The 576,716-nt window shown below is 35.9% G+C and overlaps 1 long non-coding RNA gene and 1 pseudogene across 1 annotated transcript; both read left to right on the forward strand.

Annotated features, from left to right (window-relative positions):
- The first annotated feature begins 13,550 nt into the window (after nt 1–13,550).
- Nucleotides 13,551–308,359, forward strand: LOC126937870 (uncharacterized). The gene is made up of 3 exons (XR_007719883.1): nt 13,551–13,715; nt 186,029–186,139; nt 292,646–308,359. It is a non-coding gene; the product is annotated as an uncharacterized LOC126937870 (long non-coding RNA).
- Nucleotides 308,360–479,759: 171,400 nt separating this feature from the next.
- On the forward strand, nt 479,760–482,244 carry LOC126937287 (keratin, type I cytoskeletal 18-like; annotated as a pseudogene).
- Nucleotides 482,245–576,716: the final 94,472 nt, after the last annotated feature.

Genomic DNA, 576,716 nt, shown 5'->3' on the forward strand with positions numbered 1-576,716 from the left:
TTTCTTCCTTCTGGTTGGTTCATGGTCTCGCTGACTTCAGGAGTGAAGCTGTAGACCTTCGTGGTGAGTGTTAGCTCATAAAGGTGCCATGGACCCAAGGAGTGAGCAGCAGCAGATTTATTGAAAAGACCGAAAGAACAAAACTTGCACAGTGTGGAAGAGGACCCCAGTGGGTTGCCACTGCTGGCTCTGGCAGCCTGCTTTTATTCTCTTATCTGACCCCACCCACATCCTGCTGATTGGTCCATTTTACAGAGAGCTAATTGGTCCATTTTACAGAGAGCTGATTGGTCCATTTTGACAAGGTGTTGATTGGTATATTTACAATCCCTGAGCTAGACACAGATTGCTGATTGGTGTATTTACAATCCTCTAGCTAGACATAAACCTTCTCCAAGTCCTCACCAGATTAACTAGACACAGAGTGCTGATTGGTGTATTTACAAACCTTGAGCTAGACACAGAGTACTGATTGGTGCATCCACAATCCCTTAACTAGACATAAAGGTTTTCCAAGTCCCTACTTGACTCAGGAGCCCAACTGGCTTCACCTAGTTGACTCAGCACCCAGGCTGCAGGCGGAGCTGCCTGCCAGTCCTGCATAGTGTGCCCACACTCCTCAGCCCTGGGGCAGTTGATGGGACCCAGCGCCTTGGCGCAGGGGGCGGTGCTCTTCAGGGAGGCTCCTGCCCTGCAGGAGCCCATGGGGGCGGAGGGGTGCGGGAGGAGGCTTGGGCATGGCGGGCTGCAGGTCCCTAGCCCTGCCCGGCAGGGAAGCAACTGAGGCAAGGTGAGAATTCGAGCACAGTGCCGGCGGGCTGGCACTGCTGGGGGACCCAGGGCACCCTCTGCAGCTGCTGGCCGGGTGCTAAACTCTTCACTGCCAGGGGCCGGCGGCACTGGCTGGCCGCTCCCAGTGCCGGGCCCACTGAGCCCACGCCTATCTGGAACTCGCGCTGGCCTGCCAGCCAGCGTGGCGCACAGCCCTGGTTCCCGCCCTGCCTCTCCCTCCACACCTCCCTGCAAGCAGAGGGAGGCGGCTCTGGCCTTGGCCAGCCCAGAGAGGGGTTCCCACAGTGTTGTGGTGGTCTGAAGGGTTCCTCAAGCGCTGCTAGAGTGGATGCCAAGGCCGAGGAGGCCCTGAGAGCGAGGGCTGCTAGCATGTTGTCACCTCTCAGTGACCCTTTCACCTCAGTCTCCCAAGTAGCTGAGATTACAGGTACACACCACCATACCCTGCTAATTTTTATATTTTTGTAGAGATAGGGGTCTAGCTATGTTGCCCAGTCTCGTCTCAAACTCCCGACCTCAAGTGATCCACTTTCCTCGGCTTCCCAAAGTGCTGGGATTACAGATGTGAGCCACTGCACCCTGCCCTATATCACATTTTTTGAGATAGAGTCTTGCTTTGTCACCCAGGCTAGAGTGGAGTGGTGGGATCTCGGCTCAGTTCAACCTTTGTCTCCCATGCTCAAGCAATCCTCCTGCCTCAGCCTCTTAAATGCCTGAGACCACAGACGTGTGCCACCATACCCGGCTAATTGTTTTGTAGTTTTGGTAGACAGTTTTCACCATATTGCCCAGACTAGTTTTGAACTCCTGAGCTCAAGCAATCTGCCTGCCTCAGCCTCTCAAAGTGCTGGGATTATAGGCATGAGCCACTACGCCTGGCCTCTATATCATTCTTGATGCTGAAATGGACTCCCCTGTCTCTTCAACAATTGAATGTCACCTGAGAACTCTCAGACTGGGCTTCAAAAAGAAAACCCATTAGAGAGAGTGACTGGGAGAAGGATTGACGGGAGATTTAAAGCACTGACCCTATTCTTTCCTTGGGCACGTGGTAGGGTTAGTGAGTAAACAAGGAAGTGGATAAGAATAAGGACACTTTGTAACCCTTAGCTCCTGAAAGTGCAGGATATAGGATGACCTGCCTCAGAAACAACTTCAGTTTCTAATTAAGAAACCTGGCAGAGTTGTTTCCTTCCCTGCTCAGTTCCTTTTCTCTCTTCCCTCAGTGAATTCTGAGAATGATTTGCTTGGCTGAAATAAAGGGAACATTTTAATATTTGTTTATGTTGACTGTCTGACTTTTATGCCCAATGAACTTTTGACACTGTAGTAATTATTCATATCATTATGTATGAATTGGATTAACGTTGTTTTAAATTACATGTAATAATTGTTCTGGGCTTTATTTAAATGAAATTAATGATATTTCTTATCAAATATGATCATTTTACATTTAAAATTTTGAGGAAATTTGAGAAGTTGGTAATAGTTAAAATTATTTCAATAAAATTCTGAATACAACTATGACTAAAGCAATTCATTCACTTACTCAGTGAGCACTTATTCAATACCTGGCACTGTTTTACTGTTTTAGGAGATAACAACACAGAGGTGAAAGCCATGGATCGACCTTCTAGAAGCTAACAGTTTAGGATGGGAAACAAATACAGGCAGTTGTTGTAACAATATGACAGGCACTAGAAAGGTGTGTATTAGGGGACTCTCATCCACACCAAGGGGCAGGACTTGGCAAGATCAGGGAGGCTTCCTAAGTAAATGACACGGGAGCTGAATCCGAGGTGACTTGTAAGAGTTAAGCTGGTAGAGAAATGGGGAAAGGGAGATCTAGGCAAGGGAAGAGCACCAACGAGGGCCTAGAAGCAAGAACTTCTAGGTACAGTTAGAGAACTCCATGAGGTTCAATGTGTTGACAGATTAGTACATGGTGATAAGAGTGGCAGAGACAGGCAGCAGCCACATCACAGAGGGCTTTGGATGTCTCACCCTTAGTAGGAAAGAACAATCCATGTACCAGGCATTTCTGTTTCTTGACCAGTTGCTGGTTTGTTATGTAATGTCTTTTCATTGCAGAAATCGTTAATATTTACTGAGCTTTAACTGTGTGCCTACAGTTACGCCATGCCCTGTGAGGAATATGTTTTCTATAAGGAGGTCTCAAATCAAGTTATTACCTGATGTTGTTTTTTAGATGCATGATGTAAAATTTAAGAAACTACAGCTACTAACGTGTAAACATAATTCCCCCTATCACATGTTGCATATTTTAAAGAAAAATCTGTCTATCTATCAATTGAAATACATCGAGGGGTTTTTATTGAAATTGATCAGGGTCTTTCCAATATGAAGCAGGTATGAAACATTTAGTTCTTGTAGTTCTGCTTTTCAGTTAGTCAGCACATAGAGTCTCCAAAGTACAGGAGGAAAGACAGGAGATTTAAAAATCTCCAAAGATACACATTTTATGGAGTCTCCAAGATGGACTGAGAGGCTCATAAATTAGGAAGAGATGATCTTTTAATGCTGACCCGTGGTGAAGAGGCAACATCTCTCGCTTGATAGGTTCCACTTTACATCCTGGTTCTGCTTTTGATTTTGGCGGTAGGGCAATCTAGTAATCACTCTGCTGGATACCATCCACCTGGACACTCTTCTGCTAGCCTAAAGAGTTGGAGAAGTCTCACCCTAGCTGTGAAATTCCTGATATTGATATTCTATAACATCGTTGGCTGATTGTTTATTGAGAAGCTACTTTACAACAGTTGCTTTGTATATGTTATTTTTAAACTTCATAACAGCATTACACAAACCTTAATTTACAGATTAAGAAACCATGGCTGTGAAAAGCTAAGTAATGGTCTGTCTGATTCTAAAGCCATGCTTCTCTTATACCACATGTATTCTGACAAGGAAAGTTGATTCTATACAGGTCAGGTGGCTCCTTCTTTACCGTATTAAAGGGTTTGTGGGATTTTTCTCCTTTAAGTAACTACTTTTTTGAGATATGATACATATCCTAGCATTCACCTTTTTAAAGTGTATAGTTGAGTGGCGTTTAGTATATTGACAAGATTGTGTAACCATTATCACTATCTAATTTAAGAACATTATCACCCCCAAAAGAAACCTCATACCCGTTAGCAGTCATTCCCCATTCCCTTTCATCCCCCTGCTCCTGGAAGCCACTAACTTGCTTTTCTGTCTCTGTGGATTTACCTATTTGGGGCATGTTATATAACTTAAATCATACAGTATGTGGCCTTTTGTGTCTGATGTTTTTCCTAATTACGATGTTTTCAAAGTCCATCCATGTTGTAGCATGTATCAGTACTTCATTTTTTTCTTATGGCTAAATAATATTCCCTTGTATGGGTATACCACATATTTGTTTATTGCCTCAATAAACAAATTGATTATTGTTGATGGATATTTGAGTTGTTTCCACATTTTGGCTATTTTGAATAATGCTATGTCTTTGTGGTTTAAGACTGCACTGGGAGCACCTAGGATACAACACGTTTTATTGTAATTACCTACTGTTTTGTCTTCTTCTCTTGAGGTTCTGTAAGCTCTGTAAGTGCAAGAAGTGTATTTGTTTTGTTGATCATTGGATCAAATGCAATATGTCCTGCAAGGAATGTATGAATGAATAAATTAAGGAAGGCAGTTCTGTAGCTCTAGGTGAGGACTTTGAACTGCTCGTCTAGTTTGCCTTGCATCACTTAACTGAGGGCTGTATCTCTCACTCTTAAGAGTGTGTCTTTCAGGGTGAAGATAATGCTGTAGATTTTCCCTGACATTTTTGATTGTTGGGAGAGTGGAGGTTACATTGATATAGCAGCCTTATAATTTGTTTGGTTGAGTTGAGTGTTATCACCTATCAACAAAAGTCAGAGGAAAGCTAAATTTGTTTTGACAGCTTGTGCTGGGAGCATTTGGGACATTTATTAGTAAGGGAAGTAGACCATGATCCCAAGTTTGTCTGCTGTCTTGCCCATTAAACTTGCCTGCTTGGGCATGTGTCACTATCCCACAATGGGATTCTTCCCACTGGGGACACTGGAAAAATCCATCAATGTTAAATTACTTTTTTCCTTTTCCTCTTTCACCCATTCTTTGCCTAACTCTTCCTTGCTCTTCTCTGAACTCATTCAGGAAGATTTTCTGAGTTTAGTGAAAAATGCTGTGTAACTTCTCAATTCTCTCTTGTAAAAATAAGAGGATTTAATCAGAGCACAGTCATCCTATGTATTTGTTACTTCAAATAAAGCCTTGGATGTTGGGGCATGCCTTTCTTGTGGGGCACTTTGCTCAATTGCTTATATCTATTTCTCTGTCTTGAACCTAGCAAGAGCACCTGAGAAATGCTGGGCACTGAGGAGGCCTGTGATGGCAACTCAGAACGTGGCAAGTGCTCTGGCAGCCTTTGCATTCCCCCTCCCTCCTGCATCTGCCTACTCCTTAGCCTAGTGAGAATGACAGGAAGAGGGAAAGGAGCTGCCAGGTTTCCTGTATGCATGTCTGTGGGAGGGAGACGAAGAGGGCTGGCAGCCACGAACTAAGTGGGCTCCATTCCATCTATCTTTCCTGATTAAAGTGAAGCAGATTCAGGCTGCTGCCTATGAGCTGTGGTGGGAGCCATAGCTCAGAGATAATTCCTGGAATGACTGTTCTAGATGTTGCACCCATTTCTACCCCTGAAGCAACTTACAGACTGAGGGGGTTGAGAAGTCTAGAGCTGTTTGTAGTATATCCATGGTATTTGGATGATAAACTTCAAATAAAATACTGTGAAAATATAAATAAAGATGTCCTTAAAAGTATAACGTGTTTTTGGTGTGGCATCCCATAACTTCAATTTTTATGCCATTTTATTGCTGTTGATATATCTCATTTGGGGAAATATGAGTTTAGCTTCCAAGTAGTTGTCATTAAAGGCTCTGATGTAAAGATCCAAGGAATGTATTAATTCTGTGTCTGATGATTGCAAGTATTCTAGATCCTTCTGGATGGTTCCATAAACATCCTTTTTAATATGAATTCCTGCTTTCTCTGTCTAGTCTAAAGGAGGACTGCCAAAAATCTGGGGAGCAATCGCTGTGACACTTAAATGGGTCTGGGCCTCCATGGTAAAATTTCTAGGTCCCAATTTCCCACCCGCCCCTTGCACACCTAGCAGCATCCTGTCATAGTTTATCAGTTTTTCTTGGAACAAATAACATTTTGCTGCATGTACCAGTGTTAATCTCTGCTCAGCCATAGATAATGTTTGTGGCTGCAACCCTTTGGGGCTGGTTTCATAAGGATGTTGCTGCCATGTACGGGAGAATCACGGCTCTCCCTGTTGCTGTGAGTGATGGACCTGTGTTCTTTCAGTCATTGCTGTTCCTTCCACAGTCACTTTAAGAGCTGTCGAAGCAACAAAGGGTGCACCAACAAAATTTTGTTTCTATTTTCTCCTCCATTACTCAGAGGTCTTCTATTGTTATAACTTTTTTTTCTTAAATTAAACTTAAATCTGGCTCCCTATTTCTTGAGAAATTTGAAATAGATTCTCGAGGAATGTATCAAAGGATATTTCAGAGGTATTCTATGTTGCTTCTTAAAGTCATCTTCTCTAGTAATTAGGGTGCCAGGATAGGTAGCAGATGCTTCAATTCTTTCATGTATTAGTGTAAATTCACTCATCTTTTAAAAATGACCTAATATCTCACATTGGGCACATTGCGCTCCTTGGTACTGTTCTTCCTAAGGTGGGGAGGAAAGACTACTGGGTGCTCATAAACAGGATTGTCACGGCTTTGCTTGGGATGTTAGTCAGGATAAACTATTTTATGTTATTGTAATAACCAAAAAGTCTTAGTCCCTTAAAACAAAAGAAGGTTATTTCTTGTTCATATTATGTTCCCCAAAATAATTGCATTGTAGTTATTTTGAGGCTGAGACTGATAGAGACTTCATCTCAAAATAATGTTCAGGGCTTGCTGTGCTAGTGGAAAAGAACAGGTGAACACAACTCTTAAACATTTCTGTCAGAAAGTGACACAAGTCACCTCTGTTCACTTTCTTCAGTCAAAGAAAGTCACGTGGCTGTGCATGACTTCAAAGGGAAGAGGGCCGGTAATCTTGGCGAATTCTGGAAGTGAGAGGATGGCGGCATAGTCAGCAAGTAATTTGAAAAGAATTTTGAGTGGGTTTAAAGGCATACGTGATAAGCCCAGAATGTCCACAACTGATTTTCTGCTTATAGCATTTATTGTTTCTTTCAAGGGAACCAAAGGAAAAAAATCAATAACGATACATTCTGTAACTAAATGATACTCTCACGTGAGTCAAGTGCATTGGAGGCTCACTTCTTACTGAGAGTGTGAAATGCCATAGGAGTAGCTGGAGTGGTAGAACTGAGCCAGTAAGGACACTCTGCCTTGCGCCTCACATTCTGCTGCCATCGAGGGACTACCAGAGAGTGCGGGAATCACGGAATGCACTTGAGGTCCTGTGTGCTGCGTCTGCCTGGTGAGAGTGCACCATCTGCCCGTAGGAATGACAGTGCTGTCTGTGGGTTTGAAGCAGGAGTCTGTGGTGAACATGAAGCCAATACACAGCCATTTAGGCAGTGAGTTCGTGAGAGTTATATGACGCATCTTCTGTAACTTGCTTTGAGTAAACCCAAAACATAAGAAAGATACTTCTTAAATTGGATAGAATTTTCAACCTTTGCCTTATACTTCTCTAAGCACTTTTATTATTGTAAGCTATCTCATTTGGTGTTTTAAAAGTATAATAATCAGTTTTAGCTTCTTTGCCTGCTTCATCTGCTTGACACTTACCATCATCTAACATTCTAAATATTTTACTTATTAATTGTCTCTCTTACCCCCTATAATTCAACCTCCTTAAGGACATTTTTACTCAATTATTGTATCTTCAGGACTGGGAACAGTGCCTGGCATAGGGTAGGCCCTCCTCAAGTATTTATTAAAGAAATGAATGAGTAATTGTAATATTTACTGAAGCTAGTTTCACAGCTCAGTGATGACTTAAAAACATAAGTTGACTTATTATTACATCATCCTGTGTTAAAAACTTACAAATCATGGAAAGTAGTTTTCCACTTTACCTTCTTTCATGATTTGATATTTTTCGAGCACTCACAAGGTGCCAGGCATTGTTTACAACAGTGAGTAAAACAAAGGTCCCTGACCTCGTGCAGCTTTAGATTCCCAGGGGTTGGAGGCAGAAGGAGAGAATACATATAACACATACATTATATAATTTGGAAAGGGATAAATGCTAATACATAAAATAGAAAACTAGAGTAGGTGAAGGAGGTTGGAAGTGCACGAGGTGGGGAGGAGTGGAGGCATTGATTTGAGTGGTCAGGAGAAGCCTCATAGACTAGGTGAGATTCAGAGGTAAGAGAGGTAGCCTGTGGACAGGGTGGGGGTGAAGTGAGTTGGGGTAGGGGGAAGTTCTAGGGAGCTGTGATGGCTGGCGATGTGACTGGGGCTAAGGGAGGAGGCTGGAAAAATACAGAGGAGTCCAGTGTGTCTGATAATGAGAAGGGAGGGGTATAAAGTAGCAGGAGATGGGCTCTGATAGGGCCTCGTAAGTCACCCTAAGTACTTTAGCTTTTACTCTGAGTGAAGTGTGATATTTTTACAGGATTTTGAATGGAGGAATAACAGGATTTGACATAGGTAAATATCCTTCTGGTGGCAATGTTAAGAATAACTGGTGACACCATAGCTGAACCCAAGCCAGAGACAATGGTGGCTTACACAGAGACGGTGGTGGAAACGGTGAGAAGTGGTCAGATTCTGCAAATGTATCCTAAACTCATGTCTGGTAGCTGCTTCCTGCCCTGCTGAGGTGTAGGCAGAGCTACATTTCGACACACAGTGAAGCCTTCAGTCTGCTTTCCATTCTCAACTCCTCTCCTGGCACTCTCCACCCTCCCCAGAGGAAAACCCTTCCCCTCTTCTATTTGTGTCATGTCCCCTTGTACCTCCTTCTGTATCAAACCACAGCACTTAGTGAAGGATTATGGTTTGAAGCTAATTTATATTTTCAGCCTTTACTACCTAAATTGTTTAATATAAAATGCATGTTCTTTCCTTTTCAAGCCATTTTAGCCATCATGTGCATGAAAGGAGGAGCAGAGCCTTAGAGTCCAACTGTCCTGGTTTTATTGACTCTTATTTATTCATTTATTTATGAGACGGAGTCTCACTCTATCACCCGACTGGAGTGCAGTGGCACCATCTCGGCTCACTGCAACCTCTGCTTCCCAGTTTCAAGTGATTCTCCTGTCTCAGCCCCCCGAGTAGCTGGGATTACAGGCATGCGCCATCACGCCCCGCTAATTTTTGTATTTTTAGAAAAGATGGGGTTTCACCATGTTGGCCAGGATGGTCTCGATTTCTTGACCTTGTGATTCGCCTGTCTTGGCCTCCCAAAGTGCTGGGATTACAGGTGTGAGCCACTGTGCCCGACCTGTTTCTTATTTTTTAGGTTTGACTCCTTGAATCACAATAGTTGCTGTATGGTGGGGGGCTGTAAAACATTCCCAATTTCATCTTCTTAGCGTGATAAGGGAAAGGTCAGAGGAGTAACCCTGGGGGGTCTGTTATGGTGGCAGATAACTAGGACTAGGGCAGTTTGAGGCTGGTGTTTGTTTCTCTCATGGAAGAGGGACTAGCGGATCTTTTCCCTCCAACCTACTCATATCTCCTCCCCCAACTCCCCTTTCTATCTTTTCTTCCTCTTTCTTTCTCCTTTCTTCCTGCTTACCAGATCAAAAGTAAAACCTTAAACTTTTATAATTTTTTATGTAGAACACTTTATCTCTGAAACCTTCATGGTCTCACTTTCTTTCACAGTTAGGTATTTTTCTTAAGCAAAGGTAGCTTCCTTAAAAAGAAGACTTCTGATGTCAGGAGGTATTATAATATTTTTTCTAATCTCATTACATGTCAATTAATATGAAATAATCTTTTCCCCTCCGTCTCTCTTTCCTTCCTTCCTTCCTTCCTTCCTTCCTTCCTTCCTTCCTTCCTTCCTTCCTTCCTTCCTTCCTTCCTTCCTTCCTTCCTTCCTTCCTTCCCTCCCTCCCTCCCTTTTTTCCCCTTTATTCTTTCTTTCTCATTCTGATGAACCAGAAATTGAAAGTGTCAACTAAGTTGATAAAATTGTTTAGTGGCAGAGTTAACACTGAAACCTCTTTCTGAGTTTGTGTGCATTTTAAAAGTTAGAACTGGTGCTCTACAAAGCCTAAGATTTGCAAATCGTAACAGTGGGGCCACAGTCAGGTTACTATAAAATTGAAGGGAAAGTGACTGAGATTTGAAGTTGTGTTGCTGAGAGTGGAATGGGCATGGTGAGTTACTTCTGGACACTGAAAAATGGGAATCATTCCTAAATGCTATTTATTAATGCAACAGTTTTTTTTTTTTTTTTTTGGCAAAACTTAATGGGATCATATATAAAATTTTAGGTACTTTAAATATTGTGATACAATCACATTCTTTCTCCCAACTTCTTTGAGCAGAGATGAGCCCTATTTTTCTTCAGTGGGACTACATTAGTTTCCTGTGGCTGATATAAGAAATGACCATGATGTTGGGAGTATAAAATGATAAAACATATTCTCTCAAAGTTCTTTGGTCAGAATTTCAAAATCAGGCACCACCTAGGCCGAGCTCATTCTGGAAGCGCTGGGAAAGAAACCTTAACTCTCCTCTCCCAGCCTCTGGTGGCAGCCAGCAGTGCTTGGTGTTCTCGGTGTATCATGATGTAGCTCCCATCTCTGCTCCTGTCTTCATGCATTCTCCTCTGTGTGTGTTCTGCCTGTCTCTCATATGGACACTTGTGATGACATTTACGGTCCACCCAAAGAATCTAGGATAATCACCTTTCCTCAAGGTCCTTAATGTAATCACATCTTCCAAGACTCTTTTTTCAAATAGGGTAACATGTACAGGTTCCAGAGATTGCAATTTGATTATATTTGGGGTCATAATGTAGCCAACCACAAGGCCTTAACTCAAACACTGCCTTCATCTCCCCTCTTTCCTAATCTCTCACAAATTTCTAAAACCATAGTACATTGTTTTCTGTCACAATTAGTGTTTTTTTTTTTTTTTTTTTTTTGAGACAGAATTTTGCTTTTGTCACCCAGGCTGGAGTGCAATGGCACCATCTTGGCTCACCGCAACCTCCGCCTCCCAGGTTCAAGCGATTCTACTGACAGAGGCCTTTTTTCTGATGTTCTAAAGCAGGGGTTGCCGAGCTAGTTCTGTAAAGAGCCAGATAGTAAATATTTTAGGCTTATGTGCCCTGTAGTCTCTGTTGCAACTATTCAACTCTGCCTTTGCAACAGGAAAGGAGCTATAATCAATAGTAAATGAATAAGTGTGGCTGTGTTCCAGTGGAACAAAAACCAAAACCAGATTAGGCATGCTGGCCTTAATTTGCTGACCCCAGTCCTAAAGACATCCCTATGTCTCATTTATTGTTTCTATTTCAGCATACGAAGTTTTGATGTTATGTTTTAATCAGTCCTCTGTTAAAGATATCACCATCTATTTATTTGTAAGTTTTTTCCTACCATCAAACCAAAACATTTCCAAAGAGCATCAATGAATTGTAGGTTGGTACTTCCTAAATCACAAATTTAATTTTTTTTTTCTTATGGCTACACTTTCTTGATCTCCATCTGGTTACAAAATCATTAATTTAGCAGGTATTTATTGTTGTAATTATGCTAGATACCAAACATGTGTCCAGAACTGAGGTCCACATGACCAAGTGTTGTGAAGAAGGGATTTAAGTTGGAGTGATTGTTTTTGAGATACTTAGGAGACAAGGTCATCGAGACTTAGGGTGAGTGAGATATGGGCATGAGGAAGAAGATCTCAAGGATGACTCCTGTGTTTCTGACTTGCCTATGGCTGGAGAGTGTCTTCATCTTTCGATGAAGCATGTGGGAAGCGGAAGGTTTGATGGAGCTTACAGTATGATGCTGGGTAGGCTGATTTTGAGGCATCTTTGAAGTCTTCTTTTCTCAGACTTTTGCTTACCTTATTCTTCTTATTTTACTTTAAAAATTTTTCATAAGTGTGTGGATACATATAACTTAAGATATATATATAATTTGATATATATATATACACACATGAGTATAAAATTGAGATTGATATATATATATGTATATATAATTTGAGATCCATATGCACATTGAGCTATCCTTTCAGGGACTAGAACAGTAATCTATCATAATCTTGACCCACTTGCTTCACATAGAAATTCTGGTATGAGAGAGGATAGCTATTCTTACATCAATTCATGCGAACAGAAGGAATTAAGCCAGCAAACATTTGTGGAGCACCAGCCTTCAATACATATTTAAAGTTTTCATTATTACAATTAATCTATGATGTAGGTACGAACGTTGCTTCTATTATGCTAATGTGTAAAGGGAGGCATAGAAAGGTTAATTAATTTGCTCAACCTCTGAGCTCAAATTTGAACCCAGCCAGCTTTTTCTGATTTGTGAGTTGTGCTGATAGGCAAGTAAATAATTTGCTTATGCTTCGTCACATTAAATGACACTTCATCTAGGAGGTCTCCCCCGAACACTCTCTCCACCCCCTAAAAACATAGTTTAGATCCCCCTTTCTATGAGCTCCCCCCAAATTCCATGTTTCCTTTTTCATAGCACTTATTGTATTACATTTTTAAGGTTTTTGAGGATAAAGACTTTTTATTTTTTGTTTATCTTCTTTTCATATTGTAATCCGACCACAATCAGTGCTCAGTATATATTTTTGAATTAAGAATTAATCTTTTATCTAACGAAGGGCTATTAAACTGATGATATAGTTTACTTCTTTTATAGCGTCTTGAGAACATGATATGTCACCATCCAGTGGTATATTAGTTATCAACAACCATGTTCCAGTGCTACAATCATTTTGTTTTTGAGGATTCTTGACTAAAAAGAAAGCAAAATGAGCTCAGAAAAGCAAGCAAGGCACTATAAAATAGCAAAACAGTGATAAATCTTAAGTTCAATGGAAGTCTGATAGGAGATGTTTTGGGGTAGTCGGTCCTTTATGTAAAAGGTGAGCTCCTGAGTAAAGGAGTGCAAATGAGAAAAGGTTGTGATTATCATCTTCAGGGATTGGCTAAAGCTGAGCACGTTGAGGCAAAGTAGGGATTTGACAATTAGCTTTCAAAGTCTCTTCTCATACTTTATAATATTCAAATATTCATCTACTCTGGTTCAGTCACTGGATTGTATATTTTAGATACATTGTTACATATACACTTCAAAATTTTGTGGATATAGGGTTTATTATTTAACACATGGGGAAATGGAAAACTAGAGATGTTAGGTAATTTGCCCAATGACCTACAGCTGCTAAGTGATGCGCAGCGGTCTCAGTCCTAGGAAAAGCTACTCCAAAGCCCCTGCTTTCTTCAGTTTACCACACGAAGTGGTGGCTCGATAGCAATTTGTAGGCTGCTAAATGGTGTCACCCTCCAGGTTTTCTTAAAGCACTTTGCGAACTTTAATGTGCGTAAAAATTACCCTGAGATCTTGTTAAAATTCAGATTCTAATTCAGCCTGAGTTTCTGCAGGTCTAGCATGTTCCCAGGTGAAGGCAATACTGCTGTTCCGTGGACCATACTTTACTCAGACACAAGAGACAGCTGAAGTTAATCATTGCTGTGATAGGTAAAGTATAAACGGTTTCCAAACAGCAACCTGTGTCAGTTTAGGTGGAGAAAAAGTAGCTGTGGGAGCAGATCTCAGAAGATTATTGTGCTTGATGCTGCTGTTAGAGATATTTGCTGTCTTACAGGCAAGGGAGAGATTGTGGAAACAGAATGGGATAGAGGTAAGGTTAAGATTTGTCTGTCATATCCTCCATCAGCAGTAACTGCCTTTGGCACTCTGTTATTGTTCATTTCTGAATACAAGTTCACAGATTTAGCTGGTTGTTACAGGAAGGACCTCGTATAAAATCTTTCCTTTTGGTTGTTCCTGGAACTCTAGTCTTTTCTCACAGTTTGTCTTCAACACAAGACTGATGAATTAGAGATGGATGATAGATTCTCTTCTCCAAACTTTTCCTTCCAATCCAGAATATTAGAGAGATTGGGGAATCTTAGAATCTTAGGGTTGGAGTAGAACCCCTTGAAGAGGTATGCAAGAAATGGCACAATGCATCAGCTCCTCACTGTCCCAGATACTTCCTTGCATATCTCGGCTCCTTGCTTATAGATTAAGAAATAGTAGTATAGCTAAGACTCGTGTCTTCTTCTGATAGTGGGTATGGAGCTTGGGAAACTCAGCATCTCCCATGGAGCAGTGAAGCATTATTGAAAAGAAATACAAGAAGGAAAAGAAAAGGAAGAACAAAAGCAATAGAAACGGCTAATTTATAATTTATCTTTGCCATTTTAATTTTTATTTAATAGTTCAATCAATAGTGGGTGTTTGAAGGGATCCCGTAAAGCCTAAAATCTACGTTAAAAACTAAGACACAAGCACACAGGAATTTATTAGCTACACTGTAATCTTATGGGACTACCATCATAGGCTGTATGTGGTTTGTTGCAGACCGAAATGCCAATATGCAGCACGTGAATATAACTGGAAGAGAAAGTACACGTTTTTGTTGTTGTTGTTTTTTAATACAGAGTCTGACTCTGTCGCCCAGGCTGTAGTGTTGTGGCAGGATCTCAGTTCACTGCAACCTCCACCTTCTGGGCTCAAGCCATCCTCCCACCTCAGCCTCCCTAGTAGCTGGGACTACAGGTGCACGCCACTATGTCCAGCTAATTTTTGTATTTTTGGCAGAGATGGGGTTTTTCTCTGTTTCCCAGACTGGTCTCGAATTCCTGACCTCAAGAGATCCTCTGCCTTAGCCTTCCAAGATGCTGGGATTACAGGCGTGAGCCACTGTGCCCAGCCAGTACATGGGATTTGAAGGTGTGTTGCTGGGAGTGGGATTGGCATGGTGAGTGACTTCTGGATCCTTCTCAACTAGTATTGAAAAATGGGATGCATTCCTAAGTGCTATTTCTTATGTAATAGTTTTTTTTATCAGCAAAACTGAATGGGACCAATGACAAATGCCCAGGTATTTTAAATAAATATTATGGTAAAATCATTTCATTAAAATCAAATGGCATTTAGAAATTCATGAATGAGAAGCAGAGTTTTTAATTATTAGAGCAACACATCAATTCTAGTGAAAATGTAGGAAAAAGAGAGAGAAAAAGTAATTTGTAATTCCAGCATCCAAATAAAACAAGCTTTATTACTTTATATTTTCTTTTAGACACTGTCACTATGAATGCTATACAGTGTTATCATAATATACATCTAATTTTATATCATGATTTATAAGCATTTTCCCTGTTTCACAGAATTTTCAAAGTCGCTATTTTAGATATAAAACAGAATATTTGATGTTTCTCCTTGGTTTATATTAACATTTATAATTTTCATTATTAGAAATAATTATGATGTGAATATGATCTGTCAAATAGATGGAATATATTTCCTTAAAATAAATTCCCTGAGATAGAATTACTGAGTCAAAGCCTCATTGTGATTATCTAATACCTCAACTTCATGAGAAAGAACTTTGGTATACTTTTGTCAAATAGAATATTATAATTTTTTAAGTTGCTAATTTAGTAAGTGAAAAATGGTACCCAGGTTTTCTAATGTGCTCTTTTTTTGATAACTAGGTAGTGAACCTTTTTGTTTGTCTGCTATTTGTACTTTTTTTCTTATGAATTTAGTATTTATATCTTTAGCACATGCATCTGTTGTCTTATTGTTTCTTTCCGTTGTCTGTCTTATTGTTTTCTTACCCATTTGTGGTGATCAAAAGGCTTGTTTTATGATATTAAGAATGATTAAGCAGTGCTTTGTTTAAAACACTAGACTATTTCTGATGCGAGCTCCTTGTGCTTAAAGCAAAGGGGTATGGAATTCCATTCCATCTTGGCATATGCTGACTTCCTCAGCAGATTTCAAAACTGTCTCTGGGCTTCATGTCAGTGTGACCTAGAAAGGAATGAAAGCACAGCCAGCCCAAATCCCTATCAGAGCTGTAACCTTCACTCTGATTTCCTGTTTTCCTTAAGGTTGACCTCAATATAGATTCCATATTCTTGAGCAGAGTGCATCATTGGATTTATTTTCTTTTTGCTTTGTCAAAATTGATTAATGCACATTGAGGTCAGAGACTGCCTGAGAATATATGGTAAAGAAGGCAGATCTAATTTTGGTGTCTCCATCTCATTGTCAGTGATCCCATTATGCTCCTAGAGGCTTCGAGAGCTTCCTGATGAACCACATGTTCTGGACCTTTCAAAGGCTTCCATTGACTATCAGAACCTCCCTGTCAATTACTTTATTTCCTCTGAATCCTCTAGTCTGCTAGCTGTTTACTGCAGGGCCTTTTAGTGACCGTTTTATCCATTTTTGATTGCCCATTTTGAAAGAAATGTATAAAGAAAAAAGTCCCTATGCTTTTGCTCATTTGCTTCTTCTGCTTTTATGGTATCAGTGTTTCATCTGTTAAAAAATCTGACTTTCTGGCCAGGTGTGGTGGCTCATGCCTGTAATCACAGCACTTTGGGATTTGGGAGGCCGAGGCGGTTGGATCACCTGAGGTCAGGAGTTAGAGACCAGACTGGCCAATGTGGTGAAACCCATCTCTACAAAAAAAAAAAAAAAAAAAAAAAAAAAAAAAAGAAAAGCCGGGTGTGGTGGTGTGCGCCTATAATCCCAGCTACTTGGGAAGCTGAGGCAGGAGAATCACTTGAATCCGGGAGGTGGAGGATGCAGTCAGCCAGGATTGTGCCACTGCACCCCAGCCTAAGTGATGCAGCAAGACTCTGTCTCAAAAAAAAAATAACAAGAAAATCTGACTTTCAAGGTGCTTTGCACATTTCCCTGTCTACAAAGATTTCCCCTGTTGCCTTAATTGTATTACATCTTTTCTAGTTTGATCCTCTTGGATATTGTTTGCTTTATTTTAGCATATATTGAATTCCAGTATAGTTATTTGTAATTTCATGCTTTTCCTCAGTGGATTATATAGTCTATAAAATAGAGAGTGTATATAATTAATTTTTAAATTTCCCAACACTTAATCAACGCACTTGCCTCATATGGTGAGTGCTCAATGGTTGTTTACTGAAAAATTTGAATGATATTAGTGGTTAGAATTTCAGACACTACAGCAGGCTGAAGCAGTGCGGAGGTATTTTACATGGTTTTATACAGGTGGCTGCCAAAACATGGGGCTTGCAGAAAGGGCAAACATTGGTTAAGGCAGTTCCTCAAGCTGAAGTCAAGTTTTAGCTGTTTGGTGACGTGCACTTGTAGCAATATCCTTAAAAGTCAATATTATACTTGGATTTTGTAGGAGACAAAATTGGCTGTCAAAATGAGTAGGAAAAGATGAATACTTATTCAACAAATGGGATGTGATTGTTCAGAAGTCCACTGGGTAAAATGTACTCTACTGGCCACAGGTTTTGCTTTCTATTGTTTGGTGTTCCCTGGACAAGCAGTGAAACTATGAGAAAAGCACAGGTGTTTCGCTTTCCTTTTTTGGTTCCTAACTGTTGGGAAGAGTAGTTAAGCCAAGGCTCCAGTGTTGGCTGTTGGGGAAGACCCCGTTTAATTGACACCAGTGTATTAAGATATGTTTGTATGAGAAACTTCTTTTGAGAAAGTGAACCTTTAATCCAAAATTGTTCATATGCTAATGTGTCTTGATTTTTCACTGCAATAAATGTAACTATTTCATAAACTTTGTTCTGGCAGTCTTTGTTTTTCTAACCAGTTAAGAATAAATGTTTAATGATTAATGATTAATGTTTAATGGTGAAACATGAATGATTTCAATGTCCTGCTTTAACATATTTAAAAAAAACTTTCTTGACATCCTTATGCTATATTGTTAAATAGAGCACACTATAAATAATAGTTACTTTCTCTTTTTTTTGTTTTTGTTTTTTGAGACAGTCTTGCTCTGTTGCCCAGGCTGGAGTGCAGTGGCTTGATCTCAGCTCCCTGCAAGCTCCACCTCCCAGGTTCATGCCATTCTGCCTCAGCCTCCGGAGTAGCTGGGACTACAGGCGCCTGCCATCACGCCCGGCTAATTTTTTGTATTCTTTAGTAGAGATGGGGTTTCACCATGCTAGCCAGGATGGTCTTGATCTCCTGACCTTGTGATCCGCCCACCTCAGCCTCCCAAAGTGCTGAGATTACAAGTGTGAGCCGCTGTGCCCAGCAAATAATCCAGTTACTTTCTACAGTTTTGTAAACCAAACTATTGTTTTCCAATAAATTGAGATTAACACCTACTAATCTGTATTTTTCCAAGCACCAGGAGGTGGAATAAAGATAAAGAAGACCTTGATTCTATTTTAAATAATAGTATTCATAGTATAAGTCAGGCTGTGAAAAACTGTATAATAGAAGTCATAGTGTTATGAGGTTCTTTAGCAGATGGAGAGACGAAGGCCAGCGAGCCTGCCTCCAGCCAGGTGTACCCATGGAAATTACTTTTAAAAGAGAGCTTCAGGTTTCCCTTTGCTTTTTAATCATTTGAATCCACGTGAAGGTGGCGCTGATATTTAAAGCAGTGGGCATGGCTGATTTTTTTTTTCTTTTCTTTTTTTTTACTTTGGATAAATGAAATGAAGGATTAAGGTAAATGTTCTGGCTTTCTCAACTTCCAGAAAAATACAATCTTCAATGTTTGTTATTGGTGCTTTTAACATGTTGGCATTGTCTAAAATGTCACTTTCAATTTCTACATCACCAACAGAGTGGACCTTGTTTATGTTTATACTCACCTGCTCCTAATTTCATTTTTCTGGTTTAAGAAAACCACTTCTGAGTTTAGAGTTATTGTGGGAGGTCAGTAGTTTTGAGAAACTGACAATCATGTAATAAAATCTTTTAGACTCTACAAAATTAAGACTCTTCTCTTTCTCTCCTAATTCTTTTCTTTCTCCTTTTTTCTCTTATACTACAATCCATAAAGCTCAGAGTAACAAAGCCTTTAGCAGAAGGAACGGTTTGATAACTGAATTTGAACCAAAGTACATTAGGCATACGAGAAATGATTGATACTTAAGTTTTATTGGGCTCCATAAGAAAAGAATCATATTTTGTTTGGAATTTCTGTCCTCTCAAGTGACTATAGGATAAAGTCTGAGTAGTCTAAGGCAGGCATAATTACTATATCACCTGTGGCAATGACTGGGTTAGGAAGGAGTATATGAACTTATTCTGGTCAATGATATGTGAGAAGATTGCTAGTGGGCAATATCAGTGTTGTCTCTCTGATAGAGATATATAAGATGAGATACCTGCTATTATTCTGGACTTGGTTGTGTCTATGTTTGAATGCCTGGAGCTATGGTGGGCATCTTGGCAACATGAGAGGGATTAGTAGAGACAAGCTGGGCGACATGGTGAAAAGGGCAGAGTAGAGATGGGGCAGCCTTGCACCTTGTTAGTGCTTGGAACTTCTTACATGAGATAATAAACATCCTTATAATTGTGCCTATTTGAGTTAGAGATTTTATGACTTGCAGCCAAACCATCATAACTGATAAAGTGTGATCTGCTGGAATAGGCTGGAAGACACTAGTTTGCAGATAGTTTCCCCTCCATACTGCCATGTTTCCTGAAGTTCTACCAATAGGCTCTCCCATGAGTTAAGGCACTGAGGCCTCTGTTAACTATAAATCTGCTTTCTAGAGGGTGTAACACATTTGCATTTTATCTCAATATTTAATCAAACTCTCATTTATCACCTAGTTTCTGAGAAACTAGCAAACCAAACAGCAAGGTTTGATGGTGAGAAAGGAGCCAGGAAAGATAAGTATGGGAGGATGCCAGGAAGAGCAGTTTGAGAGGATGGGCTTCCAAATGGGTGAGTTGTGAGGAACTTTGTGACAGCACAGTGGCAGCTGTAGGGAGACTCTGAGCAGAGGGCAGGGAGTGAGGGTGGAAACCAGGATGAGTACCACTGGCAAATATGGCTTATTCCAACTGTAAGTTTTATAATCCAGGACTGCCCCAAATGCCATGGTTCTGAACTGGGACACAACAAACTACAGGGTTTCCCATTCAAACCTGCAGAATCTTTGCTTTCTGCATTTTCCACTCTATTGATGCTATATTGAGTTTTGTTTGTTACGGTTTTTCTGGTTGGCTGAAAGAAATTCAACTTCTGTGACATAATGGGATTTAATCCTAGAGCAAAATATTTATTCCTAAGAAGTAGGCTCTGGGTCTAATGACTTTGGTATATACAATATGATGTGGGTTTGATAAGACATATTGATTTCAAGTCTGGAAAAGAACAGTCTCTTCTGTCCTTTCTTCCTCTCCCTTTAACCACTCACTATCCTCTTACACCAAGTAGACTTTTTATTCTGTGTATTTTATAGTAACATAAAAGTTTTTTTTCTTCTCTTGGTGGACATGGAATGGGGGGAAAAAAAAAACCTAACTCGCGTAGACTCTGTGTGAAGAAATATGTATAAGCGGAGGACAGGGGCCACTTCTGCAGTTATAGTAGGTCTCATTTACCAAACAGAAACTTCCCAAGTCTCCACTTGAGTCTGAAGCCGATGTACTCCCCCCAGGTGCTGCCCACATGAGCAGAGCATATGGCTGTGCTAATGTGCAATAAAACTTGAGAGAAACCATTGAAGCCTGCTCTCTTCTGGGAACACAGAATCTTTCCAATCAATTCTCCCATGATCCACCCATGTCTTCTTGGCACCTCCCTTCTGGGCCCTGCCAAGAATTAGCTCATGGCTACATTTCCTCTCTGTCTATTTGCTCATAAGAGGCTAATCCCACGAATTTCATTTGCTACTTTTAGAAAAGGGAGGAGGAGGTAAATCAAAAGATGAAGTTTTTCTTGAGATCATCTTAAAGCAATTTCAGTAATAAATGATGGCAGGGCTGAGTTACATATACTAATTATAAATGACTACTTGAGTAGATGGGCTCCTCTACAAAGTGCTTGGAGTTATGGTATGCCCCTAGCCTGGTGCTATTTCAAAAATATGTGTGAGTTTTATTGTGTAGCCCATGGAGTGACCAGTATAATTAAGTTGCCAAACAGCTTTTCCCTTTTTCTTTATCACCTTCTTTTTTCAATTACTGCAAAGTTTCTGAAAAATTCAGCTTAGTGCCTTAATTTTCTACTTGATCCAGGCAAATGAGGCCAGAGTAAACAGATGGTGCTGCTGCTGCACCCCTGCAGGCAAGCCATCTCGGAGGCTGCTGGATTAGAAGAAATGAATGGATTTTAGTGCTTTGGGGTCTATGCTGTAAATAATCTTTACAATTCAGAATCACGAGTCTTTCAGTCTGCACAATGGGATCATCTGAACTCGGTGAATTAGTGTCCAGAGTAAGAAATAATTTATAAGGGTGTCAGCAGTGGGATTCAAAATTTTAATAAATAATTGCACATTTATTAAGGTGAAAATTAGTTAATCTGGCATTCTATCAGCTTGAACTCTCAAGTAGCAATTTCATCCAATTACAGTAAAATACAATTAGTGCCCATAATGAGGGCCCTGAGTCCCTGCAATTATTAGAATGTCTTCTGCATCATCCAAGAGGGCTGTCACTGTGACCAACACAGTTAATATTATATTTGTTATGGATTCCATCTTTTAAAGTATGAGACTCTGCCCTTGACCTAAATGGTAATTTGCAGTCATATGAAACTCACTGTTGTACCCTGTATTGGGATGTTGTTGAAAACATTAAGTGCATAGAGCATCCTGATTTTAGATCTGAAAAGCAATGAGATCTATTTTTCTGATTATTTGATTTTGGCTGACTTGTGTAACCATCACTTTCCTGTCTTTCTTTGGTCTCTAGGAAGCTTAGAGTCTGTAGGTTATTATTGAATACATAGGATTGCATACTAACCTTATTCCTCAATTTTATTATTTAACCTTGATATTTTTATTCTTCTCTCAATGAATTATTTTATCTTTTTTGTATGTGTTTCAGTCTTACCTTGTCCATGGAATGACTAAAACTATGAATTTTATGTTCTTTCTCTGGGCCATGCCAGATAGCAGGAATCTTGCTTTTCATGAATATCTACTTAATTGTAGTGTCTGATTGGTAGCACATGCTGGGTATTAGCCTCAGGTTTTTGTGGGGTTTCCTAGTTTTGTTTATAAAACGTACCCAGTAGAGGTATTAGCCTCTATTATTATTGGTTGCTGGTAATTGTGATCCATATTCCTTTTGTTAGCTTGACCACAGTGCTATATATGTCTGGAGTGTAACTCCTATTGCATTCCATCAGAAACAAGGGCAGTGTGAATGAGAAAGCCACATGTTAAAATAATTCGTATCTACTGAGGGCTTTATACCCTGGGAGGATCTTGCTGTATGGTTCTGTAATGGAGTCCTCTGTCCGTTGTGTGGGAGATGTATAGCCAAGACTTTTCCTTCTACCTTTCCACAGGCCTTTCCAACCAGCCAGCTATAATTATTCCCTCTACCAAGTGGAAAGCCATATTGAGTAATTTTTGAGTGTAGCTCAAATGTTGGAAAGTCTAGGTTTGAAACCTTATCCTAGCCCTTGTAGTTATAAGCTAGAACATGAGCCTATTACTTCAATTCTCTAAGCTTCAATTTCTTTACCTGTAAAATGGGGAGATAATAATATCTTCCTAGAGGGCATAGGAAAGATGCAGTGTTTGCCACAGAATAAGTTTTCAATAGATGTTTGTTGTCACAATGACAAATTGTTTTAATAACAAAGGAGAATGAGAGTCAATTCTAGTCAAACTTTATTTTCTACTGGGTGTGGACACCAGAAAGAATGTGCCTTTAAAAAAGGTTTGGGGCCATTTCAGAGATTAGTCTTCTATCTCTGGTCTTTATTACATAGATTATTGAACAATGAGTGTATATTCTAGTTGAGCTCATGACCTAGGATCTGATTTGAAATTTCTGCTTTGTCTCTTAACACTTCTGTGCCTTAATTTCTTGCTCTATAAAATGGGGATACTGATCTCTATCTAAGAGGGTGATTACAGAAACTTATAAAAAATGTAAATTTGGCTGATGTAACCAGCCCAGAGTTGAATTCAAGACATTTCTGTGTTACTTGTAGGGCTACTATTACACAGGAAATGCTTAATAAGCATGAAGGAAATAATAAGCCTTTGCCAATACATAGACTATCTTAAAGGATTTTAATGCATTAAAAAATTGTATTGTGGCAAAAACGTAACATAAAATATACCATTTTAGCCATTTCTAAGTGTACAGTTCAATAATGTTAATTATATTTATATAGTTGTGTAACCAATGTCCAGAACTTTTTCACCTTGTGAAACTGAAACTCAATACACATTAAATAACAGCTCCCCATGGTCCCTGGAAATCCCTACTCTACTTTCTGTTTCAATGAGCTTGGCTACTCTAGATACCTCACAGAAATGGAATCATACAGTATTTGCCTTTTTGTGACTGGCTTATTTCACATAATATAACATTATCAGGTTTATTCATGTTATAGTATGTGTCAGAATTTCCTCTCTAAGGCTAAATCATATTCCATTTCATGTGTGTGCCACATTTTGTTTATCCATTCTTCTGTCAGTAGAGTCTTGGGTTGCTTCTACCTCTTGGCTATTGTGCATAGTGGTGCTGTGAACATGAGCGTGCAAGTATCTCCTCAACATCTTGCTTTGATTTCCTTTGGATATATACCCAGAAGTGAAATTGCTGGATCATATGGTAATTCTATTTTTAATTTTTCGAGGAACCACCATATTTCAATGCATTTTAAAAGAAATCTTTTCATTAATTTGTGAATGAAGCATCACCTAATTTCAAACAGTAAATGTCTGCTGAGTCAGATTTTATGGGAAAACTATGAAATGGAACTTTTAGTGCCTTTTCATATAATGTTATGAATATGCATCCATTTTTTCTAGATTTATGTCTCTAAAGCACACAAAAAATGACTTAAAAGTTATGAATGGACACATGCCACCACAAAACTGGGAGGTTCCAGCTCAGTTTTTTATGACTTCTCTGTTACTTATTACAGACCATTGTGTGGCTTTCAGCCATAGCAATCTGATTCCAATACATGCAGTCTGGGTCTTTGTGAAGATTGTAAATTACTATAAAAAGAACAGAATAAATTATGCAGCTACTTAAACCTTGGATGTTCTGCCTTGGTCACAGTCTCATTATCTACTTTTAATGGAGCATTATACCATATTAATACTCATTTTTCAAGTCTATATCCTTTCTGCAAAATGTGTTTGCACAAAAGGCTGAGGAAGAATTTTCTTTCTGTTTAAACTGATGATGAATAAGTGGGTCGTATGCTTTCAGTGGTATGTTTTGGGGTGAGAGAGCGAGAACAGTGTGAGAATAACAGGGGTGTTAGGGTGAAAGCTGGAGCCATCCAATTTTCCTGTATCTCTCAGGAACAGTAATCCCAACTCCATTAGTACAGAATGAGAGGCCATTTGGGTAAATATAGTCACATAAATATATCATTAGGCAGTTTTGTAAAATGCACATTATTTACTCAAGCAAATATGTAATTAGAACATTTTTTAAAACACAGATTATCTACCAAAGAGACTCAAACTGCTCCTTTGGAGCATTTAAGCCTATTGGGTAAAACTGTAATTAGGCCATTAATTAAACCCAAATCATATTATTTATTAAAAGGTGCTTTGCTGATCTGATAAGCATTTTCTTTGCTCTTTTAAGGCATTTTAATAATTAATTATTGTGAGCCCCTTGGCTATCACTTGCCCTTCATTCATTTCTTTCTGATTTTCTTCTTGCTTTATTTTATGACGATGGTTATAGATTTAGATTTCCCTGTGGATATGTGCAAAAATGCCTGATCTAGCATGCCACCGTCTTTCCCTGCATAGTCCTTCAAAGATGTGAGGATGAAAGGACCAGCTCACTATATTTTCTATATTTTTTAAACTATATCCTCTATGAATATTTTTTAGGGGGAGTGATTTTTAGAATTGTCCTGTATTTTTTCCTCATGATTGTACATAGACTTGGTAAGATAAAAAAATTTCAAGTTCTAAAACTCTGAGGTTCGTGTGAACCTGCTGGAGTGGGTTTGTTTTGAATGAAGTCAAATTCCCCCTTTGAGCCCTTTCTGTGACTAGAGAATGTATATTTGTAAAATAATTGAATTTGATGTAGTCTTTTATTTGTGGTCCTGAAAAGGAGTGGTGGCTCATATAGGTACTGGACCTGTAACAACAGTCTTTGGTTTGTTTCGAGCAATATTCACTTACGGTGAATAAGGATAAGGGTTTAATAGGATATGTGAAAAGAGTTAGCTGTTTTTGGTTTGCCCTGCTCCAGTTTAATTTCTCCATTGTAGCTCATGTTGTTTTCCCCCCTAAAATATGCAGCGTAATTAATTAGTTTCTCAGAAGCCCAGAGTTCTTTGTTTTTGCCTGAGAGTCTTTGCTTTTGTCTTACCCTTCCTTTGGAACCCTATCTCTTGACTCTCCTTTGCCTAGGTAACCCCAAAAGATTCCACACAATATAGAGTTAAGAACACACTAGGGGAGCTAGATTGTCTAGGTTTGAATTGAGATCCTCTCTTAATTAGCCTAGTGACCTTGGCAAGTCACATACCCGTTTTGCTCGCTAGTTTTCTTATGTACCTCCCTTATAGATGAAGAGTAGTGTAAATTGCTATGCACTAAGTACTTACATAGTGATCATTATTATTTAGGTCTTTTGTTTCACAAAAACCTTTAACCATCCATATCTGAGTTTTCCTCAGAAGCACCCCTGTTTAAACTTCTATCACACCTTGCATTGCACTTGCTTATTGAGTACCTTTTTCTTACACTAGACTAAAAATTCCATGAGCAAACAGATGCGCTTCATCTTCTTTAATGTTCTATGACAGCACCTAGCATGGGGCTGGTAAAACAGTGCCTGGCTCCAGGTCCACCTGCATTGGTCAGGGTACTTTGCTAGGCACTAAAGATATAGTAGTGAACAAAAAGTACACTGCTTGCTCTTATTTAGCTTAAAGTCATGGGGGAAGATAAATATTGAGCTAATGATTATCTAGAAAATGGAAAATGGTAAATAAGACAAGTTCTGTAAAGTATAACCATGTAATTTCATGAAAGGTTAAAATAGGGGCATTAGGTCTCATCTGGGAGTTAAAGTAGATATTTCTGAAGAAGTGATGCATGGCTAACATCTCAAGATTGAGTAATTACTAAATAGAAGAGGAAGAGAAAGAAACACATAGAACAAATAAGTTGTGCCAATATTCTAGGTGTGAGCCCAGCATGTGTGTTGCATTACAAAAGGTCCAGGTCTTTCAAATGGAGACTTTGAGCAAAAGAGAAATCTTAGATGAAGCTGAAGAGATAGACAGGGGCCCTGCATAGAAGGCACTGATGGACATCCTAAGAAGGTTTTATCTGTAATCAAATAAATGAGAAGTCATTGATATATTTTAAGTAGAAAAAAATGATATTATATTGGCACTTAAAAATATCACACATTTCGGGCTTGCTGGATGTGTCTGTAAGGCGAAGAATAGATTGGATTAGAGTGGCTGATGCATGATAGATACACGGAGTTGGCTCTTCATATTCATGGATTCCACAGCTGTGGATTCAACCAACCGTGGATCAAAAATGCTTGGAAAAATAAAAAGGGATGATTTTGTCTGTACTACACACATACATACTTTTTTCCTTGTCATTATTATCTAAACAATAGAGTACAATAACTATTTACGTAGCATTTCCATTGTATTAGGTATTATAAGTAATCTAGAGGTCATTTAAAGAGTACAGGAAAATGTACGTAAGTTATATGCAAATACCATGCCATTTTATATAAGGGACCTGTGTAAACTAGCCCTAGAAACAATGGACACTGAGGCACAAATATATGTGACAGTTTATATGTTGTTGCAAAAAGGCGAAGAAAATGATTTTGGTAACTTAGACTATACTTATAATTGTCAACATAAAAAAATTGATAGATTTTGAGACAGTTAAGAGTCAACAAGATATGATGATTGAAAATGGGTAATAAGGGAAAGAGATTCACAAGATGATGCCCAGGTATCAGTAAGTAAATTGATGTTTCCCTCTATCACTTCCTGAGAGCACACCACAGGAGGGGGACAAGGTTTGGGAGGAAAATAACAAGCTTTCCTTTGAATATATTGCACTCGAGAGGACATTGGGACATCATAAACATGATTTCAAATAGGTTGGAAACATGGTTTTGAGACTTAAAGAATAAGTCTGGGATATTGATTTAAATGTGGGTGTCATCTGCAAGTGGGTGGATTTTTAAAGCTATGAATGCAGTAATCTAGAGAGAGACTCTTGAGCGAGAAAAGGAAAGGACCTGGGGCTGAGGCCTGAGGACTCCAAATATTGTTGACTGGCAGGCGGTGGATGAGCTAGTGAAACAGAAACCAGAAATATATAGAAGGAAGGAAACCAAGATCATTATATTGCAAAAGCTGATGAAAGCCAAAATATACTTCTTTGACATATTTTCAGATGGCTGTTCAGAGAACCTGCAAACAGAAGTAGCCTCGTAAAGCTGTCTTCTGTGGGAAAGATTTGTATCTGTAGAGAATCTTCATTGATGCAGTCAGGTTTTCTCTGAGGCCCTCCCTTGTCCAGATCTAGGAAAGATTGACTGAGAGTCTGACACCTTTAAAGGTTTAAAAGAAACACTTGCCATATATCTTCTCTGAGGGCTGCTACCTGTGACGTTTCATCTATGGAACAGCACTGCCTTTGCTGGTTACTTCTTTTCTCACCATCCCATAGCCTGTTTTGCCATGATCCAAGCCCCCATTCTTTCTGTAACCTCAAAATGGCATAAAAGTATCAACTATCTGGCCATTGTTTTGAGTTCTTATATCTTGTATGACTCCCACACATGTTAGTACATTTGTATGCCTTTTCTCCTATTAATCTGCTTTTAGTCAGTTGATTTTCGGCAAATTTTTCAGAGGCTGAAGTTGAAATTTTTCCTTGGCCCCTACACAGCCATGCAAAGAGCATGTTTCAAAAGGAGGGCAAGGTCTATTGTGTCTAGAGCTGCCCAGAAGTCCTTTGGATTTAGGAACACACAGGTCATTTCATTGAATGAAGCAATGAATGAATTCACTGATGAAATAACTTTAGTATAATCTGGATAATGAAAGAGAAAAAATATTTTAATGAATATTTTATTAGAGCCTGTAATATTATAATATGTATTGTTTCTCATAAAATAGAATTATAGTATGCTGTGTTTTTCAGCTTCACTATCCTTGAAATCCTTGTTTTCCTGGTGTGTCTTATGGGATAAGATGTTTTGTAGAATCCTGCTTTGGGAAGTGTTCAGCTACAGGTGTTATTTGGGCAACAATTCTTGGTTCTGTCATTTCTCATTTCCCAGGAAGCCTTTCCAATCTACTTTCCCTGTCTCATGTTAGACTACAGTGTTGAAATTGTGTGGCAGTGTAGAGGCGGGTCTCTGAAACCAGACTTTGAAAGTTTAAATCCTCTTGCCTGCTGGATGACTTTGAGCACATTACTTAAGCTTTCTGTCCCTCAGTCTCCTCACCTGTAAAATGTAAATGGTGATATTTGCATAAAATGTAAATGAGGTAAGGCATATAAAGTACTCAGTAGAATGTCTGGCACTTTAGTAAGCAATTTAAAACTGTGAGTGATGATGATGATTAGAACACCAGAAGGGGACATTAGCTTTTTTTTTTTTTTTTTTTAAATTGTAACAAGGAGTAAAATAACTGGTTTCTTTCAGAATATATACTAAGGAGAAGAAAATGCTTTCTTGTGGCATCTGTTTGGTAGCAAAGATGAACAAAGCACAAACTGGGAGTGTGCCCCATTGTGGGTTTCAATTTCTGCTTTTTAAAATCAATACATAATATTTTACATATTTACGGGGTGCATCAGTTATTTTGTTACATGCATAGAATGTATCATAATCAAGTCAAGGTATTTAGAATATCCATCACTTGAGCATTTATCATTTCTGTGTGTTGGGAACATTTCAAATCCTCCCTTCTAGTTGTTTTGTAATTTGCGGTTTTTCGTTGTTAACTGCGGTCACCCTGCTCTGCTATTGAGCATTAGCACTTATTTCTTCTATCCAACAAGATGTTTGTACACACCAACAAAAGTTGATCTCATAAAGCAGAGTAGAATGATAATTTCTGCTTTTTAAAACATGTGGATTGAGTCTTTCAGAGAGTCTGTGGGTGTGGGGTGGTTTGTGTTGAACATCCATTCAGATACACAGCAGAATGAGGCACCTTACATTTCGCACAAGAACTGGCCCTATCTTCCACGCGTTTGAGAAAGTAAGCTTACAGCTTTATTTTCATTCAGATGTGATCCTGGCCTTTGTCAGAGAATCTTCACTGTTGTTCAACTGTTTTAAAAATCTTTGTTAGAAAGTGGATGATACTCATAGAGAATTACATAAAAGATTGTATTAGTCCATTTTCACATAGTAGAAATCATTACTTGAGACTGGGTAAATTACGTAGAAAAACGGTGTTTGTTTGTTTGTTTTGTTTTTTGAAATGGAGTCTCGCTCTGTCTCCCAGGCTGTAGTGCAGTGGCGCAATCTCGGCTCACTGCAAGCTGCACCTCCCAGGTTCACGCCATTCTCCCGCCTCAGCCTCCTGAGTAGCTGGGACTACAGGCGCCCGCCACTATGCCTGGCTAATTTTTCGTATTTTTAGTAGAGACGGGTTTTCACCGTGTTAGCCAGGATGGTCTCGATCTTCTGCCTTCATGATCCGCCCGCCTTGGCCTTCCAAAGTGCTGGGATTACAGGCGTGAGCCACCGCGCCCGGCTGAAAAAAGGTTTAATTGACTGACAGTTCTGCATGGCTCAGAAGGCCTCAGGAAACTTAGAATCATGGCAGAGGTGAAGGGGAAGCAAGGTCCTTTTTCTCGTGGCAGCAGGACAGAGAGAGTGAAGGGGAAAGGACCACTTTTAAACCATCAGATCTCATGAGAACTCCCTCACCACCCTGAGAACAGCATGGGGGAAACCGCCCCCATGATCCAATCACCTCCTCCAGGTCCCTCCCTGGATACATGGCGATTACAATTCGAGATGAGATTTGGGTGGGGGCCCAGAGCCAAACCATATCAAGGATATTCAGTTTGACAGTTTCTCCAAGTTCTCTAAAATTTAGCCTTAGATTATCAAGCCGTGAGACCAGTAGGTTTATAACCCATTATTGTGAACTTGCAGAATTACTTCTCAATTGCTCTGTACACCGTGCCCTCAGTGTGCCTCCGTGCATGCTCCAAGAAGGAACTCTACGAAAGTCACTCTGAACTTCCCATGGGAGATTTTTATCTCAAGTCTCTGTGTCTTTTCACAAACAATTGATATGCTATTAATGATAAATGCACAGATTTTTGAAACGAATTAGGCCTCTCATTTTCTGGCTGGTTGCTAAAATGTGCAGAAATGAATTTGCAAGATTATACTGTGTGTTAGATGTCTTCTCCTTCCCGCTCTTTCTGCAACCTGCTCCCTGCTCTGGGGCCTGATTCATATGAACTGTATCAAGGGATTTCTCTGCCCTTGGGCTTCCATTAAATTTGGCCCATGAGAGGTTCCAGAAAGATATCTAAAGGAGTGGAGAGAGTGAGACTAGCTACTTATTCTCTGAGCTCTCGGCAGGTTAGTTACTTGGCAGGTTAGTTACTTCTGTTAATAAGTCCACACCTCCTATCGGGGCCCTCTCTACAGAGCTCTTTCTCTGGCTACCACTAACAACCTCCTCATCTTGCCCTTCAGACTGAGTGAGAGTAGTAAAAACTCCCAGAGTTTTTCCTTGTTACTTTTCTGGAGGCACTCCACTGCCCACTTTTTATTTTTCATTTCTTAGATCCTTCTGACACCTTTGCAAATAGTCTCTTTATTAAACTGTACTTAATGGATTCAATTTGAGTGTGCCGTAAGATTCCTGCTGACACCCTGACTGATATACTATAGCAACTGTCTGGGCACCAACTAATCACCTCTTACTTTTACTCTGTTCTGTTTTACTTATGGCTTTATCTTTTATTCCAGCAAATTGTAAGAACCTCTGTTTTTTAAAGCATCTCAAAATATTCATTTGCAAATTCAGTGTGTAAATAAACAAGTGCTTATACAAAAGAAATATCAGGTGTTTTGCTCTATGGTGGGGATAAAAAGACAATTAAGCTTTAGTCCTTGAGGAGATTAGTCTTTGAGGAAGGCATCCAGAGAAACAACTAATCAAAATGGATTGTAGTGAATTAGAAAAGATAGATAGAGGCTGGGTGTGGTGGCTCACACCTGTAATACCAGCACTTTGGGTCGGATCATGAGCCAAGGCAGTCGGATCATGAGGTCAAGAGATTGAGACTATCCTGGCCAACATGGTGAGACCCCTGTCTGTACTAAAAATACAAAAATTAGCTGGGCGTGGTGGCGTGCTCCTGTAATCCCAGCTACTCAAGAGGCTGAGGCAGGAGAATCACTTGAATCCTGGTGGCAGAGGTTGCAGTGAGCCGAGATCACGCCATTGTACTCCAGCCTGGAGACAGAGTGAGACTCCATCTAAAAAAAAAAAATAATAATCATAGAAAAGACAGATAGAGGCTGGGCGTGGTGGCTCATGCCTGTAATCCCAGCACTTTGGGAGGCCAAGGCAGGCGGATCACGAGGTCAGGAGTTCGAGACTAGCCTGACCAACCTGGTGAAACCCTGCGTCTACTAAAATACAAAAATTAGCTGGGCATGGTGGCACATACCTGTAATCCCAGCTACTGAGAAGGCTGAGGCAGGAGAATCTTTTGAACCCAGGAGATAGAGGTTGCAGTGAGCTGAGCTCATGCCATTGCCCTCCAGCCTGGGCAACAGAGCAAGACTCCATCTCAAAAAAAAAAAAAAAAAAAAAAAAAAGAAACTCCTATGGGGACTTGAGTGATGAAATTCCTTACTGTGCTTGGAAGTAGAAAGGTAGAGGACATCAGGGAAACCAGAATGGAAGGGAATTGAGGTGGTTACAAAAGGTGAGCTTATTGAAGATGGGTGAATAGGATGGTAGGATGGTCACAAGCACTTTATCTAGAGGGACTGTCATTTGTCTCCCTGAAATATCCATACTGTTGCTTGTTATATTGAATTTCACATTCATTTCCTGAAGTGTTGCTTATTTATTCTTTACAAAATCTTTTAAAGTTTTGATTAGGAAACAAAACCTTGGAATTGCAAAATACTTTTTTATTTCCAAAGATTTATGTTTAACTCAAATGCAACTAATGAGCCTTGCAATATATGCCTAATTTCCTTTTCGTTTCCTGTGTTACAAGAATTGCATAAATCACATATTCACTTCAATTTTTTTTCTAAATAAGATGACAGATTTTTTATAGAGACTATGAACAGCAGGTAAGTAATGTTCAAGTAGTGAAAAATACACATTTTAGTTTCAATAAGAGGTGAAAATTGTAATAGTCCCTTAAAAGGAAATTGTGATTTACTATCTGATCTTAGAATAAGCTTAAGAATGGCCCACAAAGAGCCTGCAGGCAAACACAATGCATCCTGCTATGTGTGCTAGAGATGGCTATTTATTATCTGTCACATATGTTTTAAAAGAAAAGACCAAGTGATGAAAATCTCTGAATTGTTTAATTTTGGATTAATCAGAAGATGAAACGCAGGCTCTCAGTCTTTCATCAGCCTTCAAAATGAGTCCCGACCTAGTCTGCTAACTTGAAATAAAACTGAATGCAAACCTTCCCTGCCGTGTGAAAAGGTTTGGCTAGCAGGCCTCCTGGATTTTTTTGTCTGTTGGGTTTTTAATGAGAAACAAAGTCTAGGTTCTGGAACATTGTGAATTTTGATTACAGTGGGGTTCCAGCCTGGTTCGGATGGGAGAAATGTCAGAAACCTCGTGAACTCACCAGCCAGCTTCTAGATAAAAGGCTTTGGAGAGGCTTCTCAAGTGCTGCTCCAACTCTTGGTTTTTATCCAAACCCAAACTCTAAATCCGCAGAGGTTCAGTAAGCACAAAATTCCAGCCAGTCATTGGCTTTGTAAAATGCCAATTTTTCTTTCAGCAAACAATTATAAGGCATAATTGCTAGTAGAGGAAATCAATCGACCTCCATAGATTTTTAATTGTCCATTTTATTTTGCTTCCTCATAAGTATTAAAAAATGTAAGATTAGATTTGGTACAATATTGTGTTTCTGTTAAAGTCCGGACATACTGAAAGTAAGGAGGAACCCCAGCGCCTCCAGTGATCAAAGTGTCCCGTGACAACTCCCATCTCCAGGGAAAGCATGCTTGAGGAGCATACAGAAGCTAGCAAGTGCTCAGTTTCTTAGTTTCTCTCCAGAGACTTCTGCAGAACATGCCAATTAGTGACTTGCTGGGTGGTTTGTATGTGTAGATAGACATCAAGATGTAAGATAATTCCAAGCAGTGCTTACTGAGCTACTCAGCTGTAAGAAGGCTGTAATTAATTTTAATCCTTATCCAATTTAAATAACCCTTGGTCAAAATGAACAACTAGATATTCTTGAGATCATGTTCGTTCATGCTACTATGTTAGGGCAGTGGGTCTCAAACTCTTCAATCTCCCAACCCATGTGGTGAGACAAAGGTTTCTACAGACCACCCAGCAGTTTGGTTCTGTTTGCCTCTCAGTTGTCCCTAAATATTGATGGTTGCAAATTGGAATCTGGGGATGAATTTGGCTCAGAGATATGTTTTGTTTAGCTTGCATGGTGGGTTTTCTTTGTTAATTTAAACAGTTGCATCACTGAAAGATTAGATTTTATATAAAGTTCTAGTTTTCTAGTTGATTAAAAATTAGAAGATCTGGAACACATGTCTTTTTATGGTAATGATCATTTGGAACTCGATAGAAGTTACACCCTTATTATAAGGAGCATTTTCTCTTTAGTCCACCATAGTTCCTACCATTGTGTATTTTTTTTTCTTTCTTTTTTTTTTTTTTTTTTTGAGACGGAGTCTCGCTCTGTTGCCCAGGCTGGAGTGCTGTGACCGGATCTCAGCTCACTGCAAGCTCCGCCTCCCGGGTTCATGCCATTCTACTGCCTCAGCCTCGCGAGTAGCTGGGACTACAGGCGCCCGCCACCTCGCCTGGCTAGTTTTTTTTTGTATTTTTTAAGTAGAGACAGGGTTTCACCACATTAGCCAGGATGGTCTCAATCTCCTGACCTCAAGATCCGCCCGTCTTGGCCTCCCAAAGTGCTGGGATTACAGGCTTGAGCCACCGTGTCCGGCCTTTTCCGTATTTTCTTACACATGGCCAGATAATTTTTTTTATATTACCTGACTTAGCTCCATAGGTTTGATTTTGACCTTGGACAGGTTATGACAAACTTCCCAAAGAATGATTGAAAAAATATGCAAAACCAAGAAAAAAGACAAAGAAAATATGGGAGTGAGTTTTTCCCTCCTGTAATTCCTTTCACCCTGTTTTCTTTAAAGCATTGATTTTTATATGCATTTTAAATAGGAATAAATAGATTGTAAAATGTGGGTACAGTTCAGTTTCACCTCTAGCCTCTGCAGATGAATCTGCTTTCTAGAACAACACTCAAAAAATTCTTTTCCTCTATAACTTTGGTTTTACAAACTGGCATGTAATGATGACATTTTTTTTTTCCCCCCAGGGAACCCACAAGGACTTTCAGGACTAGAAAACATTTTAAATTTTCAAAATGATTTTTAAAATTAGTATAATATATTGTTGCCTATTTAGATGGCCCGTTTTAAAAACTTCCCCTTGATTTATGAACAAATTTGCAATTGTCTTTGCAATTGTCTTTGCAATTGCATTGCTGTGAGTGATCATCGAAAGAGATAGCATTTTACTGAATTTTTTGAACTTCAGTGCTCGAGTGACTGCTGTGATATTTTAGGTCATCCATGATTCTTTCGTTTTTAAATGATGACTGTCTATCAGTTTTGTGAACTACTGCTTCTAAACATTTTGAAGCTGGTGTAATGGAATTTATTTGAGAACTATAAAACTGAGTGCCGTGAAGATTGGCAAAGAGGACGCATTTAAAGTCACAAGACCACAAGAGATGTGTATTTTCTATTTTCCTAGAATAAAAGATGAAAATGGTAACAGTCACCATCATTTATTGGGCATACAATATATGCAAGGCTTTATGCCAAGAGCTTTGCACACCTTACTTTGCTTAGTCCATAAGTATTATGAGAAATCTATAAGGCATAGTTCGACAAAGAGCTGAGGTTCAGAAAATGAAGTTCCTTGCTCAGTGTCACACCATCAGGATTAAAATCTAGCTTCTTTGACCAGAAGGATAGAGTTGTTTGCCATGTCTAAGAGATAAATATAGAACACAGGAAGGTAAGGAAAGAAAATGTAACCCTCCTAGACAAGAAAACATTGTTAGCTTTGTAATATTGCCTAATTCTTTGTAACTTGAGCAATACCTGTATTTCAAAGAACTGTTTTTTTCATTGCTGTAGTCAGGAATGAATATCTACCATTACCTTATCAGCAGGGTCTGCATTTTTCCCTATACCAAACGTCTCAGAGATGCTTTTCTGTTTAGCTGAGAATGTTGGTACTTGGCCATTTTACATGTTGTTTGTTCTTAAAGTAACGTTATGTTAAAAGCTTATTGAAATATAAATTTTTGTGCTCCTGTGAAAGCTTAAGCATTTCAAGGCTCAGTTTCATTTCAATTAATTTGCTCTATTATTCTGACATTTTAAAATTCTGCAAGTGTTAATATAATTAACTTTTTACCATTATAGGATTGCTATTGTTCTCTGGATAGCATTTCTGTTGATTGTCATACAGCTTCTCAAACTTTAATTTTATTTTGCTTGGGACTAAATAGAAGAATAATTTTTTGGGGGAGGGGTAGAAAGCTATAATTGTGGATGTGAAGGAAAAGACCTATTATTTTATTATAATGAAATGATCAAAAAGAATATAGCTTTGTTTTTAATTGCCACAGCTCAGAGTTTTAGCATGAGGATGACTTTAAACATGGGAAGTCCTCTAGTAGACGAATAAAACATTTTTATCAGTAGTCTGTGGATGTCCATATCCCGTTATTTAATTTTGGCATATCTAGAACATTTAGTGGTCTTCTTCATTGGACAGCTTGATTTGGATTTGGTCATGTGACAACAATCTCACCAACTGGGGATTATTTTGAGGACATGATTTCCAATAGAGAAGGGCAAACCACTGTAGCCACCTTAGGCTTGGTGTTTGGGCACAATGCCCACTGCTAGAAGATACAAAAAGTGAAAACCAGGCTGCTGTGGAGAGGTAAGAGGGAAAGATAGGAGGAAAATGTAAATGCTAGAGAAGACAAGATGTAACTGTAAAATTACGAAAGAGATACATTTATCAGAAGCTTCTCAGAAACCACTGGGTCATGTTTGCTTAGTAAGTATATACATGTATAATTGCTTACCCACCCTAAACCATCAAAGGAAATGGGTGAGCATCCTACCTCACATTCTACACCTTGTGCTTGCTCTGTGTTTACACACTTTTTGCATCTAATATCCAAAGAATGTGTCTGAATAAGCAATTGTAGATTTTCACACAATAGTTCTGAAGTGCAGGAGAATAAAAGAAAATGAAGAGACTGCATGGGTTTTATCCCATGTAAAGAAGGCAGCAACATGAAGATTTGAGAGGAATATTAAGGGACTCATGGGACTTACAATTCATAACAACATGGGGACAGATAGGAGGTAACATTTATTGAGCCTCTTCTAGGTGTCAGGTACTATATTGAGCAGCGGGGACATAGTACAAGACAGACTTGGACCCTCTTCTCATGCAACTATATTAGGAAAAAGAAAGAATGGCCAAGGAAGTAGAAGTATTTTGAGGGTTCAGAAGGAAACTACAAGGTGCTAAGGAAATATATATAAAGGGAATTTAACTTAGTCTAGGAAGTCTAAGTGGTGTCACTAAGGAAAAGCAAGTACTCAAAGCAACAGAGTTGTGAGAAAGGAAATCTTCCAGGCAGACAGTGTCTACCTCTGTGAAGGAGGGAGGTAATAAGAAGCAAATATATAAACACAAATTGTGTGAAAAGCTATAAAGACAACCAATAGGCACAATGACAGGACAAAGAAGAGAACTTGTATAATGAAGATATATGTTGTATACATTCAAAGAAATGCATCCTTAGGCAATTTTGTCATTGTGTGAACATCATAGAGTGAACTTACACAAACCTAGATGATGTAGCCTACTACACACCTAGACTATATGATATGGCCTGTTGCTCCTAGCCTACAGACCTTTACAGTATGTTACTGTTATGCTCAATAAATGTTAGCTCCTACCTGTCCCTGTTTACTATGAATATAAATCCTATGAGCCCCTTAATACCCTCGAGAGTCTTCATGTTGCTGCCTCCTTTATATAGGGATTAAACCCAGGCACAGTCTCTTCATTTTCTCTTTCTTTACTCGATTACTCTTACACATTAGAACTATTGTGTGAAAATCTAAAATTACTTATTCAGACACATTCCTGGGATATTAGATTCAAAAGAGTGTATACTGTAGGCAACTGTAACACAATGGTAAGTATTTATGTTTCTAAATATATTTAAACATAGAAAATGTACAGTAAAATCAGTATAAAAGATAACAAATGGCACACACGTATAAGGACACTTACCATAAATAGAACTTGCAGGACTGGAAGTTGCTCTGGGTGAGTCAGTGAGTGGTGAGTGGACGTGAAGGCCTAGGATGTTACTGTACACCACTGTAGACTTTATAAACACTGTACTACTAAGCTACACTAAATGTAAAAAAAAAATTTTCTTCAATATTAACCTTATATTTCTGTAGCTTTTTTCCTTTATAAACTTTTAAATTTTTGTTAACTTTTTGGCTCTTTTGTGATAACACTTAGCTTAAAACACAAACACATTGTACAGCTGTACAAAAATATTTTAAAATATCTTTATAAGCTTTTCTGTTTAAAAACATTTTTGTTTTTAATTATTTTTACTTTAGAAACTTTTTTTGTTAAAAATTAAGACATAAGCATACACATTAGTCTATACCTACAGACAACCAGGATCATTAATATCATTGTTTTCAACCTCCATATCTTGTCCCACTGGGAGGTCTTCAGGAGCAATAACACATATGGAGTTGTCATCTGCTATGATAACAATGCTTTCTTTTGGAATATGTCCTGAAGGACCTATGTGAGGCTGTTTGACGGTTCTCTCTCTCTCTCTCTATATATATATATGTGTGTGTGTGTATGTGTATATGTGTGTATATATACACACACATATATACACACACACATAGAAGGAGTATACTCTAAAACAACAATAAAAAGCATAGTATAAGACATACTAGCAATAAGAATTTTAGCTCTGTTATAATCTTATGTGACCACTGTTGCATATGTGATCTGTCCTTCATGGGAACGTTGTTACGCAGGGCATGACTATACTAGCGATGAAACCTGAAGGTTAAGAAACCAGCCCTGGTACAGGGAGCAAAGAAATTCAGGTAGAGAAGACAAGACATGAGAAGGCCGTGAGAGAGGCAAGTCTTTGGCATGTTTAAGAAACAGAAAGTAAGCCAGAGTCCTTGACATGTTGTGTAAGGAAGAGAGTAGAATGAGATGGGATTGAAAAATGTAGGCAGCGGCCAGATTTAACAGGCCTGGTAGACTCTATATAGTTTCTGTGGGAAGTCATTGGGGAGTTTTTGGCAGGGGCTTGACAGCATGTGCAGAGGCCTCACAATAACTCTGAAAGATGAGGAAATTAAGGCTATGAAAAGTTAAATAACTTTCCAAATGTCTTTCACACTGTAAATGACAGAGCCAGGTTTTAGACTTTATTTAACCCCCAAACTTGGGCTCCCTGGGAAGGTATCTGTGAGTGAATCATTTAAACTAATAATTGACGAGGAAGAGCCCTGAGAGAAACACATTCAAAAAGAATTTTTGGATTTGTCAAAATCTCCACTCCATAAAGAAAGACCCTGTGAATGGACACTCAGATGTTTGTGAACGAATTGTACACTGGTCAAATGCTAAAGGAAGAAAAAATTCTACCAAGCCACAATAAAACCTACATGTAGGACATGTTTTAAAGTTCTCTTTATTCATTTAAACATGGAAAGGCAAAAAAGACATTTGAGACTGAGCAATGTTCCCATATCTTATAAATGAAACTAAGATTGGTTCTTCTTTCCTTTCATACTTTTTATAGTACATTTATCACTTATTTCTTGTTCTACTTAAATGTTGTATATTGGCTTTTGGAGTCCCCTAAAATTATGTTGTATCCTTTATGGGCAGTGGCAGTCAAGTAGTTAGCAGGCATCTGCTTCCCCATTCCCTGTCTCTATTGGCACAACAAAGGTGTCCTCTACTGGGTACCTTGGAAGAATGATTGGCATGGAATGGGGTTATGGCCAATGAACAGCTCATAGACATACACTTTTTTTTCCCTAATCCCAAGAGAGTTTCAGCAGTTTTCTCAGTTGCTTTCTTAAAGAATCCTCTGGTTAAGAAATTTCCAATGACCATTCTCCAGACTCTTCGAAGAAAGAAAAATAGATTAAATCATTAGGAGAAAAAGATTTGAACTGAAAACACAGCCTAATCATCGTGGTGAACGCCGTCTGTTCATTGGTGATCTGGGCAAGTGAAGGAGTCCTGGAGATCTGACAGCTGGCTGGCATATTTCTGAATGAGTGAGGAAATTTTCCAGTTCATCTGTGGAGAATTTAGTCCGAAATTACAGCATTAGGCTACCCATCTGCAGCCTGCAATTGGTACAGACAAGAGAATCACTATTACTTTGTGGAGACAAGCCACAAATCTGGAATGAGGCAGACTGGCATGCCTATTTGGGGTTGGCAGGGCTGAGGTTTAGTCTATTGTTGCAAGCCTGCCTTGCCAAGGGAGAGTGAGAGTCTGATTAGATTGTGCCCTCGTCACACACATTATCTTAGAATGGACGGAATGTGTGGAATGAACTGAGAAACTCTGACTTTATGAAGGCTGTTGTTCACACTCCCTTGCTTGTTGTTTGTGCCCTTCCTAATGGGCTAGTGTCTTTTTCCTCTGAAGGCCATCTATTCGTCGAGTTGGATGGCTCTGTTTTGATGCTGATATCAGTTTATGGGTTATTATATCCATTTGCAAATCATGACTCAAAAGAGGAAACTCTGGGATGCAAAACACTCCATATGCCCATAAATCACAAACTGAATAAAAGTTGGCAACATAAACGTGATTGTGTTGGGAGTTTGAAAGCTTCAGTCAGCCAGCCTTTATTGAAACTCTGATGTTGTATGCTGCACTACTTGGGGACTGCAAAGAAAATAAAGACTATAAAAGAGAATGTGTGGAAAGGAACTTAGAGGTCATATAGTCCAAATGGCCATCTTGAATAGATGACTGGCTTCTTGCCATTGGGCTTATATTTTAAAGAGGAGGATAACTCCAAAAAAGAACCCATGTTTTGGCCCAAATAGAGCACATTGACTGTGGCGTGTGTGTGTGTGTGTGTGTGTGTGTGTATATGTGTGTATATGTATGTATATATATGTGTGCATATATATGTGCAAATATATATAAAGCATATATGTTATCATTAGTTCCTGTTAAAATGTATGAGGGCTTTGAGGTTCACCTGGATTTAGTGACTTGCCCAAGATCAGAGATAGCAGTGTACAGTGCCAAAATTGTACCCCAGGTGAAAAGCCCTACCTTTCTATTTATACTTGGGGAAGGAAAGTAGATGTAGAGTCATAAGAACTGAAATAAATGCTTTTATTTTTCCAGCACTTGAAGTTGTATAAATTAGGAATAATATTTTCCACTCTCTGAGTTTTAATTTACTCATTTATAAATGGCAAAAGTAGTTGATTGTCAACACACAAGGTGGCTAGGATGAAGTATGAAAATAATATATGTGAACTCAAAAAAATTCCAAAGCATTACAAAAAATGAACTTCTGTTTAGGCAAGAAACATGAATTGAGTGACTCTATTATGTTTAGCATTTTGCTGGAGTAGCATTAGAGAGAACACGAAGACATTGTGGAGGCCACAGAGAGCTCAGCCTACAGTGGAAAAAGGCAAGCATATGATTACATTGTTATGAGATAATTGCCCTGGCATCAGGAGAAGGAGAAAAAATAAACACTGTCTGGAGAGGTTGAAGATGATGCTGTAGAAGAAGCCATGTCTCAGATTTTGTCAAATGGAGAAGGACGCTCATGTCTGACCAAGATAATATCACAATGAGGAGAGGTGAGAGGAATATGCTATGTTAAAAATATTTTTAAATTGTAACCTTTTATTCTAAAATAGTCTTTTCATTTTAGAATAGTTTTAGATTTACATAAATATTATGAAGATAGTATAGAGTTCCCACATATACCCCACACCCAGATTCCTATATTAATATCTTACATTAGCATAATACAATTATTATAATTAATGAAAAATATTGACTATTAACTAAAGTCAATACTTTATTGTGATTTCCATAATTTTTACCTAGTGTCTTTTTATTGGGTCCAGGAGCCAATCTAGGATATTACATTACATTTAGTCATGATGTCTCCTTAGGCTCCTTTTGGCTGTGAAAGTGTCTGAGATTTCCTTGTTTTGGATGACCTTTACATTTTTGATGAATACTTGTCAAGCATTTTGTGTAATGTCCCTCAGTTGGGGTTTGCCTGATATTTTTCTCTGATAGACTGGAGTTACGGCCTTTTGAGAGGAAGATCGCAGAGGTAGAGCACTATTATTATCACTTCGTATCAAGGGTATATATTGCCAATATGACATATCACTCCTGATATTAACCTTAATCATCTAGCTGAGGCAGTGTTTGTCAGGATTTTTCACTGTAAAGTTTCTTCCCTTCCGGCCACCACTTTCATTACTGTACTCTTTGTAAGAAAGTCAATCTGCACAGTCCTACTCAAGGAGTGAGGAGTTATGCTCAACCTTCTTTAGGGTGAAATCGTTATTACATAAATAATTTTGAATTCTTTTGCATGGGAGAGTTGTTTATCCATTCAATCATTTATATAAACCAGTATTGACCCATGAGTGCTTATTTTATACTTTGGTTTATGATCTAATAATTTATTTTGTTGCTTACATTGTCCAGCTTTGGTCAATAAGAACTCTTAAGTGGCCTTCTGTATTCCTTTGACCTACCTCTCATTGTGGTTTTTTGCATACTTACTTTCTGGCACTATTGGATGGTCTAGAATTATCTCATATATTTCCTGCTTGAGACCATTTCTCCAAGAATTTCTGGCTCTTTTTATTGTATCAGAAATCAACATCTGGGTATAGGTGTGCTGGTTGCTACTGGAATGTTATTGCTTCTAAGGCTTGTCAGCTGACAGAGAAGGAAATAAATGTTTGAAAACTAACTCATGTGAATACACATATTTATAAACATCTCTGTATGCAACCATTTGTGTCAATACTGAGCTAAAAATGAATTCAGACTGATGTCTCCCATCCTAATCTATTACAACAGGGATCATTTCAGTCTTCTCTCCTTGTAGATTCTTTGGGGTTTTTCTACATGGATAATCATGTCAAATAATAGTTTCTTTTCTCCCTTTCCAATATGTATCTGTTTATAGTTTTCTCTGGTTATATTGCACAAGTTAGGGCTACCATTAAGATATTGAACAATTTGCTGTTTGTTTTGTTGTGTTTGGTTTTTGTTTGTTTCTAGTTTGCTTATTCATTGCTGTTTTTTCAGATAACGGCGAGTCCTTCAGCTGGTGAATAAAATCCCCCAGGTTTTTAACATTTTACAATTGATTTTATAAGCATTGAAAATGACTTGAAATAAATCTAGTTCAAAAAAAAAAAAAAGATATTGAACAGGAGTGGTAGGAGAGGATATCCATGCCTCATTCCTGATCTTGGTGGGGTAAACGCCCAGTCTGTCATCATCAAGTATGAGTTTGGTTGTAGGTTTTGTGTAGGTGTTCTTTATTAAGCTGAGAATGTTCTCTTCTATATTCCTAAGTTGTGAGTGTAATAGTTGGGGCTCCACAGAGGGACAGAACAAGTAGGACACACACACACACACACACACACACACACGAAGGAGTTTATTAAGGAGAATTGGCTCACATGATTACAAAGGTGAAGTCCCACAATAGGCCATCTGTAAGCTGTGGAATGAGATAAGCCAGTAAATGGCTTAGTCCTAGTCTCAAACCTTCAAAACCAGGGAAGCCAACAGTGCAGCCCCCCCAGTCTGAGGCCAAAGGCTTGAGAGTCCCTGGGAAGCCACTGATGCAAGTTCCAGAGTACAAAGTCCAAAGAACCTGCAGTCTGATGTCCAAGGACAGAAGGAGAAAAGGCATCCCACTACAGAAAGAAGTTTAACAATGAATATGCCCCCTCTTTGGCTTGCTTTGTTCTCACCTCAGTGGTAGGCAGTGGATTGGATGGTGAACACCCACATTGAGGGGAAATTTTTTTCTCCCAACCTACTGATTCACACACCATCTAGGCATTCCTTAATCCAATCAAGTTGACACCTAATATTAACCTTCACACTGTGTTCTTTTTTTAAAAGCATAAATGGATGTTGGATTTTGTCATGCTTTTTTTGAGGTCAGTTGATATAACCATATGACTTTTCTTCCTTAGCCTGTTGATGTGATGGTTACACTAATTTTTGAATGTTGAATCATGCTTGCATAACTGGAATGAACTCTACTTGGTTGTCGTGTTTATTATCATTATATATTGTTAGATTCAATTTGTTAATATTTTATTGAAGATTTTGTGTCTAGCTTATGTCAGTTACTGATCTGTAGTTTTCTATCTTGTGACTTTTTAAATCTGGTTTTGATATTAGAGCAAAGTTGGCCTTATGAGATAAATTAGGAAGCCTTCCCTCTGCCATTTTTTAGGAAAAAAATATGAAGAATTGGTGTCATTTCTTCATTACATGTTTGGCAGAATTCACCAGTAAAGATGTGGGCTGGTGCTTTCCTTTTTGAAGTTTATTGATTATTGATACAATTTCTTCAATAGACATGGAACTTTTCAAGTTATCTGTTTCTCCTTGTATGAGCTTTAGTCGTTTCTGTCTTTCAAGGAATTGGTCTGTTTTATCCAAGTTATCTAACTTGTGGGCATAGTGTTGTTCATAGTATTCCTTTTTTATACTTTTAATATCATAGGATCTGTAGAGATGAATCCTCCTTTTTGACCTTGTTCATTTGTGTCTTTTCCTTTTTTTTGGTTATAAATTTTACTGAACTTTTTAAAGAACCAGCTTTTGGTTTCATTGATTTTTTTTTTCTATTTTCCTGTTTTTAATTTCATGTATTTCCATTCTGATTATGCTTGCTTATACTTAAATTACCATTTCCCCAGTTTCTCAAGGAGAAAAATATTAAATTACTGATTTTATACCTTTTTCTCTTCCAATAAATATATTTAATGCTATTATTTTACCTTTAGGAACTGCTTTTGCTAAATCCCACACATATTGGTAAGTTAAATTTTCATTTTCATCTTGTTAAAATTATTTTTAAAATTTATCTTGCTACTTATTCTTTAACCTTTGTGTTATTTAGAAGTCTTTTGTTAAATTTGCAAATATTTGGGGATTTTCCAGCTATCTTTTTATTATCTCTAGTTTAATTCCATGTGGTCTTTAAATAAACTTTGTATGGTTTCTATTCTTCTTTATCTGTTAAGATGTGTTTTATGACCCAGAATATACTGGTGACTATGAGCTGAAGAAAAATGTGTATTATGCTGTTATTGGATGAAGTATTCTATAAATGTCAAAAGAACAAGTTGAGTGATAGTGTTGTTAAGGTCAACTGTGTCCTTACTGTTATATTCTGTCTGTTTGATCTATTACTGACAGAGGTGTGTTAAAGTCTCTGACTATAATAGCAGATTCCTCTATTTCTCCTTGCAGTTTTATCAATTCTGGCCTCATGTGTTTTGCTGCTGTCTTCAGTTAGGATTATTATGCCGTCTTAAATAACTGATCACTTTATCATTATTTAATGCTTTTCTTTTCCATAATAGTCTTCCTTTTTCTGAAGGTAGCTTTTTCAGAAATTAATATACTTCCAGCTTTTTTTTTGATTGGTGTTAGTACAGTATATCTTTCTCCATCTCTTTATTTTTGATTTATTTGTGTCTTTGTACTTAATGTAGGTTTCTTGTAAACAATATGAAGTTGGATTTTGTTTATCCACTCTGACAGTCTTTTTTTATTTTTTATTTTTGAGACAGAGTCTTGCTCTGTCGTCCAGGGTGGAGTGCAGTGGTGCGATCTCGGATCACGGCAAGCTCTGCCTCCCGGGTTCACGCCATTCTCCTGCCTCAGTCTCCTGAGTAGCTGGGACTACAGGCGCCCGCCACCACGCCTGGCTAATGTTTTGTATTTTTAGTAGAGACAGGATTTCACCGTGTTAGCCAGGATGGTCTGGATCTCCTGACCTCGTAATTCACCCATCTTGGCCTCCTAAAATTCTGGGATTACAGGCATGAGCCACTGCACCCCGCGGGTGGTGTCCATTTTTAATTGGTGTATTTAGACCATTCATATTTAAAATGATAATTAATTTAGTTGGGTTAATATCTACTGTGCACATATCTGCCTTCTATTCATTACCCTTCTCATTTGTTTATTTTACTTCCTCTTTTTCTGTTTTTCTTGTTTTAATTAAATATTTATATTTTCATTTTATCTCTTCCCAGCATCTCAATTATAATTCTTTATAAATTTCGTTTGTTGTTCTAGACTTTACAATATCTAGTGAATTATGCAGGCATGACCTTATCTGTAATATCAATCAGATTGTGATAAATAATGAAATAATAAGATGATAAAAGTAATGTAAACACCTTTCTCTGAGTTTTTACTAGTCAAGCCCTATGCTAAGCATTTTTTATAATGATCACAGTTAACAGCGAAGATCTTGCTGGGTTTCTGGATAGTAAAACCTGTGAAAATATGTCCCCTAATGCCCCAAACCTCCAGCCTCCAGGGGTTTGTCCTGCTAACGATGGTTCACCCTCACCTTTCAGCAGTTCACCAAAATTACCATTTAAGTATTCCTTTCAGTTTATGGCTCCAGTGGGTTTCTGCTTCAGATAAGAGGATCTCAGCTGTGTTTCTCTGAGTGAGCCTGTTTCTCTAGATTTCAGGGTTGCAGGTGGCACTGCAATCTCAGTTCTCTGAGGGTTCCAAGAAAATTCATTCATTTTCAGTTTTTCCAGGTTTTAAGAATAGGAGTGATGACTTCTAAGCTTTTACATGGGAAGTTGAAACTGGACGTTCAAGGAGACAATTTTCATGTGGCTGGAGTATAAGCGGTATGAATAAGATGTGATAAGCGAGGCTATAAAAATAGGTATGGTTAGGATTTCAGCAAGGTTTTTTGTGCCATGCTAAAAGTTTGGACTATATGTTTTAAGCCAGAGATGTGCAAATATGGAAGAGTTTTAGCTGGGTAGTCACACAGCCAAAATGATTACATTGGTAGCAAGGTGGGGGTTTATTCCCTGGGTAATGGAGGCACAGACATGATGTAGTCAGAATTATGCAATGGCATCACAAATACTTGTCCCATTTAGATATCTTAGGTGCTTTTAATGCTATTGTTATTTCAGCAGGACATATGCTACTGTTTATTTTAATTGGACTAGACAGAAAGCGTCTTGTGTTATCTTGTTCCATACTGCTTTCCCAATGAACTAGGGATAGCAGATACTTAAATAGAAATTGAATTGGGTGAACTAAATCACTTAGGAGTTTCAATGCAATTTCAGCTCAAGCTACCTCTGGTAGATATGTTGTTGGAAATACAGGTTAGATGAGACTTAATATGTTATTTTCTGTAAGCCTTTTGAAGTCATGTTAATTTTATACTTTCGAGTGAAGAAGAGGTAAAAAGAAACTTGCTTCTGTTTCTGCTGTTTAAAGGATTATTGTGGCAAAATTATGAAGAGAACAATGTATAGCATTACATATATTTATATTGTTAAAGTAATACACATGATTTCATACACAAATCAACAGATATGATATATTGGTACATTTTCACAACAATGCCTAGGAAATCATTGTATCAAAGGCTAATGGACTTGACAAGCACTGAGATGACACTGTCAATAAGTCAGACACTGTGTTAGGCACTATAAATACAATGTGAATATGATAGACCTGCTTTAATGACTCAAAATCTAGTTGATTATGCAGGTATGACATTATCCAAAAATCAGATTGTCATACATGATGAAATAATAATAAGATAAAAATAATGTATCTTTCTTTGAGTTTTTACTAGTCAAACTATGCTAAACGTTCTTTATAATGATCATGATTAATCTTCATCACAATCGTAATATGTCGATATTATACCCATTTTTTAGGTGAAAAATATGAGGCTCAGGGACCTTAAATGTTTTGCTCAAGGTCATGGTAAGCAGAAAAACCAGGATTGGAAAGTACATCTTTCTCACTCCAAAACTTTCACTCCCATCTGTTACACTCTATATTAAAGGTATAGGAACACAGAAGGTATGATTAATTCTATCTGGATGAGTCAAGAAAAGCTTCCCAGGGAAGGTAGCATTTAAACTAGATTTTGACAGAAGAGTTGGATACTGCCAAGCCAAAAATAAAGGAACATGTAAAACAGAAGAGCAAGAAAAAAGGTATGTAGGGGTTCAGGATTGGTAAAATATGTGGAATGGCTGGAGCATGGGCACATGGATGGCATCTGTGGGTAAAGAGGCCTGGTCTGCTTAAGGCTGAAAAAAAATAGAAGGGTAAAGTGTGTTTACTGCCATGGTAAGGCATGAATTATAAGCCACAGAAAATTTTGGAATGGAAGAGGAAGTGACCTGATCAAATCTGAGTTTTAGCAAGGTTACCCTGGAGGCGTGTGAAGGATGAAGTGCAGTGAAGCAAGCCTACAGGCAAGGAGAACATTTTGAGAGCTGTTATGAATACAGGAGAAAGAAGTTTTAAGATCTAATTCTTAATACCAAGTCAAAAATATTTAATATTCAGGATCAGAATATTTAGATTCTCTTGTAAGAAAAAAAAAAACTCTTGATTTTCTTGAGATTTGCACTCACTAATAAGTAGAAATGGTTTCAATGCCTGGGTTACAGGATGAGTTAATCCCAGCCTCAGGGTTCTGAATTTTACAGAGAAGTCCTCCTGTTTCTTCCGAACAAAGAAAGATAAAACAACAATGCTCCAACTTCATCATGCCTAGAAAATTCATCAATGTTCATTTATTCTTTGAAAGAATATTCAATTCCTACAATGTCGTAGACATTCCTATTCAAAAAAATTTATTGAGCACTAGATATAAAGCACTGTGCTAGGCACTAGAAATAGAATGGCAAACAAAACACACATGCATTGTGTTTCCAGATGGTTTACAATCTAAAAAATTTGGCATGTGGTAAGAAAGTGCCCAAACTTCGAGGAAAAAAAAGATACCCAAATTTTAAAGCAATGCAGGGTAAAAATCTCCTTTTGATTAGATTTTAGGACTGATTTAATTCTATATGTGTGCCTCACTTCTTCTCCACTCGTGTGTATCCAAACCACTGTTCTCTCGTGGTTTACTATTTCCTTCAGGTTTATCTCCAGATGTGGCATGGTTTTGGCCCATTCCTTTGCCATGTAGCTCAAAACTTGCTATAGATAACTCAGGTTGTCTAGTAACTGTCAAGATCTGACTAACCTAGTCTCAGGATCCTCTTGCAAACAGAAAATATCCCAATATAGATGCATGGTTATTGGTACTGGACATTTGATTGGGATAGTCGTTTTCAGACTTATCATTGTTTTCCTTAAACAACATTGGAGTTCAGGATCCTGAAGTTTGAAAGATAAAATATGCCTTCTAATCATAATATGTTTTCATCTATTTTTGTGAAAACTTAAATGACTTTGACTCAAAATGTTTCAATCCTAAAGTTGTTTGAAAAGAGTAGTTAATAACGTGTATTTGGTCGTAGAAGGAAGTCCAATAAATTTTCTTATGTTTAATCCATGTCCTTGAAGTTCTTTTACAAAGCATGGACACACGTCCTTGTTAGCAATTAAGCTAAGAAAGAGTCTTAAAATAAAATGCAGCTGGACACTGAAGTGAGAAGTTTGGGTGACATGCAGACATTTACAAGCAAGTATCAATGGGATATATCACACAACTGGTCATAACTAACCTCTTAATTTCTGGAGGGGGCAGTGATGAAACTTGGTGGGCAGGAGTCTGAGAAAATGGACAAGTGAATTATGTGTCACAGGAAAGAAGAGATCCCCCAGCCAAGACCTCTTTTAATTGGCAATGGCCCTGTTTGAGATTGGAGCAGACTCTCATCAAGTGAAGTCAGGCCATCATAGATGGGCCATCTGCTCTGTTTCCTCGCAATGGCACTTGTTCAGTTCTTACCTTTAGAACCTGCTCCCTTTGATGAGATAAACAATATGTTTGAAGCACCATAGATGCTGTGCAGCTTAGCAGAGAAATGATGTTTTATGAAGTGTCATCCTGTGCAGCCATCTGCAGAAAATCACATTTGACTATCCTTGGGGACTATTGCCATTTATGTCAGGGTTTCGATTCCATCCATTGAAAACTGTCAATTTCTTACTAGGTTAAACATAGCATACTGCACTGTCCTTTTTCTTGGATGATGAAAGGATTTCCATTATATACTGATTCATGGATAAAAGTCAGTTATTGGAGATGAATTATTTAATGGGAATACAATATAGAAAATGATAATGCCACACATCCTAACAAGAGTTGATTGTAAACCAATTTCCTGTCTCCTATAAATGAATTATTCAGAACTATGAACTATCCCACCTCAAGATTAGCTAGAAATTGAGTTGTATAAGTCACAAAAAGAATTATATTAGTCACTAACACATTAAAACATTTTAAAATTTCAATTTATTCAAGATGATGTAATGAGACAAAGGCATTACTTGACACTGACAAATACATTATGTCATTTAAATCCACTTCTGTGTGTGTGTATATATATATATACATACATTCTATCTGTATATATGGAATATCTGTATATGTGGAAAAATATATATATACACACACACACAGAGAAACAAAATTTTGTGTATGTTTACAAAAAATATATTCATATATGTATATATATATTTTCTAAACAAGTATTTTCTCACATAATCACAAAGCCATTATTACACCTAATGAAGTTAATAATAATTCCCTAGTAATGTAGAATACCAAATGCATGTTAACATACCTTCAGTCATATCAAAAATACATTTTCAGACTTGATTTTCTTTAATAAGTTCTCCTCATTGCACATGGTTGTTATGTTTCTTAACTATCTTTTTTCCCAAACTTCATTGAGTTACAAATGACATGTAAAAATTGTATACATTCAAGGAACATTATTTTGTATATGTTTTGACATACATATACATTGTGAAATGATTACCACAATCAAGCTAATTAACATATCTATCACCTCACATACTTTTTATGATGAGAATGCTTAAGATTTACTCCTAGTAAATTTTAAGTATACAATATATTATCAATTCTAATCACCATGCTGTACTCAGGTATCCAGAACTTACAATTGCAAATCTACATCCTTTGAGCAACATCTCTTTGTTGTCGCCGGCCCCTATACCCTGTTAACCATCCTTCTAGTCTCTGTTTCCATGAGGTTGATGTTTTTAGATTCCAAGTAATGCAGTATTTGTCTTTCCATGTTGGTTTATTTATTTCATTTAGCACAGTATTCTCAGGTACATCCATGTTATTGCAAATGGCAAATTTTTCTTCTTTTTAAAGGCTGAATAATGTTCTCTGTGTGTGTGTGTGTGTATGTATTTTCTTTATCCATTCATCTCTCCATGGACTTAGGTTGTTTACCTATCTTGGACATTGTGAATAATTCTTCAATGAATACGAGAGTGCAGATTTCTCTTTCAGATAATGATTTATTTTCTTAAATGTATCACCAGAAGTGGGATTTCTGGATCACGTGGTCATTCTACTTATCTGAGGAAACTTTATAGTGTTTTCTATAGTGGCTGTACCAATTTATATTTTCATCAACACTGCACAAAGGTTTTCTTTATTCCACATCCTCACCAACACTTAGTTTTTGATTTTTTTTCATAATAGCGATCCTAACATGTGTGAGGTGATACTTGTGATTTTGATTTGAATTTCCCTGAAAATTAGTGATGTTGAACACTTTTTCATATACCTATTGACCATTTGTATCTTTTCCTTGGAAAAATGTCTACTTTGACTAATTTTCCACCACATTATTTTTGTACTATTGACTTGTATGAGTTCTTTATATAGTTTAGATAGTAACCTCTTATTGTATATAGGGTTTCCAAATCTTTTCTCTCATTCTGTGAGTTGCATTTTCATTTTGTTGGATGTTATGAGTGCAGAAATATTTTGGTTTGATGTAGTCCCACTTGTTAATTTTTGCTTTTGTTCTCTGTGTTTTTTATATTCTATCCAAAAAATCTAATGTGATGGAGCTTTTCTCTCAGATTTTCTTATAGGAGTTTTACCATTTCAGGTATTATATTTAAATTTTTAATTCATTGGTGAGTTGATTTCTGTGCATGGTGTAATTTAAGGATTCAATTACTGTTTTACTGCATGTGGATAAACAGTTTAACACACACTGTCTATTGAAGAGACAGTGTTCTCTCCGTTGTATATTCTTGATGCCTTTGTCAAAGATAAGTTGACCATATATGTGTGGGTTTATTTCTGCACTTTTTATTTGGTTCCATTGCTCTATGTGTCTGTTTTTATGCCAATACCATATTGTTTTGATTTATCATAGATTTGTGATATGGTTTGAAATCAGGAAATTTGATGCTTCCAGCTTTATTCTTCTTGCTCAAGATTGCTTTAGTTACTCAGAGACTTTTGTCTTTCCATATGAATTTTATGATGGTCTTTTCTATTTCTGTAAAATATGCCTTTGAAATTTTGATAGGGATTACATTTGACTCTATAGATCATTGTGGGTAGTACAGACATTTAGACAATATTGAGTCTTATCCACGAACATGAGATGCCCTTCAATTTTTTTGTCTTCTTCAATTTGTTTCATTAATATTTTATAGTGTTCAGTATACAGATCTTTCAACTCATAGGTTAAATTTATTTCTAGGTATTTTATTGTTTTTAACGCAACTGTAAATGGGATTATTAAGAATTTCATTGTGAGATAGCTCATTAGTGTATAGTGATTTTTGTTTGCTGATTTGGTATCCTGCAGCTTTACTGAATTTCTTTATTAGTTCAAACAGGTTTTTGGTGAAGTTCTTCATATATATATATATATTTAAAATTACATTATCTGCCAACAGACAATTTTATTTCATCCTGTCCAATTTGGATGTCCATATTTTTCTTTTGTTGACTAATTTATCTGACCAGGACTTCCAATACTATGTTCAATAAAAGTGGCAAGAGTTGGCATCTTAGTCTTGTTCTTATTCTTGGAGGAAAAGTTTTCAATTTTCTTTTTCATTGAATATGATGTTAGCTCTTGGGCTTTGTAATATATGGCCTTTACTGTGTTGAGGAACATTCCTTGTATACCTTGTTTGTGACAGTTTTCAGATCATGAAATGTTGTTGGATTTTGTCAAATGCTTTTTCTGTATCTTTTGAGATGACTATATAATTTTTGTCCTTTATTCTGTTAATGTGGCATAACACATTTATTGATTTGCATATGTTGAAACATCCTTGTAACCCAGGAACAAATATCACTTGGTCATGGCATACGATCCTTTTAATGCATTGTTGAACTTGGTTTGATCGTATTTTGCAACTATGTTCATCAGAAATATTGGCTTGAATTTTCTTTTCTTACTGTTTTCCTTAACTGACTTTTAATTTTGGATATTGGCTTGTAATTTTCTTTTCTTGTATTGTCCTTATCTGGCATTGGTGGCAGGTTTATGCTGGTCTCATAAAATGTGTTTGTAAGTGCTCCTTCTTCAATTGTTATGGAAGAAGTTTAGAGGTATTGACATTAATTATTTAAATATTTGGCAGAATTCATCACTGAAGCCATCCGATCTCGAGGTTCTCTTTGTTGAGAGAGTTTATTTACTAATTTAATATTACCAATTTTAGGTTTACTTAAATTTTCTATTTTTTCATGAGTCCATCTTGGTAGTTTGTATGTTTCTAGAACATTCATCTCTTCTATGTTATCTAATTCGTTGGCATATACTTGCTCATAGTAGTCTCATGATCTTTTGTATTTTTGTGGTATCAGTGGTAATGTCATCTTTCATTTCTGATTTTATTTATTTGAGTCTTTAGCTGATGATTTGTCAATGTCGATTATCTTTTTAAAAAACTGTTGGTTTCATTGATCTTTTCTAATGTTTTTCTAGTTTCTATTTCATCTTTTTTCTCTTCTGATCTTTATTTCCTTCTTTCTGCTAAATTCAAGCTTAGTTTATTCTTATTTTACTAGTTACTTGAAGTACAATGTTAGGTTGTTTATTTGGCATCTTTCTTTTTCTTCATGTAGGTGTCTATTGCTACAAACTTCCCTCTTAGAACTGCATTTGCAGAATCCACAAGTTTGGTGGGTTCTGTTTTCAGTTTTGTTTGTCTCAAGATATTATTTTTAAATTTTCCTCTTAATTTCTTCTCTGCCCCATTGATTATTCAGGAATGTGTTATGTAATTTCCATATATTTGTGAATTTTCCAAAAATCTTCCCGTTATTGACTTCTAATTTCATATTATTTTGATCAGAAAAGTTACTCGATATATCTTCAGTTTTCTTAGATTGACTAAGGCTTGTTTTATGGCCTAACATATGACTTAGCCTGGAGAATGTTTTCTGTGTGCTTGAGAATAATATATATTCTATTGCTGTTGGATGGAATGTTTTGTATATGTCTGTTAGGTCTATTTGTTCCAAAGCATTGCTCAAGTCCAGTATTTTCTTACTGATTTTCCGTTTGGATGACCTATTCATTGTTAGAAGTAGGATATTCAAGCCTACTACTATTATTGCATCACTGTCTGTTTCTCCCTTCAGATCGATTAATATTTACGTATTTAGGTGCTATCATTGGTGCGTATTATTTACAATTGTTATATCTCCTTAAACAGTCAATTCTTTTATCATTATTAAATATCCTTTTTTATTGTTTTTACACTTTTTAACTTAAAGCGTATTTTGTCTGATACAAGTATAGCTACCCCTGCTCTTTTTCTATTTGCATGGGATGCTGTTTGCCATCTCTCAACTTTCAGTCTATGGTTCTTTTTTTTTTTTTTTTGAGACGGAGTCTCGCTCTGTCGCCCAGGCTGGAGTGCACTGGCCGGATCTCAGCTCACTGCAAGCTCCGCCTCCCGGGTTTACGCCATTCTCCTGCCTCAGCCTCCCGAGTAGCTGGGACTACAGGCGACCGCCACCTCGCCTGGCTAGTTTTTTGTATTTTTTTTTAAAGTAGAGACGGGGTTTCACCGTGTCAGCCAGGATGGTCTCGATCTCCTGACCTCGTGATCCGCCCGTCTCGGCCTCCCAAAGTGCTGGGATTACAGGCTTGAGCCACCGCGCCCGGCCGGACAGTCTATGGTTCTTGAAGCAGAAGTGAGTCTCTTGTAGACAACATTGATTTAGTTTGTTTTTTTAATCGGTTTGGCCACTCCATATCTTTTGATTGGAGAATTTAACCCATATACATTAAAGGTAATTATTGATAAATAAGAATTTATTATTGTTTATTAATTATTTCTGGCTGTTTTGTGGACTCTCTGTTCCTTTCTTATTCTCTTGCTTTTCTTCCTTGTGATTTGATGATTTTCTGTAGCGGTTTCCTTTGATTCCTTTCTCTTTATCTTTCATATATCTACTATAGGGTTTTGTTTTGTGGTTATAAAAGACTTACATAAAATGTCTTACTGTAACTATTTTAAGTTTATAACAATAGTAATTACATACCAAAACTTTACCCTTCCCCCTCATTGTATGCTTTTGATGTCACAATTTACATCATTTTATATTGTGTATCCATAAATACATTATTATAGCTATATTTTAAATTTTTTTCCTCTAGCCTTTATACTGGAGCTATAAGTAATTTATATACCATCATTCAAATATCAGAGTATTCTGAATTTGACTACATACTTTTACCAGTGAGTTTTATACTTTTATATGTTCTTATGTTACTAACTTCCTTTCATTTCAGATTGAAAAACTCTCGAGTATTTTTTTCCTTTAAGTAGAGAATTAGTATTAGAGACCACAACGCATATGCTAGGGGTGCTCATTGCTCCTGAGTCACCACAGATTCGAGGCCTTTCTAGTAGACAGAAACAGGCAATATGTATTCTTAAAATGAAAGAGAGAAAATATTTTTACCTTAATATTTCCAATTCAATATTAAGATGTGAAATTTTATTTTTCTTATACTTATTTTTTTCTCAAATTGAAAATTCTTGTTTTAATTGGCATTAACATAGTTATTCACTTTATCCTACAACATACTTTAAAAACAGAAACATAACATAGCTTAAAAATAAAAATGCTATTAGTATTAAAACTAAATCTACATAATACAGTTTAAGATCTCCATTTTCCTACTTATAAATGAGAGTGAGCATCATACACACATGCATACATGTGTGTATATATATATAATATCTTCCTAATTTTTTCTTGTGTGGTCTCTCTTCATATTACCTGACAAATTTTTGTATTACATGCTTGATTATATTCTTTTTAATTATTAGAAGGGCTTTAAATTATTAAGGATGTGAAAACTGATATAAATTACAAACTTTTTATCAGTTCATTATTACTTTTTTCTTTGTATATAGTGTTTTATAATGTAACTTTTTGTGTTCTTAATGTTTAGTCAAATTTATCAAGTTGTTTTATAATACTTTAGAGTCAAAGGAAAGTTTCATCTACCCTTGGTTTATAAAGAAATTCATCCATGTTTTTTCCTACTGCTTATGTGATTTCTTATTCTGATTCTCTTGATATTCACACAGGTGTGTGGTGTGAAGAACAGATTCAATTTTATCTTTTTCCATATGGCTCCTCAGTTGGCAAAACATTAAAGTCTATTTTAGAGCTCTACTTCTAGATGGGATGGACTAGCTTGTATCTTGATAAAACAAAATAGAAACGGGAGGATAATAGTAATACAAAGTGGATTTTTTGAAGGTATTGCTGAGCTGTCATGTCCTTCAGGACTTGCGGGACTCAGTTGTTGGATAGAAGGGAAATGCACTGTGATGAATAAAGTACTCTCTACTGTACTTACCCTTAAGGAATTTGCTAAGGTAATGTGCCTAGAACTGAGAGACTGAGAAGCCAAGCATAAAGCAGAGACTAATAGATTGAGACCTTGAGTGAACAATTTAATGTGTTTTGACAAATATAAACTTCTTTATAACCAACACTCAAACAAGATACAAAATATTTCATTGCCCAAGAAAATTCATTTGTACTTCTTTCCAGTCAATACAGAAGAACCACTGTTATGATTTCCTTCAACTAGTTTTCCCATTCTTGAATTTCTTATAAATGGAATCATACGCATTTACTAATTTATACCTTTATTATTTTGTTAAACATAATGTTTTTGATATTCACATATGTTATTAGTATCCATTTGGGTTTTAAATTAGCTAGTTTACTTTTAGAGAATACGGTACTATCCTAAACTATTTCACAGCTGTTTGGGTTATTGAATACATTTTGTACCTGTCCTATTTATCTGTCTTCTGGGGCTAGACTTTTCTGTTTTTGAATATCTACTTGACCTTATATATATTTATATCTATCTCATGGTATCATGGTATCTATAACTTTGTAGGTAGGGGCTGTGGATTAACCATCTCTTTTTAATTTATTTTTTATTTTTTATTTTTTTTGGAGATGGAGTTTCACTCTTGCTGTTGCCCAGGGCGCGATCTCGGCTCACTGCAACCTCCACCTCCTGGGTTCAAGCGATTCTCTTACCTCAGCCACCTTAGTAGCTGGGATTACAGGCATGCACCAGCAAGCCCTTCTAATTTTGTATTTTTTTCAATAGAGACAGGGTTTTGCCATGTTGGTCAGGCTGGTCTCAAACTGCTGAACTCGGGTTATCCACTTGCCTCAGCCTCCCGAAGTGTTAGGATTACAGGCGTGAGCCACCACACCCGGCCTAACCATCTTTTATCCAGGTTTAACACAGTTTCTGTTACATAGTTGGTGGCCAGTACATTGGACCAAGATTCTGCTTTTCATTGATTTATCACCTGTAAGTGTAGCACTGTCACTCCAAAATTGTTTGCCTTTGAACCAACCCTTCTCCTTTATCTTGAACAAACTCTCAAATTTATTGTCTTTATTTGATCTATTGGATCACTTCCCAACATTGAAAGTGGCAACTTAAGTACTGAGTCAGTTAAATAAAAATTTAAACTTCCGAGTATACTAATTGACACAAGTTAGTTGCTCAAGAAAGTCGTGGGAAAGGAAATGGGAACTCAAGCTCAATTCTTCTTGGGCTGTTAATTGAAGCCACAGAGGTCCTACTATGTCCTACAGTTGAGCCTAAGTTATATAACTATTTTTATTGTTTCAAAATTATATCAGCTTTGTTTTTCTTTTCTTGTGTTTTTCTATTTAAAAATTTATGCTATTATATCTATGACATTCCTATCTTTATCAGAAAGTAAGTACCTTACAATTAAGAGACTATGTCTTTCTGTACTTCTGTCTTTTGCTATAGGACCAAGCTAGAGTTTATACACACTGGACACTCAAATATATAGAGAAAAGAATGATGGTGCTAATGAATGCAGAACAGAATAATACATGGATATAATCCCTAGGTGCTCAAAACATACAATGTCACATAAAAGCTTATTCTAACTGTCACTTTTGATGGCAGAGCAAAAGGAACAGAGATGAAAATCAAAGAGAACATCTGTATATAAAGTGAGACGAAGTAACAGAAGAAAAACTTAGTCATGAGAAGGTGTTATAACTGTGAATTGCCAAACTCAAGGGAAGGGTTTAGAAAAATACGATAGGCTCCACTTACAAGAAACTCAGTTTTGTTCAGTAAATGGATTCTGTAATTGGAATTTTTGCTCCTTCTTCTCCTCTGGGAGTATGTGGATGAGAGTTAATTAATGTGATAAAGTTGTGCAGTTTCTGTGAATACTATAATTGTTAAAGATTCAAATTGCCCTTCATCTGTGTAATTTGGGTGAAGATACGGGAATGGGCAAAGAAGACCCAAATCTGCTCTCTCTGAAGTTTTAGGCTCCAGAGTTAAGATTATATAAGGAAGGGATAAAATGGAGGAAGACGAATACTTCAGATTTGTAACAGATAATTGTAAGCCTGATTGTATAGCTTCGTGCATACATCTCATCTGTCAGGTCATTGGGATAGCTTTTAAATAGGCATACTCAGGATGAATTCCACAGCTTCTAAGTCTCCATCCATCTCAATTTTTTTTGTCTCATTTTTTTCAGGAGTTGTTTCAGTAACTATTGTTGAATTATAAACCACTCCAAACTTAGTAGTGTAAAATAACCATTTTATAATACTTACCAATTCTATGGATTAGGAACTGAGACATAGTACTGAAGGGATGGCTTGACTCAGCCCCGGAATGTCTCAGGCTTCATATAGTGAGGGTGAGTGAAGCACTGCAGGCATATATATAAAGGCTTCATTACTTGCATGTTTGATGCCTAGGGTAGGATGACTCAAAGCTGAGCTTAGCTGAGACTGTCACATAGGACTTCTCTCCACATTGTGGCTGGATTCTAAGATGGAGTCTTGAGACCAAAAGATCCAAGAAAGCCACATGGAAGCTCCGTTGTCTTTTTGGCCTTGTTGCACGACTCACATGCCTTTACTTCTGCCAGTGTATTTTCAAAGCAGCCACAGGACTCCAAGAATCTAGAATAAGGAGAGGATATAGACCCCACCTGTTGATGGGAGAAGTATCAAATAATTTGCAGCCATTTTAAAAAAAGCACTACCTCATCTCTACAATTAAAAAAGAAACAAATATTTTATTAGGCAATACTCTTCCAGATAGCTCAGAGGAAAGGTCTTGCATTGGTTTCTGGTCCTTTGCTTGTTAATGGTAATAAGCCCTGACTGGTAGGATTCTAAAGTTAGGTTATTTCAATAAAAGGTACTAGCGTGACATTTGGAACATGGAAGAGAAACCATTTTATTATCTGGCAGTGGTAGGCAGATGGCAAATCTCTGATTCAGTGCTAACATCAGCTGAGTTCATTAGTGGCAATTTCTTCAAATGTCTATAGTTTCTTAACCTCCTAAAACCCAGCAGTCTCTTCCCCTGACCTTTGTCCCACAGCCCTTCCATTAGTTCTGTCAGCATTAATTCCTTGTATTAAACTCATTCTTACTTGAAATGCCTCTTTAAACTATCTAATACAATTCATTTTTGTATTTATATTTACATTGAATTAAGGAATTCTTTATAAGGTATATATTCCCAATAGACATATTCCATTTGGGGACTGACAGACATTGTCTTTATTATGTGGTAAGAGCTAATTTTATTTATTTATATTAGCTGGGGGCATGGTGGTGTGCACCTGTGGTTCCAGCTACTAGGGAGGCTGAGGTGGGAGGATTGCTTGTGCCAGGGATGTGGGAGTTTTAGTGAGCCAAGGTTATGCCACTGTTCTCCAGCCTGGGTGACAGAGCAAGACTCTGTTAAAAAAAAAAAAAAAAAGGAATATACTTTTGGCAATAAAATTATTTTTTAAATTTAATTTTTTGTTGGTATACACTAGGCATATATACTTATGGAGCATAAGAGATATTTTGATATAGGCATGCAATGTGTAATAATCACATCATGGAAAACGGGGTATTTATCCCTTCAACCATTTATCCTTTGTGTTACAAACAATCCAAATATACCCTTTTAGTTATTTTAAAATGTATAATTAAATTACTATTGACTATATCCCTCTGTTGTGTTATGAAGTATTATGTCTTATTCATTCTTTCCAAACTTTTTTTTTGTAACTATTAGCCATCCTCACCTTCCCTGTAGTCCCCTAGAGGCTACCCTTCCTAGCCTGTAGTAACCATCCTTTTACTGTCTATCTCCATGGGTTCAATTGCTTTGATTTTTAGATCCCACAGATAAGTGAGAATATGTGACATTTGTCTCTCTGTGCCTGGCTTATTTCACTTAATACAATGACCTTCAGTTCCATTCATGTTGTTGCAAATTACAGGATCTCAGTTTTCTATGGCTGAATAGTACTCCATTGTGTGTAAGTACCACATTTTCTTTATCCATCCGTTTTTTTTTTTGTTTTTTTGTTTTTTTTTTTTTGAGACGAGTCTTGCTCTGTCACCCAGGCTAGAGTGCAGTGGTGAAATCTTGGCTCACTGCAACCTCCGCCTCCCGGGTTCAAGGGATTCTCCTGTGCCAGCCTCCTGAGTTGCTGGGATTACAAGTGTGCGCCACTATGCCTGGCTAATTTTTATATTTTTAGTAGAGACAGAGTTTCACCATGTTGGCCAGGCTGGTCTCAAACTCATGACCTCAAGTGATCCACCTGCTTCGGCCCTCTAAAGTGCAGGGACTACAGGTGTGAGCCACTGTGCCCGGCCCCATTCATCTGCTGTTGGACAGTTCAGTTGCTTTCAATTCTTGACTACTGTGAACAGAGCTGCAACAAACATGGGAGTGCAGATATCTCTTTGATATACTGATTATCTTTCTTTTGGGTAAATACCTAGCAGTGGATTTGATGGATGATATGGTAGCTCTACTTTTAGTTTTTTAAGCAACCTCCAAACTGTTCTCCACAGTGGCTATACCAATTTACATTCCCACCAAGAATGTGCAAGTGTCGCCTTTTCTCTACATACATTCCAACATTTGTTTCTGGCAATACAATTATTAATTTGAGTCTGAGATAATTTCTCGACATTTTGAAAATTGCTTTTGACTTTTAAATTTTTACAATTTTTTATATATTGAGGTACAATTGCAGGTTTATTACATGCATATATTGTGTTATGGTAAAGTCTGGGCTTTTAGTATACCCATCACCTGAATGGAAACATTGTACTCAGTAGATAATTATTCAACTCTTATCCCCCTTCCACCATTTGTAGTCTCCAATGTCTGTCATTCCACTCCATATGTTCATTTGTATCCATTGCTTTGCTTAATTCCCACTCATAAGTCGGAACATGTGGTATTTGGTTTCTGAGTTATTTCCTTTAAGATACCAGCTTCCATTTCTGTTCACATTGCTGCAAAAGACATGACTCCATTCTTTTACATGGCTGAGTAGTATTACAGGGTGTGTGTGTGTGTATATTTCCTCCACCACTGATGGATACATTTAGGTTGATTCCATATCTTTGCTTTTGTGAATAGTGCTGTGGTAAACATATGAGTGCAAGTGTCTTTTTGATACAATGATTTATTTCCCTCTGGGTAGATACCCAGTAGTGGGATTGCTAGATTGAATGATAGTTCTAGTTTTAGTTCTTTGAGAAATCTGAGTCTGAGATAATTTTTAACAAGGAAGAAAGCAAAGAGAGGGAAAGAAAATTGTGGAAATACCCCCATTTTGGGAGAAAAGAAGCCGTAAATATGAGGAAAGCCTAAATAATTTACTAAACCCCAAAAAGAAAAAGATATGATCTGATCTAAGCTGAGTAAACTATACAAAATACTGATGAAATTCTGATATTTAAAAAGAAATTTAAAATTGAAAAAATAGTATATTTTAATTTAGATTAGTTTGTCCCTTATTTGGTGTTCTTTTCCAGTTAAGAGTTTTTATTGGAGAGTCTGTTTATATTACACTTAGAATCATGAATATCTATAAAGATATTCATCTATATTTATGAAACAAAGTGATGATATATTTTATGTATATAGTAAGTATATATATTGAATATAATATACAAGTACACTTCTATTTCAGAGGGAATCAAAGACAGAAATAACACCATCCTTGCTCCCACAATCACATTATTATTACCATAATTTCAAAGAAATAAGAACTGGTTATAAAAAGTTATAGTTAAACTTGAACTTAACTGATAATGGTGTATTAGTTCATTTTCGTACTTCTATAAAGAACTGCCTGAGACTGGGTAATTTATAAAGGGAAGAGGTTTAATTGACTCACAGTTCAGCTTGGCTGGCAAGGCCTCAGGAAGCTTACAATCATGGTGGAAGGCAAAGGGGGAAGCAAGGCAATTTGTTCACAGGGGACAGGAAGGAGAAGTGCCTAGTGAAGATGGGGAGAGCCCCTTATAAAACCATCAGATCTCATGAGAACTCACTATTATGAGAACAGCATGGGGAAAACTGCCCCCATTATTCAATTACCTCCACCTGGTCTCTCCCTTGACATATGGGGATTATGGGGATTTCAATTCATGATGAGATTTGGGTGGGGTCACAAAGCCTAACCATGTCATTTTGCCCCTGACTCTCTCAAATCTCATGTCCCTTTCACATTTCAAGATCAATCATGCCTTCCTAACAGTCTCCCAAGTCTTATTTCATTCCAGCATTAACCCAAAAGTCCAAGTCCACAGTCTCACCTGAGACATGGCTAGTTCCTTCTGCCTGTGAGCCTGTAAAATCAAGAGCAAGTTATCTACTTCCTAGATACAATAGGGGTAGAGGCATTGGGAAAACATACCCATTTCAAATGGGAGAAATTGGCCAAAACAAAGGAGCTACAGGCCCTGTGCAAGTCCGAAACCTAGCAGGGCAGCTATTAAATCTTAAAACTCCAAAATTATTTCCTTTGATTCCATGTCTCACATCTAGGTCACATTGATGCAAGAAGTGGGCTCCCCTGGTCTTGGGCAGCTCTGCCCCTGTGGCTTTGTAGGGTACAGTCCCACTCTTAGCTGCTTTCACAGGCTGGCATCAAGTGTCTGTGTGCTTTCCAGGCACATGGTACAAGCTGTCAGTGGATCTACTACTCTGGTGTCTGAAGGATGGTGGCTGTCTTCTTACATCTCCACTAGGCAGTGTCCCAGTGGTGACTCTGTGCGTGGGCTCTGATCCCACATTTCCCATCACCGTAGCAGAGATTCTCCATGAGGGCTCCACCCCTGCAGCAAACTTCTGCCTGGACAACCAGGTGTTTCCATACATCCTCTAAAATCTAGACAGAGGTTCCCAGACTTCAATTCTTGACTTCTGTGTACCTGTAAGTCCAATACCATGTGTAAGCCACCAAGGCTTGGGACTTATACCCTCTGAAGCAATGGCCTGAGCTACACATTGGCACCTTTTAGCCATGGCTGGGATGCAGGGCACCAAGTCCTGAGAATGCACAGAGCAGCAAGGCCCTGGGCCTGGCCCATGAAATCATTTATTTCCTCTTAGCCCTCCAGTCCAGTAATGGGAGGAGCTGACATGAAGATCTCTGGCATGCCCTGGAGACATTTATCCCATTGTCTTGGTGATTAACATTTGGCTTCTCTCTACTTATGCAAATGTCTGTAGCTAGCTTGAATTTCACCTCAGAAAATGGATTTTTTTTTTCTATTGCATTGTCAGCTGTAAAGTTTTGGAACATATTATGCTCTGCTTCCCTTTCAGATATAAGTTCCAGTTGCAAACCATATCTTTGTGAATGCATAAAACTTAATATTCCAGGAGCACTCAAGTTACCTCTTGAATACTTTACTGCTTAGAAATTTCTTCTACCAGGGATGCTAAATTAGCTCCCTCAAGTTCAAAGTTTCACAGATCTCTAGGGAAGGGGCAAAATGCCACCAGTCTATTTGCTACAGCATAGGAAGAGTCACCTTCATTCCAGTTCCCAACAAGTTTCTTATCTCCATCTGAGACCACCTCAGCTGGGATTTTTTTGTCCATATCATTATCAACATTTTGGTCAAAGTCATTCAACGAGTCTCTTAGGAAGTTCCAAACTTTCCCACATCTTGCTGTCTTCTTCTGAACCCTCCAACCACCTCCAATCTCTGCCTGTTATCCAGTTCCAAAGTCGTTTCCACATTTTCAGTTTTTTTAAATTGTACCACCCAACTCTGTGGTACCAATTTGCTGTATTAGTCCATTTTCATACTGCTATAAAGAACTGCCTGAGACTGGGTAATTCATAAAGGAAAGAGATTTAATTGACTCACAGTTCAGCATGGCTGGGGAGGCCTCAAGAAACTTACAATTATGGTGGAAGCCAAAGGGGAAGTAAGCCACCTTCTTCAGAAGGTGGCAGGAAGAAGCGCCTAGTGAAGTAGGGAAGATACAAAAAATTAGCCTGGCATGGTGGTGGGCACCTGTAGTCCCAGCTACTTGGGAGGCTGAGGCAGGAGAATGATGTGAACCCGGGAGGTGGGGCTTGCAGTGAGCTGAGATCCAGCCACTGCACTCCAACCTGGGTGACAGAGTGAGACTCTGTCTCAAAAAAAAAAAAAAAAAAATCCATCAGATCTCATAACTCATTCACTATCATGAGAACAGCATGGGGGAAACTGCCCCCATGATTCAATTACCTCCACCTGGTCTCTTCCTTATCACATGGAGATTATGGGATTCCAATTCAAGATGAGATTGGGGTGGGGGCAGAAAACCCAAGCATATTATGTAAAAAGTAATGTTGGGCAAAGTTTTCATGATTTCTGACCACTTCAAGAATGTTTCATAATATTATGTTATTCTTGATCCCCTTTATCACTAGATCTCCAGAGATTCAGACTGTTGGAAAATTTTAACTTGTGTTTTCCAGTCAAATATCTCTTTGCTAGATGAGATGAATTTTGCTAAATTCAGAAATTCTACTTTGATGAATGATATGCTTAACGTTTTGCACTTTGATGTCATCTTATAAACAAATCTGAATGAGGAGCCTAGAAAGCATGTGTGTGTGTGCATGAGTGTTGTCTGTTAGTATGTTGACTGTACTGCATCACCTGCTCTGCTGGTGAGAACACAGGGTTATTATTGGATCATGAGTCATCTACACCAGCTGGGTATACCTTGCTTCTTGACCACATTCATAGTTTCTACTAATAACTTTACTAATGAATAATTTTAAGCACAGAATTGAACAAAGATTGTTAAAGAATAGGGACATTCTACATTGCTCCAAAACAAATTCCAAATTCATGCTTGTGAATCAGTGGAATGTTTGCCTTGTGGTATTAACAAATACAATTTTGTGGAGTTCTGTATGTCTATATTCGAAGACACTTTCATGAATTCTGAGTAAAATGTGATTTGCATGAACATATGGACCCTTCAAGGAGCTTAGAGACTTAAAATGAGACACATAATGTAAGCAAATGAATAAAATACTTACAAAGGTCCTGGTAGATGTCTCTATAAAGTATAATGGGAGCACAAAATAAGGACTATAGTCACTGTAGATTCTGGAAAGTCTTAAGCAGAGAAAGGGACACAAAATATGCTTTGAAGAAATGAATAAACTTGCTGGGTAAAATAGGAAGAAAGGGAATTATACTTGGAGGGAACAACAAGTTTAGGGGCCCAAGGCCATTTGGGAATACTAGCAGCTAGTAGCTTTTTAGAGCTGGAATATATGGAGTAAACAGGCTCTGGGAGAAGAAGCTTCAGAGAAAGTAAGGGGTCCAGAGATACGAAAAGGCTGGACGTAGAAGAGCGTTTGTTCTTATCTCAAGAGTTTCACTTTCTGCTTGAAAGGGAGACAGGAAGGATTCAAATCACCATCATATTGCAAGGCCAAAGTTGTGTTTTAAAAAATGTAAATCTATGTACATTATGGAGATTGATTAGAAATCTACTAAGAGTGGTTTTTGTTTGTTTTTTTCTTTTTTTTTTTTTAGGAAAAATGAGTCATGAGCTATGATCTTGCCACTTCCATCTTGGCTCTCACTCTGTCACCCAGGCCAGAGTGCAGTGGTGTAATCATGGCTCATTACAGCCTTGGCCCCTGGGCTGAAGTGATCCTCCTGCCTCAGCCGCCCAAGCAGCTGAGATTGTGTGCACATCCTACTATCCCCAGCTAATTTTTGTATTTTTTGTAGAGATGGAGTCTCACTGTGTTGCCCAGACTGGTCTTGAATTCCTGGCCTCAAGCATTCCTCCTGCCTTGGCCTCCCTAAGTGTTAGGATTACAGGCATTAGCCACTGCACCTGGCCTACTAAGTGGTAATCTGACAGAACTTTGATGTAGTCTACCCAAATGCAGTAAAAACAATCTTCTTAAAAGTCCAGCATAGGTGCGGCTACCTTCAGGGACTTCTTTGATATTCTTTACCTTTCATTGTGTGTGTGTGTGTGTGTGTGTGTGTGCGCGTGTGCGCACGTGTGTGTCCACAGAAACAATGAATCAGGCATGGTGTGATATCAGTAGGTATTTCTGTCTACACCTAAGTCTATAATTCAGATATTTATGCCTTCATCTTACTGCGCAGATTAGACCAGTGAGATAACAAGTGGGAGGGAGGAAGTAGAAGTATTTAAAAGTAAAGACTGGAATAGTCAAACATGAATTATACAAGCACAAAAATCTTTAATTTTGGCAGTTCCTAAAAGACAACAAAAGGCTGGAATCTTTATGGATAAAAGGTTTTCAAAAGACATTATGTAGGAAGAATTCAATAAATGTAGTAGGTTCAGAGAAAAATCAACAGCTAAGAAAGACAAGTCCAATATAAGGATGCCTGCTGAGGTAGGCCAATCTAACTTAATTGATGATGCCCTGAAGAAAGATGGTTTTCAAGCAATAATCTGGAAAGACAGGAGATTTAAGAAAATAAATAAGAGGTAATTAGAAATATATTATGCTTGCTAGCAGGAAACAGTGCATTGATTTTTCCTTAATAAAATGTTAATAGGTTCCTCGGAGGAATTCTTGGCTTAAAATTTGGGGACATCCCAGACTTTGTGAAGAAACCAATACTTTCACAAATTTATTAAACTATTGGCAATGTAAAATAACTCAGGACTTTAGAGATGCTAATATTAGTCATTATAAGGAATTTTTAAAAGATGAACTCAAAGACAATTTAAGTAATACGTTCCAATGAAATTAATAGAAAAATCATTGATATATATGTATGTATGTGTGTCTGTGAGTTCATAATTTTGTGGAAATAGATGTTGAAAACAAGACATAAAGAACTCAGGTGCCTATTTTGTGAGTTAAGGCACTCCCAGGGATATAGCCAAGTTGAGCATTTAACCCAGATAACTGTATACCTTTATGAGTCTCTAAAGGGTCTGAAGTTGGGGACAAAAAAATTCATGTCTAGAAATGTGTTTGTTTTTCAGAAGTGATCTGTTCTAGAAGATGAACTACATTAATAAAACTTGTTAAAGAGTGAACTAACCAGAATAATGTATACATTTATAAGAAGAAATTTAGCTTCTAAGCAAATTGATAAACTTTTGTCAGATGATCTGCACAGTGGGAAAGAATATGTAGACAGGCAAGCTAAAACCAGGAGACTGCTTGGTAAGCTTGTAATAGGAACCACTAGCATAAGTGGTATTATCTAGATGGCTGGCAACTTACAGACACTATAGCTTGGTGTTTTCAACAATATAAGCAGACCATAAACACTAAACCAGGCTTGTTGGCTCTTCAGGGCATGCTCTTCCCTTGATGGGGCTAAGTGTGTGTTTATAAATGTTCCCTTTTTGTGTTCTCTTTCTGGACACTGCAAACCATTTCTCTTTGTAGTTCAGCAAACATTAGAAGGAACGATAGAAAATCTAAGATATTTTTAGTGAGTATAGTGCAAACTAGAGAGAGGAAAGAGGTGAGAGTTACTTAGGGATAGAGCTAAGTTAAGCTTAAGGATTGTAAAGAAGTTATAACTTGAGCGGTTTTGACCTGAAGCAAGAATGATAAATAAAGTCTTGAGGGAAAAGCATCAGGGATGCCAGAATTGCTTATTGCCGAGGGCAATATGGACTCCCGGTGGTGGGTAGCTATGATGTCAGTGGTTTGACCTAAAGCCATAGAGATAGATGTAGAGAGAAAAAGAACTTTTCCTCTGGAGAACAGATGGGGAGCTGGAGGGTTAAAGGAAGATGAGAGGGTGTTATAACAACCTGAGTCAGAAAGAAAGACACACTTGAAAGAAACCTTGAGTAGGTAAGCAGCCCAGAGGTTTTGGTTAAAGCTGCTCTTCACTCTCAATTGTCTGAACTCTTTCTGAAAGTCTTTAATCAAGACCATGCCTTGAACTCCCTCAAGGAAAGAACAAGCTTGGTCTGAAACTGGAAAGTTGAAGCCTGAACCTCCTGAGAGTGACCAGCAATCTAAAACACCAAGTCTGAAGTTCGCAGACAATTCACAGGTGATACTATCTGGTGTAGATATTCAAGGGCATAGCTGGGTCTCATCTAGATGGAGTAAAGTAGTGGTAAACGTCTTAATTAAACTAGTGTCTAGCCCAGTGTCTGGCATATAATAAGTGCTCAAATATTTTTGAAGGAATGAATGAACCTTGGATGCTGAATGAGTAAGAGAATGGTAGGAGAAAGAGGTTCCTGGGTTGATGTTAGCACTTATGCTTTTGGGTAGGCAGTTAAGGTTAAGTAGTAGCTTCCCTGAGTTGCTATAGATGAAAGGGATATTAATTGTGGTATAGAGATGAAGTTATTGTGTCCATTTTTTCACAAAGTGAGTGAGCACATTGTTGGCTTGTAACCTCCTTCCAGAAGCTATTTTTTCTCAATGAAAGGGATCAGAGTTGAACTATGGCTTCCATCACAGAAATATGCAGAACTCATGCCCAGCACCAATTGCATGGGGCACTCAGGTGTGGGAGATGAACTACAGGATCAAGTAAAAAATACAAGGACTAATTAGTGGCAGATGTTCTCCAGAGTGTGTTGAGGGGAGAAAAATCCTATCTGGAAATACAATTATTAAAGCTAGTACTTAACTTTAAGCAGTTTTTATAAAGAGACTGTAAATAAGTACTGTTATTAAAAGGAAAACATGTTTGTTCAGCCTAGACTAGTATGAATAAACACAGCATGGAGCCCACAAAGGAGGGTAAGCAGGGCCTACATGTGGCATGGAGAGAAAACACCATGCTGAATTAGAACTAATACCACTTTTGAAATGCTGGCAAAAGGCTTTCATCAGCCTCTTAATGTAGAGGAGCTGAATGTGTATTCTAAACCTCCCACTATTAATTGTATGTGAGTATGCTCAAGTTAGCTATACAATGAATTGCATAAACACAGTTTTCATTCCATAATGCAGATAGAGGCATTTTCAGAGAATTTCTTCTTTTTCACAAAGTCATGATTAAAAAAAACCACCACTAGAGAACCTCTGGGCATTGACATAGATGGGAATTTGGACTGAGGAAACTTGACTGATGATTGAAATCAGGATGCTGGATCACAGTGGGAAAATCCAGGTAGATCATAACAATTACAGAATATTGTTTTTACTCAGATTTTTTTTTTCCCCAGAGTGCTATAAATTGTAGAAAAAATACGGATACAAGAAGCAGCAATTGACCCAGCCTCAAAGTTGAGGACATGGAAAGGCAGATGAAGGACTGACATAGATTAGGGTTTAGGTCAAAATGGTAGATTGAAAGGTGATTCTTCTATACTGGCCATATATGATGAAGGTTATATTGTCTTTAAAATGTGTTTCCTGGGCTCTCTCCAGAAACTAAAGGGGAAATTAATGCCCCAACCCTGAAACATCCGTTTTGAAACTGGTTCCCTCCCATTTGAAACTGGTTTTGAAACTTTTCTACCTCCCTTGGCGGGAATATGGGTTTCTAGTCAGTTACTGTGTCTGGGTCTCATTGGCTCCAGGTCTAGTGTGCACGGAAGGCACTAAGCAAGCATTGTCAGCAGGCCCTAGGAAAAGTTGTAAATTCCAGACTCCCCTTATTTGGTGGGTTTGGGATACAGACTCAGATACCGATTTTAAGATCTTCAAATTTTACAACTGAGAGTGGCTGGGAAGGCTTGGCTGGACAGTAGATGTGAGCATCTTGTTAAAAACTGCCTGATGATTATCTTTGATAGGGTAGCATAAGTGATTTGGAGCTGATTAACTCATGCTATCAGGACTTAAAGCCTTGCTATGTATTATTTGCTGTACTCTATAAAACCTTTTGTTCATAAATTATTTGATTTAGTATTTCTTTCCAAGAGCTGCTGATTAACTCACAAACTATGGAGGAAATTACATCTGGAACAGGTTAAAAGACTGCCCAGGGTTATGTGGCCAGGCTGTGGGGGCAGAGCTGCTATGAGCACAGAACTCTCTGGAGTTCTCTCTCAGCCTGCTGAGTCACTGCACTGCTGAGCGTCACCATGCGGCTCCCTCCACCCAGGTTTGTGATTCTTAAAGCAACTCTCACCACAGGCAGTTTACAGAGCAGCTTCTTGTTGTCCACAACTATAAATAATCTCTTGGCAAATGTATTTGAACTACAGAGTAAGTAATAGAGTTAAAACACCTTCATTTGATTCTTGAATCTGGTAAAAGACTGATTTTCTTAGGCCTCCCATACACTTAGGTAGAGCTTCTTTTGAGGCCTGTCAAACCTCTAGAATATTCAAGGAAAGATGGTTTGTACTTGAGTCTGAAAATATGTTCATTTTTGGCCTTGGCTGACTAGAATAATGGTCTGAGTAATGTAAGCGTGAGACAGTGAATTAAGATAATGCCCCAAATTTGACTCCTATACTGACAACCCACCTTTACAAACTCATGCCTTTAGACTTACTTTTTCTCTTTTTAAATCAGTAAGGCCATTGAAATCATCAGAAAAGGTTTTTTATTCCTTTTGGCTGTGACCAAAATTTGAAATATAAAGATAATATGGTTTTTTTTTTTTTTTTTAAGATAGTGTCTTACTCTGTCATCCAGGATGGAGTACTGTGGTGCAATCATGATTCACTGCAGCCTCGACCTTCTGGATTCAGGTGATCCTCCCACCTCAGCCTCCCAAATAGCCGGGACTACAGGTGCCCAGTTAATTTTTCTGTTTTTTGTGGAGACGGGGTTTTGTCATGTTGTCCAGTCTGGTCTCAAACTCCTGGGCTCAAGCTATCCACCTGCCTCAGCCTCCGAAAGTGCTAGGATTACAGATGTGAACCACCACACCTGGTCAATACATGGAGATTTTAAAATCACGTAACTGATGGATTTTGAGATGATCTGTTTATACGGTATATGAAGAGAGTAAGGCTGCTTTTGGGTTTTCTCTTTTGTGTAATCTGTTAACTGGTATTGGACTGTTAACTTGTAATGGACCAAATGTTTCTGTCTCCCCCAGACTCATATGTTGAAATCCTAGTCTCTAACTTGGTAGTATTAGGAATTGGGTCTCTGGGAAGTAATTAGGCTATAAGGCTATCCTCACAAATGGAATTAGTGTCCTTATTAAAGGGGCTCCAGAAAGTTCTTGTGCTCTCTTTCTGCGAGGTGAGAGGACATGGACAAGTAGTTCATCTGCAATCTGGAATAGGGCCCTTAACAACTGACCCTGTTGGCAGCCTGACCTCTGACTTCCAGCCTCATGATCTGTGAGAAAGAAATGTCTGTTGTTTATAAGCCTCCCAGCTTATGGCATTTTAAAGATATGGCCCAAAAGATAATAGCATATCTGAATAGTCAAGAGGCAGTATTACACTGAAAACTGGGAGTATGGAGAGTCCAGAACCAATTTTTGAAGTACCTATCTTTTGTCATCTTTACCTTTCTTTTCTCTTTACTTATCCCATCCCTTTTGGCTGCTCTAAACACCCTTCCTCCGTTTTAATGTCCTACCCAAGCATGTCTTTACTTAAAGCCCTCTCCTCTTATTCTGAAATTGCTCTTCTTTCTTCTAAGTTTCTGCTATTAAAGTACTCATTACTCTGGGGATATCTCAACTAGAGTTTAGGAGAGAAGTAATTTGACTAAGGCAGCCTGTGTACTCTCCATAAAGGACTTAATTGTTGAATGAATCCTTTCAGAGTTATTTACCTATAAAAATGGGCTTGTTAACCCAAACGAACCTTGATTTGGTAGCATTTCACACCTAAGAGGGAAAGCGACATATTCAGGCAGTGTGAAGAAGAGATGTTTAGGGCAATGGGCTTTTTTTTTTTTCTTTCATTCCCAGTCTTGTAGTTCATTGTAGGGACTTATACATGAGGCTAGATAACTGCAAATATTGATCAAACTGTTTCTAATTCAACATTACTCCCCTACAGATGACTAGGTGATTCAAATAGTTGATTTTTAGATGACATAAATGAAGACTTAACAAGCGACAGCTGGTCTGTCGGACTTGTTCCCAACTTCGAGGTGGTCATGCATATCATAAGGGTAGATTACTTGTTTGGAATCTAAGGAGTGCATAAGTATTCCGCCTTGCTTGAGATGATATCCCTTTGGCCTTGCTTGAATTTCACATTATTGGTCACTAGTAGTCTAGAAAACAAAGTAGAAACAGGAATATCTTCTCTTGCTTAGTAGCAGTTTTCTCTGTCTTTTCTACTGTCTTGTAACTGACTCGATGATATTTACCAGTTGGTAATTTAGAGTCTATAGAAATGGGACAAAAAACAATTCTAGGTTATGGTTCTTTTTTTCACAGTTGGGATAGAATAACAGCATATTTTCAAAGAAACTGGCTGAGAAATGTCAACTATGAGGGGATAGAAAAAGAGAAGACTCTAATGGAACTTCACTTTCTTCATATTCCTCCCCTCAAAGACATACAGGTTTGGTCTTACGTAAAATAAAAAGCTTTAGGTTTCTAGCACCAGGATTCCAGTTTATTGTTCACATTCATTTGAGTTGCTGAAATAACTTAAAGAACAAGACCAATCTGGTTTTAAGGAACTTGAGAAAATGTATTATGTTTGTGAAGCCCACAAGCTTCATATGGGACACAGGCAATTGTATAACTTCAGATTGTTTCAAAGCCGTATATGTTGGATCTAAGACATATATAGGTCACAGAAATAACTTCTCTCACTGAAAATAAGCCTCACTTAAATAGTTCAGCCTCTAGCCAACATCATTTCTTGAGAGAGTGTGGTGTGGAGGAAAATATTTACAAGAGATATGAAAGGAGTCAATGACTTTGACATCTACTTGAAGCATGTTTGTCTTAGCAAGTTCCCATCCAGGTTTTCCATATGAATTATTGGCATCTCCCAATATTCGGTTCTTGTCCAGAGGGACTAGGTATTTCTAAACACCTTGGTGCAATTGTATAGTTTGCATTCTACCTTATAGGTGACAATAATAGACTGGAATCAACACTAAAGTTACTGAAACAGTTATCTACTCTAGAAAAATAAAAATCATCTGAGATAATAAGGGAGTACTAATATTACTAGTTCTATTTGGTGGATGAAGAAAATTAAAGACCTGAAACTGCTTGAGGCTAGGTGGTGGAAAAGGTTATAATTGTATAATTATAAAGAAAATAGGAATAATTTTAATTGGTGCAGATATGACTTCAAACCTTAGCTGCTTTCAGGTAGTAGTCTAGAACAGGCCTGCTAAAATAACTGATGCCCTGCACTCTGCTATGGTACAGATGGTTTCAGGACAACTAGGTTTGTCCTGTAAGAAAAGCACTTGCATGACTTGAGATTGCTGGAAAACATACTTGTTCCTGATATTCACTGGGAAAGTTTTGTAAACTTGCTCATCCGCGGCAGAAAGTATGGGCTACCTAACCACCATATATCCCTCCCCATGGATCTCTAGGTCTTGAGCAGGGCCAGGAGCAGCTGATTTGGGTGGTATGGTGGGCAGAAATGTAGAACAAATGGCATTTTCTTTCTTGCATTAACTGGCAGACTGCCTTCTTGGAACACATAAATATAGACAGTTGTCACACATCTTAATTATGTGGAACACAACTGTAGATAATACAGGAAATTTATTTGCCTCTCTGGAAAATATTTGGTAGAAAACATACTAACATCAATCTGAAAAAGCCCACAATTCTTGTGACATGGTAAAAAAATAATATCCTGTGGAATTAACCGTATCCAGAGAATTCAGCTAGGAGCTTTGATCTGACCCCAAGGACCTTATTTTCTTTTCCTCACAGAGCCAGAGACAATGCCAGGATCATTAGAAGTGCTGCCTTTTACTTTCAATTGATGAACATATCTCCCACTATTCTCTCTGCTCACATCATTCTTAAAATTCTGAACTAATTCATATTTGCTGTTTTTCTAATAGAAGAAAAACAAATTTTGTTTATAATCACATAATATAAGGCATTTTAAGTCTCTTGTCTATTTCTAGACTTAAATTAGTTAGGCCAATAATATTCTATAACATTTACCTTTCTTTGCAGCACTTGGACTATGAAATTATGTGTTTATTATTACTTGTTTACTTCTTGTATCCCCCAACAGAATACAAGCCTCATGTAGGCAGAAGCTATAGCTGTATTATCTTTTTGCTGTATTGTTGAATTTAGTTTACTAGTATTTTGTTGAGGGTCTTCATCAGTGTTGTTAGACTGTACTTTTGTTGTTGTTGTTGTATCTTTGTCTGGTTTTGTTACCAATGTAATGCTGGCCTCACAGAATGAATGTGGAAATATTCTCTCCTCTTCAATTTTTTAAAAAATATTAAGTATAATTCATACTTTTTTTGGTAAATGTTTGGTAACATCGAGCAGTGTTGCTGATGCAGTAACATCAGGTCCTGCACTTTACTTTGATAAAAACTTTTCATTACTGCTTCGATCTCATAGCTTTTTTTGGTCTTTTTGGTTTTCCATTTCCTCATAGTTCAATCTGTTAGACTTCTATCTATTTCTTCTAGGTTTTTCATTTTGTTGATGTATAGTTTTTCATATTAGTCTCTTATGATCCTTTGTATTTCTGTGATATCAGTTATAATGTTTCCTTTTTTGTCTGAATTATTTGGGTCTTCTCTTTTTCTTAGTATAGCTAGAGATTTGTCAATTTCATTTATCTTTTTAAAAAAAACCCAACTTTTTTTTAATTCTTTGTTTTTTTAGTTTCAATTTCATTTATTTCTGCTGTGATGTTTATTATTTCTTTCCTTCTACTAATTTTGGGTTTGATTTGTTCTTGCATTTCTGGCTCCTTGAGATGCATCATTAGGTTATTTAAGATTTTCTAATTTTTTGATGTACGTGTTTATTGCTGTAAACATCACTCTTAGAACTGCTTTTGCTGTATCCCATAGGCTTTGGTATGTTGCATTTTCATTTTCATTTGTCTTAAGGAATTCAAGACAAATTTTCATTTGTCCCGAATTTCTTTCATTGACCCTCCTGTTCAGGAGCACGTGGTTTAATTTCTATGAATTTGTCCAGTTTCCAATTTTCCTTCAGTTACTGATTTCTACTTCTCTTCCATTGTGATCAGAAAAGATACTTGATATAATTTTTATTTTTTAAAATTTAAAATACTTGTTTTATGACCTAATATGTGGTCTACACTGAATAATGTTCTATGTGCCATTGAGAAAAATATGTTTTCTTCTATTGTTGGATGGAATGTTCTATAGATGTCTGTTTGGTCCATTTGGTCTGGAGTGCAGTTTAACTCCAATGTTTCATTGTTGATTTTCTGTCTGGATGATTTGTCTATTGCTGAAAGTAGGGTGTTGATGTTTCCTACTATTACTGTATTACAATCAATCTCTCTCTTTTGGTCTATTAGTATTTGTTTCCTACATTTGAGTATTTTATTGTTGGGGCATATATATTTCCAATTATATTCTCTTGCCATATTGACCCCTTTATTATTCTAAGTATTATTATGTAATAGCCTTCCTTATCTGTTTAAAATCACTTTTTACTTAACACCTATTTTATGTGATGTAAGTATAATGTCTCTTGCTTTTTTGTTTGTTTGTTTTCCATTGGATATCTTTTTCCAACCCTTCACTTTCCGTCTGTACATATCTTTATAGGAAATTGAGTTTCAGGTAGACAACATATAGTTGGATCCTGTTTTTTAATTGTGTAGTTACTGTTTCTTTTAATTGGAGAATATAATCTATTTGTATTCAAGGTTATTGTTAGGTAAAGGTTTACAATTGCCATTTTGTTACTTGTTTTATGGTTATTTTATAGACCCTTTCTGTTATTCATCTCTTGCTCTCTTCTTTTGTAGTTAACTGAGTTTCTTTAGTAGAATGTTTTGATTCTGTGTTGCTTAGAGTATCCATTGTGGGTTTTTGCCTTGAGGTTAACATGAAGATTACAGAAAACATCTTTGAGTTATTACAGGTTTTTTTAAGCTGATATCAACTTAACATTGATTGCAAAGGAAAGTACTGAAAACAAAATTATTTTCACCCCACATTTTAATTTTTTGATGTTTCAATTTACCTATTTTTATATTGCCTCTCTCTTAACCAATTATTATAGTTATTGTTATCTTTAATACTTTTGTCTTCTAGTCTTTATACTTAACATATAAATAGTTTACTTGTACACTTATAGAATTAGAGTATTACAAATGTAGTTTCTTATATTTACCAGTGAGTTTTATAGCTTCAGATGTTTTCTTGTTACATATTAGTATCCATTTCTTTAGCATTTCTCGTGACAGGTCTGCTGTCAATGAATTCTCTCAACTTTTGTTTGTCTGGTAATGTCTTAATCTTTTCTTTGTGTTTTAAGAATAGCTTTGCTGAGTACAGTATTCTTGGCTAAGGGTTTTTGTGTGTGTGTGTGTGTGTGTGTGTGTACGTGGTTTTTGTTGTTGTTGTTGTTTTGTTTTTTACCTTCAACACTTTGAATTTAGCATTCTACTTTTTTTCCTGGCCTGCAGGGTTTCTCCTAAAAACCCACTGAAAGCCATATTAGGGCACCATTGAATGTGATATGTTTCTTTTTTCTTGCTGTTTTGAGCAATTTGTGTGTGTGTGTTTGATATTTGCTAATTTTATTCTGATGTACCTTGAGGAATTCCTCATAGGACTGAATTTGATTGGTGACCTCAGAGCTTCCTGTATCTGGATGCTGCCCTCTTTCTCCAGATTTGGGAAATTTTCAGTCATTATTTTCTTGCATCTTCCTTCCTTCCTTCCTTCCTTCCTTCCTTCCTTCCTTCCTTCCTCCTCCCTCCCTCCCTCCCTCCCTCCCTCCTCTCCTCTCTCTCTCCTCTCCTCTCCTCTCCTCTCCTCTCCTCTCCTCTCCTCTCCTCTCCTCTCCTCTCCTCTCCTCTCCTCTCCTCTCCTCTCCTCTCCTCTCCTCTCCTCTTTTCTTTTCCTTTCTTTCGAGATGGAGTATCACTCTGTCACCCAGGCTGGAGTACAGTGGCAGAATCTTGGCTCACTGCAACCTCTGCTTCCCGGGTTCAAGCAATTTTCCTGCCTCAGTCTCCTGAGTAGGTGGTATTACAGGCAGGTGCCACCAAGCCCAGCTAAATTTTGTATTTTTAGTAGAGACAGGGTTTCACTACATTTGCCATGCTGGTCTTGAACTCCTGAGCTAGTGATCCACCCACCTCGGACTCCCAAAGTGCTGGGATTACAGGCATGAGTCACTGCACCTGGCCCTTAAACATGCTTGCTAAGCTCTTTTCTTTCCTTTGGGAGTTCCAATTATGCAGAAGTTAGTTTTTTTTCTTTTTCTCCTCTGATTGGGTAATTTCATATGTGCTGTCTTCTGGCTCAGTAATTCTTTCCTTTTTGAACAAGTTTGTTTTTGAACCTTTACATTGAGTTTTTCCATTCATAATGATATTCTTTATTTTCAAGAACTCTATTTGCATTATAAAAACTATTACTATTTTTCTGTCAAATTTTTTTCCAAAATTGTTTTTCAAATTTTATATAATTTTCTATTCATATTTTTCTGTGACTTCCTGAACTTACTTAAATTGATTATTTTGAATTATGTATCAGATATTTCATAGATCATCAATTTTTCTAGGTCTATTGTGGAAGTCTTCTTGGTTGCCTTGGTGGTGTCATATTTCCCTGAGTTTTCACAATCCTTGTATCTTTATGTTGATGCCTACACGTTTGAGAAGACAGCCACCTCTTTCAGCTTTTGTAGGTGCTTTTTGATAGTGTGAGATCTTTACTTATGATGATTGAAACCTAAATGCTGGCCTATTATTGCTTTCCATTCTGGAGAAGACTTATAGTGAGCACCAGAACTCAAGACAACACTGGAACAATCTCACTGCTGTCATTGTTTCTTGATCTGAGGAAGATTCAGATTGAATATTGGAAATTAACTGCTGCTCTAGATCTAAATTGCTGCTTTGCCATTGTTTACCTTTCTGGGAAAGACTTAGAGGGAGAACCAAGGCTTAAATGCTGTCCCAGAACTATATTGCTTTATCCCAACTGCTTTGCCAGTGTGCAGGTGCCCACTTTCACCATACTCCCCTTGCTTTGGTAATGTGCACACACATGTGAACATTTTAGCAGAAATCCTACAACCCAGAATACATTGAGGGCCTATATTCAGCATCCTTAAAGAAAATAAATTCCAACAAGAACTCCATATCCAGCCAAACTAAGCTTCATAAGTTAAGGAGAAATAAAATCTTTTTCCAATAAGCAATGTTAAGAGATTTCACTATTATCAGAACTGCCTTATAAGAAGTCATTAAGGGAGTGCTAAACAAGGAAATGAAAGACTGTTACCAGCCACCAAAAAAACACACTTAAGTACATAGCTCACTGACACTAAAAAGCAACTACACAATCAAGTCTACATAACAACCAGCTATGGTTGTTCATGATGACAGGATGAAACCAGCACATGTCAACATTAACCTTGAACATAAACAGGTTAAATGCCCAATTAAAAGGCACAGAATAGCAAGTTGGATAGAGAAGCAAGACCCAAATGTATGCTGTCTTCAAGAGATCCATCCACATAGAATGAGACACCCTTAGGCTCAGAGTAAAGGGAAGGAGAAAAATCTACCATGCAAATAAAAAACAAAAGACAGCAGTAGTTGGATGGGCATGGTGGCTCACGCCTGTAATCCCAGAACTTTGGGAGGCTGTGGTGGGTGGATCACTTGAGGTCAGGAGTTCAGGACCATACTGACCAACATGGTAAAATCCCATCTTTACTAAAAATATAAAACTTAATTGGGTGTTGTGTTGCACACCTGTAATCCCAGCCGTTCTGGTGGCTGAGGCATGAGAATCACTTGAACCCAGGAGGTGGAGATTGCAGTAAGCCATGATCACAACTGCACTGCAGTCTGGTGACAGAGCAAGACTTTTGCCCCCCTGCTTCCCATAAAAATTAAAATAGTCTAAAAGAGCGGGGGTTTCTATTCCAATTTCAGAGAAAACTGACTTCAAACAAACAGTGATCAAAAAGAACAAAGAAGGACATTATGTGTAATGATAAAGGGTTCAATTCAACAAGAAGATTTAACTATCTTAAATATATATTCTCCCAACACTGGATCAACCAGACTCATAAAACAGGTTCTTAGAAACCTACAAAGAGACTTGGATAACCACACAATAATAGTGGGAGTTCTAGACATCAAAGGAACACACTTCAACATAGTAAGAACCATCTATGACAACTAAAGATTAAGAGAACATATGTCAAAATAGTGCCTTCTATGACATACCCACGACCAACATCATACTGAATGGGCAAAAGCTAGAAGCATTCCCCTTGAGAACCAGAACAAGATAAGAATGCCCACTTTCACTACTTCTATTTGACATAGTATCTTGATGATGTATGCTTTATTGTTATTATTTATGGACATGCTCAGGGCATTGTATCTAAGAACTCTTTTCTTAACGAAAGATCATAAGGATCATTTTCCTAGGTATTCTTCTGAAAGTTTGATAGTTTCAGCTCTTAGGTGTGTTATCCACTTTGAGTTAATTTTATGTATGGTATAAGGTGGAGGTCTAAATTCATCTTTTTACATATGGGTATCCAATTATTTTAGCACCATTTGTTAAAAGGACTATTTTTTTTCTCCCATTGAATTGTCTTAGCACCTTTGTTGGAGATGAGTTAACCATGAATGTTAAGGATTTACTTTTGGACTCCCAATTCTGTATCTCTGATTTATGTATCTTTTGCAAGTGCCACAGTATTTTGATTACTGCATAATTATAGTAAGTTTTGAGTTAGAAGTATGAGTACTCAAACTTTGTTATTGTTTTTCAGAATTACTTGGGCTATTTTGCATCTTTTGCATTTCAATTAGAAAAATAACCCCATCAATTTCTGCAATGGCCTGCAAGCACACACACACAAAAATACCATTTAAATACTTGCTTTCATTTTGATAGAGATTATTTTGAAGTTATAGATTAATTTTAGGCAAATTGCCATCTTAACAAGATTGAGCTTGAACATAGAATGCTTCTCTATTTACACCTTCATTTCTCTCAGCAATGTTTTGTGGTATGCAAGACTTGCACTTCCTTTATTAAATTTAATCCTACTTTTTTTTTCCTTTTTGAGGTTTTTGTGAATGGAATTGTTTTCTTAATTTCATATGTGAGTGGGTCATTGCCAATATATAGAAATTTAATTAATATTTCCTTATTTACCCTATTTGCTGTGACCTAGCTGAACTAATTTATTAGCTCTGGCTTTGTGGTAATGTGGATTTCTTAATATTTTCTACATATAAGACCATGTTGATTGAAAATATAGTTTCACTTCCTCCTTTCCAATATGGATTAATTTAATTCATTTATATTGTCTTATCACATTGGCTAGGACTTCAGTATAACGTTTAATAGAAGTGATAAAAGTGAATATTGTTGCCCTGTTTACGATTTTAGTGGAAAACATTCAGCCTTTCACCATTAAGTTTAAAATTAGCTGTAGATTTTTCATAGCTGCTCTTTATTAGGTTGAGAAACATCCTTTGTATTTCTAGTTTATGTAGAGTTTTTAATTCTAAAGGAATATTTGAATTTTTTCAAATAATGTTTTGTCCATTGAGATGATTCTATATTTTTGTCTTTTATTCTAATATGGTAAATTAATTGTCTTTGTCTTAAGTTAATTTTGCTTTTGTGGAATTAATCTTGCATTGTCATGCTGTGTAACTCTTTTCATATTGCTGGTGTCTTTGTATTGTTAATATTTTGAGAATATTTTGCATCTATATCAAGGGTAGGCAAACTATGTTTCACGGCCAAATTATAACACTATTGAATCTTCTAGTCAATGTATATAGTATATTTTCTGTTTATATAGATCTTCCTTCATTTGTTTTTTCAGTATTTTGTAGTTTTCCACAAGCAGATTCTACATATACTTTGTTAGGCTTGTACATAAGTGAGTTATTTTTTGGAATTTTCATAAATGGCATTTTTTAAAAGTCTCAAATTCTGAGACTTTTAAATACTGGTATATGGGGTAATGGTTGACCTATGTACATTAACCTTTTATCCCATGGCCTTGCTAAAATCATTTATTAATTTCAGGAGTTTTTGGTTCCTTGAGATACTCTATATCCCAGTCATATTCTCTAAAAATTTCATTTTCATTATTGAATGATAGTTTTGCTGGTTTAATTCTTGGTTTACTTTTTTTTCTTTGGTACTTTGAATGTTATCACATTACCTTTGAATTCTATTATTTCTGTTGAGAAGTTAGCTGTTGATCATGGTTTATTTTTGATCCCTATAAGTGACAAATTATTCTTTTGCTGTTTTCAATGTGTTTTTATTGTATTTGGCTTTCAAGTTTGAATATAATGTTACTAGGTGCAGACTTCTTTTGTCTACCTTACTTTGAGTTTATTGAGCTTCTTGGATGTCTAAATTAATTTTTTAAATCAAAGTTAGGAAATTTTTAGCTATCTTTAAGTATTTTTCTTTCACTTTCTGTTTATTCTCTATTGGGAAGCCATTATACGTATATTTATGGCTTCCCACAGGTCTCTGAGGCTCTGTTGCTTTTTCTTCATTATTTTCTTTTTTGTTTAATCTTATTTTTCTTCAAGTTTGTCCATTCTTTCTTCTCCCATCTCAAAACCAATGTTGAGCCCTTCCCACCTCAGTAAATTTTTTATTTCAGTTATATTTTTTGTCTTCAAAATTTCCATTTTGTCCTTTTAAGTAATTTATTTATCTACTGATAGTTTATGTATGGACCACTATTGTCATCTTTTAGTTTTTGAAATGTGGTTTCTATTAGTTCTTTGAACATGTTTATAACAGGTCCTTTAGCTTTATCTACTAAATCCAACATCTTTGCCCCTCAAATACAGTTTCTACTGACTGCCGTTTTTCCCTGAATATAGTCATATTCCTTTTTTCTCTCTGCATGTTTAGTTTGTTTTTTGCTAAAAACTGTACATTTGAGATAATCTAGCCACTCTGTACTTTAATCCTGGCACAGTTGTTTTTATTGCTACTTACTGGTTTGTTAACTGACATGCCTGCACTAATTATCTCTTGTGGTATGTGGTCAGTAATATCTCTGCTCATATATTTTTAAAAATTATGATTTCCTGTGGGGTTAGCATAATTTAGAAGTCAGATATTAATTGGTCAGAGATTGTACTCAATTTATGACATCAGTAAGGACTGTATACCTCACCTCTGAATCTGTGTTTGGATTGGGGAATGCATATAAAGTTTAGGCAGTTTATGAATTTGACCCACCTTTTATTTTATGTTCTCTCATGTCTCTCTTGTTCATATGCAGGTCTCATGTACATTTAGGGACGTGTGACCGGCTGGTTGCCCCCCTCTTGTCCCCCAATCATGTGCATAACCTTGTAAATGAACACAGCTTTTCAGGCCAAAAGAGCATGTGGGAGTTTCTTGAGGCTCACTATGACTTTCTAATTACCTGGATAGTCCTTTTACAGTTCTTGCTTCTCTGCTGGTCTGTTGCTTGCCACAATGAGATTGCAATTTTAGATTAGCTGTGATATGATTTTTCCAGTTTGGTTGTAAACTATTTTCCAATGGCATGTTGTTTTCCCACAGTCTGCTTAAAATCAAATCGGCTTTCTTTGGCAGTAAAGCATCTTTTTTTCAGAAGTTATCTTCCTTTGGTAGAATTCCAATTTTGATGGAGCTGGGGGAGGGGTGTATGGTGGCGTTCCCAGGCTAAAACACCACAAACTCCCATTTTTCTTATTCAAGGTTCAGTAGCTTTTCTTGAATAAACACTCCTCAGTTTGTTGTATGCACGTTGTTGGTTTCCAGAGCTCTGAAATTATTGGTTTTGACACATTTATCTAGTATTATCATTGATTTTTGGGAAACAGTTGGGTATTCTGCCATTCTGGAAGTCCTACCTCCCAATTAATCTTTTGAAGAAATTAAAATATGAGAAGACATTGCCTATATTCACCCATGTATTTACAGTTTTAGTATTCTTTATTTCCTGTGTAGATCTGAGTTTATATCTGGTAAAATATTCTTTCTACCTGAGGAACTCTAGCTTTTTTTTATAGTACTAGTTTGGTTGTGATAAATTCAGATTTTATTTTTTTGAGAGTCTTTAGTTACCTTTTTGGTACGGTTTGGTTCTGTGTCCCTACCCAAATCTCATCTCCCTGATGGGAGATGATTGAATTATGGGGGTGGGTCTTTCCCATGCTGTTCTTGTGATAGTGAATGGGTCTCATAAGAGCTTACAATTTTAAAAATGGGAGTTGTCCTGCACAAGCTCTCTCTCTGTCTGCCACCATCCATGTGAGACGTGACTTGCTCCTTCTTGCCTTCTGCCTTGATTGTGAGGCATCCCCAGCCATGTGGAACTATGAGTCTATTGAACCTCTTTTTTTCCCCAGTCTTGGGTATGTCTTTATCAGTGGCATGAAAATGAACTAATACAGTAAACTGGTACCAGTAGAGTGAGGCACTGCTGAAAAGATAACTGAAAATGTGGAAGCAACTTTGGAGCTGGGTGACAGGGAGGTGTTGGAACAGTTTGGAGGGCCCAGAAGAAGATAGAAAAATGTGGGAAAGTTTGGAACCTTCTAAAGACTTGTTGAATGGCTTTGCCCAGAATGTCAATGACGATATGGACAAATGGAAACAAGGAACTTGTTGGGATCTGGAGCAAAGGTGACTCATATAGAGATTTCTGGAGCTTTGAACTTGAGAGAGATGATTTTGCGTATCTGGTGAAAGAAATTTCTAAGCAGCAAAGCATTCAAAATGTGACTTGAGTGCTTTTAAAGGCATGCAGTTTAAATCCCATTTTCTGAGGAGAAATTCAAGCTGCTGCAGAAATTTACATAAGTAACAAGGAGCTGAATGTTAATCCCCAAGACAAGGGGGAATATGTCTTCAGGGCATGTCAGAGGTCTTCCTGTTAGCCCCTCCCATCACAGGCCTGGAGGCCTAAGAGGAAAAAGTGCTTTCGTGGACCAGGCCCAGCGTCCCTGTGCTGTGTGCAGCCTAGGGACTTGGGTACCCTGTGTCATGGCTGCTCCAGCTGTGATTAAAAACAGTCAAGGTACAGCTCAGGCTGTTGCTTCAGAGGGTTGAAGCCCCAAGCCTTGGAAGCTTCCACATGGTGTTGAGCCTGAGGGTGGACAGAAGTCAAGAATTGAGGTTTGGGAACCTCTGTCTAGATTTCAGAAGATGTATGAAAATACCTGGATACAGTCAGGTGCAGTGGTTAACGTCTGTAATCCCAGCACTTCGGGAGGCTGAGGCAGGTGGATCACCTGAGGTCGGGTTTAAGACCAGCCTGACCAACATGGAGAAACCACATCTCTACTAAAAATACAAAAATTAGCTGAGTATGGTGGTGCATGCCTGTAATGCCAGCTACAGGGGAGTCTGAGGCAGGAAGAGAATCACTTGAACCCGGGTGGCAGAGGTTGCAGTGAGCCGAGATTGTGCCATTGCACTCCAGCCTGGGCAACAAGAATGAAACTCCATCTCAAAAAAAAGAAAAAAGAAGAAACAAAATACCTGGATGCCCAGGCAAAAATTCGCTGCAGGGGCAGAGCTCTCATTGAGAACCTCTGCTAGGTCAGTACAAAAGAGAAATGTGGGGTCGGAGCTCCCACACAGAATCCCTACAGGGGCACTGCCTAGTGGAGCTATGAGAAGAGGGCCACCATCCTCCAGCCCGCGGAATGCTAGATCCATTGACAGCTTGCACTGTGCACCTGGAAAAGCTGCAGACACTCAATGCCAGCCCATGAAAGCAACCAGAAGGGGGCTATACCCTGCAAAGCCACAGAGGTGGAGCTTCCCAAGAGTATGGGAAACTTATCTTTTGCATCAGCGTGACCTAGATGTGAGGCAGAGTCACACATCATTTTGGAGCTTTAAGATTTGACTGCCCCACTGGATTTCGGACTTGCATGAGGCCTATAGCCCCTTTGCTTTGGCCAATTTCTCCCATTTGGAATGGCTATATTTACCCAATGCCTGTACCCACATTGTATCTAGGAAGTAACTAACTTGCTTTTGATTTTACAGGCTCATAAATGGAAGGGGCTTGCCTTGTCCCAGATGAGACTATGGACTATGGACTTTTGAGTTAATGCTGAAGTGAGTTGAGACTTTGGGGGACTGGTGGAAAGGCATGATTGGTTTTGAAATCAACTAATGGGAGGGGCTGGGGTGGAATGATATGGTTTGGCTCTGTGTCCCATCCAGATCTCATCTTGTAGCTCCTATAATTCCCACATGTTGTGGGAGGGACCTGGTGGGAGACAATTGAATTATGGGGGCAGATCTTTCCCTTGCTGTTCTTGTGATAGTGAATGGGTCTCATGAGATCTGATGGTTTTAAAAATGAGAGTTGCCCCACACAAGCGCTCTCTCTTTGCCTGACACCATCCATGTGAAACATGACTTGCTCCTCCTTGCCTTCTGCCATGATTGTAAGGCATCCCCAGCCATGTGGAACTGTTAATCCGTTAAACCTCTTGTTCTTCCCAGTATTGGATGTGTCTTTATTAGCAGTATTAAAATAGACTAATGCATCTTTATTTATAAGAATATTTTTGTTGTTGATGACTGTAGAATTCAAAGTTGACAATTGTTATTTTTAATCATGTTAAAGTTGTTGCTTCATTGTCTTATGGTTTTCATTTTGCTGACAAGAAATTGGGACCTTCTTACCTGTTTTTCCCTATGTGCTGTGTTCCTTTTTGCTCTGGCTGATTTTAATACTTTCTATTTATTACTGATTTTTAGCAATTTAATTATGAGATGGCTTTATGTCTTTTTGTCTGTTTGTATCTCCTTAGGGTTTGCTTATCTTCTTGGATCCACATATTTACATTTTTATCAAGTTTGGAAAAGTTTAGTGATAATTTGTTCAAATGATATTTTTCTGTACCCCTATAACTTCTCTCCTTCTGGGTATTCAATTGGTTGTATATTGGTTGTTTGATATTATCCCACATGTCACTGAATCTCTTTTTTTCTATTCTTTTTTCTCTCTGTGGATATGTTTAGATAGTTTTATTGACAAGTCTTTAAATACACTAATATTTTTAATTCTGTTATATTTATTTTATTTTTAAGTATATTCATAATTTTTTCAAACATCTCAGCTTTGGAAGTGCTTCTTTTAAAAAATATTTTTAATCTCTCACCTTGTCATTTTAATATTACAACTTTATGCACATTGAGCATATTTACAATAGCTTTTTAAAAGTCTTTGCCTGCTAATTCCATCATCTCTCATTTTTCAGTCTGTTTCTATGGACTGTTTTTTCTTTCAGTAAAATATTTTACTGCTTTGCATGTCTAAAATTTTTAATTGGATTCTTGACTTTATGAATGTCACATTGTTGAGGAATAGTACATATTTTGGTGTTCAGTGTGGGTCTTTGTTCTGGCCAGGAGTTAAGATACTCCTATATAAATTTGATTCTTTCATGACTTGCTGTGTATCTTTTTAGGGTACATATAGAGTAGAATTTAGTCTAGTGTTACTTTACCTCTACTTTTAAATCTTCATCTTTCTGGAGTCTTTATTGGAAGTCCTATGTAATAATTGAAACCTTTCCACTCTGACTAGTGGAAACTCTGTCCCTGTGTGACCTCTTGGAATTATTTGACTTATAGTCCCTTGATGATTATTCTTTTTCCAGCATTTGTTGTTTTTCCTGCCTTATGAAATTTTATCCTAAGCAATTACAACCAAGGACTCAAGGTGATTCCTATGCGAATCTGCAGAACTGTTTCCATGTATCTTTCTCCTCTGTGGTATTCTGTCCTCTAAAGTTGGCCTCCCTGAACTCTAATTTTTGTCTGTAGGCTTTCTTTTGTTTCAGACTTCTGGACTCTGTTTGGGTTCTCTGACCTTGAAACCATAGTCCATAATTGCCTCTAACCTAACCTCATTGCTTTTTCTTCTTTCAATATTCACTGTCCTGTAACTGTTGTCCAATGTATGCGGGATTGTTAAAGTTGGCAGATAAAAATAGAGTATCAGTATGTTGCAAACATTTCAAGGAACACACTTATACTAAAACTGTCTGAAATTAAAACTTATCTCAGCGTCTTGTGTTTATCCAGCACGTTAAATTTATCACAAATAGTCATTTTGATAGCCCAGGAAAATGGAAGATAGCAGGCAGGACTAACTTGCAGCTCCCACTTGGATGGACAGAGTAGCATGTGGAGACTGACATCATGAACTTTTGCTCCAAGAACTACCACAAGAACATACCAGAAAAGCTGAGAGAATCCACATACCCTTTGAACGAGGTGGTCTGCTGCTGCAGGCTCCATAAGTAGTTTGAGGAACTGCGAGTCAGCGTGCTTTCTCAGCTGGGAGGCTTGTAGCCTGGGGCAAGTTCTCAGCCCAGCTCACCAGCTGCCTGGAAATAAACTCAGTGCTGGTGGGAATGAGACCAAGACCAGCCTTTTGGGTTATGGGCTGCCTGGGAGCTGGGTGAGGCCTGTGGCTGCTGACTTTACCCCACTTCCCTGGTGACCTGTGTGATGCAGCAGAGACAGCCATAATTCCCCAGGGAACATAACTCCATTGGCTTATCGAGGGGCTGGGGAACCCTAACCCCTGCCCCACAGCAACCATAAGCCCCATCCCAAGGAGAGTCTGAGTTCAGACATGCCTAACCCTGGCCTCATCTGATGTTTTTTCTCTACCTTCCCTGGTAGCTGAAGACAAAGGACATAATCTCTTTGGAGCTCTATGGCCCCACCCAGCGCCTGATCCTCCCTATACAACCAGAACTGATGTGCTTTTGAAAGTGGCACTTCCTTACTGGAGGCCAACCAATATAAAACCATCACACTAAACAAAAATACAACCAAGGGATCCTCAGAGTACACTTCACTCCCCTGCTGCCTCCACTGGGGTAGGTGCTGGTATCCATGGCTGACAGATCAGAAGACGGGTCACATCACAGGACTCTTTGCAGATACTCTCTAGTACCACTGTCTGGTAGCTCTTCTGGGTGGCTAGATCCTGAAGAGAAATACCAATCACTGCAGTTCAGCTCTCAGGAGGCCCCAACCCTAGGGGAAAGGGAAGAGCAGTACATTGAGGGACCACCCTATGGGAGAAAAGAATTTGAACTTCAGCCTTTGAGTCATAGATCTTCCCTCTGACGTAGTCTACTCAAATGGGAAGGAACCAGAAAAAGAATTCTGGTAATATGACAAAACAAGGTTCTTTAACACCCCCAAAAGATCACACTCACTCACCAACAATGGATCCAAACCAAGACAAAATCTCTGGATTTCCAGAGAAAGAATTTAGAAGGTCTACTATTGAGCCAATCAAGGAGGCACCTGAGAAAGGTGATGCCCAACGTAAATGAATTTCAAAGAAATGATACAGGATATGAATGGAAAAATCTCCAGTGAAATAGCATAAATAAAAAAAATCGCAACTTCTGGAAGTCAAGGACTCACTTAGAGAAATGCAAAATGCACTGGAAAGTCTCAGCAATAGAACTAAACAAGTATAAGAAAGAACTTCAGACCTTGAAGACAAGGCTTTCAAATTAACCCAATCTGACTAAGGAAAAGAAAAAAGAAAAAATGAACAAAACCTCCAAGTCTGGGATTATGTTAAATGACCAAACCTAAGAATAATAGGTGTTCCCAAGAAAGAAGAGAAATCTAAAAGTTTGGAAAACATATCTGAGGGAATAATCAAGGGAAAGTTGCCTGGCCTTGTTAGAGATCTAGATATTCAAATACAAGAGGTTCAAAGAACACCTGGGAAGTTCATTGCAAAAAGATCATCACCTAGGCACACAGTCATCAGGTTATCTAAAGTCAAGACGAAGGAAAGAATCTTAAGAGTTGTGAGGAAAAAGCATCACATAACTTATAAAGGAAAACCTATCGGATTAAGAGCAAATTTCTCAGCAGAAACCTTACAAGCTAGAAGGGATTGGGGTCCTATCTTTAGCCTCCTTAAGCAAAACAATTATCAGCCAACAATTTTGTATCCAGCAAAGCTAAGCTTGATAAATGAAGGAAAGATGCAGTCTTTTTCAGAAAAACAAATGTGAGGGAATTCGCCACTACCAAGGCAGAACCAAAAGAACTGCTAAAAGGAGTTCCAAATCTTGAAACAAATCCTCAAAATACACCAAAATAGAATCTCCTTAAAGCATAAATCTCACAGGACCTACAAAAACAATAACATGATGAAGAAAAAACAAGTCATTCAGGCAACAAATAGCATGATGAATAGAATAGTACCTCACATCTCAGTACTAACATTGAATGGAAATGGTCTAAATGCTCCACTTAAAAGATACAGAATGGCAGAATGGATAAGAACTCACCAACTAAGTATCTCCTGTCTTCAAGAAACTCACCTGACACATAAGGACTCACATAAACTTAAGGTAAAGGGGTAGAAAAAGGTATTCCATGCAAATGGACACCAAAGGGGAGCAGGGCTCACTATTCTTATATCAGACAAACTTTAAAGCAATAGCAGTTAAAAAAGACAAAGAGTGATATTATATAATGATACAAGGACTAGTCTAACAGGAAAATATGACAATCCTCAATATATATGCACCTACCACTGGAACTCCCAAATTGAAAAAACAATTACTGCCAGACCTAAGAAATGAGATAGACAGCAACACAATAATAATAGGGGACTTCAATACTCCACTGACAGCACTAGACAGGTCACCAAGAGAGAAAGTCAACAAAGAAACAATGGATTTAAACTATACGCTGGAAAAAATTGAGCTAACAGATATTTACAGAACATTCTACCCAACACCTGCAGAATGTACATTCTATTCATCAGTAGATGGAACAGTCTCCAAGATATACCATGTGATAGACCACAAAACAAGTCTTGACAAATTTACCAAAATAAAATCATATCAACTACTCTCCCAGCCTGGGGTGGAATAAAATTGGGAATCAACTCCAAAAGGAACCCTCAAAACCATGCAAATGCATGGAAATTAAATAACCTGCTCCTGAATTATCACTGGGCCAACAATGAAATCAACATGGAAATTAAAAAATTATTTGAGTTGATCTGTAATAGTTACCCAGCCTATCAAAACCTCTGGGATACATCTAAAGCAGTGCAAAGAGGAAAGTTCATAGCATTAAGAACGAACCAAACCCAAACCCAGCAGAAGAAAAGAAATAACCAAATCAGAGCAGAACTAAATGAAATTGAAACAAAAAATACAAAAAAATTAATGAAACAAAAAGCTGATTCTTTGAAAAGATAAATAAAATTGATAGACCATTAGTGAGATTAACCAAGAAAAGAGAGAAGATCCAAATAAGCTCAATTAGAAATGAAACAGAAGATATTATAACTGATACCACAAATACAAAATATCATTCAAGGCTACTTTGAACACCTTTAGGTGCATAAACTAGAAATCCTGAAGGTGATGGATACATTCCTGGAAATATATAACCCTTCTCAATTAAACCAGGAGGAAATAGAAACTCTGAACAGACCGATAAGCAGGAAGATTGAAATGGTAATTAAAAAGTTACCAACAAAAAACATCTGGGATCAGACAGTTTCACAGCTGAATTCAGTCAGACCTTCAAAGAAGACTTGGTACTAATCTTATTGACACTATTCCGAGAGAGAGAGAGAGAGAGACAGAGACAGAGACAGAGAGAGAGAGAGAGTGTGAATCCTCCCCAAATCATTTTATGAAGCCAGTATCACCCTAACACCAAAATCAGGAAAGGACATAACAAAAAATGATGATAGGCCAATATCTACAATGAACATAGATGCAAAAATTTTCAACAAAATACTAGCTAACAGAATCAACAGCATGTCAAAAAGATAATCCATTATGATCAAGTGGGTTTCATACCAGTGATGCAGGGATAGTTTGACATTCACAAGTCAATAAATGTGATACACCACATAAACAGAATTAAAAACAAAAATCATGTGATCATCTCAATAGATACAGAAAAAGCATTTGACAAAATTCAGCATCCCTTTGTGATTAAAACCCTCAGCAAAATCAGCATAGGAGGAACATACCTTAAGGCAATAAAAGCCTTCTATGACAACCCCACAGCCAACATTATACTGAATGGGGAAAAGTTGAAAGCATCCCCCCTGAAAACTGGAAAAAGACAAGGCTGCCTACTTTCACCATTTCTATTCAGCATAGTGCTGAAAGTCTTAGCCAGAGCAATCTGACAAAAGAAAGAAATAAAGGGCATCCAAATTGGCAATGAGGCAGTCAAACTGTTGCTGTTTGCTGATGACATGATTGTATGCCTAGAAAACCCTGAGGATGCCTCCAAAAAGCTCTTAGAACGGGTCAATGACCCCAACAAAGTTTCAGAATACAAAATTAATGTACACAAATCAGTAGCTCTTTTATATGCCCAAAGCCACCAAGCTGAGAAGCAAATCAAGAACTCAACTCCTTTTACAATAGCTGCAAAAATAAAATAAAATACTTAGGAATATACTTAACCAAGGAGGTGAAAGACCCCTCTACAAAGAAAAGTACAAAACACTGCTGAAAGAAATCATAGACAACACAAACAAATGGAAACACCACCCATGCTCATGGAGAATAAATACTGTGAAAATGACCATACTGCCAAAAACAATTTATAAATTCTATGTGATTTTCATCACAATACCACCATCATTCTTCACAGAACTAGAAAAAAAAATCCTAAAATTCATATGGAACCAAAAAAGATCCCACATAGCTAAAGCAAGACTAAGCAAAAAGAAGAAATAGGGAAGCATTACATTACCTGACTTCAAACTATACTGTAAAGCCATAGTCACCAAAACAGGATGGTACTGGTATAAAAGCAGGTATATAGACCAATGGAATAGAATAGAGAATCCAGAAACAAAGCTGGATACTTATGGTCAACTAATCATTGATACAATAAACAAAAACATAAAGTGGGGAAAGGACACCCCATTCAACAAATGGTGCTGGGTTAATTGGCAAGCCACATGTGGGAGAATGAAACTGGATCTTCATCTCTCACCCTCTATGTCACTCAACTCGAGATGGATCAAAGACTTAAAGCTGAGACCTGAAACCATAAAAATTCTAGAAGATAACATTGAGAAAAACCCTTCTTGACATTGGCTTAGGCAAAGACTTTATGACCAACAACTCAAAAGCATATTCAACAAAAACAAAGATAAACAGATGGAACTTAAAAGCTTCTGCACAGTAAAAGAAATAGCAGAGTAAATAGACAACCCACAGAGTGCGAGATAATCTTTGTAATCTATAAATCCAAAAAATGACTAATATCCAGAATCTACAAGGAACTCAAATAAATCAGCAAGAACAAAAGAAATAATACCATCAAAAAGTGGGCTAAGGACATGAATAGACAATTCTTAAAAGAAGATATGCAAATGGCCAACAAACATAATGAAAAAATGGTCAACATTACTAATTTTCAGGGAAATGCAAATCAAAACCACAGTGCAATACCACTTCACTCCTGCAAGAATGGCCATTGAAAAAGAAATAAAAGAACTATAGATATTGGTATGGATGTGGTGAAAAAGGATCACTTTTACACTGTTGGTAGGAACATAAACTAGGACAACCACTATGGAAAACCGTGTAGAGATTCCTTAAAGCACCAAAAGTAGATCTACTGTTTGATACAGCAGTCCCATTCCTGGGTATCTTACCCAGTGGTAAAGAAGTCATTTTATCGAAACAGATACTTGCACATGCATGTTTATTGCAATTGCAATTGCAATTGCAAAAAAAAAAAAAATACAATTGCAATTGCAAAAATATAGAACCAGCCCACATTCCCATCAATCAACGAGTGAATAAAGAAAATGTTATATATATACAAACACTTATATATATATAATATATGTGTGTGTATGTGTATACATATATATACTTATATATGTATACACACACACCATGGAATACTACTCAGTGATTAAAATCAATGAAATAATGGCATTTGCTGCAACCTGGATGGAATTAGTGACAATTATTCTAAGTCAAGTAACTCAGGAATGGAAAAACCAAACCCCATGTGTTGTCACTCATAAATGGGAGCTAAGCTATGAGGATGCAATGGCATAACACTTATTCAGTGTGCTTTGGGAACTGGAGAGAAAGGATGGGAGAAGACTGAGGGATAAAAGACTAACACTGGGTACACTGTATACTGCTTGGGTGATGGGTGCACCAAAATCTCGGAAATCACCACTAAAGAACTTATTCATGTAACCAAACATCACCTGTTCCCCAAAAACCTATTGAAATAAAAACAAATTTAAACTATGTAAAACAAAACCAAAAACAAAACAGCCATTTCATATATATTTTATACTTTACAGTTGTTTACTGTGGGAGGACATTCCTAAAGCAGTTACTTCATGGGCGGAAGCAGAAGCCGTGGTGCTATTTGGTTATGAATCCTGTACATTATTATTTTCACATCGTTGATTTTATAATTCCTGTTGTCTTCTTTTAAAGAGTGTTGAAATATTTTTGTGCAACAGCTAAGTAACTTATGGCTCAGCTTGACCATTTTGAAGATTGTTTTTTTAAATCTTCCTTCAAATGTTTCTAGCGTAGTTTAAATTCTACAGCTAGTTTCTTTCACAATTCAGATGTGACCCTTCTGGAGTTTCTACTGAATGTCTCAGTTTTCAACACACCCTCTTAACGTTAGCTAGTCAGAGGACTAATATCTCCCAGCCCTGGGAACTGTGACACAGCCCTGGGAATTCAATCCTGGGATTTTGTCAGCCTAAGTGTCTCTAGTAATTGTTCTTTTCTTGCCTCATGGAACTTTGTTTTATATAAGCATAGAATAGTACTCAACCCAAGACTGAAGAAGATCCTCATGCAGCTATCTGAGGATAGCTCCCTCCTCTCTAATTCTTTGGCTTGCAAATTTTATCTGCTTCATCTTCCCCAAACTCCAGTTTCTGTCTTGTTAACTTGGGCAGGCTATGATACTCTGCTTGGAATTCCTCTCCCTGAACTGTCTTCTGGCAAGTGCCTCTAGGCATAAAGCTGATGTGACCATAGGAGTCATTTTGTTTCCTTTCTCTCAGGCATTACATTCCTGTGATTCCTATTGTCCAATGTCTAAAAACAGTTTCCTATGTATTTTTCTGGTTGTTTATGGTGAGAGGGCATGTGTAGTACCTCTTACTTTATCACGGCAAGGAGCAGAAGTCTGACTGTCTTACATCCTTGATGAGTGAGATGATTTAGGGTCGTCTTCAGCCCATTTATAAATTCTGCATATGGGGGAGTGTCTGTCTCACACTTCTGTTGGTAACCTTATATCCATTTGATTTTTCAATTAAAAGTTGAGTCAGGGCCAGGCGCAGTGGCTCAGGCCTCTAATCCCAACACTTGGGAAGGCCGAGGAGGGCGCATCGCCTCGGAGTTCGCAATCAGCCTGGGCAACACGGTGAAACCCCATCTCTACTAAAAATACAAAAATTAGCTGGGCATGGTGGCGGGTGCCTGTAATCCCAGTTAGTCAGGAGGCTGAGGAAGGAGAATTGTTTGAACCTGGGAGGCGGAGCTTGCAGTGAGCCAAAATTGCGCCACTACACTCCAGCGTGGGCCACAGAGCGAGACTTCGTCTCATTAAAAAAAAAAAAAAAAGTTGTCAGAAGAGCCACATTCTAAAATATTCTTACATGTTGTCCTCTAGGCCCTTTGTTCTGATCAACTCAAAATTATTACCTCCCAGGGTCCAGCATAGTGCCAGGAACAGATTAGATACAAAATAAATACTTAATGACTTAATGAATGTATGAATAAATTAATGAATGGCAAGGTTTGGGAATGGGAATGGCAGTTGGTTCTTGATTTGCCAACCTAGTAGTTTGGACATTGCCTTGTGGGCAGTGAAAACCGGTGTAAATGGGGTTGAAATGTGTTCAAAGTGGTGCTCTTCAAATTTTAATTTAGAAAGAGCTATACTACTATGATGTGTCCAATTTAAGAAAAGCAGAAGGCAGGCATGTAAGAGACCCAGGTGAAAAATAATCAGTGAAATACACATTTCAGTTAAAAAAGGTTTCGAATGGGCCCAAGTTCTGAAACCAGATGAAGAGAATTATGGTCCCTGAGTGTTCTGCTACAGGATAATGAAGCCAAAAGGAGTATAGCTGACCATTTGTTGGTAATGCTAGGTAAAGTGTTATAAAAGTCAGTGGAAACTGGGCTGTATGATCTTTTAAGATTCCTTCCATTTCAAACCATTCATTCATTCATTCATTCATCAGGTGTTTATGATTGAACATACCCTGTGGTCCAGCAACTGATCAAGGGACACAAAAAAGATCAAAACTCCCCCTCCATCTTAAAGGAGAACACATTATTAGAGGAAAATAGATATGCAGATAACAAGTTACAATACAGTGAAAAAGTTGTTAACGAAGGTTTTTTGTTTTCCCCTTACAGGTCACTGCTAGGGATGGTGGGGGAGAGAGACAATAAATAGGTTCTATGTGATTCTGAATTGAAATGGCAATATGGTATGTGGATTAGGCTTCCACTGTTACAGTATTTTAGAAACACTTTGAGTACCTCCAAAGAGTCAGCCAAAAAAAAAAAAAAGGGGGGGGGGAACTGATCTGGAGAGCGGTGAATATATATTCCTAACTATTAAGATTTTGCAAAACACTTTTGCAAGAAAATAGTCTAACTCATATGGATTATCATATTATTAAATATTAATCTGTATAAAGATTGTTGTCTTATTTAATGGCTGATTAATGTTATTGTAATAATGACTAGAGTCATTTTAAAAATACTATATTATTTTTAAGAGAAGACCAAAGTCATTGATGTTCACAGTGTTAAAGGGCTATGATATATTCCATGGGCACCGCTGGGGTTTGGTCCACTTGTAATGTAGGCAAAATAACAGTTCATGAAAAAATATTATCTTATTTTGTGTGAGAATTAGTTTTCTGAGTCACTAGTGGATTCAGTAGCCTTTGTATTCATTAATGAGAACATTGGAGTTTCCTTTAAGTAGTTTTTCCTTTCTATGAAGTTTATGTTTTTCATTAGGAAATTAAATATTAACTATATAAAGATTGGGAAACAGAGAACAGTAAAAGGGATATCGATTCATTTTCTACCGTGCAAAAAGTCCCTGTTAATAAATATATAGGTTTTTGCATTCTTTTTTAATATTATTAATTACGTATGGTTTTTAAAAAATTGATTTGACATTGTGCAGATTGTGGTGCACAAATTATTCTGTATCTTTTTTATCTGTATTATTTTAACATATGCAAATACGCAGTAGATATATAGCATGTCTTTCGTATCTCCTATTTCTAAATCACTTAGCAGAAAGAAAAAGGAAGGGGAAAAGCAACTAAAATGAACTCTGCACTTGTTATATTATGTGACTCTTTAATTAACTCATTTAATTATCATACAACCATGTGGGGAAAGTAATATCCTTAATTTTGAAATAAAGAAATTAAGTTGTGGAGAAGTACTTGCCTGAGTTTACAGAGTAATCTTATCAGGGTACACTTGAGACCTGAACCCAGGACTGTAGGACTCCTCAAAATGTATTCTTGTAGATGTCAACAAAAGCTGTAGATGAAGAATGAAGGAACCAATGTGGGAGCCGCAGATGGTTGGCGGAGGTTTGAGGGGATCATGATGTAATGGGTTCATTTTCATAGCATGAAAGTTTTCTAAATTTAACCCTTGATTTAAAGTTAGGGAAAATGCAGTGGAATAAAGGGGTAAATAGGAAGTATAATAAGTAGTTCTTATTTCTTATTCTATTCCCATAAAACATTTTTTTGCTAAGCAATTTTATGACCACTTATATTTTTATACTATCTTTAGAATCTTATTATTTTAACAAGTACTGTCCGATTGCCCTGTTATTTTGAGGAAAAGCTTCTTACATTTCTAATTAGACTTTATTTTTAAAATATCTGTCATCTTAAGGGCCTGTGAAGATTTATGTCTGTGATCTGTGAAGATAAAAAGATTTTCTTTTTGTCTTTAGGCTGATTCTGCTTGGGTAAAGTCATCAGAGAGGCAGTTTAAATTTTGTGTTTTATTGTGGAATAGCCTGAATTCTAGTTTGAGAATATAAGTTGGTAATATGCTATTTTTCTCAAAACGTAATTGAGGAATCAGCCAAACCACTTGTGTATATCTTAAGAGTTTCCTTGAAAAATGAGACGAAGAACAATGCATCTTTTCTGGAGAAGCCCATAGTCTGGATTTCTGTATACAGAATTGCTTTGAATAGCCCATCCTCTGGTCAAACTAACCAACTATCAGTATTGCAAAAATCCAAGTAATTATTGCTTTTGTCATAATCGTCTGCCTAGCAGTTTTGTAAAAAATCTCAACAATTCCGTATCTGCAAGTGGTAGCACAACTGTGATAAATCTCCCCTTAGGAAAACTGAAACTGAAGAACTCTTTTTTCCCTCTTATTTTCACCTATCAGCCTTGTACAAAATTTTATCTGTTTTCTTCAAAAATGTCCTGCATTTTATTCCTTCCTCTTTATTGCCAGGGGTCATATTTTTTTAAATTATTACTTTAAAAAGTAGCTACTGCTTTCTAGTTTGTCTCTGTAGCTTCAGAATTTCTCTTTCTTTTCATTATGCAAAATGATGCCCAGGTCATCTTCAGTCACCACTTTTATTATATTGTATATTTGTTGAAGTCTCTGATATCTCAAGTATCATCAGCCTTGTAATCTCCCATGGGATAGGGTTTGTTTACTCAGTGCTTGGGAAGTGTCTTATATAGCAGAACATGAGTATTTAGTGAATAAAATGAATGTCCACTAAATCAACAGACAGACATAAGGAATGGAGAACTAATATAACTGCATGACCGTTTCTCTTAAAATTTCAGTTAAGACCCTGAAGCTGAGGAGTACAAAGAATACCTCCATAATCTAAAGAGAATGCTCACCTGTAGCTAGTTAACATTCCTCTAGGGTAGGGATTCTCAGCTGGGGTAATATTGCCCCACCTAGAACCTTTGGCAATGTCTAGAGACATTTGTGGTTGTCACGCCTCAGAGGGAGGAAATGCTACTGTCATCTAATGGGTAGAAGTTAGGGACACTGCTAAACATCTTACAATGTGCAGGTCAGTCTCCTCAAACAAAGAGTTCTTGTCCAAAGTGTGATTGAGAAATCCTCTTCTAGGATTTAATACTAAAGTCTTTTGAATTATTCCTTCACCTGCTACTCAACCTGTATAGTCAGAAGATAAAAAATGAAGAAAAAAATGTGTGAATAAGGAGTCATAGGCTTAAGGGTAAAGTATTTTTGTTTTTCTTCTCTTCTTTACCTTCAAGTCAAGTGAGGGAGACTCCAAGAGAATCCCTCAGAGATTTGAGGTGGTTACAAGATGAGGTGATGACATCTCATACCCTAGCTGGATGTGCGTTGAGCTGCGGAGACTTGTTCAAGTAGTTTATTTTCAGACAGGAGCAGGATCAAGGGAGGAAATTCTTGGAAGTGCCTGATGTGCATTCTGAGGGTTTCAGAGTGTCCTTGAATAAACAGACTATTTTTTGACTCCTGCTTGGAGAATGTGAAAGTTGGCAATCTTTGTGGCGTGATCTCTGACAGCAGGACAAGAGAGGAAGGCAGTAAGAAGCAGAGGAAACATTCTTGTCAACTTTTGGTTCGACAAGAATGCATGAGTTTCCTGTGGGCTAACTGAGCACCTCATAAGATAAGTGGGATTAAGATATTTGGATGGAGCCATGCCTGTGAGGATAGCTTGCCTAGGCAAAGGGTCCCTGGTGATGTGAAGTTATAGGAGCATCTGCTGATAGCAGGAAATGTACAATGGGATGTCGCAAGAGGTCAGGTGGATATTGTTTTGTTTGCCTGAGGAAAGTGTACAATGGGGAGGTCACTGCAGTCACCATCAAAGAGCTATGAATGTTCTAAGAGAGCTAGTTGGCATTTAGGCATCTGCCATGCTGAGGGAACAAGTGGTCTGATTACAGCAGCACTTTTATTAATCCCTTCTCTTGAGTACCAATATGATGGATGAGGCAGAGGACCAAGCAGCAACAGCGGGAAAGAAGGAGCAAATGAAAGAAAGAGAGCAGAAGTAGTGAAAGAAAAGGAAGAGTAAGGACCTTCTTTCCCCTGCAGAGGTTTCTAAGACTGACTCCTGTATAAATTGATGTCAGGGTAGACTGTTTGAATTGGGTAGGAAATTGCAGTTTTGGTCTAGACTGTATTATTGGAAAGTGAATTCTTAGTTACAAAATCTGATTTTGTGATGTTTTTCTCTTAAAGGAAAGTAGCCCAAAAACCTGAAAGAATCATTCAAGATGTTGTCAAGGATCCTAAAGGAGATCCAGCAGGGCCTGTTAGAAGGAACTGGTTGGAAAAAAGTGTTTCTGTTTTGTTTCCCATAGAGTTCTGATTGTTAAAAAATCAGTGATGCTAGCTTTTGTTACACACATAGGTTGGTATGTTAAATATTTACATGCACTAAATTATTCAATCTTTTCAATAACCTCAGAGGTAATAATGTTTCTCATTTAAAGAGGAGGAGAAAAAGATTTATAGAAGTTAAATAACATGATAAAATAAGTTGAAAATTCTTTCTGTGTTCTTGTGTTTTGAATGTTTTCTCAAATAGCTAATGATTCTGCAAGAACTAAAATTTATATTACTTTCTGGGAGTTCTGAGCAATAGATAATGAAATATTAGAAATATTAATAATTGTTTTATATATAGAAATTAACATGATAGTTTAAGCATTAGAGCAATCATGCTTGTTCCGCCTTGGACCCATTACCATGTGATCCATAGTGAGTTCCTAAGATTTTTCCCTTTTCTGACAGATTTATACACTGATACTGTTATCAACCAACACATCCTATCCTTTAGCATTAGATATATCTACATTATGAATTATTAAATATAGTGACAATGAGTTGAATGAGAGATGAGTTTTTCCAAGTTATGTTGAAAGTACCATATAAGGGTGGAAGAGTTCATTCAAGTGATGATCCAATTATTTAGCATACACTAGGAAGTGTCCACTTTCTCTACCCTAGTTACCTGTGCAGGCATATTTGTATGGCCAGAGATGTGTTAAAATGCAGTAAGTTCAGAGCTAATTTCTACTGGACCTTGCTGTTTATTTTACTGTTTTGATATTCAAATTTTCCCAGAGCTCTGGATTCCAGGTGTGTAAATGAAACCATTTTGCACCCTGCTTTGTCTTTTACAAATGATCACTGAGTAAGCATATATGCATCCAAGGATGCAGTAAGATAGAAATCAGCACTCATTTGCTAGAGCCACAAGTCTAAATTTGGCTTTTTTTTTTTTTTTTTTTAAGCATGAATGAGGATACCATTATTTGTAACTGTTCATCTCTCTGGAAAAGTCAATACCTGTATACTATGAAAACTTTAGCATTCTTTTTTCTCTTATTTATTTTAATCAGCTAGTAAAATTGTACATATTTATGGTGTACAATATGATTCGATATATGTATACATTGTGGAATGGCTAAATCAAGCTATTTAGCACATGCATTATTTATTCTTTTGTGGCAAGAACACTTAAAATCAACTCTCAGCAATTTTCAAAATATGCAATATAGTGTTATTAATTGTATTCAACATGATATACAATAGACCTTTTGAACTTATGCTTCCTGTTTGATGAAAATTTTGTGCCTTTTGACCAGCATCTTCCTAATCCTCTACTCTCCAGCCTCTAGTAACCACCATTTTACTCTATTTCTATGAGTTTGGCATCTTTATGCTCCACATATAAGTGATATGATATGGTATTTACCTTTCTGTGCCTGGCATAGTTCACTAAACATAATGTCCTCTAGGTTCATTTATATTGGTTGTTGCATATAACAAGATTTCCTTCTTTTTAAGGCTGACTAGTATTCCATTACATACACACGTCACATGTTTTATCTACTCAGTTGTTGATGGACATTTATGTTAGGACATTCCGTATCTTGGATATTATAAATAATGCTACAGTGAACATGGGAATGTAGATATCTGTTTGACATATTGACCTCAATTCCTTTGAATATATACCCAGTAGTGGGATTGCTGGATCATATGGTAGTTCTCTTTTAAATTTTTTGAACAACATCCATACTGTTTTCCATAGTGGATGTACTAATTTACATTCCCACCAATAGTCTACAGGGGTTCCCTGTTCTCCACACCCTCACCAACACTTGATATTTTTCTTCTTTTGGATAATAGCCATCCTAACAGGTGTGAAGTCATATCTCATTGTGGTTTTAATTTGCATTTTCCTCATAATTAGTGCTGCCGAGCATTTTTATATACCTGTTGGCCATTTGCAGGTCTTCTTTTGAGAACTGTCTATTTAGGTCCTTTACCCATTTTTTAATCAGATTATTTGTTTTCTTACTATTGAGCTGTTTGAATTCCTCATATGTGATAGATATTGACTCCTTATAAGGTATATGGTTTGCAAATATATTCTCTCATTTCATAGTTTATCTCCTCACTCTGTTGATTGTATCCTTGCTGTGCAGTAGATTTTTACTTTGATGCAATCCTGTTTGTCTACTGTTGCTTTGCTGGCCCAAGCTTTTGCGATCATACTCAAAAAATTGTTGCTCAAACCAATGTCAAGGAGCTTTTTCCTTATGTTTTCTTTTTCTACTGCATTTAAAATTTCAAAAAGCCTCTGCATTATTTTTTTTTTTAAAGAAGGTGTATGGTGTTTGCTTTGTTGTTGTTATTCTATAATTTGAACTTTTAGATATAGGAGGTATATGTGAAGGTGTGTTGCATGGGTATGTTATGTGATTCTGAGATATGGAGTACAGATCCCATCTGTGGTAAGCATAGTACCCAACAGGTAGTTGGGTAAGCATAGTACCCAACAGGTAGTGTTTTGTAACCTATCTCTCCTCCTCTCCTCTCCCCCCATCCCCAGTAGTTCCCAGTGTCTATTATCCCCATCTTTATGTCCATATGTACTCAACGGTTAGCTCCCACTTATGAGTGAGAACATGTGGTATTTGGTTTTCTGTTCATGCATTATTTCACTTAGGATTATGGCCTCTAGCTGCATCTATGTTGTTGCAAAAGATATAGTTTTGTTCTTTCTTAAGGTTGTGTAGTATTCCATGGTGTATTTGTACCACGGTTTCTTTATCCAATCCACTGGTGATGGACACTTATGTTGATTTGAGATCTTTGCTATTGTGAATAGTGCTGCGATGAATATATGAGTGAATGTGTCTTTTGGGTAAATTGATTTATTTTCTCTTTTTTTTTTTTTTGACAGACTCTCACTCTGTCGCCCAGGCTGGAGTGCGGTGGTGCCATCTTGGCTCACTGCAAGCTCTGCCTTCTGGGTTCATGCCATTCTTCTGCCTCAGCCCCCCGAGTAGCTGGGACTACAGGTGCCCACCACCACGCCTGGCTAATTTTTTGTATTTTTAATAGAGATGGGGTTTCACCCTGTTAGCCAGGATGGTCTCCATCTCCTGACCTCATGATCCGCCCGCCTTGGCCTCCCAAAGTGCTGGGATTACGGGCATGAGCCACTGCGCCCGGCCTGATTTATTTTCTATTGGGTATATAGCCAGTGATTGGATTGCTGGATCAACTCTGCTGAGTAACTCTGTTACCATCTGGAGATTTCAGAAATCTCCAAACTGTTTTCCACAGTGGCTGAACTAATTTACATTCCACCAACAGTGGAATATAAGTGTTCCCTTTTCTCTACAACCTCGCTAGCATATGTTATTTTTTGACTTTTTAATTATAGCCATTGTGATTGGTGTGAGATGGTATGTCATTGTGGTTTTGATTTGCATTTCTCTGATGATTAGTGATGATGAGTATTTTCATATTTCTGTTGGCCACATCTTCTTTTTAGAAATATCTATTCACGTCCTTTGCCCATTTTAAAATCAGGTTGTTTTTTGCTTGTCCATTTAAGTTCCTTACAAATTCAGGGTATTGGAACTTTGTTGGATGCATAGTTTGTGAATACTTTGTTCCCTTCTGCAGGGTATCTATTCTATTGATAGTTTCCATTGCTGTGCAGAGGCTCTTTAGTTCAATTAGGTCCCATTTGTAAATTTTTGTTGCAATTGCTTTTGAAGACTTAGCCAGAAATTCTTTGCCAAGGTTGATGTTGAGAAAGATTATTTCCTAGGGTTTCTTCTAGAATTTTTATAATTTGAGAACTTATATTTAAGTCTTTAATCTATCTTAATTTTTGTGTATAGTGAAAGGTAAGGGTCCAGTTTCATTCTTTTGTATAGAGTTAGCCAGTTATCCCAGCACCATTTATTGAAAGGGAGTCCTTTCCCCATGGCTTGTTTTGTTGGCATTGTCAAAGATCAGATGGTTGTAGGTTTGTGGCTTTATATCTGTGTTCTCTATTCTGTTCCATTGGTCTATGTGTCTCTTCTACCAGTATCATGCTGTTTTGGTTACTGTAGCCTCGTAGAATAGTTTGAAGTTAGATAGTGTAATGCCCCTGGCTTTGTTCTTTGTGTTTCTTCTTTTTGCTTAGGGTTGCTTTGACTATTTGGGCTCTTTTTTGGTTCCATGTGAATTTTAGAATACATTTTTCTAATTTTGTAAAAAATGGCATTGTTAGTTTGACAGGATTAGCACTGAATCTGTAAATGCTTTGGGCAGTATGGACATTTTAACAATGTTGATTCTTGCAGTCCATGAGCATGGAATGTTTTTCCATTTATTTGTGTTGTGTCTGAGTTCTTTCAGCAGTGTTTTACAGTTGTTCTTGTAGATATCTTTTACCTCCTTGGTTAGCTTTATTCCTAGATGTTTTACTTTTTCATGGGTATTGTAAATGGAGCTGTGCTCTTGATTTGACTCTCAGCTTGAATATTATTGGTATATCAATTCTACTGATTTTTATATACATTGGTTTTGTATCTGGCAACATTACTAAAGTCACTCATCAGTTCTAGGAGCCTTTTGGGTGGAATATTTAGGGTTTTCTAGGTATAAAATCGTACTGTCAGTGAAGAGATATAACTTGACGTCTTCTTTTTCTGTTTGTATGTCTTTTCTTTCTTTCTCTTGCCTGATTGCTCTGACTAGCGTGTCCAGTATGATGTTGAATAGGAGTGGTGAGAGTGGGCCTCCTTGTCTTATTCCAGTTCTCATGGGGAATGGTTCCAATTCTTGCCTTTTCAGTGTGATGTTGGCTGTGGGTTTGTCATAGATGGCCCTTATTATTTTGAGGCATATTCTTTCGATGCTTAGTCTGTTGAGGGTTTTCTATCATAAAAATATATTGAATTTTATTGAAATTTTTTTCTGCATCTATTGAGAATGAAGCTTCATTAGGCTGTTTCTGTTGTGCATTTTATTTTTGCACCCCATTTAGCATCTTGAGTTCTAGATTTCCTGAAACTAGGAGGCTCCATTTTGAGTATACAATTTACCACCCTTGCTGATGAGGAAATCTTTCATGTGTTCATTGACTGTTTCCTTGATTTTCCTCTCATTCATTTGTTCCTTCATTTATGCATGTATTTATTCATTTATTCATTCCCTTGCATTCACTCTTGAGTTTAACCATTCATCCAATAAGTCTTCATTGAATTTGTTTAATGAACATATATCTACATAAAGAGAAACTCAGAAGACACAGGAGTACACAGTACAGTTAAATCAACCAAAACTGTTGCTAAGAATTCATGTTTCTTGATATCAAAGAGTTTGAAATCCCTATAACTTTTTGACTTGCAATTCACTTTTTGATTCCTTACTTCTCCAAATGTAGCAATCACCAAATCCCATTGATTCTGCAAATTAGTATCTCAAGAATCCAAATTCCTCTCTCTCACCTCACTTGCCACTACTTTGGTTCTTCTACTGTATGTGTTATAAGAGCTCCTTAACTGGATTTCTTGACACCAGCAATTTCCACTTCCCATCTACTTTTCCAAGAGTAGTATTTAGAAAATAAAATCTGTATTGGTAATCCCTCACTGAACAACTTTTCTTTCTTTCTTTTTTCTTTTTTCCTTTCTCAAGCCTGACCCTCTCCCAGACAATGTTTCAATAGGTATTTATTGCCCTGATTGTAAAACCCTAAATCCATAGCAGATCTGCAAGTCCTTTCATGATGTGTCTCTGCTTCCCCCACAACATTCTGACTCAACACTCTCATTATTTTTTGTGCTCACAGACATAGAAAAAGACTTACTGTAAAGCAAAGGGATCATTTTTTGCTCTGTTCTGCCTTGAACATCCTCCTGTTTCCTTGCAACATCCCTCTCTCCCTTTCCATTTTTACCTGATTTTCAAACAGATATTCCCACTTGGACTAAGCTGGGTCTCTGGTTACATGCTTCCTGTAGCTCTGCACTATCTTTGACATACCACTTACCACATACCCTACATTCTGGACTCTGAGCACCATGAGGCAGGGACTCTGTCTCCTATTTTTTCCCACTTAATTCCCTTTGACACATCATAGGTGAACAATAACACTTGCTACTTTAACGCATTTTTCGGAACCTAGTACTTTTGTAGATTTTAAGCCCAGATTGAAGAATTTTAAATATTGATAGATAAATGTGTACACGCCACTCACCTGTACACACATGCACACAGTTTTCTGTTGGTTATTGCATTTTATGGACTATGCTCAGGAAACTTGGGAAAAGTGCTCTACAAGCCTAAGGATCAGATTGAAAAATAATTCTTCAGTTCATCAGGCTGTTAATCCTACATGCCTGTGGTGATAAACCCCAGAAAATCTGGATAATCCTATATAATATTCAGAGAAAGCTGGAAACAGCTATAAATACATATAAAACTGTCAAATACCATTATCATTTAGACAACTCTGTAGTCCCTTCCAAATTATATTAGGCTATTCCTGCTTCATGAAGTCTTTCCAAGTCTCTTCCCACTTTTCCACTGTTATTCCCTGTACTTTCTGAGTTCTTGATCTATCTACCTAACCCTCTCACATTTCTCCCTTTTCCACCTTCTTTTTTCTTTTTATTCATTTGTGTTTTGACACTTTTCTTTTCTGCTTCTTTATGTCTCTAGGACTTCTGTCATCCTCTCTGATATTTCTCTTCCTTTTCTCTGATGTCCCTCCCTCCCTTGTTGAATTTTCTTTTTTGTCACGCTTTTGTATCCTCCTTTCTCTCCCTTTGCATTATCTTCTCTCTTTTCCACTTCTTTTGCCCTCTTCTACTAGTGGTGTACTGTGATTGCCTGACCCTGTGTGTTGGGCACGGGTCGGGGGAAATTGCCCAATGACCACAGTAAGACCCAGTGTTCTCTGCAGCCCTGTTTATTCTAGATCAGCATCAATATGACTCACAGGCAGGGAAAGTAGTTGAAATTCCACAGATAAGCAAATAATTCTTGGCAGTTTCAAAATGAAAGCAACTGCACTGCCAAAAGGCTTCTGTTTACCACACAAAACAAATGTTGTTACTATTTCAATTCCAAAAAAGCATCTTAAAAGCATCCTTTCACAAGAACATTGTTCTAGCCTTTATGTCTAATTAGATGTAAAGAAAATCTTTTGTTATTTTTGTTACACAATTTAGACTTGGCTAATAACCAGAGATAAATAATAGTTTACCCCTGCTGGGTTCTGTAGCAACATTCTTCTGAATAAAATAAGTGCACATGTGCAGTACAAATCCTGTGAAAGGCCTTTTTTTTCTACACTTATTTTTCTTTCATCTTTGTCCTGATTTCTTTCACCTCACAGTAATCTTCCTTTTCTTCTTCTTCTTTTTGTTTCTTCAGGAGCTTTGCAGTGTGGTTTCCATAAATATTTTTGGGAAAACAGCCTAGGTTTTCTCCATTTCTCATTTTGTGTATTTTCAACTAGAGCATGCCATGAATCTATTGGCTTCTTCAGTTGTAACTAAACTATTCTGTTGAGTCTGAATGGGATGGGGATAGTAAGTAAAGACATCAGAATGGAGAGGTGATTGACTTACACTGTATTGGCAAGGTAAATTACACCAGTGGTTTTTTTTTTTCTTTTTCCTGTGTGTAATCTACACCTCCACCACCCTCCTCACACCACCAAGATAAAAATCTCCTGTTGAGATTCCTTTTCTCAGTGTGCTGTTTGTTCTCTTTGCTTGCCGTTTTAATTTAGTTTTTGACACAAGCAACATGTTCTGTCTTTTCCAAACATGGTGAATATCTTTGGCTCTCTACCTAGTTGTATTTGTTGCTGCTCTGATATTCAAGTGCGGATAGTATGGCTACTACATGGCAAGCATCCAAAAACTCTGCAACAGATGCCACCTAGAGGTAAGGCAGAGTACATTTTAGCACAGAGCTAAAAGTTAAGAGACCCAGGCTTTTGTTCTGACTTGACCAAAAGCTTTCATTCAACCTTGAACAAATCCCTTGACTAATCTGTGTCGTTAAGTCTTTATCTTCTTTATGTAATTGGCATTCCCTTTATTGGAATCAAATGGGATGCTAAGCTTGATCTAGTTGAAGAAAAAATTTAAGGAATATTTGAATGTAACTTAAATTTTGTGCATCTTTAAGAGTAAAATTGTACATATTATTTGACCCTCTGTCAATTGCAGAATGTGTTGGTTTCCACTAGAGTGAGCATCCTCCTTTTCAGAAATAAGTGAGCTAATGACTCACTGTGTGCCGTGCTCCATGCTGGAATCTTATTTTTTTATTTCTCTATATTCTCTTCTCAGAGTAATAATAAAATTAGATTCTATTGTGCCTATTCCAAGGTGGAGAACCTGGGGATCAAATAAATTTTGAAACTGGTTCTTGAATTCACAAATAAGTGGCAGAGCTAGGATTATGCTCAGTGTTATTTGGCTGCAAAGTCAATGCTTTTTCCTATTACTCTAACACACACTCAATTTTTCTAGTCCATTTGGTGCTTCTATAACAAAATGCCATGGGCTGGGTAATTTATAAAGAACAGAAATGTATTTCTCATGGTTCTGGAGGCTGAGAACTTCAAGATCAAGTCACCATCAGGTTTGGTATCTGTTTATCACAGAAGACAAATGTTGTTACTATTTCAATTCCAAAAAAGCATCTTAAAAACATCCTTTCACAAGAACATTGTCCTAGCCTTTATGTCTAATTAGATGTAAAGAAAATCTTTGTTATTTTTGTTACACAATTTAGGACCCAGTCTCTGCTTCCAAGCTGGTGCCTTGAATACTGCATCCTCCAAGGGGAAGAACTTTGTGTCCTCACATGACAGAAGACAGAGAGAGAGAGAGAGAGAGAGAGAGAGAGAGAGAGAGAGAGAGAACCCATTCCTGGAAGCTGCTTCTGCAGTAGAAAATAGCTTCATGAACCCCTTCATAAGGACAGAACCCTCCTGACCTGCACACCTCCCATTAGGCCTCACCTCACTGTTGCACTGGGGATTAAGTTTCCAACACATGAGTTTTGTAGAGGAAAAAAACATTCAAAACATTGCATTGATTGTGCATGTCTTATTCACCTGCTCTTTATTTTGCTACTGTGCTTAGCAAATTAGATTAATCCATAAAAATAATTCTTTTCAGTCATAGACTCCTTGTTTTTCCAATACTTTTACAAACTTCATTCCTTTTTCCTTAGTGTAATAGCTAGCTGCCTTTCAATTAGGGGAAATAGTAAGATATTGCTAGACCATTCATATTAATTTCATATTGCCTAATTATAAGGTGTGTTGTTTACTTTTGAAAACCTGAATATGTTTGGTAATATCCAGCAAAGTATAATATCCATGACAATTTACTTGGTTAAATAAATAATTATTTAAATAAAGAATTTAATCATAATTAGATAATTTAAATCTATTTTAATTGAATCTTTATAAATATGTACTTGCAATACTGTGCCAAATTGAGGCAGAAATGATGTGTAAATTTAATATTTTTTAGAGGGTGCTTGGTAAAGTAAAAAATAGTGTACAAATTACAAGGCATAGTAAAAATATTTGAAAACTGTTATTTTCTTATTTCAGGTTTGCTGAGGGATTCTGGAAGTTAATCTTATGTCTGGGAATAGGATTATATCTTTAAATTGATGAAGTTAAAATTCCTCTAAATATCTTTCAATGTGACTTTTTTCTTTCCTTGTGGTATCATAGAGGGCAGCAGTTATAATTTCCAAATCTCTGTGATTTGCGGGGCAAGGATTTTTATTTTGTTTACTGTCTTCTCATCAATTCTAGATGAAGGACTAAAGTGGCTTGCTAATAATAATGAAAGGAGGTGTGGTAGTAACAGCAGCAGTAGTAGAAATTGCAGGAGCAGTAGTAGCTGCTGCTATAGTAGTGCTGTCAGTGATAGAAAACAACACCAACGGGTATGGCTGCCCAATACCCACTTTCTTTTGTTTTTTTTCTTTTTAAAATAATTATTTTTTTAATTGACAGATAAAATGGTATGTATTTATCATGTATAACATGATTTACATACATACATACATAGTGGAATGGCTAAACCTAGGTAATATTAACATATGCATTGCCTCACATAATTATCATTTTTTGTGGTGAGAACACTTAATAGCTATTTCAGGAAAAGAAAGTCAAAATACTGCATGATCTCACTCATACATGAAATCTATAAATGTTGATCAAATACCCTCTTTCTTGACGTTGGTTTCATACACAGGAGTGTATCTCTATTGGTGATATCTGTGTCCTTCTGTTCTTTGCTGATTGACCCCAGAGTAATACATATCCTGAATCAAGTTGGAGTAATTTGGCATTCTCTCTGGGAATCTGAAATTTGGAGTGGAGAGTTAGAGCAGCTTTGGGGTTGTGTGCCCTTAATGGTGAACAGTGCTGAGCCCCAGAACAGTGCTGGCCCCTCCCTGAGTGACCCTAACTGCTGTGTGTCTGCTAAGCATTATTCATTATTGTAACTACTAAGCATTATTTCTTGAGTTCTTCCACCAAGTATCATGCAAATTCTCTGCCCTATTCTCCCATTTTTTTGACTTAACCTAGCTGTTTCATTTTTTTGTAAGCAAAAACAACTCTTACGATAGTAATTATAACAACACCATTTATTGAGCTCTTAGTATAAGAAGGCATTGGCTTACTTCATGTTCTGTATCATATAATCTTCACAATAACCTTATGGAGTGGATACTATTGTTATTTCTATTTTTCACATCAGGAAAGTGAGACTGATAGAGGTTATGAAATTTAATTAAGATTACAATTGCAGTAAACGTTAGTCTGAGCCCAGCTTTCTGATCCTAATTGATTATTTTAGCAAATACGCTATGTTCATTTACAGTAGCAACTTAAACGGTACTGGCTAATGCATGACAAAAGATGGCATTAGAAATGGAAGGAAGAATGTAAAAGATTGTGGTTTGTTAGAGAAGAATGGGTCAGGGTGGAAGTGAGGAAGATTTAACAAGTCTTTTAATGCTAGGAAACCAGAATAGAAAATTTATATTTGCTGTTGGGAGGAATTTCTTGACCATAAGGTTTGTAAGCAGGGAAATAAGTTACTGAGGGGATAGTAAAATTAAAAGCTGTAATAAAATATTAAATAACTATTCATATGGAGCAGTTTATGTGGACTTTAATATGAAGGCAGGGAATTGGAATTGAATTCAGCCTCGAAAAATGTTGTAGACTCTTACAAGCGTAAAAAATTTAGTAGCTAATAAAAAGATTTTTTTTCTCTCCATTAAGAGATGCACAGCTTGTAATATTACAAATACCAAAATTATGTATTTTTTCTTTTTAATTTATTTTATTATACTTTAAGTTCTAGGGTACATGTGCACAACGTGCAGGTTTGTTACATATGTATACCTGTGCCATGTTGTTGTGCTGCACCCACCGACTTGTCAGCACCCATCAACTCTTCATTTACATCAGGTATAACTCCCAATGCCATCCATCCCCCCTCCCCCCTCTCCATAATAGGCCCCAGTGTGTGATGTTCCCCCTCCAGAGTCCAAGTGATCTCATTGTTCAGTTCCCACCCATGAGTGAGAACATGCGGTGTTTGGTTTTCTATTCCTGCGATAGTTTGCTGAGAATGATGGTTTCCAGCTGCATCCATGTCCCTACAAAGGACACAAATTCATCCTTTTTTATGGCCGCATAGTATTCCATGGTGTTTATGTGCCACATTTTCTTAATCTAGTCTGTCACTGATGGACATTTGGGTTGATTCCAAGTCTTTGCTATTGTGAATAGTGCCGCAATAAACATACGTGTGCATGTGTCTTCATAGCAGCATGATTTATAATCCTTTGGGTATATACCCAGTAATGGGATAGCTGGGTCATATGGTATTTCTAGTTCTAGATCCTTGAGGAATCGCCATACTGTTTTCCATAATGGTTGAACTAGTTTACAATCCCACCAACAGTGTAAAAGCGTTCCTATTTCTCCACATCCTCTCCAGCACCTGTTGTTTCCTGACTTTTTAATGATTGCCATTCTAACTGGTGTGAGATGGTATCTCATTGTGGTTTTGATTTGCATTTCTCTGATGGCCAATGATGAGCATTTTTTCATGTGTCTGTTGGCTGTATGCATGTCTTCTTTTGAGAAATGTCTGTTCATAACCATCAGAGTGAACAACCCCATCACAAAGTAGGCAAAAAATTATGTATTTTATTGTAAGCATCAATGATCAGAAGTAGTAGTTGTTTATAAAGACTGGGATTAAATGAAATTTTAAATTTCTTTGCAAATATATACGTTGACATGGTAATGTTCATTATTACATTTGAGAAATCATGGGAACATCCCCTGATATGGTTTGAATGTTTGTCTTCTCCAAAACTTATGTAGCAATTTAATCTCCAATGTAGCAGTACTGAGAATGAGGCCTTTAAGAGGTGATTGGGCCATGAAGGTTTTGCCTTCACATATGGATTAATCCATTCAGGAATTAATGCGTCATTAATTAATGGGTTAATGAATTACTGGGTTATCATGAGAGAGGTACTGATGACTTTATAAGAAGAAGAAGGGAGACCTGAACTAGTACACTCAGTCCTCTCACTATGTGATGCCGTTTGTCACCTTGGAACTCTGCAGAGAGTCTTCACTAGCAAGAAGTTACTCACCAGAGGCAGTTCCTTGATCTTAGACTTCACAGCCTCCATATCTATGAGAAAAAATTTTTTTTTTTAAAATAAATTACCGAGTTTCAGATATTCTGTTATAGGCAACAGAAAATGGACTAAGACATCTCCTGAAACTGGAGATCAATTAATTCTTTTCCAAGTTTTTAAACAGTGTAATATAGATTCTTAAGACTATAGGTAAGTAAAACTTGATCTCAGTTTTCCTAGATATTTTAAACTATTGAGAAAATCTAAAAAAGACTGTAGTACTTCACAGGAACCAGCGTAGATTCACTAAGAAAAATTTCTAATTCTCATTTTCTGTTTGGAGGCTTGCTAAGTTTGTTTCTGGAGAAGGCCATTGATATGGAATGTATTGATCATAGCAATGAAAGAGTCAAACAGGAGATGGGAAAAATATGGAAAATATTCTTATGAATATTTGAAGCTAATCATCAATTGTTCTTGAATTTGGAGGGAAATCATTAATGGATTTCCAAATAAAGTTTTATTATTATGTGCAGCCCAAAAATTTTATCAAGTGACTTGAAATGCTAGTTTTAACATATATTATTTACACATTATGATTTTTCTCTCTTGAGTTTTTACTTTTAGCATAAACTTTGTAAATGGAAGTATAATATACCTTCAGATAGCTCAATGATTTTCATATATAACTGAATAATTTTTGTAAAGTGAACCCACCCTTGTAACCAGCACCCAGATCAAAATAGAACATTACCAGAGCCTCAGAAGGTCTCTTGTGCTTTTTCCATTGCCATTTGCCCCTAAAAGTATCCCAACTTCTAATGTTTTAGGTAAGTTTTTCCTGTTTCTGAAGTTTATATTAATGGGATCATATATATATATTTTGAGATGGAGTCTCTCTCTGTCACCCAGGCCCAAGGCTCGAGTGCAGTGGTGCAATCTCGGCTCACTGCAACCTCCGCCTCCTGGGTTCAAGCAATTCCCCTGCCTCAGCCTCCTGAGTAGCTAGGACTACAGGTGCATGCCAGCACATCTGGATAATTTCTGTATTTTTAGGAGAGATGAGGTTTCACTATGTTTTCAGGCTGGTCTTGAAACCCTGACCTTGTGATCTGCCCACCTCAGCCTCCCAAAGTGCTTGAATTACAGGCGTGAGCCACCGTGCTCAGCCATAGCTTGTATTCTTTTGGGTATGACTTATCTTACTAAGCATTACGTTTGTGAGATTCATCCATGTTGTTGCATGTAGCAATAATTTGTTCATTCTCACTGATGCATAGCACTTCATTGTATGAACGCTGCCACAATAGTTTTAATCCATTCTACTATTGGTGGGCATTTGGGCTGTTTATAGTTTGGGGATTTTACAAGTAGCACTGATGTAAACGTACTTGTAACATATATTATGTGAATTATGTGAACATACATACATATTTCTATAGTGTATATGCCAGGGAGAGAACTGCAAAATCAGGTTTTGCATATTTTCAACTTTAATGGAATTAGAAAAGAGTTTTCAATGTGATTTCTGCAATTTACATGCCCACCAAAAGTGTGTGAGAAGTTCTGTTGGTCCACATTTTTAGCAACAATTTGTTGTCTTTTTAATTTCATTCATTCTGATGGTCATATGATAGCATGATTGTGATCTTATTTTATATTTTAAAAAGTAAGATATAATTTAATTATGAAATTAAGCCTTTAAAATGAGGTTTTTAGGTTTTTTTTTTTTTTTTTTTTTAGTATACTCACAATATTGTGCATCCATTATCATGATCTAAATCCAGAACATTTTTGTCACTGCAAAAAGAAACCTGTACCCATTAGCAGTTACTCCCCATTTCTCTTTACTCCTGGAACTTAGAAAATAATGAAGTACTTTCTGTCTTTATGAACTTGCCTATGTTAGACATTTTGTATAAATGGAATCATACAATTTGTGGCCTTGCGTGTTTCGCTTCTTTTACTTAGCATAATGTTTTCAAGGTTCTTCCCTGTTGTATCATTAATCAGTACTTCATTCCTTTTTATGGATGAATAATATTTCATTACATGGTTAAATCGTATGTTGTTTATCCATTCATCCATTAATAGACATTTGGTTTGTTTCCATTTTTGGTTATGAATAATGTTGCTATGAACATTCATGTATAAGTTTTAGTGTGGATGTTTGTTTTCATTTATCTTAGCTGTATACCAAAGAATGGAATTACTGAGTCATGTAGTCACGTGACGTTGAATTTTTCGAGGAACTGCCAGACAGTTTCCAAAGTGGCTGTGGTATTTTACATTCTTCCCATCAATGTAGGAAGATTCCAATCTCTCAAACCCGTCCCCACTGAAACTTTTTTATTGTTACAGTTATCATAGTGGGTATAAAGTGGTATCTCATTGTGGTTTTGATTTGCATTTTCCTAATGGCTGGTGATGTTGAGTATTTTTTCATGTGCTTATTTCTCATTTGTATATCTTTGGAGAAATGTCTGTTCAAATCCTTTGCCCATTTAATAAGTGGGTTATTTGTGTTGTTATTGTTGAATCACAATTGTTTTGTATATATTCTGAATTCTAGACCTTTATCAGATGTATGATTTGCAAATATTTTCTCCTATTCTCTGTGTTGTCTTTTAACTTTCTTGATGGTGTCCTTTGCTGCACAAATGTTTTTAATTTTGATGGAGTCTAATTTGTCAAATTTTAGTATGATTGCTTCGGCAGTTGGTATCTTAGAAACTGTGTCTAATCAAAGGTCATGAAGATTTGCGTCTGTTTTTGTCTTAAGAGTTTTATTGTACTTTTAGGTCTTTGATCCATTTTGAATTGATTTCTTTATATAGTAGTTGGTAGGATTCCAATTTTATACTTTTCCAAATAAATATCTAGTTGTTTCAGCACCATTTATTGAAAAGGTTATTCTTTACCTATTGAATTGTCTCGGCACCCTTGTTGTAAAGTAGCCATAAATGTGTAAATTTTGATTGTGGTTTTATTTTAACTTTCTCTTATGAATAATGATATTTAGCACTGTTCCATATGCTTATTGCCATTCATATATACTCTTTTGTAAAGGCTTTTCTACATTTCTGCCATTTTCCTAGCTGATTTATATGTTTTTATATATTAGTCTTTGTCAGTTTATGTCTCATAAATATTCTTACTTCGTGGTATGATTTTGCCTCTCTTAATGGTGTCATTAAATAAAACTTCAAAATTTTGATTTAGTCTAATTTATCATTTTCCTTTTATAATTAATGCTCTATGTGTCTTGATTGAGAAATCTTAGCTTATGCAAGCTTGTGAAAATATAGTATTTTTTTCAAAAATCTATGTTATATCTTTCACAATCCATCTGGAATTGATAGCTAGGTATAATGTGAGGATCAATTTAATAACTAGCATACAGATAGCCAACTGACCCAGAACTATTTGTTTAAAAGGTTACCTTTTCTCTGCTGCACTATCGAGCAATACCCTTGATAGAAATAAGAGCATCACATACGTGTGAATATTTCTATACGACCTCTTCTGTCTCTTGTATGAGTGTTTCCCATTGTTGTATTCTATTCTATTGATCTATTTTCCCCTCCTTTCAGTGAGAGTACACTGTCTATATTGTGCTCACATAATAAGCCTTAATATTTGGGTAAATGTTTAGCTATATTCTTTTTCAACATCGCTTTGCTATTAGTATTTTATTTTCCATAAATGTTTTTGAATCAGCTTGTCAATTTAGATTTATTTCAGATTTTTTACAAGTGAGGTCTTCTGTATCTTTTGTTGGATCTATTTCTTTGTATTGATTTAATATTTTTTTCAAAATTTCAGTTTTTGATTATTGCTGTTCCATAGGAATTATCATTGATTTCACATATTGATCACAAGATCAATCTCCAACAACCTTGCCAACTACAATAATTAGTTCTGTTGGTTTGAGGTGTCTTTTGGATTTTAAAAAATAAACTTGCAATTTGTAAAAACATGTGTTATTCTCTTCTGTCTAATGCTCATTTTCTTAACGTATTGCCCTGGTTAGGACTTCAAGTTTAAAGTTAATCAGAAACTATGATAAAGATATCCATTTTTTTTTTCCTGTTTTTGCTTCTGTAAAGTGTTCAAAAATTCATTATTAAATGTTATTGTAAGTGTTTTTTTTTTTTAGATTCTCTTCATCACATCTAGTAAGTTTTCTTCTGTTCCTTGTTTAATAGAATTAGGAAAAAATCTCGTGTTAAATTTTAGTAAGTGCTTCTTTACATCTACCTAGGTAATCATCATTTCCTCCATTTTTTCTTTATTGTGGTGAATTGTAATGATTTCTTTTAGGGCTAAAACATTTTGACATTACTGCAATAAACCACACTTGGTCATAATGTATTACATTTTTTTCTGTGTCATTAAATTCCAATTGCTAATGTTTTATTTTTGCCTCTATATTTATGAAACACATCATTCCTAATTTTGCCTTTCTTTCCATGCTTTCATCATGTTATTTTGTCAGCATTCTTCTAGCACATAAAACAAGTTTTATTGTCTTGAAGACTGTCTAAATTAAACACGGACACGCAGACACACACATAAATATATAAATTCAACATAAAAGCAATCTGCTCTGGTAATTTTTTCCTTTTTGGAAAAGTTTTTATTAAGATTCAGACTTTTTATGATAGCTAGGATTATTTAGATTTTCTATTTGCTCTTTTATCAGTTTACCAACAAATTTATTTCACCTCTACTCTCAAATTTGTTGATATAGATTTTTAAAAATAATGTCCATTTACTATCTTTTAAATTTCTCTAGTTTCTGTGGTGAGGTTAATTTTTTTCATTCCTGATATTAGATATTAATGTTTTGTTTCTTTTTTTTTCTCTTGATCAGCTGTCTAGATTGTTTATTAACTTTACCCATCTTTTCAAAAGTACAACTTTTGGCTCTAGTGATTTTTCTTTATTTCATTTACTACTTCATTTATTTCTTACTGTTATTTTATTTGTTTTACCTTATTTGGATTTGTTCAGATGTCTTTTTCTAGCTACTTGATATGGAGTTCATATTAGTTCATTCTTGTACTGCTATAAAGAAATACCTGAGGCTGGGTGATTTATAAAGAAAAGAGGTTTAATTGGCTCATGGCTCCACAGGCTATACAGGAAGCATGGTCACTTCTGCTTCTGGGAAGGCCTCAGGGAACTTACAATCATGGTGGAAGCTAAAGCAGGAGAAGACATTTCACATGCCCAAAAAAGTAGGAAGAGAGAAGGAAGGGGGAAGTGCCATGCACTTTTAAACAGCCAGATCTTGCCAGAACTCACTATTGTGAGAATAGCACAATATTCTCACCTGCTATTCTCTGCTATAGATGGAGAAATCTGCCACCATTATACAATTGCATCCCACCAGGCCCACCACCAACATTGGGGATTATAATTCAACATGAGATTTTTGCAGGGACACAGAGCCAAACCAAATCACTCCACCCCTGGCCTCTCCCAAATTTCGTGTCCTTACATTTTAAAATGCTATCGTGACTTCCCAATAGTTACCCCAAAATCTTAACTTATTCTTGCATTAATTCAAAAGTCCAAAGTTTAAAGTCTCATCTGAGACAAGGCTAATCCCTTCCGCCTGTGAGCCTATAAAGTAAAAAGCAAGTCAGTTACTTTCCACATACAATGGAGGGACAGGCATTGGGTAAATATTTCCATCTGAAATGGGAGAAATCATCCAAAAAGAAAGGGGCTACAGGCTCCATGAAGGCCCAAAACACAGCAGAACAGTAATTAAATCTTAAAGCTCCAAAATAATCTCTTTTGACTCCATGTCTCACATCCAGGACATACTGATGCAAGTGGTGGGCTCCTAAACCCTTGGGCCATTCTGCCCCCGTGGCTTTCCAGGGTTCAGGCCCCATGGCTGCTCACACTGGTGTTGAGTGCCTGTAGCTTTTCCAGGCACTGAGTACAAGCTGCCGGTAGATGTACCATTTTGGGCTCCGGAGGGTGGTGGCAGTCTTCTAACAGCTCCTCTAGGCAGTGCCCCAGTAGGGAGTCTGTGTGGGGGTTCCAACCCCACATTTTCACTCCAGACTAACCTAGAAGAGGTTCTTTCTGAGGCTCCACCCCTGAATCACGCTTCTGCCTGTACATCCAGGCTTTTTGTACATCCTCTGAAATCTACATGGAAGCTCCCACACCTCAAATCTTGAACTCTGTGCACCCGCTGGCTTAACACCATATAAAAACTGCCAAGATTTATGGCCTGCACCCTCTGAAGCAGGTACAGGCCCAAGCTGTACCTGGGCCCCCTTGGGCCATGGCTGGAGCTGGAGCAGCCAAGACACAGGGAGCAGTGTCCCAAGACTGTGCAGAACAGTGGAACCCTGGACCTGGCCCAGGAAACCATTCTTCCTTCCTAGACCTCTGGGCCTATGGTGGGAGGGGCTGCCATGAAGATCTCTAAAATGCCTTCAAAGCCCTTTCCCCATTGTCTTGGCTATCAGCACTTGTCTTCCTTTTACCTATGCAAATTTCTGAAGCTCATTTGAATTCCTCCCCTGAAAATGGGTTTTTCTTTTCTACTGCATGACCAGGCTGCAAATTTGCCAAACTTATACACTTTGCTTCTTTTGAAAATATAAGTTCCAATTTCAAGTCATTTCTTTGCTCACACATAGGAGTATAGGCTGTTTAAAGCAGCCAGGCAAAATCTTGAACACTGTGCTATTTAGAAATTTCTTCCACCAGATACCACAAATCATCACTCTCAAGTTCAAAATTCTACAGATCCCTTGAGCAGGGGCATAATGTGGCCACGCTCTTTGCTAAGGCATAATAAAAGTGACCTTTGCTCTAGTTCTTAATGATTTTCTCATCTCCATCTGAGACTTCATCAGCCTTTCCATCTCTGTTCGTATCACTATTGGGATTTTGGTCACAACAATTTAACAAGTCCCTAGGAAGTTTCAAATTTTGCCTCATCTTCCTATCTTCTTTTGAGCCCTCCACACACTTTCAGCTACTGCCTTTTACCTAATTCCAAAGCTGCTTCCACATTTTCAGGTATCTTTATAACAATGCCTCACTCCTCAGTACCAATTTCCTGTATTAGTCTATTCTCACACTGCTATAAAGAAATACCTGTGACTGGGTAATTTATAAAGAAAAGAGGTTTAATTGGTTCATGGTTCTGCAGGCTTGTACAGGAAGCAAGTCAGCTTCTGCCTCTGGGGAGGCCTCGGGGAACTTTCAATCATGATCGAAGGCAAAGCAGAAGAAGGCATTTCATATAGCTGGAGCAGGAGGAAAAGAGAAGAAAGGGGAGACGTCACACACATGCTTTTAAACAACCAGATCTCATGAGAACTCACTAGCTATCATAAGAACAGCACCAATGGGGAAATCTGCACCCATACTCTAATCACCTCCTTCCAGGCCCTACCTCCAACCCTGGGGATTACAATTCAACATGAGATTTGGGTGAGGACACATATTCAAACCATATCAGAGGCTTAATTAACTTTCAATTGTTCTTGACTTTCTAATGTATTCATTTAAGGCTAAAGAAATTCATCCAATCATTCTTTAGATGTATCCAACTAGCTTTCATATGTTCATATTTTCATTATGACTCAGGTCAAAAGATTTTCTAATTTCTGTTTTTTTTTATTTGGTCTAGGATTCAGTGAATGACTTTTGGGAATTTCTAGTTACTTTTTAGTTATTTGTTTTTAGGTTTCTTCAACTGTGTTTAGAAAACAAAAGCTGAATTATTTTAATCCTTCGAAATTTTCTGGGAGTTGCTTTGTGACACAGAGTAGGGTCAATTTTAGTAAATATTGCATGAGCCCCTGAAAAAAAAAATGGGTATTTGTTATTGTTGGGTGAAAGTTCTATAGGTTGTGTTTATCAATTATATTGTTCAAATTTTCCATTTTGTTACTGATTTTTGGCAACTCATTCTATCAGTGATTGAGGTAATTTTTATTAAAATTTTATTAAAATTAGTGTATTCTTTTTAGTTCTATGAAATTTAGTTTAATAAGTAATGTAAAATATATTGTTTGATACACATATATTTAGGATTGTAATATCTTCCTGGTCTACCATACCTCTTTCTCATTGAGAAATGTCTCCCTTTACCTCATTTATTGCTTTAAATCTATTTGAGCTATAGCTTCAGAAGCATATTGGTTAATGTTTCCATGGTGTATTCTTTTATCTTTTTATTTTCAACTTTTTGACATCTGTATATTTCAGGTAGTTTTCTTAGAAGCAAAATGTAATGAGTTTTGGGTTTTTATCCTGTCTAACAATGAGACTTTTTGCCTGAGTATTTTATCTACTTCTATGCATGTTTATTTTTCCTAACATTCTAATATTTGTGTCTATTTAGTTCACCTGTTTTATGTTCCCTTTTTTGGTCCTTTCTTCTTTATTTGGTATTTTTTATCAGTCTATTTTCCTCTCTAACTTATTAGAAATTATTTGTCTTGTTTTGTTTTTCTCCTGTTGCTTTACCGGTTAATCTGGCAATTACACAATGTATCTTTGTTTATTGTAGTCAAATGAAAATGATTACTTTGACCACTTCCATGATAATGCTAGGACCTTGACACACTTTAACTTCATCTACTGCTTATAGCCCACCATTTGTGTTGCCATGTATTTTGATTACATATTTTAAATTTATTGTATCCCATGTGGTTTACATTTCTAATGCTTCTTGTTTATTCGTAAATTTCCATGTTTTTCTCTGGAGGTCATTTTTCTTCTGCCTGAAGAACTTCCTTTATTATTTCTTTTACTGTTTGTCTACTAACACATTTTCTTAATTTTTGTTTATTTTGGAGAATGTGGCTCAGATATAAGGATCAGATTATGTTACTAATCCACTCTCCTTTTCTTCTCCCAGTCTAGCATAGAAACAGCCCACCTGAAGGAAGTTTTGATTCTGCAGAGTAGATGGATTTATTCAGTGTCACTTTTTCTTTGGCCACAGGTAGAGAGGAAATAAGACCAAATTATTGATGTTTTTGCTTTTTAGTAGATTAGATCCTGAGAAAGGTTTACCAATGGCCATCTTTCACCAACCAGGTATCTTACTCCTCTGGTATAAAAGGACAAGAAGGAAGTTGGAAAGCAGTCAAATATATTGCTTCTGCAAGGTGACTCCACATGGAGACCTAAGAAATGCGGGTTAAATGGTTCTTCCCTGAGTCATTTTCCATGAATTTCTTTTGCTTTTGGTTATCTTAATCCATTTATCTGAAATATTAAGCCTGGGCAAGTCCTGCTTCTATTTGAGTGAAGTGTCTCCCCTAACAATTGTTTCCCTCTGAATTGTCTTTGAACTGTTGGTTGTTGGTGCACATTTTGTCTCCAGAAATCTCAGAAATAGGTTAGAACAACATATTGATTAAATTTTATCAATGCCTCACTATATTCAGGGATGATAATTCACTCCCTCTTCAATTATCGTTGCAAAATTCCCAGACATGTAGTCCAGAATAGCTCCACATAGGTTTTATATAATGAGTTTATGATGATATTAAGTTATACCAATTATTTGAGGCCCACAGTTTAGAGGTACTCATACTTGTTATATAAATTCATTCTTATTGTGAATTTTCCAGAGAGAAATTAAAGTTCAAAGAGTATGTTACAAGTTTAAGCCCTTAGAAATTGCAGACCAAGTCTTTAAAGTCCCAAATCAAATTTTATTGAATTTTTGCATTAAAAGATCAAATCTCAAAGTCTAAAATCCACTCTTACCCATATCTTATTCTCCTTTGTCTCAGCAAGAGGGACTTTGGGACAGCTGATATGGTACTCTGTATCTCAGTCTGCAACTAACAGCTTGAGACTAGAGTCTTAGTGCTCTATAGCAAAGGTAGGTCTCAACTGCCTTTGCAATCCTGGCTTCCTTGTTCGCAAATCACACAGAGAAACAAAAAGGCATAAAAATTATTATTTCCCAATGCTTAAAAAGTCTGTCTACATAAAAACTTTCTTTTCTCTTTAACTAAAACTTTGCCTCAGCTGTGCCTGCTTAGATACAAGCCACACCTATATTTTTCCAAATCAATTGCTGGAGACCACACACTAATGCCTTCATAACTTGAATTATCCAAACACCCCACCCTATTAAAAATAAGCTCTGCTTACAGATTTGAGCCATGATTAGCTGTGACAACCAATGTCAAAGTCCCATGTAACCAAATTTATTGAAGTCCAAGTCTGTAAGTGCTCTTCAAATATAATTCATTGTCTTTTTCTTTTTCCTAGGTATCAAATCAGAAAACCAGGTATTGAAATTTGAGGGCACAAATTATATTCATTTTTTTCTTCACCGCCAATTGTGACATGACATTTCATTAACTATCTCCAAACACTGTTCGGAATATAGCTTAAAAATGACTATGAAATGCTATTTCCTAGCTCCCATTTCTTCCCGCCTACTCTTCTCCCACCCTGTGTCCCATTGCTGATTGCTTCTTGGGGCAGGTTACCCCAGATAAAATTATGGTCTATTGAAATTGTTGTTTCTTCTTGGTATCAGGAAGAGAGCAGAGAGAGTTAATCCCAATTGTTCAAAATCTTCAAGTAGGTTATTGCTATAAACAGTGGAGCAAGGGTTGTTACTCATGAACTTGGTAACTCACATCCTTTGAGGATGCATAAGCAAGGGATAGGCAAGAGGCAAGGAGCACTACTCTAGGAAGCCCCTCCACACGGGCACCTGAGAAATGGGAGAATAGCAGCTAGCTCTCAGAATTAAGTCAAATATCTGACTTCTAACTTCAAAAATTCACCACTTTATCAAAAAGCTTATATTTGGAAAGTAAACCAATATCTAATTATGATGATATCCATTATAGTTCGTAGTTGAAGAACACCTGTTGCTCATAAATCTTGAGAGGTGGAATGCTTCCTCATATGCAGACACCTTGTCTAAGGAAGTGGTGAAAAGAACTCACAGGAGCAGTGGAAACTGGAGTTGTTTGGTGTGGAGAATAGCAGGCTGAGGGGAAAAAAAAGTCTGTAATAATGGCTCTTTTCAAGAACCCTAGGAGCTATCATAGGAAAGAGACAATTTATTCTGTGTAACTAGAGAAAGCAGAATTAGGGCAACATGATAGAAGGTTTAGGGAAGTATACTTAAATTCACTAAAGGATTTTTCAGTTTTTCAAAATTAGAACTGATAAAAATGGAATAGACACATTCACAAAATACTCATCTTGTATCATCTTTGATGTGTGTGGGCAAAGGTTGTGTAATTAATATGGATGAGGCATTGCTCCTCACAAGAGGGCATTAGTCTGCGGGTGTCTGCCCGCAGACCCTGACCCAAACAACGGATCAATAAAACGTACACTCACACACAGATGTTCTGTTTTGCCAGTCCTGCTGAGTATCTGACCACCTACACACCAAGAGAGGTTTGTCACTGCGGTTGGCCTTCATGAGCTAGGGAGATTTGCATTTATTCAGCAAGATTAACTAACAGAAGCTTGAGACAACAGCATTAGACAGTAATTGACATTGTGGACTTCCCGAATAAAAGGCACTTAAGCACCCATGTCACATCAAAGGTTAACCTTAAGACCACATGAGTAAACAAGCTCACTAAATAAACTACTCTACATTCCTTTAACTAAAGGTAATGGGACCTGGCCACCTTCCACCAGATCTATTACAGAAGATATCAAAACTTCTTGGCCTTCCAAGAAGCTTTGTGTCTCTATTTCTATAATTATCTCTGATATGTTTCCCATCAGCCTGACTGAATCACAACAGATAGTGCAGAAGATAGGAGTGAGCGGGCCACAGACTGGATCACTCAAGCATCCTTTGACTTCTGACCATGTTAGGAGGTTATCATCGTAAGTGGAATATTGCACAAGCACAACTCATAGGATACAATCATAAAGCAATTTATTTGGTCTCTTCTAGTCCCATTACATCTGCTTATTGGGGCTACTTTTGCCTGTGACCCTGAATGAAAATTTGGGCAGGCAGCAAGACTTCTCTGTTCACTTTCAGGAATTATAATATAAAGTTGTAGAGTAACCTTAAGTTGCAGAATAAAATCCCAATTCTCTAATTACAGTTTTCTCTACCATGTTCTCTTTTTTCTCCTAGCATAAGCCTATTGTAAATAGGAAGACTGCTAGTAGGGAAAGTAGCTCATCATTCTACCTCTTCTTTCTTGTCTTATGAATAAAAAATTATGACTTCTTTGGCATGAAAGCTGGGAAGGTGATGAACTAGAGAGAGTTGGAGCTTTGTTATTTGGTTGAGTTGTGGCCATCTAGTTTTGACACTTTCTGAATTAGGCATATCCCATAGGCATACACTTGATCTTGGGAGAACTCTCATTTGGCGTGTACTTTTGAGCATGGCAAAATCATCTTCAGCTTCTTTCTTACTCCTTTCTCAGTCTCTGGGAATCTGGAATGCCTTAAACATCTCTCTCTTGATGTGTGTTTTCACCCTTTAAGTGCCCTATTGGTAGGGTATGACAAGCCCACCACCAGCTTTCTCTCTGCTATTGATACAGGCCATGTCTGAACCTCAGAAGATATTTGCAGATCCTTGGTTTTAACAAATTCTGAGAGCGCAGTTACTTGTAAGCCACAGCCCTCTAGTCTAATTTACCATCACAAGATCTTAGGCCAGCCTCCTAATTAATTGTTCATTAGTATCCAAAAACTGTAGAAGGCATATATTAATTTATCTCCCTAAGTTGTAAGGCCGTACCACCCCCCAAATCTCATCCAGTGGGGACTAATGGAACCCAGAGTTCTACTATCTCCCCCCAAAAAAAGCATCACGCATAATTCGTCATAAATTTTCACCCCTGGCCCTTTTATACCTATAATGAAGGTGAGAGGTCTCTTATACCAAGAGTCTTACAGATATTTTTCATACACCTATTTTTGAAAGTCTTACTGAGTAAGACTATATTGCAAGTTCCTTTGGCATTTAGTATTAATTATCACATAATCACAAGCAAAAGCTTTAATTTGAATATTCTGTTACATAATTTGTTGGAAAACATTTATTGAAATTTGACTAAGTAGGGTTAAGAAGATGGTGAGGTGGTACCTACCAACAAAGGTAATAATAGATTAACTAATAGATCTCCTAATAATATTGGAGATAAGTGACTTTCAAATGAATGACAAGAACAACATAAACTGCTAATAATTCCCTCCCCACCCAAATCATACCAGCAAATTTTTCCAACTTCCTAGGAGACTCTCATTGATAACCCAAAGATGTGTCACACTCAGTTTGCTCAAAGAATGATCTTATTTAATTTATCTTACCCTCAAGAAATATATTCCTTTTCCTGGAATCTTTGTCTTGGTTAATAGCATCACCAACTATTGTAAATCCTAAGCTAGAAATTTTAGTGTGATAGCTTTATATTCTTAGAATGGAGAGGGGAGGCCATGGAATAAAACTCATAGTCTTCTAGAAGGTAGCCCTGCAGATGCATCAGTGACAATTTTGTGTGTGTGTGTGTCAATCCTAGACTGAGGACATAGAACCATATTGCTACAGTGTCTGTTTCTGGTTGCCAGGTAAGCAGTCATTACATGATCATCAGCATTGTTTCATGCAGACCAAAGTCATTGGCCAGTAGGGGGCAAAATGGTCTCCTTTATACATGTTTTTAAAATATTTTTATCTCAACATTTTTTCTAAATGTATGACATGCAAATATATGTGTATACAATATACGGGAGCATATGACATCAAAAAAATTCTACCCAGCTACATACACATATCCATTCTATGGAGGATGAAGCAGGAGAAAAACATTATTTTCATTTTTATGAAGCCATGTGTAGGGTCAGTGGACTAATAAATGAAATCTGAATTATTCATCATTTTGTTGTCATTCAAATCTTTCAAATCAGTGTTGATGGAGTAGAATAAATGTTTCAACTCTCACCAAACCAATACAATTGTTTTCTTCCTTCTCTGCCTTTCATTTTTAACCAATTGTTTTTATTTAGGATTTTGGAATCTGGGTAAATTTCCATACATTGTCCTCTAACAACCATAACACTCATTAATAATGTATAGGCCTGAAGTATAGAGGGCATTTGAGAAGGAATATTTCACATAGAATAAACATAATCTCATAGAAGTAACTCCAGATTTCTGATTCACTTTAACTTAGGCAGAGACTAACTTATGGATTTTCTGTATTAACAATGGGTATCTGAATTTTTTGGAACTACTAGGCATGCATGAATAGGACTTTATGTGTATATACTTTTAGCAAACAGATGTATTTACTCTCATTTTTGTTTTTAATGCATATCTACATGGACAAAATGGCATTAATGCTAAAGAGTGACTTACTGATCTTTTAATTTCCTCTTAATTTTTAAATTTCCTTTCTTCTGCCTTCACCCCTGTAAATATATTTCTCTTGTGCCTTTCTTTGTGCTTTTTGAAATCACCTGTAATAAATGCTCAGAATATTTATGGTATCGAAAAGATTTCTTCCTGATCTACTGAAATGTTATTTTCCATTAACTTTTTAAAAAAACTTACTTTAAGGAACAGCTGTAAAAAAGGACTACTAATTTAATGAATTACTGAGAATGTAAGTAGAATAGAATGGGATACCTTAATACTCAGGCACTCATTCATTATATGTTGTGGATTTAGACTATATAATACCTGATATTAACAATAATAACCAACATTTATTGGGTATACCCTGTATGCCAGATAATGTTTCAAGTATTTTACATTTTTCCCCTTAATTGTTTCAACAACCGATGAGATAACCTTTTATTATAATACCTGTCTTACATATTAGGAGTCAGAGGCACAGAGAGGTTACATAACTTATCATACAGTTGCTGAGTGGAGGGGCAAACGTCAACCCAGTCTGTCTGTCTGGAGAGCTTTTACAAACAGTTGCTATCACTTGATACTTGGGTCAGGCAGTGCCCTGTGAATCACACAATGATATACAGTCATTTCTTTTCTAAGTGAGTAATGCTGAAGTCTGTTTTGGGTATTCTTCAGCATGTAGATTGGAATGTTCTCCATTATGCTGCAGTCTCTGTGTCTAAGGATGAGCAATATATATACAAATGGCATTTTTGTGCAATATTCAAAGACTCAAGATCTGTATTCATTGGGGATGGAACCTAGGAATTTATGTTTTTCAGAAGTTTCCCAGGAGATTCTGATGCTGTTACTCTTTAGATAAGCCCCTGGGAACAACCACATTAGAGCAAATCTATGAACAAATATGCCCATATCTGCACAAGAACACATACAATTTTGGCAAGGGACCAAATGGCACAGATGGGTGTGGGTGATAATTAGTTCAACTGGAGCTACCCTGTAAAATGTTTCATCACACCGTTGGTTCCAAAGCAGTGTGTCTTGTCCCTGGAGGGTAGCAGCATTGATTGCCAGTTTTCTAGTAAACTGAGCTTAGTCACCAGGATGGTGTACTTTACTTGTTCACAGTGGGTGCTCAATGAATAATATAATGGTAACGATAAACACAAATTTAATACTCACTGCATGGCAGGTGTTGTTTGAGGTGTTTTAGGTACATTAACTCTCTTAATCCTCTCAGCTTCCTGTGAGTTCGATTTTTTTTAATGTCCAATTTTTATCGTTAAAAACCTGAGAACAGAGATGTCAAGAGCAAGTAACAAATGAAGTAGCTGGGATAAGTTTGACTAACTATGAGCTCCAAAAAAATGTCCCAAGTGGATAACTTGAAGCACATCACTGCACTTGTCTTTCTTCTGCCAATTCAAAAATGAAGATGGGGATTTTCTATTATTACAGTTTTATGACATGTTTATATCTAGCTTTAAGAATGTCCCCCCTTCCTGACATGTGGCATTCTTTCTTCTCCCTCCCCCCTTTTCGTTCTTTCTCCTGTTTCCTTTCCTTTTTCTCTACCTTTTTCCTTTTTAATTCCTCACTCTCTTCTTTTTCCTTTCTTACAATTAGAAATGCTTATCATAAGCACACATTTTTTAGTAAAATGAAAAAGCAAATAATTTTTACCTGAATAATTTAATATTCTATTTGGCAATAAATTTTTAATATAACCATGATATAAGTTCAGTATTAGCACATGAGAGGCCTTTAAAAAGTTCATGGAAAATGCATATCCTGAAAAAATTATGCATTGAATTCATAGCTTTTTTGCATCAAAAAAACTTGTATTAACTTGTTATAACATGTCTGAACAGAATTTAGTTTAAGCCACCAAGAAAGATAAGACATCAGTTTGAAAAGAGCCCCTATCAAAGCAACATGAATTCTGCTAAAATTGAAGCAAGAACAAACATCAAATTTTGGTGAAGCTTGAGTAGAATGATGAAATCACTGATGCTTTATAGGGACAATGCCCTAGAGAAATCAGCAGTTTACAATAACTCAATTTCAGAAGGGATGAAACAAAGTTGAAAATGAAGCTTGCAGCAGCACATCATCCACATAAATTTGCAAGGAAAAATTTATCTTGTTCATGCCTTAATTGAAGAGGATGAATGATTAATGATAGCCAACACCATAGACATCTCAGCTGGTTCAGCTTATACAATTCTGACTGAAAAATTAAAGTTGAGCAAACTTTCTACTCCATGGTGCCAAAACCATTGCTCCAAAATCAGCAGACAAGAGTGGAGCTTTCTATGGAGATTTCAAGTGGGATCAAGATCCTGAAGTATCTCTTCAAATAATCATAATAGGAGATATAATATGGCTTTACTAGTATGATCCTGAAGACAAAACATAATCAAAGCAATGGCTACTAAAAGATGGCGTGGTCCAGTCAAAGCAAAAGTGTATCAGTCAAGAGGAAAGGTCATTATAATAGTTATTGGCATGCTCAAGGCATTCTGGTTGTTGACTTTCTGGAAGGCCAAGGAATGATAACATCTGCTTATTATGAGAGTGTTTTGAGAAAGTTGGCCAAAGATTTAGTGGAAAAATGCCTGGGAAGGCTTCACCGGAGACTCCACCAGGACAATTCTCCTGCTCACTCCTCTCGTTAATTAAGGGCGATTTTGTGAGAGTTTTGATGGGAAGTCATTAGATATCTAACCTTACAGTCCTAATTTGGCTATTTCTGCCTTCTTTTTGTTTCTTAATCTATAGAGGGCACTAGATTTTTTTTTCAGATAATATTCAAAATGGCATTAAAATGGTTAAACTCTTAGTTATTTTAGGATTGACCAAATGGCTGATACCATCACTCAAAAATGTGTCTTGACTTTGATGAAGTGTATGTTGAGAAATAAAGTTTATATTTTTATTTCCATTTTTCATGAACTATTTGAAGTTGTCTCATACACTTCTAAATCAAGTTTTGAGACAAGCATTCATTTAAGCAGATCCCCATTTTTGCTCAGTGAATAAGAAAGAACTGTGATTTTCTGTACTTGGCTACTTGTATACCTTCCCAGATGATTTAAGATTGGAGAAAGTGTTAGGCTTGGTAAATATTTCAACTTACCTGAAGGCTTTTGTAGGCTATCTACCTTTTGTATTTTTAATATCTTAAAGGAGATAGTGACTGGTAGATAAGTTTTTCACTGATTTAGAGGAAAATGATAAAAATACTCCCTTGAGCTTAAAATAATTTGGGGTTTCAAAAGCAACCTGGGAATACAAATCTGGAGCAACATTGGCTGAGATCCACATTGTGATCACTCTTGAAAATACTGGCTGATGAACTATGGGTAGCCAATGAGAGATATATTTGCTGGAATAAATGAATGAATCTATTCGAATTCTAAGTAATAATATAGGAGTATTCCCAAACCTTCCCTAAGTATCTTAAACACTCATCATTCCTCATGCAAGTCCATGTGTCTCAAACATCAACAATATATGTGTCCTTTTGTAGGAAAGAATATCCAGAAAGTCCCAAGTGTTTATTTAAAATTATTTTTGTCATCACATTACATAACACTAGGCATAAATTCCTAGTGCTTATACTTTCTAATTAAACCCCAAAACAAATTTAGAAATTAAATGCAAACAAAATAGCAAAATAATGGCATTTAAGACAACATTATTTACTTTTACCAATTTTTTTCCCACTAAAACAAAGGAACTCAAGTTAGATTTACACCGTTGGTGGGAGTGTAAATTAGTTCAACCATTGTGGAAGACAGTGTGGTGATTCCTCAAGGATCTAGAATCAGAAATGCCATTTGACCCAGCAATCCCATTACTGGGTATATACTGAAAGGATTATAAATCATTCTACTCTAAAGACACATGCACATGTATGTTTATTGCAGCACTATTCACAATAGCAAAGACATGGAACCAACCCAAATGCCCATCAATGATAGACTGGATAAAGAAAACGTGGCATATAAACACCATGGAATACTATACAACCATAGAAAAAGATGAGTTCATGTCCTTTGCAGGGACATGGATGTAGCTGGAAACTATCATTCTCAGCAAACAAACACAGGAACAGAAAACCACACACCACATGTTCTCACTAATAAATGGGAGTTAAACAATGAGAACACATGGACACAGGGAGGGGAACATCACACACCAGGGCTTGTTGGCAGGTGGGGTATTAGGGGTGGGATAGTATTAGGAAAAATACCTAATGTAGATGACGGGTTGATTGGTACAGCAAACCACCACGGCACGTGTATACGTATGTCACAAACCTGCACATTTTGCACATAAATCCTAGAACTTTAAAAAAAAGCAAGTTTCATGTTTTATTTATTGTCCACTTAATCCTTCTGACTCTAAATGTAATGAACCAGTATTTATATAACGGTCTCTATTGTCATTATCATTTGAAGTACTGATGATATTTTAGCCACCAAACAATTATTTTGAGGGATCTATCAATTTGATGGGTGTATCACAAAATTCATTACTATCAAGATGTAATAAGTTATTTAATGGTATGTCTACTGAAACCTTCTAATTAGTACATATGATGATAGGAATTCTACAGTTGGTTCTACCATACCACTCCTTAAAAGGTTTTATACTTATTGTACTGTATACTACATGATAATCAAGTTTTCTCAGGGTTCTTTCTCATTTAAACACTTGTAAACTCTTTTTATATTCCTATTTCTGAGTTGGTTTTCAGTGGGCACAAACTCATTATTTAAAAATTCATGGAGAAACCCCGTCTTCACTAAAAATACAAAAATTAGTAGGGCATGGTGGCAGGCACCTGTAATCCCAGCTACTCAGGAGGCTGAAGCAGGAGAATCGCTTGAACCCAGGAGGTAGAGGTTGCAGTGAGCCAAAATCATGCCACTGCATTCCAGCCTGGGCAAAAGAGTGAGACACCAACTCAAAAAAAAAAAAAAATCATCTTTATTATTGTATTTGCCCTCAACAATTTAAATAGTACACAGTGTCTCTCTATTGCAGTATTCTCATGCTATCAAATCTAAGTATTCTTTTATTAAATAAAATAAGGAACTAAAGCCTTATTCTATGAAACATGTTTTTCAACTGTAAATTATAATAGCGAAGAAAATTTTTATCTTATTAATTGGTAAAAATAACATGAATATGAGTTTGTACCTGAAATATTGTCATTTTGGCCTTAGAAATATAATTTCAACAACAAGGTGGCAAGGCAATAATTAGAAAATTATCCTTCATATGCTAAAAAGCTAATATAAAACAAAAGCCTTTATTTTAGATCTCTCAGACATTTAATAATTTATCCATTTTTAAAATCTAATCTGGTTTGGGCAACTTTGGCCTCCTTGCCTATTTGTCTGCAGCTTTAATCCCATTAAATCTGCTTTTAGACTAAAAGCTAAATGATCTATCTCAAATGCAAGTCTGTTTCATTCATTGCCTGATTGAAAATCCTTCAATAGCTCCATTTCTTCCTAAAATCTAAATTCCAAATATTTTGAATGACACACAAGACCATGATTTAGCTCTGTATGTCTTTTAAATCCCATGTCCATTTATTCCCTTTTGTGGGACCTTCATGTTCTGTTCTTTACATGCACTCTGATTTCTCACACCTCCAGTCCTTTTAATGTGAACTGTTCCTTTGCCCTTAAATGTCTTCTGCTCTGTCAAACCTTCCCTTCCTATTTCATGTCTCTGGAAACCTTGCCTTCAAACCTCTTTTATGTATTATATTTTTAAGTCAAATCTCTCCTTAGTTTCATCAGGCAGTTGAGCCATCTTTGTGCTCATATCAGTCCTGTATTGTATTTGTTCACATTTGTGTCTTTCTCCACACATAGATATCCTTATAATCAGTGACTTTGTATCCACCAAGTTTAAGAGTAGTTATTAGGTAAACGTTTACGAAGGAATGGCATTAACAGGTGCCCCTTCCCCAAGAAAGGCTTCAATAAAGGAGATTTGATAATTGATTCCCTATGTGTTAATTTCCAGCCTTTGTATGACTTAATGTTTTCATTTTGTTTTAACAAACCAAATGAAGTGGCTATAAAAAGCGCATGCTTTGGATTCAAATGCATTTAGATTCAAATCTACAGTCTTTTGTAATTCTCCATATGACCTAAGATTTGCTTACCTATTTCTACTTGCTGTATAAGGTTGTTTTCATGATTAAATGAGATGATATAATGGTTAGTACATAGTAAATATTCAATACCAATTAGTTATAATTGATAATAAAATATTAATGTCAACTTAGTAAAAAATTCACTTGAAAAGTCTTGATATGAGACAGGAAGTAGGAACACTAATATTAGATGCTGCATGTATTAGGGTTTCCTAGAGGGACAGAACTAAAAGGATATATACACACACACACACATATAGATTATGGATATATATACACACATAATATATATATGTGAGTTTATTAAGTATTAACTTATACAATCACAAGGTCCCACAGCAGGCTGAGGAGCAAGGAGAGCTGGTCTGAGTCTCAAAACTGAAGAACTTGGAGTCTGATGTTTGAGGGCAGTAAGCATCCAGCACAGGAGAAAGATGTAGGCTGGGAGGCTAGACCAGTCTCACCTTTTCACATTTTTCTGCCTGCTTTATATTCGCTGACAGCTGATTAGATTGTGACCACCAGATTAAGGGTGGGTCTGCCTTCTCCAGCCCACTGACTCAAATGTTGATGTCCATTGGCAACACCCTCAGACACATGCTGGATCAATCCTTGGCATCCTTTAATCAAGTTGACACTCAGTGTTAACCATCACACTGCATAAAAATACTTTTTGCCTTTTTGACATTCTAATCCTGCCCTGATGACAACTGGAAAAACGAGTCATGACTTTATTTTGTTTGATTAAGTTTATGAAGTTTTTCCATCCCTTGCCTCTCCTCTCCTTTATGCCAAGCTTCTACCATTTTGGACTTTTCATGTAGAAATCTCCAGTGGTAAAATTTACAAGTAATTGATGAAATGTTCCTGGTCTTTTACCCTTTGAAAGGATTTAATGAGTATCTGGTGGTTTGTGCTACCAAATATGTTTTGTGAGTTTTTCTTTGGAACTGAATCTAAAGCACATGTAAAATATGTCCCCAAAAAAGGTGTTTTTTTGTTTGTTTTTTTTCCCCTGTATCAAGAAGATGTCATTTGGAATCTAGGATGAATCATCTGTCATTGCTGAATGGCAAGATAATGGTCTTATGTTAGTAAAGAGAGAAACATAAATGATGTGTTGCAAAGTAATAACAGAAGATTGCTTAACAGGTATGCGAAAATGGCACTAACGCTTACAGATACAAATGCAATGTGACAGCAATCTGTTGGTACATGGTGCTACTTGTGGAATGCACATACAATCCTACAATGAATGTTTTAATTCTCTATAAATAGTATATGCATTTGTGTGGGATTTATAAACATGATATAATAATATCTTCTGTGTATTCAGGTTTAGAGTTCACATGAGTTTCATATATGTTATTCTATTTATTTCATATAAATAGTCTGTGCTGTAGGCATCCTTGGAAAACGAGAATGGATCTGAGAGATGAAATGGCACGTGGGAGGTCACACAGATAAGTAATGATGGGTAGATTTGCCTTATCCATCTCTGCATTTTTTTCTGATATATAGCAATCTAGTTTTTTTTTTTAACCATGTAACAATCTACTCTCCATACAAACACATTTGGAATATGCAAACTTAAAATTGCATTGAGTTATTTTTTTATGTATTAATATAAATAATTTCCCTCTTTTTATTCCCAGAAATATTTGTGATTTGATTTTTCCTAGTGACCAGGTTGCTTTGTTCTTCTGCAAGGATATTATTCGAATGCAGGACACAACAATTTTCTCTACAGTGTCTCTAGTTTTATAACATATAATACTCAGACAAGCTTAATGCTCTATAAATGAATGCTTTTTGGTGATGGACAGAAATGATGAAACCATTGTATAGCTATATTAAGGCATAATAGCAGCATTACAGTTGTCATAAAGGAACTAACGTTGATTTTTCTTCATTTGCTTTCAATATATTTTCTCTTCCAATTTTTATGTTATAATTGAACTTGATAAGTATGTATTTATGTCTGTTATGTACAAGATACTGGACTACCTTTTGGGGACATTATAAGGAGGGCTAAGGTCAAGAGGTTTATAATCTGATAAAAGATACTGATGCCTAAACTGTATAATACTAAACAGGTGAAACAAGATTATTTACATTGTTCTACTGCAAGTCTCTAAAATTAAGACCACTGTATTACAACTTACAGAAGAGTTATAATGCAGTTGGTCAATTTTGTTTAGTAGATGAAATTGAAATAGTATACTGTGTTTGGCCACATTAAGACAACAGAAGTTTAGGATTAGTGCCAAGAGGAAAGCTTATTTAACATTGATGTTAGAGTTATGCTCAGCATGTCATTTGTTATGTTTCTATTCACATAAAATATGAGTCAATATTTTTCAAAATTTTGGTAATTTGGCATAATTCTTTAGGCTAATTAGTATACATATACTAATATACTTTTTGCATAGTTTATCCAGCTATTTTGAATATCATCCTTAGAATATAATGTAATTGTGATATTAGTCTCTATTGTTTGCTTTTGATGGTTATATCAACATAAATCTGAACAAAACATCAACATCAGTTTTTCCTTATCAAGTCATATGATTACACTTGGAGAAGGAAAATATGAAGTTTAGATATAAATAGACATCACTTGATTAGAATTTTTAAGATTAGTAGTTAATTTCACTGTGTCATTCGCTTTCCACCATGTAGCCTTGCTTTTATACCAGAGACATTTGTCAGGCACCAATCATAGAGGAATTCTTTGGCAATCACTGATGGCAGACAAGTAAATATGTGCACTGCAGTGTGATAACAGGAGTTGGGGTACTGAACAGAAGGAGTTGGGGTACCATACAAGGAGTTTTGGGGTACTGCACAGAGTCAAGCAATGTTTAGATGTGCTAAGGAAGGATAGGCTAGGGGATAACATAGAAGGCTTCACAGGGAAAAAAAAAAGGCAAATTAGAACCTAGTCTTAAGGACTTACTTCGATGGCAGAGATGTGGAAAAGAGTGTTTTAGGCACAGAAAACAAGTACATACAATGATGTGGACATTGTGTCATAGCAGAATAACTGCATGATTACATTTGATGTTTTATTTGCTGAAATTTCTACGTTTGTGCATAAGTTTTTTATTTCATTAGATTAAAAAATTATATGATTTTTATTCTGGAATCTCCCAAGAAATGGTCCAAACACAAATATAATTCACAGGGTCCTTTTTCATCCATAATTCTCAGAGAAATTCTTACCAGGCTATTTAATCAGAAGCAGGGATAGGTAAGAAATAGGGAAAATGATTCTTCTTTGTTACAAAGACAACATGGTAATGTATCACTTCTAAAACTTTTCCATTTCTTGATGGTCTACTTTTAAAAGAATCTTTGTATCAATCAAGTCTAGGGACTATTGTTTAAACAATCAAATGGATGCGTGTAAGGCCATAGTATTTTAACCTGTATTTTTGTTAGAGTGTGTTGCGCCTTTTCTTGATAGGCAATGGAGCCAAATTCAAATCCAGATTTTACCATTCTCTGTTAGATCTTAAGCAAGTTGTTAAAGTCTCTTGGCCTCAGTTTTTCATATGTACTTTGAAGGAATGATTTATTTCTCCAGAGTCGTTTTCAGGGCACAATGAAAGTTTTCTTGCAATGCATTAAACAGATAATACTTGATACGTATATCTACTATTTCTTTTGAGGAATGAGGTTTTGATTTTAAATAATTTATTTAGGTATGTTCACTTAGGTGAAAGTAAATAGGCTGTAGAATGTTATGTATCTATCAAAATTTCACCTAGTGAACCTTAAAAATATTTGTATCACAGTATGTACTGAGAGGCCTCTAGTAGTAAAACTAATCCATTGGTAGTATTTTAAACATTTCAGGAGTTGATTTTCCCCTCACTTGTACCCAGTATCTATGCAGCTGAATAATATTAGCAGATTCACTCTACAACTTTGTGCTTCTATGCATAAATATTATAGATTTGGCTTCAAAAATAGAATCTGACAAATTATTGAATGTAACTGTATTCAATGATCACAAATCTAGTTGCCCAAAAATATTAAGTACCATGTAACATTCACGTTAAAGGCTTATACAATATTCTCCTAGATGTCAGTGAACTTTGGGCCTACAATTTTTACTTATTGTTTTGGTAATCAGAAGAGACTGTGGCATTTATGAAAATGTGCTACTCAAGATCTCCTGATGTGAGGAAGATAATTGATTGACATTCCCCACCACTAGCCCTCTGGGTTCACCATTGTGTTCACTTAGAGGTTATTCTTCCTATTGGCTGCTCTCAGCCAATGACTAAGCATGGTGGGGATATTAAGGTGGACCCATTCCAGAAATATTGTGGGCTTGCTCTTCCAATGAAGTTATTTAGCTTGAAGACATTATATCATCTGGCTGAAACTTTCTTACAACTGTGCCGTAGTCACAATTGTAAGAAATTCCTACTCAAGTCTCTTTCCTTCATTCTCTTTCCATAACTATCATACTTGTATTGCATTCTGAAGTCTCTCCCCACTTCTGCTTTTCCCTCTGCTAATAAATCTCTTGAAGTTCTAATCCTATCTTGTGGTCTGCTTCTTAGGGGACCGCTTGATCTCTTTTAGCTTCAGTGTCCTCATCTCTAGTTTGAACTTAATAATATTTCACTTCCCTACCTCATCGGGTTATTGTTAGGACCAAATATTAGAATATGTAACAAAAACTTGAAATTATAAATCACTTATGAATTATTATAGGCTACATTCATAACATTATTTCTCTAGAATACACTTTATTCCCACAATCAATTTCCTTTTAGACTTCTCACAGCTTGAAGAAGAATTTTTTGGTCCTAGTTATCATATGAAAGTTCAGTCTCAATTCATCTGTTTCCATATCTTGAAATGGGGATATATTATACCCAACCTTGCTATATTCTGAGAGTCTATTCATGACAGAGAAAAATTCATCATAAGGCAGGCATGTCTTAGAAATCATCCAAAGGGATTAGCTACTGACATTTCAAAATGACCTCCTTATATGTAAACCTTCCTGGAAGTTGTCCTCACAGTAAAAAGCCCAGTGATTGAGAAATTCTAAACATTATAATTAGGGGAATTGCATAATATGTGCATTTATTTTTTGAAAAAATATGTAAGAGATAGTGGAAGAAGAAGCAGTTACTTCATGCTCCAGATAATTTTGTTATATGATATACATTCCACAAATTAATCAATTTTAGAAAAAACTTGTTTTTCAGTCTTCTTTCAGGGCTGAAATAGGCAAGGAGCAGAAAGGATAATGTTGAGTTTGAGAGCATAAGGCTAATTTAGTACTCATAGTGTTCTTTCTCATCGCACAATCTAAGTTAAATAGCGCGGGCACACACACACACACACACACACACCCTGTAGCAGCATAGAAAAAAAGGATTTCAGGTAAAACACCTGTGTTTATTTAAACTCCCTTAATTTTATGTACAACCTTGGGTGAAACACTTAATTGCTCTTCATTTTAGATTTCTTTTTAGTTGAGTATATATCTTTTTAAATATGTGATAACTATTTTTTATCATTCTTAGAGAAGTGATGCTATCTAATTACAAATTTGTGACAGAACTGGGGAAAAGCATTTCAATCTATATAGTTATTTGCCCTTAAGTTTTAGATTCTTCCAGTAGAATCCTAAAAAGGCCCACAGTTATTTCATAGTATAACAACTTATCATGGTGGAGAGAATATGGCACTCATCTTGAATATGCCTGCTCATCTTGAACACAGTTTTTAGATGTTTGTATCACATTCAAAGGACTCTCAATGTATGTTAGTAGACTGGAAAAAATATATATGTCATTATATACCTTTATGTATATAAATACATACATATTATATACATATGTATATGTACACATATACATACTTATATAATACTTATATACATATTCATATATATTATACATGTATATACATATATACATATTCACATACATATATGTATGTAAATATATACATATATACATAAATATAATAAAATTTTTTCATTTTATTACATACATAAAATTTATGTTCTCTCTCTCTCTCTCTCTCTGAAAGTATTGAAATTGCCTGGTGTTGGGTAACATGTTCACTTATTGCCGGGCTGTGTATCTGATATAACATATGTTTAAGATGCTGGCTATTTCACCTGAGGCAACTTGCTTAATGTCTCTGGTTTTAAATTTATTCATCGACAGAATGTAGATCATAGTAATACCTATTTTGTAAGGGTTTTGGATAATTAAATGATATGTTACATAGGAAATGCTTAACACAATTCAAGGCACAAAGTCAACACTTGATAGTTTTTGGTAAAAATACGAACTGGGAGAAGAAGGTAAATTTTCCCCTTAAGCTTAGTGATTAAATATAGTCAGGTATATATGTATCAACTTGTATTACAAAATTAGAAAAACAATTGAGAAAATGAAGCAGTTACTTTAGCTGAAAGTTAAAGAAGTACGGAGTAAGAAGGTAGGCTGAAATGCAAATGACTGGCACCTTGTTGCAAAATATGTGATATGAGCAAGTTAATCGTAAGTGAGAATTGAGTCATCTGGTCACTCCAAAATTTATATCTCTTAGGCAGATATCTCCTCCCAAGTCTGCAAACCTATATCCAACTACCTACTTGAAAAATCTAATGGAAATATCCAAAAGGCTTCTCAAACCATATTTCTAAACCCAAAACTACAAATTTTGTCTTCCTAAATGTGTACTTCTGTTGACTTTGCCTTCAATTTTAAAAACATCCATCTATCTATATTTGTATTTATTTTCTTTTACTTGCATGCTTTGTTGATAGTGTATCTTCCCTCACTAGATTGACTGTGCATTTCAAAAGGGTAGGGATTTTATCTGTTTTGTGTACTGCTTTAATTTCAGTTCCTGGAACTATTCCAACTCCTAGGAGCTTTCAGTGAATATTTGTTGAATGAATGGATGAACCCAGAATGTCATTTATTTGCTTACAAGAATGTATTTTTTCTAGTTCTTGCCATAGCAATGTAAGGGCACAAAGCAGTGATGTTGACTGAATAATATGCAAGCTTATAAGGGGGGAAATAAGGAATAGGGATTGTTTGAAGTCATATCTATGAAATAGCATGACTATCAGAGGTTTATTAGCAAATGTGTTTCCACTCTATGGTGAAAAAAATGTGAAGCGAGAGTTTTAAATAACAAGATGGGAGGAATCCCTTTTAGGCATGTAGATAGCAACATGGGGTGTCTAAACATTGGAATCACTGAAAATTTCTTTTCTCCAGCTCTAGAAGGCGGGTTGCACTTTCTATTCTTTTGATAGGTTTTTGGCAGGGTCCTGCCTGGAGGCAGGGTTATGTACTTGAATGCCACATGAGCTCTGAAGCCTAAGGCTTCTTGCCCCACAAGTATGTGAATTAACACATCTCTTTGAAGAAACTTGTTTGATAGTTCGTGAAAGAAAACAGACTTAAATAGCAGTTTGGTAAAAAGTGAAGGCATAGGAAAGATCTCTTTTTAATAGAGAACTCAGAAAAAACTTCAGAGTAGAAGAACAGTTATATCTACAAATTGTTTCTCAAATAGGACTGAAAGACTGACCTGTCCTTTTCTATATCTATCAGTTTAGCCACTGGGGCATCTAAGTCTAAACATGTGCAATTCATTTAAAGGAGCAATGACTGGAAGTGAAACATGGTTTCCAAAGGAAATGGATATTTTTGCCATAATTGTGACATTTATGGTGTCACAGATTTAGACATATATTCAATCTAGGCTGAGTTTGGATGTTGCCAAGATTTGAATCAGCTAAGCTCTCAGACAAATCTGCAAGCTGGAAATCTTCAAAGTACAGAATTGCTCCATAACCTCAGAAAGCATTATAGTTTCTTTTAGATTTGCTTTATTGCTTAACCTGCTTGCCCTGTGTGCGTCCTGTCTCTGTGTTCAGGGAGAATACCCTTACTGAATGATAGGAAGAAGGTTATGATAGTTGTCTCTTCTGTGTTCTGGTTTAAAGATAGTTCTTAAGAGCACCTGAATCAGTCTGGCTCATGGAAATTCATACCCCCAGGGGCCACATTGCATCTCTAAATTGAAATGTCCTTGAGTAATCAGACCCGAGAATATTCTAAAAAATGTCTCCCATCTGAATTCTAATTTAGCGTGCTGCTGTAGACACCAGCTTTGGGTGAGCCAGCTCAGCATGTGTCCCTACTATTTAATGTCAGCCTATGACTATTCTTAGCCTTGACACCTCCAGACAGTTTTACCAGAATGAACAGATTTCTCCAACCCATCACATTTTCTATCCATTGAGTTGCAGATGGAAGAGGATAAAAAGGATACATATATGAAAGGGAACTGGTACACGTTTCCCCCACACTCACGAGCTAATCTCAGCAACTGAGCTAGTGTCAGTTGCATGTGAAAATAGGTTTTTATTTTTTATTTTTTTCCCCGTGCTGGGTTCTGGGAAAATGAAACATAGAGATGACAATGATGTATCCCTGCCAGCTTTGGTCTTTAGCTATCCAAGTTGGCAGATACCTAACATCAAGGAAAGACTTTCCAGCTAAAGAGGAAGGACAATTATAAAGAGATGAAAGTAAATGAGCATTGACTTTTTTTGGAGGGCAGGAAAATCCATTTTGAAATAGAAACTAATTGATGGTATGGAATATGAGGAATTATCTTCATATTTTCTGAAGTACTTTCTGAGAAACAGTACTGCCCACAGAATCTCAGTGAATGAAGAACAGAAAATTGGATTCTTGGTTTTTCCATTTTTGTCTTGAATAATTCTGCAAACTCTGAGGAACTGACTACTTCACACCGTGGGTTTTTTTTTTTTTTTTTTGGTGGTGAGAATGGCTTGTTAAGAGTAACCCTCTGAAACATCAGAAAAATACCTGAGGTGGGGACCATCATGGAAAGGCTCCTTGTCTGTACTGAGTTCACCCCTCCTCTCCCTGTTATTCCACACGGGTCAGAATTGGAACCTCAACCACTTGAGAGCAATTAGAGGTTTAATAAATGCTTTTTTTTTCCTTCATAGACAAGTTGGAGAAAATAAAGGTTGAAGTAAAAGTGATTTTAGAAAAAAAAAGGAAAAAGAAAAAATAGAAGAACTTGGGTCGAGATAAGAAGTGCTATGGAAGAAATTTCATCTGCTTGTCTGCCTGGAGTCGGAAGACAATAAATGCCCCCCACCACACATCCCCTGAAAAAAACTGGCAAGCCACTTCATTTCAAGCATGGCTTGCAAATCAGAAAATTGTAGCTCCATCTACTACTATTTGAGAAAGCTTACCCAGAAAGCATTTGAAGTCACAGGGTTTTTCATTTTTCAGAACCCTTGATGCACTTAATTTTTTTTTTTTTATTCTTTGGTTTTGTTTGAATGGTTTCTGAATCTATGTCATATTAGTACTTTTCATAGACTCACAGCCCAAAAGTTGAAGGACTAGTTCAAGATCACTTGTACAGATAGTCAGTGGTGGAACCAGGGCTATTAACCTCTGTGAAGCTGTTGCCACACTGTACCATGTCTTTGTCCTGGCAACTCCTTGTGAAATGTAATTACAGCATCCGTCAGGGCTTCTCTGTATAGTCTGATACACAGTGATTAGAATAAAGAATATGAGATGTTCGTGAGGACATCTTTGATTTGCATAAATGGTCATGGTATAAGTATACCTGCCTTGGTGTTCTAATTCAGCTTCTGTGTGTTCAGTTGATTGAGTTTTCAAATCAATCAGGGTTGATGTCTTTAAGATAAGACAAGTTTTAAAATGAGTTATTGTATTCTTAATAGAAAACATTTTTTATCTAATTTGTTGATAACACTATGACATTAATTAAAACAAAATTTGGGGGAATCAAACTTCCAGAAAATGTAGATACAAATTAATTCAATTTAAACAATTTCCATATGTACATGCATGGTAAATTATGATGGAAAGGTAGAAAACAGTAGCAATTTTATAAGAAATATGCATTTTCCTACTGAGAAATTGCATAGAGTTCCTCATGTATTGGAGAAGTTTAACTATCTTTTTATGTGGGAAAAAACATGATATTTCTCTCACACCAAGTTGAATATTTTACTAACACAGCCTTACGATCAGTTTTTATAACATTTGGACCAGTTGCATTTGTAAAATGTCACTACTAGTTATGTGCAGATCTCATACACAGATGACTGAAATCTGTTTAAGTGCCCAAAAGTTTCAGAAGACTTGTAGATAATTACCTTTGATTTTTCAGTCTATACAAATTTTAAAAAGGTTTATATTCTTCATACATCGTGCTCTCTAAAAGTAGGCAAACAGAAAGAAGAGACTGAATCTAAACATAATAATTACTTTTTGGATTGGCCCTGGGTAAGTTGCTAATCTGTGAAGCTGCCTGATAAGAAATGTTTCTTTAAAAAATAGTCACAAATAGTGCTAAGATGCAAAAAAAGAAAAAAAGAGCCATGTAATAGGAGGTCTTCATTAAATTTTTTTGTTAACTATTTTAACCCCAATGTCATAGGTTAAACACATTCTATGAGGCATTTACTATACAAAGGTATTACACTTTGGGTGCCCAAGATTTTCTCTACGATATGGTAAAATCTCATTACCTTGGACGTTTTCTGATTTAGAATCGGTGATCACTCTGATAGAGCTGGTGCTAGCTTAGAAAATCCTTTTTCTCGTAGAGGAAATTATAAACAAGATTGCAGAGTAGATGTTAAAATTCTTAGACCCAGGCAGATACAAATGATAATGTTGGAAGAAAATAAATAAAATGTTTGACATTGGTTCGTTTATGTGGTGGAATTATATATAATTTCACCTTATTTTCCCTATTTTTATATAATTTGTTTATGTTATTTCATAATAAAAATACACATTGAGAAAAACCAAATACCCAGAATGTTTGGGGAACTTTTAAGCATTTTAGAATTGTCCAGTTATTTGCAATTGAAAAATGCATCGAAAATTATTCTGATCTATCCTAGCAAATTTTCTTACTCTACCTCAGATAGTTGAAAATATTGATATTTTTCTCTAAGTATCTTATAAATGCTCTCACTCTTCCCCAGTAGATATTAGTTTAGAAAGAATCCATTATAGATCGAAACCCATACGAAACATGTTTTAAAAGGGTGCTACCATATTGACCAAAATTGAATTTGTCGTAAGGATGTAGACATAAGTTTTTAGGTATGTGTCATCTTGGACCTCTTACGAGTTTAAGTCCTGTTAAATCATAGTAGAGATTTTAGGTAATTTAGAGTATGAAATACAATTCAGGTGCTAATGTTTAAATAGAAGAGAGCTTAGGACAAAGCAATGTACATAGTCCATATTAAGTTAGTATCTATAGGTGTGGTTTTGTGACTTAATTCACGATTCATTATATCTTCAACCTTTTTTATTTCTATGATTTTCTTATGTAGATATTTTAACAATGAAATATTAATATATATTTTTGAATCATGTCAAATATTATTTGGTACAAAGATACTTCTTCTTTTTTTTTTTTTTTTGAGACGGAGTCTTGCTCTGTCGCCCAGGCTGGAGTGCAGTGGCCGAATCTCGGCTCACTGCAAGCTCCGCCTCCCGGGTTTTACGCCATTCTCCTGCCTCAGCCTCGCGAGTAGCTGGGACTACATTAGCTGGGACTACAGGCACCTGCCACCTCGCCCGGCTAGTTTTTTGTATTTTTTAGTAGAGACGGGTTTCACCGTGTTAGCCAGGATGGTCTCCATCTCCTGACCTCGTGATCCACCCGTCTCGGCCTCCCAAAGTGCTGGGATTACAGGCTTGAGCCACCGCGCCCGGTCCAAAGATATTTCTAATAAAATATTTAAATAGCTAATTTACTAATTAGATTTATTTTTTAGGATGAAGATTTTGTTCTAGAGACTATTTATAGTGTAGTCAAACCTATCTTTTATCATTAAATGGTGTCATGCTTAAATAGGCTTTCTTAACTTGAGATTTATAAAATGAATGATCTGGATTTCCCTTTAATACTTTATATGTTTTAAAATTAGATTTTTTGTCCATTTGGCATATTCTATAATGTAGGAATTCAAGTTTATTGTTTTCCAACTACTTGTCTCCTCCCCAGTGTTTGAATAGTATATCCTTTCTAAATATACTTTATATATTTTCATAATTATGTTTCATTAGTATGTCTGTTTATTCTATATTAGTGTATCCTTTCTAAATTGTGTTTTAAATTAAGCCCTATGATTACAATAGGTGAATGAATGAAATGACCATCTGGAAAGTACAGGCTAGAGAAAATACAAGCCTAATTTTTGCTGAGCTTATTGGGATGGTTGCTTCATGTCTTAATTTTTTTATTATTGTAAATAGATACTTGTTCTCTTAAAATTAGTACTATGAGAAAAACATTTGTCTTGACTAGAGTGTATACTGTGGTCACCACGATACTTTTCTTGGCTTTGCTTTGGGTGAGGAATGAGCTTTTCTTGGAGGGTCCCTGATGGGTTTATTACCTCTTATTTTGAAGTGCTAGTTCTGCAAATTTGGAAGTTGAAGAACTGTCAAGCTATGTGCACAGGCTGTAAGAGAACAAGTTTGTGATGTTGGTTTTGAGCTATATAGAGATTTCTGAGATTTATTTCAAGAAAGGTGTAAAATTAATAACGAATATTCCTTTGGATATGGCTTTATACTTCCAAGAGTGAAAATATGTACCTGAACATACCGTGAGTGAAAAAGTGGAAATAATTATTTGGTTATTTTATATTTTAGGCATTATGAATGAAAGTAATTTATTCTGATGCTTCTGTAGAATAGAAAGAATTCATACTTTCTTCTGTACAGGATTTTTTTTTCTTAGAACTATGTATATGCTTCCTTTTCTCTAATGAGTTTGGAATGCAACTAAATCTCATGAGAATCTCAGATCTACCTACTGTGCTTTCAAGGCTGCTTCCCCTTGCTGAGGCTGCTGGATGAGCTTTGTTGCATAAGGCATCATTTTCAGTACCATTGAGGAAGAAGGCTTTGCAGTAAATGCCCGATTTCTTTCACGAGAGATTTTTCTGAGAGAAGCAATGTTTTTGATCTTTATAAAGCACTGGAAATAAATTTTTAGTCATTTTATTGAAAAGGATATCAGGCTGGACTGTGATGAGCATACAATGATGTCTTTGCAATGTTCTCAGTGTATGTGAATTGTGGCTCATATGGTATGACTCTGTTTCCCCCCAAATCACACGTTGAATTGTAATCTCCAATGTTTGGGGAGGGACCTGGTAGGAGGTGATTGGATCAGGGGGCTGATTTTCCCCTTGCTGTTGTTGTGGTAGTGAGTTCTCATGAGATCTGGTTGTTTAAAAGTGCGTAGTCCTCCCACCTTCGCCTATTCTTTCTGCTCTGCCATGTGAAGAAGGTTCTTTCTTATCATTTTTATCATTCTTAGAGAAGTGATGCTATGTAATTACAAATTTGTGACAACTGGGGAAAAGCATTTCAATCTATACAGTTATTTGCCCTTAAGTTTTAGATTCTTCCAGTAGGTAGTTCTTTATAGCAGTGCGAGAACAGACTAATATAGTGGCTATTCTCTACAACCTAATTCTATGCTTGTTGGTGAAAAGGGCAAAATTTTAAAATGACAGTTTTGCTAATTTGGAAAGATTTGGTGGATTTAGAGCTCTTGAATGCAAATAAATCTGTATATTGAGTAAGGGAGATATACATATATAGCATATATGCACACACATATTATTGCATTATAATATCACACATATGTGTGTAAATTATATATTAACATAAATTAGCAACATACACATACACAATTAATATATGACATAAATAGTACATTAATATATAACTATATTATGTATGTAATATAATAATTTAATACTTCCAGAGTACAAAAATACAGAAAAATATGAAGAAGAAATGGTGCACTTTGTAGACATGGTAATTGTAGACATTTTTTGTTTTACTTCCATTTCTCGCTTCATTACAAATACACTCACACATATTTGTTATGTTCACTTCTCATTATAAAATGTTTCATATATTAATTAAAACCCATAATAACATCTGTCTAATATTCCATTCATGAATATACAGTATAAGCTTTCAACATTTCTAATAAGTTTTTAAACAGGCTTTTTAAACCTTTGGATATAAATCCTGAGTTGTTATATTAAAAGGAAAATGTTGAATTAAAAGGACTCATACATATGGGCCTCTTCAGATCATATGAATAAAAATAAATTTTACAGAACATTTAAAGAAATCTTAAAAATAATAATTATCAAAATTTACATAGTTGTATATATAAAGCACTAGTCAAATGACCATAAAGTGAAAGGTTTTGTTTTGGTACAATGAGAACATTTTATAAATAGATTGTACCTGGGGCAACAAAGCAAGTCTTAATTTCAAAGACTTAAAACTTTTAGAATTTCTTCAGATCATATAAATAAAAATAAATTTCTCAATTTACGTGAAGTAAAATTTTTGAAAAAAATGTATTAAGACTCACATAAGAAAAAGAGAATATGATTTGTAAAAAATCTATAGTTTTCAATTTAAAACTTTTGCTTAGGGAAATCATCAGATCTCAGTGACTTCACTAATTAATTCTTCCAAAAATTTAAAGGCCAATGTTTCTCATAATTATAGAAACATTCCACATTAAATATTAGAAAATGAAATCCAAAGATATGAAAACAACTACATGATGACAAATTGTGTTTTATACAGGAATGCAAGTTAAGTTTAATGTGCAAAAATTAACCAGTGTAATTCACTACATTAACAGAATAAAGAAGAAAAACCAACATGGCCATTTTAATAGAGGCTGAAAAGGCATCTGATAAAATTCAGTATTTATTCATGGCTAAAAGTCTCAGTAAACTAGGAATAGAAGGAAATAATTTTAATTTGATAAAAGTCTTTTAAAAAATAGCTAACATCACAATATAAAATATTGAGCACTTTCCCTTCTCAGGTTATTAACAAGATAAAATGTCCATTATGAACCCTCCAAGGGGTCAATAGCATCTTGAAGACCTGGCAAGTGGGTTGACAGGGAGAAAGGAAGAGGTAGAGAGAGGGAGACTGTGAAAGGAAGTTAGGTAAGTAGATAGTAAGAAAGGTCTACCCATGGGAGAATCAAAACTATTTTTATTTGTAAGATATGTGATTTTGATACATAGAAAATCCAATAAAATATTAGAAACATTAAGTGAATTTGGCTGGGCGTGGTGGCTCATACCTGTAATTCCAAAACTTTGGGAGGCTGAGGTGGGGTGATTGCCTGAGGTCAGGAGTTCAAGATCAGCCTGCTGAACATGGTGAAACCCCGACTCTACTAAAAATACAAAAAATTAGCTGGGTGTGGTGCAGGCACGGATAATCTCAGCGACTTGGGAGGCTGAGAGGCAGGAGAATCGCTTGAACCCAGGAGGTGGAGGTTGCAGCGAGCCGAGATTGCACCATTGCACTACAGCATGGGCAACAAGAGCCATACTCTGTTTAAAAAAAAAAAAAAAAAAAAATTATTAAGTAAATTTAGTAATACTGCTAGATATAAGGTCAAAAATCATTTTTTAATACATCTGGTACATAGAATCAGGAATGAAATAGTAGATATTGTCATCTATTATCAGAAATATCTAATACTTAGGAATAGGTTTTTTAAAAGATGTATGAGACTCCACATTATTATACGAAAACAAGTCTGTAAATAAATGAAAAGATATGTTTATATTATATTCATGGATTAGAAAACTGTGCATTAATTAAATATAATGCACAGTTTTTATTTAAATATAATGCACAGTTTTTATTTAAATATATTAAGGCAATGAAATACTTGCCCAAGAACATACAAATAGACCAATAGAACAGTATAGCAAATCCAGAAACAGACTTAGGTACATAATCACACTTGATATTTATCACTCATCTCTGTTACCAAACTCAGATGACCTGAAAGATAAAACAATCTTTAAAAGAAAAGATTGAAATGCTCCAGAACTATTCCAGGGCACAGAAAAAGTCATTTTAAGGATCATTATTATCTTAATCACAAACTGGGGAAAGGACAGTTTAAAATAAATAAAATACACAAAGGGAAAGCAATATTGCAAGCCAGTCTCATTTTTGAGAAACTCTAAATATAACATTGACAAATCAAATACAACAATGTATTAAAAATTGTTACATCTTGACCACTTAAGTGTTTATTCCAGGAATACAGGAAATGGCCAGCATCAAGCAACATGTTATTATAATCAGTAGATTGGTAAAAAATATGATTATGTATATAGAGGCTGGAAAATTTTAACATTTGACAATACTGCCATTAAGAAATCTGTTAGCAAACTAATGACAGTGAACTTTCTTAAGTTGGTTAGCGATATTTTCCAGAAACTAATATGTACATCTACAGTTATACATTTTTCTTTAAGCATGGCTATGGCTATAATTCCATCTCAAAAATGTTGATGCATCACATTTCTATTTTTATTCACTTAATTTTTTTCTAATTTCCAAAGTGATTTCTTCTTTGACCTGTAGGTTATTTAAAAATACATGTCTTAACTTCTAAACAGCTGAGAATTGGTCAGTTAACTTTTGATGCTGATTTCTAGGTTTGCTCTCACTGTGGAGAGAAGACAATATGCATGATTTCTTTTTAATATTGTTGAGACTTGCTTTATGGCCCAGCAGATGGTTAATTTTGGTAAATGGTACACTTGTGCTTGCTTGAAAAGAAAATGTATTCTGTAGTTGTTACATTCAGTGTTTTATTTACATCAACAAGGTTAATTTTCTTTATCATATTCAAATATTTTGTATCTACTGATTTTGTCTTCTTATAAATGTAATGACTGACAAATGTGTTTTAAAATCTCTCATTGTGATTGTGTACTTACACATTTCCCATTTTATGTATCTCTGGATTAGATTTCGCATTTATACATGGTATATTTATTTTTGTTTAATGTATCGCAAGACCACATTATTAAGTGCAAATAAGTTTAGAATTTTCATATCCTGTGAAGTTTTCCACTTTATCTCCGGTAATAAATTTTACCTTAAAGACTACTTATGTATATTATATGTACTATACACTATTATAGGTAATATATATTATATATATGATTATATGTAATATGTAATTCTGCCAACTTTCTATTGACTAATAGTTGTGTGGTATGTGGAGGTTTCCTTTCAGAGTTTCTATATTTTTAAATTTTAACCATTTCTCCTGTAAGCAGAAGTTGTTGCACTCCTTTTTAAAACTTAAATCCTGTCAGAGAATCCTATCCTTTTGTTTGGAGCATTTAGTCTGTTTAGAGATAATGTGATTACCAGTGAAATAGAGACAGATGATGTGTTTATATCTGTCATCTTGTTACCTTCCTATTTGTTTCATGTCTATTTTGCTATCTTTTCTCTCTTCATATTTTCTTTTGGGCTGATTATTTTTGTTTTTTCAATTGTTCTTAATTTTCTTTGTAATTAATACTCATTTTACTTTTTCAATAATTACCTTACAACCTGCATACTTACTTTATTAAAGCTTAATATAAATTTTTACTTTTATGTTTTCCCAGAAATATTAGGACTTGAGAATGCCACAACTTTGTCCTTTTGCAGGTTTCTTTTCTTCTGGGATTGTCCATTTTGGTTATCTGTATCTTTAATCACAAAATTATTATTATGTTATCATTAACATTGCCTTATACTGACTATATTTTTTATATTTATTATTTTAATGACTCTGTGTCTAATAACTCTATAGCATCCCCTCTGGGTGGTTTTCTATTTTCAGTTGTTCCTCTTGTTTTATGATCATGTTGAGCTCTAACTACACATTTGATTATTGTGTGCTGGATATTGTATGTAAAACATTGTAAAGACATTTTGAAGCCTAGGTGAATTTCGTCTTTCATCAGATAATTTTAAGTTTGCTTTTGGCTAGAGACAAGAAGGACCAGTAATGAGCCCTGTTTGAAAGTAGGGATTACCTTATTTCAAGTAAGAATTGAAATGACTTATCTGGGCTTTGGTCTTTCGGTGGTCCAATCCATTTCAGTTAATTCTTAGACTTTTCTAGGTTCTCTTAGAACTTCCTTAAATTCTCTTGGTTGCAAATCCAAATCATGGGATTGATTAGCCACCCCACCTTTCTTGGTGGGCCCTAGACTGGATAGTCTCTGGTCATCTGGACCCCAAATTATTGAGGGCTCTGCTGGGCCTCGTAGCCTCCCAGACCCTCTTCCCAAGTTGGCAGAGGTTTCCCAGGCTAAAAATGGTGTCAAATGCCCAGTTCACCTTTTTTGTGTGTTCTTCTCCTCCTGAGTCTTGGCCCTGTATTTGTTAACTGCCTTTTGAGCTCTGTAATATCTTTTAAGGCATTTAAAATATGTATTTTCTCCAAGTTCTCTTGTGGCTCTCAATGGGAGTATCTATTTACCTTATCTAGTCAACTTTTAGAGGAAGTAGCCTGCTTTATTTCTTTTAAATCTTTTTCTTTTAAATCAAAAGTTAAGATTTATAACTTCCCACTAGTGAGACAAGAATTTTAGAAAGCTATCACATTTCTTAGTCTTTTTTTCTATCCCATTGTTCTGATAATTACTTACTCTGGGGGTTTTAAGACTCTCTTTTCTGTTTTTCTTTCCCTTGGTATTAGCAACTTAAAAAAAATTACAACAAACATTACCTAGGTGTTTATTCACTTTTACTTCATATATTTCCTGAAGTATTTATATTTATTTTTCTTCTTTCTTAAATATCCAAGACTGTTTACTTGTGGGCCTTTATGTGGCAAAATTTTGAAGCTTTGTATGGCTGAGAATATTTTTAAACCTGTATCTCCTATTTGAATAATAGTTTGGCCAGATATGAAATTCTTGGTTCAAAGTTATTTATTTTCTAGAAAATATTTTCTCTTATTCAGTGTTCTGGTTCCTTTGTATATGCTCTGCTCTTTCATTTTTGAAATTATTAAGGTAACTCCAAATTTTGTCATTAATAGTCAATGCTTTTTTATTCTAGTTATAAGTTTATTTTAATGCTCTGGTACTCTGGGCCCATTACATCTGCTTTTCATCTTTTTCTTAATCACAGGAAAATTTTTTTTCTGAATATTTTCTTCTCTTGATTTTCATATATTCCGTTTCTGGAACTCCTATCTTCCGGAAACCTGTACTTTTGTTCTGTTTTCCTTATCTTTTAACTTTATTTTTTATGTCATATTTCCTTTTCCTTCTGGGAGAGTTCTACAATTTTATCTTCAGATTGCTAATTTGTTTCTCATCTGGGGTAATTTACTATTAATATTTTTCTTATCTGTTGTAGTTCTCATTTTAACAATTTTTTTTTCATACCAAGTGCTTCCACCTGGTTCTTCTAAAAACATATTTCATTGTTCTTTTTTCTTTCCTAATTTAGTATAATCTTTTATCAGTTTTAGTATACTTAGTGAGCTTGTTTTGAATTCTGATGTACCTGTTCTAATTTCAGCCTTTGATGGAAGCTTTAATACAGTTCATATTTTTTATTTCAAAATACTTTTTTTTCTCAAATGGCTTAGCTTTTAGATCCGTGATCCCGTTTTCTCCTGGGCTCATTGTCCACTAAAGTAGGCAATGTGTCAAACTGGGGGCCAGATGAACTTCGGAGGAAGGGTGTCAAATGAACCATACAAGATAACCTGGCCGTGAAAAAACCTTCCACATGCCGTATCCAGTGGAACTACTTCTCAGGGGAGGGCTCAATCCCTAGCCCATCAACTAGGAGCAGAATTAGAAGAAACACTTTTTGGATTGGAATTTCCAGCCCTGAGATTTGAAGAGACAGAATGGCAAAGGAACTACCCTAACCCACCTTTTTCTTCTCCTGCTGCAGTTTGCACTGTGGATCTGAATTGCTGTTGTAGGAACAAGCATTACTTATCCCAAGGCAATGGTAGAGTAGAAGCAAGAAAGAATGTCAAAGCCCTCTATTTTATCTTCCCACAGCTATGCTGGGCTGCCTTTGTTCCAACCTAGAGCCACTATTTCAGATAAACCAGATAAACCAATTAAACAACTACCCCCATTCCTCTAACTTACCTCATGTACCCCACAAAGCTCTTCATTATTTTCTTCCTAAAGTCGGTTTCCCTCTGTAATACTCTGCAGTTTACCTTGGGGATTGGAGCTGATAATCTTGCTAGTTTAACATTTTGGTAGGATGTTTTTTGTTTCAAAATGTCTTATGCCCCCAATCAATATTCCCTTTTCTTCAACTTTCTCTTTATTTCATATTCTTTCTACCTCATTTCTTCTACCATATTTACCACGTCTCTGTTAATGGATCATTATATCTCTCTCACTTACCCTCTCTCTTTTTTGTCTCATTCTTATATCTTTTTTCTTTATTTCCCAGTGATGTCTGTTCTGTTGTCCCTGCTTTACTTTCCAATACCTGCTCTTTTCCTTAATCAATTCCATCTGTTCTAGGATCCTCCTGTAAATAGTTCTGTTTCTCATTTCTTATTCTTTTTCTTTTCCTTTTCCTTCAGTTCCAAAGTTCTCTGCTTCCTATCTCATGCTTTTTATTTATTTTTAACTCTTATTCAGTAACTATTGGCCCCAGATTTCTGAGATACATTTGTATTTCAAGATTAATCAACATTTAGAATCAACATTTTACTTGACTGAGTGCTTTAGGTAAAATCTTAGCTTATCATCGCATCTCTAGTGCTTTAATGCCTACTAACATTTTTAATATATTGTAGATGACTGGTACAGGTTTGTTTAATAAGCAAAAAATCCTTTAATAAATGCAAACAAGATATGTATAGTAGGGATGAAATAAATGATGGTCTTTTGAGTGAAATCCTATATGTAGTCATTCTCCTTAAGTTTTATCTAGTTTCGAAGCATTTTTCCCTATTCATAAAGACCATTATTGAATTGTTTTGCAAAGCGTCCAGAAATGGATGAAAATGAATTGCACTTTCAGCTTCTCTGGACATCTCAAATTCTTATTCATACTCTTCTGTGTGACTTGTTGTGGCTGTGGGTTCTATTGCAAGAGAGATACAAAATGTTTGCTATGGTAGACACAATAAAATAAGACCTTGGATGTGGTTAGGAAATTTCTGCATACAGAGATATCACAACATATCAGTCCCCAGGGAGAACTGATTCGTTTGCCTCCTAACTTGGATATGCATTGAATGTCAGGTTTGGTTTCTTTTTCTTTTCCTTAGTGCTTATGCTAGTTAATGTATGATCTTCTGCAGACTGCCAGCTTGTTCTGTACTCTGTGGAACAGTTGATCTTGAAAGATGTCATTTTTTTTTTCTCATTTTCTGACTTGTTTTGTTATATCAACATTGATTTATTTTTCACTTTTGACAACCTGAATTTTAAAAAAACCCAAACTAATCATGTCTCAGAAACTTAAAGTTAATGAAGTGGATACTGTGAGCTCAGGGAAACAATAATATATGGGGTCTGCCTATTTTCTGTTTGTTCCTTGTATCTCATCTTCTTTCCTTTTTTCTCTGTCACTTCGTTCCAAAGTATAAACAGATCCAATGATATTTCATCAACCTTAAATGTATATGTTCCCAGAGATACACAATTTAAACAGTTAATTATAAGTCTTCATTTAGTACTTTGTTTTGTGACACATACTGCATTTCCAAGACAGGACTGTTGTGCTTACTTTGAACCTAGTTATGATGGATTAGTAGCAAAATTAGTCAACGATCATTATGGTCACCCTCAAGCTTATTTGCAGTTTTAAGTGTATTTATTGTAATTAGAATGTATATCCAATCACACTTTCTGTGTAACTTCATCTTCACATTAAGGGAGACACATTAATTAAACGAAGGACACTTTGGAGAAATAAACAGAGACTGACAAAGTCTCTGTTTTTAAAACACTAGTCAGAAATGAAGTATAAAATCAACATTGAGTGTACAGCTTCTGTGACAAACCTGCACTTGACTCAGTTTCTGCTGATAGGTTGTTGGGTTATCTTGGGTAAATTGAGATAAGCCTCAGTTTCATGTTTTTATTCCTTTAAATCTTTACTCTCGGATAAAAAATACCTCAGAATTATTATGAAAATTGCGCATACACACATATACATAGATACGTATATGGGTATATATCTGTATGCATAATAAAGACCCCAGAGTAAAGGCTCACTATCTGGCAGCCTTATTTTTGCAGTTTTGATTGTTTGTCATCATTAAATCATTGGCTTCTAGTGCCCACTGAATAGCAAATAAGCTTCGGTACTAACTTAAATCCAGAATCAAGTTTACAAAAGAAAAAAAAAATAGGAAACTTGGAGTCAGAAAATCTTCCTCTCCAGCTATGTTAATTATTTCTAGTTTTTCCAGCATACACAATTATTTTCGTTGGAAAGCACAGTGAATGATAATTCAACCTGCCTACAAAAGAAGATGAACGCAGATACATTATGAACCATAAATGATTTACCTTTACATGTTGTATGTCATGTAATTTTGAAATTAGTTTCACTTAAAATATACACGAGGAAAGAGAAACTTGAAAAATAGATCAAAAGGAGATACATTTTTTACTAATTTTCATTTGCCTCATATTTTCTTTTTCTGTTTTTATTGCTCCAAATTAAGGGAAGTTCGGCATTTTGAGTGTCTATTTTAAAATTATATTGATGGTGACTAATAGGACTTTGGCTAGATTTTGTATTTTATCACTTTATTATTGAAGGCAGATATAACAAGAAATTTCTATTAATGGAAACATAGCTTAGTTTGAAAAATGTTGAATAATAGCTTATCTGTTGCAAGGTTATTTTAAAAAATCTTCAAACTCCCATTTTGGAAAAATTTAGCCAATCTGAATTTATAATTTGTCATTGTTGACCTAGTTATGCAGTTTACTAGGCTAAATTTACTAGAAAAAAATTCCACCACCCAAACAAAAAACAACACTTTTGTGGATATCCTTTCTTTCGATATTTTTTTCGAAAACACATACCTTATAGAACTCCAGGTTAGATTTTTCACATTGCTATTAGATGCATAAGAGACTAGCAGTAAAATGATTGTATTTTGTAGTTTCGCAATTGGGAATAAACTGTAAATGCTGTTTTGTAGTCTGCTTTATTTTGCCAACAATATATCATGAACATCTTTGAAAGTCATTATATATTCTTCTAAGACATCATTATTAATGGCCTCAATAGTAGCCCGTTGCATGACTGTGCCGTAATTCATTTAACCAATACAGTTGGTGCATTCTTGATGTAATAATATTGGAAATATTGCAAATGCAGTCATTTAAAATAATTTATTCATATGTGCATTTCCTCTGTTTCTTTACTTGATTTATTTGCAGCCCTGAGAAATAGAGCATATTATATTTTGTTCTGAGTGCATTGAGCCTAAACTCACACTCAAGCCTGAAATAATGTGTATGTGTGTGTTTTGGTGTGTGTGTGTGGGGGGTGAGGAAGGCATAAAAGTTGGTGGTAACTTGTGACCATAACTGGAGCCTATAAAGGCAAGAGCAGAATATATCTCTGCTAATCCTTTCTAAGATCCTAATTGCATCACAGTGTCAGGTTGAAATCTTACAGTGAAATAGAAAACCTGCTTGCCTGTGGCTTTTTGTTAGGAAGACTTTTTTGAAAGGAAAGAGAAAAAATAAAGGAACTCTGAGTTAGAGAGTAACTTCTTGTAAAGTTTGTATTATATAGAAAAGGAAGTTATATTCAGCCCCCAAATCATTTTGCTATACTGAAGAATGGGAACTGTGCCTGCTCTCCTCTATTTTAAATGCATAGATATAGCACTTGCTTACCTTCTGGAGGCTGTTAACAACCAGAAGCATAATCTCTATATAAACACAATGAATGCTATAGATTCCACAGTTCTTTTCTTTGGCATTTTCATCACATTTATCTTTGGCATTGAAACATTATCACAAATGAAAGAAAAAAATGTACAGGTTTCTCCTCTTTTTATTTTTTATTTTTTTCCTTTTTCTTCCTTTTAGATCAGTTTCAGAAAATCAGAGAGAAAAAGTTAAGTTTGTTCTCAGGTACAATGGCATCCAAGAGTGCACAACTGTTCTCCTCTAATCACCCCTTTCTTTGTCTGAATGTTCATGGCTAACATTTCCAGCAAATAGCCTCTACTTGCTCATCATTCTCTAAGCCCTGAGCAACAATCAGTGTGTACTCATGTGGCAAAGCCCTGGCCTTTCCTATCAATTCTCTTGACAAGAATGTTGTCAAGTCTCGTTTGTTCTTTTCTGAGCTGATGAACTTATTTCAGGAGGCTGGTAGTTGTATTTCACATCTGTCTGTGATGTGGCAGTGAGCCTTGAGGCTCTGTATCTTCCCTGGTTTTCGAAGAGACTTTGCAGAGATTATGTGAGATATTCTTTGATGACTGCAGGCACAGGACACCCATTCTCCATTGTCCGAGTAATACAGAAAGACCCTTTTGTGTGTGGTGAAGGGGGCCTAAGTATGAGGGACAACTTCTGTTCCCTAACTTCCCTTGCCTTTTCAGGGTGGGAGATGGGGATGAGAGGATAACTGTGGGAAGACAGAAAGAGCTGGTTTTTTGTTTTGTTTTTTTGAGAGTGTCAACGAAGAGATGACTACCCCTCACCACTGCTACCAATGGATATGTGGCTACCACACCGCTAGTTGAATGGTGCGTCATGTACTTTGCAGCTTGTCACAGACTAAAAATGTTGAAAAGTCCAAAAAGGTGGGCAAAATTGCAGACCACAATGATGTGAATTCAACTAGTTCAGTCAAGAATCATTTATACTGTGATGTTCATATTAGTAGAAACCATCTTCATTCAGATCTGGCTTCCTCAAGTCTGGTGAGATGAAAAAGGCAAAATAGAAGATAATCTTGGTATGAAGTGATATATACTGTGATAAAGAGTAAATGAAGGAGGGGTACAATAATACAATTGGGAGATTAAAGACGTCTCAAAGGATGTGATAATACTGACGTCCATTTCATGTCTGTGATTTCCAATCTGAGTGTAAGAAACAATCCTCCTAATTTGGTGTGGCTACACTGAATTTAAATTTTCATATGTGAATACAGCATACAGCATATGACCAAAAGGAACCTGTTACTGGGCAATGTAAGTGGTAGATTGAGAGGCAGTTTGCATTGTTGAGAGCACAGACTTTAGTTATAGGAATTCCCATTCTCTGTCTTCTTATTAGTTTCATGGCCTTGGTCAACTTTACTGACCTCACTGATCTTATTTTCCTCATCTATTAAGTGAGGATCATATCAGCTTCTACAGATAGTTGTGGAGAATAAATGAAATCTCTTAAGAGAGCATTTTCATGTTTTAGGGAGTTTCTGCCATCACACTACTTTCTGCTTATGAAGGAAAAAGGTATTCTTTGTGTCAGATGAGTGATACCTACATAGCCCATGTTCTGCATTCAAATCTTATCCTTCTTCATCTTTTATTGTGTTCATTCTTATTTCCATAACATACCTAGTTAAGAGTTATTTTTGCATCCAGGTTGCACTCCATTTTCTAATCTCATATTCAAGAAGAATAATGCTTACTATGCTCCTCTCTAATAGCCAGCACAAAGGTAGCAATTATAGGACGTATTAATAGATGAGGCAACAAGGTGCAATAGCATGACAAGTGGCAATACTACATACTTAGGTCAGAGACTCACTGTATCCAATATCCTCAATAAGATCTCGGATAAAGGAAGAAATATTTCAACCATCAAATTTGCAGAAGATTACCACTTATGGGGGTGGGGTGCTAATACAATGGAAGATAGAATAAAGTTCCAAGAGAGTAATGATATTAAAGAGATACGTCAACTTGTCAGACATAAAGTCCTATTTTGCTGCATACACACTTTATCTTTGTGGGCTAAATAGAAATAATTTTTGCTTCATAATTTGTACAATTGAAAGTTGTATTTAGGATTGAAGTTAACACATATCAAAAAATCATGTACTAGTTGCCACTTCTTAGATTTCTTCTTTGTCTTGTCTTAATAGTGTCTAATGAGGGCTCTGTCACTATGTAGCAAAGTGACCCTTGTTTAGTCACCATCTGGGTCCTTTTCAACTTGGATTTCATGTGTAGATTCCTGAATATTGGGCTAAGGTATTTGTAATACCATTGATTACATGGTAATTAATCCTATTTTTTATCCAATGTGTTTATTTACACAAATTAAATGCTTGCTAGGGCAGCCCTGATTCAACTAAAAACAAACAAAAACGTAGTGCCAATCTTTCTCTTTATCCTAATTTAATGCTATTCACTGCCCTTGGTTTCTAATCTTGCTATTTGCAATTCTGAAGCAATAGCGGCTAAAGATCACAGTTCACTTTTAAATGCCTTTTAAATGTGTTGATAAGACATATTCATTCAGTTGCATTGTCTTTTCTGTGCACTTTAAAAATTCATTACAGAGATAATTATTTAGTGTATTTCAGTCTACCTGTGTTATCTCATTTCCTCCTCATCTTTAATAGGGATGGGGAAAACGGATTGTGTGTGATTATTTTTAGCACTTATTTAAAACTTCATAAATGTTGTTAAAGTGTCTGGCTAATAAAATAACTTAAAAAAATCAAATAATTGCTCTTATTTACTCTCACAAAGGAAATAAAACAGGAAAGAAGGAGGGAAGGCAACAGATTATGAAAGAGAATGAAAAATAAGTCTTTTATATCTGGGAACTCAGAATTGGATACAAATGACAGTAATGAACCATTTGTTTTCTTTATCTGCAATTTAAAATGAAATCATAATCTCCAGATCTGCTTTATTGTAATTGTTCTTTTCTTGTTTTCCTAATAAACATAACTAGAGCTTTAAAAATAAATGCATGGAAAATGTGAGATCCTAGATACTATCTGAAGTACATGTAGTCTAATGTGTAATTTTGGATTCTCAGTACACTTTGACTTTCTATCACATCTCACTTTAAATCCTGGGCATTGAAGCAGTTATTAATTTGTTTGAATATCACAAGCTACATGTGAGCTTAATATCCACAGATTGTGGAGCAGGAAATGAGTTGGAAACTTTCATATTGCATGAAACTTCAAGGCTTCATTATACTGGTTTTAAAGAGTTGGTTATTTTCTAAATATAATAATGCTTTAAAATGCAGAATATAATCAGGTTTTATCAAGAGAATTCACAAACTTTATAATTATTCTTCAAATCACTTTATTGAGGTGTGAGTGACGTACAAAAAGCTGTATATATTTAATGTATACAACTCGATGAGGTTGGAGATAAGTATACATCCCTGAAACCTATTACCACAGTCTATCAGCTATAAAAGTTTCCTGCATCCCTCTTTATTTATTATCATTTTTTTCCGATAACACAAGATGTACCCTTGTAGCAAAACTTTAATTATATAATACACTATTAATCATAGGCAGTATGCTGTATAGTAGCTCTCTAGTACTTACTCATCTGGTATAACCAAAACTTTGTACCCTTTGACTAAGGCTTACATATTTCCACTCCCCCAGCTCCTAGCAACCACCAGTACACTTTCTGCTTCTATGATTCTTTAACTCTTTTTTTGTTTGTTTGTTTTTTGTTTTTAGAGATGTGGTCCTACTCTGTTACCTAGGCTGGGGTGCAGTGGTGTGATCATAGCTAACTGTAGCCTTGAACTTTTGAGCTCAAGTAATACTCCTGCCTCAACCTCTTGAGTAACTAGAATTAGAGACATGGTCCACCATTTTAGAGTTATCATAAATGGTGTCATATAGTATTTTTGTTCTTCTGTGTCTGGCTTAACATAATGTCATCTGAATTCATTCATGTTTACACAAATACAACAATTTCCTTTTTAAAATCTGAATATTTCATTATATGTATATACCACATTTTGTTTATCCCTTCATTCATTAGTGGGCATTTTTGTAGTGGCATTTTTTTTAAAGAAATAGAAAAAACAAATCTAAAATGCATATGGAACTGCAAAAGACCCTGAACAGCCAAACCAATTCTGAGAAAAAAGAACAAAGCTGGAAGTATCACACTTCCTAATTTTAAAATGTACCACAAAGCATCAAAAGAGTATGATATTGGCATAAAAACAGACACATAGACCAATGGAAGTAAATAGCACAGAAATAAACTCATGCACATATAGTTAACTATCTTTAGCAGGGGACCAAGAGTACAAATGGGGAAAGAATAGTTTTTTTCAATAATGTTTTTGGTAAGACTGAATATCCACATGCAGAACAATGAAATTTGACCCTAATGGACCCAATGAAATTGGACCATCACCATACACAAAAATAAACTCAAAATGGATTAATGGCTGAAGCATAAAACCTGAAACTATAAAAATTCTAGAAAAAAAATAGGTAAAAAGTTTCTTGACATTGACCTTGCAATGATTCTTGGATATGATGTCAAAAGCACAGGCAACACAAGTAAAAATAGGTATGTAGGATTATATCAAACTCAAAAGCCTCTGCACAGCAAAAGAATCAACCACAAAATGAAAAAGCAACTTATGAAATGGGAGAAAATATTTGCAAACCATACATTTGATAAAGGATTAACATAAAAAATGTATAAGGAACTCCTACAATTCAATAGCAAAAATGATCAGATTAAAAAAGAATCTGAATAGACGTTTCTCCAGAAAAGACACAAAAAGTGTCAACAGATGTATGAAAGGTGTTTAACATCACAGTCATCAGGGATATACAACTCAAAGCCACAGGAGGTATCACCTCACATTCATTAGGATAGCTACTATCAAGAAGTCAAAGGATGACAAATTTTGGCAAGGATGCAGAGGAAGGGGCACTCTTGCACACTGTTGGGAAATGTAAATTGGTGCAGCCACTGTGGAAAAACAGTATGGAAGTTCCTCAAAGAGTTAAAACTAGAACTACCATATGATCCAGTTATCTCACTACTGGGTGTATATTAAGTGAATTGAAATCAGGATCTCAAAGAGATATCTGCTTTCTCATGTTCACTAATTGTAGCATTATTCCCAATAGCCAAGTTATGAAACCCAAAAACTTTAAAATCATAGTGATCTGTGTTTAAATTCTGGATCTAGAATTTCTTTTTAAAGAATTTTAAAATTCTGGTTTAAGTATGTTACGATTTCTCTAAGCCTCTGTTTCCTTTTCTGTAGAGATGGACAAAAGATGTTTCCTCAATGGGTTATTTTAAGGATTAAAAATAACGTATGTAAATCTCCTACTACTTTGCCAAGCACACTTTTAGTACTCAAAACTTAGGTATTAATTATCTAATGATTGCTACTGCTATTGTATAATTTGACTTCTTTGGGTTAAAAAAACCTTACAAATACAAAGAACTTAACCATTATAAGTAATAAAATCTGCCCATATAGAATCAGCTGAAGTTTAGTGGAGCCTTAAGGAGGTTTAATTTTAAGAAGCTTACCCAAATGGTCTAACCTATAAATAAATTCACAATTCTTAATCCTAAGTGTCCTACTCTTTCAATAAATCCTGACCCTCCAATACACCAAAGTCAATTGTACCAGTGACCCTTAATAATATGTAGTTTCTTATACCTGCCAAGTGATAAAATGTCTCTTCTTTGGCAGACCACATACCTAATAACACAATGACTACTGTTATAAATCCTTCCACCATTGGGAATAGATTTTCAGAGTGATGGAGTATTTTAATCCATGCTTTCAAGAAGGAAATTAAAAAAACACCTTAAATATATATTTTGTTCATTTCTATCACTTCTTGTATTATTAATAACTGATTTTCTTATATTTTTGGAAAATGGGAAGAAAAAGTGATACCAGACTTAAAAATGTTGGAAAATAGAATCCTATTACATCTTTAGGGTAACAGCTTAACAGCAGTTACATCTTGCACTTGGGATGGTATCGGGAGAACCCGCTCCTGATGTTTAACGTGGGTTCATTTCTATTTCCTAAGTGTCTTGGCTGGGTTGAGAAATAAGGGGAAAGAGCACAAGAGAGAGAAATTTCAAGCTGGGTGTCCAGGGGAGACAAAACATGTCGGCAGGATCCGTGATGTTCCCCGAGTCATAAAACCAGCAAGTTTTTATTAGCGGTTTTCAAAAGGGGAGGGAGTGCAGGAATAGGGTATGGGTCACAGAGATCACATACTTCACAAGATAATAAAATATCACAAAGCAAATGGAGGCAGGGTGAGATCACAGGGCCACCGGATGAGGAGAAATTAAAATTGCTGATGAAGTTTCCGCACGCATTGTTGTTAACATCTTATCAGGAAACAGGGTTTGAGAGCAGACAACCTGTCTGACAAAATTTATTAGGTGGGAATTCTCCTCCTCCTAATAAGCCTGGGAGCACTACAGGAGACGGGGCTTATTTCATCCCTTCCCTTCGACCATAAAAGAAGGCATGCTACTAAGGGGGCTGTTCATAGGCCTACCCTCAGGGCGCATTCTCTTTCTCAGGGATGTTCCTTGCTGAGAAAAAGAATTCAGCAATATTTCTCCTATTTGCTTTTGAAAGAGGAGCAATAAAGCTCTTTTCCATCCAGCTCACCAGCGGCCAGTTCAAAGTTACCTCTCTTGTTCCCTGAACATCGCTGTTATCCTGTTCTTTAAGATGCCCAGATTTCATATTGTTCAAACACACATGCTCTACAATTTGTGCAGTTGACACAATCACAGGGTCCTGAGGCGACATTCATCCTCCTCAGCTTCCAAAGAAGATGACGGGATTAAGAGATTAAAGACAGGCATAGGAAAACACAAGGGTATTGATTAGGGAAGTGATAAGTGTCCATGAAATCTTCACAATTTATGTTCAGAGATTACAGTAAACACAGGTGTAAGAAATTAAAGTACTAATTTGGGGAACTAATAAATGTCCATGAAATCTTCACAATTTATGTTCTTCTGCCATGGCGTCAGCCGGTCCCTCGGTTTGGGGTCCCTGACTTCCTGCAACAAGATGGTCTATCATCTTTTCTCTGCCTCCCTCTCTCCTATCTGTCTATCATAAAATGTTAGTGTCTGCATGTCATACTTTATTTGAGGTTCTGGAGTTACCGTGATGATGAATATGGCAGGGTTCTTGCCCTGAAGAAAGTTGTAGTCTTTTGTGGGGAAACAAGCAATTGGATCACTACATGCTATTGTGACAACTATTAGGTTAGCAGTAAGCACTGGTGTTAAGGATGTATACAAGTGAAATGCTTAATTCATGTGTGGGATATATCTGTGCACTTTGCAATCTGATTCTACAGCTCTTCCCACTAAAGTTGTAGTGAATATGACCGCACCTCTTGAATGTGGGTTTGGCCTTGTGATTTGCATTTTCTAACAGAATGAGATAAGAATGCCACTATGGCAGTTTTAAGGCTCAGCCTTAAGAGGCCTAGCAAGTTTCTGCCTGCTTCGGGATACTTCTGCCGTTTCATGAACAATGCATACCCTGGTTAGCCTGTTGGTTCCAAGAGAAGGATAAAAGATGCATGAGCAAGTTTAGCCAAAATCAGCAGAGCTACTCAGCAGAGCTCAGCCCATATCAGCTAACACCCATTTGACCCATAGATGCATGAGCTAAATAAATGCATATTATATGTCACTAAATTTTATGGCTATTTGTTACTTAGCTTTATTATATCAATAGGTGACTGAAAAAAATTGATGAATTAAGGAGATGGTGTGTATGTCAGAAAGACACTGTAGAAAAGGAGACAAGAAGGAGGAGACTGGAGAATGCTTACCTTCATATTAACAAGGGAATTTGATGGGCCAGAAATGCTGTTAGAATTTGACCAAATAATGGAGATAATACAATTTAAGCTGAGTTTCACAAACACTTTCTGGTCACAGGGTCTCTTTATATGTATATATGTCTCATATATATGTATATATGTTTATAGGTTTATATGTATATATGTTTATAGGTTTATATAATTTAGCAATTCATATTGTATATGTATAGTTAAACTATACATATATAAACAGTAATCAGAAAGGAGCAGCAAATAATATAACTAGCCATGCCTTTGGGTAAGCTCTGGGTGGCCTTCTGGAGAAATTCTGTATTAGGAGAATGGTTGTATTTGTCTGTGACATTGATTTTACTGACCATATGAGCTTGTGTATTTTCTGTAGACCTTATAGGATCTCCACAGACAGGGTAAAAATATAGATGTTGATACATCCACTTTACCTCACCTCTTCTACTTACTGGTAATTGCTACCTGAAAAGAGTCCCCAGGATTGGGTAATACAATAGTAGAATTTATTTTCCAATTGCTACCTGAAAAGAGTCCCCAGGATTGGGTAATACAATAGTAGAATTTATTTTCCTGATATGGGGATTTTTGCTATTAGTTTTGGTTATAAAATGTAACAATTTTCTGTTTGCTGGCACTTTTGTTCTACCAAGGAGGCTATAACACAATCAAAAATGCTGAAGAAGATAAAATAGGTTGTTAAAACTCTATGCTTGAAGCTCTCTTTCTGTTTTCGAATGAGTGAAATAAAATGTTAACTTCATTTGAAAACTTTCAAAATTTTTTTTGTTCAAAAATAATCTTTCTTTTCCCTGAGATCCTCAAAATTTTATGCATGTCTCCTTTATAGCATTTCTTACATTCTAAGCTGTGTGATGCCTTCCCTCCACTTACAGACTGTTAATTCCTAGAGAACGGAGACCATGCCTTGTCTACTAGATATGGTTTGTATCATCTAGCATATTGTTTGGTGTGTGCTCAATTAATCTTGTAATTTAATGGAGTACACCTGCCCTTCTATCAAACCTGTGGAGGAACCACATACCAAAATACTAAAACTTTGTTATTTCCTATTTAAGTTGGAAGCATTGTTTCCTCCCCTTTGTGGAACACTTTTTCTGGGGAGAGGGATATAACTAAATCAAAGTATAATTTCAGTTCTGATTCAATTTGGGCTCCTTTCCTGCTTATAGACTCAGTCCAAATTCATTTTGTATACTGTTTCTTAAAAAAAATTGGACTTGATTTAACACATTCTATAGTAAGAAAGGCAAAACTGCAATTTCTCATCATAGAGAAAAACACAAACCAGTGAATACTTGATAATTTGCCCCGTGCAAGGAAGATGCCTGTTATGGAAACCAAAACTAAGTGTGAAAAATCTAACATTTAATTTCTTAAAGGAAGGCCATACTTGTTATTGCTGGCAAAGTTATCCAGACATGAGGAGTTGTGACATGTTGCATCAAAATGTATATTAACGCCCTTTTCTATCCATACACAAAGGCGTCCAACTGAAGTCATTCATTCACAAAGGAAGATTCCTGGCAAAAATCATATTTATATTATTTTTGCATTAAAAATTAGAAAAATTTTGGCTGAATTTTTAAACATATTTTTTCCAATGCATTTTGATGCTTCTAGCAACATAATTCCACTGTAAAATCTGAGTCAATGGTTCTAAAAATTTCAGGAACATAAGCTCAAGTGGAATGCTTATTAAAAATGCAAATTCTCATATCACACTTGACATATTCTGCATCTGCCCAGGAAATGACACTTTTAAACAACCACTGCAGGTGATTCTGCTGTCGGTTGTTATAGGTTGTCCATGCACCACACTTTGAGACAAACTGAATTCCCCCTAACATATGCAAATAAATTTAAAATCACTGGATAGTGACAGGAAAACATTTTTTATTAAATATCTAATGGCTCACAAGTTATAGTAGTGGTTACTATTTAAAGTATTTAACCTCCTGAAAATAGAAGTGCTGTATTCCAGAAACTTCTTTGGGTTCCATTAGAAATGAATCAAGAGGGCAAGTAGGTTCTTATTATAAATCTCATCAGCCATCTGCTGTAGCTTTGATCAGATCGGCTTTTACCTTAATATATTTTAAATAAATTATCCTATGTAAAACAGTATTTTCACCAAAATTTCTTTGGAAAAGGATGAAATATAAAGCATGCTCAACAACTAATATTTATTTTATTTTGTTCAAAATTTCACATTTTTTTCAGGCCGGGTGTGGTGGCTCACACCTGTAAACCTAGCATTTTGGGAGGCCGAGGCAAGTGGGTCACCCAAAGTCAGGAGTTAGAGACCAGCCATGGCCAATGTAGCTAAACCCCATCTCCACTAAAAATACAAAAATTAGCTGGTCGTGGTGACATGCACTTGTAGTCCCAGCTGCTCAGGAGGCTGAGGTGGGAGAATCATTTGAACCCTAGAGGTGGAAATTGCAGTGAGTCAAGATTACCACCACTGAACTCCAGCCTGGGTGACAGAGCAAGACTCTGTCTCAAAATTTTAAAAATTCACATTTTTATGTATCAAAAAATAGAAACCATCTCTGTATTTTAAGTAACAATTTGATTCATTTCCAATTTTTTCAGCTTTTCTTCATCTACTTCTTTTAAAAAAAATAAAGCCTGACAGAACATATAGACATTCAATTTCCTGCTTTCATCACTTTTTTAATGCTAAAAAAATGTGTATCAAAATTCTATTACCATGGTATCATCCATTCTTATTTCCTAATGTTATCATTAAGTTCTCTACCATATAGTTTTTTCGCGGTGAGTTGGCTTCAAGGTTAAACCTCAGAACATGAGATCCTGGATTTTATTTTTTTAGAGGAAATATGTACAAACAAAATCAGTAACTATTTGCCATATATGTGAGAAGAACAAAATGTTTATTTTAAAATTTAAATTGATGACTCTAAAAATTAAAACAAAGCTGGAAGAATGTTGAGCACCTAGTATGTGACAGGTGCTGTGATGAACAGAAATAACTTCAGGTCAAGTGCCTCATTGTGTCTAGTTAAAAGGGAGACTAATGGCAACTGCATGTCATGTGCCATGCTTGGTACTTTCTTAGCACATCTCATTTAATCCTTACAACTCAGAGAAAAGTATATAATGGATCTCATTTATGTTACAAAAGTCATAATATATGTTTAAAGATACCATCTTAATGTATTTCCTATATATAATTTAATATATATGTTTTGCAGTTATATTATGGCATGGAGATATAAGGTTGGAGCCATTCTACTTTGATTTAAATATTTGTTTCACCAGTTACTAGCTTTATGCCCTTGAACAAATTAGTGAGCTTCTCTAAGTATCGGTTCTTTCCCTGGAAAAAACAGAGATATTAATGATCTGTATCTCACAAGGTAGTTAAGAACATCAATGAGATAATCCATTTGAGGCAAATAGTCAAGTGTTCTGCATAGAGTTAACACTTCATAAATGTCATAACCATTCTTATTTTATGACTGTATAGAAACCTACTCTGAGATAACTCACATGAATTATTAATGGTAGTGTGGCCTGGGAACACAATTGTAATAAGTGGAAGAGGATGGTGAAATTGAGGAACACTTTTATTTATTAGTGTTTAATATCTCTGTTAACATGAGTGTGTTTTGCTTTTGCAATTTAAACAGTAAATTTATTTTAAAACTAAACGTAACACATTATTTTCAAACGTAAGATGATTATGATTATGGAAAATATCTAATAATTTAGGCCTTTTCAGATTATATGTGTTTAAAGACACCAATGCTCTTTCCGTAGATTTCTAAACTCTAATTAGTGGGCTTAATGCTGGATTTATCTTTTGATGTTTATTTTCTTTCTTAGACAATAATTTCCTTTTGAGAACAGATAATATGTATCCTGCATAACTACACATGATGGATACTTTGGAAAAACATGGACTGATACAAGTTCATGAGTGCCAAAGATTTACCTTTTAACATCTCTACTCATTAACTTGAAATTAATAAAATAATGGTACATGGAGATGTTAAAAAAAAAAAGATGTCTTTTTAAGTTGTGACATAGATCCAGAATTTACTTTTTATGTTTTATTTCCTTCTCCTTCCCTTTTTTCCTGAGTGGAGTGATACAGTGGAAAGCACAGAAAGAGTAAAGTATTAACTTAATTTTTTCAATAAAAATAATAAATCCATTACCTATGAATAAATATTGGTCCAACTAATACATTCCAATCACTTGGCTAAGGTACACGTTAGTGAGACATGAGAGGGAGATATGGAATACATTTGTAGTAATAAAATGCAACAATAACTATTTTATTTTATTTTATTTTATTTTATTTTATTTTTTGAGGCGGAGTCTTGCTCTGTCGCCCAGGCTGGAGTGCAGTGGCCGGATCTCAGCTCAAAGCAAGCTCCGCCTCCCGGGTTCACGCCATTCTCCTGCCTCAGCCTCCCGAGTAGCTGGGACTACAGGCGCCCGCCACCTCGCCTGGCTAGTTTTTTGTATTTTTTAGTAGAGATGGGGTTTCACCGTGTTAGCCAGGATGGTCGCGATCTCCTGACCTTGTGATCCGCCTGTCTTGGCCTCCCAAAGTGCTGGGATTACAGGCTTGAGCCACCGCGCCTGGCCAACAATAACATTTTAATGATATAATGTAGATATGTTAAAGGAGTTTGCTGTTGCTATTGAATATAAGTAGAACAAAAAAAAAATAGGCATTTAGAGGAGAGAGATTTCAATGGAGGCAGGTGACAGCTTTTAGTTGGATTTTGATGTGTACGTAGGAGATGAATACATATATAGGAACAAGGAAGGGCTTCTATAAAGAGAGAATGATGAGGATGCAACTGCTAATACCAGAGAGCCCACAAAAGGTGACTAATATTTATTTCCCTTTTACTCTGTTCCCCACCGCGTACACTATAGTCATTACCGGGAATTAGCTCAAAATGCATATTCCTAGATCCCATTGCAAAGTTTCTAAATCAGACTTTCAGGAGTCTAGATATATCTTTTCAATTTGATCCCTGGTACTCTTCCTTAAATTTGAGCCCTTCTGATCTCTACTTTTTAAGTGAATAATAAAATTTGATAATCATTAGGTTAAATGAAACCACTATATGGGTACTATTTCTAAATAAATAATATGACTTTATTATAAATTTATTCGCATTCCCTCTTCCCCTCTGTCTGCCCAGTATTGTCAAGTTTCTTTGGACAAGAGTTCTCTAGTTTCTGTGAGAAGCCAAATACCATCAGGCTAGCATTTTGTATGTGTGCAAGGTGATGGTGTGGAAAAAGGTATCTTCTAGCTGTTCTGTGGACAGCCTTATTACCAATTATACTGATTTTAGTTCCACAGCCCATGATTGCTCTACAAATCTGCTGACTACATTGTTGACTCCTCTCGAGGCATTGAGGGAAATAGTGGCTTTCACCTTTAATGAAGACTTCTCTGTGCTAATTCTGAGCTTCTGCTATCTCTGTTTGGTCATGGCTTATAAAAATGATCCCATTTGCAATCCATTGTCTGGGAGTTCGTAAGATCTATCTGCTTATGGTACTCACTTCCCTTGTTAGTACCATTATATATTCCTGTGTATACATCTCAACTATAATTTCAGTGGGACTTTGGCTGAAAGGGAAGACAAATGTATGCACTTGGTTTTTCTTGAACCTGAAAATCAGACATTATTTTAAACAATTCAAACTTGTACAAATCTGATGGATGTCAGATGGAATCTTATAATTTATTGAATATACATGACTTTGATTACTGGAGAGGCTGAATATTTTTTAATAATTTAGTCAGGCCATGTATGTGTTACACTTTGTGAGAGGCAGCTTAGCTTCATGGCTGACTCAGGCAAAGCAGCTGTTCACAGCTACATAAAAATATGTGTTGCCAAGCTCAGGTTTCACAGAGCCTTCCTTTAAGGCTTTCTATTCATACAAAATCTTCCTGTTAAAAGGAATACTTCTAAAAAAACAGAAAAAATGGTTTTTTTCCAAGTTAGTTTTATGTTCCACTCTTCCTGAAATGTATAAGCAGTATTAATATTCTTCGCAAATCTTAGTTTTATTGATGATACAAAGGAAGTCTTCAGCCTGTCTTACTCTGGTGGGTCATCAAATATTCTGGATTGGTTAAACCTGAACCAGTAGATTTTTAATGAATAGCCTCCAATAAGAATCATTTTTCCTATATATTAAACTAGTTTCTGTCATGTAATTACTTCAAGCAAATTTTCCCAATGGAGGTAAGTAGCAACCACATCTTTCCAAGGTGCAAGAACAAAAGCCTTGACATCATCCTTAAAACATTCTTTTCCTCAACACTTCCCATCAATTCATCAGCAATTTCCATCAAAATATATCCACAAACTTGCCCTTATCACCTCTGCTAATTCTAGCCTCTTTTAACCGAATTAACTGCCTTTTTTTTTTTTTTTTTTTTTTAAACTCCTGTTGCGCAGGCGGGAGTGTAATGGTGCAATCTTGGCTCACTGTACCCAGGCTCAAGCTATTCTCCCACTTCAGCCTCTGAGTAGCTGGGAAAACAGGCAAAACTGCCACCACATCCAGCTAATTCTTATATTTTTTGGTAGAGACGGGGTTTCAGCATGTTGGCCAGGGTGGTCGCGAACTCCTGACCTCAGGTGATCCACCCTCCTCAGCCTCCCGAGGTGCTGGGATTATAGGCATGAGCCACCACTTCATGTCAAGAGTTACTGCCTTCTAATGATCCTTCTTGCTTCAGCACAATTCTCCAGACAGCAGCCTGGAGTGACCCTTTTAAAATGTAAGTCAAAATCTTGCTACCTTATTATAAAACTCCGCAATGCTTCCATTTCCACTTAGAAGACAATGACCTACAAAATCCCATAGTATCTGGTAGCACATTCTCTCTCTGTCTTCCTCTCTTACCCTTTTCTCATTCCCTTATTCTCCTTTAATCACTCTCTACTGTCCCTTGACTATGGCAGGCATGTTTCTATTGTAGCAATTTTGCACTGGCTGTTTCTTCTATTTCCTTGATTACCTTCAAGTCATTGCCCAATAATAACCTCAAAGTTGGTCTCAGACCTGACCACTCTCTTTAAAATGGAAACCCCCAAGCTCCTCTCCAACCGTGTTTAATCCCTAATACTTTTCTATCCTCCACCTCTGTCTTGGCATTATATCATATTCAAATGAAGACAAAAGTGTTTAATTATTTTGTTCAAAAATGTATCCCACATTACCCAGAAGAGTATCTGGCAAATAACCAAGTGTCCTATAATTGAATCTGGGACAAGACCACTTGATGCATATCCCATAATATCCCGAAATACCTTTGCAAGATAGATGCATGTTAATGATTTTTATCTTATGCAAACAAAACAGATATACTGTTATAATTATGGACTTTACCAGAACTTCTGTTACCCAGCAAAAGAAAATATTTTTCTGAGCAATGTTCACTTGTAACATTGAAATACTTTTAAGATAAAAATAATAAATAGTGGGAGTGATTTTGGATACATTTTTATTTCATATAAATATATACGTATTTATATATTTATATATAATACATATATTTATTTATAAAATATAAAATATAAAATATATATATTGAGATGGAGTCTTGCTCTGTCACCCAGGTTGGAGTGCAGTGGCGTGATCTCTGCTCACTGCAAGCTCCGCCTCCCGGATTCATGCCATTCTCCTGCCTCAGCCTCCCGAGTAGCTGGGACTGCAGGCACCTGCCACCACACCCAGCTAATTTTTTGTGTTTTTAGTAGAGAAGGGGTTTCACTGTGTTAGCCAGGATGGTCTCGATCTCCTGACCTCAAGATCTACCTGCCTCCGCCTCTGCCTCCACCTCCCAAAGTGCTGGGATTACAGGCATGAGCCACCATGCCCGGCTATTTTGGGTACCTTTTCCCCAGAACTATAAATTCTATGTAATAATTATTTTTGAGAAAATGCATATATTGGATTAACTTTATCATTGGATATACAAAATGTATTGTAAAGCCTTGGGAAAATAGCTTCCATGCATCCGCATTTAATATTACTTAAAGTAAGTAACTCAGAAAAAGGTGAGATTGCTGCTTTTGATCAGAAGAACAAATATATATTTATCTTTCTACTAATATTATTTGATTCAAATAAAAAGCTAGTGTAAAAAAAGTGCAAAAAATATAAAAATATGTGTTTAACATTTGTATAAACAGTTTCTTGAAGTTAGAATTATATTCTGATAATTGCATGTCCTCAAGTAGACCAAATGGCAATTAAGCCTTGTATTTCAAGATTCAATGTGTACTCTTGCGGAAGTGTGTGTGTGTGTGTGTGTGTGTGCGTGTGCGCATGTATGTGAGCAAGTGTGTATTCTGAATTTCTACAAAGTATATGTTCTAGTCATCTATCAAAAGCTTTTCCAATTAATAAATAGAAGCAGCATCCTATAATAACAGACCATCCCTTTCACAGAACATATAAATGACAATGATGACACTTATAAACTTGATAAGGTCACATCTGTCAGAATAGATTGTTGCTTTCTGCCAAGTTTCAGTTCTACATCTCTTTCTTTTTCCCCTTCCAGTATTTATAGCCCTAGAATAATCCTACATGACTGTGTCATACATTTATCTGAAGCCTAATAAGTATAATTTAGTTTGAAGAAAGATTTATACAGGATGAACCACAATAAGTCATATGTACATTTAAATATATCTTTCCTAAAATGTAATGTTGATCAAACCTAAATGAAAACTTCTCCTTTAGTTACGAACCTTTGAAAAGAATTTTTAGAGCACACAGCTGTTAGAAAATGATTAGAATTTACCAAGGAATATTCTTGTGACATGCAGCCTCAAGATGTCACAAAAACAGTGGCTGGGCTGAGAAAACACATCTTTGTTCAGTTGTGAAAAGATCTTTCATGACCATAATACAGTCTGGGTGTCATGCTCAGATGCTGTATAGATGAGCTTTTTATTCTGTGCTTCCATTGAAAACTTCCATTTTCTGTTTAAAATTCTTGCCACAGGAAAATGAATATGGCTGAATTGAGGGATTGGTTCTGCCATTCACGTACTGTGGGCTTGCATTCAGAATGTAAAGAGAGAGGGAAAAAAGGATGCGGATGACTGAGTATGATTCCCATTGATGGGGCTGGGAGCTACCTTTATCTGCCACCAACTATTTAGTTTATGGCTTATGGTGCTTTAGCAAGAGGTGGAGAGAAATGCTAGTTGATTGTGAGATTTTTTTTTTATTCCATTTTTTATTGATACTATTCCCATCGTATATTCTATTTTGGTTTATTTCTTTCCAACTTTTCTGTCTCCAGTCTGTCTCTTAACCTTTGTGAGCCTTTCATCATATGTACAGTCATGTTGTCTGCACTCCATCTTCTTCTAATCTTAACTCTCCACATGGCTTCTCCAGCTTTCTCTTTCACCTCCATCCTCTATTATTCTCTAAATTCACTTGGGATGGTCTCTGGTGTCTCCTTCTTCCATTGCCCGTATCCAATTATTTGCTGAGTCTAGTACAATGCATCTCTTTAATGCCTCTTACCTCTATTATCTTCTTGACTTTCTTTTGGCTGTTCTAACATATTTTTATTATGATTTGCTGAGAATAGTTCAATAGTTTCCCAGGTGGCCTTTCTGCTTCTTCTCTTTGCCCTAAACAAAACAGACTAAAATTGACCAATTAAAAAAATCCTTATTATTGAATATCTAATCAACTTGGTACATGACTTTCGGATTTCATTCAGCTTCTTTAAAAAGGCCTAGCAACTTTCTCACTTTTTCAACTCCTGTAAGTAAGTTGAACTTCCCCCAATTTCAGTATAGTTGAACTTCTCCAAGATCTTTTGTCTTCTCCTTTTTCTGAATCTAAATTATGTTTTAATTCATGATATGCCATAAATATGGACTCTTCCTCCTTTAATCCTTCATGATATTTGTGGGCCCACCTTAAAACAAATGTAAGGTTTTGCTTTGTTTTAGAATTACCTCATCTCTTGCCCAAACCTCCTCCTGCAATAAACATTTTAAAGTCAAGGACGTTATATTGCCAACTGTTGTTTTCACCTTCTTTAACTTAGCACTATGCTTTACTTTAGGAGGAGCTCAATATATTTTATTTGAATTAAACTGCCCTGATTTAGTTCTATATCCATGACATTGGATTGATATAACTTAATACCTCTGGCTTCAGAAAAACTTCTGGTGGCTGCCCGCAAGCCCTCGGAAAGTGTGTAGACATACCTATATATTTTGATGTATTATGACCAAAGTAATGGGGCAGTTTTGGTCTCTTCCCAGCTGACTTAACTTCGTCCAAAAATATGTAGTCCTAAAGACCTATCACTGGTAGCTCATAATCACATAATGTTTTAACTGGTGTGACTACTCAGGTGTTGCTTTTGCTAGGTCTTACTTCTAGGGCAGTTTTAAGCCCTAAGGCACTAAATTCCACTGCAGACTGGATACATCCTGCTAGGCCCAGGAGTGCCTTAGATCCTGGGAGATAAGGAGAGTAAATCTGAAAGTTTTGTGGCATTGGTTGGCATACACAACTACTATGGGTTTTATTGATAAATGTCAAAAATAGAAACTTTGTATATTCTTTGGGGATTCTATTTTTGTTTGTGTTATTCAGGATAATCTGTGAAGCACTTTCTAATTTTAAAAATTTTATTGATATGGCTATATATCCTCTGATATTTGACCTTTTAATTAGTACCATATAATCAGTATATGTAGATCACATGCCTTTACATGTCAATAAAAGAACAATGGCACAAAAAATTAAATGGAATTATGACAGGCATTGTAGTAAGAGTGAAATGTTACAAATTGGACTGTAATGAGTGAATGAAAAACTAAGAACTGTCTAAAAAGGAAAAGAAAAACAAAGGACAATGTATTTTTCTCACATTTGAATAATTAGTTGTCAATCTTATATCTTATTATACTTAAATTCGATGTCAGACCTGTGTATAATAAGACATTTGATTGACAAGGCAATTTTTTACACATGGATGTGATGTTATACTCATGTGTAACTGGGTATTTGATTGACATAAGAAAAATATCAATATATCTTTATATTACCAACTAAGAGTTAATATCCAAAAGCACAGTGAAAGATAGCAATCATTTGATTATGCATTGTTATCTTGTTTCTTGTTTCTTTTGGTTAATGTGTAGTTGTCATAAAATTAATTTTACTTTAATATAGATTTTAGAGGATCTTATAGTATTATATATGAGAAATTTACTTAAACATTGAAGTATATATACTGTGAACCTTGATCCCATTCCTTGACATATTAGAGTCTCATTACAATATAACTTGTTATTGTATGGATTCAGATATAGTAAAAATAAAATGCTATTCTGAAGTATAGCAGTCAATTTAATGTGAATGCAAAAGTATCAGACTGAGACACCACAATAATAGTGTTACTCAAGTTTATCATTAGATTTCTTTTTTATTACTATTATTATTATTATACTTGAAGTTCTAGGGTACATGTGTACAATGTGCAGGTTTGTTACATATGTATGCATGTGCCATGTTGGTGTGCTGCACCCATTAACTCCACATTTACATTAGGTATATCTCCTAATGCTATCTCTCCCCCTTCTCCCCTCCCCACAATAGGCTCCAGTGTGTGATGTTCCCCTTCCTGTGTCCAAGTGTTCTCATTGTTCAATTTCCACCTATGAGTGAGAACACGCGGTGTTTGGTTTTCTGTTCTAGTGATAGTTTGCTGAGAATGATGGTTTCCAGCTGCATCCATGTCCTCGCAAAGAACACGAACTCATCTTTGTTTTATGGCTGCATAGTATTCCACGGTGTATATGTGCCACATTTTCTTAATCCAGTCTGTCACTGATGGACATTGGATTGATTCCAAGTCTTTGCTATTGTGAATAGTGCTGCAATAAACATACATGTGCATGTGTCTTTATAGCAGCACGATTTATAATCCTTTGGGTATATACCCAGTAATGGGATGGCTGGGTCAAATGGTATTTCTAGTTCTAGATCCTTGGGGAATCACCACACTGTCTTCCACAATGGTTGAACTAGTTTACAATCCCACCAACAGTGTAAAAGTGTTCCTATTTCTCCACGTCCTCTCCAGCACCTGTTGTTTCCTGATTTTTTAATGATTGCCATTCTAACTGGTGTGAGATGGTATCTCATTGTGGTTTTGATTTGCATTTCTCTGATGGCGAGTGATGATGAGCATTTTTTCATGTGTCTGTTGGCTGTATGAATGTCTTCTTTTGAGAAGTGTCTGTTCATATCCTTTGCCCACTTTTTGATGGGGTTGTTTGTTTTTTTCTTGTAAATTTGTTTCTTTACGGTTTTAATTATTTTAAATTGTGTTTCAAATGCTAAGCATGAAATAAGTCATGATATTATTCTTGTTTTGAGTAAAAGCCTGAATGTATTCTCATTTAAACTTGACATTTTCAAAGTATTTTTTAAAGCAGCAGAGAGTATTTTAAAGTGTATCAATAAGTATCCCACCAAAACAGTGTGCCCTGGTTAGTAAATGTTGACTTAAACAAAATTGAACATGTTTCTTTAGTGCTAGACTTCTCGGAGTGTTTGAAATGCTAATATGAACTGTGAATATCAAAGGATGGGAAATAATATCACGTTCCCCAAACTTCTTTGAAGCAAACTCTTCCTGGAAAGCAACAAGTAGAAGCAAAAGAGATTTTAAAAAAAAAAACAACAACATGTTTCGGGAAAGACTGCTCTGAGCATTTTTTCTTTTAAGCTCCCTGAGGATGGGGAATTTAACTGAGGACAGGACAGGGAGCTTCCGTTCTCTTCTCCTTACAGTCTTCACCAGAGCCTGGCCAAGGATCAGAGAGTGCTCAAAATACTCATCTTAAACTGTACTGAACTGAATTTATCTGGATGATAGCCCTCTTGATACAAAATAAATTGGAAAAGAGAAATATTTCTATGGACTGTAAAATGTTTACAAAAATTTAAAATAGACCACCGAACATTGATCATATTTGGCAGGTTATGGTTCCTCACTTCCCCCATCTCTGGTAAGTTTGTGACATTAGAAATGCATGAAGAGATATAGGCTGCTTCATAGGCTAGTAGTTTGTGTAGGTCCATTAGAAATTGTTGATTTATATATATCATATTAATGTATCAAGACATTGTTTTTCAAGGAATTGAATAGTTACAATTATTATTAATACATTTTAAACACTTGTGCGTTTGAAACAGGTTGGTAAAGTTTTATATCAGTACAAATGTAAAGTCATTCAAGTTCAGCATTCACATTCAGGAAATACAGAGAACACCACAAAGATACTCCTCGAGAAGAGCAGCTCCAAGACACATAATCGTCAGATTCACCAAGGTTGAAATGAAGGAAAAAATGTTAAGGGCAGCTAGAGAGAAAGATCTGGTTACCCACAAAGGGAAGCCCATCAGACTAACAGTGGACCTCTCTACAAAAACCCTACAAGCCAGAAGAGAGTGGGGGTCAATATTCAACATTCTTAAAGAAAAGAATTTTCAACCCAAAATTTCATATCCATCCAAACAAAGCTTCATAAGTAAAGGAGAAATAAATCCTTTACAGACAAGCAAATGCTCAGGGATTTTGTCACCACCAGGCCTGCCTTACAAGAGCTCCTGAAGGAAGCATTAAAAATGGAAAGGAAAAACTGGTACCAGCCACTGCAGAAGCATACCAAATTGTAAAGACCATTGACACTATGAAGAAACTGCATCAACTAACGGACAAAATAATCAGCTAGCATCATAATGACAGGATGAAATTCACACATAACAATATTAACCTTAAATGTAAACAGGCTGAATGCCCCAATTAAAAAACACAGACAAGCAAATTGGATGAAGTGTCAAGACCCATCAGTGTGCTATATTCAGGAGACCCATCTCAGGTTCAAAGACACACGTAGGCTCAAAATAAAGGGATGGAGGAATATTCACCAAGCAAATGGAAAGCGAAAAAAAAAAAAAAAAAAAAAAAAAAAAGCAGGGGTTGCAGTCCTAGTCTCTGGTAAAACAGACTTTAAACCAGCAAAGATCAAAAAAGACAAAGAAGGGCATTATGTAATGGTTAAGGGATCAATGCAACAAGAAGAGCTAACTATCCTAAATATATATTCACCTAATACAGGAATACCCAGATTCACAAAGCAAGTTCTTAGGGACCTACAAAGAGACTTAGAGTCCCATACAATAAAACTGGGAGACTTTAACACCCCACTGTCAATATTAGACAGATCAAAGAGACGGAAAATTAACAAGGATATTCAGGACTTGAACTCAGTTCTGGACCAAGCGGACATAATAGACATCCACAGAACTCTCCACCCTGAATCAACAGAATATACATTCTTCTCTGCACCACATCACACTTATTCTAAAACTGACCACAGAATAGGAAGTAAAACGCTCCTCAGCAAATGTGTAAGATTGGAAATCATAACAAACAGTATCTCAGACCACAGTGTAATCAAATTAGAACTCAGAATTAAGAAACTCACTCAAAACCGCACAACTACATGGAAACTGAAAAACCTGTTCCTGAATGACTACTGGGTAAATAATGAAATTAAGGCAGAAATAAGTTCTTTGAAACCAATAAGAACACAGACACAATGTATCAGAATCTCTGGGACACACCTAAAGCAGTGTTTAGAGGGAAATTTATAGCACTAAATGCCCACAGGAGAAAGCAGGAAAGATCTCAAGTCATACACAGTTTTTTTTTGTTTGTTTTTGTTTTTGTTTTTGTTTTTTTGCCTGAAGGTTTCTCTTTCCTTTTAGAACTTAGAATCAAAGAACTGGAAAAGATTAATGTAATTCCTACCTTCAGGTAGGATCATATAACATCATTCCTTGCCACTACGCAAGACATTGTGTGATATTTCTATTTATATTGCTATATACTTGTATATAATAACTGGAAGTGCTTGTTTGTTTATAATCCTTCTGGCCACTTACCCTTTACGGTAGTAGTTCAGCACTATGGGTGAACACATGGATACATCCATGTAATCCAACATCTTATTATCCCATTAACTCAGAACATGGACCCATGTCTAATATGAAAATGAGGTCTATGAAATTTCTTGGCTTTATATTTGAATTATTGTTTCAAACTTAGAGATGTGTGGACATGGCTTTTTTGCAATGCTATGAACACTCATGAGTAGGATGCCTATGAGGTTTCTGAGAAAATTATATCAGCATAAATGCTGCTGGCTTGGACTGAAAGGGACTTAGACAGTATAAAATAGACAATATAAAAATGATTCCATTTGAGTCCAAAATTCTACTGGCAGGAAGAAGGAAAAGAAAACCACTCAGCTGTATGCATGTCTCATGACAAAGAAATTATGATTGGGTGCAGAACTGAGTATGTATAAGGTGGATCTGAAAGTAATGGAATTATTCCCAGGCCATGAGCCCTAATAAGTGAACTGCCAATATTTTCCCAGCTGGATTTGGAATTGCTATGAACCAGTGACTCTCTTGGCCTACCGTTTTTCTCTTTTTTGAACAGAAATGTCTATAGCATATATAGCAAACACACTCTAAGGTGGTCCCATGATCTCTACCTCCTAGATGTTCATACCTTATGTAATCTCCACCTAGAGTGTGAGTAGGACCTGTGAGTAGCTTCCATCCAGTTGACCATGACAAATGTATGTGATATTACCCTGTGATTATATTTCATTTAAAAATTTTTGTGTTGCTAGAAGGTTCTTTCTTGTTTTCTAGCTGGCTTTAAAGATGTAAGCTATTGTATGCTGCCTAAGTAGAGGGCCATGTGGTAGGGACTGTGGGAAGCTTCTAGGAGCCAACAGTGACCTCCTGTTACTAGCCAGCAACAATTAAGTCCCAATGTCATATAGCTGTGAGAAAATGAATTCTGCCAATATTTTAGTCAGCTTGGAGTGGACAGTTCCCCAGTTGAGCCTCATCCCTGGTCAACATCTTGATTGCAGGTTTGTAGAGGACCCTGTTAAGTCATACCTGAATTGCTGACCTATAGAAACTGAAACAATAAATGTATGTGTAATTGTTATGGACTGATTGCTTGTGCCCCTGTTCCCCCCTTATCCATATGTTGGAATCTTAAGTCCCAGTATAATGATATTAAAAGGAGAGGCCTTTGGAAGATAATTAGGTAATGAGTGAGACCCCTATAAACAGAACTAATGCCCTTATAAAAGAGACCCCAGAGAGTTTGCTCTGTGCTCTCCACCATGTGAAGATACAGTGAGAAGACAGCCATGTTTAGATAAGAAAATGGGCCCTTGCCAAACACTAGACCTCCTAGCACCTTGATCTTGGATGTCTCAGCCTCCCAAACTATAAGAAATAAAATTCCATTGTTTATAAGTCACCCAGTCCATAATATTCTATTGTAGTAGGACAAATAGACTAAGACAGTTATTTTAGGAAGCCAAGTTGTAGTAATTTTTTATAAAGTAATAGAAAGCTTACACATTAGTTATACTGTTCCTGTCCTGGGATTATATGTTGAGTGTGTCAGGGCAGGTAGCTTGTCTTTTTAGTTTCACAGGTCCACATATCAAGAGGACCTGTACTTTGGCTACTTCATCTGCATTGGGACCCAATTTAGGTGAAAAGATTCTATACTCTGAGCTGATGATGTAATGAGATGAGACCTTTGGAACTCTTGGAAGGGGATAAGTGCATTTTGCAAGTGGGAAGAATGTGAATCACTGGGAGTCATCTTGGAGGCTAGAAAACACAAAGTCTCTAAATTTTTATTAATGTTTATTCTTAATACTGTAATAAAGAAATTATATTTAATATAATTTATTTAATTAGGGTTTAAGTCTACCATCTTACTATCTTATGTACCACCTAGTATGTGTTTTAATAATTCCATTCCCTATTTTGACCTATGCAATTTTTGTTAGTATTTTAGTAGTTGCCCTGAAGATTATGGCATGTACCTTTGAGTTATTAAATAAAATGTAAATTATAACTTATTCTACTTCCTAGAATTCTGTTGAACTTCTTAGCCTCTGTGTCTACTTTCTCAGTTTCTTAGCTTCTTGGTTTCTCCACTTCTTACATTCAAATTATAGCAAATATTTTGAGAGAAAGTAGATATCAAATATCTGGATCACAACTCTGGCCTTCCCTTCTTTCTAAGATCTTGTATACTCTAGTCTACTGCTTTAATAGATCACCAATGTCCTCAAATAGAGGATATTTCTATTATTCTACTTTTAAAGATCTTTCCAGTAGGAGATCTGGTCTGAAAACAGCTATCCCATCATGTCTGGAACTGGAAAAATCTGCTTTCTGCATCAAGCCCACTGTAATCTTACTTTTCCCTTACAACTAATGAAACGATGTTTTTCAAGGTTTTTAATGGTGTCTGTGTTTTTTATTCAATTAATTTATTATAATACTACTCTCTACATATTTTGATACAGATGGTATTCTCCTTGGACATCTTTCTTTTTGGTTTCTGGAGTACCACGTTCTCCTTTTTTACCTCCTACCATTCTCTTCACTCCTTCTCACTCTCCCTCACTGATTTCCATTCTTCCTCTATACCACAGGTCAGCAAACTTCCTGTAAAGGGCTAATACTAAGTATTTTAGGCATTGTGGATTGCATAGAGTTTTTGTCTCATAGTTTTCTTCCTTTGCTGCTTATGCTACCACTGCTGCCTCCAACTCTTCCTCCTCTTCTTCCTTTTGTTTTCATAACACTTTAAAAGGTTAAAAAAAAATCAAAACAACAACAAACAAACAAAAACTCTTCAGGACTATACACACGCAAGCCATGGGTTGGATTTGGCCCACAGGCTATGATTTGCTGACTCTTGCGCTATACTTATTTTTTTTATTATTATTATTATACTTTAAGTTCTAGGGTACATGTGCACAATGTGCAGGTTTGTTACATATGTATACATGTGCCATGTTGGTGTGCCGCACCCATCAACTCATCATTTACATTAGGTATATCTCCTAATGCTATCCCTCCCCACTCCCCATAATAGGACCCGGTGTGTGATAATCCCCTTCCTGTGTCCAAGTGATCTCATTTTTCAATTCCCACCTATGAGTGAGAACATGCGGTATTTGGTTTTCTGTTCTTGTGATAGTTTGCTGAGAATGATGGTTTCCAGCTGCATCCATGTCCCTACAAAGGACACAAACTCATCCTTTTTTATGGCTGCATAGTATTCCATGGTGTATATGTGCCACATTTCCTTAATCCAGTCTGTCACTGATGGACATTTGGGTTGATTCCAAGTCTTTGCTCTTGTGAATAGTTGCACTAGACTTTTAACCCTGGAGTGGCCAAAGCACAGTTCTTGAACTCTTTCTCTTTTTTTGTCTACAGACATTACCTTGGAGACCTCACCCAGTGTCGTGGTTTTAAATTACATGTATATATTGGTGGCACCATAATTTATGTTGGAAGCCAGGACTTCTCCCTGAAGTACAGACTCATTTATCTAATTGCATAATCAAATCTCCACTTGGGTATCTACCAGGCACCTCTAACTTTACATGTCCAGAATTAAATTTCTTACCTTCATGGCTTCCAGAAGGCTTCAATTTTAGTTTTCATCATATAAGTTAATGCCTCCTAAGATCACTTCTAACTTAGGTTGGATTTCTACCAGACTCACATCCTGAGAATGATTTGAGTGCCAGTAGCTCAATGGCACTCATTGGATGTGATTGCAGGAAACTATAGTAGGAAGTGGGGAAATGAGACAAGAAAGGGAAGGCAGTTAGAGGTACATAATCAAGGAAGTTTCCACAATAGACAACTGGCGCTAAATTGCCCTGGGGAAATCTGGAGCTCTTGTAAAATACATGTGTCAGCTTCATTCCACTCCGTGACAACACTGTGGTATTTATATACCAACTCCTGTCTGTTATTGGTGTGGGTGCTTGTCCAAGGGGAGAAAGTGGATATTGTTGGGTTTCTACATGCATGGGACAAGTTAGCTCCAGTCCCAGACAGCCTTCAAGCAAGAGATGTTGATGATGACAGTTAGAAGTTAAATGGTATGAACTTAAATATAAGATCCAGGGAATATGGGCAAGACACTGCTGTTATCTTCTGTACCCTTTAATGCCAACATGGCTCTGGGCTGCCATAATCTCTCTCTAGATTCTTGCAGTTGTCTCTTATCTGTTATCTAAATTTCCACTTTTATATCCCTTTAGAATGCTCTCAACACAACAGTCAAATGGATGCTGGTAAAACATAAGACAAATTGTGTCTTTTCTGTACTCAAAACCCTCTGTTGGCTTCCCATATTGCACAAGATAAAAGCAAAGTCCTTGTAAAGAGATTGCAGATCTTAGAAGATTTGCCTTAATCTCTCTAACTTCCTCTTCTACCACTTCTGTTCCCTACCATTTTGATCCAATGAATGGTCCTGTTTAATTTTTAAACATAAAAAAGCAGGCACTGCCTTAGGTCCTTGCAATCAATCATGACCCCTTCTGCCTATATCCCTTCCCACAGGTAGTGCCATGACTTTTTACACCTCTCTCTGTTTTTCTATTTTTATTTTTGGAGACAGTCTTGCTCTGTCACCCAGGCTAGAGTGCAGTGGCTCAATCTAGGCTCACTGCAACCTTCAACACTTGGGTTCAAGCAATCCTCCCACCTCAGCCTCCCAAGTAGCTAGGATTACAGGCATGCACCACACCCAGTTATTTTTTTTTTTTTTTTGTATTTTTAGTAAAGATGGGTTTTACCATGTTGGCCAGGCTGATCTCGAACTCCTGACCTCAAGTGATCCGCCCGCTTTGGCCTCCCAAATTTCTGGGATTACAGGCGTGAGCCACCATGCCCAGCCCTCTCTCTGATTTTGACTCCAGTATCTCCTCAGTTTGTCTATTACACTCAAAATTACCCCCAATCCCTATTTCTTTCTCTACTTAATTTTTTCCCTTACTTTTATCACTATCTAACATTCTAAATATTTTAAAATTAATTTTGTTTATTCTCTGTCCATCCTCTAGAATGTGAGCATCACCAGGACAGTTTTTCTTTGTTTGCTTTATTCACTTCTTTATCTTTGGTACATGAGAGTCAATCAACGTGTTTTTTACTGAATGAATGAAAGAAGCAGTTTAGAACCTAGTTACTGAAAATAACCCAGAGGTTGCTTTTTAATTTCTTAAGAGGCAAGGTAACATTTTTCTCAGGAAATTTAATAGCCCAATTTAGTAAAATGTTTTTCTTTTAACATATTTATACTGTAATATCCTTAAAGTTATGATGTGGTCAAATTTGTGGCCTTACTCCCAGTATTGTTCACTTAGGCCATTATAGTACATGATGTGATATTTATTATTAATTAAGATACACTTTGAAAGCCCAATTATTTTTTAAATTTTGATTTTTCCATGAATCCTTTTGTATATTACAGGCTTAATACTATTTTATACATTAAATAGAAAAATTTGAGGGTAATCTGTTTGGCATACTCCTGTCTTATTTTTACAAAAGTTTTATTATATAACTACAATTAATTTTTATCTTCATATGACATTATCTTCTTTATAATTGTATTGGACATTTTGGAAAGCTTCTGAATCAAATTTACAAATGTGATTTTGCTCTGATGTTTAGTGATTTTATTTATTGTTGTTACTTTACTACACATAGTTATCTCTGTTTTATAACTTGCCATTTCTCCAACTTTTCAAACAATGCATGCTTGCTATAAAAGACAAACAATATAGAAATGCATTAAATAAAAAGTAAACATTGCTCTTATTCCTACTCTACAAACAAATGTAGTTAACCACTTAGTATATATGTTTATTTATATACTTAGTTTATGTGATTTCTTTCTAGACACATAGAAGCATATAATTTTGATATTATTTTATATTTTTACATAGGTATGTATATGTTTATGAATATAGTACTATATGATTTATTATTTATTCTTATTGTAAGAACATCTAATATGAACTGTATCTTCTTAACAATTTTTTTTTTTGAGACAGGTCTCTAACCCAGGTTGTAGTTCATTGGCACAATCTCAGCTCATTACAGCCTTGACCTCCTGGACTCAAGCCATCCTCCCACCTCGGCCTCCCAAGTAGCTGAAACCACAGGTATGTGCACCACACCCAGCAAATTTTTGTACTTTTTGTAGAGACGAGGTTTTGCCATGTTGCCCAGGCTGGTCTCAGACACCTGAGCTCAAGCAATCTGCCCACCTCAGCCTCCCAACGTGCTGGGATTATAGGCATGAGTCGCCATGCCCAGCAACAAAATTTTATGTATGTAATATATCAATTTTAACTATAGGCACAATATTGCACAGCAGAACTCTAGAATTCATTCATTTTGTATGACTAAAATTTTAGTACTCTATAAATTAAAAGAATATGACATTGATGAGACTGACAATCCCATTTGTATTGGTTACTATCATCAGATCTGGATATGATTTTGAATTTTACAGATATTTATTTTTATTCAGATATGATTTTGTATACACTAATATTAAACTATGATTTTACCATGACTCGGGGATAAATTCTAAACAGCAGCATATATGTTAAGAAGGCAATGCGTTAACTGAAAAAGTAAGCTGTCCTTTAGGTTTGAAACTTGACAACTATAAAAACCGTGAAGGCTGAAAGATAACTTGTATAAAATATAAAGAAATCCTAACCTTTTTAAAAAAGAACTGTCTTTATAAGATGAGTGAGAAGAAATAACTTAAAGAATATAGCCATGAGCAAGTCATCCTATCTTTTCTTTCATAAAGATGTATGTCATATTAGATCAATTCTCTGCCTCTGCTTTATATATTCAATGTATATTTTTTCCTCCTCTATTCTTTGGGACTGAGATTACTTTAGAGAGTAGTTAGAGAAAATTGAAAGTGTTTTGGAATGTGTAAGAATACAAAGTTCAGACTGCAGTGAAAGCTTTAATAACTTGTGAATTATGTCATCTGTGAAATAACAATAGATGACAAACTCAGCTGTGAGCAGAATAAAAGCATCCTTTTAGTAAACGAAAATAATCTAATTTCTTTCTAGAGTTGTGATTCGCTTTAGATTTTCAGTGTTCCTTTTACAAAGATTTAATATACCATAAAGTATAACTTAGATACAATAAAGATATTATCTTTAGTAGAATCTGGGGTTCAAGTACTGGTATCTTATGTCTTAAACCTGCTTGGGTGGTCTCATGTTAAGAAAGAATCCCATTTGTATCTACCTAGAAATTTTACTAAGAGGCAGATTTCCTCTGCTACATGTATACTAGATTTTCTGATAAGGATTTTTTGAATCAGAAATCCATCATGTATTATTGCTAATACTGCCCACTTGATATTGAATTATTTTCTCTTGGACAACTAATAAACATCTCATACCTGAATTCGCCAAGACAGATCACTTGTTTTTGCCCAAACCTGTCTCTCTATGTTTTATACTTCACAGTAAATGATGTCACCATTTATCAAGATGCCTAAGCCCAAATTCTGAGAGTCATTTTTTATTCCTTCGTTTCTTTACTACAAACAATGAATAAGATATATAACTATGTAAAATAAAATTATATAAAAATATAACCTCTTATCACTGGACCTTCTACTAATGCTCTTATAATTGTGTTACTATTGCAAAGTACTTGAGCCTCTGGCTAGTAATAGAGGGTTGTGAATTAGTGATAGAGTGAAGATGAAAACATGCAATTATAATTTATTTTAATCATAGATTAAAGATACATACTTTATTTTCTGCTTTTCTGTCTAACCTTTACAGAATAAATTAGCCTAATCTAAGTGGAGAACAGCTTGGTGTGGACACAGGGAGATATTACAGACTTTTTCTGCTTTTATTTTCTCCAAACCGACTCTTCCCTCATTTCCCTTTTCTTTCCCATTTATGAGAAAACAAAAACAAAACATTGAACATTGACCAACTTACTTTTGGATAGTATATTCTAACACCATAGCGTTATTTTCTAATCACAATTAACATTATACTGTTCTTTGTGTTTCATTCCAAGACAAAATTATGACTGCTTTATGGTAAAAAGTTTTATCTTCAGCAGATAGATGAAAATACTTCTTGCCTATTTCTCCTGGCAAAATTGCGTATACACAGGTTTGTAAGCCTCAGAGCCAAATATTCAGATAAAAATTAATGAGAAAATATACTAAAACAAAGCACTTTTTAATACCACCTGATATTCTGAGGTTATTTGTTAAATGACAACTCTTTATACCCCAAAACACCTTACAACAGATTTCGTGGCTTTCAGAAATGTTTCCCTTTGTGTTGAACATGTAATTAAACTGTTAAAAGTCACATGTGTGGAACACTCTTTGCTAAGAATAAGTCTATTATTATCTTCATCCTCCTTCTTTAGATTTTGATTATCAGATATTATAACTCTCTGAAAATATCTGTTTTATTGGTTTACAGGTCTGTGTTCAGTCTGGCAGTCAGATTTCACATATCTGTTAGTAATACCCACAGAATAATACATCTCTGTGAAATATCAGGTTAGAAGCAATCGAATTGTATCGTGTAGCACGGTGAAAAATTAAACTGATATCTAGCAGAATTCAGCATTCTGTTTGTTGCACTTTCATCATAAACCTGTGTCAGCTTTATTCCTTTGGAAATCTCAGTCCAAATAATCTCTTCTCTGTTTTGAGTTCTATTTATTTTCTCCTTGGGAAAAATGACCACTTTTCTTCTTTCTTCCATGAACTATGAGTGTTTACAGTATATAGTTCAATTTATGCCTCCTACTTTACAGCCTTGTGATTAATTTCTCAAATTCAGTAGTTTCCACTTGTTTATACTTCAGGTAGCCATCCATAAAATCTTAAAGGATAGTCCATAAAAAGTTATATTATTTAGAAAACAGAATATTTATCCATAACCCCAATCACACTTATGTAACTACATTTATTTTTGCATGTTCCCTTCTCATCTTTTTTTCACATCAATCTGTTTATATGTGTCATTGATGTTATTCTGAGTTTTCACTTGGCAATATTTAATAGATATTATACTATACTCTTTGTAATAATCATTTAAAAAAATTTAATAATTTTTTGAATTAGTATTACCTAATAAGCATCTTGCCTTTAATTTTACAGTAATCACTGAAAACATTTTAATACCTGTTCAATATTCCGTGTAGTGTATATGCCATAATTTAAGAAGCCATTTCCTTGATGCTTGTTACTTAGGTTTCTTCCAGTTTTTTCCTTCTTAAATTATGCTCCAATGAAAAGCTTTCATATCTATGGAAACAGACACAGTAAAAAAGAGAGAATGACAATGCTGTAAAATGTTAGCATTTGGATAGCAGGTGAAGAATATACAGGTATTCTTTGAAATATTTATGCAACTCTTCTATAATACTGAAATAATCTCAAAATAATATAAATGTCTATGTGAATCAGTGGAATTATTGGGTCAAATGTCACATACATTTTAAAAACTTCCTTTTATATTGTCTTTTTATACCAGTAAATGGCATAACAGTATGTGAATATCTGTTTCATTGCTCAATTAACAAGTGATCTATGAATAATCCATGTAAAAAAGAGATTTTTACTCTTTGCTGTATTCAACAAGCTCTGAATTGGAAATGAAAGGCTGTGAAAATGTAAATAGTGAGAGAGAAAGGGAGAGGGAAGAGATACTGCATTTAGAGGAAGATCCATGCCAATTTTTTTTTTCCAGTTATCTTTGGAAGTACTCACACAAGAGAACAAGAGTGACAATAACAATAGATTGATTTATTTTTTCCTTTTTGGTGAGTTTCTATCTGGGCATATATTTTCTGTAAAGCAACCCCACTATTGTTAGTAAGATTTGAGACATTGATATATGCAAAGTCATAGAATCAAACAGTTTAAAGCAAGCAGTGCTAGAATTTAGAGATTCCCCAACCCAAATCCCATGATTTTACTGATAAAAATATGAAAACCTAGGATGAAAGGGCATAGTGAAGTGTACAAAATTAATCAACAATAGAGCCATTTCTATAACAAAATCCTCTTTACTAATATTCCTGGGCGTTTTCCATAAACACCAGCATCTTAGTGATACGGTTTGGCTCTGTGTCCCTATGCAAATCTCACTTTGAATTATAATAATCCCCACATGCCAAGGGTGGAACCTGGTGGAGATAATGGAATCATGAGGGTGGTTTACCCCATACCGTTGTCGTGATAGTGAGTTCTCATGAGATCTGATGGTTTTATTAGGGGCTTCCCCCTTCTCTTGGCTCTCATTCTCTTTCCTACACCCTGTGAGAGGTGTCTTCTGTCATGATTGTAAGTTTCCTGAGGCCTACCCAGCCATGCAGAAATGTGAGTCAATTAAACCTCTTTGCTTTATAAATTACCTAGTCTCGAGGACATCCTTATAGCAGCATAAGAACAGACTTAGTAAGTCTATAGAAGGACAACATATACTACTATTGTCATGTAAAACTGACTTCCAGTTTCACGGTGGTTCTTCCCGTTTTTAGTAGTTCTAGGACTTCTTTATATCAGTGGATTATATACATTATTTAAAGTTCTTAAAGCAAATATATGAATGTGAACACAGGCCAGTATTCATGCTAGACAAAATTATTTTGAAGAGCAGTGGAGTTCACTTAATAAACATTTGCAATTGGATAACTTCATTAGATATACTCTGCTGATTTTTCTCCAAATATGTATTTTGACTATCTATTGCATGTCACTTGCTCTTTCTTCTAGGTGCTTGGGACTGGGGATGCAACATAAAATGAAAGCTAATCTGGCTTTCATGGAACTTACATTTTATTGATGAACTTACATTCAAGTGGGCATCAGCCTAATGTGAACTAGATAAATTGCTCTTAAATGTAATTGCAATTAATTGTTAAGATAATTTCTATGATCTTTCTTCTGAGGGAAAAACCCTGTAAATCTATAGGAAGTACAGTGCTTAGAATCACCATTTGTAAAAATAAAAGCTTGAGGAGGAAAGATAGAAATATCCTTTCATTCTATCATATATTTTATAGAGTTGTTAACCATTTTAGTACTAAAGAAATGCTAATTCACTAACCAACTTATTTATTTTTAGCATTTTGTATTTTCATGTTTCCTTCCACCAGATGTTAGAAATGTGACTCATTGCCTTCTAGCCCAAATCAGGGGGCATCATCATCTGAGATCTTTTTGGTGACTGAGTGCTTAACCAGATTTGCACCTCTGCTTAAGCCACCAAATTCACACCCAGGCATTTGTCACTAGGCAGCAGCCCATACCAGAGCCTCCAGTGGTTTGCTATTACAAAGAAACATGGCAAATGACATTTTTGTGCACACATGAACATGTACACTTATGGAATAAATACTTACAGAAAAGATTCAGACTTGAAAGGTTTGTAAGTTTTAAATTTGATAGACACTGTCATAATGTCCTTCAAGACACTTACACCAATTTATGTACTAACGAATGATCTATGAAAGCACCAACTTTTCCAAACACTTGTCAAAATTGTATGAGCTAAAAACTTATTTTTCTTGGAAATGTTTTTCTAATATTTTTTTAAATTTATCCAATTATAATTAAGGATACATGACTTTCACTTGATATCTGAAGAAGTGTCAATTCCCTAAATTTCTGGATAGTTTGAGCAGGTTCTGAAAAAAGTAGTACTTTTAGTTTTTTAATTTGGAGACTGAATTTTCACTTATTTTAGAAAAAGAAAGGTTGTTAAACTCAAAAAATATGTAGATATGTAGTTATTTGATGTTAGGAATACTTTTAGCACATCTCTTTCCTCTTTGACAAAAAGAAATCCTTATTTTGGATATGTGGATATTTCTATTGACTTTGGTACTTTGGATTCATAGAGGTGTGGGTGTTCTTCCATGAATAAGAATGAGATGAGTTCATTGAAAAGTATTGGAAGAAAGGCAGTGTCTTCTGTAAACAAAACCAATCTTTTAATTTTCTTGCTATCTTATGCTGAAGCAATGCACAGAGATTGGAACAATGTATTAAACTTATTCCCTTGAGATTTCCTGGAGGTGATTGTTTTCTGGGAGAATTATATTCCACTTGGCACATACTTTATTTTGGGGGAGAAAGGCTTAGAATTATTTTAACTTTCTGTGAGTTAGATAGTTGCTTTACTTTTGCAAAATGTGAAGACTCTTCTACAAGTAATGACATCTGTTTAATTCTACCGTATGTTATTTTGGTGGCAGACAGATAGCTACCTGGAGAATAAGCTAAAAGGTACAAGATATAGATGTCATATGGGTTAAATTGCAAATCTTTTAAACAATAATTACAATTTAAGGTACTTCATCACATCATTCTTATAGATAAACATTTATGTCTAAAATGTACCAATTAGATGTTATATCTCATTATTTATGAATTTTATGAATTAACATGAAAAATATATTCCATTATTCATTAGCTTTGTATGGCAACTGCATTCTGTTTTTGATAAAACTTATGGGGTTCATCTCAAATTTCAGTGACATGAACTAGTAAGATTAAAGGTGGCATTTTGACTGACAGCTAGAAATCAAACTTGAGAACCTCATTGTGACAAATATAGTAGCCTACTTTGATATTTCTAGGTGTCATAAGGATGAAATAAGATTTTGTTGTAACATCGGCAATAATAGAGGAACACGTATTTTCTTTGAACCTACGGGGTTTGGGGGTTCTTTTCAAATTCGTTAATTCATTTTTATGTAATAAATACTTTTTTCATTCTGTATGGCAGGAATTTTTTAACTCCACACATTAGCTGATACTTTTTCTTTGGAAAGAATTATTTCTTTGGAGAAAACATAACTTTTTTGGCACACAAGGCATTGTGCTAGGTACTTAACTCATTTTATAGATGAGAAAACTAGGCCTTAGAGAGCATAGGTAACTTATAAATGAGTGACAGTTCAGTGGTAGAGTCATAATATGAACTCATGAGTGTTGGACTTTAAAGGTCAATCTGTTAACATTACATTACTGCAATTAGGCTAACTAGTGAGGAAAGGGGGGCAATTACTAGCTATTTGAACAGATGAATATAACTGTCTAAACTTAATGGATCTTGCAGTGCATTTCAGGAAGCTACGATTTGAATTGGGGAAGAGAATCACAGTTATTTGCCCTTTTTTAAATCATTTGTTTGGCTCAAGACAAATGCCATCTTTGGATTTTTTTTTTTTTTTTTTTTAATGAAAGCATTTGTTGAGTTCTTCTCTGTCATGGTTATATTATTTATGATCATATCTTAAATCCTCATTTCAAATCTGTGGTGTAAAGATGGAGAAACTGAGGCTTACTAGCTTGCCTAACAATGACAAATGGTCTAAGAGCCACTCAAAATTCAGACATTCCCATTACGCTTGTGGGTGGTGGAAGGCTAATCAAAATATATCATTTTGTCCTATAGAGACAAAGATAAAAGGGTTAGACTGTTGTGCTTTCCTGAAATCTATAATACAAAGTTCTTAAATATTTGCCCCAAATCTTAAAAAAATTGTTTTCATTTATTTTTTGTTTTTGAAGACATTTTAACTTGAGTTCTCAAATGGGAAAAATGTGGTATTTTTTTCTGGTACCTTAAGATTTTAGAAAATATAGAAGTGATGATCTTATGACTCTGCCTTTTCCCACCAGAGTGGACCTACTTTTCAGAACCAAAATATCATTATTTTACCAGTGGGAGATATGGGGAAATGTTTTAGGTAACAGAATATACCATTTTGACACATGTCACCATTATTCCATTTCAGATATGCCTCAGGTCAAACACATTCTTTTTTTTTTTTTTTTTTTTTAATTTATTTATTATTATTATACTTTAAGTTGTAGGGTACATGTGCATAACGTGCAGGTTTGTTACATATGTATACTTGTGCCATGTTGCTGTGCTGCACCCATCAACTCGTCATTTACATCAGGTATAACTCACAATGCAATCCCTCGCCCTCCCCCCTCCCCATGATAGGCCCCAGTGTGTGATGTTCCCCTTCCTGAGTCCAAGTGATCTCATTGTTCAGTTCCCACCTATGAGTGAGAACATGCGGTGTTTGGTTTTCTGTTCTTGTGATAGTTTGCTAAGAATGATGGTTTCCAGCTGCATCCATGTCCCTACAAAGGACACAAACTCATCCTTTTTTATGGCTGCATAGTATTCCATGGTGTATATGTGCCACATTTTCTTAATCCAATCTGTCACTGATGGACATTTGGGTTGATTCCAAGTCTTTGCTATTGTGAATAGTGCTGCAATAAACATACGTGTGCATGTGTCTTTATAGCAGCATAATTTATAATCCTTTGGGTATACACCCAGTAATGGGATGGCTGGGTCATATGGTACATCTAGTTCTAGATCCTTGAGGAATCGCCATACTGTTTTCCATAATGGTTGAACTAGTTTACAATCCCACCAACAGTGTAAAAGTGTTCCTATTTCTCCACATCCTCTCCAGCACCTGTTGTTTCCTGACTTTTTAATGATTGCCATTCTAACTGGTGTGAGATGGTATCTCATTGTGGTTTTGATTTGCATTTCTCTGATGGCCAGTGATGATGAGCATTTTTTCATGTGTCTGTTGGCTGTATGAATGTCTTCTTTTGAGAAATGTCTGTTCATATCCTTTGCCCACTTTTTGATGGGGTTGTTTTTTTCTTGTAAATTTGTTTGAGTTCTTTGTAGGTTCTGGATATTAGCCCTTTGTCAGATGAGTAGATTGCAAAAATTTTCTCCCATTCTGTAGGTTGCCTGTTCACTCTGATGGTAGTTTCTTTTGCTGTGCAGAAGCTCTTTAGTTTAATTAGATCCCATTTCAAATAAAAGTCTTTTGTAGAATATCCAAAGAGGAATTTGATGTCATGTTTCCCTGAAACCAATAGTTTCCCTGAAACCAACACATTACATTCTGCCTAGAACATGTGTCCGTGAGTTGAAATGGGCTGAACTAATTCTGAACTTGAACATTAACCTTATTGTTTAAAAAATTACCAAGAACTACAAGCAAATAAATTAAAGTCCCCAGGTGATTTGGGCTTGAGTTTAGTTTTAGGAAACTGAAATAAAGAGATATTTTGAGATTTTTAAAATGATCTTGCCTTCCACAATAAAATAATGATTTAAACTATCCAGTTCTGACATAGTAAGCTGTGAAGATGAGATTCATGAACTTTCTGTCACTTAGTACTTAAATACCCACAACAAATATAGCTTTTTCTGTATAGCTTGGGTCTGTTTCCTTCAACAAGAATTAATTGCTTTGTGTTTATTTGGCTACACAAAATAGTTGGGTTTGTTTTGGAAGTGTGCTTTATACCATTTGTTTCCCATTGTCTCTGAGATGGGGCTGTGATTCAGAAACAACCTCCTCCTAAGATTTATGAATTTTAACGAGGTTGTGCACAGGGAAATAAAAACTAGCAGGTAATAACTTATAGAGATATTAGAGGTGTTTATTTAAGATGTCTTTTGTAGCTAAGAATATTATTAAGCAAGGCTTTTAGTATTAGTCTTCCTCATCCAGGATAACCAACTAGGAAATTCCTGTTCTCTTCTACCTTACAAAATAAAGAAAGAGGTACTTCAATGGGTACTTTATATGACTTATTTTATTTCTTCATTAAACAATACCATGAGGTGGGAATTTTTATCTCTGGTTTACTAATGAGCAAGCTGAGGTTCAGTGAAGTTCAATAGCTTGCTCAAGGTCATAAATACAAAAAGTAGCAGAACTCAGATTTCAAAATACTAAATAAATGTTTGGTGAAATAAATGGATAAACAAAAAGTTGAGTTGTATTTATACTATGTCCAAATCCAAGGCACAAGTTTATATTGTGCAACAGCAGTAAAATTTATATCATTAGGGCCTTCATTCAGTGTAAGAATATGCAAAATAACAGTGTAGAGATAAATCTGGATGACTCCAGAAGCTCATTCCCCCATCTGCTTATGAGAGCTTAGTGAAGATCTTGCTTAGTTGCTTTGGGCTAGTTTAGTGAAAAAATGAGCTGAGCTGACACTAGAAGCTTAGTGTTTGAGGCCCTTCCCTAAAAGTTCCCCTCAACCTTGCCATATCTGTTATTGACTAGAGGGTTTCCATTGTTTTCTAATTGCATAAATTCTCCCTTCCTATTGTTTCTTATAAATATGTGAAGCTCTTAGAGGGCAGGAGCGCCCTCAATGGGAAAGCATCCCACCTAGCTTTGCTCAACTTAGCACATCTCTTTTTGGAATAATAAGTGATTTAAGGGATCAGCTGTCTTCTGATATTTCTCTGCTTTTAAGTTTTTACCCAATAATCAGTATTTAATGTGGACACCAGGTAGCATGTGTGTCTATGCTCCCTCTGCATAACATTAGAATGTCCTTCAGAGTTTAAAACAAAGCTAATGGTGATTAAATCTTTGTTAATGTTTTATGTGATCATGTTGGAAGAGAATTCTTTGAAGTTGAGCTGTTTAAAGTATATTCTGTTATCATCTATTCTTACCTTAATGCTTTCCTTTCCGTTGATGTATGCCTGATTATCCCCCAAATGTGGACACAGTCTACTCTGGGATCAGCTTCATCAAAATCGACCCAAAATTCAGAAGAAATGTTATACACTGATATTATTCAGCATAAATCATCTATGTCAGAAAGAAACTTCTTTTAGGAGGTAGAGGGAATCCCACAAGGAAATAAAAATAGGCCATTTTCAAACCAGTGAGTTTCTCTCTTTCTCTGTCTCCCTTCTCCTCATTCTTACACCTTTCCCTTTCTTCTCATTCGCATGACCCTTCTCTCTCCTTGACTTTTCTTTCTCCAGTGAATATGCTGGAGGAAAAGTAAAAATATACAATGAAAATTATTTCCTAAAATCTATATAAATCTTTGTGTCAATGAAGCTTTTCATTGGTGTGATAAAATGTGTTACATATTTGTAAATTCATTCAGCTTTCCCTAGTGACCATGTCACTTTTCTTTTCCAAGACAAATATATGATTTTCCAGAAAATTCAATATTTGTGGGTCTTAAATAATTTCGTGCCTATTTGTTAAGAGAGATGTAGAAAATATACAATTTATGACAGGAGCAAATCTTGTCTTCTTTCATTTCATTGTGAAGGGATCACAAGTGATTTTTTTGTCTCTCATTTTAAAAATACCCCAATATCTTACTGGGGGAAAACACAGTCCCTAAAATACAAAATCATAATTTGAAATTAACAAACAAATGTGGTGCACTCGTCTTTTAGTATTATTTTTATAATGTTGAAAACATCAAATTTCTGCCATTTATTACCACATAGTAATGTTTGAATCAGTTAAACGTTTTATTTATTTGTTTATTTATTTATTTTCTTTAACTTTTATTTTAAGTTCCAGGGTACATGTGCAGAATGTGCAGGTTTGTTACATAGGTGTGCCATGGTGGTTGGCTGCGCATATCAACCCATCACCTAGGTATTAAGCCCAGCATCCATTATATCTTCTTTCTGATTCTCTCCCTCCCCACTGACCCAGCAAGCCCCAGTGTGTGTTGTTGCCCCCATGTGTCCATATGTTCTCATCATTCAGCTCCCACTTAGAAGTGAAAACATGCGGTATTGTTTTTCTGTTCCTGCATTAATTTGCTGAGGATAACGGCTTCCAGTTCCATCCATGTTCCTACAAATGACATGATCTTGTTCCTTTTTTAAATTTTATTTTGTTATATTTTAATTTATGGGATACATGTGCAGAACGGGCAGGTTTGTTACATAGGCATACACGTGCCATGGTGGTTTAGTGCGCCCATCAATCCATCGTCTACATTTGGTATTTCTCCTAATGCTCTCCCTCCCCTAGCCCCCCACCGACTGACAGGCCCCGTTGTGTGATGTTTCCCTCACACATGTGTGATGTGTCCATGTGTTCTCATTGTTCAACTCCTACTTATGAGTGAGAACATGCAGTGTTTGGTTTTCTGTTCCTGTGTTAATTTGCTGAGAATGATGGTTTCCAGCTTCATCCATGTCACTACAAAGGACACGAAAGTGGTGTTTGGTTTTCTGTTCTGGTGTTAGCTTGCTGAGAATGATAGTTTCCAGCTTCATCCATGTCCCTGCAAAGGACACGAACTCATCCTTTTTTATGGCTGCATAGTATTCCATGGTGTATATGTGCCACATTTTCTTTATCCAGTCTATCATTGATGGACATTTTGGTTGGTTCCAAGTCTTTGCTATTGCAGACAGTGCTGCAATAAACATACATGTGCATGTGTCTTTATAGTGGAATGATTTATAATCCTTTGGGTATGTACCCAGTAATGGGATTGCTGGGTCAACTGGTATTTCTGGTTCTAGATGCTTGAGGAATCACCACACTGTCTTCCACAATGGTTGAACTAATTTACATTCCCACCAACAATGTAAAAGCATTCCCATTTCTCCACATCCTCTCCAGAATCTGTTGTTTCCTGATTTTCTAATGATTGCTATTCTAGCTGGTGTGAGATGGTATCTCATTGTGGTTTTGATTTGCATTTCTCTAATGACCACTAATGATAAGGTTTTTTTTTCATATGTTTGTTGGCTGCATAAATGTCTTCTTTTGAGAAGTATCTGTTCATATCCTTCACTCACTTTTTGATGGGGTTGTTTGTTTTTTTTCTTCTAAATTTGTTGAAATTTTCATAGATTCTGGATATTAGCCCTTTGTTAGATGGATAGATTGCACAAATTTTCTCCCATTCTGTGGGTTGCCTTTTCACTCTGATGTTAGTTTATTTTACTGTGCAGAAGCTCTTTAGTTTAATTAGATCCCATTTGTCAATTTTGGCTTTTGTTGCAATTGCTTTTGGTGTTTTAGTCATGAAGTCTTTGCCCATGCCTATGTCCAGAATGGTATTGTCTAGGTTTTCTTCTAGGGTTTTTATGGTTTTAGGTCTTATGTTTAACTCTTTGATCCATCTTGAGTTGATTTTTGTATAAGGTGTACGAAAGGGGTGCAGTTTCAGTTTTCTGCATATGGCTAGCCAGTTTTCCCAACACCATTTATTAAATAGGATATCCTTTCCCCTTGGCTTGTTTTTGTCAGGTTTGTCAAAGATCAGATGGTTGTAGATGTGTGGCATTATTTCTAAGGCCTCTGTTCTCTTCCATTGGTCCATATATCTGTTTTAGTAGCAGTACCATGCTGTTTTGGTTACTATAGTCTTGTGGTATAGTTTGAAGTCAGCATGATGCCTCCAGCTTTGTTCTTTTTGCTTAGGATTGTCTTGGCTATATGTGTTCTCTTTTGGTTCCATATGAAATTTAAATTAGCTTTTTTTTTTTTCTAATTCCATGAAGAAAGTCAATGGTAGCTTAATGGGGATAGCATTGAATCTGTAAATTACTTTGGGCAGTATGACCATTTTCACGATATTGATTCTTCCTATCCATGAGCATGGAATGTTTTCCCATTTGTTTGTATCCTCTCTTATTTCCTTGGGCAGTGGTTTGTAGTTCTCCTTGAAGAGGTCCTTCACATCCCTTGTAAGTTGTATTCCTCAGTATTTTATTATCTTTGTAGCAGTTGCGAATGGGAGTTCACTCATGATTTGACTCTCTGTTTGTCTATTATTGGTATACAGAAATGCTTGTGATTTTTGCACATTGATTTTTGTATCCTGGGACTTTGCTGAAGTTGCTTGTCAGCTTAAGGAGATTTTGTGCTGAGAGGATGGGGTTTTCTAAATACACAATCATGTCAACTGCAAACAGAGACAATTTGACTTCCTCTCTTCCTATTTGTACACCCTCTATTTCTTTCTCTTGCCTGATGGCCCTGGCCAGAACTTCCAATAATATGTTGAATAGGAGTGATGAGAGTGAGCATCCTTGTCTTGTGCCAGTTTTCAAAGGGAATGCTTCCAGCTTTTGTCCATTCAGTATGATATTGGCTGTGGGTCTGTCACAAATAGCTGTTATTGTTTTGAGATATTTTCCATCAATATCTAGTTTATTGAGAATTTTTAGCATGAAGCAGTGTTGAATTTTTTAAGACCTTTTCTGCATCTATTGAGATAATCATGTGGTTTTTGTCACTGGTTCTGTTTATGTGATGGATTACGTTTGTTGATTTGTGCATGTTGAATCAGTCTTGCATCCTAGGGATGAAGCCATTTTGATCATGGTGGATGAGCTTTTTGATATGCTGCTGGATTTGTTTTGCCAGTATTTTATTGAGGATTTTCACTTCAATGTTCATCAGAGATATTGGCCTGAAATTTTCTTTTTTTGTTGTGTATCTGCCAGGTTCTGGTAGCAGGATAATGCTGGCCTCATCAAATTAATTAGGGAGAAGTCTCTCTTTTCCTATTGTTTGGAATTGTTTTAGAAGGAATGGTACTAGCTTCTCTTGGTACCTCTGGTAGAATTCAGCTTTGAATCCATCTTGTCCTGGACTGTTTTTGGTTGGTCCGCTATTAATTACTGCCTCAATTTCAGAACTTGTTATTGGTCTATTCAGGGATTCGACTTCTTACTGGTTTAGTCTTGGGAGGGTGTATGTGTCCAGGAATTTATTCATTTTTTTCTAGATTTTCTACTTTATTTGAGTAGAGGGTGGGATATGCTGAACTAGACCACTTGGTTCTCTGGCTTCAGCCGCCTTTCCAGGGGAGTGAATGGTCTGTCTTGCTGGCATTTGAGGCGCCACTGGGGTATGAAAAAAAACTCCTGCAGCTAGGTCAGTGTCTGCCCAAATGGCCGCCCAGTTTCATGCTTGAAACCCAGGGCCCTGTTGGTGTAGGCACCTGAGGGAATCTCCTGGTCTGCAGGTTGCATAGACTGTGGGAAAAGCGCAGCATCTGGGCCAGAATGCATCGTTCCTCATGGCACAGTCGGTCATGGCGTCCCTTGGCTAGGGGAGGGAGTTCCCCGACCCCTTGTACTTCCCAGGTGAGGTGAAACCCTGCCCTGCCTTGGCTCACCCTATGTGGGCTGCTCCCACTGTCTAATCAGTCCCAGTGAGATGAGCTGGGTACCTCAGTTGGAAATGCAGAAATCACCTACCTTCTGCGTTGATCTCGCTGGGAGCTGCAGACTGGAGGTGTTCCTATTTGGCAATCTGGCCAACCACTTTTAAACAAAAGTTTTATAGGTTAATAACATCAGTTCTGTAGAAGAACAAAAGCCTCTCTCATAGTGTTGGTGAAAGTGGAACTTGAAATCTATTCTAGGATGAAATTTTGCAGTAGTTACTATATTAGTTCATTCTCACATTGCTATAAAGAACTACCTGAGACTCGGTAATTTATAAAGAAAAATGGTTTAATTGGCTCATGATTCTGTAGGCTGTATAGGAAGCATGGCTGGGAAGGCCTTAGGAAACTTATAATAATGACAGAAGGCAAAGGGGAAGCAAGCACATCTTCACATGGCCAGGAGGACAGAAAGTGAATGAGGGAAGTGCTGCACATTTTCAAACAACCAGATCTCGTGAGAACTCACTATTATGAGAATGCAAGGGGGAATCCACCCCCATAATCCAATCACCTCCCACCAAGTCCCTCCCTCAACATTGAGGATTACAATTCAACATGAGATTTGGGTGGGGATACAGAACCAAATCATATCACTTACCAAAGTTGAAATATATTATAAAATGCACCAAGATATAAGTACATTGTTGTGATTATAGCTCTCTTTGTGAGATCAAATATAATTGTGATAAATTGCTATAATCTAGGTACTTATTAAGTGCATTACACACATCTACATGATACAGTCGCTGCTAAAACCATACAGATATGTATATGTTGGCTTGAATTAAACCTTTAAGATCATGATTAAATGAAAAGTATGATATATAAGAGTGATTATAGAATTTTTATATGCTTTAAAATGGATATATGAGGCCAGGTGCAGTGACTCACGTCTGTAATCCCAGCACTTTGGGAGGCCTAGGCGGGTGGATCACAAGGTCAGGAGATCGAGACCATCCTAGCTAACATGGTGAAGCCCCATCTCTACTAAAAAATACAAAAAATTAGCCGGGTGTGGTGGTGGGCACCTGTAGTCCCAGCTACTTGGGAGGCCGAGGCAGGAGAATGGCATGAAGCCGGGAGGTGGAGCTTGCAGTGAGTCAAGATCGCACCACTGCACTCCAGCCTGGGCGACAGAGCGAGACTCTGTCTGAGAAAAAAAAAAAAAAAAAAAAAATATATGAATGCAGCTGTATGCATGGAAACTGTTCCTGGGGGTAGAGACAAGCAACTGTTAATAGTGGTTCCCTTTGTGGTGAGCGACTCATAGGTAGGGATTGCAGGGGCTTTAACTTTTTATTATATACTTCTCTGAGCATATATAATGTCTAATCATTTATATGTTTACCTTTATTATTTTTAAATACAAAGAGGATAGTGAGATAATAGACCATCCTGAGCATTAAAATATAACAAAAAATGTAATTTGGAAAATATTAACTTGTGGCTGACACTAGTAAAACATTGCCCTATAAATCTAGAACTTACCGTACCTCCTCTATAAAAAGGAATCCTGATTTTAAACTAGATGCTCAGGATTCCTGGAGCGAGTTTTAGAATGACTGAATAGAATTGGAGAGGCAGAGCTCAGAAAAATTTCTTGGTAACAGAAAAAATGAACAATTAGTAATGTGTTTGCTCAGGCCACAGCAGACAGGGGAATTCAATCAGGTGCATGGGATAATGGGAAGAAGTAATTATCTCCTGTTCTTCATGCCATGTTCATACAAACTCTAAGCCTCATTTTCCTCTGAGCCTGTTGGAAGATGTCATGGACTCTTGTGTACCCACAGCAATCAACGGTCCCTTAGTCACAGAGCAGTGTCCATGTTCCCTCTTTTGATGCTCCGGTGCTCACTGAATGGATGTGTGGATCCATTGTCACTGCACCGTGGGATCTGGTTCTGGCCAGGGTTGCTGCTCCAGCTGTCATCTCCTGCTAGCACCTATACCAGGGAGGTAGCAGCTGGATTTCTTAGTGTTCCCATTAAAATAGGAAGAAATAATAAAGCTCAAAACAAATGAGAATTTTCAAAACAAATGAGAATTTGTTTTGAGCTTTGTTATCAATTTCAGAGCAGAATTCACAAAATATTTCAAATGATATTACCCTGTGGCATACTCAGACTCTTCCTTCTTTTCTGACATCATCCCTTTTTCTTCCCTTTGCAACAAAACCAAACTTGTGTACCATGAGCTTCTTGAGTCTCAGCTGAATTCTGCTACTGGAGAGGTTAGAGGTGAACTTGAATCATTGGCATGCTGACTCTGGAAAGCTTTCATATGCCTCTCATAAGAATTATTATTTTTGTTTATTATTGTCTATTAATGATTGTTATTTTTATTTCCTAAGAATAGAATGACATTGATTCCGTCTATACCATGAGGAGCAAGTCACAGATTGATATGGCTTTAGTGACTACACAGATGCTGATATTCCCAAATACTGTAATGCTTTCTGAGGTCTAAAACAGAAAGTCATTACTCTGGATAACATGTAGCTATCCCACATATTTCAACTTGGAATCACTATCTTTCCTTCATATGATAGGTAAAAGTACAGGACTTTGGAATCATTGGTCAGAATTCTTTTTCATTTGCTAGTTGCATAATCTAGTGAAGGTATAATTATCTAATGTCTTTGAGTCCCAATTCTCTCATATCTAAGGGTAGGTGTGAAAAATGTAAATAATGATTGTGAACTGCATAGAACAAAACACTACTTGGCACATAGTAAGAATTCCACAAAAATATGGAACTTGGATAGTTAATACTTTTTCTCACTCATTAATGGTACCAGTCTACACTGGTCTCCACAGCTAGAAAAATAATGTAAATTATCTGGTACATAATAAATTTTATATAAGTTATTGTACTAATGTAACATAAAATTACATAACTTTATTAATATTTCCCAATATAACTTAATACTTTAAATTATATTGTGATTAATAAATGTTTTGTTGTATATTATAAGCATATAGCATCAAACACCATTACATAAGTCTTTTCTATAGAAATACTACTATTATTATTACAATATACCATAATATTATTACTGGTCTTTTCCATTATACATTCTTAATTTTTCTCTTATCTGTCTCCTGTATCCCTCTGAGACTGAGATCTTTCAGTTCATGCACATATCAATTCTCTATTCTTGTGATAATCAAATACATTTTACTGCCAGTTGTATACCTCTTCAAACTGTTCTCCACAATGCAAATAATAATCTTTCTAAAACGCAAATATGTTAATATTCTTCTTTAATTTACCACCACATTCAGTGGTTCTTAGTTGTTCACATGGTAAATTCCATGCCTCCAAGAAAAGTACACTATCTTCCTGAATTCATCCCATCCCCATCCCCATTTCTCACCATACCTTACAAATTCTGATCTACTCATTCTAAGCCATTAGTTATGTTTTTAAATGAATGATGATCAATCATATATATATAACCTTTTACTCATGTTGACACATTTGCCTAAAATAATGTTGAAGTCTATATGGTTTTCAAGCTCATTCAAACCTTATGTGTACAAGAAAATTTGGTCAGGTCACCTAATTGTGTTTTGGGGTGCTGAGATCAGCAAGTAAATAGTGTGGTAAATGCAGGTGTTTCCAGAGGTTCTGTAAAATACTGTGGTATTCACCTTTTTGTGATTCCTGCTGACTTTTTATTGTTGTTCCGACTCTTAAATTCTAATAATTGTAAGTGAAGTTATTCCTTTAGCATTCCAAAAGCATGACATCTGCTGAAGTCAAATCTTTTAAAATAGCACCTGAGTCCGTTGGCTGTATGAATGTCTTCTTTTGAGAAATGTCTGTTCATATCCTTTGCCCACTTTTTGATGGGGTTGTTTGTTTTTTTCTTGTAAATTTGTTTGAGTCCTTTGAAAAAATGCTCATCATCACTGGCCATCAGAGAAATGCAAATCAAAACCACAATGAGATACCATCTCACACCAGTTAGAATGGCAATCATTAAAAAGTCAGGAAACAACAGGTGCTGGAGAGGATGTGGAGAAATAGGAACACTTTTACACTGTTGGTGGGATTGTAAACTAGTTCAACCATTATGGAAAACAGTATGGCGATTCCTCAAGGATCTAGAACTAGATGTACCATATGACCCAGCCATCCCATTACTGGGTATATACCCAAAGGATTATAAATTATGCTGCTATAAAGACACATGCACACGTATGTTTATTGCAGCACTATTCACAATAGCAAAGACTTGGAATCAACCCAAATGTCCATCAGTGACAGATTGGATTAAGAAAATGTGGCACATATACACCATGGAATACTATGCAGCCATAAAAAAGGATGAGTTTGTGTCCTTTGTAGGGACTTGGATGCAGCTGGAATCCATCATTCTTAGCAAACTATCACAAGAACAGAAAACCAAACACCGCATGTTCTCACTCATAGGTGGGAACTGAACAATGAGATCACTTGGACTCAGGAAGGGGAACATCACACACCGGGGCCTATCATGGGGAGGGAGGAGGGGGGAGGGATTGCATTGGGAGTTATACCTGATGTAAATGACGAGTTGATGGGTGCAGCACAGCAACATGGCACAAGTATACATATGTAACAAACCTGCACGTTATGCACATGTACCCTACAACTTAAAGTATAATAATAATAAATAAATTAAAATAAATAAATAAATAAAATAAAATAGCACCTGAAATTCTAAGTTTCATTTGTTTATAGATATGTCCTTTCTTTACTAGTACTGTAAGCTTCTGAAGGCCAACACTGTATCTACTTGTCACTTTATTCTTAGAATTGTGCTCTCACCAGAGAATTCTGTTTGTTGAAGGGATAGATGGGTTTATGGATAGGCACAAGAATGAGTGATATTACTCAAATGAAGCTTGAGATCTTGGACACTCATTGCATAGCATGAGTTTCTCACAGCTTTCCATGCTGCAAGTAAAGACTTGGGGAAATCAGCATTTTCTCATACATACATGCTGTAAAACAGTACAACCACTCTGGGAAATGTTCTGGCATTTTGTTATGAAACTAAACATATGCCTACCCTATGACACAACAATTCACTTTAACTGAGAGGGAAAAAAATAATTCTTTCTTTTCTGAAGAAATTTATGTAGGATTGGTGTTATTTAGAGAAACCATCTGTGTCTGGAGTTTTCTTTATGGGAAGGTTTTTAAATCACAGATTTAATTTATTTCATTGATACTGGTGTTCAGATTTTGTGTTTTGTCTTCTGGTATGCTGTATTTTTAAGTAAATATGTCCAATTCATCTAAGTTGTTAGATTTTTTTGTCATAAAAATTGTTAGCAATATTCTGTTAGTATCCATTTAATATCTATAAGATCTTTAATGACAGTCCCTCTTGTATTAATATCAACAATTTGTCTTCTCTTTTATTAATCAATTTTCTTGGAGACAAGGTCTTACTCTGTCACCCAGGCTGGAGTGCAGTGGTGCAATTTGGGCTCACTGCAGCCTCCATCTCTGGGGTTTAAGCAATTCTGCCTCAGCTCCCTGAGTAGCTGAGATTACAGGCACCTGTCACCATGCCTGGCTAATTTTTGTATTTTCAGTAGAGATGGGGTTTCACCATATTGACCAGGCTGGTCTCAAACTCCTGACATCAAGTAGTCTGCCCACCATGGCCTCCCAAAATGCTGGGATTACAGACATGAGCCGCTGCACCCAGCCTATTAATCAACTTTTTATATCTGTTATCGATACAGAATAATTATACATATTTATGGGATACATGTGATATTTTGACACATGCCTACAACATGTAATGGTTAAGCAAAGCTCTTTAGGATATCCACCACCTCAAACACTTATGATTTCTTTGTGTTTGGAACATTCTAGATTTTCTCTTCTAAATATTTTAAAATATACAACAAATTATTGTTAACTATAGTCACCCTACTGTGCTCTCAAACACTGGAACTTATTTCTTCTATCCAACTGTATGTTTGTGCTCATTAACCAGCCTCTCTTCACACCCCCTCTCCCTCCTGGCCCTATTGCCTCAAGCCTCTGGTAACAATGATTATGTTCTCGATCTCCTTGAAATAAATTTTATAGCTTCCACATATAAATAGGAATGTGCAATATTTATCTTTCTGTGCCTGGCTTATTTCATTTAACATAATGTTGCTACACATGACAAGATTTCATTCTTTTTTGTGGCTAAATGATATTCTCTTAATTATATATACCACATTTTTCTTGATCCATTTGTCCTTTGACGGACACAGGTTGATTCAATATTTTGGCTCTTGTGAAAAGTGGTGCAATAAACATGGGAGAGTAGGCATCTTATTGATAAACAGATTTCCTTTTCTCTTGATGAATATCCAGTAGTGGAATTGCTGGATTGTATGGCAGTCCTATTTTTAGTTTTTTGAGAAATCTCCAAATTATTGTCCATAATAGGTCTCCTAATTTACATTTCCAGCAACAGTATGTAAGAGTTATTTTTTTCTCCTCATTCTTGCCAGCAGTTGTTATTTTTTTGATTTTTTTGACAATAGCCATTCTAACTAGGATGAGATGATATCACATTGTGGTTTTAATTTCCCTGATGATTAGTTATATTGCACATTTTTTTCATATACTTGGTAGCCATTTGTGTCTTCTCTTAAGAAATGTCAATTCAGATCTTTTGCCCACTTTTTAATTGTATTACATTCTACAACTTTACTGAATTCATTTATCAGTTCTAAGAAATTTTTGGTTGGCTCTAGGTTTTTCTATATTTAGGGTTATGTTGTATACAGAGAGACAATTTGAATTCCTCTTTTCAATTTCAAATGCTTTCTATTTCTTTCTCTTGCTCGATTGCTCTGGTTAAGACTTTCAGTACTAGGTTCAATTCTAGAGGGGTGGAAGTGAGCATTTTTGCCTTGTTCCAGTTCTTAAGAGGGAAGTCTTTCAGCTTTTCCCCTTTCACTGTGATGGTAGTTGTGGATTAGTCATACAAGGCCTTGATTATGTTGAGGTATGTTCTTTCTATGCCTAAGTTTTTGAGAGTTTTTATCATGAAGAGTTACTGAATTTTATCAAATGCTTTTTCTGTCTATTTATGTGATCATTTGGGTTTTGTCCTTCATTCTGTTGATATGATATATCATGTTTAGTGATTTGCACATGTTAAGCCACCCTTGCATTCCTGGGATAAATCCCATTTGATCATATTGTGTTATTTTTTGATGTGTTGTTAAATTTGGTTTGCCAGTATTTTGTTGAGGATTTTCGCATTTATGTTCATCAAGGATATTGGATTGTAGTTTTCCTTTTTGTTGTGTCATTGCTCTGGTTTGGGTATCAGGGTAATGCTGGTATTGTAGAATAAGTAAGGAAGAATTCCCTCATCTTCAATTTTTTGCAATAGTTTGAGAAGAATTAGTGTTAGTATTTTGTAAGGTTGGTAGAATTTCATGGTAAAGTCATCTGGTCATGGGCTTTTCTTTGTTAGGAGAGTTTTATTACTGATTCAGTCTCATTTCTCATTATTAGTTTGTTCAGGTTTTCTATTTATTCCTTGGTATGTTGTTTGTACCCCAAATTTTCTGTTTCCTCTGGGTTTTCCAAATTGTTAGTATATAATTATTTATAACAGTCTCTAGTTATTCTTTGTATTTTTGTGGTATCATTTGTAATGTCTCTTCTTTCTAATTTCATTTATTTGGAACTTCTCTCTTTTGTTGATCCTCTGTATTGTTTCTTAGTCTCTGTTTAGTTCTGCACTCATCTTTTTTATATCTTTCCTTCCAGTAACGGTGAGTTTGATTTGTTCTTGCTTTTGTAGTTCCTTGAAGTCATCATTAAGTTGTTTACTTAAAATCTTTCTAATTTTTTAATGTAGACATTTATTGCTATAAACTTCCCTTTTAGTACTGCTTTTGCTGTATCCCATGTGTTTGGTATGTTATATTTTCATTTTCATTTGCTTCAGAATTTTTTTTTTTTTTGAGATGGAGTCTCGCTGTGTTGCCCAGGCTGGAGGGCAGTGGTGCGATCTTGGCTCACTGCAAGCTCTGCCTCTTGGGTTCATGCCATTCTCCTGCCTCAGACTCCTGAGTAGCTGGGACTACAGGCGCCCACCACCACACCTGGCTAATTTTTTGTATTTTTAGTAGAGATGGGGTTTCACCATCTTATCCAGGATGGTCTTGATCTCCTGACCTCGTGATCTGCCTGCCTCAGCCTCCCAAAGTGCTGAGATTACAGGTGTGAGCCACTGCGCCCGGCTGCCTCAGAAATTTTTTTATTTCCTTCTTGATTTCTTCATTGACCCATTGGTTGTTCAGGAACATATTGTTTAATTTCTGTGTATTTGTAGGGTTTTCAAAGTTTCTCTTGTTATTGATTTAAATTTTATTCCATTGTAATCTAACAAGATACTTGATATAATTTAAATTTTTCAAAAAGTTTTGAGACTTCTTTTGTGTCCTGACATATGTTCTGTCCTGGAGAATTTTCATTTGTCAATGAGAAGAATGTGCAGCCGTTGGATGAAATGTTCTGTAAATATTTATGATGTCCATTTAGTCAAAAGTTTATCTTAAATCCAATGTTTCTTTATTAGTTTTCTGTCTAGACGATCTATTCAGTGCTGATAGTGTGATATTGAAGTCGCATCTGCTATTTTATTGGAAGTCTGTCTCTCTCTTTAGATTTAATAATATCTGACTTCTGTGTCTGAGTGCTTCAGTGTTGGGTGCATATATAATCAGAATCGTTAGGCCTTTGCTAAATTTATCCCTTTATTATAATATAACATTATTTCTTTGTAAAGATTTTTTGACTAAAAGTGAGTTTTATCTGATATAAGTATAGCTACCTTTGTTCTCCTTTGGTTTCCACTTGTGTGGAGTATCTTTCCATCTCTTCACTTTTAGCTATATGTGTCTTTACAGGTGAAGTGAGTATCTTGCAGGTAGCATATAGTTGTGTCATGTTGTGTTTATCCATTCAACAATTTTAAATCTTTTAAGTGAGAAACAATGTTTTTACACTCAAGCTTATTATGGGCGAGGATTTATTCCTTTCATTTTGTTAACTGTTTTCTGGTTGTTGTGTGTACCTTTTGTTTCTTTCTTCCCTTCTTATTGTTTTCATTGCAGCTGGTAGTTTTCTGTAATAGTAACATTTGAGTCCTTTCTCTTTCTCATTTGTTTTTGTTCTACCAATGAGTATTTTACTTTTGTGTGTTTTCATGATGGCAGACATCATCCACTAGCTTCTAGATGTAGGGCTCACTTAAGAATTTCTTGTGGGGCCAGTCTAGCAGTGATAAATTTTTTCAATTTTTGCTTGTCTGGAAAATATTTCATTTCTTCTTCATTTTGGAAAAATAGCTTTGCTGGGTTTAGTATTCTTGGCTAATAGTTTTTTTTTTCTTTCAGCACTTTTAATATATCATCCCATTCTCTCTTGTTCTATAATGTTTTTGCTGAAAAATCCTCCATTCGTCTGATGGAGGTTTCCTTATATGTGACTTGTTGCTTTTCTCATGTTGTTTTTAGAATTACCTCTTTGTCTTCGAAATTTGACATTTTGACTATGCTGTACCTTGGAGAAGATATTTTTGGGTTGAATCTATTGGGGGATACTTGAGTTTTCTGTATCTGATGTCTATTTCTCTTGTAACACTTGGTATTACATTTGCTATTATTTTGTTAAATAGGTTTTATATGCCTTTGCCCATCTCTTTGTATCCTGGTGACCCCCAAATTAGAATATTTTGTCACTTTCTGGTGTCCTATATGTTATGCAGACTTTACTTGCTCTTGTTTTGCTTTTGGTCTAATGGGGTTATTTAAAAACAACTTGTCTTCAAGTTCAGAAATGTTTCGTCTACTTGATCTATTCTATTGTTGAAGCTATTGATTGATTTTTAAATTTCATTAATTAATCATTTCCAGGATGTGGTTCTATTTTATTATATATATTTCTTTGTTGAACTTTCTCATTCAAATCATGAATTGTTTTTATAATTTCTTTGTATTTTTATCTGTTTTCTTGTATTGCACTGAGTTTCTTTAATATTATTATTTTGAACTCTTTTTCATGCATTTCATAGATTTTCTTTTCATCAAGACTTTTCACTGGAGAATTATTATGTTCCTTTGGAAGTGTCAGTTTAATTGATTTTTCATGTTTGTGTCCTTACATTGATATGTATGCATCTTGTGTAACAATCACTTCTTCCAATTTTAAGGACTGGCTTTCATAGGGAAAGACATTTATCTATAGATGTTATCTATAGTATCGTGTGAGTAAGGTACTTTGGATTTGATTCTGAGTGAGAGTAGTAGTGCAGTCTTCCTATTTCTTCAGCCGTAATTAGTGCCAGTGGTATCTGTGAGTTCTTCAGTGGCTTAGACTGCAGTTGTTAGTGGTGGCTGTGATAAGGCTTTGCTGGGGATGAAGATGACATGTAGACTAGTTATGGCCATCAGAGGTCAAGCTTGCCAGGTCCTCAGGCCTCTAGTAACAGCAGCTGGTAGTAGTGGGTCCTAGTGGGGTGGTTTTTGTGCCTCCAGGTGGCTTGCTCTGTTGCCGGCAGTAGAGGTGGTAAGTGGGGTAGGTGAGTAGATCCTGCAGTCCCTGGGTAGTGTGCATAGCATTGGCAGTGATAGTAGTGGCAATGGGCCAATTCTCAGGCCCCCAAGTGACACACACAGGTGTGATGGTGGTGGTGATAAACTATGTGGGCCAGTCTCCACAGTGTCAATGGTGGCAGCGGTGACAAGCTAGGTGGGTCAGTACCTGGGACCCCAGGAGTTGTGTGCTGGTGCTGCCAGTGGGCAGAGTGGGCTTATCCCCAGGCCTACAGATAGTGCACAAGGACAACAGTGGAGAGTGAAGCAGGCCCATCCTTAGGCCTTTAGAAGGTGTTGGCAGTGGCAGATGGGGCAGGTGGATCCCTATGTTCCCAGATGACATAAATGAGCCCTCGCAGTAGCAGTGGTGGGAGAGGTAGGTCTGTCCTTAGGACCCTAAATGGTGCATGTGAGTGCTGGTACCAGTGATTAGGGTGGTTCAATCCCCAGGCCCCGAGATAATAAACTGGGAGCTGACAGCAGAGGCTACAGTTGGGCAAGTGTGTCCTGATATTCCCTGATGGTGCATGTGGGCACCCAGCTGTGATCGGCAGGCGGGGCACATCAATCCCTGGGACCCTAAATTGTAGGCTCGGGCCTTAGTAGTAGTGAGTGGCAGTAGTTTGGGTGAGCCAGTTGTCATATTAATCAATTTAGAATGAACTGTATGAATTTTGTTTACTTTGTAAATAACAAAATTTTATGTTATTATTTTCTTTTGTGCATCTTTTACAACTTTTTTCTATTATTTTCTTCACTCATATTTTTATATCTTTAAGTACATTCATGGGCATTTGACTTTAGACTACATTTCTTTTGACTTTAAAGCTTTTTAATTTTTCTGTAAGTACTGCTTTAGCTGCAACCACCAAATTTTCATATATTATGGATTCATCATCATTATATTTGGAAATATTATTCAATTTGTCTTAAGATTTCTTAGCCTTGTAAATTACTTAAAAATGTATTAATTTTCAAATATTTTGTATTTCCATAGCTATATTATTGTTTTAGAGTTCTAATTTAGTTTCATTGTGATCAGTGAACATGCACTGTGTTATTTCTGTCTTTTAAATTTATGTGTCATTGTTTTAATTGCTTAGCACATTGTTTATTATGGTGAATATTAGCACATATTCTTGAAAAGTAATGTATATTCTACACATGTGATGTGTAGCTTTCTGTAGATATAAATTAGGTCAAGGTTGTTGATGGTGTTTTTCTATAACATTTTTCTCTATTTTATCAATTGCTGAAAGAGCACGCATTAATATTTTTGAAACTGCTTCCTATTATGTAATTAAAGGATTGGGCTACATAACACATAAGGTCACTGGTCATTTTTGAGTTGAAGTTTTAGAATTACATAATTTACATTTGTGTATGTTTAAGGGTCATTTTTTTCTTTGTGATTATGTACTTTTCCTAGTGTGCTAAGTAGTTTTAGAACATTACCTAACTTTGCCATGGTATAATTTGTCCCAGGGAAAACTAAAAACTTTGTAAACTGACAATACAAACCCATTCTGCCCCTTGTACTTCTAGAGATGTCATCTCCAGATCCAGGATACGATAAACATCACATTTTTGAACATAGTAACAGTCAATACCTTGAATAATTCCATGTAAAAATATTTTAAAGAACAGATCATTTGTTCAAAGAGTTTATACGAAGAAGTCAAAAAAAATGGGAAAAATATTAGCTACACTGTCAGTAGCCAAAATTTGACAAAGTTAAAGTGAGTGGTTAAAATCATTTGACAATCTGACTTGCATATATTATGATTTTTTGGTTGATGTCATTTAGATATTTATTGTTGCACTCTTCCCACTCTCATTCTTGCAGTTTTCTTTAGCAAGTATAATACCATGTTTTCTCTTGGTGTTCAAAGATACATTGATTATGTCAGGGACTCAATGTCATAAACTCCCTACAACTTGCCAGATAGGTCTGTCTTCTCTTTTCAGATACTGGTGCATTAAGCTCAAGTGTGGCTAGTAATTTTAAGAATGTATTGCTCCACTTATAATGCTGCACTCCTGCACTCCAGATAGTACCACTAGGCTGTTCTTTCACTAGAACTGCTTGAAATTTGAACAAGGAGTAGATACTTTTTTTTTTTTTTTTTTTTTGGGACAAGAGTCTTGCTCTGTTGCCCAGGCCTGAAGTGTAGTGAGTGGCGCGATCTCAGCTCCCTGCAAGCTCCGCCTCCCAGGTTCGTGCCATTCTCCTGCCTCAGCCTCCCGAGTAGCTGGGACTACAGCAGGCGCCCGCCACCACGCCCGGCTAATTTTTTGTATTTTTAGTAGGGACGGGGTTTCCTCATGTTAGCTAGGATGGTCTCCATCTCCTGACCTGGTGATCCGCCCGCCTCGGCCTCCCAAAGTGCTGGGATTACAGGTGTGAGCCGCTGCGCCCGGCCGATACTTAATTTAAAAGTAGTCCCCGTTAGTAAGTTGACTAGTAGCCGTGGAGTTTAGTAGGAGTGAAGATTGATGCTAAAGCAGCCAGATGATTACTTTCTGGAATCTTGAATTAGAAAGTGTTGTGGGGACAGACCGATTTGGGGAAAGAGAAATTGAGAGTATAAAGATCATGAGAGCAAATAGGGAGTTGATGCTCCCCCAGAGTTTCTTTGCTTCTTGATTATTTATTCGTTATACAAATATTTTCAGGGACTCTATTTAATGTTCCAGAAACTGTTTTAGGGAACGTGGAAATAAAAGTGATACCTTTCCTGTTTCATTTCCAATTTCATTCCAAGTACACACATATGCTAACTTTCCTTTCGTTGAGTTTTTTTTTTCACTAAAAGTCAAAAGATCCTAATATATATACTAGGGAAATGATAATCTTATGGTAACTTTTTGTAATAGTACATTTATAAGTACATTTATCACTAGGTGTTAACTGAGTAAATGTAAGAGATTGGGGAAAAAATACAAACCTTATTTCATATAGTTGGTTTGTGAACAGTTTTATATATAAGTTACTTTAAACCTAGTTTCATATTTGCATTGAATTACTTTATGTCATGGTTCCATGAGGGTATAAAATCAAGAAACAGAGCTCTTAGAATTATTTAATTGAAAATCAGGAAGTAGAGAAAGAATTGAAGGAGTCTGATTTATTAAAGTTTATCAGCAGACATACTTATGCCAGCTAAATGTCAGTTTAACTACTTATTTTTATAATTTAAACTCAAGATATGTTTCTTTCCATATCCAAAGTACCAATTAATCAGAATTCTGGTTGGCTTAGTATGTTGTTCATGATTTTGTCCTATGGTACTTTTGAAATCTTGCCTTTGGGATATGGGTCATATGCTCTGCAAAACTACCTAAACCCTCAGTAATATTAAATTGGCCCCAGAAAGTCTAACACTCAGAGGTTGAGAGAAGATGGCAATAGAGGACATGGATACAACACAGATGTATAAATGCAAAAGAAGAAGTACCTCAAATAAATATTAAGTACAACATCATTCAAAACTGTACTATTTTTTAGATAAAAGTTTTTTTTTGTTTTTTGTTTTTTTTTTAGACTGGGTCTTGCTCTGTCACAGATGGAGTACAGTGGTGTGATCACAGCTCACTAGCTTTGACCTCCCTGGGCTCAGGAGATACTCCCACCTCAGTCTCCCTAGTAGCTGGGGCTATAGACGCACGCCTTCATGCAAAGCTTTATTTTATTTTATTTTATTTTATTTTATTTTTTGAAGAGACGAGGTCTCACCATGTTGCTCAGGGTGGTCTTGAACTCCAGAGCTCAAGTGATCCACCCGCCTCAGCCTCCCAAAGTGTTGGAATTATAGGCGTGAGCCACCACGCCCAGCCGAAAATAAAGTTTAATTAGCATACAAATCTTAAGGAGAGTTCAATATTTACATGTAGCAATTCCTAAAATTTTAGATTTCAAATCTAGGGTAGAGTTAACTGGCAGTTTTATAGCCTACTAATAGGGTTCCCTGAACTACCAATAGTAGCTAGCACGTTATAGTGCTAAATACCTTTCTAAGTGTTTTATACATGTTAGTTTGTTTATTCCTCTTTACAGCTCTATGTGCTAGGTACTCTTATCATCCCCGCTTTACAGATAAGCTAACTGAATATTGAAGTAGTTTCATAATCTGCCAAGTTATAGTGCAAGTGATTGACAGTGCTAGAATTGAAACCTAGGATATCTCGCTGAACACACCATGCTGCTGGAGACATAACGCTCTCAGCCAGTTTGCTATACTGACTCTTGCTTCCTTCTTATTTCCTGATAATGAACTCCCAGTGCTGACCTCTCTGGGGACCTGTTCTATACTGACTGCTTTGAGTGTTCTCACCTTGTGTTGTGCCCATGACCACTTTGGTCAGAAAGGAGTGTTTGTTTACCTTCAAAAAAAAAAAAAAAAGGTGATAAATAGGGTTGAGGGGGGTGGCTCACACCTGTAATCCCAACACTGGGAAGTGAGGCAGGAGGATAGCCTGAGACCAGGAGTTTGAGACCCCATGTACACACACACAAATACACACAAATTAGCCGAGACATGGTGGTGCATACCTGTAGTCTGAGCTTCTCAGGAGGCTGAGGCGGGAGGGTGACTTAAGTCCTGGAGGTTGAGACTGCAGGGAACAGTGCACTCCAGCCAGCCAGGGCAACAGAGTGAAACCCTGTCTCTCTTTGGAAAAAAAAAATAATAATGTGATGATTGAAGCAGATGTCATGATTCTAATTTTATTCACCTGAGAATGTTTTGCAAAATCCAATAAAAGCCATCAAGACAAAATTGCTTTTTCTATCTCAGACTATGACATCCATACATAAGTTAAATTTTATTTTCTAACTCTTAAGTGGAATAATGCTTCTTCACTTCCAATTCTTTAACAGTTTTATTAATATGTAATTGATATACAGTAAAGTACATATATTTAAAATGTACAATGTGATGTATTTTGACATATGATTACCATTACCACAATCAAGATAATGAACATAGCTCACCACCCACAAAGGTTTCCTTGTGCCCTTTTGTACCTCTGTTACCAGGGGCAAATGACTTTCTGGGGGAACTCCACAGGAAAAAAGGAAGAAAGCCTCAGATGGGAATGCATCCAACTTCCTACTCTGTTACCAGTGGCAAATATCAGCGTTTACAGTGGTAAATCTGTAAGGGTCTGTAGCAACATCAGTTCTTGCCTCCTCAGAAGAAATAATTCAACTGATGGGCATAAGGCAGAAAAAGAGACTAAGGCAAGTTTCAGAGTAGGAGTAAAAGTTTGTTTAGAAAGGCTTTAGAACGGAAAGAAAGGAAAGTTCACTTGGAAGAGACCCAAGTGGGCGCCTGAAGGCCAAGTGCGCTGTTTTAACAGCAATCCTAAGACTTTTATAGGCTGACCCCTTTCCCATGATTCTTCCCGTAGGGTGGGCTGTCCACATGTGCAGCGCCCCTGTACCCCTGGGAAGTGAGCACACACAGTGTGTTTAGGAAGTTGTATACATTCCCATCTGAAGCTTTCTTCCTTTTTCCTGTGGAGTTCCCCCAGAAAATCATACTCTGCCATGTTGTCTCTTAATGGGCATGCCCAGGAAGTTGTTTCTCCCTGTTGCCTGCATTCAATTAACACTTTAGTGCAACAGGTGTGAACCATCAGGAAATGGCCTCTCCCTAGTGCTGGCTGCCTACTTCTCACTTTTAGTAAGGCATTGTCATAATTGCCGAGCTATCACCTGACATTCCTAGTGGGTCGGGAGAGCCCTCTCCTGCCCTGCCCATGCCTATGTAACTACCTGGAACACCGCCACGTGTCCCTTCCCAGGCAACCAGTGTTCTACTCTCTCTTATGATAGAATAGTTTACATTTTCTATAGCAATTTAAATGACGTTATACACTATGGATTTTGTTGTCTGGGTTTTTTACTCAGCATAATTATTTTGAGATTCAAAATGTCGCCACATGTATGAGTAGTTAATTTCTTTGTATTGCTGAGTTGTGTTCCATTGTATGATATATATATGTATCAGTGTTTTCAGCATTCATCTGTTATCAGTCAACCTCTTGATGGACATTTGGGTTTTCCATTTTGGGCTATTACAAATGAAACTATTATGAACATTAATGACAAGTCTTTAAGTGGACATAGGCTTTGTCTGGAGTTAATATGTAGGAGTAGGTGGCTGGATCATATATCAGGCACCTGTTTAATTCTGTAAGAAACTGTCAAACTATTTTCCATAGTGGTTACCATTTTGCATTCCCACCAGCAGTGAATGAGAATTTCAGTTCCTCGCATTTGGTAACACTTGATATGGTCAGTTGTAGTCTTTAATAAGAGTGCAATTGTATTTCCGTATGGTTTCCCATCCAGTTTAAAAGTAAGTAAAAGGAAGGTTTTAAAAATTAATCCCTAATATATTTTCATAAAATTCAAGTTATAAAGAATTAAACAGTAACATTTAAAAAGATACGTGCAAATATTTAAACAGTTTTAAAATTTATTAATATCCCTTTTCTTTGGAGCTAATTGTAGAGGGAGAGTTAGAAGGCTTAGTTTTTGAAAGTAATTTTGAAGGTTACATTGGATGACATATTCACTTAGAATCCAAGTGTTATACTCAATCATTTTATTTGACTGGTTTCACATAACATCATGTCAAAACCCAAACACCTCCCGTTAGACCCCATCAGGGATCAAATGTGAACATGTGATTTAGAAAGGACAAACAAACCACATCCAAATTATAGTAACTGTGTTCCTTAGTGAATATGAAACCAAGCCAAACCAAACCAAAACAAAAACTGTGATTCATGGTAATTTATTAAATAGTCCAAAGTCTTATAGAAAATTAGTGATTGAATTAGCACTAAAATGCATGTTTGTTAGCTTCTAAACTGATGTCATGCTACTTCTCATATGTTGATATGTTATATACATTGTGCTGGATTTAATATGCAGTTGGGAAAATTTGAGTGTATAATAAAAGGATACATAGCTCTTGTTTAAAATGTGATGAAAAGTGCTTATGGTACACAATATGCAGAAGAGGAGACATCACACAATTGGTGCTTCTTTCAAAATGTGGAAAAGAACGAGTCGAACATGTAACATGCTTGTATGATTAGAGGAAGGTCTCTTTCTTGCTAATTTTAAGAAAATGCTATAAGAAGTCACTTCAAAGGGAATTTTGGGAAAATATGATAGCAAATTGTATAAGAAGAAAAGATTGAAGGAAAGCAAACTAAGAATAAGTAAGAGTTGCAAAACTGCTGTGTAGAGATGGGTCTTGCAGGGGAAAAACAAGATTTATGAATGTAAAAATAAGTCACAAGAATAAGAAGCCCAAGTTGTAAGAATCTATCACTCATGAGATTTCAGAATACAGAAGGGCAATGGTACGCAACCTGAGAAAAAGACAAAATAAACTTTTAGATCTCAAAGGACAGGGGATATATAAAGAATAGTTGAAAGAAAATCTTTGAAGAGCTAAACAAAATAATTTTAAAATGCAAGCTCCTAGAAATAGAAACTGTAGATTTCCTTTGAAAAGAGAAAAACTTACAGGGGAACAGCTTATCCATGATTCATTTGCATTTGTGACTTGTAATAACAGAGAAGCTAGATATATGTTTAATTTAGAAAACATTACAAAATACATGACATTTAAATTAGAAGATATATGATTGTAAGTATGATTAGGGGAGGGGATACAATGATTTTTATAATATTTCACTCCTTTTGAAGTGGTTCCACCCAATTAATTAGCACTACCAGGTGATAATTCATTGATGTTACTTGTAATAAAGGACCAAATTTTATTTAAAAAACTAATAGAAATAGATATTAAATAAACAAATAAAAACTTAAGAAAGAAATATAAGGTGTTGTATGTCAAAAAGACCAGACATATGGTACAGTGGAGACAGTTTGATAGTATGCATGTAAAGGATATTAGTGTTGCAGTGAGTAGATGCTAGGTGGTATCAGCTCATGTCATAGAATGGATGATTTTTATAATTACTTCTATTTATAGTCCAAATTCAAAACAAGAGGAAGCAGAAAAACTGGAAAAAAATTGACCTCCCTGTATCATTGCTCTTTTAGTTTTTTCATTTAAAAGGGAGTTTACTTTCAGTAATGGTTTAGTTTAGGTTCAAACTGAGTCATGCTTTCTTAGTAACAGCTGAAGTGGCATGGGTGTTTTTTCTAATATCAGTCCAAATGTTGCCGTAAAAGTTCACATATATCATTATATCATATGAAGAGTCAATGTTAACTACTACCTTAGATATATTGGCGTGGCTATTAATTCAGTCCTTTGAATTGTCAAGGATGTTGACAGTGTGTTCGGCTTTGATGCATTGTCCCATTCTCCATGCAGAGGAGAGCTGAGTTTGCTGCTGATTGGTGCTGGTCCATCTCCATCACAAAGCACAGATTCATTCCCTTTTGACTTTGCCTCTCATCCTTGTAATTAAGACTCCTTTGATTTTGTTTGGCAACTCACCATCTGTAGAAAAGGAGGGCAAGCACAGAAAACTGGCGTTTTCACAATTTCACAGGGTCCTTGATTAAACTCCGTTGAATTCTGAGAATCTTAATCAAGGTAATTATCTGATGGAGGGTGTCTGTGTCTGTCCTCACCCCTCTTGTGGTTTCCTCCAGCAGCTGGAAGGTGTTTCGAATGTGGCAGCTCTCCACAATGGACCCACTGTGGAGGAGCAGTGCACGTATCAGCAGCTCTGTTTAGCATAGTCCTGAGTGTATGGCTATATTGATTTGTTTGTAAAACCTTCCAAATGTGTACAAAGCAGGCTGCTTATTTTGTGCCAAAAGACTAGATTAGCTAATTTGAGATAATGCAAAATTCAACCCTTTAATATATTTTTCAATAATTCTCCAAATTCTCACACCAAAGTGCACTAATTACTTACCTAGCACACTTCACTAATTTCTCGAAAATGCAACAGGAATTTCAATCCAGAGGAAGACCAGAGGTCATACTCAATTCATACATCAGTCATTTTATGCCATTTCAGTTTTACCAGATGCTACACATATTAACTTTGTTAACTAGCCAACATTGGCAGAACATGTTCATCTCTGGGAATTTTAAAGTTCTGATAGTTAAAATTGTTTTAAGAACTAGTATTTATGTATAACTAAGGAGCTTAGCATTTTGTTGTATTATATTGTTTTGTTCCAGAAGGTTCATCTGCAGTTTGGAGTACACAGATTTTCTTAAAAATAATCCAGGCATTTCCTTTTGATTTATACCTTATGAGTGAATCGACCCACCAGGGCTATTACATATCCTCCCTTTTTCATTTCTTTCTGTCAAGGCTTTCAGTTAGTGGGTGTAGGAAAGATGAGAATCTGCACATGATGGCATTTCAGAATAGGAAGGCCTTGGAGAGCCTCCAATCCAGCATTTCTCGCCCTCTGTTTTTGTTTTGTCTGTGTATTTTTTTTTTAACTTGCTAAATTTTTCTATAGTAATATAAAATCTAATGAACAGTTATAGAAATTTCTAATTAATTTCAAGCTTTCAGTTTGGGCTATAAGAAGGGATTATAAGCCAATCCCTTATTTTATTTCATATCAGGATAGTATTTCATATCAGGATAGTATTTAATGCTATAAAGTTAATTAAATATAATATGCAGTCATACTTATAACAAAAATGTGTCTTCAATTTGTTAATGTATGGATCAATAAATACATAAGAAAAAGTATTCTTGGCATCAAATAAATTTAAATGAATATATATTACAATTTTTAGTGTAGACTAAATTAAAAAAAAAGATAAAAACTGCTTTCATGACTTGATGTTTAGAATATTTTAGATTATACCTTAAAATCAACACATTAAAAAAACATAACTTCCATATGTTATCTTAGATAACAAAATAATAGAAACCATACCAGATTCTTATTTGTAAGCATTTTGTCTGTAACACTGTATTGACAGTGTGAATAAGTTTGAATTCTGATTTCTGATTTTATTTCTAACATTACTTGTTTGTTTGTTTGTTTGTTTCCTGAGACAGAGTCTCATTCTGTCGCCCAGGCTGGAATGCAGTGGCATGATCTCCGCTCACTGCAACCTCTACCTCCCAGGTTCAAGAGACTCTCCTGCCTCAGCCTCCTGAGTAGCTGGAGCTATAGGCATGCGCCACCGCTCCTGGCTAATTTTTGCATTTTTACGACAGACGAGGTTTCATCATATTGGCCAGGCTGGTCTCAAACTCCTGTCCTTGTGATCCACATCCACCTTCCTAAGTGCTGGGATTACAGGCATGAGTTACCACACTCAGCCTCTAAACATTACTTCTTGTATTAAAAGTCTAATAGCTACACTTGGACCCACCAACCACTCCTGTGGCCCCACCCAGAAGTAACTCAGCTTGCAAGAGGACCTTTTCCCACACGCCTGTGATTGTACCTTCTCCCAATCAGCAGCAAGCACCCCTTGCCTAGCCACCCCTCCTCTCTTCTAAACTTTCTTTCAAAAACCCTAGCCTCCTAGTTCTTGGGAAGGCTGATTTGAGTAATAATAAAACTCTAGTCTCCCATTTAGCTTGCTCTATGTGTGTAAAACTCTTTCACAATTGCAATTCCCCTGCCTTCATAAATGAGCTATCTCTGGGGAGTGGGAAAGAAGAATCCACTGGGCAATTGATTATCTGCGCAAAATCTCTGCAAAAAAACTTTGTCTGATTTGATTTGCTTCAAAAGTCTACTAGATAGCTTTCTGTCATCACTGACTATAAGAAAATGGTTGTTAGTTAATGTCTCCTTGCTTCATTGTATTGCTCCATGTCATCACATGGTCTTGAAAATTAAATAAGGTAACATTTGGAAAGTGCCTACCCCAATGTCTGGCCTAAGTAGCAAATCAAAGTATTAGATTTCTGTCTTCCTCATGTTACTGTCTTTTTCATTCACTGTTATGTTTTAAAATTTTCTTAAAACGATCTGACTTTTATATCTTCCAATTCCTTCGTATGGCTTTTGATTTCTCTATTACTATCCCACAGTCCATCCCTGGAGGGTGCTAATTGTTTCCCCCAGCACCTCAAAAATCTGTCCTCTATGAGTGGTCCAATGATGACTAAAACTCGCTTTCTCTGTAGGCAGTGCAATGTCGAGAATACTTTAAAGGCCAGTGTGTTCTTTTGTCAAATAATAAAGAAACTGCAATTCAGAAGCTGATTTTTATGTGTTCCAAACCAACAATTCCTCGAGTGTCCAACTGTTTAACTTGGCTTTTTTCCTTTTCCACTACAGGGAGTAATGGTAATGCTTGGGGAACTGAACATGACTATATAAGTCTGCTAATGGAATAAGGGAAACTTAGTCAGAAAGCAATGGAATGGATTTTTTTTTCTTTGCTATTAAAAGACATACATTATGTGATTACTTAAAAATAAACCAGGACACTCTATTCTGGATAGTTTTTATTATAACTATATTTGACAACATAAAAACCAAAACCCTATTCACATTACAGATTACTAGAAAGACTTTTTAAAAAAATTTCAATGGTGGTTTCAGAGAGGATATTTTTTTCTTCTCATATTTTTGAATTTTCAAATTTTCCATAATCGAGTATGCATTACTTTTGTACTAGAAACATTGTATAAAAATTAAAAATAAGAAAATAGTATCACCAATGACTTATATTTGGGCACATATGTGTGCACAATAAGCTGAGGTACCACTCATTAAAAATAGTGAGGGGGATACTTTGTACATTGAAGGTAAATGAACTTGGGTGCCAATCTCAGCAGTTTTTTTTACAGGCTTCTCACAAATCTATGAGGCATGCAGTGATAATTCTTAGTACAAGCAATCAAGGTTATTTTAGCAAACAGCTGTCTCACAAACACTTCCAAGATTCCTTTGAAGGTTGAGGAATGTTGATCAAAGCAAACTCTCTTGTGAAGCTTCAGAGACATTTCAGCAGGACGTTAAAACAAAATGAGGAAAGTGATATCAACTTAGCTCTCCATCCTGATGTGTTTATCCTATTGGCACCAAGCTTCTGATATTATCTGTTCACAAGGGTCTAGATGATAATACATTGCTATTGTCATAGCAAATTCAGCAAAATATTTATCAGTGTATGGTCCACAAAATATCTATCAGTGTATGGTCCATAGTAAATGGTCACATTTACTATGATTAACTTCTCTTTCCTGGGACAAAATAGAACTTGTAATCTTCAAGATGGCTGCATTTGAAAGTGCCTCTCCTCAGGAAAGGGCTAAACACAGATCATACAATAGCAGTATACAATTATTTTGGCTTTTTATGAGCTTTGCACACAGGAAAACACAGGAAACTTCAAATTTGCCATCTCATATCTTGGCCCCTGCCCCCGAAGAAAAAAGATCACTCAGTCTGTGCCAAGTGGTAGGATTCAACAAGGCAGAAAGTCATTCATTTTGGAAGACAAAATCTTAAAATTCCAAAATGAAGAGATAGCAAGTGTAAAAACCATTTTCTTACCCATACTCCACTGGAAATATACAGCATATTCAGTATGATATTGGTTGTGGGTTTGTTACAAATAGCTGTTATTATTTTGAGATATGTTCCATCGATATCTAGTTTATTGAGAGTTTTTAGCATGAAAGACTTGAATTTTGTCGAAGAGTTTTCTGCATCTATTGAAATAATCATGTGGTTTTTGTCATTGGTTCTGTTTATGTGATGGATTACATTTATTTATTTGTGTATGTTGAACCAGCCTTGCATCCCAGGGATGAAGCCAACTTGATCGTGCTGGATAAGATTTTAATGTGCTGCTGGATTCGGTTTGCCAGGATTTTATTGAGGATTTTCTCATCCATGTTCATCAGGGATATTGGCCTAAAATTCTCTTTTTTTGTTATGTCTCTGCCAGGCTTTGGTATCAGGATGATGCTGGCCTCATAAAATGAGTTAGGGGGGATTCCCTCTTTTTCTATTGATTGGAATAGTTTCAGAAGTATTGCGGGAAGTCAGGGACCCTGAATGGAGGGACTGACTGAAGCCATAGCAGAACAACATAAATTGTGAAAATTTCATGGACATTTATCACTTCCCCAATCAATACTCTTATAATTTCCTATGCCTGTCTTTACTTTAATCTCTTAATCCCATCATCTTCGTAAGCTGAGGATGTATGTTGCCTCAGGACCCTGTGATGCTTGCATTAACTGCACAAATTGTTTCTAAAGCACGTGTGTTTGAACAATATCAAATCTGGGGACCTTAAGAACAGGATAACAGCGATTTTCAGTGAACAAGGGAGATAACCTTAAAGTCTGGCTGCCTGTGGGCTGGGCAGGACAGAGCCATATTTCTCTTATTACCAAAAATGGGTAAGAGAAATATCACTGAATTATTTCCCCAGTAAGGAATATTAATAATTAACAGCCCTTTGAAAAGAATGCATTCCCAGGCTGGGACCTCTAAAGTGGCCGCTCTGGGAGTGTCTGCCTTATGCAGATGTACTTAGGGATGAAACACACCCTCCTGCAGCACCTCCAGGCTTGCTAGGATTAGGAAATTCCAGCCTGGCAAATTCTAGTCAGACCGGTTCTCTGCTCTTGAACCCTGTTAAAATGTTTATTAATGACAATGCGTACATAGCAGGACCTGGAAGTTCATTAGTGATTCTAGTTTCGCCCTGACCTTGTGATCTCGCCCTAACCTTCTGCCTTGTGATCTTTTGTTGCCCTTGAAGCATGTGATCTCTGTGACCCACACCCTATTCATACACTCCCTCCCTTTTGAAAATTGCTAATGAAAACTTGCTGGTTTTATGGTTCAGGGGGCATCACGGAACCTGCTGACATATGATGTCTCCCCTGGACACCCAGGTTTAAAATTTCTCTCTTTTGTACTTTTTCCCTTTATTTCTCAGACTGGCCGACACTTAGGGAAAATAGAAAAAGACCCACGTTGAATTATCGGGGGCGGGTTACCCCGATGCAGAAAGAATCGTACCAGCTCCTCTTTGTACCTCTGGTAGAATTCAGCTGTGAATCTGTCTGGTCCTGGACTTTTTTTTGGTTGGTAGGCTATTAATTATTGCCTCAATTTCAGAACCTGTTATTGGTCTATTAAGAGACTCAACTTCCTCATGGTTTAGTCTTAGGAGGGTGTAGGTGTCCAAGAATTTATCCATTTCTTCTAGATTTTCTAGTTTATCTGCATAGAGGTGTTTGTAGTCTTCTCTGATGGTAGTTTGTATTTCTGTGGGATCAGTGGCGATATCCCCTTTATCATCTTTTATTGCATCTATTTGATTCTTCTCTCTTCTTTATTAATCTTCTTAGCAGTCTATCCATTTTGTTGATCTTTTCAAAAAACCAGCTCCTGAATTCATTGAGTTTTTGAAGGTTTTTCTGTGTCTCTGTCCTTCAGATCTGCTCTGATCTTAGTTATTTCTTGCCTTCTGCTAGCTTTTGAATTTGTTTGCTCTTGCTTCTCTTGTTCTTTTAATTGCGATGTTAGGGTGTTGATTTTAGATCTTTCCTGCTTTCTCCTGTGGGCATTTAGTGCTATGAGTTTCCCTCTACACACTGCTTTAAATGTGTCCCAGAGATTCTGGCATGTTGTGTCTTTGTTCTCATTGATTTCAAAGAACATCTTTATTTCTGCCTTCATTTGTATTTTTTTTTTTTTTTTTTTTTTGAGACAGAATCTCACTCTGTCACCCAGGGTGGAGTGCATTGGCGTGATATCAGCTCTCTGCAAGCTCCACCTCCCAGGTTCACACCATTCTCCTGCCTCTGTGTCCCAAGTAGCCAGGACTACAGGTGCTCACAACAATGCCTGGCTAATTTTTTTTGTATTTTTAGTAGAGATGGGGTTTCACCATGTTAGCCAGGATGGTCTCGATCTCCTGACCTTGTGATCCACCTGCCTTGGCCTTCCAAAGTGCTGGGATTACATGTGTGAGCCACCATGCCTGACCTCTGCCTTCATTTCTTTGCTACAAGGCTACATTCACCAAAAGAGCATGGTACTGGTACCAATACAGATATATAGACCAATGGAACAGAATGGGGGCCACAGAAATAATACCACACATCTTTCACCATCTGATCTGACCACCTGACACACACAAGCAATGGGAAAAAGATTCCCTATTTAATAAATAGTGTTGGGAAAACTGGCTAGCCATATGCAGAAAAGTGAAATTGGACCCCTTCCTTACACCTTATACAAAAATCTGAGCAAGACTCCATCTCAAAAAAAAAAAAAAAAAAAATCAAGATGGATCAAAGACTTAAAATTAAGACCAAGGACCATAAAAATCCTAGAAGAAAACCTGAGCAATATCATTCAGGACATAGGCATGGGCAAAGACTTCATGACTAAAACACCGAAAGCAATGGCAACAAAAGCCAAAATTGACAAATGGGATCTGATTAAACTAAAGAGTTTCTGCACAGCAAAAGAAACTATCATCACAGTGAACAGGGAACCTACAGAATGGGAGAACATTCTTGCTATCTATCCCTTTGACAAAGGGCTAATATCCAGAATCTACAAAGAACTTAAACAAATTCACAAGAAAAAAGTAAACAACCCCATCAAAAAATGGGCAAAGGATATGAACAGACACTTCTCAAAAGAAGACATTTATGCAGCCAACAGACACATGAAAAAAATGCTCATCATCACTGGTCATTAGAGAAATGCAAATCAAAACCACAATGAGATACCATCTCACACTGGTTAGAATGGTGATCATTAAAAAGTCAGGAAACAACTGATGCTGGAGAGGTTGTGGAAAAATGGGAATGCTTTTACACTGTTGGTGGGAGTGTAAATTAGCTCAACCATTGTGGAAGACAATGTGGTGATTCCTCAATGATCTAGAACTAGAACTACCATTTGACCCAGCAATCCCATTACTGGGCATATACCCAAAGGATTATAAATCATTCTGTGATAAAGACACATGCACATGTAAGTTTATTATGGCACTATTCACAATAGTGAAGACTTGGAACCAACACAATTGTCCATCAATGATAGACTGGATACAGAAAATATGGCACATGTACTCCATGTAATACTATGCAGCCATAAAAAAGGATGAGTTCATGTCCTTTGCAGGGACATGGATGAAGCTGGAAACCATCATTCTCAGCAAATTATCACAAGATCAGAAAACCACACACCACATGTTCTCACTCATAAGTGGGAGTTGAAAAATGAGAACACATGGACACAGGGAAGGGAACATCACACTCCAGGGCCTGTGGGCGGGGGGGCGCTAGGGCAGGGATAACATTGGGAGAAATACCTAATGTAGGTGACGGGTTGATAGGTGTAGCAAACCCCCATGGCACATGTATACCTATGTAAAAAACCATGTTCTGCACATGTAACCCAGAACTTAAAGTATAATAAAGAAAAGTCAGAACATTTCAAAACCACAAGGAAGATGGAATGTATCTGAAGAAAGAGCAATCAAAAACTTTAATGAGTTATTTCAAGACCTATATTATACATGTTTAGTTTTTAAATTATAATTTTTGTTACCTATAGAATACATGTTTAGTTGCAAAATTATAAGTTTTATTACCTCCTCTCTCACCATATAATTATTTCTTCGGACATAAAGATTAACTTAAAGGCTTCACTAAGAGTAAAATACCGGTTATTCTATAATGGATATACTTAGCATACTTAGACAAAATATAAGGTGGGAAGGGAAACCAAACCTACACTCACTCTCTATGTCTCTACCTCTCTGTCTCACACACACCTCACCTGAATATTTACATGTACCAGAAAACTCACTGATCTATCTGACCATCCTTCTTTTTCTTCCCTCTTTATCCTGCAATACATGAGAACAGAATCAGAAGGCTGAAAAAGGATCTGTTTTAGGAGTGTTGCTTTTCTACATACTTCTCAAAGTACAGGTGTATAGTTGTGGCTTGTTATATCTCATGACATACAATTATATGGTCATGTCCAAGTGATGTCATGAAATCTAGTCTATGTTAACTGGAGAAGAGAAGTTGCACAAGGTAGAATAAATCCTTGGAACCTGGGTGTTCTCTGTCAATAGATAATTTGTACACTGAAGTGAGAAACTGCATTAAAGGTTGAGTTTTCCTTAGTGCTCGTGTCTGGTAACCACTACACATTGATGTTTTTTGATCATAACTGTGAAAGTCAAGGCATTTCTTGATTTTAGCTCAAGTCTTATTTCCAAGTGTCATACTCAACGCTTTATGCTTTTCCAATAGCAAGCTCTAGAGGCTGCCCCAGAGCTACCATTGCACTTTCTTGCTTCTGATTTTTGTCTGTTTATTGTTCACTCTACTTGGAATGCTGATTTTATCTTGGCTGAAAAACCTGAAACAAATTCTAGCATCCCCAGTGAAAAGCACACGATATGGAATTATTTATATTTGTTTTTGTTCATGGACCTTGATCATGCCATTATTATAACACCTAATATATACTGATTTTTCTTATGTTGAGTTTTATATATCATGAAACCATAAGCTTTTTGAGAACCAGAACCATTTATAACTGGCACAAATATTTAAAAAATGGGCCTTGGAGTCGACTGAACCAGAGGTGATACCTAGTTTTGCAACTTTGATACTGTATAAACTGGAGCAAAATTCTGAACTTCTCTGAGCCTCAACTTCCCAACTTGCATGTCAGGTATTCATCTCATGTGGTTGTAATAAAAGTTAAACATTATGGTGGGTTTAAAGCACTTAGGACATTGGCTGTCACATAGAAGATATTTAATTAATATGCTATTATATCTTCCACCCTAAAATGCCTAGCATTAGGTTATGATCATATTGAATCCTCAATAAAAGTTTATTGATTGCTGAATTAACGAACTAATGAATGAATGAAAATGTCCTCTTTCAAAGAGTTAAGTTTCTTAGTGTATTTATTTTTTAATGTGTGAGAACTAAGGGTATGTAACCAAAAAAGTTAGTTGTCTGTGCAACAAATAAGTCTGCTGAAGCATTCACAAACCAACTGGGGAGCACAGTAATTGGTGACCTGGGTGAATTTTCTCCTGAAGGCAGTTCCCTGTAAAGAACAAGGAAATGCAAAGATATGCAAAGAGTATCATCCAGCTGAGACAAGCTTATTAGTGCTCTCATCGACTCTACCAGGAGGCCCCACCTGCTAAATTTCTGCCTGGGAACCCTCAGGAGCCCATATGGCCTCAGATGCACAATAATAGCCAATGCACAGAGTAAATCAGGTCATCAGCCTGGGTATATCCCTTGTTCAACCAACCTGTCCTGATTTGGGCTGTGGTGCCACATGTATGAGTAAGAAAGGGAAATCTTGGCTTTACCTATGAAGAATAAAGATTTATGTTCGATGTCATGAAAATATATCTTTACAATTATTCAAGAATATCCTAAAGATTGAAAGTAAACTAAAACAGGAATGATCTACCCAAGTAAAACTTAATTGCCCACAGGTAAAGGAAGATTTTTGAAAATATTCTTGTTTATTCTTACTTTAACTATAACAGTATTCATATAATTTATTATAATTAAAATAAGTACCCATGGTATTCTTTGAGCTGGGCATGGTGCTGTATCGTTAAAATTAGATAATAGAGTTCCCCCTCAGTTTACAGTAAAGAAAACTTAAAATAATTTTTTCACCATAAAATGAAATATACATATTAGCTGGGATCTCCTTTTCTCTCAAAAACATTGTTTTAACCACCATTCTATAGTTTAGAAAGTCCAAAATCTGACCCAGGATTTCTTGAGACTACTTGGGCTTTTGATTGGCTGATCACCTCATTTCTGCTTCCACAGCCCCACCCCATGAAATCTCTGTTCTGTACAACATTCAGCATTAACTCACATGTGAAACTCTGCCCTGTCACTGATTTTTACAAGATTGCTGATTTGGGGAGTCATGAGGAGAGGCCACAATGTGCATGGCTCAGCAAAATAATGTCTCATTTTGATAATGACAGGAGGCAGCCAAAGGCTTAGGCAGATAGAGGCAGGTACCCAGTGAAACGCCACCTCCAAGATGAAGACAGTTTAAAGCCTGAAAGCCAAGCTAGAGATTCAGTAATCCTCAGACCGGATTGAGAACTTGTCTTCCTGTTAGGCACGCTTCCCTTTGATCCCCACCCTTCACCTATTTTACTTATACCTACCCTTTCCTAATCGGTTTTCTACAATGTTATGCCCCCACCTTTGAGTGGTGTCTTTGCTTTAACTTTTTTTGTATACTCACAAACCAATCAGCAGTCTCCCCATCCTGTGCCTAGACTTAGTCGGTAGAGGAGGAGACAACCTGACTTCAGGGATGACAACCAGCCCTTCCCATCCCCTCCCCAGCGCCCCTCTCCACTGAGAGCCATTTTCATTCCTCAATAAAACTCTCTGCTTTCTCCGTCTATGTGACCTCACTCTTCTTGGACACTGACAAGAGCTCAGGACCCACCGAGTGTCGGTACCCAGAAAGGCTCTCACATCAGCCCTTTGCCCTCGCCAGCGGAGGGCAGCCACCCCATGCAATGAGGCAAGGGGCCAACTGAGCTGCTAACACACTGCTGTCTGTATACAGTGGATCTAAAGGAGCAGTGTCACACCCCCTCTGAGACTTCGGGGTCATAGGCATCCTCACCTGGGTGCTGCTGCATTCCCCCTCGAGGTGGCACACCTAGTCTGGCCATGGCTCTGCATGGAACTTGCTCCTGAGTTGGCGCCCGGAGCTTCTGGCTGGATCCTGCACTCACTTCCTGCAAGAGGGTGCTCCTTCCCTTCACATGCTCCTGAACGTGGCAGGTGGAGAAGAAGGGTTGCCCCTGCTGTGAGTCTGGTGAAGGGGCCAAGAAAAGTCCTGCATCTATTTCATATTAAACAGTCATTCTATCACTAAAAACAGAGACCTTACCTCATCATCCTCCAGCTTTTTGGCATCTCTGGTTCCTTTTTTCTCTTCTCGCTTCACCCACTCCTACATTTTCTTTTTCAATCAACCAACCAACCAACCACTGACAGCAGACACCTGCAAAATTGTTCTTATTTTATCTGATAAAGGAGTATTGTATGCTGATGAATATTTGGACTGAGGAGTTGGTTCAAATCCCAGCTTTGCCTCTTACAGCTACAGTACCTTGGATAAGTCATTTAACCTCCCTATACTTCAGTTTTATGATCTGTAAAATGAAGGATTATAGAATTTATGCCACATAGTTATGATAATTAACTTTGTTAATATGAATAAGCACTGAAAACAGTGATTTGTATAGAGTAAGCAAAAAAATAATGCCTTTTATTGTTGTTTCTTGGACTCTATCAGTGTGTCACTTTCAATCTCCAATGACTTATCAAGATTGTTCCAGAAAAATACCTTTTGCTTTCTAAGAGAAATTCTGGGGCCAGATGCTCAGGGAATACTGGTTTTATATTATTAAAAATGTTTTCATCCTAGAAATGATTTGTAGAATGTTGACGTCTGCTATTATTTTCTGCTATCAAGTGCTAAAATACTGCAATAAACAAGGAAAAGATGTTTACAGATAGGCTGGGAACCAACCTTAATACTATAAAATGTTAACTTTATGGAACATGATCTCATAGGACTTAATGACTAGAAGATGGATATTGCATAATTTCATTCTAAAAAGTTTATTAAAGGAACAGGACTTTTGAAGTTCAAAGGCGTTATCAGAAAAAATAATTTCTGTTGGACTGTGGCACATAAACATTAAAACCTAAAACAGCAAGTTTTTCTTGTGGTGCTGAAATAAAATTGTTTATAACTCCAACAACGTAGGGGACAATAACCAAGACATACATCATTTAAACTTGCCTGAGTGTTAGTGTTTCTTGAAATGAAATGATAAGCAGAAATATTTAAGGTCGTCTCCTGGGTACAGGAATAACATATGAACAGTAGCTCCCAGGACATTTTAAAATAAAAACTAAAGTCAAAGGAGGTGCTATTTAAAGTAACAGAGAGGTGTGGGAAGGGAAAAGACTGATTAACAAAGATTAGTGCCAAATTAATTTAAGGACCAAAACAAATTAAACTGAGAATGCAGACTTCTAGTTGCTACAAATGGCCATCAGCACCACCCAGCACCTTGTTAGGAATACAAATTACGGGTCTTCACCCTGGCTGTGAACTCAGTCATAATCAGAATCTTTGTATGCTGGCCCCAGGAATCCATGATAACATTCCCAGGTGATTCTCATACTTGCTCAAGTTTGAGAAGCACTAGGGAATTTGCATTTCTGAGTTACCAACATCCTTTAAAATAATTGTGATACACACATACACACATACAATAGACTGTCATTCAGCCTTTAAAAAAGAAGGAAGTCTTGTCATATTTGAGACATAGATAAACCTGGAGGGCGTTGCACTAAATAAAATAAGCAAGTCACAGAAAAACAAATGCTTATTGATCTCATTCGCATGTGGAATCTAAGTAAGTTGAACACACAGAAGAGTGAATCGAAGGGTGGTTACCAGGGAATCAAGGGGTGGGGGAAACGGGAGAAGATGTTGGCCTGAGAGCACAAAATTGCAGTTATAAGATGAGTAAGTTCTGAAGACCTAATGTATAGCATGGTGACTATAGTTAATAATAATGTATACTTGAAATGTGCTAAGAGTAAATCTTTTTCTTTATATTTATTTATTTATTTTGGAGATGGTGTCTCACTCTATTGTCCAGGCTGGAGTGCAGTGGCGCAATCTTGGCTCACTGCAAGCTCTGACTCCCAGGTTCAAGTGATTCTCCTGCCTCAGCCTCTCAAGTAGCTGGGATTACAGGCGCATGCCACCATGCCTGGCTAGTCTTAAATATATGGATATGTTAATTAGCTTGACTGTGGGAATCATTTTACAGTGCATACATATATCAAAGCATCACTTTATACACATTGAATAATTTTTGTCAGTTATACCTCAACGGTAAATTTTTTTCAAGAAAGTAATTTCAATGGAGTTCTAAGATTGGGTAAATTATTAACTGATATAAATACATTTCTATCAAACTTAACATTATACATTGGAGGAAGCCCTGAGCAATTGAATATCAATTTCTCTAAAACAGTGATATGGCCTCTTTATCTGTAACATTTCTGGGAAGTCTATGTGGTATTAGGATATATAAAAGGACTGAGAAGAGAGGGTCATTTTATTAAGGCTTCTATAGATGCTGGTCTTAATCCAGGTAGACAGTACTGAGTGATTTGTTAAGTCAATTATAGTCCATTAAGGGCTAATATGGCATGTGAGTATGTAACATGCAAACAGATAGAAAGATTTCTATATATTTACTGACAAGAGTATAGCAAAAACAAGAGTTTCAAAATTTCTTTTTAATAAGGATCTAAATTTGAATAAAAAGATATAGGAGTAATTATTTATTTTAAAAAGAAAATGTAACCAAAATAAATAATTTGGAAGATGTGAATGCTTAGCATTTTTAAGTACTAAATTAATGAATGTATACATTCATAAATATCATTAATTCATTTGTAATAAAATATTGTGGGTAACTGATTTCAAATTTAAAAGCTAAACAAATACATTCACGTACTAATATTTTCTATATATTTGTATATTTGGTTATACATTTGATCTCTAATAAATCTGAAATAGTGCCTGTAATTATATTACAGTTATTTAAATTATTAGATTTTTCTTTGGAATATAACCTTAAAATATTTTCAATCTTTCTCATCGTAAAAAGATACACAAATGTAATCTCATCTAATTTTCTTAGAAATGTGAGATTATTAAAAATGGAATATAAACAGGGAAAAAAGAGCTTGGTAGGCAGAAATATCTTCAGTTATTAATAAATCATTTAAAAATATTTCAGAAACATAGAGGGTTATTGCAGTCTCCCAGGTTCCAGAGATTATGCATGGTATTTTTCATGCAACATAAATATTACATGAAAAAATACCATGCATGATATATATTTTGCATGAAATGAAAGCTGGTTTAGTTCTAATCCTATAATTGAAGCAATGTAACAATGTCAATAACATTTTATTTATTTTTTAAAGAATGCTATATTACTAATAGCACTCACTGTTTTACTATATTATAGTAAATATAAATGATGTGTGCCAATAAAGGAAATAAACCTGTTCTGTCATCACCCTACACATTAAAAAATAATTTATAGGCCTGGCATGATGGTTCAAGCCTGTAATACCAGCACTTTGAGAGGTGGAGGCAGGAGAATTTCTTGATCCCAGGAGTTCAAGACCAGCCTGGGCAACATAGGGACCCAATCACTACAAAAAAAGTAATAAAAAAATTAGCCTGCCATGGTGATGCATGCCTGTAGCTCCAGCTACTCAAAAGGGCAAAGTGGGAGGATCACTTGAATCCAGGAGGTCAAGTCTGCAGTGAAACACGATTGTGCCACTGTATTCCAACCTGGTTGACACAGCAAAACTCTGTCTCAGAAAAAGAAAGAAAGAAACAAAAAAGTTTGTATTAATAGAAAACTACTTTTTAATTTTGAGAAAATTCATTGGTATATTTTTAGTTATATTTTACAATTCAAAAATTTACTTTTCTCTTTCTCATTTAAAAAGTATATAATTTAAAAAACCACAGTATTAACATAATTTTAAGCAATGTAAGTAAGGAAAAACTCAAATTATATATGTGTATATAAAAGGAAAAAAGAGGTAAGGAGACAAAATTGGGATCAAAAAAGACACGATATTTTCAATAAAAACTATTAATTATAATTGAATTTAACACATAAAGTAGAAATTGGAAATTGATCAAGGATACTTGTTTTCTTGTTAGAGGTAGTAGTTCCTTAAAAATTCCTTCAATTTAACATTGTGAAAGCTGACTTAAAATGTTTGAAACTGTGGTTATTATTTTGAACCATGTGCTTCAAATTTGGAGTGGTAAATACTGAATCTTCATTATAAAAGATGATAAACGGATTTGAACTTATTTATTGTATCTTAATCTGTTGTAGTTTGTTCTTTCTGATGATTCCATAATTGTCTCAACTTTGGTCAGTGGGAATTTCTGAGTTGGCTTTTGTGTCCTTTGGGTATTACCCAGTAGTTTTAAATAATCCAACTGACTTGTTTTCTCATATGAAAAGACTTCCTGCCCTGCCTGGACCTCACATCAGCCGCTTCTGCCCTAAGAGTTGGCCTGCTTCCTTTTAATGGTGAATGGTGTTTAGAGACCATAACTGTGGTCTGGGGTTGCTGTGTACAATTTGTTTTTTATTTTTGGTATTTATTTAAATATTCAAAGAGGAATTGTTGAATGAGTATTTATTTAGAATTGGCACTGATTTTATATTCCTTGCTCATATCCAAACTAGTCATTGTCATTCTAGAAATCCTAACTTTATAAGAAAGAAATAAGGCGTTTGTATTGTTTTTACTAATATTTCTTTTTCTGCTTGCAAGATTAAATATTTTGTTAGGGTTTATCAATTGTTTATATCCTTTTGTGAACAGCCTGTTCATGCTCTTAGTTTGTTTACTTTATTCTTTCTTCATGTAACAATAGTACCACTTGTGTCTCATATTTTTGGTTTTTTCTTTCTTTCTTTCTTTCTTTTTTTTTTTTTTTTCAAGACAGAGTCTCTCTCTTTTGCCCAGGCTAAAGTGCAGTGGTGTGATCTGGGCTCACTGCAGCCTCCACCTCCCAGAATCAAGTGATCCTCCTGCTTTGGCCTCCAAAAGTTCTGGGATTGCAGGTGTAAACCACTGCACCTGGCCTTATACGTGTTTTTAAAATGAAGTCTAATATGTTGGATCAGCATTCTGTAGTTCTAAGATTCATATTTCTACTGAATATTATTTATTAAATAAATATTTATTGAATACCTATTCTGTGCCACACAACAAATACTTATTGGTTGTTTACTTGGTGCTGGTGATAACAGAAGTGAATAAGTCAGGAAATAATTGCCATTCTCATTGAGATACAATTTCTAATAGGAATATTAAAACTTTTATTTTCTCAGAAAATCTTGTATAAGAATGAATTTGTCATATATAATTTTAAAAATAAGGAAAAATCTTCCACTTTGGTTAATGTTTGTCTTATTTCTATTTCAAAACAGTTTATAACTAAATCATAACATATGTGACTTGAAGTGCTTAATATTTTTCAATTGCTTATAACTAGTCCCTTTAAGTGTTAGAAGTTCATTATTCGAGTGAAATAGTGCTTCCTGTTTTGAAAATACATATTAAATAGGTTTAGTTATTAGCATAAAATATTATTACATAACTGTTATGGTGACCATAATAAATATTACTATGCATTGCCATATATATATACTATTACATTTTATAATTAATATTTAATAATTCTGAATATGAAACTGTTATAGTAATTAACACTGACAAAACAATAGCATATGATGAAGTAGCATTTCTTGTAAAAATGCTTGGCTTGCTTAATCTAAAAATTCAGGAAACAAAATTAGAAATGCATCTTTATGTTTCTATTAAATATATGTGTTAGGTATATTCTTGGATGGTTATGGTTTTTAATCTCCTATTGCATTGTTTCCAAAAGTACATTCAGAATCATGAAAAAATATTTAGACATAAAACATTAGTATTATATAGTTTCAATTAGCTAGGAGGATATTGAATGTTCCCAACACAAATAATAAATAACTGAGATGATGGTTATGCCAATTACTCTGATCTGTTCACTATACATTATATGTATTGTAACATCACTATGAACTCCATAAATATGTACAATTATTAAGTGTCAAAATTGAAAGAACAGTATTATTTATAATACTAATAATTTCTAAACAGATATCATTAAGTAGCTACTTTGGAAATTACAAATATTAATAGTTTAAATGATATAATTGTTATATTATAGATATATACAGTTATATAATAGTTATATATATAATAGTTATAGATATATATAGATAATATAAATAGTTAAAATGAATGCTTTAAAAAGTAAGGTCTAAGACATTGAACAGGTGCAAAGCTTTAATGAAATCATACAATTTATTGTTTTAGATGATCAGTTACAGGGAAACTGGCTTTATATACTTCAGTAATAAATGGATTAATAGTAGAAATATTTTTTAAAAGAAAAGCATATAATGGTTGTATAGAGACCTGGACTTGAAAGGAGGATGCTAAGAAGTTTTGCAAAAACCATTTGTTCCTCACCCCCACCATCAGCTGACCACCATGTATTACATTGAGATGTATGTAAATGGATAATTTTCACTTTCAAATGAGTATTAAACTGCATAAATTAGTAGGAAGTTGATATCAATGTATGATAGAAGCTAGATGCACATTGAAAACATATAAAATGATCCCCATCATTTAGGTAGTACAGATCACTTACTTGGTTTTACTATTTGATCATTTATTTGGTTTAACTATTGATTCAATAATATCCAAGTTGAATTTATGCTTGAGCCAAAAACATCTTCAAATCCTCCTAGAAGTGATGGAAACACTAAATATGACCCATCATCATGTAAAAATCTACAATGCTATAAACTAAAATGACAGAATGGGATTACCACAAATATTGAGCTTTTACTACTTTCTGTGCAGTCATCAATTAAGATCTAGTCTCATATGTGAGATTGCACAAATCCATTATTTATAGTAAAAGATAAGTGATGCTTTCTTCCCTAAATCTTCAGGCTAAAGAAAAATGTGTTTTTAAAGGTGTTTTCTTTATGTCGTGCAGCTGGCTCAGGGATTTTGCTGCTTGCAGTGTTGCTTTTAATGCTATTTCCCACTACCCACCCAGCAAAAGGACATCATTTCTATATTAAAAAGAAAGAATATAAAATTGTAACTTATTTTTTAAAAGTTGCCCAAAATTTTTAATAAAGGCTTACACTAATACAGAAAAAAGACAAGAAACTGTCAAAAGGGAAACAAATACAGATAAAGCAAGTATTAACTGTTTTTATAATGCCTTACTTATGGTGGTATTATCAAAGTGTGGCAAGTGACAACACTAACTGGCAGGATTGAATCATCACTAGAGAAGACTTATGAGAAAAGAAATTGGATCTCTGGATTACAGTTAGTAGACTATTGCAATTGCACAGGCAAATGATGATAAGAAACAGAGAAACAGCTATTGTATTGTGAAAAGAAGATGATACTGCCATATATCAGCAGGCTCATACTAATAGTAAAAATATTGAAATCTTTCCATATTCTTTGCTAAATCATTATTTTCTCAAGACTCTTAAAAACAGTCCATTCCCTGAAAGCTCTAGATTTCCCTATGACTCAAAAGCTGCAGGGTCAAGGAATCTTTAGCAAAGGGCATTCTCAATCCTGCCCTAGCCCTACAGCTGACATCTGTGTTAATACATTGGTGACTGCCAACCAGGTTGTAAGATATTCTTAATATTGTTCTTGTAGGGTAGCCCATTTTTGTAGGAACCGAGGAAATAATAGAAGGTAACATTTCTCACATGTTTTTGAGCAGTTGGGTGGATTTTGCTCAAAAAGGGAAATATGAGAAGGGCTGGTTTTGGAGTGGGAAGGAGAGATATTGAGTTTAATTTTTGTTTGTTGAATTTGAATTATCCATGGTGATATATTGAATAATCAGTTGTGAATACAGACCTCAAGTTCAGAAGATATGTAAGACTAGTATAACATACTTGAATAGCATCAGTGTATAGGTAATTGTTAAAGTTATAGGTGGGGAGAAAGTAACCTAAGTGGGTGAGATCTTAAAATGAAAAGAGAAGTGAGTGAAGGAAAAATGTAGTTATAGAATGAAAATGGCTTTAAGAGAATGGTTCTTGGTAGATACCTAGACCTCCTACAATGTCTCACATTTTGGCGTCCTTATTTTGCATATATATACAAATCAGTTTCATTCTTAATTGTCTTATTAAAAATTATGAAAATCTAGTCAATTGGTTACAATGACCACCAGAAAGTAAATGTTGACCACACACCAGAGATTGTCTTAAGCTTAATATTTTTAACAGTCCTCTAAAGTAATTGTTAGTGCCTCCACTTTAATTCTAAGGAAACAAAGTCTCAGAGGAATTATGTCACTTGATAATGATCTCACTATCAGTAAAATTGGAACGGGTATTAGAAGTCAGGATTGTCTAAATTCAAAGACAATATTCATAAACTCTATTCAACAGTGTTTGTAGAAAATTAACATTAACTTTGTCCAATTCAAGTAATGGTTAAACATAATAAAGATATTGACTATACATGTAGAAAAATGTTACAAAATCCATTCTCTTCTCTAGCTACTAATGATGATGAAAATTTCTTCTGTCTGTCAGTATTTTATAGGCTGTCTACCACTTATCCTGGGTAAAATTTTGAGTTTGTTTTTAATCATTGAATATTTTTTAAAAAATGTGAATAGATATGGGCTTCTATTTATCCTGCTCAGGATTTGTTGTACCCTTTTAATATGAAGATGTATGTATGTCTCTCTTCAAGAACATTCTTAGCTAACATCTCTTCAATAACTTTTGCCCTCACTATTTTTTCTAGTCTCTTCTTCTGTAACTTTAATTGGTCTACTTTTGAACCTATGCATTTGTTCTACATGATTATCATAGTTTTAATATAATATAACACTGTTTAATATGTACCATTTGAAAAACCATTTTTGATTATTCTATTATTTTTTATCTTTTTTCTGGAGAAAACTCATGTTCTGATTGATTCTCTCTACCAACTCAGCACTATTATTAGCTTTCCTCATGTATTTTCAGTTGCTCACCAGAAAAGGAAACCTCCTTCTTCTCTTTCCTCTTCTTATTTTTCCTCTCTTTGCTCAAAGACAACAATCGCTAACAGTTCTGTAAATGCTCCACCTGTCTTCCTAGGGGTCCCTATCCAGATCCAGGTCAAACACTGGTAACTCAGAGATCTTTAGGAGGTAGTAACTTAGAATGTTGAGGTCACTGAGAATTGGCAGCTTGCCTCAAATCTTTATCAGCCAGGATATGTCCACTACTTCTTCCCACTGGGTCTCAGCTGTAAATAGCTGTAATTCAGGGCAAGGTTTAAAAGACAGCTGTCTTTCTCTTCTAGCAGATAGAGAAGGGAAGTCTCAGCCACACAATTCATGTAGTGAGTCTAGGCCCACTACTCGTTACCGCCTCCTATGAAGCACTTTTTAACCACACTTATTCTATAGAAGTAGAACTCCCTACTGCAAACTTGAGATTCTATAGATCTGCTTTTCAGGATAGATTACTCTTTGAGTCCCTCTTTTAGTATGGGGGATAGAGATGCTTATCTTTCCAAATGAATATCAATATGAACATATTTCATTTTACATTTATCATTTCATACTTTATCATTTCTATGGTCTTAGAAGAACGGAAGATGGCACTTTTATCAGTCACGGTTCCAGCAGGAAACAGATGGCATACTCAAATTAGAATAATTCAAGGCAGGTTTAAAAAAGGGACCACTGAAAATGATCAGGGTATAGGGAATCAAAATTGATACTGTCATATTCCAGAGCTAGTTAAAAGTGGGACCTGAAGACACACAGAACTGTTAATGAAGGCGGGAGGAGAGAGGACAAGATTGCCCTTGGTATGGACAAAGAAAAAATAATCCAACCACTCCCTTTCCCTTTACACATACATACAACTTTGTGAAACACTCAATTGGATGTATACAATGTGCATGCTACAGAATGCATGGGGACTTTCAGCCAAGATGGTGCTATACATTTATATATTGTACATTGGGCTAGATTACTTCTGTTTGCCCCTCCAAAGGCAGAGAGCAGAGTGAGGTGTGGAAGGAGTATTTGAGTGTTTCATAAGTGTGTATGTGTGTGTGAGAGGATTGCAGTTAGATTTTTTTCTGGTGCAAGTATTCTTCATACCAGGATGATGGCACAGTGGGTGTTGCTTTTCACTCCAAGTGTGTGTGTTGACCTGCCTCCTGTCTTTCCTTGATTTCTATCATTGCCTGTTTTTTCTTTCCTCACCCTCCCAATGTAGAGACTTGATTAGATTTTCTTTAGTGATGGAAATCTGGACAAGATTTGTCTGTGATATCATAGGCAATGACAGAAATGCCACTGGGCTCACAGTGAGAGATTTGGGGTTTGACTTTGGAATTGAGCTCTTTAAAGGAACGAAACTTTCTGAATATCAGATTCTTTATCTTTGCAATGGATGCATTTTTGTCCACCTTTCCTCAGAGGTTCAAAAACAAAAGAAGCTAACATAATTGAAAATGCAGATTATTAAAATACTGGCTATTTTCGCAGAGGATCCGAGACAAAATATATGCACTGGATTCTGAGGGTAAACCAGAAAAACAAATTTAAGAGTGGGCACTCTAGCTAAAAAAGACCCTTGAAGCAAAATGTCTTTCTTCCTTCTTACTCAACATGCTGGGAGTGCTCCCACAGCACGGTTTTTTGCACTGGATGTTTTCTCTGCCTCAAATGCTCCTCCTACAAATGTTTGCCTGGAAAACTCCCTTATTTCTTTCACATCTTTGCTCAAAAATCACCTTCTTAATGAGACTTACCCTGATCACTCTATAGTCGCCAGTATTCCTGGTCACCTTGCCTGGCTCCATTTATTCCATTACGTTTTTTGCATTCTAATATGCTCTATAATTTACTTATTTATTATATCTATTATTTTTTCTGTCGTTTGACAATACTTGTTTACCCCTTTAACCCCTGCATTAGAATGCAAGCTCCATGTTAGAAGATATTTCTGTTTGTCCACGGATGTATCCCAAGCTTATAGATCAGAGGTTGGGACATAGAATATGCTTCATACATATTTGCTGAAAGAATGAATGTGTTTCTCTAATAGTCAGAAGCAACCATACCCAGATTTCCCTGGTTATTCACTGAGGAATGGTATACCATAATTGGAAAATTAGATGGAATCTGGTTTTAGAGCTTTTGGAGGCTTCAGTGACAGAACCAACTTAGGGAAATTGCCTATGATGTATTTCTTTCTTTAAAGAAGGGGTTTTGTAAAACTGGAAGAGCTATTACTTAAACATGACAAAAAATTTTTAAGAACATGAAAATGTTAAATATTTGTGAGGTAAGATGCCAACTGCAAAAGCTGTTGAGGGCAGGGGCTATAGAGGTCATTGTGAAACCATTGTTTATAAAGTTTTAAGTGAAGAGAAATAAGGCAAAGTCTTGAGACTGTAGAGAAAATTTTTCCTCCAAATTTGAATATTCTGCATTGACCAACAGACAAAACATTGCAGACTGGAGCCACAATAATAAACCCCAGAGGAAACTCCCAAAATCTGAGATCACAATAGTGTCAGAGCAATAGGAGTTAGCACCTCCAAATCAAGATATGTTTGAAATCAAGCTTTTTCGGTGCATTTGGACACATACCGCAAATAAGAATTTGTTCTTCCAGGTTTACAAAACCCCTTCTTTAAAGGAAGAAATACATCTAGACTTCTGACATAGTTTGAACATTTGTCCCTGCCCAAATCTCATGGTGAATTGTAATCCCCAATGTTGGAGGTGGGGCCTGGCAGGAGGTGATTGGATCATGGAGGATCCCTCATGTCTCGGGTACTGTCCTTGCGACAGTAATTCAGGAGATCTGGTTGTTGAAAGTGTTTAGCACTGTCCCCATCCCTATGCTCCTGCTCTGTCCATGTGACACGCCTGCTTTCCCGTGCCTTTTGCCATGATAGTAAGCTTCCTGAGGCCTCCCCAGAAGCTGAGCAGACATGAGCACCATGCTTCCTCTAAAGCCTGAAGGACTGTGAGCCAATTAAACCTCTTTTCTTTACAAAGTACCCAGACTCAGGTATTTCTTTATAGCAACACAAGAACAGCCCAACACAGCTTCTGCAAAAGAAATGTGGCAATTGTAAACAATGTCACATGTATGTCCATTCAAGCTGTATTCTCCACTCCTCCAGTGCCATTCACTGAAACTTAGATGTGAATAACAATCCTGACAATGGCACAGTGGAGTCTGTATAATGGTACAATGCTAGTACTTGCTTATAAGGCCATTCAGATTAACCCTGACTTCTACTCTGGCTACTAAAATCCATTTCTTATTCTATCTACTAACTCTACCAATTAACGGGAAATAAGCAGTGGCTTCAAATCCGAAGTGGTAATTAGAAGTAAAGTGAAATTTTAGTTGACGTAAAACACAGACTTCTTGACTTTTCATTCTAAATCTGCAGTGTTCATAATAATCATTTATTCCAAATTATTTCCTCTCCATTTAATTCCAAGTCATATATTTCTGCCTTATCATAGTCACCTGTCTTATTTGCTACAATTGTGGCAGGCAGGTGAGAGAGAGACTTGCAACGAGCTGTCTGGTGTGGTCTGCTGCAAATTCACCATTGTGCCTAAAGTTACTCAAGTGAGAAAGCTGGCTTCTTTTAAATTTCAATATTTTGATAAACCATATATAAAAAGCTACTATCTACTAGTTTTCTTCATCTAAGTTAATTTTGAGTCACTTTATGTCAGTTATACTGAAGCAGACAATGACCTTAGAATAAATTATTCTGAGTAATAGATCTGAATAGTAGCTGTGAGCATCAAGTAATCTAGTATTTCAGAGGCTACATGTATGGCAGGAAGGAGATTTTAATAAAGGTTGCAAAAGACTGTGAATTTGGATCCCTTTATTTGCTTTAAGAGACATAAGAAAAAAATTAAAATTCCTTTTGAATGTCGTATTGCTTCAGGCATTCAAATTTATTATGAATTATACTAAAATTTAGTCAGAGGTTTTGAAAATATATTCTTCCTAAAGATTCTTCTCTGTAGTTTTTCCTTTTTCCATTTTACATATACTTTAATATTTTATTAAATTCTATTTCCCTTAGGATTTTTCTCATCATCTGTTTTCTACATTAAACTAATTATGTAACTTTTTAAGTTTTTCTTTTTGCTTCTTACAATTAAATATTCATTTTAAAATTATGTATAATGTACACATGCATATTTATATATTCATGTTATCTACATGTGCACACATATGTATACATGTGCATATATGTGTGTATATAAAGTTATATATACATATATGTAATATATTTAACACATTTGTATACATGTGCATATATGTGTATATGTAAAGTTATATATACATATATTTAACAAATATTTAACTAACATGTATTTATATAAAAAGTAATATATGAAATATATATTAGTAGCTGTAGTTGCTACAAATATAAATATATATATAATAAGCCTTGGTGCTATACATGTGTTTTTTATATATATACACAAAATATTATAAATAATGGCAGTCTTATTCTCTTTCTCATCCCTTCCTACCTCCATCACTCTGATACCGATATCAAGCTTATCACTTTAGATATTTCTTCTTGCATTTACTTGACCAATTCCAAGTAATATCAACTGTTATATTTTGATTTTCCAATCTTAGAGATAGTGACATAATTTATTGAAATCTTATTATGAAACATTAGGATTGATTCACTTATGACACAACCCTCTCTCTTTCTACAGGTGTACACACACACACACACACACACGGAGGCACACAAACGTTCCTCCAATTCTCTCAAAATAGTAATGTCTAAAATTTTGGTTAAATCAATATTTATTACAGTAGTTATGCATATATAAATATAATTCAAAGCTAATCTACATGGTAAATTATGAATAGATCCCTTTCTTCCAAAACTTTTTTTTACTAAATGTTAGAAATGATCTTACTTTTTTGACATATGGAGTTTTTCTACAGATATGTTATAAAATATTCCTCAAGCTCTTTGACAGAACAAACTTTTCTCATTGGGTCCAAACACATCCGTAAATTACAGGTTCACATTCTTCTGGAAGATATCCCCTCCAGAGAGTTCTATATTTCTGTTCCAACTGGATTGGTAGTTTGGTAGGTCTTGTGCATTTATCCTGTTTTCTCTTCGTCATTATTTTAGGAATGTCCTTTGCCTTTTTCCTGTTGATTTCCCTGTTTTTGTGGATCCTGTTTTTTATTTCTCTTTTGGGATTTACTCTTTCACTTTATTGAGCACATTCTCCAGTGGCTAATACAGGAAAACAAATGTAAATGCTTCGATTCCTTGCATTACTAATAATATATTTATTCAACCCTTGGTTGACTGTTTGTTAATGTATAGAATTCTATGTTGAAAATATTTTCCGAAATGATTTTGGAGTCTTATACCCCAGTATTTTCTGGCATCTAGTACTGACTTTGAGAGGTGAGATGCAATTTGCTAATCTTTGTATTTCATCTGTTGTTTATGGCAAGCTGGATATTTCATTTATTTTTATTTTATTTTATTTATTTTTGAGACAAGATCTTGCCCTGTCACACAGGCTGAGTGCAGTGGCACGATCTCGGTTCCCTGCAACCTCCGCCTCCTGTGCTCACACGATTCCGTCTGGCTAATTTTTGTATTTTGTGTAGAAACGGGGTTTTGCCATGTTGCCCAGGTTGGTCTACAACTCCTGGAGTCAAGCAATCCTCCTGCCTTAGTCTTCCAAAGTGTTAGGATTACCACACCTGGCCCAAGCTAGATATTTTAGAATCTCTACTTTATCCATGCTGAGATGAAAATTTACATTGATATGTCTTGTGGGTCTTTCTCCATTCATCATGCTGGCATTTGACAGACCCTTTAAATCTGGAGGTGCATGACTTTCAGTTATGAAAGAAAATCTCATTTAATTCCCTCAATTAGTTTTCTCCTACCCATTTTTTTCTGTATCATCTCTTTTTTAAAAAATAAATCATATCGTATACATTTAAGGCATGTAACATGATGTTATGGAATACATATAGTTAGTAAAAAGGTTACTATAGTAAATTAAATTAATGGATCTGTCATCTCACATAGTTACCCACTTGTTTTGTTCTGGTGGCAAAGAGCAGCTAGAATCTACTCACATAGTATGAATCTTACATACAGTATATTTACTATTTATAGTCCTCATGTTATACACTGGGTCTCTAGGCTTGTTCATTTGACATATTTGCCACTTTGTCTATGACTTCCTAGCTTGTTCCTTTATTTTTTTCCATATTTTTCCTCTCTGAAATTTCGTTCCATATTTTGTGAGATTTCTTCAACTCGATTTTTCAACCATTCTGTAAATGATACATTGTTCCTATTGTATTTTTAAAATCTGAAACCTATTTTTTGTTCTTGGAAGGTTTATTTTTCTCTATTTCTATTTCTCTGTTTTCTCTATTTTGAAACTCTATTAAAGCTTTCTACATATATGTGGTTTTAGGTCTCTATTTTCTCTGAGTTCCTTTTGTCGGGGTGGGGGGGGGGGGGGGGGGGGGGGGGGGGGGGGGGGGGGGGGGGGGGGGGGGGGGGGGGGGGGGGGGGGGGGGGGGGGGGGGGGGGGGGGGGGGGGGGGGGGGGGGGGGGGGGGGGGGGGGGGGGGGGGGGGGGGGGGGGGGGGGGGGGGGGGGGGGGGGGGGGGGGGGGGGGGGGGGGGGGGGGGGGGGGGGGGGGGGGGGGGGGGGGGGGGGGGGGGGGGGGGGGGGGGGGGGGGGGGGGGGGGGGGGGGGGGGGGGGGGGGGGGGGGGGGGGGGGGGGGGGGGGGGGGGGGGGGGGGAATGGCCTCTAACTTTCATTTATTGGGAGTTTTTAAACGTCTAGTGATGTTTGGCTGTTTATTGATAATTTTGTCGCATTTTATCAATAAAGCATACATAAAATGCTGCTTATAAATAAAAATAAACAGACAATTTGTCAAAAAAGCATAAAACATAAATTGGCAGCCCTGAATATATAGGTGGCACAGGGTGAATGATGGGATTCATAATTGGATAACCAAGCAGGAATATGGCTCTTTTTTTTAGGTTAGTCATAAATGCCTGGGTCTTATTTTTTTTTTCCTCAGGTTTTCTCAAGGAGAGAAAACTGCACTCTCCTGTCTACCTACAAAAAGGGCAAAGGCCTGCCTGTCTGCCCATTGTAGATGAATCAGGGAGAGGAGGTGAAATGACAACATCAGGTTTCATCAGTAAATGGGTAGAATTTCACTAAATTCCCCTGTTTTCAGTATGGCACCTCATTCCTGCCTGTTTTGACTGTGTTCCTGTATTTTATTCTTTAGCAAATGTTGGAAATTTGGGAAGATGGGCGGACTGTTAGAGATATGGGAAGTGCATATTATGTTACGCCTTTGGCAGAAGAAAAACAGAGGTTGTATAAGTGGATGCAGCTTATTTAACTTTGCAGTCTTCCACAGCCTCAAGACTCCATGAAGCCACTTAAATTAGTATATTAATTTCTATTTATGAGTGATGGCCTTTTACTTCCTGTGCTGGTAAAACGTCTTCATTTTGGAAAGAGAAAATGCCTGCATTTCTACCATCTAAGAATATTACCCTCTAAGAACATTATCTGTTCATGGTAAAACCTGGTGAACTGAAAAGATTTTACTGACAGATTGAAACAAAAAGAATTTTTTTCAGCAATACAGGAATTCATTTTACTTTTCTAATTAAAAAAAAATGAGAATAAAGGATTTAGTGTTATCAGTGGAGGGAAAATAATGAGCTATAGGTACAAAGGGTCCAAAGCAAAAATTATAATCTCATTCACAAAGTTACTATCTCCAGTCACTTTGATGTAGATTTTATAATTAATTTATCCTGGAGATTTCAACATAAAAGAGAATTACTCAAAGCCAGGAGTTCTATGGGCTTTTATTGATTTTTGTTTGTTATTTTTTGTTTTAACATCGTTTTGGCAGGCATCTTGGTTATACCTTCCTTAACACTTCTCTTGACTAAAAATGTAACTATGGTTATGACAGAAACCCTTGGGCCTAATTGCATATGTAAAAATAACCAAATGTGTTGACTTAAGTAAAGATGTAGACTTAAAATTTTATATATATAATATATAGTTATATTTTCTTTAGCTAGGTAACTAGACCCAATGACACATTATCATAAAAAGAAAGACTGCTATTCTAAACCCAAAATTACTCTGGGTGTATACTCAGGTTTACAGTACTTGGGCAATGGTGATCTGTCTAGAATCTATAGAAACAAGGCATAGGCTGCTATATAACAGATTTTGGAAGGTTGAGCTGAATTTGAGTGAAGTGGCCAAAAAGATAGCAGTCATGTTGGGGTGTCCCCAACAATATCTTGGTAATTCACTTGGACCCATAGAACTCAACGTACAGTTGTACTCATGGCTAAGATTTATTATAATGAAAGCGAAATGAGCAAAGGGAAAAGGTACATGGGGAAAAGTCTGAAGGAAACCAGGTACAAGCTGCTAAGAATTCCCTCCCTGTGGAGTCACACAGGACATGGTTTATTTCTCCAGCACTGAACTGTGACAACATGTGTGAAATGTTGTCTATCATGGAAGCTCACTAGAGAGTCAATACCCAATATTTTTATTGGGGGCTTGTTAGATACGCACACTTTGGTAACAAACGTTTGAGACTCACAGGTTGAGACCAGGTGTATAACATAAACCATATTTTTTTGCACAATTTAGGCACAGGGAGCCAATCTAATAAATTAATGAATGGTATAAACTTTTGAAATCCAAGCACCCAGATTCCAGGCAAGGACCAACCTTGCAGGCAGACTTAAGGATAGTAGTCTCAGGCCTGCTTTATTATTTCTTTTCTTCACAGAGGAAAATAAGAAAATTAAATGTATTGGATGCCTCTGTGTTTAAATCTTTGGTAGGCATTTTTACATACAGCCCATTTAATTTTCATAAAATCTCTATGAGTTATAATAGCAGAAGAGCTGGAGCTGAGGGTTGAAGTGATGTAATAAAAAGCCTTTGTCTCAGCCCTTAAGACTGAGGATTGCCTTAGGATGCCATTTTATATACAACAGTAATATGGTTTGGCTCTATGTGTCCACCCAAATCTCATCTCGAATTGTAATCCACATTTGCTGAAGAAGGGAACTGTAATCCTCATGTGTTGAGGGAAGGAGGTGATTGGATCATGGAGGAGGTTTCTCTCATGCTGTTCTCATGATAGTGAGTGAGTTCTCACGAGATCTGATGGTTTTATAAGCGTCTGACATTTCCCCTGCTTGCACACTTCCTCCTACCGCCTTGTGAAGAATGTGCCTGCTTTCCCTTTGCCTTCCACCATGATGGTAAGTTTCCTGAGGTCTCCTAGTCATGCTTCCTGTTAATCCTGTGGAACTGTGAGTCAATTAAACCGCTTTCCGTTATAATTACCCAGTCTCAGGTAGTATTCTTTATAGCAGTGTGAGAACGGACTCTAATACAATTGGTAATGACAAAGTAGAATTGTCACTCATTCCTACCCAGTGAACTCCAGAACCTGGAGATTCGGGTATTTGTTTGCTCCTGTGGACTGCATTGGAACATGTCAACTTTTTTTTGAGAAGTGAAAGTTGGTTTCTGCACGGTCTCCATCCGGTAAAGAGGGTACCCACAACACCCTAAGTGAGGTGTCTAAACTTTCTGTATTCCTTCTTTACTTTAAGACTTCTTACAGAGAATTTAAACACACAAGGAGGGTAGCAAATTAGTCAGGGGTCTCCAGAGAAAAAGAAAAAAAGAACCAATGGGACATGTGTGGGTGTGTGTACACACACACAGTTGTGTATGTTCACAATTGGCTCACATGATTACAGTTGCAGACAAGTCCCAAGATCTGCAGGGTGAGTTGGCCAGCTAGAGACCTGGGAGAGCTGACGGTATAGTTCCAGTGCAAAGGCTGGAAGTCTCAAGACCCAGGAAAAGCTGATGTTTATGTCCAATCTTGAAGGCAGGAAAAAGCCAGTGTCCTAGTTCGAAGACTGTCTGGCAGGAGGAATTTTTTCTTACTCAGGAGTGGGTCAGACTTGTTCTATTCAGGCCTTCAACTGATTGGATGGGGCCCTCCCACATTAGGGAGACAATCTGGTTTACTCGGTCTACAGATTTAAATGTTAAACTCATTGAAAAACATTCTCACCAAAACACTCAGAATGATGTTTGATCAAATATCTAGGTTCCGGGTACCCCAGACAAGTTAACGTATAAAATCAACCATTGCAGATAGTTTTATATTTCTTCATGGAATGGGTATATTTGGTAAAGAGCAGAGCAATGCAAACACATATGAATGTCTTTAATCTGATAAATTTCTCCCTAGCTGCCACAAACTGTCCATAGTACAGGAAGATATAGGAAGAATCACTCGTTTTTGCTATCTCAACTCCCGAAGCTTTCTTCTGATGGCCACACACCCTCATTACCCTTTCTCCACAGCCAGGATCTTTTGGGGAACTCATTCTCCCCAAATTGTACAGGTTCTGAGACATTCTGATAATTGTAATATATCACGTCCTTGGCATAGAGTTGAGCTTTTACACAAGCTAAGTCCATCAGAATCTATTTCCACCCCCCACAATTACCTGGAAATGAAGTTAGAAAAAGCCATTTCCTCTCTGGAGAAAAGGTGGAAGAATGTGGTACTAGAAGCTGTTTTACAACAGGGGAGAAGAAAAACAACTGGTAGAGAAAAACAGGGACAACAGATAGCATATTGTTACTGGTCTCAGGTCTGCCCCACCTTTCCCATAATTGGGAGCATTTCTTAATGATAATGAGCTAGTTCAAGTTGAATTTCTGCCACTACAAATCACAGTGGCTCCGACCACTGGACGGGGCCATTAAACCCAAAAGGCATTCTTGAGGAGAAGAAAATAAAACCTTGGGTTAAGGCTGTCTCAATGAGGTGATAGAAAAGTTCTTTTGGGAATAAATATTAACATTAAACCAAATTTTATTTGATAATAAAGAATAAATAATAATGTTTCTTTTACAAACTTAAGGCCCAAACTGATTTGAGATAAAGAGAATGAACACAAATCTATAAGAGCACGGGATCAGGCCCACTCTAAAATACGTCAGGGTCCATTTCCTTTTGTTTCAAACACTAGATCAAGAATCTCAAGGCAGTTCTGAAATCGTTTTCCTGGTGCTGAGGAGAGGATCAGGCAGAAGTCAGTCTCAGACCAGCTCTTACCTTCAGGTGGATATGAGACCCAGACTTTCCTAAGAGAAGTACATCCTTGACAGGAGCTTCTGAACATATGTCTTACACATCATGTGCCTGTCCCTCAAACTAGATGAATGCTTCCTTTGCACTCTCCTTCTATTACTTTTATGTTCTCTTTTAACAATTTATATCTATAATAAAAATCAAATTTGTTTATTGCTTAGTATAGAAATCCAACTACTAAGAGGTAAAATATTTAAAGGATATAATTATGTAGAAGAAAGTATGTTGAATATTTGCTTTGGGAAGTATTTAAAATATGATTTTATATATTCTCTCCAGATAATATGAAAGAATATTTTGTGCAACTTTGTTTTCTAATGAAGTTTTATTTTTCTAAGAATTTACCCTGCTTTGTTTTTGTGTCTAAAAATGTGGAACACACATCATAAATAATGGGTGTCTACTTTTGGGAAACATGATGAGGATGCTTATTTCCAAATAATACTTGTTTGTTTCAAAGTGAGTAGTTATATTTTGCTTAAAAATAGAGCTGGTAATTGTAAATTGTGAAAGACTGTGAGGTAGACATCAGTATTTAGCTGGGATAAATGCTGGGAGATTGAATTTCTCTTGGAAACTGGCAATCACATGGCATTTCAAACTCATGAAATATAAACTTGATTAGGAAGTTAGACCAAAAATTTGTTTTTAATTTCATATATTTCTGTGAAGAGTCATGCAGTTCCCTGCCGTATGAATGAGAGTTTTCTCATTTGAATAACAAAGCTAAAAGGCACCTCATGATATGATCAGAATAGTCCAGGTAGCTTTCCATTCATAAACTCAGAATTTTAGGTGGTTGAGCTGAATTCTAAAACTGCTTTCAGCAATAACTAGTTTATTTTGCTTTTGTTTTTATTTTGTTGCATGTTACTTGTTTCTCTTTTTCCCAATTTCCTAATTCAAATCACTTTCCTTTCTGTTAATTATCATTATGTTTGGACATAATGGACTAGAATCTGCCAATTTGTGTCTGATTAATAAATAGTTACATATTACACAGAAACACGTGTATATGAAACCACAGACACAATGCTACAAGAATTATGTGCTATGAAAGTTTACTTCCAATCTTCTTTGGCCTCCATGCCATCCTGGATGCCACTTTGTGCTTGTATGTTTTACAAAGTAACTTGGAGTGCTGCCCTCTTTTCCACATTCAAGAAAGCAATTTTCCCTCAAACATGCTACTGCAAAGTAGCTGCAGCTGGTTGCTGAGGGATGTTTGTATGTTTGCATGATGCACATTTTTCCCCTGACGACTGCTGTCATGTCGACTCACTTTGATAGTCAAAATAAGCCTTTAAAAATGTTTCTCTATGCACTCCAGACTAATCCAAACCTAAAACAATCAGGCTGACTTTGTTTGCCTCTTTCAGTACCAGCAACATCAAGATAGCAGACAACACTTCCAGTTTCAAGAGTGATTACCGTTGCTGAAGATGTGAGAGCCTGATAGAAGGAAGCTTGACTTTCATAAAAGAAATTGTCTCTGGAGGGCTTAGAGTGGCTCAGAAAGAGCTTGCCTGGGGAATCAGAAAGACGCTATCAATGGCATAGACTCGAGATGCCATTTCACAAAGAGCTTCTTTTATCTTTTTTTTTTTTTTTTTTTTAGCATTTGCCACCTCTGCCAATGTTGGCAGAAACTCTTACAAAGTTATAAAATGAAGGTGAACAGGACAAAATTAGTAGATTCCTGTGAGTCATGACAGTTTCAACACAACCCCTAGCTGTTCTTCATGTTAAATTATAGTGTGGGGTATTTTAGCATGTATTGGAATGATTAACCACAGGGCAGGCTCACCTCCAAAGGTGGTGCTTTATGTCATTGTGTAATATAAATTGAGAGAGAAATAGAGATGGAGAAGGGAGCCAAATGATTTGAATTTATATCATTTTCATCTCATTATCTTAATGTATGGTACAGTCAGCAGACTTACTGACTTAAAACCTTCCTGTTAACAAAAGGGATCTGTAATGAGACCTGAGCTGCACGATGCCTGTGTTCAAATGACCCAAGAGACCTTTCTTAAAAACCTGATGTTAACTACGGATATCCTGACATGGCATTTAAAACAACAATAAAAAAAAAAGTATCTTGCAGGAATGAAGCACCAAAATGATCTGTCTTAATCACTGAAGTTTAAGAAAGGGGGAGAAATTGAACCTTCTATTACCCTCGCTACTTGAGATAGAGCTGCATTCAGACAGGAAGGGTGAGTTTTTGCTTAGTGGTTTTAGAACAGAATGGCATGGTTTTGCAACAGCAATAGCTAACCACTACTGAGCTCTTACTGCATGCTAGATGCTGTGTTATTTATACTAATACATAACAGACTTGCATCCACTCCATGCGCTAAGCATGTACTTATTTTGTCCGTTTCGTAGAGGGGGAACCCGAAGTTTAGAGAGATTAATTTCTTTGCCTAAGGCCACATTGCTAGTCAATGGTGGGACTGTTTATGCTTTTTTCTCTTACTGAGAAAAAAAAAAGCCAGAGCTAGCCTGACCTTGGAAACATGAATGCATCGATGTAACTGCGAGGCAGAATTCTGTGGTTCATCTTGCTGCATTTAATATCCTAGCCAAAATGGGGCTTTGATTTTCTGAGGCAAATTCAGCCAGTATCAAATACAATTTTGCTTGGCTGCAGATTAGAAATATGAATGCATTTGTTGCTGTTTGCACCCTTTTCCAGCTGAAAACCTCTCTTGTTAGCTGTCGACAATGTCACTTCCACATTTTCATGTGATGGGTTTCTACTGCTGCTTATTTTGAAACAGAGGTGATAATTAATCTTCCCACATTCAAGCATTGCAAACATATTTCAATTTCAAATGAGATAAGACCCAAGCTGAAACACCCACACTTACATTTTAGATAGCTTTGTACCATGCATTGTAACTGGCCTGAATTTGCTTTGTGGCAGTGGCATTATTGATAATAAGCATAGAAATATTATTTATAATGGACAGTCTCAGCAGAATAGGAAACTGATCCATTAGCAGGTTCTCTGAGATTGCAAAAGTTGGAAAGAAAAAGGGAAATGGGAATCAGGTTAATGTTAGTCATTTTGCTGACCTTGCTTCATCCATTTGACATTCAATAGAAGTATAATTTTGAAACTTACCTGTAGCATCCGGTAAACATATTTCTCCTTATCGTCACTGGCACTGATTTTGAAGGTTAGGTCTGGTTAGAGTATATTAGATTCAGAACTATGAGACATGTATGTCAGATAGTTTATATTTTCATATATGGGCTCAGATACTTATGTCTAGACTACGGATTTTTGTAAACATTATTTACACGCTAGTTAGTGTTACTAGTTAGGATGGTTTCATGTAAGTGTAGACAATAAGATATCTTTAAAGGGTTACTTTCTTACACATTCTCTATGTGTATGATACATATAATTCATTTTTTTTCCCTAGAGTTTCTTTTGAAGAAATCAGAAAAGCCACTTAAATCCTAAAGCCTGCTAATATTGTTATAGGTACTCTTAAAGTGGCCAGTCCAGGTGTTTTGCAGGGCATAAAATTGAGTTCGTCAAAGGTATAACAGGTTTTTATATTTCATCGTGTGACCATTAAAAAAAAATCTGTCTTCTCACTTCTTTTGGCTTCCTCCAATTTCTTATGTGCCTCCTGGATGAAGTGGTTTCCAGGATATCTGCAACCCCTCACTAAGTCATGCAGATTGGATGGTGATGGTTGGGTGCCCAGCTACTTCACAGCACCTGTACTATTTTTTTTTTTTTCATTCTGTATATTGCTATTGCTAAAAATTCCTGGGCAGGTTTTTTGGTAAATAAAATTATTCTTCCTTTTATAGATGAATACACATACATATATAGATTTATGAGTATTTACAGAAACAAAGACATTTACTACAACATCCATAACTGAGTGGCATAAAACAGAAATACAGAGCAAAGGAGAAGGCAAAAAAGCAAAATGAAAGTAATGTCTGGCTTTTCCTTTCTTGCCCTAAGATTCAGTATTTCATCTGTCCTGTCCTTCTTATAGATCGAGTTTTAAAATATTATTTAAATGTAAAATATACTAATAATTATTTTTATGTATGAGGTTTTTAACTTTCTTAAAAATGAAATTAAGACAATCCTGGGGGAAAAAGTCCCATTTAGGAGAGTTATTTTTTTAAGCCTGTACTGACATAGATTTTTTTTCTACACCTAGGGAATGGTATAACACAAAAGAATGATGTGATTGGACAGAAAACACAAAAGAGGAATGACATGATGCAGAATAATGAAATTATTCATTATTCTGAAATTTGGGACATGATAATTTGAGGTACTAGCTTTTGAACTAGGAAGACCTCAACATAAATGAAGAAATTTTCAGATAAATCTTGAAAGAGAATTGAAAGCTTGAGATGCTAATTTGAATTTTTTTAATCTACAAAAGGTGACACTAAGGGTCAATAACAATGGCTAACACACATTGAACACATATTATATGCCAGGCATTGTCCTCAACTCTTTGTATGAATTAACTTATTTAACCTACACAACATCCCCCGAATGTAGATATTGTAATGTGCCTATATTACAGATGAAGAAAGAGGAACTAAAGGTTAAGTAAATTCCATAAAATCACTCAGTTAAGTGCCAGAGTCAGTGTTTCGAACCCAGGCAATCTATTCATAGAGCTCAAATTTGTTGTTGAAGCATAAAGATACACGAAAAAAGAATAAACAAATACATAAAGGCATTCTTTAAAACCTCAAATGAATGAACTAGATTTTAATTAGCCCTAATGATGTAGCCCAGTTCATATCACCTATTGATTGGAAGTCTATTTTTCACTATCTATAAAATAAGGGAGATATTCAAGATTATTTTTAAGCTTCTTCCCTCCTATATTCATGGTTCTAAAATCCTCCACCCCCTCTTCCCCCACCCACACCCGTTCATTATATTTTGGGAATGAGAAGTTGTATTCTATTTCGGTAAAATCCTAGAATCTGAAGCCTAAATTTGGATCTCCTAAAGACATCAAGATGCCTGGATGTGATCCTATGCACCCTTGTTGGCCCTCAGTCCACTGTGAATCATTTTATACAATAGGAAGAGCTGTCTCCTGCCACAGTTGCTCAGTTCTTTTTCTTTCAGCACAGTTTAGTTCAGCTTAATTCTTTGAAGCTGGAGGTGTGATTCCTCTTCAGATATTATTTATTTGTTCACAAATATATTTGTACAGTAAAATTTTATTTTTTCACTTGACACGTACTATTTCTACATATTTATAGGATACCTGTGATATTTTGATGCATGCATATAATATGTAATGTAAGTCAAGGTATTTGGGGGTATTCATTACCTCAAGCATTTATCATTTCTATATGTTGAGAACATTTCCAGTTCTTTCTTTTAGCTATTTTGAAATACACAATACGTTGTTATTAACAATAGTCATCTTTCTCTGCTATTAAACATTATATCTTATTTCTGAATCTAACTATATATTTGTACCTGGTAACCAACCTCTTTTCTTTCCCTTGCCCTAACATACATCCTTCCTGGCCTGGGATATTAATTATTTTACTGTCTACTTACATGAAATTAACTTTTTTAGCTCTCATGTATGATTGAGAATATGAAATATTTGTCTTTCTGTACCTGACTTATTTCACTTAACATAGTGACCTCTGGTTCCATCCCTATTGCTGCAAATTACATGATATCATTTCTTTTTGTGACCAAATACTATTCCATTGTGGAAATATACCACATTTTTTCTTTATTCATTCATCCACTGATGGACACTTAGGTTGATGCCATATAGTTGCTGTTGTGAATAGTGCTGCAATAAACATATGAGTGCAGGTACCCCTTTGAAATATGGACTTCTTTTCCTTTGGATGAATACCCAGTAGTGGGATTGCTGGATCATATGGTAGTTCTATTTTTAATTTTTTTTTGAGAAATATCCAGACTGTTTTTCATAAGTTGCACTAATTTACATTCATACTAACAGTGTTTAAGAGTTCCCTTTTCTCCACATTCTCACCAGCATCTGTTATTTTTTATCTTTTTAGTAATAGCCATTCTGGCTGGGCTGAGATGATATATCATTGTGGTTTTGACTTGCAGTTCTTGGTGATTAGGGATGCTATGCACTTTTTCATATACATGTTGGCCATTAGTATATGTTATTTTGAGAAACGTCCATTCATGTTCTTTGCCCACTTTTTAATAGATTACTTTGCTTCATCTGTGTTGATTGTTGATTGTTTCCTTTGCTGTGCAGGTCTTTTTAGTTTAATATAGTCCTATTTGCCTTTGTTTGTTTATGTTACCTATGCTTTTGAGGCCTCAGCCATAAAATCTTTGCCTGGACTGGTGACCCGAAGTGTTCTCCTATGTTTTCTTCTAGTAGTTTTATAGTTTTGAGTCTTACATTTAAGTCTTTAATTCATCTTGGGTTGTTTTTTGTATTATAGTGAAAGAGAGGGGTCCAGTTTCACTCTTCTGCATATGAATATCCACTTTTCCAAGCACAATTTATTGAAGAGACTGTCCTTTCCCTAATATATGTTCTTAGTGCCTTTTTCAAAAATCAGTTGTCTGTAAATATGTCTGTAAATCTGTGGGTTCTCTATTGTGTTCCATTAATCTATGTGTCTGTTTTTATATCAATACTTTGTTGTTTTTGTTACTATAGTCTTGTAATATATTTTGAAGTCAGGTAGCATGATGTATCTAGTTTTGTTCTTTTTGCTCAGTATTACTTTGGCTATTTGGAATCTTTTTTACTTCTACACAAATTTTAGAATTACTTTTTCTATTTCTGTGAAAATGGCATTGGTTTTGATAAGGATCACATTGAATCTGTTTATTTCTTTGGGCAATATGGTCATTTTAGCAATATTAATTCTTCTTCTCCAAGCACATGGGATATGGTTCCATTCATCTGTGTTCTCTTCAGTTTCTTTTATCAGAATATTTTAGTTTTCTTTCCGGAGGTCTTTCACCTCATGGTTATAATTTTACTTTTAGAAGTAGGATTTTCATTGTCAGGTGTCAAATTCACCAACTGAAAGTACCTGGGTGCTTCTAGGCTTCTACGTCTCATAATCTGAGCTGGCATACTCCATTAAGTGCACACGATTAGGATGCCATGTTTTTAGAGACACATCCACTAAGCGCAAAGATGTCACTCTTTGGTATGCAGGTATTATAGGTAATCATATCATGCATCACTTCTAGGCTTTCTTAACAAATCTATCCTCTGAAGATACCAAGTTTTAATTTTCAGCCATTTTGGATCCTGTCTGGAAATCCCTTCTGTCATTCTGCTTAACAGGGCTGAACTTTAAACAGCTGTGTTTGCTTCAGGGACAGGAGCAAAAAGGGAGAGAAGTAACAGAGGAACTGTTTTCTGCAAAAGATGTTTAATCTGCTTATAATTCTTTTCTGTATATGAGAGGCAAAGAAGGATGATGGTTGTGGTGATATCTCCAAGGGCTTTTATGTTCTTTGTGAAGAACAGAGGAAAGTGAATTATAGTCTAGATCTTCTGGACCTAGAGAAAGATTATTCATCCTCCTCAATCCAGTGACATGATGAATCATGATTTGTGGAGGCTGTTTTAAAAACATTGTATTGGTTACTTATGGACAAAATGGAAAACTGTGGACTGGGGATTAAGGCAGTTAGGAGCTCTTCTGCAAGTTAAGAAATTTTCATCCAAAGCGTGCTTTTGAATAAATTAATTCACTCAAATTCAAAAACAAAATACAAACAAATTAAAGGATTATGGTCATCTAGATGAAGTCCTGTTATTATGTTTCTTAAACTGATTTTATTTAACTTTATTTTTGTAATTAAAACTATGAATAAAGACCTACACGGTAATTATCTACCCACTAGATAGAGAGTTGTTCAAATAGAAATAACTATTTCTTCCTCACATTGGAATGCCAAGTACTTGATATGAATGATTTTTAGTAAACTATCTGCATGGACAGTCTGTGAAGAATGTGGAGCTGGGCTTGTCATAGCTCATCCTCCATGTGCCATCGTTTTAAGAGGGATGATACCTAGCTGTTGTCCATGACAGGATATCTTCATATTCAATATAACCCTTCATAAATCTTTAGAAATTTCTAAAATGTGTCTATATATTAATGTCTCTGTAACAATGAGAGAATAAGGGAAATGCGGTAAAGGAGAGGGAGAAAGAAAAAGAACAGGCAATTCAATTTCTAACTCCAGTTCTTATGAGACTATTGGGAGAAATGACTATGTCTATTTGTAAAAGTCAGAAAAACAATATGATTCACTGGCTTAACCTTTTTCACAAAAATAGAAGGTTTTTCTCTGTATTTATGCACATCTTCAAACAGAGAAAATTAATCTGAATGTCAAAATACAGTAAATGTCTTACACAAAAACAGCATTGCTTATCGATAACATATCTACAAAGGTGTGCTCTAAAAGGTGTTTTATTTCTACTATATCCTTCTTAGAAACATTTTTCTGGTGATCAAATACATTATTTGGACTTTTTCTCTGCTTTTCTGTAGGCAACATTGGAAAATGAAAAATAGAAACCGAAGTAAAATTATTATGGGAACAAGAGGAAGGAACATTAAGCAAAATAAAAAAAAAATTAAATCAATTAATGGAGAGATACGGAAGATTTATACTTTCAAAAATACCTACCTCCTTGATTTGCATGAGAACCATTGAACTTTGCTTATTACCACTAGTAAATAATTTTTTGCCTTAGCGCTAAAACAGCTAGAAGCTAAGGACACTTTCCTTTAAACACAGTTACTCATGTGCTACCACTTGCTCCAGTGGTCTTCAGAGTAGCACATGTAAGCTTCCAAACATCACAGTTCTTCCCTAGAGATAACCCACAAATAATATAAATTACATTTTGTAGACTCTGAAGTGATAAATGAATAATTCATTTCATTTCTAAATGACTGTGAATTTGTGCTACCTAAGGTTTTCTAGGTAGATACAAATAAATAATATTGTTATATATGTTATATATGTTAATATGATTATGAAACATAATCATATTTGGTAGGGTTAATTATTGCCTTTACATGAGTTACAAAAAATATACCTGGAGAAGAAAAAAAAAAAAAAACAGAGGCTGCTGCTTTTGATTTTTCTGGAGCTTTTCAACAATTAATTTTGGATCAATTTTGAAACCTTTTCAAAACAGAGTACAGACAGGAAAAAAATGCACTGGTAAGATGAAAATGGGTATCACAATTTCTTTAATTTGATATCAATTGATATATTAATTTGCAACTAGATTTTCTAAAGATCATTCTGAAACGCTTACTTTATAGTATTTGTTTACAAATACATAGGAAAAACAATAAATGTCTCAAACACCATCTGTCTGTATTTTCCCCGAAGGGCTTTGCATATTTTCAGCAAGAAATGAGTCTAAATATCTTATAATTTTCACCAAAATGTTTCATAATTTCACAGCAGCCCTGCTAATGAAGTACAGTGTGAGCCCTTGTAATAAGCCAAAATGATTCCAAATAGCAGACAGTGCCTCCTAATATTGTGAAAACAGAGAGAGAGCTGCTGGGGAGCAGGAGAGTTGTTTCCTGCTTTGGGCTGAGAAGAAGGCTGAAAGGAAATTTCATTTTGAAAGGAGAATAAGAAAGGCTTATGTGTGCATCCACCTTAGATGAAGTTCAAGGAATTCAGAAACTTGGAGAAATGAGTCTGTGAGGATTCTTAATATTAGCTGTGAGCACTGAGATCTAGCAACAATTTTGGAGATAGATACCAGATCATTTCCTCATATGTAGTGTATGAACATCGATGTAGAAAATCAACATTTAGATACCTGAAGAAAGGAATACTGGAGATTACAAAATTGGATCTGAAATTAATTTCCTGGTTTGTCACAGTCATAAATCCAAGCTTTCAACGCAGAGCAGAGATAGGACAGCATATGAAGGCTAACAAAGGCTGGACTCATGGCATCAATATTAACTGGAAGTTCCTCTGACCATATGGAACTACAAACACAAGGACACTAATAGTTACAACAGCTAGTAGCTCTAATTTATTGAGTGCTTACCATGTGCTGAACACTGAGGTAGTCCCCAACATAGTGTCAAATTCTCACGACTCTCCCTCAGGATACTGTCATCCTCACACTGCAGAAAAATCTGAGGTTCAGAGCATATGAGCTACCATATGACAGAGTTAAGTGAAAGATCTGTCTGAAGCATCTCATGTTCATTGTACACACCTGCCTTTCTTATCATCAAGCCAAATGGTCATTTTGTGCTAATTACCCAGAGAGTGGAATGGGATATCTGGACTGACATGAGTGAGAATGATATTTTAAGTGGTATCGTTGAAATGTATTGTATTTTTAATAGTATGTATTTATATGTATTAAACATTGTTAGCATGCTATAATGTTGTATGCAGCCATATTATTTTTTAGGACAAAGTAAAAAGTAAGATGGGGGCATTGTCATCCAGTTACACAGAACACACAAATTACTGGTGTGGGACTGGATATGACCACGAATGTTTCAAGCATTTGTTAAGTTCAGCCTAAAGTCTTCTGAGAATGATGGTTATCTAGCTCCGTCTGTCTGTCTGTCTGTCTGTCTATCTATCTATCTATCTATCTATCTATCTATCTATCTATCTATCATCTAACCTATCATCAATCATATATTTATCACATTTCTGTATATCTTCTGTCTAATATGAGCTTTCACTTTCTGAATTTCCAAGCCTTCACTGTTTCCTTTTCAGCAGTACATTAAAATTATCTTTGGCAATAGTCAAATATAGAAAAATTTCCAAAATAGTATGTGAGGACTGAAATTTGAGCAACCTCTTTTAATCCAATGAATTCCAAACTTTTTGAGCATGTGCCAGTGAAGAAAATCAAAGTATTATAAATCTATAGCTATCCATAGAATTGTAATATAAGACATATAAAACAGACAACTTAATATAATGTAATAATAAAAAGTAGCATGTGAAATTGTGATTTTTTTTTCCTAACCCAGTGGTAACTCTTTTCACTTCCCCTAAAGGCATTCATACTCCACTTTGAAGGCCCCTGACTCTTAATTTCTTTTATAATTAAGGATGGAAGAGATGAATATATCTTAGTAACCATTATGTGCCAAGCAATTTCATATACGTTATTTAAAGACACAATAAATGTGTCAAATATTTCTCTTTGTCATAAAGTCACAATTAAGGAAAATTTTTCTAAGTACCTTGTTATTGTGTTGCATATTCTAGATTCTCATAAGTAGTGGGTCAGAAGTGATCATTATGCTCCAAACGGGATAAAGACATTATAGTTGAAGTTGCAAAACTATATTAATTATCATGAGATGCTGGAGTTTGGATCACTATAGAAGGAAACATAAAATAACAAGGGTAAGACACTTGGAATGTATAGGAACTACATTACTATAGTGAAATCATGAAAATGGAACAGCTTGAAATAGCAAATAGAGCATCTACATCTAAGTTCCAAAAAGAGAGACACGTGAAAAATGTGGCAAACCCTGCCAGTCCCACATTGGTTGGATTAGTAATTTAATAACAAATAAAAGGTTCATATAAAAAAATCACTGCCATCTTCAAAGAATTGCTGATAATCATTTCTATCTGCAGAGGCATCTGTGCTTCCAAAACTAGGAAAATTCAATAGCAGTTTCAAACATATGTCAACATATGACATACTCAGGGTTATTCTATAAATATCATTATTTAAATCAGAATAATTTAGAAATTCAATGTGATTTTATAACATGCAAAATTGTCCTTAGGGTTTTAAATGCAATATAATTCTCAGAGCCAAACGATTTACTTTTTCTTGGGAAGAAGTTAGTACATAATGTGTTGTCCGAGTCTGGTGGAAATACTGCCTATGCCATTCTCCAAATCATTGCAAATTCTCAATAAAAGATTAAGTAAGTGCCAGCTGCAGACTGAAGTAATGAAAGAATCAAAAGCCCCAAAAAAGAGAAAATTATTTGGTTTGAAATGCATATACAAAATCGGCCATGAATAAAAACTACAGTAGGCAGCAAGAAGCAGAAGAGTTCAATCTTAATTATGTTAATGGAAATTAAATCTTTTCCAATCTTTTACTAATGCAGACTTCACTTTCCACATTTTTGAACCTAGTTTGTTAGTAGTGATGGTTTTGAAAATAATGTTACTGTAGTTAAAATGAAATTCAATGCATAGCAGTGTCTAAATGAATAAATCTGGTCCTATTGTTATTGAAGAGCATAAAATACTATTTACAAAAGGCTATCTTTATAGTTCTAAAATATATGTGAACCCCTAGGTTTAAATTTTATTTGCCCCTCTCTTTTCTCATATACCCTGTGCATATATCTCTTTTTCATAGTACTTATGAAATCACCAATATAGGTCTATGTGTCCATATTCCTCATTAGTATGTGACTCCTTGAAAGCCAGAACTATGTCTTAGTCATCTCTGTACCTGCAACATGCAATACAGAGATGAATACACAGGAAAGTGAGAAATGCTGTAACAGTGATAGAAGGAAAAACAGGTCAACAACCTTTTGCTGCTAAAATGTCAACATATATATGTTCAACACATTAAATGGATTTTCTGAAATATATTCTGAAGAATTGAGAACTTACAAGGAGGAGCTGGCTTCCATCCATCTGGATCCAACCTTTGTACCAATTCACTACAGCTCATAAATACATTTTTTGCCCTAGAGGACAAGAGACTGACTTGAACATCTGTAATCAAGCAAGGTGTACTTGAACTAGACCAGTGTTTTTGGTGATTTAATAAGTTAGGCTGAGTCTATCATCCCAAAGCATTTTGTTTTAACACAGAGAACCGGTAAGAGATTGAGTAAACGGGTTTACAGAAGTCACTCAAAGTTCATGTTAAATACATTTGATCCATCATAGCAAGGGCATAAAAGAAATGAACAAGAAGCATAACTTTTTGCCTAAAATATGTTCAAAAGTTATATGGCAAGCAAGAGACTGAAGTATTTAGGGGATTTTAGCTGCAAGGTCTTAGACTGAGGAACCATGCAAAGGTAGCAAGTTTCTCTTAAATGAAGCAAGGAGGAGCTAAAGCCAGTTACAAAGGGTGAAAGTACCACTTACAAATTTAGCTGTACGATGGCAATACAAAAAAGAAAAGTCACTCCATTGAAAATGAAATTGAATTGTCAATGCCAGTAAATACTGAATTGTGATATGCTAGGTGCTATACAAAAAAGAAAAAAAAATAAAAGGGTTGATTTTTATTTTAGCTGTTTACGATATACCTGGTTGCTATAGCATAAGTCTTCCTCAAAATGTTTGCATTATAAAGAATAAAAGTCTTTACAACATGTTACGTTAAAATTTTAATATAATTATATAAAAATGGTTAAAGTTTAATTACCAATATTTTCTGATTATCAAAGTAATCTGTACTCCTTTTAGAAAAAAAATGTTGAAAAGCACAAAGATCCGTGTATACTGAATATGATTCTATTAACCATAGATATTAACATTTTGTGGTGTATTTCATTTCAGAAACAGATAAACAATTAAACATTCATATATAATGTATATAATATTGTATAATTTTAAAATATTCCTGCATATTTATCCTTCATTTTCCATTCAATATTAATGTTGAACAATTCCCTGTGTTATTAGACATGTTTAAAACATTACTTTTAGTCACAATAAAATATGCCATCATGACTATATCATGATTTCTTTACTCTCTACTTTGGAAATTTACATTGTTTCCAATTTTTTGCAATGATAACAGCAGTGAATAAAATTTTCTGATATACAAACCTATGCCACATCTCATTATTTTCTTAGGTTACATTTCAAGGAAAGGAGTTACTAGGTGAAAGGACTTGACAAGCTGTAAGGCTCTTTCTCATTTCGTCAAATTTTTTTCCAGGATACCTTTATGTAATTTTCCTCCACCTGTTTGTTATGAAAAAATTTAAACCTAGAGAAATGTTTAAATTTCTCAGGTGTAAAATAATGAGCCCTCATTTATTCACTAACATAGCTTAAGGAATTTTAAAAATATTGCCATATTTACTCTGTGTATATGTATACAATTTTTATGGCAGAACCATCTGAAAGCTAGTTGCAGAGACTTCATGGTACTTAGTTCCTGAATACTTCAGCTTGCATTAAAAAACATGCACATTCTAATATACAACTATAAAAACATTAATCACAATTGAGAAATAGTTCTTAATATCATCTCTTTTCCATGGCATATTCAAAATGTATGTATGCCAACAAATTACGTTTTGTAATTGCTTTTTAGATTTCTCTAGTCTCTGTTAGCTTTTGCTATATTATTGTATTTCTTTAGTCCCGGTCAACCTAAACTTTTTACTTTTTAAAACGTTAATTGCATTAGTTTTCTATCATTGTGTAACAAAGTACCCTCAAACTTAATGGCCTAATACAACACACATTATTACATCATAGTTGCAGTGGGTCAGGAAGTCGGGATCAGCTTCGTTGGGTGATTCTGGCTCAGGGCCTCTCACAAGGTTTCAGTCTAGATGTCCACCGGGACTGTATTTATCTGGTAACACCACTGGGGCAGAAGGCTACCCTTCTGAGTTCACTCACGTGGTTGTTAGTAAGCATGCTGACTTCACAGGAGTCCTCTGTTGTTAACCACATGGGGCTCTTCATAGGGCTTCCCAAAACATGGCAGCTGGCTCCTCCAGGGCAAATGATCAGAGAAAGAGGGAGGGGGGCAGAGATAGAGCCTGAGATCATAATGAAAGTTGCAGTCTTTTCATAACTTAATCTCAAAAATGACATCCCCATGACTTCTATTGTATTCTATTCATTAGAAATGAGTCACTAAGCACAGCCAACAGTCAAAAGAGTAGAGAATGAAGTTCTACTTGAGAAGACGAGTACCAAATAATTTAGGATTGTGTCTTTAAAATCTCCACGTTGACTATTTGAAGAAATCAAGGTTTCATAGAATATCCTAAATGGTGGATTTGACAGAACTTCATAGAACACCAACATCAATTATAGTAACTCTGCAACTATAATGAAACAGGATAAAACAGGATGAAGACACACTCATGTTGGAACACTGAAAAACAAACAAACAGAAACAGAACAGTGCAAGTTATAAAAATGATCCACCATCTCCCTCTCTTATCTCACATGAGTGACTGCTTATTTTTATCAATTATAATTAAGCTCCATTTAGTTTCTCCTGACTCCTAAATAAAAATTAAACTATCCAATCATTGAATTGCCCCTGCTGTATGATAGTATTCAATCCTGAGAAAACTCCTGTTCTTTGAACTGTTCCTCAGATTATCTAGCATAGGGCCAAATCTTATGACAATCCATTCCTTAAGTCTTCTTGAGACATCTCATAGTTTATTCTGGGGTGCAGACTCCTCTGCTATAGCAAAAAACAAATCTAGGCTTGTTTCACTAGAGTTGTTTTTGCTTAGCTTGTGGGCATCAAGAGAAGGTTACAATTTCTTTGTATGCTTTTTATTTTTAGAATATGTTCTAGATTGCAAAATTTCATATATACTCATATATTATACTTTATCGATCAAACTGTTTGTGTCCTGCATATGCTATATTTTTTTGTCTAATTGATCTGTCCAGAACAGGGGATTCTGTGTCAAAGTCTCCTATTATAAGTTTCTACAATTTTTCTTTTTTGTGTAACCATCAGTGTTTTCTTTATGAAGTTTGCTGCTGTATTGATTTGTACATAGATATTCATGGTTGCACTATCTTTCTTGTAAATTGTAGGTGTAGTTTTATGGAGCATTGTTCTTTTGTCTTGCATAAAGCATCTTGCCTGATTGTTAACATTGTCAGGTAGCAACATTGCAACCTCTGCATAATTATCTTGAATTTTCGCCATATTGCTTTGTTCTTCTCTTTAATTTTGCTTTTCGTACTTTTTTCCTTGGTTTTGTCGCTTATATGCAACATAGAGTTTTTGGGGATTTTACTGATAAGCCAATTTGAAAATATTTTAATAGGTCATCTAAGCCTATTTATATTTGTTAATGTGACTGATATATTTGGGCTAAGTTCATGTTGTTGTTGTTGTTATTATTAATATTATTATTGTTGTTGTTTTGGAACGGGATCTCACGATGTTGCCTAAAGCCTGGTCTTGAACTCTTGGGCTCAAGCAATCCTCTCGCCTAAGCCTTCTGAGTAGCTGAGACTACAGGTGCACGCAACCTTACCTGGCATCAACTTATATTATTTTAAGTTAAAATTACTAAATATATTATATTCACTATGTTTCACTAGGTGCCCTCCCTTCTTTTGCTTTTTAAATTTTTATTTTATATTTATTTTGGTATACATAAACTTTTGTGGTTTTGTTCTAGTGTTAACTTTCATAGTGATTACTTTATAGAACATAGTCTCTTTTTTCTCTACTTAGCCTTTTTTTCTCTTTGTAGGTATGTTGTTATTAGTTCTGATTATCCAACTGTTTCTGTATTCAATTTTTTTGCCATGTAATTTTGTAGTAATTTCACACTATGTTTAGGTATATTTGCATTTTTTCCATGCCTTTTGACTTTTAGTTTGACAATATGACATTATTTGAGCAATAGAATGAGATTGAAACATAAGTATGGCATTTTTAAGCCAGAGTTGAGACACCTTGTATGTTTCCATGGGCTCTTCTGTACTTCTCCCACTGCCATGAGACAAACAGGCCTGGCTTCTCATGACATTGCCTGAGTCAAAAAGTCCCAAGTTGAGGATGGGAGACTTGTGGAGCAAAGCGAAACTGCCTCGGTGGAACCTCACCTTATTTAGCCTTATCCAGCCAACACCCAGATATGAAAATGAGACAATTTTAGAATAGTAGCATTGCCTAATAGAATTTAGCCCAGTCCACGAGAATATGATTCTTGCTTTAAGCCACTGAGGTTTGGGTGGTTTTACATAATGCACTATTATATAGTTAAATGGTAACAGTTTTAAATTTTTTAAGTGATATCCCTTGACTAGCACCTATCTGGCCATCAAGGAGCTTAACCAATTTTTCATTTTCTCTTTTTTTTCTTCTTCCATTAAAAAATTTCCATATTATCATATAGCATTTACGTAGTATTCTCATACATGTATTCTCACCTTTATGTTAAAATTATATTTATTATTAAATAATTATTGTATTCACCACCAGCCGTTTTGCTGCTGTTTCCCTATCTTGGTTGAATGAAGCTTTCTCTCTAGTATATCCTACAGGAAAAACTCCTGAGTAAATGTTTCTTGAGATTTTCATATTAAAACTGTACTTTTATATACTTGATATACAGTTCAGCTGTATATTAATTCTTTCCCTCTTTCTTTCTTTGCATTTCCTAATATTCTTCTGCTCTTTCCTGCACTGGTATGTTGCTGTTGAAAAGTTAGATGTAAACATACATTTTCTTGTTAATTACTTCATATTTGACTGTGGCTCAAAGGATTTTTTAAAAATTATAATAGTTTACTAAGATATGTCTAATATTTGATGGTAATGGATTGATTTTTCACACATAATTGATGGCAGCATTTAATATGACATTCAATTTATTCAGTAAAGTTTTCTTAAGTGATGGCTTTTTATATTAAACATCTCATTTGTTGAGATTTTCTTCTTTAGGGACTCCACTTATAAAATAGATCTTCTTGTCTTTTTTATCCATTTCTTTCTGATCCTTTACTGTACTTTTAGTCATATGTTTCTTATTGTAGTTTTGGGCATATCTAGTCTCCTTTGGACCTTGTAGTTTATTTCTTCTTTCTGAAATTACGTATTATTCTTTAGTTTCTTTTTTGAGTTTGGTCTCTCTGACTTCATATCCATGTAGTATTTATCCAGTATTATTCTGAGTTTTTAAGTTCTAAGTTTGTGATGGTCCCTCATGTCTACAGTTGCTTGCTTCATGGTTAATTCTTCTTGGAATATATTATAATAATACCTGCCTCTGTTTCATCGCTACTTTTTAGTGTTTCAGTCTTCTGAAAATGTTTTATTCTGTTTTCTTCTTAATGAACTTCTATAGATACTGGATTCCTTTTTGCTTATATGTACTTGTATTATATATTTTTTAGACAGATAATAGTTGATAATTCAATGAGGGTGGCCTAAGGATTTTGGATGGTCTTTTTGGTGCTTAGCACCCTCTTCTGAGCCACAATAAAATATGCTTTAAAAATAAATGTGTACTTCTTGCTTTTTTCTAATTTTTGATACTAACTTTTCTCAGTGTCTTTATGTCTTTAGTTACATATTTTTTTTTTTCTCTTTGCCAACAAGCCTGTAGGGAACACCTACATTTTCAAAGTTGTCTGCATCTGCCCTCAGATACTGCCTTTCTAAGACTGCCATTAAGCTCCTTTCTTTTAGCCACAGTGACTCGTGGACTAAACCACCAAGTCTCAGGGCTCTTTTCAATATTTTCTCACTCAAAGAGACTTTATTCCTTCCAGGTATGATACCTATTCAGTGTTACCTTTGATGGGCCAGCACCTTGACTCCACTGTACACTACTTCGTGTGCAAAATTCCCCAATTCTCTCTGCTAGTGTGGGCTCTGGATCCAGCTCTGTTGGCTTAAGGTATTCATGCAGTCATAATGCTTCCTAGATTTGGCTAGGAATGGGTGTTTGCTGAAATTTTTCTCTCATTGTGATTTTGTAGTACTTTTTGAGGATGTAAAGGGATTAAAATATAGATAGCCACTTTTATCCCACAGAGACGTGGGAGCCCTATACTCAATTATAACAAAATGTTTTGTGGTTAATTTCAGAATCCCATTAAAATAGTTTTTGTTTCTGACCTCGGTAAACTATAATATATGACTCATACCAAAGATATTCATTAATTGAGGTTAAAAAATATATTTTAAATATGATAGAAACATAATTTCTTTTTTTGATCTGCAAGAAGTGTGAGATTTTCTAGATGCTATCAAATGGTAGATCTTTTTAAAGTAATGTTCTAGATGTCATCTATTGTGCTATTGTTTAAACAGTGAGCCTACTACTTATATATTGATAAGGAAGATGGTGATAAACCTTTTAAAAATAAAAATTCTGTCAAATAACATTCTCTGAGGCAAGACAAATAACGTGGTAAAATTATCCGGCTGGGTTTGGTGACTCATGGCTGTAATCTCAACCTTTTGGGAGGCTAACGTGGGTGGATTGCTTGAGCTCAGAAATTTGAGACCAGCTTGGGCAACATAGTGAGATCCCATCTCTACAAAGATAAAAAGTTAGCTGGGCATGGTGACGCATACCTGTAGTCCCAGCTACTTAGGAAGCCGAGGTGAGAGGATTGCTTGGGCCCAGGAGGTTGAGGCTGCAGTGAGCTGTGATCAGACAACTGCACTCCAGCCTGGGCAAGACAGTGAGACTGTGTGTGTGTGTGTGTGTGTGTATAAAATATATATAAAATATATATTATATATAAAATATGTAATATATATAATATATATCTTACAAAATGATGTTGCAAACTTTTACATCTGTAGTGATGGAAATTTCATTCAGGAATGCATTGCAGACTTGTATTTTCTATATTCAATATCCTACAGCTTCTTTGATAGCAAATGGCAAATTAAAATCGTTAGACTATCCAAGGAGACACAGGTAGATGTAAATTTGATCCTTGTTTCTCAGTGAGGCTGATAACAATGTTGATGAGGTGTGGTTTGGTTTTCAACAATCACATTGTTCTTACCATCATTTTGTGTGACCATGGTAGTAGAAGTGGAAACTTAAACAAGTGGAAGATTGTGACGGCTCCTTTAAGTTTTGTAATAACAATACGCTGAGATGAGATGTCTTTAAGGTTTAAGGGTTCTGTGATGCTGATGTGTTCTACCAGTGTGCCTTCCATCAAGGAGCTAATTTCCTTGCCTTCAGTGAAAAAGAAAAAAAGAGAATAAATAAAAGTGTCATTCTTTTCTATCCAACTGTTAGACTATCAAAGGAAGTAGAATAAAAGGAAGAAATACAGTATATAAAGAAAAAAACACACAGAGTGATAATGAAATAAAAAATGATGTCCTAACTTGGAAATTAGTAAGAAAAAAAGATGACAGTACAAATTCATGTGAGCTTTGTGGTTCCCTGCCAATATACCATAAACAATTATTAAGGTTGGAGAAATGTTATACTTAACTACTAAGCTGCGTACCATCAAGAAATATGGATGTTAACATCAAAGACACAGTGAAATAGACATCTCCTAGTGTTCAACAACACTTAATAGTAGTACACAATAGATTTTTTTTCTACTGTAAAATTACTGAAACCAGATATTAAACCCAGGGAGTAAAACCAAATTCTCACAGTCATATCTTATGATAAACATGCTAAAATATAAAATTCAGAATAATAAAACCAGACATTATTCAATTAATCTATTTTTAAGCATATTACTGGTTTAAAGAAAAGAAATAGAATCAATGTGTGAGTATAGAGTTATCTATAACTCAAATGATTAATGATAATTACTAGATTTCTATTAAACCAAGGTATATGAGTTATTTAAAAAGATTTATCCCCCTTTACAGTCATTTGTTTATTCATTCAATAAATGTATATTAAGTATCTATGTTCTAGAGGCAGTGGGTTCTAGGGATTATTCAACAGGGACACAGTAACACCCTAAGCAGATTTGCTTCTTATGTCTACTCACTGGAATGTTTGCAGAAAATGAAGGAAATGTAAAAACCAACATATCCCCATGTGGGGATACTGCAGTAAGTAAGATAGAGTACTATGAAAAAGCACTTAATAAAATTTTATTACATTTGTGGAGGGCACCTGTAGGAATTACCTGGGATTTTAAGTTGTATTGTTTTCTAGAAAGATTTTTTTTTGTTAGGGTGCAATTTATGGAGCATGGATTTTGAAGTCAAATAAACATGCCTTCAAATTTTGACTCTGTTCCATCTACTAGCTATTTTGTTTTTAGAAATTTGTTCAGTTCTATTGAGTCACATTTTCCCCACTATGTAAAATTTGTTAAAACATGATTATCAGATTCCTGTTAGGATTAAATGCACTGATATGTGTAAAGAGCATAATAGGATAACTTATTCTTAGTAAGTTCTTATTGTTAGCTCCCTTACCCTTGTTACTGAAGTCAAAAATTTATGATATTCTAGGAAAAGAAGATGTAGCATGTTCTCTTTATCCCATAGAATTTATTATATACGTGAAGTAAAAAGAAAATAAAACCTATTTTAAGTAGTAGATTTCAAAAGATCAGAATAGCAGAATTGTATCAAATAAAGTCTGAATTCCCACAGTAAAAGTAGTTGTGATAAATTAACTTCAATATTCTGTACAAATAATCCATATTTCCCAATGTGCATGTAAGTCATACTATCCCCTATAAGTCATGAGTTGCTAAGAGTCAGGGATCTTGTTATCTTTTGGTCAATCACTAAGTGGCACATAGACTATATCCAAGATAATAAAACAATGTATTTCTCTTTTCTCTCCTATTATATATAAATCTAGAATTACATATCTTTTATTCCTTTTTTTCTTATACTCCAGTAGCTTATCTATGCATTTAATAATAACCTATAAAAATGTCTAGGTGAGAGAAAAACAATTTAACTGTAGTTTTGCCATAAGTTATTAGCAAACCAGACCCACTGGGTCAGTACTGTAATGTATCAGTAGAGCCTTGCAAGCAACAGCGCAGGACAACAGGTAGATAGGGCCAGATTTATTAGTCTAGATTTTGTATGTTGTCAGGAAGACCATTAGGAAGTTGTCATAATTTGGAAAGGGGCAGTGAGCTGAAGCAAAGCTGACAGATGTAGGCCACTATGTCCAAAACATCAAACACTAGGGTAAGAGTAGGCTAAAACCCAGGCAAGCAGATGAAGACAAATATAGGCAAGTCTCTGGAAGGAGAACATTCACAGACACTAAACATCCAGTGGAAGGCATGCAGAGTGCATGTGAAGCAATGATATCCCGCAAACCCTGCTCTACACAAAATATGCTATTTCAACCAGAAGGGTTCCTGCTGCAGAAGAAAAAAAAAAATCTTGTGACATGCTGACAGTTCTACAGGAGGAAGATTCATGGTATGTGTATTTTATTGGGGAGGCCAAATGTTCAAACACAATGGGGGTGATCTAAGCCAACCATCTAGCTTGGAACAAAGCAGTTATGAAACCTGCCTAGATATTCTTACCTTTATTGTCTGAGCCACAAGTGGTCATGGTGAAAAGAATTACCTACAAGATTAGTTCCATTTCTAGGACATTGAAGATCCTCCTCAACTGTCTTTATTTTCCTTGTTAAAGGTGGTTTTCTTGACTAAAATCTTCATGATGGCATAGACTGAAACTTTATATTCTCACTTTTTGAGTGTCTTGTATGGTGATTCCTAATGTAGTCATTGCTCATAACATATTATTAAAAAGAATAATTATTTTTGACAGAAAAAAACTCCCTTCATTTTTTTTGGTATTTTTTGCATCTGAATAGAAGCTGTTATACTGGCTTTAAGGAGTTCAAAATAGCTTGAGTGTGTTTAGATGATCATAAATACTGAGTTTCTGAATTCGATTTTATTATTTATGTAGTGCAGGTGCTGACACTTGACATATGAAAACTGGACAATAGGGTACTGTGATGCATAGGAAGAGCCAGATGCATTTATATTTTACTTGGTAGTGCTGTAAATACAGAGATGCTAAAAGTTTACATAAAAAAGATTAAAACTATAAAATGGAAACTCCAAGAAATCTTAATGTGTTTCTACTGTGCTTTTCTTAAGACACATGCTGTTTATTGTGTTTGAAAATTGTTGTGGTGATGGAGAGGGATGGAGTTAGAAAAAGAATGAGGATGATCTGAAACATAGGTGGGGATGTTCTCTTTCCTGTGTTTTGCTTTCTTATAAGGGCAGGAGGAAGATGGGAGGGCAACTCATACACCTATTATAGTCATATTCACAAATATAATTTATTTACTTCAATCTCTTTTAAAATGTCATTCTGATTTAATTAGAGGGTGATATTAGGTCATGCAAACAAGAGTCAGATAATGCAACTTTTTGAAAAAAAAAAAAACAATCATTGCAGACTAAGTGAATACCCATATTCATAACAATGTGAGATGTCTTATGTTTTCTCTAGCTATGCAATAGAATTTCAAGTGCAATATTACAGTATCATATTTATAAAGTCACACACTCAAAGAAAATTGCTGAAATCCTAGGACACAGCTGCATGGACTGCTTCATTGCATTTAGATAAGATATCCCCAAATAGTACTCCATTTTGGAGCATGGGATGGTTAATATTATGTGTCAACTTGGCTAACCTATGGTACACAAATAGTTGGTCAAACACTAGACATCCTGTTGATGGCATTTTTAGGATAAAATTAACATTTAAGTCATAAACTGCCAGTAAAGTGGATTATCCTTCATAATGTGAGTGGCCCTCATCCAATCTGTCAAAAACCTTAACAGAAAAAGACAAGTCCCCAAAGGAAGAAGGCATTCTGCCTCCAGCCTGCCTTCAGACTCAAGTTGCAACATCAGTCTCTCACTCTCTTTCTCACTCTCTCTCTCTCTCTATCTCTCTCTGTCTTTCTGTCTCTCTCTCTCTCTCTCTCTCTCTCTGTGTGTGTGTGTGTGTGTGTGTGTGTGTAGAAAGAAAAAGTTTAACATTACTGAGAAGTTTTATAGCCATTAGATCTTGGGCTAGTAACTTTAACCTTTTAGGTGTGTTTCCTCAGATATAAAATCCATGCTAGATGTGCCAGTATTTACATTAAAATTAAATTAAAAATTTAGTGCAGCAGTGGTATTAGACACATTTCCAGTGCTCAGTAGCCACACATGCAGAGTATTTTCATCACCTCACAAAGCCCTATTTGAATGTGCTTGAATGGAATATTTCTAACGGTCCCTCTAGAGACAAAATGTAATGATTGAGGAACCCTAGGTAGAAACCATAGTGGGCTTCTGTTGTGCTATTTGTCAGTTAGCTTATTTTGGCCAATATGCAGGTTTGTTTACAGTAGATAGTCAGTGAATGCTTACTAAATTGAACTGAACTAAGACCAGTGCAGAAAACTATAAGTGATATATTAGTGACCTGAACTGAAAGCCAACAGCTATAGTAGAAAAATAGGAGGGGGGTCGGGGGAGATACTGTGAGACATCAAAAAAGGAAGAATGGTCAGGTCTTGAAAATGGATTAGCTATAGGAATTTAATTAAAAAAAAAAAAGAGAGGAACTGGAAGTTCACAACTATTGTGGAAGGGAGGAAACTGGATCAGAAGAGGGAACAGTAGTGGGCCAGATATGTAGCTCTCACAATGAAGGCATGTAATTTGCTGAAATCAGCCTCTAAATTCCCCCTCTGAAAGAGACAAGGATGAATAGAGACAAAGAAAAAGAGGGAAACAAAGTAAAGCAATTTATTGATTTATTGAGATCATAATAATCATCTGGAATTGCTCTTGCTCTAATTTAGTTAACAGACAAATACATTTTATCCTGTAGTGGGGCATTTGACAACTTGCAGAAAGAAATTTTTTTTTTTCACTACATATAAAGTGAAGATAGTAATAATGCCTTTTTTTATTATTATACTTTAAGTTCTAGGGTACATGTGCACAACGTGCAGGTTTGTTACGTATATATACATGTGCCATGTTAGTGTGTTGTACCCATTAACTTATCATTTACATTAGGTATATCTCCTAATGCTATCCCTCCCCCCTCCCCCACCTCACGACAGGCCCCAGGGTGTGATGTTCCCCTTCCTGTGTCCAAGTGATCTCATTGTTCAATTCCCACCTATGAGTGAGAACATGCAGTATTTGGTTTTCTGTTCTTGCCATAGTTTGCTGAGAATGATAGTTTCCAGCTGCATCCATGTCCCTACAAAGGACACGAGCTCATCCTTTTTTATGGCTGCATAGTATTCCATGGTGTATATGTGCCACATTTTCTTAATCCAGTCTGTCACTGATGGACATTTGGGTTGATTCCAAGTCTTTGCTACTGTGAATAGTGCCGCAGTAAACATATGTGTGCATGTGTCTTTATAGCAGCATGATTTATAATCCTTTGGGTATATTCCCAGTAATGGGATGGCTGGGTCATATGGTACTTCTAGTTCTAGATCCTTGAGGAATTGCCATACTGTTTTCCATAATGGTTGAACTAGTTTACAATCCCACCAACAGTGTAAAAGTGTTCCTATTTCTCCACATCCTCTCCAGCACCTGTTGTTTCCTGACTTTTTAATGATTGCCATTCTAACTGGTGTGAGATGGTATCTCATTGTGGTTTTGATTTGCATTTCTCTGATGGCCAGTGATGACGAGCATTTTTTCATGTGTCTGTTGGCTGTATGCATGTCTTCTTTTGAGAAAAGTCTGTTCATATCCTTTGCCCACTTTCTGATGGGGTTGTTTGTTTTTTAAAAAAACAGAAAAAAAAAAAAAAAGCAGAAAGAAAATGTTGAGGTCAGTTTGCTAATCTCATTTTATTTAACAAAGTAGTAGTTCAGGCCCTAGCAGTGCCAGTTGTACTAACATTTGCTATTATTAGCAAATAATTATTTTTTTTCCTGCTGGTGGGAGGAAAACTTATCAACTAGATAAGCTATTCTTCTCACTGCTCCCTCCTGTTTTGTTACACCATTGGCCTTCATATTAAGTAACAGCTTTATTGTTTATCCTAGCCCCATTTTAAAGAATAACAGCTTAAACATCTCTGTTGATCCACTTTGGGAGTTCATGGTGGGCAGATCACGAGGTCAGGAGTTCGAGACCAGCCTGACAAACATGGTTAAACGCCGTCTCTACTAAAAATACAAAAGTTAGCTGGGTGTGGTGGTTTGCGCCTGTAATTAATCCCAGCTACTCAGGGGGCTGAGGCAGGAGAATTGCTTGAACCCAGGAGGCAGAGGTTGCAGTGAGCCGAGATCACACCACTGCACTCCAGCCTGAGTGACAAAGTAAGACTCTGTCTCAAAAAAAATCTCGATGATCAATATTCTACCTTAAATTCACAAATAAATGGGCTAAATTCAATGCAGGAAATATGCTTATACAATAAAAAAAGACATTAATTTGGGAAGAAACCTTAGCAAAAGCATTTCCCAAACCTCTCATTTTACAGATAGAGATCCCAAGATTTAGAAGTGTAACATTTTACCCAAGTTTTATAGCTAGCTCATGGCAGAACAGAAGCTAAAACTGAATTCTGTCAATATTCACCCACTCAAGTAATTTGTTAACAAACCACTTTCCCAAATAATTTACCGATACCATCATCATCATCATCATCATCACCACCATCACCACTATTATATTATTGTTATACTTTTGAACACTTACCATGTGTTAGTACTGTTCTGTTTCAAGTTTTAACTCTTTAACTAGTTCCAGACCACTTTTTGACTTAATTTCTTGTTTTCACTCATTTTATTCTTATAATTATATAAATTATATCATTAATACCTTTTTTAGAGATAGGAAAACCAAGGCACAGAGGGGTGGATACTAAAGTTTAAGAATCATTGTTCTGTACATTTTTCTGCATATAGTTACAAGCTTATAATTTCCTTTTCAATTCTCACAGTGTTTACTATTTCAATCCTAATACACTACCTATTTCTTGAGCAGAATAAGACATCTTTCTCAGGCCCCAGGAACTCACAGTTTACTGGATGACACTTTTACCTAAACCAATGACAGCCACATTCCATGATAACTTTTATAATATATTTTTTATGAAGTGTGTATATGAAATGCAGTAAATGAATCTATTCACCAGCTGGGGAAAATACCCTGGAATCATGTGTTGAAGGAAATGTTTACAGGGCTAAGAAGTGGGGAGAAACATTCCAGGACTCAGATTTGGGACATGTGGCCCAAATGCTCTTAACTGGGCAAGGCAAACATGCTAAAATATTTGGTGAAGGATGAGTCTGGAAACAAATGTTGATGCTTAAGTATCGTGTCTTCAATTACTTCTGTACCCTTCAAAACACATAAGAAAATTTATACATTGTATAAATATGTGCTGAACTAAACTGAAAAATGATTGATTAATTGAGTATGACTGTACTGTACTTTTTCCTCGGTTGTACACAAGGTTGTATTTGGAAATATTTTAGTCAAGCAAACAAGAAAAAGCCTTGGAATCCTTAAACTAACTTATGCATAGTAGCAATAAATTATGCATTTCCACTTGGCATCCGTTTATTTAATAATTCATTTAGTTTAAATTTTGTCTAAGTATCTTTCCCCAATAATTTATAGAATCCCCTGACAGTCAATGAAATAAAATTCACTGAATGTATTTTCTTTCTTCCTTCTTCCCTCTCTTTCTATTCTGCCCTTCTCTTCATCTACCCAACTCTCTGCAGCTGCAAGAGATGACAATAGGAGGGTCTTGAAATATACCAAAAATGTTATTAATTTATTCTGTGTTATATAACAGTATCAGAATAGATAGAACATTTTAGATGAGTGGAATACATGATTCCTATGTTTAAGAGCCCTGGGGAGTTTCTTAACAGAGTTCTAATTTTTAAAAAATAATATTGCCTTCTTTTATTTCTGTGCCATCTGCTTCCCAATTATTTCTACTGATAATGCTACAGAAAACACATTCCCACTGAGATCAAGTAGGGTCCTCTTCTAGTCTACTTTTATTGTCTCAATAGTACAGTTCTAGAATATACCATGTGGTTTTGGCTTTTATTTTCTTTGAGGGGAGGCAGAATTGGTGAACTGGCTGTCAAGCAGTTTTCAAAGAGCTACTGTTTGTGCCCTGAAAGAAATGAGAGTACAGGACCCACATGGTAAATATTTAACAACAGGGAATTCTCATTCCCTTGCTAAGTGCTCTGCCAGAAATTTGTAATACTAATAGTCAGCTTTAATTAATAGGTGACTGTGCCTGGAGTCACAGTCCTCGCAACAATAACAAGTTACATACACATCTTATTAAACCTTCTAATGCTGATGCCTCTGAAATTTTTTCTATAATAACACACCAATCTGTGGTATGAGTACCAAAAATGCTATACATGGAACATGCCTGATCCACCATAGATACTAAAACAAGAGTATATGTTGAGTGAATACATGTTTAAATACATGAAGGCTGAACTCTTCTGTATCTTTCTGTGTATTTCTACTCCACTATTTATGTTAACAGTAATATTGCCAAGTTTGATGAAGATGATAATGATAATGATAACGAAGTCTCTGCATTTTAGAGTGCTTTTCAATTTGCAAAATATTTTTATATATAATGACTCAACCAATTTTCATGGAGAAAAGGAAAGATTGGTTGAATTCACTCATGTTTCCACAGGTGGTTAGTAGTTCATCCAGGTAGGTCTTTTTGTCACTGATTCTAGTGTTTCTTTAATTATATTGAATTGTAACCATAATGTCTTATCTTAAACTGCAAGATATCAGTGTGAGGTTTTATGATGTTAAATATGTAAAGTTTTATTTAAAGAAACGTGTTAGGAGAACAGACAGTATCATCTAACATAGTAGCTGTCTGCTTCTTTGATACTGTGTAAACACTGTGTCAAGCAAATACAGTTCTTTAATAATATATTCTATTACCAGGAATATACTATCAGGGATAGACACAGATGGAGAGCAATGGTATTATACCTCAGTGTTCTATCTCTGGCAGTTTAATTACTATTTGGTTTGAGAGATAGATTGCTTGCTCTTAAAGGTTTAGGATATCATTTCCTAAAGTGTATTCTGCAGGATGGAAAGCAGTATAGACAAATGTGAACAACATGGAGATACACCCTCTTTGAGGAAGCATGTATTGCTCAGCTATAGGAAATTCAGTCAGCCGACTATGGTCAATAGACTGCTTCCAGCTCCCTGCTCCTTCAGGATGGGCCTCAGCGGCAGAGAGCCAATTTCCTGGTCTTCCTCACTTGGTGACTGAGGGAGAATGTGGTATAAAGAACCTGAGCCAAGCTGAGGCGCTCTGATGGGCAATACTTTTCCTGGTACCCAAAACTTCATCTCAGTTTCTACTTCAGAGAATACAACCTATGACACTAGAAAAATAAATTCTTATTAAATGTTTAAGGAACACTGGATTAAATAAAATCATCTTTTTTTTTTTTTTTTTTTTTTTTTTTTTTTTGAGACGGAGTCTTGCTCTCTCACCCAGACTCAAGTGCAGTGGCACCATCTGGGCTCACTGCAAGCTCCACCTCCCGGGTTCAGGACAGTCTCCTGCCTCAGCCTCCTGAGTAGCTGGGACTACAGGCACCTGCCACCACGCCCAGATCTTTTTTTTTTGTATTTTTAGTACAGACAGGGTTTCACCATGTTGGCCAGGATGGTCTCGATCTGCTGACCTCGTGATCCGCCTGCCTCAGCCTTCCAAAGTGCTGGGATTACAGGCATGAGCCACTGTGCCTGACCCTAAAATAATCTTTTTTAAACCACTTCTGAAACTCTTAGAGCCTTAGTATACTTTTATACATTATGAATCTCTAGGACAAGACTCTCCGCTGTGCAGTGTTTCCCAAACTTGACAGCCGTTTTTTCCCCCAGGCAGGTTTCATCTGTTACATTAAATAAGCTGTTAAATTAGCCTCAGGATGTCTCTGAACTTTGAGCTCCTACATAACAAACTGCAGCCTACCTTAGTCCATAAACAAACTGAAACTTAGTAGTATATTTTTTGTAACAAATACGTAGATTTCAACCAATCATAAACATCAGAGCTTCAGCCAGTCACAAGCAGCTAACTGATAAGACCATGCCCAAGTAAAGAAAATGCCTCATGACATCATGCCTAAATAAAATAAATGCCTATCATTAGACAATCTGTTGATTTATCTGTTTTTATTCTGCTACTCAGCATGTAAAAGCTCACTGCTTATGCTGCTATGTGGAGCTCTCTGAGCCTCTTCTGATTCTCAGTGCTGCCCAATCCATGAATTGTTTATTGCTCAAGTAACTCTGTTAAATTTATCTAAAGTTTTTATTTTAATGTACCAGATTACTGTTCTGCAGAAAAGTAGCCTAGGGAATCAGGACAGCAATCTGCACAGGCCACCACTAAGCTAAAAATATTTTTTAACATGTTACATTTAAATGTGTCACCCTTTGGGGAATAACGAATCTCGTTAGTTTCCTTTCTGTTCTATTAAACAACTCTATTTGATTTTTTTCTATCTCTTTTAAAGTGAGAAGGCAGACTTTCCTCATCTTACACATCTCCTGTGTTCTCAAGATAAATTCAAATTATTCACAGTTTCTCCTCAGGTTCTCCTTAGCACTCCAAGCATTTCCCAACTTCCTTCCCCATCCCTGGTTACAGGATTGCTAAGCTGTGCGATATTCACATAGTTTGTCTTCATTACTAAAATTACATTAATTTTATATTTGTAAGTTTTAAGTTCAAACTACAAGATTAATATAAAAACATACGCCCTTTGCTCAGATTCACCTATTTTTAATATTTTGCCCCATTTGTTTGCCACATGCCATCTATCAATCCATCTGTATATATGTATGTAAGTATATGGATGTGTGTATGTACATATTTATATTTTTTTCTGAACCATTTGAAAGTAAATTGTATACATTATGCTCCTTTACCTTAAATAATTCAGTGCACATTTCCAATTTAATCAACGGTCCAGTAATGTTCTTTACAGTATGTTTTTCTCTGTTACAAAGATTCAGTCTAGGTTCGTGTATTATTTTGAGTTACCATGTCTCTTTAGTCTTCTTTAATCTGGAATAGTTACTCAACCTTTTGTTGTCTTTTATGAAAATGACATTTTTAAAGAATATAGTCCTTTGAAAAATATATTTTATAGAATGTTTCTTGTTTGGGATTGGTCTAATGTTTCTTCAGATTATAAATTCCAAGTCTGGAATGCTATATAGGTGATAGTGAATCTTTCTTTCCTAAGTACATGATGTCTACCCCCTCTTCACTGTTGATATTAATTTTGATTATTCAATTCATGTATTGTCATTTTTTGCTGTGGTACATTTACTGTGTTTTTCCCTTGCAAGTAGTACATAATTGGTGAGTCAACTTTGAAAATATTCTGACCTTCATCAAAATTTTGCCCATAGAATTGGTATCTATTGATGATTCTTGCATAAAGATTGATGATCTTTACTTTGATTACTGAAACTTCCTTTGTATTCACTTGAAATTCTACTGTGAGCAAGAACTTTCCTTCAGCCTTTATTTGTTTATACATTCATTCATTTGAATAAATATTATCAGCTTAGACTCATACCAATTTTAGTGACTCATTATTCTCTCTAGTGGTTTGGAATACACAACTATCTTTATTTGTTTTGTTCCTCCTTTCTCCTAGATTTGGCTAATAAGAGCCTGCAACCTAAATTCTGTATCCTTATGACACACTCTAATGTTATTTTTAGCACTTCTTTACTTTCAGATGGAGCAGCCATTTCTCTGAGAATCATTTTAGTGGGAAATAGTATTACAATCCAAGATCTAAACAATAAGTATCCTCATTGTTATTGGAGTGTCATTTGTCCTTCTTTGCTTTGGTTGCCTACACCTGTAAAATATTGCTCAAGAAATCTTTGGCCAGTCCAAATGATCTGGAGAGTTTCCCCAAAGTTTTCTTATAGTAGTTTCATAGTTTGAGGTCTTAGATTTAAGTGCTTATCCATCTTGATTTGATTTTTGTCTATGGATAGAGACAAAAGTCTAGTTTTCATTCTTCTGCATGTGGATATCCAGTTTTCCCAGCAAGATTTATTGAACAGACTGTCTTTTCCCTAATGTATGTTATTGGCACGCCTGTCAGAAGTGAGTTTACTATAGGTATGTGGATTTGTTTCTGGATTATCTATTCTGTTCCATTGGTCTATGTGTTTGTTTTAATGCCAGCACCATGTTGTTTTACTTACTATGTCTCTGTAGTATAACTTGAAGTTAGGTGATTCCTCTAGTTTTGTTATTTTTGACAGGATAACTTTGGCTACTGTGGGTCTTTTGTGGTTTCATATACATTTTAGTTTTTTTTCTATTTCTGTGAAGAATATCATTGGTATTTTCATGGGGATTGCATTGAATCTGTAGATTGCTTTGAATAGTATGGACATTTAACATTAAATGTTTAACAATATTGATCCTTCCAATCCATGAACAGGAAATACTTCCCCATGTTTTCGTTTTCCTCTTCAATTTATTTCATAAGTGTTTTACAGATTTTACTGTAGAGACCTTTTACTTCGTTAGTTAATTCCTAGGTACTTAATTTTATGTGTAGCTATTGTAAATGGGATTATTTTTTAAATTTCTTTTTCAGATTGTTCTCTGGTAACATATAGAAATGCTACCAATTTTTATATGTCCATTTTGTAGCCTGCAACTTTGCTGAATTTGTTTATCATTTCTAATAGTTTCTTGGTGGAGTCTTTAGGCTTTTCCAAATATAACATCATATCATCTGCAAACCCTGGTAATTTGATTTCTTTGTTTCCAACTTGGATGCCCTTTAATTTTTTTTCTCTTGTCTCATTGCTGTATCTAGGACTTTTAGTACTATGTTGAATAACAGTGATGAAAGTGAGCATCCTTTTCATAATCCCAATCTTAGAACTAGTATCATTTTGTATGATACTAGCTATGGATTTGTCATATATGGCTTTTATTATATTGACGTGTGCTCTTCTACACGAATTTTTGGGAAGTTTTTTTATGATGAAAGGATGTTGAACTTTGTCAAATGCTTTTTTAACATCATATGAAATAATCATATGGTTTATGTCCTTCATTCTATTGATATGGTGTGTCACATTATTGATTTGCATATGATTTTGAAAAATCCCACTTGGTCATGATGAGTGATCTTTCCAATGTGTTTTTGCATTTGATTTGCTAGGATTTTGTTGAGGAGTTTTGCATCAATATTCATCAGTGATGTTGTCCTATGTTTATATTTTTTATGTGTCTTGTCTGGTTTTGGTATTAGAGTAATGCTAGCCTCACAGAATGAGTTTGGAAGTATTCCCTCCTCCCGTATTTTTCAGAATAGTTTGAGGAGGTTTGGTGTTAGTTCTTTACATATTTTGTCGAATTCAGCAGTGAAGCTATTGAGTCTCGAGCTTTTCCGTGCTGAGAGACTTTATAACAGCTTTGATCTTGTTATTTGTTTGTTCAGGTCTTGGATTTCTTTAAGTTCAATCTTTGCAGGTTGTATGTGTATAGGAATTTATCCATTTCCTCCAGAGTTTCCAATTTATTGACATATATTTGCTCATAGTAGCCACTAATGATCCTTTGCGTTTCTGCAGTATCAGTTGTAATGTCTCCTTATTCATGTCTGATTTTATTTATTTGGGTCATCTCCCTTTTTTTCCTCATTAGTGTGGGCAAACGTTTGTCAATTTTGTTTGTCTTTTCAAAAGATCAACTTTTCGCTTCATTGATCTTTTGTATGGTTTTCTTCATTTCATTCACTTATTTCTGAGCCAATCTTTATTATTTCTTCTACTCACTTTGGGTTTGATTTGCTCTTGCTTTTCTAGTTTTTTTTAAGATGGATCATTAGGTTATTTATTTAAAATTTTTCTTTTTTAAGGTAGGCACTTACAGCTATAAGTTTCCCTCTTAATACTGATTTTGCAGTATCTCATAGGTTTTGATACGTTGTGTTTCCATTATCATTTGTTTCAAGAAAATTTTCAATTTCCTTATTCATTTATTCAATTATTTATTGCTCCTTCAGGAGAATATTGTTCAATTTTGATGTGTTTGTATAGTTTCCAATATTCCTTTTATTAATTTGCAGTTTAATTCCACTGTAGCCCAAGAAAATGCTTGATAATATTTCATTTTATTTATTTATTTTTTTTTTGAGGCGGAGTTTCACTCTGTCACCCATTCTGGAGTGCAGTGGCGCAATCTGGGCTCACTGCAAGCTCCACCTTCTGGGTTCACGCCATTCTCCTGCCTCAGCCTCCTGAGTAGCTGGGACTACAGGTGCCTGCCACCATGCCCGGCTCATTTTTTTGTACTTTTAGTAGAGACGGGGTTTCACCATGTTAACCAGGATGGTCTCGATCTCCTGACCTCATGATCCGCCCGCCTTGGCCTCCCAAAGTGCTGGGATTACAGGCGTGAGCCACCACGCCCAGCCCATTTGTTAATGTTTTAATACTTGTTTTGTGTCTTAACATATGGTCTGTCTTTGAGAATGACCCATGTGCTGAGGAGGAATGTGTATTCTGCGGCCATTGGATGAAATGTTCTGTAAATATCTATTAGGTCTCTTTTATCTATAGTACAGATTAAGGCTGTTGTTTCTTTGTTAATTTTCCATCTGAATTATCTGTCTAATCCTGAAAGTGAGAGATTGAAGTCTCCAGCTATTATTTTATTGAGGTCTATCTCTCTTTTTATCTCTAGTAATGTTTGCTTTATATATCTGGGTGTTCCACTGTGGTGCCTGTGTATTTACGATTGTTAAATACTCTTGCTTCATTGACACTTTTTCATTATATAATTACATTTCATTTCATTTCATTTCATTTCATTTCATTATTTATTCTTTGTCCCTTCTTATACTTTTAGTCTTGAAATCTATTTTGTTTGATATGAATATAGCAACTTCTGTTCTTTTTTGGTTTCCATTGACATGAAATATCTTTTCCATCTCTTTATTTTCATCTCTTTATTTACTGAAATAAAATTTTTATAGGTGAAGTGTGTATCTTGTTGACAACAGATCATTGGGTATTGTTTTTTCATCCATTAAGCAACTCTATGTGTTTTGAATAGAGAATTTAGTCCATTTATATTTGATGTTATTATCCATAAATTGGGTCTCACTCCTGCCTATTATTTTATTTGTTCTCTTTATTATTTCCTTTCTTCCTGTCTTCTTTTGAGTGAAGGTGATTTTCTCTGGTGGTGTGACTTAATTTCTCACCTTTCATTTTTGGGTGTCTATTATATGTTTTTAGATTTTAGGTTACCATGAGACTTATAACTACTATTTTATACATTATGTTAAACTAATGAAAACTTAACAGTGATTGCATGAACAAACAACACACCAAAAGAAAACTAATAAAAACTCTACACTTTAACTTCATCCTCCCACTTTTTAATTTTTTATTGTTTCTCTTTATGTCTTACTGACCTGTGTCTTGAAAAGTTGTTGTAGTTATTATTTTTGATTTTTCTCATTTAGTTTTTTACACTGAGTAGTGTATACAGCACAATTACAGTGTTATAATATTCTAATATTCCGTGTTTTTCTGTATGCCTACTATTGCCAGAGAGTTTTGTCCCCTCCAATGATTTCTTCTTGTTCATTAACTTCCTTTTCTCTCAGATTGAAGCACTTCCTTTAGCATTTCTTGTGCAAAAGTTCTGGTATTTATGAAACCCCTCAACTTTCGGTTGTCTGGGAAGGTTTTTACTTCCCTTCATGCTTGAAGGATATTTTCACCAGATGTACTGTTCTAGGGTAAAGGTTTGTTTTCCCTTTAGCACTTTAAAGATGCCGTGTCACTCTCTCCTGGCCTATAAGGTTTCCACTGAAATGTCTGCTGCCATATATATTGGAGCTCTATTATATATTACTTGTTTCTTTTCCCTTGCTGCTTTCAGGATGCTTTCTTTATCCTTGACCTTTTAGAGTTTCATTATTAAATGCCTTAAGGTAATCTTCTTTGGGTTTAAATCTGTTTTGTTTTCTATAATCTTCTTGTACTTGAATGTTGCTATCTTTCTTTAGGTCTGGGACCTTCTCTGATATTATTATTTTGAATAAAGAATCTAGGCCTTAACTCTTTCTCTACCTCCTCTTTAAGGCCAATAACTCTTAAATATGCCATTTTATGGCTACTTCCTTAATCCTTTAGGTGTGCTTCATTTAAAAAAATTTTTTTTTTTCTTATGGTATTTTTAAATAGCCTGTCTTCAAGCTCACTAATTCTTTCTTCTGCTTGATCACATCTGCTATTAAGGGACTGATGCATTCTTCAGTGTGTCAACTGTGTTTTTTAACTCTAGAATTTCTGCTTGATTCTTTTAATTATTTCTATTTGATAAATTTATCTGATAGAATTCTGAATTCCTTCTCTGTGTTATCTTAAATTTCTTTACATTTTCTCAGCATAGCTATTTTGAATTTTCTATCTGAAACTTCACATATTTCTGTTTCTCTGTGACTGGTCCTTGGTGCCTTATTTAGTTCATTTGATGAGGTCATGTTTTCTTGGATGGTCTTAATGCTTGTAGATGTTTGTTTAGTTTGGGTATTGAAGAGTTAGGTATTTATTGTAGTCTTCACAGTTTGGGTTTCCTTATGCCCATCCTTCTTGGGATGGCTTTTCAGCTATTCAAAGGGATTTGAGTTCCAATCCCAATAATGCTGTGTTTTTGCATACTTATAGAGGCACTGCCTTGGTGGTCTTGAATAAGATCTAGAAGAATTCTCTGGATTATAGGCAGAGACTCTTGTTCTCTTCCCATACTTTCACTGAAACAAATAGACTCTGTCTCACTCTCTGTCTCTCTCTCTCTGTCCCTCTCTCTCTGTCTCTGCTGAGCCGCCTTAAACTAGGGATGTAGTGATGCAAGTATCCTTGTTACCATCACCACTAGGAATGTAGTGAGTCATACCTGAAGCCAGCACAGCATTGGGTCTTGCCCAGTGCCCACTGTAACCACTAACTGGCTACCACCTATGTTCACTCAAGGCCCTAGGGCTCTGCAAGTAGAAGGTGTTGAAGCCAGTCAGGTTGATGTTCTTGCCTTCAGGGCAGTGAGTTCCCTGAGGTACTGGGCAGGTCCAGAGATGCCGTCTAGGAGCCAGAGATTGGAGTTATAAACCTTAGAAATTTACCTGATGTTCTATTCTGCAGTGGCTAAGGTGGCACTCAAACTACAATACAAAGTCCTTTCTGCTCTTCACTCCCCTTTCCATAGGCAGAAGAACCTCTTTCTTCTTTGGTCAGCCACCATCACCAGCCCACAGAGGTTTATGCCAGACATCACTGACATTCACTTAAAGCCCCAGGGCTCCTCAGTCAGCTTGTGGTGAATGCTGCCATGTCTGTGACTCACCCTCCAGGGAACTAAGCTCCCCTCTGATCCAGAAAAGGTCCAGAAATGCTGTCCAAGAGTCTAGGCCTGGACTTGGAGACCCCAAGAGCCTGCTTGTTGCTGTACCTCATTGTGGCCTAGCTGGTACCCAAGGTGCAAGACAAAGTCCTTTTTAGTTTTCCTTCTTTCAGCAATACATTTTAATCATAAGGAAACTTTCGAAATTACAGATGAAGAATTCAAAATATTGATCTTAAAGAAGCTCAGCGCAATAGAAAGAGTCTTTTACCATAGACATCACAGCTAAGAATGTGCTGTGTCACACCTGAAGCCAGTACATCTCAGAGACCATGGCCTATGGGGTACTACTTATGTACTGCTGCTGGTTATTCAGGGTCCAAGGGCTCTGTAGTCAGCAGGTAATGAATCCTTCCTGTTGGTTGGTTCCTTCCTGTCAAGGTAGTATGTTCCCTTTTGACCAAGGCTGTATTTAGAAATGTTGTCTGGGAGCTCAGGCTTGGAGTAGGGTCCTCATGACTCTGCCCTCTGTCATATCCTACTATGGCTGACCTGATATCTAAGATGCTAGATAAAATCCTCTTTACTCTTTGCTTTCCTCTCCTTAAGCAGAAGGAAGGAGTCACTTTCATTTCTGTAAGCTGTGCTGCCTGAGGTTGGGGAGGGGTGGCACAGGCACTCTCTTAGCTACCCAAGCTGGAATCTCCCTAGTTCCCATGACCCCTAAGTCCACTGGCACTGTGCCCAGCCCTGCAGTAGGAGTTGCCTAGGAATTGCAGTCCTTGTGTCCTAGACTGCCTTTCAAGTTTACCTAGGTCTATGGTGGCAAGACTTGCTGGGAAATTCAAATTCCAACCACTGAGATGGGGAATTCCTCTCTAGCTAAGTCTAGTCCAAATGTTCCTTCCATGCACAGGTGCTGGCTGAGACCAGCACAGCTTTGCTCTCGGTTGTGAAAGGGCAGCACTGAGTTCAATGTAAAGTGCCCCAGTTTCGGTGCTCTCCCTCCCCCAAGTTTACAGACTGTCTCTCCATGCTGAATGGCTGCTTCTGGGACATGCGGTAGGGGTGGTGTTTGTGGTTTAAGACTGTCTCTCCTACCCTCTTTAATGCCTCTATCAGTGACAGTAAGTTAAAACTATGTACTGTGATTGCTCACCTGATTTTTAGATCCTGTAACAGTACTTTTCTGTATACAGATAGTTGTTAAAATTTGATGGAACTGTAGTGGTGAGGAGGCAAATGGTTTAGGTTTCTATTTTGCCATCTCTACCCCTCAACAAGTCTCTTGAAGCTTTCAAAATTATTTTGTATTTATTTTAATGATTTCTTCAATTTCAGAATTACTATTTTTGTTCCTTTATAAACTATCTCTTTAGTAAATTTCTTATTTATATTCTGAATTGGTTTTCTGATTTCTTTTTATCATTTTTCAGAATTTTCTTGTACTGCACTGAGCTTGTTTAAGATCAGTATTTTGAATTCTTTATTTGTGATTTCAAAAGTTTCTTTATGATTAAGATGTATTGCTGAAAAATTATTGTGTTCCTTTGGAGGTATCATATTTTCTTACTTTTTCATATTTCCTGTGTCCTTATGTTGTTATCTGTGCACCTGGTATAACAGTCACTTTTTCCTATTTTTAAGTATACTCTTATAGGTGAGGACTTTTTCTTGAAGATGTATATATGTTGTTGGGTAGGGTAATTTTGCTTTGATCCTGGGTGCATTCAGTAGTGTAATCTCTATATGATTTCTTTCATTGTAGGTAGTGTTAGTAGTGTCTGTGATTTTCTCAGTGAGTTAGGGTATAGTGAAGTTGTGCTAGGTATTGGAATGCCAGATGGGCAAGTCTTCAGGCCCCAGTGGTGGCAGCAGTGGGCTGAGCATACTTATCTTTGTGCCCAGAGTGGTATATGCTGATACCTGTTTTGGTGGTTACCACTGGGCTAATTCTTGGGCCTCCAGGTGACATGCTTGGATGCCAGTAGTGGCAGCAGTGGAACTGGGTGGATAGGCAGGTTCTTTGGCCTCTGGGAAGCTGGCATGGCATGGGTGATGGCAATAGCAGTGGCAAGATGATTCTATGGGTCTTGGGTGGTATGCATTGATGTTAGCAGTGACTAAGACAGACTGGGCCCACCAATTGTGAGGAGCACTGGTAGTGCTTGCACATAATTCACAGCTGAGTTGATCATGGCTGGGAATTTAAGCCCCACATCAGACCCCTGGGATGAATACTTAGGTGCCCAAGATGGTGGATTGGGTTGGTCAATCCCCTGGACCTCAGGGTCTCTAAGAAGGAGATGGTTCGCAAAGAAGGGGGTTGAAGCTGGACTGGGCAAGCTTGTGCTCAGGCCCTTCAATGGTGAGAGCAGGCACCAGCCATGATGGACAAGGGTAGGGCAATCCTCAGACCCCAGGTATAATGCTCTGGTGAAGGACAGTAGTAGTCATACTGAGGCCCTTCCACTGGAGAGGGCAGGGCTGTCCTTGATGGCCACAGCCTGGGCTGGCAGTTGGAGAACACACATGCCCAAGTCCCAGCAGGTCTTATTCCCCAAACCTGCTGGCAGTAGCCCACACCTAGCTCTTGCTCCTCCCCAGTGGCAGGAGCCTCACCCAACTGGCAACCAAGTCCCAGCAGCAACTCATGTTCTGCTCATATTCCAGTCTCCATTCCAGTGGTGCTCAGTTCCTGGCACTGGTAGTTGCAGCTCATGCCTCACTTGCTCTCTAATCCCAGCTGCAGGAGGACTCCCAGCTTGCTTCCCAATTCTACTAGTGACAGTCCCAGTTTTTGTAATACCTCAGTCCCAGTGTCACTGGGCTCCAGGACAGCATGCAGTCTGCCAAAGGCTAGGTTTGAAAATGGCACCTTGCTGTAGTGGCTTGGGTCTCAAAAAGGGTGTGGGACCCAACATGAGCTTCCTCTCTGGAGCAATGCTGTCTCATGGTCTGCTGGTAGCTTCCTATGTTACTTTCGGGACCAAGAAAGCTGCCAGGAGACCATAGGACAGGGGAACAAAGGTAAAAAGGTTCTCCGTAGCCAGGATTGCATGATTCCACAGTCAGGATGTGGGACACTGAAAGTCTGTCACTTACCCTTTCCCTGTATTTGGAAGTCACTCCTGGCTGCCAGCTGATGCCAGCCAGGCAGACTGCCTCTCTCACTTCTCCTTCCCCACTTTTGATGCTTTTTTATCACTTCTTTGTTGAATTCCAGCATTCTCTTGTGGATAATGTATTCAAAATATGACCGTCTATACACTATTTTGGTTCTTCTAAGTGGAGAAGGCTGGAGTGAAATGATTTCAGTCAGCCGTCTTGAAGCCTCTATACTTTTTTTCTTTACTTAGCAATATATTGCTATGTATTAAATAACAGAGATCTTCCTCATTTCTTTTTGTTGCTGAATATTACTCAACTGTGTGTATGTACCTTAGGTTTTTGAACTTAACATCTGTGTTTGGGTATTTGTTTACTCATATTATTGGGGTCCTTTTAAGGCAGAACATGGAGAATATTTATCTCTGTGTTTCCATCACCTGGGAGCTTCTGACACATAGAATCCCCTCTTGAGATGCTTGTGCAGTAAATGGCTGAATATATTTGTGTATAGTGTATGCAAACACTAATGTTTACTAAGCCTATTAATGGCAATGTTCACACTTTCTATTTCTAGTATGGTGCTGAAAAATATCTCTGTGTCTTTTCAGGTTAATCAAGGGAGACTCCTTGGACAAAGTAAAATTTGAGGAGCTCCTCAAATGTAGAGAATAAAATATATGTGTACCTATAAGTGTGTGAGCTACATGTACACAAAATATGTCTATTTTCTAGGCCAAAAAATTATGAAAGGAATTTTTGAACACTTCTTTATTTAAACATCACTATTTAGATCCTTTTACAGATTGCTATATTTAATTCTCACATGTTTATGAGATTGATGCTACTATAACCTTTTGATGAAGAAGGGGCCAAAATTTAAGAAGATTCCATAGATTGTTCAGGCCATTAATTATGTTTAAGAACACATGTAAATCTCACTCTAAATGCTTATAGAAATAAGATCATGGTCACTGGACCTACACAAATGTACATTTTGGTTTCAGAGTAGTAAAAATAGCTGACCTAGCTATCTACATTAACATAGTACATTAGTCAGGATGTGTGTGTGTACGTGTGTGTGTGTGTGTTTGTATATATGTGTATGTGTGTGTATATATGTATGTGTGTGTATATATGTGTGTATATATATGTACACACACACACACACACACACAGAAGAGATTTACCATAAGAATTGGCTCATGCTGGGGGCAGTGACTCACACCTGAAGTCCCAGCACTTTGGCGGGCCTAGTTATGAGGATCACTTGAGGCCAGGAGTTCAATACCAGCCTGGGCAGCATAGTGAGACCCCATCTCTACAAATAATTTGTTTTAAATAGCCGGGTTTGATGGTATATACTTGTAGTGCCAGGAACTCAAGAGGCTGAAGTGGGAGGATTGCTTGAGCCCAGGAATTTGAGACTGTGGTGAGCTTTGATTACATGACTGCACTCCAGCCTAGACGACAGAGCAAGACTTTGTATTTAAAAAAAAGAAGAAGAAAGAAAGAAAGAAAAAAAGAATTGGCTCATGCAGTTATAGGCTATGAAGGCCAAGAAGTTCCATGCTATCTGCCCCCTGGGGAACTAGGAAAGCTGGTGGTATAGTTTAGTCTGAGACCAAAGGCCTGAGAGTCAGGGAGCCAATGGTGTATAGGTTCCAGGATAATTCTGAAAGCTCAAGAACCAGGAACTCTGATATCCAAGAGCAGAAGATGGATGCCTTAGCTCATGCAGAGGGAGTGAATTCACTCTTCTGCTTTTTTGTTTTATTTAGGCCTTCAGTGGATTTAATGATACCCACTCACATAGATAGGGAAATCTTCTGTATGCAGCTTACCAATTCAATTTCTGATCTCATCCAGAAACCCTGTCACACAGACATCCAGGTATAATGTTGTATCAGATAGCTGAGGATCCTTTAGCCCACTCAAATTGCCACATAAAACTAACTATCACACCCAGGAAGATTGAAGCAGATTAGTTTATTAATTGAAATATCGGAATAGATGTCTTTGATGCTGTTCTTTCAATATTTATTTTTTGCTCTCATGACATTCTTAAATCATATGCATATTAATGAAAAATAACTTTTTGTAATTTTGGGGTTAATTGCCTTCTAGTCAATTGCATAATAGTGATAATAACGTCTACCATTTATTTGAGCACTTATGATATCTAAGGCAATATTTCTAGTTATATGCATGTGCCATCCCTTTTTAAAATAAACTTTATTTTTAGAATGGTGATTTTAAAATAATACAGAGAGTTTTGAGATATGCCGTACCTAATTTCTTCTATTGATAACATTGTAGCAAATGTACCATGCTAATATTAATGAACCATATTATTAACTGATGTTCATACTTTGTTACTTTATTTAGACTTTCTTAGTTTTTATCAAGTGTCCCTTTTTTATTGTTTAAGGATCTCATCCATGTACCATATTATATTTAAAAGTCATATCTCCTTAAAATTTTGGCTGTAACAGTTTTTGCAACTTTCCTTGTTTTTTGATAGCTTTGACAGTTTTGGGTAGTACTAGTCAGGTATTTTGTAGAATGTCCTTTCATTGGGATTTCTCTGATGTTTTTCTCATCATTACACAGGTATTACGTTCCTTGGGGACTAAGACCACAGTTGTAAAGTGCCATTTTTGCCATATTATGTTAAATGTACATATTTTGAACATGATTTATCACTGTTGATGTTGACTTTGATCACATAGGTAAGGTATACACAGTTCATTTCTAATTTTCATAATTCATCATTAAATATTTTATTTATTTTATGGATGAAGAGACAAAAATGTCATAGGACTTGGTAATAGTCACCAGCAGATCTGTCTGAGAAAGCCTCTCATTTGACCACTAAATTGAGTCCTTAGAAAGTGAGATTAAAGTAAATTATATAAGAAAATTTTTGACTTGGGAAAGTGCAGGTGTGGAAAATTTATAGAGATTTCCATGATACAGAACAATTTCCCTCCCCGCCCCACAAGGATGAGAATGGAAGGAAATGCAATGGACTAGATGTGCAAAGTTTAATGTAGTTTTACGTAAAAAGGAGACATTGGTTAAGGGTCATTTTTTAGTGAGAACGTGGTCATCGAAAATTAAGAGAGACAAGGGTAATAACATCATAGTCACTGTATTCTGTTTACATTGAGCAGGGAAATAATCACCAACCAATATTTTTTGAATATTTTAGGTGTACGAGGCATTTTACATAGATAATTTTATTTAATCCTCACAGTAAGGCTATGAAGTAGTAGTATCCCCATTTAGTAAATGCAAGAACTGGAACTCAGGGAGTTTAAGTGATGTGGCTAGGTTCAGACAGCAAATAAGAGATGACTAATCCATTAAACTAGCCCTCAGAGACTTTGGCTTTTCGTATTTGCATACAGCACCTACAGATATAAAAGTATCCAAAAACTATTTGTAAATAGACTAACTGAATGGATAGCTACATGAAGAGACAGTGCCAAGATAAGGCAAAAGATTCTCTAATTCCAAATTCAGCAATGGCATGCAGTTAGGGAGGCTTGTATGCCATCTTCTGTGTGCCTTGCTATGTTCTAGGGTATAATGATGATGGCTTACTGAATTAAAAAAAATTTTTAATCTTTGAAAATATCTCTACTAAACTGTGTTTCTTGGAGATGTCTAATATTTTATGAAGAACTACATTTCTTGGCCACTGAATTGACTTAATGAAATTGTGATGTTCATGCTTGGACATGCTCCAGCCCTATGGGTAATGAAAACCCACTAAGAAACCCAAGAAAGATAAAATAATATAATAAAAAATAAATGGGAGTGAGCATTGTGAGTGAACAAATTAATGAGACTATTATAAGGGATGTAACTCCTTAAAATGTAGTCATTTTTGCAAAGACAACATTAAGTATTTTAATCACATGTACTCAAAGAAGAATATCCAAAACCCTTTTTACAAAGGTTTAGGCACATTTATATGGTATTTTTTCCCTAAAGAATCTTAAAAATTATCAGCTCTTAAAGTGTGTACATAAAACAGCAGAAATCACTAAGTTTTAAAATGTATGTGTGGAGGGGTGCAGTCTGCAGAAAGCACCACCATTATTGAAAAGGTGATAATGTCAGTTTTGTCTCATCAAGGGATTGGTTATCAACGGGAGCTATTTGAAATTTCAGAAGGTCTCCTCCTGTCCTGGGTCAGGTCTGGCTCTCTATTTTCTCTAAATGAGTTAGAAGCTTTGAATTCTTTCTTTCTATTCTAACCCAGAGTTCTTTAAAGGAGAGGAGAACTACAGTTATTTCTCTTGCATTGCTCTGAATATGAGTAAATTGAATTCATAAACCCCTACTGTTGCACACCTCTCTGGCCTTGCCCCTTAGAAACAGCACTGAGGAGCTCTTGTTTTTGAGACTGTTCTTCCTGCATTCAGATTTGGGTACAGCAGGGGATAGAAGAAGCAATTTTCAGATTCCATGGTGGGCTGGATTAAATTACTCCACAGGCCATATGTCTCACAGACCTACTAGAGTGGATTAAGTGTTTTGCTTCCTGTGTGCATTTGAATATTTTTTCATAAAAGAAAGAAAATGTTTATGCAGGCCTAGTAAGGGAGAAAGAGACAAACAAACAAATTCAGGTGGCAAAGAAGCATCCTAGATATTTCCTGTTGGTGCATGACAGCCAGGACTAGATGGATTTGAAGATGAAAAGGTTGAAGCAGGACATTCTGCTTGGATTTCATTAACTATTAACATATGTTCTATCAAGGACAAAGAGTAACCATCAGGCTTTTGTTTGTTTGTTTTTAATTCCTTCCCAGAGCTTGATGATATAGATTGCTGAAATTTAAAAATAAAAGAACTAATATATCTATATTTGCACCCGGAGGAAAAATATACCTTGGAGTTAAAGGGACAGGGACTGTGGTTTTCCAACAAGGCGAACTATGACAGAGAATGTAATACTTTGAGTGTTTTTAAAAATAGTAAATTGGTCATAATAATATGTCATAGTAAACATTTATAGAGAATAGTAACATATGATTTATTGTGTAATCATCATATGCCTTATACTTTGCTTGTTATTTTATCCTCCAACAGCACTCTGAGGCTTGTTATTAATACATTATTTTAGAGATGAAGAAATTGAGGTTAAATAGCATCCGGGTTCACACAGTGAAAATGGGATGTGAATTCTGCTTTTTGTTTTTACCTCTTGAACTCAGGTTCTCACCTACAGCCTTATATTTCCACTTGCATAGAAAATATATAGGGAAGTTTAAATTTTCCCTATGAAGATTTGATTGACTGTCTGCTGAAATAAATTGACAATGAAGAGATTAACAGGAGAAAATGTATACAAATGTATTAATGTTCAAAAATGTGCAGGAGCCACACAAAATATGAGACTCTGAGGGTGGAGCAAAATGGTGGAATAAAGGCTCCACTGATCATCCCCCCAACAGCAGCACCAAAATTAACAAGTTTCTACAAAGGAAAAACACCTTCCTAAGAACCAAAACTCCGGTGAGCCCTCATAGTACCTGGTTTTAACTTCATATTGCTGAAAGAGGCACTGAAGAGACAGAAAAAACAGTTGCCAGTGCCACCCCTCCCCCATCCCCCTGCAGCAGTGATGTGGTGCAGAAAGCATCTCTGGGTGCTGGGGAAGGGAGAACACAGCAGTTGTTATCTGCAGTGAATCCATATGGATCTGCAGCAACCTTAATTCTTGCCTCCTCAGAAGAAAGAATTTGACTGAGGGCCATAAAGCAAAAGGAGAGACTAAGGCAAGTTTTAGAGCAGGAGTGAAAGTGTATTTAAAAGCGTTGGAGCAGGAATGAAAGGAAGGAAAGTACAGCTGGAAGAGGGCCAAGCAGATGATTTGAAAGACACACTCACGGTTTGACCTTTTGACTTGGGGGTTTTATATATTTTCATACTTCCAGGGTCTTGTGTTCTTTCTCCCCTGATTCTTCCCTTGGAGTGGGCTGTGCATGCACAGTGGCCTGCAAGCACTTGGGAGGGGAGCATGTTTCGTGTGTTTACTGGAGTTGCATGCATTCGTACTTGAGACAATCTTCTCTTACCAGTTGAATGTCCCTAAGAGGTCATATACCAGTTAAATTCTGCCGTTTTCCCTCTTAATGCACATGCTTGAGCCCACTTGCCCAACTCTTGAGAGCTTATTGGAAAGCTACTGATCATCAGTTTCTTTCCATTAAAATAGGTGTTTCTATTTATTGTGAGACTGCCTTTCCCTGGTGCTGGCTGAAACCAATTATTATTTTGGAGAAACAGTGTGACAACTGCCTGACCATCATGTCATGGTCACTTGACATTCTTGTTAGTTTGTGGGGAGCTCTCTCCTGCCCTGATCAGGCCTGACTAGCTACCTACTGGTACATTGTGAGGCATGAAACTTAGTGCTGTCCTATTAGAACAGAAAGGAAAAACAGACCAAACTCAGCAGATCCCCACCCAGGAAGGGAGCATTTAAACCAGCTCTAGCCAGAGGAGAATAACCAATCCCAGTGGTCCTAGCTTGAGTGCCTGCAAACCTCACCACCGAGGGATACAGCACTCTGTGTCTCCAAGTAAACTTGAAAGGCAATCTAGGCCATGAAAACTACAAAACTCAGAAACTTAGGCGAGCCCTAGTGCTGAACTAGATCCAGAGACAGTGGACCGGGAGGTTGGGGTAGCTAAGGGAGTACTGGCATTACCCCTCCAGGCTGCATGGCCCACTTCTCCAAAGAGACCCCTTCCTTCCTCTTAAAGAGAGGGAGGGAAGAGTGGGGAGGACTTTGTCTTACACCAAGGATACCAGCTCAGTCAGAGCAGGATAGGGTACTGATCATAGTTTTGAAGGTACTGTTCCAGACTCTAGCTTCCGGATGACATTTCTAGATACACCCTGGGTCAGAAGGGAACCCCTTGCTTGAGGAAAATGATGCAGTCCTGGAAGCATTTATCATCTGATTGGGCCCTGAATCATTAGCTTCGATACCCAGGTACTATATCGGGGGTCTTGGGTGAGCCTCTGAGACTTGCTGGCTTCGGGTGAGACTCAGCATGTTACCAACTGGTGGCTCTGGGGTAAAACTCCTTCTGCCTGAGAAAAGCAGAGGGAAAAGTAAAGGGGACTATGACTTTGCACCAGCATGGCCACAGATGGGTACAGCACTAAGAGGGCTCCGGGGGTCCCCATTTCTAGAAACTGACTCTTGGATGGGTATTTGTGAACCTACCCTGGAACAGAGGAAAGCCTGTTGCCCTGAAGGGTGAAGCGCACGCCAACCAGCATTAAGGACAAGTTGATGTAAGAGAGCTTGGGCCTTAAGGGAACATTGGCAGTAGTCTGGCAGTACTCTTTGTGACCTGGGGTGGCAGTAGCTACAGAGTGAGGCTCCTCTGTCTTTGGAAAGGAGAGGGAAGCATGGGAAGAAGTGTGTGTTGTGGTTTGTGTGCCATTCTAGCTGTGATACAATAGAATACCAGGTAGATATCTAAGGTTTTTTACTCTATTCCCTAACTCCTTGATGACACTTATGGACCCACCCAACACCTGAGGGACCACATCACCTTGAAGGAAAGGACAAAGGCCTACCTGGCTTTGCCACCTGCTGATTTTAGAAATCCAGGGACTTGAGTGAACACAGGTGTTAGCCAGGTAGTACTTACAACAGATTTTGGGTGAGACCCAGTGTTGTCCTAACTTCAGTTCAGACCCAGTGCAGTCATAGTGGTGGTGGCCACAGGAGTGTTTGTATTTTGTGCCCCCAGCTTTAGGTGGCTCAGAACAGATAAACTATGTTTAGGGGAAAGTAAGAGAAGAGAGCAAGAGTCTGCCTGATAATCCGGATAATTCTTCCAGATCTTGTCCAAGACCATCAGGACGGTACCTCTATGAGTCTGCAAGAGTCATGATGTTACTGATTTGGGGTGCCCCCTAAAGCAGAAGCATCTTAGATCACAACACATAATGTTTTTTCAAATATCTGGAAAAGACTTCCCCAGAAGGACAGCTACAAATATGCTTACACAATGAAGACTATAATAAACACCTAACTCTTCAATGTCCAGGCATAACAGGCATCTACAAGCATTAAGACCATCCAGGAAAACATGACCTCACCAAATGAACTAAATAAGCCTCCAGGCACCAATCATAGAGAAAGAGAAATATGTAACCTTTCAGACAGAGAATTCACAATATCTATGTTGAGGAAACTCGAAGAAATTCAAGATAACACAGGGAAGGAATTCAGAATTATATTAGATAAATTTATCGAAGAGATTAAAATAATCATAAGAAACGAGCAGAAATTTTAGGGTTGAAAACACGATTGACATACTGAAGAATATATCAGTCTGTTAATAGCAGAACTGATCAAGCAGAAGAAAGAATTTGTGAGCTTGAAGACAGGGTATTTGAAAATACAATCAGAGAAGAAAAAAGAAAAAAGACTAAAAAATGAAGCATATCTGAAAAATCTAGAAAATATCCACAAAACAGCAAATTTAAGAGTTACTGGCTTTAAAAGAGGAGGTAGAGAAAGAGATACGGAAAGTTTATTCAAAAGGTTAATAACAGAAAACTTCCCAAGCCTAGAGAAAGATATCAATATTCAAGTACACGAAGGTTATAGAACCCTATGCAGATTTAACCCAAAGAAGACTACTTCAGTGTATTTACTAATCAAACTCCAAAAGATCAAGGATTAAAAAAGCATCCTAAAAGCAGCAAGAGAAAAGAAACAAATAACATATAATGGAGCTCCAATATGTCTGGCAGCAGACTTTTCAGTGGAAACCTTACAGGCTAGGAGAGAGTGGCATGACATATTTAAAATGCTGATGGAAAAAAAATTATGCTAGGATAGTAAATCCAGCAAAAATATCCTTCAAACATGAAGGAGAAATAAACACTTTCCCAGACAAACAAAAACTGAGGGATTTCATCAATACCTATCCTACAAGAAATGCTAACAGGAATATGTCTCTCAGAAAGAAAAGGACAATAATGAGCAATAAATAATCACCTGAAGGCATAAAACTCCTGGGTAACAGTAAATACACAGAAAAACACAAAATATTATACATTGTAAATGTGGTATGTAAATTACTCTTATCCTAAGTAGAAAGACTCAATAATGAACCAATCAAAAATAGTAACTACAACTTTTCAAGACCTATTCATTACAATAGTATATAAATAGAAACAATAAAGTTAAAAAAACTGGGGGATGAAATTAAGGTGTGGCATTTGTATTAGTCTATTTTTGTTTGTCTGTTTATGCAAATAGTGTTAGGTTGTAATCAGGTTAAAACAAAGTGTTATAAGATCGTATTAGCAAGCCTCATAGTAACTTCAAACCAAAAAACATACAATGAATACACACAAAAAAGCATGAATCTAAAAATTATATCACTAGAGAAAATCACCTTCATTAAAGGAAGGTAGGAAGAAAAGAAAGATGGAAGTCATGACCAGAAAACAAATAACAAAATGGCAGGAGTAAGTCCTTACTTATCAATAATAACATTAGATATATAAATTGACTAAATGCTTCACACAAAAGACATAGTTTGGCTAAATGGATTAAGAAAGATGACCCATTGATCTGTTGCCTACAAGAAACACATTTCACCTATGAAAACACACACAGACTGAAATAAAGGGAAAGTAAAATATATACCATGCTAATGGAAACCAAAAAAGAGCAGCAGTCACTATACTTATATGAAACATAATGGATTTTAAGAGCAAAACTATAGAAGAGACAAAGAAGGTGACTATGTAATGATAAAGAGGACAATTTAGCAAGAGAATAAAATAATTTTAAATATACATGCACCCAACACTGGAGCACCCAGATATATACAGGGAATATTATTAGAGGTAAAGAGAGAGTTAGGCCCAAATACAATAATAGTTGAGATTTCAATATCCAACTTGTATTGTGAGAAAGATCTTCCCAACAGAAAATCAACAAAGAAATATTAGACTTAATCTACACTATAGACCAAATGGATCTAATAGATATTTACAGAACATTTTATCTAAGAGCTGCAGAATACACATTCTTTTCCTCTGCACATGGATTATTCTCCAAAATAAACCATACATTAGGTCACAAAACAAGTCTTAAAACATTTAGAGAAATGGAAATAATATCAAGCATCTTCTCTGACCACAATGGAATTAAACTAGAAATTAGTAACAAGAGGAATTTTGGAAAGTATATGAATATATGGAAAATAAACTATATGCTCCTAAATGACCAGTGGGTAAATGAAAAAATTAAGAAGGAAATTGAAAAATTTCTTAAATGATAATGGAAACACAACATGCCAAAACATATGTAATACAGCAAAATGACTACTAAGAGGGAAATTTATAGCTTTAAGTTTCTACCCAAAAAAGGAGGAAAAATTTCAAATGAACAATCTAATGCATCTTAAGGAATTAGAAAAGCAAGAACAAACCAAACCCAAAATTAGTTGAAGAAAAAAAAAATAAAGATTAGAACAGAAATAAATAAAAATGAAATGAAAAACACAATAGAAAGAATTAGTTTAAAAGTTGGTTATTTGAAAAGTTAAACAAAATGGACAAACTTTTAACTAGACTGAGAATAAAAAGGGAGAAGATCCAAATACATACAATCAGAAATGATAAAAGAGACATTACTTCTGAAACCACAGAAATTCAAAGGATCATTAGTGGCTAGTAAGGGCAACTATATGCCATTAAATTAGAAAATCTAGAAGGAATAAATAAATTCCTAGACACATACAACCTACCAAGACTGAACTGAGAAGAAATCCAAAACCCCTAAAGAGAGCAATAACAAGATTAAAGTCATAATAAAAAGTCTCTCAGTGAAAAACAACAACAACAACAAAAAAACAACAACAAAAAAACAAGAACTTTGAGATATGATGGCTTCACTGCTCAATTCTACCAAACATTTTAAGAAGTAATACCAATTCTACTTAAACTATTCCAGAAAAACAAAGGAGCAGGAAATACTTCTGCACTCATTCTACTAGGCCAGTATTACCCTGATACTAAAACCAGGCAAAGACATAAAAAAATAGAATTGCAGGCCAGTATCACTGATGAACATTGATACAAAAACCCTCAACAAAATCCTAGCAAACCAAATTCAAAAATAGGTTACAAATATCATTCATCATAATTAAGTGGTATTTATCCCTGGGATGCAAGGATGGTTCAACATAGCTAATCAATGAAAGTGATATGTCATATCAACAGAATGAAGGATAAAAACCATATGATCATTTCAATTGATGCTGAAAAAGCATTTGGTAAAATTCAACATCTCTTCATGATAAAAATCCTCAAAACCTGGGGATAGAAGGAACATACTTCAACATAATAGAAGCCATATATGACAGACCCACAGCTAGTACTATACTGAATGAGGAAAATTGAAAGCCTTCCCTATAAGTTCTGAAACATGACAAGGATGTCCACTGTCACCACTGTTAGTCAATATAGTACTGGAAGTCCTAGCTAGAGCAATCACACAAGAGAACAAATAAAGGGCATCAAAATGGAAAAGTAAGAATTCAAAGTATCATTGTTTGCTGATGATATAATCTTGTATTTGGAAAAACCTAAAGACTCCACAAGGAAACTATTAGAACTGATAAACAAATTCAGTACTGTTGCAGAATACAAAATCAACATACAGAGATCAGTAGCATTTCTATATACTAACAGTGAACACTCAGAAAAAGAAATAAAAATTAATTCCATTTAAATAGCCACACATAAAATTAAATATTTAAGAATTAATCAAAGAAGTGAAAGATCTCTATAATGAAAACCACAAAACATCAGTGAAAGATTTCTTGAGCAATATCCCACAAGTGCAGGCAACCAAAGCAAAAATGGACAAATGAAATCATATCAAGTTAACAACCTTCTGCATAGCAAAGAAGCAATCCACAAAGTGAAGAGACAACCCAACAGAATGGGAAAAAATATTTGCAAACTACATGTCTGACAAGGGATTAATAACCAGAATATATAAGGAGATCCAACAACTCTGTAGGAAAAAATATCTAATAATCTGATTTTTAAAATGGGCAAAAAATTTGAATAGACATTTCTCAAAAGACATACACATGACAAATATGCATATGAAAAGATACGTAACATCATTGATCATCGGGAATGCAAGTCAAAACTACAATAAGATGTTATCTCATACCAGTTAAAATGGTTAAAATGGCTTTTATACAAAAGGCGGGCAATAGCAAATGCTGGCAAGGATGTGGAGAAAAGGGAATCCTTAAACACTGTTGGTGGGAATGTTAATTAGTACAACTACTATGGAGAAAAGTTTGAAAGTTTTTCAATAAACTAAAAATTGAGCAACTCTATGATCCAGCAAATCCACTGCTGGCTATATACCTGAAAGAAAGGAGATCATTATACTAGACAGATTTCTGAACTCTTTTGTTTGTTACAGCTGTTTACAATAGCTAAGGTTTGGAAGCAACCTAAGTGTCCATTAACAGATAAATGGATAAAGAAAATGTGGTGCATACACACAATGGACTACTTCAGTCATAAAAAATAAGAGCTAGTCATTTACAACAACATGGATGGAACTGGAGATCAGTATGTTAAGTGAAATAAGCCAGGCTTAGAAAGACAAACATTGCATGTTCTCATTTATTTATAGGATCTAAAAATCAAAGCAATTGAACTCACAGAGACAGAGAGTAGAAGGACGGTTACCAGAGGCTGGCAAGCATAGTAGGGGACTAAATAAGACCTATTATTTGATAGCACAATAGGGTGACTACAGTCACTTACAACTGAATTTTACATTTTAAAATAATTTAAAGAGTATAATTGGATTTTTTTTAACTCAAAGGATAAATGCTTGAGAGATGGATACCCCATTCTCCATGATGTGCTGATTTCACATTCCATGCCTGTATCAAAACATTTCATGTACCCCATACATATAAACATCCTACTAAGTACTTATAAAAATCTTTTTTAAAAAACAAAGAAATTAGAGGGTAGTCATAGGAGAACATAGTACATTTACTTATTAAACAGCAACAACAATAAATGAGACTCAAAGTAGGACCAAATAGTTAGATTTAATACCCAATTCATAGTGGGAGGGAAGTGGGAAATGTGGACAATTTTAGAGGAAGAGTAGATGACTTTTAGGGGAAATGAATGGACCCAAATATCAGACAATAGCCTGGAACAAAGATTCTTTGGGCTCTAGGGGACGTGGCAACAGTTATGGGCAGTTGAGGGTGAAATTGCACTGTGAACAAAACTTGTTTTATTACGCAGATAAAATTTCTCTAACAACGCTTAGAAGAATAGTTGAAAGAATAGGTTAAAAATATGTCCAGATATGGTGTTCTGGGCATGGAGACTTTTAGTTTCCTCTCTAGCAATAAGAGTTGAACTCCTCTGGTTAATGTAGATTCCAGGAAAGGGGTTCCAAGATAATGACATTTCTTTTGGAAGAGCTTCCTCAGTCAGGATAAAAGAACTTTAAAGAGGGACCCTCCCTTCACTTAGCAGGGTAGAAACAGGAAAGGTTAGAGAGATTCCTGATTCTGAGGCAGTTTCTAAGGCCTTTTAATGTCTTTAATTCAAAGTATTCAGCATGCTAAAACATCATACTTTGGATTATTATTTTCTGAACCTCAACAAAAACAAAGCCTTAGGAAACATGATGTTATTTGACATGGTTAGGCTTTGTGTTCCTACCCAAATCTCATTTTGAATGCAATCCCCAGGTATTAAGGGAGAGGCCTGGTAGGAGGCGATTAGATCATAGGGCCATTTTCCAATAATATGGTCATGCTGTTCTTGCAATAGTGAGTGAGTTCTCATGAGAGCTGATGATTTCATAAGTGTCTGGCGTCTCACCTGCTTGCACTTCTCTCTCATCTGCTGCCATGTAAGACAAGCCTGCTTCCCTTTCTGCCATGATTGTAAGTTTTTGAGGCCTCCCCAGCCATATGGAACAGTGAGTCAATTAAACCTCTTTTCTTTACAAATTACCCAGTCTAAGGGATTTTTTCATAGCAGTGTGAAAACAGACTAATACAGTCAATTGGTACCACAGAGCGTGTGGTCTTCCTATAAAGATACCAAAAAATTTGGAAGCAACTTTGGAACTGGGTAACAGGCAGAGGTTGGAACAGTTTGGAGGGCTCAGAAGAAGATAGGAAGATATGGGAAAGTTCGGAGCTTCCTAGAGACTTGTTGAATGGCTTTGACCAAAATGCTGATACTGGTATGGCCAATGAAGTTCAGGCTGAGGTGGTCTTAGATGGAGATGAGGAACTTATTGGGAACTGGAGTAAAGGTCACTCTTACTATGCTTTAGCAAAGAGACTGGTGACACTTTGCCCCTGCCCTAGAGATCTGTGGAACTTTGAACTGTAGAGAGATGATTTATGGTATTTGGAAGAAGAAATTTCTAAGCAGCAAAGCATTCAAGAGGTGACAGATCATAAAAGTTTGGAAAATTTGTAACCTGATGATCTGACAGAAAAGCAAAACCTATTTTCTGAGGAGAAATTCAAGCCTGATGCAGAAATTTGCATTAGTAATGAGAATTAGAATGTCATTAGAATTAGAATTAGAATTAGAATTAGAATTAGAATGTTAACAGCAAAGACAATGGGGAAAAATGTCTCCCGGGCATGTCAGAGACCTTTGTGATAGCCCCTTCTATCACAGGCCCAGAAGCCTAGGGGGAAAAAAAATGGTTTCATGGGCTGGGCCCAGGGCCCCACTGCTCTGTGCAGCCTCAGGACTTGGTGCCCTGCATACGAGCAGCCAGGGCTAAAAGGTGCCAAGGTACTGCTCAGGCTGTGAAGGTGTAACCCCCAAGTATTGTTGGCTTCCACATGGTATTGGGCCTGCAGGTATGGAGAAGACAAGAAGTGAGGTTTGAAAACCTCTGTCTAGATTTCAGAGGATGTGTGGAAACACCTGGATGTTCAGGCAGAAGTCTGCTGCGGGGTCGCAGCCCTAATGGAGAACCTCTGCTAGGGTTGTGCAAAGGGAAAACATGGAGTTGGAGCCCCCACACAGAGTCCCCACTGGAGCACTGCCTAGTGGAGCTGTGAGAAAGGGCCACCCTTCTCTAGACCCCAGAATAGTAGATCCCCCAACAGCTTACACCATGTACCTGGAAAACCACAGACACTCAACACTAGCATGAAAGCAGCTGGGGCAGGGGGCTGTTCCCTGCAAAGCCACAGGGGCAGAGCTGCCCAAGGCCATGGAAGCCCACCTCTTGCATCAGCCTGACCTAGATGTGAGACATAGATTCCAAGAAGATTATTTTTGAGCTTTATGATTTACTGACTGCTCTACTGGGTTTTGCACTTGCTTGAGCCCATAGCCCCATTGTTTTGGCCAATTTCTTCCATTTGCAATGGAAGCATTTATCCAATGCCTGCACCCCCTTTGTATCTAGGAAGTAAGCAACGTGTTTTTTATTTTATAGGCTCATAGGCAGAATAAACTTGCCTTGTCTCAGATGACATATGGACTGTAGACAATGCTGAAATAAGACAAGACTTTGGGCGACTGTTGGGAAGGCATGATTGGTTTTTAAATGTGAAAAGACATGAGACTTGGGAGGGTCCAGGAGAAGAAGAATATGGTTAGGCTTTGTGCCCCATCCAAATCTCATCTTTAATTGTAATTCCAGGTATTGAGAGACCTAGTGGAAGGTGATTGGATTCTGGGGGTGGAATCCCCCATGCTGTTTTCATGATAGTGAATGAGTTCTCATGAGATTTGATGCTTTTATATGTGTCTGATATTTCCTCCTACACACACTCTTTCTCTCTCCTGCCACCTTGTGAAGAAGGTGCCTACTTCCCCTTCCACCATGATTGTAAGTTTCCTGGGGCTTTCCCAGCCATGCAGAATTGTGACTCAATTAAACCCCCTTTGTTTATAAATTACCATCTTGGGTAGTATCTTTATAGCTTTGTAAAAATGGACTAATACATTATCTTCCTTCTTTTTATGAGATTTAATATTATAATATGCCTTGAGGGTAGGAGAAGAAAGAAAAGTGAATAAAACTCAGAAATAACTTAAGATTTTTAGATGTTTCTATTATCCTTTATTTAAGCCTAAGAAAAGGCAGTAAATATAAGATCATCATTTATAAAGAAAGAAATCTCAATATTGATAAAGCAATTTCTCTGTGGCCCTCATGTCTTTCCAATGTGATTGGGTCTAAAAAGAACAAAAAAAAGCATATTATAAATGGAAATTCATAGACTAAACAGAAAAAGCGTTTGGGATTTTTGAAGCAAAACATTTTGATAATATAATTGAATATGCTAATAAGTGTTTATACTTTTATAGAGAAAGTCAACCAACCCATTAAAGGGTTCTCCAATGTGGACTACTGAAATATTAGCACTGTTTATAACAAATGATGTTTCAAAAGTGAATCTGATGATGTCATTTAGACATACCACACCTCCCCTGTGATCACCAGACACTTTTGTGATGGAAATACTTAGTCTAATTTTCTGATCAGATAATAAGAGGTTGTACGGTTATATAAACAGGTAAGAATATTTGCACCCCTTGAAAATCTTTTCTAAGATTTTACTTTTGCCATTATACTAACTCTCAATCAGAGAGTATTATTTTGAAAAACAATGTATTATTTTTCTTCAGGTTCTTTTGAACCTTTGATTAGTAAGGTCAAATATGCATCCTAATTAGTGGAATGTGAAATAAATAGTCTTCAAAGTCTCTTAGCTCTATGATGAGGCAAGCTGCCAGCCAGAGTAGTGTGTGACTGAAGATGTAACTAAACAGACCTTCTTAGAGAACCATGTGCACTAGGTTTTGCTTAGCAGCAGAGGAGGTACTAAATGAATTGCATTTTAAGCCTTGTGAAGATTAGACCATTAGTCAAAGAGCTAGTTAAGTGGGGAAAGACATTGACTCTGAATATTTAATAATTTTTACTTTACTGCCAAATTTCTTAAACTTTTTCCCTTTGCTTTCACTTCTCATAATTGGGTTGAATTTAGATAATGACAAAATGCCATTTGGTTAACCTGTTGTTTCTGAATCTTTTTAATATCATGGCAAACACAGATATTAAGTACTAAAAATAGCACACATTATTTCAGAAGTCACTCATGAAGCAAAACCGGATGCTACTAAAAGAGTTTATTGGCTGCAATATAAAGTGCCTTAACTTTGCAAAGATTTGTTCCTGGAACAGTGTATACCAACAGCCTTGCCCTGCCTCTGTCTGTCTCTCACACCTGAACCCAAAGGCCCACACCTTGGGCCCAGAACAATACTCTTTGGGAACTTCCTTTAGCAAGCACTTGACTGCCTTGTTTTGTGGGATATGGTTCACTTTTTGCAGTGAGCTGCTGAAGTAGGGTTATGCTGTGTGCATCCCTAAGGCACAGCAAATGCTGAACATTGCTTACTATGGCTGCTGCCTGTGAGGATTGCAAGGTGCTCCACTGTTCCACTCCCCAAGAATTCCTTGATGAGGCTTCTTGTGACAGGTGTTTACCAACCTAGGGTTTTATGTCTGTCCCAGGCTCCACCTGGATGCATCGGCTCAGTGTCATGTGCCACACCTTTAAAGCATTTGCGGAGCACCAACCCAAACACAGATCACTTTCATCAAACATCTCTGCATCCTTCTAATGTAACCTTAATGCCAGAATAACAAGTGAGAATTAGCAAGTAAAATCAGCTTTCAACTATCTGTTCTGTCCCATAAAGTATCCCCTGTACTGAATGTTCTTTGTGAAACAGGAACAATGGCAGTTGCAAAGCCACAGAACTTGAAACTAGTTCAGGTAAAAAAAAATATGTATTTTATGAATTGCTTCTATTATATTATAGTAGGCAGTATGTCATCAGAACCTGACAAGGTTAGGAATAATCTCATAATTTACACTGCAGGAGAGCTCACAAATGCATTTTGAGGTTGAGAGTTCATTGAAGAGAGAAATATTTTCACTTATAGTGACCTGAGTTAAAGGATTATAAATCACTATAAAAGTTAGCAGATTATTTTCCAGAGTATGTCAGTTCATTGAGGTAATGTTTAATAATAATACTTTTCCCAATTTTAGGAAATTATGTAAGTGAAAACTAAAGTGAATTAGGTATCACTCATAATCTAATTACCCAGAAGTAACCACAAAATATATTTTAGTAATTTTTCTATGAATGTATATATATGCATGTGTGTATATATACCATACAAATATATACGTAGAATACATATATGTATAACATCAGTATATGTTGTTTATAAACTTTTTAAAATTAAATACATGTTCTGAATGTTTCTCCTCCTTATTACTTTTATAAGAATACTGCTATGGACTGAATTGTGGCCTTCCTAAATTCATATTTTGATGCTCTGATGTGACTATATGTGAGGATAGAATCTTTAGGAGGAAATTAAGGTTATATGAGGTTATGAAAGTGGGGACATAACCCAATAGAACTGTGGCCTTTTAAGAAGAAGAAAAGAGAGTGAGATTTGTTTTTTCCTCTCTTCATCATATGATAACACAGCAAGAAAGTGTCTGTCTGCAAGCCTAAAAGGGTATACTCAGAACCCAGTCATACTGGTGTCCTGATCTCAGAATTCCAGCCTCCTTTCAGAATGCTGAGAAAATAAACCTTTGTTTTTTGAGCCACCCAGTGTGTGCTATTTTGTTATGGCAGCCAGAACAGACGAAGACGAATAGACAGACTTAACTCCTAGTCATTTTCAGTTATCTTCTATTTCTATTTCCATTTCTTCCCTTCATACCTGATCATCACACTCCACCCTGGATACTCTGATATTGCATGCATTCCTTTTCTTTTTTAAAAAAGAGGACCTTTCCAAACTGCTGAGGTGAAGAAAGGGCAATTTAGGAAATTTTGTGAAAATGACTTGTTTGTGAATCTTCTGGATGAGTTATGGATGTTTGATATGATACCTAAAATAAGAGAATGAGGCTCCTAAGTCACAGACGTTCAGGGCTGTTTTATTTCAGCAGCATACTTGCTAGATGAAGGGTTTGCTTAAGAAAGGTGTTTGTTAATTTTAAGCATGTTTGTTAGTTGTAGTATAGGAAAATGACAAAAAATGTTATGGAACATGTGGGACAGGAAATGAGAGAGATTTCAGTTGAGAAATCAAGTATTTGTAAGAAACAAATCATGGTTCCTTACAAAACTTTCAGTAATGCTTGTAAATGTTGGGCTAACACGCCAAGCATAACACTAAAATATTTTATTTATTTACAATTTGATTATTAAAAGGCTACTTTTCTATTTATATTTCAGATATTAAAATGAGTTTGCATTCCTCAATTAACATCAAATGTCACTGAAAGGAAGCAAGTTCCAAAATGCTCTGAGAGAATAGGAAAGGAAAAATCATGCTAAGATTTTAAAACACATCCCAGAATGAGGTACAAAGTAGAATTTCTCCTTAAGATAGCAGGTGCGTTAGCAGTAGGCACTTTAAAGGGTCTGTTCCAAATGACAGTGTCTGTATATCAGGCTTATGCTGTGAAAAAGAAAGAAGGGAGTGATTGTCAAAGGAAATGTGGAGAGAAAAATTAACTGTCTACAGCTTGAATCTGATGGAGAGTTCTTGCTCAGGAACTGAAGCTACTGAGGGGGATATCATGCCAGAGCCTGCAATCTTCAAAATTTTAAATGGAGGAAACAGAGTCTCAAGGAGTTAAACAACTTTTCCAATGTTACACAACCAGTGACAAATCCAGAACCAGAATTCAACTCTCCAGATGCCTATGTTCCATTTTTTTTTCCTTTCCACTCCACAAAATGACAACCAAAACGTTCCATATTTGCAAATGTAACAGTCCTCATTTGCAAGATTTTAAGTCTACATTTACTGCCTATTCCTAATCCTTAAATCAAAATAGAAAGGAAATCTAAAAATAAAACTGACATTATTTTTATTTCCACTCCCCCTCCTTCTTTCTCTCTTTTGTCCCTATTTTTTTTATACTAGAGATACTTGTAGAGAATGTTAGTTTCTGGGGAAAAATAAAATACATCCCAGTTTCCTAGTCAATATTGGTTTAAATTCTCCATTAATTAATTTGATTTCATAAGTACTCCAAAAGGGATACAAATAGCACCTGTATTTAGAATTGATTTTTTTTTCCCCTGAGGTGTCTTGGCAGGAAGGGGGAAGTTGAAAGAGTGGGACTATTTGGTAAAACTCTTTGCCCTTTTCTTTTTGTAAATGTTGTCTTTTTTTGTAAATGTCAAGTCCAAATTATAGGTGAGTATTGGCAGAGTTGCAGAGACTATCTAAGACCCATTACAGCCTCTGGCATTTGTGCTGCTAAATTTGTAATGAGTTGCAGGTGTTTGTGATTGAATTTTTTGTTGCCTTTGTGATTGGCTCACTGCTTCACAGTCCATTAAGCCTATGCTTTTTTGTGGATGTTAAAATTGTGATGATGCAAAAACACCAGTTAAAAGATAAGGTAGATAGTAATAGTTTTAACATAGAAAGGTCTGTATGATTTAGATCAGTGTCCATTTTCTGTTTCCCATGTGTGCAGTCACCAGTTTAACAGGAATATATTCCTAATGTAGTGGTAATGGTTTGACATACATCTGAAGCATATAGTTGGAAGATACCATTTAGATCATTTTCTATCCAGTACTCAGCATGGATAAGAATTACCCAAAAGCCTTGTTGAAGTGTTTCATGGACAACTCTTTGAAAATCACAATGTCTAATTCACTTCATTTACTTTATAACTTCCTTTACTTCGGTGAGAGATGAAGGCGAGAGATTACAGAGAACAGATCTATTCATGTTTCCTAATGATTTCATGAAACAGGCAAGCTTAGTCTCACTCCCATTTCAGCAATAATTGTTGCTTTTCTACCACTTTAGATTATTCACAGATTAGAGAGCTGTAGAGTTTAGCTAATTATGCTGGATTGTTATAAAGGTAGCATACTTTGTCAATCAAGTCTCCATATATAATCAGAAATAGGCCGGGGATAGTGGCTTATGCCTGTAATCCCAGCACTTTGGGAGGCCAAGGCAGGCAGATCACCTGAGGTCAGGAGTTCAAGACCAGACTGGCCAGCATGGTGAAACCCCGTTTCAATTAAAAATACAAAAATTAGCCAGGCGTGGTGGTGCATGCCTGTAATGCCAGCTATTCAGGAGGCTGAGGCAGGAGAATTGCTTAAACCCGGAAGGCGGAGGTTGCAGTGAGCTGAGACTGTGCCATTGTACTCCAGCCTGGATGACAGAATGAGACTCTGTCTCAAAAAAAAAAAAAATCAGAAATATATTTATATATATTTTATAGGGGATTTTGTGTGTGTATGTGTATATGTATGTGTAGTCTACAAAGAACACACAGTGATCATATAGATAGTTCAAGGAAGTCTGATGTAGGATAGATATCAAGAGCCACATGCTATCTCAAATAAGGAGACTGCAAACTATGTATCTGAATATCTTTCAGAATTTTACTCAGTCTCAGGATCATCACTAATAATAATTACACTAGTAGCAACTACTTTTTAAGCATTCACCATGTTCTTTTGATAAGCATTTTAAATGCATTAATATAGTTGATTCTCACAACAGCCCCATTCAATGAGACTGGCACTATTATTTATTTCTGTCTACTTTTTATAGATGAGGTTTGGAGTTTTATCAACTTATCCAAGGCAAAAGACTAGTAAGATGTGGATCTGGGTTTGGAACCTAAGAACTCTGACCAAGTCAGAGCCCTTGAAAATCAATGATCTGATTCCTGCCTGCCATGAATATGTAGAAATGTTACTGCAGTGTGGATCTACAGGTAGCTGATTACCAGCAAGTTCTGCCAGATAAAATGAAAATAAATAAGCATTTATTGTATTTGCCTCATCAGATTCATTAATGCACTTGTAGATCATGCCAGTGAATATATAACTGACTATATGTAAACTTATTCCTGCAGTTTGATAAGATGCAGCTTTGCATACAAATCAAGCATGAATAAGCCTATTTATATATGTACGTGTGTATGTATGTAAATATGTATGTATTTTCTATTTCCATGATATGTGCATAAAACCAATAGAAGCACTAACAAAAGAAGCAGCAACTCATCAGAACACAAATATTCTGCTGCGTTTTCTTAACCCACATTTTAATTTGATGATGTTTTATTTTGATTTTTAATTATGCCTAAAAGACTTGCGATCTTGTTTAATTAAAACATCTTTATGATACTTACGTATATATATATCAGATACACATAATGCTGAGTTGCCTACTTAGTGCCTGATATGCAATTGGCATTCAATAAATATTCTTAAAATAGATTATTTCTGAGAAGTGCAGAAAATGCCCACAGATAATATCGGTGTTAATCACGGTCCTGGCAAGAGACAAATGCTCACCTGAAAGAGTTTAGCCTAAGTTAATTAAGGAAAGAACTATTTACAAACATACAGGCAATAAGGCATCCAGGTACTAAAAATAGTTAGACTTTACCACCCCTGGAAAGCAAGAAGAAACAATGGCATTGCCAGTGCCTGATAAGATCTGGGACTTGGAAGTGAAAAAGCAGTCAGGCAGAATCTGTTATTAGAGTCACAGTCAGCTGGTAAAGAAAACATGTCTGGAAAAGAACATAGGGGAAGTGGAGGAGTTCTCCTATTGTTGGATCTCAAGGAGAAACTTAAGGGAAAATGGATCCAGGTAATACAGATTATGGATACCAGTCACAGCACAGAACAGGGTGCAGTAGAGTGGGAAGTGGATCTGGACTGGTGGTGAATACAGAATAAGCTGTATGTCATTTCATGCCATCTTCCCAGCAATAACATATCTTAGAATAATTACTTCTATTTAAAAGAGAAAATGGCTTAGGAAAATGAAATGAGTAACTAAAGCTTATTTAAAAATGGATGGAATTACAATTAGGGTAAAGTCTGGTCTAAAAGGACAGTATTCCACACCCCCTATTTAATAATATTTTTATTTAACTACTATCACAGCAAATATTTATTGCATCAGCCAATAAATAGATACTGGGGAAAATTCACTTAACAGAAGAGTCAAAGTCCATCATCTTATTAAAATTATACAAGAGAAAAAATGACAAAATGAAATCAATAAATCGGAAAGATAATTTCAGATACTAATAAGTGCTGTGAGAACTGCAATAAGGTCTTCCTGTGATAGTGACTGGGAAAGGAGATTGACTGCTTTGGATTAGGTGGTCAAGAAAGGACTCTTCAAGGAGACAACATTTAGGCAGAGGCCTGTGATATGAAAGGCTACACAGTGCTCCTGGCAGCGGGAACAACAAACACAAAGGCCTAAGACAGGGACAAGGTTGGTGTGATTATTTAAAGAAAAGTAATGACAATTTCAAAGTCATGCATTTGGAGTGCTGTGAATAAGAAAAAGAGTACCACATGAGGTGGGGGAAGGAGAGATAACATGGGTTCTTGTGATGAATTTGGACTGCATTCAGAGAAAACTAGGATTTTGAGCCGGGGAATGATGCCATTTGATTTATGTTTATAAAAGATTCCTCAGGTTGATGCATTGAGAATGGATTATAAAAGGGCAATAAAACAAGTATGGAGACCATTGAGGGCAATCAGTCTGAAAAAAGTGATCAAGAATGCAGTCTTATTTACAATATCTACCAAAACATACCTAGGAATAAACTGAACCATTGAGGTAAAAGATCTATAAGAGGAAAACTGTGACACACTGATAAAAGAAATTGAAGTGAACACACACAGAAAATTCCATGGGTTGGAAAAATTACATGGTTAAAATGTCTATACTACCCGAAGCTATACATAGATTCAATGTAATCCCTGTCAAAATACCAATGGCCATTCTTCACATAAATAGAAAAAAAAATCCTAAAATTCACATGGAACCATGAAAACCCCCAAATAACTGAAGCATCGCTGAGAGAAAAAAAAAAAATAGCTGGAGGCAACATATTACCTGATTTTAAATTGTACTGTAAAGCTAGAGTAACCAAAACAGCATGGTACTGGCACAAGACACTTAAACCAATGAGATAGACACAAAGACCGATGAATAAAAAACCCAGGAAATAAATTCTGCATGTACAGCCAGCTCATTTTTGATAGAGATACCAAGAGCATACATTGGAAAAAAGATAGTCTCTTTAATAAATGTTGCTGAGAAAACTGGTATCCATATGCAAAAGAATACAACTAGGTCCCCACCTTTCACCACATACAAAAATCAACTAAGATGGATAAAGACTTAAATGTAAGACCTGTAACTATGCATCTACTAGAAGGAAACATTGGTGAAATTCTCCAGGATGTTGGTCTGGATAAAGACCAGTTCTAGAAAGGAAAAAAACATTTCAAACTGATAAAGGATTAATAACCAAAATATATAAGGAACTCAACCAACTCAATAGCAAAAACCCCACAAATAATTTAAATAAAAAATGGGCAAAAGAACTGAATAAATGTTTCTCAAAAGAATATATATAAATGGCCAACAGGTATATTTTTTAAAATGCTCAGAATTACCATGAGGAAGTGCAAATTGAACCACAATGAGATATTATATCACCCCAGTTAGAATGACTATTGTTAAAACAAGAAATAACAAATGCTGGTGAGGATGGTGAGAAAAGAAAACCCTTATACAGTGTTGATGGAAATGTGAATTATTACAACCATTATAAAAAAAAAGTATGGAAATCCAAAAAAAAAGGTAAAAATGGAACTGCTATATAATTTAGCAATTCCGTTGCTAAGTGTATATTCAAAACAAAGGAAATCAGGATATCAAAGAGATATCTGCACTCTTATGTTTATTGCAGCACGATTCACATTAGCCACAATATTGAATCAACCTGTGTATATCAATGCACAAATTGATTTAAAAACTGTCATATATAAACACAGTGGAATATTTGATCATCTGAAAAAATGAAATCCTGGCCTTTATAGCAACATGGATGGACCTAGAGGTAATTATGTTAAGTAGAAAAAGCCAGGCACAGAAAGACAAATATCACCTCTTCTCACTCATATGTGGGAGATAAAAAAATGGATCTCAGGGAGATAGGGAGTAGAATGGTGGTTACCAGAGACTGGAGGAGAAGGGGCAGGGAGGATGTAGAGAAGCTGGTTTATGGGTACAGAAATACAATTATATTGAAGGAATATAGTAATTGGTAGCATGGTTGAGAAATTATAGTTAATAGTTACTTATTGTATATTTCAATATAGCTTGAAGAGAGGAATTGTAATGCCCTTGACACAAAGAAAAGATAAATGTTTCAGGTGATGAATATCCCAATTACTCTGATTTGGTTGTTATATATTGTATACATGTATTGAAATGTTACGTGTTCCTACAAAATAGGTACAACAATGATATATCAATAAAAAGTAGAAAAGAAAAAAATACATTTTGCCAGAATATATGTAGCCCTTAATTTTTAACATTATAAATCTTTGCAAGCCAAATCTTATTAAGAAAATCCCAATAAAATATGTTGAAATGTTCATTACATAAAGATGGGTGATAGGTACATGGGAGTTTTTTTAATAATGCTCTCACTACTTTTGAATATGTTAAATCGCATTTTAAAAATATATAAAGAGGTAAGAATAGAACTGCAGTATTTGCAACACAGGATGGGAAATCCCAGGCTTATTAACTCTTCCAGAGACTTTCCATAAATCCTCAGAACAAGCTTTAAAACTCCTGCCATTGATGAATACTTTTAAAATATCAGTGATATACTTATTAATTATTAATAGGAAGTATGGCTTAATCAATCATTGTGGAAAATACTTAACAACTGTTATCTCATGAATGCTTATGTCCACCTTATATGATGGATACTATTAACATCCCCGTTTTGCAAATGGAGCACCTGTAGTAGGGAGGTCATATAATTGGTTCAAGTTCAAATAACTAGTAACTGAAGGAGCTGGGATTCTGCTCAGCCTGCTTGATTTCACATTAATAACTACATTAATTACTGCAATGGATACTCAAATTAACTTCAACAACAACAACAACAAAAACACAATTTTAATCAGTCCTTTGATTAGGATAAGAATTTTCTCATTAAGAGCAGTAAAGATGTTAAATTTTGTGTGTGCATTTCTTTACATCATAAACTTTCTCCATAATGTGTTTCCCAGAGCCACAAAGTTTTACTCTTTTATCTTTTGATTTACAAAATATTAGTACTAAGAACGAATTTCAAATAGATGAACAGTGACTGACATTTACTCCTAACCTAGAGACTGCAGAATATCGAAGTTCAAAGAGATGATTAATTAATTCAGTAATGCACCAACCACGTAGACTAACACCAATTCAAAGGCATTTGTTCCAGGTTGCTTTTCCTTGACTAGACTATTACCACTTTGTTTGAGCTGAGATTTATGTCCAAATGATGGAAAACTTTGATCCTGGTATTGTTTTGGAGATCAGAGATTTACATGTAACACCGTGCTCTACAAGGTCTCAATGCAGTGCATACTGTTCTAAACTATTAATGCAAAAGAATAATTTGCTTTTGTGCTGGGAAACGTAACTTAGATATGAGAGTCCTCAGATACCGTATTATAAACAATAATGTAGTTAGAATAGGGAAAAAGTGAATGTGCCGAACAGTCTATGTATATGTCTGTGTGTGTGTGTGTGTGTGTGTGTGTGTGTGTGTGTGTGTTTGCCTTTCTTCCTAGCCATTTGCCCCAAGATTTTAAGAGACCAGTTTGCCTGTTGTGTGTGTGTGTGTGTGTGAGATTAAATTTGTTTGTGTATTTTATTGTTTTTTCTAGTTTTGGGGGTGGGGAAGAGGGAATATTAAAGCTATTTCTATAGCCTTTCTTGTTCTTTCTAATGATTGCTAAATGATGTGGAATATATATTATTATCTTTTTAACATTGGCTCAATTCATGTGTAAGGCATTCAAGCAAGTATTATAAACATCCTGTCACTTCCAACCTCACAGTTACAGCAGAATGACTTTTAAATCATGTTTATCACAGAAAAACTTTAATTCTTCACTTGTGAAATCAAATAGGGAAGCCTTTTCCATCTAAAGCAATTGTATTAACTGAGTATTGATTAATAAAATAAAATGACACACATTTCTAGTCTAAATGACCCTGTGGCCCATTTCTCTTCCTTCCTTCTTCTCTCCCTCACTCTTTCTTCCCCACTCTGTTTCTTTTTCTCCTTTGCCTTTCTTCTATTTTCCTCACCCTATTTCTTTCCCTCCCTATCTCTCTTCCCTCCATTGTGGTCCTCAATTCATGACTGTTCGATTTAAGATTTTCCAGCTTTATGATTGTATGAAAGGAATACACATTCAGTAGAAACTATACTTTGAATACAGAACCACCATTCTGTTTTTCACTTTCTGTATAGTATTCAATAAATTACATGAGATGTTCAATACTTTGTTATGAAATGGGCTTCATGTCAGATGATTCTACCTAATCATGGACTAATGTAAGACTAATGTAATTGTTTTGAGCATAAAGTACACTAGGTTAATCTAGTGTACTTTAATGTTCTGTAGGTTAAATATATTTTCAAAGTACAACATTTGCAACTTATAATGGGTATATCAGTTGTTGAAGAGCATTTGTGTTGAAGAAAGAAATATTTAATTAGTTACAGTAATGATTCAAATTTACCCCAAACAAAAAGCATGTTCTTGTTTTTCACTTTGAATTTTCTGCAGTGTTTAATGTGGCCTGGTTATGCAATTGGCATTCATTAGGTCTACTTTTGTAAGATAATTATCACAATAAATTAACTAAAAATAATGTTAAAATATCAGTATTTACACTTGTGGATGCCAACTACACTAGAAGAGCAGATCTGAAATTCTACCCCTTCCAACCTAGTGGTCTAAACTAAATTAGAACTAGCAAAAAAATCAACAGTTATTAAGCAAAAAAGGTAGACTACAACTTTATCCCAAAATATTTGAAAAGTTTTGTTTGAAACATAGAGAAAGTAGCATCTAATAACTCATAGAAATTTTTGTATAGTTTGGTGAGGATATGATGCATGCTTCAAAGCATAGTCAAGTGGGAAAAAGTAAGTCTACCAAATCCAGTAAAAAATTGACCAATCTCTTTCAATTTAGAGAGAGGCAGATGTAGAGAATGGACACCCCTTCACTATTAGGAGTAGTTTGAAAATGACTGCTTGGAAGAGCCAAGAGAAATGCAGAATATCAGCACCCAGTGAATAATTTTTCTGTCGTATCCCAAGCATGTAGTTTATCCTGGATGATATGAGAAATTTGAAACCTAAAGGAACTCTGCACATAATTAAGTGCCCCATCTTGGAAAGTTAACAAATAAGATTGTAGAAAAAGGAGTAGATGGCAGGTCTTTCAAGCAAACTTCTTCACAAACTTCCTTCTGGGACAGTTAAATTCTAGAAGTATGTTGTAAAGTTTCACCAAAAATATGTAGGTTTAAGAAAATAAGGATAGAAATAAGAAAATAAGGATTAGAGTGTATGGATTAGTTTAAGAAGAACTGCTGTTCATAATATTAAGGCTTTCATCCAAGAATGTGATATATATCTTCGTTTAATTGGTTCATTGTTTTATGATCAAGTGCTTTATAGTTTAATACATATGTATCTTATATTCTTTTTGTTAGATTCAGTCTTGGATATTTAATATTTTTTGATGCTATGGTAAAAGGTATCTGTTATCATATTTTATTTTCTAACATTTTGTTAGTAGTATCAAAGTAAATTGCATTGAGTAAACTTTTTCAGCTCACTAACTTATTTTAATAATGTATCTGTGGATTCTTTTGGATTTGCTAAACCCACTTATATCATTATAAATAATGAGAGTTTCATTTCCCCCTGTCTAATCCTTATATTACATATTAGTTTACTTGCTTTCTTGTTTTTGTTTTACTACATCATCAAGTTGAGCCTTGAAAACAATGCTGTTCCTGGGTACCTTGTTTTGTTTATTTAAAAGACAAGGCATTCAATATTCTCCAATTAAATATAATATATGTCACAGATATTTTGGTATATGTTATATATAGATTTTATAATATAGATTTTTTACTATATTTTTTAACCCATGATAAGGGAATTCTTTTCTATTTTTAATTTTGCATGCATATTTCTTATTGAAAATTTACTGAATTTTATCAATGCTTTTCTGTATCTACTGCAATACCCATGTGATATTTTCCACACTATTCAGTAAATATGTTGAATCAAATTGATTTTTAAATGTTAAATTATCTTAGGATTTGGGTATTGAATCCAGCTTATTTGTGCTGTATCAACATTTGGATATTTCTGAAATTTTTTCTGCTTTTATAATTTAAGTATTTTGCTGGCCTCATAAAATTATTAAATGGTTGGCTGGAAGCGGTGACTTACGCCTGTAATCCCAGCACTTTGGGAGGCTGAGGCGGGTGCATCACAAGGTCAGGAGATCGAGACCATCCTGGCTAACACTAGGTGAAATCCCATTTCTACTAAAAGTACAAAATATTAGCCAGGCGTGGTGGCATGTGCCTGTAGTCCCAGCTAATTGGGAGGCTGAGGGAGGAGAATTGCTTGAACCCGGGAGGCAGAGGTTGCAGTGAGCAGAGATCATGCCACTGCACCCCAACCTGGGCGACAGAGAAAAAATAATAATAATTGAGTGGTTTACAGCTTTATTTGCTAAAAGTGTTTATATAATATTATTAATATTTATATCCTGAAAAGCTTATAGACTTGAAGTTTGGAGTCCATGTAAAGAGCTTGGAAGTCTTTACTCCCATCCTCACAAGTAAAAGGCTGAACAAACTGAAAATCAACCACTCTTCTTAGACGCATCTGAGAATTGAGGTTACACAGCAAACTGCTGCCCTATAAACTGTAGAGACAGGCAGGCAGACAAAGATACTCACAGCTTTTTGTGAGCAGGAGCCCAGGAGCAGAACCGTGCAACTGAAGCCAATGTGGTAGGAACTCTTTTTTTTTTTTTGAGATGGGATCTCGCTTTGTGGCCCAGGCTGGAGTGCAGTGGTGCAATCTGGACTCACTGCAAGCTCCGCCTCCCGGGTTCACGCCATTCTCCTGCCTCAGCCTCCCGAATAGCTGAGACTACAGGCGCCCTCCACCATACCCGGCTAATTTTTGTATTTTTACCATGTTAGCCAGGATGGTCTCGATCTCCTGACCTTGTGATCCGCCCGCCTCAGCCTCCCAAAGTGTTGGGATAACAGGCGTGAGCCACCGCGCCCGGCTGTGGTAGGAACTCCTTAAACTGCAATTGACAAATTTTGGTGGTTCACTCTGAACTAGCTTGAGAGTTCCAGGGGACCCAGTCTTAGCGGGCACCCTCACACTTTCATGACTATTACCTCCAGGAGCTTTACGTGGTTCTCTGGGTGAAGACTGGAGAATCATCCCCTTTGCTTCTGGCAGTGGGGAGGGAAAATTAACTATTTCAAAATATATCCAGAGGTTCTTCTCAACAAGACCTGTCCTCAAGGGAACTATCTTACCAGAGCCTGACAGACTGGGGTTTTAACAGAGTATAACCAACTTCAGCGAAGGGAAATGGATATCCAACACAGGCTTGCAGAAAGACTGAGACCTAATCACACTATAGTTCCTCTCCCTCCACCCCTATCAAATAGGATTCTTATATAGTAGCAACCATTACAGCCAAAAGAACTGCAAACCTTAAACAAACCCTATTTAAGGAGGTTTTAGAAAAGCCCATAGACAACAGAGAAGATAAAAACAAGACACAGCAAATAGTAAACACGTATTGCTGGTGACATAAATATTAAATTTCACACCAAAAGCCTATCTACCTCAGTCCTTTTGACTCAATACATTCATGTCCAGCTTTCCACAAAAATGTACAAAGCATGCTAAATGGTTAAAAGAGACAAAGCAACATCAAAATTGCACTCAGATATGTCAGACATTGGGATTATCAGACTGAGAATTTAAAAGCTGATAGAATTTCCTACAGAAACCATCTGGTCCTCAAACTTTTTAGTATAAGTATCTTAAATTAAAGAGTAATTGAAATTCATAGAATTAAGGGAACATAATTTCTTCACTATTTGTAAGATCATCGAGATTTACTATATCTTAGTGTTGGTTTTGGTCATGTTTATTCCTAGAAATATGTCCTAAAAATCTACATTTTAAAAGTTATTATTATTGTTTATAGTATTATATTCATTTTCATAGCTACAGTACTTTTAGTAATGCCCTTAAATTCTAAATATCAATTATTTGTGTCTTCTCTTTATTTTTGTTAATCAGTATTTCTAGGCAGATACCTACTTTATTAAGCTTTTCAAGTACCCAACATTTGTACTTGTTTATTATTTCATTATTTTCTTTTGTGTTTTTATATTATTTCCTTATTTCTAATTTCTTTGTATTTAATTTGCTTATATTTCTAATTTCTTGAGTTAAGCGTTTGCTTAGCTTAATTTTTCTGCCTTTTAATATATGGATTTAAGGCCATAATTTCCTCCTAAATATAGATTTATATACACTTTGCTTATCATTTAGTTAAAATATTTTCTCATTTTCATTTTAATTACTAATCCGACCCTAAATTATTCAGATAAGTAGTTTCCAGTTTCTGACATATGGACATTTTATGGTTATTTACATTGATTTAACAGTGCATTTTGGTCAGAGAACATATTCTGTATAATTTTGATTTACTGGAAATTTTGTTAGCACATTGTAAATATTTGCATGTTTCATGTGTGCTTGAAAATGATATGTATTCTCCAGTTGAGTGTAATGTTCTATATATGTAAAGTAGATCGGCGCTGCTAGTTATAATCAAGATGTGCCAAAAATTTAAAATGTGGTCTGTGACCTTTATTATCAGAAACACATGAACATTTGACCCTTGGTAGAATTTTTCTGACAATGCAAAGTCAAATACCTTATAGGAATATACTGGATCCAAGATAAATGCCATATGCAGGCTGAGCATCAGAAACTCATGATTGAATTAGTTTATTAAGTAACTTGTAATTGATGAGTGGGCACGTACTAATGTGATGTAGCTGTCCCTGAGGAGTTTACCTGAAATTGGTTCTTATTTTGCTTAAGTATATCCATCAGTAATTCTTTCAGAAAACCTCTGTAAGAAATAAACTATCTTCTGGGGCACTTCCCTGCTTCCAAGGTACAGTTACTCATAAGTAAATACTTATGCCACCAACTCCTTCAGAGGCCAGATTTCCAGGCTGCTCCAAGTGCTGTTTCTCAAATTATCACCCTGAACATTTCCCAGTGCTTTTATTATGCCATTTGTTCATTACTTCTGAGATTCCTATATCACGGAAAGTTCCCACCTCTGCAGAACTACCCTTATATGTATGATTTTGGATATAGTCACTTCTATACATCTGATACGTATCTTCCAATCTTTTAGGAATTTCCAAAATTTCATCACACAGATAGTATTCTGTTCTTCAACACTCAGTATTTATTAATTTTAAATGTCTGTTCTTAGTGTAAAGAATTTTAGATGTAGGGATAGGCCCACATACTCAGGCATTCATTCCAATTCATTACCTGGTCTTTCTCTTCTTCTGAGTCTGACAGTATCTTTCTGGATGAGAACTAGAAAAATTTTTGATTACAAAGACTCGTTGTCCAGGGTAAAGTTCAGCATGGATGTGCTATTATAGTTATACACAGTGGTATAACCATAGTCTGTGAAATATAGATGTGTTAAATGCTTACAAACATGCAGACTAGTAGGGATGGCTACATTTCTGAAAAACGTTTATTGGTCAAGAAATATGGATAATTTTAGGCAAGGAAAATGATGGAGGAAATGGAAATATGATGGGAAACTATATATTTAAGAGTTAACAAGTAGATCAGTTAAACTAGAACAAAGTTTCAATAAACAAAGGAATGGAAGATGAAGCTAGTGAATTGGGACCAAGCTATGTAATTTGAAACATGTTAGTCCATTGAGTAATACAATTGTTTTAGTATAAGAAATGAAATCCTTAACCTGTCCTTACATGGATCTGCACAATGTGGTCTCTGCACAAGGCTGACCTCTTGATTTCCCCCCTTTATTATATTCACTATAGCTCACTTCCCTTAAGCTCCTCAAACATGCTTTGTCTCCTGAAAACATCCTCATGACTTGAAAAGATGACTCACCAAAGAAGATATAGATGATAAGTAAGCATAGAAAAGATGTTCAACATTATAAGTCATTGGGAAATTGCAAACTAAAACAAGACACCACTACACACCTATTAAAATGGCCAAAATCCAAAACAATGACAGTAACAAATACTGGCAAGGATATGGAACAACAGGAACTCTCATTCATTGCTGGTGGGAATTAAAAATGGAACAGCAATTCTGGAGGACAGTTTGGCAAATGATCCAGCAATTATGCTCTTTGGTATTTACCCATATGAACTGAAGATTACAATTATATAAAAACCTGCACATAGATTTTATAGCCGCTTTATTCGTAACTGCCAAAACTTGGAAGCCACCAAGATGTCCTTCAGAAAGTGAATGGATAAATAAACTGGTACATCCAGATAAAATAATTTTATGCAGTGATAAAAAGAAATAAGCTATCTAAGCCATGGAAAGACATGGAGAAAACTTAAATGCATATTACGAAGCATAAGAGGCCAATCTGAAAAGACGATGTATTGTATGATCCAACTATATGACCTTCTGGAAAAGTCAAGACTATGGAGTCAGTAAAAAATCAGTGGTTTGCCAGGTCTTGGGGAAGGGGAGGGATGAATAGGGGAAGCACAGAGGGTTTTTTAAACAGTGAAACTACAGTCTATGATACTATACTGGTGGATCCACATCATTATACATTTGTCCAAACCCTAGAATGTACAACACCAAATGTGAATCCTAATGTAAGTATGGACTTTGGGTGATAATAATGTCAGTGTAGGTTCATCCAGTTATAACAAATGTACCACTCTGATACAGGATGTCAGTAGCGGAGTGGGTTTACATGAGTAGGCGAACAGGAGTATATGTGCACTCTGTATTTTCCATTCAACTTCTCTGTGAACCTAAAATTGCTATAAAAATAAAGTGTATAAGCCCCTGGAAAAAAATCCTAGTGATTTTTTATGTGCTGTTCCCTTTGCCAAAATCTATTGCCCACTTTTTTTTTGTTTTGTTTTACAAAACTAATTAATTCTTCAAATCTCAGCTTGATATTACCTTTCTAAAAAGCAGTTTCTGATTCCTTCCTTTAATAACCTCAGGAAACCCTATTTACCCTCTGTTTCAAAATACTTAACTCAGCAATAATTGAATAATTGATTCAGTAGTAGTTCTTGAAGGTTTTTCTCCCTGACAAAAGAATAGAAGCTTCGCCAGGGCAGAAACAATGACTGTCTTTCTCAATCACTGCAGATTATAGAACATTTTGAATTCCAATATAAATAAATGTTTTGAAACATCAAACTCAAACCAAAGACATACTGATAATTAGGATAATAATACCAATAAATATAAATATTTGAAAACCAACTTCTTATTTATTCTGCTATATAAAATTTTAAGGTAATTGGAAGAGGTAATTATTGTGTTTGTTTTCAATTATAAATCTGAAAGTCCTTTACAATTATTTTTTATAAATATGTTAAATTTGCGTAGTAAAAGACATTGGATAAGGAATTCTAAAATCTGTAATCTAATTCTGATCATTAGTTGCATGACTTGCTTCTTTTGCTCACCTATGTCATTAAGATGTGGAGCTTGAATAAAATATATATATGTAAGTTATTTTGACATTTAAAATGTTACGTATTTAACTCTTATTATTATCTTAACTTTCTGAAGTATTTAAGAATGGTAAACATTCTAATAATAATTAGTTGGAATTTTGTTTTCTAAAATTTCCTCAATCATTTCTGACTTACACATACCCTCTGACGGCCAACATAACTTTGGGTAAATAATTAATGGCTTTTTATATTATTATATTTAGTATATTCTTGATTCTTACTTAAAAATGTCTTCTCCCACCTTGACACTTTCCAAAGAATGCTACCATCTTGCTGTTTTTGTTTAGATGGCTTTTGAAGTCTTGGGTATGTGTTCCTTTTTTCTGAATATGAATCAGATCATTTGTAGGCATCCTTAAATCAGGATCCTCTTTTACAACAACAGATGTTATTGGAACATTCACTCTACATCCAGACTATACTTCTGGTAAAGACGCTGGTTTGTAACAAATAGATCCTGTTAAAGGTGTGTGTTGAATTGTGTCTACAATATTATTTTCAGCTGTTTTTTTTTTTTCCCCAACTATTTGTGCAAGATACAGTGTGTGTCTACATATATCAACAACAGCCAGAGGAAAAAAAAAGATATGTTCTCTTTCTCACTAGAGTCCCTCCAATGAGATGTCAATCAAAGTTTGCTGGTCCAGTTGTCAGTACTCACATTAATATTGAAATAAGCATTAAGCTTTACGATACCACAAAGACAAGCTGGAGAGGCACTAGTAAGCCATTGACTTTAAACTTAGTCAAGGTTAATATTTATTTTGACAAACTAAAAAATTTCATCTGAAATAAAAAGCTATTGCTATTCAGGTCATTCCACCAAAGAATCAAGGGAGGAAGGACTGGCAACTGTTCTTAAATGTTATCTTAGTATTGATAGTTTGCAAATATGGAGCATTTATTGTTTGATTTTTGCCTTTCTTACAACCTAAGTTTGGCAGAAACCCTGCAGCATATTCTCAGGGAAAAAGAAAAAAAACTTCGACATTTCAACCATCTGCCAGATATACCTATCAAATTATTCATTTCTCAGGCTGCTTAAGGTTATTTAAATTCATAGCTTTTCAAACTACTGACAAGGTTTGCACACTGTGAAGAAAATGAATATTGTTAAGGGTTAAATGGACAGCTTCACACTTTAAATGCATTATAAATTCACCCCAGGCACTCTCCTACTGATTTTTCTCTTTATTATTTTATTTTACAATCAGGGACTGTTCATAATTATGGACCTTGCTGACAATCTGCATGACAACGGAAATATTCAAACAAAAGTGACCCAAGTATGAGGCAACAGTTGCATTATACCTCCAAGGAAACATGCCTTCAAATACATTTTAGATATACAAATAGTACTTCCAGAAACAAAGATACACAGTTGAACCCCCAGCCTGCCTTGCTGAGCATATATACCCCACTCTGTCCAATTTATGTGGGTTGACATGAAGACAGGTAAGACCACCCTTAGAAGTGGTCATCATTAAAATGTAGGCCGTCTCTCAAGAGAAATTGTCTCCCAGAAATCAATACCTTAAAAACTCTTGTGGCTAAATGTTCTGCCAGACACTTTCAAATTTTTATAATGCTGAAAATAGTGTAGAAATAGAAGTTCCATTTCTTTGATTTCTTTTTATCACAGTCTGCCCATCCTCGATCAAGTTTCACAATTCAAAGACATTCATTTACCACCAGGTGTAGTTCAAAGGAATGTTGACATTTGATTTACAAAACCCCGTCGATTTACTCTACGCCTCTCTTAAGAGAATTCTCTTTTTCATATACCACAAGAAAAGGCCTGAAAAGTTGAGGACATGATTAAGGATGCTGGTCCTTGCACCCCCTGGTGGCCAACACACATGGTACATTATCTTTCTTTTTATTTGGTTTTGCAAAATTGGTTCAGTGAGAAATTGAAAAAAATATTTTAATGAATTTTGATGCAAAGTGGCAATCATACAGTGAGAGCCTGACAAGTATAGTATGTTCAAAAATAATTATACTTGTACCCAGGATCTGTGTTATAGGGTCACTGTAATAAAACCATGCTCTTCGCTGTGAGACATACATAGCAGAAAAACATTCCAATTCTGCCTCAGCACTAAATTCAGGCCGGTTACTTAACTTTTATGATCCTTAATTTTCTCACCTGTAAAATAGGGCTAATAATTTTATCTAGGTCATAGTGTTCTTGGATGCAATAAATGAGAAAATATATTACAAAGGCTTAGCTCCATGATTTTGAAGTGCTGGAGAAATGACTGCTGAAAGTGACAGGTGTAATATGATAGTTAATATAATATCACCGTATCAGCATAATTGGTATAATGATAGCTGATGGTTGTAAATAATAGTTGTGAATAGTTGTATGTAAAATCGAGTTAGGTTTTTATTGTATGAATTATTAATATTCTATATTTACTGGTAGTCCTCAAGTTCAGATATATAGAAAGTAGAAATTGTTTTTTTCCCTCTGTCCATAGAAACAAAATCATAACTATGAAGAGCTGCGTCTAGGCAAGCTTGCACAGGTCTGAAACTGTTCGTTTGCCCTGAAAACAATAAAAAATTATGTGATTATAATAGCACTTATTAAATCAAAATACACAAATTTCATATAAAATATACAGTGTTAGGTACTGTTGAGTGAAATTTTGATTTCTTAGAAAACAATAAATACACATTAAAAAAGACTTCTGCAAAAATAGGGGACATTTGGTCACTGGCGTAGGCCTTGGAGCTTACAGGCAGCAGAGCATACACAGCTATGTTGTCAAGTGTCCCAAATTTGGATTCTGATTCCATTACCTGAAAAAGCTTGTGACCACAGGAAAATTTCTAAATCTCTGTGCCTCAGTTTCCACATCTATGCTAGAGGGATAATTATAGCCTTTATCTCATAAGTATTTTTTTAAGGATGTATAAATTCATATGCGTAAGTGTATTCAAGATAACTGACAGCCAGTGATAGTAATACTATCTAACCCTATATGAACCTCCTTCATATACACTGCCTGGTGAATGTTTACTGACGTATGTAAAACTTAAAGATTTCTTGAGTTGAATATTTTTAAGATGTTTAGTCCTTTGGTTATGGTTAATAGTCATCTTCAAGAAAATGAGGAGAGAATGAATAGATTTTCTCTTCCACCTTTGAGTCTTAACAATAACTATCATGTAAAGCAATACATTGCCTTTGGTTAGAGACAAATAGAATTTCCTAAATCTTGAATACTTTATACTTGAAATGAATTATTGAAGGAGGTAGTAAAATTTCATTTTGGAAAGAACTTTAAAAATGAAATTGCTAAAAGTGAGAAGGATATTTTTGAAGCCAATGATAGCTGAAGGTCAAGGGATGAAAGATTATAGTATCCTACCTGGCTTTTTACAAGTCATCCTCAGGAACACAGACAGACTGAAGACTTAGACCCCGGAACTAGTCTCCCCCATATCCTAAGACATACACTGGGAACGCAGACCTGTGTGTAGAGTCTGAAAACTGGCAGTCACTGTAGACTGTGAGGACAGTGTGGAAGAATCAGAATCTCAGGGGTGGGGAACCTCTGCCCTGACGTAACTGGCATTACATGATTGCAGGCTGGAACAGGAAGTGATGTTTCTGTAGAATGTGTTTATTTTACCCCATCTTTATCCTCTCCAAAACTATAAACAGCTTACAAAAATACACTCAACTCACTAAGATCAGAGCAAACTAAAAATAATTAGGTGAGCCTTTGTAACTTTGGGGAGATGAACTTTGTAGGGAAAGTCGAGGATGAAATTACTGCAAACAAACATTGGCTGTGAGGTCCTGCATAATTGATAAAGGTGGATGCTGAATTTTTCTAACAACTGTCAAAAAGTGAAAACAGTCAGTTATATAATTTGAGTGTTCAAAAAAATAAAAACAAGCATGACAATAAATAAAAAAGAATGAGTTTCAGATATAATGATTCCTGTGTCTAGGTTCAAAGAGGAAGTCTTCCTATGGATCCTCATAAAGAATTCTTTGTACAAGGTGATGAGAAATAGTCTCAATAGTAGCCATACATAAATGAATTTAAAGAGCTGGCTAATTTTTATAATGTTCTTTCATGTAAGCTGATGACATAATAAAAAATTCATTCCAGCAAAAATAATTCAATGAGTGGATAAAATATACCAGTGGACATGGCAATGGTAATATAAGCATAGGCACAGTTTAGGCTGTCAGCAAGTACCAGTGCTTGAGTATTTGGCTGGAATCCAGAGGCCACATCCCTCCCCTGGTTAGGAGACTATCATGAACACAGCAGAGGTGCAGTCCTCACAGCATTAAAGAATTGCTTAGATGATAAAAATAAGAACTAAAAGCAGAGGAGAGAAGACAGAGACCCAGTTATCCAAACTGGGGCACAAAGTGAAGTTGGTATCTCAGGAACATTTCAGAAGTCCAGTTATAGACCTGAGAGGAGGAGGTTCAAAGCAAGAGAATCTGGATGTGTAGTTCCAAAACCTTGGGAAGGTTCTATTAAATCCATTCTGATTAAAGTGAGAGTAGGGCTACAATAAACTCACAGGTTGAGCAACCACAGCTGGAAGAAGCAATGACATGTTACTGCAAGGTATTATGAAACCACTTGTTTTGCTTTTCTCTAAAAACAAAAATAAAATCTCAGCAGATTTAAATAGTGAATATTGTAAATGGATGTGAACACATGGAAATTTTTCGAAAGGTAATTTGAAGTTTTTTCTCTGTCATTAAGCTTCTTTTCTCCTACTTGATTTGAATCTCTAATAACTTTGATATAACCCAAGAGGTGCCACTATATCAGAAACCCTACAAATTCCTTGTATTTTTATTTCTATTATGATTTCAATTTGACTTCTAAAGCACTTTTGTTTCTCTTTTTGCTATTTCATGCTCTCCTTTCCTGATATCTATTCTATAAATTGTTGCCTTTTCAACCTTTGCCCCTGTTTATTCTTGCTTACCATATTGGACAATAAAATTTATTTATTTAACTCAGATAAAAATATTACTTCATTTGTTTTCTGCCATATTCTATATATTCACTCAATATTTTAATTACCCCAGATGATTTAGTGTACTGGATTGTGGCAAGTTATGCAGATATTAAGTAATATAGCCTGATAGGTACAATAATAGAGAAAAATTATTTTATCCAACAAACTGAAAAAAAACTATCTCTTCTGAGGACTGATTTAATGAAAACAAAATTGCAAAGCTCAAATATCTATTTTGAAATTATTGTCATTACATAGGTGATACCAGTAGCGAGGGAAATCATTTTGTGCTTTAAAAATATAATTCTCTGCTGCTACTTTCTCTTCTTCATGCAAGACAATTACCCTGAAGGTATACATATGAGGGTGAAGTTCAATAAGATTTGGAGTTGCCTGACTTGGTGTCAGTTTGAAACTTTGAATTTCTAAATAAAATTGACAAAGTCATTTATAGCAACTTCACATTTTTATCCTTGGGACTAATAGCAGCAGGGAACAGAAGCATCTAACCATCAAGGTAGAAAGAAAGGTCCCCTGATGCTTTGTGATTTTTAAATGAAAATAATGTAAGATGAAAGCAAATCTTCACTTAGTTGTGTTTGTGATGCCTAATGATTATGCTTGAGGAGATAAAAATAGTCATTGAAAACATTTTAAAACTCCATAGGCTTCGCCATGCCAATGCGGCTTGGCTATATATATATATAAATATATATATATAAATATAAATATATTTATATATATATAAATTTAATAATCCTTTTAGAAAAGGACCTTTTCTTAGCCATCTGCTTGAAAATCATTTGAGATCAGTATTTTTTTCCCCTGGTAATTCACTGATTCAATATTGAGCATCATTTTACAATTTCTGTTACTATCTTCAAGGAGGGTACTGTGGAAGACGCAAGAAAATAAAGTAGTGTCTATTTTGTCTATAAATAAGAGACAATATATTCTTGCCTTTGCATCCTAAGTAGTTGCATACTGCTTGTCTTATAGTAGTGATATGGTTTGGCTTTGAGCCCCCACCAAAATCTTGTGTTGAATTGGAGGAGGGTCCTAGTGGGAGGTGACTGGATCGTAGGGGCTGATTTCCCCTTGCTGTTCTTGTGATAGTGAGTGAGTTCTCATGAGTTCTGATGGTTTAAAAATGTGTGGCCCTTTTCTCCTCATGCACACTCTCTTTCCTGCTACCATGTGGAGAAGGTGCTTGCTTCCCCTTCACCTACCACCATGATTGTAAGTTTCCTGAGGTCTCCCCAGCCATGTGGCAGTGTGAGTCAATTAAACCTCTTTTCTTTACAAATTTCCCTGTCTCAGGTAATTCTTTATAGCAGTGTGAAAATGGACTAATACAAGTAGGTACCCAAATTTTGTTGAATTTAATTAATCTGATCAAATCCCTCATTTTCCAAATGCCTCCCTTTAGACCCCTCCTCTTAACACTGCCATACTGGCAATTAAACTTTAACGTAAGTTTTGGTGGGACAAACCACATCCAAACCACAGCTTACCCAATAGTTACTTAACCTCTTGAGGGATATATGACTAACTTCCATTTACAAATATAACTGCATTTCATACATATCATTACTCAATAAACAATCTGGGCAACAGTTTTTAGGTGCTTGATCTTGTGCATGGTAACTTTGCCAGATTCTTCTTTTTCTGGGATTTTGTAACACTGCAATAAATTCCTTAAATTACCATTATAAGGAGATTTCAACCAAAGAACAAACCCTCAAGTGTCTTGATACGAAGGAAGGCCACATACCTACTGTTTATCTTTTCTTTATGTCTAACTACACGTCTTATTTTTTAAAAAGACTGATAGGATATATACAAAAATATGTGTACACCATAGTCATTGGATTATTGGTGAGTTTTGATTATTGGTGATTTTTATTTTTTATTTATACTCTTGTATATTTTCCCTTTGTTTAACATAATAATATAATAAAAACTTAGTTTACATAGTAACATGTATTGGGAGCCAGTTTTAGGCTCCCTTAGTCTTTTATTGAGTGACCTCCCCACGATAGAAAGCCAGATTATTTATGTAGAAAGGGTGGGTCACTCCTTTCCTCCATCTCATGCTTCTACATTGATTATCATTCAGCAGTGAAACACTCTTGTGTTCTTGTCCTGCCCTGGCTTTTAGTGCTCCTATGGATGGTGAGTGAGCCACCAAACTGGTAGGTTAGGAAAATATGTGAGGCATGTATCACATAACCTTTCTGGGCCATTTCTCTTAAGATCCAGGAGGACAGCAAGAAACTGCCGTCCTCTCCTTGCTCCCCGTCTTTGCTGTAAGCGTGTCAGGATGACATCACTGGATGGGAAGACCTGTGGTGATTCAGTACTGCCAGTCACCAGGTAGGCATGTCTGTTTAATGGTGGGATTTCTTCTTTGGCAGTTCAATGTTGCTTTAAAACTAAGTGACATTCTTCTAATAACTTTTAGCTATGGTAATTATGTATTTATTGCCCATATGGAGAGACTTTTGAGAACAAAGGAGTGTACCAAACAGAATAAACAAATGTTAATTGATCTATCCACCCTAGATCAGAACTGTCCCTGATAGACCAAGAGGGCAACTCTAGTTTAACACTAGTATAGCTGATATTTTGGGTTCTGTCTGATTTGCTTTTGGTTTACTACTCATTTAAGTTGTTCCTTATGTTGAGAAGGGTAGTGCTATTTTTAGACCCTTCAAACCTGAACATTGATAATTTTTTAAAGTATTCTATATTTCAGAGCAATGTCCTCTAAAGATACGTTGCCTACACTAGTAAGAAAAATGAAATCTGTAAGACTGTACACAAAACTGTCAATAGACAATATTGCTTTTTTTGAAGGGTAAAATTTTAGACTAATTTCAATATGTATATGTATATATGTATATGTGTATGTGTATGTATATACATATGTGTATGTGTGTATGAGAGACAGATTTTGCCTTCGAGTTTTATAACTATTTCTTTGAAAATCTAGAAGAGAAATTTTTTTAAAGTCTAGTCATGTTCAATGTGCCTGCTTATTATGCAATAAGCTTTATATTAGCTCATATAATCCTATTAACATGTAAGGTAGATTTTATCTCCTTATTTTATTAATAAGACACTGAGGTTCAAAGATACTGTGCCTAGGTAATTGCAAAGCCAGAATTTGAACTTGGGTCTACTTGGGCCCACAGTCCACATTGTTAATTGTGTGTAGTTAATATACTACAGTAAGGTAGTATAACACCACTCATGATGGCTGATAATTAAGTTGGGAATTGATGGCTCATTTCTCATTTTACTCTGTCTTATATGATGGCTTCATGTGTGAAGATAAATGCACCTGAGCTCAGTTCTCAGATCAGCAATGAGCATTCATTTCTAATTAACAAGAATATCTAGTATCATATTTCCTCTAACAGTCACATGCCTAACAGTCACATGCCTATCTCAGTGGGAAATTTTGCCACTTGGTTTGATTTCTTGCCTTCCATATTATAGTCCTCATACGATTGATTTAAATTTCTTGGATATAGCTTTCTATACATTTAGCCTTCTCTGAATTTGGTAACATTCAGCTTATTTTCTATTGTTTTGTTTCACAACTTAATATAGAATCAAACAAATGTGTAGAAGCACATGAGGACAAGATTGATTAAAGAGAATGTACTCTATTCAATTGTGTATGCTGACAATTGCAATTAAATTTCATACCAAATATTGTTTTTTAAGTAATAGCTTACTTTTCTTTTTTTAGAGAAAATTTACTTATGCTGAGAAATTAGCTGTGAATGAATTAGATAGTGGCTGGAATGAAGGCCTGTAAAAATGAATGTGTGATCTTTTCCCTATACTATAAATGTTTCTCATTCAACTCTAAACATATAAATTTTAAAAAAATAAATTTGTGAGTTTTTTGGAAAAAAGAAGGCGCCCTTTGCAAATATGTATTGACTTTAAAATATTAGTACTTTAGTTGGCACTGGAATACTCTTGGTTTTGGACTTTATATAGGACACCAATTCTGTAATAAGGAAGATGTGTAATGATCAACTCTGAAAGAAAGTGATGAAAATTGAGAAAAGAGTCATGGGGAATGAGGTTCAATGAATGCAATGTTGGCAGTAACACAAATGCTGCCTATTGCAAGGAAGACACTTGGGAGCCCTCTTTTTAGTTTTCTTATTAAAAATTGCATGTAATCAATCTACACCTTGATTGTTATTATAAAGTGAAAGTGATGATAAAAATTAAGAAAAGTGAAGGTGATAATAAAGGATTTATCCAACAGAAAAACTTTGAAGTAAACTCAATTGTTTTGAAAGCTTTTATGATCATATGTAGCACAAATATTCATAAATATATTGATAGTCTAATTTAAAAATAGAAATAAAAAAATAGTAGCCAACCATATATTGCAGTTCCTTTGACAATGTTTCCAGTAGATTTACATATGGCTAGTTATTAGACGTTGAAATTTCTTATTAAGGACGTATAAATATTTTTTAAAGCCAACTTAAAGAGGTGTGAAAACAAAAATTTCCACTAGAGATATGTCTGTCATACTTAGAAATATTGTGTGTCTTTAAGTGGCAACTTATTTCTTTGTTTCATAAACCAACATTTAATGCATACCCTTGTTGTGTACTAGCATGGAAGACAAAATACAGATAGGAGTTTATTATCTTGTTGAAGGTATAAGCATCATCTTGACAGAAGAAAAAGAGTAATGTTTGTAAATTAAAACTGCTTAAACTTCTTCAAGTTGAGGTAAACTGAACTCCCTTCATTTCTAGAATAAGGCAACTTAAGAAAAATTGATACGATATTCATTATGCATAATTTGTACTAACAAAGAAACGAAGGTGCATATATTAAATACAAAATATCATACATTAAAGCAGTAAAAGTCCACCTACTGCCGAACTTCTAAAAGTTTACAAATATTTTGGCACTATGATCTAGGGAGTACGTGGTTCACAGTAAATGGTCAAAATATTGTTGTTGTTTTTTACTGGTACTCAAATTACATTGGTGTTTATTGCTTAGTATAGATTTTTTAAGTGAAAATAATGAAAGTGTTCTTTTTCCTAGAGCATTTTACTTTATTCTTGGATCTCAACTTTAAAAAATAACCTTGACATAAAAACTGTATTAATAATTCATGGACTATATTAATGGCTGAGTTAAAACTTTAACAAGTTGGTGTTACAAAACTGTCAAAAACATAACAGCTCTGCCTTCTTTAATTTCAACTGCCTCTGATGAAGCGTAGGGAAATGCCTTATTGGTGTGCGATGTTACCAATTATCTGACAGAGCCAGAGTGTATTTCCAGCTAATCAGAAAGAAGAGTGCAGAATTAAATCTCCCGTGTGAAACTCATCATTTACATATTTATGATTCAAAAATGATAATAAGGCTAATGAGAAACTCACATACTGTCTTTAAAAGTCAAGCCAATCTTACAGTTAATTTCCAACAGTTAAAGCTCCTGATATATGATCGTTGAAAGATGACCTCTGCTGATGACAGTTTAGTTTAATTAAACATTACAATTATTTATGTGGACTTATCCATACATTATATAAGGGAGTTTTGTTTTTTAAGCTGCTACTCTTTGGGTTAAGAGTGAGAAACAAGGTTAATAGAAATGGGTATAGCACAAGTTTATACACATATAATGCATTAGGGAAAATGGTCATAATATATGCATGCATTCACACACCTAACCCCAACACTACTTTGTATGTTTCTAGGAATACTAAAAAGGAGGTGACCAGATGTAGTTGGTGAAGATTCTTTAAAGCTGTTAAGAGCTTGAAATTGTGTGTTGCATATACATTTCCGAGTTACGGCAATATCTTGTGGTCTATGATTATGCTCATTAAGTGGCATTGTCTTCAGAACCAAGACATTTGAATATGTTCATTGCCAAAGCATCATTAACTAAAGAGGTGATGTTTTCCTACCCCCACATCCTCTCTAAGAAATGCCTTATACATATCATCAATTTGCTGATGCTGGCAGATGTCCCTTTCTGTGTGTCATGTGGGTTTTAGTTTTCTGTGGGCATTCTCATTTGTACAAGAATCTTGGACACATTTTGTGTAATCCAGCCCGGTCCGAGACCTCATTTTTAAAGTACATTTTTCTGCCTCTCAGGTAGCTTTAACTAAAACCCAAATTTATACGTTTCTTTGCCATAAAAGTGTGTTCATTTCTGGTTTGCTTTCTTTTCACCTGCTTTCTTAAGAATTTTGCATTGAGTAACATAATGCTGTAAGGAACAAATAGCATTTTAAAGCTCTGTTGCAGTGCTATTTAATGTCTTATTGTTATTAACATTATTATGACAATAATGTAACAATAACAACTACAAATAGCAGAAGCAGCAACAATAGCCTATGTGGTCATGGAAACCATATGATGCAATTACAGCTCTAGTAAAGGAAAATGTCATCATGGCTTAAATAAAATATCATATTCACATTGCTGTATAGTTTGCTGTTGCTACATAAGAAATTACAGCTCTAGACCAGGCATGGTGGTTCATGCCTCTAATGCCAGCACTTTGGAAAGCCAAGGCGGGCAGATCACTTGAGGTCAGGAATTCGAGACCAGCCTGACCAACATGGAGAAACCTGTATTGACTAAAAATACAAAATTAGCTGGGCATGGTGGCACAAGCCTGTAACACAAGCTACTCAGGAGGCTGAGGTAGGAGAACTGCTTGAACCCATGTGGCGGAGGTTGCAGTGAGCCGAGGTCGCACCATTGCACTCCAGCCTGAGTGACAGAGCAAGACTCCATCTAAAAAAAAAAAAAAAAAAAAGAAAAAGAAATTACAACATTACAACTCTGTTATTCACTCACTGTGTGACATATGAAAGGTAATTAACCATTCTGAGCCTCATTTTTTTTTTCATTTTTAAAAGAAGATGATGAGAAGATCTACTCCTAATATTGTTGTGAGGATTAAATGCGTTTATTTTGCATATATTAGAAAATAATTTTAAGCACTTAGAACACTGCCTGGCACATAACAAGCTTTCAATACATGTTACTGTCACTGATCTCTATGATGAAATAAGCAATTCTCATTTTTCACATTCTTTAGGAAAGTGGTAACACTATAAATGTAGATGAAGAAGGTGGCCTTCTAGAGGAATGATAAAAGTACTACCTTATCACTAAATCATTTCCCTTGAAACTACCGAGATATCTGTAACTCTAATAATTGAGATCATAATTTGTATTACACTTGTGTATCTTGGCTTTTGATGAAGATGACCCTGTGAGTATAGTTTAAATGTGGAGACATTTTTTAAAAACACAGAAGAATATTTAAGAGGAATAGAAGATAGACTAAGTACCCTAGAATTAATTTTAAGAGGATTCCGAAATAATTAATGACAGAAATAATGGTAGAATCTATTTGAAGAAGTAATTGCTGAGAGTTTTCTAGACATAAAGGGAGATATGAATTCCTAATTTAAAAATTTAAGTACTGAACCATATTCTTTTAAGTAAAAACAAACCCATACCACGAAACACTGCAGTCAAACTACAAAAAAATGAAGAAAACAGAGACAATCTTAAAATCTACTGGAAATGAAAAAACCAAAAGCATATTCATATAAACAAATGGGTATTATTCGTGACAATATTTTCCAGAAACAACAATATAGTTGCTAAAAATAAAAATTTTTCCACTGGACTTAGATGAGTTCTAAATGATTTGTACATCTTGTGAGATAGTAACTCTTATCCCCATTTTACAAATGAGAAAGCTGAGGCTTTGAGAAGAGAATTTCCTAAAATGAGACAAACATTAAAAGGTGAAGCTGTTTACCTGTTTATATTCTCAGCTTAATGATTGAGAAAGAGAGCTAAATTAGTATTTTTAAGTTATTATAACAGAAAGAGTTTAGCACCCTAAATAACTCAAATAACTTTTGGAGGCTGTACTTGATTAGATCAGTGAATCCAATGAACCAAGAGAGCATGTACAGATTACAAGGAAGAACAAGCATAGAGCTTGATGAATGATATCAGTAAATTTGATTAAGGATTTAATACTAACTATTTTCTGAGTTTAAAAAAGTGAATAGATACTAAAATATTAAAAAGATATACAGGTTGGGCCAGTAGTTGCAATGGATAGTTAAAGCCTGAAGAGATTTACTACCATATTGGGAGAAAGACAGAAATACTGAATGAATAACAATGGACTTTTTGCAATAAATACTTCATTTATATTAAAATTATATTTGAATATGTATATATTAATATTATAACTTCCATATACAGTCATCCTTCCATATCTGTGGGTTCCACATGTGTAGATTCAACCACCCATGGGTCAAAAATATTTGATAGGCCAGGCATGGTGGCTCACACTTGTAATCTCAGCACTTTGGGGGACAGGTGGATCACGTGAGGTAAGGAGTTCAAGACCAGCCTGGCCAACATAGTGAAACGCTGTTTCTACTAAAACTACAAAAATCAGCCAGGCATGGTAGCATGCACTTGTAATCCCAGCTATTTGGGAGGCAGAGGCAGGAGAATGGCTTGAATCCAGAAGGCAGAGGTTGCAGTGAGCTGAGATCTTGCCACTGTACTCCCGTCTGGGCAACAGAGTGAGACTCCATCTCAAAAGCAAACAAACTACCAAACTATAACATATATATTAAAAAATGGATGGTTACCTCTGGTGAGCATGTATAGTCTTTATTTCTTGTCACTATTCTTGAAACATTTCTGGAACCAATCCTCCACAGATAGTGAAGGAGAACTATATTATACATAATAACATCCAAACCAGTAAATTAATAAAAGAAAAGGTTAAGTTGTAGAAAATAGTATCAGTTTAACAGTAACAGAGAAAAAGTGAAAAAAAAAGGTAACTGTAAAAGGCAGAGTAAAATAATGGAAAAGGTAAAACATATTATCACAATAAATGTAAATGACTTACACATACCTACTAAAACACAAAGACTTTGTTGATAGAAACAAAAATGTATCTAGCTATTGTCTGCTTTTAAATGTCATATCACAAATAAAATTGCATTGAAATGTTCCAAATAAAGAAATGGGAAAAATATCTAATGAACAAAGACTGTTCAGAAGAATGTTATTATACTAATATAATAACAGACATAGTTAAAATTAAGGGAAAGGTATTAACATAGGTAAACAGGTATATGGCATAATAATTAAAATAACATTTACATAGAAGGTTATGACATTTTATGTATATAACATAGTCAAAAAATTAATAAAGCAAAAATTGCAAACACTGCAATATCATCAGACACTGATATATCAAGCAAAGTAAAAACCCTTAAATTCAATGCATTGTTATAGAAAACTAAAATTTCAAAGAAATGATTATCCATAAAACACATTTTTAACCATAAGGCGACTCAAAAACCTACCCTTAAAAGATAGCTTAAAAAATAAAATATACTTCAAAACTTTGAAATGCATTTAGAAATAACAGTTCTTTGAACTTGTTTGAGTTTTTCAATCTAAATGCAGTATTTGATATTTATTTTTTTCATTTTATTAAACACATGGCCCTTCATTTCAGCCTGGCAAGATCATCTTAGATATTAACTCTGTAACTGTTGTAATTTTTATTATTTCATGATTTGTATCAGTTTTTATATTATAAACATGTTTTCTGTACATTTGAGTCATGTACCAAAATGTTGAATCTGTTAACATGAAGGACAGGGACCTAAATTGTTAATGTTTCTAACTAGAGAGGAAATGATGCATTAACTCTTTCAGGTTAAGCGATATTTATATATTAATTACATATTTTTAATTATATGTACTTATATGCTACATAAGATAATAGTAGTACAACTTCCCTTTTAAGCCTATATCCAATTATGAACATAAACATTTTTATTATCCATCACATGACTGAGAAAATATTGATACATTATAAAATGAAAACAAAATTTAGTAAAATACTTAACAGAGCAAAGAATAAATAAACAATGATAATACATAAATTTTTGACTTGCAGATATAGTTTGTTTCTGGAAGCATACAGATCTTCTTTGTTTGTTTATATAAGCTATAAGAAAGAAAAAAATGAAATTTTCCCCAACACTGATTTTCCAGTTCTTCATCTCACTACTCATAGGATAAACACTAACCATACATTTCACCTAAGGAGTGTTCCCAAATAGCTAGATCCATTAGTTAAGGCCAAGAAAAAGCAAAAATGATTTTAGCCTCCACACAATTTAATGATTGATCTTTCCAATTTTGTACATCATCAAGCTAGTTATATCTCAAGAGACCAAAATTAACAATAATATTCATACTAAAAGAGTTCTACCCAAATGATCATAAAAAGGATTGTTCTAGAAATGTGGTTCATTATTTTCTAAAGCCTTCAATTTATGATGACATCCTGACATCAGACTTTGAATTAGGTACTAAAAAGCCAATCCTTACTGGAGTCAAGCACCAGAATGTGAATTGAGAGCATGGTCTTACCCTCTCTGAACCTCAGTTTTCTCATCTTCAAAATGTTGTGATTTGACTTAGGTATAAGATTTCCTGTTCTTCTAATCTTTTTCAGGGCTATATCCCCTTACTCCTTACCATCTGTTCAAAATTGTAATCCCCACAAAATGCAGAGAAATATATTCTCTATATATCTCAGATGACTAGAAAAAAACTTCAAAAAATACTTCTTGGAAGAAATATGTCCTTAGTTTCTGGTTTAAGCTCATGTTCTTCCTTTAGTTGGCTTAGGTCTCCCTTTTCATGAGTGTCCTAATTGAGTATTTGGTCTCTCTGCAGCTATGTGTTATCCAGCTGGCATTTTGAATTTCTTGATGGAGCATTACTTCCCTTTAGATTCTCAGTTCTTGGAAAGTGAATCAAGCTTTCTTTTTATTGCCTGACTCTTTTTCATGTAGGATATTTTCTGCTATTTCTGTAAGCTTACTGAAGGTAAGTCTTTATGGTAAGCCAATGCAATCTGCTGCATGACCTCAATCTTCTCCAGGCATATCCTTAATTTACAGTGCTCTGCTGACCTTGCAAATCTGTTTATAATCCCTTTTCTTAAATGAGCATATCCAGAGCAAAATCATTAACTTTCCTCTCAAATAGCTGTATCAATGACTTTTGTTCATAGATATTAAAGGGTACCAACTATCTGATATAAATGTTCATATAGTTTATTGCAGCAAGGCACGGGCCTGTGACATATCATGGAATTTTACTTCTTGTCCTCTCACTCTTCAATATACTATGGATTGGTAGGAAACAACTAAATCTGAGAAAGTCAATGTGTCATTTGAGAGATTTGTAGATTCTAATAGAATCTCAGTGAATAAATTAAGTAGTAGCAGCTATTTTTGATCTGCTAATGAAATTTATACCTTGTCTTGGAAGAGTGCTGACATTTTAACTCAGTGTTTAAGGATAAGTAGTAGTTCATGCAGTAGAGGGAGAAAAGAATGTCAGTACATAATGTGGAAGATGAATATGTTGTACTTAGAATGACAGAAAAATTTGATATGTTTAGAGTATAAAGGATATTTTTAAAAGTATTATATAATAAGGTTAAAATGATAGTGTGGTAAGCATTGTCACAGATCTAGTCCTGAAAAGCTTTTCTTAATATCATAATAAAAGGCAAGGTTTAGAAAGGCGTATATGAGGAGAGTAGCATACTCTGATTTGTGTTGTAGTATAATCATTAAGAGGATAAACGGGAGAAAAAGATACTGGAGGTACCAAAAAGTTAAGAGAGGTGAACTGAAGTGTGACATATAAGAGGAGAAAAATACACTTTAGTACTTGATAATCACGTTATATGGAAGTAATAAAGACATAGTGAGAGAAATAGTGCAGGTGAAGCCATGTCTTACAGTTTAGTAAGTAAATAGATGATATTATTAACAGAATTAAAAAACAGGGAAGAGATGTAAGCTTGATAGAACCAAAGGAAGACATAATTTCAATTTTAGAAGTGTTTAGTTTAAAACTAGAAATAAAATTTTTCAGCTTAGGGAAAAGCTGAGATGCAAGGGTATGGTATTTGAAAGGTGACTGAAGCATAAAGACAGTTCCTGTTAATAATACCTCTGTCCGTAAAAGGAAGAACAGTTGTTATGGGTACAGAGTTTAGATGTCACTATTAGTATCAAAACCATCACAGTATTAACTTCTTAATCTCAAAGACAAATAATTCTGTAAATTCAGTAATTATATGCTTATTTGACCCCCCCCCAAAAAATTTAAATGTGTTCTTTAAGGTACTATTACTGTAGTATCCTCAGCTTGCTGTAGTGACAAACTTGTACAATTACCAGTAACTATGCAGTTTAAAATAAATAAATGGAAGACTTTAATAAATACAGTGTGTGGGAATAAATTATATATTAAAACTATGAGAAAACATATACTAAAATATTTGTCTCAGTTTATTTTGTGCTGCTATAACAGAATACCTGAGACTGGGTAATCTATAAAGGATAAAAATTTATTTCTCCTAGTTCTGGAGCTGGGAGTTACAATATCAAGAAGCCAGCACTTTTATGTTTGATAAGAATCCAGTTTTTGCTTCCAACATGGTATTTTGAATGTTGCATTTGCCAGAGGGGAAGAACATTATGTCGTCACATGGCAGAAGAGTGAATGAGACAAAACCCATTTCTGCAAACACTTTTAACAGTGGCGTTTACCCATTCTTGAAGACAGAGCCCTTATGAAGTAAACACTTCCCATAAGGCCCCATCTCCCAACACTGGTAAATTGGAGACTAAGTTTCCAACACAGTGATTTCAGAGAAGACAAAAACATTCAAATGATAGCAGTATTCTTTGATGCTTGTTATATTTTAACCAAGATAGCCTGTCTTTACAAATTTTGATTAAATTTCACTTAAACTCTTTAAGAAGAAACTATTGTTTCTTCCAATATCTGTAGATTTATTATTATTTTTAGAAAGCCAGGGAGTATCTCTTTTACCAGCATATATCTGTCCTCCAAACATAACGTAATTATATTCTCAGTCTCTATGATTCTTTGGAACATATGCCTATCCTGTTTTCCCACATTTCTTCATCCTTCTAGGTCCCAGTTTTTTTCCTTCCATAAAGGGGTAGTAGCATAAGACTTGGTGTGAGATAACTATCTACTGATGGTCTGATATAATAGAAATGGCATCATATTACTATATATAAAGCGTACTCTTACTATTAATATCAATTTATATTCTTAAAAATTCCTTTGCCATTTTTGTCCTCAGAACATTCCCACAGATTGTTTGTACATAGAAAGTCCTAACCTATTAAGCACATTCGCTTCCTTTTCTATTATCCAAGTTTACTAAACCACAAATACCTAGTCAAAATCATATTCATTACATTTTTTTATTAGCAGGAATTATCTTTTTTCTAGTTGCTTCTTTATTTTATCTCAGTCCTCTCAGGATATAACTAGAGAATCTCAACTTATATACCAAATAAGTGTGTTGAAATATCTCCAAAAAAGGACAGATTTTCTCCTTGAGAAAGTTTCTGGGATGAGTTATTAAAATAACATTTTCACTCTCAGTTCTAATATTATAAATTATTCTTCACCCTCATCATGTGGCAAATTATAGTGAATAAAAATATTTCTCACACTGTGACATTATGTTAGGTCTCTCTACCCTCTTCAATATGCTCATTACTAAAAAATACACATGGCCCACTTCAATGACTGCTATTTTATTTTGTGGGAATGAGGCATATTACAAGAAACATTCTCTAAGTAATTGACTACAAAATATAAACATGGTTATATAGCTTCAAGAACAAATTCTATGTTTCATAGAATTTGATAGTGTGGTAAGCATTATCACAGATTTAGTCCTGAAAAGCTTTTCTTAATATTATAATAAAAGGCAAGCTTTTGAAAGGCATATTTGAGGAGAGTAGCATACTCTGATTTGTGTTGTAGTATAATCATTAAGAGGATAAACTGGAGAAAATGATACTGGAGGTACCAAAAAGTTAAGAGAGGTGAACTGAAGTGTGACATATAAGAGGAGAAAAATACACTTTAGTACTTGATAATCACGTTTTATGGAGGTGATAAAGAGATAGTGAGAGAAAGTAAAAGTGAGAGATAGTAGGAAAAAGTAAATGAATAAATAGAGACATATGAAAGGATTATCAACCAAAAACATTATAGTAGCTATAATAAATATACCTTACTAACTCAATTATTTGAAGGGAAACCTGAATTGTGAAACAACATGAAATATCTTGAAGTTATAATAGAGGTGCCCATTTGGGGAATAACAAAAAAAGAGAGTCTCTTATAAAGCATAGGCTTCAGGAGTAGAGCACATGTGAGAAATGATGAAGAAGAAAAGAATGTCCTAAACACAAGACATTCCTGCCTAAAATCAGGGTGCTATTGCACACAGATTATAATTTTGTATTGTCCAATCTACTTAATGTATTTTGTGGTAAGAAGGCATTGGGGTTATACCCTAACATGAGTACTGTCTCATCTAAGGAAGATGGAAGCATCATGGAAAAGGCTAGTCAGTATAATAAGGGACTGCACCTTTGAGAAAAAAAAGAAAGAAAACAAATGTAACAAAATTGATGAAGACCAAAAGCTCTAGGGAGAAATACAATTGCACAAATCCACAGAGACAGCCTCCTACAAAAAAAGAGGCTAATCTCAAAGAAGAGATAGTAGTAACTGAATAAACCCTGGAGCACTAAAGATAAAAGCTTACATGGAAATGGAGTGTCTTAAAACCATTTCCTCATAGGGAGCTATCCATGTTAATGACCACCCATATTCAAACCTCTTCAGAATGAAGGAGACCTTAACTTCTCCAGAAAAGCTGTCTATGGTAATGTTTATTCTGCTTGGATTTGATGACAGCCATCTAGTTTACTTAAAACATGTTTTAATGATTTATTAATGTACTGAGTTTCTATTTTGTACCAGGTACATATGGTTTACTGTTAATATCATCTTGTGAACTAAAATTATCAATAACTAAATTAGAATTTATTTTATATAACTTGCCAAATATTATACAGGTACTAAGTGTTTGCACCAAATTTGGTGCATAGTACCAAGATTAGGTACTATGCTAATTAGTACTATCTATAAATATTTATCATCATGGATCAAAATTATCCATTTTAGAATAACAATGATTTTTTTCTCATATTGCTATTATTTTATTAAGTTTATTCTGCACCCTATGGTAAAGTGGAAAAGATCTTGATCTTCTATAACTAAGCTTCATATTCTTTTTTCCTGTGTTAAATGAATTTAAAATAATATTTTTCCTCATAAGCTTTAATGATATGCTAATAAGCCAACAAATGACTAGAATAAGCCATTCAAATTATCATTTTTATTCATTCACAAAGTATGGGTTAGGCAGATAATGAGGTCCAGAAATCTGTATTGGGGTACCATTGAATATTTGGCTGGATACAAGTCTGTGCATGCAGAGTATAAAATCCAAACCCTGTTGGTTAAGAATAACTTATAAGAAAAGAAAAATGAGTGGGGTTGGTGTGTAGAAAACAATTCCCAGTGCAAACACAGAGGAGATTTATGTTCTTCCAAGCCAGAGTGGAAAAACTTCACCAATTACACAGAGAATTAAGTAAAACCTGCAGAAAGCCACATGAAGAAATGCATATAAATTGTCTCTAAGATAAAAGCTAAATTTTATCTCTCCAAAATATTAAAAAGAAACTAAAAGGGATAATGCTCATCAGCAAGTTAAATAACAGCATGCCAGGAAAAGTCCAACAAACTTTAAAGAAATACAACAAAATCCTTGTTGAGTAAACTCAACAAGACAAAATTCATCATATCTGATGTTCAATTAAAAATTACATAAGATGAGGCAGGTATATATCATCAATAGCTAGGAAAAAGTAAATGAACAAATAGAAACATGAAAGGATTATCAACCAAAAACATTATAGCAACTATAATAAATATACTTTACAAACTCAATTATTTGAAGGGAAACCTGAATATAAACATGAGAATGGAAATGAGATATAAAAAAGAAATAAATGGGTTATATTAGTCCATTAGTCCATCATACTGCTAATAAAAACATACCTGAGACTTAATTTATAGAGAACAGAGGTTTAATTAACTCATAGTTCAGCGTGATTGGGGAGGCCTCAGGAAACTTACAATTATAGTGAGTGGGGAAGCGAACACCTTCTTCACATGCCAACAGCGAGGAGAAGTGCCAAGTGAAGAGGGGAAATCCCCTTGTAAAACCATTAGATCTTGTGAGAACTCACTATCATGAGAACAGTATGGAAGTAACAGCTCCCATGATTAAATTGCCTCCCATGAGATGTGGGGATTATGGGATCTACAATTCAAGATGAGATTTGGGTGGGGACAAAGACAAACCATATCATTCTGCCACTGGCCCCTACCAAATCTCATGTCCTCACATTTCAAAATACAATTGTGCCTCTCCAACAGTCCCCCAAAGTTTTAGCTCATTCCAGCATTAACCCAAAAATCCAAATCTAAAGTCTCATCTGAGACAAGGCAAGTCCCTTCTGCCTATCAGTCAGTAAAATCAAAAGGAAGTTAGTTACTTCCTAGATACAATGGGGGTACAGTTATTGGGTAAATACATCTGTTCTGAATGGGAGAAATTGGCCAAAACACAGGTGCTGCAGGTCTCATGCAAGTCCAAAATCCAAAAGGGCAGTCATTAAACCTTAAAATTTCAACATAATCTCCTTTGACTCCATGTGTTACATTCACTGATGCAAGAGTTGGGCTCCCACAGCTTGGGCAGCTCCAACCCTCTGGCTTTGGAGGGCACAGCCCCATTGCTGGCTGCTTTCACAGGCTGGTGTGGAGTATCACTGACTTTTCCAGGTGCACAGTGCAAGCTGTCAGTGACTCTACCATTCTGGGGTCTGGAGGACGGTGGCTGTTTCCTCAGCTCCACTAGGCAGTTTCTCACTGGGGACTCTGTGTGGGGGCTCCAATCCTGCATTTCCCTTCCACACTGTCCTAGCAGAGGTTCTTCATGAGAGCTCCACCCCTGAAGCAAAATTCTGCTTGGACATCCAAGCATTTCTATACATCCTCTGAAATCTAGGTAGAGGTTCCCAATTCTCCATTTTTGACTTCTGTGCACCCAAGGCTCAATGATGGTGTCTTGGGGCTTGCACTCTCTGAAGCAGTGCCCTGAACTGTATGTTGGCCCCTTTTAGCCATGGTTAGAGCTGAAGCAGCTAGGGCTCAGGGCACCATGTCCTAAGGCTTCACTCAGCAGTGGATCCATGGGCCTAGCCCAGGAGACCATTTTTCTCTCCTAGGCCTCTAGACCTGTAATGGGAGGCGTTGCTGTAAAGGTCTGTGACATACCCTAGAGACATTTTCCCCATTGTCATGGTGATTAACATTTGGCTCCTCATTGCTTATGCAAATTTCTGCAGCTGGATTGAATTTCTCTCCAGAAAATGAGTTTTTCTTTTCTATCATATTGTCAAGTTGCAAATTTTTCAAACTTTACTGCTCTGCTTCCTCTTGAATGCTATGCTGCTTAGAAATTTCATCTGCCGGATACCCTAAATCATCTCTCTCAAATTCAAAATTACTCAGGCTTCTAGGGCAGGGGCGAAATGCCACTAGTCTCTTTGCATAGCAAGAGTGACCTTTATTCCAGTTCCCAAGTTCCTCATCTCTATCTGAGACCACCTCAGCCTGGACCTTATTTTCCATATTATTATCAGCATTTTGGTCAAAGTCATTCAACAAGTCTAGGAAGTTCCAAGCTTTTCCACATTTTCTTATCTTCTTCTGAGCCCTCCAAACTGTTCCAACCTCTGCCTCTTACCCAGTTTCAAAGTTGCATCCAAATTTTTGGGTATATTTACAGCAGTGCCCCATTCCCAGCACCAATTTACTATATTAATCCATTCTTATGCTGTTAATAAAGACATAACCAAGACTGAGTAATTTATTAAGGAAAGAGACTTAATTGACTCACAATTCAGCATAGCTGGGGAAGCCTCAGAAAATTTACAATCATGGTGGAAGGGGAAGCAAACATATCCTTCTTCATATGGTGGCATCAAGGAGAAGTGCTGAGCAAAGAGGGAAAATCCCCTTATAAAACCTTCAGATCTTGTGAGAACTCAGTCCCTATCATGAGAACAGTATGGGGTAACCGCCCCTATGATTCAATTGCCTCCCACTGGGTCCATCCCACAAGATATGGGGGTTATAGGAACTACAACTGAAGATGAGATTTGGATGGAGACACAGTCAAACCATATCATAAGTTATCTGTAGATGAAAATTATAATATCTGAAAGGTAACAGACTATATATTTGAAAGAAAAACAATCTGCAATAGTATTTGAAGAAATGATGACTGAAAATAATACTGAAGTTGTTTTTTAAATCAAAAGTTCAAGAAACTATGTGAAATATAAGCAGAAGAAAAATAAGAAAAACCCCATCAAGATGTATAATAATTAAATGTTTGAAAAACAATTATGAAAACTAAATATTAAAGGTAGATAGAGAAAAAAGATACATTATATAGAGAAGAGCAAAACAGTGACGTTGGACTTTTTTTCAGAAACAATGCAAGCTAGAAATCAATTATTAAAGCACTAAAAGAAAAATAAACTTTCAACCTAGAAATATATATTTAGCAAATGTATCTATAAAAATAAAAAGAAGGCAAAATAAAGAGTAATTTTAAGAAATATAAGCCAAATATTTTATTACCAGTGAGGTGTTCTATAAGAAAACACTGAAGATTCATTAAGTAGAAGGAAAATAAAGCCGTAGAGCATCTACGTCAAAACAACAAAGATTTAGAAGATCACTGTAAATGTTAAATATGTTGTTACATTAAAAAAAATTATTTGCATTTTAAATCTCTTAAAGATAATTAAATCTCCAACATATGCAGAAATAAAAGACATTACAATAATAGCAAAAAGAAGAAGAAGAGGAAATAAAAGTATGCTTTTGTAAGGATATTTACATTATATGTGACATGGCATAACATTATTTTACACTAGATTATAATAATTTAAAGATGCATGATAGAAGCCTAGAATACAAATTTTAAAATAAACAAAGTATTATTAAAGAAACAATAGTGGAGATAGAATTTTAAAAATGCTAAATTTATTCAGAAGAAGACAGAAAAATGGGGAAAAAAGAGATAAAGAACATATAGCTTAAATAGAAAACAGCAAGGTGTAGACTTAAAACCAAACATATCTACAATTACATTAAATGTTAATGGTTCTAAAAGTTTATTTGAAAAGCAAAGATTGTGAGATAGTGTGAGCAAGGTCTAACTATATACTTTTGACAAGGAATATACTTTAATTATATAGACAGATAGATTGAAAGTAAAATGTTTGGAAAATGTAAGCCATGCAAAGAATGATCAAAAGAAATCTGAAATCTTAATGTCAGATTAAGACATTAATTCTACAGTAGACTGTGGAATATTAAAAAGAGCCATTTCGTGATGATAAAGAGGTCAATTCATCAAAAAGATATAACACTTCTATGTGTGTTTATATCAAAATATTCTTCAAAATACATGAAGCCAAAACTTACAAAATTGAAACACTCAAATAGTCTTATATTTTTCTCTCAGTAATTGACAGAACACAAGACAAAAAACCAGTAAGGGTATAAAGAACTTAATACTATCAACTAACATGATATAGTTTACATTTGTATAACTCTCCTTCTAGCCATAGCAGCATCCATTTTTCTTTCATGTGCCTATGAAAATACCATCAAGGTAGAATAAAATTTGGCCCATAAACATGTCTCAGTATATTTTCAATTCGTATAATACACTAAAATCATACAAAGTATGCATTTTTACCGTAGGAGAATTAAATTCTAAAGCAGTAAGAGAACAATATCTAGAAATTCATAAATATGTGAAATTAAACTACACACTTCGAAATAACACAAAGATGATCAATAAAGATGTAAAGGAAAACAAATATTTTCCATATGTATATATGTGTGCATATATGTGTGTGTCTATATATACACACATACACACATGAAACAAAGCATTTCGGATTTTATGAGATATAGTTAATAAAATGTTTAGAGAGAAATGTATAGCATTTAGAGCTTGAATTAGAAAAAACATCTAAAATTCACTTATCTAAACTGTCACCTTAAGACACCAATTAAGAAAACAACACATTTTAGACACAAAAGAAGCCAAAGTTATGAAATAAAGAAGAGAAACCAAACAGATAAAAAATATGATTCAATGGGGAAAAATATCAGTGACAACAAAAGCTGATTCTTTGAAAAGATCACTAAAATGAATAAATCTCCAGTCAGACTAATTTGGGGGAAATTAAGACATAAATTAGTAAAATCAGTTATTGAAGAGGAGATATCACTATAGATTCTATAGATATAAAAAAATCAATGAGAGGAATAAATTACAAAAAGGCTTAAGAAAACTCTTGAACATGATACATATATTTGTTTTTTTGATTCTTGAATTTCATGCATGTTTACATGTGCTAAATCTTATGAAATTATAAACTTTAAATATGTACAGCTTATTGTATGTCAGTTACATCCTATATAAGTTGTTAGAAACTATGGTTATTTCTATATATTAAAAAATACTGGGCATATATAGTGGTATGTGTGTATATGTCCATGTGAATATGTATGTGAGTGTTGTTTGTGTCAACAAATATACACTGCAGTTTTTCTAAGAATTCTTTGTAGAATTTACTTTGGAGTAATCTTTTCCTATCATTACCAGTAATAACACGTGCTTTCTCCATAATTATCATTATCATATATTAGATGTAGTGGCATAGCTTGAATTTCTACTTTTTGACCTGACAATCAGAACATAATTAATATTGTTGCATGTATGTGATTGAACATTATGATTTTATTCATGAAATGGAAATTTCAATACTGCATACAGCTGTTTCAGTGAATAATTTATATTTATTGGGCATTTGTGTGATGCAAACAATGCTAATTCAATCTATGAAACAACTTTTGAGGTAGTTACTTTTATTATCTAATTTTATAATTGAAGATACTGAGACTAAGAGAAGTGAAGTTATTGCATTAGACCACATAGTCTGTAAATATTAGCAATCAAGTCTTGTAGACCCAGAACCTGCATCCTTATGTAGTAGCCTATATTGTCATCACTGCCAAGGTGGATGCCCATATTTAGATATTTTAGTTGGGTTGCAACATGTGGGAAGTAATAAAAATCATGTTTTATTTTAAAAATAATGTTTCATGATTTTCTTTAAAATATAAAATATTAATGGAAAGTGATCTCATTCAAGAAACATTTACATAGTGTCTGATATATACCATAAATTGTGCTAGATGCGAGGATCTAAAAATATGTCATCTGGCCAGGCACAGAATGAGTGATAAATGCTCAATATGCATATACACAAAATCTTTGTATTTTTTAATAAGGTAAGCAATTAATCAAGTCTTGGTACCAGCAAATGATATGTTTGTGTCCTTGAAAAAGTTTTTCAGATTATCTATCAGTTTTCAGTATTTTGAAAATGATTAGTGTAATTGTAGATCCTGCATAGCACGTTGCAAGTATTAAAATTTAATATATTCAATGTTCTTTCAACATACCTAGTATCTGTAGAAAACACAAGCTATTCATTGCTTTTAATTTGTTTGTAAGCCCATGTGTAGAGTCAATAGTATGAGGATATTTGATGTAACTTATCCTGGTTGCTGTGTTTTTGATGCTCATTTTCACAACACACATTTTATTTAGTATAAACACACTTATATTAGAAATTGAATCATCGATTTTGCTTATTATTTTCACTTCTTAGTACTTAAAAATTTCACGATAGTTATAACTGTTATTTATGACTGTAGTTTCTAATGTGCCCTCTGGTTTCTGCTGTTTTTTTCATTCATACAGAGAACTCACCAGGATAGGAGGTGAAAAGCATTCTTGAGGGTGTAAATTTTTTAAAAAATCATATCTCAAAGTCAGCCTGTGAAGCACCTATGTGAACAACTTCTGGGATACACATTGAAATGGAGATTCCAGGCTCACTTAAAGCTTACTGAATCAGAATCTCTATTAGCACTGGTCCTGGAATCAATGTTTCACAAATCTCCCTCATGCAGTACTAGAATCAGAGAGGCACTAGTCTAGGAAGCCGATCTCAGGGATCAAAACCTATTAACTTCAAATACATTGTTATAAACAACTCCCTACCCCCAAAATCTCACTCTATGATGCTAGTTGTATTTGTTTGTTTATTCATTTATTTATTTTTGAGACAGAGTCTTGCTCTGTCACCCTGGCTCGAGTGCGGTGGCATGATCTTGGCTCACTGCAACCTCTTCCTCCCAGGTTCAAGCATTGTCCCACCTCAGCCTCCTGAGTAGTTGGGATTGCAGGCATGCACCACCATGCCTGGCTCATTTTTTGTATTTTTAGTAGAGATGGGGTTTCACCACATTGGCCAGACTGATCTCGAACTCCTGACCTTAAGTGATCCGCCTGCTTCAGCCTCCCAAAGTGCTGGGATTACAGGCGTGAGCCACCAAGCCCAGCCATGCTAGCTTTTTAGACCTTGTTTCTGGAAATGCCTTCTTTCTTTCTTTCTCTTTTAATATTTATGTCATCTAGATTCAACCCACTAATTCTGTAGAATACTTATGCAGTCTGATTGCATTTGTCACTTTCCAGAAATCAAAATTATTGCTATTCTGTTATAGATTATTTTTAAAGGCTAAGGGGGAGAAAGCTTAATCCTCTCAAATCAAGCACTCAGATTCCCTTCATCATCACCCTGACCCTCCCCTCCAAAAGGACTTTTCTTTGTGATATTTCACAAGCATAACAGAGGCCATGAGATCTCAGATTTGCTTTGAACAGGAAGCTTTTCCTACAGCTTTAATTAAAGGAAAGTTTCAAACCTACAAATTAACAGTTTTAATATGCTGTTCCTGGTGATTAACTGCTTCATTTTAACAGGCATTCACTGTTAACACTGCAACTGTTAATTTTAATGGCTTGATTTTTAAATTCTAAGAAGAGTAAAACTGGTTCAAAAAAATACCTGCCATTTTTGTCATTGGCCTAACCATCTTTATTTAGAAAATCTTCTTGAATAACATTATTCTCCTCTCAAGAAATTTGGCTCTTTTACCTCCAGTAGGCCCTGACCAGAAATCTTGGTGTTTTGGTTTGATTGTGGGTTTTTTGGTGGCTACCTCACTCGCAAACTTTGCATGTTACTATCTCTTTGGAGACTGTATGAAGAGAAAAATGTTTTAAGGAAAATCTCCTTTATGTAATCAAACATTTATATGTTTGTAGTTTTTAGAAATAAATTTAGAAAATTGAGCCACAATATAACCAACTTACAATGACAGATATTAGAAAATATTGTAAATTAAATCTCTTGAAAAATCTAAAATACAGCCAGCTTTGAAGAAACTGACTTCTGACTTTTAGAGTTTTACTTGTTCATTTGTATCCCTAGAGGACACAGAGCTCATGCTTATCAAGGATGAAATAAAATCCACAGTTAATCCAAAAAATTCTTTTTAGCTTCTAGTTTTAAAGCCTTTCCTTAAAGAAATCTTTCTTCAAAGCTGTTAATAAGTAGTTAGAGTGGCTGATTTAAAATGCACCTCAGATCATCATATCCTAGATATTTATATTTAAATGTACTTTCTTGTCTCCATTCTTTCTCATTTTAGTCTATCTTTTTCAATCCATTTCTTCTCACCTCTTACAGATAAGCAATCTCATTCGTTTCTGGTTTACCCTTTCTGTTTGTTTCTGTTAACTTTTTCTATTTATATCTTTTGGCACAAATGAGTAAATATATATAGGTATATACATATTTTATGCATATATTAAAAACATATAGTATGCTTATGGTAGTGGCAGGAAGCAGACAAATGCCTAGGCAGATAGGGGCAGATTGCAGGTGAAACTGCACCTTCAAGGTCAAAACAGCCTTAAGCCTGAAAGAAGGGACTGCTGGTTCTGGATGAACCCCACAACCCAAAGTGAGAACTTCTGTTCCAGTTTGCCCATCCTTTCTCTATTGGTTCTTTCTGAAGAATGCTTTTTAACCAATCAAATGTTGCCTTTTCCAATACTACCTACAACCTGCCCCTGCCACATCCTGTGCCTACAAAAACCCCAGACTCAGGCACACTGGAAGAGACAACCCAACTTTGGGTGAGAGACCACCTTCCCATCCCTTCTCTGCTGAGAGCTGTTTTATTGCTCAATAAAATTCTCCACCCTTGTCACCCTTCAATTGTCAGCATGACCTCTTTCTTCTTGGACACAGGACAAGAACTCAGAACTCACTGCATGTGCATGTGGGTACTCAGAAGGCTGCAATGCTGTGACCCTCTGCCTTCCACCAGGGTAGGGCAGCCACCCCATGTGACAAGAAGCAGCAATAGGATTGAGCGAGCCCTGGAGCTGCAGGCTCTAATGAGGCAAGGGGCTGACTGAACCATTAACATGCCACCATCCCTCAGGCTGCAAACATGGGACTAAAAGAGCTAATTAGCACGCTATAACCTTCTGGGGCTTTGCGGTCACCAGCACCCCTGTCTGGGCACCACTGCGTTCCCCTCACAGCAACATGCCTGGTCCAGCAGCAAGCCTTGCATGGAGCACACCCCACCCCACATCAGGGGCTGAGTAGGCAGTTGCAGTGACTGTGGGAGCCGCCAGTCAGAGCACAAGCCAGATGTGGCCCAGCCAGCTGAGTAGCCACGGCACCTCCTGATGTGAGCCAGGCAAAGGGGCCAAGAAAAATCCTGTCTCACTGACATAAAATTTCTTTCTTACAGAAAAGATAAAGCTAAAGATACTATTTTGCCCTTTGCATTTCCCCCTGAGAAATATATATTTTGTAAACAACTCTGTATTAGTTCTCAAACATATAACTTATACTTTTATCTAGCTCTATTGTACTTCTTTATATGTACCATAGTTTCTTCACTCTCCCATGTATACCTATTTATTTTATTTTTAATATTTTTCGATTATAAATAATGTAATGAATAACCTTGTGTGTGTCCAACAATATTTTTCTGTATTGTTGGAAGGATATCTTCAGGGTAAATTCCAATAAGTGAAAATTGTAGGATCAAAAGTAGATTTGTGAGAGTCTCTGTCTCCCTGCAGCTATTCCAACAGAATTCCTACTTTTCGGTGATTTTGTCAGGAATTAATTTTTATACATTTTAATTTTTGCCACTGTGATATATTAGAAATGATACCTTCTTATAGTTTTAATATGTATTTTAATATGATTGAAATGAACATCTTTTCATATAGTTAAGTGCCATTTTAATATATATTTTTGTGAGTTGTATGTTTATGTCTTTGCCCATTTTTTTCTGTTGGATAGATCTGTTTTTACGTCGGCATATAAGAGTTCTTTATATAGTAATGACATGAACTCTTTATATGTGATATACAGTGCCAAAAATTTCTCCCAGTCTTTCAGTTGCCTTTTGCCTTTCTTGATTTTGTGTTTTGCAAAGGAGAGTTTTCTTAAAATATTTTAAATTGTCAAATTTATTAATCCGTTAATTCATTGCGTCTGGATTTTGAGTCATATTTAGGAAACTATCTCCTACACTCATTATCAAAGAATGTACCCATATTTTCTTCCAGTATTTGCATGGTTTCATTATTGTTGCATGAATTGTTTCAAAGGTTATTTCACATTTAGATCTCTGAGACATTTACAATTCATTCTTGTGTTTGATGTGAGGTGTGCATCTAATTTCATCAGTTTTCCAATGGTAGCCATTTGCCTTGTTGCTATGTATTTTTTAAACTCCATTGTTGTTTCAGTAATATGAGATGCCACCTTGATCAATTCTTAAATATCCATATGTACTGAAGTTTATTCTTCAATATTCATAGGTACTGGAGTTTAGTCAATTATGCTTTGTCTATTCATGCATGATGACACATTATTTCAATTACAAAAGTTTTATTGTATGCTTTAATGTCTAGGAGACTAGTACTCTGTCATAGCTTTTTGATTTTAGTGTTTTTATGACTATTCTTGAATGTTAGTTTTTCTATGTCAGTTTTAGTGTCAACCTGTCTAATATGATAAAAAAATATAACACAGTGTTTTAGTTTGGATTTAATTCAGTTTGTAAATTAACATAGGGTGACTTTGCATTTTCAGTCATTTTTTAAAAGTTTTTTTCATAACATTTTTCATTCTTTCTGTTTTTTGTCCTAAACAATTTAATAATTCTTGCTGTTTTCATAAACTTGATTTTCTTCTCTAACTGGTTAGTGTTTGCATATATGAGAGCTATTTGCTTTCTGATTGTTTATTTTATAGCTGGCTTCATGGTATATTCACAATAAATTATTGTATTACTTGTGTTAGTTTTATCTTTTATGGCCTGGGGCTTTCCATATATATTATCACAGCATCTACAAAGTGAGATGAGATCGTTTTACTTCTTCTTAAACAATTGTTTATATTTCTTATGCATCTGATTCTTTTTTCTTATTGCCAGCTAATGCCTCAAGTACAATGTTGAATAGTGCAGATGATCACTCATATATGTGGAAAGACCAAACAGTTTTGTAGTACTTCATTTTGCTTTGTATTATACTTCAAGTTCTGGGATACATGTGCAGAACATGGAGGTTTGTTACATAGGTATACATGTGCTATGGTGGTTTTCTGCACCCATCAACCTGTCGTCTATATCAGGTATACCTCCTAATGCTATCCCTCCCCTAGCCCCGTACCCCCCAACAGGCCACGGTGTGTGATGTTCCCCTCCCTGTGTCCATGTGTTCTCATTGTTCAACTCCAACCTATGAGTGAGAACATGTGTTTGGTTTTTCTGTTCCTGTGTTAGTTTGCTGAAAATGATACTTTCCAGCTTCATGCATGTCCCTGCAAAGGACATGAACTCATCCTTTTTTATGGCTGCATAGTGTTCCATGGTGTATATGTGCCACATTTTCTTTATCCAGTCAATCATTGATGGGTATTTGGGTTGGGTCCAAGTCTTTGCTATTGTGAGCAGTGCTGCAATAAACATATATGTGCATGTCTTTATAGTAGAATGATTTATTATCCTTTGGATATATAATGGGATTGCTGGGTCAAATGGTATTTCTGGTTCTAGATCCTTGAAGAATCACCACACTGTCTTCCACATTGGCTGAGCCAATTTACACTCCCATCAACAGTGTAAAAGCATTCCTATTTCTCCATAGCCTCTCCAGAATCTGTTGTTTCTTGACTTTTTAATGATCGCCATTCTAACTGGTGTGAAATGGTATCTCAATGTGGTTTTGAATTGCATTTCTCTCATGACCAGTGAAAATGAGCTTTTTTCATCTGTTTGTTAGCTGCATAAATGTCTTCTTTTGAGAAGTGTCTGTTCATATCCTTTGCTCACTTTTTGATGGGGTTGTTTCTTTGTTCTTGTAAATTTAAATTCTTTGTAGGTTCTGGATATTAGCACTTTGTCAGAAAGATAGATTGCAAAAATTTTCTCCCATTCTGTAGGTTGTATGTTCACTCTGATGATAGTTTAATTTTCTGTGCAGAAGCTCTTTAGTTTAATTAGATCCCATTTGTCAATTTTGGCTTTTGTTGCAATTGCTTTTGGTGTTTTTGTCATGAAGTCTTTGCCCATGCCTATGTCCTGAATGGTATTGCCTAGGTTTTCTTCTAGGGTTTTTATAGTTTTAGGTCTTATGTTTAAGTCTTTAATCCATCTTGAGTTAATTTTTGTATAAGGTGTAAGGAAGGGGTCCAGTTTCAGTTTTCTGCATATGGCTAGCCAGTTTTCCCAGCACCATTTATTAAATAGGGAATTCTTTCCATTGCTTGCTTTTGTCAGGTTTGTCAAGGATCAGATGGTTGTAGATGTGTGGTGTTATTTCTGAGGCCTCTGTTCTATATATCGGTTTTGGTACCAGTACCATGCTGTTTTGGTTACTGTAGCCTTGTAGTGTAGTTTGAAGTCAGGTAGCGTGATGCCTCCAGCTTTGTTCTTTTGGCTTAGGATTGTCTTGGCTCTATGGGCTCTTTCTTGGCTCCATGTGAAATTTAAAGTAGTTTTTTCTAATTATGTGAAGAAAGTCAATGGTAGCTTGACAGGGATAGCATTGAATCTATAAATTACTTTGAACAGTATGGCCATTTTCACAATATTGATTCTTCCTATCCATGAGCATGGAATGTTTTTTCATTTGTTTGTGTCCCCTCTAATTTCTTTGAGCAGTGGTATGTAGTTCTCTTAAAGAGGTCCTTCACATCCCTTGTAAGTTGTATTCCTAGATATTTTATTATCTTTGTAGCAATTGCATATGGGAGTTCAATCATGATTTGACTGTCTGTTTGTCTATTATTGGTGTGTAGGAATGCTTGTGATTTTTGCACATTGGTGTTGTACCCTGAGATTTTGCTGAAGTTGCTTATCAGCTTATAGAGTTTTGGGGTTGACATGATGGGGTTTTCTAAATATGCAATCATGTCATTTGCAAACAGAAACAATTTGACATCCTCTCTTCCTATTTGAATACCCTTTATTTCTTTCTCTAGCCTGATTGCCCTGACCAGAACTTCCAATACTATGTTGAATAGGAGTAGTGAGAGAGGGCACCCTTGTCTTATACCAGTTTTCAAAGGGAATGCTTCCAGTTTTTTCCCATCCAATATGATATTGGCTGTGGGTTTGTCATAAATAGCTGTTATTATTTTGAGATACATTCCATCAATACCTACTTTTGAGAGTTTTTAGCATGAAGGGGTGTTGAATGTTATAGAAGGCCTTTTCTACGTCTATTGAGATAATCATATGGTTTTTGTTATTGGTTCTGTTTATGTGATGGATTACATTTATTGATTTGTGTATGTTGAACCAGCCTTGCATGCCAAGCTGAAGCTAACTTGGTCATGGTGTGTAAGCTTTTTGATGTGCTGCTGGATTCAAAGTATGAATACAAAACATAAAATCAAATACATTTAAGAAAAGCCTCACATAACAATTACAATAACAAAAATTAAAAAGAAGAAAGAATAATGGAAGAAGCAGAATATGGCAAATATTTATAATTAATACCTCACAAAGATTGAAAGTTATTGTATTTATGCAATAAGAACAGACATTTTTGCAAAGAAGCAATCAAAAAGTAAATTATAGCCCTGGAAATGAAAGTATGTAAGCAAATAACATAAAAATTTAGTGAAACACTCAAAATGGATAGCTGAGGCATAATCCTAAAGTAGAAATACAAGTAAAAAGGCTACACAAAATGGGGTAGAGAAGTGAAAATCAGTCTGACTAACTGTAGTTAGGGAAGAAGGGAACAATAGAACTGTTAGGAGATAAGTTGTCCTGCAAAATAAAAGTTTCTATACTTAAACACATCAAGTTTCAGATTGTAAGACACCACTACTAAGATTAAATTTTAGAGCACAGGAATAAACAAGTCTCTAGGTCTTTAGTATGTATTCATAAAAATGAAAATAAAGAAGTCAGAGAAAGATTGGATTCATTTTATTGGGGGAGCAGGGATGAAAAGGGAAGTGAGTTTGCATGCAACTTTGGTGTTCTTGTGATTCCTTTGCCTGGTTTTCAATTCCAGGTAGTTCTTACTATTTTAGGTCTCATGAAGATCCCCAAAATACCTAATATTGCATGTACTTTTTGTCATTTTTGCTCCTAGAATACTTTGAATCTAAGGGTGTTTTCTGAATACAATGAATAATTACATATTAGTTCACAAACACATTAGCATAGGTATGAAGGTATTGCATTAGTATGTTCTCACGTTGCTAATAAAAGGAAAGAGGTTTAACGAACTCACAGTTCCACATGGCTCGGGGGGCCTCACAATCATGGTGGAAGATAAAAAAGAGCAAAGGATGTCTTACATGGCAGCAGGCAAGAGGGCATGTGCAGAAGAACTCGCCTTTATAAAACCATCTGATCTCATGAGACTTATTCACTATCATGAAAACAGCATGGGAAAAACCCACCCTCATGATTTAATTACTTCCCACCAGGTCCCTCCCATGACATTTGGAAATTATTGTAAGTCAAGGTGAGATTTGGGGGGAAACACAGAGCCAAACCATATTAGGTATATTTCATTGTGATGGAATGAAAGTTTAGTTTGGGATCTCTGTTCCAATTCTTGCTAGACAGTCAGTTACTTTCATGAATCTCAGGATAATAATGCCTTTCCTGCCTTACCTCATAAAACTCTCAAGTGAGCTGATGGCCATGAAAGCATTTTAAAATAACTTTACATAAATATTCTGTTATCTAAATAATGAAGCATATGTTAATTTATTTTTAAAATAACTTCACCTTAAAATATTCAATCCACAATAGATAAGACAAGCGACTTTCCTTCTCAAATCACCCCCATCCCAAATTCCTTTCAACACAAAGTTTACATCTATAGATATGCATTTATCAGCCTCGGTTATTAGGAAGTTGTCTTAGTCACCACACTGATGCTTTTCCTGTTTTCCATTTCCCAAATCATTCTGCTAATGATTTTTGGGAAGTTTAGAGGTACTTCTACTTCCTTATTGATGCTACATATCCCACACTGGAGGATTTTACTTCCTTGTTCTTGATAAGCTAATAATAGGCCTCTTCTTCATTTTGCCAAATATGGTCCATTAAAAAAATAAAATTAAGAGGTAACTTTGTATCTTGAGATGAATCAAGTCTAAGTTAAGAAATAATTTGTATGTAGTGTATCCCAAAGTCAGAAGTATCCTGACACTTCTATAAAAGATTCAAGATAATGCAGCTTTAATTTCCAGATCTCAGCACTGGCATTGGCTTGGACCTGTCAAATGGATTTTTTGCAGCTGGGCATTTGCTTTTTCTCCTTTGGTAAATAATCTTTATGTTTTTCAGGATAGTTTTTATTTTTGATGCTTAAATTTACTTGGTCAATAATTATCAGTGTTATTTTTGAAAGTGAATGCTCATATATTGAACTGGCACTATTGTTACATAGCACTGTTGAAATATATCTTATCAAAGAAATTAGCATATTTATACTATAGATCCATTTGTCAATAAAATGAATTCAGTCTAATATTATGTTATTAATATAATTTTGGTAGAAAATATAATATTGTTATTTTTAAATTCAAAGCATTAAACCTCAATATTTCTTTCTCTCATTTTTTCCTAAACTGCATTAATCTCTGACCTGTGCTAGGAATTGCCATTCCATAGAGAAGAAAAAGGGGTCACAGGAAATGAAAGAAACAGACTGATAATTGTTTTTTATGATAAGAGAAAGTTAGTTTTCCCCCCATGACGTCCATAAAATGACTCTATATATCCTACATATTTTACTTACTTCAGATAATATTTGTTCTCCCTCCTGAAAAAAATTGAAGTCCATTCCTCTGGAATAAGGCCTCCACAAACAATTTAAATAGTTAAAGAACCAAAGAGAAAGAAATCTTACATTATCACTACAACGATATAAAAGTCTTGAGAATATAAATATTACTGTTTATTGCTAGATATAGCTAAATTGGTGCCAGATTAAAGGACATAATTTATAGCTGACTTATAACTTTCTTTCCTAAGAAAGTAGGTTAATATTCCTGTTAGAAAGCAAGAACTGGAGGACAGGGATTTGGTCTGTTTTGCTCACTATCGCATTACCTAGAACATGGTTGTAATTCAGTTAATAATTATTTATTTACTAAATCACTTAATGAATAAAACACAGCAATGAATAAATGAAATTCATGAAATACAGGTAAAAATAGTGGCAGAATTTGCCGATTATCCTACAACTTGGAGGCTTAAAATCTGAAGTTCTAGTTAAGTGAAGGTGTGATTTCACTTAAACCCCCCTTTCCAGTGGAGGTTCTCAACAGTTGCTGAAATCTGTACCTAACTACATCAAATCCAGAGTCCTTTGGTTGCAGAGCCTCCTTTTAAATGCAAATTTTCCTCTTTGAATGACTATATTTTAATTTTTCCCAATGGAGCATAGTCCGTTCTTAATGCAGCAGGAACTATTCAGTTAAAGAGGTAACAGCACTAGGGAGAAAGCCAGTCTCAGGCATGGTGGGGCCCAGCATAGATCCCAGGCCACACTGAAAACTAACTATGAAAAGCTGCTCACTGGCTCAACAACATTAGCGAATGCCAGACAGAAATCATGTAGACATGACTTTTAGGATGGCTTATGCTCCCAGCTCCTTGCTCCTCACCTCACCAGAGCCGTAGGATTCCTGAAATGGTAATCTAGAACTACATCACATGGTCCTATGGTTTATGATCTGACTGGCCAATGCTGACAGCATTTCTATGAATGGTAAAAGGCCTAACAAAAACCCACTCACACTACTTTTGCCAAACATCTGCCTCAGATAGATTTATTCCTAATTAGGGATACATAGACTTGACATGCTCTTTGAACAAATTACACGACAAAAATGAATATGCATAGCTCTAATGAGTTAGTGGAAAGAATTTTTAAAAAGTAATAATATGAGTCACAAGTAAATTTCAAGAGCATCTGATTTTCATTGCAAAAGAAATGCCTGACAACAAAGACAATAAGACCTGAAAGATTAGGTAATGAAAGCACATCAATATGAAAAGGGAGCAGTCAGATTATAGACCTACGTATTTTTATGTATATACACATGTATGCAGAATTAACAATTCTTATCCTTCCATCTCATGTTTGTAAATACTTGATCTAGTAAGGTATTCTTTTTTTCTCAGATCTCAATAGTTTATTGACACACTTGTTGAAAATTGTCTTGGGTTGATTTAAGAACAAAACTATACCCGGTACTTGGTGTTTGGGAATGTGTATCTGAGTGAAAGCAATTTAAAATTAAGAGTCTAGCAAACCACTTTCAGGAATTCACTAGAGAACATTACTTTATATGTCTGATAAAATATTGTGAAACTGAAGCAATTCTAAGGCATAAGTATTACATTGGCAAAGGAACATTGTTTGAGTCAGCTTTATAAATCTAGTAAATCATGGATGCATCATTTTAGTTCTGTGCCCTTCGAATTATGAGACATTTAATATGTAAGCATTTTAGTGCCAATGGAACTAAATGACAAGGAGTTTTGGAAATGCAAAGCCTGCTGAAAAAATATATATTTTACATCATGTAGATGAACTGTTTTTAATGTGATACATTTGCCTGGCATGGAAATATGGCTTTTCCTGTGGACATGAATGTAAAACAGGAGGTACTAGGAAGTTCAATATGCACCTTTAACTAGATTGCTGAAAATTTCCAAATATTTCCCATGTCAACTTTTGTGTTTTTCTTTTTATTGTTCAAATTCATCACTCTGACAAGAGTCAAATAACTTTTCTTTATACTATCTTGCCAATCTTAAGCAATAATGCATCTGGAAAAGTCAGTCATTCTCAACAATCTATGTACTTTAGAAAAAGTTTCTTTCATGATAAAGTTGATATTCCCAATCAAGATTTCATAACTACTGTATAGTCACTATGACTCTTCACTGTGAATGCCAAAGAAATTTTCATTTGTAAGCAATTCGTAAAATTAACAATTCAGATAGATTATTTGGCAAAGCAATTTTTCTGAGAAGTTAACCTAAAAGTGAAAGTAATATAACTATGTGCATGCATCTGTTTCTACATAGCTACATTACTATATATATGTAGCTACACACAAATATTCTCTTTTAAATAGATTCTTGGGAATGACCAAGGGTTTTGATGGAAATAATTAAATATATCCACTACCACACAAGAAATAATAGATTTATGTAAATATTATTTTTGTAAAGTTTTCTAACTCAGTGAACCTTATGGAGTCTTATTAAACTGCAGAAGGAAATCAATCAGAAAATGTAGATAAAACTGACTGGAACAGTATAGGCACTAAAATATGAGATGGTGGTTCTATGAAGAAGCTATGACTGTTTTATTTTGAGGCCTTTTTTTCTTTCTGTGACAACTGTCTTGTTTTTCTTGTGAAACAATGCAAGAACTATATACTTAAAGTCAAGAGAAAGGATCAAGAAAAGCTATACTCATGTAGGTCGGATCCAAGATAACATCTACAACTAACTTTGAAGCCTTGTAAAACTGATTCATAGAAATCTGAGAGCAAGAAAATTGAAGTTGATGTGATTCATTCACCAATAACTTTTGTGAAGATATAACTATTCCTTTTCATTTTCATGATTTAAAAAATCTTAAATACTAACCATTTAAATTCAACAAATATTTATTGAGTGTTTTTACACAAAATAAGTGGTTCTTGGTGTTGCTACTATGTTAGTAAAGCAAAAAGATAAAAATCTCAGTCCTTGTGGAGTTTTATATTCTCATGAAAGGAGGCAGGAAACTAAAACAAAAATATAGAGCCCAGTAAGTGAGGTTGTCAATGGCTTGGTGGTACATTGAATCCAATTTTAATCCCATTTTAAAGAGAGATCCAGGTAGGCCTAGCTGAGAAGATAAAATCTAACTAAAGATATGGTTGAGATGAGGGAGTGAGCAATGGGAAGAGACAATTTCAGGCAGAGACAATAATAATTCCAAAAGCCTTCCAGTGGAGAATACAAGAACATAAGACTCACATCCTGGAAGTTAAGTAAGAAAAAAAAAATGTTTGAAGGTGAATGATTGATCTGCTGTGTCAAACACTGCTGATACATAGGACACTTAAATGAGAATTCACCATGAGATTCACAGTATGGAGTTCATTGGTTACCTTTAACAAAATCAATTTTGTTTGCAATATACAGAAAAAAAGCTTGACTACAGCAGGTTTAGGAATGGATAAGAGGAGAGGAATTAGAGTGAGTATGTACAATTCTCTTAATGAGTTTTGATATACAGGGGAACAGAGGAATGGCTGTGCCCAAAGGGTGAAATGAAGGCAACAGAGAGGTTTAATTAGAGGAATGATAGCATGTCTGTATATTGAAGGGAAAATTAATGATATAGGAAAGAGAAAAGAGAATAGCTGGCGTGATATCCCTTAGAAGATAAGAGGAATTAGGATCCATTGCACAATGGGAATATTTGCCCCTCGAGAAGAACACTGACAATTATGAGAGAAAAAGAAGATAAAATGAGTATAGAAGACGTTAGGTGGTCAGTCATACTGGTGGATAACTGTGAAAGTACTTCTGTGATTATTGATCTTAATTCTTCACTGAGAAAGAAAAGTAATAGTCACAAAAGAAAAGAGGACAAGATGGTGGAAAAGGTGGAGATGGTGAAACGATCTGTTAGTTATGATTCCCAATATATGCCAAAGGATTGTTCAAATTAGGTACTAGAGAGACCATTACATGTCAAGATGCTACTGCTGCTATTACATTATAATTATTAGCTATCATTTTGAGTTTCTACTATATATATATATAGAGAGAGAGAGAGAGCATTGGGTAATATCTAACAATACTGACAACCATAACTAATTTAGTTACATTGAATCAGGTAAAATTTATTATACTGAATAAATATAAATATAATTTTAAAATATAATTAAATATGAGTTTTATATATTTATCAGCCTTTCATATGATTAATCAAATATCATGTACCACACTGTTTTCTGAGTTTTATTTTTAAAGATACGGTTATTTATACTATAGAGGAATTGAATTCTATTTTATTAACTTCATCATATGTATTTCTTATCATTTTGGGAGTATCTTTGCTCTCTGCTTGCTATATAATTATGGAAATGCAGAAGATATACTCTGGAGATGGTACCAATGTTACCTTGAAATAATTTGAAAATGGCAGCTCAAAAGTTTCTAAAGCATAGCCCCATGTGTTTTCTTCTCACCATTTTGGTTTATATGACGTTTCCATTCCTACTGATTTTTACAATTAGTGTTATTAAAATGATACATTCTATCTTTATAGTTACATAACTACCTCAGAATGAATGAAACCTAAGTGACATTGGTTGATGTAAATTATAAAGTAGAACACTCCTTAGGAAGGTGAATTATTAAATAAAATATGATGTTATTAGAGAGGTTATTTTTAGGTGTTTCTCCTTCCCATTAAATCATCAGTGATGCTTTTGTTTTAAAATACTTTTATGCTTTAATTATAAGAATGGTTCGGAAAAAACCTGCGTTGCTGGATCTAATGATCAGTATTTGGTCCCTTCCTCTATTAATTGGCAGCATTTGCCAAAGTGTATTTCCTCCTCCTTGAACACTCCCTCCACCTTTTCTTCCCTTCCAGAGCATGTGGTTTTGTTACTGGTGGAGAGTCTTGACTACGAGTTGTCCAGTTTCTTGGCCCTTTGAACAAATAATTGGACAAAATGCAAAAACAAAGCAATAAAAGAATGAAGCAACAAAAGCACAGATTGATTGAAACAAAAGTATACTGCACAGTGTGGGAATGGTCTCAAGCAAGTGGTTACGGAATTTTCTGGTGTTTAAATACCCCCTAGAGGTTTTCCATTGGTCACTTGGTTAATGAAGGCTTCCCCATGACTAGCTTGATTGGTTGCAGGAGGCAACAAATCAGAGGCTAAAGTGAACTTAAACCCTGTGCAAATGAAGACTTGGCACATAACCATTCTGATTGGTTGTGGGACGGGGCCAATCAGAGGCTGAAGTGGAGTTACAAAGTTACACCTTATGCAAATAAAAACTAAGCCTACGACCAGTTTGATTTGTTGTGGTTGCGTACCCATCTGAGGGTGAAGTTAGAAAGTTACACCCTATGCAAATAAAGATTTGCCCCCCACCCACTTGGCCTCCAGTGACCAATCAGAAATACTTTTGGGAGTAAGTGGGGGTTGCAAAGGGAATAGCCTCTGATTCTTTTGTTACTTGAGTATGGAGAGGTGGGGTTTTCCTTTTGATTTAGTTCTAGAAAGTTAGTGCAACGGGTCTTGGATTTCTCCAGACCCTATTCTCCTGCCTCAGTTTTCCCACTGCTACTGTTCTCAGTCTCTTTTTTTAAAATAGTTCCTCTTTTCCCTAAATTCTTAAGAGCTCAGTCTTTAGATTTCTTTTCATCTACTCTTACTCCTTTGTTGACCTAACCCCATCTCATGGATTCAAGTAATAACTAAGCACAGAATTCAGTGAATTTTAACAGACATTCAACGAAAACATATAACATATCTTATACTTCAAAAACTTGCCTTGTGTTTTCTCCTATCAATCTCATCTCCATCTTTTTTAAATGTTAAACCAACCTTGCATTCCTGTGTTAAACCCAGCTCATCATTATGGCATATTTTTATTTGTTGCTGGATGATATAGCTAATGCATTGTTTACGTTTTTGTACGCACATACATAGTGATATTGGTCTCTAATTTTCTTAGCTTGTAATATCTTCACCATATTTTAGTGTTATGGTTGTGTTAGCTTCATAAAAATGATTGAGAAATATTCTTTCTTTCAGTAGATAGATGATTGGATGGATGGATGGATCGATGGATGGATGGATCGGTGGATCGATGGATCGATGGATGGATCGATAGATGGATCGATGGATGGATCGATCGATCGATGGATGGATGGATCGATGGATGGATGGATCGATGGATGGATGGATGGATGGATGGATGGATGGATGGATGGATCGATGGATGGATGGATGGATCGATCAATGGATGGATGGATGGATCAATCGATGGATGGATGGATTGATCGATGGATGGCTGGATGGATCGATCGATGGATCAATGGATCCTTCCACCCTCAGCCTCCTGAGTAGCTGGGACTACAGACACATACCACAATACCCAGGTTATTTTCATATTTTTTGTAGAGAGGAGACTTCACTATGTTGCCCTTGTCTTGAACTCCTGGGCTCAAGCATTCCAACTGTCTAGGCCACCCAAAGTTCTGGGATTACAGGTGAAAGCTACTACATCCAGCTCCTTTTATATTTTTGAAAAATATTTGGTAAGATTGGTATTATTTCTTAAAAGTTTGGTAGAATTCACCCATGAAATTATATGGCCTTATAATGTTCTTTGTTAGATAATTTGTTTAAAATAATGAATTCAATTTAAAAAATAGATACAGAAATATTTATATTTTTTACTGCTTTTAATTTTTCCTCCCCTTTAGTGTTTGACCATCAACAAAAGTTGAAGAGTCCTCAACTGGTGTGTCTGAGAGAAAAGGATAAGCAAAATGAAAGAGAAAGAAATGGACATAATCTTGTTGCCTAGGGGGCATTATTTGTGATTCTTTGATCTTGAATCTCTACTGCCCACCAGTAATGCAATAATTTCTTGGAGAACAGTTTTTAAATCCAGAGGAATGTGCCTAATTAGTCCCGTTTGACTATAAAATTGGCATGATAGACTTACTTTATAAAAATAAATAATTATTATAACTTGGGTATTATAATAATATTTTTGGTTATCCAAGACATCAAGAAAACTAGCTGATATATTTGCCTTGTGTAAAGAAGGAACTTGAAGGAGCTACCAGAAGTAAGAAAAACGGGCCCAGCACAGTGGGTCATACCTGTAATCCCAGCACTTTGGGAGGCCAAGGCAGGTGTATCATGAGGTCAGGAATTCGAGACCTGCCTGACCAACATGGTGAAACCCCATATCTACTAAAAATACAAAAATAAGCTGAGCATGGTGGCATGCACCTCTAATCCCATCTACTCAGAAGGCTGAGGCAGGAGAATCATTTGACCTGGGAGGCAAGGTTGCAGCGAGCCAAGATCAGGCCACTGCACTCCAGTCGGGGCAACAGAGCGAGACTCCGTCTCAAAACAAAAAAAAAAAAAAAAGAGAAAAAAAGAGAAAGTCCTCTGTAGACATTTTAATATTTGTCTAGGACTTACCTTTAGAGACTCAGCATATCTAAAGCAACTAACCTAGGAAAAGAGGCAACCTAAATGGAATTTTAGCTAACAACAGCTGAAGAACTTCATTGAAAATAACCAGACAAGGCTGACCCACATGATGTGCTCTGGTCCTTGCCTCTAGGGTCTTACTCAAAGCTGGCAGTGCAACTTTTCTCTTCCAAGGCTGACCCACTTGTGCATGGTGCAGATAATTATTTCAGTCTAAATTCGGTATCTTAAAACCTCACAAGTTTTGCATAGTGTTGCTCAAGAAAATCATTACAAGAGGTACAAGTTGAAGTATAAACGTTTTATGGGAAAGCAAATAACATATGATTAAACATTTGTCTTATAAGTATGTACTTAAGAACATCTGAGGCAGCTATCAGTTGGAGTCTATGGCCATTTACTTTCCTCAAATCGGCCACTAAGGCAGAGAAAAGTGTATGCTATGTTGGTTTTTCTCATAAAACTAGCAAAACTGTTTCTTACGGTGGGTCATTTATTTTTACATGGGGCAGAGCAGTTGAAAAATGGAAAAGTTGACTTTATATAACTAATAAGTGGAAAATAAAAAAATTAAAATTTCCAAAAGTATGTAGCTTACACTACAATTAAGAAATTAAGTTTTCCAAAAGTCTGCATGCTAAACATTTAAAAAGTTACTCTCACAGCACCATATATTCTACAAAATAAAGAAAATGTCTCAGTTTAACAGATTGATACAAATATTTTTAAAGTCTTATTTTTATAAGATACTCAATATTTGTCTGTGTACAGCTCAATAGTTATAAATACTACATAAGAAAACAGATTTGTAGTAATAAAATCCAGTGTAAAAAGACATGATACACATTAGCCAGGTAGCAACATGAATTAAGGAATACATATGAAGATTGATCACTGGTGATCGGCTGAAAGTTCAACAGTTTCATTATTTTTAATGCTTTGCTGTTAAAATAAACAATGCTAAATAATCCCAAATATTCCAGGTTAGGGAAGTGTCGTTACTCAAAGTTTATTCATAATGGTGATTTTTAAGAAAAAAACTTAAGAATACTGAGATATTTTAATTAAACCCTTTGACAAATAGAAAAGAGGGATATACATAATTTTATGGTACACAGATTAATTAAAGGAAAATCAGTGAAAGAAATATAAACATGGTTAAGAGTCCTGTCCTTGACTGATAAATTCTTTTGAAACTGATAAAACATTCAATAGCAAGACTCATAACAGGATATAAATGAGTACTTTATTGTTCATCATTCAATGAAGTTTTCACTTTTGGGTAAAATAATAATTATACACAAACATATGCAGGATATACAAAATAGAAAATTAAGAATCTAATTTTAATAGCTCAAGATATACTCTAAGCAAAAATAAATGTCTCTAGCCTAAAATAAGCTCTCTGAAATATTTTTTAGGATAATAATTATTAAATACTAAATAGAAGTTGTAAAATTCAACAATTCCAACAGTTATCTAAAACTTTAAAGAAATACACAATTTCTATGTCATATATATACACATTGTTGCATATGATAAAAGATGAACATTTTACTCATACTAATAAAATTGTGAAAGCCGGGCATGGTTGCAGGCACCTATAATTCCCCCTACTCGGGAAGTTGAGGCAGGAGAATCCCTTAAACCCGGGAGGTGGAGGTTTCAGTGAGCCAAGATCATGCCATTGCACTCCAGCCTAGCCTGGGCAACAGAGAGAGACTGCCTCAAAAAAGAAAAAAAAATTGTGAAATTAAATGTCAAGTATTACAAATTAAAAAGTGACCGATCTCATTTATTTTGTAAACATATCTGAATGTAAACATAAAGAACATCAGCAATAAATTAAGGTCAACTTATAACCATAATATAGTAAGTTGTGATCAAAGAAACTACATTAAACTGTATTAAAATTATTTAAAATGGTTTATATTAAAAAGTATAATAATATAACTCATATGTCTATATTTCATAAAAGAAATAACGTTGATAATCTATATGGAGGATGAACAAATATCCAGATTAAAAAATAAAGAGAAACAAAGAAATTTACATCAAGTCAGGAATAGAAAGATCTTAAAAGTGAGGAGCATCTTTCTTAAAAAGATACAACTGAGTACTTGATAAAGAATCAAAGGTCTTCCTATTGAAGCCAGGATCTAGGAAAGAAACAAACAAGAAAACATTATTATAACTACAGTGGAGGGAATAATGATGAGATTTTTGTATACTATAGGAAAAATTACACAACATATTAATACAAAGATAATATAATTACTCAGAAGCCTCAAGAATTCAACTGAAAATAATTTAGATATGAGGATAGAAGGGGTGAAAATAACAAGAAAAATGCTGAAAACATATTTTTGTATGTATATTAATTACATTATAAACCTGTCATATTTCAAGTATTGGATCACTGATGAAAGAATAGGTATATATATAGTTGCAACAGAAAATAAAAGGTCCTTCCCAAGTCCGTAGCACCCTAAAATATAGTAATTGGTAAAGATAGCATTTCAAAGAAGTGAAGAAGTCTGGGCTATACTTTCAATGAATGATTTAAAAAATGAAATATATTATTTGGTAAAATAAAGTGATATTGTTATTTATATCATATAATGGGGTTTCTGGGTTTGCCAATTTACTTAAATGTGGAAATATAAAAAATATATGCATGAAATATGCAGAAGAAACATGCCTGCCTTTAATATCAAAGTATTCCAGAGCTTTCTGAACAAAAAAGAAAATAAATATAGTATTTTATAGATTTGATACATAGTGTTTTAAAAATACTATCCAAAATAATTAAATGAGAGTGAAAGTGGACATTTTTAGCATATTTATGAATAATAGCCTTAGAAAATTATTCTAAAGATTTGTTTGCCAATTTGCAAAGTAAATACAAATATGGCTAATTATCCACTAAAATGTATATTAACATGTTGCCATTTTCACCTATATAATTGACAGATTAAAAAAATCAACATGTCTGTTTTCAAAATGTGTAAAGACAGTATTTGTACCTTGTTTAATCAAAGCCACTGTTAGTCAAATTTTACATTTAGCTTGTATACTCCTCTCATCCAAAAATGAAACAATTAGAGCAATGAAAAATAAGAACATGATGGGTGAAATGTTAACAGTAAATATACAACAAGGGAAAAAAGTGAACAGACTGGATATTCGAGTAAACAGCTGAAAGTTGAATCTTTGATTTGGTACATGGAATCAATAGATTAGATCTGAATGTACTGTGAAAAGATAAAGAGATGAGAAGATTATTAACTTACATTTGGACAACCTGTCCAATAGGAGTTGTAGAAAAAGAAAGTAAAAGACATACAAAAGAAGAAATGCAAAAATAAAATTTTCCTGAGCTGATTAAAGCATTAAGCTTTGAAAACAGTCCAGTAAGTACTGAGGATCATAGTGGTATTAATGGTGGAGGATCTGGAGAATTAGTGTAGAAATTTAAGTATTCCTAAATTTTAAAAGCTTCGTAATAGCTTCCTCTGCAGAAAACAGGCAAACAAAAGTAAACAATCAAGTATTCTTGATTATTGTGAAAAGGGTTAGAATTAGACTGGCATCAGACTTATATTTTGCAACTCAGGATGTTTGAAAAAAGTGGAGAAATATTTTTAAATTTCTAAATGAAACTATAAATGTAAAACTCAATGTCCTTCAAAAAATATCATTTATTTGTGAGAATAAGCTCATGACATTTCACAATTTGCAGGATGGTATGAAAGTCTTTCTGAAACACCAAATTAGTCAGTTATTCCTACCAAACAAAAAAATTGAGTTCAAGAACTATTGAACTTGTAAAATATGTGAAACAGTGTTGAACAAATAAACCAGCAAAATGTATAGTTAAGCATACTTAATAGTTGAGAGTGTGACTGTAAACCTTAAGACAATCTAAATTTACATCTATGAAAGTAGAATCATATTGAAAATATAATAAAAACCAGATATTAAAACTCCAGAAGATTTCAACAAAATATGGGATATTGGAAGAGGAAGAAAGTGACAGCTTGCAAAAAGTATTTTTATTTGGAAGGAAATTTTATAGTTGCAGATTAATTCTCCATGTTGATGGAAAAATATGTTTAAACATTAAATAAATGTTTAATATCAGTGTTACATAAATAATAGTGGAGTCATCCTATTAACACTGGATCACCTACCTCAAGACAGTTCTTTTACATGAGAAAGATAACTCTGTCCTTCAGAATTGCTTATTACTGCTCTGTGCAGCTGAACCTAATTTTGACTGATATATGTTCTCTTTGGATGAAAAATTAAGTTTCTCACAATTTTAAAAAATATCATTTGAGATTTTAGCTTCAAACCTCTATTTTTAAGCATCAATTTTACATGTAATAGTAGGTATTTTTCCCTAGTGCTTATTTTATTGCATCCCATTTCTTACCGAATATATTTTTCTTGCTAAAATACATCTCTTAGTAATGCTTAAATGTTCATTGTCTTTGCAGTTCTGAAGATCTGTGTTTTCTCCCTTACAAATTAGTGATAGGTTAGCTTTTATTATATCTATAAATGTGTAAAATTTTAACTTCACTTTTTTTTTTTTTACAATGGTGCTTTGAAGACAACATTCCACACTTTTCTTACATTCAGTGTAACGAATAAGAAAGCTGAGATCAATCTGGTATTTGTTATTTAAATAGTCTGTTACTTTTCCTTAGGAAGCTTTTATAATTTTTCTTCTTTACTCCAGGGTTCTAAAGTTTGCCATGATAGTCTGAGAATGGTTCTTGGTCATTTATCCTAATTGGGACTTGGTGGGCCTTTTCCATTAGATAATTATGTACTTTAACAATACATTCTTTTTTCTAAGAGGAATTTATGTTGGGACGTGGAGATAACCAATCTCTCTAGTCCTTCTTGAACTGGAAGTGAATCAACTTTCAAAAAATAGATACGAGTAATGAAACCTTCACTTAAAAAAATCTTGAAGGTTGACTTTTGTTGTCCTTAAGGAAACTTGAGCTGATATGGCAGAGTAGCACAACTGATGCAGACGCAGAAATTCTAAATAAATATAATTTTCAAATTAACAATCTCCTTAATGTAACATAGAATTTTAAGTGCTAGAAAAAAGTAAAATCAAAACCAATTCAGAAAATAGAGACGGGGGTGCCAATTGCCCTCAGTTTTTTTGTTTTTAAATAAGGACCCTAGTACCTGAGGGTTGAAGTATTGCCCTGGTTCCCAAGAAAGCAAGAAATCTGAAAGCAAGTCCCTAACATAAAACTTGCAGCTCCAATGGGCTGCAGCATATCTGAATAAGGGATAGAAATACTTCATGCTTTTTCACAGGAATTAACACAACAGTTTGTTATTTTTATGCTACAAGAGTTATCGGTGAGAAACTATCACTATGTAGAAGGAATTGGAATCTAGAAAGACAATATAAGTGAAATTATAGTCATTGCCTCCTCCAGAGTCAAGGCAGACAAAGAAAGTGCTTGTAAAAGCACTTTCAAATAAAGATGACCTCCCAATAATAACAATATTATACTTTACACAGGGAAATGAACCAGTAGACGCAACAAATAGCAAATTTGCATCTCGAGAATGGAATATTAGAGTGTTCCGGGAAAATAGAAGTGTGAAGACTCAAAGTTATTATTGATAGCTAGCAATCCAAAGTTATTAGTGTCTTACATTGTTTGGTGTCAACATTTGTAGATCTTCCCATGTGACAATTTATTTTATGTTTTTTGTAAGATGAATGAAGCAAAAATGATTTGATTGATTAAAACTGATACAATCTTCAAATTAGAATTGGTCAGCCTTAGAAATTGACTGGCCCAGTGCCTTTTTAAAAAAAAAAAAATACAGTCCACAGTAAAGGCATGTTTTGTCACAATGCAATACACACACTGGTACACATTAGAATTTGCAAATAATTATCACAGTACTTTATTTATCCTTATATGTGATACCCTATAATAATATTCCTTCTGTTCCATTTTATTTTAAAAATGCTGAAATGCTGATGTTAATCATTTAATTGATTTTGTGAACTTTTAAGAGGCTTTAAAAAAATCACTTTAGAAAAATTTGATCGACTTTAACCTATTTATTTTATAAATAAAGACTAAGGTCCCAGGCAAATAAACTCACTTTATTGAATTCATGGCAGGATTTGATAGAATGTGGCTCTTTTGATTGTTAGTCCCATTATCATTTGCATAAAATATTATGCAACTTCATTTGAAAGCATGGCAATACTTACAAAGTATGCGATTTAATTTGATGAGTATGTAGAAAAATTTTATTATAAAATTTATGAAATATTAGGGGATTAACTCTTACAGATTAATAGCATAAAATTAAATTTTGTGTAAAAAGTTCAAGTCTTCTGAATTTAGAGCGTTAGCCAATCATTTCAGAAGAGAGTTGCAGTCATGGAAAGTTATTTTTCAGGGAGTCTACAAGATCAAAGAAGGGCAAGCCATTTCCTTTTTGCAGTTTAAGCTGGTGTGGTTTTTACTCATTCCCACCACTGAGGTAGGACAAGCCAAGTTTTGATGTACTAGATGAACATTATCTCTTGGTCATTAATGTATTCAACACTAATTGAATTCTTATGTGTGCTAAGTATTGCGGCCAAGTACTATAAAGAAAGTAATGATCAAGACATGGGCTCTACCTTTATAGGAGTTCATTGACTATTCACAGAAGTCTTGCACTTCTTAAGTCAGGCTGCCTCTAAAGTGTTTTTCTAAATATCAGTCTTCCTCTAAATGATCCCCATGTATGCACTACTCTCCTGCTGTGATATATCCACGTGTTAACTATTCTCCAGGATTTACAAGGAGAAGAAACATGAGATAAAAGAGTAAGATTATAGTTTTTCATAAAAGGATTAGGATTTTTTTTTTACATAAAAAGAAAATACCCATTCCAGTGACTTAGTGCGTTGTAGTGGAAGCGGGATTATGGAGGTGATTTTATGGCTACCTCTACTAGATTACTCATAAGGAATTTACAATCAGATTTTTTTTTTTTTTTAAGACAGAGTCTTGCTCTGTCGCCAGGCTGGAGTGCAGTGGCATGATCTCGGCTCATTGCAACCTCCGACTCCCTGGTTCAAGCGATTGTCCTACCTCAGACTCCCAAGTAGTTGGGATTACAGGCATGCACCACCATGCCCAGCTAGTTTTTGTATTTTTAGTAGAGACGGGGTTTCATCATGTTGTCCAGGATGGTCTCGCTCTCCTGACATGGTCTCGTGATCCACCTGCCTCACCTCCCAAAGTGCTGGGATTACAAGCCCAGATGATTCATTTTTAGGGGGAGTGCATAAATTAACAATAAGAGGTTGCACTCTGTGCAGCTGTATCTGTAAAGAATATGCATGTAATATAATACTAAAACACCAGAACTCATTCTTCTTATCTAGCTGTAACTTTTTACCCTTTGACAAATCTCTCCTTATCTCCCCCTCCCCAGTGGCCACCTCAGCCTCTGGTACCCACTCTTCCACGCTCTACTTTTATGAGATCAGTTTCTTTAGATTCCACATATGAGTGAGATCATGTGGTATTTGTATTTCTGCGCCTGGCTTATTTTACTTAACATAATGTCCTCCAGATTCATCCATGTTGCCACAATGTCAGGATTTCATTATTTGTTTGGCCAAATAGTATTTAATTGTGTATATATACCACATTTTTTATCCATTCAAATATTGATGGATGTTTAGGTTGATTTCATATCTGAGCTATTGTGAATAGTGCTGCAATAGACATAGGAGTGCAGATCTCTCTTTGATACATGAATGTCATTTCCTTTGGATATATACCCAATAGTGCAAATATTGGATCATATGGCAATTCTACTTTTAACTTGTGAGGAACTGTTTTTCATATTGGCTATACAAATTTATATTCCCATCAAGAGGATATAAGAATTCATCTTTCTCTACATTTGTACCAGCATTTGTTACTTATTGTCTTTTTGGTAATGGCCATTCTAATTGGGGTGAAGTGATATTTTAATTTGGTTTTAATTTGTATTTCCCTTATAATTATAATGTAGGAATTTTTTCACATACTTGTTGACTATTTATATGCCTTCTTCTGAGAATGGTCTCTTCAGGTTTTTTGTTTTTGTTTTTTGTGGTTTTTTTTTTTTTTTTTTTTGCAGTTGAGTTTGCATTTCTTACATATTCTGTATATTAGCTTCTTGTCAGATATGTAACTTACAAATATTTTCTCTCATTCTGAAGGATGTTTTTTCACTCTGTTTCCTTTGCTATGCAGAAGATATTTGGCTTGAGGTAATCCCATTTGTCTTTTTTTGCTTTTGTTGCCTGTGCTATTTCGATTCGTTTCAAAAAAATTCCTATTCAGGCCAATCATGAAAAATGTCCCGTGTTTTCTTCTGGTGGTTTTATCAATTAGGGTCTTACATTTAAGTCTTTAATCCATTTTGTGTTGAGAGATAGGGGTCTAGCTTCATTCTTCTACATGGGGATAGCCAATTTTCCCAGCACCATTTATTGAAGAGACTATTCTTTCTCCATTGTGTGTTCTTGGCATCCTTGTTGAAAATCAGCTGTCTGTAAGTGCATGGATTTTTTTTCTCTGTTCTGTTCCATTTTGTTTATTATTTCCATGCTTTTAAAACAGGAATCTTTTTTCTTACCATATGTGGATTTATTTTAAAGTAGATATTATTTTAATTTTTTATTTAACCCTTTATTTTGAGGTATAATAAGCATAATGAAAAGTTTATAAAATATAATTGTACGCATGAATGAATTATCATAAAGCAAATTGCTCTATGACTACCCTCCTGAATCAAGCAATGGAATATTGCTAGCACTCAGAAGCTGCCTTACTACTGCCATCCTAATCACTACCCTTTGCCCTTCCCAAAGATAACAACTAAGCTGAGTTTTCACACTACATTTATAGCTGCTTTCGAGTTTTACATCAATGAAATTGTACAGTCTATGTCCTTATATATGGCTCCTTTTGATAAATCTTGTTTTTGAGATTTGTTCATATTATGTGTATCTGTAATTCATTTATTTTCATTTTGTAATTTTCCATTTTTAGTATATTACAATTTGTTTATGTATTCAATTGTTGATGAGCATTTGACTTTTCCCAGTTGTGGATTACTACTAATTATGCTACTATGTACTTGTCTTTTGCTTATTTACCTATTTATTGACCTATCCTCAACATTAGGAAATAATTTCAAATAGTTTCCCAGAGTGGCTGTACAATTTTACAATCCCAACAGAAGTGTGTCAGCATACTACATCCTTCCTGACACTTTTGTCTTTAATTTTAGACATTCTAGCATATACGCTTTTAAAAAAAATTATACTTCAAGTTCTGGCATACACGTACAGAACATGCAGGTTTGTTACATAGGTATACATGTGCCATGGTGGTTTGCCGTACCCATCAACCCATCATCTAGGTTTTAAGCCCCACATGCATTAGGTATTTGTCCTAATATTCTCTCTCCCCTTGCCCTCCACCCACCGACAGGCCCCGATGTGTAATATCCCCCTCCCTGTGTCCATGTGTTCTCATTGTTCAACTCTGACGAGTGAGAATATACGGTGTTTGGTTTTCTGTTTGTGTTTGCTGAGAATTATGGTTTCCAGCTTTATCCATGTCCCTGCAAAGGACTTGAACTCATTCTTTTTTATGGCAGCATAGTATTCCATGGTGTATGTGTGCCACATTTTCTTTATCCAGTCTATCATTGATGGGCATTTGGGTTGGTTCCAAGTCTTTGCTATTGTGAGTAATGTGGCAATAAACATACCTGTGCATGTGTCTTTAAAATATAATGATTTGTAATCCTTTGGGTATATATTCAGTAATGGAATTGCTGGGTCAAATGTTATTTCTGGTTCTAGATCCTTGAGGAATTGCCACACTCTTTTCCACAATGGTTGAACTAATTTACACTCCCACCAACATTGTAAAAGTATTCCTATTGCTCTACATCCTCTCCAGCATCTGTTGTTTCTTGACTTTTTAATGATTGCCATTCTAAGTGGCATGAGATGGTATCACATTGTGGTTTTGATTTGGATTTCTCTAATGACCACTAAACTCGATTGGTATTTTTTGGATGACTAATGTAATAAAAAACTTCTTTATATATTTTTTCCATTTGCATCTCTATATTTTTAAACTGCCTATCCATGTCTCTTCCCTGTTTTTGTTCTAGTGGTTTGCTTGCTTATTTTCTTATATAATTTGTAAGAGCTTTTTATATACTGTATGCAAGGCCTTTGTATTATATATCACAAATACATACCTCAACTCCGTGGTTTGTCTTTCTCTCTCTTACTAGTGCCTTTTGATTAACAAAATATCCTAATTGTATTGTACAACAGTGTATCCGTAGTTTCTCTTATAATTCATGTTTTCTTTTTACCATTTGTAAAAAGCTTTATCTTGTCCAAGTATTTGACGTAAAGATATTCTTCTATATTTTATTCTAGAATCTTTATTTTTTTTACTTCACATTTTCATTTACAACACACTTTAAACTGACTTATATGTATGGTGTAAAACAGGGGTCAAGATTTTTCACATATATATCTAATTGACATAGAATTTTATTTTGGAAATAACTGTCTTTCTCACCAGCTCTGCAGTACCAAATATGTCATAAATCAAAGATGGATGATCCTGCTCCTGGATGCACTGTTTTGTTTCATTGGTTGTTTAACTATCCTTAATCTTAATTACTGCATAATAATTATTAACACGTAGTACAATGAGTTGTCATAGTTTATTCATTTTTTAAGATAGTCATGGTTATTTCTGACATACATATTAAAATTTATTAATACAAATTTTCATGATTTAGTTAGGTATTTCATTGACTCTGTAGATAAATGAAGGCAGAATGAACATCTTGCTAATACTGAGTCTTCCAAACCATGAACAAGAAAAAACCTTACATTTATTTAGTTTCTCTCTTTTTAATAAGAATAAAGGCCGGGCGCGGTGGCCCAAGCCTGTAATCCCAGCACTTTGGGAGGCCGAGACCGGCGGATCACGAGGTCAGGAGATAGAGACCACCCTGGCTAACACGGTGAAACCCCGTTTCTACTAAAAAAATATAAAAAAACTAGCCAGGCGAGGTGGCGGGCGCCTGTAGTCCCAGCTACTTGGGAGGCTGAGGCAGGAGAATGGCGTAAACCCGGAAGGCGGAACTTGCAGTGAGCTGAGATCCGGCCACTGCACTCCAGCCTGGGCGACAGAGCGAGAGACTGTCTCAAAAAATAAATAAATAAATAAAAATAAATACTTACAATATAATAGGGAACTTAACAGGTTATTCCTTTAGGTTTATGCAGAAACAATTGATAAATTTTTTTATTTTTCTGTCCTATTTAATTATTAATGGCATATAGACATTTAATTTAGTATTTTCTTCTAAACTTACTAATATAAGCAACCTTGCTAAATTTGTTTCTTAATTCTATTAATTTATTTTGACTTTTGAATTTCTTATGTGTATCCCACCCTGTAATATATAATTAAAACTTTATTTCTTTACTATATTTACACATCTTTTTTCTTTATAAAACTTCTTTGACTGCCAAAGACCCTCTGTTTGAGGTTGAAAAGATGTAGTGATAGCTATCATCCTTGACACCTTCTCTATTTCAAAGGAAAAGCTCTCAATATCACAGTATTAACCATAATAGTTGTTAAAGTTTTTATGTAGATACAGTTTTACAGATAAGCTAGATTTTGTCCATTCCTAGACATGTATTTTGAAACTCTTATATGTGCATGCATACGAGATGACTTGATGCATTCATTATTAGGTAATTTTTCATTTTTCTGTGAATATTTTCAATATTTTCTTAAAGTAATATACATAGCCCAGCTTTTACTTGATTACTTTTTGGACAATACATTTTTCTCCGTATCTATATATCTTTACATTAAAGTTGATAGTGTATAGACTAATTACATCTAATGAGATAGTCAATATATTTAAATTAAAATATTCTCAAATTAAAATGTGCCATCTTGCTATTTCCTTACTATTTATCCCATCTCTTCATTGTTTCTTTATCCTACTTATTCTATCTTTTTTAAATTGACTTTTTGTTTGTACTTTTGTGTCATGATTCCACTGTGGCTAGTGCAACATGAATTATTTTGAGCCCTAAATAATCTCTAAAATTGTTTCTATTGCTTTCTTATGATTTTCCCCCCGACCTTGAGTCCTTTTCTCACATCAATTTGCAAAACAGACTTTAGCCAAAGACTAGTTGTTAGTCTCAAGGAGACTTATCTACAGATCTCCTGAGCTCTCCCTTAGTGCAGCTTCTTTATTTCTAGTCTTCTGAACCTAAATTCTAGCTACCCTAAATTTCCTGACCTACAATCTCTGATTAATCTATTGAGTGAGCCCACCATTCTCTGTCCCTTTCTGTTCTGTGTCCTAGAAATTGTCTCTAGGCACTAAGCTGGTGCCTAGAGACAATGAGGGCTTACTTTGTTTCCTTATTTTTTCTTAAATACCACAGTCCTGCATTAATTGTCTAAAAACTGAAATTTGGGGAGGTTTATTTTACTTTAATATATCTTAGTTGTTTAGCTTCTTCATATAGCTGAGTATTTTGTGTTCTAGTTTTTTTTTTTTTTTTTTTTTTTTTGTATATGTTTAATTGTTTAACACAAGAGAATAAGTTTATTCCTGTTATTCCATCTTGGTAGAAAACAGGAATCCAGATGCTTTCATTATATTATATATCTTTTTTTCATTAATTTATAGGACATCTTTATGTGTCTGTATAAAATTCCCATGTATAGATAGATAGATAGATAGATAGATAGATAGATAGATAATAGATAAACAGATGGCAAGAATCTTGTGTCCATCTCTGATTTTACTTTTCAGTGGATTTAACGGCTTTGTGGACTTTTTTTATTTGTCACGTTCCAAAATCTTGATCAACAATATGAAGATCTTTGCTATGTTTTGTTTTACATGCTTCATTATATTACATATCATTTATGAGTATGATTCGTTGTGAATAAATTTTTGAGTATTGTGGAAGGCAATATTTTTCCCTTGTGGATATCCAACTGATCTAACATCATTTATTAAATTTTTAATCCACTGAATTGCAGTAACATCTTTCCCACAAAACATGTAACTGCACATATAATCCTAATCTCTCTTCTGTTCCATTGGTTCATTTGTCTATCCTTGCACTAGAAAGACACTGTCGTAATTATGCTAAGTATTTAAATAGACAGTGTAAATTCCTTCAACTTTGTTCTTCTTTTTAAAAATTGTATTATTTACCCAATAATTTTTAATTTCCAAATTCACTTTAGAATTGGCTTGTCAATGTACACACACTTACAATTATGGATAAATTTGCAGAGATGGGTATTTTAACAATAATTATTTTCTCAATACATAAACATGTATATGTGTTCATTTATGTCTTCTTTTACTTTAGCAGTATTTTTTAATCATTTGCTTAATTCTTCCCATTCCTGGAAACTAGTAGTTATATATAAAATCTTGATTAAATTCAGGTTATGTTTTACTACCTTAATTTTAAGGACAATTTTTATATTTCTGCTAAGAATTGCAGAAATAATATATATGTGTCAGAATCAGTCAAACATGTGTGATATGGTTCGGCTCTGTGTCCCCACCCAAATCTCAGCTTAAATTATAGTTTCTATAATCCCCATGTGTCGTGGGAGGGACCCAGTGTAAGGTAATTTAATCATGAGGGCAGGTACCCTCATGCTATGCTCATGATAGTGAGTTCTCATGAGAAATAGAGAGTTCTCAGGGAGCACACCTCTTGCATCAGCATGCCGTGGATGTGAGACATGGAGTCAAAGGAGATCATTTTGGGACTTTAAGGTTTAATAAGGGGCTTTTCCCCCTTTTGCTCGGCACTTCTCTTTGTTTCCCCCATGTGAAGAAGGATGTACTTGCTTTGCCTTCCACCATGATTTTAAGTTTCCTGAGGTCTCCCCAGCCATGCAGAATTCTGGGTCAATTAAACGGCTTTTCTTTGTAAATTGGCCAGTGTCAGGTATTTCTTCATAGCAGTGTGAGAATGGACTTATACAGTAAATTAGTACTGAATAGTGGGGCATTGCTATGAAGATACCTGAAAATATGGAAGCAACTTTGGAACTGGGTAACAGACAGAGGTTGGAACAGTTTGGAGGGCTCAAAAGAAGAAAGGAAGATGTGGGAAAGTTTACAACTTCCTAGAGACTTTTGAATGGCTTTGACCAAAATGTGGATAGTGATATGGATAACGAAGTCCAGACTGAGGTGTCTCAGGTGGAGATGAGGAACTTATAAAAAACTGGAATAAGGGTGACTCTTGCTATGTTTTAGCGAAGAAACTGTCTGCATTTTGCCCTTGCCCTTGCTATCTGTGAAACTTTGAACTTGAGATAGGTGATTTAGGATATCTGACAGAAGAAATGTCTAAGTGGCCAAGCACTCAAGAGGAAGCAGAGTATAAAAGTTTGGAAAATATTTGGAGCCTGACCATGGTATAGAAAAGAAAACCCCATTGTCTGAGGAGAAATTAAAGCCTACTGCAGAAATTTGCATGAGTAACAAAGAGCCAAATGTTAATCACCATGACAATGGGGAAAATGTCTCCAGGGCATGTCAGAGACCTTCATGGCAGCCTCTCCCATCACAGGCCTTGGAGGCATAGCAGGAACAAATGGTTTTCTGGGCTGGGCCTAGGGCCCTCCTTCTCTATGCAGCCTCTGGACATGGTGCCTTGAGCCCTAGCTGTTTTAGTTCCAGCCATGGCTAAAAGGGGCCAACGTACAGTTCAGGCCATTGCTTCAGAGAGAGGAAGCCCTAACCCTGGGCATCTTATATGTAGTATTGAGCCTGTGGGTGCACAGAAGTCAAGAACTGAGGTTTGGGAACTTTTGCCTAGATTTCGGAGGATGTATGGAAATGCCTGGATGTCCAAGCAGAAGGTTGTTGCAGAGGCAGAGCCCTCATGGAGAATCTCTGCTAGAGCAGTGTGGAAGGGAAAAGTGAGGGCAGTGGCCCCACATAGAGTCCCCACTGGGGCACTGCCTAGTAGAGCTATGAGAAGAGGGCCACCATTCTCCAGACCCCAGAATAGTAGATCCACCAATAGCTTACACCTGGAAAAGCCACAGACAATTCCAGCTTGTGATGGCAGTGAGGAGTGGAGCAGTACCCTGCAGAGCCACAGGGGCAGAACTGCCTAAGGCTGTGGGAGCACACCTCTTGCATCAGCATGCCCTGGATGTGAGACACAGAGTCAAAGGAGATCATTTTGGGACTTTAAGGCTTTATGACTGCTCTATTGTATTTTGGACTTGCATGGGACATTTAGCCCCTTTGTTTTGGCCAATATCTGCCATTTGGAATGGGTGTATATTATCCAATACCTGTACCCTCATTGTATCTAGGAAGTAACTAACTTGCTTTTGATTTTACAGACTCATAGGCAGAAAGGTCTTGCCTTGTCTCAGATAAGACTTTGGACTTGGACTTTTGGGTTAATGCTGGAATTAGTTAAGACTTTGGGAGACTGTTGGAAGGGCATGATTATGTTTTCAAATATGAGGACATAAGATTTGGGAGGGGCTGGGACAGAATGATCTGGCTGGGCTGTGTCCCCACCAAAATCTTACCTTAAATTGTAGTTCCCATAATCCCCACATCTTGTGGGAAGACCCAGTGGGTGTAATTTAATCATGGGGGTGGTTACTTTCATGCTGTTCTTTTGATAGTGAGTGAGTTCTCACGAGATTTGATGGTTTTATAAGGGACTTTCCCCTCATTACTTGGCGCTGCTTTTTGTTGCTGCCATGTGAAGTATGATGTGTTTGTTTCCCCTTCTGCCATGATTTAAGTTTCCTGAGGCTTTCCCAGCCCTGCAGAACTGTGAATCAATTCAACCTCCTTCCTTTATAAATTACTCAGTCTCAGGCATCTCTTCACAGCAGTGTGAAAACAAACTAATACAATGGGGAAACAGAAGAATTCTGTAGGATCATTCATTCCTGCTATAGATAATCAACATTTATCATAATGTACATATAGTGTTTTTCATATACATTTAAACTTCTATATATTCTGTTTTTGTTGTGTTGTTGTTTGCACATGAATAGCATCATCTTAATCACATTACTCTGAAATTTGCTTTTGTCACTTAAAAATAAAACATGGCTTTTTCTGCTGCAAGTCAGTAGATTAGAGCTATGCCAACTCTTCTTATTCCTCTGTATAATTCCCTTTCATGAAGAAGTTGTACAATATAATAATACATTTGCCAACTGATGGACATTAGGTTGTTTTCAATTCAAATCAAAATGCATCTGTCAGAATGATTCTTTCTACATCACTGATGGACATGATATGCCATTATTGTGGTTGCTATGATATCAGAGAACCACAAATACATAGTGTTTATAAAATGTTGATTTTCACAATTTCAGTTTATATATGGCTATATAATTCTTTTATCTGATTTGACCAAACATAATCCTAAAACACCACTAAAATCTCAAGTATTTTATTTCATTGCTTTGTTGCAGTAAAAAATTTGTATTTCTCTATTTTCCAAATACAATTTAGTATACTTCTGTTTGACTGGAATATATGAATGCCTCCATTCAGACAGTTACACAATTATTTTCCCTAATTTCATTTAAAAAAGATCTTCACCACACATGTTACCAAAGTTGTGGCTAAGTTTTCATCAATCTCTTTATAGCCTGGCTGAATTCTGTATGTTTCCATATTCTGCCTTTTCTGCTAAGCCTTAGCACTTCCAATGGAAGATTTTTTGTAAATTTAAGGTACAAAAATAGTTTTATTTGAAGCCTACTCAAATATAGAATTTGCTACTTTACTCCTTGCAATGAGAGGGAAGTATGGCTGCAGTGGTTCAATGGTTTATCTTAATTACTATGAAATCAATACATCTAGAAACTATTTATTGCTCTCAGTTTTTAAAAATCTCAGTCATGAATGGCTTTAAAACTTCTTTTAAGCAAAAGCTTACTTATACATTTTTTTAAAAAGTTCTTACTTTTGAACAGAAGTAAAAGAAACAAATATATTAATATTTGTGAACCAGAAAATGTAGCTTTTGAACTGGAGTTTCAGATATGTTTACAAATATGCAATGAAGCAATATTTAATAAAACATTGATATCATAGCCAATTTTATAATAAAGTCATGCTACAATCTTGATTCCATATAATAATAGATTTTAGACTTTTTGTTGATATTAAATAGGTATGCTCATTATAATAACTATTGCTTTCATATGGTCCAGGACCTTCATATATTTCATAATATCTGTTTATACTAGGTATGCAATCGGTGTTGAGCTATGTAAATCTACTTCCAATACAAACAGGCTATTCATGAAATAATTAAATATTTCCTTCAATAACGATTATAAAACACTTTTAGTTAGTGTTGTTTAAATGTTACTTAGATTCCATTCTTTAAATAGTATATGAAAGATGAGACTCCCAAGTGTGGGAACTTGAAGCTTTTTAAAAGTGAAAACTAGGGAATTAAACCTTAGATTCACAATTCTTAGCTAAAAAACATCATGAACCCACCTGTTTGACTTTTATAAAGATGAAACATATAAAACTGAGACTGTCTCAAGAATGCCCCAAAACAGTGTCATAAAGGAGATAGTTTTCCCCAGAAGCTTATGTCAAGCAGCAGACTTAGTTATACATAGCTTCAACCCAAAGCCTTCAGATAGAGACCTCTAAATGCCAGAAGGCGAGGATAGCCACGCTCTTCCTTGTTTCCTTCTTCTATTATGGTGTACTCTCCCCCCACACTATTAGTTTATTGTTTGCGTTGAAAAGTTCTCTTTAGAAATGGAAATGGGTACAATTTATATATGTACACACATGCATACATGTCTACACATACGTACACAAACATGTATGCACACACATAGACGTGTAGATTGGTGTTTGTCATTTAATATTATAAATTGAGATCATGTTAAAATACAAATTTTGATTTAGTGTGTCTGAGGTCAAATCTGAGATTCTGGGTTTCTTACAGTCCTCCAGGGTGTACAAATGCTGCTGGTCCACAAATATTACTTTAAAGAGCAAGACTCCAGAGAGAGTTTTGCAATTAATATTGGAATCATAAATTGCAAAAATAGTGAAAGAGTTACTACAGCCTGAAGTTCCTCTTGGTGTTACCTTTTCCTCTCCTATCTTAATATTTGGGCAGAATATAGTAAATATAAAAAGGAAAATAAAAAGTTATACATAAAACTATTATTTAAACTAGAATGATTCCACATAGCAAGAGTTACTCATACAACAGAATCTTGCACTTGACATATTATTCCTAATTATGTTATTAATGAAAGGAGTGACTAACTTCCTGCCAGGAAATACTGCTTCTTTATAAAACCCTCTAAAGGTAATTATCTTGTAATGCAGTAAACTCTGCCTTTCTACAGGGGATAGAGCATTAATGATCAAAAAGAGAATAACTCCAAAATTTAATCACATTGCCGAATTCTCTGTCAATTCTAGTTAAGTCTGCCAGACAGATGCAAAAGATCATCAAATTGTATATGAATCCAAAAAATTTAGAGAATGAAGTCAATATAAGGTCAGGAAATTAATTATGTCATTGGTTTTCTAAGCATTATGTTTTACGGTACTGTAAGTATCTAGGCTGTGTTTGGTGGTGTCTTAGAATATTAACTATTCAGCACATACCATAATTGAGTCCAGGAGAACAGCTAAAGTCTACAGTAAGAAAAGTAGCAGAAAACTTCATAAATCCTCTGCTTATATTTTCAACTGCAGGCACAGTCTTTGTTTAAGTAGCAGGTTGCACATGCATAGGCCATTACTGATTATTAATCTGTGAAACAGTTCTTGAATTTCACAAGTAGGTTTGAATTTCACCACTTGTATTCCATATCAGGAAGTCAAGATTATTCACCACTTTCATATGCTAATACCTGTGATCAGGGCATAAAAGCTGATAAACTAGTATTTAGCTCTTTGTATAAAAACATAAGGAGAAGTATAAGCCACAAATTTGCCAATTGCTCTTCCTTGCCGAGAATATTAGCTGATATTCAAAATGTATGCCCATTAAGCCTTGAAAATGTTGTCCTCTTTCATAGCAAATCTTGGAATATTAAAATGCTGCTGACCCTGATCAACCCCAAAAGAAGGAAGTGAGCTCAATTTTTAGGATAGCAATATTATTCTATTATTATGGTATAGTGGAGGCTCTGAGGAAACCACACATTCAAGTTAGAAAAAATGAATTCTGTTTTTCTGAACCAAAAGAGGTTACAGATATATTTTTCATAAAATTTTAGAATGAATGAGACTCTGTGGTATGAATGAACATTGCAGGTACGATATCTGTTCTTTCATTTTATTAAAAAATGTAGGTTTTGTTTTGTTTCTACCAAAATGGGTATCTTTATATCTCCATTGCTTGTTTTATATTTGATATAAGGCTGTAAATAAAAACAACATTGTAGGATGTTTCCTCTTAAAAAGTATGGAAATCTTTAGTAATGAAAGCTAAGTTTTGTGGCACAAATAAAGGAAAACTTTCATTTGCTTGATTGTAAATTTGCAACTGTTCACTTCTTATTTTAAACCTTAAAATTATGTGTAAATAGAAAAATAATCAAATAAGTAGAAATTATATATTTAAAAATCTTATTACATTATGGAGGTAACAATATATTTTACACAGTTAACTACTTGATTTGTTACAATTTTCTCTGATTCAAATATTTACAATACCAATTAACATTACGTTTTCAATAAAATTGAAGAAATTTATTTCCAACTGTTCCTGCCTTTATATAGCTGTGGAAGTGACCATTTGAACTTCAAGTATTCAAATACTTTACTGGCAGATGTTTAAAGCAGAAATTGCATGTCTGGAACTTTAGAAATACTCCTGGGGTGAAAGAGAGCTTTCTTAATTTCCTTGGAGTAATTTTTCCTAACTTTTTAACAGCTTCTTTGAAATACATTTAGCATGCCATAAATTTTATCTCTTTATTCAATTCAGTGCTTTTAGTAAATTCACAGAGTTATGCAACTTTTACTACTAAAAATTTTAAGAAATTTCAACACCTCAAAATGAAACCTCATGCCAAATAGTGGTTATTCCACCTTCCTTTTGCAACAGGTTCCTGAAAACCAATAATCTACTTTCCATCCCTAGGGATTTGTCTAACTTGGACATTTCATGTCAATAGAATCATACAATATGTGGCCTTTTATGTGTGACTTCTTTCTCTTAGGATAACGTTTTCAAGGTCATCCATATTGCAGTTTGTATCATTAAGTCTCTTTTCTGTTGCCAAATAATAGGCCTTTATATGCTTATACTACATTGTGTTTATCCATTCATCATTTGAAGTACATTTGAATTGTTTCCACTTTTTGTTTAGTATAAATAATGCCACTATAAGCATTGATATGAAGTATTTGTGTGGACCTATGTTTCATCCTCTTATACCTAGCAGTGGAATTGCAAGTCCGGATGAAACGAGAGAGTTCCCTGACTCCCCTTGCAGGGGCATGCCTCGTCTTATTCGACTGCCATGCATGCTCAAACCCCTTGAAAGAAGGCAGGGCAGGTGCAGGAACCAGGGCAAGTGTCCCTGGGTTCTGGCCCCACAGCAGCATCCCAGGGATGGGAGTATGCGACTCCCAAAGCCCAAGTGGGCACATGTTATAGTGTGCTCCTTTAGCTTTGCCGTCTGCAGACAGCTTAAGTGTTAGACAGCTCAGTGGACCCTCTGCCTTATCACAAGGGCAGAGGGCCAGTGTAACAGCATTCTGTGTGTATCCCAAGCTCATGTCCAGCATCCAGGAAAAATAAGGCCACACATGAACTTGAAGGTGGAGGTGGCTCTCAGCAGGATGGATGAGGCGCAGGAAAAGGGGATGGAGTGGGAAGGTGATCTTCCCCTGGAGTTTGGCAGTCCAGGGGGTGATCTCCTCTCCAACCACCCCAACCGAACTCTTCTTGGTGTTCAGACACTCCTTCACTTCCCTCTGCCATGCTGTTCTGCCATTCTGCCATTCTTCTGGTCTTCTGTTCATCTCTTCCTCATCTGCTTCTGGAGCCTGAGGTCTGGGGTTTACATGGGTACAGGCTAGGGAGGCATGGTGGGCCAAAAGGCAACTTTTGGGTGCGAAAACAAGAATGCCTTTTCCCACTTAGGGCTGCAGGTTTCCAGGCTTGAGTGTGGGGCGTTTACAGGGAACCACCCTCTTTACCCAGTATTTCCCTGTCTCCTGTCTGTATCACAAAGTTTTTATTTTTAATAGTTTGAGCAACTGCAAAACAGTTTTCCAAGGTGACAGCACAATTTACATCCCTTAGCAAGGGATGTAGTGGGAAGATGATCTTCCGCTGGAGTTTGGCAGTCCAGGGGGTGATCTCCTCTCCAATCACCCCAGCCAAACTCTTCTTGGTGTTCAGACACCAAGTATGAAGAATCTTCATAAAATTTAAGAAATAATTACTGTATGATCCAGCAATCACACTCCTGGGTATATATGCAAAAGAATTGCAATCAGGATCTTGACATGATAGCTGCATTCCCATGTTCATTACATCAGTATTCACAACAAACAAGATATAGAAACAACCTAAGTATCTGCTGATGGATGAATGCATAAAAAACTGTGTTATATACATACAGTGGAATACTATCCAGCTTTAAAAAAGAAGGTATTCCTGCCATTTGTAACTACATGGGTGAACCTGGTGGGCGTTATGATAAGTGAATAATCTAATCACAGAGGACAAATACTCCCTGATCTCATGTATATGAGTTATCCAAAATATGCAAACTTACAGAAACAGAGGATACACTAATGGTTGCCATCGTTGTCTGAGGGTTCCAATTTTTCCACATGCTTGCCAGTATCTGTCACCATTTATGTTTTTTTTTTAATTTAAATATTGTATTCATCCTAGTGGTATGAAGTTGATATAACATTACAGTTTGGATTTGTGTTTCTCTAAAAATAATCAACATGTCTTTTTGTGCTTATTGATCTTTTATATATCCTCTTTGCAGAAATGCCTATTCAAATATTTTCCCAATATTTTAATTGGGTGATTAGACTTTTTAATAATGAGTTGTAAGATTTCTTGACATATTTTGGATGCAAAGTGTCTTATCAGACATATAACTCCCAAATATTTTCTTCCATTCAGTGAGTTAACATTGCACTTCCTTGATGATGTCTTTTGAAGCACAAATATTTTTAGTTTTGATAAGGTTCAGTTCATCTATTTTTCTTTGTTGCTTGAGCTTTTGGTGCCATATCTAGGGACAATTATGTAATCCAGTCACAAAGATTTACTTTTAATTTTTTTCCTAAGAGTTATATAGCATTAACTTTCGTTTTATTTTATTTCATTTTGAGGGGAAATTTTATTTTGTTAATGTAGATGAGATGTAGAGAACCATTTTATTTTCTTTTAGTTTTGTTTTTAAATTGTGATAAAAACACATTGCATGAAATTTATCCTCTTGACAAACTTTTAAGTGTAAAATATAGTTTTGTTAACTATAAGCCCAGCATTTACTGCAAATCTCTAGAATTTACTCCTCTTGTATAACTAAAACTATATACCTGTGGAAGAGCAACTCCCTATTTCCACCTCTCCTCATCCCTTGGCAATGATTAGTGTATCCTCTGTTTCTGTGAGTTTTCATATATTGGATAACTCATATACATGAGATCATACAGTATTTGTCCTCTGTGATTAGATTATTCACTTATAATGCCCACCAGGTTCATCCATGTAGTTACAAATGGCAGGATTACCTTCTTTTTTAAAGCTAGATAGTATTCCATTGTATGTGTATAACACAGTTTTTTAATATATTCATCCATCAATGGATGGTTATGTTGTTCCTGTATCTTGTCAGCTGTGAATACTGATGTAATGGACATGGGAATGCAGCTATCATTTCAAGATCCTGATTGCAATTCTTTTGCATATATACCCAGGATATATGCTGGATCATATAGTAATTATTTCTTAAATTTTATAAAAATCCTTCATACTATTTTCCATAATGGCTGCACATTTTACATTTCCACTGACAGTGTAAAAAGTTTCCAATTTGTGCACATGCTTACCAAGATTTATCTCATCTTTTGATAATAGCCATTCTACCAGGAATAAGGTGGTGTCTCATTGTGGTTTACATATCCATTTTTCCTGATGATTTGCATGTTGAATCTCTTCTTAAGTACCAGTTGGCCATTTGTAAGTCTTCTTTGGAGACATGTCTATTGAAATCATTTGCCCATTTTGAAATTGGGTTATTTGCATGTTTATTTGTTTTTGCTGTTGAGTTGTAGTAGTTCCTTATGTATTTTGGAGAGTAACCCTATATCAAGTATATGCTCTAAAAATATTTTATCCAATTCCACAGGTGGCTTTTTCAATCTATTGATTGTTTTCTTTGTTGTGCAGAGGCTATTTAGTTTGATGTAATCCTTCTTCTCCTTTATTGCTTTTCTTGCCTTTGTTTTTGGTGTCATATCCAAGAAATTATTGCCAAATTCAATATCATTAAGCTTTACCTTAGTTTTGTTACTGAAATTTTACAGTTTCAGATTTTACCTTTAACTGTGTAATTCACTTTGTGTTGGTTTTTGTGTATCATATATGATAAAGGCCCAAATTTAACTTTTTGCATCTGGATATCCAGTTTTTTCAATACCACTTGTTGAAAAACTGCCCTTTCTCCAATGTGTTCTTGACACTTTGTCAAAGATCATCTGGTGTTATATGTGTGAGTATATTTCTTACTCTCTATTCTGTTCCATTTGTCAATGTATCTGTTTTTAGGCCAGTATTTTACTGTTTAAATTACTGTAGCTTTATAATATGTTTTGAAATCAGGAAGTGTGATGCTTCCAACTTTGTTTTTTCTCAAAATTTCCTTGGCTATTCATAGTCTTTTTTGTTTCCATAGGATTGTTTAAATTTTATTTTTTATTGATAAATAATAATTATATATTTATGAGATACAATGTGATGTTTTGATATATGCTTACAATGCAGAATGATTAAATCAGGCTAATTGACAAGCTTATGATGTCCTATACTTATTTTTTGTGCTGAAAACACAGAAAATCTACTCTTTTAGCAACCTGAAATATATAATGCATTATTATATATTACAGTTAACATTCTATGCAATAGAGTGCTAAAGCTTATTGCTCCTGTCTAGCTGAAACTTTGTACCCTTTGATCAACATCTCACCTTTCTTCATCTACTCCCCTCCCTCTGCCTCTTATAATTGCCATTGTACTCTCTCTGAGTTCAACTTTTATAGATTTCACGTATAGGTAACATCATTTGGTATTTATCTTTTTGTGCCTGTTTTATTTCACTTAACATAATGTCCTCCAGGTTTATCCATGTTGTCACAAGTGACAGGATTTTCCTTAATTTTAAAGCTGGATAGTATTCCACTGTATATATACCATAGAGATAAAGAAAATAAATGTTTTCTTTATCCACTCATCTGACGATGGTCACCTAGGTTGCTTCTATTCCATAAAAATTTTAAATTTATTTTTTCATCTGTAAAAAATGCCATTGAGATCTGATAGAAAATCTGAATAGATAAATAAGTTATAAAATTAAATCAGTAATAAAAACCATCCAAAAAAGGGAAGCCTAAGAAAAGAGGGCTTCATTGGTGAATTATACCAAAAACTTGAATGTTTAACACCAATCCTTCCTAAATTCCTTCAAAACATTGAAGAAAAGGAAACACTTTCAAACTGACTTTTTAAGGTCAGCATTACCCAGATACTGAATCCAGATCAGATGCTAAAAAAAAGAAAAGAAAAGAAAAATAGAGGCCAATATCCCTAATGAACATATCTGCAAAATTCCTCAACAAAATACTAGCAAAGGAAATTCAATAGTATATTAAAAGAATCAATTACACACCATGACCAAGTGGGATTTATGCCTGTCATACAAGGATAGTCCAACATATGGAAGTCAATTAATGTGATACACTAAATTAACAAATGAAAGAAAATGTTACACGATCATTTCAATGGATACAGGAAAAGCATTTGACAAAATTCAACACTCTTTCATGATTAAAAACTTTCAACAAACTAGGTATAAAGGAATTTAGTCAACATAATAAAGACCACATATGAGTTTCTCACAGCTAACATTATACTCAATGATGAAATACTGAAAGCTTTTCTCTAAAATCAGGAAAAAGGCAAGGATGCCTTCACTTATCATTTTTATTCACCGAAGTACTGGAAGTCCTAGACAGAGCAGTTAGGCATGAAAAAGAAATAAAAGTCATCAAAATTGGAAAAGAATCAGTAAAATTATCTGTCTGCAGATGACAGTATTTTACATATATAAAATCCTAAAAACTATATACATACACAGAGGCCCACAACTCTCAGAACCTATAAATTCAATAAAATTGTAGGACACAAAATTAATATTTAAAAATTAGATACATTTTTATACACTAACAACAAATATCCAAAATAAGAAATTAAGAAAATAGTCCTATTTACAATAAAGTGAAAAAGGATAAGGTACTTAGGAATAAATTTAACCAAAGAAGTGAAAGATTTGTACATTAAAAACCTAGAAAACATTAATGAAAAAATTAGCTTTTAAATTTAGGTCTCTGCTTTGAATTAATTTTTATATATGGTATAAAGTAGAAGTCAATATTGTTTTTTTCTTTGTATATTGATTACTTTTCCAGCACCATTCTGTAAAAAAGATTAATCATTATACATTAAGTTTTTATGGCATCCTGTTGAAAAGCAATTGACCATAAATATAGGGGTTTGGTATATATTTTCCTGAACTCTCAATTCTAATCCATTAATCTATTCTACTGCCCCTATGCTAGTACCACACTATCTTGATTCCAATAGATTTTTAGTCTTTAAAATCAGTGTGATTCTTCCAATCTTGTTCTTCTCAAGAATGTTTTCACTATTTTAGTTCCCTTGTATTTTTTAATGAATTTTAGGATCAACTTTTGAATTACTGCAAAAGAGTCTTCTGGTGTTTTAAGATGATTTGTGTTGATCTGTAGATCAACTTGTTCAGTATTACAATCTTTATAATACTAAGTCTTTCTATTCATCATATGAGATGTATTTCCATTTATTTAGGTTTTCAAAATATCTTTGAAAAATATTGTGCAGTTTTCAGAGTATATATTTTGTACTTCCTTTGTTAAATTTATTCCTAAGTATTTTATTCTTTTTGATATTATTGTGAATGTAGTTGTTTTTAAATGTCATTTTGTATATTTATGTTATATCCTAAAGCCTTGGTGAATGCATTTATTCATTTATCTGTGGATTCCTATAGTTTACCATATGCATTATCATGCCATCTGTAAAGAGGAATAGATTCTTTTCCAAAGTAGATTACTTTTATTTCTTCTTTCCTGATTGTCCTGGCTAGAACCTCCAGTGCAACATAAAATAGTAGAAAGCACAGGCATCCTTGTCTTGTCGGTAATCTCATATGAAAAGATTCAAGTCTTCCATCAATAAGTATGAAGTTAATTTTAAATTATATGTTGATAGCCTTCATCAGGATTAGGAAGCTCACTTTTCCCAGTTTATTAAATATTTTCATCAAGAAATGTTCTTTATCTCATGATTGTGTTGTGTCTATTTAGCTATTTTGTGACTTTTTTTTTTTTTTTTTTTTTGAGTAAGGGTCTTACTTTTTTGTCTCCCAGGCTGGAGTGCAGTGGTGGGCTCTCTGCTTACTGCAACCTTCATCCCCTAGGTTCAAGCAATTCTCCCACCTCAGCCTCCCAAGTAGCTGGAATTACAGGTGTGTGCCACCACGTCCTGCTAATTTTTGTATTTTAAGTAGAGAGAGTTTTTTGCCATGTTGGCTGGTTTCAAGCTTCTGATCTCAAGTTATCCACTCACCTTGGCCTCCCAAAGTGCTGGGATTACAGGCACAAGCCACCGCTTCCAGCCTAGATGTTTTGTGACTTTTCTCCTTTATTCTTTTGAACATATTAATAAAGTAATAAAATAACAAAATTATGAATACTTAAATTAATAAAATAATATATAAAATAAAACTATTTACTTCGCTTTTTTTTTTTTTTTTTTGAGTAAGAGTCTCACTCTGTTACCCTGTCCCCACGTGTCCCCACGGCTGGAATACAGTGGCATAATCATGGGACACTGCAGCCTTAAACTGCTGGAATCAAGCAATCCTCCTGCTTCCGCCTCCTGAGTAGCTGGAACTACAGACATGTGCCATCACACCCAGCTCCTTTGATTGATTTTCATATATTAAGTTAACCTTGCATTCCTGGAGGAAATATTACTTAGTCATAACTCCATGACCAGTGCTTTTTAAATACTGATGAATTCAGTTTGCCAGTATATTGTTTAGGATTTTTGGATCTATATTCATAAGGGATATTAGTCAGGTTTTTCTCTGTGATGTCTTTTATGTATACATACATGTAACAATGGCTTCACAAAATAAGTTGGGATCTATTCCCTTTCTCCTGATTGTTGAGTTTGTCAAGTATTAGTATTAATTTTTCTTCAGATGCTTGGTAGAATTCACCAATAAAGTAATGTAGGATTGTTTTTTATTTTAATGAAAAGACTTTACTTTTTAAAGGATATTAGATTTACAGACAAACTGACCAGAAAGTTAAAAAGAAACACCCTGCCCCCATACACCCAGAGCCGCCCCAGATATCAGCATTCCATACCAGGTGGTATATTTGCTACAACTGAAAAAGCTACATTGACATATCATTATTGCCTAAGTCCACAGTTTACATTAGGTTCACTTTTTGTCTTGTATATTTCTATAGGTTTCAACACATGTATATAAGCTTATTTCTTTTCAGTTTGTATACCTTTTATTTTATTTTTTTGTCTTTCATTAACTAGGACAATCAGTATGACATTGAAAAGGAGTGGGGGAAGAGGACATTCTTCCCGTGTTCCTAATCTTAATGAGAAACTTTCTTTTTTCTCACTATTAATTATGATGTTAACTAGACTTTTTGTAGATTGTCTTTGTCAAGTTGAGGAAGTCCCCTTCTATTCCTAGTTTACAGAATGCTTTTTTAAAAAAATCATGAATAAGTGTTACATTTTATCAAATGCTTATTCTGCATCTGTTGATATGTTCATGTGATTTTTCTTCTTTAGCCTGCTGCTATAATGGATTATATTAATTGATTTTTGTATGTTAATTCTACTTTGCACAACCAGAATAAATCCCATTTGGTTGTGGTATATAGTTCTTTTTCTACATTGTTGGAATTGCTTTGCTACTATTTTGTTTAGCATATATATGTGTGTATATATATGTTCATGACTTGATAGTGGTCTGTAGTTTTCCGTTCTTGTAATGTCTGTCTGGTTTGAGTATTAGGGTAATGTCAGCCTTATGGAATGAGTTAGGATGTATTCCCCCTTCTTTTACTTGCTGGAAGAAATTGTAGAGAATTATAAAATTTTGTGAAATAAAAATAAATCTCACAGCTCCAAAAGCACTAAGCTAAAGGTCAAGCTGGGAACTGCTTAGGGCAAAACTGCCTCCCATTCTATTCAAAGTAATCCCTCTGCTCACTGTGATAAATGCATATTTGATTGCCTCCTTTGGAAAGGCTAATCAGAAACTCCAAAGAATGAGACCATTTGGCTCTTATCTACCTATGCTGGAAGCCTCTTCCCAGCTTCCAGTTGTCCCACCTTTGCTTCACGTTGTCCTGCCTTTGTTGGCAGGACCAAACCAATGTTCATCTTACATATATTAATTGATGTTGGATGTCTCCCTAAAATGTATAAAACCAAGCTGTGCTCGAAACACCTTGGGCACATGTCGTCAGGACCTCCTGATTCTGTGTCATGGGCGCATCCTTAGTTTTGCCAAAATAAACTTCCAAAGTTGACAAACCTGTCTCAGATTTTGAGGGTTGACAATTTCTTTCTTAAATATTAGATATAACTTACCAAAGCCTGGTGGTTTCTGTTTTGAAAAGTTGTTAAATATTGATTCAATTTGTTTAAGAGACATAAGCCTTGATTCAGTTGGTCTGCTTCTTCTTATGTGAGTTTTAGTAAATTGTTTATTTCAAAGAATTGGTCCATTACATCTCAGTTGTGAAATCTGTGGCATAGAGTTGTTCATACTATTTTATTGTTCTTTTAATGTCCATGGGATTTGGAATAATGTCCTATCTTTCATTTCTGATATTAGCAATTTATATCTCCTCTCTTTTTTCATACTTAACCTAACTTTTTGACCTTTTTAAAAAACCAGCTTTTCATTATATTAATTGATATTCTGTGTCCAATTTCATTCCTTATTGTCTAATTTTTATAATTTTTATTATTTTGCATTTAATTTACTCTTTTTCTGGTCTCAGGTAGAAGCTCAGATTATTGATTTTATATGTTTCTTCTTTTCTTATATATGCATTCAATGCTATAAATTTCCTTTTAAGCACTATTTTCACAGCATCTCACACATTTTGACAAGTTGTATTTTCATTTTCATTGAGTTCAAAATATTTTAAAATTTCTCTTAAAATTTCTTCTTTTACTCAGGTATTATTTATTTTAAAATATGTTTTTTAATCTCCACTCTTGGGATTTTTCAGCCATATCTCGGTTATTGAGTTCTAACTTAATTCCAATGTGGTGAGTGTACAGATGTTGTAACTTTTGTTGTTTTAAATTTGTTTAATTGTGTTTTATAATGTAGCATTTGGCCTGTTTTAGTGAATGCTCCATGTGAACTTGAGAAGAATTTTTATTCTATCGTTTGAAACTAGGCCTCATAAAATTTAGAAACTAGGCCTCATATAGAAAAAATTAACACTAGGTGGCTCTGGATAGGGTCCCACCCTGCCTCAATAAGGTCCCACCCTGATAGGGTCCCACCCTGCCAATTCCGGGAAACAACCTCATGGGGTCCCACCCTGCCAATTCCGGGGGTCCCACCCTGCCTCGAAGTTCCCGGAATCAGCAACTCCAAGAAAAAACCTCATAAGGTCCTGCTCTAACCAATTAGCATAAGACACCTTGCTCAGGCCATAGACAGACCCAATTACCACGCGCCTAAAGCTTTGTTTGAATTTCGCGCCCTAAGCTGTGTTTGAACTTGTATTTGCCTATATAAACAGCCTGTAACAAGCAGTCGGGGTCCCAGGGCCAACTTAGAACTTGGGACCCTAGCGCGCTAGTAATAAATAACTCTCTGCTGTGAATCTCGTGTCGGTGATCCTTCGCGGCGACCCCTGCCCAGGAAGGAATCGACAGTTCGGTTCCAACACGTTGTTGCATGAAGTAGTCTACAGATGTCAACTATATAACCTCAAGCTCAGCGAGTCTTTCCTCAGCTGTGTCCAGTCTACGAATAAGTCCCTCAATGACATTATTTACTTCTGATACATGGCTTTTAATCTCTAATATTTCTTGCTAATCCTTTGTTAGAATTTCAATCTCTCTGTTTATATGACCCATCCTTTCTTGTGTGTTGTCTATGTTCTGCGTTAGAGTCCTTATCAAATCAATCATACATGTTTTAAATTCCTTGTCTGATCATTCCAACATCCCTACCATATCTGACTCTGGTTCTGATGCTTGCTCTCTCTCTTCAAACTGTATCTTTTTGTGACAAAACCATTCATATGAATTTTTAACTCTCAAACTTGTCCACAATGAGCCTGCAGCAACTCATCAATTACAATTCAGATTTTTCTACTCCAATACTGGCTTCCTGGAAAATTTTGGCTCCTGGGTTTCTGATACAGAAAATGTGATGCTCTGTATTCACCATCCATCTCCTCAATGTTTAGAGCAGTGATTTGCCATTACCTCAGTTCTCTACTTACCTAAAAAGAGCTTAACATTGATTTTTTAGTTTATTTAGCTTTTTACTTATTCTAACATATGTGTGCATGTGTCTTTATAGTAGAATGATTTATATTCCTTTGGGTATATACCTGGTAACGGGATTGCTAGGTCAAATGGTATTTCTGGTTCTAGGTCCTTGAGTGATGACTTCTAAGTTCCTTACATGCAGTACTAAAAACTGGAAGTCTTGTGAAAGTTTTTCATATTACTAATTCAATCTATTTACCTGTCTTAGGTCTACTAAAATATTTTATTTCAGATGAGTGTGGTGGCTAAAGCCTGTAATCCCATCACTTTGGGAGGCTGAGATGGGCAGATTGCTGGAGCCCAGGGGATTGAGATGAGTCTGGACAACATGGCAAAAGCCTATCTCTGCAAAAAAAATACAATAATTAGCTGGGTGTGGTAGTGCACACCTGTAGTTCCAGCTGCTTGTCGGGACAGAACTGGGAGGATCGCTTGAACCCAGGAGGTCAAGGCTGCAATGAACTGTGGTCGTACCACTGCACTCAATCCTGGGCAACAAAGTGAGACCCTGTCTCAAAAAAAAAAAAATTTATTTTTGAGTCCATTTTGGTAATATGTGTCTTTCTAGTAATTTGTCAATTTTATTTACAGATATAATCTAATTTCTTAATCAATTGTTCACAGTATTCTCTTATAATTCTTTTTATTTCTGTAAAGTCAATAGTAATGTCACCTCTTTCACTCTTCATTTTAGTAATTTGTATCTTCTCTATTTATTCTTTTCCTTGTTTCTTCTAGCTAAAATGTGTTAACTTTGCTGATCTTTTTGAAGAACAAACATGTGGTTTCGTTGATTTCTTTTATTGTTTTATAATTCTCTATTTCTTTCCTAATCTTTATTATTTCCTTCCTTCTGTTCATTTGGGTTTAGTATGCTCTATTATCTAGTGTTTTAGGTAATCGCTAGAGCATTGACAATTGTAGCTACAAATTTTCCTCTAAGTACTTCTTTAGCTTTACCTCAACAGTTTTTGATATGTTGTTTTTGGTTCTGATATCTGCAAGATTATACTAATTTCCCGTGTAGTGTCTTAGACCCATTGGTTACATAAGTGTGTGACGTTTGATCTTTATAACTTTTCCAAAATTCTTCCTAATTTTGTTTTTCAATTTAATTTCATTGTTGTTAGAAATTCATTATTTCAATCATTTTAAATATAGTGAAGCTTGCCACATAATTTAATGTACAGTCTATGCTGGATAATGTTCTATGTGACCTCAGAAGAATATATATTCTAACATTGTTGGGTAGTGTGCCCTCTAGATGTCTGTTAGGTCTAGTTGAGTTTATAATATTATTCAAGTCTTCTAGTTCTTTGTAGGTCTTCTGTCTTCCTACGAGTATCATTCGTTATTGAGAATGAGGTATTGAAGTTTACAACTATTATCATTAAATATTTTATTTCTTGACTCAGTCTTGTTTTACTTCATGTATTTTGGGGCATTATTTTTAGATGTATGTATATTTACATTAGTTTTAATTACTTAATCATAAAATATCTTTGTTTCTAGTTATATATATGTATACATATATAATTTTACTTTGAGTTCTAGGATACGTGTGCAGAATGTGCAGGTTTGTTACATAGGTATACATGTGCCATGGTGATTTGCTGCACCTATCAAATAGTCATCTAGGTTTTAAGCCCTGCGTACATTAGGTATTTGTCTTAATGCTCTCCCTCTTCTCGCCCCCCACCTCCCGACAGGCTGTGGTGTGTGTTGTTCCCTACCCTGTGTCCGTGTCTTCTCATTGTTCAACTCTCAGTTGAGTGAGAACATGTGGTGTTTGGTTTTCTGTTCCTGTGTTAGTTTGCTGAGGTTGATGGTTTCCAGCTTCATCCATGTCCCTGCAAAGGACATGATCTCATTCATTTTTATGGTCACATAGTACTCCATGGTGTATGTGCGCCACATTTTCTTTATCCAGTCTATCATTGATGGGCATTTGGATTGGTTCTATGTCTTTGGTATTATAAATAGTGTTGCAATAAACATATGTGTTCACGTGTCTTTATAATAGAATGATTTATATTCCTTTAGGTATATACCCAGTAATGGGATTGCTAGGTCAAATGGTATTTCTGGTTCTAGGTCCTTGAGAAGTTGCCACACTGTCTTCCATAATGATTGAACTAATTTACATTTTCACCGACAGTGTAAAAGCATTCCTGTTTCTCCACAGCCTTGCCAGCATCTATTGTTTCTTGAGTTTTTAATAATCACCATTCTGACTGGCGTGAGATGGTATCTCATTGTGGTTTTTATTTGCATGATGGTAGTTGGTTATTTTACACATTATTTGATGCAATTTCTTCACAGTGTCACTGGTCTTTATAGTTTGGTGTGTTTTTGCAGTGGCTGATACTGGTTTTTCCTTTCCATATTTAGTACTTCCTTCAGGAGCTCTTGCAAGGCAGGCCTGGTAGTGACAAAATCCCTTAGCATTTGCTTGTCTGGAAAGGAATTTATTTCTCCTTTGTTTATGAAGTTTAGTTTGGCTGGATATGAAATTCTGGGTTGAAAATCCTTTTCTTCAGGAATGTTGAATATTGATGCCCACTCTCTTCTGGCTTGTAGGGTTTCTTCAGAGAGATGCCCTGTTAGTCTCATGGGCTTCCCTTGTAGGTGATCTGACCTTTCTGGCTGCCCTTAACATTTTTTTCCTTCATTTCAACCTTTGAGAATCTGAGGATTATGTGTCTTGGGGTTGATCTTTTCATGGAGTATCTTAGTGGTGTTCTCCATATTTCCCAAATTTGAATGTTGGCTTGTCTTGCTAGGTTAAAAAAGTTCTCCTGGGTAATACCCTGAAGTGTGTTTTCCAACTTAGTTCCATTCTGCCTTTCTCTTTCAGGTACTCCAATAAATTGTAGGTTCAGTCTTTTCACAAAGTCCCATATTTCTTGGAGGCTTTGTTTGTTGCTTTTCATTCTTTTTTTCTCTAATCTTGTCTGCATGCCTTATTTCAGTGAGGCGTTCTTCAAACTCTGATATCCTTTCTCCTGCTTGATCATTCTGGCTATTGATACTTGTGTATGCCTCAAAAAGTTCTTGTGCTGTGTTTTTCAGCTCCATCACATCATTTATGTTCCTCTTTAAAGCGGTTATTCTAGTTAACAGTTCTTGTAACCTTTTATCAAGGTCCTTAGCTTCTTTGCTCTGGGTTAGAACATGCTTCTTAGGCTCAGAGGAGTTTGTTATTACCCACCTGCTGAAGCCAACTTCTGTCAGTTCATCAATCTCATTCTCCATTGAGGTTTGTGGCCTTGCTGGAAAGGTGTTGTGATCATTTGGAGAAGAGGCATTCTGGATTTTGGAATTTTCAGTATTTTTGCACTGGTTTTTCCTCATCTTTGTGGATTTATCTACCTTTGATCTTTGAGGCTGATGACCTTTGGATGGGGTTTCTGTTGGGGGGTTATTTGTTGTTGTCGCTGTTGCTTTCTGTTTGTTAGTTTTTCTTCTAACAGTCAGGCCCCCCTTCTGCAGGTCTGCTGCGGTTTGCTGTAGGTCTACTCCAGACCTTGTTTGCCTGGGTATCACCAGTGGAGGCTGCAGAACAGCAAAGATTGCTGCCTCCTCTAGAAGCTTCATCCCAGAAAGGCACCAGCCTGATGCCAGCCAGAGCTCTCCTGTATGAAGTGTCTGTCAACCCCTGTTGGGAGGTCTCTCCCAGTCAGGAGGCACAGGGATCAGGGACCCACTTAAGGAGGCAGTCTGTCCCTTAGCAGAACTGGTATACTGTGCTGGGAGAATCCCCCTTGTCAGGATCAGCCACTCTCTTCAGAGCTGGCAGGCAGGAAGAGTAAGTCTACTGAAGCTGTGACCCCAGCTGCCCCTCCCCGGAGGTGCTCTGTCCCAGGGAGATTAGAGTTTTGTCTGTAAGCCCCTGACTGGAGCTGCTGGGTTTCCTGAAGAGATGCCCTGTCCAGTGAGGAGGAATCTAGAGAAGGAGTCTGGTGACAGCCGCTTTGCAGGCGCTGCAAGGTCCAAACCTCCCAGTCACTTTAGTACTGTCAGGGGAGAAACAGCCTCCTAAAACTACAGTAATGGCGGTAGTCCCTTCCCCCACCGAACTCGATCGTCCCTGATACACTCCAGACTGCTGTGCTGGCAGTGAGAATTTCAAGCCAGTGGTTCTTAGCTTGCTGGGCTCCGTGGGAGTGGGACCCACTCGGCAAGACCACTTGGCTCCCTGGCTTTAGCCTCCTTTCCAGGGGAGTGGACGGTTCTCCTTTCTCACCGGAGTTTCAGGTGCCACTGGAGTATAAAAAAAACCTCCTGCAGCACAGTGCCTGCCCAAACAGCCACCCAGTTTTGTGTTTGAAACCCAGAGCCCTGGTGGCGTAGGCTCACGAGGGAATCTCCTGATCTGTGGATTTCAAAAATCCATGGGAAAAGCATAGTACCCGGGTTGGGTAGCCCAGTCCCTAACCACTTACCTTGGCTCCATCCTCTTCCAGGTGAAGCGAAACCTCACACTGCTTCTGCTCACTCTCTATAGGCTGTACCCACTGCCTAATCAGTCCCAGTGAGATGAACGCGGTACCTCAGTTGGAAATGCAGACATCTCCCGCCTACTGTGTTGGTCTTCCCGGGAGCTGCAGACCAGAGCTGTTTCTATTTGGCCATCTTGGTCTCTCCCCCTTTCTTTATCTAGTCTACCACAGATAGGCATTTATGTTGATTCCGCGTCTTTGCTATTGTGAATGGTGCTGCAATGAACATACATGTGCATGTGTCTTTATAATAGAATGATTTATATTCCCTTGAGTATGTACCCAGTAATGGGATTGCTGGGCCAAATGGTATTTCTGTCTTTAGGCCTTTAAGGAATCACCACACTGTCTTCACACAATGATTGAACCAATTTACACTAATTTACACTAATTTACACTCCCACCAACAGTGTATAAGCGCTCATGTTTTTTCTCCACAACCTCACCAGTATCTGTTATTTTTTTACCTTTAATAATAGCCATCTGACTGGTGTGAAGTGCTTTTTCACTGTGGTTTTGATTTTATTTCTCTAACGATCAGTGATGTTGGGCTTTTTATTCATATGATTGTAGGCCACACGTGTGTATTCTTTTGAAAAGTATCTGTTCATATCCTTTGCCCACTTTTTTAGAGTTGTTTCTTTTTCTTGAAAATTTAAGTTCCTTATAGATGCTGGATATTAGACCTTTGTTAGATGCATAGTCTGCAAACATTTTCTTCCATTCTGTAGGTTTTCTGTTTATCATGTTGATAGTTTCTTAGCAACAGGATATTATTCAGTCTTAAAAAAGGAGGAAATCCTATAATATGCTACAACATGAATGACCTTTGATGATATCATTCTTAATGAAATAAGCCAGTCACAAAAAAACAAACGCTGCATGATTCCCTTATTCCAGTATCTAAAGTAGTCAAACTTTTAGAAACATAATGCGGAGTGGTGGCTGCCAGGGGCTTAGGGAGAGGCTAAATGGAAGTTTTTTCCAATGAGTATAGTGTTTCAGTTTTGCTAGTTGAAGTTCTAGAGATCTGTTGCATAACAAAGTATATATAATGAACGCTATTTTACTCTATATCTAAAATTGTTAAGATAATTTTATGTTTTTAAAATATTTTACCATATTTTTTTCAAAAAGTAAAAAGCAATAATCTGTTGTCGTACATGAAACTAGTCATCAGTTAAATTTATTTGGGGAAAATGAGGAAAATACATATTAACCACTAAGAATTGGATTATTGTCTCAAATTAAAAGAATGATCTCCATTTGTACCTATATTCTGCTGTTAAAAAAATGGAAAAATAGCAAACAATATAAAACAATGTAAGAGGTGGAATTCCATAAAAGTCAAATTAAGGTTATACAGATTAAAAAGAGTAAATGAAGTATACAGTATGTCATACTTTTTTGTATACTTGATAGAGTGAAATTTGAATTTTATAAGATTAAATAAATTTAAATACATTATTTTTTATTTCATTCTAATTTCCTGTTGGCAAAAAGATTAGTGGCAATTATTTAGAAAATATGAGCATGTTTTCCACTGATGATTTTTCACTTAGTTTAGCTTAAAGTGGACACTTGAAGGATTTTTAAAAATTAATTATTCATTGTTCCCTAAAATAATATGAAGATACAGAAAGAATTGAAAAAGGTAATCTAAACCATGAATGTGCAAAGAAATCACTAGATTTAAATTAATAGCATACTTAGTTATAAAATGACATAAGTGAATTTTAATAGGATACAAACTCATTAAAATTCTTTAAGACTCGAGTAATATTCAATTGATAGGCCTATCAAGTTCTATTTCATCAGGGCTAGGAAGATACGATGAGATAGGAAATATATGGTAAATGCTACTGTTTTAATTTTTATCTCATTTGACTTCTTTTTTTTGCTACTATTTAATCTGTTGATCGTTGGTAGATTTTTTGAATTTTTCTATGACTAGCATTAGAAATTAACATGTAAGAGCATATACTATTTCTCTGGAATAACAAAATTAAAATTTCTTTGACCTCAAAGCATTTTAAAGTTAATTTTTACACTTAGTAAAAAGAGACAGTCAAACCCTTGTTTTTTCAAACTGTTGAATATACTTAACTAGATGTACTATGTAATACTAGTATAGCTTTAAAATTTTTTGACATTAAAAAATCTTAACTTATGTTCATTTTTAAAAATATACTCTTGAAGTAAAGTAGATTCAGGCTCTGTGAAATATTTATTTGTGTGTGTGTGTGTTTTTAACAATTATTGATTAGTGACTTCTGAAGTGTGCAAAGTAACATTTTTAGGACTATATAAGAGGAGTAAAGAGCGAGGGAATTCCAGTAAAAGGCTAGATGGAGAAAGAAGATAAAAGAAAATTATACTTTCTTAACTTATTGTTGTATTAATTTTTTGTGTTCTTTTAAGTATATTTACATCACTAGTTAATGTGACTTGGTCTTCTCTTCTATCTTTATGAAGGAATTGAATGAGAAAATCTACTTACCACCCATGAAATCGTATTTTCTCTAAGGTAAACCTGCCTTAGTTATTTTCTGTGCCATTGACTGAGGCATGGTTATATACAGAGGTCAGCCCCCTTACACTTCATCCTCTTTCTGTTACCTTTGCTTTCGTTTCCTCTCCCTCTATCCCAGCTTCCTTCATGCAAGGGAATTGGAGCTCATATTTTGATACCATTTTCTCTTTCTGGAAGGAAAGGCTAGTAGTTGAAGAATTCTAAATCTTGTGTATTAAATTTGATAATGATGATTATTAAATATTTCAGGGAAATATCAAGTTCATGGTAATTATAATTGTTAGACTACTAACAAGGCAAGAAGGGAAAAACCATAAAAACTTGACTACGTTACTACTCAAACATCTGAAAATTTATATAATTTATTCAGTATTGTAGTAATTATGCACTCAACTAAATGTATCAGGTAAACTTTTAAAACTTATAATAGTAAATTCTATAAACTTAATGGTCAATTTTCAGAATTTTGGGCTCTCGTATCATGTCTATTATCTATTATTATCATTAGTTTAGAAGTACCATTGTTGTTGTTATCATTATTATCCATTATCATTAACATCCATCTCCTCTCCCATATCTGGCTTTGTCATTGTGTACTTCCTTAGGGGAGTTCATCTAAGTATTAGACTAGAGTCACTCTTGGATCATTTATCACAGGTTTTAGTGCTAGCATCTCTCATTCCTTCACTTCTTTTTTTCCTTTTTAATATCAACAGCTGTTGATGGTAAGTTCCTGACTGAATTACTAGACTTTGCACCTATCACTTTTTTCTTGTATATGCATCCTTTTGTTCTTGATTGTTGAACAGACTTTTTGATCTGCTGCTTTAACTTAGCCTTATTTTTGATATGTGCCTTGATTCTGATTTCCTTACCTACTTCTGATTCAAAGCATTTTTTTTTTCAGAAATTAAATTCCCTAATTTCTCAAGGATTTCTCAATTCTTCTTATCTCAAAAGCTTACTTGGCAGTCCCTGCTGATAAAATGCACTGTATTAAGTGCCTACTGTGTGCCCACTAGTGAGATAAGTGAGAGATATATAAAAATCAAAAGTCCACAGTGTTCTGCTGCCACCCTCTGCATGATAAACTCATTGATTCCAGTGAGCTCTGTATTTGGTAACAAATTTCATCATTTCAATAGTTGCCAAGTGTCTTATGCTTCTACCTACCAACAAACCAGTTTTTCTTTACTATATGCTAGCAATAATTGTCTTCAGTGTCAATCACTTTATCCTGAATCACTAAATACATAGTATTGTTATTACTATAATTATTGCTATTATTGCTCTCATATGTCATTCTGAATGCTGAGGGGAATTCTGAAGAAGGAATATTTTGAAAAGAATAGTACTGACACTTTCACTAAAGGGAAATGAATTATGCTAAATGTGAGTCAGAAATTTTGAGTCACACAAAAGGGAACAAATTGTGTGTACCTTGTTAGAAAAATTGCTGGTAATTATAGTATCATTCCTTTTCCTGGATGCCTGAGAATCATAAGATTCATAAAATGAACTTGTTAGAACTCCTTGGATATATTGTCCTTTCCTTGTTAGTATCATTGTCCATATGGAGACCAGCTTAAATTGAACAGATCAGAGTAAATGGCAACCAGTCACGTACAAAACGTGACCCTACACCCTTAAATTTTCACTCATGCTCTGAGTCCACTCAGACCCACAATACCTGAAGAGAACTTCATCTGAGGTTGTAATATTTTACAATTTGACGAGGTACATACTCTCTATGAACACAATTTTCAATTAAGACCTTTATACTTGATAATATGAAGATGATAGCAAGAGTAAGAGAGCGAGAGAATGAGAGAGAGAGAGAAAAAAAGCATATTAACTTCTAGGTGTTTTTAGGAACATTTTATGGCTCACCCGGTACTAATTATAATATGATTTTGAATGTGTTAAGTTAACATTTCATGAAGTCCTTTTCATATGCCAGCGTTAGCAGGTCTTATTTTTGCTTCCTGCATATTTTCAGGCACTGAGATAAGTAGTTCATATTGCTTCTTTTCCTTTTATAACTTTTTAAATATGTGTGCACTCAAACATTACTTCTTAACTGGATCCGTATCTCTCCCCTTCACTCTTTAAGCTCAGATATTTTAATTGTACCATTTCCAATATATTTAAACTACAAATAGCATATGAAATGTGTCAGTATTCACATTCAATTTATAAATAAGTCTGGTCACAGTCAAATAATTTCACACATTGCCCAGCATAAACGTCAATTTAAAATATGAGGCTCATAAATAAAATGAAAACTGTTACCCGGCAAATCTAAAAACAGTGATTATGTCAGAGTTAATCTTTGCACCAGCTCATGGTCTTCCTACACATTACTTTGAATGTGAACCCCTAAATACCAAGGGTACTGCATAATAAATCTTACTATGCTTCCTCATTTGCAAATTTAAATTGGGAAAGCATCATCATGTACCTGAATGGAATTTAACCTTATAGAAAAGAAGATAATTGTGTATTTGTAAAGGATGTCAAAACAACATGAGATGGTGCATTTTCATTGACAAATAAACAAGCCTGTTTTAAAAAATGTCTTCTACAGAGCCTGACAAATATCACAGAAACATAACCACAGCCTACTCCCTCTTCCTTGCAGTATAACCACAGTCTACTGACTCTTTTCAGGGATTGAGAAGAGTTCTGGTAGATCACAACTTTGAACCAAACCATTTTGAAACTTGGCCATTCAATGCGCAAAGTATAGGAAACACAAGTAGAAAAGAAGGCTATTTCAATGAATGTTTAGTGAACCAAGGGATCTGTACAGTAAGTATTTCCAGAAGAAAACACTGTTTCAGATTCTCCCTTTTATTGCTATCATGAGGTTGGCATTACCTATGCAGGAACAAGTAGAATCCTTTTTAATATACTGATGAGGAGTTGGCTTATGTGCCAACTCTTAGTGGCACCATATAATAGCTGTCCGTATTATTATTTGTTTATCCAAAAAATCTTTTTGTTGATCTTTTTTATTTATTTCTATAAGAGCTTGATTTTATAAATTACACCAGTAGTGAATTTTCCACCTGCAGTTTCTCCAGTGCTCTCACAGAAGGGCTATATTTTTTAATTATTTGGAAGTGTATGAATGTTTCTCTTTTCACTTTGTAAATGAATTCTAGCTTGATTAGTTGCAACAGTTTTTTGGTCATGCAGATTTCCAAAACCATTCTGATGTTAGCAGCTGCAGAAATAATGTTTTGTTGTTTTTGGTAGTGGTAGCATTTCTTCTCTCTTATTTAGAGACTTACATAACAATTATTTTCTTAAATTGTAGAATTTTACCAGAACTTTTTTCTTAAAAGACATAAATTATCAATTTTTCCTAGAATGTTATAATCCCTTTCCAAAATATCACACTGTGACTCTTTCTCTAAGTTCCAATTATTTTTATTACTCAATATCCTCATCTGTAAAATGATGATGTAGCACTTATCTTACAGGTTTGTTAGAATTAAATGAGCTAATATATGTAAGACACTTAGGATGGTAAGTAATTTTACTGTTTGTTATTACTTTTTGTTATTATAGTTGTTTCTGTTTCTTGCCACTTCTGTTTAGCAATTTACTATAAATGCATGGTGAATTTTAATGTTTTCTCCTATGTGTTTGTAATCTTTTGTCATTTATTGGATTTCCATGAGCCAGATACTATGCATTTTGCATAAATTTTTAATTGCATTTTCTCAATGACCATGTCAAGTAGGTTTTAATTTTAATTTTACTGAGAAAGGAAATTTTGAGGCTTGGAGACATCAAAAAACTTGCCTGTGGTCAAATGGTTAGTAAGAGGCAGAATTACAACTCAAATGAAGGTGCGGCTGACCTCATAGGCTGGGCTCTACATTCTAAATTTATATTTTACCATCATGCTATTCTTCTGGAGTAAATATATGTGTGTGTGTGTGTGTGTGTTATATATATATATATGTGTGTGTGTGTGTGTAAATATATATATTTACTCCAGAAGAATATATATATATATTACACACACACACATATATATATTTACTCCAGAAGAATAGCATGATGGTAAAATATAAATTTATATATATATACACACATATATATACACACACATACAAGGCAGATATATATGTATATACATGTCAACACAATAGCTAAAGAAATACATACATAATCTACCTTGTATGTGTATATATATGTGTGTATATATACACACATATGTATACACACACAAGCATACAAGATAAAATATTAATGTGCATATACACATACACATACATGTACATATATGTATATACACATACATATATATCTACCTTGTATGTACATATATATGTATTGTGTGTATATATATTTAAGTATGTATATATATTGACTACAGAAGAATAGCACGATGGAAAAAGACAAACCTAGAATCTAGAACCCAGCCTATGAGGTCAGCCATAACTTAATTTGAGTAGTTCTATAATTCGGTCTTTGGTGATACTCCATGACAGCATGAGCCCTCAGTGCTAATTCTGGGTGAAAAGACTAAACCCACTTGATATATTTTTAGAAGTACAAGTTCAGGCTGATTCTGCAATTAGTGAGGAAGGTTGAAGGTAGGAGCAGAGTCACAGTGATCCAGCCTCCAACTAATAACAAAAGCTCAAATCCAGTCAGTCAGGCAATGATCATCTATAGCATTTGGCCTGGATTTGGTGTTAAGGACTATGAGGGGATCCAGGGCATTAGTTCCTTGGATTTTCAGAGATTTGATTTTCAACAAATTCTTCTCCTAAGACTTGAGATTAGACCAAAATGTTCTTCTGGAATCACTAGGGTTGTGGCCATACAGACTATGCAGATAATACTTGATTGATCCTATATGATCAATTCTAAAAATTGTTGGGATTCTTAAAGCAATTTAGACCTGGGAACTCTGACCTCAAAATCATCTGAGGGGGTGCTTCTACTAAATCAAAATTTCTTAAACTCAAGCTAAAAAAATCTTCTGAACTTGCCCCCAGTAACTCTATGGCACAGTGGAATCTGAGAAAAAAAATTCTTCCCTTTAAGAACATGGAATATATTAAGTTAATTTTTCTCTGGAGCTACAATTTTTTCAAAGGTTTATAAAGTTGATAAAAAACAGAAGTTCTAGTCTTTCTATATTAGAAGAAATCTCAACAAAAACATTTTATGTAAAATGTTGTGAAATATAAGAACATAATGTTCAATACCTGATGGGGGATCTTATCATGTGCCAGTAATACTCCATTGTAGAAATAAACTGAACTCTCTGACCTCACCCACAGGAATTTGCTTCTCCCAATGTTTCCTTTAGTGAGCCAAGTTGACAAGAGCAAATGGAGAGCTGAAAGAGTTGCTAATCTTTGCCATATTCATTTATCATCCAAACAATAAAAAGCAATTAAGATCTTCAGAAGTTTAAAAAAAAATGACCTATCAGAATCTTAAGAGCATCTTCAAGAAGGTGTCCTTTTATATGGAAATGTAATTACATTGCGTCTGATAACATGTTTTAAAAGTATCTTTCTTGAATAAGTAATTTGACTATAAAACTCTAGTGTAGAATGATTTCCACGTTTTGAAAGATATGTATGTATTTTTTTAGCTATTGTGTTAACTACTAATCTCACTGGAAATTAAAGGACTTGTTTCAACACTCCTCATTCTAGGAAATATGCATATGGGTGTGTATACACACATACATAATATAATGATATTATTAGAGAATAATTTATAATGTTTATAGAACATCATATAGAAAGATGAAAACAAAATTAATATCCTGTTTCTAAATTTATGTTTCAGTTAAAGAACAAAAATGTGACCAGTTTAGTAATGATTAAAACATCTACATAGTTTTATATGATTTTTTAATACAAATTTAAACTTGGCTGCTCAATAAAAGAGAGTATAGTATATTAGGAAGAGCAGTTTGCTAGGAGTCAGACATGAGTCCTTGTCTCACTCTATCACTCAAGCAAAAGCCCCGAGGCAAGTCACTTTGTGTTCTATTGTTAAATTAAGAAACTTTTAATTACAACTTCTAGGGCTCAAATCAGTTTAAAACTGAAGGTTCTCTCATTGTAACTCTGATTTCCAACTGTGAGAGGCAAGGTAACTTTTTTACTCGGTGAAGAAATGCACATTGTGTAACAACAAAGATACGTACATTAAATGTGCAAGAAAACTAATTACAGATATCATATCCCATTAAGCTTATTCACTTAAACTTTTAAAAGCATTTTGTATAGTTTTTTTAAACTATCGTATGTTTACAGATTTGACTAATGTCTTAAATATAAAAAAACTAAAATAAAAGTTTTCTTGCTGTGTTTCGTATAGCTTATGATGTTGGCCATTTATTGTTATATAGTACAGAAGTGCCTTCATTGTTTTTTGGTAGCATTGTCCCCAAAGTATACTATAAAAATTTCAAACATTCACGAAGTAAAGGAATTTAATAATAAACATTCACACACACACTACCTAAATTATATTATTAATTTTTACAATATTTATTTTGTTAGATAGCGCTCCACTCATTCATCCTTCTGTATGTATTTGTGTCAATCCATCTTATAGTTTTGATGAATATGTTAAACTAAGAAGCAGACTTCAATATACTTTCTTCTTAAACACTTCAGCATTCAAATTATCAACTAGAGTTCAATATTTGTTTACAGTTCTATTTTTTTCTTTGAGGTAAAATTTTCAAACAAGGAAATGAATAAATTTAAAGTTTATTATTTAATGAACTTTGGCATATATATATGCCTGTGTAAGCCAAGCCACCAGCAAGAAATATGACATTCCTACCACGCCCTCATGCCCTTTCCAAATCTTTGCCTCTAATCTAACACCCAAAGAAAATGCTATTCTGATTTTTTCAACCATAGATTAGTTTTTACTGTTCTAGTATTTCATAGAAATGAAATCATAAGACATAAACTTTTGTATAAGCTATCTTTCACTGAACATAATGCTTTTGAAATTTTTCCATCTGCTTCTGTGTATCAATATTTTAAATCTTTTTATTGTTGGATCATATCCCATTATATAGATTAACACAGTGGGTTTATCTATCCTACTCTTGATATACATCTGGAATAGTTACAGTATGAAGTTATTACAAATAAGCCTCCTATGGTCATTTTTTGACAAGTCTTTTTATGGACATATGATTTTATTTTTCTAAGTTCAATCCTAGAAAGTGAAATTTGTGGGTCGTGAAATATGTGTGTGTTTAGATTTAAAATAAATTTCCTGAACTTTCTCCAAAGCAAAAGTACTATTTTACATTCCCAGTGACAACGTATTAGAGTTATAGATACTCCAGGTACTCACCTACATTTGTTGCTGTCAGTCTTTATAATTATAGACTTTCTAGTGGGTATGTTTGTGTTTGTAGTTTTTATTCCCATTTCCCTCATGAACGATAATATTCTTGTGAGTATGATTTTATGTGCTTATTTTCCATTAACATACCTTACTTTGGGAAAGGCCTCTTCATATCCTTCCCCTTTTTGTATTATATTTCTTATCTTTTTATTCGTTTCCTATGCTCTGAAGACGTTTGTTTGCTTTGCCAGCATTGTGTTCCAGTCTGGCTTATCCATTCCTACTGTTTATTTAGTAGTTTTTTTTTTTTCTTAGATTGCTTAGGATTTATTTAGTTATTTATCTCTTTTGTTAGTGTTAATTGACACATAATAATGGGACATATTTATATGATAAGAGTCTGATATTTTGATATCTGTATACAATGTGTAATGAATCAAGTAGTGGTACTTAGCACATCAATTACTATAATATTCATCATTTCTTTGTGTTGGGAACATTCAAAATCATCGTTGTACTCTTTGAAAGTGTAAAATAAATCATTGTGATCTATATTCATGCTACAGTGCTGTAGAACACAGAAACTTCTCCTTCTGCCCAGCTGTAATTTGTATCTGTTAACTAAGTTCTCCCTATCCACTCTTTTCCTCATCCTTTCCAGTCTCTAGTTATCAGTATTCTACTCCTTACTTCTGTGAGTTCTACTGAATTAGCTTCCATATATCAGTGAGAACATGTGGCAGTTATCTTTCTGTGGCTAGAATATTTCACTTAACATAATGTCTTCCAGGCTAATTCATGTTGCCACAAATACCAGGATTTTATTCTTCTTCATGGCTAAATAGTATTATGTTTATATACCACATTTCTTTATTCATTCATTTGTTGATGGAAACTTAAGTTGATTCCATATCTTGATCGTTATTAATAGTGCTACAATACACAAAGGAGTGCAGATATCTCTTGACATATTGCTTTTTACTTTTTGAATATATATCTCATAATGGCATTGCTGGATCATATGGTAGTGCCATTTTTAGTTTTTAGAGAAAACTGGTTTTTAGTTTTTAGAGAAACTACATACTGGTTTTTATAATAACTGCTAATTCACACTCTCACAAACAGTTTATGAGCTCCTTTTTGTCCACATGTTCACTAGCATCTGCTACGTTTTGTCTTTCTGAGAGTAGCGCTTCTGACTAGAGTGAGATGATATTTCATTGTGGTTTTGATTTACATATCCCTATTAGGGATAATTTTTTAATATACTCGTTGGCCATTTGTATATCTTTTAAGAAATGCATATTCAGATCATTTACCAATTTTAAATCATATTTTTGGTTCTTTGCTGCTGAGTTGTTTGAGTTCCTTCTATATTCTGGATATTAATCTCTCCTCAGATGCACAATTTGCAAATATTTTCTACTATTCTGAACATTGTCACTTCACTGTGTTTATTATTTCTTTTGCTATGCAGAAGCTTTTTTGTTTGATATAATCCCACTTGTCTATTTTGCTTTTGCTGCCTGTCCTTTTGAGGTCTTATATATAAAAATCTTCGCTAAGACCAATGTCCTGGAGTGTTTCCCAAATGTTTTCTTCTAGTATTTTCATAGTTTCAGGTATTATGTTTAAGTCTTTAATCCATTTTGAGTTGTTTTTATTATATGGTGAGATATAGGTGTCTAGATTCATTATTCTGCATGTGGATTTCCAGTTTTCTTGGTGCAATTTATTAAAGAGATTGTCCTTTGCCCAATGTTCTTCACACCTTTATTCAAACTATATTTGCTGTAAATATGTGGATTTTTGCTGGGTTCTATCTTCAGTCCAGTGGTCTGCATGTCTGCTTTTATGCCAATATCAGACTTTTTTGGTTATTATAGTTTTGTAGTATATTTTTAGGTCAGGGAGTATGATACTTTCAGCTTTATTCTTCTCTCTCAGAATTGCTTTGACTATTGGGGGGTCTTTTGTGGTTCCATAAAAATTTTATGATTGTTTTTTCTATTTCTGTGAAGAATTTTACTGTTTTTTTTTTTTTTTTTTTTTGACATAGTTTGCCTTGACTGTGCATTACTTTGGGTAGTGTGGTCATTTTAACAATATCAAGTCTTCCAATTCACGAACATGGAATGCCTTTTCATTTTTTTGTGTTTGTGTCCTATTCAATTTTTTTCATCAATGATTTATAATTTTTATTGTAGAGATAGTTTCACCTTCTTAGTTCAAGTTTCTTCCTAGGTGTTTTATATTTTGTGGCTATTGTAAGTGAATTGCTTCTTTACATTTTTTCAAGCAGTTCATTATTGGTATATAGAAATGCTACTGCTTTTTTTACAAGGATAGCTTGTATAAGCTATTCTTCTAAAGAGTAGCTTTGCTGGCCGGGCGCGGTGGCTCAAGCCTGTAATCCCAGCACTTTGGGAGGCCGAGACGGGCGGATCACGAGGTCAGGAGATCGAGACCATCCTGGCTAACATGGTGAAACCCCGTCTCTGCTAAAAAATACAAAAAACTAGCCGGGCGCGGTGGCGGGCGCCTGTAGTCCCAACTACTCGGGAGGCTGAGGCAGGAGAATGGCGTGAACCCGGGAGGCGGAGCTTGCAGTGAGCTGAGATCCGGCCACTGCACTCCAGCCTGGGCGGCAGAGCCAGACTCTGTCTCAAAAAAAATAAAAAAAAAAATAAAAAAAAGAGTAGCTTTGCTGGCAATAGTTTTCTTGGCTGACAGTTATCTTTTTTTCTTCTTTCAGCACTTTGAATATATGATTCCTTTCTCTCCTGGCCTGTACAATTTCTGCTAAGAAATCTGCTGTTAATCTAATAGAGATTCTCTTACATGTGATTGTATACTCTTCTTGATGTTTTTAATATTCTCACTTTGTCTTTGACTTTTGACATTTATACTATAATGAGCCTCAGAATGGAATCTATTTGTTAACATTTGAACTTCCTGGATCTGGATGTCCACGTATCTTCCGAAACGTAAGATGTTTTCAGCTATTATTTGATCAAATAGCTTTTCTATGTCTCTTCTTGTCTCTTCTTCATCTGAAAATCCCATAATGCAAATATATGTGTTCTTAATGGTGATCCATAAGTCCCATTGCCTTCTTTATTATTTTTTAAATTTCACTGTTTTACTGAATTATTTTAAAAAGTGTCTCTTTAAGTTCAGAAATTCTTTCTTCTGCTTGAGTTTGTTTGTTGTTGAAACTTTCAGTCATTTTTTTAATCTTATTGATTGATGTCTTGAGCGCCAAGATTGTTCACAAATTATTTTATGATATCTATCTCTTTGTTGAATTTCTCATTCTGATCATGAATTGTTTGCCTGATATTGTTAAATTCTCTATCTGCGTTCCCTTGTATCTTGCTGAGTTTCCTCAAGATCATTAAATTAAGTTAGTTTTCCTTTGTTTTTGGATCTGCTACTGAAAAAAGTATATGTATTCTTTTGGAAGTATATTTCCTTTAAATCTGTGTGTGTGTGTGCCTACATTTATATCTTCACATCTGGTGAAACAATTACCCCTTCTAATTTTATGGAGTAGCTTTCATAGAAAAATACTTTTTCTTGTAGCTGTGTCCTATTGTATCAGTTGGGTAGTGTGCTTTGGTTTTCATTCTAGGTGCATGTATTAGAATGTTCTCCATGTGATTTCTTCAGTTTTGATCAATGTCAGAGGTGTCTTGAATGCCTCAGTGGCCTGTAATGATGGTGCTTGTGGAAGCAGTGCCACAGCTTTGTTGAGGGTGGGATCTGCTGGGTGGATTGGATTTTGGGATTTGGGGAGGTGCATGCCTGGCATAGTGGTTTAGTCAGTTTTGGTGGTGGCACTGCCAGCTATGGTGGACACCAAAATAATGGGTTTTTGGTTTCTGAAGAGGCATATGCATTGTGTGGCAGCTAGAATGATGGAGAGTCACAGGTGGTCAGTTCTAGGGCCCCAGGGAGCACATGTATTTGCTCCCTTGGTCATGGGAAGGCCTTCTGCTATGTTGGACCTCTTGTTTCCTGCAATATAAGACACTGTGTGGGCTCAGCTGCTGGGATCATGGCTGTATGTAGTCTTCTGTGTGGATATAGTGGAATGATGGCAGGGACCAAAAGTTTTGGAGGTGTAGGGGCTATTAAACCCCAGGGTATGATGTACTCATGTACTCCAGAAGTAGCTCCATTCCCAACGTGGTTTTGTCTCACAGCAGTTTTGGTCCCAGGGAGTTGGGTGGTGGTGGTGGGAGGACTCAGTGTGTGTTCCTTCTCTGGAGCAATGAAACTGCATGGACTTCAGGTAGGTCCCTATGCTGGATCAGAGCCTATGAGAATTGTGGGACTTGTCTCTAACTAGGATTACAGGTGTCTCCAGTGCTAATGGCAACTGCTAGAAATCTCCAGCTTCCCTTTTCTCTCTTGGCTCCAAGCAGATCTTATCCAGGTGTTTTACTTCCCTCTCTATGCTGTCATACCAAGTTGTTCAGACAACACAACTTGAACAACATCTGTAATGCTTAAACCCAATTATTTTAACATCTGTAATTATTAAACATAGTTATTTTGTTCCCTAACATAGGAAGCATTATATTTTTAATCTTTTTTTCAAGACATAATTTAAAATTCTTAAGTTGGTGAAGAAAATTCACCTTACTTGGAAGTCACTGGGCTATTACCATTATCGCATGATGTCTGTTGAAAGAATAGAGTTTGGCTATATGAATAAAATAACAAAATGACATATTTACCTACTGAATCATTTGTAGAAATCATATGTACATCATATAATGTAAAAGAAAATTTCTTTTGGAAAATGTGTTAGAAAAATTGTTCTGAAATATTTTGGTGTCAGAATACCTTTTAGGCTCTTAAAAGTTATTGAAAGATTTTTTTGGCTGAGTGCAGTAGCTCATGCCTGTATTCTCAGCACTTTGGGAGGCCAAGGGGGTGAATCACTTGAGGCCAGGAGTTCAAGACAAGCCTGGGCATCAAGGTGAGACCACATCTCTACAAAAAATACAGAAAAGTTAGCCAGGCATGGTGGCACATTCTTATAATCCCAACTACTTGGGAGGCTGAGATGGGAGGATTGCTTGAGCCTGGGAGGTCGTGGCTGCAGTGATCTACAATCATGACCCTGCACTCCAGCCCAAGTTGTAGAGCAAGACTCAGTCTCAGAAAAAACAAACAAAAAAACCCCCAGCTTTTTTCTGTTTATATATATTCATGTTAGAAATGTCAACCTATATGTATTTAAGTAATATAGCTGTTAATTCATTTAAAAAATAATAAATCCAATTGTAACATAAACAACATGTTTGTGAAATTTAACTATATTTTTTCAAAACAAAAAGTAAAAGAAGAGTGCCACTGTTTATATTTTGTAAAGATCTAGAAAATGTTTTATACTACGTCTGAGCTGTTATGTCTGTTTCTATATTCAGTCTGTTGTAATATATTACTTTGGTCAAAGAATATCACTAGAATCTGACCTCAATATGTATGTATTGGAAAAGAGAGATGTATTCTAATAATATTTTTAGGGAGTTGAGAATATTCCTCTTTCATACTGCATTAAAACTCATTGTTGGCGGAGCAAGATGGCCGAATAGGAACAGCTCCAGTCTCCAACTCCCAGCGCGAGCGACACAGAAGACCGGTGATTTCTGCATTTTCAACTGAGGTACTGGGTTCATCTCACTGGGGAGTGCCGGACGATCGGTGCTGGTCAGCTGCTGCAGCCCGACCAGCGAGAGCTGAAGCAGGGCGAGGCATTGCCTCACCTGGGAAGCGCAAGGGGGAAGGGAATCCCTTTTCCTAGCCAGGGGAACTGAGACACACAACACCTGGAAAATCGGGTAACTCCCACCCCAATACTGCGCTTTAGCAAACAGGCACACCAGGAGATCATATCCCACACCTGGCCGGGAGGGTCCCACACCCATGGAGCCTCCCTCATTGCTAGCACAGCAGTCTGTGATCTACCGGCAAGGCAGCAGCGAGGCTGGGGGAGGGGCGCCTGCCATTGCTGAGGCTTAAGTAGGTAAACAAAGCTGCTGGGAAGCTCGAACTGGGTGGAGCTCACAGCAGCTCAAGGAAACCTGCCTGTCTCTGTAGACTCCACCTCTGGGGACAGGGCAATAACAAACGCAGCCGAAACCTCTGCAGACGCAAACGACTCTGTCTGACAGCTTTGAAGAGAGCAGTGGATCTCCCAACACGGAGGTTGAGATCTGAGAAGGGACAGACTCCCTGCTCAAGTGGGTCCCTGACCCCTGAGTAGCCTAACTGGGAGACATCCCCCACTAGGGGCAGTCTGACACCCCACACCTCACAGGGTGGAGTACACCCCTGAGAGGAAGCTTCCAAAGCAAGAATCTGACAGGTACACTCGCTGTTCAGAAATATTCTATCTTCTGCAGCCTCTGCTGCTGATACCCAGGCAAACAGGGTCTGGAGTGGACCTCAAGCAATCTCCAACAGACCTACAGCTGAGGGTCCTGACTGTTAGAAGGAAAACTATCAAACAGGAAGGACACCTACACCAAAACCCCATCAGTACATCACCATCATCAAAGACCAGAGGCAGATAAAACCACAAAGATGGGGAAAAAGCAGGGCAGAAAAGCTGGAAATTCAAAAAATAAGAGCGCATCTCCCCTGGCAAAGGAGCGCAGCTCATCGCCAGCAACGGATCAAAGCTGGACGGAGAATGACTTTGACGAGATGAGAGAAGAAGGCTTCAGTCCATCAAATTTCTCAGCACTAAAGGAGGAATTACGTACCCAGTGCAAAGAAACTAAAAATCTTGAAAAAAAAGTGGAAGAATTGATGGCTAGAGTAATTAATGCAGAGAAGGTCATAAACGAAATGAAAGAGATGAAAACCATGACACGAGAAATACGTGACAAATGCACAAGCTTCAGTAACTGACTCGATCAACTGGAAGAAAGAGTATCTGCGATTGAGGATCAAATGAATGAAATGAAGTGAGAAGAGAAACCAAAAGAAAAAAGAAGAAAAAGAAATGAACAAAGCCTGCAAGAAGTATGGGATTATGTAAAAAGACCAAATCTACGTCTGATTGGGGTGCCTGAAAGTGAGGGGGAAAATGGAACCAAGTTGGAAAACACTCTTCGGGATATCATCCAGGAGAACTTCCCCAACCTAGTAGGGCAGGCCAACATTCAAATCCAGGAAATACAGAGAACGCCACAAAGATACTCCTCGAGAAGAGCAACTCCAAGACACATAATTGCCAGATTCACCAAAGTTGAAATGAAGGAAAAAATCTTAAGGGCAGCCAGAGAGAAAGGTCGGGTTACCCACAAAGGGAAGCCCATCAGACTAACAGCAGATCTCTCGGCAGAAACTCTCCAAGCCAGAAGAGAGTGGGGGCCAATATTCAACATTCTTAAAGAAAAGAATTTTAAACCAGAATTTCATATCCAGCCAAACTAAGTTTCATAAGTGAAGGAGAAATAAAATCCTTTACAGATAAGCAAATGCTTAGAGATTTTGTCACCACTAGGCCTGCCTTACAAGAGACCCTGAAGGAAGCACTCAACATGGAAAGGAACAACCGGTACCAGCCATTGCAAAAACATGCCAAAATGTAAAGACCATCGAGGCTAGGAAGAAACTGCATCAACTAACGAGCAAAATAACCAGTTAATATCATAATGGCAGGATCAAGTTCACACATAACAATCTTAACCTTAAATGTAAGTGGACTAAATGCTCCAATTAAAAGACACAGACTGGCAAACTGGATCAAGAGTCAAGACCCATCAGTCTGCTGTATTCAGGAGACCCATCTCACACGCAGAGACATACATAGGCTCAAAATAAAGGGATGGAGGAAGATTTACCAAGCAAATGGAGAACAAAAAAAAGCGGGGGTTGCAATACTAGTCTCTGATAAAACAGACTTTAAATCATCAAAGATCAAAAGAGACAAAGACGGCCATTACATAATGGTAAAGGGATCAATTCAACAGGAAGAGCTAACTATCCTAAATATATATGCACCCAATACAGGAGCACCCAGATTCATCAAGCAAGTCCTTAGAGACTTACAAAGAGACTTAGACTCCCATACAATAATAATGGGAGACTTCAACACTCCACTGTCAACATTAGACAGATCAACGAGACAGAAAGTTAACAAGGATATCCAGGAATTGAACTCATCTCTGCAGCAAGCAGACCTAATAGACATCTATAGAACTCTCCACCCCAAATCAACAGAATATACATTCTTCTCAGCACCACATCGTACTTACTCCAAAATCGACCACGTAATTGGAAGTAAAGCACTCCTCAGCAAATGTACAAGAACAGAAATTATAACAAACGGTCTCTCAGACCACAGTGCAATCAAACTAGAACTCAGGTCTAAGAAACTCAATCAAAACCGCTCAACTACATGGAAACTGAACCACCTGCTCCTGAATGACTACTGGGTACATAACGAAATGAAGGCAGAAATAAAGATGTTCTTTGAAACCAATGAGAACAAAGATACAACATACCAGAATCTCTGGGACACATTTAAAGCAGTGTGTAGAGGGAAATTTATAGCACTAAATGCCCACAAGAGAAAGCAGGAAAGATCTAAAATTGACACTCTAACATCACAATTAAAAGAACTAGAGAAGCAAGAGCAAACACATTCGAAAGCTAGCAGAAGGCTAGAAATAACTAAGATTAGAGCAGAACTGAAGGAGATAGAGACACAAAAAACTCTCCAAAAAATCAATGAATCCAGGAGTTGGTTTTTTGAAAAGATCAACAAAATTGACAGACCACTAGCAAGACTAATAAAGAAGAAAAGAGAGAAGAATCAAATCGATGCAATTAAAAATGATAAAGGGGATATCACCACCGACCCCATAGAAATACAAACTACCATCAGAGAATACTATAAACACCTCTACGCAAATAAACTGGAAAATCTAGAAGAAATGGATAATTTCCTGGACATTTACACTCTTCCAAGACTAAACCAGGAAGAAGTTGAATCCCTGAATAGACCAATAGCAGGCTCTGAAATTGAGGCAATAATTAATAGCCTACCAACCAAAAAAAGTCCAGGACCAGATGGATTCACAGCTGAATTCTACCAGAGGTACAAGGAGGAGTTGGTACCATTCCTTCTGAAACTATTCCAATCAATAGAAAAAGAGGGAATCCTCCCTAACTCATTTTATGAGGCCAACATCATCGTGATACCAAAGCCTGGCAGAGACACAACAAAAAAAGAGAATTTTAGACCAATATCCCTGATGAACATCGATGCAAAAATCCTCAATAAAATACTGGCAAACCGGATTCAGCAACACATCAAAAAGCTTATCCACCATGATCAAGTGGGCTTCATCCCTGGGATGCAAGGCTGGTTCAACATTCGCAAATCAATAAACATAATCCAGCATATAAACAGAACCAAAGACAAGAACCACATGATTGTCTCAATAGATGCAGAAAAGGCTTTTGACAAAATTCAACAGCCCTTCATGCTAAAAATGCTCAATAAATTCGGTATTGATGGAACGTACCTCAAAATAATAAGAGCTATTTATGACAAACCCACAGCCAATATCATACTGAATGTGCAAAAACTGGAAAAATTCCCTTTGAAAACTGGCACAAGACAGGGATGCCCTCTCTCACCACTCCTATTCAACATAGTGTTGGAAGTTCTGGCTAGGGCAATTAGGCAAGAGAAAGAAATCAAGGGTATTGAGTTAGGAAAAGAAGAAGTCAAACTGTCCCTGTTTGCAGATGACATGATTGTATATTTAGAAAACCCCATTGTCTCAGCCCAAAATCTCCTTAAGCTGATAAGCAACTTCAGCAAAGTCTCAGGATACAAAATTAATGTGCAAAAATCACAAGCATTCTTATACACCAGTAACAGACAAACAGAGAGCCAAATCAGGAATGAACTTCCATTCACAATTGCTTCAAAGAGAATCAAATACCTAGGAATCCAACTGACAAGGGATGTAAAGGACCTCTTCAAGGAGAACTACAAACCACTGCTCAGTGAAATCAAAGAGGACACAAACAAATGGAAGAACATACCATGCTCATGGATAGGAAGAATCAATATCGTGAAAATGGCCATACTGCCCAAGGTAATTTATAGATTCAATGCCATCCCCATCAAGCTACCAATGAGTTTCTTCACAGAATTGGAAAAAACTGCTTTAAAGTTCATATGGAACCAAAAAAGAGCCCGCATCTCCAAGACAATCCTAAGTCAAAAGAACAAAGCTGGAGGCATCACGCTACCTGACTTCAAACTATACTACAAGGCTACAGTAACCAAAACAGCATGGTACTGGTACCAAAACAGAGATATAGACCAATGGAACAGAACAGAGTCCTCAGAAATAATACCACACATCTACAGCCATCTGATCTTTGACAAACCTGAGAGAAACAAGAAATGGGGAAAGGATTCCCTATTTAATAAATGGTGCTGGGAAAATTGGCTAGCCATAAGTAGAAAGCTGAAACTGGATCCTTTCCTTACTCCTTATACGAAAATTCATTCAAGATGGATTAGAGACTTAAATGTTAGACCTAATACCATAAAAATCCTAGAGGAAAATCTAGGTAGTACCATTCAGGACATAGGCATGGGCAAAGACTTCATGTCTAAAACACCAAAAGCAACGGCAGCAAAAGCCAAAATTGACAAATGGGATCTCATTAAATTAAAGAGCTTCTGCACAGCAAAAGAAACTACCATCAGAGTGAACAGGCAACCTACAGAATGGGAGAAAATTTTTGCAATCTACTCATCTGACAAAGGGCTAATATCCAGAACCTACAAAGAACTCAAACAAATTTACAAGAAAAAAACAAACAACCCCATCAAAAAGTGGGCAAAGGATATGAACAGACATTTCTCAAAAGAAGACATTCATACAGCCAACAGACACATGAAAAAATGCTCATCATCACTGGCCATCAGAGAAATGCAAATCAAAACCACAATGAGATACCATCTCACACCAGTTAGAATGGTGATCATTAAAAAGTCAGGAAACAACAGGTGCTGGAGAGGATGTGGAGAAATAGGAACACTTTTACACTGTTGGTGGGATTGTAAACTAGTTCAACCATTATGGAAAACAGTATGGCGATTCCTCAAGGATCTAGAACTAGATGTACCATATGACCCAGCCATCCCATTACTGGGTATATACCCAAAGGATTATAAATTATGCTGCTATAAAGACACATGCACACGTATGTTTATTGCGGCACTATTCACAATAGCAAAGACTTGGAATCAACCCAAATGTCCATCAGTGATAGATTGGATTAAGAAAATGTGGCACATATACACCATGGAATACTATGCAGCCATCAAAAAGGATGAGTTTGCGTCCTTTGTAGGGACATGGATGCAGCTGGAAACCATCATTCTTAGCAAACTATCACAAGAACAGAAAACCAAACACCGCATGTTCTCACTCATAGGTGGGAACTGAACAATAAGATCACTTGGACTCAGGAAGGTGAACATCACACACAGGGGCCTATCATGGGGAGGGGGGAGGGGGGAAGGATTGCATTGGGAGTTATACCTGATGTAAATGATGAGTTGATGGGTGCAGCACACCAACATGGCACAAGTATACATATGTATCAAACCTGCACATTATGCACATGTACCCTACAACTTAAAGTATAATAATAATAAATAAATTTTAAAAAAAACAAAAAAAAACTCATTGTTGGTAGTTTTTTAAAGGTTAGAGGTAACATGGACTCTAAAACAATATAGATTATTGATAAGTTTTTGTGCTCTTAATATTTGTGAGGAAGTGAAATTCTAATAGATAAATAATGTCAGTATTACCATGAAAATAGTTTTTACCTCATGAACACTCTGAAAGAAATTTGAGAACAGCTATGTAGAAAATAAGAAATAAACTGATGCATTCAATAATATCAATTTCAAAAATTTTATTATGATAATACATATAAAATGCTTGGCAAAGTGCTTGCCTATTATAAAGCCTATTATAAACGCTCAGTAAATGGTAGCAATTATTGCTATCAATGGATTGTTAACATGTGTCAGGAATCAAAAATCAGTAAATAATTAAAAATTAAGAACGCAAATTAGATAATCTTATGTATATAACATATATTTTTAGAGAAGATCTTCAACTTCTTTGCTAAGTATGCTGAGCTTCAGGGCAACTTTCTGGGTGCTATTGTGCCCATAGCATCATTAGAGTCCAGCATATGACTGAATTATAACAATAAAAAATACACAGTGGGATAAAAACCTGAGTAGAAACAGAACAAAGCAAAATACCTTTACGTAGTCATGAAAAGAAATACGCTAAGATTACAAAAATAAAAAAAAAAAAAACTCATCTAAAAGATTGCAATGAAATTGAGTTGAACAGTGTTTGCCTTGTTTGAAAAAAACATGTTTCTATCTTTTCATTATCACATGCATTGAATAGTCCCAAGTGATTAACAAAATCATCTTGAAACACTGGCATGTGTTGGCCACAGATGAAAATTAAATGGCATCTTTAAATTTCTGTGCCTCATCTCATTTAAGACAGAATGTTTTTGCACTTGGACTCTAGTCCGTCTAATCAGGCAGTGCATTTCCTATCACATCTAACACCTGGCCAACTCCTGGGTGCCAACTGTGCCCAGTGCAATGATATATCTAGAAGTAATTATTTCTATCATCCGCATAAGGGAAGAGGATATAAGATTCATCACATGCTTACTTTTTACATGAACTTCCTTTTTTCATTTTAAATGCATGTATAGGTTGTCCACACTCACCCAAGTCCATAAAAGAGAAATTTTTTAAAAAATGAGATTGGGATGAGAAGTATCAGAAAAGGCAAATACTCTCACCAGCTACTCAATCTTTTTTTCCAAAACAAATATACACATAAACCAGTGATACTGGCATTTTTTCTAAGTGAATGAGGTTGAAGGGCAGTTATATTTATGCAATAATGGATTTCCATATTCTTATGTTTTAAATGTGAAAGTTTTCTCAGGATAAAATGTCCTATGAACAAGAAGCTACTCGTGACACCGCTTATTATGAGATTTCATCTGATTTTAGGATGCGTGTGTAGGTGTGTGTGTGTGGATTCTCTCTCTTTCTCTCTAACATAGACATTATAGTAAGACAGGTAAATCAATAAATTGATATAGATATAATATTTTGGAATTGATAAAATTGTACAAACTTAAATCCTCCACACTGATTTTACAATGTTCACATGCCTTCCTTTTTGCTAAACCTTTTGTGTTACAGATATCTATTAAATCATCTCTTCTCCCAGGACTCTTGGGTATTTAAATTATGATGTCTTTAGAGTCTTGTTCTGGCATTCAGTCAATGCATGCAAGAGAATACATTGTATCATATTTAGCAGACTAAGCTCTCAGAGGAAAGGATTAGTGAATAGTTACTGAGTATGTTTTAACAGCAGATTTTCCCTGTAATATCTATGTCTGTTCTTGGAATATAACCAGATATGTTCAAAATACAGATGCAAAAAGAAGGAAAGAATGTCCTAAATAAAGTGTATTTATCTGATCTGCATTTTTGAAACACCTAATCCTTCCTTGCTTTCACATTTTTGTTTTTATATTTTAATTGGAGTTTTGCATAATTTAAAAGTGAGACGGATAATCAATACAAATATCAATTCAGCACTAAATCCATACATAAGATCACTAAGGATTTTCCTGGCAAAATGAAGCAGAAAGCTAGCTCAGTGTCTCCAATTAAGGTAACCTGATAAAACACATTTTTTTTGGAGACCAAGTCTCACTCTGTCCTCCAAGCTGGAGTCCAATGGCGCCATCTCAGCTGACTGCAACCTCTGCTTCCTGTGTTCAAACGATTCTCCTGCCTCAGCCTCCTGAGTAGTTGAGATTACAGGCGTATGCCACCACACTGGCTAATTTTTTGAATTTTTAATAGGGATAGGGTTTGACTAGGTTGGCCAGGCTGGTCTCCAACTTCTGACTTTGTGATCCACTCGCCTTGACCTCCCAAAGTGCTGGGATTACAGGCCTGAGCCACCGCACCTAGCCTAAAACACCCATTTTTTTTTTTTTTTTTTTTTTTTTGAGACGGATTTTCGCTCCTGTTGCCCAGGCTGGAGTGCAATGGCGCAATCTTGGCTCACCACAACCTCCGCCTCCCAGGTTCAAGCGATTCTTCTGCCTCAGCCTCCCAGTGGCTGGAATTACAGGAATGCGCCACCACGCCTGGCTAATTTTGTATTTTTAGTAGAGACGGGGTTACTCCAGGTTGGTCAGGCTGGTCGTGAACTCCCGACCTTAGGTGATATGCTCACCTCGGCCTCCCAAAATGCTGGGATTACAGGCGTGAGCCACTGCGCCCAGTCCTGTAAAACACCTTTTAATGATATATAAGAAAATATTAATTCACAATATATGAAGAAAATCAGGGGAGGAACAAACACAGAGCAAACACAGAGTCCTATTTGAAATTAAAAAGCAACAATTTTATTGTTTTCACTCCTGAATTCAAAAATTACCATAAAAATGAATGATAAAAGTAATAATTTCACATAGTAATATTACATTTTATGGACTTGAACAAATAGAAATTCCAGTAAAGAAAATACCAGTGTCTTGTAGCCTCCACCATATTCCATTTGTAACCTGGTATCCTCTGAATCCTTTAGCTTTGGAGCTACTCACTCAAAAATCCTCTCATCTTGGTACGTATTTAAAGAAAGTGGCCTCCTGTATTTGGCAGACATATAAGAGGGGCATTCGGTTGTAACACATAAGGAAAGGCCATTTTGACATTAGTTTCTATCTTCTCTTACCATAAAAATTCTGTATTCAGTGACAAGAGAAGGAATTTCATGACAATAAATGTCACCAGCTGATTTTCTTTCTTTTGTGAGAGGGTCTCACTCAGTTACCCAGGCTGTAGTGCGGTGGCACAATATCCACTCACTGCAACCTCTGCCTCCTGGGTTCAAGTGATTCTCCTATCTCAGCCTCCCAAGTAGCTGGGACTATAGACTGGCTAATTTTTGTATTTTTAGTAGAGTAAGGGTTTCACCATGTTGCTCAGGCTGGTCTCGAACTCTTGACCTCAAGTTATCTGCCTATCTTGGTCTTCTGAAGTGCTGGGATTACAGGCATGAGCCACTGTGCCTGGCGTGGCTGACTTTCATCTCAGAATTAACTCATGATATTTGAGTAGTTAGACTAGCATCCAATTTGAAGTAGGTGTCCCTTCTTTTTACATAATACACAGAATATACATATATAATATATATTCATTATTCATTATCTATATATATTCATTATATATATTCATTTTATATATATACAAAATGAAATTTAATTTTGCTGTTTATAAAATCATGGCATAGAAGGAGAATTTGCTTCCCAATATTCTAATATTGTTTGGCTTGGGTACATATTACAAATTCAATGTATCAAAAAAATGTAGTGCCTATAGAAATGGAGACCAATGAATGGTTTGCAGAGTTAAGAATTGGATAAGGTGAGAAGAAAATGGGTGTGGTCATAAGAGTGCAACAGGAAGAATTCTCCTGATGTTGAAAGTACTGTTATCTTAACCAGGTGGTGAATATACTAACCTATGTATGTGATAAAATTGCATAGAACTGAAAAAGCATACACATGAACACAAATCAATACAAGTAAAACTGAAGAAATCTGAACAAGATAAGTGGATTGTATCAAAGCCCATATCCTGGTGGTGATACTATCCTACAGTTTTGCAAGATATTATTATTGAAGGAAACTAGAAAAAGTAGACAAATTATCTCTGCATTATTTATCATAACTGTATTTGTTCTTCTATTATCTCAAACTAAAATGTTTTGTAAAAGCAAAAGGAGCAAAGCTGGAGGCATCATGCTACCCAATTTCAAACTATACTACAAGGCTGCAGTAACTAACACAGCATGGTACTAGTACAGAAACAGGCACATAGACCGTTGGAACCGAATAGAGAACTCTGAAATAAGACCGCACACCTACAGCCATCTGATCTTTGACAAGCTGGACAAAAACAACGGGGAAAGGATTCCCTATTTAATAAATGGTGCTGGGAGAACTTGCTAGCCATATGCAGAAAATTGAAACTGGACTCCTTCCTTAAACCATACAAAAAATTTAACTCAAGATGGATTAAATACTTAAATATAAAACCCAAAACTATAAAAACCCTAGAAGAAAATGTAGGCAATACCTTTAGGATATAGGTATAGGCAAAGATTTCATGACAAAAAAGCCAAAAGCAATTGCAACAAAACCAAAAATTGACAAATGGGATTTAATTAAACTAAAGAGCTTCTGCACCACAGAAGAAACATCATCATCAGAGTGAACAGACAACCTAGAGAATGCAGTCTATCCATCTGACAAAGGTCTAATATCCAAAATCTACAAGGAACTTAAACAAGTTAAAAAAAAAAAAAAAAAAAAAAAAAAAAAAAGCAAACATCCCCATTGAAAAGTGGGCAAAGGACATGAACAGACACTTCTCAAAAGAAGACATACATGTGACCAACAATCACATGAAAAAAGCTCAACATCGCTAATCATTAGAGAAATGTAAATCAAAACCACAATGAGATATCATCTCATGCCAATCAGAATGCCTATTACTAAAAAGTCAAAAACAATAAATGCTGGTTAAGTTGTGGAGAAAAAGGAACACTTTTACACTGTTGGTGGGAGTGTAAATTAGTTCAACCATTGGAGAACACAGTGTAGCAGTTTCTCAAAGACCTAGAGGCAGAAATATCATTTGACCTAGCAATCCCATTACTGAGTATACACCCAAAAGAATATAAATCATTCTATTAAGATACATGCACACATATGTTTATTGCAGCACTATTTACAAGGCAAAGTCATTACATCAATCTAAATGCCCATCAATGATAGACTTGATAAAGAAAAAGTGGTACATATACACTGTGGAATACAATGCAGCCATAAAAAAAGAATGAGAACAATGTCCTTTGCAGTGACATGGATGGAGGTGGAAGCCATTATAGTCAGCAAACTAATGTAGGAATGGAAAACCAAACACAGCGTGTTATCACTTATAAGTGGGAGCTGACTGATGAGAACTCATGGTCACGTGGGGGGTGGGAAACAACACACACTGGACACCTGTGGGGCGATGGGAGGCTGGGGAGCATCAGGCAGAATAGCTAATGGATGCTGGGCTTAATACATGGGTGATGGGATGATCTGTGCAGTAAACCGCCATGGCACATGTTTACCTATGTAGCCAATCTACACATCCTGCACATGTACCCCTGGACTTAAAAGTTGAGAAATAGATAAGTAAAATTTTAAACAATTAAAAAAATAGTTTAGTAGCATTCTAATTTCTAGTCAAGGATGTAATGACCTTAAAAGGCCTCACCTTCATCTTTGCAACAACAACAAAAAACTGAACAAACTGAAAATCAGCAATTCCTCTAGGATTCTTCAGAGAAATGAAATCAGAGAGCAACCTATTGCCCATCAAATTGGAGAGACAGACAGGAAGTTAAAGGGAATCATAGCTTATTGGGGTAAAGATTGAGGAACAGAAACCATTGCTGAGCCAGTACAGGGTTAAGAAAACTTAAACATGTAATTGAATTGCTGGAAGATAAAGGTAGACAAGCATGAGAGTTAAAACTCCAAGGAGACTCAGTCATGGGAAGGCCTCCACACTTTTCTGAAGCTTACTCGTAGGAACTCTACCACGTTCTCACAGTGAAAATCAGAAAAACAAAAAACAAACCCTTAGTATTTCCAGCAGAGGAAAGGGAAAAGTAGCCATTTAAAGATACGTTTAGAATATTCTGTTCTCCTTAACAAAACCTGCCCACAAGGGAAACTGTTTTACCAGAGCCTAACTGACTGGTGTTTTACCAGAACCTAAGCAAACTGTATGAAGGGAAATATGCAACTCTTGCCCACTCTAGTCTTCTACATGGCAAAAAGGAAATGCCCAGCTCCAACTAGGTGAGGCCTTTTGGCCTCACTTTCATAGAAACATAAAAGAAAGTAAAAGTGAGAAGCATTTGTGAAGGTCACAGTCTAAGGACACAGGCTCGGTAAAAGAAAAAGGTTTAATGATAATTTTATGGAACATTTTTTCTCCCCCAACACGCTATCATTACCTCAGTGGAGCTCCTAGAAAATAATAGGATAAAGAAATGAAGGAATTGAAAATGTCGAACATCATGTAAGAGTCACTAGGGAAAACTACAACAACAACAACAACAAAAAACGAAAACAAGAGCATCAGAGAAAATTAGCCCCGACACCACACCTACAGCAAACAGTAAATGCAAGATAACTCCTAACTGAATAAACATACACGCTCACACTAAAGGCATATATACCTAAATTTCTTTTACTTGCTAGCTTATGACCAGCTTTCAACGAATAATTACAAGGCATATATATTTTTAAGAACAATGTTTGACGGGAAAAATTAAGCATCAGAATGAGATTCAGATATGGCAGTCATGTTGGAACTATCAGAATGGAAATTTAAAACAACTGATTAATATGTAAAGGGCGATATTGGAAAAAGTAGACACGACCTGACAATATGAAAGAGCATATGGAAACTGAAAGAAGAGATATAAAAACCCCGAGAAAGAATCAAAAGAGAATGCTAGAAATAAGAGATACTGTACTAGAAATTTGAAGGAATCATCAATAGACTGGATATGACTAAGAAAAGAATAAGCTTGAGCAAATGTCAGTAGAAACTTTGATAACCAAAATGCAAAGAGAAAATTGATAAAATATTTCAAAACTGTGGGACAACCACAAAAGTTATAATATATGTGTAATTGGAATACCAGAAGTAGAAGAAAGAGATAAAGAAATAGAGGAAATGTTTGAAGTCATAGGGCAGAGAATTTTCTGAAATGAATGAGGGAACACCAAGTAGGATAAATATAAAAAGTCTACACTTAGGCATATCTATTCAAACTAAAGGAAATCAAGATAAAAATTATTTTAAGGAAGTCAGAAGAAATAAAGAGCTTACCTATAGAAAAGCAAAGATAAACACTCCATCCGATTTTTCAGAAAGCATGCAAGCAGGAAGAGAGTAGAGTGAAATACAGTGTTCAAAGAAAAAGAAAGAATAAATTACCAACATAGAATTCTGTATCTATTGAAATTATCCTTCAAAAGTGAAAAAGAAACACAAACCTTCTCACAAAACAACTAGGGGCATTTGTTGCCAATAGACCTGCCTTGCAAGAAATGTTAGAATTCTTCAGAGGGGGAAAAAAAAATCATATAGGTCAGAATCTCAGATCTATGCTAAGAAATGAAAAACACCAGAGAAGGAATAAGTGAAGGTATAATGGACTCTTTTCTTTTGTTTTAATTGATCTAACAGTTTACATATTTTTGTCAAAATAATGCACCATATACTCAGTGATTTTGGTTATGAGTATGTGAAGTGAAATGGCAGTTATGAAACAAGAAAGGGAAAAAACTAGAGATACTATATTATAAGATGCTTTCATTACTCATGAAGTAGTATAGTGTTATTTGAAAATGTGTTTAAATTAGTTGCAAATGTTTACTGCAATACTGTAAACTCTAGAGCAATCATTAAAAATAGTAAAAAAGAAATGTAATAAATATGCTAACAAAGGAGATAGATAGAATTATAGAAAATGCTTAATTAAAACCAGAGAAGGCAGAAAAAACATATAAAACACATAGGCAAACTAACAAGCAAAAAAAACCCCACAAAGGCAATGAGTGGAAAACACTAATAAATATGGTATTTATTAATCTATACTAATAATCACTTTAAATGTCAGTCATCTAAAAACACCAATTAAAAGAGAGGTTATCAAAGTGAGTCAAAAAACAAGAACCAACTATATGTTGTCTACAGGAAATCTACTTTAAATAAAAGAGACAGATATTAAAGTGTTGGAGAAAGATATACCACACTAACACAAATAAAAATAAATCTAGATTAGCTATATTAATTTCAGTAAGTACAGACTTCAGAGCAAGAAAAATTATCAGAGAAAAAATGGGGCATTATATAAAAATGATTAAGGGCCAAATTCTTCAAGAAAATATAGCAATCCTTAATGTGCATGCACCTACCACCAAAATATCAAAACATGTAAGGCTAAAACTGTAGAACTGCAAAGAGAATTTGACAAATTTACTATTATAGTTGGAAACTTTAACATCCCTCTGTGATAACTGACAGATCTAGCAAGCAGAAAAAAGTAAGGATATAGTTGAACTCAACAGCACCATCAATCAACTAGACCTAATTAACATTTATAGGATACTTTATCCAAAACCATACATATTACATATTCTTCTGAAGCTCACACAGAGCATTTACCAAATAGACACTTTATGCAAAACCATACATACTTCATATTCTTCTGAAACTCACACAGAGCTTTTACCAAATATAACATATTTGAGGGTATCAAACACACCTTAACACGTTTAAAAGAATAGAAATCATACAAACTATGCTTTCAGACCACTAAACTAAAAATTATAGCCAGAAAAATAGCTGGACAACAAGAAAATACTTGGAGATTAAACACTTCTAAATTATATATGGAACAAAATATTTTCAAGATGAAATTTTAAAATATTTGAAAACAAATACACAACTCATCAAAATGTGTGTAATGCAGCGAAACTGGTGCTTAGAGGGAAATTTGTATTACAGAATGAATATTTTAGAAAATAGGAAAAATTTAATATCAGTATCTTAAGGTTCCACCTTGGGAAACTAGAGAAAGATGTGTAAAACAAGCAGAAGGGATTAAGTAATAGAAGTTAGAGCAGAAAGCAATAAAAACAGGAAACCAATAATGACCATAAACATGACCAAAAGCCAGTTTTAAAAAAGCATTTTTAAAAAATATTGATAAACTAGACTAACCAACAAAAAAGATGTAAATTACCAATATCAGGAATCAACAAGTCATCAACAAGTCAATCATTTTAATTCCATGAGTTTTAAAACAGAAATAAAGGAGTACCATGAACAATTCTATGTTCTTTTCACAAAAGATGCAATCCACCGAAACTCACTAAAGGAGAAATAAATAATCTGGTAGTCTTAAATCTATTAAAACATGAATTACGAATTAACAGCCTTCTAAAACCTTTCAGAACAACAGGCCCAGATTGAATTTATTGTTGAACTCTACCAGATATTTAAGAAAGAAATTATATCAATTCTCTACAATCTCTTCAAAAAACAAAACAAAACAAAACAAAAAAAAAACAGAAGCAGGGAGAATACTTCCTAACTCATTTCATATGGTCAACATTATCTTAATACTCAAATCTGAAAAACATATTACAAGAAAGAAAATCTACAAACCATTATTGCTCATGAACATAGATGCAAAAATTCTCAACGAAATATCAACAAGTTGAATCCAACAATGTATAAAAATTACATACCATGACTAAGTGAGATTTATCCAATGTATTCAAAGGGAGTTCACCATTCAAAAATCAAATAATGTAATTCATCACATCAACAGGCTAAAGAAGGAAAATTATATGAGCTTACCAATAGATGCAGAACAAGCATTTGACAAATTCCAACACTCATTCATGATTTTTAAAAATGCTCTATAAACTAGGAGTAGAGAGGAACTTTTTCAACTTCATGAAGAATATCTACAACACACCTACAGATAACATCATACATAATAGTGGCAGACTAGATGCCTTCCTGCTAAGATTAGGAACAAGGTAAAGATGTCCCCTCTCACCACTCCTCTTCATCATCATACTGGACATCCTAGCTAACACAATAAGACAAGAAAATGAAATAAATGGAATACTGATTAAAAGGAAGCAATAAAATTGTCTTTGTTTATAGATGACATAATTTCCATGTTGAAAAATCTCAGAATTTACAACAAAAATCTTTTGAAACTCGCAAGTAATTCTAGCAAATCAGCAGGATACAAGGATAATTTACAAAAGTTAATCGTTCTCTTAAATGCCAGCATTAAACAATTGGGATTTGGAATTAAAAACACAATACCATTTAAATTAGCACCAAAAATATAAAATACTTAAGTATAAATCTAATAAATTATCATATGTTTTATGTAAAAAACTACAACATTCTAATAATTTATTAAAAATCTAAGTGGAGAGATGTTCAATGCACATAGATAGAAAGTGTCAATATTTTAATGATGTCAATTCTTTCCCACTTTATAGATTTGATGAAATCCTAATCCAAATCCCAGTATTTATTTCATGTGTATCAGTCAATTACTTCTAAAACTCATAAAGAGAGGCAAAAGATCCACAATAGCCAACACAATATTGAAGAACAAGAACAAAATAGAAGATTGATATTACCTGACTTTTAGACAGTACAGTAGCCAGGAGGATACAGTATTGGCTAAAGAACAGGTAAATAGATAAATAAAACCGAATAGAAAGCGCAGAATTAGATTCACTTAAATGTAGTCGTGTGATTATTAACAGTAGAGCAAAGGCAATTTGATGGGGAAAAGACAATCTTTTCAACAAATGTGCTGAAACATCTGGAGTTCCACATAAAAAAGGAATCTAGATATAGACTTTACACATTTTATAAAAGTTTTCTCAAAATGGATCATAGACCTAAATGTAAAACACAAACTGTAAAACTCATATAGATAATATAGAAGAAAATCTAGACAACTTTGGGTTTGTTGATTTTTTGATTTAATGCCAAAAGCATAATCTATGAAGGAAAAAATTGACGATGAATTTCACAAAAATTAAAACCTTTTTATCTGTGCAATACACTGTTAAGATAATGAAGGTACAAGTTACAAATAGGGAGAAAATCTTTGCAAAAACACATATCTGATAAAGACCTGCTGTCCCAATTTTACAAAAAACTAATAACAATAAGAAAACAAACAATTGAATTAGTAAATGAGCAAAGGATCTGAACAAACACTTCCTCAAAGGAGATATACAGCTGGCAAATATGTACATGAAAAAATATCCAGCGTCATATGTCATTAGGGAATTGTGAATTAAAACAACAATGATATACCATTACAAAGCTATTAGAATGGCTAAAATTCAAAATACTGACAACAGCAAATACTGGCTAGGATTCAGAGCAACAAGAACTCTTATTCATTGTTGATAGGAATCCAAAATGGTATAGTCACTTTGTGTGGGCGTTTGGCAATTTCTTACAAAGCTAAACATATTCTTACCATATTATCCAGGATTTACACTCATTGTTATTTACCCAAATAAGTTGAAAAATCCATGTTCACACAAAGAGCTACACAAGAATGTTTATAGCAGCTTTGTTCAGAATTGCCAAAACTTGGAAGCAGCCAAGATTTCTTTCAACAAATGGACCGACAGACTGTGGTACATCTACACAATGACGTATTATTCAGTGATAAAAAGAAATGAGCTAGTAAGCCATGAAAAAGTTGGTAGAACATTAAATGTATATTTTTAAGTGAAAGAAGCCAATATGAAAAGACTATATAGTTCCAACTATAAGACATTCTGGGAAAAGAAGACCTATGGAGACAGTAAAAAGATCAATGGTCGCCAATGGTTTTTGTCGGGAAGGAAAGATGAAAATGTGGGGCAAGCGATTTTTAAGGCAGTGCAAGTATTCTGTGTAGCACTATAAGGGAGCATACATGTCATTACATATTTATCCAAACCCACAGAATGTGCAACACAAAGTAAATCCTAATGTAAACTACAAGTTATCATTAATTATAATGTATCAATATTGCCTCATTAATTGTAACGAATGTATCACATTAATCCAAGATGTTAATAATAGGGGAAACTGTAGTGGGGAAATGAGGAGGATTTGTAAATTCTCTGTACTTTTTAAAGAAGTTTTTATTTTAAATTACTTGGGTACCTATGGGTATATATTTATGTTGTACATATGATTTGTTAATACAGACATACAATGTGTAATAATCTCATTGGGGGTAATTGTGATGTCCATTAACTCGAGCATTTATCATTTGTTTTAGGAATATTTCAATTCTCTCTTTTAGTTGTTTTAAAATGTACAATAAATTACTGTTGACTATAGTCACACTGTTGTGCTATCAAATACTAGATCTTATTTATTCTATCTAATTATATTTTTGTACCCATTAACTATCCTCACTTCCCTGCCACCGCTTTCCCAGCCTCTGATAACCAACATTCTACTCCTTGAGTTCAATTGCTTTAATTTTTAGTTTCCACATATGAATGAAACATTCTATTTTTGACAATTTTTTCTACAAACCTAAAAATGCTAAAAAAGTTTTGTCTATTAAACTAGTGTAGTTGCTTAAATTTCACATTAAGAAGTTAAAGAAATACACTTCAGCCAATACTTAAGTATACATACGAAGGCTGTCTATAACAGAATATGAGATCCAGAGATCCTGAGAAAAAATATTTTTGTCATAAACATCCTTATGTACCTGAACAGATTAGACATATCTGTAAATCAAACTACTGTCAAAAAAGTAAAGGTTTGCTGTTTACTATTGTAAATATAGAAAAACAGGAAACAACTTTTCAAAGTATGCATCCCAATATTCTTTGATTATTATTGTTCTTTATGCTGAAGCATTTATTTTTCAGAAGAATATGTTTAGTTTGGCAATTTACAAAATTGAAAAATGAATGAAAAATCTTACATATTGTGTATAAAAATGATTTAGAAACACATTAAGTCTCATAAATTAAGACAGATATTCTTTAACCCTAAATCTTTCATGAAAATGCAAGGCTCCATTTCAGAAATGCGTCCGGTAAGGTCTATAGATTCAAATCCAGCATATTTCTTCACATATTACAGAAAGTTTCTCTTCTGTCTTTTGTGGGTCAAGAGAGATGCCACTTGCTGATAATTTAATTTATGCCAGTTTCTAATGCCAAGAAATCTCAAATGATTATTTTGTCACAAAAATGCTGAACTATGAGTTTAATTGCTTTCTTTAAAGAGATGAAAAAGTTCAGTAAATTTGCGAACATGAGATTGAAACCTAATTTATTTGACCCAAATGAGGCTGTATTTAACTTTTATTCTCTGCTTCCTTAATAATGTATTTATTTAACTAATAGTGACTAATCTCATATGTTTCGTGTATAACAAATTAGATTTTACAAAATTTGCTATGAGTTTTTTTTTTTACTTTTTTGTACAAGCCTAAAAGTCAATGAAGCCACAAGCCCAAAATTAAGTTAATGGATCTGGAAAACAACCACTATGTAGAAAATAGTTTTGGACAAAACTTGGTTTTATGTTGTTAACCTTATCAGGATATAAAATTGGGTCTGTAATTTCATCATACGCAAAAATCAACTACATGAAAAATATACACAAACTTTTGTCAGTTAAAAAATAAAGATTTTTAAAGAAGAAGAAAACCAACAACAACAACAACAAAAAAAACCAACCACAGGTGGATCAAGGAATGGGACACAATTTTTTTAACGTTAACTATTTGATGAATATAAAGCAAATATATTTTCGTGTTTCAGTTAATACTCTTTTTCTGTATAACAAACTACTCTAAAATTTAGTGATTTAAAATAGCAATTTATTATTCTCTCTCACAGTTGGGTAGTCCTCACTTGAGGTCTTTTATATAATTATAGCTAATGGGATGGAGTTGTCTGAAAGCTTGACTTAGCTGGACATCCAAGATGGCTCACTCACATGGATAGCAGTCTGTCTGGTATTGTTGGGGAGCTCATTTGAAGCTATTTCCCTCCCAGAATGTCTACAGATGGTTTCTCTTTGTAGCTTGGGCTTCTCACAGCCTGCTTGCTGACTGGTATCTGAAAGGGAGTAACCGAAGTAGAGCTATTCTGAGAAGCTCATCCTATGTCCTAACCACAGAAGTCTCAGAATGTCACTTCTACTCGGGAAGCCACTAAGTCCAACCTAGATTAAAGGACAGGAGATTTATATTCCACCTCTAGATGGAAGAGAGGTGACACTACATTACAGAAGAGTATTTGGGATGGGACTTGTGTTTATTTTTGGGAAATGCAATGTGAAGAAGCTAGACTCAGACAAAATAAATATACTAACCATAAAAGAATACATTCAGTTGCATTCAAACTAAGACTTTATGTTTATTATTGTGCAGTCACATTGGAAAATAATTTATCTGAAAAATTTGAATTTTCTTGCACGTTTGCCCTATAACTCAGAAATTCTCTACTTAGCTACATATCTTCAAAAGGCACATGCACATTAATAATTAGAAGCCTTGTCCATAATAGCAAAAAACCTGGGGGAAAACTGATTGCTAGGCATTAAGAATTAAAAAATAATTCGTGGTATATTATTCACACAGTGAAATGCTATAGCAATAAAATGGATTAATTGTAATAGTATAATATTAGTGTTTGTATTGAAAAATATGAAGTTAGTTATAGAAGACTACATAGAATGTCATCAATATTATAAAGCTCAAAAACAAGTAAAACTAAGAAACATAATAATAAAGATATATAACATTTAATAATCAAGGCAATACCTTAATAATCACGATAAGTTACATTTTAATAAAAAATATAAAAATAAAAATTCATGCATAAGACCCAGTGATAAACAAAACATCAAAATTTTTAAGAGGCAAAATCAGAGTATGTAGTACCTCAAATTACCATATAGGTCTCTGAGGCAAAGGTAAACAAAACCCCTCTAAATTGGCAAATTCAATTCTAAATTGATAAATTTCACTTTCTCCTCTTTTTTAAAAACACAATTATGTGGTAGCAATCAAATTTTTAAATGGGCATTATTTTTGACACAGTAAACTTGTTCCTAGGATTCAGTTGTATGCAAATGCTTGCATATACGTACACAAAGGCATTTGTACCATGATATGCCTTGTAGGAGGTACACTGAAAATCAACACATTTCAGACAACTTAAACATCCTTCAGTATGAAAATAAATATATAAATTATGGTATATAGAACCAACAAAATTTGATATATAAAACAACATTCAAGGTATATTCTTAATAAAGTCCAAGATATGAATCGTATTTTCCCAGGTTTCATTTTTACTTATGCACATATGGAAAAATAACTAGAAGAATCTACACCAGACTTTTAACAGCTATTACTTATGGAGATTCTATTTGCAAAAGATGGAGAAAGGGTAAAATTCCCATTGTCCTTAGTGAGAAGAGTTATCCTCAGTTCTCACTGGAGAATTCTTAGTTCTCATTGGAACTTCTTACAATGAGAATGTATTACTTGATATTTTAAAAAATTTCTAAATTAGCATTATAAGCAAAATAAATAGCAAAAACTAATTACAACTAAAAATACCAAATAGGAAACTGTATTTTTCCTTTTGCTGATTACTCAAGATCAAATTACATTGTATGAAAACCATATTATTTACTAAATCTACCTTATTTACTAGATTTGGTTTAATAACAGAAAGATTCAAGACAACTTTTGGATTCAAGACAACTTTTGGTTAACTCAAGCCCTTAAAAAGTAAACCAACACTACTCTCAAATGTTGGGATGTATTTAATAAATTTCACTGAAGCCTAAATCTGGCTCGGGATGTGTCTATTCACTGTTCACAAGTATTTGAGCATCTATGTTTATAATGAGATTAGACATGGGTACAAGAACCTTCATTTATTTATAAAAAAGCAAGCTTTTGGCATACTGTCCTTTTTCTGCTATATTACTTTGGTCAAGGAAGTCAGAGGCCTAAATCTAAGGAGAAAAAATTCTCAATTATTTAATATATTTTCATAATATTATCTGTTTTAGACATGTAAATTTTTGTTTTATAATTATATTAGCTTAAGTAAATAATTTCAATTATTTAAAATTAATAAACTAATTTATTGAAAATTATTCATTTAGACTAATATAACAATAATACAAACAAAACTGTCATAAATCTATATTCTGTTTGAAAGTCCAGATGTTTCATTGATAAGCATTTAATAATATAGAGAAAAATATATATGAAAGATATAAGTAGGAGAATAGAACATGAGAATCTCATTAAATGGAGATCATCCTAGTCAATTGAATTCTTTTTAGGAAAGGAATATGTTTAAGCAAGTGTAGTGGAAAGGGGGATCCCAATCTAAGTGTGTGGTAGAAAATAGGACCCCAGTAGTTTTAGGTATAGGAGGGGAAGAATTTTCTGGTTTCTGCAATAATTCAAGGTGGAAAATAGAAATGAAACTGAGGATTGAATTAGTGAGATTGGAAATACTATAAGCTGTGTGATATAATCATATCCAAAACCAGGGCAAAAAAAATCCTTCAATAAAATTATTAATTTATTTAAGAGAACTGGTGACAAGGCTGGAATTTATACCCAGATTGATTTGTGTTGAAATAGAGGCAGCAAATGCTTACTGATGCGAGAGCACCAAGAAAGAGAAAAATAGAAATTATTTTCTAGAATTCACAGAATTTACAAGGTAGAACTCTGGACTGCTACAAGATTGTGAAATGTCAAGTCACATCAGCTTTAACCATGGCTCCAAAGGCCAGGAGATTCCCAGCCAGCATATGTATATACTATACTCATATATAATTTTACCTCTTCCTACCACTAGAAAATTCCAAAGTGATTTTTCATCAAGCACGTATCTAATTAAAATAGCTGTGTGGTTCCTGACCATCCCCCAAAATAAGTAGTACATTTATTTAAGTAACTGTTAGCTGTAGTCTACAAAGTGACATGAGAAGAAATGGACCCAGGTCAAAATAAGATGTTTAAAAAGATGATTTCATTTTTTCGAGTAACCTCCATAGTGTCATTCATAATGGTTGCACCAAGGTATATTTCCACCAACAGTGCGTAAGGGTTCACTTTTTCTGTCCACCTTACCAACACTTGTTACCTATTGTCTTTATATAATATTCCTCCTAACAGGTATGAAACAGTACCTAGTTGTGGTTTTGATTTGCATTCCTCTGATGATTAGTGATGTTCAGCACCCTTTCATATACCTGTTGGCCATATTTGTGTCTTTTTGGGAAAAATACCTATTCAGGCTCATTTTTAAATTGGGGTATTTGTTTTTATTACTATTGATTTCTGTGAGTAACTTACATATTTTGGATGTTAAATCCTTATCAGATATATGGGTAAAAAGGATTTGTTCTCAATCCATAGACTGCCTTTTCATTTTATTGATTGTTTCCTTTGCTTTGCAGAAGTTTCTTAGTTTGACGTAGTCCCACTTGTTTACTTTTCCTACTGTTGCCTGAGATTTTGATGTAATATCCAAAAGAATCATTACCAAGACCAACATCAAGAAACTTTCTCACTATTTTCTTCTGCATTTTATTATTTCAGGTCTTATGTTTAAGTCCTTAATTCATTTTGAGTTGATTTTTGTTTATGGTGTAAGATAAGGGTTCTATTTCATAATTTTGCATGTAAATATCCCATTTTTTTCAGGAAAAATATCACTTATTGAAGAGACTATTCTTTCCCCATTGTGTCACTTTAATGACTTTCTTGAAAATTAGTGGATCATATATGCTTGGGTTTATTTCCAGGCTCTCTATTTTGTTCCATTGTTCTATTTGTCTTTTTGCCAGTACCATACTGTTTTAATTAATATAGCTTTGTAATATAATTTGAAAGCAGGACATGTGATGCCCCCAACTGTGTTTTCTTTTCTTAATATTGCTTTAGCTATTCAGGGTCTTTTGCTTTTCTATATGAATTTTAGAATTATTTTTTAATTTCTGTGAAAAATGCCATTGGGTTGTTTTAGGAATTGAGTCGATTCAGTATATTGCTTTAAGTAGAATAGACATTTTAACAATATTGATTCTTCCAATCCATGAGCATGAAATATCTTTCCATTTATTTGTGTTTCCTTCAATTTCCTTCAATGTTTTATAGATTTCAGTGTAAAGAGCTTTCACTTCCTTGGTTAAATATGACCCAGTAGTCCCTCTGCTGGGTATATATCCAAAGGAAATGAAATCAGGACTTTAATAGAGATATATGTACTCCCATGTATATTGCAGCATTATTCACAGTAGTCAAGATATGGAAACAACCTGTGTCCATTAATAACTGGATTAAAAAATTGTGACATGTATGTATATACACAAACATACACATGCACACATATACAATACAACATTATTCAGCCTTAAAAAAGGAGAATCCTTTACTTGCATTAAGATAGGCAAACCAGGAGAACCTTATGCTAAGTGAAATAAACCAGAAACAGAAAGAAAATACTGCATAATCTCATATATACGTGGAATCTAAAAAGAAAAGTTGAATACTTAGAAACTGAGAACAGAAAGGTGGTTTCCAGTGGCTGGGAGGTGAAGAAAATGGAGACACCTAGGTCAAAGGGTAGAACTTAGCAGTTACATAAGATGAATAATTCTAAAGATCTAATGCACTGCAAGAAGACTATAGTAAATAATATTTTATTGTATATTGAAAATGTGATGAATGTGTAGATTGTAGGTAATTTTACCAGAAAAATAAAAAGGTAACTATAGAAGGGGATGAATATGTTCATTTACTTACCTGCAGTAGTTATTTTATTTGTATATGTATATAAAACCTGATGCTGTATACCTTAAATATATATAATAATCAAGGAATAGATATATAAATGATTAAGTTGTTTATAACACTATTTTATGGGGAGTTGCTATCTTCATGTTTCATCCATATCTGTTTTATCTGACGGGTAGAATTCTACCCAAAAAACTCAAACCATCCTGGCTCTGATACTGGAGTCTAGGACAACACTGAAAAGAATGAGTCATCTGCAGGGTTTAGCGCGAGTTAACAAATCTAAGGAATATGCTAGAAACATGTTTTCTCAGTCACAGGATTTTCTAGAACCATGTTAATGGTTCTTGGCCTACTCCAGGGTCTCTTATAATGCTTCCAGCTCTATGCACATCCTAGATATTCATATGCAATGAAATACAATAACGACAGTTTTCACTTAGAGCTTCAGAGTCTGAATCCTACTTTGCCATGGACTATTGGTGTGACCATAAACACGTTGCTTTACTTCCATAAATCTGAGTTTTCTCATCTGTAAAATGAAGACAAGTTACCTATGTTATAGGGATATTACAAGATTTAAATGTAAGAAATTTAATATAACTGTTTTATAGCACCTAACACAATGTAGTCAATAAGCAATAAATATTATGTGTTTGGTCAAGTCATGGATGGTATAACCAGCATATAAACCCATGCTTTCCTGTTCATTTATATTAGAGACAGTCAAACATTTTTAGTAGTGTCAAAATAAAAATACACTTTATATTATATACCTATGGTCTTCTATCATTTATTTATCTAATATCTCTTTTAACCTATTATTTATACATCTACATATTTATCATTTACTTGTTTAACTCATATAACTCAAGCATTAATCTATGCATGTCTTATTCTACTTTTTTCTATTCTAGATTTCTAAGAGGTGACACTGGCTGTTCTCAGGTTCATATTTCCCTGGTCCATCAGTTTAATGCCAACATTGGTAGAAATATGAAAGGAGACCAGAAAACACATGAAACAATTTGCTTTGGAAACATTGATTTTGGCTTGATTCAATTGAACTGTATCTGGAGTTAAATTTGCATTGATAACATTTATTTCAATTGCAAAGCATGCATTTTCATTTTTAATCAATTGTTAGAAAAGAGGAAAGAACATACCTCTTAGTTTTTACAGACCATCAAAGCTTGAATAAAGTCTGTGCACTTCTGAGGTATAGATCTTTAGCTGGCCAGCTGTTCCTTCTATGTGGGTAGTCAGGTAATGACTCCCTAGGTTCCATCAACCTAAACACACACCCATACACCAGTAATTTGCTGTCATATTAACATGACACCTGCACTGTCAAATATGTCTCCAGCCATCTGGAATGCAGCATAACCAAGTCCTTGACTCAATATTTATTCCACTTTCATGATAATGAACATTAAACTCCCCAAAAAAGATTTTTCTTTGAAAGTAGTACGTATTTTCGTTTTTGGAGACTATTTGATGCCATTACAGATGTCATGAATCATAAAAAAATACATATAATAAACAGGTATCTAAATAATCTTTGTGATGTTTTTCAGAGAGTAAATATTTCATTTTTTCAAGAGCATTCTAGGCTCTGAAATATATTTTTATTATCACTTTCTATAGTTTTGAAAAATTTCATGAAACATATTCTAACCATACAGTAGATAAGCTTTGTGAGTACTCAGGAAAATGTCCTTTTCTGCCTATGCACAGAACAGATATTGATAATTTATCATTGCAAGAAAATATGATTTTTGAAGACATGAGGTGTGTATAGAGGCAGATAATATGCCTAAAATTTTACCAGTTCTAGCTTATGCGTGTGTGTGTATATATATATATACACATACACACACACATATATTATATATATGCGTATATATATATTTTTTTTTAACGGAGTCTTGCTCTGATTCTTAGGCTGGAGTGCAGTGGCGCAATCTCAGCTCACCACAACCTCCACCTCCCAGGTTCAAGCAATTCTCCTCCCTTAGCCTCCTGAGTAGCTGAGATTACAGGCACGTGCCACCATACCCTGCTAATTTTTGTATTTTTAGTAGCGATGGGGTTTCACCATGCTGGCCAGGCTAGTTTCGAATTCCTGACCTCGTGATCTGCCCATCTTGGCCTCCCAAAGTGCTGGGATTACAGGTGAGCCACCGCGCCCAGCCCTATATTTTTATCAGTCCAGTATTCAATGAAGATATCTAGCATTTATACAAATTAAGCAATACAAATTTCTGAAATATTCTTTTTATTTTTGTAGTACAGAACATGCTACTTCATTTTAAAAAAGGAAAATTTAAGGGAAGCATGGATTTTTTAGGTTAAATAAGCAAAAATAATTAGCTAATGAGTTTAATTTCTTGGTCACATTACTTGGAAAAATCCCTCAAAATTATTCTAAAATATCTTGCATTGTGTAATATGTAATTCTTCCCTTTCAAAAAAGAAACACTCAAAAATATCTTGGGTTTATTTGTGTGAGCTAATGTTTTTGAGGGGCTCAAAGGGAGTACTGGTGGTAGCATAAATATCTGAAAGGACAGTAGACATTATGATGGATCAATGATGCTAAATTGTTGATAAAATGCATGCTCATCACCTTCACTACTTAACGAAAGTAGCAATGAATGGCGTATTTTTTTTTCTTTTGAGATGGAGTCTCACTCTGTCTCCAGGCTGGAGTGCAATGGCGTGATCTCTGCTCACTGCAACCTCCGCCTCCTTGGTTCAAGTGATTCTCCCCCCGAGTAGCTGGGACTACAGGCCAGTGCCACCACGCCCACCTAATGTTTGTATTTTTAATAGAGATGGGGTCTCACCATGTTGGCCAGGATGGTCTTGATTTCTTGACCTTGTGATCTGCCAGCCTCAGCCTCCTGAAGTGCTGGGATTACAGGCATGAGCCACCATGCCTGGCAGAATGGCATATATTGTGACTCTAAGTGTGACTTGCTAATGTCTAGAGTAGATACATACATGCAATATAAACTGTGTGCCCCAGACGAAGAAAATACTGTGAATTGTACCCACTATTTAGTTACATACCCTTGGTGATACCACAACTGAAAAACAGTATGTATTTTAAAAGCTACATTCAATGAAGCACTCCTCTTTCCATCAGTTTTGTGTCAGCCAATCATCACATCCTAACTGATATTAGAATCCCTTTTCTTTCCATAGTCAAAATGTTTTATAGATTTTTGTCATTTTATGAATTTCCTGCTTTGGGAGTAATTTTACTGTCATTTCATGAGAACTTTGAAATGTCATGAAACTTTTGGGAAGTAGAGTACTAATAATTAAAATTTAACCAGAAGTATCTCTGACAGTATCATTTGAATGTGCAATTTCTTCATATAACATATGTGAAGGCAAGGGAAAAAATTCTGTAAAATGAATAGAGTTTTGACAACGAATACACATACTATACAGCACATACTTATATATGTCACAGTGGCAGCTTCTATAACATAGAAATACATTAGAAAATGAAATGCACAGGGATATGAAGCCATTAGGAGTGCAGACTGCCATTTTTCATGTTAACAGAATATTTTGTCAGTCTTATCCAGCAAAAACTCTGATGTATAAGACAACACTGCTAACTGATCTGTCACCCTCTGTCCTTTTTTTTTATTTTGCCTCTACAGCTCACAATTCTCTGAAGGACTTGCCTACTCATTTAGCCCTTCATGAATCCCTGAGCTGCCTTTTTCATCTGGAGTCTCCATGCACAACGGTGAAGACTGCATCTTTTATCTCACCTGATAGGTAAGCTTTCCCCAAATCCCAAGCAACTGTTAAAGGACTTGAGGAATGCTCTGTGAGAAGGAAATCATGAGAGCAGAAGGATGTTCTGCTCTCAAGGGAGGCCAATGAAAGAGAAATCAATCACGTGAATTAAGAGCTTTTGATGAATAAATAATTCATACACACTAAATTAATTAGCCAATTTCCAAGTCAGGCTTAGTATTGCATTCTAGAGTTAGCAAGCATTGCATCAATTGAAATGTAACAGTTTGGCTTTGCTTCATGTGATTTTCAAATACAAAATGACTGTGCCTGGTTGAAGGCTACCATTTAAGAGAATATAATGGCCAAAACCAGGTGGTTGAGCCCTCACTTCCCAGTGCACAACTGAAGACTAAAGCAAGTATTTCTTTATAAACATCTTCTGATCACTGTATTTAATAGTGTTGACATTTACATAAATGGAATGCAGTGTAGTTGCTGAACATATACTGGGATGATTCCATAATCCTGTTTTAATTAGATGGATGTTGCGAGCATACAAAAATCACAAGCTGCACTCCCTGTGGTGATGCCATACTGGCAAGGAATCAATCACCACGGCTCTGGTTGCCATAGAAACTGATAGCTCCTGCACCACCATCTAAGTGGCAAATGATTGGTGGTGTACTCATAACACAGGGAGAGCAATGAGTTTTTCTATCCTGTCCAGCCGCTCTGCCAGAGAGTTAATTAAAAGCAGAGAACATGAAATAAATCTAAATCTGTGAAGAAATGAAATGTACAGTACAAATTGAATTCCCGTGTCGGACAGAAATTAATATGCAGCGCAAACCACAGAGCTGCCTGAACAAGCAGCAGCTGGGAATCTTGGGAAATGTTGCTTCTCAGGCGGTCAGAGCTGAAATGTGGAGAGGGCACCTCCTTATCTTATTACCTAAACAAGCACTTTGTTCAGCATTTGTGTTGACTGATGCATGCAAATTGCAGCCTCAAATATTAAGAGTTCCTGTTTTCAAGCAGGAAGGACAAAGCTTAACTAAGATTTAATTAACAAACTGTTAGCAACTGCAGTTTATCAGCTGTGAACACAATGTAAGTAAATGTTTCTACTCCTGTACTAGAATACACCAGTCAACCTCTGTGAAAGTCAATGTGTTTGTATTGATAAGCCATGAATTCAGAATTCATATTTCAAATACCACAAGTCAAGGAACAAGTACCTGAAATGCTTTCTCCAGAAATAAAAGAAGCTCAACCTAGAAATAAATATTTTTTTTATTTCCATAGAATAAGCTACAACAGATTAGGCATGAAATATTTAACTAGAGAGAACCAAGTGTTTTTGGTTTGGTCTATCCCCACTCTATGATTTTGGCTTTATCATCTAGGGAATTCAGCCTTCAAGCAACTTGTCGTATGTGTGAAGCCAACCACTTTCCTAGGGCGACTAGAACAACTCAGGGGCCACAACTAGGTCTCTGCGGCTTCTAAATATGCATGAGGTTTAGGAATCAGAGGAGAGGATAACACCTTAGATCATACAATTCACCCCCTCCCACTCCATCACTCCACCCCTTATTTCCATCCCTAATAAGGACATATTGGGTCCAAAGACAGTGAGCATGACTGACTATAGAAGAGTGAAAAATTTTGGTGGGAGTTCAGAATTTATATCATAGTGACATATTTTTATGCACTTAATATTCATCTAATGAACTATTAGAATTTTTCTCCTATTAAAATGTATTTTCATCTGGCTAGCCCTCTACTTTTGATGGCAATTGAATCATTCGTCTAAGGAGAATGTATGCAATTCCTCTAATCATCCATTTTAAGTAGTTTTCAGTGTGATAAAACAAGAAAGCAAGCGCCAGGCTTACATATACTTGTTTATGATGATATGTCTGTATGAATCAGATTTTTATGGGTGGTTGAGAACCGCTTGATTTGAAATATCACATAGATGTCCATGACATATGGAATGAAATCCTGAAGTATCTTTTACAAAGAGAGTTTTTTACACTTTACAGACCATGAGTAGACTTCTAGTGACTGGTAGAATTAATACTGTTGTAACAGAAAAAGGTTCAATTTGAAATAAGATCAGAGGGATGAATAAAAATGTTATTAAAGTCAAGGGAGGAGAATTTTCAATATTATTCTAAGTGCACAATGTTAGACTTTAAATACACTCCAGTTAATTATACTAATTATCTCTGAGTAGAAATATTGATAATCGTTAGTAGGAAAACTTCTTGATGTCTTTATGGGAGTATCTGAATGCATAAAAAGAATAATTGTTTAAAAGTATATAAAATGTTCAGAAATAGTGAAATACCTCATGAATGTACAAAATAGATTTGTTTAGTTAATGTATAAGAGTAAACATTATCATGTTAAATCTACCTAAGTGGGCCTTTCAAAATGGAAAAGTTCAGGATATCACTGATTTTTTAAATGCCTTTCAAAAATGTCCCTTTAAATTCACAGACATAAGAGCTTTTGAAGTCAATGTTTATTTTCAAATATTCTATCTAATTTGAATGCATTATCTCTGGCACTAGGGTTATATAGTGGGATGTTACAGATATTGAAATTTTAATTTCTAAGATTAATAACACTGTAAATAAAATCTTGAATACACATCCTTTCTTTCCCATTCTCATCGCCTTACGTCCCTATATACTCTGATTTAAAATTTTATTATTGGCCCTTAACTGATCTTCTTAGAGTGCCTTTTTCATCTGTTGGTAGAGGAAGGGGATCAATGGGTATAATTTTAAAAAGTTCTCTTGGTATTTTAGTAATTCTGTTGCTTTTTCTTTTACCTACTCTATACAATTGAGAAATAGGACTCTAAAAGAGTAGTTCTTAAACCTATTTATTTATCAAAATCAACTAGAATATTTGAGAGAGAGAGAAAGAAGTGACTCCTAGGACATAGTAAATATTGATTTAGGGTTTCTGCTTAGCAACTGAGCATTCAAAGTTGTAATAACTTTCACAAGTAAGTCAAAAGTGCAAACTCACCTTACAAAAAGAGGCAGAAATTTAGCTCCAATCACTTCTGACATCTATTGATCTTTTGACTATTTTTATTGATGACCATTTCATCTGCTAGGAATTATGGTGAGGCTCCATAATTTATATAAGCAATGCTGATCCTGACATCTTTTTATTTGAGGTTTTTATCCATTTGATCCAAAGCAAAAGGCCCTTTACTCAGAAAATACACATAAACATTTAGACACAAAATTTGTAAAGAACTTCCAGGGCTTTACTGACTTCCCATACCACCACCTTTCATGAACTAACTCCTGTTTTTACACAACAGGGTATACATTTAGACTTCTAAAAATTTCTTCTGATTTGTACTTTTACAAGATGTATTTGGCTAAATGTTAGCTGCTATTATTAAAATCACTGTCATTTTTACTGACCGTACAATCCCTTGTATGAAAAACTGTGTTCTATTTTGAGACTTTAGGGTCAGACAAAAATGTTTGTTTCTCCTGAAAAATCAGGCTTATGCATTTTTAAAAGAAAAAAAACTTAAATGCAATTATTTCATTCTCAATTTCAAGTGAAGTCCCAATACAATATATATCCCATATTAAATTGAAGTTCAAGATCACAAGGGATGACTTACAGAATAAATTTTTTTTAAGTCTGTTTCACAACTCTTAACTCCCTCATCACATTGAGGATATGAAGAGGCTGGGAAGTTAAATGGTAAAGGATAATTCTTTTGAGAGAGTTTGTAAGAAACCCTATTCCATTAGTGAGTTTTTCCCTTCATCTCAATTCAAAAAAGGAAAACTTTAAGGAGACCTCTGGGAGAAATAAATGTTTCTCCGGAAATGTGGAAGCAAAAGTCTACTGGAGTTTTACCTAGCCAAGGAAATCTGAAGGACAAGAGACTGAAAGGCTAATTGTTCTGTCATGAAACAGCAGAGAGATGGCCATGTTAATCCAGATGTTGTCAGAGCAAAATATATATGAAAGTTTACTGTGGACCAGATGTAGACCACCTATAACAGAGAGCTAATATGGAGCTGTATTAGAGATTGACCAAGAACATCTAGAGGGGCAAAGTCACCCAACTATTTCTTAACTGGAAATATACACATACTCTTCATCACATATCTGTCCTTTACCCAGTGATGCAAAGGTTCTGAGAACTCACAAATTGTCCCACAAGAAAATCTGTCATTTTGAAACACCCGTGAGAAAGAATCACAGAGCTTGATATAAAATTACTGTTTTAGTCAAGTAAGAAACCCTTCGTTGTTTTTCCTTTTCTCTAGTACACCTATTTCAACTGACCTTGGAGCCAGATTTACCCCTACTGTTTGAGGGACCCAAGCAACATCCTACGTCTAAAGATTTAGCTATGAATTAAACACACACTCTCTCTCTCTCTCTTTAAAAAAACAATGCTCTATTCTCTTACATGACAAATAATGCCTTCCTAAATATCTGCAAGGCTAGAGTTGAATTTAAGATTTTTAGATCCTTTTTAGTCCAATGCTGGAAATCAACAGCATATAGAGAGCTCACTGTTGGCCTCCTGACCCTTGGAAGAGCTTGTAGTCTGTCTCCCTTCTTTTCTTACTCCAGCTTCCTTCAGCACCACGTGATGTCCAAGTTTCATACATAGTGCCAGCAACAGCTGGTTCTTGGCCACCCATCAAGCCAAAGGTGTTCACACCAACAGAGCAGCCCTGTACTTGGGAGGGCAAACCCCAGAGAGGAGCACTGTATAGAACATGGAATCAGGGCTGGCGTCACTTGGGCAAAGAATGCCAGGATCGTAGGTATTCCAATTATAGTGGGGCTAGAAGACAGTCAGTTCTGAAAATGTGTGTTTTTCCTTGATCTGCATGATTTCTCTGTCCCATGTGACAGAGCAGGATAAGAAGACAGCCAACACGAGCCTCTCAAAAGCATGGGGTCAAGGGTAAGAGCTCTCATACCTGAGTCTAAGGGTAACACAGTCTGGAAGAATCAATGACCAATCATGCCATTATTAGCATGATTGAGAAGAGAGAAAAACACCATACAGGTGAAGAAAGAGAGCAGAAGGCAACTGTGACCTCCTTCCCACTGCATGGGGTTAGCCTATGGTTTGTGCAGAATGGTGAAGGGCGTAGCTATAACTTTGAGAAGGTTTAACATATTAACTCCTTTAGGCATTTAAATTACTAGACTAGACATTTAAATGACTGACTGGAGGACCTTTTATCACGTAGTTGTGTTTCAAAATTACTGAGACATGTCCTAATTTCCATTCAGGGGAAAAGAAATAATTTTCCTCACAGAAAAACAAAACAAAACAAAACAACATATTGTTTATAAGTAAACCTACAAGTCCTGTTTATTTAATACATTTACTACAACTTTATTTCTATAAACAATAAAAAGTGTTTAGCTAATAAAAACTTTCTTTGTTTTGCTTTTTGGGAATCTCAGAGCCAATTTTATGTATTAGTTTATTTACCATATTGGATCTTACAGACTTCATTCCTGCATATTACCTTTTTCTCTGGTCTTATATTTTCTTCTATATTGTCCTAATTCTAAAGTTGTTAGTGTTTCTGTTTTTTTGTAGTCCATCTATTTTATAAAAACATATGGACTATGTATCAAGTATAATACATACACATGTAATTGTGTGATATATTCTGAATTGGCTACAAAATAAGGATGGAAAATAAGAGATAAGTAAGATCAGAATAGACTGGCACTAGGACAACTTGAAAGCCCCCAGTCTAAAGAAGAATGGAAAATTCAGGCTTCGTTATTCAGATGATGCCATCTAAACGTGCCCCCCACCCACTTCATTAGTAAGTTGGATATGATAGGTAAAGTATAAATTACAGTCAGCATATTTATTTATTTAGCAGATATTTACTGTGTGCCTATTCTATGTCAGTCCCCATGTGTTTAGACAAAATAGACTTGGTTTTTCCACTAATGGATGGGAAGGACAGTGGCAGTGCAGCTTCCCAAGCTTATGGCTCCATACTTAGGACTCTGCACTTGGTTTAATGCTCTCCTATTGACATCTTGAAATTCTTAACCATTTTTGAACAGAGGTGTCCACATTTTCATTTTGTGATGTTCCCCACAATTTATGTAGCTAGTTCTGAATAGTGGGTTGTATAATCTAAATCTTTGTCTATTTACAGATTTACCAAACACTGTCATGCCTCATCTGGATCTGGCATTCAAATTTTTTATGCCTTTGAATGGATTTAGATTTCTTTGTCAGGACACAATGCTGGCACATTATCTTGTCCCTATCAGAAACAAAAAAGAACAATTTGAAAATGTACACAAATCCTCTCCTGTGTCAGCAAGACATCAGAGTGACTTATTTAAATGATTAGTTTGTAATGTGCTTCTGTTTTAGGAGAACAAGGTCTGTGGGAAAAAGAATTGCACAGATTGAAAAAATTGGGAATTCTCTTCCTAGTAATCTGCAGAGATGGTACTATGTATTGCTTTTGTTATCATTTCTTGATTTCTGTGGGGTAGTGCTCTCTAGCTATATCCTTGAGCACAGGAACTTGAAACCTTAGGGGATACGAAACCCTCCTTTACATTTCTCTGCCTTTCAGTTCTAAATAATATGTCTTGGGCACACATAGATGTTAGTCTTGTTACTTCTCTATGCATTCATTCCTTGCTTGCTGTGCCTGACATTTATCTTTGCATCCTCAATACTGACTGCAGGCAGGACGTGTAACCTGGAAATTATTTACCCAGTGATTGAAATAACCTTCCATGTTCAGGCACTCAGAAGAGTGCTTTACATGTGCTATTTTGTGGAATTAGGAATTGTTTATTTCAGCCCATTTGTAAGCTTTTATAAAATTCAGAAAGCTGTATTTCATCCATGTAACACTATTTAATATCTGCCATGAGTATTTTCTTAGAGATGCAAATCTAGTATATCAAGACACTTTAGATACTTCAGAAACTGACCCCTCTAGTATGGGGTTTAAGACATTTACCTTAGACAGCTGCAGCAAGTTCTCCCTTGAAATGAAATCTGGATAACAAATCTCCATGTCTACCTCAGAAGATTTTCAACTTAATACCTCCTGATCTAACTTACTATGTTAAACAATCAGAAATATTTAATCCTGAAAAAATATTCTATTTGTGTAGTGAAGTGAGGTGCTTGAAAACCGGTGCTGCACACGAAAAAGCAGCCTGGAGGGAGATTGTAACTTGCAAAGCCACAGGGCCAGAGCCACCCAAGACCATGGGAACCCAATTCCTGCATCAGTGTGACCAAGGTGCGAGACATGGAGTCAAAGGAGATCATTTTGGAGTTTTAAGATTTGACTGCCCTGCTGTATTTTGGACTTGCATGAGGCCTTTAGCCCCTTTGTTCTGGCCAATTTCTACCATTTGGAATGGCTGTATATACCCAATGCCTGTACCCCCATTGTGTCTAGGAAGCAACTAACTTGCTTTTGATTTTACATGCGCATAGGTGGAAGGGACTAGCCTTGTCTCAGATAAGATGTTGGACTATGGACTTTTGAGTTAGTGCTAAAATGAATTAAGACTTTGGGAGACTGTTGCAAAACCATGATTGATTTTGATATGTGAGGACATGATATTTGGGAGGGGCCAGGGGCGGAATGATATGGTTTGGCGGTGTCCCCACTCAAATCTCATCTTGAATTATAACTTTCACAATTCCCATGTGTCCTGGGTCGTGGGAGAAATTCAGTGGGAAGTGATTGAATTATGGGGGTGGGTCTTTCTTGTGCTATTTTCATGATAGTGAATGTGTCTCATGAGACCTGATGGTTTTGAAAACAGGAGTTTCCCTGCATAAGCTCTTTCTCTGCCTGCTGCCATCTAGGTAAGAGATGACTTGTATCTCCTTGCCTTCCGCCATGCTTGTGAGGCCTCCCCAGCCGTGTAGAACTATAAGTCCATTAAACCTCTTTCTTTCATAAATTGCCCAGTCTCAGGTATGTCTTTATCAGCAGCGTGAAAAATGGACTAATACACCATTAAACCTCTTTTCCTTTATAAATTACCCAGTCTCGGGTATGTCTTTATTAACAGCATGAGAATGGACTAATACACTAGTCCTTATAGACTCTTCATAATCTTTCTGTTTCAAATTAGACCTGTTTCTGGCTTTGTTAGTGACAAGGAGATGTAATATTTAATCACACTAATTTTATTATTGTTCCTATTATTCTGTTTTTAAAATATTCTCCAAAGGGCATTGTTATTTTCTATAATTATTTTAAAATTGCTCTTTGAGTACATTTTATACAAAACTTACAAACTCTTTCACATAATTGACTGTTTGTTTATTTATTTTTCACAACTGTAGCCAAGTACATATAAAAGATACTGGTACATGTAGGAGGTAAATACGTATTTGTTAAATGACCGAAAGAAGAATAAGTGATTGAATGAGCTGACAACACTCTGGGACATTCTGAAGTAGGGTGTGAAATAAGCACAAAACTGCTGCTACCATACAAAACTGAACATTTAAAAAGCACTCATTCTTGAATGAACCTTAAATTCTCCAGCTCTCTAATTAAGGAAGGCACTCAATAAAACACAGGGCAATGCATATGAAAAAGGGCTCTGCATTTGTTGGGAAATGTTGATCTTATGCTAAATATAATTTATCAATACGCTGTTGTAAGAACAAATGCTGGCACAATCCAGTAACTTGGTAAAGCATAGTATTCCAAAAAACAATAAGGGCATCACCATGTTTCTCTTCATTATTTCAATAATGTCTCAGGGCAGTAGATGTTAGACCTTGACAAATGGAAATCCATTCTGAGGATAGGAGAGTGATAAGACAATGAGAGATATGTGAAAAGATATTTCATCTGGAAAATTTTCTTCATAAAACCCCATATGCTTTGGCCGTATAATTCCAAAAGAAGTCCAAAGGAAAGAAAACAAGATTTAGGCAAAATTCAGGTATATCATTATACATAGGCTTAATCATGTTTTGATGATTAAGACAGCATAAATGGACAATAATAAGGAGAGTATTCAATAAACTAGGATGAGGTGCAGCCACTAAGAGCAGTGTTTTACGAAGTTTTAAAGACTTTGGTGCAAAGTTATCTGGTTGCAAACTGTTATTAACAATATAATTCAATACATATATCTCTTTCTTCTTCCATATAACAGAAAGAAATACACCGAAAGCATTAGCAATAGTACATATTAATTTCCTTTCTTTTTCTTATATTTCCACAGTAATGATGTTTTCTTTTGTTCTTATAATTAGGAAAACAAAGCTTTTGTATAAGTATATAATTTATATATTTTCTCCCTCCCCTGGTGGCAAACCTAAAACTCCGAACTTATTTTCTGACAAGGAAAAAAAAAAAAAAAGACATGCTTGGGGATAAAACACTATGTACCATTTTTTGTTTTCTACTCTCTGTGATTCCTAAATAATAATATTGATTTGAACTTGTCTCTTTTCAACAGTTATTTAATTCTGCTTACTTAAAACGTGAAGAAAGACTAAGGCCAAAATCAAACAATATAAGACAGAAAAAAATGTCAAGAAGTAAATGGAGTGAGAAAAACAAAAAGCCTGAAAGTCTTATTAGGCAAATTGCAGCTGTTGAACCAAAATGCCAGTGTGAGCTTCCTGATAGCATATACGAAAAAGACGACATATTATTCTAATTAATTAACCGTGGGAAAAGTATTAGCTTATTAGGAAAGACTGGACATAAGCTTTGTCATTATTTCACATTAATTTATTCACGTATTTAACAAAAGTTCATTGACCATATACTGTATATAAGGAACTAAACTAGTGGCTTAGGCAAAGCGAATAAAAAGTATAGAGAATGTAATTGCAAGTGAAGCTCGGGTTACTGTGGATGAAGAGCTTTCCAGCGCGACAAGTCTCATCAACTTTGAGGTGCTACCCTTTGTTGCTAACAATGTGGGTCTTCATAAGACTTGTGTTGTTATCAGGTTGTTGAAGGCTGCTTGATATATGCTCCTTGATTATGAAGCTAATATTGACCATCCTAGTTATTATAAAGAAAGCTTGTTTAGTGTCTGCCTTACCTACTTCCCAATTTTCTGCCTGCTGTCCCCACACAATCTAAATTCTATGAAGTTAGGAGTTCTATAGTTGCTCATGTCCATTCCCTGGAATATAGAATGGCACCTTATTTCACATTAAGTGCTCAGTAGGTGTTCCTTTGATATTGATGAATTGACTGAATGGATGCCTACAATCTTCTCTCTAAGGCTCAGATTTTAGCATGGTGACTTTAATTTAGGGTTATAACTACTGTTTTCTTTTAATCACATTGATTTCAAAAAAAAATAAGAAAATAAATAACATTGATTTCCTGAAACACAGTTGGATGGATACTAACGTGTAGAGAGCTTTAGGGGATTCTTTTCCATTGGCTGCTCAAATTTAAAATTTGTGTAGGTCATCAATGTATCTGTTCGTACAAATTTAAAAGCAGCGTTGTGTGTTTTCATAAGAAACTCTCTGTTACAAAATCTTTTTTATTATAATCTGCAGATTGAATTCTCCCTTGATCCCCATAGTCTCTAGATCTATAAAAATGATATACAAGTTTCAAGACGTCAGCATAAAAGGTAAAAGATATTGTAGCTCAGTGTGCATTTGTAGTTTGCAAACATTTTCTTGGCATAGGAGCTCTTTATCAAAAGAGTTCCCATGGGAAACTTCCTTACTTACTTTAAGAGCACCTCTCATTAAAAAGGTATAAGGAGAAGATAGTAACCTCTCATCCCTTACTCTCATCTCCTTTTATTCCGTCCTCTTCCTTCTCTCACACCATTTAGTAGCCCCTAATGTGGAAACTCATGCCTTCTAAAATTAGAAAAACATTGTAGAGTGTAAGTTTTTATAGTTGATATAAAGTGTTTCTTCTGAGATTTCACCAGTATGTCTGGCATCTTCATCATCATCATGTTAAAAATCTATCCCATGAGAATACAGCAGGTTCTAACTCTGCTACTGTTACATATAGAAATATGTGGAAAACTAATTTCAGATTTTAAAAGAGAAGCAGTTTGACTCAGCACATTAAGCAACTGGATGGCAATTTATGGACTCAGGGTTTTCAAGGTGTCCTTTGGCTGATGTGTTTGACATTGGGAAAGTCACTGCTTCTCTTTACCTTGGCTTACTAATCAATAAAGTGGTGTAGCACATGATTATGCTGACTCATCTCATTCTCACAGAGTGTTGATTCACTAGCAATGATACTGCACTATTCTATTTAAGTAATCAATAAAAATAGGAAAGGGTAAAATTAGTCACATTTGTAGCTAAATAAGAATTTGAAGGAAGCTTCTATGCTTCAGGGCTTCATGTATATATAAAAAATGGTGAATTTAGGTAAGATTTCACAATGAAAATAAAAATAAATTTCAGTGGAGGTGTACAAGGTAGCTCTAAGCAGTTTTAATTTTAGTGCAAATTGGAGAGAATGCCAGCATTCAAGTTTCTGGGGGAAGGTGTGAGCAGCAGTTGGGATATGTGCCGTAATTCTATCAAGACAAGTATGCACTGCTTTCAGGACCTTTACCAGTAAAAGGATGTTTTTAATTTGTTGAAAGTTTGAAGAAAAAAAAAAAAAAGCCTAGCTAGTTCTGGCTACTAGAATATGAAACTAATAGGAAAATGTTTATCGTTGTAAATCTGATGTTAGAATGTTGCTTTTGATTATTAGTAAATTGAATCCCTTAATTCTCTGCTTGAGTATGAATAGCTATGCCAGCTAACAGAAAATACTAAAAATAATAATTTTTTAAAAAACTTAGTAACAAAATGGTGATTCTTTATCTCTTTTTCAAGGTAATCACATCATATGCCCTAGGTGACAGTTCTGTGCCTTGTTCTTAATCACGTGTGAAACAATCTTAGATTAATCACTGAATTTTCTTAGAGAACTTGAACTTCATGGAAGGTCACTTCCTTTAGTTCAGAATGTTTTCTTACATTTTGATCTGTTTGCATTTTATCAATTGTCCTTCATAATGATTCAGATCATTTTATCAATGATCTTGCCAGAGAGATGAGTCAGCCATATTTGGGAAGTTAATTACATTGGAGGCCACAGGTGCACCATTTGCTCAGCTGAAGTACTATTCACACAGGCCCAAGCAATTAATGTGCTTCCTAAATTATTCACAAAATAGTTTATTCACCCAGAAAACTCTCTGCACAAAACCCATTAATCCCTTTAACATGCTTGCAGAGCCAGTCTATTAAAAAGATTTGAATCCTGATCCACTGGACGAATTACAGGTTATTCAAGAGAACATTTTACTACAGTAAGGGCTAGGTTTGGAAAGACATTGATTGGGAGGGGAAAATAGAAAGATCTTGAAAGCAGGTGAGCTGGATTGAAGTCTTGACCTAGGTCAACTTCAGGCTATACTACATTGACTGTTATATGCTAGGACAAGAATATAAAGGTGCCAAGACAGAGTTCTTGCCTCAAACTACTCCACAAGTGAGTGGGAAAGACATTTTAAACTTGGACAAGTAGATCGATTTCCTTCTTCATAAAATGGAGAGAATGATATATGCTTCTGAGTTACTATAGTCTAATCATAAAGAATGAAAGTGCTAGCTAGCATCAGGTAGTTCTGAACTTGAATCCAGATTCTACACACATCTTGGTTCAGTATGATCATAAGTTGCATAACTCATCTAAGCATGAGTTCTTCTGTCTTAAAAATTAGTTATAGCATTACTTAGGTGAAATGATTATTGTATAGCTCTGATGTGCTAATACACAAAGTGCTTAACTCTGTTCCCAGAACACATAGGAAGGTATCTCATCATTCACTCAGAACAGTATACATAGGTGTGCACTGATTGCACACACACACACACACACGTATATGTATATAAGGATACACACGCACACTTAAACCTGTAAGTCATGGAGAACTTCTCAAACTACCAATGGGAATTACATGAAACACTTATAAAAAAACACCTTGAAAGAAAATGTTATGCAGAATGAAACTTTCATAATATGGACAAAAAGAGCTACGCTATTTAAAATGGACATCAGTTCATTCAATTATGTACTTCAGTTATTTCAAAAGCCTTATGCAATGGGAGAGAAATCAAAGATCACTTTGCCATTGCTCTATTAAGTTTCACACACAAGCTCTAATCTTTTACAAGATAAGACATTTACAATTATTTTCCCCTATAAGACAAACAGAACTTCTGTTAATGGATCAATAATGGGCACTATTCTAACATACAAATGAAATGAAAATAGTTCTCATGGCAAATAAACCCTGTGTTCCTTAATGAACCCTAATTTCCACTTCCTGGTGTTCACATCTTTATCTACTTCCCTCCCCTTAACTGGGAATAGAATAGAATATGACAAAGGTTAAGGGATTTTGCAGTTATAGTTAAGGCCCTAAAGTACGTGCTTTTGAATTAATCAAAAGGGAAATTATCTTAGGTAGGCGTGAACTAATTAGCTGAAAGTTCTCCAAAGTGGGACCAGGCTTCCACTGAAGTAAGAGACTCTTTCTATTACTGAGTTTGGAGAAGTAACCTGTCATGTTGTGGGTGGATGTGTGGAAGAGCCATGTGACAAGGAACTGCAGATGGCCTCTAGGAGCTTAGAGCAGTCTGGCAACAGCCAGGAAAAAAAAAAAAAAAAAAAAAAAAAAAAATCTTATAAAAGGACCCTCAGTCCTACAACCACAAGGAGATAAATTCTCCAACAACTAAAGTGAGGTTGGAAACAGATCTCTTCACAGTTAAACCCCAATGAGACTGCAACCCTAGGAAATACCTAGTTTGCAACTTTACAAGACCCTGGAGCAGAGAACTGAGGTAAGCTGCACCTGGACTTCTGAACCACAGAAACTGAAGTTGTAAGCCACTGAGATTGTGGCTTTTTTTTTTTTTAATACAACATAGAAAACAAATATACTCCTCTTGACAGAAATGTTTTTAATTTAGAGTACAGAAAGATAAAATACAATAATAAGTAATTTTTTTATGTAACAAAAATGGTATTCTTTTATAAACATTTGCTCCCTAGTGGGAGTCTTTGCAGTATAAGACATGAGATACACTGGGGTGGGAGTCACCTCTCTGAAATTTCCTGGGCAGAGAAATTATCCACTTGAGATAAAAGTCAATGGAGTAGCCCAGTGTTTTCTATGTACTATACCCACTAACTGTATTAGCTGAAAATGTTGTCACTAATTTTGGAGAAAATGTTTTTTCCTGGCTAGTTTGATAGTGAAGAATAAAATTGTTATTAATTTCTCCCTCAGTAACAAAAGAGGGCAGAAAGATAATTTTAATTACATATAGAAATGCATAGTAAAAATTATGTTTCAAGGACATGACTACAAAAGAAAAATAAGTCTATGAGCATTGTATGTAGGTACTTGGAATGAGAGACAGGATAGAAAGTCCTTTACAGTAGATAGAAATGGAGTTGGAGTTGGCCCTAAGAAAAGGAAGTAAAATGATTTCTGTAGGTCGATGGGAAGGACTAAAGAGGCACAGTTAGAGGTCAGATAAATCTAGGGACCTAACTGCCAAGACGCCACATTGGATCACTTTTAAATCTGTAGGACATAGGGAAATACCACTGCTTCTCTTGCAGTTGATATGTGGACAATTTAACTGTTCACATAAAGCATAGGCCCATGATCGATTAGAGCTAAAAGAGAGTTTTAGGGTCCTTGAGTCTAATTCTTTCTTTTGCTAGTTTTTAGAGAAAACTAAGGGAAATAGCTGGTAAATGATTTCCATATTGTCACTCAGCAAGTTATCATTAGAGTTGAGAGTGGAAAAAAAGTACTCCAGATTCCTGATTCAATAGTCTTTTGTTTAAAGCTTACTAAACAGATGTAAAATGGTAAATAGGAATAGATAGATAAATAGAAAATAATGAATGTATATCAACTATATGTATAGCTATATATATTTAATATTTTATAGATAGTATATACTATCTATAGATAGTAATAGAGACTATTACTATAGAGACTCAGTAATAGAAAGAGTCTCTTACTTCAGTGGAAGCCTGGTCCCACTTTGGAGAACTTTCAGCTAATTAGTTCATGCCTACCTAGTATATATATATATATGTGTGTGTGTGTGTATATACACACACACACACACACACACACACACACACACATAACTTGGTAGATTAAAACATTATCTAGTAAAATAGTCCAACACTCCAGTTTTATAGATTGGGAAGACTGAGAGCCTAAGGGGTTGCTTGATATACCTTCTATCCCCAAACTTACAAAACAAAGGGTTTTACAGAATGAGTCAGATATAATTTGTTTGGACTGCTATTTCATTTTACCATTTTATCCCTATTAGTATTTATCACCATACATTCAAAGGAATTCATACATGTAGACACACATCTGAGCTGTTCCTGATTTCTCCTGTCCAACCTGTGGTAAAACTCCTGTGGCACTATAGCACCCTCTAGCTTATCAGTCTTCTTTCCCTCACCTCATAGATCAGAACTTATCAGCCCCCTCTCCTGTTCCTTCGGAAGCTTTTGTCAAGTCATTGCTTTCCAATCTCTGATATGTTGAAGGATTACCATTATGCCTCTCAGAGATACATACAGTCATGTGCCACATAACTATGTTTCAGTCAGTGAGTGACCATATGTTTGATGATGGTATCATAAAATTACAATACTCCATTTTTTTTTTTACCATACCTGTTCCATATTTAGATATGTTTAGATACATACATACTTACCATTGCATTACAATTGCCTGCAGTGTTCAGTATAATAACATGCTGTACAGGTTTGCAGCCTGGGAACAAATAGGCTATACCATATAGCCTTAGTGTCCTTATATAATGTCCCAAACATATAGCTTATGATGTCTCCACAATGATAAATTTACCTAATAACACATTTTTCAGAATGCTTATCTGTTGTTAAGAGACATATGACTCTACATTTTAAAAGTAATCATGAACATGCCAAGTCTCAACCCCCTGAAATAATGTCCAGCATTAGAAATATTACACTGATGGAAAAGGGTTTCTGGAGAATGTATTAGAAGCTTTTGGACAATACCATAAAACCACTTAAAATTTTAGATAGCTCTAGCTGCTGGGAAGTTACTTCAAAAGATTAACTAGAAGTAAACTGAGTAGATGACAATAAAATCTGTTTTTAAAAAAAATCCAATGCCTTATATGTCACAGGTGGAAATACTTTTCGGATCTTTCTATTTTTAATGGAGAACTTAAATGAAATCTAAAGTGTCTAGCCTGAAAATAAAAAATCCCAGGATACATGTTGTTTAAACTGTTTGGTTGGTCCCCCACTATTTTTAATGATATTTTTTCCTTACCTGAACAACCCAGAGGTTGAGCAAATGCAACCCAAAGCCTGTGGTTCTTTTTAAACTCAGTTCGATTCTCACCTCTCTTTCTCTGCTTCTTCCCGCCCCCTACTCAGTTGCCATGTTCAACAACACTTCAAAGGTGTGGCTGGCTTCATTTCTGGGCTTAGATTCTGTTTAAAGAAGAAGCTAAATTGGAATCAGTTTATCACCCTTGGCTAGAATTTTTAACAAAATTTAAAACCGTAGAGGACCCCCAGTCACATCTAAAATGATGCTGAGTGTATCAGCTGGGTACTTGATCTTCAAAGCAAGCCATAGCCCTGGATAAATCTCACTGTCACTGCTAGCATTGCATCTTGAGCCTTCAGACACACGACTTCATGGATACCCAGGGCACTTTTAGTATTTTTATTTTTTCTTAAAAAAGAAGAAATTAGTGAAGTGTGATTTTACACATTTTTCTTTACATGGTGGTACTTTCATTGAAATGAAAGCAAATGAGAAATAAGTACAGGAAGATAGGCAAACACAAAAGAAAAATCCTAAGATTAATTTTCTCTATTGTATTTGAAATCAGGTCAGCAGAGTTAGATCTGAGAGCATAAACACTAACCATCAAATAATGTTATAGGGTAGAGAAAGCACAAACAACTACAGAGCTTCTTCACTTAATTGGCTGTGCTGTGAAGAATGCAGTCGGTTGAAAGCAGAACCACTGTCTTGAAAAAGTAGAAGTTCTTATCTGTATCTTATGTTTATCTATGATATCAAGCTTTTTCTAGCACATAACTTATATTTAGCAATGCTTTTATACAAACCATAAACAGTGGCTGGACTGAAGTGTTTTGTACTCTATAAGGGTTATGCTATGTTTTAAAGAACTTTTCACTTGAGATGAATGTTGCATGATGGGCAGGTGTTCTCCATAAGAAATACTCCTAGCAAAGATGATAACATGAACAAAGTCAAAGTTAGATAAAATAGTCTGGCATATTTGTGAAACTACGTGCATTTCAGAGTGGCTGTTGTGTAGGAAGGGGGCAGAGGTAACCCACAAAGAGATGAGGCTAAGGTTCAGGGAGAAAGATCTTATTACTCAGTTTAGATTGACTGAGTGTGATGAGTTACTACAGGTGAGGGCAGGATACAGAAAAGGGAGATCCAAGGATCATGAGGACATTTTAGGAGTGCAATAGGCCAGAAGCATATGCACTTGGTGTCCACTAGGTGGATAGTGGACACCAAGCCAGGAGAGACTTAAAAGCGAATCAAGTTGAAGGTATGATTGAAGGATATAATGATACAGTGGACAGGGATGTCAGTATTTAGAGATATGAGAAAGTAAAACAAAGAGTGAAGTCCTGAATAGGTGATGAACACCATTTTATGAAATTGAATTTGAAAATGTAAAAATTGTAGTAGGGTGATTTATTTATTTTGAGCCTAATACATGGAAAATGAGAAGGTTCCTCCAATATGCACTTGATAGACAACATGGTTCAGTGGAAAGCTATGGTTTTTGAGGCCTGAAGATCTACATTGATATTTTATCTGCATCTCTGTATCTGTGGGAACTTGAGAAGCTGCTTATCCTCTCCAAGCATTGGTTTTCACATATATAAAATGAATAATAATAATACTTATTCTATAAAATATTGTGAATTTTTATTTTTTATTATTATTTCGTTTTTTAGAGACTAGGTCTAACTTTGTTGCCCAGGCCAGAGTGCAGTGGCATGATCAAAGCTTACCACAACCTCAAACTCTTGCGCTCAAGTGATCCTCCTGCCTCAGCCTCCACGTTGAAAATATTGTTAATTTTAATTAAATTTATGTATAACATCTGGCACAATCTGTGGCACATATCATATGTGAAATAAATGTTAATTTTCTTTCAGGTAGAAAATCTACTTGAGATACATTTGCATTCTGCATAATTTAAAAAAGGGTTTTGCAGTAAAACAATATTTGACATGATGGGGAGAAACATATAAACACCACAAGAGGAAACGGAGCCAGGGGCTGCATTAATGGTAAAGCCAATTATGGCAGAGCAGGAGAGAATTTTGCAGCATTATTCCCTAGGACATGAATGAAGGAGCTGTTTCCTTAATAATTAGGGCCTATGGTCCTTATAGGTTAGTACATAAAAAAATGTTTTGTATTAACTTATCCTCCTATCTTTATGACATGTTGCGGTTTAATAAAAAAATTTTCTGCTTAATCCAGTTATGAACAATTTCAACCACCAAGATACTGTACTGAAATGCTTTGTAACACATTTTGCAGAGCTCAATCTTCAGTTAGTAAAACAGCTTTATTTCAATGTAATTCAATTAAATCTAGCCCTCATTATTTGTGTTCCTACTATGTATCCAGTGCTATGCTAGTGCTGTCAATAAAGAATGTCTACAATATATCCCATTCCCTCAAAGATCTCATATTTGAGTAGCTTATTCCTATTCATGTGAATTTTTTTCATCATGGACCCATGGAATATATAACTTTACATACCACCATGGATCATACCAGGGCAAAGGAACACTTGGTAAAGATGGATGAAGTGTCCTACTACTTCACATCATTTTTACAAACTGGTCAATGTCCTTTTCTACTGAAATTTTATCTTGTCTTAATATATATCTGAGTGTCAAAAACAAGATAGAATGTCAACTTCCAGAATCACTAACTTATTTTCAGTGTAAAAAAATTGTTTACTTGGCCCCAAACAGCCTAGTTTCAAGAAAACCTTCTTCTAGCTATATCCTATAGTCTTCAAAAGCCAGAATTATTTCTTGTTCTTTCTCAGAACAGGGCTAGACTTCCCAAGGTAGCCTGCAAACTTAGCTCAGTAATGCTTCTTTAAGTCTAGTGGGTAAAGTGAGAAACCCCTTTCTTCCACCTCTAAATGTGTTTCTCCTCCTGGAAAATATCCTTGACTTCATATTTTTACTCTCTCATTTCCCACATCCAAATCAATGTCTAATCATGCTAATTTCTAAATATTTGTTGAATCTAAATGCCTTCTATCTGTATTCTTCTCCCTGGCCTATATCAGACTCTTATTTTTCACCCCAACCAACTTTTCTTCCCTCTGTCCTGATCTTTTGGCAAAGTGAGCTTTCGAACAAGAAACTCTGACGAGGAGCTCATTTGCTAAAAGCCTTCAAGTTTCTTTGTTTAGAATACAATGTCTTCTATAAAATGACCCCTGCCCACATCTCTGGACTTTCTTCATGGCACTTCTTGGTTCATTATTTTAACCGGTGTGCTGAAAAACCGTATGCCCCAAGTCATTTTACTCCATTCTGTCTGTGCTAACTCTGAAAAATCTGCTTGAGATACTGTCTTCCTGACTTCTGCTTTTTCACTTTATGACCTCCTACTCATATTTCAAGAAGAAGTTCACATGTCATTTCTTCCAGGAAGCGTTCTCTGATAACCTTCCTTCGGGCAGGGTCACATCCTATTTCTCTGAGCTTAAATAATTCTCTATATATCCTTTTTTAACAATACTTATTAATGAAGTTACCTGTATAGATTCTCGGCTCCTTTATGTAAAATACCATATGTCCTTAGTCTTTGTGTCATAATTACCTTCTATCATGCTTGAAACACAATCATCAATAAATATTTCATGAAACATACCAATTTTCCCTTGTTTTCCAAAATAAGTAAGATATGCCTACCATGGTTGCCATTTTCCTATGAATGCTGCTCATTTCCACTCAATTTTACTGTATAAAGTTGAGAATTCTAACCCCGCCCAATACACATGATGTTTTATGAGACCTGGTGTTAGCTCTTCCAGGTATGCAGATTTGGTCACTTATAAATATTCTGTATTTTCTTGTCCTTAATTACTTTTATAATTTATTAGGGAATTTAACTCCTGAGTTATCAGGTTTCTTTGGTAGCCTGTGGAGAGACACTTAACAAAAGCCATTCAGGATCTAAATTAATTACAGTCTGTGTCTTAATTACAAACACTCTATGTATTTTATTAACTCCTTCATATGATCTTAACCATATGGAAAAATTAAAATTTTCTTTTATAATAATTACACTAATGTGATCTTGCTAAATTTATCTACTCTACTCTGGCCTCTGATGGCTAAAATTTTTGTTTCAAAATCCTAAGGAACCTGATGTTAACTGCTTTGCTATTGATTTACCTCTCTTGAAATTGTTCAATTGTTTCTGAACATGAACTTAAGTATAAACACATATGAACAAATTCACACTATAAAACGTTCTTAACTTCAACTGCACATCAGCTCTCTAAGCTCAGTGTAGCCTATACCAATTACTTACTAAATCCCTAGCATACCTTGTGTGGATTAAAGAAGGACAGGGAGTACCAATAAATACTGTCTAATAGGTTTTAGTTTTCATATACAATGATTTTGATCATCAAAGTGTAAAGTAAGCTTCATTTGAAATGCAATAGCCTGGCTTCTCCAATAGCTTAATCAAAATATATTAAGAAAATTAATACTTGTGGATAGATCTCATGGGGAAAACCTTAATTGAGGGAATAAGTGAATGGACCTTAATTTAAGAGTGAGCTTAGAGGAGGACGTGTGGGAGAACTATCCCCATACTGCTTTTTTTCTTTCTTTTCTTTCCTTTTTTTTTTTTTGAGATGGAGTCACGCTCTGTTGCCCAGGCTAGAGTGCAGTGGTGCAATCTCGGCTCATTGCAACCTCTGCCTTCTGCGTTCAAGTGATTTTCCTGCCTCAGTCTCCCGAGTAGCTGGGATTACAGGTGCCTGCCACCATGCCTGGCTAATTTTTTTGTATTTTTAGTAGAGACAGGGTTTCACAACATTGGCCAGGCTGGTCTTGAATTCCTGACCTCAGGTGATCCACCCACCTCAGCCTCCCAAAGTGCTGGGATTACAGGTGTGAGCCACCAGACCTGGCCCCCAATACTGCTTTCTAACACATGGAATGAAGGTATGTTTAGAAGTATTCTTGTTTTACCAATAATTCTGCTAGAAAAAGCATAAAATATTATGATTCCTATCATTTAGATAATTTGAATATATTATACTTACTACCTCCATATCAAGAAGAATTGCCCTTTAAGATGACCAAAGACACCAGAAGTGGCATTTATGCATCTACTTTCCTGGCAATAATAACAATTTTTTTTTTCAATTAAACGGATCAATTGATCCGTCTGGCCGAACTTTTTAATTCATTCTTTCCTATGGGACAAAAATGTTAGGAATATTCTACTAGCAATGTAGTATTTTGCAAGCATTTCTTCTCTTAAAAAAGATAATCATCTGATCAAAGAGGATGCTTCCATATTAGATACTGACAAAGAAAAATAGTTCTTAAAACTACTATAAGGCAGGGTAAGTAGAACTTATCATGTGTTTGGTAATTACATTCACAGGGAGACAGTGATTTTACCCTCAAACCCATGGCCTTCATCTGCAGATCTAAGTATAATCTACGAAGAAACCAATGTGTCCCTGGCTTTGCAACAATGCACATTTCAACAATGCCTCACAGAAAAGGGAGACAGTAAGGTAAATGCAAGGAGATATAAGTTTCTAAGGAAGGAAACTTTAAGGAAAATTAAGAATTTTAGCCAGCATGTGCATTAGAAGAACAAATATACTCCCAAGAAACCAAATAATTTGTATGGAGTTTTGACAGATGGAAAATAGAATAAATAACCTCCACATTGATGACAGTAACACCTATTAGTTAGCTTACTTCATTGAGGTTTGTGATTTGGGATTTAGCATATCATATTCTACTGCTGCATAGTTATGGGACACTAATGTTTCTTTGGTAACATTGATAGGAGGACAAGAAAACTCAGAAGATGATAGCTGCCCCTACTGTATTATTTATTAGAACTTACCATACATTTTAATTCTGTACACTGATGTATCTGGACACAAGCAAAGAACCTGAAACCTCCAAAGGATACCTCAGATCAGTTAAACACAAGTTGGACGTGTATTAGGATTGCTTTTATATGGATTGACATGTACTATTCACCCTTGAACATCATGGGTTTGAACTGTGCAGGTCCACTTATATGAGAATATTTTTCAACCAAATGTGAATTGAAAGTACAGTTTTGGTCAGATACAAAACCCTTGTATATAGAGGATCAGCTTTTTGAGCACAGAGTTTACTGCAGGGCTTGAGTACACACAGATTTTGGTACACACAGGGGGCCCTGGAACCAATTCCCTGCAAATACCAAGGGACAGCTCTATGAACAAACAAATTTGGGCTAACTTCCTTTTTAATGTCCATAGATTTCAGAGAAAGACATTACACTGTTGATAATCTTTGCTAAAATACATGTACATTTTTGCCTAGGAGGGGAGATTTTGTGATTTGGGATAGGTCGATATTGATTCATGAGATATAGGTCTATACTGATATGTGAGATGTGGCTAGTGGTTCAGCTGGATGGTCAGGAACTTGGAGAAAACAAAATTGGAAAGTTGGTGACAAGGGCATCTAGGAAAAATATGGATATGATGGCAGTGGTGGGTCATCTGGAGCAGCCACTGCCATCGTGCCAGCTGCAGCAGGGAGGTACAAGCAGTGTGGCAGCAGGAGTGGCTGCAGGAGCAGCAATGGCTGTGCTGGGTCCCTTGTGCCCAACATCCCCAAGCCAGTTGACTTTGCTGCCCCCACCCTTGGTCCACCAGGCAGGACCTGCTCTGGACCCTGGCCCTGTTTTGCTGCTGTCACCCATCACCGCTGTGGGGAGGGCATGGGGAGATGGTGGAGCTGGGCATGGGGCGATGCCATGCTCACAGAGCTGGTGGGAGCCAGGGACAAGCAGGAGCCCCACTTCCCCCCATGGAGCCCACCACCCTGGAGGCCATCCGAATGGGACTGGGTCAAGCCACCCACTAGCGGAGAAGCAGTGTCGTTGGGCATGGGAGGCAGGTAGAGAGGGGTCCAGTGAGGACCTGGAGCCCCTACCCCAGGCTGAGAGGAAGCACAGAGTGAGCAGGACCCCTGCCCTGCCAGGCACAGGACCCCAGCATCTCTGCACTCTGCACCCTGGGGAGCTGAGAAGGCCCCCTTTACCCCTGCAGGCTCAGGGGTGTCTGCTTTCACTTCCTGGCCTCGCAGCTGTCTGCACCTACTCCCATCATGGAGAGGAGTCTGTCACAGCCCGGCCAGGTGTGAACACACTCAGGACAGTGCAACATGCCAGTCCACTGCCACTCCGAAATTTAGACACCAACAAGCCTGGGAGAGAGGCTGAAGGAGGGCTGAGGACAGCTCATTGCTGCCCTGCAGGCAATCCTTGGCATGAACAGCCTGGACGCCATAAAGAACTGCAGGAGGCAGAGATGCTCCTGGGCGGAAGGTGGTGGGTCCCAGGTGAAGCCCCACCTTCAAACCAGGTAGGGCTTGAAGCCAGGGAGCTGGGCCACCAGTCCTATGGATCACAGGATAACTCATGGAGCTTTTCACTGGGCCCACCCTTGGCCACCCATGGACCAATCAGGGTGTTCTTCCCTCTGAGGCTCATAAAAGCCTGGGACTCAGCCACAGCTGGACAGATAATGGCATGACCAGGTGCAGAGAGGAGCTACCTCTCTGCTAGGAGCCATACACCTGATGAGACATCCTGGCTGCAGAAAGGAGCTGCTCACTGTAGGTCTCCTCTGAGCTGTTCAATTGCTCAATAAAGCTCCTCTTTGTCTTGCTCACCCTTCACTTGTCTGCATACCTCCTTCTTTCTTGTTGCAGGACAAGCACTCTGGACCTGCCAAATAGTGAGGCTAAATGAGCTGTAACAAACAGCTGAAACATGCCCTTTGCTCACCACATTGCAGGTGAAGAGAAGGAAAACTGCAGCCCTTTGAGGATCCCATACCTGGGAGCTCCCTGAGCCAGGGCTGTGGCTCCCTGTTTGGCGACCTGCAGTTCCTGGCATCTCCAAACTTTTTCTGGGTGCCACCACAATCCCAGTGCCAGCCAGGAAAGCTGCTTATGGTGCACCTAGCCCTGCCACAGCCTCACAGAGAGCTGGCACACATGCCAGCACTTGGAGCTGCCCGCCCCACAGCAGCAGCTGGCGTGTCTCTTTGCACACTGGCTGGACCCCACACTTGTTGATACACCCCTCGCCATTCCACGCCTGACTTGCAGTCTCTCTTGGAGGTGTGAGGTCCAGGCTGGTGGTGTGAGCTGAATGCAGTCCACCAGGCTGAGTAGGTAAAATGAGCCCAGTGGGCGGAGCAGATCGTGGGCAAAAGAGTCTCTGGCCACGGGTTTCTGGCCAGAAAAGTGACACCCCAAAGATCCTGTAACAGGAAGGCCTCCCTGAAAGAGCACTGATTGTGAAAAGATATTTGTGTCATATGTAAAATTTCACCAGATTCTATACAGGACTTTTTTTTTTTTTTTTTTTTTAATGGAGTCTTGTTCTGTTGCCAGGCTGGAGTGCAGTGGCGTGATCTCAGTACAGGAGAATTTTAATATTCATGATGATTTAATCCTGGAGGAGTAAATCAGTCCCCTTCCTCAGTCACTGTGATTTTTCTCCAATTAGCTCATGGACAAAGTGGCCATGTTAGCAGGGATGAGATTATGTATATTCTCAAGAATGATGACTTCCACTTGTCAACACCCATCTAGTTACAGCTATTGTTGTGTGTCCAGTCTTCCAAGAGCAAAGACCAACACTGCATCCCCCAAACTGCACTATTCCCCAGGGTTATTAGCCATCTACCCATTGATGGATTAAGTTGGACTACTTCTATTATGGAAGTGGCAGATTTTACTGTACTAGACATATATTCTGGATGTAGATTTGCCTTTCTAGTATTTATGACATCCTTGGACATACAGAATATCTTATCATTTTTCCCAGAAGCATCACTTGCAACCAAGGATCTCACTTTACAGCAAATGAAGTGTGGCCACAGATTTATGCTCATGGTTTTCATTGATCTCACTATGTTCCCCATGAACTAGAAGCAACTGTCTGAATGGAAAAGTGAAATTGTTTCTGAAGACTCAGATACAGTGCCAAGTAGGTGATAACACTTTGCAGGGCTTGAACAATGTCCCCCAGATGTACTACTATATGCACTAAATCAGAGTTCAATTTATGATGCTATTCTTTCATATTTATGAATCTCATGAAGATGTGTAAATAAATAGATCCTTTCATTATTATCCCTGGTGATCTACTAAAAACATTTTTTCTTCTGTCTCTGTGACTTTAGGCTCTGCTGCTTTAGAGACTGTACTTTAAAAATATATATATTTCTACCAGTGGACACACAATGATCCCATTAAACTAAAACTTGAGACTTTTAGTGTGTCTATCTACTTTATTATAGCATACTTTCCTAATTACTGAAATAATAATCAGCACTTTACTAAATTCCCAGACAATTCAATGTCCTTAGAACATATTATTTCTATTTACCTTCCTCTGTGTTCTATGATTGCCATACATTTTATTATGTATAAAAAGAATTTGTATTTTATACTTGTGATTCATTTGCACTTTCTGACTTTAATTCCACTGATTTTTACATTTCAATTCCACAAATTTTTGTATCTCTGAATTTTATTGTAGATATTTTTCTTAATGTATCACTTACAACAGATAGGTAACAAAAATCTCTCAATTTTTGTCTGAATACATCTATTTTACTTTTATAATTGAAATATAATTTCAAAGAAAATATAATGCAATGTTATTATTTTCTTTCAAAACTTTAAAGATATCCATCCATCATCTTCTGGCTTCATATTTTCTGTTGAGAACTTAGCTTTCGAACACACGTTGTTTTTCTGGAGGTTGTATGTCTTTTTCTTGGTCAGCTTTTAACATATTTAATAGTTTTTGTTTGTTTGTTTGTTTTTGGTTTTATTGTGATAGAGTCTCGCTCTGTCACCCAGGCTATAGTGTAGTGGAGCGATCTTAACTCACTGCAACAGTTGCCTCCGCAGTTCAAGCAATTCTCCAGCCTCATCCTCCCAAGTAGCTGGGATTGCAGGCACCCGCTAATTTTTCTTTTTTCTTTTTTTGTTTTTTAAGAGGGAGTCTCGCTCTGTCGCCCAGGCTGGAGTGCAGTGGCCTGATCTCGGCTCACTGCAAGCTCCGCCTCCCGGGCTCACGCCATTCTCCTGCCTCAGCCTCTTGAGTAGCTGGTACTGCAGTTGCCCGCCACCACACCCGGCTAATTTTTTTGTATTTTTAGTGAAGAAGGGGTTTCACCGTGTTAGCCAGGATGGTCTAGATCTCCTGACCTCGGATCCGCCCGCCTCGACCTCCTAAAGTACTGGGATTACAGATCTGAGCCACCGTGCCTGGCCTTTTTTTTGGTATTGTTAGTAGAGATGGGGTTTCACCATATTGGCCAGGCTGATCTCAAACTCCTGACCTCAAGTGATCTGCCTGTCTTGGCCTCTCATAGTGCTGGGATTACAGTCATAAGAACATTGTAGAGTTTCTAAAATCTATTTATTTTAAAATAATTGTAGAGTCACATTAAATTGTAAAACATAGTTCAATGTGATTCTATCTATCTGCCCTTCACTGAGTTTCCTCCAGTGATTATATCTTATGTAACTATAGTATCATACCAAAACCATGTATTTCCTTTTTTAATATTTTGTATGAAAATGGTTTCAGATTTACACGAATTTTACAAAAAGGTGCACAGTATCTGTGTCTTTCAAATACAAATCTTCAAATCTTTCAAATCTTCCCAAGTGTTAACATGTATTAAATCCTAATATAATTATCACATCCAGAAAATTAAAGATACAATTTTACTAATTAAATAGAGACCACATTTAAATTACAGCATATACCCACTAATGCTCTTTGTCTGATCCAGGATCTGATCCTGATTCACATAATTCATTTAATTGTCATGTACAGTTAGTCTCCTTAGATCTGGGACAGTTTCTGTTTTTGTTTCTTATGACCTTAATATGTTTGAAGAGTGCAAGACAGTTTTTATGTCAAATATTTCTCAATTTTCATTTATATAATGTTCCCTCATGGTTTTGTTCAGGTTATTAATATTTGGCAATGATACAACAGAAGTGATACTGCGTGCTTCCCATATCAGAGGCACCTTATGTCTATGTTTCTTTTTCTTGATGAATTTAGCTTTGGTTACTTGCTTAATGTCAGTAATGTGATATGTGCCATATTTCTTAAGTCTAAGATTACTATTTTTCCCTAATGGAATTAAGTATGTGTAGAAAATATCTTTAAATTATGCATATATCTTCTTTCTCATCATAAGTTTGCTCTTTAATTTTAACATTCATTGATGATTCTTGCTTGCAAGGAGTGTTACCATGAAAAATTGTATTTTTTCATATTTCTATTGTTTCCATTTTATTTATTCTAATTTGGCTATTAGTATGAATTTCTGTCTCTCCTTCATTTATTTATTATTATGAAGACATAGCTGTTTGTCTTAGTCTTTGACTTGAATCCACTGCTCTTACTTTTTAAATTGTGCTCAAGTTGCCCCATATGTGTCACCTGGGAGACTTTTCCTATTGTCTCCTGAATTCTTTCAACATATTTTAATCAATTTTGGGCAACTCCTCTCTTTCTGGCACCAAAATAATTTCCAGGCACATCTCACACTTTCCCTGCCCATCCCTGAAATCAGTCATTTTCCAAGGAGTTCTGGTTCACTTTATTAAAGAAGCATAGAGAAATCAGTATCTAGGAACTGAGTGAGCTCATTGCTACTGTGATGCCGTTGCTTCTAGCCCTCTCAGCAGAGAGCTAGGAAACATATATACACACATCTTTCTCTCTATCATTAAAATCTTTAGTTCATATGAAACCTCTAGTTCTAATTTTATACTAAAGCATTAAATCTCTCCTTTCCACTTTCTTATTGGTAACTAAATCTCTTTTTGGAAAGTAAGAAAATTGACTCTCAGCTGGGCACTATAGCTTGTGGCTGTAATCCCAGTACTGTGAGAGGCTGAGGCAGGAGGATTGCTTCAACTCAGGAGTTTGTGATTGCATTGAGCTCTGATCACTCCATTCTACTCCAGCCTGGGCAACAGAGCAAGACCTTGTCTCTAACCAAGAAAAAGAAATAAAAAAAGAAAGTTGACTCTCATCCATACGTATTTATTGAAAAAAAATACAATATGTACTTAAAATATTTATTCAGTCCTACAATACATGTAGAGCAGTTTCAGAATTAACTTATATTCTTGTGATAAACACATATATTAGTAGAGTACAATATTTCTATGTAGTTCCTTTTGGCAGTAGCCTTAAAATACATAGCCAAAATTCTGATTTCCAGAGACACTTACACAAGTTAGTTTTTCTTCTGCACTCACTTTAGTGCAGCAATTTTATCAATATTGCTGTTATTGTTCATTCACTGTTACTGTTTGTATTCATTTTGGTTTCTCCCCCATTCTAGTTATTTAAATTATATATTAGAGTAAGTTGGGAAAATTTGAGCTGCCTGGATTCACATTTCCTAATATGTCCTCCAAAAACAATGCCAGACAACAAGAGCAAGTGACACCATACAAAAATGTATGCCCTCAGTTAAGTTGAAGATGGAGAATGGCAAACCCAAAATGGCTAAGTAGAAGAAAGAGAAAGAGAAAGAGAGAAAGACAGAGGAGAGAGGAATGGTTTCTCATCTGCCATAAGCCCTTCTATAATCAAGGGCAGGAAGAAGTAGAAAAGTGAGGGAAAGAAAGCTAGAAATGAGTCTAAGCTTGATCTATAAGCACCATCAGAAAGAATAACTCCACTTTCAATGTGAAAATAATGAAAAACAAATCATAGTAGATAAAAGCAAAATATTTGGTAAGTGACTTAGAAGTACACACAGTTTGGGTTGGCAAAGCCTGGGTCCTGTCCTCTCATTCTCCTTCCTGGACAGCATGAGCTTTACCACTCGCTCCACCTTCTCCACCAATTACCAGTCCCTGGGCTCCATCCAGGGGCCCAGCTAAGGCACCGGCCAGTCAGCAGTGCAGCCAGCATCTTTGCAGGTGCCGGGGGTTCTAGTTCCCAGATCTCCGTGTTCTGCTCCACGAGTTTCTGGGGTGGCTTGAGGCCCAGGGGCTGGGCTGTGGGGATGGCCATGGGTCTGGCAGAAATGGGAGGCATCCAGAATGAGGAGACCATGCAAAGCCTGAATAAGTGCCTGACCCCTAACTGGACAGAGTGAGGAGCCTGGAGACCAAGAACTGGAGGCTGGAGAGCAAAATCTGGGAGCACCTGCAGAAGAAGGGACCCCAGGTCAGAGACTGGGGCCATTACTTGAAGACTATCCAGGACCTGAGGGCTCAGATCTTCACAAATGCTATGGATAATACCCGTGTCGTTCTGCAGATTGACAATGCCTGTCTTTCTGCTGATGACTTTAGAGTGAAGTATGAGATAGAGCTGGTCATCCACCAGTCTGTGGAGAACGACATCCATGGACTCCACAAGGTCACTGATGACACCACTGTCACTCGGCTGCAGCTGGAGACAGATATCAAGGCTATCAAGGAAGAGCTGCTCTTCATGAAGAAGAATCACGAAGAGGAAGTAAAAGGCCTACAAACCCAGATTGCAGCCTCTGGGTTAACTGTGGAGGTAGATACCCCCAAATCTCAGGATCTTGCCAAGATCATGGCAGATATCCGGGTCCAATATGATGAGTTGCCTCGGAAGAACTGAGAGGATCTAGTAAAGCACTGGTCTCAGCAGATTGAGGAGAGCACCACAGTGGTCACCACGCAGCCCACCGAGGTTGGAGCTGCTGAGGAAACACTCAACGGAGATGAGACATACAGTCCAGTCCTTGGAGATCGAACTGGACTGGAAGAGAAATCTGAAGGCCAGCTTGGAGAACAGCCTGAGGGAGATGGAGGCAGCTTGCAGATGAAACAGCTCAACGGTATCCTGCTGCACCTGGAGTCAGAGCTGGCACAGACCTGGGCAGAGGGGTAGCGCCAGGCCCAGAGTATGAGGTCCTGCTGAACATCAAGGTCAAGCTGGAGGCAGAGTTTGCCACCTACTGCCACCTGCTGGAAGATGGCGAGGACTTCAATCTTGTGTTAATGCCCTGGACTGTAGCATCTCCATGCAAACCATCCAAAAGACCACCACCCGACGAATAGTAGATTGCAAAGTGGTGTCTGACCGACGAATAGTGAATTGCAAAGTGGTGTCTGAAACCAACGACACCAAAGTTCTGAGATACTAAGCCAGCAGAAGCAGGGTACCCTTGGAGGAGCAGGAGGCCAATAAAATGTTCAGAAGTTAAAAACAAAAAAAAGTATACACAGTTTGAGGCAGCCGTCTTAGAAAGGCTGTCCATTAGAAAGGCTGTCCATTTGGGCTTCTGTAATAAAATACCATAAACTGAGAGGTTTATAAAAATAGAAGTTTATTCCTCACAGTTATTGAGGCTAGAAAGACCAAGATCAAGGTGTTGGCAGATTTAGTGTCTCATTTCCTTATAGACAGCACCTTCTTGCTGTGTCCTCACATGATGGAAGGAACAAGCCGCCTTTCTCAAGCCTCCTTTTTAAGGGCACTAATTCCATTCATGAGGGCTCTACTCTCATGGCCTAATCACCTCTCCAATCAGCTGTCCACTTTCTAACAACATCACTAACTATGGGAGTTATAATTTCAGCATATGAATCTTGGATGAACACTAACATTAACTTCATTGCACTGGTTACAGGGAGAGAATTAGTCAAAAAGGAAGAGAAATATATACTCTTTAACAATTGAGTAGTAAAGGGTAAAAGAATCCAGAAAGATAATTTAGGATACTGTAAGACAAAATAATAAAATTTCATAGAACACACAACTCTTCCTATCATCAAAAAAGAAAAGAAAATATTTGGATTTTGATACATCAATATAAGATATTGCTGTTGAACTAGTAATCTTGTAGTCTGCTTCAATACCTCAAAATAGATTAGCAAATCTGTCCTTCCCTACAAATGCAATAAATGAAACCTTGAAATAATTTTAGTAATATAAAACAACTATTATTATTATTATTTATTATTATTATACTTTAAGTTCTAGGGTACATGTGCGTAACGTGCAGGTTTGTTACATATGTATACTTGTGCCATGTTGGTGTGCTGCACCCATCAACTCGTCAGCACCCATCAACTCGTCATTTACATCAGGTATAACTCCCAATGCAATCCCTCCCCCTTCCCCCCTCCCCGTGATAGGCCCCAGTGTGTGATGTTCCCCTTCCCGAGTCCAAGTGATCTCATTGTTCAGTTCCCACCTATGAGTGAGAACATGTGGTGTTTGGTTTTCTGTTCTTGGGATAGTTTGCTGAGAATGATGGTTTCCAGCTGCATCCATGTCCCTACAAAGGACACAAACTCATCCTTTTTTATGGCTGCATAGTATTCCGTGGTGTATATGTGCCACTTTTTCTTAATCCAGTCTGTCACTGATGGACATTTGGGTTGATTCCAAGTCTTTGCTATTGTGAATAGTGCCACAATAAACATACGTGTGCATGTGTCTTTATAGCAGCATGATTTATAATCCTTTGGGTATATACCCAGTAATGGGATGGCTGGGTCATATGGTACTTCTAGTTCTAGATCCTTGAGGAATCGCCATACTGTTTTCCATAATGGTTGAACTAGTTTACAATCCCACCAACAGTGTAAAAGTGTTCCTATTTCTCCACATCCTCTCCAGCACCTGTTGTTTCCTGACTTTTTAATGATTGCCATTCTAACTGGTGTGAGATGGTATCTCATTGTGGTTTTGATTTGCATTTCTCTGATGGCCAGTGACGGTGTGTTTTTTTTTTTTGTTTTTTTTTTCATGTGTCTGTTGGCTGTATGAATGTCTTCTTTTGAGAAATGTCTATTCATATCCTTTGCCCACTTTTTGATGGGGTTGTTTGTTTTTTTAAAAACCCTTATAGCTAAGCATATAAAAATCTTTTTAAACTTGATAAATAGTACCCATCAAAAGTACAGAGCAAATATGTCTAATGTGAAATATCAGGCTGGGCATGGTGGCACATACCCGTAATCCCAGCTACTCAGGAGGCGGAGGCAGCAGGATTGCTTGAGCCCAGAAGGCTGCAGTGAACTATGATTATGGTACTGCACTGCAGCCTGGGTGAGAGTGAGATCCTGCCTCTTAAAACAAAAAAAAGTTACATTGTGAGAGTAATTTCTTAAAAGAGAGAAATATCAAAACTACTCAAATTAAAATATACAATGCAAATGTCTATTATTTTCATAATTCACCATTGAATTCAACTTCCAAAATTATACAGTAAGACCAGAAACAGTAATAAATATAACATTTGAGAAAAATAGAGAATATGACTAATTTCTTCAAGCAATATGATTTTCTCCTAATTAACTCCAGTGATGAACCATTAAAATCAGTAAAGAAGGTGGCTGGATATAAACACCAATATAAGTACTATTTTTCAGCATATGAGAACATCTGGATAAATCAATTGGTAATCCATTTTCATGTGAAGGAATGTTCAATTTTCTTTGAAATGTCAGTCTTTCTAAATTATTCTAAAAGTGCAATCTAATACCTATAAAATATTAATATTTTCTATGACTCTTAATCAAATTCTAAAATTCACAAATAAATATAAATGTCACCAGGTGTGGTGGCTCACGCCTATAATCCCAGCACTTTGGGAGGACGAGGCAGGCGGATCACCTGAGGTCAGGAGTTCGAGACCAGCCTGACCAACATGGCGAATCCCCGTCTCTACTAAAAATATAAAAATAAATAAACAAATACACTTTGGGAGGCTGAGGCGGGCAGATCACGAGGTCGGGAGATCAAGACCATCCTGGCTAACACGGTGAAACCCCCGTCTCTACTAAAAATACAAAAAAAAATTAGCCGAGTGTGGTGGCAGGTGCCTGTAGTCCCAGCTACTCAGGAGGCAGAGACAGGAGAATGGCATGAACCTGGGAGGCGGAGTTTACAGTGAGCCGAGATCACGCCACTGCACTCCAGCCTGGGTGACAGAGCGAGACTCCATCTCAAAAAAATAAAATAAAATAAAATAAATAAATATAAATGTACAAGAATGATCAAGGGCATTCTGAAAAAGGAAAAAGAAATTGTCCTTGACTTAGTAGACATTAAACACATTATAAAGTTATAATGAGCAATATATCAAACTGGGTACTAGATGTCTACACAGGATGTCATATCTATATATCAGAGCCTTGAGACTGAACTATTAATTTCTCTTCACTTCACCTCCTGCCTCAAGACTGTCTTTCAGTAGTGTCAGCATTTTAGTATAATGTAATAATATGAGGCATTTTATGACAACAAATTTGTCAACTTAGATGAAGAGAACAATTTCCTAAAATAAATGAGCTTATTAAAATTAACATAAGAAGAAATAGAAATCTGAATAGTCCTGTATCTGTTAAAGTGTTTGTGTTCATAAATAAAAAATTTTCCCAAAGGAAACTTTAGGTATTTAGAATTTAAGCAATAAATTTTACATATATTTTTTAAAATTTTTATAACTTTTAGAAAATACAGAAATAACACTTTTCTAATGAATAATCTTTGTAAAATAAAAACCAAAACCTGATGAGGCCACTGAAAGAAAAACTACAGATAAATCACTCTCATGACTATAATGTAAGATATGCAAAATGCTAAATACACATATTAGCTAATATAGTCCACTGATGGATATAAAATATATCATTATTAAATTGGGTTTTCAATAGAAATAGTAAGGTTAGCCTAATATTTAAAAATTAAGTAATGTAAATTAGCATATTAAGAAAATAAGGGGAAAAACAATTTCCTCACTAGAAATAGAATAGCAGTGGTTTGATTCCAGGATATGGCTTAGTCACATGTATCATATATTAGTGAGGATATGAAATATCTCAACTCATGTTCCAAGGATATCTAATTTGAAAAAAACAAAAGCCTCTAAAAATGGGCCATGTAATGTTAAGCTATGCATCCAGTATTTGTAACTTTGAGCAAATTACTTTATTTCTTTGTCTCTTAGATCCCCACATATAAAAGTGGCATCCACAAAATTTGCATTGCCTTGTTTAACTCACAGCAAAGTATTGTTGTAATGATCCAAATTTTATTAAAATATGTTGACTTTTTAAAGTATATACCTACATATACCTTTAGTGCTATAATCTATTTTTAATAAAGTCTTGATTATAATGCATAGAAACTAATAACACTGTATACAAAATATGGTATGAGATAGTCCAATATTATATGAAGAAGAGGTTTAGGTGGAAATATAGTTGTTCAGTTCTCAAGTTGCTATAAGCGCTTAAAAGGTTAGACCAGAATTCTAATCTAAGTTAAAAAGGCCCATCATTATTAGTGTCTTAAGTTTCTTCCTTTGTTAGCTTGAAGAAAGCTAGAGGAAGCTGGCTAAAAATGAGTCAGTGAAAACACCATGCATTTTACAATGTCTTATTTAGTTCTCCTTTGTGGTTGATACAATAAATCCTAAGGGTATTGTGGTGTTCTAAAATACCATGTAACCCAAACAATTAGACTCCCCATAGGTTAAGTTAGTCTACTGAGGTGAAAAGACTTGAAGTTTTTCTCTTTGTTTTAAAACATGTTTAAAACAAAATTCATAATTAACAAATCTGCAATCATTATTTGCAAATCTTTTAAGTTTTTCGCTCTGTGGTTGAGATAGAGGCATAAACATAGGCACAATACCATTCATCAGGCAGTGTTATTTACCTTCTTGATGTTTCACAGTATTCTAGCCATATGCCAATAACACTGCACATCCACTGTATTTTATTCATCTGTTGATATGCTATCTTCCCTCTAACCTGTTAGTACTTTGCGGATATAGTGGATTAGTTTCTTGCTCTCACTGTTCTTGACTCCCAACATGGCATAGGATAAGTATCAATACATTATTTTAAGTGAATAAATGAAACATGAATTTCCTTATAAAAATACTAAGGTATTCTTCTTTTTTCTCAATGCAATGGAGCCAATATTATATTTGATTAGAATCCAGATTTCCAATATGTTTAATTAAAAAAAAACACTGTATCTTCTTCTTCCAATAAGAAGTACAACTAAAGCAAAAACAAGAACAGTGGAAAAAGTTGGTTTTCTTTTGTTTTCATATTGCATATCATTAAGAAAATTTCAAGAAATAAAAAATATTGATAAATTATATTTAAGTAACCAATCTTGCAACTTGTTTGAATACTTCAGGTAATAGAATGATAAATGTGTGTTGAGTTAAGGTTGTTTTACAAATGTAAACTATGTCTAAAATATACGTGAAAATATAGGTTGGGTCTTTTTGTATTTTTAAATTTTCATTTTAAATTATATGGATACATAATAGGTATACATATTTATGGGGGTAGGTGTGATATTTTAATACAAGCATATAGTATGTAATGATCCAATCAGAATAACTGGGGTCTCCATCAGTTCAAGCATTTATCATTTCTTTGTGTTAGGAACATTCCAATTATACTCTTTTAGTTATTTTGAAATATGCAATAAATTATTGTTAACTGTAGTCACTCTATTGTGTTACTAAACACTAGATATTATTTCTTCTGACTGTACTTTCGTACCAGTTAACCACCCCCTCCTTTGCTCCTCTTCTCCACTATACTTCCCAGCATCTGGTAACAATCACTCTAAGCTCTATCTCCATCCGTTCAATTTTTTGAATGTTATTAGAGGAAATGACAAAAGCATGAAGACAATTTTAGTGGGGAAGTGATGCATATAAAGCTGAACTTAATAACATCAATCTGGAGAATGCATAAGATTAGTAGAACACAAAGAGGCTGAGAGCAGAAAGGAACATTCTATTTAAACCATAAGGTGATATCACATTTGTTTAGAATTATGACTATTACAGCAACAGGGAAGAAATAATACAGACAAGAGCAAAAACAAAAAAACTGAAAGAAAAGAAAAAACTGGCTAGGCATGGTCAATAAGGTACAAAAAAATAGATGTAATATCTACTATATTAAAACAATTAGTGAAAGCATTATAAAATACTCTTTTTAAGATTCAACACATAATTAACTTTTATATTTTCATATGATTTGGTGCATTATTGACTCTGTATATTATATATCAGGGGATTCTCTTTTCCCTTTAGAACTTTTTAATAAAAATATATCTTATAATGTTTTATTATTAAAGTGTTCAGGTATGCTGTGTACTCTAAATAGCTCTAGTTGGTGTCATCATCTGTTGCAATCTTTTCTTACCTAGTTACTATGAAGAAGAAAACTTTTGGGAAAAAGGAAAGCCTTGGGAGTCTCCTGGCCTTCAGAATTGCTCAACCCAGGACATTATTTCCAGTGTTCTCCTCTTTTATAGCCTACTTTTGAAGTAATTTCCTAAAGGTTTCTTTCCTTTTTGAGCTCTGCTTACCATTTCATTTCCTGCTTTCTTATGTGCCAGGCAAAGCATCCTCTGCTTTTAAAAACAGCTATAACACCTTAATTTATATAAAGATATGTGCTGCACATATAAGTTGTTTTTTAAAGAAAAGGCTAGCAAATTATTGTTGAAGAGCCTCTGTTCCTCTAGTCTGTGTAACCTGTGCACCAGAAAGTTAGCAGAAGTTTCAGCTGCATTCACCATATCAACAATTCATTCTGTCTGTTCTTATTCCCCCTGTCCCATGAAAAACAAAAGGAAGCAGACTTTATTGCTGATCACATGATGCCCCATGAGACCTGGATATTGAAGCCTGCCTCAGGAAGGGAAGGGTGAGCGCTCAGGCAGCCTGAGTTCTGCCACTTCTCCACTGGTATCCCTCTGATTGTCAAACTTTGCCTAAGAACATCATGCTTTATTATAGCTAAAACGGCGGTAAAAATTTTTGTAAACATTATGTATGGGATAAGAAAATGTATGTATAACAACCTTCCAATACCTCTCAGTTAATATGTTGGTGAAGTCTTAACCAAGGGAAAAGCCTCCCGGAGATCTTCTTTGCTCTGTGTCATTTACCTAGCTCTGTGTTGTGCCTTTAATCCTTACGGCCCATGCCACAACAGGACCTAATCTGTGCTATAACAATCATATCTGGGTTTCATAGCATTTTCACTTATTTTTGTGCATTCTCACCTCTGGCTGCAATTTAGCAAAGTTTACACTATATATAAAACTTTTTCACCAAATGTATTTCTAGAACTTTAGCTATTTCTGTTGTAATTTTCTTATTTGACAGATGTACAATGATTATGGAGGCTTGTCTGCCCTTTCTGGATGCTTTACATTGTATCACTTGCCCGTAATTTTTTCTGACCTCCATTGTCTTTTATTTTTTCTTGCAACAGTCATGAATTTTTAGCAACATATCTAATTTTCTCATGACAAAAAACAACTTAGATGAGAACTACTTGAAAAAAAAAAAAGAGTTCAGAAATAATTGACTCTGATTATTCCTGCGCCTTGCTTTGTTTTCCTCTTAGATTATGAACTCTTTGAGAACAAAGTGTATGATTTCCTCTGTAATTCTGGCACCTAATGCAGTGCCTAGCAAGTAATCGGTGTTTTCAATGAAAGTGTGTGGAGTCAATGAATAAATGTCACCATTAAATATCTCCTCCATTTTGTGGACTTCACAATCACCCAGCTAGAAAACAGATAGTTGGATAAGGTAACCTTTTGGATTTCTTTTTCTAGTTGATTCCATGATACCCTACACATCTTAAGCATCAATATGCATTTAAATGTTCTTTTCAGCTTCAATCAAGCTCATTCAAAAGGTTATGCCTTTCTGAATCATAAAACTTGGTATTTTGCTTCAGAATGACCTTTTTGGCAACATTACACAGTTTTGGATATGCTCTTAAATGCCTCCATTGGCAAATAATATAATAAATGTTTTGGTTATTTTTTCCTTCAAAAACCATAATCCTACTAATGGGTTGCAGAATCACAAATAGGTTAAATTTATAGTTCGGGTATAATGGTATTTTTAATGTGAATGGATTCTAAAATAGCCATGGTTGGCCAGTTTGGTATTTACAGTCTGCGGCATTTCCAGAGAGACAAATCTTTGTTTACTGACTGTCTGACAGTATGGTTTCTTCAGATGGGGTAAACATCATCTGTGGTTCAGCAGAAAGTACACACCATATACAATGCCTGAACAACGGCTATTAGATGATCATTGATTATACTTTTAGTTTTTTCAAGGTCAGGAAAAAGTCTGGCTAGGATTATATAGCAGATAGCAAGCTTCCTTAGCAGAAAGGTCTTTTAAAACCTTTTCTGGCTTTGGCAGTGATGTACTGTATGCTGCAGGCTTACTATGTCTCTCCAGCAGGTCATATATTTTCTTTTATGCTCAGCTGAGTAGAGCTAGGATCAATTTTTAAATCACATTGCTATATTATCCATCTCTACTATTCGACACTAGGTGGATAATTGTTTGCTATTTTTAAAAAAGCCTTTAAGTTATACAACTTGGAAGGCAACGAAAGGTAGGACATAGTTAATTCCCCTGAAATGTTAGGTTATAAATTAAAATTAAACCAAATCAGGTGTGTAAAAATTCCACACTCCAGAGAAAAAGAACTATTTCATATTTGCAGGGGTATTTAAAATAAAAAGAAAAATAGAATAATAATAAAGAATGTTACTGAAAAATCAACTCTAGAGGAACAATCTTTTTCTATTTTAATACAAACGCTAAAATGGCATAAAATCATTTGGGACACATAGAAAATGAAGAAAGAATATAATTAGAAGCATAACATTTGCTATCATTATTAAAAGTTTTCCTAGTTGAGATTGCTTTTGTTGTTTGTAAAGTGTAGCCAGTGGCGGAAGCTGAGTGAAGTGCACGTGAAACTTCTCTGCACTAGTTTTGCAATTTCCAATGAATCTATATTTTTTTCAAATAAAAAATAAAAACAAAAAGTCACATATGTGTATATCAAATGGAATATATGACATCAATTATATAATGGATTTTGCTCATTAAAATTATGTTATCTGGCTTCTCAGAAATATTTTTTCCATATAACAAAACTGAATTTTTTTAGGATTGATTGAAAAACCAGGAGATATTCAACATAAATTGGTAATTATGGTAATTCAATAAGTTAAAGCCAAATTCTTGTCTTCTTAACAATAATGAAAAATGTTCTACTAAGTGCTCTGCTTTGAATAAACTCGTGAAAGAAAGTAAACACTTTTTGTAATCCCTAAAACCATGGGGAACATATACATAAAGTAAAACTTGTGAATATCATAAAGCATTAACAGAGAGTTTTCCAAAACTTCAGAACTTAATGTAGAACAGTGTATTCCACTAAGTGTTGGAGCCAGAAATTGTCAGATGGTTCAGTAAACATGGCTAGAAAAACTATCCTTAATATATCTTCAAATTTATTTCATAGCCTTAATGTTGAAGTTACCAAACAAGAAAAAAAAGTATTAAATTTAAAATGATAGTCAAAGGATGATGATGTGAAACTAAGGAAAGCAAAAAAATGAATTTATAAAGGAAAGGAAAATAAAATGTATACTTTTGAATGCAGAAATTCCTCCAGGCATAATTCCTCCAGGTGTGGTGGCTTACACCTGTAATCCCAGCACTTTGGGAGGCCAAAGTGGGCAGATCAACCTGAAGCCAGGCATTCCAGACAAGCCTGGCCAACATGGTGAGACCCTGTATCTACTAAAAATACAAAACAATTAACCAGGCATGGTGGCACAAGCTTGTAATCCCAAATACTCAGTAGGCTAAGGCATGAGAGTTACTTGAACCCGGAAGGTGGAGGTTGCAGTGAGCCGAGATCATGCCACTGCACTCCAACCTGGGTGACAGAGCAAGACCATTACTGGGTATATACCCAAAGGATTATAAATCATGCTACTATAAAGTCACATGCACATGTATGTTTGTTATGGCACTATTCACAATAGCAAAGACTTGGAACCAACCCAAATGTCCATCAATAATAGACTGGATAAAGAATATGTGGCACATATACACCATGTAATACTATGCAGCCATAAAAAAGGATGAGTTCACGTCCTTTGCAGAGACATAGATGAAGCTGGAAACCATCATTCTCAGGAAAATATCACAAGGACAGAAAACCAAACACCGCATGTTCTCATAAGTGATAGTTGAACAATGAGAACATATGGACACAGGGACGGGAACATCACACACTGGGGTCTGTTGGGGAGTGGGGGGCTGGAGAAGGGACAGTGTAAGGAGAAATACCTAATGTAAATGACGAGTTGATGGGTGCAGCACACCAACATGGCACATGTATACCTTTGTAACAAGCCTGCACATTGTGCACATGTACCCTAGAACTCAAAGTTTAATAATAATAAAAAAGTTACAGTATAATAAAATAAAATACAGTGTAATTTGTAATTAAAACTAAAAACTAAATGGTTTAGCTGTATGGTTATTTTAATAACAAGTTTTTAGTTTTCATTACTTGTTAAATTAAAAATTTTTAAAAAAACAACCACTTTTAAACTAGATATGGTGCTTATAAAGATCATTTGGAGAAATAACAAGGAAAAATGGGCAGAAAATTTCTAAAAAGGAATGATGAGAATTGACCACGCAGTAGCCATGGAGCTTCTGTGAACCTGTGAACCTATTTTGGTTTGGAGGCTGCCCAATTTGCAAATCGTTTTTTGTTCAATTAAACTCTGTTAAATTTAATTTGTCTAAGGTTTTTCTAAAGTGACATCAGAAGTGGAATCTGAAGTAAACCTTCAGCAACAGCCAGGAGCGCTGCGTGATCGAGCAAAGTACCTGCCAGGCCCATTGTGTCCATTGCTCTCTCACGGCTCCTTCTCAGATTCTGAAGCTCCATGGATTTATGTTTTGAGCTGTCCAAGTTTCAGCAAATTTCTGATCCAAACTGAGTTTGGAAATTTCAGTAGAAACTGGACTGGGTCCAGGATCAGACTGAATCCAATAATTGGCTTGAGTACAATTAGAGATCTCATATGTTTGACCAGGTCTGACAGAAAACGATTGTAATGGTAACACTGTAGGGGGAGCAAACTTCAGCTTCCAAAAGTTTGCAGAGGTTTTTGTGTTCTACCTTCTTTCTTTCTTTTTTCTTGCACACATAGGTAGGGAAAAGTAATTGACTAAGTTGGTCAGGAAATCTAAGAGCCAAAGTCAAAATTCAAAGTAACAATGGAATCCTTAATTTCTGAAGAACTGAGTAATGTACCTTCTGACTATGCCTACAAAACATGTACAAGTATTAGGTCCAGGATCAGGAAATTCTTATAGAAGTGATAAAATTTTACCAAAGATAATTTTAAATGACAATGAAATGTTCCAAATGCACAATATTGCACTTTAAGAAATGCATTTGAAAATGAGGGCTCCTGAATTAGTCTCATCCAGGGATGCCTAGTGATGTGCAGAAGCTTCTAAGAATATTTCCATATTTGTAGGGTTTTTTTAACTTCTTATAAAAGGCAAATAAAAAGCTTAAGCAAACTAATTGTTAAGAAAATTAAATCTGCTAACCCTTTGGAATAGTTACTATCCCACTCCAAAGGCGAAAAGAAAGCTATCCTAGATAAAGTGTTTATAAGGCCCTCAAGTAAATTAGGTTTGCTTGTTTTTCAGATCTATCCATGCTGAGTTCAGGCATGGAGAACACTGTCTTTGTCTTATTCCTTAATGGCCTCCACCCTGAATTCAACAATTTAAGCTAAGAACCAGCCCCTAAATTAAAACGACCACCTATTTAAGATACACCTTCTGACATTATAAATGGCTCTGCTGAAACCCTTTGGAAAAGAGGTTTACATCTATAAAGGACATTTTCATTTGTAAGGGTATCTGCCTGTCTATATTGGGAACACTTACCATTATTTTAAACTTATGTAACAAGTCATACATTTGTTTTTCCTCAACTGAACTTTTGCTTACACCATTTTTTCCTTGGTTTGAGCAAATAATGTTATAGTTAAGCCTAACATCTTAGCTCTATGCTTTTGAGATATAAATTTTCTACCTTGTTTCACCTAAGAGTTGTCCCTTTAGAAATGCAAATTTAGGGTTGCCTAGCCAATTGCTTAGGGTAATGAACTAAGTATTTGGGAGATTGATAGTCTGAAAGGGGGAAAATAATATTTAAAATATTTAAAAACCAGCCAGGCCAGCAAATGAGAATCCTTAATGAAAGCTATAACATCTGTTTCTGTCTGTCGGTATGTCTATATGTGTTATGTGTGTGTGATAACATTTGGTAAATAAAGCTAGCTTATGAATTGTTATTAAAATAAGAATGGCTTCAAAATTGACAAGTGAAAAAACTTGATTCTGATAGAGACAGGAGGCAGGGAAATTCTGGGCACAAGAGGGCAAGTGCTTGGCGAGGGTCCCACCCTCAAGTCGAAAAGCCTGAGACCATGGCCTAAGGTGAGAACTTACATTCCTGTTTTCCTGCTGGGAACAATGCCTTTTCCGAAATCACCCATGGCCCTGCCCTGCCCCGCCCCATCCTGTACCTATAAAGACCCCAGAATCACCTGGCAGAGAAGAGAGGCAGCTGGACGTTGGGGATTTTGGCTGGACATGGGAAGAGAAGCGACTTGACTTCAGAGGGGCAGCTTGACGGCGTAACTTCGGAGAATCTGGCCAGAGACAGTTGGACTTTAAGACATTACCTGCCCACCCCCATCATCTCATTTCAGCTCCCCTTCATGTGGAGAGTCACTTTATCAGCAATAAAATCCTCTGCATTTACCATCCTTCAGTTCATTTGTACAACCTCATTTATCCTGGACACCAGACAAGAGCTTGGGAGCCGTGAGTGTGGATACAAAAGCTGTCACACTGGCCCTTTGCGCTTACTGGCGGAGGGCAGTTGCGGGCCTACAGAGCTGTTAACACTTAAGCCCTCCGAGGATGGCAGAGCTAACAGACCGCTGTAGCAAGCCCTGTAGGGATTCAGGGGTGGCACGCACCCCGCCCAGACGCTGGTGCGGATCCTCATGGAGTTCGCTCCTGCTGGCGCCAAAGCGATTCCAGTGCTCCTGTACTCCATTTCCCACCTCATTTGCTTGCGCTCTTCCTCCCACCAAGAGTTGAAAGTGGCGGGCTAAGTAAACAGGGCATTCTTGTTGCGTCATGGAAATATCCTGCTTCGATACTTGCTTGATCTAACTGTGAGCTTACGTTTTGGCTTTGAGCCTCTGAATTCTGGGTCTGGATAGGTGACCGTGGTGAGGCATGGGGACAAGTTCTCAATGCCTAGACCAGCAGCTACAAGGTAGAATCAAGCCCAATAGGGCCACTTCTTCCCTGCCCCAGCTTTCCCTCCTAGGAGTTCTGTCCTTCAGGCATCTTCTTCCTGACTAAATAAAGGTCATTACCTATAGTAATCCATCTAATGAACAGTGCTATGCACCTGAATTGGAGAAACAAAATTAGTATTTAAGAGGATTTAAGTGTGGGCTCATGGAGAGCCTGGACACCCTTCTGGTCCTTCCTGAGTCCTCAAATCTTTCATTATTAAAAGCGCTACATTTAATGACTCATCATGGTAGAGATAAAATAATCTAAATTACATATATATTATATTTATGTATACACAAATATATATACACACAAATATATTCATAACATCTATATATTACATACATATCTATATCTATATCTATATCTATATTGTGTGGTGACTGTTCTAAATTGTTAAAATCGTTTTTGACCAATGTTTGGTTTGTCAAATTCATCATCCTGGTAAGACAATCAAAACTTCAGGTACATTTCTGCTACCTGATGGGCTGTTTAAACATGTGTAGAAGGATTTCATTCAATTATCGTATTCAATGCATGTTTTCTGGTTGTATAGAAACTTTCTCATGCATGACTGCTGATGCTCTTACAGTAGCTGAAAGGTTATAGAAAATGTATTTCTCTTATGGGACATTCTTGGAGAAATCTCAAATGATAGAGGTACTTGTTTCACTGGACAAGTTGTAAAATAATTAAATACAGTATTACAGATACATTAACATTATGCAAGGCTAACTGAATTGACTGGATTGCCTTGGTCAAAGGTATTGCAGATTGATGATAATCGGATCCACTTAGAGTGGAAAATATAAGTTGACCTCTTATGAAATAGTCAATAGCTGGAAGGCCTGTGCATCTAATAATAGAACCTCATGCACGTTCTGCTACTAAACTCTGATAGGACTAAATGTTGTAAGGCTTTAATATATTATGTCAAAATGTATCTTCACTAGGTGAAGAAAGCTTTTAACAATCCACTGACAGAGAACAAGCAAACCCTTCATAATATAGAATACAGAGATTAAGTCTTCTGAGAACATTAGAGAAAAGCTGTCCTTGCCATCCACACTAAAGCAAAACTTTGGGACCTTGAACTTCAGGTTAATAATCTCACAACGTAGTAGCGCCCTACCAGACTTTAGGAACTTTATACCCTTTAGAAACCTTAACATAAAGATAACCAGGGAAGTTTCTCCCCAGAAGCAGATGGCATCCAGACATGAACAACTTTTTCCCAAGATCATGGATCAACACTTCTCTGCTATCATGAGGCTCTCATCTCTTCATTTTTTCCTTCTTATGCCTCTGTGAGTGATAGAACTAAAAAGGAGGTCTCTTGTGTGCACTCATGGGGTATACTTTTATTTGTGGAAGATTTCACAGCCAGTCTCATATATGGATGAGCTTATGCCTTGCAAGATAAAAAATAAAGGGCCAATGTAAGCAAAAATGTTTAATGGGATCTTGGTTGCTTTATAATCAGTCAGAAACAGAACATTGGTTCAACTCCTCTTTATCCACAAAATAGGCTAAAGAGAACATTGCCAGCACAGGTTGAAGAGAGCATTGGCAGAAGGCTTTCACTTTTCTGAATGGGCATTACTTGTTAGGTCTTTTTCTCCGTGGTTTGGAGTAAATGAAGCAGTGGTTAGAAATGTATCTCTTATAACAGGCTCTATAGCAGATTCTACTGCAAAAGCTACAGCTACACAACAGACTTTATCTTTTGAAAGTTTTGCTGTATAATAGGATTGCTCTGGATTACTTATTGGCTAAACAGAAGTATATGAGCAGGTGCTGACACTTCTAGTTGCATATGGAAGAATACATTGGGTTGGGTATTATGGAGATTGAGTTGTAGGTGATTAATAACAGGATGCTTGGTTAAAATGAGTAGACTCTTTATCTAGCTAATTCTTTGATCTATTTGATTTTAGTTGGTTTGATTCTTGAGGACCCTGGGTAAGGAGCATACTTTAAACTCTTGGTATTATCCTGCTGGTAGTCAAAACAGTAGTTTCCTTGGTGCACTCTGTTCTCTCAGAAGTTTTAAATGTTTGCATGCAGCCATCTGTAGAATGTCAAATGGTTACTCTTCAACCAAAATGACAAACAAACAAACAAACAAAGAAACGTATGACCATGAGGACCCTGTAACCTACAAATTACATGATGAGACTGAAAACCCAAGATATTGGTAAATAAGCATGGTCACCCTCTCACCTACATGAGAACCTGAACAAAAGGGGTGATTTTTAAACAAAATATGGGAACCTGTTGTTTTGGACTGGTTCATGGACTAGGTCCCAGAGACCAGACTAAACCAAAATGAAGTTACTCATACTAATTGCAATGTAATTGAACTGAAACTTTCAGAAAACAAATCCTAAAACAGATCAAGTTTGGTTTTTCTCCTGAAAACAGGAGATTCCAGAACAAGAAGGTCCCTTTGACTCCAGCCCTTATATTAAATAATAATAACCTGAAGTCCTTGTTCTAACATTGCAAGACCTATTGTCCTGCTATTTCCCAGTGGGATTTGAGACCAAATAAGTACATTTATGATGGTGACAGAATGACATCCAAAGTTTTAGTCAATCTTTCAACTGAGAGTTTGACCAAAAGAAGAGAGTTGTTAAATTAAGTTTAGCCTAAAGATTTTTACATATTTTAAAGGTTTCTCTGTACATAGTGAACTGCACTCTAACTGGACGTGTAAACAGACTGTAACCTACTCTTATGCCAACTACCAAGCTTTGGCCGATGAAGAGCAGCCAGCTCTTCAAACCATGTTCAAATAAGGCAAATGCCACACTGTAAGCAATCCAGTTGTTTCGGTACCTCACCTCTGTTTTTTATGTGTGACACTTTCCTTTTCCTGTTCATAAATCTTCTTTGACCATGTGGTAGCAATGGGGCCTCCCTAAACCTATTCTGGTTTGGTGACTGCCAGGTTCGTGAATTGTTCTTTTCTCAATTAAACCCTGTTGAATGTAATTTGTCTAAGGTTTTACTTTTAACAAGATTAATGGGAAGCCGTTGAGAAGGTTAAATTCAGCATAAATCTCTGAGCCAATTTAGGCAGAAACTGGTTTGTTTTGAAACCAATTTTGTGTAACTTTCCTCTGTCCAAAACAAGATTGTTTAAAGGGGCTGACAGTAATTTTAAAAGCTTTGGTAAGAGAACGAATTTACCTAACTTTACATAGGCATGCTATATAAAGATTACCTGGTGGTATCGTATCTGCACTGGACAGTGCATTTTCTAAGAAACAAAACGTCTTTGAGTTTAAAAGTATAAAACATAAATTACGTGTCAAAATTACAGATATCTTTAAAAGTTAAGTATATTTATATAACCCTTCTCCTTTCAAATGGGAAGCTATATTTGTAACCTTTCTTCCTGGAGCACCTAGGAAGTATACATTTACACAATATATTATTTCTGTGTTTAGTTTGATACACCAGGAATTTTGCCTAAAGTGAATTGTAATAGGGACTTCTAGGACCAATTTCAAGCTTCCATTTTTCTGTGTTCAGAAACTATTATAAATGTAAATGAAAACATGTATGCTATCAGAGTAAATGTTAAAGCTCAAACATAGATAAATAAATTATTCTGTGACAGCTGATATGGGCAATTTCAATATTTTGCTTTGGGAAGTCCTAATTGTCAACTTTAATACAATTAAGAAAGTAGCAGATAAGACTTTAAAGAAAACCACTAGATTTATTTTTTGAAATAATTTTATTCTATTACTATATTTTATTATGCTACACATTTAGTGACTATGGAATACAGGTGATGCTGGAAGGTATTTTTTTTTTCAAAATTATGACTCCATCAAAGATATTTGAAAATTCTTTTGATGTTCACATCCTTTCCATTTCTAGTTATCATTCTCCTAAAGTTATACTTTGGACTATTAAAACAGCATTCTAAGGGGCAGTCTTGCTTCTAGTCCATTCAACTCATCTGAATTTGTTAAAGGCTCTGTTTCATTCCTGTGTGAAAGCATCTTAAATTATTTCCCACTTTTCAAAAGATAGAGCCTCAATCTTTTGTTTGCCACAGAAACCTGTAAGACCATGAGCATTGTAGCATAACTGGTTCACCCTATACACAGATAATTACAGGAAAATTGGTCTCCATTTGTGGGATCTGAGGTCTGCAACTAGATCTATTCACGGAGAGTCAGACAAAAGCTGGAGGAACCAAACTAGAAGCAAGCCTATAAGTAATTCACACCAGAATACCAAAGCTGTTATTCTTCCTGCTAAGGAAAAATCAAAAGACATCATGCCAGGGTCAACGTGGAGGCATGGAAGGAACAGAGTGGTCATTTATACAGATTGCTGCTCCTGAAGCAGTGGTATGGAGGAAGATCCTTTCAGTACATGAATGAGATTGTTTCAATAGATTAACTGAGAATTTCAATGGGAAATCCAGAAATTTTAGCAGATACTCAGAAGAAAAATCATTTTAGAAATAAATGCTGTATTTGAGAGCACATCAAGATTTATATTGTCTTAGCCCTTCTTTATTTACCTGTAATAAAATAATAGCTAATATTTACATAAAAGTTAGCTTACTATATACTAGATGTTTTGCATGCATTATTTCATTTTAATCCTGAAAATAATCCCATGAAATAAGAGCTATTACTATCACCTGATTACAGAACAGAAAACATTAATTTTAAACATTAAGTGACACTGCTACACTACTACAGAACAGAAAACATTAAGTTTAAGCATTAAGTGACATGCCCAAAGTGACACTGCTAGTAAATTATACTGTTGGAAAGTTTTACTGACACCAGAGTCTGTGCTCTGAACTATTCAGCATCTTCTAGCAATTACTTTTGCATATCCTCAGTGCTACACAATTACAGATAGATTGATAGAAAACAAGAAAGCAGAAACCTATCTGTATTGTTTATCTGTAAGGGTGCAATTCTTTTTCTCATAGAAATTATGACTACATTTGTATTTTTCAGAGAATGATTAACTCTTCTTGAGCAACAATTTTTGCTTTGTGAACTCTTCTGTCAGCCCAGTTTTTACCCTTGGATAGACAATTTTGTCCAGTGTGTGTTGTTTGGCTGACTGAATTATTCACTTATGTTCATATCTTTTTGATTGATCTACTTTACACTTCCTAATATTTTAATCAAAAATTAATTTTTGTTACTTGAGCCATTTTAACTATCTGTACTATAGAATAATCTATTATAGATAACGAACAATAAAGACATTTGCAAAGTGGCTGGATGTGGTGCCTCACACCTGCAATCCTAGCACTTTGGGAGGCCAAGGAGGGTGGATCACTTGAGGTCAGGAGTTCGAGACCAGCCTGACCAACATGGTGAAATGCCATCGCTACTAAAAATACAAAGAAAATTAGCCGGTGTGGTGGCGCATGCCTGTAGTCCCAGCTTCTTGGGAGGTTGAGGCAGGAGAATTGCTTAAACCCGGGAGGTGGAGGTTGCAGTGAGCTGAGATCGTGCCACTGCACTCCAGCCTGGGCAACAGAGCAAGACTCCATCTCGAAAAAATAATAATAAATAAATGATATTTGAGATATTTGCAATCTCTGGTTCATTCTCCTAAAGAATCTGAAACATTAATTTTTCTTTCAGTTTGTGATGGCAAAACACTTAAATAGAAAAAAAAGTTTAGTAATATTCATTTCAGTTACTCTTTTTTAATACTCTAATAGGAAAGGAAATATTTTCTACCATTAGTGTTGAGGTCTCTGAACTTTAAAATTGTTTCCAATGCTTACTTCATAGAGAAATATTTTAGCTATGATTTAGTCTCCTAACAATTACAATCTATTAAGACTCCAACCTAACCATTTTATTACACTGGATTACTTGGTTTTAGTCTGTTGAGCATTCATGCTGCTTTTAACACCATTGGTTTTTATATCCTTATAATGAGATCCTTTGTTTTACTACACAAAATTGTCCATTCATTGATGTGCTGAGGTATATACCTTCCATAGAAGATCATCAAAATAAAATTAGGTTTTGTGATTCAACTCTCATGCTTTGATATCTTCAGTGATTTCGTTATGTCACTTTCTGGCTGCAGGTGGTTTTGCAGATAAACAGTTGGATTATTTCAGAAGCCTTAGAGTTCTTCCTATTACACATTCAAGTCAATGGTATCAACAAGTCCATTGTAAGAACTCATTCTTTCATAAATGGAAAAGTCTAATGTGAGAATAACTAAATTAACCAAAAATTATGTTTCAGAGTATTAAATAGACAACCAAATGAGAAAAGCTCTGTGAGTGGGTGGGTGTCTTAATCCATTTTCTGCTGTTGTAACAGAATCACAAAAGCTAGGTAATTTATAAAGAATAGGGGTTTATTTAGTCACAGTTCTAGAAGTAGGGAAGTCCAAGAGCATGATGTTGACATCTTGGGAGGACCTTCTTGCTATGTTACCCCATAATAGAAGGGCATCACATGGTTAGTGAGTGTGCAAGGCAGGAAGAGCAAGAAGGCTGAACATAACCTTTCATCAGGAGCCTACTCCCATGATAACTAATAAACTTGCAAGATAACAGCATTAATCCATTCATGAGGACAGAGCCCTAATGACCTAATCACGTCTTAAAGGCCCCAATCCACCAAAGTGTTTCATTGAGCATAAAGTTTACAAAACATGAGCTTTGGGAGATATATTCAGGAAATAGCAGTAGAAAAATGTAAGTAGCAACTAAAGCTGCATAGAATCAAACACCAAATTGAAAAGCTTGAAACTGGTTTAAAGGGCATTTATAGTCATTGAAGGTTTTGAAGAAGAAAGGGAGATTACTGAGAAGGTAAAAAAAGAGTGAGAGCATGCTATTTTATGTATTACCTACCCCACTCTACCCTTCAACAACAGTGGACCTTTGGCACAACTGCAGATGGATTCTCCCTACCACATTATTGTACTCAACTAAATACATGCAGATTTGGAGACCAGCCAGAATCATTCCCCAAAATGAAAATACTTATTTCTAATAAGTTTACCACAACTACTTTGTATGTACTTATCCTACCGGACTCTTATGACAGAAGACCTTGAGTTTAGAGAACAGGTAAAAGAGACAGCTTTGAGTTGGTAAGAAGACAAGTTATAGCTTGTGTATGGAGAGAAGTAATATGGATTATGAGTAGATAAAGATAAATTCTTGCCTGAAGGGTAATGAAGTACAGGAATCTTATACAAATTCCCATAAGGTGGTTTCTCCTTTCTCTGAAAACAATAAAGAAATGCTCATATTTACAGGGAAATGGTTGCAAATATTTAGAAGAGTGGTAAAAATTTGGAAACACATCTAAACCAAAGTAATTAGAGGAGGATGTAATCTAAGAAAAGTAAACAGTTTTTCTGGCTGAACTGAGAACCCATTGGAATGGGCAATTCCATCCCTATGGTAATACCAATATCTAGGTTTAGGTTTTCCGTAGCAAGCTCTGGAATGGCGAGGCAGATAAATAAATATGAAAATTGATATTATTGTATATAATCTGACTGAAATGATGAAACACTATTTTAGGATGAAAAGGAAGATAAAACAGATGGAAGCTGAAGTGGAGAGGAGAAACATGGCAATTAATTATTGGGAGAAAATGTGGGTTTGAAATGAGACACATTGAACACATTGGAACAGAATTGAGAGCTGGGAAATAAAGCCACACACCTACAACCATCTGGTCTTCAACAAAGTCGACAAAAACAAGCAATGGGGAAAGGGTTAACTATTCAATAATATGCTGAGATAACTGTGTAGCATATGCACAAATTGAAACTTAGACCCCTTTATTACACCGTACACAAAAATCAACTCAAGATGGATTAAAGGCTTAAATGTAAAACCTAAAACTGTAAAAACTCTGAAAGATAACCTAGGAAATACTATTCAGGACGTAAGCCCTGGCAAAGACTTCATGATAAAGACACTAAAAGCCATTGCAACAAAAACAAAAGTTGCAAATGGGATCTAATTTAACTAAAAAGATTCTGCACAGCAAAAGAAACTATCAACAGAGTAAACAGGCAATCTACAGAATGGGAGAAAATACTTGCAATCAATGCATCTGACAAAGGTCTAATATCTAGCATCTTTAAGAAACTTAAATATTCAAGCAAAAAACAAACAATTTCATTAAAAAGTAAGTAAAGGACGGCCGGGTGCGGTGGCTCACGCCTGTAATCCCCGCACTTTGGGAGGCCAAGGTGGGCGGATCACAAGGTAAGGAGATCGAAACCATCCTGGCTAACACAGTGAAACCCTGTTTCTACTACTACTACTACTACTACTACTACTACTACTAATAATAATAATAATAATAATACAAAAAATTAGCCGGGCGTGGTAACAGGCACCTGTATTCCCAGCTACTTGGGAGGCTGAGGTTGAGGCTGGAGAATGGCATGAACCCAGGAGGCAGAGCTTGCAGTGAGCCGAGATTGTGCCACTGCACTCCAGCCTGGGCAACAGAGCAAGACTCCATCTCAAAAAAAAAAGTAAGTAAAGGACATGAACAGATACTTTTTGAAAGAAGACACACATGACCAACAAGCACATGAAAAAGTGCTTGACATCACTAATCATTAGAGAAATGAAAATTAAAACCACAATGAGATACCATCTCAGACCAGTCAGAATGGGTATTATTAAACAGTCAAAAAATAATAGATGCTGGAAAGGTTATAGAGAAAAAGGAGCACTTATACACTGCTGATGGGAATGTAAATTAGTTCAGCCATTGTGGAAAGTAGTTTGGAGATTTCTCAAAAAACTTAAAAAGAGACTACCACTCAACCCAGCAATCCCATTGTTGGGTATATACCCAGAGGAATATAAATCATGCTACCATAAAGACATATGCATGTGTATATTCATTGCAGCACTATTCACAATAAGCAAAGACATAGAAACAATCTAAATGCCCATCAATGGTGGTATGGATAAAGAAAATGTGATATGAATACTATGCAGGCATCACCAAGAATGAGATCACGTCCTTTGCAGCAACCTGGATGGAGCTGGAGGCCATTATCTGAGGCAAACTAAAGTAGGAATAGAAAACCAAATACTGCATGTTCCCACATATGAGTGGCAGCTAAAATTGAGTACACATGGACACAAGGGAACAGCAGACACCAGGGCCTACTTGAGAGTGAAGGGTGGCAGGAGCGAGAGATAGAAAAGCTACCTATCGAGTACAATGCTTATTACCTGGCTGATGAAACAGTCTGTACACCAAATTCCCACAGCAAGCAATTTGCCCATAGAAAAAGTCTGCACATATACCAATGAACCTAAAATGAAAGTTAAAAGATAAATATTTTCTTCCATAAAACCAATGAGTAAAAATATTTTTAAAGTTGGAATCCAACTATTTAAGAACTCTAGAAATTAACGAAAGTCTTGTAGTAACTCAGGGAGTATTCATTCAAGAAAAGTGACTGAATCTTAGGAAGAACTTATGATTTTGTTTTTGTTTTTCTTTCTTTCTTTCTTTCTTTCTTTCTTTCTTTCTTTCTTTCTTTCTTTCTTTCTTTCTTTTTTTTTTTTTTTTTTGCATTTTAGCTTTCTTTATTCTCATCACTTGTTCTCCAGCTGTGGGGCAGCCTTGAAAAATAATAGCCCACATTTACAGTAATAAGCAACAAAAGTGCAGGCACTAGAGACAACAGAGAGGGTTAGAGTTCATTCCCAAATAATTGCCATTCTCTGACTTATCTAGTAATTTCCATGGAAGACCCCACTTGCAAAGCTATCTATACTGACATGACTTAGAGTTCACCCAGCATGAACAGTCTTTTCCTGGAGGTAAGGGAGGGGAGGATTTGGTAAAAACAAACAAACAAACAAGCACAGCAGGGAATTATTGTTTAGCTTTATGGTTTCCTAAGGCAGTAGATAATATTTCTATCAAACAGTAGCATAACATAAAGCTTAAAAGGAAAAGCTGGAAATGAGATGTTCCTAAGGCTTTGAAGAACTCAGCAGTATTACCAGGAATCTTGAAGGCCACACATAGGCAGACAGTGTACTCTCCTTCTTAGGAAAGACATAAGAAGGTCCTAAATTCTCATTACTGATTCATCTTGTGGTTTTATGCAAACAGGAAGTAAAGGCAAAGGCAGATTTGGTAAAAACCTGACTGAGTATTGAAAATATACCCCAATATGCACACAGAGCTTCTCAGCAAAGACTAATTGCATTTTTTCCAAAAATCAATTGTTCATACACAGTGGAGGGGGTCTACTTCCGGGCTCTATCATATTCCATTGATCTATATGTCTATCTTTACATGAATAGCACACTGCTCTGATTACTATATGCTATTGACTGACTGTGTCTTTCCAAAATTCATATGTTAAACTCTAATCTCCACCACGATGATATTTGGAGGCAGGGCGTTTGGGAGGTGATTAGTTCGTGAATGTAGTACCTTTTATGAATGAGATTAGTGCACTTATAAGAAAAGGCCAGAGAGTTAGTTCACACCCTTTCTGTCATGTGAGGATATAATGAGAAGTTAGCAGTCTGCAAAACAGAAGAGGGCCCTCACCAGAACCTGACCATGCTGACACCCTGATCTCAGACCTCCAATCTCCAAAACTGTGAGAAATAAATTTTTGCTATTTATAAGTCATCGGCCTACTGTACGTCTTTATAGCAGTCTGAACTAAGACACTATGGATTTATAAATTTTTCATCTTTTCAAATATATTTTGCTATAGTTATTTAGATACTTTTCATATGAATTTAGGATCACCTTGTCATATTTTATAAAATAATTATTTTTTTAAAATAAGGATTTCACTGACTATAGAGTTCAGCCTGTGGAAAACTGCTATCTTAAGCATATTGGATCTTCTGACCAATGAACAAAAGATAGATTTCAATTTATTTAAGTTTTTAATTTTTTTCTCAGCAATGTTTTGCAGATTTCAGTGTCCAAGTACATGTTTTATCAGATTTATCCCACAGTATTTTTTTTTTTTTGAGATGGAGTCCTACTCTGTCGCCCAAGCTAGAGTGCAGTGGTGCTATCTCAACTCACTGCAACCTCTGCCTCCCAGGTTCAAGTGATTGTCTTGCCTCAGTCTCCCAAATAGCTGGGATTAAAGGCATCAGCTACCACTCCGTGCTAATTTTTGTATTTTTAGTAGAGACAGGGTTTCGCCACATTGGTAAGGCTGGTCTCGATCTCCTGACCTCGGGTAATCCACCCATCTCGGGTCACAAAGTGCTGGGATTACAGGTGTGAGCCACCATGACTGGCATATACCACAGTATTTTAATATTTATATCAATTTAAATGATTATTTTCTATTTCAGTCCTATGTTGTGCATTGTTAATACAAACAAATACAATTGATTTGTGCATAGTGATCTTGCATCCTGCAAGTCTTGCTAAAATTCATCTATTCTAGAAACTTTTTTGTATATTCAATGGATTTTCTACATATATGATCATGTCATCTCTGGATCAAACAGTTTTACTTTTTCTTTTCTACTTTGGATGCCTTTTAGTTCTTTATCTTTCCTCTGTTTGCACTGGCTAGAACATCCAGTACAATGTTTAACAGCTGTGGTGAGGGTAAATATCCTTGTCTTTTTACTATCTTAGGGGGAACACTATCAGTGTTCACTAATAAGTACAATGTTAGCTTTTTAAAAGACTGGGTTTTTTTCCAGGTTGAGGAAATACCCTTCTGTTTCTAATTAGCTGAGGTGGTTTTGTTCGTTTTCATTTTTAATTAGAAATGAATGTTTGATTTTTGGCAAATGCTTTTCTGTGTCTGTCAAAAAGACAATATTGTGTATTTCTTTTTTTTTTTTTTTTTTTTTTTTTTTTTTTTTTTTGAGACTGAGTCTCGCTCTGTTGCTGGGGCTGGAGTGCAGTGGCTGGATCTCAGCTCACTGCAAGCTCCGCCTCCCGGGTTTACGCCATTCTCCTGCCTCAGCCTCCAGAGTAGCTGGGACTACAGGCGCCCGCCACCTCACCCGGCTAGCTTTTTGTATTTTTTTTTTAGTAGAGACGGGGTTTCACTGTGTTAGCCAGGATGGTCTCGATCTCCTGACCTCGTGATCCGCCTGTCTCGGCCTCCCAAAGTGCTAGGATTACATTTTTAGTGCTTTAATATGGTGAATTAGAGTGATTGATTTTTGAATGTTGAACCAGCTTTACATTCTTGGTATATTCCTCACTTTCGTCTTAAGGTATTATCTTTCTATACATATCTGGAGTTGTTTTGATAGTGTTTTCATGAGAACACTGTTATGTCCATAAGGGATATTATTATGTAGTCTTCTTATAATGTCTTTGCTGGTTTCAGTAATGTGTAATATTGGCCTTAAAGAAAAAAACTGGTAGGTATTCCTATACTGTCAACTTTCTGATGGAATTTTTATAACATTGGTATATTTTTTTCCTTGAATATTTAGTAGAATTTACCAGTGAAGGCATCTGGGACTGAAGTTTTCATGGTAGAAAGGATTTTTACCAAAAATATGTATTTAAATATATGGGGCTATTCTTCTTATTTTTTTAAGTGAACTTTGGCAATTTGGGTCTTTTAAGAAATTTGTCTGTTTCATCCAGATTGTTGTATTTATTCTAGTTAAGTTGCTCATAATATTCCATTATTGTTCTTTTAATATCTGTAAAAGAGTTTTCCTCAAACTTTATTTCAATCACTACCCTATTATGAGTCTTTTTTGACTTTTTAAAAATTGCCCCCAATAAATTTTAATTTCACAGACACATTATATGTCTATTTATGTATATGTAATCTATGCTTTATATATAAAGAATTGTTTGCCTCCTTCCCCAAAATAACCTTTTAAAAAAATATATTATTATTTAATTTAATTTATTTATTTTTAGAGATGGGGACTTGTTTTGCCACCCAGGCTGGAGTGCAGTGAATTATAGCTTAATTCAGCCTCCAACTCCTGGGCTCAAATGATCCTCCTGCCTCAGCCTCCTGGGTAGCTGGGGCTACAGGTGCATGCCACCACATTCAGATAGGCTTTTTAATTTTTTTTAGAGATGGAAACCCAGTTTGTTGCCAGGTTGCTTTCAAACTCCTGGCTCTAAGCTGTCCTTCTAGTGCAGCCTCCCAGAGTGCTAGGATTACATGTGTGAGCCACCATGACTAGAAATCAAAATTTTTGATTTCTGCTTTATTGTTTTCTCTCTTTTTACTTGGAGTTTTGTTTGTTCTTTTTCTAGTTTCTGAATGTGGAAGATAAGATCACAAACTTGCTGTTATTCCTCTATTCTTACACAGGTATTTTGCACTATGAATTTCCCATTAAGAACTGGCATACCACAAATTCTGATATGTTGGCTTTTCTTTTACATTTAATTCAAAATACTTTGAATGTCTCTTTTGATTTCTTCTTTGACTCATTTGTTTTAGAAATCTCTCATTTAATTTCCAAATACTTGGGTATTGCCCACATGACTTTTTATTACTGACTTCTAATTTTTCTAATTTAACCCCACTGTAGTCAGAAACATACTTTGAATGACTGAGATGTTTTTTATGACACAGAGCTCTGTGACAGTGATTTTACATGGAGTATCTCACCTAATTATCACTAAAATCCTATAAGGTGGGCACTATTATTGTCACCATGTTATACATGAGGAAAAAGCTCAACAGTGTTAAGCACAATCTAAAATCACAGTTATAAAGTAGTGGAGTCTGAGTGCTTAACTATTATTCAGTATATGTGTGTGTGTGTATATATATACACACATACTGAATATGTATATTGAATATATATACTGTATATATGTGTATTGTATGTATATATGTATATTGAATATATATATTGTATATATGTATATATAGTATATATAATATATAATGTATATAATATGTATATATAGTATATTGAATATGTGTATTGTATATTGAATATATATGCTGAATATGTATATTCAGTTTATGTGTGTGTGTGTGTGTATATATATACTGAATGTGTATACTGAATATATATACTGAATAATGGTTAAGCACTCAGACTCCACTACTAGTTTTGAAAAGACAAAATTGTTAAGAATATATATATATGTGTGTGTGTGTATATATATTTTATATATATATATATATATGCTTCTTTTGTTTACTTATTTATTGAGACAGGGTCTCACTCTCACAAAGACTGGAGTGCAGTAGCTCAGTCATGGCTCACTGCGGTCTTGACCTTCCAGACTCAAGCAATCTAGCCTCCCAAGTAGCTGGGACTACAGATGCATACTATCACACTCAGCTAATTTTTAAATGTTTCTGGAGGCAGGTGTCACTATATTACTCAGGCTGGTCTCGAACTCCCGGGGTCAAGTCATCCTCCTGCCTCTACCTCCCAGAGTTCTGAGATTATATGTGTGAGCCACTTGCCCAGCCATCAGGTCCTTTTACATGCAAATCATTGTAAGACATAAGTAAATAAAAGAGTTCAACCTCTTTATTGCTTGACTTAGAGGAGAGACATAAAACAAAGAAGAAATGCTTGGATGGAGTAAGAATGAATTGCTGTTTGATAAATGGACAGAAAAAGATAATTCCAGCTAGAAAGAATGGATAACTTTTGCTTTTGTTGCAGCTGTGACATTTTAACTAAGTTTTAAAAGATACACAGAATTCTAAGTACATTTCACAAAGAAATGTCAGTGAGTGAAGGGACGTAGGAAGTACAGGGCAGGTTGAGAATATGATGTACTCTATGATTGGGAAGATGAGGAAAAGACAATTTGAAAATAAGTTTTGAAAGGTAGGTTTCCATCTGCATTATATGATCTATTTTTTGTGTGTGTCCAGAAGATTGAATTAGAAGAAAGAAGTCAAGCCTATAAGAAGACAAACAGTAGATACATAAAAGAAATAAGCTTTTAAAAATACAATTGTATTTAGATGGGGTTGATATAGAAAACCTGCATTTATCTACTGCATACAATTTGATGGGTTTGAACGTATGTATACACTGTGAAACCATCATCACAATCAAGGTAATAAACATATCCATCACCTCCAAAAGTTTCCTCCTGCTCTTCCACCTTTTAAAACGTTACAGTAAGAACATTTAACTTGAGATCTGCCCTGTACACTAACAAAATTTTAGTGTACAATACAGTATTGTTAACTACAGGGACTACGTCTTAAAGCGGACATCTAGAACCTATTCATGTTGTATAACTAGGACATTATACCTATTAAACAAGTCATTTCCCATTTCCCAAGCCCCTTGCTACCACCATTCTACTCTTCGCTTTATGAGCTTGACAATTTTAGATACCTCATATAAATGGGATCATGCAGTGTTTGTCCTTCTGTGACTGGCTTATTTCACTTAGCATAGTGTCAGTGAAATCCTGCCATCTCCAACAACGTGGAAGAAAGAAACAAAGATATTTGTTAATAAAATCAGATGCTTGTTAGGTGATGAGTTCTGGTTGTAGGAATTATTAAGTTCATAAGTGTATTGTGTTTATTATCTTACATTAAAAGGAATCTTAAAATATGCATGTTTTAGCCAATATTCAGATGCTGTAAGTCTTAATGTAGTTTCTGTTATTAGCAGATAATTTTCTTGATCAATGAAACTTTGGAAAATTTTCAGTCATAAGCAACTTAGTTTTCCAAAAATAATAGTAATGTGAATTAGCACTTTTTATTAGCTTTAAATTCAATTTTTCAATTTCTCTCAGATCTTAAATTTACTGATTCTTATCTTACTATTCAATTTGCATTCCTTCTGTAGATTTCCCAGGTTAACTGTGTTACTGATTGCTTTAGTGACTCTTACCATTCATGGAATAGTTTTGAAAATTAATTGTTAAGAAACTAACTGCAGAAATGTCTTGTTACATGGCATTTATATTAAAGATAAAATACTACTTTGTATAAAAAATAAAACTGTATAAAAAATATTATTATTATTATTATTATTTTTGAGACAGAGTCTCACTTTGTCACCCAGGCTGGAGTACAGTGGTGCGATCTTGGCTCACTGCAACCTCTGCCTCCCGGGTTCAAGCAATTCTTCTGCCTCAGCCTCCCGAGTAGCTGGGGCAACAGATGCACGCCACCCCACCACACCCGGGTAATTATTGTATTTTTAGTAGAGATAGGATTTCACCACATTGGCAAGGCTGGTCTCGAACTCCTGACCTGGTGATCCGCCTGCCTTGGTCTCCCAAAGTGCTGGGTTTACAGGCAAAAAGTATTATATTTACATAAGGAAGAGTAGTAATCTCCTCCAAGAACTCTTTGTACCTCCTGTCATTTTATATTCGTCAGATTATAACAGGGCAATGCCCATCAATTATTTTGTATTCATCAGATTGTAACAGTGCAATGCCCATCAAGGATGACAGAAAATAATAATAATACAATTTTAAACAATCATAACCATTGCCTTCATATTATCCTTTAATACAGAATACTTTTTAACTTCTTAATTGATTGTCACAAAAACACTCTTAAGTAGTATGATAAAAGCATTATTTCACATTATATACATAAGGACTCAAAAGTATGAGTGACTCTAAATGCTTTTAAAATCTTTTATAGTCAGCTTAGAACACATATGAGTATAAACACACAAAAGCTTGGTATCTACAATCTTAAATGCCTAGATTTTCAAATAGACTTTCTTTGTAATTAAGGATTGGTCCTTGTGCCTAGCTCTAAATATATTTATAGCTATTTCAGCAAAAGATAAATACCAAATATTTCTACTCTTAAAAGCTTCCCAACTATTTCTACAAAGGAGGAATATAAAATAAACCTTTCCCTGCTGTCTGGCATCCAAGTAATACCTGCTTTTATCACTTCCTTCTTAGTTAGAAATTGAAGGAGAAATTACATGTTTGAATTAAATCATGAAAAAGTGATCAAAGTTCGTTTTGATAGACAATGTTCCAGTTTTACCAAAAATATATATAAATCTGATCCAAACAAAGTAATCATTGGAGTTTTTGGGTTCCAGGACTAAAGTTCTGTATGTTCATCACTATCAGAGCACCAGCTTCTGAATTTCTTTTCTCAGTAGCATGTCAAATATGGAGGCCATACCCATGGAAAACTATAGAGTTTAAAAAATGTAGAGTATGTTATAACAAAAGAGCTGAAAATCAATAGCTACTAAAATGAGTATTGTTTCTCTTAAATATAAAAATCTTTGCTTATGTGAAAATACGTTGATGTTATCCATTAAGAAGAAATAAGAACTTTGCGTATTGAGAACATGGTGGTGGTAAGAGAGGCACAGTAAATAGTACCAAAATAAAATTTTACTTCTTGTGGAATTTTGGGAAAGTTTCTTAGTCTCTGTGCCCAAATTTCCTCACTTGCAAAATATGAAGATTAAATGAGTTCACACTAATAATTGCTAAGGATAGTCCCTGGCACATAGTGAGTATTAAGTAAGGCAATTTAAAAATTACTTGTTTTTTAAGTTTATTTTTATTAATTTTTTTTTAATGGAGATGAGGTCTCATTATGTTTCCCAGGCTGTTCTTGAATTCCTGAGCTCAAGCAATCCTCCTGCCTCAGCCTCCCAAAGAACTGGGATTACAAGCATGAGCCACTGCTCCGCCCTAAGAAATATTATTTCTTAAAGCTTAGCAGTTTCACAGTTTGTACATAGCCTGGAAACCAAGGATTAATTATTTATTTCAAAGAACTTTCAAAACCAAAAGCTAATAGGGAAATAAGGTTTATCTATATTCCTATCTCTTAGAGATGGTTTTGATGAAGATGTCCCCAAACATATAAAAAGTACTATTACAGATTATCACAGGCCAATTGTATTGGCTAGAATAGCTGTTTGCTATGAGATCAAACAATCCTTAAATCTTGGAGCTGAGAATCAGAAAGGCTGATTTCTGAGTTACATTTCATCTCTATCTCTCATCAGTTATTAGGGGGAATCCGTTCACCAAAGTCACTCAAGGACTTAGTCTAATGAAACAGCCGTCATCTTGAACATTGCTGATTGTCTAGAAGTGAAGAAAACTCTGGAAGGCTTTACCCTGTCACATCATTTTACTCAACTCATTGGCTAAAATCAGGAGATCAAGGAATTCAGTCATCCACATTCCCCAAGTAGCTAAGAATCAAATGTCTTTTAACAACATTAATAAATGCACACCAGGGATTTATTAATACACATTACAGATGATTGGTGTAGGGGCCGTAGAAATAGGGATGCAAATAGAGGAAAGAAGCAGCCAATATGATGGTGTGGATCGATGGCTTTAGTTCCGGATTTGTACAGCATTCCCTTCCCCATCCCGTCCTCCTCTCCGGTACTGCTGCACACTCACACAACTTCATGCAATGCAAGCATTTCATCCAATTATCTATATTTTTTAGAGAGACAAAAAGAAAAACACCAATTCTAATCTGGCATTTATTTGTGTCCCTGGATGAGCTGAAGTTTATACTTCTGTGGCCTGGAATGATTGTGACAGCAGTTTACATTATGGCATTGTTAATTACTCCTTAAATTATCTTCCAGGTAAAATCTATGGAAACTTCATTTGTCTAAAGGGCCCAGTTGTGATTGCTAGAGGGTCAAATTTCTTTTGCATATAAAAATCTAAGAGTGGGGAAAAGGAAGTAGCTTTAATGAACTGAGATAAAAATAAAACAAAATAAAAGGATAATGGATGCTTCTATGCATATATCAGTCTCATCTCCCATAACCTATCCTAGCCTGAGGTTTCAGACCTCCCTATGACCACTAACCAGGCCCATCAGTATGCATGTGGCCCTCTGCTGAAGCTGTGCCTGCTTCAGACAACTCATTTCACTTTGTTTCAGTTGTGCAAAAACTTTGGGGAAAAGAGAAGGAATTTCTTGCCTTGCTAGGATCCTGAGTCCATATAGGGCCAGGGTCCAATTACTAACATACTTTAGGGACATACAACAATGGATTGGTCACTTATCTCATGAGCACATATGTGCAGCTCTATCTCAAACACTATCCTTTGTAACAAAGACAATTTTTACCAAGCATCTTTCATGAAAACAACTATTGGAGGCAGAATTGGTCATATTTAATTAACTTCTTACTTCCAAGCCTCAGGCAGAGGAGAAAATAATGAAAAATCACCACTAAACAGTTGGTGACTACCTACTAATTTTTTGCAGTATTTCTAAATGTTTTGGCTCTGTATGTAAAAGCTTTTTTCCCTTAGCATTTTAGTTATCAGAGAAATTCAATTCTACTAAAATAAAGAAAAATAGTAGAAAAGTGTTTATGTTTTCATTGAATTGCTTATTTATTTATGTTCATTTTTAGACTTTTCAACAATTGAATTCTATTTGACTCAGTTGCATTTGTTTCCTGTTTTTTAAAAATTCTGTATTCTGCTCCACCCCAATCAATTTTCATGCATTTATCCTTCTTCTCCAAATAGCCATATTGTATCATTAATGTAAGGGAGCAGAATGAAGAAGGTTGATGTTTCTAGCTCTCCTCATATCAGAATGCAACTTGTATTCAGTTCATTTATATTTGATCATTTTTCATCTATATTCAATGAAATTTAAACAGAACATTAATGAGCTGAAAACAGGAATTTTATAAATGCTTACACTGGAATAATGCATAGTGCCAAGATTGCATGACAATATTGGTATATCAATATATATAATTATTAGTGTGTTTTGTTTGTTAATTATACTGCTACATTGATCATTGCAAAATGGTCCTGACAAACTTTTCTTTTTTATATGCCCTTTCTCTCTTTGGTACAGAAATTGTGATGAATAAGAGATGTAGATCAACACTTCAAATATATGAAAGTTGCTAACCGTTGGTGCTATTTATTATTTTGAATTTATAGTTTCAATAAAATAAAAACATTCCACAATAAGAATTTCACAGAAAATGCAAATAATTGATACATTTTGTTTATAAATTATTCTTTTTGTTGGTACCTAGAGTTGGTATCAAAAAAAACTTCGAAAGAAAAAAAAAACTACACCTCCACTTTTTGTCAGAGTCAAAAGACTTTTATCTTTTGAAATATCAAAATAATCCAGACTTTCAAAGAGAGTTGTCATAAATCTCCTGTTTATGAGGACAAGCTTCTGTAGTTTTCCACAGAAGGGAGCTAAGTAACTATTTTCTTGTGTATGCAATACTTGGATCAAGAAGCCGGTCATTTAAGATAAGTGTTCACAGTGTTCCCCATGATAGCAGCACTATGAATTAAGTGAAGAAAAGTGGGAATATAATGAACATGACCACAGAGAAACTTATCAAAAGATTCAGTTAAGGTTAATATTGTTAGTTTCAGAATGTGAATTCAGCTTTGAGAATTAAGGTGCCAGGAGGCAGTGGCATTAGTTTTGGGGAAAATTCTGCATATGAAGATAACACTATCAATTGTCGATGTAGAACACTATTGTAACCATGATACTAGAGTATGCTTTTATTATAGCCTTTGAAATTGATCAGACTGTTTAATGCACCTATGACTTTTTATAAACTATCCCTCTAGAGATATTCTTTTATCTGATTTATTCGCACGGGGAACTTGTATTCAACTTTCAAAATAAGTTCAAATATTAAACCCTCTTTTGGACTTTACTGGTCCTGGGTTAGAACTGTCCTTTGAATTGATTTCTTCCCACTTGATACTATCACTGAAATACAATTACTTGTTTACATGTCTTGCTCATCAAACTGAGCGTCTACTTGAAAGCAAGGACTGTTTCCACTTTCTTTGTATATGTTTCTGGCCCTAGTAGATATTAGGTAAGATGTAAATATGTGCTAAATGAATGATTCACATGATCGCAGTCATTATAATTCATGATAACTTATTTTTGGTAGGAAATGGCAATCAGGATTGTGTTCTTTCACTGATTCTGAGTTTAACATGCTAAAAGCAATGTTCTGCATATTGTGTTTGGCAAGAAGACACATGTACAGGTCACCTAAAACATTTTGACAGGACAATGGAATAAGAGGACTAGTAGTGCAGAAAATATTACATAATTTTAATGAGGATGGTAATGAAGAAAGAAAAACAACACAAATCTCCAATTGTAGATATTTGGTGCTACATGGTAGAAGATGATGAGAGTAAGTTTTGGAAATGGCATGCTTTTGTTAAAATTTTGCATAACAGAGAAAACCTGTTACTTTTGAAAGATCAAAGAGAAATATTGTTTGAATCTCTCCTAAGTCCTTTTCTTGCTCTAAATCTGAAGTTACTGACAAAATTGAGCATTATCTTTTAGTAACTTTTTAAGTAGGCTTTCTACTGCTATGTATGCTACATTGCTGCACTACTCTACACTGCTCTCTGCTGACTCTCCCACTATCATCACTGCTCTGTATTTGCCTCTCTCAATGGTCTATGAGTTGCTTGAAGTCAGAACTCTGGTTTTATTTTTCTTTCTCTTTACTTGCCAGAGACTCATAATTTATTTGAATAAATACAGTTTTAATAATCTCTAGATAAATATTATTTTTTACATTAAAGAGGGCTTGAGCATGTATGAATACCTATATAATGTACTGTAATGCTAACAAATACTATTGGCTTCATGTGAAGAGTAACCAGTGATAATGCAATAATTTGAGAAAAACAGAAGAGTCAGCTAGATAACATACAGGTAGATTCTAGAAATATTCATAGAGATTATTTTGGTAGTTTTATCTCTACAAATTTATCTTCAGGATGTAAACTGAAAAGAGACTTACTCTTTTCGCCAATATGGGTGACCATGGCCTGGAGAACAGTCTCAAGAAGTCCTGAGAAAGTGTGCCCAAGGTGGTCAGGATACAGTTTGGTTCTATACATTTTAGAGAGACAGGAATTTTAAGTAAAATAATAAATCAATACATGGAAGGTGTATATTGGTTCAATCTAAAGAGGTGAGGTCTCTTAAAGAGGTGTGGGGGTTACAGGTCTTAAGTAGATTCAAATATTTTCTGACTGGCAATTGGTTGAAAGAGTTAAGCTTTGTCTAAAGACTTGAAGTCAGTAGAAAGAAATATCTGAAGAAAAGTTAACGGAGGAGCAGCTAAGATGGCCGAATAGAAGGATGAAAACAGCAAGAGAATTCTGTGTCTTCAATTGAGGTACCAAGGTTCTCTCACTGGGACAGACTAGGTGGTTGATGTGACCCACAGAGAGCAAGGAAAAGCAGGGTGGAGTGAGGGCCCACCTGGGAGCTGTGCAGGGCAAAGGGAGCTCCCTCCCCAACTCAAGGGAGGCAGTGAGGGACTGTGCTACCCCTCCCTCAAAAACATGATTTTCTCATGGATTCTTGCAACCCATAGATCAGGAGGTCGCCCTGTGAGCCCACACCACCAGAGCCTTGGCTCCCAAGCATAGGGCTGTACAGACTCATGGGACTTATGGCAGCTTCTTGGGTGGGCAGCTGCTTGAGCAGTCACTGAGACCTTGAGATTCCAGGGAGGAGGGGCAGCCACCATCACGGCATCTCCAGTCAGCCATTTTACCCTACAACTGGTGACAGCACTGTTTGGACCAGGAGAAATTTCTGACAGCTCACCACAGTGGCTGGGACAGTTTTTGGCCACACTGCTTCTCTAATAGGACCCTGATCCATTCCACCTTATAGGGAGGGGCCTCTCTGCAGGAATTTCAGCATCCCCAGCCTGGGGTTTACAAACAGAACTCTGATATCCCTGAGAGAAGCCCCTGCGAGGAGGGGTAGCTGTGGTATCATGGATCAGCGGCTTTGTCTTTTCAATCTGCTGGCTCTGGAGAGTCAGGGCAGCATGGACAAAGGGGATTTCCCCCATTGCAACACACTTACACCACCAAGGGGCAAACAGATTGCTTATTTAACTGGGTCCCTGATCCCTGTCCTCCTGACTAGGTGTTAAATCCCAACAGGAGTTTCCAGACACCTCATACAGTAACATCCCTGCTGGCATCAGGTTGGTGCCTCTCTGGGACAGAGCTCCCAGATGAAGGAGCAGGCTGCCATCTTTGCTGTTCCACAGCCTCCACTGGTGATACCTCCAGGAGTGGGAGGGACCCAGGAAAATAGGGTCTGGAGTGGACCCCCAGCAAACTGCAACAGCCCTGTGAAAGAGGGGCCTGACTGCAACAAGAAAAACAGAAAACAACAATAACATAAATGAGAAAGCCCTACAGAAACCTCATCCAAAGGTCAGCAGCCTCAAAGATCTAAGGCAGATAAACTCATGAAGATGAGAAAGGATCAACGCAAAAATACTGAAAACTCAAAAAACCAGAGTGTCTCTTCTACTCCAAATAATTGCAACATGTCTCCAGCAATGGCACAGAATTAGGCTGAGGCTGAGATGGATGAATTGACAGAAGTGGGCTTCAGAAGATGGGTAATAACGAACTGTGCTGAGCTAAAGGAGTATGTTCTAACTCACTGCAAAGAAGCTAAGAACCATGATAAAACATTACAGGAGTTATTTACCAGAATAACCAGTTTAGAGAGGAACATAAATGACCTGATGGAGCTGAAAAACACAACATGAGAACTTCATAATGCAAATGCAAGTAACAATAGCCAAATAGACCAACCAGAAGGAAGGATATCAGAGCTTGAAGAGTATCTTGCTAAAATAAGGCAGGCAGATAAGATTAGAGAAAATAGAATGAAAAAAAACAAACAAAACCTCTGAGAACTATGCGAGGTTCTACCATATAAAAGGCTGAACCTATGACACGTGGGGGTGTGTGAAAGAGACAGGGAGAATGGAACCAAACTGGAAAACACACTTCAGGATATCTTCCAGAGAATTTCCCCAACCTAGCAAGACAGGCCAACATTCAAATTCAGGAAATACAGAGAACACCACAATGATACTTCTTGAGAAGAATAACCCCAAGACACATAATAATAAGATTCTCCAAAGTTGAAATGAAGAAAAAAAAATGTTAAGGGCAGTCAGAAAGGCCATCTATAAAGGGAAGCCCATCAGACTAACAGTGGACCTCTCAGTGGAAATCCTACAACCAGAAGAGACTAGGGGACCAATATTCACCATTCTCAAAGAAAAGAATTTCCAACCCAGAATTTCATATCTGGCCAAACTAAGCTTCAAAAGCAAAGAAATAAAATATTTTTCAGACAAGCACATGCTGAGGGAATTCATCACCACCAGATCTGTCCTACAAGAGCTCCAGAAGGAAGCGCTATACAGGAAAAGGAAAAACCATTACCAGCCATTGCAAAAACACACTGAAGTACACAGGCCAATGACACTATGAAGCAACTACATGAACAAATCTGCAAAATAACCAGCTAGCATCTTAATGACAGAATAAAATTCACATATAACAAGGTTAATCTTAAATGTAACTGGGCTAAATGCCCCAATGAAAAGAAACAGAATGGCAAGCTTGATTAAGTGTCAAAATCCATCAATGTGCTGTATTCAAGAGACCTATCTTACATGCAAAGGCACATGTAGACTTAAAAGGATGAAGGAAAATTTACCAAGCAAATGGAAAGAAAAAACAAAACAAAACAGGGATTGCAATCCTAGTTTCTGACAAAACAGCCTTCAAACCAACAAAGATCAAAAAAGACAAAGAAGAGCATTATGTAATGCTAAAGGGGTCAATTCCACAATAAGAGCTAACTATCCTAAATATATATGTACCTAATACAGGAGCACTCAGATTCATAAAACAAGTTCTATAGACCTACAAAGAGACTTATGCACAATAATAATGGGACACTTAACACCCTACTGTCAATATTAAACAGATCATCAAGACAGAAAATTAACAAAGATATTCAGGATTTAAACTCAGCTATGGATCAAGTGGAACTGATAGATGTCTACAGAACTCTACACCATGAAACAACAGAACATACATTCTTTTTTAGTGCCACATGGCATTTACTCTAAAACTGATCACATAATTGGAAGGAAATCACCCCTCAGCAAATACAAAAGAACCACAGTGCAATCAAATTAGACCTCAAGATTAAGAAACTCACTCAAAACCACACAACTACATGGAAATTTAACAACCTGCTCCTGAATGACTCCTGGGTAAATAATAAAATTAAAGCAGCAATCAAGAAGTTCCTTGAAACCAATGAGAACAAAGAGACAATGGACCAGTATCTCTGAGAGGCAGCTAAAGTAGAATTAAGAGGAAAATTTAAAGCACTAAATGCCTACATCAAAAAGCTAGAAAGATCTCAAATCAACACCTAAAAGAACTAGAGAAGCAAGAGCAAACAAACTTGAAAGCTAGCAGAAGTCAAGAAATAACTAAGATCAGAGTGGAACTGAAGGAGATAAAGACACAAAAAACCCTTCAAAAAATCAATGAATCCAGGAATGGGTTTTTTGAAAAAATTTATAAAATAGATAGACCACTAGCTAGACTAATAAAGAAGAAAAGTGAGAATAATCAATAGACACAATAATAAATGATAAAGGGGATATCACAACTGACCCAACAAATACAACCAACCATCAGAGAATACTATAAATAGCTCTATGCAATAAATAAATAAATAAATAAACAAACTAGAAAATCTATGAGAAATGAATAAATTCCTGGACGCATACGCCCTCTGAAGACTAAACCAGGAGAAGCTGAATCCCTGAACAGATGAATAACAAGTTCTGAAATTTAGGCAGTAATTAATAACCTTCCAACCATAAAAAGCCCAGGACCAGACAGATTTGCAGCTGAATTATAGCAGAGTTACACAGAGGAGCTGATACCCTTTCTTCCAAAACTATTCCAAACAATTGAAAAGGAGGGACTCCTCCCAATCTCATTCAATGAGGACGGCATCATCCTGATATAAAACCTGGCAGAGATACAACAAAAAAAGAAAACTTTGGCCAATAGCGCTGATGAACAACAATGCAAACATTCTCAATAAAATGCTGGCAGACTGAATACAGCGGCATATCAGAAAGCTTATCCACCACAATCAAGTTGACTTCATCCCTGGGATACAAGGCTGGTTCAACATATGCAAATCAATAAATGTAATTAATCACAAAAAGATCTACAGACAGAAATCACATGATTATCTCAATAGATGCAGAAAAGGCCTTTGACAAAATTCAACATCTCTTCATGTTAAAAGCTCTCAACAAACTAGATACTGAAGGAACATATCTCAAAATAATAAGAGCCATTTATGACAAACCCACAGCCATATCATACTGAATGGGCAAAAGCTAGAAGCATTCCACTTGAAAACTGGCACAAGACAAGAATGCCCTCTCTCACCACCCATATTCAACATAGTATTGGAAGTTCTGGCCAGGGCAATCAGGCAAGAGAAAGAAATAAGGAGTATTCAAATAAGAAAAGAGGAAGCCAAACTGTCTTTGCAGATGACATGGTCCTGTATCTAGACATGGCCACATTGTCTCAGTCCAAAATCTCCTTAGGCTAATAAGCAACTTCAGCAAAGTCTCAGGATACAAAATCAATATGCAAAAGTCACAAGCACTCCTATACACCAACAACAAACAAGCAGAGAGCCAAATCATGAATGAACTCCATTCACCATTCACAATTGCCATAAAGAGAATAAAATACCTAGGAATACAGCAAATAAGAGAAATAAAGGACCTCTTCAAGGTGAGCTACAAACAACTGCCAAGGAAAACAGAGAGGACACAAACAAATGGGAAAACATTCCTTGCTAATGGATAGAAAGAATCAATATCATGAAAATGGCCATACGGCCCAAAGTAATTTATAGATTCAATGATATTCCCATTAAACTATCTTTGACATTCTTCACAGAATTAGAAGAAACTCTTTTAAAATTCATATGAACCAAAAAAGAGCTTATATGGCCAACACAATCCTAAGCACAAAGAACAAAGCTAGAGGCATCATGCTACCAGACTTCAAACTATACTACAAGGCTACAGTAACCAAAACAGCATGGTACAGATACAGAAACAGACACATAGGTCAATGGAACAGAATAAAGAACTCAGAAATAAGATCACATATCTACAGCCATATGATCTTCAACAAACCTGACAAAAACAAGCAATGGAGAAAGGATTCCCTATTTAATAAATGGTGCTAGGAGAACTGTCTATCTATATGCAGAAATTTGAAACTGGACCCCTTCCTTACACCTTATACAAAAATTAACACAAGATGGATTACAAATTTAAATGTAAAACCCCAAACAATAAAAGCACTAGTAGAAAGTCTAGCTAATACCATTCAGTACATAGGCACAGGCAAAGATTTCATGATGAAATCACTAAAGCAATTGTAACAAAAGCAAACATTGACAAATGGGATATAATTAAAGAGTTTCTGCACAGCAAAATAAACTATCAACAGAGTGAACAGGCAGCCTACAGAGTAGAAGAAAATTTTTGCAATCTATCCATCTGACAAAGGTCTAATATCCAGAATCTACAAGAAAATTTAACAAATTTACAAGAAAAAAACAACCCCACTAAAAAGTGGGCAAAAGACATGAACAAAGACTTCTGAAAAGAAGAAATTCATGTGGCTGACAAACACATGAAAAAAGCTCAACATCACTGATAATTACAGAAATGCAAACGAAAACAACAAGATGCTATCTCATGCCAGTCAGAATGGCGATTATTAAAAAGTCAAGAAGCAACAGATGCTGGCAAGGTTGCAGAGAAATAGGAATGCTTTTACACTGTTGGTTGGAATGTAAATTAGTTCAACCATTGTGAAAGATGGTGTGGTGATACTTCAGGGATCTAGAACCAGAAATAATATTTGATCCAGCAATCTCATTTCTGGACATATACCCAAAGGAATATAAATGATTCTGTTACAAAAATACATGCATGTGTATGTTCATTGGAGCACTATTCACAATAGCAAAGACATGTGATATGGTTTAGCTGTGTCCCCCACCCAAATCTCAACCTGAATTGTATCTCCCAGAATTCCCATGTGTTATGGGATGGACCCCAGGGGAGGTAATTGAATCATGGGGACTGGTGTTTCCCTTGCTATTCTCATGATAAGTGAATAAGTCTTGTGAATTCTGATGGTTCATCAGGGTTTCTGCTTTTGCTTCTTCCTCATTTTCTCTTGCCACCACCATGTAAGAAGTGCCTTTCACCTCCTGTCATGATTCTGGGGACTCTCCAGCCATGTGGAACTGTAAGTCCAATTAAACTGCTTTTTGTTCCCAGTTTCAGGTATGTCTTTATCCGCAGTGTGAAAACAAACTAATACAGTAAATTGGTACCAGTAGAGTGGGGAGTTGCTGAAAAGATACCTGAAAATATGGAAGCAACTTTGGAATTGGGTAACAGGCAGAGATTGGAACAGTTTGAAGGGCTCAAAAGGAGATAGGAAAATGTGTGAAAGCTTAGAACTTCCTAAAGCCTTGTTGAATGGCTTTGACAAAATGCTGATAGCGATATGAACAATAAAATCCAGGCTGAGGTGGTCTCAGATGGAGACAAGAAATGGGAACTGGAGAAAAGGTGGCTCTTGTTATGTTTTAGTAAAGAGACTGGTGGCATTTTGCCCGTGCCCTAGAGATTTGTGGAACTTTGAACTTGAGAGAGATGATTTAGGGTGTCTGGAAGAAGAAACTTCTAAGCAGCAAAGCATTCAAGAGGTGACTTGGGTTCTGTTAAAGTCATTCAGTTTTACAAGGGAAGCAGAGCATACAAGTTTGGAAAATTTGCAACCTGTGTGATAGAAAAGAAAACCCCATTTTCTGGGGAGAAATTCAAGCCAGCTCCAGAAATTTGCATAAGTAGGAAGGAGCCTAATGTTAATCCCCAAGATCATGGGGAAAATGTCTCCAGGCCATGTGAGAGACCTTCACAGCAGCCCCTGCCTTCACAGGCCTAGAGGCCCAGGAGAAAAAAGTGGTTTAGTGTGCTAGGCCCAGGGTCCCCATGCTGTGTGCAGCCTAGGAACTTAGTGCTGTGTGTCCTAGCTGCTCCAGCCATGGCTGAAAGGGGTCAACGTACAGCTCAGGCTGTGGCTTCAGAGAGTGGAAACCCCAAGCCTTGGCAGCTTCTACATGGTGTTGAGCCTCTGGGTACACAGAAGTCAAATATTGAGGTTTGGGAACCTCCACATAGACTTCAGAAGATGTTCAGAAATGCCGGGATGCCTAGGCAGAAGTTTGCTGCGGCGGGGGGACCCTCATGGAGAATCTCTGCTGGGGCAGTGTGGAAGGGAAATATGGGGTCGGAGCCCCCACACAGTGTCCCTACTGGGGCACTGCCTAGTGGAGCTGTGAGAAGAGGGCCACTGTCCTCCAGACCCCAGAATGGTAGATTAACCGACAGCTTGCACCATGCTCCTAGAAAAGCTGTAGACACTTAACACCAGCCCATGAAAGCAGCTGGAGGGGAGGCTGTACCATGCAATGCCATAGGGGCAGAGCTACCCAAGTCCCTGGGAATCCACCTCTTGCATCTGCATGACCTGAATGTGAGACCTGGAGTCAAAGGAGATCATTTTGGAGCTTTAAAATTTGACTGCCCTGCTGGATTTTGGACTTGGCGTGGGCCATGTAACCCCTTTGTTTTGGTCAATTTCTTCCATTTGGAGAATGGCTGTATTTTCCAAATACCTATACTCCCATTGTACCTTGGAAGTGATTAGCTTGCTTTTGATTTTGCAGGTTCATAGGCAGAAGGGACTTGCCTTGTCTCAGATGAGACTGGTCTGTGGACTTTTGGGTTAATGCTGAAATGAGTTAAGACTTTGAGGGACCATTGGAAAGGCATGATTGGTTTTGAAATGTGAGGACATGAGATTTGGAGGATCCAGGGGCAGAATGATATGGGTTGGCTGTGTCCCCACCCAAATTTCAACTTGAATTGTATCTCCCAGAATTCCCACATTTTGTGGGACGGACCCAGTGGAAATTAATGGAATCATGGGGACTGGTCTTTCCTTTGCTAATCTCATGATAGTGAATAAGTCTCATGAGATCTGATGGGTTTACCAGGGGTTTCTGCTTTTGCTTCTTCCTCATTTTTCTCTTGCTGCTGCCATGTAAGAAGTAACTTTTGCCTCCCACCATGATTCTGAGGCCTCTCCATCCATGTGGAACTGTAAGTCCAATTAATTCCCTTTTTGTTCCCAGTTTCAGGTGTGTCTTTATCAGCAGTGTGAAAACAGACCAATACAACATGGAATCAACCCAAATCCTCATCAGTGATAGACTGGATAAAGAAAATGTGGTACATACATACCATGAAATACTATGCAGCCATAAGAAGGAATGAGATCATGTCCTTTGTAAGGACATGGAAGGAACTGAAAGCCATTATCCTCAGCAAACTAATGCAGGAAAAGAAAACCAAACACATTATGTTCTCACTTACAAGTGGGAGCTGAACAATGAGATCATAAGGAAGGGAGCAACACACACTGGGGCCTGTCAGAGGATGGAGTTTGAGGAGGGAGAGCACTAGGAAAAATAGCTAATACATGCTGAGCTTAATACCTAGGTGATGAGTTGATAAGTGCAGTAAACCACCATGGCACACATTTACCTATGTAACAAACCTGCACATCCTACACATATTCCCTGGAACTTAAAATAAAAATTAAAATTAAAAAAAAGAAATACTTGAGTTAAGATAAGGGGTGTTGTAGAGACCAAGGTTCTTGTTATATAGATGAAGGCTCCATGTAGCTGCCTTCAGAGAAAATAGATGGTTAATGTCTTTTTTCAGACCTTAAAGGTGTGACTTGCATTAATCCCTCCTGGATCCAAGGAAGACCTAAAAAGGGAAGCCCTGGCTGCATTAATGGAGATTCTCTACAGATGCAAATTTTCCCAACAAGAGGTGGCTTTGCAGGACCATTCAAAATATGCCAGGAATTCAGGTTTTCTGATTTCTCTGGGGTGCCCTTGGCCAAAGCAGGGTCCATTCAGTCACTTGAAGGGCTTATGATTTTATTTTGGGTTTATACAATCTTAAGTCAAAATAGAAAAGGAGGAAAAAAGCCAGGCACGGTGGCTTACTCGTGTGATCTCAGCACTTTGGGAGGCCGAAGGGGTGGATCACCTGAGGTCAGAAGTTCGAGACCAGCCTGGCCAATATAATGAAACCCCATCTCTACTAATAATACAAAAATTAGCCAGGAGTGGTGGCAGGCACCTGTAGTCCCAGCTACTAAGCTACTCAAGAGACTGAGGCAGGAGAATCCCTGGATTCTGGGAGGTGGAGGTTGTAGTGAGCCAAGATCACGCTGTTGCACTCCAGCCTGGGTGACAAGAGCAAAACACTGTCTCAAAAAAAAAAAAAAAAAAAAAAAAAGGAAAAAAAGTTATATTCTCAAATATGTTAATTGAAAAATTATCTTTGATAGTAAAAAGTTGTAAACAAACTAAATTTCAACAAAAGGATAAATTGATCAATTATTGTACATTAATTCAGTGAGTCTTATAGTCATTAAAATGATAATTAGAAAGATGTTACAGACACATAGAAAATAGTTTTTGCAAATTTTAGAAGAAAAAAGTGACCAGCTTATTGAAAATGTTACATGATTTCAATTGTGTTAAATATATATGCTGCTAAAAGAAGAAGGGATAGAATGAAATTGTTTTATAAAAATCATTTTAGTGTAGTAGAATTGTGGCTTTTTAATTTTTAAAAGTTATCTTTAATTTTATGGTATTTAAAATAAATAGAATGGAAATAAAATGTAGGGCTTTTAAAAAAACATCTTGAGAACATAAGTATAAAGACTTAAAAAAAGCAGTTCTTCAAAAACAGTTATAATTCATATATTCAATATTTCTTAAATATTGAATTATTTCTATCACCTACTATATCCTTTGAGCATTTCTGTTTCTTTTGCCATGTGTGTCTTACTACAACAACACAAATTTACTATCATACAATTATGTAGGTCGGAAGTCCAGTATAGGTCTCACTGGGCTAAGGCTTTTATTTTATTTTTTTGAGACGGAGTCTCACTCTGTCACCCAGGCTGGAGTGCAGTGGCTTGATCTCGGCTCACTGCAAGCTCCGCCTCCTGGGTTCACGCCATTCTCCTGCCTCAGCCTCCTGAGTAGCTGGGACCACAGGCGCCCACCACCATGCCCGGCTAATTTTTTGTATTTTTAGTAGAGACAGGGTTTCACCCTGTTAGCCGGGATGGTCTCGATCTTCTGACTTCGTGATCCGCCCACCTCAGCCTCCCAAAGTGCTGGGATTACAGGCGTGAGCCACCGTGCCCAGCCTGGGTTAAGGCTTTGTTGCCAAGGCTTTGTTCCTTTCTAAAGGTTCTAGATAAGAATACATTTCCTTACATTTTTCAACTTCCAGAAGCTGCCCACTTTCATTAGCATGTGGTCCCCTTTCTCCATCTTCAGAGTCAGCATCATTCCATTTATTTGACTCCTCTTTCCATGGTCTCATCCCTCCCTGACTACAGCTAGGAGAGGTTCTCCACTTTTAAGGACCTATATAATTAGATTCGGCCCACCTAGGTGATCCATGATGATCTCCCATCTCAAAATCTATAACCTTAATCATACCTACAAAGTCTCATTTGCCAGGTAGGGTAATGAAGGAAATGAAAATATTTTATCCCAAAATATATTTGTTTGCTGTATTTTGAGATGGCTGTCCCAGGGCCAGCAGACTGAAGTTGCCCTTCAAAACTGTCTTTTGTAGGGAAAATTTGCATCCATAGAGAACCTCCATTAATTCAACCAGGCCTTACCTTGTCCTGATCTAGGGAAGAGTAACTAAGAGTCCAAAAGAAACAAATATTTACTATCTATCCCTTCTGAAGACTGCTCCCTATGAGGTTTGACCTATATAACAAGACTACCTTTGCTAGCCAAGCCTCCTCTTCTGTCCCTCCATAACCTGTCTTGCCACTGAAACCTGACTTACCAACATAATCTATTTTTGGCAATGTTCTGAGCCCTCATTCTTTCTGTAATCTCAAGATGGTAGATAGGCTTTTTTTTTTTTAACCCCTACTCGGGGGTTGGGTATTTATTCTGAAAGCTCCTGTGTATACATGTGAAATAAATTTGTATGCCTTTTTCTCCTATTAATCAGTCTGCCTCATGTCAATCATTTTCAACAAACCTTCAGGGGACCAAGGACCTTGGCCTCTACAGTTACCTGTATATAGATTTTGAGAATTAGGACCCAGACATCTTTGGGGGAGAAGGCATGATTGTGCCTACACAATTCCCTACTGTGAATCATTCATACATGTCTAATGAAGTACCTAATTTTTAAAAATAATCTTAAAACTTGGTTTCTTATAGTATTTATTTTTATAGAAGAATATTTTTTCCAAACACTGACAAAGTATCTGCTAGTTATGAAGAACTTAGTTATGAATTTTTAGAACTAATTCATTAATCTCTCTCCCTTTTTTCCCTCCTTCATGAGTATTTAGCCTAAAAGATATTAGGTTGAGTATGTGCTGGATAGAAACACATGCTGGAAGGGAGATAGGTGCAGTGGCCTTGTGCAATGAGACACAGAAGATATTTACACGTGGGTGGTGGGTAAAGGAAGAGAATGGAGTGGTGGTACACCCACTACAATGGGATGCTAGATTGAGGGTGAGGTAAGGAAGTCATTTACAAGGCTCCCTGGTAAAGGGTGTAAGAACCTGAGAGGAGGAGGAGCACATTCCTTTGGCAGAGCTCTGAGAAGTCATACTCATGAGTGTGAGAGGGACAGCTATGTAAGGGGTATATAACAGTATAAGCAGCTTGGTGAGATATCAGAAACCCAAGTAGGTAAAGGAGCTGTCTGCATATGGGATGGTCATGGCCCCAGCATAATTTGTTACAGCCCAAGCATAGCAGAGATGGCTTCCACATGGAGATGGGGCACAGCAATAATATCCATGACTTGGTGCAGAGCGTCAAAGCCCAAGGAGGATAAGAACACATTCTTTGTAGGTAGGAGCACCATAGTGCAGGGGCTCAGAGATGACATGGTGAAGAATGCATTCACAATCCACACAGTCTGGTACAGACACTATGTCCTGAGATAATTAAGACTATTTCTACTTCAGACTTGGAGGAGGATTTTGCAGCAGGGGTTGACAATGAACAACAGTGAAATGCTGAAGTCTGAGTGAGGTGAAAAAAGCATTCACATGGTGAAGTGGAGGGGAATAAAAGTTGGTTATATAAAGGTAGGATTTATCAAATAAATAAACATATTGGGAATAATAGGAGCAAGATTTCTCAGGTTGAGAGAAGAAGTTATAGAAAAAGGAGAAAAATTAGGATAAAACTTCTAGCATTAGTACTGGATTGGAATTGGAGATATTTGTGTGAACTTAAAGTTTTAATGCATATAGATGGATACAGAAAGAATATAGGTGTGTATGTATTGCAGGTGTATGCATGCTTTCATCCTCAAACTCTGCTCACTGAGAGGGCCTTAGGACACCAACACCCATGTAATAATGAGTGTGCCTAGTCTCAGGTTTTGTTTTCTAAAGGTCATTTTTCACTAAAATAAAACATAACTTCTTGGCTCAATGGCTAATTTCAGGGCTAAGGAAAAAAATGTAAAATGAGCCACTAACATCATGTTGCACATGAAAATAAGGAAGTGCTCAAATAATCATAAGGATATATCAAAAGGACAACAACAAAAAACTAGCTTGAATGAGGTCTCACTAGTCATACAGGGAACAATTTGTGTATCTAAATAAATAATGATATCAACAGATTTTAACCTATGAAAAACATTGGAATGCATTTGTGATAAAAATACATATATACATACATAGAGGAAAAATATTGTTAATAAAATAAAAGGAATAATAGAATTTGATGAAGATCACCTATTGGCATCCATCATCACAATATGTAATTCATGCAGAAAACATTAATGGATGGTAAAAGTTTGATGAGAAACAGAATATTTACATAGTCTCAAAGTATCGTCCTTCAATACACTTAATTAAGTTTGGAAAAAAGTAACTTCACCATAGTGAAAACTAGGAGACATCACCTTAATCAAATGTTCAAAATTAACATCATCAAAATGGGACAAATCAAATCATTACCACCTGATAAGATGCAATCACAAACATTACCTCTGTGATATGCCTGCCGAAACCATTTAATCAGAGAAAACATCAGAGAAACACAAATTGAAAGACATTCTCTAAATAACTGGCTTAAAATCTTCAAAAGAGCCAAGGTCATGAGAGAAAAGAAGACAGGAGAAGGAGGTTGAAGAAGATTAAAAATACAGGGCATCTAAATGCAGTATATGATCTTAAACGAGGGCTGGCTTTATGGGCATGTAGTTTGTGTGGTGGCACAGGGCTCTGTACTTGGAAGAGCCTATGTTTGACTTAATGTTCTGCTGTTGTCCTCTCAATTCTTAATAATGTTTCAAAAGACCCACATTCATTCTGAACTGAGCCCCAGATCCCCACAGAGTAGCCAGTCCTGCTCAGATTGAATCCTTTTTCTAAAAAAAGGCATTATTGGGACTATTGACACAATTTGGATTGGGACTACAATTTAAATAAGAATGGAATGTTATGTCCTGATTTTGGCATTTATATTGAGTCACGTTAAGGAATGTCTTTATAGGAAATACACACTAAAATATTTGGGTGTTAGGCCAAATGTGACTGAGTAACTTTCAAATGATTTAGGGGAAATACTTTCTGCACTATGATTACAACCTTTCTGTAAGTTTGAACTTATTTTAGAATAAAAATTAAAAAAGCAATTCATCAAATCCTCTGTAAAATCAAGAATTGGTGAATTCAAACATGTATGGAGGGATCTGAAGGGCATTATATTGAGTGAAATAAACTCTAAAGGTTACTTAGTATACACAGCATTTATAAAACATTCTCAAAGTGATAATATCAGGTCATTGGATGCTGAGGGTTAGAGTTCAGAGAGGGTGTGATTATTAAGGGATAACACAGGACATTTCTTTGTGGTGATAAAACATTTCTAGATGATCCAGAATTTTCATGTAGGAAGGGCTTAGGGCAAAAAATATGGTAAGAAAATTTACAGGAAGAGAGTAAGAATGAAGGTTATCTTAAAGCTGTATTTGTATGGGGAGCTCACTGATATGACCCAAGCTATTTTGGTTACTGGGCCACCACCTGTGGGACTTTATCAAAAGGCAGACAAAAAGGGAGGAGACTTCAGCCCCTGAATCCATTTTATAAGATTCTCCTTAATCTAAGAATTTTTTCATAAACTAAATTTAAGGCCTGGTGGCTCATGCCTATAATCCTAGCTCTTTGGTAGGCCAAGGTGGGAGAATCACTTCTGCTCAGGAGATCAAGACCAGTCTGGGGAACATAGCAAGATCCTTGTCTACACATACACACACAAAAATAATTAGCATGGTAGTGCACTAGACAGTCAATTCATCAAGACAGGGAAATAGAGAAAGAGGAATTAACATAGAATCTCTGTGCAGGTGACCAGGGTTCTATTGTTACTCAAATCAGTCTCCTTGAAAACTTGGGGATCAGGATTTTAAGGACAATTTGGTAGGTAGGGGCCAGTAGGTCAGGAGTGCTGATTGGTTGCGTTAGAGATGAAATCATAGGGAGTTGAAGCTGACTTCTTGTGCTGTCAGTTCCTGAGCGGGGGCGACAAGACCGGATGAGCCACTTTGTTGATCTGGGTGGTGCCAACTGATCCGTCAAGTGCCAGGTCTGCAAAATCTCTCAGGCACTGATCTTAGGTATCACAATAGTGATGTTATCACCAGGAGCAGTTTGAGGAGGTTTAGAATCTTGCAGCCAGCCTCCAGCTGCATGACTCCTAAACCATAATTTTTAATCTTGTGTATAATTTGTTAGTCCTGCAAAGGCTGTTATTGTCTTTGTTTCAAAATATAAACTAAATTCCTCCAAAAGTTAATTTAGCTTACACCCAGGAGTGAACAAGGACAGCTTGTGGGTTACAAGCAAGATGGAGTTGGTTAGGTCAGATCTCTTTCACTGTAATAATTTTCTCATTTATAATTTTGCAATGGCAGTTTCAACCTTGTCTCAAAAAACATTTTTTAACTAAATTTGATTAAAAGTTGAACATTGTTCCTATAGGGAAAATATTTTATTTATATCATTTGTTAGTTAAAAGGTACTCAAATAGGACAAGAATCTCCTTTACGAGAAGGTTTTGAAGGTCCCTTTCTTAACCAGTGAGCTAAGACAGAAAACCGTGAAAGGTTATATTTGTATGCTTATATATAAAATCCCACAAAATGGTAAAAGTTGATGAAGACAATCTAAGGTTCCATTCAATTTCACTAAATTTTAGACAAGCTTTTATATCACCTAGGACCCTGACCTTCCTTTTCTTAGAACATTTACTTTAGAAAACATATAATTGCACATCCTTTCTCTGGCCCTTTGAGATGTAAATTTTTTCAAAGCTTCTAGCTTGTTTTAGAACTGAAGAATGGCATTTTGAAGGACCTGAGAGCCATTCCATGGAACTGTAATTGTCAAGATAGATAAACCACCCCTCCTTATCCCCCAACTTCAGTTTCTGTGGGAGGGTGGGGGCCTAACATTGCCCTTGTTCCAAGTTGTAAAATTGCCTCCAACCATGAAGATACAAGAAAAGTTATTTTTCCTTTGAGTAAGGCCAATTAGCAAACTCAGATGGCCCCTATCCCAACTTTTAACAACTCTCCAGCTCTTTGTCTGGGGTGAGGGTGGGTGGTGGGTGACTGGGTATTCAGACATCCTATTGCTGACAATAGTATAGAAATGAAATCAACTTCTCTCTGCTTGTTTTGTCTGATGCAATCTTTTTCTCTTTGATAATGTTTAAAACTGATAACAAATCTCAGTCTGTATATTTTCCAATTTGGGGAATATTTCTAGAATTCTCAAAGAACACATGTATTTATTTTTATTTTATCAAAGGGCACAAATGATAAATGGATTGACCAAAGTAGTTTCAAGGCTAGTCTAGTTTCACTTAAAATACATAGAGATTATATAGGAAGGTTTTTATACAATGTCCATTAAAATTAATAATTTCAAAATACTCTCAGAGGCATGTGAACCAGAACAATATTGAATAGGAGCTGGGTAAAATGAGGCTGAAACCTACTGGGCTGCATTCCCAAACAGTTAAGGCATTCTAAGTCACAGGATGAGATTGGAGGTCTGCAGAAGATACAGATCATAAAGACCTCGCTGATAAAACAGGTTGCAGTAAAGAAACCGGCTAAAACCCACCAAAACCAAATGGCCGCGAGAGTGACATCTGGTCATCCTCACTACTACGCTCCCATCAACGCCATGACAGTTTACAAATCCCATGACAACGTCAGGGAGTTACCCTGTATGATCTAAAAAGCGGAGACATGAATAATCCACCCCTTGTTTGGCATATCATCAAGAAATAACCATAAAAATAGACAACCAGCAGCCCTCGGGGCTGCTCTGTCCATGGAGTAGCCATTCCCTTATTCCTTTACTTTCTTAATAAACTTGCTTTCACTTTGCACTGTGGACTCACCCTGAATTCTTTCTTGTGTGAGATCCAAAAACCCTCTCTTGGGGTCTGGATCAGGATCCCTGTCCTATAACATTACTGTCCTTTTATACAATAATAGAAAACCAGGTAGCAATTGCCCTCGTAACTGCTGAGCTTAGAAATAAGTAATTCAATGGAGATTAAACACCTATAAAAAAGGGAAGGAAGAGTTAATTGAGTGGGTGATTCTGTTGCTAAGGTAACTTAGGAAAGACTGGATGATCTGTTCAAAATCCTTTTTTTTTCCTGGAAATGAAGATGAGAAAATAAAGAAATACAGGATATAGAGAAAGGCACTTCGGAACATCTTAGATATTGGGTAGGCAACTCTGAGAAGTAAGGCTAATTACTTGTAATGAGAATACTGAGGCTGAAACAGAACATGTTTAATTTACTGGGATTCAAGTCTTAGCCTGAATACTCTATTTAAATTATTGGTAGAAGTCAACTAGTCTTTCAGGCTAAAAATTTAGTAGTCATACTAGGCTTCTCGCTTCTTCCCATAGTACCATAGTACATCTCCAGGAGAGATGTCCTTTAATCCTTTGTCTCCCGGATAAATATGACACCATCAGTCTAAGGACAGCCTAACATTTCACTCAGTTTAATCATTGGTAAAGGCTTTTATCACACTTAAGATTTAAGTGGGGAAGGTTTATCACAAACCTAGCGCCTGGAATTTTTTTTCAATGGCTCGATCTGCTGAAGGGAAAAACTATAATCATTTTTCTGACAGTAGAAAGAACAGTTGACTTTACTACGAGGTTTTTAATAACAGTTGTACTTAGACGGTAAGATTATCTATATTAGGTTAGTTGTTTGTATTTAAGCTCTTTTTCCTTTATTCTGCAATTCTTGCACTTTAGCGTGAAGTAATTCACCTGGAGTTGAGTTCTATCTCTAGAATTTTGGATGCAGTAGGTTGTACTTTGGTGATGCTGATGCTGCTGGTCTGACAGTCACATCTGAGAAGGACAGCCTTAGTGGATTTTCACTATGCTTGTAAAATAAATGCAGAATTGAATATTAGTGCATAATTATTTTTATAATAATGAATTGTGCATGAAAACAAAAAAAGAGGAAAAAACGTTACTCTCTCATCTTTTATAAGTCAGATGTAATCTTTGTGTTTAAACTTTAGATCCACTCTTCATTTGATGTAAACACTACTAATATTCCACTCTTCATTTGCTGGAAACATTTACCAATATAGGCAAAATATCTAGGAAGAAAAACCAAATCTTTTGGGCTTGTTTTTCAAAATCAACTATTTCTGTTCTTGCGATAGTTTGCTGAGAATGATGGTTTCCAGCTGCATCCATGTCCCTACAAAGGACACAAACTCATCCTTTTTGATGGCTGCATAGTATTCCATGGTGTATATGTGCCACATTTTCTTAATCCAATCTGTCACTGATGGACATTTGGGTTGATTCCAAGTCTTTGCTATTGTGAATAGTGCCGCAATAAACATATGTGTGCATGTGTCTTTATAGCAGCATGATTTATAATCCTTTGGGTATATACCCAGTAATGGGATGGCTGGATCATATGGTACTTCTAGTTCTAGATCCTTGAGGAATCGCCATACTGTTTTCCATAATGGTTGAACTAGTTTACAATCCCACCAACAGTGTAAAAGTGTTCCTATTTCTCCACATCCTCTCCAGCACCTGTTGTTTCCTGACTTTTTAATGATCGCCATTCTAACTGGTGTGAGATGGTCTCTCATTGTGGTTTTGATTTGCATTTCTCTGATGGCCAGTGATGATGAGCATTTTTTCATGTGTCTGTTGGCTGTATGAATGTCTTCTTTTGAGAAGTGTCTGTTCAAACCAAACACCGCATGTTCTCACTCATAGGTGGGAACTGAACAATGAGAACACTTGGACTTGGGAAGGGGAACGTCATACACCAGGGCCTATCATGGGGAGGAGGGAGGGGAAGGGATTGCACTGGGAGTTATACCTGATGTAAATGACGAGTTGATGGGTGCTGACGAGTTGATGGGTGCAGCACACCAACATGGCACAAGTATACATATGTAACAAACCTGCACGTTATGCACATGTACCCTAGAACTTAAAGTATAATAATAATAAAAATAAATAAATAAATAAAATTGGAAAATCAAAGTTCACAAAATTTTCATTAAATGCCTACAAAACGTCAACTCAGTCAACTTGTAAACTGCAATTCAACTCTTTAATAGTTTCATGTAAATGTAATAAAGTTTGAATTATAAGAAAAAAACCCCAAAATCAACTATTTCAAGTGACAGCAAATTTCAGCAATGAATGCTGAAAACTTATCTATAAGTCACCATTCTATCTAAATTTCAGATGCATATTGCCCTACAAAATTACCTGGTGAAAAAGTGTGTTATGAAGAATATCCAGTTCACTGTTATTTTCTAGAAATAAAGAGCTAACAGCTTCTGTTTTTAAGGAAAAAAAATATCCTATTGCTTTTTTCTTTTTCTGGCTTTTTTTTTTTTTTTTTGAGATAGAGTCTCTTTCTCCCCATTTCCCAGGCTGAAGTGCAGTGGCGTGATCGTGGCTCACTGCAACCTTGACATCTTAGGCTCAAGCAATCCTCCTGCCTCAGCCTCCTGAATATCTGGGACTGTTAGCAGTGGCAAATATCTGAGTTACCAGCAGCAAATCCTTACATGTCTGCAGCAACCTCAATTCTTGCCTCCTCAAAAGAAAGGATTCAGCTGAAGAGCATGAGTCAGAAAAGGAGACTGAGGCAACTTTCAGATGAGAAGTGGAAGTGTATTCAAAAGCTTTAGAGCAGGAAAGAAAGGGACATACATTTGGAAAAGACCCAAGTGGGCACTCTGGACATCACATGCAGTATTTGACCTTTTGACTTGGGGTTTTGTATGTTGGCATACTTCTGGGGTTTTGCATTCCTTTTCCCATTATTCTTTACAGGGGGTGGGCTGTTTCGCCACTTAGTACGCAGGCTCGAGCCTGCTTGCTCAGTTCCTGAGATCTTATTGGAAGCTGCCAATTACTAATTTCATGTGTTTTTATCTATTGGGAAATTGCCTCTCCCTGGTGCTGTCTGCAACCAACTATCATTTTAGAGAGCTAGTGCGACAACTGCCAGACCATCACTTGATGGTTGTCTGACATTCCTGGTGGGTAGCTGGGAGCCCCCTCTTGCCCCATTCATGCCTGTCTAGGTACCTACTATAACAGGACCACAGGCATGCTCCATCACAATCGGTGAATTTTTATAGGGATCAGGTCTCACTATGTTGCCCAGGCTGGTCTCGAATTCCTGGGCTCAGGTGATTCTCCTGCCTCAGCCACCCAAAATGCTGGATTTACAGGGATGAGCCACTGTTCCGGGTCTGCTGTATGTTTCTTATGTTTCCTTTTGGGGTTTTTCTTTTTATTAATAATGTTTTGCTATACAATTTTAAATAGGCCAGACAAAATTGTTCATGCCTGTAATGCCAGCACTTTGACAAGCTGAAACAGGAGGATTACTTGAACCCAGGAGTAGTTTGAAACCAGCCTGGGCAACATTGGGCAACCCCCACATCTACTAAAAAAAAAAAAAAAAAAAAAAAAAAAAAAAAAAAAAAATTAGCCGTGCGAGGTGGCTTGAGCCTATGGTCCCAGCTACTTTGGAGGCTAAGGTAGGGTGATCTGCTTGAGTGAGCCGTGATCATGCCACTGCACTCCAGCCTGGGTGACAGAATGAGATTCTGTCTTGAATAAATAAATAAATTTTTTAAAAAGATAAAAATTTAAAATATATAGAGCATTTGGAAAACTGAAGAATATTTAAAAACCTGACTATTACTACCTAGAGATAACAATTATCAACAATTCACTGGTTTTGTTCCATCTTTTTATTAATGTTGTTTACTTGGTTGGCATGATAGTGAATATTCAAATTAAATTCCTTATATTTTTGCTTCAGAATTAAAAGAAATATTTACTCATGACTAAATACTTTTGAAAAAATGATCTTTAGTAACTGCATCAACATTTACTATAGATATATAATATAAATTACTTGATTCCATACGTTTAACAAGATAACTTTGACAAGTTGATGGGTGCTGACGAGTTGATGGTTGCAGCACACCAACATGGCACAAGTGTACATATGTAACAAACCTGCACGTTGTGCACATGTACCCTAGAACTTAAAGTATAATAATAATAAATAAATAAATAACTAAATAAAATAATCACTTTAGATTCTTAGCACTAGTCTCTAAAATGGGTTGCTTTTTCTAACAGAAAAACAGGGCTCTTGTTGACTGTGGCAGTGCTAACCTCTAGAAATGTATCACTGACATTAACCCATTTACATCACTGTCACTGATGTATTGTAGAAGGTAGGACTATATCAACTTTAATGTAGTTCAAGAAAAATTTTACCAAGTTTCTCTGGAGAGAATTGAATAACACTTTAAACACTGGCCTCCCCACCTATAAAAACAGTGGCTTGGGCTAGCATGAAAGCAGTGGAGGTAGTGATTGAAGAAATAGCTTCTGTAAAAAAAAAAACTTCCAGATGGTGAACATGGGGCAGAATGTCCCTGAATGAAAGGCAGCTTTAGAAAATACCATAAAAAGCATTTAAGCCATTCAGAGCTCTGGTAGGAAGTTGAAATGAAACCTTCCAGTGATTCTGTTTGGGTGCTGGGGGAGAGAGTGTGTGGCTTGAAGTTAAAATATATTTTAGTTACTACTCTAAATGTCTCTCACAGACTATTATTATCCTTTCTCAAACCAGTGCCAGGAGAAATAACTAAAACTACTCTGTGTCATTATTGTGTCTAGATATTTATTTATTCATTCATTTATTTTTCATTTTAGGAGTAGAGCCCTTACTGGATGCATATAAACATCTAATAAGTGTAATAGTTACTTACTCATATTTGTGCTCCCAGATCTTAGCACTGTGTTTGGGCCACATTGAATATTCAATTAACATTTGTTGCAATAATAAATGAAAGTTTAAAATAGTCTAAAAGTTGAGTAGGTGTCTTGCTATTTCTCAAACATTTCAAGCACACCTTCACCTCCAGGAATCTGCACTGGTTATTCTCTTTGCCTACAATGCTTTTCTCCATGACTTTCTTCTTCTCTTTTCAATCCCCCCAGATGTCACCTTCCCAGTGAGGCCTGGCCTGACAACCATATTTAAAACTTCGGTCATCCTTCCCACATCCACACACCCACAGAACCACTTCCTATCTCCTTTCTCTGCTTATCTTTAGCCATTACACTTATGGCCATCTGATTTACTATGCACTTTCTTTAGTTATTCACTTATATTCTGTATTTTTTTCTCTAGAACATAAGTCTCGCAAAGGCAGGGAATTTATTTTATCTTCTGACATATTCTCAATGACCAAAAAAAAAAAATGATGGGGGTGGGTGTGGAGGCTCACAACTCTAATCCTGGGACTTTGGAAGGCTGAGCAGAAGGGTCATCTGAGGCTAGGAGCTCAGGATCAGCCTGAGCAACTTAAAGAGACTCCCTCTCTCCCTTTCTCTCTCTCTCTCTCTCCATATAGGTAGATGGATACACACACACACACACACAGACAACATATAGAATAAAAACATTACAAAGTGAATACATTGCTTGGCATGCTGTTGGTGTCCAACAGAAACTTGTAGAATATATAAATGGATGAATGTATATTATACCATTTCATGAGCCAATGCTGCTGAGAATGCAGTGGATGTATCACATCACTGGACACTGAGGTTAGCAAATATCATAAGGCAAAATAGTATAGCAGAATTGCTTACCCACAATAGGACCAGAACAGAGTGAATTTTATTAACTTCACATGGCTGAAACTTTTAAGAGTTCTTTAGATATAACTGCAATGAAAACTGGAACCACACTTTAGTTATGTTTTTGGTACATATTTATGTTTCAGTTCATGGTTTAATAAACCACATAGGTCATTTTATAGTGAAGGATTAGTCATTCTCAGTCATTCCTGATTTTTTTTTCATATAAAATGTTAATTAAGTTAAATGACCCTTGAAGAATTGCTCAAAATAGACAAATGGTTCAGCTTGACCTAACTTAAAGTCAAGATTCTGAGGTTTGGAAGAGTAATTCTCCCTATAAAATAGTCTTTTAAAAAAATATACAGCCTAAATAAAATTTATCCATTTTAATGGTACTACGTTTCGTGATGATAGAGTCTAGGCAAAAGATCAGATGAAGATACATTTATCCCTGCTTTGTTGAAATACACTTCATTTCTAACCTCCAATCCCCTACCTTGTTCAAAATAATTAAATGCCTAAATCCACGCAAGATTACTCATTGCCTTATATCCTAGTACTAACTCAGGTTTACTCAAAACACGTAACAGCAGCTGGATCCTAGAATCAATTTCAAGGTCAGCCACTAACAACATGACTATAAGTAAATTTCTTGAACTCCCTGGCCTTCAGTTTGTTGACCTATAAGACAAGATGGCTAGACTTCATAGAATATTGTTAAAGTCCCTTACAGTTCCAAAAGCTTCACTTCATATAATTAAAATGTTTTGTAGAAAATGGTGAGTAAGCTCTAACTCCTGAAGTTATGTTTGCTTTTAAAATAGGAACAGATGGCTGGGCCAGGTGGCTCATGCCTGTAATCCCAGCACTTTGGGACGCCAAGGTGGGCAGATCACCTGAGGTCAGGAGTTCAAGACCAGCCTGGCCAACATGGTGAAACTCCGTCTCTACTAAAAAAGAAAAAAAAAAAAACTTAACCAGGCATGGTGGCGGGCACCTGTAATCCCAGCTACTCGGGAGGCTAAGAGGCAGGAAAATCGCTTGAACCTGTGGGGGCGGAGGTTGTAGTGAGCTGAGATTGTGCCACTGCACTCTAGCCTGGGTGACAGAGCAAAAATCAATAAATAAATAAAATAGAAACACATAAATCTTGATAGATATTCATGAAATTATGTCTAAAATATTTTATAAAGATACCTTAGTAATACCCACAGAGTACTGGTCCACAAGCAGAGCAGCCAGTCCCACTTTGTTTCCTGTCCTGAAATCCAGGGGACTCAAGGTCTTTTGCCTTATGTTTCACATTACCAGCCATTGCTGCATGGAGGATGTCATGCCTTAGAACTGCTGTAATGCCTTAGAAAGAATCCCAGGGTAAATAACCTTTAGTTGTTCTGTAATAAAGAAGTATGTTGCATCCCTTTTTAAATTGGCTAAAGTATTTCTTTGGAATGAGGTTGCCAATGAAAAGTGAATGGATTGCTAAGGAATAAAGAAGTAGACAGAGGATTTGATTATCTCTGTAACTATTGTAGCAAGTTGGAATAGCAAAAGCTAAGGAGTTTGTATCGCTTCTCAGGCACTTAATAACTTGAGGCAAAGAGCAAGTTGTACAGATATTTCTCAACCTTAGTTTTATCTTTTTATATTAACAGTAATACTCAATTTGGGATGAGCATTGAACGGTGAGTTAGGGCTCTACAAAACATATATGCTATAACCTTTAAAAAATTAAATAAAATGAAGCAACAATAGCTGAGCTGAAGTATAAGGTAAAAATTATGAGCAGTGCAAAAACAGAACAGAAGTATAAAAGAGTGAGGGATAGAGTTATTAGCTGGGCTCTGGCAGTAAGCAGTAACAACCACAAGTTCAGTCATTGATGGGTAAGAAGAATTAAAATTACTGTGTGAGAGATGGACATCAGAGACATGCTTCCTGCCTTTGCACTCTGGGAATATCAGAAATGAATCTAAATTACATTCTGTTTCTGTGACTAGGTCTGCCATAACCCCAACATCTCCTCAGATTCAGTAACCCTGGGCTAGGTGGAGATTGGTAAAAAAAAAAAAAAACCGGTTACAATATTATGTTCACAGGGAGAAAAAACAAAAGCAAATTGGCCTGCAAATGAAAATTCAAGCCATGTTAGGAAAACTAATTCTGAAAAGACAGCCAACAAAATCAATAACTCCAGCAGTATTTGCAGATGGTCAAAAGACAAATATCTAAGAAGGAACAGAAACTATGAAATAAAGATATAGAAATAAAATAAGATCTAGTGAATATGCAAAATAATTTATGAGAAAACTTTGAAATAAAGTAAAATTACTGATGTTAAAAGATAACAATAGATGAAACAAACATTTGACGGAGTAGAGATGAACAGCAAATTAACAAATAGGAAGAGGATATGGAGGGAGTCAGTAAGAATGCACTGGAAGAAGCAAGAAGATTAAAATAAGTTGAAAAAGTACTTAAGAGACATGGAGTACAGAAAAAATGATCTCGCACTCGTCTAACACAGAGGTTTGCCAAACTATTTGCTGAGAACAATATCCAGCTTGCCACCTGTTTTTATAAATAAGTTTTTATTTAAACACAACTATGCCCATTCAATGTATATACTGGCTTATCATTGTTTTTATGGTACAATGACAGGGTTGAGTAGTTGTAACAGAGCCCATATGACCTTCAAAGTCTAAAGTATTCACTCTGGTTCTTTGAGAAAATGTTCACTGACGTCTGATCTAATAGGTATTAATAAATAAGACTAGAGTGAATGATAGTAAAGCAATATTTGAATCAAAAGATGATTGCAAAGTTTCTACAATGTAAGAAACACATGAGTCTTCAGATTAAAAGCACACTCCAGGCTGGGCACAGTGGCTCACGCCTGTAATCCCAGCACTTTGGGAGGCCGAAGTGGGCAGATCACGAGGTCTGGAGATTGAGAACATCCTGACTAGCACAGTGAAACCCCATCTGTATTAAAAATACAAAAACTTAGCTGGGCGTAGTGGTGGGTGCCTGTAATCCCAGCTACTTGGGAGGCTGAGGCAGGAGATTCGCTTGAACCCAAGAGGCAGAGGTTGCAGTGAGCCGAGATTGCGCCACTGCACTCCAGCCTGGGTGACTCTGTCTCAAAAAAAAAAAAAAAAAAAAAAAAAAAAAAAAAAAAAAAAAAAAAAAAAAATTGCACTCCAAGTACTAAACAGGAAAATAAAAATAAATGCACACTGTACATAGATTTATTTCAATGCAGTTGAAGAGCTTCACAATTAGAGAAAATGTTGCAAAAGTTACTAGTGCAAAAAGATGGATTAAAAGAACATGGGCTGATAGTATACTTCTTAACCACTCACTATTGAGGCAAAGAGACAATGAAAAATATTCTTAAAACACAAAGTGAAAATAACTACCAGAAGTTTATGTACAAGCAAATAAACCTTGAAAAGTAGAGGCCAAATAGAGCCTGATAAATCTTACTGCCTACTGAAGCTCAAAAAAAAAAAGATGCATTTTAGAAAGAAAAAAGACAAAGCAGGAAGGTATAGAAAACCAGTTATAATGGTGACCAGAAAAATTAATAAAATAGTCACTACAAAACAAGTAATATAGTTTGCATATTAAATAAAAGAATGAAACTAAAATGAAATAATTATGGTAAGACTGTAGAGGCTGAGGCAATAATTAATGCATAAAATCTGAAATATTATGTAAAATGGTCAGGAGGAAGTTAGAAATACTGATAATTATAGACTGTTCTCAAAATTAGAGTTAAATATCTATCTTTAAAAGTAAGGAAAACACTAAGTAGAAATCAATTGGTAGGCTTCAAATCAGCAGAAGGATACAAGAGATTCTAGAAGACTTTCTCAATCCAAAAAAAAGGAAGGGTGAAAGGAGGAAGAAGGATGCCAGGAAAATAATTTTAACACAATAAGTTATTAATGAGTTTATATGAAGGGTCACAATAAATATACAAAATTCCACCTTATAAGAGACAGAGGTTATTAAAATAATACTACTATTGATTATGATACTGTTGTTATGGGCAATTGAAGTAAGCAAAAGTATCTAGTGTCTGGTACATAGTAGATACACGGTAAATGGTAGGTATTATTGCTGTTGTTCTTGTTTCCACTGCTATGGCTGATGTTACCATTTATAAGGACATGGTGAGAAAGAAAAATGGACTTTAAAAAGTAACAAAATGAATATCCATATGCAGAAAATCTCAGCTGGACATCATCCAGGGCTTCAGGAAAATCAGTGATATATGTATATTTTTAATAGCCAATTGAAATGTGTTTGTTGTGGCTCTAACTACAATAAACACTGACTGTCATCATCACTGACATTTTTAGCAATGGTGCCAAGTATTGAAGCAGCCTGGAAGATTTAAGTGCTGGTTTCTGAAAAGAGTGCTGCTCAATGAAGACTTATGGCAATGTCAGGGTTAAGTAGCATGTACTTAGCAGTTATAAATAGTGAACACTGAGACTGTGTCTAATGGCCTGAGTTGTATTATTAAAAAACCAATGAAAATCACAAACTAGGAGTTTGGAAGAGCAGAGACTCTGGTAAATGGCAGTGAAAGGACACTCACTCACATAAAAGCAGCCTTTTGGTACTTAACTCACCTTCAAGGCCATTCCAGTGCTAGTGTTTTCTCTCAAAATACATCTTTTATAAATGTTAGGTAATCTGTGAATTCTGTAAACCAGTCAAAACTCCAAGCAAAACCCAAATTAATTTTCATCCTTAAATTATCTCACCACGGTTTAAAAAAATGCTGGGAAATTCTTCTGCAAGGCAAGATTAAAAGATAATTAAACAGAGGATTGGGTTGTAGTGTTTGAACTATACATCTAAATTGGATTCAGAGGTGTATTAGTCTGTTCTAACGCTCTCATGAAGAACTGTCTGAGACTGGGTAATTTATAAAGGAAAGAGGTTTTATTGACTCACAGTTCTGCAGGGCTGGGGAGGCCTCAGGAAACTTACAATCATGGCAGACAGGAAAGCAAATACATCCTTCTTCACGTGGCAGAAGGAGAGACAAGTGCTGAGCAAAGGGGAAAGCCCCTAATAAAACCATCAGCTCTCGTAAGAACTCACTATCATGAGAACAGCATGGAGGTAACCAGTCCCATGATTCAATTACCTCCCACCAGGTCCCTCTTACTACGTATGGGGATTATGGGAACTACAGCTCGAGATGAGATTTGGGTAGGGACGCAGACTGTATCAAGAGGTATAGAGGGTGAGTAATTTATTGGTTTTTATTTTATAAATCTGTTCTGATTATTCAGAATGAAGGCACAGGTGTTGTTTGGTGGTGGTGATGGTAGTGATTTTGCATGAATCTGTATGTGTTTGTAATTATGCATATATCTGTGTATCTTCATGCCTCTGCTTTAATAAGCAGTACCCAGCTGGACTGGAGAGGAACCATTGTCACTATTTTTGTTTTCAAAAACTTCATATTCTCTTACCAAGGTGCCAGAATTACATTTTTTTGCAAGTGTTTAACACCTCAGCTCCTCATCAAACCAGCCCTTCCCTTTGCTCTTCATGTAACCTGCTGTAGTAATTTGCTGGCACTGGCAGGCTTTTATTTATTAGGAGGAAACCTGAGGTTGTTCCCATTGAGAGGAAATAGTAAGAAATGTAATTTTTTTTTTTAAAAAAGGAAGGAGTAGAATTCTCCAAGCATCCTGGAAAGTAAGGCATTTGGAGAGACATTGCCCTCAAACATTTTGGGCATCAACCTAATCATAAAGACAATGAGAACCCAGGGCAGCAGTGGCTCACCTTCTAAGGAGCAACTGGAGTCTGGTTACAAGCAGCCCTGTGTGGGCCTAGGCTCATAAAGGAGGATGAAGCAAGAACTTGTGGGAATCTGAAAAGACTGAGCTTCAGCATTTTGTCTTTGAATACTTAGAGTAAGGGCAAGGACTTGGATGGCAACCATGTGCATTTTCTCTGCTTAACTACCTCTTTGCAGCTGGACTGATGCCTACTGCCTTAATTAGGCACCTCACTCCATACAGAAAGGTTGGCACAACAGGGCTGCGTCATGTTCATATAATATCCTCTGTCCCCTTTGGATTGTAAGAGCTGTGTTTGATAATAAAGCTGATTTGTATCTTTTTCTTTTTCTTAACCTTGGCTCTACAGCATGTGAAACGTCTGCAGCAGTACTCATCTCACCAAAGGAGCTAAATCTCACTAGCCACGTAACCCTACATTTGACATACCAGTGACAAAAACAATTGGGGTTTAGCTCTCTCACCATAACCTTATAAAACCTGACAGCCAGATGGTCAAACACATTTGAGTGACAGAAGCTAAACACAAAGGGAAAAATATATAATATATATATATTTTTGCTTTTCCAGTGCATTCTTAGTGAATCCCTCCATATCCTCTTCCTGTTTGTTAATTTGCTGTTTATCTCTACTCTGTCAAATGTTTATTTTGTCTATTATTATCTTTTAACATCTGTAATTTTACTTTATTTCAAAGTAAATTTATATTATATGTTTTTGATATATATATAAATTTATGATAATATAAATTTATATATACACACACATAGTATGTGAGTAAGGCTTTCCATTCAAATTAAAAAGCACAGCTGACAAAAATTTTCAAAACTGTGAAAACTGCATGGCAAAAAACAAAAAACAACAACAAAAAAACTTGCCTTGCAATAAGGCAAACGTTCTCAGATTCTTAGTTAATAAAAATAATAAAATGAACTCGTTTTTGGTACATGTTTGTTCTGATCTGAAATATCTTGACATATATTTGAAAACTCTGGCTATCTTTGGCTTTTGGGTCATGTTCTTATCTAAATCCCTTATGTCATTCAGTGTTTTGCAAAGAAAAGCTTAGATAATTTCAGATGGCGCTGGAGAAAAACAAGCCTCTAGAATGTAAACAATGCAATGTTTACCTCTTTAACTTCTGCAGATCACATCACCTTTTTGAGCTGACAATAATTTGCAGAAAGCAGCAGAGACTGGGTCCAATGCTCATAAAGAATGAATCGAGCCGGTTTAAAGTTATCCAAATACTTTTTTTTAAAATTGTATTTCTTTTTATTTATTTATTTATTTTAATTTTTTTTATTATATTTTAAGTTCTAGGGTACATGTGCACAACGTGCAGGTTTGTTACATATATATACTTGTGCCATGTTGGTGTGCTGCACCCATCAACTCGTCAGCACCCATCAACTCGTCATGTATATCAGGTATAACTCCCAATGCAATCCTTCCCCACCTCCCTCCCCACAACAGACCCCGGTGTGTGATGTTCCCCTTCCTGTGACCAAGTGTTCTCATTGTTCAATTCCCACCTATGAGTGTGAACATGTGCTGTTTGGTTTTCTGTTCTTGCAATAGTTTGCTGAGAATGATGGTTTCCAGCTGCATCCATGTCCCTACAAAGGACATAAACTCATCCTCTTTTATGGCTGCATAGTATTCCATGGTGTATATGTGCCACATTTTCTTAATCCAGTCTGTCACTGATGGACATTTGGGTTGATTCCAAGTCTTTGCTATTGTGAATAGTGCTGCAATGAACATATGTGTGCATGTGTCTTTATAGCAGCATGATTTATAATCCATTGGGTATATACCCAGTAATGGGATGGCTGGGTCATATGGTACTTCTAGTTCTAGATCCTTGAGGAATCGCCATACTGTTTTCCATTATGGTTGAACTAGTTTACAGTCCCACCAACAGTGTAAAAGTGTTCCTATTTCTCCACATCCTCTCCAGCACCTGTTGTTTCCTGACTTTTTAATGATCACCATTCTGACTGGTGTGAGATGGTATCTCATTGTGGTTTTGATTTGCATTTCTCTGATGGCTAGTGATGATGAGCATTTTTTCATGTGTCTGTTGGCTGTATGTATGTCTTCTTTTGAGAAATGTCTGTTCATATCCCTTGCCCACTTTTTGATGGAGTTGTTTGTTTTTTTCTTGTAAATTTGTTTGAGTTCTTTGTAGGTTCTGGATATTAGCCCTTTGTCAGATGAGTAGATTGCACAAATGTTTTCCCATTCTGTAGGTTGCCTGTTCACGCTGATGGTAGTTTCTTTTGCTGTGCAGAAGCTCTTTAGTTTAATTAGATCCCATTTGTCAATTTGGGCTTTTGTTGCCATTCCTTTTGGTGTTTTAGACATGAAGTCCTTGCCCATGCCTATGTCCTGAATGGTATTACCTAGGTTTTCTTCTAGGGTTTTTATGGTATTGGGTCTAACATTTAAGTCTCTAATCCATCTTGAATTAATTTTCGTATAAGGAGTAAGGAAAGGATCCAGTTTCAGCTTTCTATTTATCCAAATACTTTTAAAGTGAGTGTAGTGAGTTATAATTTTCTGTTGCCTCGGCATCCATTTTAAATACAAGTTCACCTTCCTCATACCAAAAGCAAGGCTCAGTCACCCTTGAGACAGTTTCCAGTTCTATACCACAACCAAATGACTTAAGCTGGTGGTCAGAGATAAGAACTTAGTGGCACCTCTTCTGCCTGCCAGACTGGACTCCCCACTTTCCTGCTACCTCCTTTAAACCATTCAGGCATTTGTCTGCAAACTTAAAGGGACCCACATCCTACTACTCCCTTTTACATTCCGCTAGTTGCCCAGGTGCTTATTCTGTCTCTCTCTACTTAACCCTTCATTCTTGTCTCACATCACCTGGGGATAGAGGACTGCTCTCCTGGCCCAGGATCTGTAAGTAAAAAATCTTTGAACTTGTTTCCTGCTGTGATGGTAAATTAAATGTGCACCTTCCATTAGAAGAACTAGGGACTGTCCCAGGTTTTCTCCCTGATACCAGGGAGAACACAAAGTCAGGCTCCTAGAGCCAGAGTGATGATCAGGAAGGCATCAACTGGACAGAGGTCAGAAAAGAGCCACAAGGGCATCTGCCAAAATGAACAAATTTCCCCTGTGAGGGACTCCTGGTCACAGGTCAGACAACTAGTCTTTAGGTTGTCTGCCAGGTACGCCAGGTAAAAGAAGTATCCTCTGAAAAACACATTGTAAACATCCATGTCCAGCTCCCCTTCATTTCTCATTAGGGGAGGGCTGCTAGCACCATGGTACTGGAGCTCACATTTAGCTGGAGGCTCTCAAAACAGTGAGCCACCCTTCTTGACAGGTGTGAGATATGTTACCATGAAAAAGCTGTAGGGCTATAAACAGCAGTTACACCTCCACTAATCATGTATATAAGAGCTAAATTATAATGACAAAACAAAAGAGGGCTAAATATAACTGAAGGCAATGTTATATCCTATCTCTGTGTGTTTCAGAATGTTAGTCATCCAAAGTAATTCAGGAGTCCCCAAGCTTTTAGAGGAAGCATCACACTATCCACTTCAGGCATTCATAGCAGAGGATAAAAACCATCTTTCACAATAGGCTTCATGGATATTTTAAATTAATGTTTTAAAAGTGACTTGAATGTGTTAAAGTACTACATGGTGATTAGATGTTGTGATTATGTGTTTATGAAGGCTATATTTATACGTTTATATCTGGTACTATGAGCTCAGAGCAAAAGTAAATTGGCCTAGGTGGAATGGAAGTAATGAGATGAAAATGAACAGTCAGTTCTAGTGGGAGAGAGGAAATAGAATAGCGAAGTAGTCCAAGGGGAGATCCCATGAATGATTTGGCTGGTTATTCCAGACCTTCTTGGCAAGGGCTATTGTTGGTTTTCTAGTTTCTCCTCAAACTGTCTTGAGGAAATCTTCCTTCTTGTATGTGTATTTATGTACACATACCCCTGACCAGGTTTCTAAGAAACCAGAAGAAGACAAGTGCTTCTCTGCCTCTGATGGTGACTCACTTATTGACTGTTAAGCCATCTTGTAGCTTCATGGATATGTTGTTGTTTCATTATGGTCAAACGCCCTTGTTTCTACCTCGATTCGTGTAAACTGACATTACAAATGCTGTCTGGTAGGGGTGGTAGAATGTAGGAATTAAGAACACAAATTTGGAGCCAGACTTTCTTGGTTTGAATTCTAACTCTGCTAATTATTAGTTGTATAAACTTAGGCTAATTACTTAACTTCACTTTGTCTCAGATTTCTTGTCTTAAAAGTATGGTAATTATAGCTACTTTAGGTTTGTTGTGAGGATTCAATGGTAATCTATATAATTACCACATAGTAATAACTTTATATGTTTTTATTATTCCTCAAATGACCTAGTAGACCATATTTCCAGATTGCTGATGGGATATATCATGGCATCTATAAAGAAAGCAAGATATTCAGACAATGAAAAAGGAAGGAAGGAAAAGTCTAGACTGAAGCCATTACTTCCTAGGCTGAAGAGATGATTCCATTTAACACTTTACTGTTCAAACCTCATTGAGAATATTGCTTACTTTTCAAAATTATTAAAAAATTAGTTACTAATTTTTAAAAGTGGAATTAGGTGCCTTTACAGATACCACACATGTCACCTTTAGAAAAGACAAGATAAATGACAATTTTGTGTGTGTACATGAAAATTATCTTTCAATTTTAAATAAGGTGTTAGTATATACGATTTATGTCACAACTCAGCAAATGAATATTTTGTAACCGAACCTGAACATGACACTGGGAGTTAATCTGTGTCCAAAAATGTTACAGGAAGTTGGATGGGTATAAGTAAGGAGCAAGGAGAACAATATTTGCTGACCTCCAGAATCTAATTTTTATTTTAAAATTTCATTTTTTAAAAATAGAGACAGTCTTGATATATTGCCAGGGATGGTCTTGAACTCCTGGGCTCAAGTGATTCTCCAGCCTCAGCCTCCAAAAGTGTTGGGATGGCACCTGGCCCAGAGTTTCAAAAGTATCTTTTGAGGTACACTTTGTTGCAGGATTTTTTTAACTTTTGCTTTAGGTTCAGGGGTACACGTGCAAATTTTTTGTATAGGGAAACTCTTGTCATGGGGGTTTGATGTACAGATTATTTCATCGCCTAGGTACTAAGCTTAGTACCCAATAGGTACTTTTTCTGCTCCTCTCCCTTCTACTCTCTACTGTCTGGCAGGCCCTATATTGTGGAATTTCTTTAAGTTCAATGCTAGAAAGAAATAACCTGGAAACTTGGCCAGTATGTTTTTTCAGAGCAAAGGATTATAGATAGATATATGGGAGTTCAGTGTCTCATAAGGGAAAGGAGGTGGGATAATTGTAAGCAACGTGATAACCAATCAAAGCAACTGACCATTTCCTGTGATATCTACTGATGCCTGTGGTAGAGACTGACTTAAAAACATCACTAGTGAAAGTACAACTAACAGAGTAAGTAGTAGAATTCTGAGATGTGGCGAAGCAAATATAAGGGAGCAAGAACAAAAATGAATAACTAAAGCACACATGATAATCCATAATCACTCCTAATACTTTAAGGTATTTAAATTTATCAACAACTCTTGCCTACATTCAGAAATGTAGCTTTCAAATACAGAATCAAGCATACATTTGCTGTGATGCAGACTGGCAATGGAGACCACAGCTGTATATAAGCATTGGTTTAGGACTTGACTATTTTATTCAAAATCTAAGATATAAATTCACAATATAGGATATCTAATGATGGATTTTCTTTTTAAGTTCTAGTGTACATGTGCACAACGTGCAGGTTTGTTACATATGTATACATGTGCCATGTTAGTGTGCTGCACCCATTAACTTGTCATTTACATTAGGTATATCTCCTAATGCTATCCCTCCCCACTCCCCCACCTCACGACAGGCCCCAGGGTGTGATGTTCCCCTTCCTGTGTCCAAGTGTTCTCATTGTTCAATTCCCACCTATGAGTGAGAACATGCGGTGTTTGGTTTTCTGTTTTTGTGATAGTTTGCTCAGAATGATGGTTTCCAGCTTCATCCATGTCCCTACAAAGGACATGAAGTCATCCTTTTTTATGACTGCATAGTATTCCATGGTGTATATGTGCCACATTTTCTTAATCCAGTCTATCATTGATGGACATTTGGGTTGGTTCCAAGTCTTTGCTATTGTGAATAGTGCTGCAATAAGCATACGTGTGCATGTGTCTTTATAGCAGCATGATTTGTAATCCTTTAGGTATATGCACAGTCATGGGATGGCTAGGTCAAATGGTATTTCCAGTTCTAGATCCTTGAGGAATCACCACAATGTCTTCCACAATGGTTGAACTAGTTTACAGTCCCACCAACAGTGTAAAAGTGTTCCTATTTCTCCACATCCTCTCCAGCACCTGTTGTTTCCTGTCTTTTTAATGATTGCTATTCTAACTGGTGTGAGACGGTATCTCATTGTGGTTTTGATTTGCATTCCTCTGATGGCCAGTGATGACGAGCATTTTTACATGTGTCTGTTGGCTGTATGCATGTCTTCTTTTGAGAAATGTCTGTTCATATCCCTTACCCACTTTTTGATGGGGTTGTTTGTTTTATTCTTGTAAATTTGTTTGAGTTCTTTGTAGGTTCTGGATATTAGCCCTTTGTCAGATGAGTAGATTGCACAAATGTTTTCCCATTCTGTAGGTTGCCTGTTCATTCTGATGGTAGTTTCTTTTGCTGTGCAGAAGCTCTTTAGTTTAATTAGATCCCATTTGTCAATTTGGGCTTTTGTTGCCGTTGCTTTTGGAGTTTTAGACATGAAGTCCTTGCCCATGCCTATGTCCTGAATGGTATTGCCTAGGTTTTCTTCTGGGGTTCTTATGGTTTTAGGTCTAACATTTAAATCTTTAATCCATCTTGAATTAATTTTTGTATAAGGTGTAAGGAAGGGATCCAGTTTCAGCTTTCTACGTACGACTAGCCAGTTTTCCCAGCACCATTTATTAAATAGGGAATCCTTTCCCCATTTCTTGTTTCTCTCAGGTTTTTCAAAGATCAGATGGCTGTAGATGTGTGGTATTATTTCTGAGGGCTCTGTTCTGTTCCATTGGTCTGTATCTCTGTTTTGGTACCAGTACCATGCTGTTTTGGTTACTGTGGCCTTGTAGTGTAGTTTGAAGTCAGGTAGCGTGAAGCCTCCAGCTTTGTTCTTTTGGCTTAGGATTGTCTTGGCAATGCAGGCTCTTTTTTGATCCCATATGAAATTTAAGGTAGTTTTTTCCAATTCTGTGAAGAAAGTCATTGATAGCTTGATGGAGATGGCATTGAATCTATAAATTACCTTGGGCAGTATGGCCATTTTCACGATATTGATTCTTCCTATCCATGAGCATGGAATGTTCTTCCATTTATTTGTGTCATCTTTTATTTTGTTGGACAGTATTTTGTAGTTCTCCTTGAAGAGGTCCTTTACATCCCTTATAAGTTGGATTCCTAGGTATTTTATTCTCTTTGAAGCTATTGTGAATGGGAGTTCACTCATAATTTGACTCTCTATTTGTCTGTTATTGGTGTATAAGAATGCTTGTGATTTTTGCACATTGATTTTGTATCCTGAGACTTTGCTGAAGTTGCTTATCAGCTTAAGGAGATTTGGGGTTGAGATGATGGGGTTTTCTAAATATACAATCATATCATCTGCAAATAGGGACAATTTGACTTTCTCTTTTCCTAATTGAATACCCTTTATTTCTTTCTCCTGTCCAATTGCCCTGACCAGAACTTCCAACACTATGTTGAATAGGAGTGGTGAGAGAGGGCATCCCTGTCTTGTGCCAGTTTTCAAAGGGAATGCTTCCAGTTTTTTCCCATTCAGTATGATATTGACTGTGGGTTTGTCATAAATAGCTCTTATTATTTTGAGATACGTTCCATCAATACCGGATTTATTGAGAGTTTTTAGCACGAAGGGCTGTTGAATTTTGTCAAAGGCCTTTTCGATATCTATTGAGATAATCATGTGGTTTTTGTTTTTGGTTCTGTTTATATGCTGGATTACATTTATTGATTTGCATATGTTGAACCAGCCTTGCATCTCAGAGATGTAGCCCATTTGATCATGGTGGCTAAGCTTTTTGATGTGCTGCTGGATTCAGTTTGCCAGTATTTTATTGAGGATTTTGCATCGATGTTCATCAGGGATATTGGTCTAAAATTCTCTTTTTTTTGTTGTGTCTCTGCCAGGCTTTGGTATCAAGATGATGTTGGCCTCATAAAGTGAGTTAGGGAGGATTCCCTCTTTTTGTATTGATTGGAATAGTTTCAGAAGGAATGGTACCAGCTCCTTCTTGTACCTCTGGTGGAATTTGGCTGTGAATCCATCTGGTCCTGGACTTTTTTTGGTTGGTAGGCTGTTAGTTATTGCCTCAATTTCAGAGCCTGCTATTGGTCTATTCAGGGATTCAGCTTCTTCCTGGTTTAGTCTCAGAAGGGTATATGTGTCCAGGAATTTATCTGTTTCTTCTAGATTTTCTAGTTGATTGGCATAGTGGTGTTTATAGTATTCTCTGATGGTAGTTTCTGTTTCCGTGGGGTCGGTGGTGATATCCCTTTATCATTTTTTATTGCATCTATTTGATTCTTCTCTCTTTTCTTCTTTATTAGTCTTGCTAGTGGTCTATCAATTTTGTTGATCTCTCAAAAAACCAGCTCCTGGATTCATTGATTTTTTTGAAGGGTGTTTTGTGTCTCTATCTCCTTCAGTTCTGCTCTAATCTTAGTTATTTCTTACCTCCTGCTACCTTTTGAATGTGTTTGCTCTTGCTTCTCTAGTTCTTTTAATGGTGGTGTTAGGGTGTCAATTTAGATCTTTCCTGCTTTGTCTTGTGGGCATTTAGTGCTATAAATTTCCCTCTACATACTGCTTTAAATGTGTCCCAGAGATTCTGGTATGTTGTGTCTTTGTTCTCATTGGTTTCAAAGAACATCTTTATTTCTGCCTTCATTTTGTTATGTACCCAGCAGTCATTCAGGAGCAGGTTGTTCAGTTTCCATGTAGTTGAGCGGTTTTGATTGAGTTTCTTAGTCCTGAGTTCTACTTTGATTGCACTGTGGTCTGAGAGACAGTTTGTTACAATATGTGTTCTTTTACATTTGCTGAGAAGTGCTTTACTTCCAACTATGTGGTCAATTTTGAAATAAGTGCAATGTGGTGCTGAGAAGAATGTACAATGTTGAAAGTGGAGAGTTCTGTAGATGTCTATTAGGTCCACTTGGTGCAGAGTTGAGTTCAATTCCTGGATATCCTTGTTAACTTTCTGTCTCGATCTGTCTAATGTTGACATGGGGTGTTAAAGTCTCCCATTATTATTGTATGGGAGTCTAAGTCTCTTTGTGAGTCTCTAAGGACTTGCTTTATGAATCTGGGTGCTCCTGTATTGGGTGCATATATATTTAGGATAGTTAGCTCTTCTTGTTGAATTGATCCCTTTACCATTATGTAATGGCCTTCTTTGTGTCTTTTGATCTTTGTTGGTTTAAAGTTTGTTTTCTCAGAGTCTAGGATTACAACCCCTGCCATTTTTTGTTTTCCATTTGCTTGGTAGATCTTCCTCCATCCCTTTATTTTGAGCCTATGTGTGTCTCTGCTAGTGAGATGGGTCTCCTGAATACAGCACACTGATGGGTCTTGACTCTTTATCCAATTTGGCAGTCTGTGTCTTTTAATTGGAGCATTTAGCCCATTTACATTTAAGGTTAGTATTGTTATGTGTGAATTTGATCCTGTCATTATGATGTTAGCTGGTTATTTTGCTCATTGGTTGATGCAGTTTCTTCCTAGCATTGATGGTCTTTACAATTTGGCATGTTTTTGCAGTGGCTGGTACCGGTTGTTCCTTTCCATGTTTAGTGCTTCGTTGTGGAGCTCTTGTAGAGCAGGCCTGGTGGCGACAAAATCTCTCGGCATTTGCTGTCTGTAAAGGATTTTATTTCTCCTTCACTTTGCAAGCTTAGTTTGGCTGGGTATAAAATTCTGGGTTGAAAATTCTTTTCTTTAAGAATGTTGAATATTGGCCCCCACTCTCTTCTGGCTTGTTGAGTTTCTGCTGAGAGATCTGCCGTTAGTCTAATGAGCTTCCCTTTGTGGGTAACCTGACCTTTCTCTCTGGCTGCCCTTAACATTTTTTCTTTCATTTCAACTTTGGTGAATCTGGCAATTATGTGTCTTGGAGTTGCTCTTCTCGAGGAGTATCTTCGTGGTGTTCTCTGTATTTCCTAAATTTGAATGTTGGCCTACGTTGCTAGGTTGGGGAAGTTCTACTGGATAATATCCTGCAGAGTGTTTTCCAACTTGGTTCCATTCTCCCTGTCACTTTCAGGTACACAAATCAGATGTAAATTTGGCCTTTTCACATAGTCCCATATTTATCGGAGGCTTTGTTTGTTTCTTTTTACTATTTTTCTCTAAACTTCTCTTCTAGCTTCATTTCATTCATTTGATCTTCAATCACTGATACCCTTTCTTCCAGTTGATCAAATCAGCTACTGAATCTTGTGCATTCATCACGTAGTTCTTATGCCATGGTTTTCAGCTCCATCAGGTCATTTAAGGACTTCTCTACACTAGTTATTCTAGTTAGCCATTCATCTAATCTTTATTCAAGGTTTTTAACTTCTTTGCGATGAGTTTGAACTTTCTCCTTTAGCTCAGAGAAGTTTGATTGTCTGAAGCCTTCTTCTCTCAACTCAAGGAGCTACATTCCTTTGGAGGGGGAGAGGTGCTCTGATTTTTAGAATTTTCAGCTTTTCTGCTCTGTTTTTTCCCCATCTTGTGGTTTTATCTACCTTTGGTCTTTGATGATGGTGATGTACAGATGGGGTTTTGGTGTGGATGTCCTTTCTGTTTGTTAGTTTTCCTTCTAACGGTCAGGACAGGACCCTCAGCTGCAGGTCTGTTGAAGTTTGCTGGAGGTCCACTCCAGACCCTGTTTGCCTGGGTATCAGCAGCGGAGGCTGCAGAACAGTGAATATTGCTGAACAGCAAATGTTGTGCTTGATCGTTCCTCTGGAAGCTTCGTCTCAGAGGGGTACCTGGCCGTGTGAGGTGTCAGTCTGCCCCTGCTGGGAGGTGTCTCCCAGTTAGGCTTCTCGGGGGTCAGGGACCCACTTGAGGAGGCAGTCTGTTTGTTCTCAGATCTCAAACTCCGTGCTGGGTGAACCACTACTCTCTTCAAAGCTGTCAGACAGGGACATTTAAGTCTGCAGAGGTTTTTGCTGCCTTTTATTCAGCTATGCCCTGCCCCCCAGAGGTGGAGTCTACAGAGGCAGGCAGGAGTCCTTGAGCTGTGGTGGGCTCCACCCAGTTCGAGCTTCCAGGCCGCTTTGTTTACCTACTCAAGCCTCAGCAATGGCGGGCTCCCCTCCCCCAGCCTAACTGCTGCCTTGCAATTCTATCTCAGACTGCTGTGCTAGCAATGAGTGAGGCTCCGTGGGCATGGGACCCTCCAAGCCAGGCACAGGATATAATCTGCTGGGGTGCTGTTTGGTAAGACTGTTGGAAAAGCACAGTATTAGGGTGGGAGTGACCTGATTTTCCAGGTGCCATCTGTCACAGCTTCCCTTAGCTAGGAAAGGGAATTCCCTGACCCCTTCCACTTCCCGGGTGAGGTGATGCCTAGCCCTGCTTCGGCTCACACTTGGTGGGCTGTAACCACTGTCCTGCACCCACTGTCCGACAAACCCCAGTGAGATGAACCCAGTACCTCAGGTGGAAATGCAGAAATCACCCATCTCCTGTGTCACTCACGCTGGGAGCTGTAGACTGGAGCTGTTCTGATTCGGCCATCTTGGAACCGCCCCTCCCTAATGATGGATATTTACAGAGTATAGACTTTATTTTGTTTGTACTCAAATTACCCCTTCACCCTTCCAGTGCTCTGCTTTGTATTTCAGGGACAAATATTTCTCATGCTCCTCACTGTGCTCTCTGGTTTCCAGGTAAGTCTAGTTAATGGGAGGCACTGAGAAAAGATTGGAAGACAGGTGAAAGTGACAATCCACATTGACTCCCTGTCTTTCCATAGGATCAACCAGAGAAACCCAAACATATTCCCCTTAACCAATCACACAGAATGCCCACTTCTAACTAGCTTGCTTACAGCTTCTCTATGTCAACAGCTTCCAAGCAGAAAATACCTGAAGCCTTTCTCTTTTATTTTTTCCACTGTGAAGCTTTCCCACCATTCTGCCTGCCTTTGAGTCTTTGCCAAATACAAGTGATGGTTAGCTGACTCCTTTGCTGTAGCCCTGAATAAATAACCATTGTCCTCATTTAGGCAGTCATTTATTTCCTCTACACCCTTCCTTCCTTCCTTCCTTCCTTCCTTCCTTCCTTCCTTCCTTCCTTCCTTCCTTCCTTCCCCTTCTTCTTCCTTTAGTTTTGAATATATAATTTCATCTTTATTTGTTAATATTTGATGGTGCTGGTTTATAAGGTAGACATATTTGTAACATTATAAGCCTTTTATCTGGCCTAAGTATAGACCTATTTCCAGGAATATGGAGGATTACATTAAATCTAATTTAATGGACTATGATAAATACTCCAGTTAAAAGTCATAATTTTAAAGTCAGAATTAAAAAGTTGTGTCTGTCTACATGTTGTCTTTTTCTAAATAGTTAAGGAAAACATCTAGTTGAAGAGGACCTTATAGGATAGACTATGGATTTTCAGAACCAGAAACAGCTGTTGGTAAACAATTGAGTATCATCTTTTCCTGTAATGCTTTCTGACCATACAACCTAACAGTGTGTACCCTATCCCAAGTTCAAAGACAGACAAACTGATTTGCCCTGGATTTTTTTCTTATTATCATATCCCTTTAAGTAATAGAACTAAAATTCAAAAGCAAATTAAAAGCTAGAATGAATGAAATCACCTGATTGCATGTCATTTCACTATATGCTTAGGAAGTGAACCCATTTTACTTTTTAACTGGTCTAACATATCAAGAAGGCACAGAAAAATGTAAGTGAAATAACAATAACTATTTCACATTATTCCTAGGATAAAATTGAGAAATGGTCTATATACTTTAACCCCATAAGTTGCTCTTTCCTAATGTCACATCAAATAGAAATGGAAAGTTCTATTTAAAGCCAGTGTAAAATATGCACAAACTAAAAGCAAAAAATGGGAATCTATAACTTCATTTTGGGGCAGAAAGCTGAAATTTATTTTTTATTTTTAATTACAGAATAACATGAGAAAAATAATAATTGCAATATTTTGTCTATTATATATATTCAATGTGTTATATACAATAACTCTGGTTTTGTAGTAAATAGCTTACTTGATTTAATGATATCCAGAGGTAATGCTCATCGTGGTATGTACATTTTAGGTATAATTTTATATCAAAGAAAGAAATGATTTTTTAGTTTACATTGCAATATATTGGAATTTTTTGTTTACTTAAGTGACAGGAAGCAGTGGATGTTCACTTTAATGTAATGACAGTGTTTTGTAACAGGCTATACATAATGTCAAATCATGAGCTTGAGGGACCACAATGTTAAGTGCCTAAAATATGCTTCATGATGATATAGGTTTTCTGTGTGGAATAAATAATGTTTGATTAAATCCATTTTCTGCTTACAGAATAAAATATTGTGTCTGACAAAATTAAATTTCATCCACAGCCTACACATTAGCATAATGTGGATTTTCCAAGCTACTTTTATACATGAAATAATATAAGCTGTAATAAGGGAAAGTAAGCACGGGTTTTTCAACAGTGATTTCCAGAAGTTTTGATGGAAGATCAGCTTTTTGCAGCTGGAGAAGTTGCTAAAGGAGACCACAAAGACTATAACAACATATTTCCTTAGATTAAAGAATGACCACAGAGAAATTGAAAGATGTCCAGAAGAAGATATGTACACTGTATTCCAATTCAGAATATCCATGAGGTCACCAAGAAATTAAGTCACCAAGAAATTAATTTCCTCAAGAAAGGACCCTTGAAGAAAGTTGCTATTATTAAGTCCATTAAGGTCTAGTGGCAAGAAAAAAAGTATGGACTGATTTCTAAGACACATAAAAATCAAAACATTAAAAAAAAAACCCCAAATTTCATTGAAGAATAAATTGTAGGACAGAGCCACAGAACAAAACTCAATATTTATATCATCACCACATGTATAGTTAGTGATATATCTATTTTCTGGGAGTCTATATTTTAAAATTAGGTTTATTGAGGTATAATTCATATAGAGTAAAATTTAATCTTGTGTGTTCACTTTTATTAATTTGGACAAATATTCAAAATAGTATAACCACCACTACAATCAAGATACGGAACATTTTCATCACCCTCAAAAGGCCCCTTCGAAGTCATATAATAATAGAGTATGTAGCTTTCTGATCTGGGCTTCTTACACCTATCATTATGCATTTGATAGCCATAACGTCATTGCATTAACAGTCATTCATTGTCTTTTATTGCCACTTTGAGTTATATGTTATTGTATGCATATGACACAATATGTTTATATATTCATTCGTTGATAGATAATTGGTTTGCTTTCAATTTGTGCAATTATAAATAAAGCTACTATGCATATTTGCATGGAGAATTTTTTACAGATGCTTTCATTTCTTTCAGGTAAATACCTGAGTACTGAATTGTTGATTCATATGGTAAACATGTACTTTCCTTTATAGGAAGCTATCTAGCTGTTTTCCAAAGGGGCTATATGATATTTTTATTCCCACAAATAATGTATATGAGTTTTAGTTGCTCCGCACCTTTGTCATCACTTGATATTTTCAGGTATTATTGTTAATATTGTTATTTTAGCCATTCAATAGATATATATTGGTATCTCATTATGATTTTAATTTTCATTTCCCTAATGAAGTAATGATGAACAATTTTTTGTAGTTATGTTTTGTGTGCATTTATTTGAGGGATCTGTTCACATCACTTACTCATTTCTAGATTGTGTTGCATGTCTTCTTGTTATTAGGATATAATGGTTCTTTATGTAGTCTGGTGCTATCAATCCTTTATCAGGTGCTTTGCAAACATTTCTCCATTCTGTGGTTTGTCTCTTCATTTTCTTCATATTTCTTTTCAAAGATCTAGTTTTAATTTCAATGAAGTCCAATTTATCATTTTTCTCTCTTTTATGTTTCTTGCTTTTTATATTATAGCTAAAAAATCTTTGTGGTAAGCTTTTTCTACGTTTTATGGTCTTAGATTTTACATTTAGGTCTATGGTCTATGCGATTTATTTTTGTATACGATGCAAGGTATAGGTTATGGTTCATGTAGCCACAAAGGCTTCAGGATCCTCCCCAGGGATTGTCAAAGCCTTAACACTCAATGGGCCGCAAGGAACAGAAAATTTTTTTAAAGATATGAAAATGCCCTGTGATAAATATAATTCCCAAGTATCTACAAAATGGCAAATAAAGATGGTTGTATAACTGATGCAAGAAAAATAAGACCATTCTGTTACCACAAACCCCAATTTCTTTTTTTTAAAAAAAATTTTATTTTGATTCCTACTTATGTTTTCTTGGCAGAAGTATTTCGGGTCAAAAAATCAGAGCTGCAAGTGAATTGAATTCACAATTTGCATTGTTTAAACATAGTCTGTCATATGGTGATAGAAACATCAAATAATGATTCTGCATATTGGATTTTTAGTCAAAACACCTCTTAAACACGAAGTAGATCTAGTATACAACCTAACTTATCTGATTGGCTGCTTCAATGACAGTATAGAAAGTGCTTACAAACTCTTTTAAGGCCAAATACATATTGCTTTTTTAATTTGAATTTCTAATATCATTTTTCTGATTTCAAAAGGAATTCATGTTAATTTCAGAATTTTAAAAAAATGAAGTACTAAAATTTCTGTTATCTATAGGTAATTTTTATTTAAATTTGCCATGTTTTCCCAGTGTTTTTCTAACAGATATACAAATATGTGTATTTGTCATAGCATATCACATTTGTTTAATAAAGCAAGCACATGTATGTATATGTATATGTGCATATTACATGTATTTGACATTTATGTATTATAGTGTTTTGTAATTCTTTTTTATAATTTATAATTTTTAATAATCAGCATCTTTCACATAAAAAATTCAAAAAATAATTTTACAAAGAACAAACTTCACATATGTGTTTTTTCTTCTCATAACAATTGATTTTGAGAATATTTTGATTACTATTTTACTAGTTTATAAACAACAATATAGAATTAGAATTTTCTAACTAAATCAAAAGCTTACATTATTTCAATAAAAAGATTATGTAAGATAGTCCTATAACCCTCTGGAAAGGAAATAGTAAATCCCATAACTACAGGTAATCTACAATATGTTTATGTACATGTTTTCTATTAGCAGTGTGAGAACAGACTAATACAGCTCTGTAGAAATATTATTGGGCAAAAAGAGTATGATCTAATGCTAATAGACTGAGTGGGGAAAAAATCAATGAATCCAGGAGCTGGTTTTTTGAGAGATCAACAAAATTGATAGACCACTAGCAAGACTAATAAAGAAGAAAAGAGAGAAGAATCAAATAGATGCAATAAAAAATGATAAAGGGATATCACCACCGACCCCACGGAAACAGAAACTACCATCAGAGAATACTATAAACACCACTATGCCAATCAACTAGAAAATCTAGAAGAAACAGATAAATTCCTGGACACATATACCCTTCTGAGACTAAACCAGGAAGAAGCTGAATCCCTGAATAGACCAATAGCAGGCTCTGAAATTGAGGCAATAACTAACAGCCTACCAACCAAAAAAAGTCCAGGACCAGATGGATTCACAGCCAAATTCCACCAGAGGTACAAGAAGGAGCTGGTACCATTCCTTCTGAAACTATTCCAATCAATACAAAAAGAGGGAATCCTCCCTAACTCACTTTATGAGGCCAACATCATCTTGATACCAAAGCCTGGCAGAGACACAACAAAAAAAAGAGAATTTTAGACCAATATCCCTGATGAACATCGATGCAAAATCCTCAATAAAATACTGGCAAACTGAATCCAGCAGCACATCAAAAAGCTTAGCCACCATGATCAAATGGGCTACATCTCTGAGATGCAAGGCTGGTTCAACATATGCAAATCAATAAATGTAATCCAGCATATAAACAGAACCAAAAACAAAAACCACATGATTATCTCAATAGATATCGAAAAGGCCTTTGACAAAATTCAACAGCCCTTCGTGCTAAAACAGTTTTCAATTTTTTACTTTGAACTTTCTGAATTTTGTTCATTCCACACATGCAAAATACAGTATTTCTGAGTTCTTTGAAATCAGTCAAGTATTCCCTTCTCCACAGCCACATTCTGCTTTATGTATTTCTATCATATGACGCATTGATGTCCTATTGCTGCTGTAACAAATTACCAAATCTTAGTGACTTAAAACAACACAAATCTATTATCTTGTATTTCTCAATGTTAGAAGTCCTAAATGTTTCAACCTGAGGAAAAACAATATAAATGTTAAAAAAAAAAAAGAAAAAAAGAAGTCCTTATTGGACTTCATTGTGCCAAAATCAAGGTCCTGTCAAGGCCATACTCCTTAGGAGAATATAGTGGGTAAGAACCTGTCTCCTTAACTTTTTCAGCTTTCAGAGGCCAACTGCATTTTGAGCTCCTGACTCCTTCCTCCACCTTCAAAGCAAACAACATAGTTTCTTCAAATCCCTCTTCAACTCAGATCCTCTGCTTCTGTAATTGTATGTTCCTGTCTGATGCTAACACAATTTTCTCCAACTTATCCGAACCTTTGTGGTTGCATTGAGCCCATCCAGATAATCCAGAACAATCTTCCCATTTTGAGATGATCAATTTAATCACAACTGTAAAGTTCCCTTTGTCATGTAAAATGACATACAGCTTCCAGTGACTAGGACATGGACATCTTTGGGGGCAACTATTTAGCCTACCACGCATAATATTAACTGAATTGCCATCTTTTCAAATGTCTTTCTCCTTCAATTAACAACAAAGAGTATTCAAACAATTTCCTGAGAACTATATTTACAAAAGTCCTTGGGATGTTTCTGATAATCACAGATTCATGAGTCAGATCTTCAATCTGCTAAATAAAATCTCTGAAGGTGAGGTCCAGAAATCTGTATTTTTAATGGATTTTGCAATAGTTATTATACAAACTTAAGTTTAAAAATCACAGTCAGGGGCTGTGTGCTACTTTTTATCATTTTATCTCTAGTATCTAGCACAGTATCTGATGCACACTAAGTGATTACATGAATGAATGCATTAGGTAACCTTTAAAATTATTTTTAACCGCAACACTGATCTTTTGATTATAAGGTGAGAGAGAGGAAAAACTTTTTTTAAGAATGTAGATTGGGCAATTTCTAAATTACCTTCCTGCTGAAATTTACTGAAATTTGCACATATGTATAATTCATGTAAAAGGAATCTTCAGGATAGCACAATTTGATAAAGGAAATGGCAAAGCAGTACTCTGAATAGGACATGACCATCTCCCAGCCTTGTCATTCTGTCTGCTGGAAAACGTAGAATAGAGTCAAAGAGCAACCTCAAGCTAATGCATTTACTTTTAAACATTTTGTCAACAAATGATTTTATGGTGAAGTTAGAAATATGAATGCGAAAGGATTTGAAAATCATAAAGTAATGGATAAATATAAGGAATTGTTAGTGAAGTTGAAACAAAGTTGGAATTTGAAATTCCTTCTTTAATTCTTCCCCACTCAGAAAAGTTCTGTACTCTGTGACGCCTGTAGACGTGCAGTGGTCAGATTTCCTTTCATAATAGATCATACTGTTAAGTTGCAAGGAGAGCTGTTAGCCGACAGCTTTCAACTACACAGCACATTCAGCACCTGTCACAGCATTAGAGTCAATGTCATGCCTCCCCCAGGAAGCCCCCAGCCAATGAATAAGCATGGAAGAGCTACTAGGCCTTGGCCATTTTCAACCAACTTAGGATCCCTTGAATGAGCCATCTACTCTGGAACTCTCCATTGGTTTGGCTGAGACTTTTTCAGATGTGAATTACATTCAGACTTCTCCTTCCCCAAATTTTCTTTCTCTCTTCTTTCCTTCTACAAGTGTCACATCTTCACAGTCTGAAGGGTCCCCTGCTCAGTACTGATTTCTCCCACTTTATCTTTCACAGGCATTATCCTTCACTCCCCTAACTCCCATCTATAAAGCTCTTGTACATCTAACTTTGTCTCCATGTCTACTTCTCAGAGGACCCAAACTGATATAATTCCCTGCCTGAAATATCTCATCCTGCCTTCTTCTCTAGCTAAAAAGGCCTTATCTTATTTCTGGAGTTCTGCTCAATGTGTCTGAAACGTGCAGTTGCTAGGACCCTGTGCTCAGAAGGGCCCACGCTTGGTTTAACATTCTTCTATTGCCATCTTGAAATTATAAATGATTTTTGAACAAGGAACTCTATTTTTATGTTGTACTGGCCCTTCATACTGTGTAACTGTGTATCCAGTCTTGCACCAATTTTTGCTTCCAAACTTTTGTTTTTTAGGTTAAGCCAAAACAATAGTGTTAACTACTTTTTTACGAATACCTTAGTTCTTTGGATCATTTGTATGATATCGGTTTTCAATGTTGGTGCCTCTTTTATATAAAGTTATACCCTTCTTTCCATGTATACTTTACTTTGGGTGGGTGAAGGTGTGCATGTCTTATTCTCTAACTAGAACATAAACTCAGAGATCACATTTGAGTCTAATTTTCATTGCACATAGAATTTTCCAGTAAATATGCAGAAATGTCTGTACATATTTTCTGAATAAATGACAAAATCCCATTTAAGTGAAAGGAGGGGATGTAAATTTAACAGTGACAAACTTGGATGTGCTAATAAAATAAAACTCGTTAATGCTCTATAATGCATCTATTTTTTCCCCTTCTACATTGGGGGGTAGTGGGAAAAACTTAAGTTTACCAACTAAAATTGAGTTTCTTGTGATTTAAACACTCTCATTTCAATTTGAAACAGCACATTTGAGATAAATTTTCCATAAATAAAAGTTCTATTTAACTTTTCTTCACTTCTCCTCCAGAAGACTTAACTATGTCCTTACGGAGGTAAGAGGACAGTACGGATAAACCTAAATAAAAGCAACACCACAAACATCTGTGGCCCTGGCAGTGTGCTCATCATTTTATATGTATAATCCCATTTGTTCTTCTTAAAAATTCTAAGATGGCGTTACTATTGTTAATCCATCAAGATAATAAATTATGGTATAGGGAGTTTATTAAACAATTAGCAAATAGAGTTGGGAGACTGTGATGCAAGTCTAATTGCCCCAAGACTAAGGTCTTAATCAGCATACTTTTATCTCTGACACACAGTTTTTGCCTAATATGCATTTAGGAAAAAAGTAGCTTTCTCCTCAGAAGCATCTCTTTCCAAGTGCAACTGGGAGAACATCGTGATGCTGCCCACTGGAGTCCACCTATATGAGAAAATAAAACAAATCTTAAATAATAAAAAAGAATAGCATTAGTTAATTGGGCAGGAGATATTTCCTACTTTTAGACCATAAAAAGCATTACATTTTCCCCTTTTGTGCCAAATTACCTGAGAGACTTATCTACTGAAGACAGACCTGATCTGAACAAATGGCTATAGTCCTGAGAGCTTCCAAAGCTGATAAGCAAAGATGGCTGAAATTCAAAGTAGTCAATACAGAGTGTGCTACAGGAAGCTTTTAAAGTACAAATTAGCCCATTTATTATGTCGGAGATAATCAAAGTAGCATGTTTTGCCTTGTGTTACGTTTCTCATGTTTCCCATAAACCATGTTTTAGTATTCTTTTGGAGGATTAAAACTAGAAGTCATTCCTAGTATTAGCAAACATTTCGGTTGAGTAGTGTAACTACTATTCTATCAGGCCTTGCAACTTAGCAGCTGGTCTCTTCAATTACACTTTTTAAGTAGGATAAGACTCTGAAAGAAAGCAAACTCTTCTTCCTGAGTTCTACAATGAGATTGGATATGCTGTGGTATCTCCCTAAGGCACATTTCCTTAAGCAAAAGTGTGTTTTTGCAGATGGTTACTTCTGATCACTCGCTGCTACCACCAAACAATTACATTTTTTTTTTTTTTTTTTTTTGGTTCCTACAGGGCAGCTATCTAAAATTAAGTCAGAATGTGCAAAATTTTTGAAGGAGAACAGAATTGATTTATGTAGACCATGATAACTAATCATTTCTTTTTAAAAACATGATGCAGTTGGCATAGACTCAGCAAAGCCTCAGCAAGAGTGTTTTAAGTGTCATGGTTGTTGGTTTATTGTTTTATAAAGAATCCCAAAATTGAATTGTTTTCTTTTGTACAATAGAAGAAAGAGAGTAACTTTTTTTTTTTTAGTATATGATGTCTTCCTTTAATACACTAAATCAACGTCTTTCCATTTCGAGTGGGTATAGATTTTTTCTGACTCTGCTTTCCCACTTAATTCAAGCTAGAATAAAAGATACTTTTTATAAGCAGATTTCATTCTATCCAGTGTGTACAGTATAGAATTGACTATTTTGCTGGCCAGAATGTGTAAAATATCAGTGATGTCACATGGTTAAACCTACTAGTATTCAAGGTACTCCTGAACAATATAGTCCATAACTGAGTAGACTCTTCAATTAGTCTAGGTGTCAAAGACCTAGGACACCATATTTCTGGGATGAACACATGCAGATGTGTGTCCAACAAGTCAATCTTTACTTATCTGGGCGTCATGATCTCCATTGCTTTTGGATTTCAATTTTGCCGAATTATTTATTCCTTTTACTTCCTTCCTTGATCTTACTTCCTACATTATAAATTATGCTTGATACCAGACATCATACATTTGCTAATGATTCAGAAGTGTTTCAGAACATTTTTTATGTCAAAACTAATGAATATGATCATTTTTTAAAGCCAGGAGGACATTTTTTTTTATGGCAGCCCCTTGAGCCACAAATGGGATCCAAGATGTAGCTTAACATTTTTCACTGATTTGAAAGTTCTATTATAAGTAAAATAAGAAATAATAATCAGACTGAAATAGAGACTGCATTCAATACATTTTAAAGAATCACTATTTTTCTATAATATTACATTTTTATTTCTGGCATGCAGTCATCATCCTAATGTATTCTTTGAAATACAATCCTTGAGCAAGAAATCCACTATTTAAATGAGATAATTTATAAAGCTATCAAAACTTCTTAATAATAAGGGAGAAAAAGCAAATGAGTCTTATATAGACCATGTTCCTATCCTTACAACTTGTCTTTATCCTTGCAACTTCCACAATTTTAAAATTAAAAAAAAAAATTTAAGCTCCTAAAAAAAGATAATTTTGTTTTGCCCAAGCTTCACCTCTTTTGATCACTTAAACATTCTTTTATGCATTATGCTTTATATTTGTCATCTCGCTTTTTTTTCCTTCTATTTTTACTCTACTCTTTTTATTTCTTCTTATTGCTAGAAATACCCCTTATACCTTCCTTCAGTTTTAATGGTATATGTCAAACAAAGATGATAAATGTTGGGCAAGGCTCAGAAACCAATTCCATAAAATTTCTGGATTGGAAGCATATTGACAAGTTATAATATATTTGAAAAGGTCTTTTCTTCTTTGAATTTTGTTTTATTTTTGATTTTGATATAAGATGAGAAACATTCAACTTCTCTGAAATATATTTTAAGAATAAAAGTTAATCTAACTTTAATAGGCAAAATTTAATTCCAGATTGCTCTTGAGAAGTTTTCTTAAAGTTAAGTTTAATATCATAGTCTTCTCCTGATTCTACCTGAAAGAGGCTGCAGAGTTTGTTTATATAAAGAGAAGATGTGGGGGTCTGGGCACAGTGGCTCATGCTTGTAATTCCAGCATTTGGGGAAGTTAATACAGGAGATTACTTGAGACCAGGAGTTCAAGACCAGCCTGGGCAATATAGTGAGACCTCCCCTCTACAAAAGAAAAAAAAAAATAGCTGGATACAGTGGTGCACACCTGTAGTACCAGCTACTCAGGGGGCTAAGGAGGGAAGATGCTTGAGTCCAGGAGTTCTAGGTTGCAGTGAGCTATAATGGCACCACTGCATTCCAGCTTGGGTGACAGAGCGAGACCCTGTATCTAGAAGAAAAAAAAAAAATAGAAGAGATCGAAGTGCAAATCCTGAGTCTATCCCTTCCTGACGGATGAAACTTCGCAAGTTAGCAAGTTAGTTTCTCGAGGGAGAGTATAGACCTGGTAATATTTTATGAATACGACTCAAAGTTCCATAAAATCTAGCTGTTAAATAAAAGTTTATTTCCCTCACCACTGTGTAACCAACTTGTTTGTATGAGTGTTACTAATAGGGTTATCACAATTAAGAAGGAAACAAGGGTTATTTATTTATTTATTTACTGATTTATTGTCTGAGTTGTGTAACTGACTTCATAACTGCAGATGCAAATTCTTCATTTTGATATTGTTTGATAACAATCATTTTGTAACAATCATTTTTGTGTTATAAAACAACCACAAAAATTATTTTGTTTTTATCTCTCTCATTTTCTTTAAATAGAATTGTGAGGCTGAGAGGACAAATATAATGATGATTTACAAATGGTGAGAGTCAGCTGGAGCAGTTACGTGTCATAGCTTGTGATTGACAGGCTAAATCCAAAAGTCAGGTTTCCTGACTGTTGTTTACAATAAAGTGTATAATTAAGAATTAGAAATAAGGTTTATGTTAATATATGGTAAATGGACTGTTTATGGTTGTCAGCACAGCATAACAATTAAGAGCATGGACTCTAGATCCAGATTTTGAATGTGCCACTCCCAGCTCTGCTACTTGCCAGTTGAGTAAAATTGGGTAATTAACTTAAGCTTTAAATATTAGGCCGGGCGCGGTGGCTCAAGCCTGTAATCCCAGCACTTTGGGAGGCCGAGACGGGCGGATCACGAGGTCAGGAGATCGAGACCATCCTGGCTAACACAGTGAAACCTCGTCTCTACTAAAAAATACAAAAAACTAGCCGGGCGAGGTGGCGGGCGCCTGTAGTCCCAGCTACTCAGGAGGCTGAGGCAGGAGAATGGCGTAGATCCGGGAGGCGGAGCTTGCAGTGAGCTGAGATCCAGCCACTGCACTCCAGCCTGGGCGACAGAGCGAGACTCCGTCTCCAGAAAAAAAAAAATAAATAAATAAAATAAAATAAATAAATATTAGTTACTACTTCAAGCCAATAGGCATATGAAAAACTGCTCAACATCACTAATCATCAGTGAAATGCAAATTAAAATCACAATGAGAGATCATCTTACATCAGTCAGAATGGCTATTACTAAAAAGAAAAAACAAACAGATGTTGGCAAAGATGCACAGTAAAGGGAACAGTTATATACTGTTAGTGGGAATGTAAATTGGTAAAATCTCTGTGGAAAACAGTATGGAGATTTCTTAAAGAACTAAAAATAAAACTGCCATTTGATCCAACAATTCCACTACTAGATATCTACTAACAGCAAAATTAATCATTATATCAAAAGATACCTGCACCTATATATTAATTGCAGCACTAGTCACAGTGGCAAAGACATGGAATCAATTAAATCTTCGTCAATGGATGACTGGATAAAGAAAATATGGTATATATGCACAGTGGAATACTATTTAGCCATATAAAATAATAAAATCTTGTCTTTTGCAGCACCATAAATGGAACTGTAGGTCATTTTCTTAAGTAAAACAAGTCAGACACAGAAAGATAAATGCGTGTTTCACTTATAAGTTGGAGCTAAAAAATGTGTATACATGGGTATAGAATGTAGAATAATAGACAGTGGGGACAATGGATGTGAAGGGAGTGAATGATGAGAAATTACTTAATGGGTACAATGTTCAGGATGTTTACGATACACTAAAAGCTCAGACTTACCAATCCATAATCTATCCATGTAACAAAATCATACTCATAAATTTTTACAAATAAAATAAAAAACACATACTTACTACTTCATTAGGACTAAATGATACAAAGTATGTAAATTGCATAACCTTAAACTCGGCACATAGTAATTTCTCTTTGTGTTTGCTATTATCAGTATTACATGTGTATCAGCTAGAAGGAATTATAAGAGAAAGTTTAATAGTGAGTAATGAAAATCCATCAGATACAGGATATAATTAGATATTGTCTCATTTTTATTTATTTCTTATAATGATAGATATACATTAGTCAAATTTACAGATGAGGAAATGGATACTCAAAAAGTAAAAACTCACTCAAGTTTGTGCAAGTAATACAAGCCAGAAAAAAGTATAAACCCAAATTTGTCTTCAAAGCCTTTATGTTTTGGATTGAGGCACACTACATCACTTTTAAATTAGCAACTATTTTCCTTTTCACATAAGCAAACTTAGGGCCAAGAGAGAATTACCTATACATTCTATGAATGATATACAATTAGTAACAGGCCTAAACTAAGACCCAGGGCTCCTAAATCAGAGTTCAGCACTTACATGAAACCAGGCTATGATTTAAATAAGTATGTTTTTATAAAATAGTCTATAAGCTCACATTATTGTCACTGCCTTATGTGTTAAAAAAAAACTTATTGTAGAGAATAAGTACAGAAAAGCATTTTTTAAAATTTAATGAGGCATTTGTTCCCTGAATCTACAAATTCTAATAAAAACCACAACCAGACTGATACATAATTCATAGAAGCTAACAAATTACTGTGCATTTGCAAAAATGACCTGTTCTTTCCTACTTATTTTCTGTGTGGTACATTAATGTCAAAAATAACATTGTGGTAAATATAGACAGCATAGTACAACAAACAATATCGGGATAATGTATTGATATAACTCACGCCAGAAATGCTAACAGAGCAATTAGAGGGCTCATACAGTTTTAAAATGAAGTCAAAAAGGTCAGCCAAGCTTTTATTTCAGCAAATGTTACTTTATGCTTTATATCCATTTTAGAGCAAGGATTCAAATCTTTTTTACTAGAAAGACAAATCAGATAGTCCAAATTCCATTCTTAAATCCTACCAAATGGACTTCATTTAAGCTTTCAAGAATCACATAAACATGTTAAGGATATAGACCTATACCAGTAAGCAAAACATTAGTAAAAACTGTAAATTACTGTAATCCCAAGAATAACATTCAAAATGGCAAGTTTCCAGATCTGTTCCTTGAAAAGACTGTATTAGCTATATGGGAAGAGATTGTAGACAAGAATAAAACTCTTCTTTTCTCAAGGTTAAGGGGTACAGTCCCATTTTCAATATTGCTTTTAGTCCTGGGACAAGAGCCCAGTAAGGGTCTGGCTAATGAGATAGATTATGGATACCTTGGATAAAATTATGGGATATGGGACATTGAAGGGAAAAAATCCACAAATAAAAACAATCAGATAATAAAAAATGTTTAATTTTAAGGTATTTGAAGTTCATCAGAGCATATGTTAACAAAGCCTGTAATAAAGAAAAAGCATACAACTTTGTCTTTCTTAGATATAATTTTATCTTTCTCCAATAATATCAGCCTGCATAACATGTGGTTGGAAAAATGCCAATCGATACTCTAAGTTTATACCAGTATTTTCCCACATGTACGGCTCTTGCCATTTATGGATATTCATTTCATTGCTGTTCTTCTTCATGAATGGTGCCTATCTCATGAATGTGTTTCTTTTTATTTAATATAATATTCTGCATATAGATCAGAGCTGAAATACTCTTGGCATTACAAAGACAAAATGCTTACAGACTGAATCAGAATTTAAATACTAAAAAAGAGCAAACACCGTACATGTCTGAATTAAAACTATGATAATTATTAATATTAGACTATTAATACAAATACTTTTAAAATAAAGATCAGAATTTCAAAATTCAAAACACTAAGGTTTGTTTGCTCGTATCTAGGTTCGTAAATACTCACTGTCCAGGAGAATACAAATGTGTTCTGAGGCAAAAGTCACATGAATAGAATTGATTATGAAACATTAATTGGTGTTTCATATGTTCAATAGAAAGTGCTAGGTAATATGAGTAAATAGTAATGTAAGATTTCTCCCCTTCTGCTCTCGAGGTCCTAGAGAATCAATTTCCTTGCCTTTCCTGGCTTGTGGGGGCTACCTGCTTTCCTTAGCTCAGGCCCCTTCCTCTACCTTCAAGCCAATCACTTCAATCTCTGCTTCTGTCAACATAGCTCCTCTCTGACATTGACCCTCTTTCTTCTCCCTTATAAGGACCTTTCTAATTACTGTATATTCGTCTTATCTAATAAACCAGGAAAATCTTTCCATTTCAAGATCCCTATTTAATCACATCTGAAAAGTCTCTTTTACCATGTAAACTAACATATTCATAGGGTTCCAAGAATTAGGATATGACCACCTTTAGGGGCCATTTTTTCTGATTACCATAAAGGAGAACTCACCCGAGTCCCATACTATGATACTACTCAGAGGTTCTGGAAGTCTTGCTTTTAAAGGGATAATTATTTTAATAATAAATACCTTTCAGAAACTAACATGTCTCTAGAAAAGTGCTCTATGATAGAGATAAAAGGTATATAGACCCAGTTTCTGTTTTTAAAGAAATGTTAATCTAGTGTGACTTTAAGAAACCTTTTTGACCTTGCCCATTGTATGAAATACATTTTACTTTACGATGCAGTTCACGTATACATCTTTTGTATACATGTGTATGTCTGAAAAAAATTTTCATAAAATCTTAGACTACTAAGAATCTAGCATTTTTTATTGTGTCCTTTTTATTTAAAGCAAGCATATGTTTATCACAATACCCTAATGTGCTTTAGTTGTCAAAACAGACAAGGATTTAAATATATAAAAAATTTACTGCTCTTATAGGTAATACAGACACATGTCTAACAGTGTAATAAAGATAATAGCACCATTACTAGCTAGAGGAATGCAGACTATACTTGAGTTATCGCTTCACAGAAACCTTACAGGATATGTGTTTTTTAAAGTGAACCTTAAAAGGGAACTAAACATTTGCAGTCAGAACCAGTGTTTAAAGTTGTCCAAGCAAAGTAGGCAAAACCCCTAAGTATTATCCAAAGTGGCGTATTCAGGAAACTTCAAACCTCAGAGTTCAAAATAGCTGGAAAATAGGGTATAATTGGAAACTTGTCAAGAGATGAGATAAACAACTGAAGTAGACAAATGAAATAACAGTGGACCTGTTTGAAGACTTTTCATTTGTTCGGCCTCATCTGCCGTGAGATCCAGTTAGATGTAAACTGAGAATAAAATGGTAAATAAAAAGACAAGGAATTTGCTCTCATAGAGCTTACATTCTAACATTTAACTTATTCTTTAAACAATGATAATAAATTCAAACAGCATATGGGCAAATGTCAAGTCACTGAAATATTTTATACAGAAGAGAAACATGATGAGATTTATGCTTTTAAAAGATTATCGTATTTGAGATGGACTTAGTGTATACAGACAAAAACTTTGTGCATAATGAGAAATAGAATTAAGGCAATATCAGTGGCATGACTCTTAGGGCGGATATTTGAAATGTTAATGAGATAGAATTTATAGGATTTGGAGATTGTATATGAGTGGTATGGGAAAAGAGAAATGAAGGATGATTTCTGTAGTTTTATTTTTGCTGAGTAGGTAGATGGGAGTATCTTTCAATGAAGAAGAATTTACACTTGCAAAGCAGTTTTAGGACAATGGATGCTAAGTTGATTAAAAATCAAATGTACATATATGGGAAATGGAAAAACATACAGAGCTGGGTCCCAGGGGCTCAGATTGTGTATTAGAAGATAGGTGGCATTTCAACCCATGATATTAGGATAAATCATCTAGGAAAAGTATTATAATAAGGAAGAATAAATCCCCATACATGCCAACATTTAAAGGATGATCAGAATGGGATTTCACAAAGAATTTGTAATGAGAGGGGAACTATAATATAGGACAGAAATTTGTAATTAGAGGGAAATGATAATATGTAACATATTTGTGTGATAAAAAAAGAGTATTGAGATTAAATGGGGTGGTTGAAAGTGGATCCAAGAGGTCATACAAGAAAAGAAGTAAAGAGCATCCATCCAATATGGTAATCGGGATATCTTTGATAGCATTAGTTGAAGTGATGTTGTGGAATGGTGAGGTGGATATTATAGTGGACTGAGGAATGAGGCAGGAAATCACACGACGATGGTGATTATAGCCTGTCGTTTTAGTTTGCTTTTGAAGGAATGATAAGAGTAAATTGCTATAACAAGAGCAAGGTACAGACAGTTGTCATTTTTTAAAAAGGAGCAACTTATAGACATTTTATGTTTGGGAAAAACAGTGTGAGGTTCATATTAGAGGGATCATTGAAGTGGTTTAAAAGGTGTAATGAGAGCAACAAGGAAAATGTGTATGTTGTGGCCTAAATGGTCCCTTGCCCTTTGTGTTATAGTGTATGCACATGTAATGTATGCATGCATGGTGTACAGTAAGGAAAAAAAAAAAGAACATTTTAAATGACTCAAAATTTTAACACATGGGTCCAGTTGATTGTTCATAGTAGAACTCAAGAGCTTTTCACATTCATTTTTGGCTCTCTTCTCCTCCTCACTTGTAAAACCACCAAGGGCAATTAAACATAAACAGGCCAGTGATACCCTTGACTTTGCAAGGTAATTAACACAGCAGGAAATACATTCTGGGGCAGACAGTTCCAAAAAGAGTGGGTGGAATCTTAATGGGAGACTAAGGAAGAGTAAGCAGGTTAATAATTCCAGACCATATATAACACCCAGATCATTAAATCTCAAAGCTATTTTTAAAACTCAACAACCTGGAAAGAATTATTTTAACATTTTCTTCAGTTTCATCAGTGGCTGGACTTTTATTATTATTATTATTTTTTTTTCTGATAGTAGTGTTTAGATAGACTTTCTAAAATCGTTTAAAAGCCAACCTAATTGCTAGCCTTGCATAACTTTCTAAGGCATTATTTAAGCAATAATGACCTTCACACTGGATATATTCTTGGCATTAATGACCAGTTGAAACTATTGGTAGGCTCAGGTGAAACTTGGGGTCTTTAATAGAGCCTGCCATTAATGGTCAGGAAATGTCTAACTGGGAGGTCATTAGTGTGATTATAAATCATAACAATGTAAATAAAAAAAGTAAAGTGTTCAAAAGTTACAAGTTGAACATCAAGTTGCCATGGACACTATTTTCCTAGATACAGCAACCCAGACCACTAACCAAAGGAAAACAGTTCTCCAGTTTTACAGTTCCTTCTAGGATTATAATTGCTCTTTGGATACAAATATTGATCCATAGAATCTGAAACAACTAACATTCCTACTGTGTACAAATAAGAACTGGTGGAATGGAAGGCATTTAAAAAGGTTATTCTTTCTAATTTCTATTACTACCATTATGATAGACTGAACTACTTTAATATCTTGTTATGTTTAAACTATTCAAAGAAGGAAAGTAAAGACATCATAAGTAGGGGTGGATCCAGTTTTTATGAAACCCAAAGCTCATATTTTAGGATCCCTTAAAAAAAAGAAATCCGAATATAAAATAATTCTAATATAAAATATTCATTTCTCCAATGCTCCCACCACAAGGGGAAATGTGACAGAGACAGTTATTTTACTGATTGCAATAACAATTTCTTGCTTTTGCAAAGTTTAGAAAAATCATATGACTATATAATATTGCAAGTATCCTCCCTTATGTATAAGCTGAAGGATTTTCTCAATTTTAGGCTTGATTCGTTTCACAGCAAATTCTCCCCTTATATTCTGTTAAGAATCCTACAAGTTTAGACAAAGAAAGGGGGCAAAGAGATTATCCAGTGTAACAACCTCATTGTAGATGAGTAAATTGAAATTCAAAATGCTAAAGCAAGGAGGCTTAACCAACCCAAGTCCCCTGACTCACACTTTTCTGCACCTAAGTTCCTTAACTCTTATTGGCTTTTTATAGGAGTAGGACTGCCTGGAACCTGAGTGATTTATTTTAGAAATTTTTGATGATCCAGTGAAGCAGATTCAAGGGGAGTATATTTGCATGGAACTTCTTGATGGAGTAAAGCAGTTTAGAGAAAAGAGATCAAATTATTGTTAATTTTGAAAACAGGTTCTGTAGTGGAAACCACTAGTTATGAAAACTAGATACTTCCTCCCCATCTTTCACGGGAAATGAACTACGGCAGAAACATCACTGCCCAAGTAGGCCTACATTTCTCAGCCTCATCATACAGCTAGGTATTGTTCTGATAGGTGGGGGTCAAGGGCAAGGAAGAAATACAGAAATTCTCATTTAATTTCAATGCATTGAGATGTGACAGTGTAACCACTTGTTTGAAAGTGGTTAAAACAAGAGCTAGGGCACTTATCCTCGATTCTTAAAGATTTCTCATTATTTGTTTAAAACTGTTAGTGAATTGATTTATTCCTTGGACATTTCAGAACTTGCTTGCTATTGGAATCTTAAGAGTATGTCAGAAATGTCTCAGAAAAGATCAATTTCAAAGGCATGAGTGTCCAACAGAAACTAACTGGTGATGCCACAAATGATTGATTAAATCTCACCTTACTCACATTTGGGAGATCTTGGTTTTAATCTTTAGATGAAGACATTCGTCCTGCTATAATTTGTTAATAAAAGAAGTAAGTGAGCTGAAAATATTTGCAGATAAGATTATCAAATTATCGCTTTTTTCCAGTAAAGTATAGAAGATATATGTATTGGTGTGATGACTTTACTATCATCTCCTGAATTGTTTTATTTTATCATATAAACTGATGTCAGTGTGTGTG

This window comes from Macaca thibetana, chromosome 15 (genome assembly GCF_024542745.1).
Source record: "Macaca thibetana thibetana isolate TM-01 chromosome 15, ASM2454274v1, whole genome shotgun sequence".
In the NCBI taxonomy this organism is placed as follows: Eukaryota; Metazoa; Chordata; class Mammalia; order Primates; family Cercopithecidae; genus Macaca; species Macaca thibetana.